Raw genomic sequence first — 527359 nt, 5'->3', positions numbered from 1 at the left:
TGTCCTCACGGGGTGGACGTATGTGAGCACATTCAAAAACTACCGGACTGGGATGGGATCAAACCAATCAAGGTGAGGTCATTAGGTCAGGGCATCGTTTCTACCGTCAGTCACTTTCTCTTAAAATATTCATCATCACCACCACCAGCCACTTAGTAGACCGTTTCTTATAGTAATTTCTATCCTTTGTTCTTATAAATTTCAATTAAACTCTTACACTCCTCAGCATCTGAGTCTGTATGATTTCCGACACAAAAGTAGCATTACGAAAATGTTGCAAACTTGGGGGTGGGAAGACATGGAAAAAGGAGACCAGCTGCTCGACTAAGAGGGATGTTACAAGCTGTCAGTGGAGAGATGGCGTGGAATGACGTTAGTAGACGAAGACGTTTGAGTGATGTTTTTAAATGTAAGAAAGATCAAAATATGAAGATAAAATTGGAATTCAAGAGAACAAATTGGGGCAAATATTCCTTTATAGGAAAGGGAGTTAGGGACTGGAATAACTTGCCAATGGATATGTTCAAAAATGTATAAATATTCTTTGCAATTATTTAAGAAAAGATTAGGTAAACAACATATAGGGAATCTCGCACCTGGGTGACTGCTCTGAATGCAAATCAGTGGTAAGTGATTGATGATACAAGAGGTGATTAATCTTTATAACATAATGTGTTCACTCTAATCGCCACGTTAGATGTAACTCCTTAGTGTGTATACACTCATTTACAGAAAGATAAAGAAAAGATGAATCAGGAAGGAGTTGCCGGAATCGTATGAAACTTAATACAGGTGACTGTAACTTTTATGTAGGCTACATAAGTGATTAAAATATCAAGTAAAATGCCAATTCATTGCTAAAAACTGAACAGTTAAATTAAGACTTTAGTATTCTATATACCTGCCTCTAACTTGGATATAAGATATGATGCGAGTGGGCAAGGAGACATACAGGTTTATTATCCTGGGCCATATCAGTCCATATCTGCTAGAACTGGTCCTCTACATCATACAACTCCTAGAATGCAGAGTTTGTGGCACGAGGTTGTCCCAGACATGTTCGATGGGCGATTAATGTGATGATCAGGCAGGCCACGGAAGTGTGGCAATATTACGGAGGCATTTCGGGGACATACTTGTTCTGGACGACAGCGCATTTTCCCGATGTACGAGGACGAATCAAAACATATGTTACACTAGCCCACTGCTCGAGCACGTTGTGTTTCCTGAGCGTGGCTAATGCGGAGCAAGCTACAGTAACTGTTGACTCATCCGATCGGAAGGTTGGTGTGGTATCCCGTCGTGCTGTGTATGCAGAGCGGACTAGGATCAATGGCACGTCATCTGGATGTTCACTCCAAATTGGACGTGCATGTAACGATCAGATTTCTATGGGCTAAATGGCTCAATTGCAAGGACATTTATTGTGAAATCACTGCTGTGTATGGTGAAAGTGCAATTTCTCACTCAGGTATTGTAAAGTGGTGTAAGCAATTTGACGCCGAACGCACGGATCTCATGGACGAATATCGCGAAGGCAGGCCCGCAACGTCAAGTACCGTTGCAAATGTTGACCGTGTGGATGGGATAATTTGAAAGAATCGGTGCATAACACTGCAGGAAATTGCCAGCATGCTGAACATTTCGTATGAAGTGTGTTCTCCATTGTTCACTAGCACCTTGAATTTCGTAAACTATGTCAAAAATGGGTCACACGACTCGTCCCCGTGTTCACAAGGGACAACGTTTCCAATCGTCACTGGCATTTTGCAACGGTATTCTGGAGGGCAACGAGTTTCTGCGGAGAATCATCACAGGAGATGAAACGTGGGTCCATCACTTCACCCCCAAAACAAAGAGAGCACCACACCACAACTACAAAAGAAGACCAAGGTCCAACCTTTAGCAGGAAATGTAATGGCGACAGTCTTCTTTGACATGGTGAGTGTGATGCACGTATAATTTATGCCGAAAGGCACGATAATCAACTCGGCTTCGTATTATCAAACGTTGAACCAGTTGCTTCAGGCAATTAAAGAAAAGCGACGGGGAAAATTGAACACCGGTGTGCTTTCGTTGCACGATAACGCAACACCTCACACAACCCGTCGAACGTCCGAACTGCTGCAGCGATTCAAGTGGGAGGAATGGCAACATCCTCCATACAGTCCAGACTTATCGCCATGCCATTATCATGTGTTCGGTAAGCTGAAAAATGATCTCGGTCGATGACGATTCCGAAACGATGTGGAGGTGAAAACAGCTGTCTCCATGTGGTTACATAGCGCTGGATGGGATTCCTACACATCCGGAATCGAAAAGATGTTTGACCGATCCGAGAAATGTTTACAGTCTCTAGGGGACTATGTGGAAAAGTGAACTTGCATTGTATGCTGTCTTAGCCGTGTTCCCTATGTGTAGGTGGTTTCATAAATGGCCGTAACTTGGAAGTGTAATTTACTTTTTGATTCGCCCTCGGACCAGCTTACCGAACACATGATAATCGCATGGCGCTAAGTCTGAATTGTATGGAGGATGTTGCCATACCTCCCACTTGAATCGCTGCAGCAGTTCGGACGTTCGACGGGCCATGTGAGGTGTTGAGTTATCGTGCAACAAAAGCACACCGGTGATCAATTTTCTCCGTCACTTTTCTTTAATTGCCTTACGCAACCGGTTCAATGTTTGATAATACGAAGCCTAGTTGATTGTCGTACCTTTCGGCATAAATTATACGTGCACCACACCCTCCATGTCAAAGAAGACTGTCGGCATTACCTTTCCTGCTGAATATTGGGCCTTAGCCTCCTTTCGTAGTGGTGAAGTGGTGTGCACCCATCCCATCGATGTTTTCTTTGTTTTGGGGGTGAAGTGGTGGACCCACATTTCATCCCCTGTGATGATTCGCCGCAGAAACTCGTCGCCCTCCACAGAATATCGTTGAAAAATGCCAATGACGATTGGAAACATTGACCCTTGTGAACATCGGTGAGTAGACGTGGGACCTATCTTTGACATAGTTTACGAAATCCAAGGTGCTGGTGAACAATGGAGAACACACTTCACACGAAATGTTCAGCATGCTGGCAATTTGCGGCAGTGTTATACACATATTCTCTCTAATGACCCCATCCACACGGTCAACATTTGCAACGGTACTGGACGTTGCGCGCCTGCCTTCGCGATATTCGTCCGTGAGATCCGTGCGTCCGGCGTCAAATTGTTTACACCATTTTACAATACCTGGGTGATAAACTGCACGCTCACCATATACACCAGTGATTTCACGATGAATGTGCGTGCAATTGAACCATTTAACCCACAGAAATGTGATCGTTGCATGCACCTCAAATTTGGAGTGAACATCCAGTTGACGTGCCATTGAGCCTAGCCCGCTCTGCACACACAACACGATGAGATACCACACCAACCTTCCTATGGGACGTGTTAGCAGTCACTGTAGCTTGATCCGCATTGGCCACGGTCACGACATACAACTGCTCTCACGGCGAGTTAGTGTAACTTACTTTTTGATTCACCCTTGTATGTAGTGAATTCCACAGGATGCACACTGGGAATGACTTGTCATAACCTCGTAAATAACTCGACAACATCTGTAATGAACTCGTACATTAATGACTTCGTATTCAAGGTTCTTTAACACTACTAAATTCGTAATGCGTAATGAACTCATCGCACGTGCGTACGCGTATATATAGGCTTGCTCCACGTTACTCTAGCATCGCCGAAAGTCCACTGGTAGCAGCGCTCCAACTGAAATATCTTCAAGCGTTTCTCAGTCACCGCAACCTCGTTCAAAATCAGAGATTTCGGATTGGTTACCGGGTGGCTGATACGAATGTTAGCGATCTCTAATGCTCGTCCACATTGGTGAATTTCAATTTTCATCCCTAGTGTTCATCCACATTGATAAATTACCGTCTTCAGCCTATACTTCCCGGCTGCAGCCCAGGTTTCCAACCCACTTGCTGCAACACTCTCTACCGACTTTTACCGTCTTTACCGATATAGTCACTGTTTCACATGTTGCACAATCTTCACCGCTAGGTCATGTGTACAGACCCTTACCAAAATCAAGATTTATACAAACATAATTATATACATGTTAAGTATTCTCTAACTACAAATACTTCTTATAATATTATCTTCTTACAACTTAATTTAACAAACTCACATATTATTCACTGCTTTATATTACAAAATATTATACGGAAATTTCTTATCATAAACCCCGGAAATAGTCATTTACGATTGCAGCCTCTATATATTTGTCATGAATTTTCGCGAAAATTTGCTGTTTCTTGAAAAAGTACCATTTTTATTGTAAAAACAAAAATTTGATTTTTTTTTTGTTAAAATGGATTGTTAAGAAGCTGCTGGCTGCTAAGGAATAAGAAACAATTTCTAAATATACATTAACCCGAAAATCTATTATGATCTTTCATATCGTGTAGGACGACAACGCAAGTTGGTTTATATGTATAACTGAAGAACATAGTATTATAGGCTAGGTTATGTATTTAAGTTTAATCATGTGTATTTACCTAATGCATTATAAGTTAGACTATTGTTTTACCTGTAAATCGTCTTTGATGAGTTTAAAATAATTCAAGAATTTTCTGGTTATGTGCATGTTAACTCAAGGGAAATCAGGTTACATAATGTTATTCACAGTAAATAGCCTTCCGTCTTTCACAAAGTGCTCAGGAAAAACCCAGTTGTTTGTGTGTTAATGTAGTGAGCTCTGGAATTTTCATACACCAAGGACATGTTGCATACTATTGTGAAGTTTTCTAGATTTTTGTTATATATTATAGTGAGAAACTTGCTTCAAGATAATTCTAGGATAGCTACTCACTACGATATTCCCGATATGTATTATTATTACAGGTATCTTGTGGTAATGATATGTGTAAAAAAAGCAGAATTATCTAGAACCATAAACAGTACACCGTCTGATTATCTTGTACCTATTAATTTTGTACTATATCACCCAACAAACGCGTGAAAACGCCGTAAGGTCGATATTTCTATACTAGCATCCTTTGTGATACTAATGGCCCGTGAGATCAGCATGCAAGCGATTGTGGCCTAACCGGACAGTTGCTATAGTCTGCTCGAAAAATATGACATCATTTAAATTGTTTATCTACGTCAGTCTACCACGTTACTATGTTCATATATGTTATTGCTAGAGTCCACATGTAGCAAAGCGCAAACTTAATGCTTAAAACGAGGTTACAGGGACGTAAACGAGTATGAAATAGTTAACCAGTGGAGTAATGTATTCTTATGCATTCTTAATACAAGTAAAGACTCGCCGTTCCATCGTAGCGCATGTTGTTGGATACTAGCCAAGCAATTAACGGAACCATAGCCCGCTGCGATGTCCTTTGAGCCACGGCAGTTCGCCAGATCTTACGGGAGCTAGCGAATGAGAGATAATTTGTTTCTGGTCGCCAGAAGCTCTGATAGCCGCGCTCTGACAGCCGCACCCTCCTCGAAGCGCGCGCCAATGCATTACGATGTTTACTGTGATGTGCATGTATTCGTGAAGCAGAATCCCTGTACTTCTGAAGGTAAGTTATATACTAATGATTATATTCTTCAATAGAAATGTTTTAGATCGTTCGTACTGAATCTTACATGCACATATAGAGATTACAGTATATTATAAATGTCATAATCTATATAAATAAAATCGTAACGACCTTGTGCCTGTATATTGACTATTTTGCCGAAATTTCCGTACAGTTATCCCTTTCAGGTGTAATAATGACTATCAGCATATTTTTTAGTTTTATTGTCTGTTTTTTCTGTTTTTGTCTGAGTTCTTGTAACTTGAAAACTACAGGATAAATTTCTACCAAAGTTGATATTTATAATCCACCTGTCCTTTGGTAGGTTTTAGGGGCGATATTATATCTGAATACCTAAATTTTCTGGGGGTTTATCCGAAACCGAAACCATGAATTTGCACTCCCACAAAATATGCACATCCAAAATTAATGGAAATCTACCATCCTTAATGGAAATAAATTTCTAAAACTTTTTCTCATGTGCATCATTTCAATAGGAGGATTAATAAGGGAGAGTTCACAAACGGACGGTTTTTCAGCACAAGTTCCAATGGACTTAACTCAAAAGCGGGTGCATGTAAAACTTAATTCCCGTAAATTTAAAACTAGTGAAGATATTTCAACCAAACTTTTTATTTAGCATCCACCAGCCCAAAGCTAGGTTTTAAGATCCATACCATTTCAAATCCCCTAAATGGACTGGGGGTTATAGGGAACCGAAACAGTGATTTTCCTTTTCCGCATTATATACAAAACCAACCTGACTGGAAATCGACCAATCTTGATTAAACTCCATTTCTAAAAATTTTTCCTCGTGAGCATTTTTTCGACAGGTGGATTAATGAGGGAGACATCATGAACGGTCAGTTTTGCAGGCTAAGTCCAACGGAAATAACCTAAAATGTGGTATGCGTGAGGCAGATTCCTTACCTATATAAATAATATCGTAATGACCGTTTGTCTGTTCATTGACTATTTTGGCGAAATTTTCTTACAGCTATCCGTTTAAGGGGTAATAATGATCATCTGCATATTTTAGCTTTAGTTGCCTGGAAGTCCTAAATTTTACCCCCTCGCCCAAAATCAAGATTGCGGCACAATCTACCAGACGAGCTACAAAATTGAAATTTGGGAAAATTATACATTTTAGCCTGTAACCGACGGAAAACTTCTTTAAATTTTTCACACTTATCCCCGAAGAATATTGAAATATGAAGGCAATTTTAATGACGGTTCGGACCTTCGTTTCGAGATATTCCGTGGTTAAATGGTAAGTCCTTTCACAAAACGGATGGCACAATCTGCGTTCAATTTGGAGTGAACTACGACTTCGATCCTATGACTTTTTGTCGTATCTCTATCTCATATACGTTAGATTTGTCTCTATTTCTCGATTGTAAGTAAATTATGCACTTTTTACACGCATAATTCGTACTTTGAATCACTTATAATAAAGATAGAATCATTCAATTCTACACGAACATTGGCCCACCGAGTAGCCATATGTGAGCCAAAGGCCATGTTTGTAGCTGTCGCATTTTTATCCGAAAAGTAATGCGCTGTGAGACAATCTTTCCCTAATGTCACCCTGTTCAATGTTTATAACTCAATCTGACCCATGAATAGATGAGATACGAGAAAATATCACAGGACTAGCCAATTACTTCCATAAATACGGTGTCTTATGGTACAATCCATTTGTCGATATGACATACCGTTTAGCAGCAGTTAATCTGTAAATGAAGGTCTGCAATATTATAAACATGCATATACTTTCGTAGGTCGATCTACAGTATATTCATTGATATCGATTTGTAGTGATCAAAAAAGGGTGTGTCTACTATTGTAATCAGCACTCTCCTCATCGGCTCTGACTGGCAGTAGGAATGGAGTCCTTCTCTAACTGCTGTGTAAGTGGCATTAGGAAGGAGGGCCCATCATTTTAATGAATAATTCCCTTCTCAATTTGATTTTCAGAAGACAAGGGAACGTACAATTTTGTTCAAAACTCCCCTACCCGATTGTGTTTGGCTATAGACAGGTTGCCCGCCATTATAAACAAATGTACCCATCTAAAATGTGACTGGCATTAGGCACAGTGGCCTGCTATTTTAATGCTAACTCACCAACTCGATGTGACTGACAGTAAGCTGGCTGGAAGCAGGGAAAGGGGCCTGTCATTATAATGATAACAGCACAAAATTTTGACTGGCAGTAGGGAAGTTCTCTTCCATTAAAATAAAATCTCTCTCAACTTTAATCTATCTGTAAATAGGCAAGGGGCCTGCCATTGTAACCAAAATTCCCAAAATCGATTGTGACAGCTCAGTAGGCAATGGGGCCTGCCATTATAATATAAACTTCCCAAATTAATTATGAATGGCAGTAGGCAAATGAGCCTGCCGTTATCATTATAACTTCGCAACTCACACTTTACATTGGAAACAACGTATGGGGGCCTCCCCAAGTTGTTTCTCGTATAACGCTAAGAGACATGCCATTTAAAAAATCGGATTTACTGCATGTACAGCATGGGTACATTTGCTAGTGAAGAGATAAAATCGCATTCTTTTCAGATGATGAACTGTTGCGTTCCATTTTGTAAAAATTAAAAGTTACGACGAATTTCCTGTGGACCCAGATTCGAAAAGGAAACGGCTGAATGTGATGTCACAAGATAAGTTTGGGCCAAACGTGAAGTCTAACTCATCTGTAGTGTGTGCAGAACAAATTTTGGAATATGATTACAAGCCAAATCTTAGAATTCGAGTTTTAACACCAAATAATATGCCCAGTATTATCCCAAACTAACCGCCCCATTATGTAACTACAGTAGCAACACCCAAACGGCAATTTATTAAATAAAGTATGCCGATTTAAAAGGAAAACTAGAGCACTGTCCTGCCCAGGAACAACATCATTATCCGTCTACTTCAAGTTCGCTAAATAATGCTCCAATACTATAAGAGAATGACTAACTTAACTTCAATTCTGTTGCTGTACAGACGGAGCGAACATTTGTTTGAAGATTAGAAACATTAGAAAGGCAAAACTGTGCCCTAAGGTGTAAGATGTGGCGGGCCAATAAAAAGCTCAGAGACGTTTGTAGAAAATGTAAATATCAGCTAAGAAGCTGAAGTATTTCGAAGAGAATGAATATCACAAAACTGGTGAGCTCTTACTTTCCAAATGTTTATTTTTATTGGATGAGATACTGAATTTGAGGAAATTAACCCCAAGATGGTCAGAAAATCCATAAAGCAATGCATTCTATGACATTATTGTTCGTGGAAAAGATATAAATTCGCAAGAGAGCATATAATTAAACTGTCGAGTAGCAGATCTGTCTCGTCTCGTAGCAGATACCTGTCTTGAAATTGGAGTTACGCTTTTAATTAAAGCTAGGCTCACGACGGAATATGAAAATCTCAATAAGCCCAAATTATTATGCCGTGTAGTTATTGATGAAATGTCGATCAAACAGTAGTTACTGTACGATGCCAAACTTGACGTACGGTACTTTCTTGGAGAAGACACTTCTAGCCACATTCAGACTCTAAAGATCTGTGTACCTACCAATGGATTCATTCAAGAAAGCGCATCATTGACTAAGGACCTACCTGTGTTAGCTAACAGAGTATTGTGAATCCTAATTTGTTGTCTGTCTACTAAACAAACTACTTATAGAGTCCATTTTTATCAAACATTTATCAGGTCTCAAACTTCACGCATTGACCAAGCATGACATCAAAGAAGCTGAAAACTATGTTTTCTTTTGTACTTCGCGCCGTAAATGATAACCATAAGAACAATATAGTTATGATAAAACGATTTTCTACAGACAAGCAAATGAAGAACGTTGTGCCTTATCCAGAAACTCAAAGGTCGTCTGGTATTTTAATCCTTTGACCCGTGTCATATTCTCATGGATCTAGGGACACAGTTGCTCGAAAGAACGTTGTTTATTGACGAGAAGATACAACAGGATCATAAATAAGAAATATGTACTAGCATCAGGCTAGCGATACAGTGAAGCTTGTAGAATTTTTGAGTAGGAAACATGTTCTTCCTTCAAATTTTGAGAAAATGAACGTCAATAACAATGATAATAATCCACTTAATATAATCCTATCCATTAGGTAAATTGGGATACTTAAAGTATATGTAAAACCACTATAATTACTCTTTCACGTTTAGACCTTATGCGTTAATCCACCATTGTTGTGATTATCTATGTATTGTTCCTCTTGACAGAGCCAGCGCCTCCTAGAGAACAAGGCCTGGCAATACGAATGAGAGAAGCTGATGACGTACGTCGAACTGGGCCCACGCCCGTAACTCAGTTAGCTTGTTGCCGCTTGGTGTATTTGGAGGCGTTTCCCTGTTATGTGTGTTTTCATCGATTATATTAATCTTAATCGAATCTTGTGTGTTAACACTCGCTTAATATTCCTATTAGTGTAAGTTCAGTGAAGGGTGTTAGTACTTATAAATTGTTAATATTAATAAATTGTGTTTAAAATGCCGGTATGGCCACCACGTGAGGTTAGAATTGAGCTTATTTTTAATGGTGTGTTGTTGTGAATTGCGATTTTTCAAATTTTGAATAACGATGCCTCAGAAATGCAGTGTTCCAAATTGTAAGGGCAATTATCGCACTGGCCCTAAAGAGAATGTTTTCTCATTTTCAACTGACGACTCGAAGAGAGCTAAGAGGTTAAGAGCTATTCGCCGTGATGATTTCGTTCCTTTCAAAAATGCAAAGGTAAGTCTTAGTTATTAGTATATCGTATCTGATTTCAATCATTCAATGACTTAAGTTGTGGGATGGTCCTTGAAATGGAGCCCTGTGTTGTAGGTGTGCGAGCTCCATTTCAAAACTCATGAGGTTGAATGGACGATGAGCATGTATGATGAGAGAAATGGGAAGTTATTGACTGCACCTTTATCTCATCCAAGGCTTGTGAAAGGTTTGTGGATAGGTCTCTTATATCTTTGCTATTTATAAATGAAATAGTAGATTCTTTCGGGGTGATTTATATCTTACTGATTTAAGCATTTGCTGTATTGAATTTACCAGTTATTACATTTAGTTTGGGATGTGCTGAGTATTCACCTTACTTTATAGGACTACTGTTGTGGGTATAGTGATATTCTGGGAAAAATTATTGGGCCTAAATTATGAAGGTATATACGGTATTGGCTTTCAAGTATTCCTTCTTAGCTGAACCCTTAACTGCAAGTGAGGCAGTTATATTTATTATATCGCATGAGGGACTATACCTTGACTTACTTGACTTAATTCCTGTTGTTCCTTGTGGAACATAGGGCATCAACAAAGCATCTCCATCTGATCCTGTTGTCAGCCAACCTCTTCACCTCTCTCCAGGTCTTGCCTTCTTCCATAGCCTCCATGTGTACAGATCTTCGCCACGTTTGTTTGGGCCTTCCTCTCCTCCTTTTACCCTGCGGGTTCCAATCCAGTGCCTCTCTCTCGATGGCTTCATTTCCTTTCCTCAACGTATGCCCTATCCATTTCCATTTCCGCCGCTTTATCTGTATGGCCATCTCGGTTTCACCCGTCCTTCTCCATAGTTCGTGATTGGAGATTACTTCCGGCCAGTAGATGTTTAAAATCTTCCTTAAACAGCGGTTGACAAAGGTCTGCAACTTGGAGGTAATCACTTTAGTCACCTTCCAGGTCTCGGACCCATACAGTAGAACAGCCTTGACATTACTTCGGAAAATGCGAAGTTTGGTCCTGATAGATATTTTGTTGTTCTTCCATACCGGATAGAGCCGAACAAAGGCACCGTTCGCTTTTTGTATACGTTGAGAAACATCCTGTACTGCTCCTCCATCTTTGGAAACTACACTGCCCAAGTAGGTGAAACTATCCACATCCTCTATCGGTTCATCGCTGAAGACAAATGGGTCTAGTTTGTTGGTGTTCATCCTTAGGGCCTTGGTCTTCTTTGAGTTAATCGTTAGTCCCACCTTTTTTCCTTCTTTTACCAAGTCTTCAATCTTTGATTGCATTTCACCATGTGCCTCAGACAGGAGACACACATCGTCAGCGAAGTCTAGGTCTTCTAACCTATTTGCCAATCCCCACTGGATACCACGTTTCACATTTCGCGTTACCGCATCAATCACCACCAGGAACAAGGTTGGCGAGAGGATACAACCTTGACGTACTCCTGAACGTACAGATATAGGTTCAGATACACGGCCCTCATGTATGACTCTACATGTATAATCACGGTATGTTTCCTGAATGAGGTTGGTAATTTGTGATGGCACACCATACCGCTTCACTTCCTTCCACATAGCTTCTCTGTTGATCGAGTCAAAAGCTTTTTCGAAATCGATGAACACTGCATAGAGGCGAGATGACCATTCAGCACACTGCTCCAGAATTATCCTCAAGGTCAAAAAAGGCTTTCACGGTCGCAGATCTTATAATCACAGCAATAGAACCAGCTTTTGGGTGGTTAGGCCGTGGGGCATAATGCAGAGTTTCGTCCAGACGTGCCATTTGGACTCATCAGCTGGAATGGCACGCCCCTCCAGGACTCTGCATAGCAGTGGCAGACCAAACTGTGTGGCCCCGCCGAGTTAGCAAATCAAGTTTGCTAACCTGCTAAAGGAGAAAAGATTTCTCCGTTCAAAAAATGCTCCCCCATTGGAGTCCAAATGGCACGTCTGGACGAAACTCTGCATTATGCCCCACGGCCTAACCACCCAAAAGCTGGTTCTATTGCTGTGATTATCCTCAAGGTGTTTATTTGGTCTACACACGAGCGGTTTGATCGAAAGCCTGCCTGTTCCCGTCGGAGCCTCAAGTTGATATACTCCTTAATTCTGTTTAACAAAACCCTGGTGAAGACTTTACCAGGGATTGAAAGAAGCGTAATGCCCCTCCAGTTGTTACAATTTGACGTATCGCCCTTCTTTGGCAACTTCACCAGCAACCCACATTTCCAATCTGTCGGCATTTCTCCATTAAGCCATATCTTCTCAAATAGCGGCTGCAACATATTGGCAGTGGTATCCATATCAACCTTCATGACTTCTGCTGGAATATTGTCAACACCTGCTGCCTTACCAATATGTAACTCTCTCAATGCCCGCTTGATTTCCTCCACTGTTGGAATGCAGACTTTAATCCTTGGGTCAGGCTGGGTTTCTTCCTCTTCTTCGCCTTCTCCTGCATCTACTTGCTCCTCCAAGGAGTGGTTTAACACTGCAGAGAAATGTTCCTGCCATCGCTTCAGTTGATCCTCGGAGTTTGTTAGGAGGACACCATCTTTGTTTCTGACTGGACGGTTTTTCTGCATCTGCTTCCTTGCCAGAACTCTGGTGATGGTATAGAGTTCTCTAAGATTTCCCTTTCTGGCTGCCTCCTCTGCTTGTTGAGATAGGTCATCTATCCATTTCCTTTGATCTCTCCTCACACTTCTCTTTACTTCCTTATCCTTCGCAGCATATTTGGATTGCAGTTCTGCCTTCCTTGCTCGTGTCTTACATGCATTCATTACTTCCTTTATCTCTTTCCTTTGTCTGATAATTTCCCATGTCTGGTCAGTCATCCAGTCTTTTTTCCTCCTGTCCTTAAAACCCAGGATATTTTCACTTACTTCAGTAAATACAGATCTAGTCTTCACCCATTTTTCCTCAATAGTTACATCCTCCACCTCAGTGAGTGCTTGGAATCGATTCTTTAGTTCTATCATGAAGGCTTCTTTCACATTTCTGTCATCCCTTAGCTTTCCAACATCATATCGCTTCCTTATTTGCTCTATCCTTCTCTTTTGTGCCTGTATTTTCATTCTAAAGGTAGCCACAACAAGATGGTGATCACTACAAATGTCTGCACCTCTCTTATTCCTCACATCCAACAATGAACTCCTCCACCTTCGTTCAATAGCCACATGATCTATCTGGTTTTCTGTCCTATGATCCGGTGATACCCATGTCACCTTATGGCAGTCTTTATGTGGAAATATAGTACCACCAATAACCAAATCGTGGCTTGCACAGAAGTCCACAAATAGCTGTCCATTCTCATTTCGTTCCCCTAAACCATGCCTTCCCATAATATGTTCAAGTCCTTCGTTGTCCTGTCCCACTTTTGCATTCAAATCTCCTCCAACTAGGATGATATCCTTCCTTTTCTGTTTCTTAACCGTTCTATTAAGATGTCCATAGAACGTCTGTTTGTCTTCCTCCTCCGCTGACTCCGTAGGTGCATAGCATATTATCAACACAATGTTTCTAATATTGGCCTTAAAACGTGCCACTATTATCCTTTCCGTCACTGGGTACCACTCCATAAGGCTCCTCTTGGCATCCTTATCCATTAATATACCCACACCTCCATAACTCGCTCCGTCGCCCTCGGGTCTTCCAGAGTATATAAATGTAGCTCCATCATGGGTTGCCAGTTCCCCAAACTCACTCCATCTTACCTCACTCAAACCTAGGATGTTCAGGCCATAACTCCTCATACATGCCACTGCCTGTCGTAGCCTTCCACTTTCCCGCAGAGTCCTCACATTCCATAGCCCAATTTTCGTTAGCCTTTTCAAGCCAAAGGTCGTCATCTTCGGATCCGTCCGGTTTCTCATTGTTGATGTTTCTGTAATAAGGTAATTTAAGGTTGTGCGAGTTATTGGCCCACAGCACCCGAGCTTGGTGGTGGGGCTGCCACCTACGCCTCCAAGCCTGCTGTTTTCTGTTGGGGTAGTCTCCCTTAGTCTTTGAAGATCCCTCTTCACCACAAGGCAGTGGTTTTCCTCTTTATTTTACCCCAAGAGGAAGGGTTACCTCCTCCGCCAACTTTGCCGTACCAAAGGTCTCCTTCTCCGCCTCACTTGCCGTTAAGGACTTCACCAGAGCCCCGTTAGCCGTTACTTTTCAGGGTTCCTGTAAGGCCTTCACAGCTACCGTAGCGGTCCTGGGGCACACAAGGTCCCCGCTGTACTTCACCCTTACAGGCTATCCCCTACTTCGTACCGTTGTCCGTCCCCCACGACGTGGACGAGGGCTTGGACTTATGGGGGACGACTATACCTTAGTGTGGGTTAATATCTTTAGTTCAGGCTAGACAGCAATGTTATGGTGTTTATTTCATTTATGTTAGGTTCTGTATAATTGTTGTAAATTACATTCACTCAATGATTTTCTATGTCTCCTTGTGTGCTATTCATTTTATATTAAAATCAACCAGATATATCTAAGACATGACATGGTCCTGTGAAGTAAGTGGTGCCATGCATTAATAGACGAGCGCATTTATATCTAGGTGAATACATTCTAATTTGGTCTAAACGTTTTAGGAGCTGTTCCTTCTCGGTTTCCAAACTGCCCAGAGTACTTGTCTGATACCACATCTGCCCACCGAGAAGCTCCAGATGATAGGCGTTGTCGAGTAGACAATGAAAGCTTGACCAAGACTCTTGTTCAAAGTTTAGAGACCTATAAAGCTCATGTCAGTACTGTTTCTTTCAAGAACTTCAGGAATTAAAAAAAGTTCAATATCTCTAAAAGAAGACTGGAACTGCATTGAAAAGGAGCAGTGTGTTTACGTTTTAATCAAGAATGAGCCTATCCCACATCTATCCCACACTGATAGTAGTGAATACAGTACTTTCTAAACTAGAAACACTTGCATTTATATTGGTGTGTTGTTATTTGCTAGCTTTGTGTCTCATGGTAGGCAATTTAGGTCCTACAAGATTTTTCACTTCTTGTGTTAATATGAAGTATTATTAAATGCATATTACAACACAAAATTGCTTATAACTTCATCTCATATACTTCATAGGGTACTTTTACTACTTATGATAAACAAGTAATACTGTCTACTAAATCTCTCAATGCAATGGTTGGTTGCCTTTGTTGATTTAAGAATAGCAATATTTTTGTTTGAATTGGTAAGAAGTGTTTGAGTACCTGTGGCAACACAAGTGCTCCATCACTCAAAACTGTGGTAATTGTGCTACTTGTTCTGCAACAATTGTCATCCAATACAAGAATTGCTTATGCTGGGGTGGGTTTGTTGGTTCCAGAAATTCCTACCTGGTATGGGTGTGGTATTATTGAACTTGTGGTATGCTTGTGGAATAATAAATTTCCAATTTCTTTGCAATCATTTAAGAAAGGGCTAGGAAAACAACTGATAGGGAATCTGCCACCTGGGTGACTGCCCTAAATGCAGATCAGTAGTGACCGACTGATACTTGAGTATGTATCAAATCAATCACTACTGATCTGCATTTAGGGCAGTCACCCAGGTAGCAGATTCCTTAAACTATTCATTTTATATTAAAATCAACCAGATACTGTATATCTAAGACATGACATGGTCCTATGAAGTAAGTGGTGCCATGAATTAATAGACGAGAGCATTTTTATCTAGGTGAATGTAAGCTGAGGGGGTTGTATTTTAATTTTGTACATGCCATATTATTTATTTTGTTGATAATGTGACAATATTTAGAAGTTTATTGAGCTATTCTTTAATTAATTGGGCAACAAGATCTCTGTATCTACAGTATGTACTTCTTAACACATTGCCAAATTTAGTAGCTGTGTTTTCCATAGTAATTTCTTTAGAAGAGAACACAGTAATAACACAAGAGCACTTTTATTTTATCATGTTTATTGCCAGGTGTCAAATTTTCAGGGAGTGATGTTACATTTGAGAGGGCACCTTTTATGTTAAACAGGTATTTTGCCATTTAACAAATATGATTCATTACCTTGGTGGCACATATCCTACAAAATTATTAACCCTCCTTTTTTTTTGTCTGTGGTAAGCTGAGGCTTTCTCATTTTTTGAGTACATTACTATTATTAATTACTCATTTGATGAACCTCTATGAATTCCACTGAAAGGGAATGTGTAAACTCTGAATTCACGGTTAATCACTGTAAGCTCCTTCAGTAGTAAACATTCCTGTTTGAGTAATTGTGAATTCAATTATGAATTTCCTCTTCCAGCATTATGCCTATTCACACTTTGGTTATGAATTTTGTCTTGGAGAAAGTACTCCTTCCAGCTTTTGTTATTGCATGTAATGAATGTAACATGCATCTGTGAAAAATTGGGGATTGATTACTTAATTGATCTCATGTGTGTCATATCTATACAATGCAGCTGGTTCATAAAGCATGAAATGACTAGTTCAGTGTGTGTTCTGCTACATTTTTATGAATTTAATGGCAGGGATGCAAGTTCTTAATATGGTTTCTTAGGATTTTAACAAGTAATGTTCAAAGAGATTTCCTTTTATATTTTCTTATATCACGTTCACCTCATGTCCATTTCAATTATAAGCAACCTGGTGAAGTTAAATTGAGAACAATTTCAGAAAATGTCTGGGTGAAGGTCAGTTCAAATGTTATCAGAATTGGCATGCTACTTTTCAAATTTAAGTTCATACATTTTAATAAGAGTACATTTTAATAATTTTTAATAAGAGTACATTTATATACACTAGGGAATGCGAATATAATTTTGATGACTTGATGAACAAACTATTGTTGGCATGTACTGTAATCATTCTCTTTGCATAACAGCCAAATTTTGTGAGTTCTTCACCCCCTTAATTTATTTTTAGGCTTCTATTGTAAAAAAAAGTTTACGTGTTTTCATGACCGACAACACTGAGCATTACAGCTTGTATGTACCTGGACTGCTACTAATTCCTGTAGGTAAGGTAGTTTATACGTTATTATTTTTTTATTTAATAGCTTTTGCTGTTCTTACATGTTGTTTTTGATCTTTTATCAGCAAGTTCAGTTTTGTAAAAGTTTTCTTTTTTTGCTAGTGGCTTTACGTCGCACCGACACAGAGAGGTCTTATGGCGAGTTTTGTAAAAGGAACTGATCATTTTTGACTCTGTCCGACTCGTTGGCTGAATGGTCAGCGTACTGGCCTAAGGTTCAGAGGGTCCCGGGTTCGATTCCCGGCCGGGTCGGGGATTTTAACCTTAATTGGTTACTTTCAATGGCTCGGGGACTGGGTGTGTGCGGCGTATTCAACATTAGAAATCATCCTAGTTAGGGCCCTCATCTTCACAGACATGCAGGTCGCTTAATAGGCCGTCTACTATAGAAAGACCTGCACCAGGCCTCTCCGGAGGCCATATACGCCATTATTATTATTATTATTATTATTATTATTATTATTATTACTACTATTATTATTATTTTGACTCTTAAATATATGAAAGAAAGTGTCATATAGGCATATTATTAAAGTTGTTCAGTATTAAGACTCTTAAAAGAACTTAATCATTTCTTGCATTTTAAATTATTGTTCTTCCTAATTATTACGGTATAGTACTAATTTCGCTTCCGATATGCGCGCCTACGATAAAGAATATTCGTAGAATGTAGTTTAACTAGCGTATTTTTCAATTATCGTAAGGAATTAGCTTCATCTACTATCCACTCGCGCTGAGCCCAGTCGCGTGACGTCACGAATCGTATTGCCAGGCCTTGTTCTCTAGGAGGCGCTGACAGAGCTCTTGCTCTCTGGAACCCTATTTATCAATTAAAAAAGGGCTAAGGAAATATTTTCTCGTAAACTTGTAGCTGCCCTGAGTTGTTTGAAGGACATACAGCTATCATACTTGAATTCATTCTCCACAGCAGGGACTACCACAGCATATATGGAAAATGTATACAAATGGTTCACTCTCCATGATGTAAGTATAAGTATTCATTATGTTAGGACAGATAATGAAGACGTTATGCCGTTTTCCTCCATTTGCGACGGGACTCTTCAATGATTAGAAACCCAGTTTCTCGAATATCTCAACAATATCAGAAATGAAGTGAAGAATCAGGAAAGGATTTCGTTAGTATTGGACCAAATAAAGCTGAGATGGTTACGACATCATCAAGAGTAAGCTGCGTAAGGTTTCTGGTCAAGAACGGTTTTTACTACGTTTTAACAAGGGGATATAATGCTGATTCCGTTGAACTGTTCTTCAGTGTATCGATACAAATGTCAGGAGGAAACGACATGCTGGATTGCAGAACTGCTACTTTTAGTATGAATAAATTTATACAAAAACAGGTATTTTGTCTCTGTTCACTTCGAAAAACGTCGAAATCACAGAGAAGGCGGGACCGATATGGACCCAACAATTAATAGAAGATTCCTGATTCCTGAACCATATTTAATGAATTCCACTCTACGTGTCTTAGATTGTCTGCATGATATCCAGAGTATGCACTAAAATATTTTTATTAAATTCCGTTTTGTTTAGTTCGAAAATTTAGTGTAAGCATTTCAATTGTTCCAGTTCATACGCAGACTGCCATACAGTTATATTATCTGTCGTACATAGGTTTCATAGTGAAGAAATATAGTAGCTGAGGTATCCTGTGCTACTGGATAAAGCAAGCTGATCGCTACATCTGTCATTCTGCACTCGTGGACCTCATTTTTTAGTGTGACAAGAACTCCACATTCCATTATCCAACCTCTAGGATTATAGCATTTTTGTAGTACAGAAATTCATAGAAAGTGCTGTCTCTAAGTTACCAAAACCATATAAGGGAAAGAACTTGGAGAAGTATTTAGTACCTGCTTTGAAAGTTAGTGACGTCCTGGCATGCACTGAAAGTGAAATGTATTCCACTTTACTTAGTGAGCTGATATGCAGGAACTTCATTCCAGTTATTTTGAGACGTAGGCCTAGGCCATAGCTCTAGCAACAACTGAAGTGTTCGAGAAACCGTAATGCTTAAATAGCAAACCCTTAAGCCGCAAAGTTCTACGTCTGTGAAGTTGCAGTTTCGAGTCAAGATGGTGACGCCAGCGTTCAGGGGTCATTTATCAGCGCTAAACGGAAAACTCTGTAACTACTACCTATAAAATGTGAAAAGGCATATTGCCGAGGCTTAAAGAATAGAATAGAATAGAATAGAATAGAATAGAATAGAATAGAATAGAATAGAATACCCCCATCCCCTAGTTGCGGATGGCCTGGAATTTGGGAAAGAGTAATCATTTATTGCAATTCATTATTCTGATACATGCATAATATTCTTATTACATTTCAATGTATCTACTACCGCCTTAAACATCACAACACTTACACCTAATTAGTATTTCCACCTAATTTATAAACTGTAGTTTAAAAAAATAATTTTTTTTTTTTTACCTAGGCATTAACAGTGTTTTATTGTCTAGGACAATACGTACCTTACCTTTACTATTAATTGGTGCGACTATTTGTACAACCTTGTTCTTGGTTTCTTTTTATGCTTTTAGTTAGTGGTAATCTCTTTTCCAGGTACTTCCTAAATACAAAAAAACTTCGCTATTCTTCCTGGTGTGATCCATCCTTTGTTTAACAATTTAGTTATTGTATAGAATTCCTCCTCTCTTTCTATTTTTAATTTATATTCACCATCAAAATATTTAATTCTAAGTGTATCAGTTCACCTACATACTCTCAATAGGTGAGCCATTTCCACTTCTTCTCCACACAGTAAACAATGATTTTCACTAAGTTTCTCTCTCAACCTCATATTTTAATATATCCCCATTAGCCACCACACCACACCTCTTAGTTCTCTATTTGGAAGTTTTTCTTTTATTGTCGACATAATAGGAATAATTTCACAAAATCCGGATAATGTCCTTTTAGTCTTACATTCTGCCCTATCATCTGTTTCTCCGTGTCCTTCACTCTGTTTGTTACTGTTTTTATTAATCTCTTCTCTTTACTGTGGATCTCTTCATCCCAGTATTCTCCCTTCCTATTCTGTATAGCCTACTTTTCACTTTCGTCATCCAATAATCATCATCTAGGTGTTGCATCTGGTGATGTATGCTAGGTTCAATATTTCCCTCCCACCCCCTTCTTAATTTTAACCATTATTTTACTACTTTCCTGATTATATCTGATGGATGCTGATATCTTTCACAGTCTTCTAACTTCGCGATTTGGTAGACCCGTTATTATTTTAGAGAATTTATTACTTAGTACATCTAATTCTTTTCTGTCTACTTCGATGCTCCATATTTTAGGTCTACGGAGTGCTCTTGATACCACAAGAGCATTTAAAATATTTTTGTGCAACTTGTATTCAATACTTGGCTTCTTCCTCTCTAAAGACCTTGTGCTTGATAAGGCGGCCAATCTTTTCATTTTGGCACGTCTTATTTGTTCTTTCCTCATCCCATTCGATGTTATTATAATTCCTAAGTTTCGAATGTATTGACAACTTCCAATTATACACGTTCTAACCACTAGCGCCTTTTAATTCTCTTTAATTTACTTGCTCTTTTATAAACCATTACTTCTGTTTTCTTGATATTTATTTTCAAATTCCATGCTCTGCAATATTTGGCAGTTTCCTTAAGACTAGTTTTGCATAGCGACTGTTGTAAGCGAGAGCAGAAGGATGTCATATGAGAAAACTAGGCCAGGAAATTCTTTGTTATTTAAGCAGGGACTTGTCCTGTTTTCTTTCCCCTGAGAGTCCAGTACATCATTAATAAAAAGTAAAAGCAATATTGGTGATAATTTACATCCCTGCTTAAGTCCAATATTCCAACGTGTCCTGCCTACCATTAGATGCGTTCGACTCGTTGGCTGAATGGTCAGCGTACTGGCCTTCGGTTCAGAGGGTCCCGAGTTCGATTCCCGGTCGGGTCGGGGATTTTAACTTTCATTGGTTAATTCCAATGGCCCTGGGGCTGGGTGTTTGTACTGTCCCCAACATCCCTGCAACTCACACACCACACATAACACTATGCTCCTCCACAATAACACGCAGTTACCTACACATGGCATATGCCGCCCACCCTCATCGGAGGGTCTGACTTACAAAGGCTGCACTCGGCTAGAAATAGCCACACGAAATTATAATTATTGTACCATTAGATTTTCCTTTACTTTAATCGACCATATCACTTCTGCGTATAGTTTTTCTATGGCTTTAATCATTTTGTTTGACATCGCTATCCTAGTCAGCTTCGCAACGACAGCCCGCCTGCTAACTGAATGACAAGCTTTTTGAAGGTCTATTGCTGCAATATGTAATCTACAGCAATCCCCACGTAAGGCCATACACTAGAAATTAAATATCGCCGCCCGATTATCTTTTTCTCTATTTTTGTAACGGCTGATCACTGCTGCCAACCTGCCTAGTTACATATTAAAATCACCAGACATAACCATAACAAAGTAACTTCAATGTAAGCATCGATAATGAATGATCCCCTAGCCTAGTAAATGATAAAAATTAAGATGAAATAAATCAATATATATTCATAATTAAGTCGGTTTACACGCTCAATTATGGAAATAAACATACTTCCTCGCTCAAATTAATGTTACTTATTTCTGTCTTTATTTTTATGTACACTAGGCCTACTATAACCATATTCTTAAAAGAGGAGGGGTGTTAAACGATGCAATTTATCTAATAAGTCTTTGCAGTACGATTTTCGAAAGTTCCAGACATTACGCCTTTTCTTTCTTTTGCGCGAACATTTCCTTCTCACTTCAATAAACAGTAAAGGAGAGAGATTAGGGGCCTATTGCGCATAATTTCAAGCTTATCCAGGAAGCATATAGGTGCACTAATGTAACAAGTTACGTGAAAGGATATCAGGTCAGCTTTCAACCTCACTGCGGGATTGAGAATAATACAGTTGTTGCTTCTACTAACTACTTCTATGGTTTTCTTACACGCTGAGGTGCCAGAATTTCGTCCCACAGGACGTCTTTTATGTACCGGTAGATCTAGACATGTGGTTAGGTGCTCGTACCTAAACAGCAGGAGTATCCGAAACAAACTTGAGGAAATAGAAATTCTGTTGCACATTATAGGCCAGGTAGATACATTGTTGTAACAGAAACCTGAGTAAAAAGTGATTAGGCGAAATACTTGAATATACGAAATTATAGAAGCATATTTTCACACAGAGACGGCAAAGATGGAGATGGCTTAGGTATTTACATTTCGCACTGTTGGAAAGTAACTGTGAAAATGAATTGTGAACGTGTTCATTGCTTGATATGGGTTGAAATTTATAGGGATAAATTTAGTAGTAATAAATATAAAATTATTTATTTAATTGCAGGATATAACCCAAATAGGAATAATGACACAACATTTCCAGCATCCCTCGAAAATTTTCTAAAACAACTAACATTGTATGCCTATTTTTGGGTGACACGAATATTGCTGTCTTAACTACTGACCAACTAAAAAGAAAATACATGAACCTGCTTCCTTGCTATGATTCCAAGCAATGCAATGATGTATATCCAACACGAATATGTGATACTACAAGCACTTTAATAGATCATGTGTCTATAAATAATTCTGGAATATATTATTATTTATCAAATGTTGGTAGCTATATAAGTGACCATAATATATTAATATTTGATATTCTTTTTGCCAAATTTTAAATCTCCATCACAATCGTTTGAATTGAAAAGGCTGAAAGCAACTAATGTAGAACGAAAAGATGGTAGACCTGAAAGTAGTAATATCACTGAACATAACACAGAAGTAATAAACAACACTACTATTGGCGTGGCCACCAAATTAGGCGGGTGAGGAAAACTGCGCTGTCGTCAGATATGGGAACGGCGAAGCGACAGATTGTCGAGAGTCATTTACCTCCGGGCACGGATTGGCAACGCTGATCGTGCAGTGCTGTCAAACTGAAGCTTATCCGCTCCAGGCCACCTTACCCGAGTCATTCCCTGTCATGCAGCTGTTGAGCTCGCACCGTAAGTGCAGTTAAAGATGGATAGTGAATGTGAATTGATTTGGGCTCAAGTCAAGAGAGAAGTGGCAGAGAGGAACAAGACATTCAAAATAAAGGGCGTAGAAAAACTCATGTCAGAAGCCGTAGACCGTGTGACTGCTGCAGACTGTGAAAAGTGCTTCAATCTCGCGGAAAATCTTCAAACAGACGATTGGGTCAAGGAAATAGTAAGGGACGAAAGAATGGAGCCATTCATCATCATCAGTGTAAAAGACGACTCGACAGATAGTGAGATGAGTGATGACAGTGACTAAGAAATCTTAGACACCCTTGAAGCTAGAAACCGATTCTTACTTCATTGTAAATTAATGTAAAACTATTCTTTAAAGTAGCTCTTTTTCTATATCACTCAGTACAATATACAGTATTCACATATTTAAAGTTATAATGTAATAAAACTGATACAGATTAATATGTAATCCGAAAGTATTTACGGCGCCCTGCAGCCTATGCTGGTGCTGGTGCGCACGCCCCGAACTGCCTCAGCTAGGGACATGTACATGATCGCTTTCCCGGCCATTTTCCAGGAAAATTATAAGACGCACGGAAATATGTTTCAGATAAAAAATATAAGTCAAGCGATTTTTTACATTTTTCCCGCAGACAAAATTTTATTGGTTGAAGAAATAAAAACTTGGCCGCTTACTGAAATTTTCAATACATGATCCTACGGATTTAAATTTACTCGTTCAAGATTTTATTTTTAATAATTATTTAAAGTGCTTTATATGGAAAATAGTTATACCACTGGAATCAGCAGTCTTTTCTGAAGCTTGTAGTATAATTTGTTTCGAAACATTGTATTAAGTAGCATCAGGAGCTTGAGAGAGAACAACTTGCTTCGCGCTCCGAAATTGTATGTTCAGTTAGACAATTCTTCGCCAGTTATTACATAACCTTGGCAACAGTGTAATTTCTCTGACCCGCCTAATTTGGTGGTCGCGACAATAGTAGGATTGACATAATACATAATTCCTTTATTGACCAACTACCGCTTAGTACACAAGGATGATAATTGTTGCAAAACAAGTAGCACAATTACCATATTTTTGAGTGTTGGAACACTTGTGTTGCCACAGGTACTCAAACACTTGTTACCAATTCAAACGAAAATATTGCTATTCTTAAATTAACAAATGCAACCAACCATTGCATTGATAGATTTAGTAGACAGTACATATTACTTTTTTTATCATAAGTAGTAAAAGTACCCTATGGAATATATGAGATGAAGTTAAAAAAAATTTGTGTTCTAATATGCATTTAATAATTACTTCATATTAACAAAAGGAGTGAAAAATCTTCTAAAACCTAAATTGCCTACCATGAGACACAAAGCTAGCAAATAACAACACACCAATATAAATGTAAGTTTTTCTAGTTTAGAAAATATTCACTACTATCAATCACTGTGACACAACAATTATTTGCCTGAAGATGTATACATTAGGCCACATGGCATCAGTTCTTGATTACATGCACTAAAATGAAATCATCTGCTATAAAGTTTACTGCACGTGCAAAAATACATTATTTTAAATGCACTTCATATTAATACTGGAAACACAAAATCACAAAAGATCTAACAATCAAATCTCAATTGTCTTTCATGACACACTAAACGAGTAAATAATATACCAATCTAAATCAATGCTTCTTCTAGTCCAGAGAGTATCCAATGTCATCAGTCACTGTTTGAATTGTAGTTGTGGTCCACACCCAATTTCATCAGGACAATGACTACACACAATCATTCTATCTCAACTATCATAGTGAAGGAACTAATCCATTTCCCTCCTTTTGTGTTGAGCTAAAGTATTTTTGAGAATTTATCATTAACATCACTTACAAAATTATTAATCAGGATATTACTAACAGTATCTAGGAGAGTTTTCTTGATTAAAGTTGAAGGATGTAGCTGGCAATCATGTCCTGAGAACAGTCCAAGTGGTAAACACTTCAATGTTAACAAAATTAACACAGCCTTCTGGTCCCGATGATGCAAAAATTCTTCTTTGAAGTTGGTAATAAGTTTATTCATCAATATAAATGCAATTTCTGAGCATTTGACAACATCACCTTGTTAATAGTTCAATCCTCCTCTGTTGTTTGCACTTATAAGAATTAAATGATTCCCGTGACCTGCTTCATTGTAAAGAAAAACTTCACAATAATTACAACTGTACCGCTTCAAGAAGCTATAAGCAAAATAACCACTAATGTAGTTTAAAAGAGGCCAATACTCCTCATGTAAATCATCCAAATCACTTCCTTCTGCAACACAGGTACTGAAGGCACTGACATCACATGACACTTCTTCTTCAATGTAGTTACATCAGCTTTGAAATCTAGGACACTCTGAAGTCGCAGCTTATTCTCAACTTCAAATGCTTGCCGCAGGAATATATTATACTGACTACCTGCTGATAGTTGTCGATACTTTCCAAATTGTGCCTCCAAGTTATAAGTTTGCACTTTCCCTGGTAGGAAAAAATTATGTCCTTTCTCAGTATAACAAAACTGAGCCATTTCTATCACACATCTTGTAGCCAAAGAAAGAGATTTATGGGTTTCATTGCTGTGTTTCCAGGTGATGTGCAGGATTTCCAGGCGTCTAATCATGACAACATCTCATTCAAACATTCTGTGTGTGATGATTTGAATGTTATGGGTTCCTGAAGAGGATTCCTGAAATGCGTCCCTTTCTACATTCATTACATCCCACCACCTGCAAATCAAATCTATTAAATGTGCTGAGCTCTCCCAGTTGGTCAAATTCTTCTTTGGTACTATCTCCTTCACTGCAGTAGCTAAAGGGCTGTTGAATATTTGTAAAGCCAATTGAACATTCTGGCATTCTATGTTTGTTGGATACAATGACTTCAGGGTAAGGATAAATCCATACTTTAGCAAATTATTCTTCTCTAGAGCATCAAGTTCCTTTAATGAATCAAATGAGGCTATTTCTATCTTGTTTTGATCTATAAAATTATGAAAGTGTAGTTCCTGGTTTTTGGCATTTAACCAGTTTTTCCTAATGCATTTTAAGATGTGGACAGAATCAATGGCAAAGAACAACTTACGGCAAGGATCTTTAGGATGAGCATATACAAATTTCAATTCAGGAGGGTCACTCAAGAAGGATACAACTTTCCTGTTTAGAGCACTGTTGTCAGCAACCAAACAGAGAACCTCAAACCCTATCTCCTCCAAACCAAGAATAACTTCCTTTAGAATTTTAAACAGCCTCTCTCCTCTGATATTAATTACAGGCACAATGTGAGTTACCGGTACATCCTTGTATGGTCAATGTAAACTATTCACCATAAAACATAAGGACAAGTGGCACGTTCACTACTGTTCACTGCACTACGCACAATTCTGCCCTGCTTGAAGTCTAACTGAGGTTTTATATGGACTTCGTCCATTAAAAGTAAAACCAACTTATCTTCTTTAGATAAGACAGAAAATTTGTTCTCCATGTAAGGAAGAAAATTGCCACTTTGCTCATTTAGTGGGTTGGTTAACAGCTTTGAACAAACAATTTTCAAAGCACACAAGGAGACAGAGAATATCATTGAGTGAATGTCATTTACAATAATTATACAGAACCTAACATAATTGCAATAAACACAATAATAGTGTTGTCTAGCCTGAACTAAAAATATTAACCCACACTAAGAGGTATATTCCCTCATGCGACATAGTAAATTGAACTACCTCACTTGCAGTTAAGGGTCCAGCACAGAAGGAATACTTGAAAGCAAATACCTTACATGCATTCATAATTTAAGCCCTATAAAGTAATGTGAGTACTCAGCACATCACAAACTAAATGTACTACCGGCTAAATTCAATACAGCAAATGCTTAAATCAGTAAGATATAAATCACTCCGAAAAATCTACTATTTCAATTATAAATAGCAAGGATATAAGAGACCCATGGATTATGCAGCCAGTCCCTGTTATGAATGGTATGAAAATATCACTCATAAGGTCGGTTGGTGCGTGCATTTCAGTGGGGTTGCCAGACTGATATGTGAGCAACTTCTGGCTCGGTGAGGAAAGCAACGGGAAACTACCTCACTCCTCATTTCCCTAGTACGCCTCTTCAGTGATGCCTAGGCCATCTATGACAGCTATTGGCATAGCTGTGGAGGATCAAACCAGCCTTTGGGCTGAATACACAACATACATAAATAAGAGACCTATTCACAAACCTTTCACAAGTCTAGGATGAGATAAAGGTGCAGTCAATAATTTACCATTTCTCTCATCATATATGCTGGTCGTCCATTCAACCTCATGAGTTTTGAAATTGAGCTCGCACACCTACAACACAGGGCTGCATTTCAAGGACCATTCCACACTTAAGTCATTGAAAGATTGAAATCAGATATAACACACTAATAACTAAGACTTACCTTTGCATTTTTGGAAGGATCGAAATCATCTCGGCGAATAGCTCTTAACCACATAGCTCTCTCCGAGTCGTCAGTTGGAAACGAGAAAGCACTTACTTTAGGACCAGTGTGATAATTGCCTTTACAATTTGGAACACAGCATTTCTGAGGCATCGTTATTCATAATTTGAAAAACAGTGATCGCAATTCACAACAACACACCATTAAAATAAACTTAGTTATATTCTCGCGTGGTTGCCAATCCGGCTCTTTAAACACAATTTATTAATATTAACAATTTATAAGTAATAGCACCTTAAACTGAACTTACACTAATAGGAATATTAAGCTGTGTTAACGCACAACACTCGATTAAGACAAATATAATCGATGAAAATCGATGAAAAACACACATAACAGGGAAACGCGTCCTAATACACCAAGCGGCAACAAGATAACTGAGTTACTGGCATGGGTCCATTTGGACATACGTCATCACCTGCTCTCATTCGTATTGCCAGGCCTTGTTCTCTAGAAGGTGCTGATCCTACCAACCCTGATACATATCTAAGAATAAGAAAACAAGAGCGCAGCTACTAACGATACAGGAAGAGAAATGGAAGGTTTGAACATTCAAGCGCAAGATCATCAAGTTCTTGGCAACGAGTCTCCTTCCAGTTACCACTTTATAAGAAATTGCAGGAAAGGACGTCAAAAATACATCCATGACATCGAAACAATGAAGGGACAAATAACGAATAGCCTCGAATAATAAAAGAAATGGCGGAAAGCATTTTCCAGTCCTTGTAGAAAGATGAGTCGCCCAACATCATAAATCACCAACACCCATTCTTTGATGGTATAAGAAGAAGAATTCAGCAAAGGGAACAAGAAAGTTTGACCCAAGACATCACCTTAGTAGAAATCCAGCTGGCAATACTACAAAGTGCAACGAATAAATCTCCTGGTCCCGATGGTCTAAGAAGAGCCTTTTACATGACATATTGGACCATCATAAGAGATGAAATTGTTGCAGCAATGAATGATGCTTGTAATCCAGAAAGGAACATCGACAAGATGAAATAAGGCCCAAGATGACAAATACAACCAAGTTATCTTACTTTCGGCCCATAACGCTCTTAAATTTTGGCTATAAGCTATTAACTGAATGTGTGAAAAAGAGACTAACTGCGTTTATGGAGGACGCCACATCCGAACATCTGGTGCGATAGCAGGAAGACGTGTAATAAATTCTCTATGTGTAATTCGGGATATTATAAGCGAGTCATTGGTCAACAATAAAAATAAACTGTTAATATCACTAGATTTTGACCATGTATTTGACTGGGTAAACCACAAATAAATAATTGAAACACTAAATGCCCTTGGTTTTGACACTTGATTCACGACTCTCATGGGTAAAATTCTTAATTGAGGCTCTTCAAAGATTAACAGAAATGGATATTTAAACAAGGCCAATCCATATCCGCAGAGGAGTATGACAAGGGTGTCCCCTGTATATGTTGATCTTTGTTCTCTCCCTAAACCCCAATCTTAGCAATCTACAGCAAACTTTCAGTCCTAGTAATCTAGATATTGTCGTATTCAGATGACGTTACTCTAATGTTAGATCATACCATTGATATCCAGCATTTGATCAAGTTAATCGAGGATTACGGGAGATATTCCGGTGTTCAGCTGAAACCAAAGAAGACAAATGCGATGTGGATTGCGAAAATCGGCCGTTTCCAATGGGCACTTCCAGAGTGTGTAACATTAACACAAGGAATTAAAATTCTGGAAATAACCTGCTTTAACAGTGTGCGCAAGATGATCAAAAAGAACTGGGCCCAGTGGCGTATACTGAGGGCTACCAAGGCTATCAGTGAAGCCCAAACCTCAAATGCGAGCGATGGAAATCTAAAGCACATTATATTGTAAGCATCTGACACATTGTTCCATTTGCAAACCTTTAAAACAATGAGAAAACACGTCGCACGTATTTCTGAGAACAAGGCTTCGGAGACTGATACTGCAGCCCAGACTCTCGTCCCTTCCCATCGACTCGCCTCACGCGGCTTGCTGCTGTCTGCCTACAGGCGCGGGGACCGGCGGAGGATAGCTGTGCTATGCTTCGGTCCGTCAGATCGCCACTGCTGTCATACATGCGTTACTCATCGTATATACTTCCTCACTTCATCCTTCTGCCTTAAATATATAGATAACTGAGTGCTGGTATTTCATTCCCGTTTACTTCTACATCCTTGTAGGAAGACACTGCAGGGCTGCTGTTATAGGGGTAATATAGTTTCCTTTTTTTGGTAGATCTGCTAAAATGAAACGCAATCTTTCAGGTTTGGTATTCTCTTTTGTTGGTTGGAATCGAACCCGTGATCATGGGTCGGACACCACCACTGATCTTCCGAGGAAGATAATTAACCATTGAACGATGGGTACGACCGCTGTAAAATTCAACATTGTTATTTAACGATTCTGATGATGATGTTAATAATAATAATAATAATAATAATAATAATAATAATAATAATAATAATAATAATGGTGCATGGCATCTACATAGGCTTGGTAGTGACCTAATAAGGATAAAATGAATGGCGAAGACGTCATAAACATCCAGTTCCCAAGCCAGGGGAATTAACAGCATGAGAGGGTTGATTCTGAAAATTGAACCGGGGCCGTCGGACCAAAGGCAAGCATTCTATCCATTTAGCCTCAAAGCTGGACTTCAATTTGCTAAACCTTAGGCTACCAACTCGATTGATCAGGTGTTGAGTATTGGCGGTGGCAGAGGCCAGGGCAGTAGCTTGTGAAGCAGCCTTGACAACACAGCGGGCAGCTCCGTTGGCTGTTGGCTGCAGCTCAAAATTCTTAAGGCTTGATGTTCCCTAAACCAACTATCGAAAAGGGGTAGCCTAAGTCTAGTGGTAGCCCACGTCTTGATACCAGCATACGCCACTGACTGGGCCGATGCTTTGCATTCAGTAAGGGGCATATTGCAACAGGTTAGGTATAGACCTTTACTCTTGGAACAAAGAATAAATGTATGTGAATATGTACTGCTTAAGCAAAGTATGGTATCTGAGCCAAATCCTTCCCATGACAAGGATGATAGGTAAACGTATAATTTCGGTTGTTGGTTGGTTTATTTGGCAAGGATCATTAATACGACTTGCCAGACGTACACTCAGCTTACCTAAATCCCAGGGTGGGCTGGGACACTTGTGTCTCGGGAACGCAGCGTGTGGAGCCGTTCGGAACACCTTGGAACATTTCGGCTCTCTTCGGTTCAACGATCTATAACTGGGTGAGCGGCTCTCTTCGGTTCACGAACTACGCTGGACTTGGCTAGCATAGCATAAGGCGCCATTGGGAAGCTACTCATTCTCTTTGGATTGGGCAGTTTACAGCTTTGATAGTAAGTATATGTATTTTTAACCTGCCAACCCGTTTTTAATTTTAATTTCACTATATGCGAATATGTTATTAATAAGAATATCATGTGTATCATACATATTTATCTCACGTTATGGCCTTTCGGCGGAAATAAATTCGTAATTATCGCTTTGATGACCACGTGCGAGACCAGTCTACATTGTCACCTTTGTTTATCTTCTTGTTTATTTTCGTTTTAATGCTCTTCGAGTGTTTTTCACTGAGACTCTGAGTGGAATTTCTTGTTTGAAGAAGTAGAAGATATTTGAGGTAAGAGTTCCTTATTATTCTTATTTTATTAACCTCCTGAGGCCATAATATGAAAAGCATATCACAACAAATTAAATGAAATTCCAATAAATTAGAATACCAACTTTCCGGCCTACGCAATGTTCTATTTATTTAATTGTTTATAATACGTCTTGCGTGATATTTGATCCTATTTTTAAACAGTGTCTTCTTACAAGGACACTAGGCCACAGGAGGTTATGTAAGTTATTAAGCTGATGATTGATAGCTGTTTCTGTTCCCAAAAAGATCTTTTTAAAAGTTTATGCGTGGTGGTTGTTATTAATAACAATCACATGTGTATGATACATATTCATGCCACGTTATGGCCTTTCGGCTGAAATCAATTCTTAATTAATTTAATTAAATTCAGTTGATGTAATGTTATATTATTTCTGACAAGCCATTATAGTTTTGATGGTATTGAAATTTTCAGTAAAAATATAAACTGATGACAGTGCATTTAATTATTTTCTTCTATTTCCTCTTATGCCTTAGACCATGCATGAAAAATGCCAAATTTGTGGGATATATACCGATACCGAAAAGGTCCGGCAGCAGGGAATCTTATCTTATTTCACTATTTCCCTGTTCCTAGGTGTGATATTTGCAAAGAGTGGCTGGACATTGTGGGAATCCAAAGGTTGCGGCAGCTTTCTTCGCAGCCGAGGACCTGCACTATGTGTTTGGGACATTTTCACCGTCCCAGCTATTGAGGAACTCTATCAAACGTACTGTCCTAGATAGAAGTAATTATTATTATTAATAACATTATTAATGTTCACAATACTATGACCTATCAAATTTTCCTGTGGTTCATTTCAAATTGCTCTCTAAAGGTAATTATGATAAATTCGTAAGTGGCAGACGAGGATGAACCTCGCTTCTCATAATGAAAATTATTGTAATGCCCGTCATACCTAGTCTTGCCTTACCTAGTAATTTGAAATTTGTACATCGCAGCCCAGTCTAAAAGACTTTCACACACGCGTAACGATTGTCGTTTGTTTACACGCTCGCGGCCTTCTCGGGAAGGATGTTGTCAAGCGGTGCTCAGAGCTGCCAACCTCTGTACTTAGGAAGTATGCTTCGATAGCTGCTGGTGGTGATTTGTTACACCATTGTTACACGGACAAGATTCTTGCCGATTGATCTGGACGGTTAGGATAGTATCTGGACAATATTCTTGCCGGACGGACGGTTAGGAGAGGATCCGTACAAAACCATTGGTCTGGATTGTGAGAAGCCACGAAGCGGCCCTAGGCATGTTACTTTTACTTGCGCTTTTATTGTGCTGCAGTTGGTAAAGGATTGTAAGTACCTTTCTTCATGGGAAGGAGATCACGTGCCACTTTACATTGGCCAATAGGAATAAAAGTAAATGTACTTCTTGGGGCAGGATTGTGGGTTCCTGGACATCGCAATGAACACATCTCTCCTCTGAGACGTTCTCCAAGTAAGATTGCAGTCATTTCACTTAGATGTAACATTAGAAATATGTTGGCTCACGGGCTGAACTAATACCGGTGATTATTGTTACACGATAGACCATTGGTCTGGAGTGGTTCTTGCCGTGCGGGCGGTTAGGATAGGATCTGGACAAGACCCGTGATATACGCACATGTTAGAAGGCGCAAAGCGGCCCTAGGCCTCTAGTTTCGTATGGAAATGCGATTGGTCTGGACTGGTTCTTGCTGTGCGGACGGTTAAGGTAGGGCCTGGACAAGACCATTGGTCTGAATTGGTTCTTGCCGTGTCGACGTTTAGGATAGGATCTGGACAAGACCTTTGATTTAGGGAGAAGCAACGTTAATTTTTTGCGCTTTTATTGTGCTGAGGTTGGTAACGGATTATGATTAATATTATCGATGGGAACGACATCACGTGCCACTTTACATTGGCCACTTACTTATAACATTAGAGAAATGATGTCGACCGGGCTGAATGAGTACCATTTGTACATCTGTTAGAGGCAGAGTGTAGCTGAAATTCCGAACATTTGAATGCGCCTTTTAAAATTTTTGTCTATGTTCCTCTCAGCATGCAAGGATTTATTTTTGGAGACAGTGAATATCAAATTTGCAATAACAGTAAGATTTTCTTCATTAATTTTAATTAAATATGAACAGAGCAAAATTAGTCCTTTAATATCCCTCAATACACTCAAGTGCTTAACGAATTTAGGTGGACAACTTGCTCAATGTAATTTTATTCTGTTTTTCCTACCTTAAGAACTGTAGGGGGCCATAATAACCAGAGATGTTTATGAATGAATGATGATATAATCCCACTCTGACGAGTCTAGTGTCAAACCTAAGACGAAACGCTGGTTAATAGGGCAAACGCCTGAAAAGCCTTACATCTGACATCTGATAATGAGATTTGAAAATCAATACCCTGCATTCATTGTTGTAGGGGAGGAAAAATTCCATACCTCACTTAGTGGGTCACCCCAAATATAGATGTGCCTCGACATGAGTCTGGTCCTCGGTCAGGTCCTTCAGCTGCTACGAGTTCTTCTACTGCTGCTACCACCGTCTCATCTCCTGCTGCTACTACTGCTACTCCTACCACTGTTACTACCACTTGTAGTATTGCGGTTTCTACTACTACTGCCAATAGTAATACTGTTGAACACTTACCAAAATGCTTAATTCCTTTTCATTTCCTACAGGCATTGGCAAGGTTTTCTTCAAAGTGTTAGAATCTCGAGTCAGAACTGTGAGTAGGCTAGTGATCAAAACGTTTGGTCCCTCATTTTAATGAAGTTTCTTTGTCTGCTGGACTTCATTACAATGTGACTTTGGATTAAATTGATGGGTACAAAGACCATGGACACCTAGAACATACCAACAGATTTGTTGATCAAGCCTTGATGTTCATGGTTAGAGGTATCCTCAGAAAATGGAAGCAACCTGTTGCTTACTTTTTCTGCATAGGCACTGTATCTACTGAGAAACTTGAAAGTTTTGTTAAAGGATGTCATTCGTGCTTTTCAGAAAACTGGCTTGGAAATTGTAGCAAGTGTGTGCTACCAGGGTCCCACAAACAGCAGGGTAATATGAAAGCTGTGCAGTGAGACTCGCACTGGCCGTTGTGGTCCGTTCTTCATAGTGGGAGGGAAGGAGATTGTTACAATCTTTGATCCTCCCCACCTGAACACAACTGGAAATAATCTGTTTTGCCATGGCGTATTTTATGAACCTGGGAAGAAAGCGGAATGGAAACATCTGGTCAGATTGTTCGAATATGACTCATAGAGGACGTTCCACTTTTGTCACAGGCTCACGAAAGACCACATTCACTCCAAAGGTTATAGGGCCATGCAAGTGAAATTGGGAGCCTAAGAATTCAGTCATGCAGTAGCAGCTACTATTGAATCGTTGTTGGATGTACAAGCCAGAGTCCATGAAATATATGTTATGCTCTCTTCCTCTATTTGCAGTTTGTAAGTATGTCCTTCTACAGAGTAGTATCTGTTCAGTTTCCAAGTAATTTATGTTTCTGAACTTTGTGATGGAAAGTCATTCATATCATATGATGGAAAGAGCAGTACAAAGCTTCAGTACCTATCTATTTATAAAATAAGAGTTTTGTCTGTGCATTGCTCAGAATTTAAAAATAATGGTATTTCTGTATCGGGCATGTCAACAGTAACAAGGAAATGCAGTTTTCTTTCGTAATTTCTGTCTGTCTGTCTGTCTGTCTGTCTGTCTGTCTGTCTGTCTGTCTGTCTGTCTGTCTGTCTGTCTGTCTGTCTGTCTGTCTGTCTGTCTGTCTGTCTGTCTGTCTGTCTGTCTGTCTGTCTGTCTGTCTGTCTGTATGTATGTATGGATGTATGTATGGACACGCAGCACGAGAAAACGGCTCAAGAGAATTTAATGAAAACTGGTATGTAAAGTCGGGGAATAGATCGCTACAATCTAGGCCATAAATAATGTTAGTCACGGTGAGTGAAATGGTAGTTCAGGGGAAGGCCTAAAATGTAATTCTCAAATATTTATATTATTAGCGTTCGTGTCGATAAATACTACATAAATAAAGTTACAATTGCCGATGATGTATGTCTTATACATTTTTACCGTACCAGCTATGATAACAGAGATATTGATGAATTTGTATTTTTGTTTCTAAGTCCATATCAGCGCCGAGTCACGAAGAAATGGGTAAACGGAATTTAAAGGAACGGTATGTAAATTCGGGGAATAAGGAACTACAGTCTACGCTATAAATAATTTTATAAGATGCCTTAATATCACAAAGTTGGTAGAAAACTAAATGTGTAGGCCTACAATATAGAAAGCTCATAAAATTAATCAAAATTAACATTACATTGACCATGGTTTGTTGTGATGTTCTTTGTCTCTCATGATGCCACTCATCTCTGATAGATGGGATTACTGCTGCGTACCGAGTATAACAGCCTGCCTGAATAATGGCTGCAAGTAGCTGGATTTTTTCCAGTTCTTGAATCAAGTAATCCTGGTGGGGGTCCCATACGCTGGATCCATTCTGTAGTTCTTAACTTGGATTAATTACATAAATCGAAAGTATACAATGGCATAAATGTTGCACTCATTAGTTAGACTTGAATTTGTTGTTTTATTTTGTTGTAGGTGTGATCAGTGGGTTATCAAGTTATCAACTGATTTGGATGACGTTTACAAGAAAGAAGGACCTACCTATTTAAATAGCACCTACAGGAGAAATTGAGATTACTTCCAATCCATAGAGTTTAGGAATCCTTGGCTGTATAGTCAGGGGTAAGTTATGAATCAATCAGTCACTACTGATTGCATTTAGGGCAGTCACCCAGGTGGCAGATTCCCTACTTGTTGTTTCCCTAGCCACTTCTTAAATGTTTGCAAAGAAATTGAAAATTTATTGAACATCTCCCTTTGTAAGTTATTCCAATCCCTCCGTCCCCCTCCTATAAACGAATATTTGCCCCAATTTGTCCTCTTGCATTTCAGATTTATCTTCATTTTGTGATCTTCCCTACTGTTAAAGACGCCACTTAAACTTATTAGTCTACTGTCATTCCACGCCATCTCTCCACTGACAGCTCGAACATACCACTTATTCGAGCAGCTCGTCTCCTTTCTCCCAAGTTTTCCCAGCCCAAACATTGCAACATTTTTGTACTGCTACACTTTTGTCGGAAATCGTCCAGAAGAAATCAAGCTGCTTTGCTTTGTACTTTTTCCAGTTCTTGAATCAAATAATCCTGTTGAGGGTCCCATACGCTGTCTTACCAGAAACCTATTCCCTCTCCTATACATCCTTACTACAACCCCTAAACCCCCTCATAACCATGTGCAGAGATCTGTACCCTTTATTTACAATCATAATTATGTGATTACCCCGATGAAGATCTTTCCTTATATTAACACCTAGGTACTTACAATGATCCCCAAAAGGAACTTTGACCCCATCAACGCCATAATTAAAACTCAGGGGACTTTTCCTATTTGTGAAACTCAAACCTGCTTTTAACCCCGTTTAACGTCATACCATTGCCTACTGTCCATCTCATAATATCAAGGTCATTTTGCAGTTGCTCACAAGCTTGTAACTTAATTACTCTGTACAGAATAACATCAACTGCAAAAAATCCTATCCCTGATTCCACTTCCTTATATATGTTATTGATATATATAAGAAAATTAGCTGACCTACCCGTGCTTCGCTACGGAATTCTACACTGTATACAGAATTGTAGGTTAGGTAGAGTACCGGTACACGTTGTGAGCAAGACTGTATTAAATTGCATAGCTCTTAACATTACCCCGGAAACGCGACGGAGAAATCACCAAAGGTTTTTTTCTCATATGAAGACTGAGTTAGGTAACTTTCATTGTAATTGTAGGCCCGCTTGCCAAACATCATTCACAATCAGGTTGCGGAATTCCATTATACTGGCAGACACTCACTCTCCACCTGCATTTTTACATCCTCAGAAAGACTGTCTTAGTGGCTTTCCCAACTGAAATGAACATGGGTCATTATAATGACGTCAGTAGGAATGGCGCGAGTAAAAGCAATGATTTCACATGAAATACTCGATCAAATGGAAAACCACGCATTTTCTCACTTTTAACGAACAGTGCTACGCTGCCGATCTAACAGTCCAAAGTTCCAGAGCTGGAATGACCAAGCCGCAGACAGCCGTGATTCGTGAACATTCTTAGTCTTTTCTCGGAGAGGGAGGGGGTCGAATAGTAGAGAGTCCCAAGGCAAAAACTATGCCCTTTTACTAATCTGTTTCCAAGGAGTACCCGATGGGTCGGAAAATCTCAATTCACTACACTGGTGGCGGAGGAAGAAGGTATTTTTTAGAAACGGCTCTTTTCAGGGTTGAATTTTGAGTTATTTAGTGAATTGTGGTGCTATAATTTGGAATATGCCCAAATTGTAATTCTGACCCGGTCATATTACTACTAAGTGAGCCTCTGTCATAAGTGTGCACACTGCTCATTCAAAACAGCACGTCAGAGTAGGGATGGAATAGCTTGAATAGTATGATAAACCAGTGAGTCACGTACCAGCAGTACGGTATCAGAAAATGTATGAACCAGAGAAATAACACGCTAAAGAAGAAAGTTTTCTAACTCCCCAGCACTTGCACAGGCTTTCACTCATTCGCCTCATCTCGTATAGTTCGTTGGAATGTTTTGACTGCACTATCCACACATTATTATCATATATTGCATCTTCAGGGTCGAGCTGAAATGACTACTTGTGGCGTTGCCTTACGGCCGAAAGCTTTGAGGTCACTTTACCTATATTCAGATGAATAAGTCTAATGTAGAGTTTGTCCCTTAGATATATATATTATTTATTTATTTATTTATTTATTTATTTATTTTATTTATTTATTTATTTATTTATTTATTTATTTATTTATTTATTTATTTATTTATTTATTTATTTATTTATTTATTTATTTATTTGATCATTCCATGCATTCTCTTCAAGTGCATGTTCGTATTAAGACCTGAGTGTTGACGATAAAAATACGACCAGCTTGGAGCAGTTGCCCGATAATTATTTTCAATATATATACCAAATTCTAAAGTGTCTGGGTCTTCTTTCAGAAACCGTAGAGCCTCCTCAAACATCTTTCGAAAGGCCTCTTCATCTCTCTCCTGCATTAGCGTTCTAATGATTTTATAGATTTCGGCTTGTTTCTCACGCCCTTTAGTCTTGCAAAGATTTTTCCTCCAGTGATCAGAACAGTCGATGTTGAGGTGGTTTCATAACTTTCAACCAGGCATTATGAAATACTTCTGCCATACCAGACATAAGTACATTTGGTTGAAGTGGAGCACACAGAGTATCCAGAACGACTGTTAAGAAGATCTCCATAATCGGAAGATCTCTGTTGGAAATCATGAACGAGCAAGGAAAGTCTTGAAATAACTCGTCCAAAACAAGGAGAGTTGTCAGGTGAAGTCCGTAAAAATTAAGCCCATGTGTGCTGTCCATGCAAATACAATTATTTCCATAGTCGCGTAACATTTCAATCTGCGCCCCATTCTTTACAATTAAGACAAAGCCTTCTTCGCCTAGCTGTGGACGGGCTTCCAAACTAATTCCCTGAGGATTGCAAAACCGGACTACAGAATCTATTTCTTGCATTTCATTCACCCAAGAGTCCACACTCGTGCTGTCATTCGCATGTCTAACTGCCTTGGCTTTTAAGTAATAATCTCTCGCTACGTTGCGAAGATCTTTATTTGATATTAAATCGCAGCGCTCTAATTCGCTGCTTTACATTGAAGACCTAACAGAGTCTAAAATGCAGTCAAAGGTAATCTGCAGTGTTATTTTCCTTGTAATTTCGTCCCTTTCTCATTTAGAAAGTCTTAACCGGCCTAGTTTAGCCCGATGACGTACATGCGTTTTGCAGAATTGAACATCAACTTTCCCAGAAGGATGACATGTGACATCCGTGCTGGCTAGGCAGTATCCATCAATTTTGATACTTCCCAGTATTTTCTGGAGGCGTTCGTTTTGCCCTCTGGATTTATAAACACCATTACGATGACAGTGGAATGACAATTTTGAGCAGTTATTTGTAGCTCTAACCCAACGTCCCCTGCTGCATACAAACTCGCATAGATGATCTTTCTCGACCTTCGATTACCAGTTCTAAAATACACTCTCACTACAAAATTCCACAGTTTCATGAACTACGTCTATCATTTTGCGACGAGTAATGCCGAAGCATCTCGCTTCGTGGCGCACAGTCATGTTTACATAATGGACAAAGTATTTTTGACTCAACCTTTTCGAAGACCTTTTCATGTATGCTGAATGTATGCCGCTTAAGAGAGTCACGTCTTGCAGTTTAGAAATCACATAAGTTGCACTTAAAACTCTCATTTTGGTTGCCACGATGTTTGATACTGATGCGTGTCGGTAAGTTTTTATGTACACTAAATGACTCACTGCAGAAATTACAATTATACCTATCCATAATTGCAAGATAAATTACGCCTATCCACCCGTTCAGTAATAATATCTTCAACTCACTACGGCACGCTTAATCACAGGAAAACTTTAAAAAGCCTAGGAAACCTGAACACAGACACATCACAACCGTGCGTGAACCTTCTCCCGCGCGTTACTTCCCAATGGCGCCTTATGCCAGCCAGCGCCTCCTAGAGAACAAGGCCTGGCAATACGATTCGTGACGTCACGCGACTGGGCTCAGCGCGAGTGGATAGTAGATGAAGCTAATTCCTTACGATAATTGAAAAATACGCTAGTTAAACTACATTCTACGAATATTCTTTATCGTAGGCGCGCATATCGGAAGCGAAATTAGTACTATACCGTAATAATTAGGAAGAACAATAATTTAAAATGCAAGAAATGATTAAGTTCTTTTAAGAGTCTTAATACTGAACAACTTTAATAATATGCCTATATGACACTTTCTTTCATATATTTAAGAGTCAAAATAATAATAATAGTAGTAATAATAATAATAATAATAATAATAATAATAATAATAATAATAATAATAATAATGGCGTATATGGCCTCCGGAGAGGCCTGGTGCAGGTCTTTCTATAGTAGACGGCCTATTAAGCGACCTGCATGTCTGTGAAGATGAGGGCCCTAACTAGGATGATTTCTAATGTTGAATACGCCGCACACACCCAGTCCCCGAGCCATTGAAAGTAACCAATTAAGGTTAAAATCCCCGACCCGGCCGGGAATCGAACCCGGGACCCTCTGAACCTTAGGCCAGTACGCTGACCATTCAGCCAACGAGTCGGACAGAGTCAAAAATGATCAGTTCCTTTTACAAAACTCGCCATAAGACCTCTCTGTGTCGGTGCGACGTAAAGCCACTAGCAAAAAAAGAAAACTTTTACAAAACTGAACTTGCTGATAAAAGATCAAAAACAACATGTAAGAACAGCAAAAGCTATTAAATAAAAAAATAATAACGTATAAACTACCTTACCTACAGGAATTAGTAGCAGTCCAGGTACATACAAGCTGTAATGCTCAGTGTTGTCGGTCATGAAAACACGTAAACTTTTTTTTACAATAGAAGCCTAAAAATAAATTAAGGGGGTGAAGAACTCACAAAATTTGGCTGTTATGCAAAGAGAATGATTACAGTACATGCCAACAATAGTTTGTTCATCAAGTCATCAAAATTATATTCGCATTCCCTAGTGTATATAAATGTACTCTTATTAAAAATTATTAAAATGTACTCTTATTAAAATGTATGAACTTAAATTTGAAAAGTAGCATGCCAATTCTGATAACATTTGAACTGACCTTCACCCAGACATTTTCTGAAATTGTTCTCAATTTAACTTCACCAGGTTGCTTATAATTGAAATGGACATGAGGTGAACGTGATATAAGAAAATATAAAAGGAAATCTCTTTGAACATTACTTGTTAAAATCCTAAGAAACCATATTAAGAACTTGCATCCCTGCCATTAAATTCATAAAAATGTAGCAGAACACACACTGAACTAGTCATTTCATGCTTTATGAACCAGCTGCATTGTATAGATATGACACACATGAGATCAATTAAGTAATCAATCCCCAATTTTTCACAGATGCATGTTACATTCATTACATGCAATAACAAAAGCTGGAAGGAGTACTTTCTCCAAGACAAAATTCATAACCAAAGTGTGAATAGGCATAATGCTGGAAGAGGAAATTCATAATTGAATTCACAATTACTCAAACAGGAATGTTTACTACTGAAGGAGCTTACAGTGATTAACCGTGAATTCAGAGTTTACACATTCCCTTTCAGTGGAATTCATAGAGGTTCATCAAATGAGTAATTAATAATAGTAATGTACTCAAAAAATGAGAAAGCCTCAGCTTACCACAGACAAAAAAAAAGGAGGGTTAATAATTTTGTAGGATATGTGCCACCAAGGTAATGAATCATATTTGTTAAATGGCAAAATACCTGTTTAACATAAAAGGTGCCCTCTCAAATGTAACATCACTCCCTGAAAATTTGACACCTGGCAATAAACATGATAAAATAAAAGTGCTCTTGTGTTATTACTGTGTTCTCTTCTAAAGAAATTACTATGGAAAACACAGCTACTAAATTTGGCAATGTGTTAAGAAGTACATACTGTAGATACAGAGATCTTGTTGCCCAATTAATTAAAGAATAGCTCAATAAACTTCTAAATATTGTCACATTATCAACAAAATAAATAATATGGCATGTACAAAATTAAAATACAACCCCCTCAGCTTACATTCACCTAGATAAAAATGCTCTCGTCTATTAATTCATGGCACCACTTACTTCATAGGACCATGTCATGTCTTAGATATACAGTATCTGGTTGATTTTAATATAAAATGAATAGTTTAAGGAATCTGCTACCTGGGTGACTGCCCTAAATGCAGATCAGTAGTGATTGATTTGATACATACTCAAGTATCAGTCGGTCACTACTGATCTGCATTTAGGGCAGTCACCCAGGTGGCAGATTCCCTATCAGTTGTTTTCCTAGCCCTTTCTTAAATGATTGCAAAGAAATTGGAAATTTATTATTCCACAAGCATACCACAAGTTCAATAATACCACACCCATACCAGGTAGGAATTTCTGGAACCAACAAACCCACCCCAGTATAAGCAATTCTTGTATTGGATGACAATTGTTGCAGAACAAGTAGCACAATTACCACAGTTTTGAGTGATGGAGCACTTGTGTTGCCACAGGTACTCAAACACTTCTTACCAATTCAAACAAAAATATTGCTATTCTTAAATCAACAAAGGCAACCAACCATTGCATTGAGAGATTTAGTAGACAGTATTACTTGTTTATCATAAGTAGTAAAAGTACCCTATGAAGTATATGAGATGAAGTTATAAGCAATTTTGTGTTGTAATATGCATTTAATAATACTTCATATTAACACAAGAAGTGAAAAATCTTGTAGGACCTAAATTGCCTACCATGAGACACAAAGCTAGCAAATAACAACACACCAGTATAAATGCAAGTGTTTCTAGTTTAGAAAGTACTGTATTCACTACTATCAGTGTGGGATAGATGTGGGATAGGCTCATTCTTGATTAAAACGTAAACACACTGCTCCTTTTCAATGCAGTTCCAGTCTTCTTTTAGAGATATTGAACTTTTTTTTAATTCCTGAAGTTCTTGAAAGAAACAGTACTGACATGAGCTTTATAGGTCTCTAAACTTTGAACAAGAGTCTTGGTCAAGCTTTCATTGTCTACTCGACAACGCCTATCATCTGGAGCTTCTCGGTGGGCAGATGTGGTATCAGACAAGTACTCTGGGCAGTTTGGAAACCGAGAAGGAACAGCTCCTAAAACGTTTAGACCAAATTAGAATGTATTCACCTAGATATAAATGCGCTCGTCTATTAATGCATGGCACCACTTACTTCACAGGACCATGTCATGTCTTAGATATATCTGGTTGATTTTAATATAAAATGAATAGCACACAAGGAGACATAGAAAATCATTGAGTGAATGTAATTTACAACAATTATACAGAACCTAACATAAATGAAATAAACACCATAACATTGCTGTCTAGCCTGAACTAAAGATATTAACCCACACTAAGGTATAGTCCCTCATGCGATATAATAAATATAACTGCCTCACTTGCAGTTAAGGGTTCAGCTAAGAAGGAATACTTGAAAGCCAATACCGTATATGCCTTCATAATTTAGGCCCAATAATTTTTCCCAGAATATCACTGTACCCACAACAGTAGTCCTATAAAGTAAGGTGAATACTCAGCACATCCCAAACTAAATGTAATAACTGGTAAATTCAATACAGCAAATGCTTAAATCAGTAAGATATAAATCACCCCGAAAGAATCTACTATTTCATTTATAAATAGCAAAGATATAAGAGACCTATCCACAAACCTTTCACTAGCCTTGGATGAGATAAAGGTGCAGTCAATAATTTCCCATTTCTCTCATCATACATGCTCGTCGTCCATTCAACCTCATGAGTTTTGAAATGGAGCTCGCACACCTACAACACAGGGCTCCATTTCAAGGACCATCCCACAACTTAAGTCATTGAATGATTGAAATCAGATACGATATACTAATAACTAAGACTTACCTTTGCATTTTTGGAAGGAACGAAATCATCACGGCGAATAGCTCTTAACCTCTTAGCTCTCTTCGAGTCGTCAGTTGAAAATGAGAAAACATTCTCTTTAGGGCCAGTGCGATAATTGCCCTTACAATTTGGAACACTGCATTTCTGAGGCATCGTTATTCAAAATTTGAAAAATCGCAATTCACAACAACACACCATTAAAAATAAGCTCAATTCTAACCTCACGTGGTGGCCATACCGGCATTTTAAACACAATTTATTAATATTAACAATTTATAAGTACTAACACCCTTCACTGAACTTACACTAATAGGAATATTAAGCGAGTGTTAACACACAAGATTCGATTAAGATTAATATAATCGATGAAAACACACATAACAGGGAAACGCGTCCAAATACACCAAGCGGCAACAAGCTAACTTAGTTACGGGCGTGGGCCCAGTTCGACGTACGTCATCAGCTTCTCTCATTCGTATTGCCAGGCCTTATTCTCTAGGAGGCGCTGTGCCAGCCAAGTCTAGCCTAGTTGGTGTACCGAAGACAGCCGAAACAATCCGAGTGGCTCCACGCGCTGCGTGACGTACCCAGTTATAGTTCGTGGAACCGAAGAGAGCCGAACCGTTCCGAGCGGCTCCACACGCTGCGTTCCCGAGACAAAAGTGTTACTCCTTCTTGTATGTGTAAATTGTAGAGATGTATTTATTGGCAAAGAATTAAATGTTTTAATAAAATATCTGAATGAAGAAAATGAAAAAGGAAGGGGAATCCAGATAGAAACATTAAAGCAAAGCAGATCATGCATACGCAAATAATTGCATTAAAATATTTGGCTCGACGAAGATGAATAATTCAGGGCATGTTATTTTATATAAAGAGTTATTCAGTTGAATGTACATATGTGTGAGACTAACACATCACAGTTGGCAGAGTTCTATAAAGTACTTTCAGTAATCAGACTTACGGTACATTTTCATGGTGTCTGTATGTTCAAAGATAATGGTACAAAGGTTGTTTTTAATAATGTAACACCTTTAATATCGCCATAGATAACAGGTAACTGAAAAAGAGATTTGCGCCTGGTTTCCTTCCTTATCCGAATTCATTGAAACTATATCTTGCGCACCTGAACATTAGTGCCGCGGGTCACCACTTATATCGCAAACATGTGCAGAATGACTGTCGCTGGGGTAATGTTGATTATTACATAATCTGCAGATTTCATTCTACAAAAGTTTTGGGGTATTTATTTACATTTTTCTATTGGGTTTGTTATAGTTATTGTGATCTTGCGTTCTAAGATTCTATTCTATTTTTCGTCGCTGCAGACCTCGTGTTTTAATTTACACATTGCATGTTCCGTGCGTATCTTTACTATACGCGAGAGCGGAGAGTGACACCGATCTGTGTAAATTATGTGTGTACCTGTGACCTTGATTTGAAACCCTGTTTAGTTTTCTTCGAGTTTACGACTGGCTTAGCTTGTACGGTATTGATATGTTTTGACGCTAATGATACGCATCTAATGTTCACCAAAAAAGAAGTGATATGAGTATGGAATATAGCGTGCGTTATATGTGTGGATCACGATTGTATTTGGGATGAGCCTGGGTTGCTGCACGGCCATTCGACATAGTGATATGTGTATCTTGTTCAAGCTCACAAGCCTCTGGTTTTTTTGTCATGCGGTGCGAGCATTCTCGTATCCTAGCTTGACCCCTATGCTTATTTGGATTTGCTCATATTGGTCTCTAGGTTGTGTCTGTGTGCGTTGATGAATGAGATTTGTGTTTGTTTCCGCATCTCGCGAATATTATTTTTGTAACTTCTTTATTTTCTTTATTACTTGTATGCCTGATTAATTATTAATTATTATTTTTAAAAAATTCTTTCAGTTAACATGTTTCATTGCTTGAGATACTGATTGATCTCGGTAACTATGGCGACCTATCATATTCCTAGGTTTGTTTTCTTTGTTTTTTATTCGGCCGGGGTTTTGCTTCTCGGTGCCTTTCTGATAGTTGGGAATGCGAGTCTCTATGGAGCTACTGTTGTAGTGGCCCCCGTCGTTTGAATGGACGTGGCTGTTGAGGCCTATCATTGCCGTATACTCCATTACGCAACTTTCTGAGTTGTATGTGTTATTTTGCGCGTGTCCTGCTTTTCACAGAGAGAAAAAGGGTGCTTCCTATTTTGACTTACTGTTTCGAGAAAAGGTTTGTTTTATTATCGATGATAATTCTCACTCATCGCAACGCTTTCGTGACAACTCTGCTAGTGTTTTTAAAATATATTTTTTCTGAATTGAAAAGAAATTGACTATGCACATGTTATTCTTTGGACAGAACCTGTACCGGTAAGTTATTTGTATCCCCAGCTTTTGTTCACTGACTCATTTAATTTCATTTTTATGCTAATAAACCCTTTTATTAGATCACTTTTCTCTTATTGGGGGTTATGCCTCTATTACTTCCTCCCCGTAATTTAAGAGGCAGGAGTTCAGCTCCAAGCAGTTTTCAGTCTGTTCCTACAGAGTCCAGAAGGTAAGTATTCATGTTCTGGTGAGCACCTGTATATTTACTGATCGATGTGGGATGGCGGACCTCTCATGGACGGCGTGATCGAATGGTGTACAAGACTGCCAACTTGTCCACTTGGGAACTAAGACAAGCACAGAATTATGTTTTAGTTTTCTCTTGTCGTACAGGATTACCCACCGCGGCCATAGAAAAAAGTCTCTCAAAGGGAGTATGGCCACTGTTCTCATGACAGAGATTGACCTGGATGTGCAAAAATAGTGTATATGTCAAAAGAAGAGAGAAAGCAGATTGCTGGCCAGTTGGCTCAGAATGTTCCCTTTGAAACTGTTCGGAAAAAGATCAGAGAACATTTACTAAGCAGATTACCAGGCTACACCTTGTGCAAAGACATGACCTGAGTAATATTGTTTGTGATTTTAGATTCGATAGTGATAAACAGTGTCAGAAAAATGTAGAAAGTGTGTGCATTTGGATAGATAGGTTAAAAGAACAAGGTAATGAGTATGTCCGGTTTGGTAAATTCCAGGGGATTTCCAACCCAGAATACGAATAGACAGAGAATGATTTTGTATTAATAATTATGACCGACGTGCAGAAAGAAATGCTTATGGAGTTTGGGAGAAAAGTCATTTCTATGGACAGTACTCATGGGACAAATGCTTGCCACTTACAACATTATTGATGTTAGATGAATACAACGAGAGCCTAATCGAACAGACTGCAATGCGCTAAAATGTTTTATATGTTGTCAAATAATCAATATCTGCAATTAATTTTACTGTGCAGATACTGATAACTGATAATTAGGCTTCATTCTCTAATGCATGGGTTGAAGTCACGGGTCCCTCTTTGAAGAAACATCTATGCATGTGGCATGTGGATAGAGCTTGGAGAAAGAACATTTTTTCTCAAATTCATGGTAGCCAGGAATTCAAAGTAACTGTGTACAAACACCTAAGGGTATTGTTGCAGTGTGAAGATGTAGTTGAATTTCACACTGAGCTCAACGTCCTAGATGCTTGTGAAAATGATGACACATGTAGAGAGTTTAGTGTGTACTTCAAAAAGGAATATGCTAGTAGGTGTGATCAGTGGGCCTATTGTTACCGATTAGAAATGCACATTAATACTAGTATGCATTTAGAAGCCTTCCACTCAATCCTAAAACAAGTGGTAATGAAAGGTCTCAGAGTCAGTAGGATGGATAAGAGCATAAATGCTGTGATGTCAGTGGTAAAACACAAAGTGTTTGATAGGTTGCTAAATGTAAATAAAGGAAAACGTAGCAAAGCTGAGCAACATATAAGGCAGAGGCACAAACAAGTCCAGAAATGTGTATTGATGATTTGACAGTGGAATGTTCCACTTCATTTAAGGTTGAAAGCAGGGAGGACTGATGAGTTTTATAGCATCAGGAAATAATGTGTAACAGGTCATTCTGCTGCCCATTAATTTGCTTTGAATATAAAATACATATTCATGAGTATCCATGTACATGCTGTGACTATTCTTTCCATTCTACAATATGCAAACATATTCATTTGGTTTTGAGGAGAGCCCATCATATTTATCTGTCCTAGAGTTCCTGAGTTCTTTAACTATATTAATATTTTTCCCTAGGTGCAACTTCATGCCATGTATGTTTTATTCCACTTGTTCTTGGTAGTTTATAATTTACTCAACATATCTGTAAATGTATCTTCATTTTCCTTGAGTAAGTCGAGATTATTTTGCAGTTTAGACATGTTTTTACAGTATTTTCAAACGAATCATTCAGTATATTTGGCACAATGGCTATGGGCTCCTTTGTTACCTTCCTGCCAGTTTCATTATTTCAGCACAAGCTGCCATGCATTTATTTTTGGAACTAATTAATTTGTCATTGGCAATTATTTTTCAATGTGTCTTCTAAGTAATTACTTAATAGCATTGTACATTTCTCTGCTTTCCAAACTACCCTGCTTAGTACCAATGAGTTCTTAATGCCTGCAAGATGAGTAGTGTATCATTTTGTCATGTTTTCTCATGTACTATTGTATTAATATTTTAATAAGTGAATGTACATAAAAATAATGAGTTAACATATATTGAAAATAATTTCTACATTTTACTGTAAAATGCAGTTGGTGTTTCAATGCTGATAATGATCCTGCAATCATTAAGAGGGGCCTCAAGGCAGTATTATTGGACTTTAAATAAATTGAGCAAAGAACTGGAATCCGAAATAAGGCTTTTTGCGGATGATGTTATACCGTACTGTATAGAGTAATAAATAAGTTACAAGATTGTGAGCAACTGCAAGAAGACTTCGACAATGTTGCGAGATTGGCAGTAGGCGATGATACGATGATAAACGGTGTTAAGTCAGGTTGTGAGTTTCACGAATAGGAAAAGTCCACTCAGTTTTCATTACTGCATTGATGGTGTGAAAGTTCCTTTTCGGGATCATTGAAAGTATCTAGGTGTTAACATAAGGAAAGATCAAACCAGAAGAAATGGGGTTTCGAAGTGGACAGTACCTTGTGTGTATGTGGAGAAAAGCAGACAATAGTCAATTCGCTGCAATGTAGTTCATGCACATTCAGGTGCACAACAGAAGACTTGGTTAAAGCGAAGCCAAGTGCACTTGATGTTGCAAGATTTTGGGCTCACATAGTTTAATGTGGCTCGTCGTCACTGAAGTATTTATATTATGTTTTATTTTTTCCTTATATTTAATTTTAAACGTATGTATGCTTCTGACACGATATAAATAAAAATAAGGAAAGATCTTCTTTGGGGTTATGACATAAATGTGATTGTAAATAAAGAGTACCAATTTCTGCACATGGTTGTGAGGGTGTTTAGGGGTTGCAGTAAGGATGTAAAGGAGAGGGCATATAAGTCTTTGGTAATACCTCAATTAAGAGTAAGCTTCCTGTGTATGGGACTTTCACCAGGATTACTCGACTCGAGAAATGAAAGAAAACCAAAGAAAAGCAGCTCGATTTCTTCTGGTTGATTTCTGACAGAATAGAAGCATTACAAAACATGTTGCAGAATTTGGAATGGGAAAACATGGGTGTAAGGAGACAAAGTAATACATTCTGATCTGTCAGTGGAGAGATGGTGTGGAATGACATTGGTAATCGAATAAGTTTGAGATCACAATCTGAGGATAAAGTTGAAATTCAAGAGGACAAACTGGGACAAATATTCTTTTATAACAAGAGGAGTTAGTGATTGGAATAATTTACCATGGGAGATGTTTAATACATTTAAAAACAATTTGCAATTCTTGAAGAGAAGATGAGTAAATAACAGACGGGGTATCTGCCACCTGGGCAACTGCCCTAAATGCAGATCAGTGGTGACTGATGCGAATAACAGAAAACATGACTGACAAGTGGTGAATAAGTTAATATGGGAAGGACAGATGAATCAGAATGTGAGGTGAAAAACAATATAGAGAGAAAAATATTCTAGATATAGTGCTAATAAAACCAGATGATCACTATAGAAGAATTGAAGTGATCATGAAGATCTTTTCCGTTGTAGTTGAAAATAAATGTGAGAGAAAAGAATGCTGTAAGACTATTAGATAATATCATAAAGTTGATAAGAGAGACATAAGAGAGTTTTTAAAAATTATTTATGATTAATTAAAAATGTTGAATGCAAATATAAACAGTCTATGGGATGGGTTTAATGAAATAGTTAGGGAGTTTGAAAACAGGTATAGTATTTTTCTAAAGTGGTAAGTAATGGTAAAGACCCACTGTATTATAACAGAGGTGCAGGTTAGATAGAAAGGGGAATATATGAGGAAGTAAGGAAAGACTGAAAGAACTTACTAGGAAATTTAATTTAGCAAAAGAGTCAGCTAAGGATAACATGATGACAAGCATAACTGACAGCCATATGAATTTTAGTGAGTAATGGATGGGTATGTATAGGTACTTTAAGGGAGACGCAAGTTCCAGGATGTACATTCCAGGGAAAAGTAACGAAGTTGGAGAGTGTGTTTGTGAGGACTTCCAGAAGGCATAAAAATTCAGTTAGCAACAAGCAAAGATAGGTCGATGTAAGATTAATGTCCAGGTTGAGGAGGTGACGAATACAGGCAAAGTAGTGAAATTTACCTATGATAATAAAGACATTTACAAAAAAGATACAAAAGCTGAAAGCTAAAAAAGAGCAGCTGGCTTTATTAAGAATTCAGGGTAATCAGCAGAAATATGCTGCCATATCGGAAATACCGTATATATTTGTTTACTGTTTGTAAGAAGGAGCTCTAGCCCCACTGAATAAAGGAAAGGATGATAAACACAAAGCAGATAATTACAGGCCAGTCTGTTTAACATGTGCTCCATATACGCTCTGGTTTGATAGAAGGATGTTCAAGTTTAGAAAAAGTTATTCCAATGAGGCTCAGCTTGTAGGATTCCAACATGATATAGCAGATAATTTAGATTCAGGTCGAATGGACTATATGTCTCCATCCATGGTGGTGGTGGCGATTATTGTTTCAAGAGGAAATGGGCAACCATCCTCTATTAACACTAATCAGAGGGAAGGGATCTGACACTTCGAAAAAAAGAAGGTAGCGGCCAAAGGAAGGTGAGGGCCATGAAGACTGGTAAAGTGAAAGTCTCTCTAGACCTCAAAAACCTAATACCACTGGGGTCAGAAAAGAACATGAAATGACCAAGGGATATCGAGTTGGATAAATGAAAGTGAACAACTTGGTGTGTAAGTAAAGGGAAGCAATGCCAGTACTCAGCCAAAGTCCCCACGTTCGTCAACCCGTGCTTGCAAGTTTAGAGTTCCTGGGCTCCTTTTAGTTACCTCTTATCACAGGCAGGGGATGCCATGTGTGTATTCTATTGTCCTCATCCACAGGAGGTATTGATTCAAGGATTTTGAAATGGGTAGATAATTAGAGACTACTGACAAAAATGAGAGCTAATAGACAAAAGAGTGGTTGTATGGGTGGCTAAATTTCTAGAAAGAACTCATAGAATTAGCGTAGATGAAGCATTATCTGATTCTGAAATGGTTATCTGGAAACAAAGATAAGGCTGTTTTGCTGATGATGTTACACTGTATATATTAAATAAGCTACAGGTTTGTAAGCGTCTACAAAAAGAGATCAAGAATGTTGTGAGATGGACAGGAGAAAAGGGTATGATGGTAAATGGGATGAAAAGTCCTCTCAGATTTAATCACTCTGTTGATCAGTTGACAGTTCCTCATGGGGATCACAGTCTAGGTCTTGATATAAGGAAAGATCTTCATTCATGAATGTGATAGTCCATAAAGGTTACACATCTCTTCATATGGTTGTGAGAGTATTTAAGGGTTGTAGTAAGGAAGTAAACCAGAGGGCATATATAGTAAATCTCTGGTAAGACCCCCAATCAGAGGATGGTTTCAGTGTGTGAGTCTCCCATCAGGATTACTTGATACAAAAACTGAAGAAGATCCAAAGGAAAGCAGCATAATTTCTTCTGGTGATTTCCAACAAAGGAGTAGTTTTTTAATATGTTACAAAGAAAAGATCTGGAAGTAAGGAGACGAGATGCTGGACTAAGCGGGATGCTCTGAGTTATCAGCGGAGAGATGGCGTGTAACGGGGGTAGCCAGGAGGGGCGGGTTTACTGGGGGGTTAGAAACCCCATGGAAATTGTATAAAAGAAAATAAACGGAAAATGGCAATAAACAAGTGAAAGTCGGCTCAATGGGTTGGCTCTTTTGAACATTCACAGAGACATAATTGTAAAACCAACAGATCTCTTGAATCCGTCTTCTAAGACGCTTCAAAAGTAGGATTTTAGATTGTAAACTGAACATACCATTCGCTGTAAAACTGCTAAGCTTGATCGTATTGTTTTTTCTGTATTTTAATGTAAGATTATGTAGTGTACCAATCTGAATATCAAAGTAATTCATTTGTATTAATGTCTTTACGATGACACTCAAGCACGTGTCACTGAGCACACAAGGTGCACACCCACAAGCATTTTATTATTGCCTATCATAAATTTGTTACTTTAAGCCTCCTCCCATAAGTTGATCCGCAACTGGGGTGTAACGGCATTAGTAGACGAAAAATATGGGATTGGAGCTTTTAAAGGTAGGTAGATCACAATATGAGGATAATGTTGGAATTCAAGAAGACAAATTAGGGCAAATATTTATTTATGAGAAGACGAGTTAGGGAATGGATCAATTTATAGTGGGAAATGTTTGATAGATTTCCGAGTTTTTAAATCATTGAAGAAAACACTAGGTAAAATGATAGGGAATCTGCCAACTAGGGCACAGCTCTAAATACAGATCATTTGATCACGGACTTACTAGAATCCTTCATAATTTATCAATGCAATTATAACACGTAAAACACCACCCCGAATCCTCATTATTTCTTCTAACCAAGCTTGAAAAGTCTACTACATTGTACAAAACTACAGGTTATGCAGTTGTAAATGTGAATAATTAAAGCACCGACACTAACTCCTCGAAGTATAGACAGTCCTAAATGCAGATCAATGATGATTGATTTTATAGCATCCTTCATAATTCATCAGTTATATTATCATGTATAAAGAACACCCCTAATCCTCGTTTTTTCTGCTAACATAGCTTGAAATGTCGAATACTTTATGCAAAACTATCGGTTACGTAATTATAAACGTGGACAAATAAGAGTACTGACTCGGATATCTGTGTAACAACCTGAAATAATTCCATGATTATTAACGTGAACTATAAAAACATTGCCCCAGTTTTCTGAGCAACTTAACCTGTAATCATTCATAGTAAAATGAAAAATGAATCGTATCCTTTCGTATTCGAGTTTAAATTATTACTTTGATAAATTTAATTCTTCTGTTTTAGGTTACGGTATCAGACAAACGTACATAGTGGCATAAATAGGCTATATTCGATCACTGATGCCCTCACCAGCTGATCATCGTAAACAAACTAATCGCGAAGTCGCCATCATCACCAAAGCAACGGAATTACGGGAATAAAAGCGGCCACGGCCAGACACTGCGAGAATGCGTTGTGATTGACCAGGTCGTATTATCGCAGTGTTTCACCTAAACGCTTGTAACACAAGTAGCCAAGTCCAACCTAGTTCGTGAACCGATGAAAGCCGCTCACCCAGTTATGGTTCGTGGAACCGAAGATAGCCGAAATGTCCCGAGATGTTCCGAACAGCTCCACACGCTGCGTTCCCGAGACACAAGTGGCTGAGACTAATCGACGTCTAAGAGAAAGCAAACACCTTATTTCTAAAAAGAAACTTAAAGCTGTTTCACAAAGCAGGGGATCATAAATCGAACAATTTCCTCACGAGATGATGCAGTCTTCAAAAATGCATTAACTCATCAGCTTTAAAAAATGCTATTTGTTCGGGGTGTCGACCCATGTGGATCTTTTGCCCCTACTGGCACCTTATTGTATGAACCTGCGTGTAATTGGAATGGCGGTAATGTGGAAGTTGTGTGTGAGGAAAGAAGATTAAGGGCGTCACAAACAACTAGTATCCAGGCCAGGGATATTAATCATTACAATTAAAAAGCTCTGACCATGCCGAGAATCGAAACCGGGACCGGCGGATGACAGGCGGACGCGTTTCCTCCTACACCGCGGGGCTGGACAACCCACCAGCTTATTATGGCATCCATCATCATGCACCTCACGCAAGGTATCTGAGAGTCGAGTTCAGTTATATGCTAACGGACGTCGTCACATCTCCAGATGTCTCAACGAAAATGGATTATAGCATTCTCAACCTATTTAACCCCTAACATGACGAAAGCAGCTATGATAATCAACTGGACTCGAGTATGGAGGAATATCTCCAATCGCATACTTCCAGACGCAGTAAAAGAAAGTTGGTATAAAGTAATCCATGACATTATACCGACAAGCAGCAGACTTCATCACATTCATATGATGGAGAAGGATTTGTGCAACTTCTATACAATCCAACACCGACTTACAGCTTGTGTGCAGATTCGACGACATGGAATAAATTTAAACAGATGCTTAAGTGTGTCATCGGACGTCCGAACACATATATCACACCTGAATGGGTGATCCGCCCTGTATTTAGTTTAGAACCACCGCAACTGAACAGTGCTGTCGTGTTACTGTTAGGTTTTTAGGTCGACCATGTACTGAAATCTTCTGAGCCTTATAGTGAACTCGAAATAATGTTCAAGATAAGTGCCTATGTTTCAATGTACATTCACTGTCCGAAAAGAAGAGATGGTTGGGAGAATATGTAGAGCAGCTAATTAGTGTTCTGTAAGTGTGAAATGCTGGACGTGCAAGGGTACATTAAAAATAAATCAAGATGGACTGTATAAAAGTGTGATATACGTTTGTGTGTTTCATTCGTTTCTTACTTGTTAATTCTTGTAAATTACAGATGGGCATTATAGTGATATTCTGAGACTTCAAATAATTCATGAACATTAGGCAACAAGAAGTTGTAAATACGGTTTCTGTTTGTGTTTTCTTCTATCTAATTGTGTGTTCACTTGTTAAACAGTTGAAATCATTTTACGTATTGTCTGTTATATGTAAATAAATCAGATGTAAAATTGGGCTTTAAAAACTCGCTTAAATTAATTTGAAACATTCCCTGCCTTTATTCTGATGTACGCATTACTATAAATGTATTCTTAAAGGGAGAGAGAGAGAGAAAGAGAAAGAGAGAGAAAATCTAGATTGTATAATTCATTGCAATTTCTATAAGTTCAAGGACTTACCATATAGGACATATCTTTTCTCCATTTAATAGTAATGCTAATAGCTTTATATCCCACTAAGTACTTTTACGATTTGCAGAGACGCCGAGATGCCGGAATTTTGTCCCGCAGGAGTTCTTTTACATTCCAGTAAATCTATGGGCATGAGACTGATGTATTTGAGTACCTTCAAATACCACAGGACCGAGGCATGATCGAACCTGCCAAGTTGAGGTCAGAAAGCCAGCGCCTCAGCCGTCTGGTCCACTCAGACCGGTGTACTTCCTTTTGCTTGTCTTCTTCTTCCTTCAATAAGCTGTAGGGGATGGGGAGCATTTATACATATTTTCAGCTTGCAAGTTGGTGTATTTCAAGCTTACAACATTAGGGAATCCCAGGAAATGTACAGGGACAATAATGAGTCAAACAACATTACCAGATTTTTACATACATATTGGCTTAAATCACATGAATACAGGTTGTAAGGCAAGAATGGGATAGGAAAGAGGGCTAAGACTTAAAAATGAATATAAGCGGTCTTTGCCTTAATAAAGGTACAGCCACAGCATTAGCCTGAAATGAAAATAAGGGACCAACATAAAAGCTTCAGGGGTTCGAATCCACCATTTCCTGAAAGCAAGCTCACAGCAATGTGATCGAACTGAACAGCTAGTTCACTCATATTGTTATGACGCCTGGGCCTACCACATACTTTTGTCTAACGCCTGACACTCACGAGCCGTCATCGGCTATATTCGCTGTCACCTGGCTCGTAGTGCCGAACGCATCGTGTCGTCACAAGTCCCGCTCACTTTTCGTTCTTTGAGAATCTTCGAGTGAGATAATTTAGCTAGTGTGTTATTTAATTATATCGAGTCGTCACAAGTAATTAATTAAGGTAGTGTATTAAATTTAAATAGCCTCCGTGGCTCAGGCGGCAGCGCGCCCGCCACTCACCGCTGGATACCGTGGTTCGTATCCCGTCACTCCACGTGAGATTTGTGCTGGACAAGCGGAGGCGGAACAGGTTTTTCTCTAGGTACCCGGTTTTCCCTGTCATCTTTCATTCCAGCAACACTCTCTTCACTACCATTTTATTTCATCTGTCAATCATTAATCACGCTTGATGATGATGCTTGTTGTTTTAAGGGGCCTAACATCGAAGGTCATCGGCCCTCATTAATCATTGCCCCAGAGGAGTGCGACAGGCTTCGGCAGCCGGAACAATTCCCAATCTCGTCGCAAGATGGAGCTTCATTCATTCCATTCCTGACCCGGTCAGTGACTGGAAAACGGGTTGTAGGTTTTCATTTTTTCTGCAGTTTCAGCACTAATAAGAAATACAATTAATAGTGCCATCTAAGTGCGAAGCACGTAAATCCACGCACAGACAGTGTATTAGTGAATAAATAATGTTTGAATATAATATTTTATCAGCTTACTCCCCTTAAATTTATATGGGCCTGCATCATAACGATATGATATTATGAAAATTTGTAATTAGGTATGCCTTTCATAATAATATTAGCCTCTTTATTTTCTCTTAATATGTTGCAAATAACAGGCAGCATTAAAAAAGATTATAAACTGGGCACGCAATAGCATTGTGAGCGTTCAATTATATCACTGAACCTGTAATTATGTTTACAATACACCCAACTCGAGGAAAGTATTAATCCTTAGTTCTGAAACGCTCAAGCAGAGGGAAGATTCGATTAAATACCCGGCCGCGATGATCACGCACGAATTTAGCCGATGATGGCTCCTGAGTGTCAGGAGCTAGAAGAAAGTCTACCACATGGGATTGCTCTCTTCCAAATTACACAGTTTCGACTTCTACCATAGGGCGACCCACTTATCTCTATATGGATCTTCAGTTCTTCAATTAAACAAGTATGTAAGAATATTATGTACCTTAATAAAAGATACTTCCCTAGTTGGTTGTCTGGTTGGTGCACGTATAACAAATATATTTGGGAAGAAATACTTTAATTTGTATTTATTTACGTCATAACGAAGTCATGTTGTCATAGCGATAACAATATGCAATTAAATAAATGAATCCGAAGAGATAAGCGTAATTTACTGTATTAAATATTAGTTTATTTAAATGTTAAGGGATATGTTGTAATAATAATAACAACAACAAAAGTGTACAATAAAGAAATGAGAAAAGAGGAAATAAATAAAATTAAATATAATTTACCACCTCAAAAGCCATTCCATGGCCACTGAATTACAAAGAAGGGTATGAATAAACAAACATAATAAACGTGAGTACTAGTATTTAAAAAGCAAAATGCAAAGTCATCTCCGTACAAACCACGAAGGCCGTTGGAAGGGTGGAAGGTACAGTCTTCCACTATCCATAACGTTGGCACTTGGTGGGGTAGAGTGGTTAGCTCTACGCACGACCGTCTTTGCCCCCAGGACTTAACCTGGTACGCATTTATCATACGCAAAGCATTCCTTCCAAATTACGTTAAACCCATGTTACTCATGTTAAGCCTACTAAGGTGGTGAACACATAAATAAGAATGCCAATGAACGTATTTTCCTTCTGGACCTTCATGCCGGACAGATGTTTCGTTTGAAAAACATTTTTCACTATAATATGATTTAACTATAGAGCGAGACCGCTATGCAGTGTGCGTCTCATAGCTATAGAGATGGAATTGGTAATGTACTATGTATCTGTGCAGCCTATATATAAGACTTTTTACAATTACCTCTCAAGTGACATTTCACCTGAGTAACAGCGCTATAGAGACTATGGACTTCGAGATTGGCATTCCTGAAGATGGTTTTCTGCATTTTCCCATTTTCACACATGAATTCATGATTGTCTGTATCGGTGTGACAAGAAACAAATAGCAATGTAGACCTATATAACTGAACTCTTTCATTTCGTTATCGATGGTTGTCATTTGTTTAAACTGATGCCCAAGCCTCAGATTTTTTTCTCCTGAGACGTTCTTTTGTTATTTGTTTTACTATCTCCCGGATGCGAGCTCATAGCTGCGCGCTCCTAACCGTACGGCTAACTCGCCCCGTCTGAGACGTTTTAAAAGGACAGTCCTCATATCATCATAATGAAGAAAGACTGTGAAAGTAACATAAATGCTCCGTTATAGGAAAGTAAGAATCATGATGAATATGGAGCTGAGAAATTGTAAAGCTGTGAACATAGATCAAAAATAGCAAATCAAGGGGCGACTAGATTGGGTGAAACTTTAATAACTGCTTTGTGAAAGGGAGCATGCCGTAAGAAGACCATAACCATTGCTAGTGACAAGAACATGACAGAATATGAGATACGTCCAACTAGAGACCAAACCATTGGTCTGGATTGGCTAGGTCCACCTAGTAACAAGACCAGTGGGTTTCGTTACGTCTGGCTAGTGACGAGGCAATTGGGCTGGTTTGGGTAGGTCCGGGTAGTGACAAGACCATTGGGATTGACGCAAGCAAAGGGGGTCTGGGGGCGTAAGCGGCAGTGGCGTGCGGTGGTTTTGAAAAGTGGGTATGCTGTCCAAGGTAGGACGTACTAATTACCGGGCGTAGGAAGTATAATTTAAAGTGCATCATTATATAAAGGAATATAACCAAGTTGTAACCATATAGACTTACCTATGTGTAATCTCATGAAAATTGAAGGACTTTTAACCAGAGCGTACGGTATCATGTCAAATCCTTGGCTCTTCAGGAAACACAAAATAACTAGTGACATCACATCTATAGATTTAAAAAATCGATATAATTTTTAAAGCTGCAATTAACTTATTGAGATTTATAGAAATAGTTTATTTATGTCCAATGACAATGCATAATCCGTTAAAGAAAGGAAGACAAACGTATCACTGTTGCGTTTTTGTCTAAAAATTGTTATTTTTTCAGTTTCCTACATCAAAGTGCACAGATTAGTAGAAATCAGGTCTATTGATCTCTTATGTATGTATCAGAAAACTCTCTGTCCTGTTACACTTTTCACCCTTCAGCATAGAAGCCAACTTGAAATACCTCTGACACTAATGCAACAGTATCATGCATATTACATTGTACACATAGGCCTATCAAAAATTGATAGTAACTTATTTGCTACGTTTTTGTGAGAAGTTCTTCTATTGTCCACTGTATGCTCTACTACTAACAAAACTATGCCTTAAGTCCCTCCACAAGATTTTTGGTTGCTTTGAGTCTACTTGAAGGTGAAATCTAGTCGTCTCTCTTGTTATATGAATGTTGTGATGACATTGTCATAAAATGTGTCTGTGCTTTTCAGTTAGTGCATAACTTCCTTTTCTATGTACAGAACTGCCAAACCTGATAGCCGCTCTTGACTCTGTGTTGACCTCTGATAAGTTTTAATCCTCCTGAGGGCTAAAAACGATCTTTCAACTGACGCTGTTGTGCTTGGAACAGTTACTATAAGTACACCCAATTTGTACACTTCAGGCAGGGCTGTATCTAATTGTTTGCTTTTCAGGGAACACACTAACTGATGAGGGTGTTGACCATAAAATTCGTCAAACGAATACAGCACGATAAGTTCATTCTTCAACCGGATAAAATCAAACAAGTCTTTATAGGACAGTTCAAGATTTTCAAAGGCAGAATTAGGAAAAGTAGCTTTGTACACTTCATACTTCAGAGGATCCAACAAGGAAGTAAACTGTAATTGGTTTAATGACCCAAATCGTTCGTCTAATTGTACAATAATGTCAAAAATAGAGTGGTAAATGCATTTCCTTGACATTATGGGATCTTCTTCCCGACATTGTCGCTAGACCAGAGTCTCGGCCCAAATTACGTCGCACTTTTTCCTGAGGTTTAGTATCTCTCTTTTGATTTCCTGAACTTTTTGGGAGCAATATAGGACGTCTAAATGCTTGGATTGAAGGATATTGAAAAGGATATCAGTGAAGGTGAAAATGTTGCTAAAAATCAGTAACAAAAAGGAAGTTTCAGTGCTGGTTAGAAATTTCATGAAGCTTTGTGCCGCTACAACTGTTTCACTGTCCCAGTTTGAGCTTTCATCTAAAACATTTCGAAAAAATTCCAGGAATGAAGTGCGATGTTCTTTCACTGTGTGAACAAGACGAGATGAAAAATTCCACCGTGTTGGAGCATTTCTAGGCATCCTCTTTGCGGTAAATTCTTTCGGTTCATAAGATCGTTTAGAGGACTTGTGAAAAAATGATCCTAATCCCGTTACGGTCTGAAAAATATTCTACATTCCTTGATACAAAAACTGACTGTGATAAAATCAGATTAAGCTTGTGAGTAAAGCAATGGATACATATGGCCTTCGGAAAGAGTTCTTGTACTTTGGTTCTTAGTCCACTTGTGCGGCCGACCATCACAGCTGCTCCATCGAACGTTTGTGCAACCAACCTATAGTTTAAGTTAATCTCAGTAACGATGTTTTTCACATGTACAAACAAACCGCTGGCTGTTCGATCTGCGCTGACATCAGTGAAAGTAATGAAACTTTCGTGAACTTTACCACTTTCAGGATCAACCAATCAGAGTGGTTGATAATTGAGACAAATTTATAATGTCTGATGTCTCGTCAAGAAGAAGGGCAACGAAAATAGCGTGTTTTATTTCTGACTTCACTTTTTCCAAGCCTACGTCACTGACTGCCCTTATTAAGTCATTTTGTATCCTGTTTGAAGTCCCGCGGAACACGGTCGATGTTTCTAGGTGTATACCGGTATTTAACGTCGCATCGTAAGTGGCGAGTAAGTTCACTGTACCTAAATAAGCACCCCTGTTCAAATAATCTTCACCCTCAGAATGTCCACGGAATGGTAATGCGTGAATAGCTAAAAAACACACATCATCAATTAATTGCTTGAGCACCTCTCTGTTTTTCCGAACGGTCTCATTATATTGTGCAGTGCTTGCACGCAATTGAGCATCAAGCTGAATATCAATTCTAGATTTTCCAAACGTTGTCAGCTGTAATAGTGCAGAAATGTGTGACTGCGATTTCTCATGCTTTTGAATGGCATTGTGCAAGCTACTCAGATTATCATAATCAGTGTCAGACCAAACAGTTCGGTCTCTTACAAAGACTAAACATGGCCAGCAAAACAGTTTATTAAACTTGTAACTTCCAGCAATCCATTCTGTTTTACTGTACTGTGAAGTTTGGAAATGACAAACGTACTCTTGACTTTTGTTTTTATGCGTCCCTTTAAGGTTGGGCATATCTGGAGAAAGTTTATGAGATTGAACAATTTCTAGTTTCTCACATAAGCTCCTACAACGAAACGGTTTGTCCAGCAGTTGTTCAATCACACAAATAGTGTCAGCCATCGCAAATATTACGATACTTGAAACTAATAAGAAATTACCATACCGTATATTTCACTAATACTTCTACGTAAATACACAATTGTTCACTCACGACACAGCACTGTCCACGTTGCATGTTGTTATTATGAAAACCATTATAACGTACGCCCCTACAAATACGCCACATGGTCCACAACAACGCTGGTACCTACTATATAGTAGGCAAGTTTTTCTCACACTGTTACATTTAAGAAAAAAATAATTTTCAATTCTAAAATGAGCTGGGTACTCGTACTTTTAAAACGTTCTTCACTGCTGTCAGTTGTCACTCACAAGAGCTGTTTCAGCAATAAACCGAATAACAATAAATAAACGTATCATAAACCAGCACAAAGTTGCTTCACACTGCTACACCATGCGATCAAGCCGGGCAGCGTTGAGTTATCGGCTTACCAAGCTCACATACTGGCGCGGTTACTACGCATGCGTCACTTTGAACTCAACGCTGGGCGAGCCAAGCGGTAGGTGTGTCGCGTACCCACGCTAATGCAGAAATTCGTACTGCAGAATAATCTTACTGCATACTGCAGAAAACCATACTGCAGCAAATGCTCTTAGTTTAAAATATAGTATTGCCAACTGACAAGATAAAATTATTTGTTGCACTTACAGTTGCATTACTGCTTACTTTGCTTCTCAAGTCCAGCGGGTAAGCCCGGCTTAGCCTGCATACCCACAATGCACGCTACTGGTACGCGGCCAGCAGTCCTGTAGCATCCCCTGGACAGTATTGGCTTGTGACAAAACCATTGTATTCTACCGAAAACCACTGATAGTGACAGGTTAGGTTGCGATCCACCGAAAACAAATTATAATGACCGGTTAGGTTGTGATCCACCGAAAATCACTGATTGTCGCCGGGTTAGGTTAGATTCGACACGATTTGTACTTGACCGACTGTTGTTATTGAAACCACTGTTGTGACGACTGACTGCAATAAACATAAAACTGAATCAATTGGTTTATAAAGTTTTCATCCAGTAGATTCGCCAGGAACTGGTGAACCATCACCGTACATACAAAGTTTACAGGAATCAACAAAACAGGATATTAATTCATGGTACTCACTGTTCTTTAAAGAGAAGAAATATACAGTCAACAATAGCTGCAGTGAACTTGATTTTTCAGTATTATTGTCCGGCTCCATGTCTAAATGGTTAGCGTGCTGGACTTTGGACACAGGGTCCCAGGTCCGATTCCCGTCAGGGTCGGAAATATTAACCATCGTTAGTTAATTTCTCTGACACGGGGGCTGAGTTTATGTGTCATCTTCATCATCATTTCAATACTATTGTGCAAAATAGCAACTTACTTGTTTTGACAAGCACAGTATCCCGTCATACACATACACAGAGACAGCATGTTCAACAGCGACTCACGAACGATGACGGACAGGATGTCCAACCTCACTAATCTATGTTCCGGACTATTTCAATTTAAAAATAGTATTTGTCCTCTACTGTGATTATGGTATTTTTTCTTAATATTTGTGTGGCTGAAATGAAAGTGGATAAGCTACATGGTCTCCTTTTTATAGGAGGAATGTATCGTGGAAATGAAACACATAATTTAGGTTTCATGTACTTTATAGTTTCTATAAGATATGTTGATGTGTTGTGTACGGGTCATTCCAAAGTAAGCTTCTACCTGTATAAACTAATTCCAAGTTTTATGATTACTGCGTTATGATATAAAAGAAAGGTATATGTAGTTTAATAGGCCTGCAATGTTTACATGGTGGATTTCCGTCACAGTGCTGTCTCCCTCTCTCTCTCTCCCTCTCCCTCGCCCGCTTCACCTTACATCACGCCACAGCAGTTCAAAATAACTTCACTCCGATTGGACACTGACGACCCCATCCTGCACATCTATACCGCCCTCTAACGCGTAGATATATTCAGGATACTCGAGGGTTTTACATATTTCAGTGTGCTCTTTCGAATGGTGTACAAGTTACATTGGATTCAAGTTTTCTTAACATTGATTGATCGTCCCTTGTTAGAACACCTGTACTGCGGAATCAGCATAAAATAGCGATGTTTAGAGAAAAGGAGCATTTCCCCACAATTTTGAAATGTAATTTCGTTATATCCGAAAGGACAGAGCAATCAGAAATGTATTTATCCCAGCAAAGTTATAAAATACTTAATCTCATGGAATGGCTCTTACGATGGTACAGCTAACTCCTCAGCTTCTCCTTTTCTTTCTTCTTCCTCCTCTGAATCACTGCTTCCATGATGAATGACTAGTTCCTCCACTTCAGGAACAATTCTCACCTCATTATTGCAGAACTCAACGATCTTCTTCTCAGTGTGTTACACTTTTTTCTCCACATCCCTGCTCTCATCTGTAGGATATATTGAAGTATCACAACCTGACAAGTATATGAAAAACTTCACTTGCCTATATATAATAAATTACATTTCCACTTGGCCTACCTGATCAAGAGATTCTTTCCACACACCTCTAGCTCGGTCCAATCCATGGCCAGGTCTTGAAGCTATTGTTTTGTTATATTGCTGCTTTTTCACAGACCATACTAATTCGATGGCATTGAAAAATGAGGGGTATGGAGGAAGTCGTAGGACAGTATGACCTTCAGTGTGCAGCATCTCGTCAACAATGTACCTGGTTTAAAAAACAGAGAAATGTTGTTATGGATACATTAAAGTAAAGAACATTATCTAAACTTACGTGTAGATGTTTCTGTACCTATTTAACTGACTTCGATTAATATGATACGACCTTTGCAGCTCATCTTTATGGCATTTCTGGTGGAGAAACCCCATTCTGCCTCAACCATGACCTTAAATTAAAGGAAAAATAAAAATGAAATTCTGTAACTTCATTAAATATAATTCAGTAGAAGGAAATGTTCAATGTAGTATAATTACCATTAATTGATCCTTCCTCCATTTCGTTGTTGGTTGATGCTCCACAAGCTTGCAGTGATATGCTGCATTATCCATTAAATTAAACAGGGTCCTGTATTTCTTAATCCTACGATTAATTGTGTTTCCACCCACATCTGAAATTTCTCACTGTTCATAGCAACATGACAATCGTTATTTATCTTCAAGTTTGTGGCAAATATCAGATCAGCACCTGTAAGAATTTTGAGTTTTAGAATGAAGTTATTTCTAAAAAATACTCCCTAAAATACGAGATCACCCTCTTCAGGGCTAGGCCTATTAATTGACAAAAATTGTGATTTCTGTTAATGATAGAAAAAGATGTCTGATTTTAAGTGAAACCAACTACAATGCAGTAAAGTCACCTGATGATGAAGTCAATGAGTTAATACTTACACTACTTTATCCTAACATCTGTCATGAATGTATTACCATTAGCAGGCCTATATTTAGATTAGAAGTTCACGATCACTTGTATTAATGATATAAGTGTAAACACTAATTTTAATACCTTAGAACAAATGCAACTGCTGCGAACACTGATCCTATATCAGGCACTAAGAAATAAGAAGCTTGGAAGGTGTTCAACAGTTAAGTATCATGCACTGGTAATTTACTTATACAAATATCCAGTAACATTATATGAAAATACTCAGTTTCAATTCAGCTTGCGAGGTGAAAGGACGTGGTTTGCTGTGCGAGTGCTATAGGCAGATAGCAGGGCAGATGGAAAGTGAAATCAACACAAATGGTGAAAAATAGCTTCAACATTACGCAAATTGTATTTTCATTAGTGGCGGAGATGGTGCTACTAGTGATCGGTGGAGTGGAGCTAAATCCGGGCCGTGGGTTGTCATGGGAAGATATTGAGAAGCTCAAGAAGGTCGTGTAAGAATACCAAGCGGAGAAGACCAAGGAAATGTTAATAAAACAAAAATGATTTTAAGGATTTGAAGACATCCATACAAACAGAACTTAAAGATATTAAAAACAGCAGAAGAAGAACCAGATAGAAGAAATGAGGAAGAAAGTCCTGTATATAGAAGAAGACTAAAGAATCTCGAAGGAAAGGAAAAGACACGAGTGAAGGAAAACCACCCACCGGGGTCCCCATTTTAGAAGAGAAACCTCTTGCAGATCTTATTGATGTTGTAAACCAGATTAAATTAGAAAATGAAGAAGCGGGAATAATTACAATGGGTGTTTTCAACGCAAGGGCTGGCGTAAAGAGTCAATTATACGATAGAGAAATTGATGAAATATTAATAGAAAGAAGGAGACGTAAAGACAAATAGTGTAACAAAAATGGAGAGAAATTGCTAGAAATGTGTGCGACAGGGGAATTGTACATTTTGAATGGGGGCTGGTTGGGGAAAGAAATCAGGTAACTCAACATACATAGTCGAGTCAGAAGGGAGTGTTATAGACTTGGAGTTGGCATCTAGGGAGGCTTTAAATAACGTTAAGGACATTCAGGTAAAAAAACTGAAACAGCGTCTCATAATTTCCCAGTTGCTATTCGATTACTGAGAGACGATGGTAAACAAGAAAGAAACCAGCATTTTAACTATGCACAGAGGAAATTAGTAAGATACAGGTGGAGTGAGGAGCATAGAGACGAATTTAGTGACTACTATAGGGGGGGAACTTTTGAAATTAAGACAAGTATTGAGAATATGATAGAGAATAATAACATAGATGAGCCAACAAGAATGGTTGAAAGATCAATAGGAGTAGCTGGTAAAAAAATTAGTTGTGAGTAAGAGAAGGAAAGATAAACAAAACGTATGGTATACTGACGAGTGTAAACAAAAGAAAAATCAAGTGAAGACATTAAAATATACCGAAATGAGGGATCACAGGACTTACGAGCAGATTTTTGTAAAAAGAGGAAGGAATACAACTATTTAATGAGCGAAAATAAAAGTAATTGGCAGGCCGAAGGGGCAAAAGTATTATATAAGTACTGTAAAGAAAATGAAAAAAGAAAGTGCGGAAAAGAATTAGAACGACATGCAAAAATTATATAAGCTGTAATCAAGTAAGCATATGCGAAGAGGAGTGGTTAACGTATTTTAAGGGCTTGTTAGGGGGTAAAGACTCATGGGAAAGGAAGGAAACTGAGACTGGTATACTAAGATATGTGGAGTTCACTCTGCCTGTACTAGACGATACAATAAACACAGATGAGGTATTAGACACATTGAAAAAAGGGAAGGGAGGAAAATCAGGTGCTGTCAACGGAATTACGTATGGATTCTGGAAAGAGCTAGAGAATAACAGCCAGATGCTAGAAATAATAACTAAAATATTTAAAAAACTTTTATGGCAGAAAAATTCCAAAATGTTGGCAAGAAGGAGTAATTTGCCGCCATATGTGAAAGAAAGGTTGAAGTACAAGGAGAAAATGTCTACACCATATTAGAGAACATTGGTGAAGCTGTTGGATGTACAATAGAGAAACAAGATATTGATATTGCTCACAGAATTCCGTCGATTAATAGGTCCCAACCAAGACCTATAATTGTAAAATTTGTCAATAGATGGAAGAAAGATTTATTAATAGCAGGAAAGAAGAATGCTAGAGTACTTTCATCTTCAACAATTGGCATCAATGCATCAAACCAGATAATCTACATCAACGATCACCTGACTCCAAGAGCAAGAGGATTATTGAAGCGAGCAAAGGACTTAAGAATGAAAGGGTTTAAGTACGGTATATATGGTCTAGGGAGGTAAAAATATTAGTAAGGAAAAATGACAAATCTAATGTTGTACTTATCAGATGTATTGATGATATATGTGCACTTGAGTCTTCATGGGTTTACCATCCCTGCAAAAAACGTCAGTTGCCTGTTCAAATTTTCATTAAAATATGGAAGCTATTAATCATCAGTTAGTAAGTTTACGTGAGCTAGTGGCGAGAGGAAATAACTTACGAATATTTTATGCAAATGCCCAAAGTATTCGTAACAAATAGAATGATTTTTCTATATTAATTCATGATTTACAATTTCCAGACATTATAATAATTGTTGCAACATGGTTATTTCCGGATGAAGAGAAATATTACAACTTAAAGGGATATGATGCTTATTTCTGTTTTCGAATTCGTAAAAGAGGAGGTGGAATAATTATTTATATCAAATAGCCTTATAAAGCCATAGAAATCTTGTGTATTAACAGTTTTGATATTCCATTTAACTTACTATTACTTGAGGTAGCGGTACGTGGTCTCAATGTTGTAGCATGTTATAACCCCCATGTACAATATTCTAAAGATTTCATAACTTTGTTAGAAGATGTCTGGAATAAACATAGCAAACATCTATGTATTACTATGGGTGATTTTAATATTGATAAATTAGAGCAGACCCCACTTAGTAAAGATCTAAGGAACCTCTGTGACATCTTTAATCAGAATGAAATGGACTGTCAGGGGAAGGAGGATAGGACAAGTCCCTACTTAAATAACAAAGAAATTTCTGGCCTAGTTTTCGCAGACGACATCTTCCTGCTCTCACTAAGAACAATCGGTATGCAAAACAGTCTTAAGAAAACGGCTGAGTATTGCAGTATATGGAATTTGAAAATAAATATCAAGACAACAAAAGTAATGGTTTGTAAAACAGGAAATAAGTTAGAGAGAAACGAAAGGCGCCGGTGGTTAGAAGGTGTAGAACTAGAAGCTATAAATAAATTAGAATATCTAGGAATCGTAATAACATCAAATGGGATGTGGAAGGAACAAATAAAACGTGCCAAATTGAAAGGATTGGCCGCCCTATCAAGTACAAGATCCCTAGAGAGGAAGATGCCAAATATGGAATATAAGCTGTTCAAAAATATTTTAAATGCTCTTCTGATATCAAGAACACTGTATGGTGCAGAAATAGGGGGTATCGATGCAGACGAAAAAGAATTATATGTAATAAGTAACAAATTCTGTAAAATAATAATGGGTCTATCAGAATGCACAGCGAATAGTGGATCTAGAAGACTATGTGAAGATATCAGCATCCAAGCAGATATAAGAAAGAAAGTAGTAACATATTGGTTAAGATTAAGAAGGGGAGAGGGGAGGAAAATATTGAACCTAGCATCCCAACACCAGATGAAACACCTAGATGATGATTATTGGGTGTCGAAAATGAAAAGTATGCTAGACAGAACTGGAATGGTATAATACTGGGATAAAGAGATGAACAGTAAAGACATTCATAAAAAAAGTAACGATTAGAGTGAGGAACACAGAGAAACAGATGATTAGGGCAGAATGTGAAACCAAAAGAACACTATCAGAATTTTGTGGAATTATTCGAAATATGTCAAGGAGGAAAGAAATACTCCTAAATAGAGAACTAAGAGGTGTGGTGTGGTGGCTAATGGGGGTATATAAAAATAAGGGTCAGAGAGAGAACCATAATGAAAATCAGTGTTGATTCTATGGAGAAATAATGGAATAGGCTCATCTACTGAGAGTATATAGGGGAACTGATGCACTGAGAACTAAATATTTTGGCGATGAATATAAATAAAAAGTAGAAAGAGAGAAGGAATTTTATATACTAGCTAAATTGTTAAATAAAGAATGGATCGCTCCAGGAAGAATAGCAATTTTTTGTATTTTAAGAAGTATGTGGCAGAAAGGAATGAAAAGAGATTAGCACTAACTTAAAGTGCTGTTACTGTTAAACAAATACTTGCGTCAAAAATAGTAAAGGCAAGATACATGGTGATATTTAAGCAAGCATTGGAATAATGTGATACACCTGAAAAGGTTCTTTAAATGCCTTTTATGTTTTGTTTGAAAAGGTTTGACATAATATGTAGTATCTGCAGGAAAGTGGGTATTTACAATTATTTAAATTATTTCTGCTGTGAAGTAGAAGTATGTGTATTTTGTTAGTTTGCCACGAGGCGAGCAGTTATATTGTATGTTTGCTAATATCAATTTTTGTTTTAAGTATATAAATAAGTTAAGGTAAGATACATGTTTTCCTAGACAATATAGTATTGCTAACGTCTAGGACAAAACAAATTATATTTAGTATAGTTAAACAAATATAACAGGAAAATGTAAGGCATGTATCAAAATTGAAGAAATTGCAATAAAAGAGTGCTCTCTCCCTGAATTCCGGATAAACAGGAACTAGGGGATGGGCGTACTCCTCCTATACTCCTATAGGAAAATACACTGGAGAAGTTTTGATTGAAGTACCTCTCTAAAGTTAATCGTTGGCCTAAAGTGAATACCTGCATGTCTTTTTAATAACCAAGAGATCCCTTAACAGTGGAGAAGTAAAAATCAAGGACCACATATAAAACCCAGTGAGCGGTAAGTTATAATACCACTTCCGATGTAGTGCCAGTCAATTTCAATTAATCAGTCACCACTGATCTGCACTTAGGACAGTCATCCAGGTGGCAGATGTAGTTTACCTCGTCTTTTTTTTTAATAATTGCAAAGAATTTGGAAATTTATTGAACATCTCCCTTGGCAAATTTTTCCAATCCCTAACTCCCTTCATAAAAAACATATATTTGCCCCAGGTTTCTTCCTTAACTCCATCATTATACTGTGAGCTTACCTACCTTTGAAACATCACTGAAAGTTATTCATCTACCAATGTCATTCCACACCACTTCTCCACCGACAGCTCGGAACATACCACTTAGTCCTGCAACTCGTCTCCTTTCTCCCAAGTCTTCCCAGGCCAAAGTTGACAAAATGTTTGTAACGCTACTCTTTTGTCAGAAATCACCCAGAAAAAAATTATGTTTCTTTCTTTCGAACTTTTCCAATTTCGAAGCAAGCGAATCCAAGTGAGGGTTCCATACACTGGAACTATACTCAAGATGGGGTCTTACCAGAGAATTATGTTCCCTCCCCTTTACATCCGTACTACAACCCCTAAATATCCTCATAACTATGTAAAGAGATATCAGCTCACGATAATAAAATGAAGTAAAATAATGTAAGAACATACCAGATAACAAGCCATCTTTCGTTCCAGCATGAACAATAACCAGTCTTCCTCCCTAAAGACACAGGTCGACTAATTCCTCCTTGAAGATCATGTCCAGATTTATGTGGTTTATTCCATGAGTATGTGGGTAACCCTGACAGAGAAATGCACAATTGAAACCAAAGGCACCTGATGAAGATAAATTATTCTATTGTTTTTATATAAAATATAATATATACCGGTAACATATATATAAGTCTCATCCAAAAAACAACAGGTTTGGGTTTCTCACTCTCCTTATTCCGCATGCATTCCCTCAGAAAACAGGATCTCTTAAAACAAATGTCTTCATTTTCTCTAACATAGGCATAGAGATCCCCTTTACTCCACACAAATCTCATGGCCATCAAAATTCTTCTTAGTGATGTTTCTGGGCCCTTGTAAAGATAAGTTTCTTAATTTGCTTTCATGAGGTCGAAAATCTTTGTTACAGTCACAACTTCTCCTGTGGGGTGAAACAAGAGTGTTACAAGTTGCTCAAAAGAGCTGTATGTCGATACATGCACAATATATTTCTCGGAGGTTATCTCACCTGCGCACCAATTTCTATAAATAATGTTGCAATAGATTCCTTGTGAAGTTACCTTACCTTTATGTAATTTATCATAAATAAACCGCGCTATCGCTTCCTTTTAAAACTGTCCTTGTCGGTCACTGGATGTTCACGCTTCCGGCGTTTACTTGGGGTAGAAAATTCAACTCCCTTCTTGAAATTTCCTATTACGTTTCGGACTCAACTGAAACCACGCTGTAAGAATACACACAAGGAAATATATTACATACACATATGCCGTAATTCAATATGAATACAGAAAGGTCAAGTCTACAAACCGCGTCAAAGTCAGGTTAGGTTCATAATGAAATAAACCTACATTTCAACTGATTGTCATAATGTCAGAAACTTATTATAATAAAAGGAAAAGAGCGCACGAATGTGCATATAAATTGTTCTAATCTTTACTCTATCCATGTAAGCTCTTTTCTCTTTTGCTGCATTTATTGAAGTGGTATCGTTCACATATTTTCCCCACATCATTTGCACACGCATTCGTCGCTTGGTTCGTGATCTCTTTTACACATAGCTTATGGCGAAATCCGTGTACAGCTAGCCTGTTGATGGCCCTGTGCATGATTTGATTTGCGCCCATCCAATCTCTACTCGTCATAGCATCTGTCACGTAAAACTCCGGCCATATTTCTTCTCTTTTGCTTAACCTCAGATTTAGATGAGGAATGGCTTGAAGTGTCGATGGTACAGAAAGAAATCTAAGATCCTCGATAAGGAAAGACTCCTGAGCTAATTCATAAGCTAGTCTAGATAGAGATTTATTTATTTATTTATTGGGTATAGAATGTCCCAGTGAGCTAGTGGCTCAAGGAGGGACTGCCCTTTACAATCACAGCTTGGCAGCTTTAAGTTTCATTTAACAGATAAGGCATAGGCCTACATATATAACAAGGAATATTTACAATTAATAATTTACATCATAATATCATTATTTTGCATGGAAAAAAGAAAAAAGAAGATATTAAAAACAAACTAAACTTAGGTGGAAAAATAGGTACACAGTGGTTATCGATTTATTCTCCAACATACTGTTCAAGGAAGTACCTGCGTACTTCTTTCTTAAATCTGTACAACTTATTGATTTGTTTTAATTTGGGAGGTAGATTGTTAAAGGCTGTGCTTGCTGAATAAGAAATGCTTTTAACACCATATTTGGTAGTGTTTGTGGAATCTTTGTAAAACTGGTTTGCTGATCTACATTTCAAGACATCTAGTGCTAATGTACGTCCTTCTGTATTTAATACATAATTGAAGTGGTTTTCCCATTTATTCATATTTATTTGATTCGGCGGATTCACCCTTTTCCTCTTTAAAGCCAGAAAAGGATCTCTTAAAGCTTCTTGTGCTTTTTGTTGTGCCTGTATTTCGGTATGATTGTCCCTTTTCGTTTTAATTTTTATAACTTCGTCGTTGTGCCAGATAAACTTGTAAGATGGTAACAGTTTTAAGTCTCCCGGCTATATGTAGTAAGTTAAGCGTTTGTCTTCTTTCTATGTAGCATTCTATATCAAACCACTCTTTGGCTTCCGAGATTTCTTGAGGGACAAGGAATACCTTATTATTGATGAAATTACGTACCTTCCTCAATGAGCTGATGAGTCTCTTCTATCCTTTGGCTGTTTTCCTCAAGTTCGTGATCGTCTATGCTTCTCGACTTTATGTGTATATTCTCTGTTTCATGTGGGACCTTTTGTCTAATTAAGAATTTTGCCAATAATGATAAATGTTTCCTTTGTGCGGCGATACGTTGATTTCCCATAACCTGATGTCCTATCAATTTAATATTTCTTCTTCGGTAGAAGATTAAATCAATGGTACTGGAACAGTTCGGAGCCAAGTAGGTGACCTCCTCACCTTTACGGATTAGACGGTATCCTTCCGTGAGTATCATTCCTAATACGATATCTGTTTTGTTATTCTGTTTATCCAGACGGCAGTTAAAATCTCCAGCTATTATTACATTGTCATCCTTATCAGTAAAGGCTAGAAGTTTGGCTATTTGCTCGACAGTGTTTCCCACTTTTTTCAACGGGTTAATATATGTTCCAACTATAGTAAATTCTTCTGCTTTCAATATTACTAAATTTCCACATATTATTGTTTCTTTAAGTCTTCCCATTTTGTTGTTGTACATGCAGGTCACTCCTCCTTATGGCCTTCCTCTATCCTTATGAATTGATAATGCTTGTTTGCTGTAGTAGCCTGGCGTATCCATCCTCTCTGTCAGCACTGCCCTGTGATTACAATTATATCACGTCCTGCCCAAGGATTTTCTGGAGTTGTTGAAAGCAAGTCTCTTATTCCTTCTACATTCCATAAAATCAACTCACGTGAGAAATTTTCCGAATCAAAGTTATCTCTTTCGATTAACGTGTTCATTAACCTATTGGAATTTTGCGCCTTCTTGTCTTCTGTTTCGAAAAAGAAATTGTCTTACTAGAAATCCGTCTGGCCAGAAATCTGGTTCCATGGCTCGTTCTTTTTCCGCAAGCGGGATTCTAATTTTAAAAGCTTTGAAATATCCTTCAGATTGTAATTCTTCACAATTTACCTTGTTTATTACTTCTTGTTTTTGGAGATGTTCCTTAATTTTTTCTGTAGTATCTCTGTGGAATTTTCCTATGTATAACCAGGGCTTTTTTTCTGGCGGAACGCACCGGAACGGCGTTCGGGAACCTCATCGTGGGTACAAATCTCTAAAAAATATTTAGACTTCAAACGTGATTTTCTTCAGGTTAAGGAATTTTAAAAATGTTATTTTTACTGTTCCCGCGCTAAATGATCTTAATTGAAAAGGAAGTATCGCATATCGCCCTGTTATTTCGAGAATCGAAATCAATCGAAATAGAAAACATTCTTCCAGTTTGCGGGCAGCATGGATATACGGTATTCGTTCTTGTTCTTTCTTTGCTCACTTTGTAGATGTTTTGTATATTGGTCCCAGTTCTAGTAACGTTTCATCTGGATTGCCCTCAATATAGGCTACTGTTGTTCGTTGATGTAGAAAATGGCCTGTGTTTGTTGTATTCTCAGCCGTAGTTTGTACTACGTCTTACGCGGCAATAGACATAACCTAAATCTGTCGACCACGAGGAGAAAATGAAAAGAATTTTAGAAAAATTTTGTGTGCCTACCACCAAACGCAAAAATTGCCCAAGCAGTTCGTCAGCCCATCAAGATGGAGTATCATCAAACTCAAGTGTGGAACTTGAAGCAACAGATGTGTCGACGAGTTCAAAGTCAATTTCAAAGTCTGTGACCTAGCTGTTGGACTGTAGAACAAAAGAACGATTTTGTAGAAAAACGATTGGTTGTATTTTCATGACGGCAAGTTAGGCTGCTCAGTGTGCAAAAATGTTGGATGTTTAGGTGTACAGAAGAATGTGGGGATGCGACTATCAAAAGAATGTATAAACTGTGAAATTGTGTCTTATGGAGAAAATCGTAAACAGAAGCTAACATCTCTCAGGAAAAATATTTTTGACCACAAAGAAAGTGCTGGACATAAAAGTGCTAATAAAACCACTGACGAAGGGAAAAAAGAAAACTTGAGACAGTATGTCTAAAGTCATTAGAGAGAGAGAGAGAAAAGGAAATTACGTGTTAAATTTTTCGTACTGCTTATAAGGTGGCAAAAAAGAACCAGTCTTTCTACAATTTTGAAACTGAAATTGATTTACAAGAATTGAGTGGGATTGATATAGGGATAATTTTGCGTTCAAGTAATGCCTGTATAAATATAGTAAACCACATAGGCAGTGAAATGAGAACTAGATTGATAAAAAATGTACTTGAATCAAAGAGCAAGTTCTCTCTTATTCTTGATGAATCAACTACTCTAAGTCAAAAGTCTGTTCTGATACTATATGTTCGCACCTACATTGAAGAAGTAAAAATGGCAGAACCGGTCTACCTTTTCATTAATTTAATTGAGTTAGATTACATAACAGCAAATGGAATTTACAAAATCTTGACGTCTACTATAGGAGCACTAGGGTCCACAGAATATTTTCTAAAGAAAAATTTAGTTTCACTGACGTGTGATGGTGCCGCAGTAATGTTCGGAGTTCGTGGAGGAGATTCAAAACTTTTCAAAGAGAGATTTCCTGCCATTGTTTTGTTGCATTGTGCTAGCCATAGACTGGAATTATCAGTGCACGAAGTTGTGAAAGAGGTTTCTGGCATCAATAGATTTAAGAGTTTTCTGGACAAATTATATATTATGTATCATGCCTCTCCAAAGAATGCAAGGCAGCTCCAGTCATGTGCAGCTACACTGGAGATGCAGATTTTAAAATTGGAAGAATTCTGTCCACAAGGTGGGTTGCATCCAGCTATACAACTGTTTTGGCTATTTGGCAGGTTTTTGAAGCACTGGTACTTCATTTTGAAAGAGGTAAATCAGAAGATGGTTGTGACAGAAAGGAAAAATGCACTTGTGAAGGTATTCACAAGAAAATAACATCTGTGGAATTTATTTTGAATTTGGGATTAATTTGCGATGCTTTGCAAGAACTGTCTGAACTAAGCTTAGATCTGCAGGAGAGAAATGCTCATCTTTACAAAGCCCACAGCAAGATTATCTTGTTGTTATTTGTGAGAAGAGGAGATCTGTCCCAGGGCCTTACTATCAGAAAGCTCTTGAGGCAGCTGCAAATCTACAGTTTAAGGGTGTTCCATTGCATAAGAAAAACAGAAATTATGATCCACCAAACTCCCCGAATGCTTTCTGTGAACAACTTAAAACTGCTCTACAGAAAAGATTACTTTCCGAAGAAGACACTGAACTGTCAAGATGTGCAAGGGTTCTCGATTCTAAGAATTGGTCAGCAAACTCAAGAGAAAATATTCTGTATGGAGAAGCAGAAATAGGCACACTGGCAAGAAGATTCCAACTTAATGAAAAAGAAGCTATTCGAGCCTTCAGAGATCATCTGATATTCAGAGAAGAAATGCCCAGGGAACTTTCTCGGGTTCGGAGGACTCTCAACACAATAGCTATATCTTTAAGTGAGTGTGAAAGGGGATTTTCTCATATGAACTTGATTGTAACTCCAGAAAAATCATTTGTGTCAGTGAAAACCATTACCTCATTTACTATTTATCAGATTATTGGACCTCCTTTGACGGTATTTGATCCAACGAAGTATGTCAAAACTTAGTTGCTACAAGATCGTCATTCAGCCATGGATATAAAAAGTAAGACCATAAAAAGAACTGAGGAGATTGATGACATGTCAAAAATTTAGAAATTGTTTTGAATTCAGTGTAAGTAGGTTTCGATGAAAATTACATGCTTTCTTAAATGTTCGGCAAATCCCATGTCTTCGTCCTTAATTTCCCTCCTGTGAGTTCCGGCACTTCTTTTTCCAGAAAAAAAGCCCTGTGTAAAACCAAGCCTTTCTTACCCCAGTTCATTTTGGAACTCTTATCATTAGGCCTGTATCACTACAACTGATACCTTCTTCGTCGTCTTCGTGTTTCAATTGCTCGTAGCAATATATAAGCATTTCTTGACCTGATTTTTGTTAATGACGTAAAGTTGCTTTCCTTTCCGGAGGATTACTTGCAGATTTTTCTTGCTTCTAAATAGACATCCCAATCGAATTCTGTACGTAAGTATGGGACGAAATAGGACCGTAATTAATAAAATGATGTGTTCATCATTTCACACAAACTATGTTATTAAATGCATTATTCGAACATGCCACAATTCTACTTACCTGGTATTAGCCAAATAGATTTACAATCCCAAAGAGAAAGAAAATATGCGGCAATGGCTAGTAATGTTTGTTCTCCGTGCGGCCAAACAGTAAGAAATTGCGAGGAATTCGTTAATTGTGAAGGGGATTGCGGACGTAACTTTCACAAGGAATGCACACGAATGTCAAAAAAGGCTTACGAGGCTGTAAGAAGTGATCCGGAAAAGGTGTGGAAATGTAAACCTAACGATTGTCACCCGCCACCTAACCTAAGCGAATGTGACGTAGTTAAGGAGGTTAAGGAGAAGATACAATTATCTGTTGCAGAACTGAAAACTTTATTCATGGACGAACTCAGTGCTATTATGGAAGCGACAGAATTTATAAATGACCAGTTTGAGAAGTTCAAAACGCTCACAGGTGAGTTGAAGAAAAGAACATCTGAAATAGAAAAATCTCTGGGGGGTGTAAATAATGATACCAAACAGGCTCTAGATGGGTCAGAAGACCTTAAACAGTACACCCGCAGGAACAATTTGTTAATCAGTGGAATGCACCCCATCGTCAGTGGTTAGGGTCAGACACATCCCACTCTGATGAGTCTAGTGTCTCGCCTAAGACGAAACGCTGGTTGATAGAGCAAACGCCTGAAAAGCCTTACATCTGATCTGTTTTTATGCCAGAAATGGCAAAAGAAAATGTGTATAACTTGGTAATACAAACAGCCGAGGCATTGGGGGTTGATTTTGATATTCAGGAGATTGACGTCCCTCATCGTTTGCCGTCAAGAGGTGGGGACCTTGGAAGAATTGCAGTGAAATTCACTAACAGGTGGAAGAAGGACGAAATAGTGAATGCAAGAATACAGAAAAGTGTTAAACACCCAGGATATTGGACTGAACTGCCCATCACGCAAAGTATTCATTAACGACCATCTTTTGCCCAAGAATGAGAACATTGCAAGAAGGTGCAGGCTACCGAAGCAGAATGTCAAAATAATTGCCACATGGACAAGAGACTGCAAGATCCACGTCCGCGAAGCTAGGGATGGAACTAGAATGCTCATCAGCAACGAGGCAAAGATCGCACACCTCGAGAACAAACACGGACAGTAAACACTGCAGGTACTATATTCTCACGAATTTATACTGATTTTAAATGGTAGAGGACATTTATAGGAATAAAGAAATATTAAGTTCTGTTGAGATCCAGTGTGATACTATGTATGTATGTATGTATGTATGTATGTATGTATGTATGCATGTATGTATGTATGTTTAGTCCTCAACCCGAAGGCTGGTTGGATCCTCAACAGCTCCGCCATCAGCTGTCATAGATGGCCTAGACATCACTGAAGAGGTGTACTAGGGAAATGAGGAGTGAGGTAGTTTCCCCTTGCTTTCCTCACCGAGCCAGAAGTTGCTATTACATATCAGTCTGCCAGGCCCACTGAAATGCATGCACCAACCGACCCTATGAGCAATATTTTCACACCATTCATAGAAGGGACTGGCTGCAGAAAGAATGGCATTACTAGCATCACTCATACCTCAGTCACTTTCATTATTCAAAGCCAAGGATAAAGCTGAGACAGATCAATGAAAGTTACAAGATTGCTCTAGCCCATACCGGAAGACATAGTGCACTGTAAACACTAGGTCCCGCCAGCAAAGGCATTGTGATACTATAGAAAACTATAAATTACAAACTAGGAATCAAGCTCTAAATTCTCAATTTAAATGTATCTGTATCAATGCACAAAGTGTTAAGAATAAGTTGGATGATATTATGCTTATTATTGCTGAGGTTACAGAACTTGACATTATAGTTATAGCAGAAATTTGGCTATCAGATGAAGAAACATCCTATTATAATATACCTAGCTTTGAAACTTACCATCTAGCTAGAGAGGTTACTGGAGGGGGATTGTCAGTGTACGAAGTTTGTCCGAAAAATACGTATAAAAGTTTAATAATAACTTTATTTGACAATTATTCAGGTATTACAATATGGTCTCCTTCTGCCAACGCCGTTTCCACTGTTGATAACATTGTTAAAAGTCTTCAGTTGTGATGTTGTTCAGTTGCCGTGTCGTTTCTCCCTTGATGGCTTCCACATCACCCAAGTGCCGCCCCCGAAGCACCATTTTGCATTTCGGGAACAGGAAGAAGTCACAAGGGGCTAAATCGGGTGAATAAGGCGGGTGGTCTGTCACGCTGATTGAGCTTCGGGCCAAAAACTCACGCACAACGAGCGACGTGTGAGCGGGCGCATTGTCGTGATGAAGGATCCACCTGCCCCCTTGTGCCAAATCCGGTCGAACTCGGGCCACACGAGCTCTGAGACTTGATGTTGATGCGCTGTTCCTCAATCAGAGAGAGCTCCATACCGACGGCAGGTGAAAACGGGTAACTTTCAACGAGCAGCCGCACACTGCTACTGACACGCAGAGCTCTCCGACTCGAACTGAGCGTTGAGAAGATTGGCGACAACAGCAGTGCCACCTGGCGGTGCCTCCACGATACGTGATACGTCACCCCGACGGATTCATACGTATTTTCCGGACAAACCTCGTATGTATAAAAATGGTCAACTAAAGTCATTAAGATCATTAACAGTTATCACAGTATTCTCCAAATAGAAGTATTTAGCAAAAATCGGAGATATAACGTAATTTCATATTACAACCCAAAGGAGAGTAATACTACTAACTTCATGATAGACCTTGAACTTGTTTTGTGCAATACACGAAAATCAAACTAATTGCTTATAGGACATGATAACGTAGTCTTTTTAAAGATAGCAATATTTATAGAAACTATACATCTTTATTGAATTGTTACAATTTTTACCCCTGCAATACACGGCCACACGTCACCTTTAATTGACCACATACACTCAAATTCTGCCACTGCTGATTACTGTTTATATAATGTAATAAGTAGGGCTTGGATTTTTATGTAGTATCAAGTGGCATAATATGACAATAAATGTGTAACAAAAAGCACCAAAATATGTAGCAAAATATGTAGAATGGGCAAAATATATAATATCATATAATTAATATAAACTTACCATTTTGTCAGTTACAACACACTACACACGCTTGATATTACATTTTGTAGCACAGTGAACAATTAAGTATTTTTCAATGTTCTTTGGAGTCATATTACATGAATATATCACACACATATTCAATAGAAACTTATTATTTTCAACACTCAAAGCACGTTTATTCCTTAAATTTTGTAGCACAGTGAACTTTTAAGTATTTTTCGATGTTCTCTGGGGTCATGGAAAGGCGTTTGTCACTTAGAATGTTCTTACATGCAGAGAAAAATCTTTCAACATCACATGATGTAACTGGGGCAAATTTTATGAGAGGAACTTTTGCTGGAGAAATGACCTCGGGAGGATCAACGTCATCTCCATTTAGAATTCGGCACACACTGTGAAATGTTGAATAACTAGGATTTCTATTCAACACTTTTTGAAATTTACTCAATACACTTGCACCAGTTTCCCCATGCACAGCACTTAATTTTTCAATAGCATCCTCTATGTTGGCAATATAATCTTGCAGTGGCAGTCCTGATGTTTCTAGACGTTTGATGGTTTCTGGAAGCCAGCGGAAGTTGCCCCTGATGTAGGTGATTGAGGAGACCACTTTGGAGTCACTAAAGTCAGTTTGTGATTCACGAATAGATACAGCATTTTCAGGATCAAAAGAATCTACCACAGTCTTTATAGCATCTAGATGCTCACTATAGAATTTAACTGCTTCTATCCATGTCCCCCAACTCGTTAACACTGGTTCCGGCGGCAGTGGTATCTCCGGCAATTGTTGTTTCTAAGTTAGCACTCGTTGTGACACTTTAGTTAAACCTTTTTTGTTGCTGAAATTAATCTATTCACTTGTGGAAACTTAGCTCTAATATCTTCGGCAACACGTTGTAGTCCATGTGCCAAGCATGTAAAATGGAGCATATTGGGATAAAACACCTTCAAAGCAGTTGCAGCCTTAACCATATATGCTGCAGCATCAGAATACATCACTAATACCTTTTCCTCTTTCATCTCAGTCAGCCACAGAGCACTTAATCCATTATTCACAAATCTCGCAATAGTTGAATGATTTGTATAGTCTAGCTCTTTACAATAGATCAAACATGGTTTTGAGGTGCTGTCAGGTTGTAGCTTCCCCACCACAAGATTTGGAATAAATCTACCCTTAACATCTGTTGTTTCATCAACAGCAACCCATATGAAATAATTTCCTACATGCTGTCTTATGTTGTGCATTACCTCGTCGTAGCAGACTTGAAGATAATTCTTGCGGAGTGTTGATTGGTTAGGAACAAGTTGCTTGCAGTATTTTTCCAGAAACGATGGGAATTCAGGCACTTCAAGTTTATACCATGGAATATTGGCTGCTACATTGCACTGCATAAGTCTTTATAAAAAGGGTTAATTGAAGGTGAAGGTTGCATCTGTGTTAAAAGGATTTGTTTCTTTTGTAGACCTAACTGTTGGTTTTTTCTATGTAGAGAACTACGTGCATGTTGTTCAAGCTGGGATTTCATGAACATGCGATACGTTTGTTGCATGCTTGGCAAATCACTACTTTGCTATCAGTTGCAAAGGACTCGTCAACTGCAATCCATGATTTTAACTTTGAAGGCGGCGAGGACGCTACCGGTGCCAAATTGACCCTAGAGGAAACTGATGTTCATGAACTATGTTCTTCAGCTGTTCAAAAGAAACTAAAACCTACTTGAGACATTTCAACGGAAGACAGCTCTAACAACAGATTTGGAAATTCCTAAGTACATAAAAAAGAGGTCACAGACATGCGCTTAGAAAAATATTCCTGGAAACTCCAACATGAAAGTGGCTAGTTGTAAAGCAATTAACTCTAAAAGGGATGAAAGATTTAAGACTGGCACATGTAAAGTAACTGTTTTCCTGCAGCTAATTGGAACCTTTAGAATAATATATTTCGCAAGGGTCTCTACCTGCACCTATCATCCTCTCAAATACTTGTCACTCATAATTACCTTAATCCCCCTGTTGAGAGAACAGACAACAGCCCCACATTACGTGTGAAACTTCAATTCAGCGATTTATTATATGTGAAAACAGGAAAACGCTAAAATATGTAATTTTATGTAATATCACTAAGAATATGTAGAATACCCACAAATATAAAAAAATATGTAAAATGACATTCGGTAATAATAACCCTAATATAGTGTTTTGTGAACATATGACTTTTCCCAGCACCTAAATAGCGAGGAACAAAATATGTAATTACATAGAAATCCCAGCTCTAGTAATAAGTGACCTTAGTGATCACAATATTCTAATTCTAGAAGTAACAACATAAATTAAAGAGAGTAGTACCGGGCGAGTTGGCCGTGCGCGTAGAGGCGCGCGGCTGTGATCTTGCATCCGGGAGATAGTAGGTTCGAATCCCACTATCGGCAGCCCTGAAGATGGATTTCCGTGGTTCCCATTTTCACACCAGGCAAATGCTGGGGCTGTACCTTAATTAAGGCCACGGCCGCTTCCTTCCAACTCCTAGGCCTTTCCTATCCCCATAAGACCTATCTGTGTCGGTGCGACGTAAAGCCCCTAGCAAAGAGAGTACCGGTACTCCATCCAGCAGTGACGCAAATGTACAAACAAACATGAACATAAATTACACTAAGCTAAATGACTTTTTCAGAAATACTGTACCAGGAAATCTTCCAGCCTGGTACATTATTTTAAAATTGCCGGAATATATGGAAAAGGGACGACAGAAATATATGTTCGTATACCCGCATCTTGTGCGAGCGCAAAGTTCCTCGTGGCGAGCTGGACACGTCACGGCAAGGAACCTGCTGATGACGTCACTGCCACATGTTGCATGCCTTTCTCTCGAATGTACTGGAAGAAAAATTTCTAACTTTTCAGCCGATAAAGACACGGAAATGAGACATACATCTTCGTGTAGCTCATGTTCTGAACGTAAACGTATGTTAATTTCAATAAAATCCATCACGGCATTCAACAGATATAAGCGAGAAAGGAATCACACTTCCCCCAGTGACGTGGCAAGCAACATTGGGTCGTACGGAATATAAGCAGCAGACCAGACCGTAGCAATTCACCCGGGCGAGCGGGAAACTCGGACTCGGAGTATGACGAGGCCTCACTGGTGATCGACCTTACAGGCGCATCCCAGGAGGCCGAATCTGAGAGCTCCGAGGGAGAGAGACCCAGCCAGCACGGGGTGACCGAACCCGACGTCCCAGCCACCCAGCGGGGAAACCAGGGTGACGGCTTCAGGGAGGCAAAGGGGAGGAAGAGGGGGAAGGGGAAAGGGAAAGGGAAAGTAACCCAGCCCCCGAGCCGCAAGGCCCAGGCAGGTGGGAGAAATAAGCCAAGTACCCGAGTCGATAGTAGCACCGAAACATCTATCGGCTCAACCCAACCCCAGCACTCCACACACAAGAGGCAGACTCGTCAGAGCCCACCTCCACCACCACAACAAAAGAAACAGGTCACCCGTAAGGGGTCAACCCCCCCACCTCTTACGGTATACACCAAAGACACGAAGACACTTGAAATGGAGCTCCTCAAAAAGCTGCCGCATGAAGAGAGAATATATTATTTCTCCAGGCCGAGAGTAGACGCACATGAAGCGATCCGGCTACATATGACGAGCTTTGAGAGCTATGAAACCGCTATCGAGGTGCTAAGATGGCTAAATATTAACTTCGTAAGAGTATTGCCCAATAGCACTATGAGGCGGTTCGTAGTGAGGACCCCCATTAACGGAAGCAATGCGGACGAAATCCAGCTAGCCTTGAAGGCTCAGGATATCCCCGCATTCTCCGTTGTGCGGATGAGAGCAGGGAATAGGCCAGCCAAGGGCAACCTATTCCTAGTTGCCGTGGCGGACACCCCAGACGCGGACAATCTGCGGAAAATGCGGATGCTCGCGAACATGCTGGTGTCGGTCGAGCCATACCGCCCCCCAGCCACTGGCCCCCAATGTGGAGTGTGTCAGAGGCATGGTCATCCAGGGGCGGCGTGCCGACTGGAGCCCAGATGCCGCAGATGCGCCGCCTCCCACTTGTCCCGCGACTGCCCCCACGGCAACGACCCCGCGTACTCCAAGTGCGCTAACTGCGGGGGAAAACACGCGGCCAATTTTAAAGACTGTCCTAGCCGCAAGGACTACGAAGCCGCCCATCAAGGCAAAGGACCAAGGGGTAACAAGCGTGGCAACCCTAAGGCCCAAGCAGGCCCTTCAGGCTCAGGCGCTTCACGCAAAAAGAACCTAGGCCCCTCAGGTAAAAAGGACCCTTCAGGTCCCGCAGGCCCGTCAGGCACAAAGGGCCGAAAACTAGGTCCTTCAGACAACCAGCGCCCATCAGGCGGAGGCATCTTAAATTTCAAGCCCGTACGGACGGTAGGTAAACACAACCCCGGGCCCTCAGCCCAACCAGTCTCCACCACCGTCCGAACTAAGACCTCAAACAACAACAATAACAGGAAGGCCCAGCCCCACGAAAATAAACAAAGGCAGGTTAAGTCCACGCCAGCACCTCCCGAGCTGCTAGAGGGCCCGCCCCAAGCCAGCTCCACCCCCCGCAGAGAACCTGCCGATAGTCAACCGGCATCCGCACCACCACCCCCCTCGCCCCCCCTCTCACCACACCAATCTCACCAACTACACAGCTACAAGCACAACAGCCAGCGGGGAACATGGCAGTGAAGGCGTTCAGGGAAAGGATAGAAGAAATCCTGAAAACCTTCTTTCCGAACCTGAACCTCTCGGTAGCCATAACCACTGGTGTTATGATGGCCAACATGCTCCCCTACCCCTGGCTAAGGGACCTGGCTAATGCAATCTCCGAACTCCTAACCCCGGATGGCTGAAGAACCCAACGAAGATAATAATAATAATAATAATAATAATAATAATAATAATAATAATAATAATAATAATAACAACAACACGCAGGAGCTTCGAGTTCTAATATGGAACTGCCAGGGCGTCAGGTCTAGGAAATATGAACTCGAAGCATTCCTAGCCGCGAACACCATACACGTAGCCCTGCTAACTGAAACCTTCCTCCCACCGGGGAAGACGTTCACCATAAGAGGCTATAAAATACACCGTAGCGACAAGGCAAACAAAGTCGGAGGAGTGGCAGTTCTGGTAAGGAAGGACATTAAACATATGGAAATTGACTTACCAGAACTGGTCGAGCTGGAGGCATGCGGAATTGCCATGCCAGTGCGAGGAACACTCGTTAATGTCATATCGGCATACTCCAGACCTAAACATCTAAACACACAAGACATAGAATCGGTATTAAGGCTAAATCGAAACACGATACTAGGAGGCGACCTAAACTCGAAACACGCCAGCTGGGGATGCCTGAAACCTAACCCAGACGGCACAAGGCTGTATAACCACATGCTATCCCAGGACTATGTGGTAACAGCCCCCAGCGAACCCACGTTCCTAGCGCCAAACGAACAGGTCGATGATATTCTAGACATAGCCCTACTGCGAAATATTCCTCAAAGACACACCATAAAGGTCATTAACGACCTAGGGTCGAGGCATCAACCAGTAATATTTACACTGGAAGCGAACCCGGAGGAATATGAGAATAACCCCAAGCGCCGACTCAACTATAAAGCAGCCAAATGGGGTAAATTTGAAAGAAAACTCGATACACTCCTACAGGGGACTGAGGACATACAAATAGTAAACCCAGCCCAAACGGATGAATCCCTAAAAACACTCATAAATGCGATCCAGGCAGCCGCAACTGCGAGTATCCCGGTTCACAAACCTAGACAAAACACTAACATTGAATTACCGGCCCACATTAAAGATCTAATACGACAGCGCAACAGACACAAGCGCAACTGGGCCCGGTACCACCGCGATGAAGACCGGATACGCAAAAATGAACTCAGGGTCGAAATCGAAACCGGAATAGTGGAGTATAGGTCTCAGATCTGGAATAACAAACTGAGTACGTTTGACACTAATACCAGACCGGTGTGGAACTTAGCGAGATATTTCACGCGAGAACCACACGTGATCCCAACAATTAAGGGACCTAACGGACCAGTATACGAAAACCAAGATAAAGCCGAGGTGATAGCCGACTCACTGGAAGAGGCCTTTTCACCCAATGACGAACCGTCAGACCCCGCCTTCATTAGGCAAACAGAGGCCAAGGTAGCGGAATTCCTAGCAAACGCACCTAAGCCCGAGGTTAAGAAGACTAATATCCACGAAATTAAGTGGATAATAGACCACCTTAACCCGAAGAAGGCACTCGGCCCAGACGAGATACAGAACATAATTTTAAAAAAGCTAACTCCGAAAGCCCTCGCACTACTCACTAAAATATACAACGCAATGTTCCAATTGCAGTATTATCCAGAACAATGGAAAAAGGCGAGAATCCTTGTATTTGGCAAACCAGGCAAGGACAAATCTAACCCTAATAACTACAGGCCCATCAGTCTCCTGGACGCCCTCAGCAAAGTATTCGAGAAAATACTGCTGAAAAGGCTAATAGCACATATCAAGGAAAGAGGAATCATTCGAAACGAACAATTCGGTTTCAGGAACGGCCACTCCGCCCCGCAACTGCTTACCCGGATCCTAGAACAAGCGACCATCGGACTAAACAAGCGGAGGGACACAGGCACGGTATTCCTTGATATCCAGAAGGCATTCGATAAAGTTTGGCACGAAGGCCTATTAGCGAAATTAATAGACCTCGAATTCCACCCAGGGTACATAAGATTAATTAAATCATACCTGGAAGGCCGAGAGTTCCAAGTAGACGTTCATAACACACTGTCAAGCACGCGACCGATCAGGGCGGGCGTAGCCCAAGGGTCACTAATAGGACCAATCCTGTTCATTCTATTTACGAACGACATGCCGACAGCGGAACTCACTACCACGCACCTCTACGCGGACGACACTGCTATCACAGTACAACACTTTCAACTAGCATGCACCCGAAAGAGACTACAAGTAGCACTGCGAACCCTCGAGCCCTGGCTAACCAAATGGCGTATCAAGGTCAATGTAGACAAATGCCAAGCTGTAATGTTCACGAGGAAGAACAGACGCACACACATGCCAGCCAATATAAAAACCGCTCAAACTGTTCAATCGAGATATAGCATGGCACGACAAAGTTAAATATCTAGGTGTAGTCCTAGATAGAAAACTAACCATGCTATATCACATTAAAGAGATCCAGCGGAAAACACACGCACGGCTGTCACAGCTCTATCCCATATTGAACAAAAGATCCAGTATTAACAAGAGAGTAGCAATCAACATGTACAAGGCCCTAATTAGGCCAATAATAACGTACGCAGCCCCCGCCTGGGGCTACACTGCTAAGACAAATCTGGATAAGCTGGAGCTAATACAAAACAAATGCATTCGAGCAGCGGCTAGACTTCCGTACGACACGCCAATACGCCAACTTCGCTCCATTGCGAAAGTCAGCTCGATAAGGCAACACATTCGAAAGCAAACACTCCGAATGTACAAGAAGTCATGGGGTAGTAAGGTCAACCCACTTGTTAGTGGAATCGGACGCTATGACGTCGACCTATACACAAAATACCCCACGCCGAAACACATTCTGTTCAGCCACAGGGTTGGGAGGCCGGGGGGCCAAAGCCGCCCTCGCTCCTAAGCTGACACCTACCCACTACACCGCTCCACTTAACACTACGCCCACACACCACACTGCAGCACCTGTATATATGTACATACCCGATCACCTATATCCTAGATTAAGCTATACTAATATTATTACCGAGCTCGATAGCTGCAGTCGCTTAAGTGCGGCCAGTATCCAGTATTCGGGAGATAGTAGGTTCGAACCCCACTGTCGGCAGCCCTGAAAATGGTTTTCCGTGGTTTCCCATTTTCACACCAGGCAAATGCTGGGGCTGTACCTTAATTAAGGCCACGGCCGCTTCCTTCCCACTCCTAGCCCTTTCCTGTCCCATCGTCGCCATAAGACCTATCTGTGTCGGTGCGACGTAAAGCAACTAGCAAAAAAAAAAAAAAAATTATTTGCTATGCTATGTTATGTTTTTGTTATGTTATGTTACAGAGCTAGCCACCACCGGTAATCAAGCGAGGGAGGATTGAGATAAGAAATACATCAAGACGAAGGCAACTCAGCCTTAATAAGGGACGACCCAATCCACCCCCGCCCCCTGCCAGCGACAAGGGAGTGGACAGATAACCCACCCCTGATAATATCATTTAATTTACGATGTACTTGTTTCACAGGACACGAGAGCGGAGGAGAGCGGCCCGCACTCTAAAGTTTTTAAATTTTAAATGTATATATGTACAAATTGTTGCAGAGACAAGTGTGTTCCAATAACACCGCATAGAGGGACATCGACAGGCGGAAGAAGATAGCCCCTTGCATTACGTAAGGCTTGGCTTTATTCCCCCATCTCCAAAAGGAGACTTGGCACCAGGGACTGCTGGCTGCTGGGCAATGGGACGAACCTGTGGCCCAGAGCCCAGACGCTACCAGACCCGAGCCGCACCAGGCAGTGACAAGAAGGACTGATCCCCTCAATAACAGAAAATGGCAAGGAAATGGTTATGTTTGCACAACACATAATCCTAACTAACACAACCTCTGGTCTATCTCCAGCCCACATCCTTGCATGTGCTATCAAAAGAAGTCAGGTTTTACATGTAGGCTCTTTCTTCTTTCTGCCTATGTGGTTTTTCCCTGACCCTTCAATACCATACTTCAACACCATATACCTAACACAATCTCGCCTGGTAACGTGTCTGACATGGAAACAGGCAGATACTCCTTGTATCACTTCCCACTCTACCCAGCTATCTCTTTTCTACTTAGAAATTAATAGCATGTCGGAGGCCATGTAGATTGAGTCGATGGTCACGGCGGGGGAGCGGGCTACGGGGGCCCCCCGTAAAAAAAAAAAAAAAACGTAGCAATTCAGTTCACATTCTACACAGCTGGCTCGCATGTCATGCTGCATGCGACGAGTCGAACTCAGTATTCATACTGCCGGACATCGTGATACTTAGATCATTTCGATGGTAAGTTGACACTTAATTTCTGTGAATACCAGTGAGTAACTTATAAATTGTGGGACTTGCAATACATCAGACATTCAAACTTAGGAAATTAACGTGTGTATAACATCGAAGTCATAAGACTTGTAATATTTCACCAATATTTGAACTTGATAAATATCTTAATGGTTTCGCTTCGGCGGCCCGCCCCGTGTAGCCCTGACGAGTAGGAGGGTCGCGGCGGTGAGCGCAGTAGGGTCTAGGCGTGCCGGCCCCGTGGTGTAGGGGTAGCGTGCCTGCCTCTCACCCGGAGGCCCCGGGTTCGATTCCCGGCTAGGTCAGGGATTTTTACCTGGACCTGAGGGCTGGTTCGAGGTCCACTCAGCCTACGTGATTAGAATTGAGGAGCTATCTGACGGTGAGATAGCGGCCCCGGTCTAGAAAACCAAGAATAACGGCCGAGAGGATTCGTCGTGCTGACCCCACGACACCTCGTAATCTGCAGGCCTTCAGGCTGAGCAGCGGTCGCTTGGTAGGCCATGGCCCATCAAGGGCTGTAGTGCCATGGGGTTTGGTTTGGTTTTTTAAATATCTTAATTTTCGCATAACAAACTTGAAGTTAGCACGGCTACTTTACATTGTAATGGTCTTGGACTGTTTCAACTTTGAATATCTTGAGTGTAGGTTGCAACACGCTGACTATTTTGATTATTATTAAAGCCTAGAACACTTTAATTTGTGCCGAAAAACTGTTCGCGTATCGTCATAACAGACTGTACCATTTGAAATAACCCGTGTGGATAGACTGTATAATGAACTTCGTAATTAAGTGATATTGTTAAGTATAGGACTCATACATGAATACTTGTAGAACTGTGATAGTGAGAAGGAACATTACGAGATATTACGAGAGAGAGACATTTATTTATTTCTTTGCTGTGAAAGTGAGCCATGATAAACTGTGCTTCGAATGAAAGTTATTTTTGACAATACGAACAGTGTGCAGTAAATGTCATGATGAACTGTGCAGGGAAGTGTATTTTCTCATTATCGTGATTTACGATAATAGACTGTGCTCCGACGTATTTCTCACCCAGCGAATTGTGATTATTTATGAGACAGTGGTAATCAGTTCTAACAGTGCAAAATCAAATGGTGCACATTTCAACCTAGTCATTTGGACTTTCTCGTGTTAAAGCCACTCTTTTAGTAACATGAGAAATCCTGACTCGAGACGACGGAGATCGACGGAGAACGATGTAGATCGACGGAGATTTGATGCAGATCAACGTGGACTTGGAACTACCAGGGACAGTTCCAGAGACGTGGTACTATGGAACATCGTGGTGTTTGCTGATAGCTGAGTTCCGGATTGCTGCTTGCAGAGCAGCATTCAACTGTCCGAGCTCAACAAGAAGGCGTACGTCAGGTGATATTAGTGCTTTTTCCATTCAAAAATATAATTCTGACTTTGAACAGAACTTTTTATAAACAGTGTCATTACTGACAAAGAACATTAAAAGCTCACTTAGTTAACATTTCATAAGCGTGGAAAATTAACGCTTTACAACTCAGTAAAGACAGACTTTCAAATTAGTGTGTGCTCTCGACGTATATTCTCATTTATTGGAACTTTGAAATATCATTTGAGTGCTTCATTCATAATGGACGTGTATCATAAACTCTCAATTTACAATATTTACGTAAATTGTACAATAATTTTAAAAAAATAGGACAATACTCAGAACTTTATGCTAGAAGGTCAGACTTTATTTCAAATGTTTCATATTTGAGTTTGATGTGTTCACAAGAAGGAAGTACTAAATTTACTTGGTTTGATTTATGTAGAAAGCGTAATATGAAATCGCAAGTGCCAATAGAAAATACGTTAGGATTTCTTATTTACTTACAACATGCTTTATTATTAATTTATGCCATGAAAGTTATAATGGTCATAACCGTTTGAGAAAGACATTGTTCAGTCGAATTTTACTTGATTAACTTGATTTTTCGATATTCTGTTGTTGGAATTGGAATTTATTTTCTAGTAAATATTTATGATTCGGCGATATAATAGGGTGACCTTGCAGATATTGCATAAAGGAAGGAAAGATAATATATCTATTATTTCGCCTTGTGATCCTTCCTCTCTGTACCATCTCCTAAGGACTAGGCACCCTTCTGAAAGACCTCATGCTCTTGAAATAAACTTTTCCTGGTACACTACTGACGTGAACGAAGCATACGACCAGCTCTGTGCTTTTATTAGTGAGGGACTTAGAGTAGCTAGTTCAAATATCGGGCTAAAACCACCACGAAAAGATACACATAAGCCATGGGTAGCACAAAAATTCCTAGCAGTGGTTTAAAGAAAAAAACGTCCTATACGCAAAAACTAAAGCTAAAAACCCTTTAACTGAAACAATCGAAAAGTACACAAGATGTTGCAAGGACGTAATTAAAATGAAAAAATTACTAATAAGGTCGTATTATAATCATGTAATTAGAAAATGGGATACAAATAAAGAAGTGTGGAAGGCAGTAAACCAGACACTTGGTAGAACTAATAGTAAACCAAAAGTTATAGAACTTGTGTATGAAAATATTGAACACACTTCTAGTCAAGTTATTTGTAAAACTTTTAACGTTTTTTTCGTTAATGTAGTTGAAAACTTGGTTAAAGATCTTGGTCCATGTAACCCATCTTTGCTATCCAATCATACGATCTGCAGCTCTCTGTATTTTAGGCCAACAGATGTTAAGGTAGAGATCGGGCCAGGTAGGAAGACATCTGGGAGCGCATGCGCACTTTGGACTATCTCGCGTAGCGTATCCCCTCCTAACAGAGCTCCTGCTACAAGGACAGTTCAGTGCATAAGTTAACACTCAGCTGCCGCGCTCTCCTTTCTAATTTCCCGTTGAGTAGTAACTGTGGTTAGTGGTAGTGTACGTTAGGCCTATCTGTAACAGTATGGAAGGCGTTAAAAGTAGCCTGCATCGTATGGTGCTAAAGAGTCAGACTCGTGCAGCAATCTTGAACATTATAGAGTATAGACTTTATGGAAAGGGACGCAATGGAAGAAAAGTTCGTGATAGATTGCAAAAAAAAGTGCAGGAAAGAGTAGCAGCAGCTATTGGAGTGTCAGAAAGTTCTTTGGTACGGATTAAGAGCGAAAAACGAAAGAATTAGGAAAACCTATGGATAGTAGTGTTTGAAACACCAAACAAAAACCGAATGCGCACAAAGAATATTACTGGATTGGACGACTTTGACGAAGGTGCCGTACGTCTTATTGTTAGCAATTTTTATTTAGATGAAAAATGTTTACCTACAGTTTCAAAAATTCGTGCAAAGTTAGGTAAAGACTTAAAGTTCATAGGATCCAGTACTAGTGTCAAGCGAATTCTTCGATCATTAGGAAATCATCAGAAAAAACCAACACTAACAAGCACATCCTAATGGAAAAACATGACGTTAAATACAAAAGGTTTGTTTATTTAAAAAATACCCAGTATCGAGTGGAGGGTAGTTGTACGTGCTGGCGGTGAAATGGGTTTCAACGAAAACTGTCTGCTAATCTGGAAGTCTGGCAGCAAGAGTGGCGACTACCACGATGACATGAATAGTGACTTTTTTTAAAGAGAATGAAAGATATGAAAGATAACTTCCACCTCGCAGTGTTCTCGTAATTGACTACTCGTCATATCACAACAAGGAAGTAGATCGTACTCCAACCTCCACCTCACGTAAAGTGACGATGATCTCCTGCCTAGTGAATAGGAACATTCCACACCGTGAGACGATATACCAACACGAGTTTTATGAGCTTATCAAGTTGCACAAGCCGGCACACAAAACCTACGTCCTAGATGAACAGTACGGACACTCGGTAATTCGACTGCCCCCATATCACCCTGAATTAAACAGTACTGAAATAATGTGGGCAAAAGTGAAGAACTGGGTAGCTTCTCACAACGTCACCTTCACTATTGACGACGTAGAGAAACTCACTAGACAGAAATTCGCGTCAAAATCCGCCGAAGACTGGAACATAAGCGATGGGGAACATTTTGAAGACATTATGGAGTCCTTTGCGATCCAGCTGGGAGCCGACGATACGTCATCCGGTGAGGACGACAGAAGTGATGACGGAGGACTCAGCGAAATTGAAGAGATGTAGTGGACATAATAAAACAAGAATGTGCTCATTTTGTGAATAATTATAGTGTCATTATTTTATTACTTATTATTTATAGTGCCATTTAAGTTATCTTCGTGTACATACGTTGTTACTCAGCATATGTAGACCCATTATGTTGTTTCCTTTTATAAATTATATTTTGTTTCTGTACCTGAGAACAATTATATAATTATGTCATATCGTTAAGTCACATTCATAGTCTAACACTGCTTTCTCGCCTTAAAGCAAAAGTACTTTTATTATTATTATTATTATTATTATTATTATTATTATTATTATTATTATTATTATTATTATTATTATTTCTTAATCTTCTTACCCTCCAGGGTCGATTTTTCCCTCGGACTCAGCGAGGGATCCCACCTCTACCGCCTCAAGGGTAGTGTCCTGGAGCGTGAGACATTAGGTCGGGGGATACAATTGGGAGAATGACCAGTACCTCGCCCAGGCGGCCTCACCTGCTATGCTTAACAGGGGCCTTGGTGGGGGATTGGAAGATTGGAAGGGATAGACAATGAAAAGGGAAGGAAGCAGCCGTGGCCTTAAGTTAGGTACCATCCCGGCATTTGCCTGGAGGAGAAGTGGGAAACCATGAAAAACCACTTCCAGGATGGCTGAGGTGGGAATCGAACCCACCTCTACTCAGTTGACCTCCCGAGGCTGAGTGGACCCCGTTCCAGCCCCCGTACCACTTTTCAAATTTCGTGGCCGAGCCGAGAATCGAACCCGAGCCTCCGGGGGTGGCAGCTAATCACGCTAACCACTACACCACAGAGGCGGACATTCTTCTTATTATTATCATTATTATTATTATTATTATTTCGTTTCACCCTCTTTGGACTATGTTGAATCAATTCCTTCTCTGTGTGTTGTTCTTTTCTTAGTGCCCTGTATTTCTTCATTCTTTCTGATCTTCATTTCTTCTCGTCTTCCAAGACAAGTAGATTTGGCTTTTAATGTAGATTTGTTTTGGAACGTTATGTTTTCTTCTTTAGTTATTACTTTAGCTGTTCGACCGAATAGTGAATTTTCTGTAGTTTTTAATTCTACCATGTCTTTTTCAGTTTCTATAAACCAGTTCGGTTTTGTTTTGGGTTACGGAAGAAGTCAAGATCTGTTCGGTTAATTATAGAGTTCATTCTGAGGACAAGATGACCGTAAAAGTTTATCCTCCTTCTTCGCATAGTTTCTGAGGGTTTTTCAATTTTCTTGTAGCTTATTATTATTATTATTATCGAGTTATTTTACATGACGTGGCTCAGGTTATGAAGCCTGGTGTTATAGCAAACCATATTCTACACTGTACATCTACAGCGTCGTAAAGTTAATTTTACATCAAATTATAATTTAAAAATAAGGACTACGCAAATTGATACATGGAAACGATTTTGACAGCTACTGTAATAAGAGGTTAATTTATGTTCTAACTCCTTCAATCTATCTGTCATCTGTAACACTTCTAAATGCATTCATTTCGGCTAGGTATGTCTGTAATTTACAGCTGGAAGGGAATTTCACTAACTGAAAATCTGCGCAGTGTTACATGTAAGTTATAACAAATATTTCGGGTCAACTGTACGTCGCCACAACATTGAGCGAGAAGGGGAAGTCAGCGTTCTCGCTCCCACGGCTCTGCTTTCTCACTCGCACACTTCCCCTCACCGGATGTCTTCCTAGCTGGCCCGATCTCTAGTTACACAAATCATGGAAGCACTAGCCAACAAGATTAACTATACAGATGACGGAATGAATGACATACTCCTCAAGAGGTGTGTAAATCATCTGGCCCCCTTGCTTACTGGGATAATTAATTTGTCATTGCAAACAGGAGTAATACCAGATAAATGTAAAATTGCAAGAGTTGTACCAGACCTTAAGAAGGGAACACAGTCTGACCTCAGTCATTACATTAATAAAAACAAGTCTTGAATTTCCTAACAAAAACACATTTCTTCTTCAAATTTCAGTATGGCTTCTTACCCAAACACAGTACACTTTCAGTTGCTTTTGACATAGTGTCCCTTATACAGAATGCATTAGATAATATTAAAATAGAAGCTGGACTTTTCATAGATCTCGCAAAGGCATTTGACACAGTTAACCATATCCTACTACTTAATAAACTAGCAAATGCAGGGATTAGACGAATAGCCTTTGAGTGCTTCAAAACTTACTTAACTGATAGGAAGCAATATGTTAGTATCAATGAAACTAAAGGGCCCATCTACAATGTTTAACATGGTGTCCCACAAGGGTGAGCGCTGGGACCATTACTGTTTCTAATATTTATTAATGATATAGGTTATCTAGAATTTACTGGTAAGATATTCCTGTTTGCAGATGATATATTTACATTTTATGACAGCAGTTGAGAACAAAAGATTGTGGAGTATATGCAAAAAGATCTGGACGTACTAACATCCTGGCTGAACAAAAATAATCTAGTAATAAGCACCTCGAAAACAAAATACATGATATTTCATAAACCAACACAAATTATCAATACCTGTTATGTAGTAAAAATTGGCAATGAGCCCATCGAAAGAGTAAAGCTGTTTTCATATTTAGGCCTAGCTTTAGACAATAACTTACCGGGCGAGTTGGCCGTGCGCGTAGAGGCGCGCGGCTGTGAGCTTGCATCCGGGAGATAGTAGGTTCGAATCCCACTATCGGCAGCCCTGAAAATGGTTTTCCGTGGTTTCCCATTTTCACACCAGGCAAATGCTGGGGCTGTACCTTAATTAAGGCCACGGCCGCTTCCTTCCAACTCCTAGGCCTTTCCCATCCCATCGTCGCCATAAGACCTATCTGTGTCGGTGCGACGTAAAGCCCCTAGCAAAAAAAAAAGACAATATCTTAAGTTGGAATGAGCATATCTCCAATGTAAAGAAAAAATTATTAGTGTAATTGGAGTACTAAAAAGATTGAAGGACTATGGAATACACAACCAACACTTAAGAAACATATATACCTCCGCCATACATTCACACCTCATGTACATGAATATAATACGGGGAAATTGTACACAGGAAGCTGTAAAGGAACTAGAAATACTCCAAAGAGAGCTTTAAAAATTATGTAAGGATATGATTTATTAAAACCATCTGTGGAAGTTTTTTTAGGAAACAAACATATTACCAGTACAATGCCAGATTAAATAATCTCAAGCTTTATTTATGTTCAGGTATAAAAAGAATATGATTTCTGTTAATACAGAACTACAGTACGATACAGCAAAGATATTCACACCCATAACACAAGATCAGCAAACCAGTTTTACAAGGATTCCACAAACACTACCAAATATGGTGTTAAAAGCATTTCTTATTCTGCAAGCACAGTCTTTAACAATCTACCTCCAAAATTGAAACAAATAAATAAGTTGTACAGATTTAAAAAGAAGTACGCAGGTACTTCCTTGAACAATATGTTGGAGAATAAATCGATAACCACTGTGTATTTTTCCACCTACGTTTAGTTTATTTTGAATATCTTCTTTTTTCAATGTAAAATAATATTATGATGTAAATCAATATTTCTAAAACATTCCTTGTTATATGTATACCTTATATCGTTTTTTGCTAGTTGCTTTACGTCGCACCGACACAGATAGGTCTTACGGCGACGATGGGACAGGAAAGTGCTAGGAGTGGGAAGGAAGCGGCCATGGTCTTAATTAAGGTACTGCCCCAGCATTTGCCTGGTGTGAAAATAGGAAACCACGGAAAACCATTTTCAGGGCTACCGACATTGGGGTTCGAACCTACTATCTCCCGAATATTGGATACTGGCCGCACTTGAGCGACTGCAGCTATCGAGCTCGGTACCTCATCTCTGAACTGAAACTGACAGCTGCCAAGCTGTGATTGTAGAGGGCAGTATCTCCTTGAGCCACTAGCTCAGTGGGCATTCTATAATAAATAAATAAATAAATAAAATAAATAAATAAATAAATAAATAAATAAATAAATAAATAAATAAATAAATAAACTTGCAAATGTATCACTAGTGACTTTCAATTTCAACTTCAATTTCGATTTCAAGCGCTGTGACCGACCTGAAATAGCAAAGTGTGAACTGGAAGCAAGTATAATTTTTGTAGAATTAATAAAATATGGTAATAATACCATATGAATATACTTTATTATCATGACATCAGTTTAATTGCTTTGAGATGAAGCTTCTATTATATCGTCTTAAACTGCAATAAAATTAGTCATTTTTAAAAATGATAAGTGGTGTAGAATTAATTTAATTCACAGAGCTACTTCTACTTAGTTAATTCACAGAGGCCTACAGACGAAATGCTGAAAGACATAGATGAAAATAAAAATCCACAGCCTGTATTCAGCATTCGACCGGGTCGGGAATGGAACGAATGAAGCCCTCATCTAGCGACAAGGATAGGAACTGTGCCGTCTGCCGAATCCTGTCGTACTCCTCTAGGGCTATGAATAATGACTGACAGGTGAAATTAAATGATTTTGGAGAGTGCTGCTGGAATGAAAGATGGCAGAGAAAAGCGGTGCACGTGGAAAAAAACCTGTCCCTCCTCCGCATTGTTCAGCACAAATATCACATGGAATGACCGAGATTTGAACCACGGAGCCCAGTGTTGAGAAGCTGCTGCCTGAGACACGGAGGCACTTTGAAAGATATAAATAACGACGATAAAAATTAATAATCTCATGGCTACACCTATCGAGCGGAGTCCCCGTATCATCTACCTGTCGCAAGAGGCGACTAAAAGGGGCCCAAGGAGCTATTGACGCGTAAGTGTATGGGACACTCACCAGGGTTACTTGATTCAAGAACTGAAAAAAAATTCCTAAGAAAAGCAGCTCGATATGTTCTGGGTTATTTCCGACAAGAGACTAGCGTTACAAAAATGTTGCAAAATTTGGGCTGGGAAGACTTGTAAGAAAGGAGACGAGCTGCTCGACTAAGTGGTATGTACCGAGCTGTCAGTGGAGAGATGACGTGGAATGGCATTAGTGGACGAATAAATTTGAGTGGTGTCTTCAAAAGTAGGAAAGTTCACAATATGAAGATAAAGTTGGAATTCAAGAAGACAAATTGGGGCAAATATTCGTTTATCGGAAGGGGAGGTAGGGATTGAAATAACTTCCCAATGAAGATGTTCAATAAATTTCCAATCTCTTTCATTCGTTTAGGAATAGGCTAGGAAAACTACAGATATGGAATCTGCCACTTGGGCGACTGCCATAAATGCAGATCAGTCGTGACTGATTGAAAAATACTGCAGTGGCAATACGTAATTCAGGCAACAACCATGACTGAACATTGCTAACGTGACAGCTGAACGCTAACTGTAAGAGGTCGTGTCGGTAAGTAGGGTTCCAAAACTGTATGGTTAGCGACATTCAAAAAGAACCAGCAGCAAAAAAGGTAACTATAAATCACTACCTTAACATTACAGGGATGAAAGAGTAGGGTTGCACCCTTAGTGTATGGGCTTACGTGCCCAAGAGTTATACCTCGTTTCTTCTTTATATATTCAACTATTATTGTTTTAATTATAAATATATTATCTGTGGTTCTCATTCCTTTTCTAAATCTTGACTGGTATACTGAGAGTATAGAGTATGGTTCTCCCCATTTCATTTTTTTTTTTTTTTTTTTTTTTTGGTGCCAAAATACCGATGTAAATCTTACTGAGTGTATCCAATAAGGTGACACTCCTATAGTTATACGTTTTCGATCTTTCCCCCTTTCTTTTATACATCGGGCAAATTATTCCTTCTTGACAACTTCGAATTTTTCTGCCATCAAAGGTTTTGTTAAAAGTAGTAGAGCAATGTATGTCCTAAACCATGGCGTCAGCATTTTTTGTGCTGAGTCAGAAAACGAGATCATCGACCCCTAGTAGTATAACTATGCTGGTTCTAACCTCGAGGTCATCGACCCCGAGTACTAGGGCTATGCCGATTCGCGGATTTTGCATAAGAGAGCGAGCCAAACCTCACAGACGCCATCTTGGAGGGGCCTAACCTCACTTTTATGGCTAGTTGCCCTACCCGACGTGGACTTTACATAAGAGAGCAAGCCTAACCTCACATTCACCATCTTGGAAGGGGCTAAACTCAGTTTTACTGGCAGATGCCCTTCCTGACGTGGACAGTCGCCACTTTGGGCGGGCCTAACCTCAGTTTTACGGGCAGATGTTCTTCCCGACCTGGATAGTCGCCATCTTGGAGGGGCCTAACCCCACAGGGCATAGTTTTACGTGTAGATGCCCTTCCCGACGTGGGCAGTCGCCATCTTGGAGAGCCTAACATCACTTTAACAGCTAGATGCCCTTCCTGATGCCATCTTCAGTAGTAGGGCAATGGGTATTCTCGCGACGCAATTTTGAGTAGTAGGGTAATATGGATTCGAGTAAGAGAGGAAACCTAACCTCACTTTATCGGCTAGATGCCTTCCCGACGCCATTTTGAGTAGTAGGGCAATGCGGATTCTCGCGATGTCCATCATAAGTAGTTGGGCAATGTGGATTCCCGTAAGAGGGCAAGCCTAACCTCACTTTACGGATAGATGCCCTTCCCGACGACATGTGTAGTAGGGCAATGGGGATCGGCGGATTTTGCCGACGCCATCTTGAGTAGTAGGGCAATGGGAATGCGCATAAGAAAGCACACCTAAATTCATGGAGGCTACTACACAAGGCCTAGTTTTACGGTCAGATGCACTTCCCAACGACATGTTGTAGGGGCCTTACTACACAGGGTACAGGTTTATGGTCAGATGACCTTCCCGTCGCCATTTTGATCCTGACACGAGAGGGGCATATATCACCTAACCTAGTTTTATGACCAGATGACCTTCCCGACATCATCTTGAAGGGGCCTACCAACACAGAGCCTAGTTTTACGGACATATGACCCTCCCGACGCCATCTTGGAGGGGCCTAACTACAGGGCACAGTTTTACGGTTAGATGACCTCGCCATGTTGATCTTCCCACCAAAGGGGAGAAGAGGTCAGCTCAGGTGCACCTGTGTTATAGTGTGGTCTGCTTATGGCTTTACGTCTCCATCCGACAGTGACGAACAAGTCTAAACATGCATAACTATGACGAGGTGATCTTATGCAGGCTTTACGCCTCCATCCGAAACAGACTGTGTCCGACGGGACTGAGCACGTGCCATACTAAGATTATTCTGTTTTAACATGCAGCGATGACGTCGACATGGTTATGCATGTTTAGACTTGTTCGTTATTAAGGTCACACTGTAGTATACTCAAGCCTTTATAGATGGTATGGGTGTGATATTTTCGACAGGTGTAAGGAGGCTAAGGGAATGCAATAAGTAGAACATTTTGAATTTAATGAAATATTTATTGTATAATTATTTACAAAATTAAACAAGCTACTACTGGTTATAGAACAATCTTGGTTATGCTGCCGACAAGATTGCTGTACTCCTTAACAGCTTACTGCGAAAAGGTAGCATGCTTTCAAAATTGTAATGCCCCCTGCAACATTCAAATTAAACAAAACAGTTATTGTTTATGAAATTATTTTTTAAATATATTATACTGTGTGTGTTATGCTTTACAAAGCAGTTAATGCAGTTCTTACCTTGTTGTTATTCATGTGTTTTGTTCCTTTCTGAATTATTATCACGTACTGTAATGAAGGGAAAAAGTTCATCCATACACCGTGTACAGTTTTCAATCTTCGGATTAGGTCCATCCCAATCATCCGACATCACTCATACGAATAATGAGACAATAGGCTGTTGTATTAGCAGGAATGTTTTCTGATGTTTCAAATTCTAAACGAATATTGACAGGAGATTCTTTTATAGATTTGTCATGATTAGAGCAGTCTATAACTACAATCAGTGCTTTATTTTTAAATTCTTCAGGCGAAAATAGAGGACGATGTTCTTTCTGATAATACGATTGGAATTTACAAAACGTCTTAGAGCGACCCAAATTCATTTTTCTCAAAATTAATGACCATGTTTTCGTATGGATATGTAATTCCGTTGAGATAGAGTCTAATATTTCTTGATTTACAGTGAACAAACTGTCAGCTATCTTTTTCATCGTTGAATTTACAATGAGTTTGAAATCCAAAAATCTATATATATAAAATTGGATGTTGGTATATTTGACGTTAATAGACTCAAAAACTACTGGACCGATTTCGCTGAAATTTTCACAATTTGTTCTTATTACATCTGAAAGGGATTATGAAGTGGTTTGAAGGAAATCGATAAGGTAGTTTTATTCTTATGAGTAATTTTATGTAATTTTATTCAATTGCAAAGCCGCACCAAGATTGGATCGACTTGGACAGATTGTCGCTGGGCGACAGCAGCTTACGCTATATCATGATGTTGTAGTGGTATAATTGTGAAGATTGTGAAATTACCGCTACACCGTAAATTTGCTTGTAATATATAAAAGGCCTTTCAATAAAACGTGATGTTTTAACAGCCCAGCTATACTTGTTTGTAGGTGGTAACATAGGATATTCATGCAGCTCCCAACTTCGAAAACGTATAGGTAATGGTGTAACGGTATCATTTTCTACAATCTGGAGCAATCGAAGTTTTTCTCAATCAGATAATGTTACATGTGGAATCCTCCACAATATACGATGAAGTGTAATTTTCGAGTCGACTGGTGTTTCTGCTGCTTTAAGAGCATTGTTATCACTCGATCACAGATCAGTATTAGCTCTTGTTTTGCGTTGATTGTAATACGTCTAAGTCTCCTGCGAAGCCAATAATATGTTACAATTATAACATATCTGTAAAAGGAACTTTTCCTCATTAATCATCCAGTTGTTAGTAGCTTTTGGACACCATCCTGCCATCCGTAAAAGATTACTTTCTTCATCACAAAAAGAAGGGTATAGTTTCATTGCACTTGTAATACCAACATTCTTCGATCTATTTCCACATTATTTACTTCATATCACGTTTCAGAAAAGAGAAAAGCTAGACCATGGTTGTTCAGTTGAGATGTGCTTGGTCCACTTCCATCTGACTTATCTAGTCGTCCTTCAATATAGAGGTAGCTTTCGTGTGGTAAGGTGTATACATCTTGCTGATTAATGATAAAGCGAATTTCATCATTGTTATTCAATCCAAACGTAAAAGGTTGATAAGAAAGAAGCTCACTTCACACTACACTTTCATGAGTTTCTACTGTGTTCACAATGTCTGGCATTTCTTCAATTTTGTTGTAGTAGCATACAACCTAAATCTTGGAGTATCTGCTTATGGTTATCTGTTAACTCATTGAGTCTTCGCAAACATGTAGTATGTCTTCGGAATGTACACCGTGTTTTATAGACGTTTTCCATACTGGTTTAAGATGAAGTTTGTAAGCTACGTAGGTGTGCCGATCTAAATTAATAAGGTGATTATGTTCATTTAGAAGCCTAAGATTGATGTTATTAATGGTTTTACAGACACAGGATGTTAAAGAACTACTGACGGTTTCTCACTAATAATATATCCACGTTCCTCAGTAATAATAAAGTCGTGCAGGACGCGCAAAGGTTGTTTATTACTATTAAAGTCTAATAATATTACAAGTAATGTTCATATGATAATCATCGAAGAGTGTTATAGGTTGATCAGACTCGTAACGTACATTCGGCACGGTATGAGCTCACTTGGTGAAAATTCAAGCAATAGTCCAATCGAATCAGGTTGTGATTTGAAGTCAATCTTAAATGATAACTCAATAATACATTTGTGTGTGATGTTGCTTACAGTAATTGAGAACCTGTAATTATGATTACTAAAACTATCTTATCTAAACTGTTCAATTAACGTACTTTCAATGTAGTCATGAATATCGTCTAGTGAATAGCCGCTTGATGGTAGCGTTAGCACATACTCATCGTAATAGAACTTATTTACGCCATCACGCACATTATAGATTTTATTGTAGCTTTCAAACGACACAAGACCAAGACTATTGGCTGAAAATCGAGTTCGACCGGTGGATTAAAGTAGACTGTTATTGCAGGTCCTTCTCCGCGTACAGCGAACGTTCTTTCACCGTTAGTCAGCACGTGTACACTAATGCTCTTTGTTTACTGTCCGAGTTTGATATAAGAACATAAGACATAATCGTCCGCACATGATGATGCTGCTTGTTGTTTAAAGGGGTCTAACATCGAGATCATCGGCCCCTAATGGTACGAAACAGAATGACAAATTAAAAGTCCAAAATCTTTCACTGACCAGAATTCAAAATGCGAGGACGAAGAATAAATGGATGGATACGAGTTTAAAAAAGTCAGTGGATCCGACCCGTAATGTCTCGCATTCACAGAAACTGACATGAAACAATAGTATTACTGACAAAGGGACTGCGTCAATAGCATAATACTGAATTGATGATGCTTTTAATCTAAAGGGGTCCAAAATACAAGTCGTCGGCCTCTCATAATGGTACTTTTCGTTAGGAAAGTAAAATCATGGTATTTGTCATGTTGCGGTACTAATCAAAAGTAGCATAGACTCGCGACATTTCACACAGTATGGTACTACAAACAGGTAATGAAATTCGCACATGGAATACAGACCTACGGTGTTTCGCACACTGCGGCGCTATTTACAGGCAACACAAACCTATGACGTTCCTCACAAAGGTGGACTAACCACAGGGACCCGCACTATCCCGGGGTATTCCTCACATAATGGGTACTAAGCATAGACAAGGCAGAACCATGGTGTCGCCCATATAGGGGTACGAATCACGGGTACTGCAGAAGCCGGCATCGTACCCTATTGCTACTAATCACAAACCTATTTGGTACCTAACATAGTGGTACTATGCGCAAGTAAAAGCAACCCAAGGTGTTCCCCGCGTGGTGGTACTAATCACAAGTAGTCTATGTTCTAATTTGATCATCCCTCGGTCACCCCTTACGGCAAGCAGAGGATATCGTGGGTGTATTCTTCGTCTGCGTCACCCACCCACAGGGGGGGTCTGCACATGCATGTATTGAACTTTTGAACATGGTTTTTATTGTAAACATCATCCGGGTCTGAGGGTGGTGCTAGTGCTGTAGCAAGAACTGTTAAGGCAGTAGAAGAAGCGAAGCAACAGTTGGAAAAGAGTGAACGTCATAACAAGACTATGGAGGCAATTGCATTATGAGACACTGATTCTGAAATAACGTATGAACTCAAATGGAGGAGGTAAGTCTCCAAATGTATCGAAATACCATACTTTAGATTTACGTTTAACGTAGGCAACGTAATGAGTTCTAGGTTCGCAACTGTTGTCTAAGTTAATTACAGCACTCTCACGTGGGCACGCTCATAGTTGATCGCGCATACACAAACGTAAAAACTTCGTCGTGCATTAGAGCTCGATGTGGCAGTGCATTCAGTAGACGTTTTTTGGAGATATGTAGATGCCAAGCCCTTTTTGTATGGCGCAAGCTTCATGTGTGCACCTTTGCCTCGTAATGCAATTGCCTCCATAGTCTTATGACGTTCACTCTCTTTCAACTGCTCCTTCACTTCGTCTACTGCCTTAACAGTTCTTGCTACAGCACTAGCACCACCCAACAAATACCCTAAAGCTGCTAGTCCAGCAAACAGCATAGGAAGAAATCATCCTCGTTTTGGTAGAGGAATAATTCGTGCACGTTTACAAAACATTGCTCTGCACTTTAGGAGAAATTCTCGCTCTTGCTGCGCGTAGTACTTTACACGCTACACGCGGATTGTAACACCCACAAATAGCTCTTCGTGCAGCCTTTACAATATCTTTCCATCCAACAGTTTTAGTTTTTTCTCATATTGTTTGGATATCGTTTCACCATTCTGTACACGACTATTCGTCAAGAGCACATTATGAACTGTCAGTTACCTGTTTTTTTGTTTGATATATATATATTACTATTGGCTTATTCTGAACAGGATAGCCCCTGCAATTGAACACCTGATCCCCCTTCTCCCGATACATTTATACAGACTCAAGCTGTTAGATCTACCATATTTCTGAATGAATTTATAAAGCCTGTTAGATTAATATTTCAGTATTAGATTGTCATTGAGCAACATTTTATGCTTGTATTGGTATTCCTAATGGTACTACAATAGTGCCCAAAACTATTTTGTTATTCCTGTATGTTTAATCTTTTTTGGGGGTTCTGTGGTGGTAGCCAGTCTGTTTACTTTTGTGAAGTACATGCTCAAATAACGTCCTTGTAGTTGCATATCAAGATACTGTAGTTATTGAAAGACAGTGTGCTGTAATAATTGATAGATTGTATTCAAGGGAATAATATCTGCAAACATAAATCAGCCTTAGCTAAGCGACGAATTGCTGAACTTTGGTTAGGAAAGAGAAGGGGATCAGCTATTACCGGACAGGAGTCTCCATTGAAGAATTCAGGGACAAAAGGTCATGAAATGTTATCGGAATCAGATTGTTCTCATCAGGAAAGTGTCGCATCAACTTCAAGCCATGCAAGTCCTGCATCTTTAGCCAACAATCATGACATGACAAACTAAAATCGCCACAACTTCGACTCAGGAAACATTGTGAAAAACAAAATGCAGATGAATCATTTTCCGTTCTTTGGAGAAGGAGAAGAGACAAGCTTCCAGAGTTACTAGTATTCGTACAGAAGCTGCTAAGACAGGAAGGGAAGGAAAAACATGTGGTTAACTTTTAGGTAATGAATCAGGAAAAAAAATCACTCGAACTTTGCTTTAATTTTCCTGCCAATTGTAATTTTTAAACCTAAATCCCATTTTTCTCCCATAACATTGAACCAATTGTAACAAAATTTGTATGATATATGTATCACCGCTATATTATGAAACCTGCGTATGGAATTTTTGATTGCAATGCACAATTCTTTCAAGAAGTAGAGATTTTTAAGTCCAAAATTTTAGAATGTAAAAAATGAAAGATCTTTAGTACGATGTATCTCCTTATATAAATTATGTGCAAAAAAATCAATATGTAGTGCTTTTAAGAGACTATTATCTACATAATTACAAATTTACATTAACATGTTAAATTTCATGAAAGAAAACGGAATTAAAAATTTCCAATTTATTTTTTTTTGGAAAAACTATTAATTGTATATGAATGAAATTTTCGTGATATCTCTACTTTTATGCAGGTGACATTCCCACAAAGTTTTGTGAAAATCCATGCATTAGGTAAAAATATATTTTTATCTCCGGAGTGTCGCCTTAATTAGGATACAGCCCCAGCATTTGCCTGGTTTGAAAATGGGAAACCACAGAAAAAACATTTTCTTCCTCGTAAATAAAACACACATTAAAGCACTTTACTTTTTATTTCTCTTAGAATTTCCCATCCTAAAACTAGGGTGCGCAGACTATTCACGTACAATACACGGTATATTAGATATGGCACTGTAATATAACTAATGGTAACTGCATCATGATCTCTCTCAACTCCTCTTTTTACTGTCATTATTCGAGAATAATATGGCATAATATGGCTATGTATACTATTTATCCAATTCCCATCAGCTGCTGCCCCCTCCTCTTTCCTTCGCTTATCCACTTTCTACCTCATGTACCCCACACTTACTTGTACACGTGAAGATTACACATATTGTAGATCAATAGCAAATTGTTCAGGAATACAGAAAAAGTTCACAAAAAGAGAAAATATTCAATAAAGGGACTAATGCCACATGTTTGGAACCTAGTCCTTATAGGGTGGATGTATTACTGCAGTACTCCCATCAAAAATCACAAAGTTCCAATTGATATCATCAAACTCAGGTGCAGTGCACAATTAACAAAACAATCACATGCGAATTACACAGTATTTTATTTTTTCTGCAATCATATCACAGAATCTAGATCCAATATTCATGATGATAATACAGAAAATTGTTTTTCAAAACAGTTCACCATCCACATACATCCACTGTAGATGTTCTTCCTGTAACAGTACATACATCTCAGTGCAAAAACTCTTCATGGAACTGATTTGCCCTCCTTAGCATTCTGTAAGGCTTGCGTGATGTATAACTTGGCCAGAGATTGTGAGCAGAACTGAGCTATATGTTGGCTGTAAGTGCTGATCTGACCAGAAACAATCATTGGATTAAGACGTTGTGGTACAGGAATAGGTCTATACAATTTGTTAATATCATCATCAGGTAAAGGTGGTTCATCTTTAGCTTCACGTGCAGCATTCTCAAGAGCCTAAAACAAGAAGAAAATATCAATAAATAACATGAAATCTCATACAGTTATACCATACTTATACGATTAATAGAGGCCACTTTTATGAAAGGACAACATTTAAAGATGAATAAGATAAACAATCTAATTCACTTCTGAGTCTATGTGATATTGCTAGAAAAATTAAAATAATGTCACTTTCTTTTGAAGGAGCCATATACATTTTTTTAAATCTTGAACATATTTTTTAATTTGTTGGCTTGTGCCTTAGCCTACAACAAAACATCTGAGTTGTAAATTAAAAACTCGAGCTTGTAGTGTCTTATACAAGAACAACCATACATTTCTTGTTTAACCTTCTTGGAGCCAGGCGGTAGTGCCAGCACCTGCCCTTTAAATTGCCAAAACTGATCAGGTCGGCCTTTAAAAATCCAGTCGAAAGTTGCCAGAGCCGATAACATCGGCTGGTTTAAAATTACGTGATAGACATAATTTTGTGGCTACCTACAGTGACATGCACACTTTGGTGACAACCTATAGTAAAGGGGCTACAAGTTATTGTGTGCCTGACCTTGCTTTGGCAGTTCTAAGAGGGTCTTCTAGCTTTCACACGAGTCGTTTCCTGTGTTTAGAAATGCCGCTAACCAGTCAGTAAGACATCGCTGCTTGCAGTGAGTGGATTTGTAACAGCAAAATGGCAAGTGGTTCACGTAATATTTTTTCAGCGGGTATGATGACTATAAATTAATGCTGTAGTTGGAACAATGTGAAGTTAACGGCAGATGATTTATCGAATAGCGATAATGACTTCAGTTCAGAGGGTAGCGACGAAATTATACCGGAAACACCCCCAGGATCACCGCAGCTTAAGAAGATATGTTTATTTGTTTCTAATGGCATTAAAGCTACTGTGAATATGGTGGTAAATGAAACTAGTGATGACGAAGATGATAATGTCTCTGGAGAACATTTTGTGGAAATTCCTCCCAACGAACACAACATTCCTCAACCTCCTATCTCCATCATGGAACTTCCTGGACCTAAACATGCCCTAACCGTTTGATTTTTCACCCATATTTTAGGCTACTACAATTTATTCTTAACTTTCTCTTTCCTAAACCTGTAAATTATGTAAATGCCGGTCCCCGCGGGTCAAGTGTAACGTGCCCGACTCTCACCTGGAGGTCATGGGTTCGATTCCCAGTGAGGTCAAGGATTTTTACCTGGGTCTCAAGGTTGGTTCGAGGTCCACTCAACTTAAGTGACCCTAAGTGATTCCGATTGAGGAGATATCCGAGGATGAGAGAGCGACCCCGTTCTAGAAAACCAAGAATAATGACCGAGAGGATTGGTCTCACTGACCATGCGTCACCTCGTAAACTGCAGGTCTTCTGAGAAGCGGTCGCTTGGTAGGCCAAAGCCCATTAGGGCTTTGCGCCATAGATTTTTAATTACGTATATTCTGTTGTATTGTAAAATCTTTTTTGAAATAGATACGGGAACTGAAAACGAGAAAAGGACTTTCTTGAAAACAAAAACTATAATATCAACTATTTATTTATTTTTAATAATTCAGAATTTAGCCTGCACATACAAAATTTCTTGCCAGTATTTGCCATAGGCCTACTTCGATACATATACGCGAATTATATCGGTGAGTAAAACTGTCTTGTTTTTACCAGTGATATATGTTTTAATTTTAATTTTTTATGTCATTTTTTCATTCAAAGTAGTTATTTTATAGAATTATATTTAGAAATACATTATACAGTGAAACTCTGTTAAGAAGTTTTTCAAGGGACTGAAAAAAAAAAAAAAAACTTCTTAAGCAGGAAACTTCTTAAAAGGGGTAATGCTCAAAAAATTCTGTACTCTGAAATACATGTGAAACACACAGCCAACAGATTTCCTTGTTTTGTGAACAATACCGAAATAGGCCGATATATAAGAGCTGCTAACCGAAAGCCAGAATATAAAAATTTGATTATCATGACAATATTTTTAGAGATAAAGTAAAATTGAACACACCGTATTATAAATAAATTTGATAAGAGAAGGGAACATATTATATAAAAACGTTGCAAGGTTTGTTTATTTTAGCAGGCAGAACAATTTCCTTCCACGCTTCCCTTTCCTCCGCACTTACACTCTCTGCTTCGCCACAAATTGTTTTGTAAACGATGCTGGCTCGATTTTTAAAGCGGTCCAGCCACCCGTTCGACGCGGTAAAAGGTACCCTTAATTTGCATGCGGCTTTCTCCTGCACAATAGTCCCACTGGAAGGTATGTTTAAACTTTGCTGCTGTTTAAACCATATTAGCAGAGCTTGTTCTATTTCATCGTACTTTCCAGATTAAACTTCCTTACAATTTGCTGAAGTATTCCCTGCAGAAGCAAAGATCTCTTCTTTCTTCGCTATAATGCCGTTGAAAGTAGACAGCAGCATCCCCAGTGTAGACGAGTCCACTTTCCTGATAATCTCCACTTTGTCTTATTGTTAGTGCCTTTCGCTTGATCTCTTTCCTCTGAGTTCCGCTCATTTTCACTTAAAACGTTTGTAAGTTGATATTACAAGTACAACTAACTTCACCGACTCCTATTCATACTAATTACGACGCTACACTATGCTTGGCAATCCGTAGCTTAGGCTTACAAGACGCAAAGACAAGACGTGTACTACAGTTTGTTACCATGTGGTTTCTATCTTCCTCACACCCCCGACACCTGCTTCAAGGATAACGACAGCAAATGGGAAAGTTGGCAACTTATTCTTAGAGATTCTTAGAACCTAGGCCTAAATTGCCCCTGCATTCCTACTGGTTGTCATGGCAACGGGCGTAGTTTCTGGCTGTTTCACAAGTAGAGCATGGCCAAGCCAATATTGAGTTTATTTTCCCGCTTCAATCCTCTTCATGCTATAGTAATGAAGAAACGAAACACAGGTTCGAAGTTGCAGAAATGAGTGCATGGAAAAGTATCTTGGGTATTACGTGGGAGTGATAAAGGCGCAGTAGCAACGCTAGTACATCTAAACATAAACAGTTTCTTTCCCTGCGAGAATTTTATTTCGTGTCTCCTCATCCTTCTGCTACGTTCTAATAATGCGATGTAATAATTACGAGTGACAATACAATGTTTAATTCGTATAAAGGTAAAATTAAAAATAACTTTCCAATTTATGCCAACACGTGGTAGTGCAATGCCTCTGTGTGCCTCCCACCAACCCCCAGTTGGCTATCAACATTCATTCAACTTCGTAAACGATCGGGATCTTTCGGCCGGCTGTTAGGCGGCATGTGTATTAGCTGGCTGCTGGCAAGTCGGCTGTTTCTTGCATAGAGTCGGGAAGTCATTTTTGTTTACCTCACTAATAATGGACACGGGGAAATGTTATCAGTTTAGTTCAAAAACGTAATTTCCTCTACAGCAAGACCCATAAGTATTATTGCAACAACAATGTAAGAGAGAATGCCTGGAAGGAAATAAGCAAGGGAATGAAAAGTCAAACATGTTAGAATATTCAATTTTGTGGTAGATTAACAGTAATGTTGTGGACAAATACACTTTACGGTTTTTAATTAATTTTTAGGCCACCTCGATTAATGACTTCACCCTGTCGCGGCCCGCAAATTACTGCATTAACGTTTTATCAAACCATCCATTGCGTGCTTTACGTTTCCCACGTAGAATCCCGCTCAGTTCTATTCCGCTAGATGGAACGGTGGAGTGGAAATTTCGACTGATGGGTTCAATTCGATTCCACAAGGCGATAGTGAGCATCTGGTGTCCGTGTTGTCATAGCGCGACGTCGTATGTGGCCTTGGCAAGCCCGCACAGGTTCCGCGACACCAGAGACACACCGCGAGCGTGCGAATGGTCTAACATAGGGTGCAACTTGCGCGGAGATGGGAGGGTTCTAACCATGGGCTGCTTTGAGCGGACGTTTTCTATCTCAAGGGGCTCTAAAATCTGAACTGTTTAACCAGGAAATATATTTACAACAGAACATTTTAAACGGGAAAAATATACATATATCTTAATGCAACTGATCAGGGGATCAAAAATATCACACTTCTTAGGCGGAAACTTCTTAACCGAGTTTCACTGTATATCATTATGTATATACTTTTATATCATAAATGATCTTTTCAAGGTCGATGCTGAGAGAGAAAGTGCAAAAATGTTACTCTCTTCCTACAAATGAACGTTATAGACAACTATAATATCACAATAAACGTTTTTGAGTATTTATATCACTGTAAATCAGTCGTTTATTCTATGTAGTCAGCATGTAGAAAATTTCCTGCCGGTGTCTGCCATACACCGGTAAATATACGCAAATTTTAAAATACATGTATTTCTACTAAAAACGGCCTGGCACTTTACAGTAGTAGAGTGGAGGCGGAGCTCTGGCCTCTTCAAGCTGATGGTGACCGGCCGGCCAGAATGGCTCCTGGCTCCAAGAGGGTTAAGGTATAGAAGTGCGTTACATTTCTTGTCCCTGCTGTATCGCTTTACACTGTTTTCACAACACCTAGAAGTAATTTGATCTCACTTTTGTTACAATTAGATTTTATAACAGAATCTTGCCCATACTGAACTAGAGAACCACTGTTCTAATCAAATAAATTGTCAGAGCTTCGATCTTGCCCAAACTGAACTTGAGAACCACTGCTCTAATCGAATAAATTGTCATGCACTTAGTTTTGTTCGCAATGAACACAGTTGAGTCACAAACTGTATTAGCATGATATTCATGGAATTACATGCACTACAACCAGGCATTTTTCACAAGTACAAAACAACAGGTAGAACAAGAAAGGAACATCTGTATTATAGAATTAGTCTGGTATGACAAGCAATCAAGAATTTTCTATACCAAAGTTGCGACTGCATGATTAGGAACTGTTACGAGTCACATACCCTTTTCTGAAGAAACCGATGCTTATCTTGTTGTTGTCGCAAGACTTGTTGTTGATATCTATTGAACTTGATAGCTTCTTGATTTAGCTCGTCAACTCGATCCATGAGACATCGCAGTTGATTTTCCAACACAGACCTGAACAACATTTAATAACAGCATACTATAAATACGATCAGCAACAAAACAATTTTTTAAAAACAATCTTTCAATTTCTGACAGTGAAATACTGAGGCATGGTTCTTGATTGAAATAATATTTTTCTAACAAAAAGTGACAGCATGCATTGTGTACAGTATCAGTTGAAGTTCACCAATTAGTCTGGATGCATCTTGTAGTTAGGTAACAATGAATTCAAAATAAATTCTTCTTGCAATCTTTTCATGGAATTTAAGCGTATTCTAATATACAGAGCTGCCATTCTTTGGAATGGAAACAGTAATCAGGATAATCACAGAGTAAAGGGAAGCATCAACACGGACACCTAAACGGACCTAAAACAAATGTACTTATTTAAATACCGCCTTAGTTATTCTGGAGTAAATATGGTGTTGTAGCACGCCACCTCTTGTAACTGTTTCACACTGAATCTTTTCTTCGAACATACAGCACCATCAGATGCCATCTTTAGTTTCTCAACAAGGAGCGATGACAATGTATTTGTACTTAGTACCTATGTTCAGTTCGATTTTTTCTTACAGTGCTGAAGATTCCTTCTATCTGTGCATTATTATGTGGCACAGATAAAACATACACAACCTTACCGAGAGCAATATACTTCATTTGACCACTTTCGTTCTTCAAATTTGCAACTTTACTCCAAGCAACATCAATCCTAGCGAGGAGCAAGGAGAAAGGTTTGCAAGGATCTAAGAGAAATGGAGCAAGAATATGGTGGCAGATTAACGCTGGTTACTGAAGAGAAAAATCCAACTACAGCTCACAAGCGAAAAGCAGTGCAAAGAAGTTTCTTAGAATAAATCAAGATATCATAATATTGAAACCGTAGATTGTCATTCTAGAACATGTTACCAATAAAACAGTAAGTGCAATGTGGTGTTCATAGATGCTTTTAATTAGTGTTTTTCCTCAAGCCTGCTTGCATATATACAACAGTGTAATACAGGAGTGTTCAGATGAGTAAATATAACAAGAAAAAAGCATTCATAACATGTGATAATATAGTAAATTCATCCTGTATCTATGTGAAAATCTTCTACAGTCATTTTGAATTTGCAAAGAAACCCGATGTGATGGAGAAAATCTGACTATACATCCAGATTCAGCATTCCTCAAATAATATGAGAAATCACTATTTGAAGATTATGCAATGATCAGAAAGTTTAAATTTGCAGGCCAGTGTTATGTTCTACAAGAAAATATGTAAATAGGAACTCTGCATTTGCAACACTATTTTTCCCACTACTGACAAAGAAATTTGTTATTGGTTTATTAGCCTTATTTTTCCCATATGATTTGTGTTTCACAGATTCAATATGCCTTCTACAATCATCTCTATCCCCATGGGACACAGAAAAATCACAACACACGCTACAGAACACATGGTTAACACTAGGATGGCCATTCTTCTGCATATTTATCGCAATACTTCTGGAGCACAGTATTTTTATTTCCTGTCATGTTGTTGGAATCATAGGCCCTCTTCATTTCTGCAGCACTTTAACGGTCCTTAACCACAAAACAATTGGAATAAGAAAGCCGGGACAAGAACCATGTATGAATGAATATTGCGCCACAATGCGAAGCCGCAAAAGGTAAAAACAAAAATGACCAGAGCGAGGCATGATGGGAATGCGCATCGTGATGTTACAAAGTCACCTGGCACTTCATTTAGGATTAAACATTTGTAATTTTTTATGCGAAAATTTAAAAAATATTACTTTTCCGTAATAAATATGCCCTTAACTGTAATACCGTAATATGAAATCTGTACAAATTACAGAAAGTCTGTAATGGTTGGCAAGTCTACTGATATATAAACTTTCAAAACAAAGACACAAAAAAAAAAATTATAATAATAATAATAAAAGTATACCTTGTTTATTTGTGGGACATGCTTAGAAAATTATGAAATGAACCAATGAGTACGTATCGACAAAATCAAAAGGAAATAAGTCTGCTAATAGCATAAAGCTATTCAAACTAAAACTTATCATGCACAAACGTCAACGGGTTTTGAGTTGGCGGTCACATGTTGTAACAGAGAATTGCTCATATGTAGTACACTGTAAACTATACTGTTATATGGCTATTAGAAGAAACTAAATAGATTTAGAATAGAAAAAATATTTGATGTTCGATGACAACACTGAGACCACTATTATACCGACAATGCTTTCTCAAAGTAATATGAAACTGAAAAACAGAGTACTCTACTAATATTAACAGTACAGAATGAATCAAGCAATTTAAGCATGTTTAATAGTGCACGTTTGTAAAATACACTGAACACTGCTTGATTATATTGCAGCCAAGCAGGTAAAATTCTGAAACCTCATTATACACGAGTGCAAAGAGATACACATGAGATCAGCTATGCTTTGCCTAACTGCTAATAACATAAAGCTACTCAACTAAAACATACCCTGCACAAATGTGACTTCCAGCTCTAAATCCATTGTCATATTATGGAGTGTTATATTTTACCACAGGTACCACCTTACGGTGTCGAACGGTTGGCACTTAAAGGCCTTGTCAATAAAACAATTGCAGGCACTGGAAATGTGTATTGCTGAATGTCCAGGATCCCACAAGTAGACTACATCACCCATTAGGAAGTACTCAGCTGAGCTAGGAAATCATGCAAAGTTCCAACAGGTTCAACATCCACAGTATAACAACTCTGATACCCACTTTAAAAACTACAATGTAATATTTTCTTATGTTTATGTTTACTAGTTTTGCTCCATAATTTTCTTTTGATTTTGCCAATATCTACCTGCACTGTTCATTTCATAATTTTCTAAGCATATTTCACCAACCAACTAGGCCTAGTTCATTATTACAATTAATCATGTCTTTGTTTATATATCAGAATATGGTTGAATTCCCACCACACCCAGGAAACTGGAGTTGCAAATGATGAAAATTGTTCAATTCCATGAAAAGATTACAGGAAGAATTTTATTTTGAACTCATTGTTGCCTAAGAGATAAAATTTGCCATAGTCTTAATTCACTATAATAATAGCAAATTACTCATTTGCAATACACTGTAAACAATATTGTAATATGCCTATCAGAAAAATATTAATTGGTAGATTTAGAGTAGGACCATGTTATATTGAGAATGCCTTCTCGAGGATATATGAAATTGTTATTGCTGATATTTTACAGAGAAAAGCATACTGAGAAACAATTGGTGTGCTAGACACGCAACTGAAATCTAGGGCATATTAAAACTGTTCAGTAATCTAGAAAGAGAGCACAGGATAAATCACAAAGTTAATTCAGCAAGCTGAGTTTCACAGCTAGCTCACAGGGTAAGTGACTGTACAGAAGATTTAATCTGAATACAAAATTAATTTAAGTAGGAATTACAGCAGAGTTAAATTTTATTTGAATTATCCAAAATAGCCCAACTTGGAATTAATGCTTTTACTGTACTTCATTTAATGTCTATCTTTCTCTCTATTCAATTTTTCATCATCATTCCCAATGTCCAATTTGATCTTGGACTGGGTCGTGGGTCATTGATCTCCATACCTACTTGTCTTTCCACCATTCTTCATCAAAAATGTTGTAAAAGTTTGCCACTCTTTGTTCATTTTACACTACTACAAATGACATACATATTTTAACAGCAACAAACTTGAAAAAATACTGCAGACCAAATGCAAACTTCTACTCAAATGCAGGAGATACTCTATACTAGTCTTTATGAAACTGAAAAATTTGGAGAAGGCACATCAAAAATCTCACTGGCTTGTAACCACTTACCTAAAAAAGGAATCTGTAGGAACATTTAATGGCATATGCAGTCGTAGTTTCAGAATATTAAATTTAAGAACTTACGCTGTTCCCAAGTCCAAGAACTTTGATCCTTCTTCTTCAGGTATCATTTCACTAAGTTCTGACAGCATAATATTTGTAAGATGAGAGTTCTTGATTACAATAGGCACTTCTATGAATAAACTCTCATAACCAATCTTCAAATTACGTAAATTCTCTGGAGTAAATTCACTTTCCTTGTACATAGCAATAGCCTGAGGTGTTAAACGGTATGCTTTCAACGAAAGAAAACCTCTTGCTGTTTTCTGAGTATCTGAAATGGAAATAACCAAATACAGAATCAAACAACACAAATGGATCCAAAAACAGTGCTGGCAAACTGGTAGGGGTTTACTGTCATCTCTGTTCCAAATATGCATCAGTAAGCAGACAAAAAACAAATTCTGAAAGAAAATAGAAACAATTCACCTGGATCTGCAACAGCTAAATATATTGACTCAATGTTTTCCCAAAGGATGTACATCTGGTAGACTACCAGGCACCCACCTAGATAGAATTTTCCAACATATTCACCAATATCATGACTTCTGAATATTAAAGAATTTCTAAAATACCAGAAATCTCTCCAGCAAACTACAATGCTTTACAATGCCTCAATGCATCCCAGTCCTTGTAGATGTTAATGGTAATGACAATGCAAACTAGCTAGTCAAGGAAAGTACTAAAGTCATGTACACTGACTGGATGAGTACTCAGTGAAAAGCTTGATATATTGTTATAGTTATTGTTGACAGTGTGTGGATTGAAAATGAGTTTGGAGTTGGTGTTGGAGGTTCTATAAGCTATTTTGAAGTTGTGTTTCTTAAAAATATTAGAAATTTGGTAAATGTTACTATTGTTGAAAGTGACTCCCCTCATTTTTCACTGAAGATGGCTCAAACGAGCCGAAACATGTTTGAATTTGTTTACTCTGTCTAATGACGGAATATTTATTGTATTGAATTAGGAGGATACTCTCATTTTCACCTTTGTAAAGCTTGATATATCTCAATAAATCCAAGTATAGAGAGCACGAAAGAAGCAATAGAAAAGACAAAAGAGAGAAAAATGGGCAAGTATTCAAGAACTCTGGAAAACAATGAGTGCCGAAGGGAGGAGTGTGGAGACTTGCTGGCTACTTACTGAACAGGACTGTATTACAGTGCATCCAGCTGATATCAAAATCTGTCAAAAGAGTGCACTATTTGCCATTCTCCAGGTTCCACTATGGAAGCTGACCATCCCCTGTACTGCACTGGACTCAACCCTGTTTTCTAATGGGAGGCAAATTTAGCTGGGCTTTACTGAGATGTTAGAAATAAAATGGACTTTTCAAAAAGCCATACAACAATAACTGCATTACATTAGGCTACATTTATGCACTTTTAGCAGAGCAAACATATGTTCACTAAATGCCTTCTATCAATCAGCTTCAAAGAACACTCAGTAGAGACAAAAGCATAATTTGGTCAGATCATCAGTGCAAATATACAATAATACATTCTCTTATAATAGACAGCATTCCATGCACTCAACAGATGAACTAACAAAAGTGATACTGACTAATATAGTGAAACTCGCAGAAAACTGAACTTCATGGTTGGATTCGTTGTTTATCGAATGTGAAGTCTGAGTGGGTTTTCTGTATATTATGTATGACAGGTTGTCATTCATACTGATTGTGATGTCTAAAAAGTTAAATCTTTTTGTAAGTTTCTGGTTCCATTACGTATCTGACTTGTGTAAAGAATTCAGTGTGTTTAACAACTATTGTGCATTTGCAATGTCGTCATCATATATAAGCATATTACATCATCTACATATCTGCTCCAGAGTAAGATTTCTTTAGAATGCTAGTTGGTTAAGAAATTGTTTTCAAAGTTATTTAGGAAAATGTTCCCTATTATACCTGATAATGGTCAGCCCATGGTTAACCCTTCCTTTTGACAAGAGATTTTGTTGCTGAATGTAAAACTGTAGTGGTTTAGGTTGTTCAAAGAACAATAATTATGTATTTTGTTTCTTGAAGTAAGTTTAGATGGTTTTCTATCATTCTAATTGATTCTTCTAATGGTACATTAGCTCTGTTATTATTTTTAGCTTATGTAGTTCTTTGATTTGTTCTGTTTTTTCAATCTGTCTTCTTTGAGTGAGAGTTTTTCTTTTAACATTTGGTTGAGTAGTTTCGTACATTATAACTAAGCGCATCTTTGAAATTTACTATCAGTCTGATGGGACGAGGTGTTGTGTATTGTGGAGAGGGCTCTTTAGTGTGTGGAGTTTGAAATTTTGACGGTAATAACAAGAATAATAATCATATAGCCTCATGTATGTGTAAGCATTTTAATTTGACACCATCTGGCTGCTTGCTTGTCAATGTCAACATTCTATTTTACTCTACACCTATTAGATGGCAGAGTAAACCAAATCTCTCTTGTTACAAGATATTAGAATCATTCCGTATTGACGGTTTTCACTTTACAATGGCGAAAAATGAGAGTATCCTCCTATTCAATACATCATATATTCCGTCATTAGACGGAGCAAACAAATTCAAACATGTTTCGGTTTGCTTGAGCCATCTTCAGTGAAAAAATTAGGGGGGTTGGAATAATTTACATAATATAAGTTGAAAAAAATGCTAAAAACATAATGAAAGAGCAAATGAAAAAACAAACAAAAGAGAGCCTAGACGGAAACAAAATTAGCAAATATATACAATATTTACATCAATATGCAGAGCAAAAAACAACTTATTGCGACAAAATTCAGTGAAAACAGGTGTTAATTTAAAATAATAATTGAAACTAAAAACTGCGTTAACCTAAGAAACAAGGGAATGAGAAAACAAATGATGCAGATGAAAATGAATAATAGTAGCACATGGTGAGGTTGTGGACCTCATAGTTTACACATTATTGGTTTAGTAAAAATGGCAAAACAGTTTGAAATTGCTGTCAAAATCATCCTAGTAGAAACCCATCACATCAAATTGGTCAGGAGGAGAGCGGGAGCAAACATTTTTGAGAAACCAAGCCTGATATAACCTGCAGGCGAAAAGCCTGTGACAAGGAGAAAAAAACACCAATGAAATTTAAGGCTTTAGAAATAGCAGCATTCTTAATATCTTCTCAATCTAGCGGTCCCTTTCTTCATTATTGTTTCATAATGTTGGCTGGTGTCTTGCCTTATTATAAAGGGGTCGGAAGGGCCGCGTATAAAAATTGAGAAGCTGTGTTAGGTAGAAGACAGATGCATAGTAAACTGCAAACCGTAAGTTTAAGTTTTCTTCACAACCATTCCACACTTTTTACTTATCAACCCATGTTTCTCATACAACCTCATTTTTTCCATTACAGATTAGAACTTCATTGATGGTTTCCACTAGATTACTTACAGTTTACTATGCATCTGTCTTCTACCTAACACAGCTTCTCAATTTTTATACGCGGCCCTTCCGACCCCTTTATAATAAGGCAAGACACCAGCCAACATTATGAAACAATAATGAAGAAAGGGACCGCTAGATTGAGAAGATATTGAGAATGCTGCTATTTCTAAAGCCTTAAATTTCATTGGTGTTTTTTCTCCTTGTCACAGGCTTTTCGCCTGCAGGTTATATCAGGCTTGGTTTCTCAAAAATGTTTGCTCCCGCTCTCCTCCTGACCAATTTGATGTGATGGGTTTCTACTAGGATGATTTTGACAGCAATTTCAAACTGTTTTGTCATTTTTACTAAACCAATAATTTGTAAACTATGAGGTCCACAACCTCACCATGTGCTACTATTATTCATTTCCATCTGCATCATTTGTTTTCTCATTCCCTTGTTTCTTAGGTTAATGCAGTTTTTAGTTTCAATTATTATTTTAAATTAACACCTGCTTTCACTGAATTTTGTCGCAATAAGTTGTTTTTTGCTCTGCATATTGATGTAAATATTGTATATTTCTGCTAATTTTGTTTCCGTCTAGGCTCTCTCTTGTTTGTTTTGTCATTTGCTCTTTCATTTTGTTTTTTAGCATTTTTTCAACTTATACTATGTAAATTATTCCAACCCCCCTAATTTTTTTCACTGAAGAATGCTCAAGCGAGCCGAAACATGTTTGAATTTGTTTGCTTCGTCTAATGACGGAATATATGATGTATTGAATAGGAGGATACTCTCATTTTTCGCCATTGTAAAGTGAAAATCTCTCTTGGGCATCTACGGTTGAGTTTTTAAGAATTTTGTCTGGTAAACACCAAATGTGTTACCAGAGATCTTTTACATGCCGATATCGTACGACATGGAGAGTCAAATGAACTTTTTTCAGCCCTTCAAAAATCTGACAACCTCTGCCAGGTTTGAATGCAAGTCTTTCTTTTTCTTATAGACGTGATACTGTATAGGCTTTTGGGCTTATGCCGTTTCAAGAAAATAAGGAGAAATTCTTAACTTTTCGCAGAGACCTTATTTTCTTGACACGGCATAAGCCCAAAAGCCTATATAGTATCATGTCTATAAGTACACGCCGTGAAAGCATTAATGGCAACTTTCCTTTTCTTGTATTGTGAGAATAAGGCCTGTTTTCTTAATCACTTGTTTGATCTCGTTTTGAATTTATTTGTTGGGACACACTGTAACTCTTAAATTCCATTGTTGCTGATGAATTCTTTTGTTTTATCTATGAACTCATCTTCTTCCATTAGCCTACGACAGTTGTGTTCCCTTTATCTGTGTGTGACTATTAGGTTCACATTTTATTTAACCTTAACTGTTTTCAATGTCGAAGAGTTGCATAATTCAACTGATTAACTGAATTTTCATGTCTAATTATTTTTAGGGCTTCGTTGGTGGCTACATTTTATTATCTCTCTTTGTGGTATAGAATGTTTTCACAAACAATTTCTATGTCAAGGATTAGTCGTTTTTGGTATGACGTTCATAGCAGAGGAACTTGAAACCTTTTTCTAGAAGATTAATTTCCTTATTTAAGACAGTTGTATTTGATCTCTTAATTGTTCTAGGGTGAAAGTTGTCAGTCATGATTATTGTTTTCTGGTTTGGTATGTTTATTACTTAAGTCACCTTTTTTTTTTTTTTTTTTTTTTTGCTGGACTGAGTGGTTAGGCGGTTGAGGCGCTAGCCTTCTGATCCCAACTTGGCAGGTTTGATTCTGGCTCAGTCCGGTGGTATTTGAAAGGGCTCAAATACGTCAGTCTCATGTCAGTAGATTTACTAGCAGGTAAAAGAACTCCTACGGGACTATATTCGAGCACCTCGGCGTCTCCAAAAATCGTAAAAGAGTAGATAGTGGGATGTAAAGCCATACTATTATTATTACTGATTTTTTTCAATCTTTTGCTTTTTGACTGTTTTTCTTAAAAACGTCATTATGTAAAAAAAATTAGCGTAGGGATGCCAAAAGTTGCTTAAGTTTAAATGGATGCATAAAATTTGTTTGTTGATTTCTTGTTTCTTTATAGCCTATATGTGAATTTAAGTTTGTTTCTTATCCATAACTGTGACGGAAATGTTGATGTTTTAGCCAACTGAGTTTTTGGCTTCGTAATTTGACGAAATGGCAATCTCCTTTCTTGTAATATTTGAATGATCTTGACAACAAAAGTGCACCCTACGGGACAGGGTGACCACAGTATTTTTCCCAACTAGTCAGTTACATATCTCAGGATATTCATGCCTCCAGAAAAATGGTTAATTTTTCTATGTTTTGGTTTAACGTGCGTTCAAAGAGAAAATAATGACACCATATGCGGTCCAGCATTACGTAATTCAACGCTCAGTAGTGGATTTCGCGTACGCAAACTTCAATCAACCTTTCGACAAACACATCTGCATAACGAGAACCTTACTCACTAAGTATAACTACAGACTACCATTACAAATGAAAACTCATTCCATTCTATAAAAAAAATCAACCAAGAAACACATTTATTAAATTATCAAGACTTGCGAAAGAAATGGTTAATGTCAAATATTGCTCATGATCTTCCAATTGTCAACCTAATAAATAAATATTCTAATTCCTAAATCAAATATTCTAAGTCAGCGCTGGCTTATTCCTAAACTAAGTTTTCATATCTTAACATTCTGGGTCGCGTATTCCTGAAATGAATTGTTGCTTTGTTTCATCTTCCTATTAAAATTTACATCTGGTCATTTAAGTATACAGTATATCAGTCTTCTGATCACGGTCAAAATTCGGTATATCAGTAAATTATTCCATCACTCACGGTGTTAATTATACACCCTCATCAAAAATACAATCATTACATTGTTCAAATTATCGTGGAAATGAACTGAATATGCATAAAAGTGTTCTGAATACTAATATCAGTGACCTAAGTTACATTGAAAATTATCTGAGTTCGTTGGTGCAGACTACAGTGAAGAAAATGAAATATTGAATGACGCACTAAGCTTCTCGGTCCAATTGCCACTTAAGTATGGCTCCTAGCTAAATATTCGCTCTAATAATATTTCAGATTAACAAAGCATCGATGATATCCTACGTAAATATCAAATAATTTCCCTACTCTAGCTATATAATTTCTTATGTAACGTATTCCAGTTCAATATGCACGTAGCCAATAAGCATTTTTCATATAGGGATGTGCAAGTGCCTACATTAAGATATTTCTACACTACATTACCATACTAGTTACATCCTAGTTTGATCTTCCACGCCATTAACATTCATTCAGAATACGACACAGTCATGCATTCATATACCAATCACCGGTTGTTATAATAGTCAAACCACTTTCACACTTCATTAAAATATGCATAATTTTATAGTCCATACCTTGCTATAGTTCCTCCCTGGGGCATACTTATATTCCGTTGTCGCTTTACTTGTGCTCCTATATCGTACATTATATATACACACACGTTTTGCTTCCAGTTAATCTGCGCAATAATACATTTAGAGTATCATATATACTTCATTATTTCATTACTAACCTTCGTTTCAACCCATATTTAATTCATTTAACATCTATAATTATCGCGTTTAACCTCCAATATTAATTAATCACAACGATACGTATCACTCCAATAGCGCAGAATTCGTTCCTCAAAACGCATTTTGTCATACAATTTAACATATAACCCCAAATTCAGTATCTATTTTTTTTTCAATATAATAACACAGCAAAGAGTATGGTAATTTAACTTAACCAATTCAAACATGCGTCCCTCTGTGACGTAAACTGGGTTTGACTGGTATTACATCATTCATGGATCTTTCTAACTAACCGGGATTCTATGAAACATATGTTACACTACGTCACACTTTTAAATCGTATTCTTACTTCCTTGGATAAGATGATATAGTAAATACGTTACCAATCTGTCACGAGATAACGTCTTAAATATTTCACACTGCACTTTCTTGTATTCACTGCACACTTAATTATCTCACGTTTAGGCTATTCAGATCTATTGCATATACTGGTAATACTCTACATAAGAAATTATACTACTTAATACTATTACTTAGCTCGCCATTCAATATCTCGGGCCTTAGTTGCTCTTCGGTCTGGTCACAGGCCTTGGATTGAGAACTGGGCAGGTTCTCCATCACGGGTCTCTCGGGTAGAGTGACCTCCTCCACACGGGTCGGGTGGTTTCAACTGCCAGGATGACATCTCCCTCCAGGTTGGTCTATGCCGACTTAGCAAGCCATTATCTGTTCAGGAACACAGTAGACAATATCCATCGATACTGGAAAATGTGAATTCATCCTGGTTCTGCGAAGTATATATATATATATATATTTTTATAATGATTGCCTCTTTATTTAAGCTATCGTTGCTATTATTTCCACTTATTATAGCTCAATTTCAAGCTCTCGCGACTCAATCAACTTCTTGTTTCCGAACGATTTTGCGTCTAAGTATTTTGACGACCTTTTCGAAATTTCTGGATTTTATTTCTTCTTTACTGTATTTCAACATTTATCTCTTCGTTTTCTTCAATATTACCGACCTCTGAGCGTAAAATTCACGTTAGATACTGCAAATCTTGCTTATTTTTTTAGAGCGATGTTCAGGAAGTCTTATCCTTACGAGGTCAATTTTTTAAGTCAGTTTTTATAATAATCCGATTGACCCTTCTTATTTTTTTAAAACAATTCTATCGATTCTACACCATTGTACACTGCCTTCATAGTGGTAGGTTTAAGTTAGTCATGGCCTTCTGACATATATAAGTACCGATATCCTACTACACATTTCTTTGCCTTGGCTGGCCTCTACCTTCCGTAGGCGCCATTTTGTAATACGTCCAGTAAATGCATCGGGTACAAAAGCAATACTGGAAAAGGAGGATGCCCTGAAAGGTTGTCACCCCTCCGTACAAACTTCCCGAGTGTTGGGTGGCTGATAACCCAAATGTGGTACAAGGGAGTAGCAACTTCAAATAGAGGAGCTCTTGCAGAAGGTCACTGAACCCTCAGCTGATGAAATGCTGCTAGAACCCATCTATCATAGAGTCTGTTCCTCAGATAAACATGGAACAAACTATCAAACTGTCCCATAAGGAGCATCAGAATTTGTTTGGGTAACCTTACTGATTGAGTGAACTCAGGAGTGGAAGGAAGTGCCCTCTCTCCTCTGCTGTTTTTAACTGTTACGAATATTTTTAACATATTGCTCACTGGATACTCAAAACACTACACAACCATGTGCCCGGCCACTTTTTGAGCTTTCTAATGCACTAGCGCATGCATAGAAACAAATGAGCCTAGTTTCACTAACCTTGTACTGATTATGATGTACTTGTGGCCTTACTATTGTTGAAATTGAGATATACGAGTGCCTCACATATTTCAGCTTATTCTTTTACAGGGCTAGACCTACCGAAACGAGATTGGTTTCCCATTTTCACACCAGGCAAATGCTGGGGCTGCACCTTATTAAGGCCATGGCCGCTTCCTTCCAACTCCTAGGCCTTTCCTATCCCATCGTTGCCATAAGACCTATCTGTGCCGGTGCGGCGTAAAGCCACTAGCAAAAAAATATCAGGGAAAATTCGTGTAATATGCATTAACCAAAACATACAACACAAAACACAATGTAATGCAACAACCCTCAGATGAAACATGCAGGGCCGATTGCAGAAACGATAACTAGTTTTAAGCTTTAGACGTCTACCTAAACGATGCAAGTTGCACACGGTCTTTCAATGCATAAACAATGTTCAGCCTGTCATATCGCTGATACGGCACCACCCGCAATCCATACTTTTGAGCGAGCGGTGCAATTTCAGTTCGAACTGCGACCCCACTATATCAGGGTATAATAGAAAACCACAGCATAAAGGAGAAGGATTAATTTTCCTAAAATGTCAAAGTAAAAAAATAATCACATTTATAATTATATGAAACTGAAGTTGTTAGACATTATTAAGAGGACGTAGTACAGATCGGTAGGAGCCTTACAGGTGTGTCAAAATGTTTTACAAGCACACAGGATGAGTGGTCCCCTTATCGCGATATTTACCAGGTCAAGGGGCAGAGAATGAGATGTTCAGAAACACACGTAAACCAAGAGAAATTTCCGATGTTCGTCCTTCTGGAACAATTGAGAAGATTCGGAATTTCCTCAGGGAAGGGATACCGCTAACCAATAGGATCACGACAAATCAGACATACGCAGGGTTCAAAGTCTTCAGGGGTTGGTAACAGCGAAACCAGGAAATGACTTAAGGAAGAACACAATAAAAGAGTGAAGCAGTCTTGGCAGTCGGGCGACGGTGAGTTTTTGGAGAAGTGTGGGCAGCCAGAAGCAAAGTTGGGACGGAACCTCGGCAGGGCAGCAATCTGACCACGCCGTGAATAATTCCAAGTACGGAATTAAAGTTAAGAGCACGGCAGCAAGTAATAGTTACTCAGGGACGGTCAGCCGGGAAATCACATTTACTGAGCATTAGAGTTTTCTACGTGGAGAGGATCCCTAAATTGGTCGAGGAAGCTCCGGTATATAAAGACATTCTCTGTTAGGGATAAGGCTCAGGGAATCGCACAAGGACCTTATTAAGGTGCGATAACTAATAGAACTTACAGTGAGTAAGGACCGTCACACGGGAGGAACTGTGAGGAACCTTTGTGGTTAATATTTACAGGTGAAGGTCCACGAAAGAGCCCACAGGCTAGAGACTACATGCAAATCGATTGGAAGTTGGGAAGCGGCAACCACGGCTTTATTAGCTATCATACTATTGTTTGAGAGTAACACTAAGGGGATCACACCGACTGTATTGTCCCCTTCAAACCTGGCTATCTTTACATTATTTACGACAAGTCAATATTTAATGTTTTATTGTTCACCGGGAGCTGTATTCATCATTTGGAAAGCTGTGGGCGAGCACCAAACTGGTTTTTTCTGTCGTTTAGAAGGACGATGTAATGATCCATATTCGACTGAGTGCAGGGTAGATCACGTGACAAGCCAGTGTTTCCAGCGAGCCACGCAGCGACAACCTGTGCTGCGAGCAAATTTCTAGAAACAGTCACAGCCAATTACAAGAGACCCCGTGAACCAATGATCGTCTCTAAAAGTTCACGGCTCCCGAGCGAAGACTATATAATGTAATGTTTGCAGTAAATCACTCTCTGCTCTGATTTGTCTAGTCTATTGCTGCTCTGGTCAATGCTACTTTTCATCGGAACCACGTGGGAAGAAAATTTTGCCGTGCAAGCAGACATCCGCTCTGCTAAAATTAGTGCAATTTTATTATCAAATCGTATGGAGTGAATCTCAACATTAGTGAACCAAGTTGAGTTTATTTCTCCATGAGAACATTAAGTACTCCAGCATGTGTGTACACATTTTAATATCTATTGTATTAGTTGCAGCCTACACTTCTGGAGCGTGACGGAATTCATCCCAGTGAATCGCTGTGTACATCAAGAAGGATTCTTCCTCTACAATGTGCATCTTAATTCCATCGTGGGACGTCTACTGCCGTGTCTCCATGACCTTCTCAATATGTGAGGCGCATCTGGGTGGAGAGGGTGACTAACCGGGAAAATGCCGGAATGACTGACTTCAACCTGGAATCGAACCTCAGCTAAACTTGAGTACCATTAAACTGTTTATTTTCTTGCTCATCTTTGTAAAGCTAGAGGATCTTTCTTTTCTAAATCGTAGCTCTATTAGTTCTTGTAGTAGATTGAGTTATTTCATTTTCCATTTCTTAAGGTGTCATGGTAGTCGAGTTACATGTGTGTGACAGAAATTTGGAACCTATTAGATTAGCTGTGTAGTATATCTTTGAGTGAGTTCTCATACATAGGATTTACACAGATTTAAAAATCACTGACCGCGCGATAAAGCTCATTTGTTTACCTGTGATATTGGAAATAATCTGGATTGGAGTTACGTGTAAAACTTGTGAGATAGGGTCGAATTTAGTGTCATTTTCAGATCACTTGTATTCTTTAGGATCGAGTCATCTAATTTCACGACATTTCAGGAGGACTGATAGATCTAATAATCACTTAAATAATAATAAAATTAAGTAGAGATCGGGTTAAGAACGGAATTAAACGGTAGTGAGCTATAAATTATCTTAGATTCCTTATATGTGAGATTTAATGTGCTGAGCTCATGATGCACCTGGAATACGGCAATCCTGCGGGATATTAATTGAATAATTTATTAATTGGTGAATTTATTGGTGAATGACTTGTGGCTGTGTCTTTGGGAACACAATGTGATTTATTATAAGTGGAGCACATGTTGAATATATTTCATGAATAGGGAGTAATAATAATGTGATTAAGGCTCACGAACGCTACATTGCGACTTGTAACCCATGTGATGGTGATGATTATGGAATTCTATTAGAATCTTCAGATTAATTTCAGAAATTTAGATGAATCTGCGTTGTTGTTTAATGAGTATTTCATTCAAGTGATACCACGAATTTCGATCACTAGCCACTATTGGAGTAAGAATATTTCCAGACACAAATTCATCCTCCGGATATTATTGACGCAGCCATGCTAAAAATAATGAACTGATTTATAAGGGCAGGATTCGTTGTAAATAGTGTATATAAAATTTACGTGTTACCTTGCGTGAATGTGGTGTGTGCGTGTGTTGAAATTATAAATATTTTCCATGTTTTTCGATTGTTTAATGTAATTTGATCTGGTTGTGCATTTATTGCAACGGCACGGATTACGTTCAACGTTGTTTGCCACCATGTTGACTTATTTAGCATACCTTAAGGAACAATTTGATAAGATTAGTGTCGAGTAAGACCAGGCTAGGATTTCATTTGCATTATTTAAAGGTTTAGATGAAAGATCGTCAAGTTCATTTTTAGCAAAGGCAAGCGATTTGTAAATTAATCTTCAACTAACTCATACGTCGATATGAGAAAACTTTCAATGCATTTTTATTAAAATTCTAAAATATTTCCAAACTGACTTGGAACTTTAAATGCCATGCAAGGATAATTTTAAGGTTCACAAACGGCATAATCAGCTTGAATATAGGTGATAACGAGAAATGATAATCATTAATTGGAAATCTACTTAATTAGGAAAATGTGTATTACAATTACCACGAGAATTATGTAGTGAGATACACTCATTTGTAAAAACAATCGTATGATGATAAACTTAAAATGCTACGCAGATAAGGTTAGAGATTAATAATAATTAATTAATTATAAATTTTGGAATTAATTTTGGTTTTCAATCAGAATTTCTACTGGTGTTATAAATGAATGTTATACACTTTAGTTACGGAAATTCATCAGAATTTAACATTGACCATGTGTTGAGATTACTATAAATTAATGGAACCTTAATTTTATTATGGAACTAGCTGATGTACCCATGCTTCGCTACGGAATTCTACATTGTATACAGAATTCTAGGTTACGTAGTGTACACGTTGTGAGCAAGATTGTATTAAATTGCGTAGCACTTAACGTCACCCTAGAAACCCGACTGGGAAGTCACCAAACATCTTTTCTCATATGAAGACTGGGTTAGGGAATTTTCATTGTAATGGTAGGCCCTCTTGCGTACCATCAGTCACAATCAAGTTAAGGAGTTTTCATTATAATGGTCGACACTCACTCTCCACCTGCCTTTTTACATCCTCGAAAGACCGTCTTAGTATTTCCCAACTGAAATGACCATAGGTCATTACAAAGACATCAGTAGGAATGACCGATTAAGAGCAATGCTTTCATATGAAATACTCGATCAAATGAAAAACCACATATTTTCTCACTTTTAACAAACAGTACTATGCTGCCGATCTAACAGTCCAAAGTTCGAAAGCTGGAATGACCAAGCCGCAGAAAGCCATGAACACACTTCGTCTTATTTCAGCCGGGTGGGGGTGTCGAATTGCAGAGACTCCCAGGGCAAAAAATATGCCCTATTACTAATCTGTTTCCTAGCAGTACCCGATGAGTCGAGAAATCTCAGTTCACTGCACAGGTGGCGGAAAAATCTATCTGACAGGGAGGTAAATTTTTCCTCCAAGCCAGAGGAGAAACCCGCTCTTCACTGCTAATTTAAAATAAAATGAATGTAGAATTTAATAAAAGTGAAGAGAAAGGAGCTTTTCTTAAGAAACTGCTCTTTTCAGGGTTGAATTTTGAGTTATTTAGTGAATTGTAGCATTAGAATTTGGAATAGGCCTAAATTGTAATTCTAGACTGGGTCATACAACAACAACAACAACAACTACTACTACTACTACTACAACTACTACTACTACTACTAACTGAGCCTCTGCCTTGGGTATGCACACTGCTCATTCAAACCACCGTGTCAGAGTAGAGATCGAATAGCTGGAATACGGTATTATGATGAATCAGTCTGTTACGTACCGGCAGTATCAGAAAATGTATGAACCAGAGGAATGGCATGTTAAAGAAGAAAATTTTACATCTCCCCAGCTATTTCCTGCCAATATTCAGTCAGGCTGTTATTACGCAGCAGTAATCCCATTTATCTGAGTTGAGCGGCAGCATAAGAGACGAAGAACATCACAACAAACAATGGTCAATATAATGTTATTGTTGATGAATGTTATGAGCTTTCAGTATTGTAAGCCTTCACATTTAGTTTCCTTTCGCCTCTGAAATACCACTGAATAAAACATAAATGGTCGAAATTGTATTCTCTATAACTTTTGTTATGTAGTACTTTTCGATAGGACCAATAACATAGGTATTTAAAAATTAAATTTTAGGCGCCTTCCCCTAAACTACAATTTTATCCAGGGTGAATAAAATTGTGTATATCTTCGACTGTAGTTTCATATTCCCCAACTCTATATACCGACTTTCATTAAATTCTGTTCAACCATTTTCTCGTGGCTCGGCGTTGATATGGACTTGGCAACAAAAATACAAATTCATGAATATCTGTGAGCTAAGCCGGTACGGTAACAATGTATGACATAAATGATCGGAAATTTAATTCTATACAACTTTCGTTATGCAGTATTTATCGATAAGACCACTAATAATATAAATATTCGAGAATTAAATTTTAGGCCTTCCCCTAAACTACCATTTCACTCAGCGTGAGTTAAATTATTTATAGCCTAGATTGTAGTGGCTCATCCCCAGACTTCACATATTGATTTTCATTAAATTCTCTTCAGCCGTTTTCTCGTGATGTGTGTACATACATACATACAGACAGACAGAAATTACGGAAAAGTAAAAATTGCATTTCCTTGTTACTATGGACATGACCGATACAGAAATACCATTCTTTTCAAATTCTGAGCAATGTACAGACAAAACTCTTATTTTATATATATAGATAATAAGCGAGATAGCTGCCTACTAATTTTATGTAAATCCTTATTGAAGTCTCTGGACACTTTCTTTTAAATACTTTAATTTTTGAAGGCAGTGGAGGCATAATCTTTTGTTAATTTTCATTCCAGAACAGTAAGGCTGGAGGACGAGGATTAAATTTTGGTTACTAATTGCTACAGGAGGACCCGACATTATGAAAGCCTATTGTAATAAAACTACAGCAAAGATATTGTTGTGTTTTTGGATGCTTATGTCAATAAATGTAAGTGTGTTGTTTTTAAAATTATTTTTCTGCTTGGTCGTCACCCCTTTTCCCTTAAATGTCTAAAAATCGGAGAGCCAGGAACGGATGGTCCACCCCGGGATCTCTCGCTCACTGGCTGGGCTCAGCTCAGCAATAATGGGGGCAGTATTAAGTTAAGGTGACTGTAGCGCCTCCTCTTGAGTCTATAAGAAAGGAAGCCAGTGAGTTCAGTGGAGTGATAGTGTCCACGAGTGAACGTAGAACCTCAAGAAAGAAGACGTCGTGGAAGACTTCATCACCTGAAAAGTATCAACCAGTATATCAAGTATAAGTTGGGAACCAAAAGACTCTTTAGCTAGCGAAGATTCTGTGTAGAGTAGAAAGTTCCCTAAACTCAAGAGAAAGCTTTAAAATCTCAAGAACTGTAAATAACTGAATTTTGTATAGTGAATTTCATTGTGCTTTCAATATATTCATTTCTGGGCAATTAAGCCACCTTAAATCTGTGTTGTTACTGCAGAGTATTGAGTGCATTTTAGAACCCTTTCAGTCCCCAGCTTGCCATATTCCTAGGATATGACAAGTGGACTTAAAATTTATGGTGCCAGCTTGTTGGGGTAATGCACTAATTAAACTTATATTGCAAGGTGATTACTGGTAGGTTACAAAAAATATTTGGCTGAAAATTGATTCCTGTGTTAACTGTTTCAGAGGTCCTACAAATTGTTCGAGTAACAAGTTCCATAGCTGAAAGGGAGAGGAAGAACATTGTATTCGCACTGAGAGGCAGCTGATGTATACATAAGGAAAGGAGAGCCCAGTTCCCGAAGTCAACAATCAACAGTAAGGTGAGCTGAAGCCACATTTTAAAAATGGAAGGGTCAGTTGAATCAGCCAGTCCAGCTCCTAGTCAAATTAGTGAGCCTGAGGAATTAGTGTATGTTGAGCAATATATGTCAGTGACTGAGGCCTTACACATCATAAACACAGAGTTTGATGGTTCACAACCAACTAGATTAAGAGAATTTTGTGAAACAGTAGAGACAGCATTGGAAGTTGTAAGGCCAGATAAACGGGATTTGTTCTATAAATTAATTCTAACAAAAATTACCAAAGAGGCCCGAAGTAAACTGTTAGTACGGTTAGATGTACGAACGTGGCCAGAAATAAAAGCAGCACTAGAAGAGTACTATTGTGAACGGAGAACGGTAGATTTTTATGCATGTCAGCTGTTCACGACCAGACAGCAGCCCGGGGAATCCACATCAGAGTGAGCGCATAGAATAGATAAGATCGGGACCAATCTCCGTGACACTGCGATAAAAGACATGAGTCCCCAACCATAGGAGAAAACCAAGCCAGGTTTATTAGGTGACTAATCAAAGCTAGTTTCGTACAAGGGCTGCGGGATGAGAGGATATAGAATTTAATAAAAAGTAGGGATGCCCAGACCGTGGAACAGGCTATAAATATAGCTAAGGAAGAAGAAACCGCTATAGTCTCTCAGAACCAAAAAGAGAAATTTATCACAGGAAGCCAGAATTAGAACTGGCCGGGATCACAGGGCGAAGTTCGCGCACAAGAGGGTGCGCTACTTTGCACATATGGGACTATTACCCCAAATACTACGTTGTGGAAGATGATTTCAGACTATCAGTGGACGGGTTAATAGGTAGAGACCTATTACAGGACAGTGTCATAAATTTCAAGGAAGGGCATGTTGAAATTTTTGAACAAAAATACCCTATGGGATTAAGCCTACACGAAGTCGGTCAAGTTCATGTAGTAAGTGAAAACTCACAGAATGAAACCGAAGGCACTGTAGAAATCGGAGTGAGAGACCCCAAAAGTTTACCACAATTCCTATTAGACACCGGAAGTCCAATTTCTCTTTTAAAGGATCAGTTCGTGCCTCCTAAGACAGAAGTGCGAAGAGAAGGCATAAGAGTAAGAGACGTAAGTGCCCGAGAAATCCGAACCAAGGGCACAGTTGACCTTCTGATAGGTGAAAACCTAAATGAATTTCACGTGGTTCACAAAGGAGTACCACTCCAATATGATGGAATTATAGGGCGAAATGTACTCCATAACAGTATATTCAATTATAAAAGGGGCTGTGGTGAAATAAATGGAGAACAATACTATATAACTAAAAGATCCCCTCAGGGTCAAGTCATCAGCCTCCAACCGAGGACGGAGCCAATAGTATCGGTAAATACTGATAATTACATGTAATAACTCTCATTATTGTTCCGTATTGAAGATGACGTTAGGCATAGATATCAAGGATAATTTAATAAAAAACCACATATTCAATACTTGAATACTTGAATAAGTGTTTTTTTTATTAATTATCCTTGATATCTATGCCTAAATACTGATAAGGCGCTGGCAGAAGGAATAATAGATAAGGAAGAAATACTGCCAGGGGTGTATCTTGCTACTTGTTGTATGCCGCGAGCACCCAATCGCCGAGCAATACTAACTATCTTAATACTGGAGATACCGAAGTGACATTTGATAGCCCACCCATAAATATCCACGCAATACAGTGGGATGATGCTTCTAGTCAAGCGGAAGTGTGCAAGGTACAACAAGTATCGCCGGCACAACAACAGGAACAAAAGTCTCGTGAACAGAGGCTAACGGAACAATTACGGGTAGACCACGTAACACCAAGGGATAGAGAAAAGCTGTTAACAATCTGTGCGGAATACAATGATGTGTTTCATCTCAAAGGAGATAAGCTAACTTACACAACGATACTACAGCATAGGATAGACATTAAAGAGAACCAACCCCCAATAAATGTGAGGCCCTATAGAATTCCAAAAGCATTAAACGACAAAGTACAGAGGCAAGCAGACAAAATGCTAGAGGATGAACTAATCACCCCTAGCACCAGCGCTTGGAATGCCCCTCTCCTAATTATTCCAAAGAAAATGGACGCCTCAGGGTAGCAGAAGTATCGTATTTGCCTGGAGAAAATTGAATGACGTCACGACAGGGTCAGCTTACCCCATCCCATTAATAACTGAACTACTGGACGCCCTAGGGAAGGCACGCTATTTTTCCACCATGGATTTGGCGTCGGGATATCACCAAGTTCTAGTACAACCAGAAGACCGTGAGAAGACGGCATTCTCTGCTTTAGGGCACCACTATCAGTATATCAGGGTGCCCATGGGACTCCGTAATGCCCCAAGCACCTTCGTCAGGTTGATGAATGCAGCCATGGCAGGCTTATTAGGGGTTAGAGTTCTGGTTTACCTGGATGATCATCTTTTGTATTCGAGTTCGATGGAAGAGCACCATCAAAAACTCAAGAGAGGTCTTCCAGAGACTCAGGGAACACAACCTGAAGCTACAGCCAGGCAAGTGCGAATTTTTACGCACAGAAGTACCTTTCTTAGGGCATACAGTGACCACAGACGGGGTAAAACCAGATGAGCGAAAAGTGGAAGTGGTAAGGAACTTTCCTAGGCCCACCACCACTAAACAGCTCAAGGGATTTCTAGGATTAAGCAGCCATTACCGCAGGTTCATAACAGAGTATAGTAAAATCGCGAAGCCGCTGTATGAGCTCTTGAAGAGTAACGTCCCTTACGTGTGGACCGATAAACAAGAGACGGCCTTCTGTATATTAAAGCAGAAGCCAACAGAGCAGCTGTTGTTACAATACCCCGATTTCAAAAAACAAAAACGTTTATCCTAACTACGGATGCAAGCAAAGAAGCACTCGGCGCTGTACTCTCGCAAGGAGAATTACAAAAAGACTTGCCAGTAGCATACGCAAGTCGAACCCTGAACAAAACGGAGAAAAACTATTCTGTAACGGAGGAGCTCCTAGCCATTGTATGGGGAGTTAAATATTTCAGGCCTTATTTGCTAGGTAGACATTTTACAGTGGTTACGGACCACAAAGCGCTGAAGTGGGTGTTCACTGTACAGGACCCATCTTCACGGTTGATCAAGTTCAGACTGAAATTAGCAAAATATGATTTTACAATCGTATATAAAATGGGAAAAACTATTAAAAACGCAGATGCGTTAAGAAGAATCCCAGTAGAGCCTGAAGGAATAGAAAGGGCAGAACCCGAGACAGCGGTACGAGTAGTAAGCGTTGAAGGCCTAGAAGCCGTATTGACAGGTGAACAGGAAGGAAATTCTAGTAGGATAGACCCCGAGAACGCACAAGCAGAGAGGTTAGACAAGAATCTAAACCAAGATCCCAGCCCTGTAAATGCTAAGTCAGAAGGAGCTCAGGATGGAAAGCAGGAAGGTTCACCTGAAGTAAAAGTTCAGAACCTCACTGAGGAAAAGAAGCTGAACATTCTACGGGAAGCGCATTGTTCACTTATTGGTGGACACCAGGACATGACTAGAACGTTAGCGCAAATTAAGAAATTCCTCCGGTGGCCTGGTGTGGAAAAGGACATTGAGAAGTTCATACGCTTTTGTCCCTCCTGTCAAAAGAACAAGATTGTAGGCCCTGCAGTTAAGGCGCCTATGACGCTAACTGATACTCCTAGCACTGTTTTTGAAAAGGTGGCAATGGACGTGGTAGGTCCACTTCCAGAAACAGAGAATTCTAATCGTTTTATTCTCACCTGCCAAGATCTGTTATCTAAATATTTAATAGCCATCCCAATTCCTAATTAAGAGGCTGAAACGATAGCTAGGGCATTAGTGATGAACGTAGTCAGTATCTTTGGAATCCCTAACATTATACTAACCAACATGGGTAGTAATTTTATGAGCCAGACGTTTAAGAGAAAGTGCAGAATACTGAGGATAGAAAAAGTACACACGACGGCTCTTCATCCACAATCTAATGGTAGTGTGGAAAGAGCGCATCGTACGTTAGTGGAGTATCTAAGACATTATATCTCTTCAGAACAAAATGATTGGGATAAATATCTGCCTTTGTATACAATACCACTCCACACACAAACACAGGGTTTACACCCTATGAGTTAATTTTTGGCCGTAAGGCAAATATTCCACGCATACAACGAAAACCAGAAGCTACTTATAATGAGTACCAGAACGTAATTGAAGAGCTAACAAACAGGTTACAAGAAAACCATGAAATAGCTAGGAAAATCCTTATCAGAAGTAAACAGAGAGTGAAGGAAAATTATGATAAAAAATTACATGAGGTAACTTTTCAGATAGGAGATAAAGCACTCCTGACAGATGAGACTCTACGACGAAGTAGTAGTTCAAAATTTTCCCAGCCATAACGAGGCCCCTACATAGTAGAAAAAATAGACGGCGTAAACTGTTGACTAAAGGTTAATAATAGGGGCAAGCTCTTAAAAGTCCACAAAAATAGACTGAAATTATTTATAAGTTAGGCCACACAATGAAGGATTATTGGCCCTTATTTCGGCCAAGGTAGATCACATCCCCTTCTACCCCAATGGCCTTTTGGAACTAGCGGTCGTTGGTGGAGTTATACGAAATACTCAGCCAGACCATGTGCAAAATTCCCAGCGGAGTATAGCAATTTAACCTACATCAAAATGGGCCTAGAATATCGGTGCGCAGGACGCAGTGTGCGTGACTGGTCAGCATCTTTCATAAAAGTCGTGAAAGGCGAGGACATGACTCATATGTGCTCTCGCAACTTAGGGTATATTCTACCCTACAATATTATAGGTCCCCGTCCTATGAATGGACAATTAAAACTTTACATCCACTAAACTTATTACCATGTTAAAGCAAAACATCAGTGACCACACTTAGTGAACACCCTGTACAAGACCACATAATAAATTGTAACACACAATGTATAATAACCAGTAATAGATAAATTGGCAGAAATATTACACACCGAACAAGTGAGTGACCGTATAGATAAGAATGAAAGAAAGATAAGCGCACTACAGCTGTGTTAGCAAACAATGATAGTAAGATAAGACAGCACACTGCCAACCCAGTACCTTCCCACATGAAGGAAACAAAGCAGAGTATACCCTACATGGGCAAAGCTCCAACGAAAGAAGACCCCGTCATGATGACACTCATCGGAGCATAAACACCACAGAACATGTTAGTACTACTTTTGAAATTGAAATTTATGTTTTCTTGCAAACATCGCAGGCAATTCCTAGATCGAAAGTCACCACCTTATAAGGCTAGCCACCCTAAGTCCTAATAATAATAATAATAATAATAATAATAATAATAGTAATAATAACAGAGAGTAAGTTAACTGAAGAGGGAAATACATTATTAGAAAAAGCAAATGACTGACTGACTTTGCCAGTCAAAGCTACTTAACGGTACCTAGTAGATAAAGGGATGCTGAAGCCCTCAGCATGAATCGCTATTAGTAAACACAGCACGCCTCTCCGCTGATAAAAGAATGCGTCAGACAGACTTGACCACAGCAAGTGTATATATGGGAGCTAAATTGCATAAAAACCCAACAGGGGTGAACAAGTCAGAGCGAATGTATGAATTATGGTGGTGTCTGCACTTGCAGGATATGAACGCCGACATGGGAATCATTCATTAGGGCAACACCACATGCGTACCACACAATACGGTGATCCGGTGTACATTGACCTGCCTTGGCGGAGACAGGCAGCCGCAGCAGACCAGAAGAAAGCAACAGGTGATCAGTTGGCTGTCTCCGCCAAGGCAGGTCAATATACATCTGGCTCCCTAACGCTTCAACCATTGGCCGAAGAACAGCCAATCAGTGACCGCCCCCCCACCATGGTGGCCAATAGGCGAGCAGCGTACCGTATCCTGCACTATATAAACAGGTGGAATTACAACAATACTTCATTCCACTGTGAGCTTTGCTGCTATCGAAGTCAGTCGGAACCCTTGACAATGTCAAAAACATATCAGATGTAAGGCTTTTCAGGCGTTTGCTCTATTAACCAGCGATTCGTCTTAGGTCTGACACTAGACTCATCAGAGTGGGATGTGTCAGACCCTACCCACTGATGCTGGGGTGTATGCAGGTGAACTTATCAGAAGCCTTTATGAGAGGCACAGTCTGATAACTACAAACGGGAGATAAATCTCCACAGTGGAATTATTGCACGCCTAGCAATTCCGAAGGGGAATTTCCTACCGTTGACAATGCCGAACGCAGTGTTCAGTGAAACATCGGGACATCCACTCGCTCCTGGACCACGGCCTGCAAGGCCGGAAAACGCTGACATGATTTGTAACGCCGGCCGTGAAAGCCTCAATTGCTACAATTCCTCCATTTGAGGTTAAACAGTGTTCTTGGCAGTGATTGTTTAAACATGACCGGTTGAATATTGATTTTAGACAGTGTCCAAGTGTTAAATAACACAGCTGCAAAGTGTCAGCCATACTTAGACATTGTTTAACCGTAGACACCGTCTAAACACCGTTTCTAAACCAATGTTAAATTTCCCCGCATTTATCGTTTCTCGAACTATCATTTTATCACATCGATCGTCGAAAAATTATTTGTCCTTGGTCACAATTTTCCTGCATTGAACAATCGTACGTAAGAAAAATATATGCATTTTTTTTTAATTTAGAGAGAGTGCTCAATACTCGTAGCATGTAATAGCGGCAACCTGTTACGCGAGAATGTACGAGCGATTCGGAGTTGCTAGTCCTGAACAAGGATCTTGTAGGCTGCAGTGCTGTGCGCAGGTTATTCACGCTGAACCTCACTACGAGCCTCCTGCCAGTGCTTCTCCTTGATCCACTAACTGACCCCTAGAAGTATTCTTATTTACAATAATTAAATTGTAGACAGCGTTAAACTAAAATTTGCCACCATTTTCTGTGTTGGAATAGGCTAGCTAAGACTGCGAACTTTGTTGGTATGTTCCGAGCTGTCAGTGGAGAGATGGCAAGGGAGGACATCAGTAGACGAATAAATAAAAGTAGGAAAGATCACAATATGAAGATAAGGTTGGAATTCAAGAGGACAAATTGGAGCAAATACTCGTTCATAGGAAGGGGAGTTCGGGATTGGAATAACTTACCAAGGGACATGTTCAATAAATTCCCAATTTCTTTGGAATCATTTAAGAAAAGGCTAGGGAAAACAACAGATAGGAAATCTGTCACCTGGGTGACTGCCCTAAATGCAGATCAGTAGTGATTGACTGAAAAAGAAAATTGCGCAGTGCGCCAGATACGTTTTAATTAGGGTGATTAATCGCGTCGTACCTTGTGGAGTGTGTGGGATGCTAGAGGCCTGTTGACCACTTTGTTGCCCTCTGCCCAATAGTCTTGTTACAAGCCGGACCTACCCAAGCCAGACCCATAACACTAGCCAACATGATTTTGCAGTAAAATAGAAAATATGTCATTCTTATGGAAATCGCTGCCCTGATTCCGAAAATGATTTTTTCCTATCACGTCCAGTTTTGACGCAATTCGGTGTTTTAGTACCTTCATGAATTCGTAAGATGTAATGTTGAGAGATGTTCTCGAGCAACTGTTTTTTAGAATACAATTATGTGATTTGATTTGTTATTGTTTGCATTTTATTATAGGTTTATTGCTGTCTAAATTTTCATTTTGTAGTTGGAGATTTCCTTCTAAATTCATAACAAACTCTCCCAGATACGCAATAGCCCGCGAGGTATGTAGGATTGAAGATGAGACAGTTGAGAGTTTGTCTTTCATCTTAGACCACTTGAATAATCAGACGTGTTAAAAGCCCCAGCACTTATGTAATGTTTATGATGGACTGAGAAAGCAGCTTCCTTTCAAAGATAACAGTCCGAAAGTATTATACTCAAGAAGATGAACGTGTATTTTGTACGGATGTTTCAAATCTTCTACGTCGATTGGGAGAGAGAAAGTATGATCCTAGTAACTGGCGTGTTTTTATTGACTCTTCCAATATAAGTTTAAAGGCTGTTTTGCTTCATAATACAAATGTTCTGGCATCCGTCCACTTGCACACTCCACAAAAATGTCTGGAACATACGAGACCTTAAAGTTGGTGCCTGAAAAAATTAAATATCATGAGCATCGGTGGCAAATTTGCGGTGATTTGAAGATCATTGGATTGTTACTGGGACAACAAAAAGGCTATACAAAATTTCCATGTTTCCTATGCAAATGGGATAGCAGGGCACAGGATAAACATTGGGATACAGTGAATTGGACAGAAAGGAAACGAACTACAACCAGAATCCAAAAATGTCTTGAATGTAAGTCTTACTGACCGTGAAAAAATTCTACTTCCACCCTTGCACATCAAATTTGGATTGATGAAACTGTATGTCGAGGCATTAGATAAAAGTAGCCTATGCTTCCAATATTTATCCACTAAATTTCCCTCATTATTAGATGCAAAAATCAAAGTAGGCATATTTGATGGACCACAGATTCGTAAACAGATGGATAAAATTTTCACAGACATGATGACCAAAATTGAGAAAGAGGCATGGAACGCATTCAGAGATGTAGTGACTAAATTCCTTGGCAACATTAAGGACCCTCAATACAAAGAAATTGTAAGGATAATGTTGGTAAAGTTTAAGGAACTCTGTTGTAATATGAGCCTTAAGCTTCATTTCTTAGCTTCGCATCTGGATTATTTCCCTCTAAATTTAGGAGCTGTCAGTGAAGAACAAGGTGAAAGGTTTCACCAGGATCTCAAAGATGCAGAACGACGCTATCAGGGATGTTGGGATGTGAATATGATGGCAGATTACTGTTGGTCGATTGCACGAGACGACCCATCTAGAGATCATTCAAGAACTTCAAAAACCCGGAAATTCCACGGAAAACGGGAAAAGGCGGAGGTGTGAATCTAACCTGCACTTAATGTAACAAAACTGTGTATGTTTAACCATGTAATTTTTATTCAAGGTACGGTTATATTAATTTAAAAGCAACTGTAGTAAAAAATAAATAGGCGCTTTATGCTTCAGTTTCACGAATTTCAATATACATTAAAAATATAATACATACTATCTACTTGCTTACAATGCAGCATTTATGTGTTTTCAATGCAAGAAAAGTGCGTAATCAGTTTTGCACGCTGAAATTTACATTAATACATCAAATTTAATGAATACTAAGTATCAACAATTTTACGTAAGAACAAAATAATATTTTGTAAAATTGCCACAAAACCAGACGTGATTCGCCAAAACTAATTTTTTTCTCGAATTCTGCGTTATTAAATTCATAAAACCCACCTAGTTTCGTTTTTACCGCACAAATAAAGTTTTATTTTGCAGGCTAGTATAATCTTTTCTCATAGCCTAGTCTTGTAACTAGTTCCTAAGTTGGTAGCTTTGCACAGCCGCTGCGACATCGTTCGAGACGTGCCACGTTGAATTTCTAACCTCTGTGACATCGTTTGAGCTGAGCTGCGGGAGTCGTGCTGCGTTGGGTATCTAACCTAACGTTCGCAAAGGGTCTACGGAATCTTTTCCTAAGTACAGGTTATCGCCGTAATATCCACGTATATCCTTAATTTACAACAGAAGAACTGAACGTAAAGGTTTTCAATTATTACGAAATGTGTAAAGAAAAGTGAAACGAAATGGCGTAAAAGTCGCGCTTTTTATTTTCATCTCGTAGGCCTACATCATGGTTGCAATATTTTGATACCGTTATATACAGTATGAGCTAAATGATTAGCATGTGTTGGCCTTTGGTTCAAGGGGTATGGATTGGGTCGAGGATTTTAACTTTCCTTGGTTAATTCCAACGGTTCGGGGGCTGTCTGTTTACAAGTAACTAATCTCAATTTGGTCCGTATTGAAGATACAATAAGTAAAACACTTTCAAGATTAAAATTAATGTGTCCACCTTTCCAATACAAAGGTGAAAAGGTGGACACACTAATTTTAATCTTGAAAGTGTTTTACTGGTTGTCTGTTTGCCGAATTAAACATTAGAATTAATCTTAGGTAAGGCCGCGTTTTCATGTGTGCGTAGAACGTCTTACCACGCAACAACTCGAAAGACCTGCATCCGGCTCCGGAGGCCACGCGCCATTATTGTTGTTTTTATAATAATATATACTGACTGACAGAGCAAATGCAACACCAAGAAGGAGTGGTTCGAAAGGGATGAAAGTTGGGGAAAAAACAGAGACGGCACGGACGAATAATTGATGTTTATTTCAAACCGATATGCAGGTTACACAATGCGCACGGCATCGACTCAGTAGGATGTAGGACCACCGCGAGCGGCGATGCACGCAGAAACACGTTGAGGTACAGAGTCGATAAGAGTGCGAATGGTGTCCTGAGGGATGGTTCTCCATTCTCTGTCAACCATTTGCTACAGTTGGTCGTCCGTACGAGGCTGGGGCAGAGTTTGCAAACGGCGTCCAATGAGATCCCACACATGTTCGATTGGTGAGAGATCCGGAGAGTACGCTGGCCACGGAAGCATCTGTACACCTCGTAGAGCCTGTTGGGAGATGCGAGCAGTGTGTGGGCGGGCATTATCCTGCTGAAACAGAGCATTGGGCAGCCCCTGAAGGTACGGGAGTGCCACCGGCCGCAGCACATGCTGCACGTAGCGGTGGGCATTTAACATGCCTTGAATACGCACTAGAGGTGACGTGGAATCATACGCAATAGCGCCCCAAACCATGATGCCGCATTGTCTAGCGGTAGGGCGCTCCACAGTTACTGCCGGATTTGACCTTTCTCCACGCCGACGCCACACTCGTCTGCGGTGACTATCACTGACAGAACAGAGGCGTGACTCATCGGAGAACACGACGTTCCGCCATTCCCTCATCCAAGTCGCTCTAGCCCGGCACCATGCCAGGCGTGCACGTCTATGCTGTGGAGTCAATGGTAGTCTTCTGAGCGGACGCTGGGAGTGCAGGCCTCCTTCAACCAATCGACGGGAAATTGTTCTGGTCGATACTGGAACAGCCAGGGTGTCTTGCACATGCTGAAGAATGGCGGTTGACGTGGCGTGCGGGGCTGCCACCGCTTGGCGGCGGATGCGCCGATCCTCGCGTGCTGACGTCACTCGGGCTGCGCCTGGACCCCTCGCACGTGCCACATGTCCCTGCGCCAACCATCTTCGCCACAGGCGCTGCACCGTGGACACATCCCTATGGGTATCGGCTGCGATTTGACGAAGCGACCAACCTGCCCTTCTCAGCCCGATCACCATACCCCTCGTAAAGTCGTCTGTCTGCTGGAAATGCCTCCGTTGACGGCGGCCCGGCATTCTTAGCTATACACGTGTCCTGTGGCACACGACAACACGTTCTACAATGACTGTCGGCTGAGAAATCACGGTACGAAGTGGGCCATTAGCTAACGCCGTGTCCCATTTATCGTTCGCTACGTGCGCAGCACAGCGGCGCATTTCACATCATGAGCATACCTCAGTGACGTCAGTCTACCCTGCAACTGGCATAAAGTTCTGACCACTCCTTCTTGGTGTTGCATTTGCTCTGTCAGTCAGTGTATTTACATAAAGAAAAATATCCCAATACAGTACCAGTATTTTATTATTTTGCTCTCCCCCTATTTTTTATGTTGCCCGTATTTATAGATTTCCTGCATCCGTCGTCATTTTCCCCGTGCCCCCTGAAAAACGATGCATCAATGTTTTACTGTGTATGTTATGATCACCCTTAAAATTAAATAAACAAAGTTACATCTTGATGAGTGCTCATCTGTTTTCACTTAACACTGGGAACTCTTTCTGTGATCGTATAAAACAAAGAAATGAAGGCAGAATTTGCCTCCCAAAAAGACTGATAATACCATTTCTTAGTTGAACTCATTACGAACATTAAAAGTAATAAACTTCATTGTTAGGTTCCGTATTGAGTTGAGACTATGCTTAAAGTAAATACAAACACCATACGAACACCATTAAAAATACTAAAGAGCTTAGAAATTCGTCACACAATTCCACGAGTTTCAGAACTATCTCCAATGTTACACACGCACTCAAAAAAAGCCTTTCAGCTGCTACAGAGCACGACACAGCCTGCTACTTTGAACAGATTTCTTTTCTTCAAAATCGCAGCCTGCTACTTGTTTGAGAACATCTCATTGAATGAAGTAGGAGTTGAGGTCAAACAGGTGACAAAAGCACAGTGATAATCAATAATGTGATTATTGATACATTTACCGGTCGAATTTCAAACACTGCATCTCGTATTACCAGCTACTACTCTTGTTTATTGTATTGATAAGGTGGTGACTTATATTTATATTGTTTTTTGTAAAGTATTACCAGCTACTATCGAAAGTCAAACAAATCCGATTTGACCGCAGAAAGCGAAACCAAGCGCGGATATTCAATATCCGTACAATAACATTGTTCATCCATATAACCGTAAAACACACTCAAAATCCATACATTTTATGGAAAAACCAGAATACTTGGCAGGTATGCTTACAGGTATTGTTCAAAATGTTGAACGCCATAACCACGGCATTGTTGGCTTCCAGCACACAAAAGAACTCCTGCAGGACAAAATCCAGACACCCCGGCGTTTGTGAAGACTAGACTATTATTTTCAACCCAATACAGGTACAAAGGTAACTAGACCAACAAAACAAACGAAATACAATTACTCTGCAGCGAGCCAACGGATCCTTTATTTTCTTTGCTAGCGGCTTTACGTCGCACTGACAGATAGGTCTTATGGCAACGATTGGATAGGAAAGGCCTAGGAGATGGAAAGAAGCGGCCGTGGCCTTATTTAAGGTACAGCCCCAGCATTTGCCTGGTGTGAAAATGGGAAACTACAGAAAACCATCTGCAGGGCTGCCGACAGTGGGGTTCGAACCCACTATCTCCTGGATGCAAGCTCATAGCCGTGCGCGCCTAACTGCACAGCCAACTCACCCAGTACGGATGCTTTATACCCATGAACTTGGAAGGTATCCCTGAATAACCTCCGGAAGTCTGTTGATGGAGTTCAGCTTTACTCTGTACATGAGAGGATATATTACGTACTACAATCTTAGAATGAGAGAAAAGAGAAGTTACAGGTACAAATTATTTAGCATAATTGCATTAATAACTGCATTAATTCTAATATCAGTACCAGTAATAAAATAGCTAATCAAATTACAGTAAAATCTTGCTAATTCGAAGTCGTTGGGACGCAAAAATCAGACTTCGAATTACGTGATTTCGAATTAACCGCCAAATCGCATTCAGAAATGCCAACTGTTGCAGCATCACAAAGTATTCTAAGACCCGTTACTGCATACAATTAACACTGATTCACAGTGTAAACCTTTCTAATGCCATGAACAAAACAAAAAAAACTATTTCCAGAATGTATCCATCCATGAAGGTGCTTTTACAGTATTCAAATAATGCACTTTGATAACTCACGCAATTAATTTTTTTTTTAAAGATAAAATTATTCAAAGACAATTAAAAATCTATACTGGCTCCGCTGTGCAAGTGCTTTATTTACTGGATTACTGTACTGTACACATTTTAAATGCCTTGTACTTGCACGGAAAGTACCCAATGCCCTTAAAACAACGTGGCTTATCAAACTTTCCTATGACGAGGGGAGAAAGTCTCTCACTTCCGCCTGCATTACAACACAGTTCAGTGACTATCCTTGTACGATTTCTCGCCATGGCACTTATCCATGGCCACCTTGTCTCATAATTCAAAATGCCAACTCTTGTCGCATCACAAAGTATCCTAAGAACCTTTAATGCATGCAATCACTGATTCTCAGTTTAAACCTTTCAAATGCCATGGAAAACACTATTTCAGAAATGTATTCAACAAGCGCATTTACATTATTCAATAATGCACTTGGATAAAACACTAACAAGCATAACATCACACAACGAAAGAAAAAATTCAAAGATGAGGACCAATTATGGTGGCTCTCCTGTGCAAATGCTTTATCTGTTGGATTACTGTACTGTTTGCATTTTTAGATGCTTTGTACTTGCAAAGAAAGTACCTGACGCCCTTAAAACACCGTGGCTTATCGAATTTTCATATGACAAGGAAAGGAAGTCTCTCACTTCCGTGTGCATTGCAACACAGTACAGTGACCCCTACCCTTATACGACTTCCCGGATCAGCAATGACAATATTGTTTGGTGTATACGAATTGATTATACAGGGTGGCGCACGAATAGTTGACATTTAATTTTAGAATAACTATTTTTCACAGAATACTAATTAAATTTTACACACAGGCAGCTTGGACCCTGGAAATACATTTCACCACATCACATGTTCAATGTGGCCTCCACTGCGGTGGATAACCTCTTTGAGACGAGTACGCATGTTTCCGACGACTTTGCGGCACAGGTCTTGATGAATTTCACTGCAGAGTTGCAAAATCCGAGCATGCATTTCAATGCGGCTTTGAGGTACTCAACTGAAGAGCTTTTCTTTCAAATAGCCCCATGAAAAGAAAGCACGAGGATTTAAATCTGGGCTTTAAGGAGGCCATAAGAATCCACCATAATTGTTGTAGTGTAGGTAAAGAAGAGACATTACACGATCACCAAATACTCCCCTCAAAATCTCAAGAACATCGTGAGCTGTATGAGGTGTTGCACCATCTTGCATAAACCACTGCATATGAATAGGGATAGCGAGAATTTGAGACATGAATTAATTCCCCAGCATGTCCCTGTATCGCTGTGCATTAACTGTCTGACTAAAGAAAAATGGTCCAATAAACCCATGACTTGACAGAGCTACCCACAGACTCACTTTTACTCCATACATGTCTTTATCGTGAATAATGTCTGGTTTTTCTGTAGCCCAAAACCGCACATTTTGTTTATTAACTGCCTTGTTGAGATGAAAATAGGCTTCATCAGAGAACCAAGTGTTAAACAGTACTTCATCTTTAGTCCATAAGATGTACTGGAAACTCTTCTGCCTGTGAATATCTGTTGGCTTGTGTAGTACGGTCATTTTGTACTGGTAAATTTAAGGTCTCCGTGTAACATTCCTTGAACTGAATGGCGCGATATTCCACTTCCCCTTGAAGCTCCCTGTGTTGATTTGTGTAGTCTGTGCTGCATGGCGACCCTCAACGCAGCGATGTTTACAGAAGACCGAACTGCTGGTGCACGTGGTCGCTTTTCTTCCTTCACACTGCCTTGTTCTTCAAAGTTTCTGTATAAGCAAAGGATGGTGTTCCTTGCTAGTGCCCACCTAGTCCGAAACACAGCTCGAAATTTCCTTTGTGTCGACGAAACACTTTTTGATTCACAATAAAAGATAACTGTTTTGGCGTGGCGCGGTGCTGAACGGAGAGTCGGTCATGGCAGAAAGCTCAATGGAATGCAGGCATTTGGAGACAAAGCAGCAGTGTTACCTGTACAGATATTTCCATGAAACAGGGAAGTTGTGCACGATATTTTAACAACATAGTATATAAGTTGCATTTTATATTTGTTTTTCAAATGTGTCAACTATTCATGCGCCACCCTTATGAGCCACGCTCTTTCGCCAACTGTCAGCATCGCCAGTGTTCGCGGATTATGTTTCTCTGCACACTGCCTGTTACGTGATATTGTGGCGTTCCTTAAAATGTTGAATACAAAAGAATTATTATTTCACTCGAACTTAGCACATGTAAAGCACACTGTAGACACACCAAAGTGAGTGAAAGTGCGGAAAGTTACCCCTGCATGTTCCAGAAGATGCATTCTTTCATGACGCGGAGACATTTTGAATTTAAATTACTCTGTAAAATACTATCTTTTTAAAAATGTAAAGGCAGTTTTGAATTAAAAGTCTGAATTTCGGTAATGGGACCAACATTGTTCTTCGAATCACGAATTATGCATATTCCGAATTTATTTAAACAACATGCAAAAACGGTACCTCATGTTTCCGGGAATGAGAGCTTCTTTGAATCAGACGAGATTTTGAATTGTCGAGGTTCTGCTGTATTATATACACCTATTTGCAGCCTGATTAAGATCATGCTAACACAGTATACAATTTAAGCCCTCTTAAGAAAGAATTCCTTAATGTCATTAATTTCCAAATGTTGAGCACAAATGCTAAAAAATATTAATAACAGTAAATATATAATTATAATAAATCTTTTGAATCTACATACCATAAATAACTACAACTGATTCTTCGATAGAGGTCTGGTAATGATACTGGGATTCCAAAAGGGGAAGACTAAGAAAGTTGCCAACATCAGCACTTTGATACCACCCTACATGGAAATGGTCAACATTCACACGTCGTAGCTGGCGCATCATTGTCAACTGATATTCCTCTGTAAAGAAAAAAAAAGAAATCAGGTGTTTTAGAATTGTAAAAGTGGAAATAACAACATAGTCCATAACACAAAAAAGAAAAAAACAATTGGGCTTCACTTCTCACACTCATTCAGACCTCTAGTACACACAGAATTTGCTTTTGTCACACAATAAATGGAATAATGGTAAGTTCTGCTATCCACAAATTCGTTAACTGTAAAGCTCCATGTAGTTTTGGCTTTCCAAGGTTGTAGGCACATGAGACATAACTGCCCATAACTTGGAACCCAAAAGAAGAAAACAAAATAACAGTACATACACATATAAAGTACCCATGCTCTTACGTAACATGGAAAAGAACTTTTTTTTTTTTTTTTCAATAAAAACAATTTCTTCCATACAAACTTTCTTCAGTTTATGGAGTTTGTGAAGTTAATGGTTCATTTTGACTTTTGACCAGAGGTTTAACCCATATCTTGTCATCGTCTACAAACGTTTACAACCTCTATATTCAAAAGGAGAAATCATTTATGTATGATTACTGCATATGGAAGGGAAGTATTATCGAGCTCCGCGCCTTTTTGTCCAACTGGCTGTTGAAGTACTGTCGTGTGACTGAACCACAATGTCGCACCCATTGCATAAAGTTACATTTCATTACACATAAAGTGACTTTTGATAATTTTTTGTACATTCTGCCGAGCTATCTCAATAATGACAACTCTCTTATTCAATACTGTTTGAACTATTTCTTGATGACAAAGTTCTTGACTTTACTGCACAGTGCACAATAATGAATTCTGTTGAGAAAGGTAATCCATCATTTACATTTGAAAAAAATGAACTTGGGTTATTCTTTGCTGTATTATTTCTCTTGGGTTACATCACATTGCCAAAGACAAAAATACATAGGGGAACTGCTGAAGAGGCACATCATACGGCTGTAAGTAGGGCAATGTCTCCTAAATAGATTTCAGGAGATTCTTAGATATGTACAGTTTTGTGATATGTCAAAACTAGGTGGAAATAACTATTTTGACAAAATTCACCCCATCTGGAACATAATAAACGAGTGCTGGCTACGATATTACCCTGGTGATGTAACTTTCAGGGAATGAGTCAACCGTGTCAGATTTTGGCAGGCACGGAGCGAAGCAACACACACATGGAAAACGAAAGTTCTAACTTCTAAGTGTGGACATTGTCTACTCGTTTAGGATATCTTATTCAATGAGACTTATTAGGGAACGACTACTGGTGATTGTAACAGTTAACTAAGGTACCCGCAGCTGTTCTCTTTTCACCTTATCCTGCTCGGCGGCGGATACTGCACATCACTGTTATATGCCGAGCGAGAAATCCTGTTTCTGCAGACTATTGTAATACAACGTACGAAGATCTTTCACAGTCAACACCAGTCCATGTTCAACCAGCTACAATATCTCTTGGCTACCTCATTCCTTATCTCACAGTTTCCGCTCCGTATGTCTTGTGACCTTCACACTACGAGCCTCCTTATTGGATAATACCATTTTTACTCTGGGACCTTCTGGCATGTTCTTACCAACCCTCCCACATATTGGTATATTATATATATCACCATAAAATCTCCTCAATTTCATTCAGCATCTTCTGGTTTTGTGAGGTGAGAAGAACAGCATGCTGGTTCAAGCTGATACATCTTTATATCATGAACAATGTGAGCAGGGGTACTGCTAATGATGGCAGCCTTCATTAATTCCAATTTTTTCAGATGAAAGAATTTTTTTACCTCAACATGTTTTTACTTTATCAATCATGATCATTGTATTTTAATTTCACTTCACCAGTATTTTTAATTTGTTTGTGTAATGTAATAATTGAACTTCTACTGAGGGCCTTTAGATTAGGCCTAAACATGTATAGAAATTATCCCATCTAATATAGATGGTTTGTTTTGTATTGAAAAGGAGGATCTTAAAAATACTTTTTATTTGTAAAGTCAGGGTAACTTTATGGACTTTATGAATGGGCCGGACACCATGCAGCAATTCGGGGATCACCGACTCTAAAGAAACATTAATGGGAACATGCGTCAGTCAAACTTGAACATTCTCTTGGGAAATAGCTGACAAAACAGTGTTGTCCCCACTTCTGTTTGGTTTTTCACGGGGCTTTACATCTGGACCTTGTTGAGTTTGGAAAAGACTTCGAGAACTAACAGGTTGGTGCTGGATGTGTTTGCTAGCTTTGATAAATTCTTGTTTCACGTCAGACATTATGTCCAAGTGTGCTCTGAACTTTAATGGGCCCAAACTTCATCTTGAAATTAAATTCTGAACATGTACTAGTCTATCTTATAGTCTTAAACTATGGACTGCGTGATCTCCCCTTTGGTTTTGTAAATGTTAGAGTAATATCCCCTCATTTAATACTTTGTAGGTAGTCCCCTCCACCCCCTTTCTTTTGCTTGGGCCTTTCCCGTATCCCTTTTCTATTCTAGGGTTTGCTGAAAAATTATACTATAGTTCTTTTTTTCTCAGAAACATGCACTCACTGGCCATTAGAATTTTATATGGGGTGTGTGTGTGAGAGGGAGAGAGAGAGAGAGAGAGAGAGAGATTGCTCATTTTATCCCTTCTGGGTGCTAGATATTAGATTGGTTTGATCTTGTTAATGTCGTTAAATTATTTTAAAAGGATTTCATTTAATGTTTAAGAATGTTCTGAAAGGTTCTGTAATATTAATAAAAGGGAGAACTCTATCAAGGCAAATTATTTGTTTCTTAGAAGATATCAGCCCACTCAGAGTAAATTTTCTGGGTAATTACCTTTACATTTGCTATTATTACTAGGGTAGCATGGGTTCTTGTTTGACGCTTACGACTGGCCGGACCCATTTTCCTAGCCCCAGCATCTGACTGCGCTCTCTGCGCTTCCAAAGTAAACATTAGCTATCAATATTCCGACTCCGTTGATAGTGCCTCAGAGCAGCATGGTAGTATAGTAAAGAGAGTGCTGTAATACTGCAGTTGATTATCTAAAGATATAATACTGTATAATCAACATAAAATGCCCCCACTGCACGTGGCTAACAATTCTTTCCCAATTTCCTCACACACCGTCATACATGGTAGTAGGGTTTAAACTTGAATTACTACAGTTTCGGTAGTACTTTAAGAACATCGATCTACATCCTCTATTCTCTATTTTTTCCCCTCACACTGTGGTTTACTTTTCAGATAATTTTCCCCTATTACTTCTACCGACTCTAATACCCCTGTAATGTCACATTTACATCAGGCAATGCCAAATCTCCCATATCACCCCACCTCACTATTTTTTCTACACCACCCAATTGCCCTCTGCTCCCGACCTACAGGACTTGCTTAATATTCCAACAAATCACTTGCCCGATCAATCTATAAATGTTCATGTAATTAAAACATGTTTAGAACAAATTCCTCAACTAACTTCTCTAGATCCTCAAACGCTGATTTGTCTACGTTACTTTTATCAAAAGGGAACTTGCACCCTTGTTCTCAAATGTCTTTGCTGTACCATAAAAACCATGGGCCAACTTAGTCATTTTTTGATGCAGAGCATACATAGTTGTAACACTTGGGCAGTTTCTTTTCTTAATGCATAATCATTTTCTCTCAAATGAAATGTCATCAACTCAGAGTTCAATTCATGCATCATCACCAACGTCCTGACACATCAACACATGACTATATCTAATTTTTCTGAGGTAGTTGGAAATTCTCAGACTCCACAAGAAATACAGTAATTTCCATTGTACAGTTCTATTCCTTCCCAGTTTTCAGGCAATTAATTAATCCATTTGCCCCCCAAACTACTACTGCACGTCTCTAAAATATGGCTCAATATGATACTTTAAATCGATACAGTAACTGATCATCTTATTCCACTATGCCACCTCCCCTTGTTAACTCTCCCTCCAATCCACCATCTAAATCTTCTATTTCACTTACATCCAAAATTCGAACTTGTTTTCTCTGATATAGATACTGATTCCCTGTCTCTGTCAAGGGATTGCATATTTCCCTTGAAACTGCCCTACTCTGGGAAACTTTCATTCCCGTAGTTAGAAGGCAGCCATTGACTTAAGGCGGAAAAAACTGTCATAAAACAAGAATTCCTCTTTAGCCCCTAGTTTTGTAAATTCTTATCTGGTGGCATAGATTTCCAATGTTCCAACTTTGGTTCTTTCAGATCCTGCGGCGTCGATATCATTAGTTAATTATTCCTTCTCTTCTTTAGCACTATTAAGAAGTTATGTTCTCAGATTCATCTACAATTGGCTCACCTTTGCTGTCAATCGATTTCCCAACATACCCTAACTATGGTTGTAAAAGTGGACCTTACTACAAAAATTAATAAATATCTATGGCCTTATTCACTGTATGTAGCACATGACTTATTTATACCGGCCATTCTTGACAATGATTGCTTCTGTCACACTGGCCTGATGTTCAACTCTGCAATTTCATCTATGTATAACCTTTGCTTTTGATACTTCAATATCCATTTCCTTGACAGATCCTAATAAATACCCTACAGAATATGGAAATGTTCAGTCATGTTTATGCTACACAGGATCACCTCCATGACCTTGATTCTTTAACTACTGAATTTGCTGATGTAACTACCGAATGTTTAGGTACCGCTCGTGATTACCAGGCTCACACTGATTTAGTTGATAACATCCCGGTTCTTTCCCCTCCATACCACCTTAACCCTCTTCGGATGAAAATCATCATCATCATCATCATCATCATTTCCCAACTCCAGTTTCCCGGGTGTGGTGAACAAGCGCTCGCCATCTTCTTCTGTCTTCATACATCTTCGGATCCAGTACATCCTCCCATTTGTATCCTCTCTCCTCCATATCTGATCTTACAGTCTCTATCCAATGTTTTCTTAGTCTTTCCTGTGATCTTCTTCCTAAGAGATTAAGGTCAAAATATATTTTGGCACGTCTTTCCCTGTTTATTCTCATTACGTGCCCATATCACTGAAGTCTGCGTTTCTTTATGACACTGATAATAGGAACCTCAATACCAGCTACTTTCCTATTCACTTCATTTCTGATCTTGTCCTTTCCGGTTGTTTGGTTCATAGTTCTAATGAATCTCACTTCAGTTGCTTGGATTCTACTGAAGTCTTTGTTTAGTAGGGTACATGTCTCTAAACCGTACATGAGGACTGGTACGAAGTAAGTGTGGTACATGATTATTTTAGCTTTCTGTGGTATTTTGCAGTCCCAGAGGAGATTCCTGACTTGACTGTAGAAGTTTGATGCTTTCTGTGTCCTGCTGAGTATTTCCTGCCTAACAGTGTTGTCTTTCGATATTGTGCTTCCGAGGTACTTGAAGTGGGAAGCTGATTCGATTTTTGCTCCTTCCAGAAATATATTTGAGCTTGTTCCTTCCCTTAAAACCAACAAACTGATGTAATGTTACCTAAGGGTATAATTATCCATTCTTCCTCCTGGCATCACCTGTCTTTCTCGTAGCAAAATCTGATTGTTCATCGAGGATTATTGTGGATTACAGAAAATTAAATTCCAATATTCTGTATGTCACTTCTCCTATTACCAAAATTCGATCAGTTTTTTCATTACCTAATTCTAAGTTTTTTCCATACTGGATTGTAATACAGCCTATTATCAAATTCCTTTAGATCCTCAGAGCAGTAACCTTACTACTTTTATTACTCCTAATGACCTCTATCAATTTACCGAAGTCCCGTTTGGATTGAATCTGGGTTAAAAAATGACCGATATAAATACGTGTTCCCATATATCGGCGATATTCTTTTCTTTAGCGATGATTTTGATTCTCACATGCAACATCTCAAAGAAGTTTTAGGCAGATTATGCAAAGCAGGACTTTCAATCCTGCAAACATTTCTGTAGCCCAAACTTCCATCAAGTTTTTAGGTCACATTAATTCCCACAATGGAATTTCTGTAGATCCTGATCGCACATCAGCCATCACCAAAATCCCCCCTCCCACTAATCTAAAGCAGTTGCATGCCTTTCTGGGAATGATATCCTGTTACAGTAGCTTTATTCAAAACTTTCTTTACTCTCTGAACCGTTAAACTATGTTAAGAGGAATGTCAAATTTCAGTGGACTGAACATCAAGCATTTTCTGCTTCAAAATCATACCTAGTTAAGGCCCCCATTCTCCAATATCCAGATTTTTCCTTACCTCCTGAGATCCATACTGATGCCTTGGACGTCACTATTGCTGTCACCCTTCATCAAATTATCATCGGAAAATCTTTGCCCATTGCACACTAAAGTTGTTTACTTTCTACTAAGTTATGTAACTATTCAATTTTTGAGACGGAGGCTCTGACCCTTAAAACACCCTTGAACATATCCTTGAATACATGGAACATGGGTCCTTTGTTATGAAAATTGACAATCAAGCCTTATCTTGACTTCCAAGTAATGCGCCTAAGATAGGGCGTACAGGCCAATGGCTTATGAGGTTGACTAGATTTAAATTTTCGCTGAAGTTCATCTCTGTTAAATTGAAATAATAAATATGATAGTTCAACCTATTCAATACAAGTAAATAAGAGATGTAGAGATTACATTCTTATTTAATTAAAAGTGGAAATGATACCGGTTTCGATCCCAGTCTGGGTCATCATCAGCCGATTATAACTCTAGAAACAATGCATAAGTAAGAAAGAAGTTAACGGTCAAGTGACTTACATTCCACTTCGTCTGAATTTTACAGTGCCTACCCCCGTCATTTTTATATCGCCTCTTCAACTGATATTGTGTGGACTTGACCGTTAACTTCTTTCTTACTTATGCATTGTTTTCCGAGTTATAATCGGCTGATGATGACCCAGACTGGGGTCAAAACCGGTACCATTTCCACTTTTAATTAAATAAGAATGTTATCTCTACATCTCTTATTTACTTGTATTGAATAGGTTTAACTACCATATTTATTATTTCAATTTAACTGTGATACTTTTCAATACGGAACAATGAAATTTTTATCTTTGAAGTTCATCTCTGGCGATCAAAATTCTGTTGCTCTCTTATCTGATAATTCTCAAAACCTCTCTGTGTCAACATCGAACCTTGAACCCCAGATATCTACTGTAGACACCATGGAGTAGGTCAATGCTACCACTTCATTAACTGAATTTCCCTTTACCTTTCAATTGTGTCAGTCTCATCAGCAATGCGATGAATATTGCCAGATTACTACCTCCATTGCTGAGCCATTATATGATGGCACTTTTAAAATAATTAATGGTTTGTTAGTCTTCAAACCTACAAGGAAATCTACACCTAAAGTAGTCCTCCCCGCAATAGGGAACATGCATAGTTTTCAAAAAATATTTTTTTTGAAAAGTACACCGATGAAATAGTACGTAAGCGTATTACATTGTGGTAAGTTGCCTTGTTTTCTACCATTAAAAAAATATTTTAAAGTGTCTTCCTGCAAGGCGAGTGAAACGGCCTCTGAGGTAAACGGTGCGCTGTGACATCACGATCCAGTACCGCATGCAGCTCTGCCAGCCATTTGTGCATCAGCCGTTACTAAAAGCCGATTGTTTATTATTCATGATCACAAATAACTTCAAAATGACAGAAGAAAGGTTCAAAACAGAACAGACAATCTACCATGTGTAGATATCGTTCTTGAAAAATAGTAACTTGTGTGGCCACAGAAATTTGCAGATAAAAAGCAAGTTTGTAAGAGGCATCTTTTTCTATACGTGCAATGTACTGTAACTCATAGTATTAGGATTAACAACGAACCTGGATAAAAATCACATCACTCTCAACATTTCCTTCTAGACTGATTCCCGTATTAAAGAATAACATTACATTTTCAGGCTTTCAGCATTAGTAAAGTAAGAAATCCGATTTCAGCGCTAACAAACATATAGGTAGCATTATAGTACTAGTCCGCCTCTGTGGTGTAGTGGTTAATGTGATTAGCTGCCGCCCCCGGAGGCCCAGTTTCGATTCCTGGCTCTGCTATGAAAGTTGAAAACAAATAGTACGAGGGATGGAACGGGGTCTACTCAGCCTCGGGAGGTCAACTGAGTAGAGCGGTTTCAAATTCCACCTCAGCCATCCTCGAAGTGGTTTTTCATATTTTCCCACTTCTCCTTCAGGCACCTAAGGCCACGGCCATTTCCTTCCCTCTTCCTTGTCTATCCCTTCCGATCTTCTCATCCTCCAACAAGGCCCCCAGGGTGAGGTAATGGCCCTCCTCACCAGTTGTATCACCATACCCAAAGTCTCACACTCCAGGACACTGCCCTTGAAGCGGTAGAGGTGAAATCCCTCGCCGAGTGAAAAAAAACAACCCTGAAGGATAAACTGATTAAGAAAGAAGGAAAGAAAGAAAGATCATAGTACTATAGGTCTATAATCTATCATTCCTGAAAAAATATATATTTATGGTTGGGGCAACTGGCCTACCCACCTCTGGGGCCCATGAAAGAGAAACATAAAATATCTTGGTGGAGGGAAAAGGTTAAACAAGATAAAGATAAATATGACTTCATCTAGTTTTCACAATTACATAAAATATATTTCATCGTAAAGTCCGTATTGTCGTACGTATACTTTTAGGTTAAGTCAATATTCCACCTTTACAATCCCATAAGTTTATTACTGTATCGTCTCATGTGTATGATTTAAATTTTGTTCATCAACAGCTTTTGAATGTTTGTACTTGGAACAATCTGGAACATACTCGCTATTTTGGTTGACGTGTTCGGCAACCCGATTTATTTTAATGTGTTGTTTTGTCCTTGTCTTTTTTGTGCTTTTTCTTAAATATCTTATGGCTGATGATGTCTACAAGTTAGACGAGACATGTCCCGTCATAGTTAATAATGTTGTTTAAGTAAATAGACAATAAACTTATGGTATTGTAAAGGTGGAATATTGACTTAACCTAAAAGTATAGTTTTCACAAGTCGGGCTGAGTGGTTCAGACGGTTTAGGTGCTGGCCTTCTGACCCCAACTTGGCAGGTTCGATCCTGGTTTAGTCCGGTGGTAGTTGAAGGTGCTCAAATACGTCAGCCTCGTGTCGGTAGATTTACTGGCACGTAAAAAAACTCCTGCAGGACTAAATTCCTGCACATCGGAGTCTCCGAAAACCGTAGAAGTAGTTAGCGGGGCGCAAAGCCAATAACATTAATTACATTCGGCTTTTAACAAGCTAAGCATATCACGCAAGAAAAGTGTCTTGGTGACATTTTAGTCTTTCAATAGAGAAATGTCGTTGGGTGCTGTGACTTTTACTTTTTTTTATTTTGCTTTACGTTGCACCGTCACAGATAGGTCTTATGGCGACGATGGGATAGGAAAGGCCTAGGAATGGGAAGGAAACGGTCGTGGATTTAATTAAGGTACAGCCCCAGCTTTGCCTGGTGTGAAAATGGGAAACCACGGAAAACAATCTTCAGGGCTGCCGACAGTAGGGTTCGAACCCATCTCCCGGATGCGAGCTCACAGCTGCGTGCTCCTAACCGCACGGCCAACTCATCCGGTATTTTTACCCTTCAGCTTATTGACTTGGCTTGTATAACCTAAAATTTAGGCTAAGTTGTATAATATTTTAAACACCAACATCACTATTTTCACCTGTGTGCAATTACGTTATTTATTTCATTAATATTATGATAATTATTATAACTGAGCATTGTTAACTTATAAGACCCCAACAGACAAGCATTGGTTTTGTGTAGAGATATACATTTGTTAAATTCACGTCGTTTTCTTTCATGATGTACACGCCTATTTTTTGTTGTATTATAGAGTATTTAGCTATAGCCTAAATTTCTTTACAAATGTAAGCTCTTCAATAAAGACATAAATAACTGTCGCATGCCAAGATAAATTGGTATTATTAGAGCTGTCAATATGGTTCATAACCCCTTTGATTTATTACCTGGACATGGATCACCCAAAACATAGATTAGGTTTGGAGAATAGTTTGATAATCAGCATTAATTAATGCACTGTTTATTACTTTCATATTCCAAGATGTAATTGAAGCATTTAATTAAAGCATCATACATTAAAATTTAAAGTTTTACCACTAGAACAGCTGACATGGAAAAGTGATTGAAAATTCAAACAAATTCAACTTACGTTAAAATGATCTTCAAAAAAATAAACTGTAGTCTTTTCCAATATATCACCAGCATTTCTCCGGCTCACCAAAATCCATTTCTCCCTAGTTTTAGAGTCTTTGGAACATTTATAAACAATTTGTTTGGTATGGTATGCGATGTGCTATTGCACATCAGAACTATACACCATTTATAAGTTTTCTGCCTCACTGTCTGCGCAGGATTCATTTTAAGTCTAAAATATACCACTCAGATTATTATCCAATGTATAGACCTCAAATTTAACTATACCAGACTAACATAAAGTAGAAATATGCAAAGTGTATCGTGCTTCTCACAGCACACTATGTGTTATTTCGTCTCCTAATTCAGTCAACCTGTACGATGATGTCAGACCAATGAGATCGCGTACTAGCGTCACGTGACTTTTCGTACTTCAGTTTAGATTTTTATCATGTTTGGAGTTGTTATTCGTACATTCTGATCACATTTTTGAATTTTGCATGAAATTTTGAATCAGATTAGCATATTTTTAATTAAAACCCCGGATCAGGCATGTTCCCTATTCTGCAACCCATGGTGCTTTCTTATTATTATTATTCTCCTCCTGTAGGTGCACATATTGGTGTAGCTAGAACCTTTAGTTCCTTAGCTTCTATTTTCTTTTGACCCACCAGACGCAAAGATATGAAAAACTTTGTCCTAACTTGTGAAGTATGTCAAAAACCTAAACCCACGAATCAGTTACCATCTGGCCTTCATGACGCTAATCCTCCTACATATCCTGCCAGTTTTTTTTTTTTTTTTATTGACATAGTAGGCCCTATCGTTAGAAGTTCCAAGAGGAATTCCTATATTTTTACCCTGCTGGATGGATTTTCAAAAATTCTTCCTTATCTGCCCCTTGAAGAAAATTTCTTCTTAAATCATCATTAACCTATTATACAACCTAACCTTTCCTTTTTCCTGTTTGCCTACCTATACTGTCTCAGACAATGCTTCAATTTTCACTTCCAAATTATTTTATGATTTTTGCTTTCAACTGGGAATTAAGCATCTTTTTACTTCACCCTACTTACCTCAAAAGCCAATAACGTACAAGGGTATCACAGATATCTTAATGTTGCATTATCTATCTTTCACTGCACTCATCAAAAACTATGGGATAACCATCTCCACTCATTATCTTTAACATTTAATTCAAGTCTAAATAACTCCACTTCCTTCACCCCGGCAAGATTGTTTCTGGGTAGGGAACTAAAAAATCCCCTTACACTGCAATGACAGTTGTATGGTATTATGGAATAAGACCTGAACAATAATTCAGATCTATTTTGGGTAAAATCTACGTCCGGCTCCACGGCTAAATGGTTAGCGTGCTAAGCCTTTGGCCACAGAGGTCCCGGGTTCGATTCCCGGCAGGGTCTGGAATTTTAACCATCATTGGTTAATTTCTCTGGCACGGGGGCTGGGTTTATGTGTTGTCTTCATCATCATTTCATCCTCATCATGACGCGTAGGTCGCCGCCGGGCATCAAATCAAAAGATCTGCACCTGGCGAGCCGAACATGTCTTCGGACACTCCCGGCACTAAAAGCCATACGCCATTTCATTTTTTATTCAGATCTATGGAAACTAGCTTTGCGAGAGCTACAGGAATCACAGCTCATTCATTTAAAAATTCAAAACCATTACTGTACACCTTCAACACTTAAGATTTCTGATTTTGTCCTTTTAAAGGATTATCTGCAGAGCTCTGCTAAGCTGTGTTTACAATGGCTGGGGCCCTACCGAATTGTTGCGCTCCCCAGCCCAGCAACGGCCGTTATTCAATCCCCTTTACATATTTATGATACAAGAAAGGTCCATGTTGGCCAATTAAAGAAATATCGCCCTTCCTAGTGGATCCTCCCTCAACTTTCTTTTATCACTCTTTCTACCGTATTATGTCTAAATTTTTTTCTCTCGCCTCACTGGCCTCCGATACTGAACCCTTTCTTGTTAAGAGGCATTGAAGATACCGTATTTATTCGCGTATTAGACCCCATTTTTCCACACTTTTACAGCCAAGAAAAGTAAAGGGGGATCCAATATGCGATAACCTCAAATTTTATGCAGTGAACACATGACTTCTAGGCTATAAAGAGCTATAAATTGTACATTCTACACTGCTCTTTAACAAACTTATGAATGTATTTGAGTTATACTGGCTACTTTTGTTGTAAGGCAGCATTTTTAAATGTAAAAAGTCAATAAATGGTGAACACTACTTTTAGGCCTACATATAAAAGTAAATACAATCAGTTTTAGTTACTCATAATATCACGTCATTCGTTTCATCTCATTAATTCCTCTGATGAGGTCGACGTCAGGAAGGGCATACGGTCGTAAAAACTCACTACGAAAATTCGCAAGGTCTCCGATATTACCAGCTGGTGTATGTGTAGCAGAAGCCACTCCTGAATAAAGCCATGTTGAAAGCGTGCCAAACTACCAGCTGATAACTAGCGTATGTTACGAGTTGTTGTTCCAAATGTAATACATAGTGACTGGAAGCATTCTTTTGATAACTGTAGCTGTTGAAAGCTAGAGCCTTATTTTTAAGTATTTTTCATGTTTGTTCTCTACATTTATCATATATGGATTTATCAAAACAGCTGTAAATGAGATAAGAGACCGCATTGTTTAGGTTATTTAAACCTAGAAATTCCATTTTTGTCCGTATTGAACTGAGAAAGGATGTAGGAAAACTTAAAACGGTCCACCTTTTCAATAGAAAAATGTTATAGTTTATTTATAACATGTATTTGTACTTGGAACTAGTTTCAACGCTGGTTTGCGTCATCAGCCAAAATGTGGGAATAGGCAAGCATTTAGGCATTTATATTACACAAGGCGTTACATTAAACAATACACATCTTACAAGGAGATAAAAACAGGGACGAGTATAGAAACAAATGAATCGTTGAGAAAACAAAGTTATACATATTAAAAATAAGCTTAACTACACAACTTGCAGTGCGAAAATATTTGCCTTGAATGATTCCTGAATACAAAACGCACGCGCACACACTTCTAAAGAGCCAGCAGGCGGGGAAAAAGTAAGGTGAAACCTGAAGAGTTCTTCTGAGAAGAGTTCATCATTCTTTCTATGATCTGACTAACTAATGAAGTCTCCCTTGAGTTCCTGATAAACATACACAACAGGAAATTAGGTTAGGTATGCTATCGCCCGGATAGTGCCAAAAGTTCCACGATGGAAAGAATAAAAATAACAGGAAAGTTTGCCACATTTATGGATATCTACCGGTGTGGCAGTAATGCGTTTTATTATCGTAATGTTTAATTTTGTACATTGTCTCATTTTTTACTAACGCATCCCTACTATGTTTTGTTCGGCGCCTCCGAAAATCGTTGAAAATAAGTGGGGACATAAAAATCAATATTACTATTATTTGTTAGGTATGTTGGTGAGTAAAACAATTGTGATTGGATTGTTTTTATCACGTTTTAAACCTACTTCTCTCCCAAAAACTCCACTGGCCCGACTTACGAGATATTAAACAATCACTTTGTTAATTATCTAGCCTGCCTATATTAATAGGCCTAGCAACAACCGTGACTATTTCTTAACTAAAGTAAACTTGTTTCCCCATCCCAAGATGGTGCAGCTCTTTTTTAGACAGGCCCCCAGTGGAAGGGAGTAGTATGCATCATTTTTACCACAAATAAACCTTCCTGCCATTCGTAAATCTCTGGCAATACGGTACCGGGAATCGAACTCAGGCTCCTGAGAACAGCAGCCAATTGTGCTAACCATTACGCCGGCAGACATTCTAAAGTACAAAACACAGGCATAATATATGACTGATGCGTGCTTGCAATGCGCAGGTCGGACATGAAACTATTTGCCTATTTGTGTGACATCATCAGAGCTGCAGTAGGCCTATGCTACAAAGGCAGACATTTCTTAACTGCGAAACACAGGACTTCAACGCGTTTTCATTGCGTGGGTCGTACAAACAAAACTATTCAAAAATTTGCGTGATTTCATCAGAGCTGCATACGGCTTGCACCCGCTTTGAAGCGGAATCATCGTTCTTCACTTGTATGAGAGATTTATGTTTTCATTTTCTTCGTCTCAAAAAGCCAAGAGGGGGGGGGTCCTTATTTATTTTTATTTATTTTTTGCTATTTTGCTTTATGTCGCACCGACACAGATAAGTGTTATGGTGACAATGGGACAGGAAAGGCCTACGAATGGGAAGGAAGCGGCCGTCGCCTTAATTAAGGTACAGCCCCAGCATTTGCCTGGTGTGAAAATGGGAAACCACGGAAAACCATATTCAGGGCTGCCAACAGTGGGATTCGAACCCACTATCTCCCGGATGCAAGCTCACAGCTGCGTGCTCCTAACCACCCGGCCAACTCGCCCAGTCAAGGGGGGCGGTCTAATACACGAGTAAATACAGTAATAACACTTTTTTTTGCTAGTGTTTTAATGGGAAGGGGAAGAAACCTAGTGTCGACACTCCACCATATAACACAACTTTGTGAGTAAATATATATGAATCTTAGTTTAAAATCCTTTTAGAAGAAAGATGTGTTCATTATGAATGCCAGGGACCTGACCCACACGCCCCGAAAGGCACATCTACTTTTATAACCTAATGAAACTTATAATGTGCCACTGTCCATTACTTGACCAGCTACTAATACTGCCATTGGCTGATATGACATTTCCAGAATTCATAACTCGCAGCTTCTGTCATCAACACGCGCAGAATAAAAACATAAGAAAAGGCTCTGCTAGTCGCTGTAACCTATTTCTGCAAATCCAGGCCAATCTCAGTCATGAGAATATTGGCCCCTTCGGGGTCACACTCCCTTTGATAGGTTTTTCCTATAGCCGTGACGCATTCTACACACACAAGAAAAAAGGTGATTTAGTGGCTGTAACCTATCTTTGAAAATCCAGGCCAATCTCTGTCATGAAAACAAGGGCACTCCCTTCCAGACTACTTTTCAATTCGTAATCTCCACACAAAGTAGTAGCAATAGTGTAACTAAACCTTCCTTCCCCCGCCCTCCAATAGATTCATAACCTTTGTTTCCCCAGCTTGAGTTTTGTATAATTTTGTAACATTTGACAACAGTTCATGTAACACGTAAAGACGCTAGTATCAGTAATTCTGTGATCTAAACAGAGAACAGAAGTAAAACAGCATCACCCTCCGCTGAGTCTCCGTGTGCAATAAATGGAGTGTGTTAACTAGGCCTGTGCCTCGCCCAATCAACTCGCTCAATAAAGAAAATACTAGAGCAAGTACTGAAACTGTTATCTGGTTAGTCAATTCACACTCATCCTCACTGGCATGCTGTGGCACAGAATGCAGTCAGCTGAGCCGTGTGAAAACATATCCTGTGCCACGCAAGCTTTATAACATTATAAAAAAGTAGAAATGATGCAAATTTTTACATGTAATTCATTTCAAATGAGAGATGTGTTCATGTATAACATAACTATTTAAAATAGTATATTTGAATCCGCCTTGATCAATACACTCATTAAATGAAAAAAAATCTATTTATTAAACCAAACATGTTTCGGGAAATCTAAACCATTCCCTTCCTCAGTGGTCAGATCAAAGAACAAAACAATATCACACAATCTTTTGTTTTAAATTTAAAGAAGTATTGTCCTAATACACCATATCAAAGAGTAAAAACAAATATTATAAAAATGATCAATACATAAAATTTCGATTGAACTGAATGAAAATACTATATAAATTTAGGATCTTCAAGTTTTTCTTCTTTTTGCTCCTTAAATGATCATATGCTAGTCTATACAGCGGGTTATCTTCTGCACTTCTGTCATTTAAACTTGATTCAAAATTATTTTTTGTGTAAGGTAAATTTTTAAATTTTCCAAATCATTCATTAATTTTCCCTATTTGGCCGAATGTAATAATTTCATGTCATTGGAAATGTCTGTAAATTTATGATTCATTTCAATCACATGCTCTCCCATTGCCGAATATCTTTTATGTTTAACCGCATTAATATGTTCCTTGTAAACATATTTGGCAATGGGAGAACATATGATTGAAATGAATCATAAATTTACAGACATTTCCAATGACATGAAATTATTACATTTGGCCAAAAAGGGAAAATTAATGAATGTTTTGGAAAATTTAGAAATTTACCTTACACAAAAAAATAATTTTGAATCAAGTTTAAATGAGAGAAGTGCAGAAGATAACCAACTGTATAGACTAGCATATGAACATTTAAGGAGCAAAAAGAAGAAAAGAAGAAAAACTTAAAGATCCTAAATTTATATAGTATTCTCATCCAGTTCAACCAAAATTTTACATATTGATCATTTTTATAATATTTCCTTTTACTCTTTGATATGGTGTATTAGGACAATACTACTTTAAATTGTAAAACAAAAGACTGTGTGATAGTTTTGTTCTTTGATCTGACCACTGAGGAAGGGAATGGTTGAGATTTCCCGAAACATGTTTGGTTTAATAAATAGGTTTTTTTTCATTTAATCAAGGCAGATTCAAATAAACTATCTTAAATAGTTATATTACACATTCAGACTAGTCAATACGGACCAAACACAATATTAACCTATCATCGTCAAATTTATTAACAGATGTGTTCATTGCAATATCCAGCCTGCCCCCCAGAAGTGCAACTTTTGTAACTGTACAGGAACTGAACCCCAAACTAAAAAAGAGGGAAAGAAAAGGTTGTAGATTGGTGTTTGTAGACGTGTATTTTTTATTATTATTATTATTATCATCATCCTTCTACGCACTTTCCCGTTATTAGCGATAGTTGTATTATAATACCAATATAAATGGTCCGTTATTGGACATTATAAATTTTCCAGCTAGCTCATTCTTGGTTGCCAGCGTTTCGCCCTCGTGTGCTAGGGTGGGCTCATCAGTTGGTACCTAGCACACCTACCAATACGCTGGCTAGTGCATACCGTGGAGGCCAGTTGTATTATATGTATGTACAAGGAGATTATTTAATCAATTCAGGTGATTCTCATTCGTCTGGTTCCCTACGCTGCGAAGCACTGTGCCACAAAGCGGCCAGCGCATGTTTTCGCACAAGATTTCCTGTACTTTTACGTATGATGTATATACAAACACTCATGTAATGAAAATGGCATTGGAACAACACACTGAGCACTAAGGACGTGAACACTTGACTAAACTGAACCATACACTGATAAAGCTCTCAGCAGACTGCACAGGAGGGGAGCTAATGGCGCCGAGAAGTGCATAACGGCAAATTGCTTGGCGGGAGACAAGCTCACAGCGCAGGCGGGTGAGAATCCCCCGAATGGATAACATAATGTCCCCGTATATTTTATTTATTAATGCTGACTTTTTGTTATGCTCGTTGTGCTGCGATTGTATTGCATTTCTATAAGCATGGACAATGTATACGAGTCCCTATACACCTTTGAAACAGTTAATTTTTTGGCGACAATGAAAAAGTGTTGCCGTCACTTCTAAGAAAGTACACCAGATGTAAAGAAGAGAGAAAAAAGCAAGATTATCAACTGAATGATCATCTTTATTAATTATAACTGTAAAAGATTGTGAATTATAGGCATAGAGGGATTATTTAAAATAACTGTAAGTGGTTTTAAAAGATATATATAGCGAGAGAGAGACAGAGAGCGAGACGTGCCGTATATCGAACTTGAAGTATGAAGAGTTACAGAAAATTACGTAGGTCTATATCATTTATTATGGTGTAAAAACTAAAATACATTGAAATATCATCGTATTTGATGTTGCTGTGATATCTTCCCTTTGCAATAGAAGAAAACAGCACAGAGATTATAAGCACAGTCAACTGAGGAGTATCGGTTGCCCGGAAGAAAATTACTGCAAGCAAAAGTATATTCGCAATTTTTTTAAAGCATAGAGGAATGCAAGCAAGACTTGTTACAGCAGAGGATTACACTGAAAATGGATATGAATGTTTTGCCGATATCGTCTGGATATTAAAGGAAGTTGTGTGTCATTGAGGATGCAGTGGATCACCTGTGTGAGTTCAAGGTCGAAGACGTTTTCATAGCAGCACTTGAAAGTAGTCTGCCATTGGCTCTTCAAGGACATTAAAAACACTATGCGTAGACTGTTTTTTCTTATAAAAAGAAGAACTTGTAAATATAGTATTATTTCTGAAGACAAAAGATATATGTATTAGAATGTAAACGCACTGTTTATTTTTAAGATATTAAACCATTCATTGAAGTGAAAATTATGTATGAACGAAGTGATTTTTTTAAAACCTTGCTATAATTTCCGAAGGGATTCACATGCAGCCTATACAGATAAGCGTAAAATCTAGATTCTGGCAGCCAGTGATATGCCCCCAGTGATAAATCATTCTCTGAACATTTAATTCAATAAAAATAAACATAAGCTCGGGTAGGATTTTTTCCTATTTGCTTTACGTAGCACCGACACACAGGTCTTACGGCGACTATGGGATATGAAAGGCCTGGGAGTGGGAGGGAAGCTGCTGTGGCCATAATTAAAGTACAGTCCTAAGGTAGGAGTGCAGGTAACACTTTTATAACCTAATAATGAGTAGCACACAGCATTCTCCACTGCTGAAGTAGGTAAAATAGCATTGCTATTGGCTAACATAAAACGTGTTGTGACGTCAATCCCAGGAATAATTACATTCTGTTACTAACCCTGCAGAATAAAAGCACAAGTAAATGAAATGTGTAAAGGAAACAATATAGAATATTCACAAACAATTTAACACCACGGCTCCACTTTTTACACTCTCTCTTACTTGAAAGCAAGTTGTGATGTTGATACAACTCCAGTAAATCATTGAAGCTGGTCTTATAATCATGTGAAAAACCACTGGAATAAATAACATCCACCGCATGCAGCCATTTCATGAATCAACAATGAACTGTTATTGGCGGAAACTTGTGACACTGAATGCACTGTACTCTCGACCCGCAGGCGCCAACTACCCAGAACAATGTGACATTTTATCACAAGCCGTATATAACCAATCCATAGGAATGGCTTTGTAAATTCAGCTTTTCACCACTAGCCCAAATAAAATGCACTGTGATCACCCTAAGCCAATGCATTGTCTGTAATGAAAACAGTGGGAAAGGGACCTACCAACCAGCAAGGGAAAAAAAAAAATAGTAAATTAATTCAGCTCTTCACCAGTAGCCCACATAGAATGTGCTGCTATTGACCTAGGTCAAACTCTGTCATGAAAAACGGTGGCTCTGTGCACACTGTCCACAAGGCAAGAATACAAGTGATACGGTAATTTAGGCAGACAAGTTGGCAGCCTTGTGCACCGCCCGATTACATCAAGGAAACTTTGTCCGCAAGAAGGAAACCAACGACAGTCACTCCACATGTAGATGTTTGCGATATAAGTGTATGGCCCATGGTATTAATGTTGCGAGGCACAGGATATAGGTATAATAATGTAATCAGGGTAGATTGTAAAATAACCCAATTATTATACCTTCCTTGCAAGCCTTAACAAATTTACATGTAACTTCCCACTTATGTAAACATGATCGGACTGAGCTCGATAGCTGCAGTCGCTTAAGTGCGGCCAGTATCCAGTAGTCGGGAGATAGTAGGTTCGAACCCCACTGTCGGCAGCCCTGAAAATGGTTTTCCATGGTTTCCTATTTTCACACCAGGCAAATGCTGGGGCTGTACCTTAATTAAGCCCACTCCTATCCCTTTCCTGTCCCACCGTCGCCATAAGACCTATCTGTGTCAGTGCGGCGTAAAGCAACTAGCAAAAAATGATCGGGGTGAAACGAGTAGGTGCAGAGATTCCAATGGCAGGGGTGAGAAAGATATGCAAAAAAAGAACTAATCAGTGATTTTAGCTGGTAGCACTTTACTAGCAGAGGTGCATGTTTAAAAGGAGAGAATCATGCAAGAATTATGTGAAATTATACCTTAAAAAGCAGAGGAGAGATTCTTCCTTTATGCTTGCCAGGGACCCACTAACCCAACCTTAGAAAAATTAAAACATACATTACGAAGCGAGTTGACATTGCAATTTGACTCGTGTAGCTGTAAGTATACATTTGGGAGATGGTGGAGTCGAATCTCAAGATTGTTTTCTGTGGTTTCCCATTCTCACACTAGGCAAATATTGGAGCTATACCTTAATTAAGTCCATGGCTGCTACCATCCCAATTCAATCACTTTCTCATCCCTGCGTCGCTAAAAGCCTTTGATATGTTAGTGCGACATTAAACCACTAGCAAGAAAAACCTTGACTATGTCAGTGAAGGACAAAGTGCCGGTGTGACATCACATCACACCACAACAATGATCACAGTAAAAACGAGTTCAGCTGTGTGACGTCACTGATTTCTGGCAGCCAGAGGGCAAGATGAAATGGTCTGAGGCAAGTGGGATGCAGTGGTGCAGGAAACAGATCTTGTGTTAATAACACAACTGACATCTTGGATATCATAATGTTAACCCTGGAGTGGTAGCGCAGTGTCTGAGAGACATCACACAAGATTTCTTCTGTCATTGCAAGGAAAATGTCAAGGCCACTGACTGGAAATTCTGTCTACCTTTCAAGTAATTATTCACAACCAACATAATAAAGCATCAGTATACCAGTGTTGGTCTAATGCCTAATGCTCATGGCAAAATGTTTAGTAACATTGTTGTACAATTACATTTATAAAAATTTGGTGAAAAAAAGTTGTGTTGCTCACGGTAAAATTATTTTATAAAATCCGTGGAAGCATCAGGATAGCCATCTATGAACTCACTTCTGAACTAAGACGTGTATGTGCTGCCATCTATTGATACACTTTTAAATCAAGAATCAGCTGTTCAACTTACATTGCTTTTGAGAGTATGGCCAAATGGTATTGCTCCAACAAACAAAACAAAACTTGCTGCTTTAGCTGCAATTATATGGTATACAGTGGTAAAAAGGAAGAAAAGAAATGCCAAGAAATGCTGGACTCGGGATTGGATCAAAAGAAGAGAAGAAGGTAGAGGATTGCTGTCCTTGATCGAAATTTACTTGAGGTTAGAAGACCACCATTCATATAGGAATTTGGCGATTGTGTTTTCTGCCTCTCTTCTTGCATTTCTGTTGTGGTAATGTGGGGTTTTAATTTCATGCAAACAAGGATATTTCTGGTACTCGTCCAGTAAAACGCTAACAGCTTCCTTAGTCCACCCGGATCCTGCCATTTTAAAAGAAGTGTTTGTTTACATTCGAGCTTCACAATCTTCTCATGACGTAGCGCCAGCATCATCGTGATGTCAGCTTCGCTGATTGGTTCCTTTCGTAAAATTAATTTTACGGAATAGAACATGTCCTATTTTATGAAAAGTTTTATCAAAGGTTTTACAAAACTTTAATTTGACCGTGAGCAACAGAAATTTTATAAAATTAAATTATTGTACAATAAATTTGACAGAATTTTATCGTGAGCAACAGGCATAACTCGTGTGGTGGTGAGTTATTGTTACACAACCGAACTCGATAGCTGCAGTCGCTTAAGTGCGGCCAGTAACCAGTAATCGGGAGATAGTGGGTTTGAACCCCACTGTCGGCAACCCTGAAGATTGTTTTCTGCGGTTTCCCATTTTCACACCAGGCAAATGCTGGGGCTGTACCTTAATTAAGGTCACAGCCACTTCATTCCCACTCCTAGCCCTTTCCTGTCCCATCATCGCCGTAAGACCTATCTGTGTTGGTGCTATTTCAGGGATCTTTTCTCATCATTAATACCTGCTTTTTCTCATTACTAAACATCCAACCTCGTCAGTAAAATGCTACCAAAAATCATTTTGAAAGTTGCAAGGTATCATGTCTCGCTCAACGATGATAACTAGTTAATGTCTCTTATGACAAGAAATGTAATATCCGTTTCCTTGCAAACTTTTGTCATCTTTCCAGCCCAATGCAAATGATTCCTTTAAGACTGGCATTCTGCAAAGTAAAAAATTTTACTAATGTTGAAAAGGTAATTTGTAATTGAATATAAGTACCGGTATAATATTTCCCACACAGCTTATTATACATACTTGTTCTCCCCCTCCCCCTGAGTTTCACCAAACGCACCCAGACCCCAAGGTCAAAAGGAAATACCATGCATAAAATATACCTTCGTCCATGCTGTCGTCATTGTGTTTCGGAAATGGGAAACAATTAGTAATCTCCAATCGATTTTCAACCACTAATCCCAGCAAAGCACCCTGAGCAATCTCCAAATTTCTTGTAAACTCCTCATGGCTATGCTTAATCATCTTCATAACAGCCTACAAAAAATAAACACAAAAAAATGAACAGAAAACATTCTTAAAAACTTCATTTTGAGTTCACAAACGTCTATTTACATTCTAGGACAATTCTTTGCGGAATATTATGCCAACAGTCAGCTAATAACGAGAGCAGAACTTACCAAACCGTCCATCTGGACGTATGCTATCGAAGATTCATTTTCAGGTACTCTCCTCGTGGGACCTCCTCTTGAACTAGCCATGTTTAGTGCAAATAAAATCGCATGAACAATCAAGCAATAAAATTTCACTCAGAAAAACCTCCAAACGAAATACGAGCTTCTGTCACGAAATCCCTTATGTATACCTTATGGCCTCCTACCAAAGAGCAAAACACTAAAGACAAACACAATGCAAATCAGAGCAAAGTGCAAAGAGATTCTTCTTGTTCTTGATGTTGCTGTTTGGGCTCTTTATTTGTAATTTTGCCCAGTCTACTATACCATATTTGATGAAAAATACTTCCAAAACTTTAAACACACAAATCTAAGATACCACTTTGTACCCTAAACATTTACACTACTGTAGACCACCATCTCAAATTCTCAAATCAGGCAAAGTATATCAGTAACAACACTAATGGAAACAGGAGTATATGAGCACAATTCAACATATAACCACGCAGGCTGTTATAACACAATATTTACCGCATCCAGAAACTTATTTATGACATTGATTGCATCGGCAGAAGGATTACATTACAAACAAGAAACACTGGTTGGTAAGACATGTTTAAGACGCACAAGACTACTAAGAAGCTTTACACGTGGAACCACATGTGGAGGACACTGAAAAAGTAGATGATTCACATCTCCATCACCAACAACACACGGGCAGCTGCTGTGTCAAATGAAAAAGAAATTTGTTTGGGGCATAAGAGCATGATTGAACCGTAACCGAATGATATTTGTAATATGTCTTCGGGAATATATTCCTCTCGTATACAATGGTTTCGTTGGGATGGCCGACTGTAATTGATAATAAAAAGTACCTTTGACTTGGACAGTGTGTTATTTCAATTGTCCTGCCACTCATTACAAGCAGTATTTTAAATAACGGAAATATGGTCTGACGAAGGAACGACATCATTAGAAAGAGGAACAGGAAGGCGAGAAGCTTGCTTTGCTAGAAAATCCGCTTGCTCATTACCCACAAGTCCAGGCAACCATACTAATGTTAAGAAAATGCCAGAATTATCAAGACTATAGAGAAGGCTTTTAACGTTATATACATACCAATTATTAGATAGAGAATAAGAGGCCAGTGATTGCAAGATACTCAGCGTATCTGTATATATCGTAACTCGTTTATAGTCGTGCTGCTGAATAAAAAAGAGTGCTTGTTGGATAACAAATAGTTCCGCGGTAACGATTGAACAATCACTAGGTAAACGGTATTGCTCCTTGATATTTATGGCTGGTATACAATATGCGGCTCAAACTCCAGTGGAATGTTTAGCGCCATCGGTGTATAAATCTATGCTAGTAGGAATACAATAAAGTTTCAACTTTTCAACTGGCAGCTGAGCGTATTCTTGAGCACTTATTGGCTCAGAGTAGTGACTACGGGGAGGAATTATCATCTGGGGCTTGTAATAAATAATAGAATAGGCAGCGTATAGGGAATTAACGATACGCTTTGTAGTAATGTATCTTTGAACGACTTTAGGATATCATAAGCATAATATAAAGCAGGCATTCTCCATAAGCCTTGACGCTGAATTGGAAAGTTCTCATGGATGAGTTGCAACTTCGGAATTAACGGGTGAGTCGTAAGGGCGAATTTTTAAGTAAATATTGCATGGCAAGCATTTTTCGGCGAACATGCGAAGGAGGTTCTCCAGATTCCACAAGAAGGACCCCTATACTGTACCCGTAAAAATGTGTTCATATCTTTAAGGCGCTTGATATTAAATGAACGAGCATGATTCTTAACCTAGGGAGTGGCTTTATCATTGGAGCTGGTACAGAGAGAGGTATAGTTATCAATTTGAGAGATTATTTTGATAAATTGAGTTTATTGATCATCAAAAGCAAGTTCATATCACCTTCGTACAGCAGCGTGGAAATGTCGTGGCTGGTTGGTACCTCAAAGTCCTGGGATGGTGCTGGACGTCGACTGGGCAGGGACCACACCTGCTCGGATGAGGAGTTCTGGAATGTCTGGAGGTTCTGGAAGTGTCTCGACGTTCTGGAAATCTCGACATTCTGGAATGTCCCGACGTTCTGAAATGTCTCGAAGATTGGCACACGTTCCTGAGCTCGATTCGTGACGTAATTCACACTTGAATTTCCTGCACGGCACTCCACACATTCAGGGCACTGTCTGAACAGATATGACCTTCTAATTATGGTTACTGCACTCTAGATATTAAATCAAAACGTTCTGGAATAATCACTCAAAGAACAAGTACTGGTGGAAATGCAAGTTCATAATGCAAGCTCACTGTAAGTCAGAATGTTCTAGAGGATTACTGTCACTGCAGTCCTAAACGCATAGTTCTGAAGGTTTAAAACATATTGGCAATGAACTGAATAAGTAGCACTCGGAAACTGTCCTGTTGCATTAATAGGCGAAGTGAATAGCCATTAAAGAAAATAATATTTGAAAGAAAAAGTCTGACTTCATATTATGGATCACTCAAAATACTGGAAAGTTCTAGGCTTTCTGGAAACGCGATATGCGTATTCTGAATTGTCACAGTCTTTAAGAATCAAAACATAAGTCCCTGTGCAGCACTTGGAAAGCATTGCATATTTCACAATTAAACGTAATGTTGAATGTCCCCTAAGTTTCATAGTCTTTACAAGGCGTAAATTCAATGAAGCATTTGAGAAAACAAGTCACATCGTTCACACGAAGGTTTATGTTGGTGGGGCACAAGTTTATCCTACACGCTCGGAAAGTTTCAATGTTCCAGAAATTGATTCAAAAATACAAGTTCGAATAAGTTCGAAACAAAAGTTCAATGCGATACACAACACACGTGAAAATTCAATCGTCGTCGAATAAGTAAGTCCTTATGTGGCACTTCAAAAAAAACAAGTTCCAATGTGTAGAAATAACAAAGTTCCAATGTGTCGAAATGTTAAAGTCCCAACACGACACTCGAAGAAAATAAAGTTCCAACGTGTCGAAATGTTAAAGTCCCAACACGACACTCGAAGAAAATAAAGTTCCAACGTGTCGAAATATTAAAGTCCCAACACGACACTCGAAGAAAATAGAGTTCCAACGTGTCGAAATGTTAAAGTCCCAACACGCCACTCGAAGAAAATAAAGTTCCAACGTGTCGAAATATTAAAGTCCCAACACGACACTCGAAGAAAATAAAGTTTCGATGACAATGTTCCAGTACGTCACCTTAAGAAAATAATAAAGTCTTATCGCGACACTTGGCGAAAATAACTAAGTTCCAATGAGACGCTTCAGAAAAAAACAAAGTTCTTATATGGCACTTTAAGAAAATATCAAAGTCCAATCACGACACACGAAAAAAAACAAAGTTCCAATGTGGCAATATGACAAAGTTCCAATACGATGCTCGCAAAAAATAAAGTCCCATTCAGGCACTTCAAGAATATGATAAAGTCCTGATACAACACTTAGAGAAAATACCGAACTTGGATTTCGCAGACTGTCGACTAGAAGTTCGACGCACACAATACTTCTCCTGTCACCCGTGTCACAGAGACGGCGGAGTGACAGACACTGAATTCGTAGGTCGGGTGGTCTTCCTTTTATACACGTTCGCATGGAAGTGTCTAGAACTCGGGTACTGTCTACCCTTATAACTTCTATAATACTCGGCGGATTTTCTCGAAATCTTAAGAGATGATGTCCATTGTAAAGGCTTTTAAGTTGGCAGTGTCAAAATAGCGATAGATTAGCTCAAAATGTACTTTTGAGGACGAGCTGGATCATTACCATATATGGCAGCGGATAGCTGGCTTACGGCGGCCACGTCACTCGCTGGGTACGTCACTGCGTTCGGTGGGCTGCCTACCTTCCATCTCGCGCGAAGTTCAACAAACATACTTCGGACTTCTGTCGTAGCGGTGTTCCTGGTACAATACATATACGCAAATGCTTTATATTGACATGTATTAAGATGAGTCAAGTTCGTACTCGAAGCCATATCTAAGATATGGGAACCATAATTGAGGATCGCTCGTATACTGGACTTGTACAACGATATCGCAATGCACGGGTCAGCTCCCCAGTGTCGACGGGTGACAGATTTTAGGATTTGTATGTAATTATCACTTTTCGGGCGTATGAATTGGAAATGCTGTCGCCCTGTGAGTTTATGATCTAAAATTAATCCTAAATATTTATATTGAGTATCAATAAGGATTTCATACTCATCAAAGAAAATCGGAGAACGATCGCATGATCGATGATGTGTAAAAATCATCGCACGACATTTAGAAATAGAAAGGTGACGCCCCTGTTGGTCCAACCACGTAATTGCCTCACTAAGAGTGGATATGATTCTTGTAAATTCTCAAGCATATAGTAAATCAGAAAATCATCTGCGTACGCCTGGAGACGAGCATAGCGTAAAATAACTGTTTCAAAATCCCTCGTATATAGGGCGAAAAAGATGCCGCTCAGTATGTCCCCTTGAGGGAGCCCTATACTCAACTGACGACGAGGTATTCTATGTTGTGACGTTTTGAGAGTATGTTCGATATGTAAGCAAATGTCGTAGGATGGTAATAATCCCCACAAGGATTTTGAGAGATGCAAGTTTATCACATAGGATATTGAGAGGTACAGAATCGTAGGCTCGTCGAATATCGACAAAGACTGCAATCGTGCTTTGTTTCCTATAACGAGCTAATAACAAGTCAATAATAAACATGTTGAAGGCATCGTATGAGCTTCGTCCCTTGAAAAAAGCATACTGATATTGCGGCGTTAGGTTGTAATACTCTAATACCCATGTAAGTCTCTGGAGTAAAATCTTCAAAAAGACTTTACGATTACAAGATCCGAACACTATGCCTAGATAATTGTTCGGATCAGAAGGTAGTTTCCCTTTTTTCAGAATGGGTACAAGGAAAAATTCATTCCATTGAGGAGGCGTGACGAAAGTTCGGAATATATCGTTATACGTATCTAGTAATTCTTTCTTTGCTCGAGTCGGTAATAGCTTAAGCATCTGATATTATATATTATCAGGGCCCGGGGAGGAATTAGTATAAGAATGAAAGACAGCTTCTAATTCCTGGTAATCACACGGCTGTAATAACACAGAAAACCGTGTATCGGGAGCTTCTTGTAAAGATACATAATTAGATACGACATAATCTGGAGTTTCGTGCACAAGAAAGTCTGATAACACTTGACGAGGAATTGTCATTGAAGGTATATGTTGCGTAACGCTTGTTAACGCCCTTATGGCATTCCACAAAGTTGTAGCAGAAACTTGATGATTGAGTGAAGAGATGAACTCTCACCAGGCTAAACGACGTTTCTTATGAAATATTTCTCTAGTATATGATATGTGACGTTTAAGCCTAAAATAATTTGGAAGTGTGAGATGTTGCCGATATTGTTGAAACAAACGTTTACGAGTTTGAATTAACAAGTGACATCCTTCATCACACCATTTAATATTCTGAGGTCTCCTATAAGACAGGGAAAGGGTATTTTGTTATGGGATGATGTAGATTAATACAATCTTGTAAAATCTGATACAATGATTGATAAGTTAACATGTTATTAGGTATTTGTTGTAATCGGTCCTCAAGATATGTAGTATATAAGAGTGTATTAAAATGCCGCAACAAACGGTCATTGCTGTCTGCAGGTATTTGAAAGTTTGATGAACTGGGTCTACCTATACCGAATGAAATGACAATGGGAAAATAGTCACTCGAGTATGTGTCGGCTAAAGTATGCCAGGTGGTAATGGACATCATACCCCTCAGGCAGAGCGTAAGATCCACTGCACTGGGTGGGACAAGGGGCGCAGTAAGACGAGTTGGAGATCCGTCGTTCAATATTGCAAGATCATACTTATTAGCGGCATTCTAGAGATAAGTACCTTTAGGTGTATCCGTACTTCCTCCCCACAAAGTATGATGTAAATTATAGTCCCGAAAAATAAAAAGGTAATGCACTACGAAAAATTGCTTAAAGAAATTGGTCCCATTGCCCTTCGGTGGTAGACACGTCCGGTTGGGAGTAAATATTCACAAGTAAAATGTGCTTATAGTAAATTCCTATTACATACGTTTGGGGTATTGACTGAATGGTCAGTAAAGGTCTACAGGTCATGGAAGAGTGTACCAAAAAAGCAACTCCTCCATATCCTGCCCAGTTATTACGAACGACAGTATAATTAGGATAAGCAATGCGCTGTGAAGGTTCAAACCAGGTTTCTTGTAGTGCAATAAAATGTGGAACCGGTTCCTGAATCGGTGTGTCGTTTATTCACAATACTCCTAGGATTCCATTGGGTTAATCTGATCATAGAACTGTAAGAAATGTTGAACTCTGTGTCTTAACTGATAAATAGCGTGTGCGAGTGTTGGGTTGTCACCCAATAACTGAACGAGCTGTGTGATGGTTTGATAAATGCCACTTTGAAGGTGGTCTCGTTGTTGTTGAAAAGAAGAAATCGGCTGTGCCATTGGGGCACTAGTAGTCGTAGCAGTTGCGTCTATTGCAGCCACTGGTGGCGGAATAGGAATAGTGGAAGAATTTGATGAGCTTGAATAGTTCACCCCGTGCTAGTCTGAGTCCTGATCAAGTTATAGTACCCTTCCCTATCATATCCCAGGGGGCACAGGCCTAGGTGCTTGCATAAGAACTTGAGTGAATTTTCATTTTCTAGGATTCTCTTTTGTGGGGGGGGGGCGACGTCTCCCAAGTGAATGGGGGAAATTGTTGTGAATGTACAGCATGTTTATAGTCAGCAGGCTCCACTTTTTAATGCGCCTTTGAACGGTAGATTATCTTTACCCATTACCCTTTTAATGCGCACTTGTTGCTGTTGCGCCGAGCATTCTGGTGTTCCGGTCGAATGCTGTCCCTGGCAATGGACATATTGAAAGTATGTTTCCGTATAGTCTTTTGTGGTATGGTGAAGAGCGCAACGCCCACACCTAGGACTCGTCGCCCGAAATTGCTTATCTACATGTCCTTATCTCTGACATTTTTTGCAGATAAGTGGGGCAAATATATAGGGTTCCACCTCTAAGTATACTTGATAAAGTGAGACATATTGGAGTAAGTTCTGGGCTCTAAATACAAATTTAATCTATCCCGTGGGAAAGTACTGGGTACCCTCTTGACTGACTATCTTACGATTAAGTCGCTGTACAGATTTTATAGTCACAGTAGATTTTAAATGTTTGAGGATGGCAGAAACGGATAGGGTTTTTTCAACTCTCCTTATAATACTCTCTCGCAACACATTTGAGCTTGGTATATACGCCTTGACATTAAGTCCTGCTAATATAGGATGTTTGAGAAATGAGTTTGCTATTACCGCATACACAAATTCAACTTGGACTCTATTTCTAATCCGTCGATCCACAGATTTAATCCCTGGAATGTTATTCTCGTAAAAAGCCCGTCCCAATGTAATTGGATGCATATTACCAATGTTCTGGGATGTATTAGACTATACGAAGACGATAAAGGGACCGTAATGGGAACTGGGGTACGTTTCTAGTGTCACAGACTTCGGAGCTTGGTCACCAATTATATTATCCGAACGATTATCTTGTTGAAGTTCATTGTTCATTTTATTCACTTGATCACTATTATCACTATTATCACCAGAACTATCTTCTACATCCTGGTCCATACGAACTAATTCTTCACGCACTACAACTAATTTCGAGGGGTCAGGAGCCTCCTAACCCCCACTGTTCGCTGCCATAGTCTACTTCGCACACTCTCACTATCACACGACAAACCTCCCACTGCACCTCGTCACAATGATTGGCAACACGTCCCCACGCTATCACTGTCGAGCGGTAACTCTGAAGTGCAAAGAGATAGTGGTGGGCGGTTAATAAATAACGTAACAGGTATGCGTTTGTAACTACTACAGCATGTAACGAATCCTAGAGTTATCCATTTCTACTACTTCTTGGGGGAGAAATTATAGGCTCCTCTATTTCACCCAGTCACGAGTCTTGAGGTAGGGGTCACACGCTCACGAAAAAGTACAACCGGCACATATCACCTCACATAGCAAATCTCATATACGAATGTACACCACTAGTCTTGTAGCAAAGGAGGGAGAATTGAAGGACAAAAACATCAGTGGAAGCAGGAGTATATGACCTTGGACGTAGAACATAATACTAAAGTTTACAAAACAATCTTAGCATCATCCAGAAACTTATTGAATGAATGAATGAATTAATTAATTAATTAATATTATTGCAGCAAATAGCCATAAAATTAGTTATGTTAGTACAGATTTTAAGTTATTCAGTACAATGTTTATTTAGTGATATTGGTCTTTCCCTGCATTAACTAGCATGATATCGACTACATTGATCATGGCAAAACTGACAGATACAGTCCCCACTTGGATGGTGAAATTTTGGTGGCACATACACTGACTGACAGAGCAAATGCAACACCAAGAAGTAGTGGTTCGAAAGGGATGAAAGTTGGGGAAAAAACAGAGACGGCACGGACGAATAATTGATGTTTATTTCAAACCGATATGCAGGTTACACAATGCGCACGGCATCGACTCAGTAGGATGTAGGACCACCGCGAGCGGCGATGCACGCAGAAACACGTCGAGGCACAGAGTCAATAAGAGTGCGGATGGTGTCCTGAGGGATGGTTCTCCATTCTCTGTCAACCATTTGCCACAGTTGGTCGTCCGTACGAGGCTGGGGAAGAGTTTGCAAACGGCGTCCAATGAGATCCCACACGTGTTCGATTGGTGAGAGATCCGGAGAGTACGCTGGCCACGGAAGCATCTGTACACCTCGTAGAGCCTGTTGGGAGATGCGAGCAGTGTGTGGGCGGGCATTATCCTGCTGAAACAGAGCATTGGGCAGGCCTCCTTCAACCAATCGACGGGAAATTGTTCTGGTCGATATTGGAACAGCCAGGGTGTCTTGCACATGCTGAAGAATGGCGGTTGACGTGGCGTACGGGGCTGCCACCGCTTGGCGGCGGATGAGCCGATCCTCGCGTGCTGACGTCACTCGGGCTGCGCCTGGACCCCTCGCACGTGCCACATGTCCCTGCGCCAACCATCTTCGCCACAGGCGCTGCACCGTGGACACATCCCTATGGGTATCGGCTGCGATTCGACGAAGCGACCAACCTGCCCTTCTCAGCCCGATCACCATACCCCTCGTAAAGTCGTCTGTCTGCTGGAAATGCTTCCGTTGACGGCGGCCTGGTATTCTTAGCTATACACGTGTCTTGTGGCACACGACAACACGTTCTACAATGACTGTCGGCTGAGAAATCACGGTACGAAGTGGGCCATTCGCCAACGCCGTGTCCCATTTATCGTTCGCTACGTACGCAGCACAGCGGCGCATTTCACATCATGAGCATACCTCAGTGACGTCAGTCTACCCTGCAATTGGCATAAAGTTCTGACCACTCCTTCTTGGTGTTGCATTTGCTCTGTCAGTCAGTGTATTTATGGTGAAAGCCGTGTACTGCAGAGCGTGTGATGATGTGTCGCAGTTGCTAGTTGGCTTCTTTCCATTCTTCTTTCATCATGTCATGCGTAATGAAGAAGTCATTCCAAATACCATTCCTTTTGCCGTGTATCTTAACCTGGATGGTGCTGTTATACTTGGTAACCATTTCATGAAACTTGCCTAAACCTTTTCTAAAGTTGATAAACCTCCAACTGTAAGAGTATCCCAAGTCACAGTTATACCGTAGGTTGTTATGTGCTCTTATTGCAGCGAATGCTTTTTCTTGCACGTGAATTCTGAATGTGGTTAAAGTTGGTTGGAGTGTTACCCCAAGGTACTTGTATTTTGGAACAATTTCTATTGGTTTATCATGTAGTGTTAAGTTGTCCTTTGGTGTTATCCTCCCTCCTTTCCTGAAGGTCATCTGTTTCGTTTTCTTAACATTTATTTGAAAGCCAATTACTTCTGCCCACATTTCTAAATTCTGTAGTACTTCTTATAGCTCTTTCATACACTCTGATCCTATTGCTATATCATCTGCATACAGTACCAGAGTAGCTATGGTGTTTTCGGTGATTTTTGTAATATCAGCTGTCATAACATTAAATAGTGACGGGATCATTGGGTTTCCTTGGAGAACTCCATTGGTCTGGGTCATTTCCTTTATGATGTAACTCCATCATCTATTTGTATGTAGTTATGACTCATTATATCCATAATGACTGTTCTAATGTGGTCTGTATCCCAGTCATCTGACTCAGCTTATGAAGGATCTTTCCTCCGTACATAAATTGCAATAGCCCAAGGTCTATTATCAATTATTATACCAGTCGTACCGGCAATTACTGGTACAAGTAAACAAACATCAAGAGATAGCAAAATCCATGAAAAACATTAAAAGGAAACAGCAAATACTCACCACAGTCACGGTCCAGAAATTAGAGGCAATTAGATCGTAACCTAAAAATGTTCACGATAGTAAATATCAGAAAACATGAAAGAATAAAACTGTTGACCCTTTTTTAAAAATACAGGATTATTTAATTACTGTGATTAAAGAAATTTACATATGATAGTAAAACAAACCGATAAAGATGAAGAGGTTCACCTTCACAAAGACCCATGAAATTAATTACCTAAATGGTCAATTGATTTTAAAAGCCTTGAACTAAAATAACAAATAATAAATCGATTAACTAAATTTTAATTGAAAACAAAGAATACCTTGAAACGAGGGGCGCACTCTAAACTAAGAAAATAACTTAGAAGGTAAACTTGAAACCAGGTCAATTACAGGATAATAATTATTTGCAACAATGTCCATGGACTAATTTTACTGCCCGCCAAAGGGGCTCGAGTAATTACCTTAAACTTACAAGGATTTACTTGTATATTTATAATTTAAGAAAAAAGAAGTTCTTTCTACAGGAATTATTTTTTACATCAAGTGAAAATATGGTAAATTGAGCTCTCGAGATTATCTCCTGAACCGGATCATGGTAGACGCAACTTGTAATAAATAACGTGCACAGAAGGCATACAACAAAATCGAAGGCGCTCACACAAATGAACTGACATGAAATAGGCAACAAAATAATCCCAAAAATTCACAACACACAGAAATGGAAGAACAAGATAGCACAATGTAAGTCAACGCCCCAACAAAAATACAGAATTCAATCATATTTTATCACAGCAAGCAGCCCAATCATAACAGAGCGTGCACACGAAAAAGCTGATCGGCATAAAGCACCAGGCAGCACAAACCACCAAGGAAAACTTCCCACAATTAAATCATGATTCAACTAAGGAAAGGAATAAAGAGCCGACAGCACACAACTTAATAAGACGCTCGTCACAAAATCAATCAATCCTCAATCAACCCCATAATTTAATAATCATCCAAAATATAGTTCCATGGGCGACGGTTGCCATGGAAACGTCAACAAGAGTCAACGTTACCGAAGCAAAGAGAAGAAAATGCCAAAGGAAAAGAAAGACAGAAAATATAAAATTAAAACAGAACTAGACTCCAACCACGGAGATAATCTCGCAATCTCAAACCTTTGAAAAGATGCGTTTACATGGCTAAATTTAATTTACTCTAAACGTCTTTAACTTAACCCAAAACAAATTACTCTACCTTATAAGTCAAAATAAGTTTTCGCCGAAAGAAAAATGTACTTGCGTACATAGTCGTTTTACACAGTACAGTCAGTAGGCCGAAAGTTTTTCATGTCGTTAAATTTTCAAGTTCATTCAAAACGAAGGTCTACTAGAAATGGTAATCGTAGAACAGATTAAGATCCACTAATTTAATTAAGGTTTTTGAGACGATGAAATCCAACTCCCGGAGAAAAGCAAAACATAAATATTTTGTAGGTAGACTTACTTTTTCACCATCAGTAGAAAGCTAACGCATGGCGTCAGTTGAGAATTAGTTTACTTACGTACACTGAAATAAGTAGGATAAATAGCGGACGTTCACTCTAGGTAATAAGATAATGATAATTTTAAAAAATAAAACACTTCAGGGCCTGAGCCCGTATCCTTTACATTTTATCCAGGTTTGTTCCGATGAGGAGAGGCTCTAAGAAGGAGCCTAAGCGTTAAGCTTCCACCCATCTTGGAGCTCGACAACGAACTAAATCAAATACTTTAAAACACCAATACCGGACACCACTATCTCAACAGCATTGAGTGGAGTGCGAACAGCGACGGTGGTGACATGTAGTGTGTTGGTGTGAACTGCATACTTGTCAATGCTACAGTTCAGAGGAATGTATCTACACTCATTCGAAATATTTTTTTAAAATAATTGAACAATCATAATAATTAAGCATGAATTTTTAAAATATGAAATGCCTCCTTTATAAACCTCCAAATGAGCATTATGTTAGCCGTGCCTTTCGCTAAGTCTTAAAAATTGAAAGCAGAATTTGTTTGAGGATCCACCCAGCCTCTGGGAGGAATATTTAACAACCATTCTCTTCTCTCCTTTCTAGCCTTTTCCCAATTACCTGGCGCAGGAATTTATATGGAATTTTCTTTTTTTCTATTGGCTTTACGTCGCACCGACACAGATATGTCGTATGGCGACGATAGCTCAGGAAAGAGCTAGGTCTGGGAATGAAGCGGTCGTGGCCATAATTAAGGTACAGTCCCAGCATTTTCCTGGTGTGAAATGGGAAACCACGGGAAACATCTTCAGTGCTGCCGACAGTGGGGTTCGAACCCACTATCTCCCGAATACTGGATGCAGGCCGCACATAAGCGACTGCAGCTATCGAGCTCGGTTGTATGAAATTAGCCTAGTTTCGCGGCCGGATGCCTTTTCTAACACCAATCATATGTGGAGGATATATATTCACTGTTGCGTGTTACTGTAGTTGTTTCTCGTGTGATGTGTTCAATATCTTTGAAGATGCGTATGAATACTAACGCACACACGTAGCCCCGATCTACAGAAATTAACGGACGTGATTAAAATCTCCGACTCAGTCGGTAGTCGTACCAGGGCCCTCTGAACCGAAGGCCAGTACTCTGACCATTTCGTGGTGGTGATTGTTGTTTTAAGAGCAAATACAACGGGGCAACCAAACAGAAGGGAAATGGAAAGGGTCCAACACTCCGAAGAATAAAGGTATCATCAAAAGAAAGAGAAGGGCCACGAAGCCAAAGCGCTGGAGGGGGCAGATGGGGTCTGAGTGAGTGGCACGCTCGAAACGAGCTCCTCGAAAGTGTGTAATTTCAAGTGTTTAACAGCGGGATTTTCAGTGTACGCATACGACGTGTTCAAGTGTGTGATATCTATTGTGACGTTATTGAACAAAATCACGAATTTACTCATCGGGAATCCCGAAATAGTATTAATTCCGGAGCTTGTTGTGAACATAGCAGAATGGGCGCTTGCGAGCAATGTGAAGTGGAGCTGGGAAGAGCCCTTAAGGTACAGTGTGCTCAGTGCAGAAAGAGGTATCACAAGAATTGTGTAAACAACCTCAATAGATTGATATTTTATATTTTATAACAATATTACGTAATATAACGTATTGCTTCATTTATTTTATCATTTTATTTTGTCGTGTGTAGTTCCACCGCATAAACATAAGTTTCTTTATTATAGGAGATTTGATAAAATTGTAGAATATAGTTTAGATATAAGTTTCAGCATGTTAATTGTAGCTTATCTGTCGTAGTTGCCACTGTAATTGGGACACTAAGTCCTGTAGTGTGCAATAAATAAATAAACTTCCATGATTTAGTAATATTTGGGGAAAGAAAAGCTGCAATTAATGAGCCTGAGTTTTGGTCCATTATTTTGACTTCTTCTTCTTTTCTTCGGTACGGTCGATCTTCCCGAGCACTACAGGGAAACTTACCGCACGCTGCTATCTCGCTTTTGCTATAGGCCTACTTTGAATTTTCTGTTTTACCTCTGAAGACAGAAATGCGTAATCGATTTATATATAATACATATTGGGCTTAATGAGTGAACTACGATGTTCCTGACAAGGAAGAAGCTTCAGAATTTCCTAAAGTCTCTTTCACAAATTTATGCATGAAGAATTACCATATATACGTATTCAATCAGTTGGACTGGTGCTCAAGCTTACGCCAATGATACACTGAAATTATTTTCTTATGCCTTGCTGAGTGGCTCAGACGGTTGAGGCGCCAGCCTTCTGATCCGAATTTTTCAGGTTCGACCCTGGCTCAGTCCAGTGGTATTTGAAGGTGTTCAAATACATCAGCCTCGTGCAGGTAGATTTACTGGTATGTAAAAGAATTCCTGTGGGACTAAATTCCGGCTGCTCGGCGTCTCCGTAAAAGTAGTTAGTGGGACGTAAAGAAAAATATTACTTTCTTACAGTATAAATAAGCTGACCGGTTTCGAAACTCCTGGCTTTCAATTTTCACTTTCAAGACTACCGCGATAACCATTACGTTACAGGCCCACAAGTTTTCGTTGGGGGAATTTATGGCACTATTTAACTATGTGGACACACAAGTTTGAGTGTACTAGAGTTCCATATTTGTTAAATGTTATCAGTTTTACGTCCCACTAACATTTCAGTAGAGTATTTGATTGATTTTTAATATAAGGTGCATAGAATGTAACCTCAACACAGATAAGAGATTATTCCATTTTTTAAATACTTGCGGTCCTTATCAGTTCCCATGCCATTATGTTGCTGGGTAATTTGTTTAGCGCATAACACTTTTCTTGATTTATAACTGCAATGTAAGATTGTTCAGTGACAAACACTTGTTCATTATAAACAACACACCAGTGCGCCAGGAATCATACAGATGGCAATATGTTACTGGAGAGTTGGTCACACCAAGCCATGTAGGTAGCAGCACTATCGACTTTCTTGCTGAAAACAGCAAGCTGTCCGGTATTGGTGTATTAAAGTATTTGACTAAACTCACGTCAGCAAGGCGATGTACCACAACAGAGCATAGGAGAGCTAGCGGACCCATTGAAACTCGCCCTCCAGCTGGCCCGCCATTAGACCAGTAGACAAGAGACATGAGATCAGAAAATAATTAGAAAAACACATCGTATATAAACGATGGCGTTTCGTCCACTGACGGAGAAGGTACACTTACAATGAGCGACCTACGTCGCATAGGAAATAATAAAATAATAAAATTAAAATGATACAAATTCCAAAGGTGAGTCATCCGTGTCTAAAATGTTGGGGAGAAAGGCTAAATACATCTCCCCGCTGGGACACAAATGACGACCAGGGGTAGAGATTCAGGAGGCACCATCCTATCAGAACGATGCTTCATTTTTGCTCACCACATATCACAACGTACTGTCCTTGTTGGCTTATCCAGAGCCTTGGAGACATTGAGGAAACTTTTCCTGGACTTCATTCTTCTAGGTGGAGGTCGATGTCCAAATAACGGGTGGTTGCTTGTGAGATCCACCTTCGACCTCTCCTGCCTTGCAAACACTTCTCGCCGTATGCCTGGAGGAGAAATGCCGGCCAAGCATTAGTGTTTGTCACTGGGAGTAGGTTTCAGACACACAGTTACTATTCTACATGTTTCATTAAAGGCTGCATCCACCCGCTTCGTATGGGCTGACCTGAACCAGACAGGACATGCATACTCAGCTGCAGAGAAACTCAGAGCACGAGCTGAGGTTCTTAACAAAATTGAATGGACTCCACATTTGCTTGAGCCAAGTTTACGGAGGATCTTATTTCGGGCTGAGACTTTCTGTCCAGTGTTAACACAGTGTTTCTTGTATGTTAAAGTCCGGTCAGAGGTTACATCCAGGTACCTTGGTGTAAAACAATGCTTCAGTTGCTTCCCCTCCCACGCCACGCACAGCTCTCTAGTAGCTTCTCAATTTCGAAGATGAAATGCACACACCTGGGTCTTAGTCGTGTTTTGTAGTAGCCGATTCTTCTGATAGTACACTGAAAGTTCCTTAAGTACATTCGAGAGCTGCATTTCAGTGGTTTGAAAGTCGCCGCTCTGGACCACGGAAGCCAGGTCATCGGCATAAATGAAGCTTCTTGTATAGGAAGGACTTGGCTGGTCATTCATGTAGATGTTAAAGAGGATTGGCGAGAGGACACTGCCCTGGGAAAGTCCATTCCGTTGAACCCTCCACCGGCTGTACTTTCCTTGAATCAAAACAAAGAACCAGCGATTCTGCAGGAGAGGTTCAACAATCTTCGTGAAACCATAGTCTCTGGCGAAGTTATATAGCTCGTTGATCAAAGTTCAATGATGCACTGTGTCGTACGCTGCTGTAAGGTCCACGAATACCACACTCGTGATTTTACGTCTTTCAAAACCATCCTCTATGTGCTGAGTTAAATTGAGCACCGGTGAAGTGCAGTTCCTTCCGGATCTAAAGGCCGCCGGTTCTGGAATACGATGATAATACAGAATACACCTGGCATTCAAATAGTAGGGCAATAGATGTTCTAAAACAATGGGAGCTGCGTCAGCATTTTCTCACGAGGTCATTGACCCCTGGCAAAGTCATTGACGCCTAACACAACGTGCTACTCTTTACAAAAAAGACCACGTGCTTTTGTTTACAAACATAAGCATGTGATCGGCGCGGAAATTTAATAAGGGAACGATTCTACCCTCACAACTCTCATCTTGACAAGTCCTAACCTTACTTTTGAAAACTTGCACTTGTTTTGACAGGTGTTTGGAACGGAATTTGAATAAGAGAATTACCCTATCTTTACAACTGTCATCTTGACAGGACCTAACCTCACACCACGTACTTTTGAAAAGTGTGAGGCGCGGAATTTGAATAAATGTGAAAGGCTAACCTCACAAACGTCACCTTAAAGGGACTTAACCTCACTACATGTGCCTTCTTGATTGACTACTTGGTCTTGTTTTGTCAGCTGTCAACATGACCACGTGCTCTATGTGTGAGACGCGGAATTTGAATAAGTGTGCAAGGCTAACCTTACAAACGTCATCTTGAAGGGGCTTAACCTCACTGTATGTCTTTTTGATTGACCAAGTGCTCGTGTTTTGACAGGTGTCAACACGACCACGTGCTCTAGGTGCGAGGCGCGGAATTAGAATAAGTGTGCAAGGCTAACCTAACAAACATCATCTTGAAGGGACATAACCTCACTGCATGTGGTTTTGATTGACGACGCGCTCGTGCTTTGAGAGCTGTCAACACGAATACGTGCTAAGGCACGGACGTTCGCAAGGCTAACCTCACAGATGCCATATTAAAGGGGCATATCCTTTCTCTCCACGTGCTTTTTGTTTGACTGGTTATATCACGACTACGTGTTGAGGCGCAGAATAATGCAAGGCTAACCTCACAGACGCTATTTTGGAGGGGCCCAACTACACAAAGTCTTGTTTTACGGTCAGATTCCTTCTCCGACACAATGCTATCTTGCAAGATATCTATTTCTTGCTATTTGCTTTACGTCGCACCGACGCAGAGAGGTCTTACGCGGACGATGGGAGAGAAAAGGCCTATGACGGGGAAAGCAAAAGGCCGTGGCTTTAATTACGGTACAGCCTGGTGTGAAAATGGGAATCCATGAAAACCCATCTTCAGGGCTGCCGACAGTGGTATTCGAACCCACTATCTACCGGATGCGTTGCAAGATGCCCTTCCCGACTCTATGTTAATGGGGACTACCCTTACAGCTCATAGTTTTACGGCTATTGAAGGTTATTCAATTAACAAATATATTGAACAAAAATGTGCATCATTTTTACGGGTTTTTAAAACAAACGAAATCATAATTTTGTTATTTATAGGGGTTTTCAAACAAACGAAGTCATAATTTTGTTATTAATACAATTGAAGAGCAATATGTTGTCAATCGCCGATCTAGTTTGCAAGGAATAACAGATGAGAGGAATTTTTTATGCACGTCTCTGACATGATAGAATTTAAATAAATGAATGTCGCGATGTTTTGCGTACATTTCCCATATATTTTCCATAGATCGAGTTATTCATGAGCTTTAAAACCGTACTTTCAAAAGTTGATTTGGCACTTTGACGATTCTCTATATTTAAAACTATGTACAGTTTAAGCAAGATATATACAGGTGTATAGGTAAACAGATTAACGAATTGATCAGAGGACTGCTCAGTCCTGTCGAGATTCCAGTCAGGTTTCAGAAAGGGAACGAGGACAAGTGACGTTTCAATGGTTGTAAAAGAATAATATATAAGTATATTAAGAACAAAAGAGGCATGTTGTACATTTTTGCAATCGGTTGAGAAAAGCGTTCGATTCCTTCAGTATACGGGCTGTTGTCCACAAAGTAGGGCAGATCGGAGTATCAGTGAAAATTGTAAGAGTAATTGATAACTTATGTTAGGAATTTTAATGTTCTATCTGAGTAAAGGATGGTGTAGTATTGGGGAAGGTAATTTCAATAATTGGATCTTATGTAAAGTCACTTATGTGAATTTCATTGTTTTATTAATATTTTCCAATCGAAAGTAATTGAGAGAGGAGATTCCCCATGTCTAGAAAATCAAGATATTCCTTGCCTAGTACTTCACCTTGCATTAACACCTGTCAAGATGCAAAATATTATTAATGAGATAGCAACATATTGTAAAGAGAGGAATCCAAAGATGAAACCACAGAAGACCAGTTTATTTAAAGAGCTTCTATGCATTCTTGCAGTGATAAGTGGTTAATTGTTTAAAAAATAGTACGTAGAGGCGATGAGAGGCAGTAATGTTAGATTTTCAGATGAGATATATAGAGCAAAATTGAAGGATAAAGTGCTTTGTATAGTATAAATATACTGGATAAAAAGGTGACTAAGATAAAATATTATTTAAAAACGCATTTAATTCAGTTGTTAAGCAAAGGTATTTTATCGAGCAGAAATTTGGGGACTATATCAGTAGTATAATTGGATGGTTCTGCCGCCTCCTCCTCCTCGCGCGGCGCGGGAAATTTGAATTCTGGCGGGAAATTAGAATTTTGGCGGGAGATTTGAATTTTGGCGGGAGATTTGAATTTGTAAACAAAGCCACGTGCTTTTTGACAGCTGTCATCGACAACAACGCATCGCTAACCTCACTGCTGCCATCTTGACGGGCCTAAACCTCACTAGTGCCAACTTAACCTAACTAGCATGAGGTAAACAAAGCCACGTGCTTTTTGACAGCCACGTGCTTTTTGACAGACAACAACGCATCGCTAACATCAGTACTGCCATCTTGACGGGCCTAAACCTCAGTAGTGCCAACTTAACCTAACTAGCGCGAGATAAACAAATCCACGTGCTTTTTCACAGCCACGTGCTTTTTGACAGATTTGTAAACAAAGCCACGTGCTTTTTGACAGACAACAACGCATCGCTAACCTCAGTACTGCCATCTTGACGGACCTAAACCTTAGTGGTACCAACTTAACCTAACTAGCGCGTGGTAAACAAATCCACGTGCTTTTTGACAGCCACGTGCTTTTTGACAGATTTGTAAGCAAAGCCACGTGCTTTTTGACAGACAACAACGCATCGCTAACCTCAGTACTGCCATCTTGACGGGCCTAAACCTCAGTAGTGCCAACTTAACCTAACTAGCGCGAGATAAACAAATCCACGTGCTTTTTGACAGCCACGTGCTTTTTGACAGATTTGTAAAGAAAGCCACGTGCTTTTTGACAGACAACAACGCATCGCTAACCTCAGTACTGCCATCTTGACGGGCCTAAACCTCAGTAGTACCAACTTAACCTAACTAGTGCGAGGTAAACAAAGCCACGTGTTTTTTTGAAAGCCACGTGCTTTTTTAGACAGCTGTCATCCGCCATCTTTAAACCACAAAGCACTGTGCTGCCCTCTTTAGATGCAAAATTCGTCACCTGTCATCCGCAATGCTGCCATCTTGACGGGTCTAAACCTTAGAGCTACCAACTTAACCTAACTAGCGCGAGGTAAACAAAGCCACGTGTTTTTTGACAGCTGTCATCCGCCATCTTTAATCTATAGAGCACAGTGCTGCCCTCTTTAGCTACTTACCTTTGAAATGTGGTGGCGGATAATTTGAAAACTGCTTTTTGACAGCAGCCATCTTTGTGCACCATGCTGCCCTCTTTAGCTAGATACCTGTGGTGGCAGACAATTCCACATGACAGCAGCCATCTTTAATCAAGAGAGCACTGTGCTGCCATCTTTAGCTAGATACCTTTGAAATGTGGTGGCGGCAAATTGAAAAATTTCACGTGCTCTTGTTTGGAAATAAACTCACGTGCTTTTTTGACAGCTACCATCCGCCATCTTTAATCAACAGAGCATAGTGCTGCCCTCTTTAGTTTGAAATGTGGTGGCGGCAAATTCCACGTGCTCTTGTTTGGAAACAAAGCCATGTGCTTTTTGACAGCTGTCATCCGCCATCTTTAATCAACAGAGCACCGTGCTGCTATCATGCGGGCAATTTCGTCAGCTGTCATCCGCCATCTTTAATCCACAGAACACCGTGCTGCCCTCTTTATGGCTACTACCTTAAGCACGTAGTAGCGGGCAATTTGAAAAGTTCTGTTAGCTATCATCCGCCATCTTTAATCAAGAGAGCACCGTGCTGCCATCTTTAGCTAGATGCCTTTGACATGTGGTGGCGGCAAATTGAAAAATTTCACGTGCTCTTGTTTGGAAACAAACTCACGTGCTTTTTTGACAGCTACCATCCGCCATCTTTAATCAACAGAGCATAGTGCTGCCCTCTTTAGTTTGAAATGTGGTGGCGGCAAATTCCACGTGCTCTTGTTTGGAAACAAAGCCATGTGCTTTTTTGACAGCTGTCATCCGCCATCTTTAATCCAGAGAGCACCGTGCTGCCCTCTTTATCGTAGTAGATGTAAATTCGTCACCTGCCATCCGCAGTGCTGCCTTCTTTAGCTAGATACCTTTGAAATGTGGTGGTGGATAATTTAAAAAGAGAAATTCTACAGCAGCCCTCTCTCGACGCTAATTGCATAAGATGGTGGCTATACACGACTCCTTAAGGGTGCTTACGCAAGATGGCTGCTATACACAGGTTCTTATGAGACGCCCTTGGGATGCTTGCGCAAGATGGCAGTTATACATGGCTCCTTATGAGATGCCCTAGGGATGCTTGCTCAAGATAGCGACTGCTCTTATGGGACGGCTTAAGTGTCCTTGCACAAGATGGCTTGAGACGCCCTAAGGATGCTTGCGCAAAATGGCGGACACAAGATGGTGGCTATACACAACTCCTTATGAGACGCTTTAAGGGTGCTTGCGCAAGATGGTTGCTACTCTTATGAAGAAAGCTAGCTTAGAGGCTAACGTGTCGTGCTAGTTCGATTCATTAAATTTGGAGGCTCAAATGCAAAATGTTAAATATCTCGAAAACGGTGCATCGTAGAGCAAAACGGACAAAATTTTTCCGCCTAATACCTAGGTTCGCAGTATGAGGAACAAGAAAACCATAGTCTAATGATGGGATCAACGGTTCGGTTCCTACTTAGGCCCTTTGACATTTGCTCTGTTTTAGCTTGTATTGAAGCGAGTCTTCGTAACATGAACAGGTCTAACTATGGTAGAGAGTATAACGTACCGTGCTGGTTCGATTCATTAAATTTGGAGGCTTAAATGCAAAATGTTAAATATCTCGAAAACGGTGCATCGTAGAGCAAAACGGACAAAATTTTTCCGCCTAATACGTAGGTTCATAGTATCAGGAACAAGAAAAAACATAGTCTAATGATGAGATCAACGGTTCGATTCTTACTTAAGCCCTTTGGCATTGGCAGCTATCTATTTCTACAAGATGGTGGCTGCTCTTATGAGACACAAGATGGCTTGAGACGTCCTAGGGATGCTTACGCAAGATGGCGGACACAAAATGGTGACTATACATAGCTCCTTATGAGACAGCCTAGGGGTGCTCGCACAAGATGGCAGCTACTCTTATGAAGAAAGCTAGCTTAGAGGCTACTGCGCAAGATAACAGCTGCTGTTATGCATGTGGTGGAGGGCAATTTGAAATTCTATGTGTTTAATCAACAGAGCACCCTGCTACCCTCTTTAGCTGAAATGTGGTGGTGGATAATTTGAAAAATTCTTTTGACAGCTATCATCTTTAAACATTAAGGCCTTATCATTCTCCTCCTCCTCCTCCTTCTCTACCTCCTCCTCCGCCTCTTATGTCAAGGCATAGCTTTATATCGAACAAGTTTAAACCTGCATCGCGAAGGCAAGCGTGTGCAGCGATAACATTATTATGCATGTTTAGACTTTCGAAACATAAGAAGAGTAGAATCAAACGCTGTACTCGATACGACATGTGATCAGAACATTGATTGATGCGTTCAGAAAACAAAATAAGTGATCAAGACTAGAATCGAACACTGTACTCAATACATCATGTGTTTAGAATATGTCAGGGGATACCCTTGTTCTAAGAAGATAAGATTGAAACATAACAAGACTAGAATAGAACACTGTAATCGATGTTGCTAACTTCAACATGTGATCAGAACATTGATTGATGTGTTCAGAACACAAAATAAGTGATAATGACTAGAATCGAACACTGTACTCGATACAACATGTGACCAGAACATTGATCGATGTGTTCAGAACACAAAATAAGTGATCAAGACTAGAATCGAACACTGTACTCAATACAACATGTGTTTAGAACATGTTAGGGGGTACCCTTGTTCTAAGAAGATCAGAATGAAACATAACAAGACTAGAATCGAACACTGTAATCGATGTTGTTAACCTCAACATATGATCAGAACATTGTTTGATGTGTTCAGAGCAAAAGTACAATTTTGATGATTTGCTTAGTGTAAAATCAAAAACTATGGAAACACACTGTGCACATATCGCATAGCTAACTCGCTCAGTAAGCAATATTGCAAAACTACAACTTCAATGATTTGCCTAGTGTAAAAATCCAAAAACACACTGTACCCATACTGCGCAGCTAACTCGCTCGGTAAACGATATAGCCAAAGTATAACTTCAAATTATTTACCTTCCATCATTCGTCTTGTGTGAAAATCAGTCGAACAAGTTATCGCATAAACATGTAACATGAAATATCAGTCAATCTGTTGGCATGGGTTACAAGCATGTAGCTTATGCGGGAAGTAAAATTAAACAGAACGCTAGTGCTATAAGAAATACTCTGCTTACATTTAAGTCCCTAGCTGTTGAACAAGTTATTACATAAATATGTAACATGAAATATCGGTTCGGAAACATATTGTTTCAAGGATGAAAGGACTCTTCCTCCTCCTTACCGCACATTCCTTGTAGGGCTAAGGGGCTAATGGGCTAAAGGGCTAAAGGGATGAAGGAGCAACAACCTCATCGATCGCTATCAGCAAGAACGCTTGTACTTTGTTAAGTGTAGAAAATTAATCTTTATTTGTAAATGGTTTCATGTTCAGAACAAGGAATGGAACCTAGGGGTTACGTCTTACCTAATAAAATCCCCGAGGTGCGATGAGTTACGTTTTTCGAACTAGTGTTTGGAACACTGAACTTTTCAAGATGATAGCAGAGAGTTTAGCAATGTTCTGTTGGTGGATTATAAATTCCGCGCTACAACATGCATAAGGTGGCAGCCCTTGAGGTTTACTGCCGTAAAGATGACAAGAGTGAGGTTAACAATGTTCCGTTGTTGGATTTTAAATTCCGCGCTATAACATGCATAAGGTGGCAGCCTTGAGGTTTACCGCCGTAAAGATGGCAGCAGTGAGGTTAGCGACGCTCTATTGTCCTTCAAAGTGAGGTTAGGGTTCGTCAAGAAGACAGCTGTCAAAAAAGCACGAGGCTATGTTTACCAAACAAGAGCACGTGGTCGTGACGTCACGGTCACGTAATCAATCCTTAGCTCGACGTCGTTAAGAGCAGCATTAATATTAGCTATGCTCAAAAGTCTTGGGGACAGAGCAGCAGTATGAATTGCCATGTTTCAAAGTGTGTACACATCACCTATCGATTTTACATGCATCGACCATCGAACTAAACTTCATCCGCTAGATCGTGCTGCTATCTTAGCATAACCTATACACATAAAATTAAAGTACAATGAATAGCCATGTTTCAAAGCGTGTACACATTACCTATCGATTTTGCACGCATCGACTCTCGTACTAAACTTCTTCCGCTAGATTGTGCTGCTATCTTAGCATAACCTATACGCGTGACCTTAAAGTACAATGAAAAGCAATGTTTCAAAGCGTGTACACATTACCTATCGACTTTGCATGCAACAAATATCGTACTAAACTTCTTCCGCTGGGTTGTGCTGCTATCTTAACATAACTTATACACATGAACTTAAAGAACAAAGAATAGCCATGTTTCAAAACGTGTACACATTACTTATTGATTTTGCATGCATCGAATCTCGTACTGAACTTCTGCCGCTAGATTGTGCTGCTATCTTAGCATAACCTATACCCATGAACTTAAAGTACAATGAATAGTCATGTTTCAAAGCGTGTACACATCAACTATCGAATTTGCATGTATAAACTCTCGTACTAAACTTCTGCAGGTAGATTGTGCTGCTATCTTAGCATAACTAAGACGCATGAACTTAAAGTACAAAGAATAGCTACGTCTCAAAGCGTGTACACGTTACCTATCGATTTTGCAAGCATCGACTCTCGTACTAAACTTCTTCCGCTAGATTGTGCTGCTATCTTAGCATGTCCTTAAGGTACAAAGAATAGCCATGTTTCAAAGCGTGTACACATTACCTATCGATTATGCATGCATCAAATATCGTACTAAATTTCTTCCGCTAGATTGTGCTGCTATCTTAGCATAACCTATACCCATGAACTTAAAGTACAATGAATAGTCATGTTTCAAAGCATGCACGCATCAACTATCGATTTTGCATGTATCGACTCTCGTACAAAACTTCTTCAGGTAGATTGTGCTGCTATCTTAGCATAACTAAGACGCATGAACTTAAAGTACAAAGAATAGCTATGTTTCAAAGCGTGTACATATCACCTATCGATTTTGCATTCATCGACTCTCGTACTAAACTTCTTACGCTAGACTGTGCTGCTATCTTAGCCTAACCTATACGCATGAACTTAAAGTACGAAGAATAACCATGTTTTAAAGCGTGTACACATTACTTATTGATTTTGCATGCATCAAATATCGTACTAAACTTCTTCCGCTAGGTTGTGCTGCTATCTTAGCATAACCTGTACGCATGAACTTAAAGTACAAAGAATAGCCTTGTTTCAAAGCGTGTACACATTACCTAATGATTTTGCATGAAACAACTATCATACTAAACTTTTTCCACTAGATTGTGCTAAAATCGTGTAAGTGTGCTGCTACCTTAGCAAATCCTATCGATTTTACATGCATCGACTATCGTACTAGACTTCTTCCGCTAGAGCATGTAGCAATCGCTTTTGTGTATCCCTAACCCATGTGCACGAACTTAAAGCACAAAGAAGAGTTATGTTCTAAAGCGTGTACACATCACCCACCGATAATGTATCGAATATCTTACTAAACTTCTCCTGCCAGAGCGTACGACTATCGCATGTGTATGTACGAACTTAAAGCATAAAGAATAGCAATGTATAAAAATCTTGTAAACAAAGCAGCAGCATTAAGTATAGCCATGTTTAAATGCGTGTACACATCATGTATCTATGATGCACGCAGTACTAAACATATTCCATTAGAATGTACAAAGTTCGCATGTGTTTGTGCTGCTATCTTAGCATAGCCTATGTGCATGAACATAAAGCATAAAGAATAGTTATGTGTAAAAAATCTTGTGAACACAGCAGAATGTTTACTACGTAGGTGTAGACATTGAACTTTGCATGCTGAGGCAGCATACTACGTGACCGTGACGTCACGACCACGTGCTCTTGTTTGGTAAACATAGCCACGTGCTTTTTTGACAGCTGTCTTCTTGACGAACCCTAACCTCACTTTGAAGGACAATAGAGCGTCGCTAACCTCACTGCTGCCATCTTTACGGCGGTAAACCTCAAGGCTGCCACCTTATGCATGTTATAGCGCGGAATTTAAAATCCAACAACGGAACATTGTTAACCTCACTCTTGTCATCTTTACGGCAGTAAACCTCAAGGGCTGCCACCTTATGCATGTTAGCGCGGAATTTATAATCCAACAACAGAACATTGCTAAACTCTCTGCTATCATCTTGAAAAGTTCAGTGTTCCAAACACTAGTTCGAAAAACGTAACTCATCGCACCTCGGGGATTTTATTAGGTAAGACGTAACCCCTAGGTTCCATTCCTTGTTCTGAACATGAAACCATTTACAAATAAAGATTAATTTTCTACACTTAACAAAGTACAAGCGTTCTTGCTGATAGCGATCGATGAGGTTGTTGCTCCTTCATCCCTTTAGCCCTTTAGCCCATTAGCCCCTTAGCCCTACAAGGAATGTGCGGTAAGGAGGAGGAAGAGTCCTTTCATCCTTGAAACAATATGTTTCCGAACCGATATTTCATGTTACATATTTATGTAATAACTTGTTCAACAGCTAGGGACTTAAATGTAAGCAGAGTATTTCTTATAGCACTAGCGTTCTGTTTAATTTTACTTCCCGCATAAGCTACATGCTTGTAACCCATGCCAACAGATTGACTGATATTTCATGTTACATGTTTATGCGATAACTTGTTCGACTGATTTTCACACAAGACGAATGATGGAAGGTAAATAATTTGAAGTTATACTTTGGCTATATCGTTTACCGAGCGAGTTAGCTGCGCAGTATGGGTACAGTGTGTTTTTGGATTTTTACACTAGGCAAATCATTGAAGTTGTAGTTTTGCAATATTGCTTACTGAGCGAGTTAGCTATGCGATATGTGCACAGTGTGTTTCCATAGTTTTTGATTTTACACTAAGCAAATCATCAAAATTGTACTTTTGCTCTGAACACATCAAACAATGTTCTGATCATATGTTGAGGTTAACAACATCGATTACAGTGTTCGATTCTAGTCTTGTTATGTTTCATTCTGATCTTCTTAGAACAAGGGTACCCCCTAACATGTTCTAAACACATGTTGTATTGAGTACAGTGTTCGATTCTAGTCTTGATCACTTATTTTGTGTTCTGAACACATCGATCAATGTTCTGGTCACATGTTGTATCGAGTACAGTGTTCGATTCTAGTCATTATCACTTATTTTGTGTTCTGAACACATCAATCAATGTTCTGATCACATGTTGAAGTTAGCAACATCGATTACAGTGTTCTATTCTAGTCTTGTTATGTTTCAATCTTATCTTCTTAGAACAAGGGTATCCCCTGACATATTCTAAACACATGATGTATTGAGTACAGTGTTCGATTCTAGTCTTGATCACTTATTTTGTTTTCTGAACGCATCAATCAATGTTCTGATCACATGTCGTATCGAGTACAGCGTTTGATTCTACTCTTCTTATGTTTCGAAAGTCTAAACATGCATAATAATGTTATCGCTGCACACGCTTGCCTTCGCGATGCAGGTTTAAACTTGTTCGATATAAAGCTATGCCTTGACATAAGAGGCGGAGGAGGAGGTAGAGAAGGAGGAGGAGGAGGAGAATGATAAGGCCTTAATGTTTAAAGATGATAGCTGTCAAAAGAATTTTTCAAATTATCCACCACCACATTTCAGCTAAAGAGGGTAGCAGGGTGCTCTGTTGATTAAACACATAGAATTTCAAATTGCCCTCCACCACATGCATAACAGCAGCTGTTATCTTGCGCAGTAGCCTCTAAGCTAGCTTTCTTCATAAGAGTAGCTGCCATCTTGTGCGAGCACCCCTAGGCTGTCTCATAAGGAGCTATGTATAGTCACCATTTTGTGTCCGCCATCTTGCGTAAGCATCCCTAGGACGTCTCAAGCCATCTTGTGTCTCATAAGAGCAGCCACCATCTTGTAGAAATAGATAGCTGCCAATGCCAAAGGGCTTAAGTAAGAATCGAACCGTTGATCTCATCATTAGACTATGTTTTTTCTTGTTCCTGATACTATGAACCTACGTATTAGGCGGAAAAATTTTGTCCGTTTTGCTCTACGATGCACCGTTTTCGAGATATTTAACATTTTGCATTTAAGCCTCCAAATTTAATGAATCGAACCAGCACGGTACGTTATACTCTCTACCATAGTTAGACCTGTTCATGTTACGAAGACTCGCTTCAATACAAGCTAAAACAGAGCAAATGTCAAAGGGCCTAAGTAGGAACCGAACCGTTGATCCCATCATTAGACTATGGTTTTCTTGTTCCTCATACTGCGAACCTAGGTATTAGGCGGAAAAATTTTGTCCGTTTTGCTCTACGATGCACCGTTTTCGAGATATTTAACATTTTGCATTTGAGCCTCCAAATTTAATGAATCGAACTAGCACGACACGTTAGCCTCTAAGCTAGCTTTCTTCATAAGAGTAGCAACCATCTTGCGCAAGCACCCTTAAAGCGTCTCATAAGGAGTTGTGTATAGCCACCATCTTGTGTCCGCCATTTTGCGCAAGCATCCTTAGGGCGTCTCAAGCCATCTTGTGCAAGGACACTTAAGCCGTCCCATAAGAGCAGTCGCTATCTTGAGCAAGCATCCCTAGGGCATCTCATAAGGAGCCATGTATAACTGCCATCTTGCGCAAGCATCCCAAGGGCGTCTCATAAGAACCTGTGTATAGCAGCCATCTTGCGTAAGCACCCTTAAGGAGTCGTGTATAGCCACCATCTTATGCAATTAGCGTCGAGAGAGGGCTGCTGTAGAATTTCTCTTTTTAAATTATCCACCACCACATTTCAAAGGTATCTAGCTAAAGAAGGCAGCACTGCGGATGACAGGTGACGAATTTACATCTACTACGATAAAGAGGGCAGCACGGTGCTCTCTGGATTAAAGATGGCGGATGACAGCTGTCAAAAAAGCACATGGCTTTGTTTCCAAACAAGAGCACGTGGAATTTGCCGCCACCACATTTCAAACTAAAGAGGGCAGCACTATGCTCTGTTGATTAAAGATGGCGGATGGTAGCTGTCAAAAAAGCACGTGAGTTTGTTTCCAAACAAGAGCACGTGAAATTTTTCAATTTGCCGCCACCACATGTCAAAGGTATCTAGCTAAAGATGGCAGCACGGTGCTCTCTTGATTAAAGATGGCGGATGATAGCTAACAGAACTTTTCAAATTGCCCGCTACTACGTGCTTAAGGTAGTAGCCATAAAGAGGGCAGCACGGTGTTCTGTGGATTAAAGATGGCGGATGACAGCTGACGAAATTGCCCGCATGATAGCAGCACGGTGCTCTGTTGATTAAAGATGGCGGATGACAGCTGTCAAAAAAGCACATGGCTTTGTTTCCAAACAAGAGCACGTGGAATTTGCCGCCACCACATTTCAAACTAAAGAGGGCAGCACTATGCTCTGTTTATTAAAGATGGCGGATGGTAGCTGTCAAAAAAGCACGTGAGTTTGTTTCCAAACAAGAGCACGTGAAATTTTTCAATTTGCCGCCACCACATTTCAAAGGTATCTAGCTAAAGATGGCAGCACAGTGCTCTCTTGATTAAAGATGGCTGCTGTCATGTGGAATTGCCTGCCACCACAGGTATCTAGCTAAAGAGGGCAGCATGGTGCACAAAGATGGCTGCTGTCAAAAAGCAGTTTTCAAATTATCCGCCACCACATTTTAAAGGTAAGTAGCTAAAGAGGGCAGCACTGTGCTCTATAGATTAAAGATGGCGGATGACAGCTGTCAAAAAACACGTGGCTTTGTTTACCTCGCGCTAGTTAGGTTAAGTTGGTAGCACTAAGGTTTAGACCCGTCAAGATGGCAGCATTGCGGATGACAGGTGACGAATTTTGCATCTAAAGAGGGCAGCACAGTGCTTTGTGGTTTAAAGATGGCGGATGACAGCTGTCTAAAAAAGCACGTGGCTTTCAAAAAACACGTGGCTTTGTTTACCTCGCACTAGTTAGGTTAAGTTGGTACTACTGAGGTTTAGGCCCGTCAAGATGGCAGTACTGAGGTTAGCGATGCGTTGTTGTCTGTCAAAAAGCACGTGGCTTTCTTTACAAATCTGTCAAAAAGCACGTGGCTGTCAAAAAGCACGTGGATTTGTTTATCTCGCGCTAGTTAGGTTAAGTTGGCACTACTGAGGTTTAGGCCCGTCAAGATGGCAGTACTGAGGTTAGCGATGCGTTGTTGTCTGTCAAAAAGCACGTGGCTTTGTTTACAAATCTGTCAAAAAGCACGTGGCTGTCAAAAAGCACGTGGATTTGTTTACCACGCGCTAGTTAGGTTAAGTTGGTACCACTAAGGTTTAGGTCCGTCAAGATGGCAGTACTGAGGTTAGCAATGCGTTGTTGTCTGTCAAAAAGCACGTGGCTGTCAAAAAGCACGTGGATTTGTTTATCTCGCGCTAGTTAGGTTAAGTTGGCACTACTGAGGTTTAGGCCCGTCAAGATGGCAGTACTGAGGTTAGCGATGCGTTGTTGTCTGTCAAAAAGCACGTGGCTGTCAAAAAGCACGTGGCTTTGTTTACCTCATGCTAGTTAGGTTAAGTTGGCACTAGTGAGGTTTAGGCCCGTCAAGATGGCAGCAGTGAGGTTAGCGATGCGTTGTTGTCGATGACAGCTGTCAAAAAGCACGTGGCTTTGTTTACAAATTCAAATCTCCCGCCAAAATTCAAATATCCCGCCAAAATTCAAATTTCCCGCCAGAATTCAAATTTCCCGCGCCGCGCGAGCAGGAGGAGGCGGCAGAACCATCCAATTATACTACTTATATCATGGAATTGTAGCCTTAGAGGTACGGTAGTCGTTAGTAGATTTTCTAAAATAATCGATGATAGCCTTCTGCAGAGATGACTAATGTTGTTTATTAATGTAAATATGTTTTGGCCATTGGCTGCAATAAAATATTATTATTATTATTATTATTACAATAATTGTGACCGGGCGAGTTGGCCGTGCGCGTAGAGGCGCGCGGCTGTGAAGCTTGCATCCGGGAGATAGTAGGTTCGAATCCCACTATCGGCAGCCCTGAAAATGGTTTTCCGTGGTTTCCCATTTTCACACCAGGCAAATGCTGGGGCTGTACCTTAATTAAGGCTACGGCCGCTTCCTTCCAACTCCTAGGCCTTTCCTATCCCATCGTCGCCATAAGACCTATCTGTGTCGGTGCGACGTAAAGCCCATAGCAAAAAAACAAACAATAATTGTGCGATTGACAAACTGTACTGAAAGAGTCGAATGAGAATAATATGAAAAGCGGTGAAGATACGGGATGGTACTTCGAAACGAATAGCCAAATATTGGTTGAGATTTGAAATGTGCGAACGAGTTGACGTTTATGCATAACATATCAGCAACAAATGAAACTTCTAAAGGAAGGCTACTGATTGGATGGGGTGAAGAAGCCACTAGAAACATTAGGAATGGGATCATACTTCGGGAAGCAATTCAACAATGGATGACAGGAGATTGTGTAAGAAGGTAGTCCAGAGAGCGAAAGGTATAGGAAGAAAAATAACAAGCATAGAATATAACAGCAAGCAGACACTAATGGAATTTTGCAAAACAATTTAAAATGACACAAGAAAGACGCAAATGTCAATAAAAAGAGAAATGACAGGAACAATTTGGTGGTTGATTGGAGTTTATAAAAATAAAGCTTTAAGGGAAAGACATAACGAAAGGAAATGTGTTTTATGTAATACAAGTATATAAGTGGCACGTCTGCTCATGGACGGTAAAGAGACGAGAAATATATAGAAAGGATAAGAGATTGGTAAAATTGAGAATGAACATGAACTTAACACACTTGCTAAGACATTAAACAGAGAATGAAAGAACAGCTAAATTATGTAATACCATCAGAGGAATATGGACAATGAAATGTAAACAATCTGAAAACAGAGAAAAGTACATGCTGTTAACGAAGACTGCATAACTTAGTTAATATTCAGGAAGTAACTGAAAAGGATAAGATCGCCCAACTTTCAAAGATATATCCAAGTTAACTGTCAAAGAATATGCAGTGTGACAGTAAATTATATTTCTATTGTGCATCGTGACCATTTTTTCAGTTGGAATAAGTTTGGTACAGTTTGAGAAAGAACAAAGCCAGTAGCATATGATAGCGATGATTTTGATGGTCGGATGATCCCTTGTCGGGGTTTGGCGGTCATCCGTGACTCGTTTGTGGAGGGGGATATGTTCGATTTTTCGTTAAATGTAGTAAAAATGTATTTGAATAATACTGCTTGCATGTGATTGCAATTGTTGCGATGGGTGGATGTTCTCTCCCCCGGTTGGTCGTTATCCGCGACACTGGAAGTCTGTTCTTGGTTTTCGTTCGATCATATGTGGTAGGATTATGTTTGGTTTGTTCTAAAATAGCAATACTGTTGCATGTGATTGCAAGGATTGCGATGGATGGATGTTCTCCCTCCTCCCCTCGGTTTATGGTCTCCCTGACTGGAGAGAGGGTCCTGTTCATTGTCTTCATTCATATGTAAGTAGAGTAGTTGCTTTACCTCCAGAAAATAATAACACTAGTGGCACATGATCGCGCTGATTGTAGGGACGGTTGCACTCACCCACGGTTGATGGTCAATCAATCAATCAATCAATCAATATCAATCATTACTGATCTGCATTTAGGGTAGTCGCCCGTTTGAAGATCCCTTATACATATATGTTGTTTTCCTAGACTTTTCTTTAGTGAGTGCAAATAAATTGGAAATTTATTTAACATCTCCATCGGTAAGTTATTCCAATCTCTAACTCCCTTTTATATCACAGGGAATGCGCGAATGTCGACCACATCATTTATATAGAGACTATTTTAGTCTTCCCATCTGTTGAGGCTGATTATTCAGATGTATCATGAGACAGATTAAATACAATAATTTTCGTAAGCAATATGTTCATGCTTAATTGTAAATGTAATTCGTGTGTGGTCATAACAATTGGTGACGAGGTAAACTTTCAAATTTCAAAGGGAAATGATAATATTATGTGGGAATAAAAACATGTTCTGCGATTAGTGACTGAACTGAAATACAAATGTTGTGTTACCTATATAACCTCGACTACGTACATATCATATTCCTACCATTCAATGAATTTTATGTGAGACATAACTCAAAACATTCCTACATAAATGCCGACCAGTTTAGGCAATTTTTGGCAGCAATGAACGCCAATCAACAGACACTCTTAGATCAACTGCGAAGTCGAGCATCAGTTCAACATTCTCAACCTATTATTAATTCGAATACATTTCTAACTCCACCCTTCGAATGTTTCAACCCGCAAGCAGAGAACTTTCGAAATTAGCGACAACGTTTTGAAAACTATCTACAATTGAAAAATGTATTCACCAACAAGAAATACGCCGCTCAGATGCTACTTAATTCGAATGGATCTACGAGTTATAACATATTATCAGCACTAGTGGCACCAAAAACACCCAACTATTTCGATTATGTCAATTTAATTGAAACCTTAGAAAAACACCTTTTTCCTAAGAAGAATGTTCTTGTAGCCCAGCATAGGTTTCTTTCCACTTACCAGCTTGGAAACGAACCTGATACTAATTATGTGGCTACATTAAGGCGTGCTACAATTGACTGCAACTTCAATTCTGCATGTGAGTGTAAGGTAAGCATTGCTTATATATTTCCCAGAGCACAATTCCTCAGGGGAATTTATGACAGTTCAATTCGTGAACAATTACTCCAGGTAAATGTTCAAGAATTTAACGAAATAGTAACAAAATCTATTGCTCATGTAGCATGTAAGTTAGACACCAAGGAACTATCACCATCAGCTGTATACAAGGGTACTTATAATGATTCTGTTCAAAAAATCAATCACAAATCAAGGCAGTATGCATCTCACGATGATCAAAGCCAAGCAACACCAGCAAACACGTCCATATAAAAAATTGACCACAAGGAATTGGGAATATAAAATTTGTGTTTATGTTGTGGTAGAGACAATCATCTAGCGAAGAACTGTGGGACTGATTTTAATAAGCTGAAATGCAGTTCATGTGGAAAACTCGGCCATATTAAGAAAGTATGCATACGTACTGTGTTAGCATACATACATACATACATACATACATACATACATACATACATACATACATACTGCACCATCCTGAGGGGTAGTTTCATGCTTGCACCATATTGGGCGATCATTTTTAATATGAACATTAACTTGGGTAGCAATTGCTCCGGCTATTTTTCCCCTCGATCTCCCATCATCCTAATAGATCATCTAATGGATGAGTGCATTATTAATTTGATGCTGAGTGTCGTTGGCTAAGTTCATTTTAAATATTCATTATATTCGCAGTTATTGCCTCAAGGAAATCTAGCGGAATCGTAACTTAGAATTCTCCTATCGGAATATATACGATATGGTAATCCTAACTTTGCCTGGTGACACCTCTCAGGGATAATGAAATTACTTTTTCAAAAAAAATACTATTTTAACGTGAGGTCAACTGAGGCACCACACCTCAACATCAACAAATTATTCTCGATACCATTCATTATCCAAAATCATTATTATGTTTTCCAAGTCCAGTCATCCGAATATAAATGAAAAAAATTAAATAAAATATTTTTTTTCTTTTTTTAATGAATTAAATCAAGATCACCTAATCCTAATAATATCTGCCTATCTCCTAAAATAATAACCTCTAAATTAGAAAATCTATATTTTATTTCTTGATTCCGGAATCACAAAAGAAAATCCACAAGTAATTATCATCATTAATCATCTTCTTCTTCTTAAATAAAGAAATCTTTAAGTTGGAAATAAGTCTAAGTCCCTAATCCTAATTATTTTTTTCATAACATTCTTCAGTTAAAGTCCATCAGTTCTTGTTACTTTTGCACAAATTCAACTGATAAAAAAAATATAATTTTTAATAAAAATGATTAAAATGGTAAAAATTGTTAAAAATGATAAAAATGCTTATTTTCACTATTTCCACTCAATATTCCATGACGAATCACTGATTTCAGTGACTTAACGTTAGTGACCACAAGTAAGTTCCAAATTATTTTTAGCCCAAAAATGGCTATTTCAAATATATTTTGTCCTTAAAATGAAAAATATTGGTCTCCTCGACGGTATCATTAGGTAAAAATACTCAAATACCACCTTAAATAAATGTAGGTATCGTTCAAAGTTCAATCATAATCGTATTTCTAATAGAAATTGTACTAAACATGTTTTAGGGTTTAGCAATTGTTAATCAGGCATCCCTGATTCCGTAGACATGCATTTGGTTAATTCCTAAACGTAATTGCAGTAAAGGTTTTGAATTATGGGATTATTATTTGAATTAAAATTCATTCTTGACAACAAACTTCCAATGACATTTATAACAACGTTGGTATGAATTAATTATAAAGACGACAAGTTTCCCTTCATATATTTCCTACCTGGATATTTCTTCCGAAGACAGTGTAAGGTAACCTAATTATATGAAATATGCGGTGTCTTGCAATGTACGCGTGTACCATTAACCCTAAATACCATTCATAATCATTTTATTATTCTGCCGCAAATAGTAATCATCACCATCGGCTCATATTACGTCGTATTTACCGCCAAAATTACTCATAAATATATCTATCTCTCTGTCTACTACGATTAATTACCATCATATCATATAATTCAATCTCATAAACACATTACGACGAATAATTATACACGTTTGCACATTAATGTGCCAATCAAACCATAAATTCTCTATGTAAACACATATCATCACCAACATGACGGCAAATCATTCCAACATCGTATTACTTTACCATAATAGTACACTTTTGGGTTATAATTCATATATCATACGCGTAAACATGCTAGCTTAATAATAAAATGCATATATAAATTAAATAAGTTGATATCTACTCACTTTTCATTGCGTCGAATCGGCAAACATATTCAGGTTATACGTAAATCAACTATCTTCTTCAAGAATATTTAAGGTTACGTCATTCAAAATATGAAGTTTTCGTCCCATAATAGTTATAAATTACAGTCCAAATCTCTCCTGGTTTTGCCTTACGCATTCCTATATTATGTCATAGACTGTAGAATCTGGAAGAAGTACCTATTCCCCTATTAGTAATAATAGCTCAACATGGACAATTTCATTTCGAAGATAATAACGTCTGTGATTTTATCACGAAGAACTAGGTTAAATACCGTACCAAATATACACTATAATATCATTACAAATTTACTACATATCAATTTCAAGAAAATAAATATCTCTTTGGAACTTATCTTGTGATTACTGACGTTAGATGGTCGGCCTCGGACTGGATGTTGTCATCTAGGGACTGCGTCGAACGGCATCTTCCTCTGCTACGTCCCCATTTGGTTGTGACTCGGGATTCGGGATAGCAGTAACAGCTGGGCGGCTTCCGTCAGACAGTCGGCTCCATATCCCGTTTAGCCTTGCATCATGATGTTGCGGTCGATCATAACAGAAAGAAACATTTCCAATCCATGCATTAGTTTCATATCCATACTCTCAAGAATAAATTTCAGGCTTGTAATTAATGTCAGGTTTTAAAATAATACTTCAATATTGATCTTTAGTAAGAGCTTGACAGTTAAATTTTTGCAAGTTATTCCTGTAAATATTCTCTTTTCTATACGGCTAAACAATTTATACTTCGTAAAATTTAACTTGGTTACTTGTACGGACTTGAATATCCACTTCGACTACTGTTAGGGTATTTCCTAACTCCCTTCACGATATTCTTTTGTGAATGTCTGTTTTGCGAATATTCTCTTACTTCGCGAGCTCTCCAGCAAGTAACTTGTATAATATCTTCCTTCTGTTCAGACGAAGACTGACTATATTTCGTGAGGATAGTTTATTCCGATTTTACGTTGCGGAATTTTTTTTATTGTTCAGCTTCTTGTTCTTCTTTTAACAATATTAAAACCTTCTATTATTTTACCACGGCCGTATGGATCCTTGACAATTCCCCGTCTCGGTCCGTGATCTAGGCATCTTTAATTTGTCGAATAAATATCTTTGCCGTCACGTGCACGGCCTTCTTGAATATATACACGCTCGTAAAATGTAAACACTTCGAAATCATGGCCTAATTTATTTAATATGTGCATTCCTTTGTGACGTATGGCCCAATTACGTAATCTTCGCGATTACTACCGTGCATGGCAAACTTATAGCTTCGTATGACGACCTTCATCCCGGAATTAGGACGATGAAAACGGTACATTTATCCTCCTGCCATAGATAAATAAATATGCTGCTCGCAGTATATTTATTTCAATTTTTATTATTCTAAACTGATGTAGCTTTTCATCGGCCTGATTTCGCTCATCTATATCATATGTTTCAGATTTTAGTTAATATTCTATTCTTGATCTTCTTTATAATATGGTTTCATGTTTGATGCATTGTATACGTTTTGATATGTCCCATCCAGGCTTTCTAACATATATGCGTTGTTCCCATAAACCTTCTTTACCACATATGGACCATCATATAAATGAACGAATTTGGCGAAGATTCTTTCTGAAACGTTAGAGATTGGTACTTTCTTTATCATTACCAAGTCATCAACCCGGAATGGTGAGTGGAATTTCTTATGTTGGACTCTTCTTCGGCGTTTGTTTGCCTGTTCTTCTAATTTGGCACTTACTATTTGATTAATCTCTTCGCAAGTGGGTTTTGGTTCTTCATCTTTTCCTATAATCTCATCCCATGGTCGAGTTGGTCGTTCGTTCCAATGTACGAGTCTTGGTATCTGGCTCGTTGATTCATGGACAGTGTCATTCATACATGCTTCGATTATTTTAATTACTTCAATCCATTTCCAATGACTTTGGGAGCAATATATCCTACAATATTTAGAAATTTCTCGCATGCATCGCTCCACTGGATTGGCTGACGGGTGTCTTACTGAACAATAGACATGTTTAATTCCTAAAATTTGCATTGCATCCTGGAATTCACCCGATGTAAACTGTGTTCCTCTATCAGTTAAGATTCTTTTCGGTTTTCCCATCTGAGGTATAACGTTTTTGTTCATAACTCTCAGTATTTGTTTAGTTGTTGCTCTCTGTATAGGCTGTAGGACTGTGAATTTTGAAAAAAATGTCCATTGTGACAACTATATACTTATTTCCTTTAACAGCTGTTGGTAACCTTCCATATAAATCTGTTGCAAAGATCTCACGAGGAGCTGTTGGTATTATCGCAATTGGTTCCTGCTTGGTAAGGAAAGGAGTATATTTTGTCCTTTGGCATGTATCACAGGTCTTGATTACATCTCTAATTGTTTGTCTCATTCCTGTCCATGTAAATCTTTCCATTATCGTCCTCACCACCTTTTCTATTCCTCCATGTCCAATTATCCTATGGGCATGCCAAATTATCCCTTTCTGCAAAGATCTGGGTACTACTATTTTGGTCTTTTTCAAATCTTTGCCGACATACTGCTTCAATATTCCATGTTCCATTATATATTTACCATCTCTATTATTTTCCCTGTCGTCATCGAAATCACTTTGTTCAATCCTTGTCATTTCTAACATTAATTTCTCATCTGCTCTTTGCCATGCCGATATATCCCTTAGTTTTTCTAAAAATTCTTCGTCCTGTCTTACTAATTCGATCTGATTTATAGTTTCTTCTTTTACCACAGGATTCCTGCTTAATGCATCCGCGAGGATATTGTCCTTCCCACTACAATGTTCAATTCTAATATTAAACTGTTGGGCGAATAAAATCCATCGGGTGACTCTTTCACTTAGCATCGCCGCCTTAAGACCGAATTCCAAAGCTTTGTGGTCTGTACGTATAGTAATTGGAAATCCATATACAATCTTTCTCCACTGTTGCAGAGCATAAATAATTGCTAGTAACTCGTGCTCAGTTGTTGTATAGTTTACTTCATGGCTGCGTAACTTGCGGCTTGCAAATGCCAAGTATACTCGATCCTCATCATTTTCTGGTGCCTCTTGGTATAAGTATGCTCCTATACCGACATTTGATGCATCCGTTTGTATGATAAACTCTCTAGTATAATCCGGATATCCTAACTTGATACTATTTGCCATCAATCTTTTCATTGCCAGGAAAGCTTCTTCTGTGTGAGTATTCCATTTCCATTTGTTGTTTAATTTTAACAAATCCTGCAATGGCGCTGCAATTTCTGTATATCCTTTACACTGATTTGCGAAGAACTGGGTCATTCCCAAAAATTGCCTAACTTGTTTTATACGCGTTGGCCTAGGAAATTCGCAAATTGCTTGAATTTTAACTGGATTAGGTTTCACCCCGTTTCCGTCAATCACATGTCCGACAAATAATATCTCATTTTGACAAAATTTTGATTTGGCCAGGTTAATTTTGAATCCTGTAGTTTCCAAATTATCTAATAATTGCTTCAACTTACTACAATGTTCGTCAAATGTTTCTGTTGCAAAAACCATGTCATCCACATAGCATGTCACATATTCTTTTACGTCAGGTAACAGGTTCCTATCTAATGCCCTTATCAATACAGCACAACTGTTTTTCAATCCGAAAGGCAACCTACAATAAACATATGTTTGGTTGTCGAACATAAATCCGGTTAGAAGTCTAGATTTTTCTTCTAAAACTATATGATGAAACGAAGATGTAAAATCCAAACTCGAAAAATACTTCTTGCCCTTAAATTTCTTTATTATCTCCTTAATTTTTGGAACTTGATTATATTCTGGTATTAATTTCTCATTTAACTTTCTACAATCAAGGCAAATTCTTAGTTTTCCGTTACTTTTCTTTACAATGACTAATGGATTCAAATATGGTGTAATAGTCTTTATAATTATACCATCAGCTACCATCTCTTGGATGATCTTCCTTACTTCCTGGAAATATTTTTCAGGTACGTCATATAACCTTCCTTTGTATGGTGTCCAGTCATTTGCGATGATTTTATATTTAAAATTCGGAATCTTTCCCGGTTTATCCTTAAATATTCCTGAATACTTTTCTATTATCGAATATAATTTCTGTTTCTCTTTAGGACTCAATTTCGTTTCTGCGATCTTTCTCCAAATGTCTGGCTCTTCTTTTTCTTCATCTTTTATTAAAATCTTCTCCAAGCTATGTATAATTTCTTCCATTTCCTGAGTCTCATTTAACGGTATTTTCTCTTCCATTAACTTTTCAGTTTCAACAGCTTCAAATTTCATATGCTCCGTGTTTTCCGCCTTTCCCTCTAACTTTATCCTTTCCTTGATTATCTTTCCATTTTCCTTAACGATGGGAAACCTTACTTCCTGATTTTTCAAGTCTATTACCATCTCCGTTGTTACAATAAAATCCACCCCAAGAATCACATTGTATTTAATTTTGTTCATAATTATGAATGGGTGTTCAAATATAAATCTACCAATCCTGACATTTAAATAAGTTTGTAATTTACATTCGACAGATTTATCTGGTATAATCCCTCTTATTTTCATTTGTGCAACTGGTATAATTGGCAACTTTCCTTCTTGATTTACCTCAACAAATAATGCTTTTGATATAACACTTATACTTGCTCCTGAATCAACCAAGCAATGAGTTTTCAGGCCATTTATTCGTGCAGTAACAATGGGTAAGTACGATTTATTTTCTTTATGAATTTCTTGTGTCTCATCTAATAATTCATCCGGATCGATATCCCACGCCTCAATTTGTAGTACATACCAACTCTTAATTTTGTCGCCCAATTTTTCCAAAATGTCATCTCCCTTACTCTCTACATCGAAATTGGCGTTTTTTTTACTCTGGGAGTCTGTCTGATATGATTGAGCTTCTGGATTCAGTTTTTGCCCTTCTCTATCTTTTCTTTTGTATTCCTGAAGCTCTAGACTTTCGGCTCCCTCTATGTCTCCATTGATGTCTCGATCCCTGATCGCTTCTTCCCATCTTTTCTTTTCTCTAGTTTCTTTTCTCAATTCCTGTATATACTGTCTATTCCTATTCTCCCTATTATTGTACCTGTTCATCGGTGCTCCATGATACATTGGTCTCTGTCTGTAACTTCCTCTTTCTCTTTCATTTCTAAATCGGCTAGGCTGTCGATGACATGGCAAAAATCGTCTCTCTTCATTCTGCCTTCCATTATCATGCCCATTCTGCCTGCATCTGCATCGGTTTCGATCACCTGTCCTCTCATCATCATCACTAAGTTCTCTCTTCCTTGAGCTTCTATCGTTTTCTCTTTTCTCGGATACCGATTTCTTCTGATTATTTTCCCAATTTATCACGTTCACTTCTTCTTGATTGTTTGTATTTCTATGGATTCTTGCTGTCGGATGACTCGACGTCATATCCAGCTGCCTTAAAATACTTTCCATTTCAATTGCGGAAGTTACATTTGCAGCAGCTAATAATCTCTGAGTTTCTGGAGGAAACTGCTTTTGAATTGTCTTTATCGCCTCTAATTCGCTGGGCGCAGAATCTAGGTCCTGGAACCTGTGAAACTGGTACGAGAAATAGTCACTAAATCTCGTTGGTCCTACCGACGAATATCTTTTTGAATACAACTCCAATCTAAGGTTTTGTTGAATCTCCGGGTTCCAAAATCGTTTGAGAAATGCGACCTTGAACTCATCATAATCGTGGAAAGTGTACTTAAATGCCTGATACCACAAATTTGGATTTGCATCTAAGTGTTTTTCTACTATCCTAAGTTTCTTTTCGTCAGGTATTCTATTTTCTTTAAAATATTCCTCCATTTCTCGCAAAAACCTCTTTGGTGACATTGCCGCGGTATTACTAAAATTTTTGGGCCTGTCATCGTACGTTTTTACAATATTTATAATGGCTGGGCTTCCATTTCCAATATTTCCAACTATAACGTCCTTACTGCTCTGATCAGTTTCGCCCGAAACTGTCGGTGTTCCTTTCCTGTCATTTATATTTATATCTACGATTCTCTGTTCATTCAATTGTTTTGACATCTCTAATTTTGTAGTTTGCATTTCACCCCTTATATTCTGAATTTCTTTCTTCATCTCGTCAATTCCCTGCTCCGTTCTAATCATTCTCTTCTCCGTTTCATTTTTGTTCTTCTTCATTTCTTCATTTAAAATTTTCATCTCATCTCCAATATGGTCACGTGCTAATATAAAATTATCTCCCAGCGTTTTATTTGCTGTTATTACGTTCTCATTTATGTCTTTTAACTTCTCTTCATATTGATTCCATTTTTCTTGGGAATCCACCCTCATCGACTCCATGTTTTCCGTTAGCTTCTTAATTTCATCCTCTTTCAATTCCTGGATATAATTTCTATTTTCAGCTAATTCTCCTCTAATTTTATCCATTTCATTATGGATCTCTTTGTTCTTATCCTCCATCTTTTCCATCATTTCAGTTCGAAGTTCGCTTATCCCGTTTTTCATCTGGGAAACTTCTTCTTCAATCTTGCCAATTCCTGTTCTAATCATCTCCTCTTGCCTCTTCTCCATCCTTCTCATCTCCTCAATCTGGCTTCGATGCCTTTCTTCTTGTTTTATTTGGTATTCCTCCTGTTTCTGTCGGTATTCTTCTCGAAATCTTCCAAATATTTCTTCCAATTGCTCTTTCTGTCTCACTTCTTGCTTCCTCAGTATTTCTTGCTGTTTTTCTTCTTGTTTCCTTATCATTTCTTGCTGTTTCTCTTCTTGTTTATGATTATGTTCTTTTTGCTCTTCTTTCATATTTCTCATCTCCACCATCATTTCTTTTAACATTTCCATTATTCCCTTCTGTTCGTCTTTTGTCTTGTCTAACTTTTCGGTTATCTGGTTTATCTGCTCATCCTTCTCCTTAAATTTCTGTTCCTGTTCTTTTTTTGCCTTTTCTGCAGCCTCTATCATTCTATTTATCTCCTCATCCTGTCCTTGCAGTTTCTCTCCCTGCTCCTTCTGATATTCCTCTAATTGTAAACGAAGTTGGTTCAAACTCGTCATATTTGCATTTACTATAATCCAACCTACTCAAAAGTCCAAATTCCCTAAATTATGACTTAAATTCAATAAAGTTTATATCAATTGCTCAATCAATATGGAAAACCAACTATCTGACTTCCCCCGCTATTCAGCCGTCCTACTATCCCAGTCATTCAAAATATTGAAAATAAGCATTTTTTTTTACATTATTACCCTATTATCTATTGCTATCTAAGCATAACACAATATAATGATTGAAAACAATATTATAAATTACCTTAACCAATTAATTATTTAAATTATTAATACAATCTATCTTAATAATTTTTATCCTTCTCTTCTTCCGCCTTTCTTCCGTATCCTTGGATTGTTTATCTTTCTCCCAACTCCTTCTTTCCTTCTTGGTATCCTCTGAAAATATTCGATCTCAGATAATCATCTATTTTTCATCTCACTGCTGATTACTATCTTTCTCAGCCATCCTCCTTCATTATTTTCTTCCATAATGCCATATCAAGTATCCTCAATCATGTTTCAACGGTGTATTACCAACTCAACATTTGGGCTAAGGTATCCTCAATCATGTTTATTGCTGGGCATCAATTTACTGCATCCTGCAATTACCTTGTCACTACCTCTTAGTATCCTCAATTTTTGTTCCAACGTTTGGCGTTATTTTATTCTTAATATGCGCCCTAAATAGTATCCTCAGTTTTGCTACGAAGTTATGCGTCATTTTAATATGGCCTGGGTGTCCTCAGTCTTGCTACACCGTTGGGCACTATTTTTAATATTCCTGTACGGCCAAGAGTTATTTTTTTAATTAGGCTGGGTGTCCTCAGTTTTGCTCCAAAGTTGGGCGCCATTTTTAATATGCACCATCCTGAGGGGTAGTTTCATGCTTGCACCATATTGGGCGATCATTTTTAATATGAACATTAACTTGGGTAGCAATTGCTCCGGCTATTTTTCCCCTCGATCTCCCATCATCCTAATAGATCATCTAATGGATGAGTGCATTATTAATTTGATGCTGAGTGTCGTTGGCTAAGTTCATTTTAAATATTCATTATATTCGCAGTTATTGCCTCAAGGAAATCTAGCGGAATCGTAACTTAGAATTCTCCTATCGGAATATATACGATATGGTAATCCTAACTTTGCCTGGTGACACCTCTCAGGGATAATGAAATTACTTTTTCAAAAAAAATACTATTTTAACGTGAGGTCAACTGAGGCACCACACCTCAACATCAACAAATTATTCTCGATACCATTCATTATCCAAAATCATTATTATGTTTTCCAAGTCCAGTCATCCGAATATAAATGAAAAAAATTAAATAAAATATTTTTTTTCTTTTTTTTAATGAATTAAATCAAGATCACCTAATCCTAATAATATCTGCCTATCTCCTAAAATAATAACCTCTAAATTAGAAAATCTATATTTTATTTCTTGATTCCGGAATCACAAAAGAAAATCCACAAGTAATTATCATCATTAATCATCTTCTTCTTCTTAAATAAAGAAATCTTTAAGTTGGAAATAAGTCTAAGTCCCTAATCCTAATTATTTTTTTCATAACATTCTTCAGTTAAAGTCCATCAGTTCTTGTTACTTTTGCACAAATTCAACTGATAAAAAAAATATAATTTTTAATAAAAATGATTAAAATGGTAAAAATTGTTAAAAATGATAAAAATGCTTATTTTCACTATTTCCACTCAATATTCCATGACGAATCACTGATTTCAGTGACTTAACGTTAGTGACCACAAGTAAGTTCCAAATTATTTTTAGCCCAAAAATGGCTATTTCAAATATATTTTGTCCTTAAAATGAAAAATATTGGTCTCCTCGACGGTATCATTAGGTAAAAATACTCAAATACCACCTTAAATAAATGTAGGTATCGTTCAAAGTTCAATCATAATCGTATTTCTAATAGAAATTGTACTAAACATGTTTTAGGGTTTAGCAATTGTTAATCAGGCATCCCTGATTCCGTAGACATGCATTTGGTTAATTCCTAAACGTAATTGCAGTAAAGGTTTTGAATTATGGGATTATTATTTGAATTAAAATTCATTCTTGACAACAAACTTCCAATGACATTTATAACAACGTTGGTATGAATTAATTATAAAGACGACAAGTTTCCCTTCATATATTTCCTACCTGGATATTTCTTCCGAAGACAGTGTAAGGTAACCTAATTATATGAAATATGCGGTGTCTTGCAATGTACGCGTGTACCATTAACCCTAAATACCATTCATAATCATTTTATTATTCTGCCGCAAATAGTAATCATCACCATCGGCTCATATTACGTCGTATTTACCGCCAAAATTACTCATAAATATATCTATCTCTCTGTCTACTACGATTAATTACCATCATATCATATAATTCAATCTCATAAACACATTACGACGAATAATTATACACGTTTGCACATTAATGTGCCAATCAAACCATAAATTCTCTATGTAAACACATATCATCACCAACATGACGGCAAATCATTCCAACATCGTATTACTTTACCATAATAGTACACTTTTGGGTTATAATTCATATATCATACGCGTAAACATGCTAGCTTAATAATAAAATGCATATATAAATTAAATAAGTTGATATCTACTCACTTTTCATTGCGTCGAATCGGCAAACATATTCAGGTTATACGTAAATCAACTATCTTCTTCAAGAATATTTAAGGTTACGTCATTCAAAATATGAAGTTTTCGTCCCATAATAGTTATAAATTACAGTCCAAATCTCTCCTGGTTTTGCCTTACGCATTCCTATATTATGTCATAGACTGTAGAATCTGGAAGAAGTACCTATTCCCCTATTAGTAATAATAGCTCAACATGGACAATTTCATTTCGAAGATAATAACGTCTGTGATTTTATCACGAAGAACTAGGTTAAATACCGTACCAAATATACACTATAATATCATTACAAATTTACTACATATCAATTTCAAGAAAATAAATATCTCTTTGGAACTTATCTTGTGATTACTGACGTTAGATGGTCGGCCTCGGACTGGATGTTGTCATCTAGGGACTGCGTCGAACGGCATCTTCCTCTGCTACGTCCCCATTTGGTTGTGACTCGGGATTCGGGATAGCAGTAACAGCTGGGCGGCTTCCGTCAGACAGTCGGCTCCATATCCCGTTTAGCCTTGCATCATGATGTTGCGGTCGATCATAACAGAAAGAAACATTTCCAATCCATGCATTAGTTTCATATCCATACTCTCAAGAATAAATTTCAGGCTTGTAATTAATGTCAGGTTTTAAAATAATACTTCAATATTGATCTTTAGTAAGAGCTTGACAGTTAAATTTTTGCAAGTTATTCCTGTAAATATTCTCTTTTCTATACGGCTAAACAATTTATACTTCGTAAAATTTAACTTGGTTACTTGTACGGACTTGAATATCCACTTCGACTACTGTTAGGGAATTTCCTAACTCCCTTCACGATATTCTTTTGTGAATGTCTGTTTTGCGAATATTCTCTTACTTCGCGAGCTCTCCAGCAAGTAACTTGTATAATATCTTCCTTCTGTTCAGACGAAGACTGACTATATTTCGTGAGGATAGTTTATTCCGATTTTACGTTGCGGAATTTTTTTTATTGTTCAGCTTCTTGTTCTTCTTTTAACAATATTAAAACCTTCTATTATTTTACCACGGCCGTATGGATCCTTGACAATTCCCCGTCTCGGTCCGTGATCTAGGCATCTTTAATTTGTCGAATAAATATCTTTGCCGTCACGTGCACGGCCTTCTTGAATATATACACGCTCGTAAAATGTAAACACTTCGAAATCATGGCCTAATTTATTTAATATGTGCATTCCTTTGTGACGTATGGCCCAATTACGTAATCTTCGCGATTACTACCGTGCATGGCAAACTTATAGCTTCGTATGACGACCTTCATCCCGGAATTAGGACGATGTAAACGGTACAATACATACATACATACATACATACATACATACATACATACATACTGAATCCTTTTGGTCCACTATGAAGGATACCTACCTTCCTAACCTATCAGCAAAATTTTATGAGATCTGTCTCTTCGGTCGTATCGGATTCTTCGTCACTTGCTGAGGTAAGGGGTAGGGTTCAGTAATTCTAAGCTATCTACACAAATGAAAGGCCTGTTTAAAAATATTCCTATTTATTCAAGTAATCTCTGAAGAGTTAATCATTTATCATCGGTACCATTGGGATCCAATCGTGTCCAATAGACACCACAATCATCTTACATAGAAGGTCAGAACACTGGTGTGAGCCTTTGACGTAACTGTCTGATGGGCATCCTTATCAGAAACCACTGTCTTAATTATTAATTAAAGAAAAGAAAGTCTGGAAATCTTTAGATTCGGATTCCACGTGAGACTACATGTACCATCATAGTGATTCTTTATGGCCCAGTCCTCGTAACACGAACTCTGTACCCTGGGTATAATTAAGGCAGTCCAATCGGTGTGTGCCATGCAGTGGTTATACGGCATGGACCCTTAATTGAATCGATGTGACCTGCGACTATGTCATGGACTGACATCTAAATTTCTAAGTTACTTTAAAGTCATTGTGGAAGATGACCGCAAGAAAAATGATGCTACGGTGGCATATGGCCTTACTCTAAGCCACTAAGTTTGATGACCCTATGACCATCCCAGTTTCTAAGCTGAAGGCTAAACACAATTAAGTTACATCGGTTGATGACCAAAGTTTCCACTTTTACTAACACCAGCACATTTACTGCTCAATTAACCAAAGTCAAATAATGCAACAACAACAATGCTCACAATACTTTGTGGCAGTAAAATCCATTATCTTCGGATATGTCCCCTTAATCGTTACGTTAACATTTACATATTTCCCTGAAAAATAAAATAAGATTTCCAGAATGCATCTTCAAGTTATTCGCTTGATTTAAAGTTATTTCAAAATACTTTCCCACTGAATTTAATAATTAAATAAATTTAAATTATTTAATGAAATCTTAATGAACAACAAATTCTATCTCCGCGGACGAATGATTTCTTTCACAAGTCCCTATTTAATATCTTGACGTAATTCATTTTAATCATGTTGGATGGATATCGCCGGTAGCTGGAAAAAATTTACATCACTTATTTCCAGTATTCATCTTGTTTTGTGACAACACACTTCAATTTAAACTACTACTAACCATTATTACTACTTGGATAACCCTGATAATTAAGTGCAAAACCATAAGCAACTCGCCGTACAATTTAAACCGATTACGATGTCATATCTTGTCATAAAATTTCCGTGAAGCTTTGTGCGCCCCTCACAAACAAAACAATCATCATTCCCATCGCTCTATATTTTGGACAACCCTGAAATTGGCTAACCTCGCTCATTATACTCTAAGTTCGTGGTCTCAGGTGTACATTACAACCTCAATTAAACAAATTTACACTATCTAATAACACACACGTTATTTCCGGATGAAAATCCAACAGTTAACGTTATCACCTGCCGAGAAATGCAATCTCATTTCTAACACACTACCCAAATCCCCTTACACGAGCTGCGAACTCCTATCAGCTGATGGCATTGAGTCACGACCCCCGCTCTGCTGTGATATGAAACATCTGTTCGTCTTCCTTGACTGGCCTCTCAGAATGAAACCTTTAGCTTCGCCGACATAATTATACAAATACGGTATTTCTGACCAAAAAAATGCACATAGATTATACTTCAAAATGCCCTAAACTAATTGTAACCGTCGCAAATTAATACCGGCATGGATTCTCTAGTTCGAATTTCCATCCAGAACATTACACAAAATCTCACTCGGGCTTATACATATCCCTGCACATTTACAGGCTTCCAATCACCTGATTCACAAATCCTATCTCAACTCATACGACAACTCTGAACTCTGCCTCAACTCGACGGCTTTCACTAACAAAGAAATGGAATAAAATATTTAAAATCCATGGCGCATAACACGCACAAATACATTAATAATGAACATTTCACATAATGATCTCGTATTTTCCAAAACCGGATTTCACAAAATGACGGTCAAAATTCTACTTTACATTGTCAGTCAGACACAGATTAAATGGACATAGAATAAAATAACGTTTCCCTTCGTGACCAAATTAACCCCTCTAAATTTATCAACCCGACAGCGCTCTTCCACTCGATTGAAAATGGGTAACCATGGACTTCTTACATTAATTCCATCAAATTTCAAACAGGAAAATTTTACGTCAGATAAAGTATCTGAATTTGCCATCACAAAAGTATAGGCAATAAATTCACGGAAATGGCGATCTACTCTGGACATGATATCACTTCGAAGCCCTCAGTAATAGCTTTTACATGTCACACGGCACTCGCAATATTTTAAATTTATTCCAAGCAGAAAATAAAACAAATGACCTTTCGTCATATATTGACATTCGCCAAAAATCATAGGGGTGACCAACTGTGTCATAAAAACCCATTTCAAATGCACATAAGTTTGACATAACAAAACAAGATATAGTAGGTGGTAAGATGGCAAGGCACCTACCTCAAATTGACGTCGGATTCCATCCTGCGGCTCACCCGTGGTCTTTCGCCGCTTATCTAGCCATTTTACATTTCTGGCTGTAAATCATAATATTTATTTATTTTTCCTGGAATAAAACATAAAAGAAATACCCTTCACTTGTTGATTTTGTTGATCTCACTCGACTGATACTATTTATTTCTCGCACACGAATGACTTCCCTTACCACACACACATACATAAAAACTTCTTCCTCTATCTTTGCCGTCCTTTTATACAATTACTTCTGCTCCACATGGAGTCAAGACTCTAGCCACATCGGCTAAAATCTGTTGATTGGACTTAGTCTACATTTGTCCATCGATTTACAGAGCAGTTCAACCCTCTGTTTCAGCCTCACGATACAAAATGCAGGGGTTTCAACATGGCGTCCCTTCTATATTTATAGATAGTACCCCCTCTATCCAGGCATTTTCCATTTGTCGCCAAGAAAATTTGCGTAAGTTTTCTGACTTAAATGAACCGTATTTAAAAGAGTTTTGGATGTAACCACATACATGCTACATGGCTATCGGTAGTGTTCCTGGACATTTAAAATATATGCACCTTAAATTAACTGGTTAGATGACCTCATTTGATAAGCACTACCTTTCTGTCGACTTCGCGTGGGGACGCTAGACAAACGCGTCCTACTGAAATAATCACCAGAAATGGCTTAGCAGTCTCAAATCCGTCTTACTAAAGACCAATTTTCTTAAAAATAAATACAGGTCCATCATTATATTGCATTCACCACTAATTCTTTCATTTAATTATATTTGTTCGACATATACTTCCTTCTGTATCCTTCCAGTCCCGGCACGTGCGGATGACGTCACGAATCCCAGCGTGGAACGGAAGTAGCTACCTTATTGCCATAGCAACTGGTATCCCGACTCTCAGGACCACTTACTAGGCCACTCAGCCTTTGCCCATGGTTCACGAACTAGGACGTGACTACAGTAACCCACACAATGAACGAGAAGGAATTCCAAAATCGACTCTCATTTTCTTCAGGAAGAAGATATCGCTTAAACATTTGGCGTTAGCCGTATAATAGACATTTTTCAATATCACGATTATCCACATGCGAAGAAATTTTACGCTACAGTTCTTATAGAAGGAATACCAAAGAAATTTGAAGAAGATTCAGGGACGGATTTTACCTTGCTATCATGTTCTAGTGTCAAAGCTCTTGACTTACGTGTACAACTCCAGGAATCAGAGTTTGCATTTCCTTCTTATACTTACAACGTGTTTTTACCTGATGGCAAGGTTAACATTACTGTTTCTTACCAGAATAGAACTTCATCTGAAGAGTTATATGTAGTACCAGACGACTTCGAACCACTTCTGGGGCGTGTATGGAACCGTCATCTTGGTATTAGTATTCAAGAGAGTACTAGTCGTATCGATATCCAGTCAGTCAGTAGTTTTACTGAGATAATCAAGAGATTTCCAGAAATTTTCGAAGAAATGATAGGGTGCGTACCAAATTTTAAAGTGTCTCTTCAGCTTCGTAATGATGCCAAGCCAGTATTTCATAAAGAACGTGACGTTGAATTTGTCCTACGGGAGAAAGAAGAAAAAGAATTAGACGATTTAAAAGCAGGTGGGATAACCTCAAAAATCAATTACAGTGATTGGGGTTCGCCTCTAGTAGTAATTCCAAAGTCCGGTGGCGGAGTTCGATTTTGCGTTGATTAGGAGATAGGAGTTGACAAATTAGTAGCAGCAATTCGGAAAGTGGATGACATCCTAAATAGCTTGAGAAACCAGAGGTACTTTTACCGCCTGGACAATATAAAGGATATCTTCATCTCCAGGTTGATAAAGAGATCAGTACGATCCAAATCATTTCAAAATATCGAGGTACATATCGCATGCAGAGAATTTCTTTTGGGATAAAAACAGCTCTGTCCGAATTTAATAGAATAATGTATAATGTCTTATCTGGACTATCAAAAACTAATTCATATTTTGATTACATTTTTACCCATGGCTTTACAGAAACAGAAGGTCTAAAATACCTATTTCAAAAGATGTAGTGTTCAATGAAGAAGTTCATAAACTCTGTTATTCACATGGGCGCCCGCAAGGGGGGCAAGGGGGGCGGCACTTTCCCCCCTGGATTTCTAATAACGTTGATGTTCAATTGTTTAATATCATATCAGATTATACAGTCAGTCATCTAAACATCTGTTATAACCGGAAATTTCTGTAAACAATTTAATGTTACTGACGTTATATTGGTTTTTATATTTAATAAAAATATTCTAATAATGTCATACAATAGGCTACTAATGGAAATATTGCTTCAGTTTCCAATGTGGTTACTCCTACCCTAGTTTTATGTACCGTATGTTTCCATTACACTAATCATCATCATGATGAGTGCCGACTAACTACTTTTGCCACCCCTCGTACGGTACCTTAGGAATTTTTCCTCGGCAGTGACCATAAGGGAAAGCACGTTCTGGAGATACTTTTATACATTATGACACCTCTAGCGAAGTTCAACCCCCTAAACCAAGGTCGTGTTTGCTGACTGGTAAGACATTAGTCCAGTAAGGTCGTGCTTACAAAGCGGATTATTTATTGTGCTCTCACCTAATTTTACTCCGTTTCATCTTACCGCAATCTTTGTTCGTGTTGCGAAATTCTGTATATTGTTATTTTTAAGGCGTGCAATAATACGGTGGCTAATTTCTTGTGAACAAAGTGACGATTGCTATAAGAGAATGGCAGCCTGCCATTGTTGTACAGTAGGTTCTTAACTTGTAGTGTTAAATCATCTACAATCGAATCATTGAATAATAGTTCAGTGATTCTGGGATGTTTGTGTTGTTATCAAAGCGGCTATTAGAGTGAGAAGTGATTTAGTAATTTTTATCTACTTGATTTAACGGTTATAAGTTATTGCGAATACAATCAAACGATTTAGCGACTTTTATGCATTAGAAATGGATATAAGACGGTTTTTAAAAAAGGCTAAACTTAGTGACTTAAGTGAAGGGGCTGGAAGTTCTGAGGAAATAAGTGAGTCAAGTGACAGTGTTGAGCAGAACAAAGAGTGCAGTGTTCGCGAACTGGAATCTAAACTTAGTAACTTAAGTGAAGGGGCTGCAAGTTCTGAGGCAATAAGTGCGTCAAGTGACAGTGTTGAACAGAACAAAGAGTGCAGTGTTCGCGAACTGGAATCTTCACAAGATATAGAACAATGCTGTGATAAAGCGGAACTGCAAGGGGGGATTATTATCGAAGTATTTCTGAAAGATGAAAGTGACAGAAAAGACATTGGCATGTTCTTAATGCAGGAAAATATATGTGACACTCTTAAGTATGAATTATTGTTGTTAAAACCATGGGTCCCACAAGTAAACTACGATTTTAAAGGTGATTTGCGAACTGGAACCAGCCGCGCTTTCAGACACCAGTGGTTGAAGGATTATTCTACGTGGCTCTGCTATTCTCGTGAACTGAAGGGTGCCTTATGCCGAACGTGTATTCTGTTTAAGCCGAGCGTTAAAAGAGGTCTTCAAGGTTCATTCATTACGAAACCTTTCACAAAATATAAGGACTTCAATGCCAGCGCCAAAGACCATATAAAATCAAACTGGCATAGAGAATCATCAGAAAAGGCGAAAAACTTTGTGGCCATCTACGAAGGAAGGCAACTCACGGTGGCTGATCAAATAAATAGTAGTCTCCACCATCAGATTGAACAAAATAGAAAAAGCTGGAACCAATTTTGTCAACTATAATTTTCTGTGGCACCCATGATATATCACTTCGAGGGAAAACTTCAGACAGCGGAATTTTCCATGATTTATTGGAATTCCGTCTTGAGGCGGGAGATGCTCAACTACAAGAACACCTCTCAAATTCTGCAAAAAATTCCAAGTACACTTCTCATCGAATTCAAAATGAAATAATAAGATTTTGTGAACAGGAATTACGAGAGATACTGGTTACGGAAGCAAATTCGTGCAATGCTTTCTCTGTTATTGCTGACGAGACAGCTGACATATCTGGAACCGAGCAGCTGTCTATTGGAATTCGGTTCGTCAAGAATACATCTAGTTATGATTTGAAAGTATGTGAAGAATTCCTTGGGTTTCAGCCTTTGGAAGAAATGAATGCCAAGTCAATCGCAAATTCAATTTTGAATTTTTTAACAAGCTCTGGTCTGGATTTAACCAAACTATGTTGTCAAGGATACGACGGGTGTGCTACTATGGCCGGACGTGAAGGTGGAGTTGCAAAATTAATACAAGATAAGTATCAAAAGGCTATTTTCTGTCACTGTGCTAGTCATAAACTTAACCTGGTAATAAACGACCTCAATGAACTCACTGTTGTGAATAATGCGGCAGGTACCATCAAGGAAATAATTCACTTTTTTCGTGAAAGTCCACTCCGAAGAAAGCAGATCTGTAACTTGCCTCTTTTCTGTGAAACACGATGGTCCTCAAATTACAAAAGCATTAGGCTCTTTTCAGAAAACTTTTCCAGTATCATGAAGGCTCTCGAAAATATTTCTAACTGCCGAAGTTTCAATTCCAAGACTCGACAACGTGCACATAATCTTCACTGTTCAGCATCGAACTCGGCCTTTATTGTTGCAATTCACGTAATGGCAAAATACAGTGGCATTTTAGAACCCGTAACAAACTCCCTTCAAGCGGAAGGACTGGAGCTCTTCAAAGTTAGAGAACATATCTTGTTGCTACTGGACCTTTTTAAAAAGCAACGATCAGACGCAATTACCCACTTTCAAAGAATACTGGTAGATGCTGAGGACACAGCTTCTAATAGTGGATTTGAAATAACGATCCATCGCCTCGCTGCCAAGCAGCGTCACAGGGCGAACCACAATGAAACTATGGCCGAGGACTATTACAGATTTGCAATCTACATTCCCTACATGGACTCACTGATACAGTCTCTAGAGTCGCGTTTTGGAGAACAAAACAAAACCATACTGATGCTGTATTCTCTCCATCCTTGTGTTATGAAGACATTAAGAAAGGAAGATTTTTTGCATTCCATGAAAGTTGTTTCTAATATCTACAAAACAGACAGGTTAATGGTGGACGCAGAGTTGTGGTATGACGTGTGGCAAACCAAGGACTGTAAACCAGATATGAATTTCCTAGAACTTTTAAAAGAAAGTAAGGATTTTTACCCAAGCGTAGCTGTTGTTTTAGAAATTTGTATATCCCTGCCCGCGACAACGTACACAGCGGAGAGGAGTTTCAGCACGCTTCGTAGGGTGAAATCTTGGCTTAGATCAACAATGACAAACGATCGACTTAGTGGGCTTTGCATGCTGTCTTTGCACCGTGAAAGAATAGCCGAGGACAAACAGAAGTTTATTAAAAACGTTCTTACACGATTTTCCAGAGAAGCTCCTAGAAGAATGCAACTTTTCTTACCCGATTCTGTTGTTTAGGGATATATTATTTTAAAAAAGTAATTTAAACTATTAATCAGATTTAAGCGTGGTTTAAAAAAGTAATTTAAACTATTAATCAGATTTTAGCGTGGTTCACGTCCATTTTAATAAAAATGATGGATAATATTTGTCATGTGATAGATATGTTTTGATTGAATGAATTTATATGCTGGAAATCGTATTACGAAACTAAGCCTTCATATTCCTAAAGCTGCTAAATCAGTACAGATTTTTGATTCGTACTTTTTTCTGCTCATTTAAAGTAGACAGAACATTTGCGTAGCTAGTGCTTTTTATCACTGCCGTGAAACTAAGTGTGCGAGGAAATAAAATGAACATTACAAATTTTGTCATTCCGTATAAGTGTTTCATTATTCTAACAAGAGCACTGCAAGATATTCATGATTGGCTGTGAAGAAGAGGAAAAACGTGATGATCCACTGTAACGGTGAGTACAAAACTAGATTTCTTTTTAACATTTGGGAATATTATTTTTAAGGAACTGACAAATTATCCCATTGTGTGTGCTATTCGAATAATTAGCCAGGATGAGTTTTAGAGATATTTCTACAGTTGAATTTAACATAGTGACTTGGTATTATCTCAAAATATATCCATTTGTTTAGAAAATCCGATGGTGCGTCCACACCAAGATGTTTTCGTTAACTTTGTTAATAAACATTGTTAATGAACAATGTTCATGAACATTTCCGTGTGTTAATAAACAAAATAACGTGTTCATTAACTTTTCGAGCATGTTGCTAAACAAAATTTCTTTAACTTTTGTGAATGAAACTTTTCTTTAACATTTCGTGTTTCGTTAACATTTCGGTTCGCACATGCGCAAAGACGCAATTAGAACACCCAAATTCGTTGCGCGGAATACTCAAAATCGAATCGATTCACCATCCAAATACGTAAGTGAAGTGTAGGAGTCACCAGTTGTTACGAATCTTAAAAGTTCTACCTAGCCTAACATTAAGAGAGATGGCATTCCGATAATTTGTATCATTTCTTGCAATTTCAGGCCCGATTACTGTCAACAGGAACTGAAAGTCATGTGGGGACATTCTCAGAAAATTTTGAAAGCCTGCTGCATCATGAATTAAAAGTTATTTTTTGTAATTTGCTATTTGCTTCAAGTGGCGGCCCCGTGGTATAGGGGTAGCGTGCCTGCCTCTTACCCGGAGGTCCCGGGTTCGATTCCCGGCCAGGCCAGGGATTTTTACCTGGACCTGAGGGCTGGTTCGAGGTCCACTCAGCCTACGTGATTAGAATTGAGGAGCTATCTGACGGTGAGATAGCGGCCCTGGTCTAGAAAGCCAAGAATAACGGCCGAGAGGATTCGTCGTGCTGACCACACGACACCTCACAATCTGCAGGCCTTCGGGCTGAGCAGCGGTCGCTTGGTAGGCCAAGGCCCTTCAAGGGCTGTAGTGCCATGTGGTTTGGTTTGGTATTTGCTTTAAGTCGCACCGACACAGATAGTTCTTATTACGACGAATGGACAGGAAAGGCTTAGGAATGGAGAGAAAGCGGTCGTGGCCTTAAGGCACAGCCCCAGCATTTGCCTGGTGTGAAAATGGGAAACCACGGAAAACCATCTTCAGGGCTGCTGGCAGTGGGGTTCGAACCCACTACCTCCCTGATGCGAGCTCAGAGCTGCGCGCTCCTAACCGCACGGCCAACTCGCCCAGTATTTAAAAGTTTTGACATAAGTGTCCTCTCCAAACTTAATTCCAAACGCTTTACCAATATTTTTCTTTGCCACACTGTGCGTCTGCGCTTTTCTCTAATTGCACTAGTTAAAATAATGAAAGCGGCAGCTGTAGGTATTTTCTTCTTCCTGACCCTATCTATTGTAACCTCACAAACAGTTTTTGGTGTGGACACAATGTTAAAGAAGTTTGTTAACAAAAGTTTATTGACATATTGAGAAATGTTTTCGTTAACATTGTTTACTAACTTTGTTTCGTCAACGTTGTTTATTAACTTTGGTGTGGACTAACCATAGTTAACATTACCATTTTAAGAATTGCTTGATTTCTAATTTTTGGAAATACGAACTGATCATTATATCATTTATAACCATTTTAAGAACTCAACCTTTGATAATGAATCACAGAAGAGGAAACACAAAATTTTGTGGTCAAAATCTCTGAACTAAAGGCTAAATATCCATTCATTCCGGCCATAAAGTAGCCAACGGTTTCAGAGCAGCAAAGCGCTGCAACGAAAATGGGTGGGGGTGGGGCTGCTTGCGCATCATCGTCATCTAGGTAGGTAATGAAACGAAATAATTTATCTTCTTTATAACAGGACAGTTGATCTAGAAAAGTGTTAATGTGCTCCCCCTGGAAAATATCCTGCGGGCGCCCACGGTTATTCAACTATCGCTAAAATAGCAATCACGGAATTAAAGCCTGACAATATTCGAATTTCATCAGAAAACAGTGAATTGTTATCAATAATCAAAACAGAGGCCATGTCATCTGAATCCACAGACGATGAATTCACACCAGATGATGGAATCTTATTCAAGGGTCAAGGAGTCGTCATTCCTTCAAAGCTCCAGCCATTAGACCTGAAGGAATTGCATTGCACACACATAGAATTACAAAAATGAAACAATTAGCAAGGCGGCATTGTTTGTGGAAGGATATTCACAAGGACATTGAGAAAATGGTAAGATCTTGTCAGGCCTGCGCTGACATACGATCCCCTCCAGCGAAGGCACCGATTCACCATTTGGACATCCCTACAGAAAACTGGAGCCGCGTCCACATGGATTATGTAGGTACATTTCAAGGTTTCTACTTCCTTCTAATTGTTGATGCAAAATCCAGGTGGACAGAAACCAAAGTAATTCGAGAAGCTCCGAAAATCACTAAGACAATTGAGCTATTAAGGTATTTTTTCATTTCATGGATACCAATAGCAATAATATCTGATAACGCTACAGTATTTGCAATTGATCTATTCAAATCCTTCTGTAGGGAACACGGTATATTCCAAAAATTCGCAGATCCTTGATATCCAGCAACTAACGGAATGGCAGAACGAAACGTCCAGAAGCTAAAACGTCGCCTAAAACTATGTCGAATGAGCCCTTATCTATATTCAGAAAAGTGCAAGAGATCCTTCTGAAATATCGTGCCACCCCTCGACTGTAGATTGTGGAAAATCATCTGCTGAATTGTACCTGAACAGACCATTACGGATCAAACTAGACGTTATTTGACCAATCAAACAGGAAAGATATCAAGAGGAGACTCACAGACATCTCATTTGAAGCGTGGGAGAGAGAGTCCAAGTGAAATTCTATGAAGGGAATAAAATGTCATGGAAGTATGGAGTAGTCATTGAAAAGTGCGGTCATTTACATTATCAAATTCATCTAGACGATGGTTATAGCCTCAAAAGACATACTAACATACTTAGGACGGAGGTTCCAAAGGAGACGGGAACATTCACTAATCAGGAACTGGCCCAAGTCAACAAGAGGAACATCCTGAATATAAACGTCCTTTCATCTTCACTAACCGGATGAATGAGCCAATCCCTGGAAATACCAAGGACTCGAGGCAGAAGAAGACATGCGAAATCGAAGACTTGAGGCAGAAGAAAACGGACCCCCATCCCCAAACCTAACGTGCCCGACCAGATAATAAACGCCGTCCGCCCCAGTACCTTAAGGACTATGTTACTTAAATGATCACCAAATTCTCCTCTTCAAAATAAGCGTGGGAGAGAGTTTTATCCCAGTATAATGCGCGCATGTCGACCACAGCATTTATATAGAGTGTTTTTTTTCCTAGTCTTCCCATCTGTTGAGGTTTGTTAATACAGATGTATCATGACAAAATTTCAATACAAACATTATTGTAAACAATGCCATAACACTCCCCTTCCTATAAACAAATATTTGTCCCAATTTGTCCGCTTGAATTCTAACTTTATCTTCATATAGTGATCTTTCCTACCTTTAAAGTCACCACTCAAAATTATTCGTCTTCTGATGTCATTCCACGCCATATCTCCAGTGACAGCTCGAAAAATACCACTTAGTCGAGCAGCTCGTCTCCTTTCTCCCAAGTCTTCCCAGCCCAAACTTTGCAACATTTTTAACGCTACTCTTTTGTCGGAAATCACCGAGAACAAATCGAGCTGCTTTTCTTTGGATTTTTTCCAGTTCTTGAATCAGGCAATCCTGGTGAGTGTTCCGTACACTGGAACCATATTTTAGTTGGCGTCTTACCACAGACTTATATGCCCTCTCGGTTACAGACTTACTGCAACCCCTAAGCACCCCCATGACCTTGTGCAGAGATCTGTACCCTTTATTTACAATCATATTTATGTGATTACCCCAATGAAAATCTTTCCTTATATTAAGACATAGGTACAGTACTTACAATGATACCCAAAGGTAATTTTCACCCCAACAACGCAGTAATTAAAACTGAGAGGACTTTTGCTATTTGTGAAACTCACAACCTGACTTTAACCCCCTTTATCATCATACCATTGCCTACTGTCCATCTCGCAACATTGTCGAGGTCTTTTTGCAGTTGCTCACAATTTTAAAACTTATTTATTACTCTGTACCGAATAACATCAAGTGCAAAAAGCCATATCTCTGATTCCACTTCTTTACACATTTCACTGACATATACATAAGAAAACATAAAGGTCCATTATACTGCCTCGAGGAATTCCCCTCCTAATTATTACAGGGTCAGATAAAGCTTCGCCTACTTTAATTCTATAAGTTCTATTTTCTAGAAACATAACCACCTATTCAGTCACTATTTTGTCAAGTTCAATTGCACTCATTTTTGCCAGTAGTCCTCCATGATCTACCCTATCAAATGCCTTAGATAGGTCAATCGCGATACAGTCCAATTGACCTCCTGAATCTAGGATATCTGCTATATCTTACTGGAATCCTACAAGTTGAGCTTCAGTGGAATAACCTGGTAAGGATGTACTGCTCCCCCAGCTCGGTCCATCATGCGTATTTAGCAAGCCATCATCATGCTACTTCTGTTAGGAACAAAAATGCAGATTTCCGAGCAGTAAATAGCCATGGTATGTTCCATTCGACGATAATAATTCCTCAATTATTATTTCCTTTGCTGCTCTCAGAGGTGAATTTAATTTCGTCGGGTTTAAGTTCTGCGTATATATATCTATATCGGCTGCTTCCCGCAAATGTCGAAAAAAATTGTTCTTCTTCTCTTGAAACTAAATTCAGATGGTCTTCTTCCCGTATGAGAATCTTTCTCCTAGGTTTCACTTCTTCTTCCTTGTGGAATGTAGCTCAATTACTGTCGAGATCCTCCCACGCGTATTTCGTCGTATCTTGCCTATTTTATATTTTTTTTATCGGCTTTCTTTCGTCGGCTGGTGAATTACGTCGTTTCTTTACTACGACGATCCCTTTTTCTCAAGTACTTCTACTAAATTTTTCCGTCTTCTTCAAATTACTTAGCGCGTTCGCGAAATGCGTCTTCACCCTCCGATGAAAATTTTTAAGATGGATTTTTTAACAATCCGTTGTCTTCTACTTTTTTCGTAAAAAATTCATTTGACAGTCCACTGTCCGTAGTGCCTTCAATCAAGACCGACTACAATATATCTGACCTTAATGTTACTATCGATTGGGAGGAAAATGGCGACTTCGTGGGCGAGCTTTTGAGACATGTGGTTGGTTCATATCTGTGTTTACATTCTGTTAAAGAGTGTTATTTTGATCGAGTTATTGAAGTATAAAGTATGTTTGGTAAAATAGTAATCTATAACGGTTTATCAGTATGGTGTTTTGTTAGAAGTTTATTTGATTGTATTTTTAATGTATAATAGTGTTTATATTGCCGTGCTGTAACATAGCACAAAATGGGTCGTTCCTGCTGCGTTCGTGGTTGACGATCTAATTATACCGTTGCTGAAGCTTTTAAATTTCCTGAAGATAGATCTCTACAGGAGAAGTGGATAAGGAATATTCCCCGGGAAAATTTGGAAGCCAAAGACCAAACTATCGTAGGCTATGTGTGTAACCAAAATTTGTGGTTAGGGAAGATCTCTTTCCAACCGATAATGGTGAGCCTATTCGTTTTTGTTTTCTTATTCAGTTGGAGTATTTCATGTAAGTTGACGATAAGTGATTAGTTTCTATGTAGAGTGTATTTATATGGGTCAGTGGTCATTAAGATCTGTAATTATATGCAGTCATGTGAGAATATGTTTGTTTTGATCGTGTTGTGAACCGGATTTAAATCGAACTATGGCAGTGCCTCTCATACATCTATTCTTAAGTTCGCTAAGGAATGAAACATTAAGAGAAAAGTGGATCAGGAACATCGTGAATATTTCTACAAAACAGTAGTGAGAATATGTCATCTGACAGTAAGTCTGAGATTAGGGAAAACTATTTTTCTAATTCTAAATGCTGGACCTATTCGTATTATTCTACCAAAAAAAATTCATTTAGATAGTGATAATTGATATGGTGTCTATGTGCTTCAAAGTGTCGTGTGATTTAGATGAAATTGTGTTTTGAAAGGATCTGTGCTTGCCTGCGGGAACATTTGGCTAGATCTTGGTGTAAAACAAAAATTATAGTGTGACAGATGGAGCAATCTGTACACTGTTACACAGAAGAAATAGTGACTTGCAGGGATGGTGGTGGTGGTGGTGATTATTGTTTTAAGAGGAAGTACAACTAGGCAACCATCAGTTTATATAACACTAAGCACAGAGAGAGAATGGAAGGGGTCCGACACTTCGAAAAATGAAGGTATCGGCCGAAGGAAGACAAGGGGCACGAAGGGCATGAAAATGAAAGACTCCCTAGGAATCCATACGTAATACCGTTGGGATCTGAAAAGAACAAGTGTTGACCAAGGGAGGTCGGATAGGATAGATGAAAGTGAGGAGCCTGGCACAAGTGGAAGCAATGCCAGGACTCAGCTGAGGGCCCCGTGGTCGCCAACCCACTCTCCAAAGTTCAGAGCCCCTGGGGCCCCTTTTATTCGTCTCTTACAACAGGCATGGGATACCGTGGGTGTTATTCTACCACCACCACCCACAGGGGGGACTTGAAGGGATTAGCTTTGTTTGTAACTCAGGGGTTTTATTGTACCAATACCTTCCGATTCATGCTGTGGATATCTGCTATCAAGCAGTCTACACCAAATTGTAGCTCGTCCATGTAGGTTAAAGACATCATTGTTTAGAGTCAATAGAGTAGTTTTACTCATGTTCTTCAATGGGGAAAATCCTATTATATCTTTAGTGTTTGAACGCTTCATTTCTAAGTTTACCATCATGGTTGGAAGTGCTACTATATCATATCTCAACATACGATTTAAGAGTTTCCAGTAAGGAAGGCTTAACATCACCGGGGCTGTTCATTGAGCTGGCGTAATCATTTCGGGTGTACATTTTCACCGAGTGCTGAACATTAGAAATTGTCCACCACTTCGAAACTAAGGCAACACGTTATGTTTCATAGTTCTTGTGAGTGTGGCGGCATCAGGAAGAATGAACTCGCCCCACATACAGAACGCACCCTTGTGCACGATGCAACATTGCATCAGGGTATAGCTTGCAAAACTAGCGTCATTCGGCTGCGTGGAGTGAGCATGAGCATCACGCCTGTTTGTGTCTTGTTGGTGTAATTAGTGTAACCTATCTCACATGCAAAGGTGTACTAAAACTGTGTGTGGTGTAAATAAATCTTATTATCCATGAGGGCTGGTTTATTTATGAACGATGTGGAGCTGCCTACAACCAAGACTCCATAAATGGTGACCCCGAGTATGGAGAACACGCTCATACCATAACCTATCTTGGACCACGTGCTTCACCACAGATCACGGTATGTTACCACACTTTATTTCAAAAAGGCATTAGACTGTTTACTTCATTGGAACTACCACCTCTTCCGAGTATGAAACCAATTCGACAAACGACAAAAACAGTCGCCAGAATCCTAACGGCCGTCGGTGATACGCATCGCTTCAGTCCGCACGCGGCAACTTTACGCCACTTCTCTTTGTTACGCCGCATCTGCTACTCTTCAAGAACGCAACATATCATCTAAAAACTTGTATGTATATAATCTACGTTTTACTTGTTCCGGAATATTGCAAATTATTCACAGCATAAATTCGTTGTGAAGTTGTACGAACATCACAAAGAAATGTATAGGACTACAATGGACAGTACCTAGTTTTCTAACCATAGTTACAATCTTGGTGTTAAATTGATGTACGTAATCCAGCAATCTTCTGTGCAATTTTCTTTCTCTTTTTGCTAATTAAGGCCTAAGATACAGACTACTCCACAACATAGGCCTACCCTATTTGCTGTTCAAACAAGTAAAATTACTTTAAAATAACCTATTTCTCATGCATTACTACTGCTTGAAGTGTTGTACTATATATATAAATCGTAATTGTGCCTTTTAGTGGTTTCTAAGTTGTTACATTACAGGTGTAACATACAGTTGCATTATATGGACATTCCTCAAGACTTAAAATGGACATTGGAACCCACGGTTTATGCTTAATATTTTCATTTATAACCAAAATCAGTGTGTAACATCTGCAAGATTATTTTGTTAACTTATAGTTTATATGTTTGTGAATCTCTTATCATATGCTAGGCCTACCTGCATAATATTTCGTTTCCAGCTAACCTATAAGATTGTTTCAATCCATTTGTAAATTTGTGCTTGTGTTGCTCATCCTCACATCTTCATTCACTTACACACACAACTACACATCGTACCTCTGACTACTTCTTTGTCACCTTGTCCCGTATTTTCAGAATTCTTTTTCTCCTTGCCCTTGTGTTGTGTACCCATCTTGATTATGGCGGAAGATCGATTAAAAGCTTTGGAGGAACAAAATAACAACTTGCAGAACCAACTCCAACAACATATTGCTTTGACGAAGCCTTTGCAAGAGCAGAACGAAGCATTACTAGCCCGGCTCCAGGAGCATGAGTCTAATGGTACCGATGCTACATCTAGCAATGTTGGCCAAATTGCCAAAATCTCTGCAAAGCTACCACCGTTTTGGTATGACAGACCAACCGTTTGGTTCGCCCAGGTTGAGACTCAATTCAGGCTCGTAGGCATCACGGCCGACCAGACTAAATTTGATAATGTAATTTCACAGCTTGACACCAAGGTCATAGCCGAGGTAGAAGACATTGTCATTAACCCTCCTACCACAGGACGTTACGAAAAACTAAAATCTGAACTAGTCCGTCGTCTTTCCGTATCCGAAGAGCAACGAGTTCGCCAACTTCTTGGTGACGAAGAACTCGGCGATAGGAAACCATCACAATTTTTACGTCACTTAAAGTCATTAGCCGGTAGCTCACTTCATGACGAAAGTATATTAAAACAACTTTTCATGCGTCGACTACCCCAGCACTTGCAGGCTATATTAGCGGCCCAGTTAATGCCTCTAGCTGATATAGCAGAGCTTGCAGACAAGATCTTGGAACTTTCACCTACTGTCACACCACCATATAGCCACTTGGCCGTACATGCTGCGCCGAATACTTTAGCTGCCCAGTTGGAGGAATTGACACGTAAAGTCGATGCCCTGGCCCGTAACCAGCCCCGAGGCAGGAGTCACAGTAAAAGGAGATCTAAAAGCCGTGACCGTTCCCTTACTCCACAGAGCCGGCTTTGTTGGTACCACAAAAAGTTCCAAGATAAAGCTGTAAAATGTACTAGTCCCTGTTCCTGGCAGGCGGAAAACGGAACGAACAGCCAGTGAAGACGGCAACTGTCTGTTCTACATCGGGCCGCCGTCTATTTATTTTTGATCAGAATACCAAAGCAAAATTTCTGATTGACACCGGATCTGACCTTTGCTGTTTCCCGCGTAAGCTTCTGGGAAGCACTTGAAAAGCTTCTGGGTATGAGCTGAGCGCTTCAAACGGTAGTACAATCAGGACATACGGTAGCCTTTCCATGAACCTCAACCTTGGTTTACGTCGTGACTTTCGTTGGCAATTTGTCATTGCTGATGTTAGCACAGCCATCATTGGTTCTGATTTTCTGGCTTACTATAACTTACTCCCTGACTGCCGTAACAGATGCCTCCTCGACGGCACCACCGGCCTAGACGTTAAGGCATCTGTAGCTTCTATCATACAGGCCAGCGTAAAGACTGCTGCAGTGTCCACCGACTCACCTTTCAGCATGTTGCTCGCTGAGTTTCAGTCCATTACTCGCCCACCTGGGATCCAACGTGATATTAAACACAATACTGTACATCACATTAGGACAACCGAAGGCCCACCAGTCTCTTGTCGACCTCGTCGTCTAGGACCCCAAAAATTGCAGATAGCGAAGAAAGAATTCGAGGACATGGTAAGGTGTGGTACAGCGAGACTTTCTAATAGTCCCTGGTCCTCACCCTTGCACCTTGCACCTAAGCGGGACAACTCATGGCGTCCATGTGGCGATTACCGGGCATTGAATGCAAGAACAATACCCGACCGCTACAAGGTACGACACATAGGAGATTTTTGCCATAACATTGCTGGGTCAACCATTTTCAGTACATTTGACCTTATCAAGGCCTACCAACAGATTCCAATTCACCCCAGTGACATTTGCAAAACAGCCATAACAACCCCTTTTGGGCTGTTTGAATTTCCCTATATGTCGTTTGGGTTACGAAATACTGGACAAACTTTCCAGCGTTTTATGGATGAGGTCACTAGAGATTTAAACTTCTGTTTCCCATATATCGACGATATCCTGGTGTTCTCACGGGATGCTGAAGAGCATATGCACCATCTCCGCATACTTTTCCAGAGATTAGCTGATTACGGTGTAGTCATAAATCCATCCAAGTGCGTATTAGGTGCAGTGAGGTGACCTTCTTGGGCTATCGGCTCTCAAAGGACGGTACAAAACCTCCACCAGAGAGAATCCAGTCTCTCTTGGAATACCCTCTACCGAAGACTGTCCAGGGCCTCCGCCGGTTCCTGGGCATGGTCAACTTCTACAGACGTTTCCTACCACATGCGGCTGAATTGCAGGCGCCGTTGGTGAACGTCCTAGCCAATTCTAAGCTTAAGGGTTCTAAACCTGTCCCCTGGACTCCAGAATTGCAACGTGCTTTCCACGAATGCAAAGAAAGCCTAGCGCAAACCACTCAACTCGCTCATCCATTGCCAGATGCGCCTCTAGGTCTCTTTACCGATGCATCAAATACTCAAGTTGGAGCGTGTTTGCAACAGAAAGTTGGACACCATTGGCAGCCCCTAGCATTTTTCAGTAAGAAGCTTTCAGCGCGTTAAACAACGTGGCCGGCCTATTACAGGGAACTGTTAGCTGTGTACGAGGCTGTCCAGCATTTCCGCTATATACTGGAAGCACAACAATGCACCATATATACGGACCACAAGCCTCTGCTTTATGCATTTTCTCAACGCAGAGAAAAACTACCCCCAGCCCAACTAAATCAGCTGTCCTTCATATCCCAGTTCACAACTGATATTCAGCATATAAAGGGAGCAGATAACGTTGTCGCCGATACAATGTCTCGTGTTGAAGCCATCTCACTAGAAGATGACTACGCTGCGCTGGCTCGATCCCAAACGGACGATGATGAACTCAAAGCCTTATTGCATGGTGGTACGTCGCTGACATTAGAAAAGTAACCCTTCCGAGCACCACGACTACCATTGTATGCGATACATCAACAGGAAAACCTCGTCCGTTCCTGACACTTCCTTTTCGACGCAAGTTCTTTGACAAGCTCCATAACTTAAGCCACCCAGGTATTCGAGCCACCTCTCGTCTAGTCTCAGATAGATTTGTTTGGCTATCTATTCAGAAAGACACTCCTGCCTGGACTCGTGCTTGTTTGTCCTGTCAACGCAATAAAGTGACGAGGCATAATATATCTCCTTTGGGGAATTTCGGAGCACCCACAGGCCGTTTCAGCCACATTCACTTGGATATTGTTGGTCCACTGCCTGTCTGCGAAGGCTATAATTATATCCTCACTGCTGTTGACAGATTTACTCGCTGGCCAGAGGCATGGCCGATGCGCTGCATCACTGCTGAAGAAACAGCCGATACGCTAATAAGTGGTTGGATCTCCCGATTTGGTCTCCCAACTCGTATAACTACTGACCAAGGAAGACAATTCGAGTCTACACTCTTTCGCAGACTTATGACACAATTTGGTACAACAAAAATCCGTACAACCAGCTACCACCCATCCGCTAACTGTATGGTGGAGCGTCTTCATAGACAGCTAAAAGCTTCTCTGATGTGTCATAGTGCAACGTGGATAAAAGCCTTACCCCTAGTGTTACTTGGCATGCGTGCGGTTCTAAAGGAAGATCTGAAAGCTTCCCCCGCCGAACTAGTTTTTGGGGAGCCTCTACGCCTCCCTGGGGAAATGGTTACTTCTTCGCCCAGTTCTCCTACTCCACTTGACCCTGCGGATTTTGTAAATCACCTAAGGAAGGTAATGGCCGAACTAAGACCTGTTCCTGCCTCCCGTCATAGTCAAGAGAAAATATTCGTCTTCAAAGACTTGGCAACTGCCTCCCATGTTTTCCTGAGAGTTGATCATGTGAAGCCTCCCTTGCAACCCCCATACTCTGGTCCTTACCCTGTAGTCAGCCGTAATGAGAAGACTTTGACGCTAATGATCGGAAACAAAGAAGTAGTAGTGAGTACAGACCGTGTTAAACCTGCATACATAGAAACAAACCTTGCTGTTCCTACCCGCACCAACACACCTGACACATCTGCTACCTCCATTTCATCCAGTCAACCTAGCACTTCTTTTACACCTGACTTACCTGATGCGTCATCACCACCCAGAAAGTACACAACACGATCAGGACGCAGAGTTCGCTTTGCCCGTCCATTCGATTTGTGAACTTTTCTCCGTGGGGGGGGGGGGGTGATGTGGCGGCATCAGGAAGAATGAACTCGCCCCACATACAGAACGCACCCTTGTGCACGATGCAACATTGCATCAGGGTATAGCTTGCAAAACTAGCGTCATTCGGCTGCGTGGAGTGAGCATGAGCATCACGCCTGTTTGTGTCTTGTTGGTGTAATTAGTGTAACCTATCTCACATGCAAAGGTGTACTAAACTGTGTGTGGTGTAAATAAATCTTATTATCCATGAGGGCTGGTTTGTTTATGAACGATGTGGAGCTGCCTACAACCAAGACTCCATATGAAAGTGAATGAATTGAGGAATTTCGAACCTTCAATTATTTTTAAACATTCCAAATGATGTTATAAATATCATTTTAACAGTTTTATAATGTATTTCCATCTATCCAGCGAAGTGTAATCTAAGAGAAAACGTTATTTGACAAAGTGTAATTTCGAAATAATCAGCTTGTTGTTCTCTTTTGCTGTGGGGTTGTCCATCTATTCTATCACACTATGTGTGATTCTAGTTGTTTATATGTGATGAGTACTTTTTCGCGAAGCGTTTTCATCGGTACAACAGTGATTTTCCCTATGATGTTACATTTATCATGTTAAATTACCTACCACCATTTGCAAAATATGTACGTGATCTTTTCGTAATTTCTGGCTGTTTGAACCAGATATTGTGTAGCTCTTTCAGTGGTATCAACACAATAATTTAATGTGACGCCGGGCTGAGAGGCTCAGACGGTTGAAGCTCTGACCTTCTGACCCCAACTTGGCGGGTTTGATTCCGGCTCAATCCGGTGGTATTTGAAGGTGCTCAAATACGTCAGCCTCGTGTCGGTAAATTTACTGGCAGGTAAAACAACTCCTGCGGCACTAAATTCCGACATCTTCGAAAATCATGAGTTGGTTTATCGTCGAAATGAAGTTATTGCGTGCTACCCTAACCTTCATCAGTCGGCAGCTACTGCGCCCACGACGTCTACCATCTTGATTTTGATATTACGGTCTGATATATTGTAGTCGGTCTTGCTTCAATATATGACCGTTCCGTGACGTGTATGGCCTTCATATAATATCGCATTACATATCTATAGGGATGTATCACGCAAAACTTGTCCGCTAGGCAGCGTAATGGTAATACCCGGTTTGCGCTTTCCGCTGCTCGATTGTTTTCAATGAGACTTATATGGAATATTCCTACATTTGCGATCATCGAAACGAAACTTTTGCTTTAAATGCGCTAAAATAGAGTTACCATATTCTGCTAATGTTTTCTACAAGACGGGAAATGGTATAGGTGCAATGGCGATTGCGGATTTGGAAGCAGAATTAAAGAAAAGGGGCGAAAAAGTATCCGGAAAAATGCAAGAGTTGATTGAAAGGTACCACAGCAACTCCTTCTTTTAGCGCTTTTTTAGATTGAATTTTTAAAGTACAAATAGCATTTTGAAAACATTCCTAATACGGTATTTTTTCTTTTCTTTGCCGGTTATAGGCGTACATAAGGCACGACATTGGTGTGACAGCAGTGCCTGGGGCTACATCCAGTACGACTGAACTTCATTTCCGTGTAGCGCACGAGTTTCAGGATCTTGTTTCGGACCATAAGACAAATACCGGTATAAAAATTTCACATTTGGAATTAATGAGTTATTTCCTGTTCAGGAAGTCTGAAACAGATGGTGCTCCAGTGTCAAATTATAGGTCACTGTGTGATTCAGGGTACCGTACCGCACACGGTGTTATGGCTGTTTTTCCTACTTCTATATATTCTTGCTCTCGGAGTTATTTCCAAAGTACCGGTACCACACCATGAAAATATCGAAGGTACAGCGTTCTTCTTAAGTCTTCGTCTTTCGCCTAAAATTATTGAAATAGGTCATATTAACTTTTAAGAATGCACTACCGGTACCTTATTATAAAATTATTTCTCAATTAGTACTAATTAGCTTACTTACCAGTTTCAGTAATGATATAATCTTCAACTGTAAAATGTTTCGAGCAGACTTTGATATTAGGAGTCATATTTTTATTTCGTAGGTCTTGCCTATGAATCGCATGCAACCACTTTTTACGGAAAGCATCTTGCTTAGGAAATTGATGGTATGAATACGGTCGACCTTGATTTTGGGACATTGGGACACAGCAATTGTCAGGCATCACAATTTTCTCGTCGTCTTTGTTGACGTAACGATATATTAAATCTTTAACTTTAGCATTTAACTAGGTAACTTCCATTTAAAACAGATACAAACAAATGACGATCGAGAAGCGCATACCGGGTACTACACGTGAGACATCTATCGGTAGTGTTTCAGTACATCCCTATTCAGTGCATCTTATTGATCAGACGGGCCATACCTTCACTCGGCGCCATTTTGAAAGCTGTCTACGAAATGTAAATGGGCACATTACTAATTATGGCTATTCGGTTAGAATACCTTTTTTTTAAAAAAAAAATATATGTTACGCTTTGTCGTTGCGACAGCCTGATATTTTTCTTTAAGGAGCTAATAAAACGAAATTAAATCCTATGCTCGTTGGTCACCTGTCATTTAAAAGCAGAACCAAGGTCAATTAAGTGAAAACGTACAAATTTGCTATGCCTCAGTTTGCCTCCACTTGGAGCGCTAATTTATTCTATCTCTATATAATTTCTTTAATTTTCGTTTTGCCGTATTACGTTATTTGATTGCTTCACATTATATCCTCACTACCGGCTAATATAATTTTCCTTTAGCTTTTCCTTCAAGTTTTAAATTGTATGTATATATCTAGATTTGTGTGAGAAGTTCAAAAAATTGATACATGGTATTGTTAAAAATATTTTTTAACCATTGTAACCAGGGCCGTCTACATGGTTTATTTTTATGCCTATATTTTTTTCTCATTGGTATTTGATTTTGAATAGGAGTAATTATTTTACGGTATGTTGGATAACCTGTGAACGGTTTTTGCCTTTTTTTTGTTTTATGTTATGAAGTATTGTTTTTACTATGAAATGGTTGATCGTAGGGAATCGTAGTAAACAGTTGCGTTTAGATTTAAGCTATGTAGATTTTATTAGCATTTGATATCGTGTTGTCCGTGAATCGAATTCGGAACAGCCACAAAATGTGAGTAAATTGTTGATGTACATTACTTTTGCTTATTTTGTGGAGAAAACAATGTTACGTAGCTTTCTATTTGCCCTAACTCTTGGCTCTTAGGCGAATCATTGTATTTTCTTGGGGAATTTAGAGAAGGGTAAGTTAATCGTCGTCATCTTCACTTATCTGTGGTTAAAACTAATCAGTTTATAATAGGTGGCAGGGTACATCTAATTTCATGTTAACTCTCGTATATGGATTACGTACTGCCCTTTAACCATACATATTCAAGATATTTTATATTTAATTATATTTCATACTATCACGATCATTCATATGTGTTAGCAATCATTTTTTCGTTCTGTTCAAATGTGGCTATTTGTGTATATTTGTGTGGAAATTCTTTCTCAATATCCATTTTCTAGTATGTTATCAATTTTTAAAATTACATTTTGGCGTGAGTTATAAATAATAACTTTATTGCTGCCAAGTGGAGTGAAGTATTGGTTTTACCGTTTCATAAGCGAAACGCACAGTTGAACGCCATATGTGTAATTTTCTGTTCTGAGGGAGTCGTTTTGCTTGGTAGATATGCACACTTTTTTTGTGTTTGGGATAGCAAATGCTGAAGTTTGCACGAACTTACCGAAGTGTGGCATGTGTGTCTGGCTTATAGTAATGGAAATGCGTAAGGTAATATCTATTGGTAATAGAAACTAGCCTTTGTGTTTCACCTTTTTCCCCTGGTTTTTTTTTTTTAACATGTTATTATTCTGTTCCTCAAATTGAGATTATTAATTTTTTGTTTGCTATTGTTGCTAGTTGGTATAAGTTAGTAGACAAGGATCTACTGAATAGGATGGATAATGATGCTTTTGCAAGGTTGTAGAATCGCTGTGTGTGTATGCTAAATTTAAATATCAGATACAATCTCTTGTTTTAATGCAGTTAATTGCATATGTAATATAAATGTAATTTAGACATGTAATTTCATGGTCATTGTTTTGAACAAGTCTTGTTGATTTTCATTTCGCAAACTTATCTGCATGATGAATGTTAACAAATGTCAAAATGAGAGTTTGTGCTGAGTTAATAGTCATCTTCATTTAACTTACCTGTGGTTAAAACTAGCCTACTTAACTTTACCTGCACGAGGTATCGAATTTCATATTAATGGTTTTACATAGGTTACGTACTGCTCTTTAACAATAGATGTTCATGATCTTTTATGATACTGGTGATTTAATTATATATTTTTTATCATTATTTATGGGTAGGCCCTAATAGTCTTTTCCTTCTGATATCTATTTGGAAGTGTGCTGTTCAGGACTGATGGCATATTCATGACTGTAACCTATTATATATTTTTCATGGAAGTTTCAGTTGCCCAGGTTTATCAGAAACTGAACAGCATTGTTGCCAATGTAGATGAACTATGGTTATTATTAGGCCATATGTAATTTACATTATATAATTAGTTGCATAGACTTGCTGTTTAAATGGAAGATTACTACCGGTACTTTCTTCTACATCCAAAGGTGAACTTGTAGAGCTGTTTGCTTAGTAGTTATTTGTACATTTAATACTATAGTCTTAGGATACACAAAAGTTGAAGCAAGGTTACTGGGACCATTTGAGAGCCTCGAAAACTAACATTGTCCTTAGTATAAAGGGGAGTGTTGTAATATGTCATTTTTTTTGTCACTGTTATTTACATTAGAACTAGAGCACTTTGCAGCGGTGTGCATGTTTATATTCTCTTGTTGCTAGCATCTAGCGTTATCAGGCCACAATACAAAATGTTAATGAAAACTTTGTTGGGGATGTGTGCGAATGGTTTAATTTCTCATCGATTTGTTTGTAGCAAAAGGGGTAAGTTGTTGTTTTTTTTTTTGCTAGTGGCTTTACGTCGCACCGACATAGATACGTCTTATGGCGACGATAGGATTGGAATGACCTAGAAGTTGGAAGGAAGCGGCCGTGGCCTTAATTAAGGCACAGCCCCAACATTTGCCTGGTGTGAAAATGGGAAGCCATTGAAAACCATCTTCAGGGCTGCCGACAGTGGGGTCTGAACCCACTATCTCCCGAATACTGGATACTGGCCGCTTAGGCGACTGCAGCTATCGAGCTCAGTACTTCTGCTTCTAATCATGTGTACTAAACTTGAATAAACAACTGTTTTTCCACAGCTTCCTGGAGCTTCTAAAAGAATATATATATATCTCTTCTGACTTGATTTTGCAGATCCATCTATTGGAAAGATCTGTATAGACAACATTCACAGAGCCCTCTATCGGGCTGGCATAGAAAGATCAGCGGATACATCTTTCATAGAGCCATCTACCAGCGAATACATTTAACTGCTACAACCTAAGCATCGTATTATTTGAACAAATTACTATTTTATGCAAATAAAGGACAGTGAAATTAAGCTCACCGGACAAAAAATTAGTCGCCCCTGGAGAAATCATTACAAGCATCATTTAATACCGTGTAACTCTGTCTCTGGACTGGAGACTGAATAACCACCTGGATTCGAGTAGGAAGTGAGCCCACAAGGTAGTGCAGGTATTTTTCATCCAGGTTAAGCTACTTGCTGAGGATTTGATCGCATAATTCCACCAAATTGTGACAATGCTGATGTCTGCATGTTGCCCGCTGTTCCAACATGTTCCACAGATTTTCAGTGGGCTTGAAGTCAGGTGATTTTGCAGGCCAATCGAGATGTAATAGGGTGGGGGAGTGTTCATAAAACCAGTCCCATATGCGTCCAACCCAATGAACTATGCTGTTTGTCACTTGAAAAATCAGTAGCATACTCATCATGCAGATGTTGACTGAAAGGCAACATCTGATCATCCAAAATGTTTAAATAAACATGCTGGTTCATGTTAGTGGTCACCTCAGTTCTTGGGCCCAATTTATGATACGAAAAACAGCCCCAAAACATCAGAGACCCACCTCTGGTTGAACCTGACCTTGCACACATCCAGGATTAAATGTTTTAGTGCACGCAACAACTTGCGCCACTGGATTACAGGCAAAAATGTGATATGTCAGACCACATTACATTCCACCAGTCAGCTACTGTCCATGTTTGATGATTTCTAACCCTTCGAAGATGCACAGCTTTTTGCGAGGTGACAGACTGCAAATGTTCCCATCACAATGTTCTCTCGCTAATAGGTTGGAATGGACCTTTATTCACTGACTGCAGCAATTCCTGTTGGGTTGGAAGTGATTTTGATTCACAAGCTGTAAAACACATCTCCGGCGCCTCTCAGTCAGGTTCTTTTTCCGACCACAATTCTGATGTATTTCGTGGCCACGTGGAGAAATCATGCCTGTAAACACATTGAACAGTCTGCTGCGAAACACCAACAAATCCAGCAACTTCACGCACTGTATGGCCATGGCCACAGCCAAACACTCTACCACACCATACCACAAGATTCTGTATGTAATCAGAGCAGAAGGTTGATTTTACCAACATGGGCTATATATCCCACAATTGTTGGAAAGCTAATGGTGTTAGACAGCTTAGAAAGGGGTAGAAAACACAAACATGAACACCAAGGATAAAATAACACAAGCTTAGAAAGGGGTAGAAAACACAAACATGAACACCAAGGATAAAATAACACAAGGCACTTACCTTCAAAATAAACAATGTTACTCGAGCAAGCAAAAAACGTGGAAAAGGAATTTAAAGAAATCAGAAAAAGGTGGGGAATATACAGGTTTATTACCATTATGGATGAATGCTTTGCTAAGCTACTTAAATGACTAGCAGTAATAAATTTTGTTAAAAAGGTTTAATGAAATAAATAAAACAATTAACCCTGAAAGCATAAAATTAAGAAACAGATACTGATAAATAATTACTCTTGTCACAGTAAATAAAATTATCTTGCTGTACTAAGTATCAAATGCAACCAAGTTCATTTCTTCTAGAAATTCTATACAAACTTTAAAAATAATAGTCATATCATATGCCTTCAAATTTCACAACCTTTCCTGTATGCCTTTCACACTTAACTTCCACAATTCAACCACATAAGAATGTAATACTTGCTAATATTCCTTAAAAAGTAAGCTGCAATATCCACATTAATTAAAGAGGTGAATTTAACACCAGAACACCTTTTAAAATTAGGATAAATTGTATTTCACCCTCAACTTTTTTGGTACCAACTCTTTTATTTTTAAAGCTAAATTGTGTATTCATCGCAGGAATTTGTTTAATGGAAGGCTGCCTGGTTTTTACCACATACCCAGAGTTTCATTTTGTTACTCTCAGAATTACCTCAAAATTTTATCACAATTTCACATATGCTGATCAGTGTTAATACTGTTAAATTGATCAAAGATACTTTTAAAATTCATGCACCCTTGGGACTAGACAACTTAAGAGTACCCCCCCCCCCCCCAAAAAAAAAAGAAAAACCCACAGCACTTAACGCCCTTGAAAGGGCTTTGGCCTGTCCAGCGACCGCTGTTCAGCCCGAAGGCCTGCAGATTACAAGGGGTCGTGTGGTCAGCACGACGCATCCTCTCGGCTGTTAGTCTGGGTTTTCGAGACTGGGGCCACCATCTCACCGCCAGATAGTTCCTCAATTCTAATCACGTAGGCTGAGTGGACCTCGAACCAGCCCTCAGATCAAGAGAAAAATTGCTGACCTGGCCGGGGATCGAACCCAGGGCCTCCGGGCGAGAGACAGACATGCTACCCCTACACCATGGGGCTGGCAACTTAAGAGTACACTATTTAAAAAATACTGTTACACAAAACACAGTGCCAACGACAAATGTTTAATCACCAAATATTTAATTAATTTCCTGAACACAAATAATAAGGTGACGTTCCATTTAATATCTGCTCATAATACACCAAGCAACCTTTCACTTTGTTTCAAAATACTCCCAGCTTACACCAAGCTGTCACAGCAACCAAAGTGTCCTTAAGACCATCCACAGTAACATTCCTAACCGTTCCCCTCTTACGTAATCCAACAATCTTCAAATCAGGTAAGGTCAGATAACATGCAGATTAAAGATAAGGCATAATTTTCAATTTATGTGTGTGATAACAATGAACCAATGTGGCCAATGTCTCCTCATTTTCAAATTTCAAAACTGAGTGAGTCAGTGTTAAATTTACATACAACCTAACCATAAATAATAACACATTCTACAAATTCTTACAAGAGAAATGGGCTTACAACTCTTAGAAAACTACTTACAATCAACATTGTTTTTGCCATGAGTAAATGTGTTAAAATTACTAGTTCCCACAGTCATTCTAACGGCACCAGAATCATTTAAATTTCACACAAGTAAAATTTTCTAGACACTCTTAATTATACAGCACATGAACCACTCCTTGAGGAAGTTTCATTTCAAACCGCGATAGAATTTAGACAGTATTTGTGTTTATAGAAACACCAGGATACGCATGAAGACACTCAAAATCGTTGTAGAAGTTTTCACTTTAATACTATGGTCATAATATACTAGTCTTTGCAGGAGATCGAAATGTTAATTCCAAGTAGTTTTCAAATAATAGTCGTTCTAAGAGACATATGTAAGATCACACAGTTAAACATTACACAGTTACCGCTTGGATGACACATGTAGAAAAAATTAATAATTCAACCCATCTTAGGTTGTTATTCGATCTCACTATCCATTATCAAAACATGCACCCACAAACAGACAATCGAGCTTAGTGGTAACATCATGCTTTACAGTAGGAGCAAAACACTTCCGCTTACATCAACAGTCGGTCAAAGACAGTCTCCATGTAGAAATTCGCTCCCATACCATGAGGAGTGCAGTTCGTAGTGGCTCGCTGGCCACCTTACAGCTTCGTTGAAAATGACACTAGATGGCGTACAAGGATACTTAAGAGTCTTTACACAAGTCAGTACCTACAACTCGGAGTAAAAATATAGCAAGCAGTTCCACACAATAGTAAGACATGAGTCCCAATAATGAACAAGAATGTACTAAGTGTAAATTACGCCTAAACACGGTTGTCCCTTTTTGCCACTCTGTCGCATCCTTACATCTACCCATGTTTATGTACACTGCCCACTTGAAACATCAATGTCTCACTGATCGCTACTGCCTTATGCTCACGTAGAGGCAATGCCTGTGTGGTTGAGCATAGGACTCGTTCGCTGTGCCATCTGTACAGGCTTAATGATCCATCTATGTGTGCGCATTAGGGTGACTAATTTTTTGTCCGGTGAGCTTAATATTTTTCTAGTAATCCTGAAACGGAAACTTTTCTTTTAATGTATAATGCATAGGCGTTAGTATTGTGGTTTTCTCACAATGTTCTGTTACGTGTTCAAGTTATATATATTAATTTGTAGTTTAGCTATATGTCACACCCGTAACCATTGGATTACAAAATCAGTATTTCAGATGATTTATTCATTACTGGCTAACTACTACTGATATTAACAAAACAACTGGGCTAGTTGGCCGTGCAGTTAGGGCCGCACAGCTGTGAGGTTGCATCCGGGAGATAGTGGGTACAAGCCCTACTGTCGGCAGCCCTGAAGATGGTTTTCCGTAGTTTTCCATTTTCACACTGGGCACAAGGCCTCTTCCTTCCCACTCTTAGGTCTTTCCTATCCCATCATCGCCAAAAGACCTATCTGTGACGGTGTGACGTTAAGCCAATTGTAAAAGAAAAGATTAAAACTGGTAAGGCCTTGGGTACATGTATAAAAAGATCTTGTTGAAATCAAAAGATTCACAGAAATCAGGCATTGAACTTGGGCAGGCACAAAAGTGATGTCCTTTTCCTGTCACACCCATAACCATGTGTAATTCACTTTTTACTGTTATTAAGTTGGGTTATTGAGCAAGTATACCTGTATTGTTTCTTGGCTACTGAAAATTAGAAGTTATAATTTTCTTAACAATTATCACATATTCTACTGTTGTGACTCTCATACCCATAACCATGGATTTGCCCTGTAGTATATATACTTGGTAATGCCATGATTTTTTTTCCTGCTTCTTCAACCCACAACATAGAACTTGTATGGAGTATGAAATGTGATCTAGTGACAAAATTTTTTATGATTATGGTACTGGATCTGGAATACGTCAAGTCTTTAGAAAACAAACAGGTGGTGTTATAGCATTGAACCTGATACTATTATTGTTAGTTGAATCAAGTGTGTCATAAGCAAAAGTATCATATACAACAAATACAAATTTCTACATTAAAATTGTTGGCTACAGTGTACCGTAATTAAAATCGTACATGTCCTGCTGAGAGGCAAGTGCCACAGAGCTAGCATCCATCAAATCTTCAAGTGTGCACTGGATTGGAGAAAGTGTACACTCGTACAGTTGATCTGTTGTCTGTTCCACACCACATTCACATTCAGCAGATCAGCAGGTACTGTTGGAAATGCTATTTCTTCGAAGCAACCTTGGATTTAGCGATGCTTGTGCAAAGCCTATTGAGTGTCTGCCATACAGGCTGTCTCGTTATGCCCAGCAGTTAGGTTTTCAGATGGTATCCTCCAGTGTTGTGAAGAGCTTATTTCTCACATTTCTACTGTGGAGATCTGCTGATTAGTGGCAGCCATTCCACTCGTGAAACTTTTCCTGGACTTCAGACGTTGTGGAATGAGCTGGTAGTCGTGCATCCCCTTGTGGGTGAGGGTGGTAGAATAACACTAAGGTATCCCCTGCCTGTTGTAAAAGGAAACTAAGAGGGGCCACAGGGGTTCTTAACTTGGTAGAGTGGGTTAGCAACCACAGGGCCCTTTGCTGAGTCCAGACATTGCATCTACTTACTTCTGTCAGGCTCCTTTTTTTATCTATCCTATCCAACCTCCCTTGGTCAACTCCAGTTTTTTCCAACCCCAAAGGTATTACATCTGGAAGCCTAGGGAGTCTTATCATTTACATGCCATTTGTGGCCTTTGTCTTTATTTGGTCAATACCTTCATTTTTTGAAGTGTAGGATCCCTTCCATTTTTTTCCTCTGATTAGTAGGGCCCGGATTCTTATGTAATTACATATTCCATTCCTTTACTTGTAAACAATTGAAAAATGTAAAATATTGGTGAATTGTGGTTCTGATGTGGTTATACCTGTGTTTCATTTTACATATTCTTAGTAATATTGCATAATTTTACATAGTATGTGAAGAATGTAACATTTTTGTACATATCTAGGTAATCATTAAAAAGAAGTTAAAAAATTGTGTCAGCTCATTTAATTTCCGTACTATAGTGACTTGGCCTAGAGTAAAATAATTGTCATATAGAATATATTTCAGTTCCTAAATTTGGCTTTAAAATTCCTGTAATATTGGGATTTCCAACCCTTTGCCTGTAAAATACAGTAGGTCCGAGTGCCTCAAATGTATACAACAGCTCCAGTCCTTTCTCAGAATCTAGGATGGCTAGGTGCCTTTCGTTGGTAGAGTTTCTAACAAACTCCATGCAGTCTTGAAGAAACAAAATTTAGGTTATTAAAGCTCTCTGTCTGTTTGCAAGATCATTAGTGGCGAACGAGAGCTCCCACCCCTGAAGATATTTCACCCAGTTAGTTTTGTCTTTTATAATAATAATAATAATAATAATAATTTCTTGTGGCTGTTTCTAGCAGAGTGCAGCCCTTGTAAGGCAGATCCTCTGATGAGGGTGGGCGGCATCTGCCATGTGTAGGTAACTGCGTGTTATTGTGGTGGAGGATAGTGTTGTGTGTGGTGTGTGAGTTGCAGGGATGTTGAGGACAGCACAAACACCCAACCCCCGGGTCATTGGAATTAACCAATGAAGGTTAAAATCCCCGACCCAGCTGGGAATCAAACCCAGGACCCTCTGAACCAAAGGCCAGTACACTGACCATTCAGCCACCGAGTCGGGTGTCTTTTAAAATATGCATTAGTGACTTCCTGCGATGTTGAATGGTCATTCACAGCCCACAAGAGAATTTTATTGGATCAGCGCCAAAACATTAAAATAGAAAACATGGAGAACTGCTTGGTGGCACACTGCACATCATGATAAAAAATAGTTGCTGTGCTATTTGTGTTACTTAGTATGGGCTTAAAGAGAGATTCTATATTTAAAATTTACTTGTTTCATTTTCAGGGCATGAGGCAACAGCAAATTAGCTGCAATAAGACATTGTATAATATACTACAGGATTTACAATGCATAACATTATGTTTTAATATTCAAAGTTTTGTGATTATGCCTTTAATTTGATTATTTAATACTGTCAAAATTAGAGAACAGTAGACTATACAAATTATCTAAGGCAACAACAACTTTGTCAAAAAATATGGAACCAGGCGAGTTGGCCATGCGGTTAGGGGCACTCAGCTGTGAGCTTGCATCGGGGAGATAGTGGGTTTGAATCCCACTGTCAGCAGCCCTGAAGATGGTTTTCCGTGGTTTCCCATTTTTACACCAGGCAAATATCCCTAATTAAGGCCACGGGCGCTTCTTTCCAACTCCTAGCCCTTTCCTATCCCATCGTTGCCATAAGACATATCTGTGTCGGTGCAACGTAAAGCCACTAGCAAAAATAGAAATGGATGTATTTAAAATAATTTTATTGTCTCATATCATAACGATAAGTCATAAAAAGAGGAATATACAAACATTTTTGTAAATTGAGTACATTAATACTATTTACATATTTTGTGAATATTACATATTTAATTACATATTTCACTGATATTTACTACATTTTTGTGTACATGTTTCACACTTTGATATTACATAAAAATCCAGGCCCTACAGATTAGTGTTAATAATGTTAATTAGTGTGCAAGATGTATGAGGCAGGAGAAGTGCCATCCGATTTTCGGCAGAATGTTGTTATACCTATTCCCAAGAAAGCCGGTGCTGACAAGTGTGCAAACTACTGCACCATTAGTTTAGTATTTCACGCCTGCAAAATTTTAACACACATTATTTACAGAAGAATGGAACAACAAGTTGAAACTGAGTTGGGAAAAGATCAGTTTGGCTTCAGAAGAAATACAGGAACATGTGAAGCAGTCCTGATTTTAGAGCCTACTTCTGATCTTAGAGGATCGAATTAAGAAGGACAAGCCTACATACATAGCATTCGTAGATCTTGAAAAGGCACTTGATAATGTTGAGTGGACCAAGCTATTTGAGATTCTGAAGGTGATCGGGATCAGGTACCGAGAACAAAAAATGATCAACAATATGTATAAAAATCAGTCTGCAGTGATAAGAAATGAGGGCTTTGAAAAAGAAGCAGCAATCCAGAAAGGGACCGATGACGTTAGATGTTAGGGCCCTTTAAACAACAAGCAAGCATCGATCCAGAAAGGATTGAGGCAAGGTTGCAGTTTGTCCCCCCCTCCTTTTCAGTGTGTATATACAATAGGCCAATAAAGGAAATCAAAGAGGAATTTGGGAAGGGAATCACAATCCAAGGAGAGGGAATCAAAATCCTGAGATTTGGTTTTGATAGTGTTATTTTATCTGAGACTACCGAAGATCTGCAGAAATTGCTGAATGGTATGGACAAGAGTCTTGGGAAAGGAGTACAAGATGAAAGTAAGTCCAAAACAAAAGTAATGAAGTGCAGTCTAACAAAGTCAGGTGATGCAGGAAATATTAGATTAGGAAATGAAGAATAGATGAATATCGTTACTTGGGTAGTAAAATAACTAACGACGGCAAAGTAAGGAGGACATAAAATGCAGATTAGCACAAGCAAGGAAGAGTTTTCTTAAGAAAAGAAATTTGCTCTCTTCGAACATTGATATAGGAATTAGAAAGATGTTTTTGAAGACTTTTGTCTGGAGCGTGGCATTGTATGAAGTGAAACATGGACAAAAACGAGCTCAGAAAGAAAGAGAATAGAAGCTTTTGAAATGTGGTGTTACAGAAGAATGCTGAAGGGAGATGGAGACTTCAAATCACGAATAAAGAGATACTGAATCGAATTGGTGAGAGATCGATTTGGCTAAATTTGACCAGAAGAAGAGACAGAATGATAGGACACATCTTAAGACACCCAGGACTTGTGCAGTTGGTTTTTGAGGGAAGTGTAGGTGGTAAGAATGGTAGGGTTAGACCAAGGTATGAATATGACAAGCAGATTAGAGCAGATGTAGGATGCAGCAGTTACGTAGAAATGAAAAGGTTAGCACAGGATGAGGTGGCATGGAGAGCTGCATCAAACTAGTCTATGGACTGATGACTCAGATGACAGCAGCAGAGGATGTTTACCCAGTTGGGGGGGGGGGGTGCAATTCAGAATTTACCTTAAAATGCTCCTTCATAGCCATTGCTTCTCACCAGAGCTTAGATGGAGCAATGCGAGCCAGAGCGTCGGTGTCACAAGAATTTGGTTTCAAACACCCCGTTATCAACCTTCATGCCTTATTTAGTGCAGCATCAACTTGTTTCACATGCAGCAAATTGCACCACACAAGCTGAATAGCAAAGCGATAAGTTTGTGGTCGTAACAGTGTTTGTTTTGTATTGAAGCATTGCTGTTTGAAGGATAGCGTTCTGTCTAGAGTCACATACAGATATTTAGGAACTTTGATTTAGAGATGGTTTCCACCTTTCAATATTTATTTTCTTATATCAGATAGAACTAATACATACATTTTTTGTCTCTGGGGGATATCCTCAGCTAGAAATAAATTCAGAAATGACACAGGCATTTAAAAATATGTTCAACACTGTAATTTTTTTTTTTTTTTTTAATGTTGAACATTAATAATATGCTTGTTGAGAGTGTTTGTAATGCCTTCTTCTCCTAGATATCAAAGTACTTATTTGTCCTTGGCACTGTTTAGTGATATAGTGCAGTGTGCTTTCTTAATTTGAGGCTTCTAATATGCTGTGTGTTTTGAATTCTAATGAAACAGCCTATTACTGTTTGGCAAGGGAAATTCTTCTGATATCATAATTGAAGTTAGGTATGATACATTGTGTTATCTGTTCATAATAATTTTGATGTAAGGAGTCTAAAAAGAGAAAAGAAGAAAAAAGGGGCTTATATTAAGATAAAGAAACCTTGTTATAGTGAAGTGGAGGTGTTAGAATGTTTCAAATACTGACTTCCCTGCTGGTCCCATTAGCTCTTGTGTGTGTGCTGTCTGCTGGCTTACTTTGCATCAGGCAGCTGGCTAGTTGGAAGGTCGAAAAGGGGAACGGAGGGTATAAGTGTTATGAAGGAAAGCGTAACTTATGCTTTGTGGGGAGTTTGCATGCTTTTTAATATCCTTTTTGGCTACATTTTTCCGTGGATATGTGCTTGAAATTTCTTCTAGGAGTATGTTTGTATTTTCTGTGATTGATGAGAAAATGTAACCAAACAAGATACCAAAAAGCATGCAAATCCCCATGAAGCATAAGTTCCACCTACCATAATACCACTCCTACTCTCCCCTCCGTTCCCTTTCCCGTCCTTCCAACTAGCCAGCTGACCAATGCAAACAGTCAGGCTACGCACACACACAATGAGCTAGTGGGATCAGCAGGGAGGTCAGTATTTGAAACATTCTTAACACTTCTCTCTATAGCAAGGTTTCTTTAACTTAATATACTACTACCCCTCCTTTTTTTTCTTCTCTCTTTTTAGACTCCTTACATCAAAATTATTGTCGACAGATAACACAACGTATCATACCTAACAGTGGTATAAGAGGACCCTGCCAAAAAATAATAGGCTGTTCCATTAGAATTCAAAATAAACAGCAACAGATCTTAATTAGAAGCCTCAAATTAAGAAAGCCCACTCCACTATCACTAAATAGAGCCAAGGGCAAATAAGCGTTTCAATATCTAGGAGAAGATGAAATTGCAAACACGAGCATATTATTAACAGTTTTTTTTTTTTGCTAAGGGCTTTACGTCACACCGACACAGATAGGTCCTATGGCGACGATGGGATAGGAAAGGCTTAGGAGTTGGAAGGAAGCGGCCGTGGCCTTAATTATGGTACAGCCCCAGCATTTGCCTGGTGTGAAAATGGGAAACCACGGAAAACCATTTTCAGGGCTGCCGATAGTGGGATTCGAACCTACTATCTCCCGGATGCAAGCTCACTGCCGCGCGCCTCTACGCGCACGGCCAACTCGCCCGGTAACAGTATTTTTTTTAAATTACAGTGTTGTAACATATTTTTAATATCTGTGTCACTTCTTGAATGTATTTTTAGCTGAGGATGTCTCGCCTAAGACAAAACATGTACTAAAAAGGACACATATGCTATGTATTAGTTCTGTGTGACTTAGGAAAATAAATAAGTATTGAAAAGGTGGAAACTATCTCTGAATCAAAGTTGAATTAGAGTCAATATGGACCATTACAATGAAATTTATGAATTGTAGATATTTTGGTGTGGGGCAATACACCAGCTGAACTCCTCTCCATGAGACCTGAAGCTTCTTATGCACCTGCTTGTTTCTGAGGTGCAAACAACAAACTTGGGTTTTACTGGGATTTGGTTTAGCTGGTTATAGTTTGAGGTCTTGGAATTAGTCTCTGCTCAACCTGTTCAAAAGAGTTATCTTAAACTGAAAGTGCAAGCTTGTTAGCTTGGATAAAACTTCTGGTGTCCAGTGGGAGAGGTTCGTCATTAGTGTAGACGTTAAGGAGCACAGAAGCCAGCAGACTGCCCTGTGGTAGCCCATTCTTCTGAATTCTCCATCTACTGTACTGACCTTGAAATTCTACAATGAACCTTCGGTTCTGGAGGAGGCTATATATCATACAGGTAAGCTGGAAGTTCTTCGTGGGGTGATGCAGTTTGAACACAAGTGGCCAGTGCTTACCAGAATCGTAGGCTGCTGTCAGGTCTATGAAGGCCACTCTCGTAACTTTCTTCAGCTCAAAACCATCCTCTTTGTGTTGTGTCAAACTCCCGGCTCCATGGCTAAATGATTAGCGTGCTGGCCTTTGGTCACAGGGGTTCCGGGTTCGATTCCCAGTAGGGTCGGGAATTTTACCCATCATTGGTTAATTTTGCTGGCACTGGAGCTGGGTGTATGTGTCGTCTTCATCATCATTTCATCCTCATCACGATGCGCAGGTCACCTGCAGGAGTCAAATCGAAAGACCTGCACCTGGCGAGCTGAACATGTCCTCAGACACTCCCGGCACTAAAAGCTGTACGTCATTTCATTTTTGTGTCAAAACTTAGTCTCTGCGTGGTACAGTCTTTCCTAGGTCTAAATGCAGCTTTTTGTGGAATGAGGAGAGGATCGATTGCTTTGGATAATCTGGAATAGATCATTCTGTCAAAAGTTTTGTATACATGTTCTGACCCCAACTTGGCAGGTTCGATCCTGGCTCAGTCCGGTGGTATTTGGAGGTGCTCAAATACGTCAGCTTCGTGTGTTTAGATTTACTGGCACATAAAAGAACTGCGGAACTAAATTCCGGCACGTCAGTGTCTCTGAAAACCATAAAAAGAGTAGTTAGTGGGACGTAAAGCAAATAACATTATTATTATTATTATTAAATAACATTTAGAGTTGTAAGTGTTAAATCTGATGTCTTTTTCCTATAATTCTGTTACCAGAAATGTTTTACATCAAATAATGTCTTCTAAACGAAAATAAAGGGCTTCAGTTTATCTTATTGACACGAGGATTGCAGTAATCAAGAAGCAAAAAAATAAATTTCATACCGGGTGAGTTGGCCGTGCGGTTAGGAGCGCGCAGCTGTGAGCTTGCATCCGGGAGGTGGTGGGTTCGAACCCCACTGTCGGCAGCCCTTAAGGGAGTTTCCCATTTTCCCTCAACAACAAGAACTCTCTTTCATGGCCAGAAAGTGATCAGTCTAACGTCAACACGACGTGACAGTACAGGTAAGATGATGGAGCCCCCTCTGCGGGATCGAAGGACAGGGAGTGAGTACCTAACTTTGGCATTTTTGTGATAGGTTGTCTTCTTTTCTGTCACGAACTTGCATAGTTTTTCTTTTCTTTTCTAGACTCCTACAAATACAATAACTACTATTCAATGTGAACAAGTAATTTTTCCATGCTGACATTTCATCATGTAAGCTCCATCCTATGAATATAAAGGTCCACCACAGTGGAACTAAGAGGAGTTCCCATAATCAGTTTAACGTATTTGATCCTTTTTATGAATAAGATTCAACAAACAGTTCCTTTTAACATGTAATGAAGAATTCATCAAGATGATTTCATCAACGTAATTGTTTTATGTTTGTGATAGAACAGTGTGAAGTTAACATTAAGACTTACAACAAGGACTTAAAACTGTCATGCTATACTTTTAATGAATTTTTAATTTCACAACACTTCATCTTCCTGTCAGTTTTATTAGCCAACTGTAGATGGTGTAATAAGGACTGATCGAACCCCACTGTCGGCAGCCCTGAAGATGGTTTTCCGTGGTTTCCCATTTTCACACCAGGCAAATGCTGAGGCTGTACCTTAATTAAGGCCACGGCCGCTTCCTTCCCACTTCTAGCCCTTTCCTGCCCCATCGTCGCCATAAGCCCTATCTGTGTCTGTGCAATGTAAAGCAACTTACCAAAAAAAAAAATTTAAAAATAGGGACTGATACATGTACTGGTGATAAAAATGCTTTTTCATTATTTGCTTTTAAAGTTTTCTCAATATTGTACTGAAAGGTGGACAAAATACAATTTTCTCTTAGGAGTGTACTGAATCATCATGAAGTTTGTGTCTAAAGTTAACTGTTAAGAAAGAAAATAACTTATGTACAGTATAGTGGTTCAAAATTCATGAGTTTGTAGTTTTGGTTGCCAGCTTCCCACTCAGTAATTCAGTCATTAATGATAATGAGCCCAACTTTTGTGATTGATGTAAGTTTGTTTAGTAGATCATACTTCACAACCTTGATGTGCTTGCTGTTGCAAATAAGTAAATGGAACACGGTGATTTGCATACATACATTTACCAAGATCACTGTCAGGATCAGAGATTAAATATGTGTTGTGAATTGGAACAAAGGCAAAAATACACTTCCTTGTTGTATATGATGTATTAACAATAGGGTACTGTAGACTCTACAGGAGAAGCTTTCTTTGGTACTTCTGACACTTCCCTTCTGACTGTATTTATTTATTTATTTATTTATTTATTCGTTCCTTTGTTTGTTTGTTTATTTCTTTCCCAATATGGATTGCCAAACATGACATAGTTTACCATATGAACAGTGTTGAAAAGAATAATGAACAGTGGTTGTTAAAGGGGGTTGTAAAAATGATTATAAATAATTTGAAGTGACCCCTTGATCGCTAATATTGACACACAGCTAAAATATGTGGGGTTTCGAGAGGGAGAGAGAGAGGGGGGGGGGAGGGAGAGAGACTCTGGGTGTGGGTGTGTCAAATTACTTGAATGTTGAACAGGTCTTGTGAGTATTATGTAAATATGCCTATGTAAATACAGTAACTGTATATAAGAACACCATGTAGAATGTAATTGTATATTTGTATATTATAATTTTAAGTGGTGATGGAGGCACTTTTGTGTATGTGGGGCTATGCCCTTTCTCCATTCACCATCCCTAAATTGTAACTACAATTAGTGGAAAATAAATAATAATGATAATAATAATAATAACCCCCAGATTTCGCAGATGTTTCACGCGAAAGTTTAACATTGTTTCACTGGTGCCTTAATGCTAGAAATTCTGTAGGAATGTTGGCTCATAGATGGTTCTCCTTTCATGGTCTCTCTCCTTAGGTTGGCTGGAACTCACTTAAGTTGTGATAGTTGGATCCAAGATTACACCGCTATCCTTTCTGTGGTCGGTGGCAATACATGGAACTTTTTTATACTCTTTCAGGGCCTTTAATGAATTTTTAATTTTACAACACTTCATCTTCCTGTCAATTTTATTAGCCATCTAAAGATAGTGTAATAAGGACCGATCGAATCCCACTGTCGGCAGCCCTGAAAATGGTTTTCTGTGGTTTCCCGTTTTCACTCCAGGCAAATGCTGGGGTTGTGCCTCAATTAAGGCCACAGCTGCTACCTTCCCAGTACTAGCTCTTTCCTATCCTTCAATCGCACGTTATAAACTCAGTTAGCTTTAACACTTGAGATGGAGTGGTCAACGTAGGACAGGCAAGGAGGGCTCCTGTTGTCAACACATAATCAAGTTCAACTTGCATCATCAGTATAACTCCACCTTCTAATCAAGGAAGCTATTTTAATGTGGCATTACCATCGCACTATTTTATGTACAATATGCATATAATTTTATTCATACAGCCATTCATGTTGTTTTATAATTGGACAGTTCGTTGTTTTTAACAACATTTTAATCTGTGATTTTAACTGGACTTCATGCTTCATATCATGTTTGTGCTGCACCATTTTAATGTTCAAGATTGACAAGACGCCATCACGCTGCGTCACAGGATCCAAAGACTTTTTATTTACTTATTTCAACGTGTCCTCACCTTATTTTCAATGTTTCGTATTTGTGACTGAAGATGTCCCATTAGAGGACAAAACATGTATCACAAGTATAATCTACTGTAGTCTTTTTAATAAAGACAATTACAGTATTGTAAAGGTGAAATTATAAATTCAAATTTTCACAAGTTCATCCTTCTATAACCAAAAATCTTTGAGAAGTTAGCGTGACCATTAAACCAGTAGCAAAAAAAATAATAATAAATCAGAAAATCTATTAGAAAGTAGCTGTTGTACACATCGTTAATTGAACTATCACTTAGCCTGTACATGAATATATTTCAGTTGACTCCTCAAGTTGTTGGTAACTTTTTGAGGCATTTGACTGGACAACCTCTCCCTGTCGGCAGCATGTCTTGACTTGCTCGTTTCCTGGCTCTCTCTGGCCATGTGCAGTTTCTTACATTTTATCTCTTCCTTCTGAATGAAAACCAAGTATCAGGTGGTTGTTGTTTGGGTCATCACTCTATACACTGGTTAGATGCATGCTGTGCTAACCTTTTCATTTCTGTGTAAATACTACATCTACTATAATCTGTTTGTCATTTTCATACCTTGGTCTACCCCTGCCGTTTTTACAACCTACACTTCCCTCAAGAACAAGTCTTAAGATGTGTCCTAGCATTCTATCTCTTCTTCTGGTCAAATTTTACCAAACCGGTCTCTCACCAATTCCATTCAGTACCTCTTCATTTGTAATTCGATCTATCCATCTCACCTTCAGCATTATTCTGTAACACCACATTTCAAAAGCTTCTATTTTCTTTCTTTCTGAGCTAGTTATCGTCCACATTTCACTTCCGTACAATGCCACGCTCCAGACAAAAATTCTCAAAAACATCAGGTGAATATTAAAAAATGTACAAAATGTTTAAGACATTGCCGGTATGATCTCTAGAGTAACTCTCCACTGATTTAGTTATCAGCTCATGTACTTACATTAGCCCCAGGGGCTCTTAACTTGGGAGCGTGGGTTGGCGTTTATGGGGCCCTTAGCTGAGTCTTGGCATTGCTTCTGCTTATTTGTGCCAGGCTCCTTACTTTCATCTATCTTATCGGATCTCCCCTGGTCAGCTATTGTTCTTTTCCGACACCGACGGTATTAGAGCATTCCAGGTCTCTACGGAGTTGTTCATTTTCACGTCCTTCATGGCCCTCGTCTTTCTTTTCTTGAAACCTTCATTTTTCAAAGTATCAGTTTCCTTCCATATTTTCCCTCTTATTAGTGTAAATAGAGGATGGTTCTGCAATTGTACTTCCTCTTAAAACAATACTCACCGCCACCTGGATCCCTTCCATTTTTTTCCCCTGTGATTAGTGTTATTAGAGGATGGTTGCCCAGTTGTACTTCCTTTTAAAACAATAATCACCACCACCACTTGTGGAATTACACTTTCAGCTGACCAGCACTGATATTTTCCTTGTTTTTCACGCTGTTGAAAAATGTGTGAACAAAGCAGATTTTAAGTAATATTCTAAATCAGTTTTGTTTTGAGCAGTTCTTCTCTAAAACTAGCCGTAAGAGAGATGCACCTAGTTTTATGTTTCAGGCCACCTCTGAAACCCTCCTCCCCCCAATCCTCTTGAATGTTTTTTTACAACTATAACTAAGATCCCATCCACCCTTATCCACCTTTATCCAGATTTTCACTATGTGTTAAGTTATTGAAAAGTGTTACGAGGGGAATAGACAAGTTATGTTTTTGTTTCGTTTATCTAGAGAAGGAATATGACAAAGTATGAAGTGAAAAAATATTAGCTATACTGAGGATTAGGGGTAGGTTATTTCAGAATGGGGTCATAGTGAGAATTGATGGTAGAACAAGTTCTATGTTTAAAGTAGTTAATATGTCAGTGACAGTTTCTGGTATTTTCTCTTCACATTATGGCCACAAAACATAACAAACGTTAGCCCCAAATGTTCAGAGGTACATATAAAATTGAATTTCTGTTCATTTTGCAGTCCAATAAAGGAAACTATATTCTTTCTTTTTTTTTTTTTTTTTTTTTTTTCACGTTTGTTACATTTTCTCATTTTTATGTTTTCTTAGTTTAAGATTTAAAATTTAACAGTCAATTCACATTGTATCTGGATATGTATGCCTTTTATCTTGTTCTTTCTTACCGAGACCATGGCGCAGTATACATGATGAAATCCAAGAATTAAAAAGTCTTTCTATTTTTGATTTCTGAAAATTGGCAGGTATGTGATGGTTAGATAAGGCTGTAGTCTTTAACCTTAGCTGTTTATGTTCGTGGATCATTTGAGGTGTGCAGCCGAATAAGGGTCTATGTTACAATTCGTATCTTCAGAAAAAACATTTAAGTAAAAAGTAAACTCGTGTCCTCATCCTGAGGTGGTGCAGCTCTTTTCAGGCACACCGCCATTGGAGGTGAGCTGTATGAACCATTTCAACCACATACCAGCCCTCCTGTCAATTTTAAATTCCTGGCAATACCAGGAATCGAACCCGGGCCCCCGAGGACGGCAGCTAATAACACTAACCGTTACGCTATGAAGGCGGACAACATTTAAGTTTCAGAGAGTTATTAACCACATCCAGCATCCAAGCAGATTACATAGACACTTACTCCACCCTGGTCTATGGGCAGTTTGGAGACGCATTAGTTGCCCTGAATGTTTTTTTGGCCTGGTTCGAGTACTACTTGATAGTATGTCTGGTCAGTTCTCCATCAGAAAAATATCTCTGATACTTTTGCTATCACGAGGGTGTGTACAACTTCTCTTTGCTCTGTATGTAGCTTCTCTGCTTTGTGATTCATCATGTAGGCCCTACCATCACCTCTGGCATTGATTTAAGGTATCATCTTGATGGATGTCTCCTCAACCTGACGAGACTTCATTCATGTCTCTTAACTCATATGACCAGAAAGACTGAACTGCAGTATGCTGATGATACTGCATTTTCTGTTCTAACCCCTGAGGACATGCAGCAGTCAGTCGGTAGTTTCAGGAGTGCATATGATTATTTTGGGGTCACCATTAATGCACAAAAAACCGAGAACCTTCTCACGTCTCATACCTTGGGAACAACTTTTCGAAATGATGTACCTTGGAAGATGATGTGGAAAACAGACCCTATGCTGCTCATTTGGCATTTGGTCGGCTATCTGAGCGGGTCTTTAGTGATAAAGACCTAGCAGTTCATACCAAACTCATGGTGTATATGGCAGTCATCACATCATTAACCTATAGATGTGAAACCCAGACCCTGTACCACCGTGACATCAAGAAACTTGAATGTTTTCATGAGCAGAATCTTAATTCAATGTTACATATTGAATGGGAGAAACACGTCTCCAATCTTGCAGTTCTTGAGAAAGTTCAACGGCTTTGTGGACTGAGCATGCGTGCTGTATGAGCGACACCAGGCTTTATTGCAGATTTCTTTATGGTGAACTTTCCTCAGGCACAAGACCCCATGGTGTCCCTTTGAAGTGTCATAAAGACATGCTTAATCAAACCATGAAAGTCACAAACATCAACCTTCAAACCTGGGACACACTTGCCAACGATCGTTCATTTTGGCGCCAAATTACCTCTTTTGCTGTTGAACTGTTGGAGCATGAGTGTTGCAGGCATGAAGAGGTTTTACGCATACTCCATCAGATGCAGCCTCGTCGCCCTCCCCATCCATCGAATGCATAGTGTGGATGCATGTTTCACACTAGAATTGGTTTGTTCAGACAACAGAAGTACAAACACAAAAAACATTGAGTGCTAGTGGATTGTAAGCAGAAGAATTTGTATACGGTACTTGGAAACGGGTAGCAGCCAACAATTATATGTTATTATTTATTTATTTAACATTTTACGCAATCGGGCGTCATGGACCACATGTCGCTACAAGTCTCCTCCTCATGTTCTATCCATCGCTGTCAATCGCCATCGATTTATATTTATAGGTGACTGTTGTAGATCCTCATAGAGGCCATCACTCCATATCTTCCTTGGTCTACCCAGGGGTCTCCTTCATGTGGGAATGAAATCCAGAGCTTCTGTGGCCATCTGTGGTCTTCCATTCTAGCCACATGCCCAATCCCACTACAGTTGCTGGCATTGATGGTTCCTGCAATGTTGGCATCTTGATATAGTTCTCTGGCTCATGAGTGTGTCTGTTTCTCCATTCACCTGTGTTTGCATCCAACACTGGACCAAAGAACTTTCGCAAAAATTTTCTCTAAAAAATGAGCAGTTTAAGATAATCCTGCTTTTGGATACTTGACGTCTTACAGCCATATAGTTAGTACAACAGACCAGATCAGGTTTTTGTTCAGCCGAATCTTGAACTGTACCGAGCGACTTTTGTAGCGGAGCAGTTGTCTTAAGCTGTTTAAGATCGGTTTCCTTCCTGGCGTTGATTTCCACTTCGCATAATGAGCCCTCACTGAAAAGCTCTCCCAGGTATTTGAATTTGCAGACTGTCCTGTAGGATCAATCTCCCACCCATAGTAACTGTAGCTCGAGTCACAAGGTAATCAGTCTTAGCTTTATTTTTGAGGGCCCGAATCTGCTGGCGGCCATATCCGGTGCTCTGGTCATTTGCATCAACTCCTCAGAGTTGGTGAGCTGCTTACGCTAAGTGCATCAGATTCTTCCCTTCGACTTGGATCTCTTAGAAGTTCTCTCAGAAAGTCCCACGTACAATTTTCCCAAGGGCAAAATTGGACAGGGAATGAGATAACCTGTCTCCTTGTCTGAGACCTGTCACAATTTCAAAGCTTTCTGTGACTCTGTTTTCCATCTTTACCATGCCGCACGTTTCGCTCGGGCAGATCCTTACCAGGTTGATAAGTTTTTAGCCATCCCGAACTCTCTTAGGCATTTGGCCAAATTCTCATGGTGTATGCACTCGTAAGCCTTCTTGAAATCTAGAAATAGCACGTGCAGTTCTTTATCATATTCTCTCAGTTTTTCATTGAGATGTTGGAGAAGAAAGATGTGATCTACTGTCGACTGCCCTGGCCTATTACCAATTCTGCTAAGGATTGAATTCTATCCATGAGGTAGTTGGACAGGATCTTTTAGTAGCATTAAGCAGGGCAATTCCTCATTAGTTATCACATTTAAATTTGTCACCCTTCTTAGGATTGGACTGATCGGAGCCGTTTTCCATTCTGGGCCTGGGATGGCGTTTACCACTGTTTCTAGCTGTGCATTGAACTCTTCTTTTGCTTCAGTCGGGCTATCTTCCATGAGAGCATGGCAGTTCATGAAGTCACCCTGTTGTGCTTTGTGTTCACCATTAAGATATTCTCGGGTTGACAGATGCAAACTCTGAAACATTAGTTGCTAAGGTCTTGCTTATGCAAAAATCAGTACTTAATGTGCCTCCTTATTCACAGGTTCCATAAAAGCCAGTCAAGTTCTCAACATCAGTGCTATCCAAAAACTTCCATTGGATTTCTTGCAGTGCAACTAGATCTAATTTGTATTTCTTGATTTCTTTTACCACACTGGTTGCAGCTCCTGCCTTATGTAGACTCCTTATATTCATTGTTCCAAATCGTAAATCGTATACTCATTCTTTGCCATTGTCATCATTTAGTTTTAGTTTTATCATCAATATTCTATGACATACTAGTGTCTTTGAAAGTATGTTTAGAAGAATATGAAACCATCTTGGCCTAAGAGATTAAATAAATTAAACAAAGCAAATTATATTATCAAGACTACACACAACAAAAAAACTTATCGACTGGAGCAAAATTAAAACATTATAAGACAGTCACACTCCCAGAAATTACTTATGCTAGTGAAACCATTAAAAAAAAAAAAAAAAAAAAAACTAATACAGCTGAAATAGACAAAATATGTAAGACAGAAATAATAATTTGAAAGTGCATAAATAAACAATATCAAGTTAATGGAGAATAGCATCGAATAAAACAATTTATAAGGAAATTGAATCTGTATTGACCACGATTAGGGAAAAACATATACTGTATCATTCTTTATGCATCTTATCAGAACACCTGACACCGAAATTAGCAGAAGAAGAATTGAAAAATTATTGAATAGCAAGATCAAGATTACATGGATTATGAAAATTAAAGAATTACAGAATCTCTGTGGCTTAGGTGGCAGCGTGTTGGCCTCTTACCGCTGGGTTCCGTCGTTCAAATCCCGGCCACTCCATGTGAGATTTGTACTGGACAAAGCGGAGGCGGGACAGGTTTTTCTCCGGGTACTCCGGTTTTCCCTGTCATCTTTCATTTCAGCAACACACTCCACTATCATTTCACTTCATCTGTCAATCATTAATCATTGCTCCAGAGGAGTGCGACAGGCTTCGGCAGCTGGCATAATTCCTATTCTTGCCGATATATGGGGCTTCATTCATTCCATTCCTGACCCGGTCACTGACTGGAAAACAGGTTGTAGGTTTTCATTCATTAAAGAACTACAAATAACAAGAGATGATCTTAAAAACAAAACGGGCAAAATTAAGATACTTCAAGACACATACACCAGGCTACAGACCAAGGATAATAAAAGGTTTAATGAGAGAGCATTTTCAATTGAAGAAAGAAAGGCGGCTTCTCTCAGAATGAAGAAATATTGGACTTATAGGGAATCAAAAACTTTCCTGTGTGTAATTAACTAGAGTGGTTCTGATGTAGGCCATAAAATGTAACATAAATAAATATTTTTATTGTAATTATTAATGTTATTATACTGTATAGAGTATTAAATAAGTTACAGGATTGTGAATAACTAAAAAGACCTCAAGGGATGGACAGCAGGCAGTGGTATGCTTGTAAATGAGATGGTCAGTTTGTATCACCAACAGGAAAATTTTTCTCAAGTTTTAATTACTGTACTGATGGGGTGAAAGTAGCTCATGGGGATTACTGGAAGTACTCGGGTGTTAATAAAAGGAAAGATCTTCATTGGGGTGATCACATTAACAAGGCTGTAAATAAAGGTTACAGATTTCTTCCTACAGTTATGAGGGTACTTTGGGGTTCTAGTCTCTAGTCTCTGATAAGACTGCAATTAAGAAATGGTTCTGGTAAAAGGGACCCTCACCAGGATTGCTTTAAACAGGAATTTGAGAAGTTCCATAGGAAAGCAGCACAATTTCTTCAGGTTGATTTCTGTCAAAAGATTAGTGTTGCAAAAATGTTGCAAACTGGGCTGAGAAGACTTGGGAGTAAGGAGACAAGCTGCCTGAGTTAGCAGTATATTCCAAGCTGTCATTTTAAAGAAGGCATGGAATGACAGAAGATGGATAAGTTTAAGTGTAGCTTTTAAAGTAAGGAAATATTATACAGGGTGGCGCATGATATGTCACCTGATTTGTTTCATGAATAACACATTTGTTGTTGACAAGATTTGTAATTTATTGATGTAGAAGTAAAGAATACAGCTTGGAAATACAACCTAATGAATCACATGTTCAGTTTGACTGCCGTTTTGTTTTACAACTTCTTCAAGTTGCACACGTGCATTTGTGACGACTCTCCGACACAAATCTTCTGGAATGGCGCAGCATAACTCCACAACGATGGCCCTAAGTTGCACTGCATTTTTCGAGTTTTCTGTGGTACACCTTCTCTTTAAGGAACCACCAAAGGAAGAAGTCACGTGGGTTAATGTCCAGACTGTGAAGTGGCCAAATTCCTCCTCCTTCATAATGTTCTGGAAATCTGTGTGACTATCATAAGGCCAAGTCTTTTGTGTAGGAAATCAAGCACAATGTTGGCAGTATGGGGGCATGCTCCATCCTGCATTAACCGTTGTGTCTGCAATGGAAGACCTTTGGCCATGAGTTGAGGAAAGAACTGATTCGCAGCATGTCTAAATAGCGTTCACCGGTTACTGTAGCATCGCAGAAAAATGGACCGATGATTCCATGGCTTGACATCGCGACCCACACGCACACTTTCTTCCTGTAGGTGTCTTTCATGTGGATTATTCGTGGAGGTTAATGTGCCCAAAATCGAACGTTCTGTTTGTTCTCAACACTGTTCACGTAAAAATAAGCTTCGTCCGAAAACCATGTGTTGTGTAGCACTGCCTCTTGGTCTGCCTCGATTGCCCACCTTGCAAACTGTAGTCTCCGCTCCTTATCTCTCACAGTAAGCTTATGCGCCACAGTCATCTTGTATGGATACAAGCAAAGCTCGGATTGAATAATTCTTTGTACAGATCGGCGTGAAATTCCCAACTCGGCACTGGCTCTTCTTGTTTATTTACTCGCACTACAAGTCAAAGCCACTCGAACTCCTTCAATGTTTTGCGGCGAACGTACGGTACGTGTGTGTGGCCGCTTACACTACAAAACAGATCCAGTACCTGCAAATTTGTGATGTAATCCGCATATTGTCTGTGGGCTGGGAGCCCACTGTGTACTGAAATGAGCACGAAACCTTCTCTGTGTCAATGTAACACTGTTCGTCGGCACAGACAGTAACACAATCTTCGTCTTTTGTGCGACAGTCAACTGTCCTTTGTGTTCCATCGCAACAAACTGAAATGGCGGGCTTAGAACGGAAGCAATGAACTCGTACGACATCTGTAGTTTTTTCCATGAACTACACGAAGTGGAGCGCACAATTTGAAAGCTATTGCCCCAATAGTATACTTGTAGGATCAAAATTCAATCGGGTCACTTATCGTGCGCCACCTTGTATATGAAGATAAAGTTGCAATTCAAGACAACAAATTGGGCGAATATTAATTTATTGGAAGTGGAATTAGGGATTGGAATAATTTATCAAAGGAAAATGTTTGAAGTCATTTTTTTAACAACTATGTAAACAATTGATAAGCAGTCTTCCACTTGAATGACAGTCCTAAGTGTAGATCAATGAAAATTGAATGATTGAGCAAGTATTGCACTACAGCTTGTCAAGAATGTTTACATGTTTTACAGCATAAAAATATGGATCAGTGAAAGTACTTAGGTCTTAATGTAAGGAAAGATCTTCATTGGGTTGATCACATTAACAAGATCTCTTCATATGGTTGTTTAGGGGTTGTAGCAAGGATGTAAAGGAGAGGGCGTGTAAGTCTCTAATAAGACCCCAATTAGAGAATGATTCCAGTATAAGTGACCCTCACCAAAAATACTTGATTCATATAATTCAGTAAAATTATTTTGATCCTTTTCTTAATGTTCGAATCTAAGTTATTTAATATTTTCTGTGTGTATTGTTACCAAAAACATTCTTCTTTCCTTTGCAAAATTGTATGCTCCATTGCTTCAGTTACGCTAAAAGACTCTATATCGTCGCCATAAGATCCATCTGTGTCGGTGCGACGTAAAGCAACTAGCAAAAAAAAAAAAACACTCTGTGGTAGTTAAATCTGAAATTTCAAGGTATTTTTTGGTTTCCATTGCAGCATTACCAATGTAAGAGAAAAATACAAGGTTTGCTTCGAGCACCAGCAATTTACTTGGGTCCTAATCATTGAAATCTCTCTGTAAATCTTTTAGTGTTTCATTTATGCTATGAATATAGCTAGTTATGAACTTCCAGTTCTTCAGCAACCTATCAACAGCTGGTGTGGGTGATAGCCATTTAGTAAGCACATGCCATATAATTTCACAAAATATTCCAGTGATAACAAAATTGAAAATTGACTTCAATTCTTCCCTCCTGCTTACAGTATTGAAAAGTGTCCATAAACCTTCACAACTACAGATTCTACATCTAATATATCACAAGCATGTTTAGTACCATTATGGATTATGATTGACACAGTTTTCTTGAAATATTATGTCATCATCATACAAAAACTTCATCACAGATTTGGTTTTTCTATAACTAACACTCACTTCGTCTGTGCAGTGTCATGGAATATTAACATTTAAAGAGTGTGATTCAAGAAGTTTTTAATTGAAGTATCATCAGCTTGTTCCACAAAATCTAAAAATGTGTTTTTGATGGCAACAAAAAGGTCAAAATATCTGATTACCACAGTAAACTTTTTTCTGTTATAATTTGATGCATATGAAGCCATAGAAAAAAAAAGGTGCTACACTTTACTGGGTCAATAAGTGCCAACACATTTTTTGCAATAGACTCTAGCTTTGTTGTGCCACTGTGCATTTTTCTGGCTACCTTGAAATCCACGAATATGTTCTCACTCCATGCTACTATAACTGAAATTGTCATACTGTGTGATAAACTGCTACGAATTCACCTACTGCAATTTTATTGGGCTCACCACTTAGGCCAACAGTCTAATGTGGACAATGAAATGTCTGGAGATCTTAGATGTGTTCATTCCCTTTTTTGTTAGCGTGCCAGGCTGAGTGGCTCAGGCGGTTGAGGCACTGGCCTTCTGACCCCAACTTGGCAGGTTCAATCCTGGCTCAGTCTGGTGGTATTTGAAGGTGCTCAAATATGTCAGCCTTGTGTCGGTAGATTTACTGGCATGTAAAAGAACTCCTGTGGGACTTCTCCGAAAACTGTAAAAGCAGCTAGTGGGATAGTGGGACATAAGGCCAACGCCATAATTATTTATTGGTGTGCTGTACTCAGTCTGAATTGCCACCACGAACTATGCTGAACTTGCACTTACAAAATTAGCAGTGTGCTTTGAAATGGTTAATTATTATGGAATTAATCCACACACAACTTTCCACTTTCTGATAAACAAAAGTGTTTTTTGTGGACCATCCATGATCTGTGGACTCTTTCAACGTGTTGATATGAATCACAAATCCTGAAAATATAACTATATAACTGGAAAATATCGCCATATCGCTTCGTGTCGTTGAAATCAAGTTGTCTGTATTACACTGCAGTATTGATTATGCCACAGACTTAAATGTGCCAATTTGTTTTTTGGTGTCAGTAAAATACGTAAGATGAGTTCCCAGGTAAAATCGCAGAGGGAGACGGGTTACAGCTTAAAAATTTAGAAGAATACTGGAGTTGCGTCAGAATTGGTCATGGCCATTCAGAATGGTTTGAGACAACTCAGAAAGGGAAGTGCCCCTTCACCTCTGCTGTTTGTGGCAGTCGTGGTGGTCCTAATAAAAGCCTTTAAGAAAGAACTAAATGGAGAGTTAAATGTCTTGGGGTTTGCTGATGATGTTGCTATTTGGGGTGAGGAAACAGAAAAGGAGGTACAGGATTGGTTCAACAATTTGGTAGTAAAGTTCAGTGATTTTAATATGAAAGTGAGCAAAACAAAATCCATTGCCATGAAAATGAGTAGAAATAATACTGGTTGCCAAGTACAACTTGATAGACAATACATTACAACAGTACAAGAATTCAAGTACCTTGAACGTGGGCAGGAAGTAATGGGTTAACAATCTATAACCTCATTTAAGTCTCCTGATCTGAGACAAGAAGGTACCCCTGCAAATCAAGATGTCCTTGTATAAATCATATCTTATTCCTATACGTATGGCCTAGAAACCTGTACGTTGCGGGCCAGAAGCCTTAATAAAAGTGCAGGCCTCTGAAAGGAAATTTCTTAGGAGTACCATGCAGAAAACTCAGCATGATCATGTGAAAACTGAGGATATCAGATCAACTTTGGGAGTGCATCCTCTGGAGGAAAGACTAAGATCTGCAAGATTTAAATGATTTGGGCACGTGAAGACAATGTCAGGCACTCAGACACCACATGCATACATGGAACAGACAGTCAGCAGAAGGGGACCTGTTAGACAACCAAGGAAATTATGGCTGAACCAACTTAAGATAGACGTTGAGAGTAGAGGAGGGGAATGGAGAGTGATGATGGGAGAGAGTGACCTACATGGAGAGACAACGCTGGCGAGAGCTTGTGCAACTCCGCCCTACCCGGCATGCTTAAGGGTTACATGATAGTGGTGAGATGATTGCAATTCCCATATAATAGGGAGAGTTGGAAATCCTACCCTGCAGATATCTATAATTGTTAGATACGTAGTCTGTCTACCAGGGTCACCGATACCCTTATATGAAATTTAGTACGAGGATTGGGGCAAAAATCATTGTAATCATTTTCTTTCTTGCAGATATCAGCCTGGTTGGAAAATGAGACACATGCAGATGAAAGGATGAGGTGGGAACTACATATGCAGACATTGAAGAACATACGAACATTATTCCTCACATATTTATTACCGTAGTGTTACTGTTTTCATTGTGCAAAATAATTACATCCAAGCACACCTCCTATATTACAGCACAACACACATAGAGTTAACATAACAAAACTGATTCTAAAGGCCCTCAAAGTAGTCCCATGCAACATTCACCACGTTTTTGTCAGCTTTGATTATAGCATCATCTGCAGTTATTTTACACAATCTGCCGTAATACTGTGTAAAGCCAGTTATTTTATTACATAAACTTTTAAAAGTACTTTTATGTAAGAACTAGCTGTACCCACACATACTGATGGGTTATTCAGAATGAAGGTACAGTTACAATAAGTGGAAATCTATATATATAAAATAAGAGTTTTGTCTGTACATTGCTCAGAATTTGAAAATAATGGTATTTCTGTATCGGTCATGTCCATAGTAACATGAAAATGCACTTTTTACTTTTCCGTAATATCTGTCTGTCTGTCTGTCTGTCTGTATGTATGTACACGCATCACGAGAAAACGGTTGAAGAGAATTTAATGAAAATCGGTATGTGAAGTCGGGGGATGAGCCTCTACAATCTAGGCTATAAATCATTTTGCTCACGCTGAGTGAAATGGTAGTTTAGGGGAAGGCCTAAATTGAATTCTCAACTATTTATCTTATTAGTGGTCTAATGAAAATCGGTATGTGAAGTCCGGGGATGAGCCTCTGCAATCTAGGCTATAAATCATTTTACTCACACTGAGTGAAATGGTAGTTTAGGGGAAGGCCTAAAATTGAATTATCAACTATTTATGTTATTAGTGGTCGTATTTTAAAGAAAATGGGTATGCAAAGTTGGGGAATAAGTTGCTACAATCTAGGCTATCAATAATTGTATTCACGCTGAGAAAAATGGTAGTTTAGGGGAAGGCGTAAAATTCAATTATCAAATATTGTTGTTATTCGTAGTCCTATCTTGATGAAAATCGGTATGCAAAGTCAGGAAATAAGTCACTATAGTCTAAGCTGTAAATTATTTTATTCACGCTGAGTGAAATGGTAGTTTAGGGGAAGGCCTAAAATGTAATTCTCAAATATTTCTTATTAGAGGTTTAATCGATGAATGCTACATAACTAAGGTTATATAGTATTAAATTTCCTATTATTCATGTCTTATACATTGTTACCGTACTGGCTATGATCACAAAGATATTCATGAATTTGGATTTTTGTTACTAAGTACATGTCAGCGCCGAGTAACGAGAAAATGGGTAAACAGTATTTAATGAAAATCGGTATGTAAAGTCGGTGAATAAGAAACTACAGTTTATGGTATAAAATATTTTACAAATCACAGAGTCGAAAGAAAACTAAATGTGAAGGCCTACAATATAGAAAGCTCATAACATTGATCAACAATAACATTACATTGACCATTGTTTGTCGTGATGTGCTTTGTGTCTTCTGTTGCCCTTCATCTCCGATAGATAGGATTACTGTTGCGTACAGAGTATTTTTATTTGATTTACGTTGCACCGACATAGATAGGTTTTATGGCGACGATGGGATAGGAAAGGGCTAGGAGTGCCTTAGGCCTTAATTAAGGTACAGGCCCAGCATTTGACTGGTGTGAAAGTAGGAAACCACGGAATACCATCTTTAGCGCTGCCAACAATGGGGTTCGAATCCATTATCTCTCGGATGCAAGCTCACTGCTGCGCACCACTAACCACACGATCAACTTGCCCAGTCGTACAGTGTGTAACAGCCTGTCTGAATATTGATGGGAAGTAGCTGGGGAGTTAGATAACTTTCTTCTTTAGCATGCCATTCCCCTGGTTTATAAATTTTCTGATACTACTGGTGCGTAACACACTGGATCATCATAGCATTCGGGCTATTCAATCCCTACTCTGAGGCACTGATTGGAATGAACAGTGTGCATATTTAGCGGAATAATGACAGATGAGTGTTCATGGCAATCTGCGGCCTGGTCATCCCAGCTCTGGAACTTTGGACTATTAGATTGGCACCGCAATCTAACCGCAGCACTGTTCGTTAAAAGTGATAAAACGCGTGGCTTTCCATTTGATTGAGTATTTTATATGATAGCATTGCTTTTAATCGCTACATTCATACTTACGTTTTTGTAATGACCTATGTTGATTTCAGGTTAGGAAAACCACAAAGTCAGTCTTTCTGAGAATCCCGTAGCGAAGCACGGGTACATCAACTAGTATTTTTTTTAAAAGAATGTTTTGTGTTGCCTACTGTAAGAGACTAAAGGTAACTTGGTCTCCACCCATAATTCTTTGCACTTCACAGCTCAAACCAATGTAACATAGGATATTGATATACACAAAGGATACGTCACTTCATTGTTGACATTGAATTTCAGGCGCTTATTCGTGAGGCCAAGTCTATATTAGAGATACTTGAAGTCAGTCATTTAATCTAATGCTTCTTTATTGACCACATTTGTCATTCTGTTACCGTAAGCACAGGCAAAGAGTGATTTACTGGTACAAACATAGGAGTATGCGACGTACAGTACAGTTAGCCAGGTGATAAGCAGCTCAACCTCAGGTTATGTACTACAACTCTGAGTCTGACCCTGTGACTTGTTGATATTCATCGCCAAGTACAGACTGACCAGTAAATGCAAACGGAAACTGGTATGCAATCTACACTGTCTTATGTGTGGAAGTGTGTGCTGCTGGTATTGAATGTAGGGATAGGATAGGTGGTTAGGAATCATAATGTGGTAGTTTCATTTCCACGTTGATATTATACACAATTATAATGAAAAGGAGGCTTCCACCTAATCAATACTTTATTTTACCTTATTTAGTCTACAGGCCCGGTTTCGACCTCTCTTAGGCCATCTTCAGCTGGTCACACAATCTGATATTAAATACCATGCAATTATAAAACAATACTAAATTTAACAAGGAATGTCACATGACAATAACACTGTCAAATTTGTAGTTTCTCATGATTAGGGGCAATCGTCGAATTTGAAACCTGAATTTGATATTTAAATTCACTATCTTCTCATGAATAACATATGTAAGAAGATATATACATACATACATATATATATATGTATGTATGTAGAAAATGGAGTGTTCTTGGATTTGAAAAGTTTGTTACAGTTCTTGGTTCACTCTAAAACTTGGCTTGGAGTTGATAAACATGTGTGTCACCGAGCTCGATAGCTGCAGTCACTTTATTGCGGCCAGTATCCAGTATTCGGGAGATAGTGGGTTCGAATCCACTCGGCAGCCCTGAAGAAGTTTTTCTGTGGTTTCCCATTTTCATCCCAGGCAAATGCTGGGGCTGTACCTTAATTAAGGTCAAAGCCGCTTCCTTCGCACTCCTAGCCCTTTCCTGTCCATCGTCGCCGTAAGATCTATCTGTGTCGGTGCGATGTAAAGCAACTTACAAAAAAAAGAAGATAAACGTGTGAATACATAGATGAGCTTATATAATGTTCACATATCGTTAGTCATATGGGACGGACTTGTGGCTTACACTTCCATATTTCTTATGCCATTTAGTTACATACTTATAGTAAAATTGTATTGTCTAATGTTAGCTTAACTACGATTAAAAGACAAAATTGGATCTGTTCATGAAATCTTGATAAAATGGACATTGGTGTAACACTTAGTCTTCTTCTTTAGCGTTTGTCCCGCCTGGTGGCAGGGTCCTCTGTGTGGATTCGTTGTCTCCATTTAATTCGTCACGGGTCATGTCAGGATGTAGTCTTGCAGCTTTCAGATCGTTGTGCACTGTATCGTTCCATCGCTGTCTTGGTCGTCCCTTGGGCCTCTTTCCAGCGACTTCCAGTGTATACGCTGACTTTGCCAGTGTATTGTCTTCTGCATGCAACACATGTCCAAACCAGCACAGGCGGTTTTGCTGCATTTTGTTCTGGATCGGTGCAACGCCAAAGCGTTTCCTAATATTGTCGTTTGAAATATGATCCAGTCTTGTGATGCCAGCTGTCCACCTAAGCATCTTTGTCTCCATGACGCTTAGTCGACGTTCTATCTCCTTCGTAGCAGGCCAACACTCACACTTAGTGATACATATAAAGTTAAAACATACGTTGAAATTCAATGACCTGCATTGTGGATATAAAAACCTCACTATTTTACATATAATGCTTAAAATGTCAAGTGCAATGTTCTTAAATATGGATTTGTGTCATAGCATACATGCGAAAAACATTAAAACACATGTCAATGCTGGAAAGCATTATATGAGATTGTGATAACTCAGTTGAGATTTAAGTGGAAATTATAGTGTAGATCTTGAAGTGTGCACTCTATGATACCCGTGCTATTTATATTCATAGAAGTATCCTAACATGTCCTATTTTAAGATACACTATGTGGCATTTGATTGGTGTGGAGGCGCTCTCTTCACAGTTGTGTATTTGGATATGACAATTCTCTGTGAAAGGTAAAAAGAAAGTGGAGGGTACACTATGCCACTCAAGCCATGGAGGTGGCATCATCGATTAGTGCTGGGAATTCACCTCCCAGCCCGTCTAAACAAGAAAAGAAGGCAGGGAGGAGGGACACTCATACCAGCCGCAGTCCTTCTTCAAAAGGGGTATCATGCCCTCCATCTGAAGGGTATGCATCAGCGCCAGCAGGTCCATCTGCTCCTAAACCTGTGTGCTTCCCTCGTGTGAGGAAACCCCGCTCCTGAAAAACGGCAAGAAAGCTCAAGGTGTACATCACCTTGTTCGGTGATAAGGTGATGCTTGTAAAGCCTCTATCTCCATCTTCGGATGGAGATGTTAGTGTATGTTAGTAAGCATCTCGCTGCTTAAAACCGAATACTATTTTAGTAGTCCATGCCATGGCACTGTTACAGTTGAATTGTAACGGTTATGACATGCATCTTACTGAGCTGTGCCAGCTAATTAGTCAGTTCACGGCGAGTCTGTATTCAAGAAACTAATCTCAGACCAGGTCATCATACGGTCCTGAGAAATTTTAGACTATTCTTTACGAAATGGGATTATGCCAATGGAGCTTCGGGGCGTTGGTATTTTCACTCGTTCCGACATTTCTAGTGAAGTCCTTGCACTAAGAACCAAGCTGAAGGCAATAGCGGTATGTGTTTTGTTGCCTGTCCTTAACTACAGTTTGCAGTGTTTCTTTCCCACCAGGCCATTGTCCGACTCGGCTGAATGGTCAGCGTACTGGCCTTCGGTTCAGAGGGTCCCGGGTTCGATTCCCGGCCGGGTCGGAGATTTTAACCTTCATTGGTTAATTCCAATGGCCCATGTGCTGGGTGTTTGTGCTGTCCCCAACATCCCTGCAACTAACACACCACACATAACACTATCCTCCACCACAATAACACGCAGTTACTTACCCATGGCAGATGCCGCCCACCCTCATCGGAGGGTCTGCCTTACAAGGGCTGCACTCGGCTAGAAATAGCCACACGATATTAAAAAAACCACGCAGTTCCCCATAATATCAATGATATAATTTATCTTACAGGCAGCTCCCACCTCTTTTCCTTTTATTGGGTGATTTTAATGCCCATCATCCATTCTGAGCCTCTGACATGCCTTGCATCAGAGGAAGGGAGTTGAAAAATTAATAGGAGAGCTGGATTTTTGCATTTTGAATACAGGGGAACCAACATATTTCAGCGTGGCGCGCGTACGTTCTCCCGCACTGATGTGCAGCTATCTGGTTGTTTCCCTACTTCAGTGGGATGTACACGATGACAGTGACTATTTCCCCATTATTCTTACTTTGTTGAAAGTGAAAACCATCGAGGCTCCTCCATAAAAGAACGACATCACACTCATAAACGCTATTGTAGGCAGCCTACTGTGGCCAGCTTGGTAACATTTTAAAAACTTTGTGCTAGGGCATGAGTTCTTATTCGATAGAGTAAGAAAGCTTCATCTCAAGTGTGGACTAAACTTAGATGCATTTCAGGTGTACAAGGGTCATTCTCAGTACCGGTAGTTTCCATTGCAGATAGTATGGGCACTGATCTGCCCACGGTTGCTGACCATCTAGCAAGTTATTTCACAGATGCGTGTGGTTCCAGGAATTACCATCCTGATTTCCTGGCTCTGAAGTAGGAGGCAGAACATCGTCATCTTAGTTTTGCTACTCTAGCTTCAGAAGACTATAACATGCCATTACGAAGTGGGAACTCCTCAGTGTCTTGGTGCTTTGCAAGGACTCGGCTCCCAGACCAGATAATGTCCATAACGAGATGTTGAAACACCTCAGCGAGGATAGCACCTTATATCTTCTTTGGGTGTTCAACCGAATGTGGATAGAGGATGAGTTTCCATCACAGTGGTGAGAGGGAATAGTAAGTCCTCTCCTCAGGCCTGACAAGATCCCAAGTATGCAAGAAGTTACAGACCTATTCGTCTCACTAATTGTCTGTGTAAACTATTTGAGAGGATGGTGAATCACAGACTGTGTGTTGTTTGGAGAAAAGAGATTTTTTTTTGTCCGAGTACCAATGTGATTTACGAGGTGCCCGCTGTACTACTAACCACTTATGTACGCCTGGAGAGTTCTATCCAGGAAGCATTTCTTCGAAAACAGCACTTAGTGGTTTTTTTCAACTTAGAAAAGGGCTATAACACCACATGGCGATATGACATTTCGGTCATGCATTAATGGAATTTCCGAGGTAACTTACCGATTTTTATTGCGCATTTTTTGTCGCTCCGTCTATTCCATGTCCAAGTAGGAAGCGCATATTCTCAGTATCATGTTTGGGAAAGTGGAGTCCCACAGGGATTGGTTCTCAGGCTCCCACTGTTCGTGATTGCCATAAACTGTATTGTCGCTGTATGTAGACTACTTTGCTCTGCATTATAGCTCACAAAGTATGGCAGTCGCAGAGCTACAATTATAGCAAGCTCTTAGGAGAGTGGAACAGTGAACCTTAAAACATGGCGTTCAGTTTTCAACTGCAAAGACCTCTGTTGTTCATTTTTGCCGGAAGCGCACTCTTCATTCCCATCCTGAGCTTTAGTTATCTTTCTACTGATTTCTTGGGCTTCTTTTCGATACTAAATTATAGTGGGAGCCACACGTGCATCAGTTAAAAGCCAAATGCACTAAGAAACTGAATATTGCTAAGTTTCTTAGCGGGTCCTGTTTGGGGAGGGGGAGGGGATATCGCTCTGTGCTCCTACTATTTTATAGGGCACATATTTTATCCAGGTTAGACTATGGTAGTGCAGCATATGCATCAGGGAGGCAAAGCGTCCTTGTGAAACTGAATACCATCCACCACAGCGGAGTTAGGTTGGCAATGGGAGCATTCCGTACAAGCCCCATTGCTAGCCTGCTCCTTGCATCTGTTGTGCCAATGAATACTATTGTCCTATGCTGCAAATTTGCGACAGATGCCACTTCAACCAAGCTATCCCGGCGTATTCCACAATGGAAATCGTCGATTGTATGCTGCTTACCCACGAGCTACACAGCCGGTTGATATACAGTACGCTTGGATAGCAGTCACATGTACCTTCATTTCGTTGTCTGTTCAGATGACCAAGTTAGATACCTCCGTGGTTAATACGACGACCTGAAATAATCCTGGATCTGCACACCGGCTCAAAAGTGAAGGCTCTTCCTGTCCGTTGTTACCTGGTATCCGAATTCTGTAGTTTTCACGGATGGTTCAAGTGTAGAAGCGAAAGTAGACTGTTCGTTCATTGTCGAAAATAACAGGTTTCTATTTCCTGAACTGGAAACCTGTAGTGTGTACACAGCAGAGTTCTATGCTATCCTTGAAGCTCTGCAGTACGCGCTGTCCAATGAACGCTGGCTTTTTCTGGTGTGTACCATCTTGAGCTCATTACAGTCTGTTGGTGTATGTTTCTCTCAGCACCCTCTAGTGCAGGAGATCCAGGACCTGCCTTCCGGGTGTGCAGTGCTAGCACCGAAATCATGTTCTTGTGGCTCTCAAGCCACATAGGTGACGCGGGAAATGAGTTAGCAGATAGGGCTGACAAGGAGGCGGTCACATTGCGTTAGAAGATTCCAGCCAGTGTAATATTTGTTCTCAGCTGAGACATTCCGTTATGTCCCATTGGGAGAGTGGCAGGCTACTCCTCTTCCAAATGAGTCGAGAACAATAAAAGGAACTACGAACTACTTCGCTTTAGGTTTCTCGGAGAGAAGCAGTGGTATTATGTCGTTCTCGGATCGGTCACAATATAGCAACACATTCATACTTATTGAATTGAGAAAGCTCCCCCCAGTGTGCACTTGCAGCAGTCATCTTACTGTGGTACACATCTTGGATCTGGAGCTGGCCGATCTGCACTGTAGGCCTATTCTAAAACTTCCAAGTACCATCTCCCTCATCCAGTGAGATGACGGACAGTCAGCAGATCTTGTCATCCGTTTTATGAAGGATAGTGACCTGTTTTATCGTGTATAAAAGTGTATTTTCTATTTGCTTTTAATTTTTATTTTATTAAGTAGTTTTATTCTATTGACTCTTTTTTAGTTAGTTTTTGTGTATTTTAATGTGTTATTTTAACTTTTAATTGGAATGATATATTACTTCTGATAGGCTGAGTGGCTCAGGCGGTTAAGACGTTGGGCTTCTGACTCCAGTGTGGCAGGTTCGATCCTGGCTCAGGCCGGTGGTATTTGAAGGTGCTCAAATACGTCAGCCTCATGTTGGTAGATTTACTGGCACGTAAAAGAACTCTTGCAGAACAAAATTCTGGCACCTCGGTGTCTCCAAAAACTGTAAAAGTAATTAGTGGGACATAAAGCAAAATACCATTATAATAATATTACTCCAAGGGCAATGCTTTATCCTGTTTCAATCTATTTTTCATATCATTTTACAAGGGAATAAGGCATTGCATATTAGATCCAATGAATATTTTAAATTCATATTCATTCATCAAGTCCGCCTGGTGGCCATGATCATTAAGGCTTTGAAGTTAAGCGGTCTGACACCAAGGTTAGCCGGTTCGAGTCCCGTTGGTTGAAAAAATTTCACCATCAGAATATTGGCCGGCAGGGTAGGGGAGGTGGTGGTGTACAATTTCTAATCATTAGATTGCGAGCCAAAAGCCTGGATTAAATTCCAAACTTCTCCGCAGTGCTCATATGGAGTAAGGGCATATGACACTATTGATGGTGATTCGTCCGTTGGATGGAGGCGTTAAGCCTTGAGCAGACCCATTGGTGCTATTCAACAGGAGTAGGCTATGTGCCATCACCAGGTTTCACCCTCTCCATTTCTTGTTGCTTGTTGTTTTAACGGGCCTAACATCGAAGGTCATCGGCCCTCTCTCCATTTCTACTATCATATATCACATCATTCATTTCATCTCATTAACTCCTCTGATGAGGTTGACGTCAGGAAGGGCATCAGGTCACAAAAACCCGCCACGACAGATACATCTCACCTCACCTCATACCCGACCCCATAGAGAAACGGGACAAGGGTTGTACAAACAAAGGATTAATTCATCATCATTTTTTAAAATTCTAGTCAGTGGATAAATTTTAAAATTGTAATTATAATTACATTTTGTTTCATCTCATACCATTAGGGGTCAGTGACCTAGATGTTAGGCCCTTTAAACAACAACAATCATCATAACAGTACAGTGAATAAAGGCCTTAACCAAAGAAGAATGAAAAATGCTCAATAGTTTCCCAGTTATAACAAATCAGCGTTACGTGCACCCATTGCTGGCCTATATCCGCTAGAACTTTGACTGTGAATCATTCTATTAAAGTCTCCTAGTTTTGTATTTATTTGAAATCAGCACTACATGCACTCACTGCTGGGCTATGTCTGTGTGAAACATTCCGTAATAATTTCTCCTTTATTATTATTTCTCCTGTGGAAGAAGTGTGCAATGAGAAAAAATGTTTTAGAAATAGATTTCCATTAAGTTTGATGTGGGTTATTTTTAGGGGAGTATAATACTATTTCGGTCTTCCTATAAATCTCCCATGGATAGAAGGATTCTAACTATGAAGTTTGGATTAAATATATCCATTAGTTTTACAGTTATAAGAACTTAGACACCAAAGCTAAAAAATATATAGATGGCCATTGTTACATTTGAAACAGATAACTGTAAGAAAATTTTACCAAAATAATCAATGTACAGATGCACAATTATTACAATTGTATTTATATAGATTGTCTTCAGCGTCTTTTTATCCTTGATACTGGTACTTTAATGGTTGTACTTGAGCCAAAAGATTGAGGTCTATTCCATGTACATCACTGTTGCCACTCTTTTGTTCAGTCATCTCTCCATAAATGGCTTGCATAGTGTTTGTGATGGGTCTTTTAGAAACTTTGTATCGTACTTGATAGGACTGAGCTAACCAAGCAGACCCCAGAAGTTGAATATTAAAAGCCGTAAAAATTAGTTTCAACCCTTGCACAGCAGGGTCAGTGTGACGCTGTTGAGAATAGAACATTGTATGGTTGTGCTTTTAAGTGCAATATGTCACTGCAAGTGTCTGCTTTTACACCTGACTCTATACTCTAATTTACATCAAGGTCATATGAATCTCCCCATACAACTGTGCATGCACAACTTACAGCATGTTGTAGGATCACACTGACCCAGATGTGCTGGGGGACGGTTGATAAACCCCTTTTCAAGGCAAGGTTCCAGAATAGTATTATCTTTTTAGACCAATTGCATTTGAAGGAACATTAAACATACAGTAATATAATATTTCTTGTTTAAAAAAGACCTTTTAAGAAAAACTATTCCCTAAAGCAAATCATATCAGCCTAAGACTGTTATAATATCTGTTTCTATCAGTGTTGCATTTATGGGTAGTATCAAAACTATAGGTCTCACATCCTGGAATGATTAGATGTTAATTTAATAGTAGTGTTCATCTATTAGAATTGGTGTGATATTAGATTTAAATTTTCATTCTGTATACTTACTTGCAGGTGACAGGGAACAGAATGAGTTTATTGGGCGTCCCTTCAGGAGGAAGTAATTGTGATTCATCTCAAGAACGGCAACCAGTAGACTTGGCGATCAAATTTTCCACAATGAAGCAGAGTGAAGCTGGAAGACTTGGTTCCTCTGTAAGTTCTCGCTTGACTTAAAATTTATTTTAATATTTTAGCTAACATAGGACTACTTTTGTCAGGTTTATGGAGGTTTTTCTTCTTTTGTCAGTCCAAAACGTATTTTCTTTCTGCTTCTGGAATCACTCTTCCTATCCTCTGATTGTTGATTTTAGTCTGTAGTCTAGTGTGTTTATCTTTCAATATCTTGAGTGTATTTATTTTGTATTTTAAATCATCATCTTCTTGTTTTATGACTGCATAGGATCACTTTAGTCACTCCATCATTCAGGTCTCTTTGAAGGGATTGTTCAGGCTTTGCAGTCATCCCAGTACTTCTTCATATGCTCCGATCTTCTTGCCCTTCCCTTGGTTGAAAATGTACGTGTTGGTTTGTTTCGCGTAATGGTAAAGTGGAGGTTTGTATTCTTGAGTTTTGTATTCAATTTTATTTTATTTGTGGTGTCTTTTGTTGCAAGGTCTATTTTCCTTCAGATCCACTTTTACTTCTCTGATCCATTTATATTCTGTTGTGGTATTTTTTGAGATGTGATTGTGTTGTACTAGTTGTTTCAGAAGTCTTTAATCCTGCATCCTCTTGATATGCCCAAATAATCCCAGTCTCCTCTTACCCGTAGTATCTGTAATGGGTTCTAGCACTTTGTACATGACTTCGTTAGGTATTATCTGCCACTCACCATGTTTCTGGGTATTTTTTGTTGATGCAGGTTCTTCCAATCCTCCTTTCAGTTTTCTGAAGTCTGTCAGTCTTTGATTATTTATTCAGGTGAAAAAGTGTTTCTGCTGCATATGTAGCTTCCAGTTTTATAATTGTGTTGTAGTGTTTTATTTTTGCATTTATTGATAGACAATGGTTCATGGTGAGGGTTACTGTAGTTACGTCCTAGTTCATGAACCATGGACAATGGATGAGTGGCCGAGTAAGTGGTCCTGAGAGTCGGGATACCAGTTGCTATGGAATGGGAGTGGGCATCTCGCACATATTCTGAGCCATGGCCCTCCTTGTGCTCAGGCGGCTAGGACTATACAAACCACCTGTGGTCCATAACCTGTTAGAGAAGAGATCCTTACTTGGACTGTGTAAGTTGGGTACCATACTGCTTCATGAATTTACCAAGCTCAGTACATTTTAAGCAAGCCTCAGACCTATGGGAGTAACGGAGTCCCACTCCCATTTGACAGGTGAGGGACTCTTTGGAAACAACTTGGCAAACGAACACATAGCTTGGAATGGACCAACTGGTGATGACGAATGTACGAATTTGGAAAAAACACTGAAACGAAATAACAATATAGAAAGGACAGGGAAAAGAACTATCTATTTATATCCTTAATGACTAACAGCCAAGTATTACTTATTGATAGCCAGAGTCCCTTTTGAAATTGTTAAGATTTTTACGTATTTCTATAGCTTCCCATATAATCTTAGACACTTTAGTGTTAATTGTTTGTAAGAGCTCAAACATCTTGGAACACATCATCATAACCCGCTGATAGAGCATGCTCAGTTTTTGCTGACTTGTCTGGCTGGTTTGGTTGAGACGGATATTTCTTTGGTGTTTCTTGATGCGAGTCCCAATAGACTGGTATGTTTGGCCTATGTATACTTTGCTGCAAGTACAGGGAATTTTGTACACCCCAAGGTGAAATAGTGGGGACAGTTTGTCCTTGGTCTCCGAAGACCTTAAAAAGTAGTTAGTGGGACGTAAAGCAAATAACATTATTATTATTACTTTGTCCTTGCTTTTATCTAACTATGTTTAGTTTTAGTGATGATGCCAAACACTGTTTTTATATTGTGCTTGCAAAGGACCTTGGCAATTCTGTCTGTGGTGATATGAATGTAAGGCAGGTAGGCAGTTCCCTTCAGTTTTTCTTTCTGTGAGCTTTGATTAGTTGTCCCTTTGGGATGCAGGGCTTGATGAATCTGTACATCGTTGTAACCATTATCCTTAAACATGACTTTGAGTGTGTCCATCTTCTCCTGGATATTTGAGGCTCGCAAATTTGTGTTGCTCTCATGGTGAGTTCACAGCAATTATAATAAGTTATTTCTTGCCCACCTACTCAATACAATCCACCTTTTGGTGTTTACAATTTCATACAATTAATTTCTCTAAGAGACATGTTTCGCTCACTTAATGAGCATCTTCAGCCTTAATCTTTAAGTAATGCTCTTGAACATTCGTGAAATTAAAAAGTCAGTAGTCAATATTAAAATTACAGTAGTCCAAAAACCAACTTACATTACATCTATAAAAAAAAACATTAAAGCACTCCTTAAAAATGTGATAATATGAATAATTAAAATTATCACATTGACAATTCAAAACCTTGTGGCTGAAACTAATATTGAATCTTCGTCTTAAGAACAGTAGTAAATGTTTTTCTATAATACAGCACCAAGGTGAATACAAATCTTAAGGAAGAACAAAATTGAAATGCAACTTGTGTGACGTGGTGTATCCAGAATGTTTGTATTAAAATAGTGTCCACAGGATGAATTGTGAAAACACAATAATCCATATTGCTTTAAAACATAACAGTCTGGATCCCACATTTGACTCCTGCCCATATTCTGCAGCTGAATTCAAATTAACGAGGTCCATAGTCAGCCAAAACGGAAGAAAAAGAACAAAATACACACAATTTATGCAGTTTCATCTCCGCATTTTTGTACTAGGGCAATATTTATCGTGAACATAAGGGAGTTTGAAAGTCACAGGTGGACATGGCAGGGTTTTGGAAGTAAACATGGATATCGCAAATAAACTCTTCCTATCTAGAACTCAGAGAAACTATTTTTACTTCATTGACTAGCATCTATGTAGCACAGTGAGACAGAAAACAAATTGTAAACAGGAGATATAATATGATTAGATGTTCATTGAGAATAAGCAGTGCATTTGTGTCTGATGAAAACAAAACATCTCTTTAATGATATTTGCAATGTAACAAGGATACGGAATCATCCCTTGGTTCACAGTATTCTTCTTTCTCTTGCTCTTCTGTCATACTGAGACAGTGTTCAGCCTGTCATGTTTCCAGCAAAACATAAATGCAGACATCTTCCATTTTCTCATTATTTAAAGGAACCTTACCTTATTTGATTAACTATGGAACCAGTCCGCAAATGGTTTTGTCTCTCCTTTACACACACTTTGGCTGGCCAAATGTGCAACGGTAAGCAACTTCCCGTTGTACCAATGTATTGTTTTTCCTCCCTTTTAGAAAAATTATTTTCGCAGGACTGAACTGAAAATGCCGACAGGTTTTAAAACATCTCAAAGAGTAGTCTTCCAGTCAAATATTGGCACTTCACATCTAAGCTGGATAAACTTCCCATATCCATTGAAAATCTTGTTGTAAACCTCCAGCGTAAGGATAACCTCTCTTTTCACACAACTAATGGAATGACCAACTAGAGGAAAGTAAATTTAAATTTATTTCACATTCACTGGTGCATGTAGACCACACCCACAAGAACACTGTTCTTATTCTGTCCACTGCATCCGTCTGTAAATAGGTGAACGGTCTTCTTTTTTGACAGATTGATGCTGTTAAGAGCATGAAACAAACAACTTCCAATTTCATTTGCACCCTTACGAAATTCAGCTTCATTCCACGAATAGATTATCACATTTTCGTGCATCACTACAGTGAAGTTGTACACATTTATTTGCCTGCTGAAGTAAGCACTTCGGTCATTTAGCTTGGGCAATAGCATGTTCTTCTGGCAGTCAAAGGAAACAGCCTGCATAGACATCTTCTCTTAAATATTCATAGAATGCTCTACATTTTAACTTTTGGACTTGTTTCTTGGTCTGCAGGTAAACTTTTGAACTTTCTGATGTGCAATTTTTTTAGTTCCTCGTCTGATTGTGAGCAAGTTGGGCAAACATCAGTCTTTGTACTTCCAAAACCAATATTATAGTTATGATTGAAGACTTTTATTAAAAAGGAGTAGTATGCTTGCAATTCAGTTTCAACAATAGTATTGTATTTTCTCCACAGTTTTTTAATATTTAGTTCACATGGTAGGTACATACTTGCGGCTAACTTGCTACAGCAGTAGTGCTGCTCTTTAGCACAAAATGTTTCAATAAATTTACAGATGGCCACATGTTTTGATTTATTGGCATAGCTTCTTCTGTCTTCCCCTCTTCTCTCTACAGGCATTCTCCCAGATTCAAAATGACTAGAGATAAGAATCATAGGCACTAAAAACGGTTTAAATAGGCAGGCATATAGGTTCTTAAATTAGCCAAAATAGGCATGTAAATAGGCACTAACATGTAAAATAGGCAACAATATAGGCATGAAAAAAACACTTATAATTTAATAACACACACATTTATTATAAAAGGAATTAACAAGGAACTTTTCAATGTTTTCCGGTAACAATCTTGTTCTCCTGTTGGGCAGAATGTTTTGTACTGAGAGAAAGATCTCTCAACATCACAGGAAGTGATTGGACAAAACTTCAATGAAGCCACTTCATCTGGTGTCAGTTAAACTGCTTCATCTACCTCACCTCGTAGCACCCTGGCTACTTTTACCGTCACTTTCCATCATGGATTCTGCTGCAGGACTCTTAAGCAACTTTTTGCTGACAGCGGCTACCTTCCCAGAGGTTCGGTCAAAACTTCCCTAGCTTCTTCCACAACCCTAAATGACTCCACCAGGGGAAAGCCACTCTTCTCCAACTCGGTGATTGTTCCCAGCAGCTTCTTGAAGTTTGAAGATACTCCAGTTCATGCAGGGGGATATTAGCTCCCACCGTTGCAGTGCATAGGTCTATAGAAAATTGTTGTTGGTCACTGTTCATAGTGGACTGGTAGAAAAGCTGCATTGACACAGCTTTCTGTACTTGTGTCATATGCATCGCAGTATTTCTATGTTGGTCTAGATGGTGTCTTTTCACATTTAATCTGAAAAATAATAAAATTGACCAAAATTACAATGTTCCTATATCTTAAATTTCTACAACTGGGCTAATTGGCAATAATGCTTAGTATAAACGTGCAATTGTTTCATGAAAAAATAAAACACTATTAGAGGTGATGTTTCTAGAAGTACAAAACTTTAAAGTACGAACAAGAGAATTCGTAATTTACAATTTGTCCTCAAAAATGTTCAGTTAAAATCTGGCCGTTTTCTGTTGATATCACCGGGTGAAAAAATAAAAATGACGTGAAACAATACCTGAGTAGCGTAGAGGAGAGATCCTTCCTATATGCTTACCAGGGACTCACCAAGCTGCCCCTAGCATTATTCTTACTTATATAGAAGAATTAAAACGGAGCCACTATAAATCTCAGATTTGTGAACACTTTGTTGCTATTCGCCGACTTTGGTCAGCCGGGTCAGTTGTCATGAAGACTATTTTCTGTTGCCTGCAATAGATCCTGCATCATGTGTGCCCACAATGCTGCCTCCCTCGTTGAAAATTAGAAAACCGCGTGATTTGAAATTGTCATGGCATTCGCCCAAAACCTTACTTTTTGTCACAATTTAGCAACCGGGCGAGTTGGCCGTGCGGTTAGGAGCACGCAGCTGTGAGCTCGCATCTGGGAGATAGTGGGTTTGAACCCCACTGTCGGCAGCCCTGAAGATGGTTTTCCGTGGTTTCCCATTTTCACACCAGGCAAATGCTTGGGCTGTACCTTAATTAAGGCCACGATCACTTCCTTCCCATTCATAGGCCTTTCCTGTCGCATCGTCGCCATAAGACCTATCTGTGTCGGTACGGCGTAAAGCAACTAGCAAAAACCATTTAGCAAGACTCAAGATGGGATGCTAGAGCTTACGCACCCCAGACTCTTTGCTTGTCCCCCTGCAGAACGGTTACTAACCAGACCTCACCAATCCAGACCAACAATCTTTTCATTGGCCTGGTCATGTAAAGATAGTCTTTGCAGCCTTGTAAAACACGCTGTGACATTGTCCAAGCCATGCCATCTTGTATGTGTAGCCTGTGACGTCCGTAGTTGCACGTTGGATCTTCAACCTACGTTTCGCGAAGGCTTAGCGGAAGCGTAATACAGTTCACTAGCGTTGGTGAAAGCTACTCACAATTTTTCAAAGTTACATTTCAGTTGTAGTCCGCTTCCGTGGTGTAGTAGTTAGCGTGATTAGCCACCACCCACGGAGGCCCAGGTTCAATTCCCGGCTCTGCCACGAACGTTGAAAAGTGGCACGAGGGCTGGAACGGGGTCCACTCAGCCTTTGGAGGTCAACTGAATAGAGGTGGATTCGATTTCCACCTCAGCCATCCTTGAAGTGGTTTTCCATTGTTTCCCACTTCTCCTCCAGGAAAATGCTGGGATGGTACCTAACTTATGGACATGGCCACTTCCTTCCCTCTTACTTGCCTTCCCTTCCAATCTTCCCATGCCTTCACAAGGCCCCTGTTCATCATAGAAGGTGAGGCTGTCTGGGCGAGGTACTAGTCCTGCTCCCCAGTTGTATCCCCCGACCCAAAGTCTCACGCTCCAGGACACTGCCCTTGAGATGGTAGAGGTGGGGGATCCTTCTCTGAATCGGAGAGAAAATCCTACCCTGGAGGGTAAACAGATTAAGAAAGAAAGAAAATATCAGTTGTAAATCTCTGTTTTCACAGGAAATGAATCAGAGTTCAAAATACATTTTTAGTGTTCATCCATTCTGTGACAAGTGACCACCGGCGTTCTAACTCCTCGTTCAGTAATTAAATGATCATTTACATTTTAGCAATATAAATTATTGAAAGTTAATGACTGTTAATGACTAATACAGCATTGCAACAAAACAACTCTCCACAATACGTACTTTAATAGGCCTATAAATGCTACAATGAAATGCGATCACAGTTCAATCACAAAAAAAAAAGATAAACGGAACAAGCAAACTTATCTCCTTACAGCAAGCTTGGAAGAAGGCTATCCTTCCATCCGTAGTGAAATCAGGATCCCCTATGATCCACCGCATCAGCCAATAGGACTTCAATGATTTTTCTTTGCAATTACAATTTTTCGTACATCACGCCGACAGATAGGTCTTATGGTGACAGTGGAATGGGAAAGGCCTTGGAGTGGGAAGGAAGCGACCGTGGCCTTAAGGTACAGCCCCAGCATTTGCCTGGTGTGAATATGGGAAACAACGGAAAACTTCCGAAAATTCCCATTTTTGTTCGTACATTCAAAAGGCTTCAAATAGGCAATTATACTCCAAATAGGCACGAACCCCTGCAATAGGCATTTATAGGTACAATACAACCAACGAAATCTAGCTTAAAGGACCCTAGAATAAATGTATATCTCAAAAGCCTACGTTTCTGAACACAGCAATAAAATAGGCAAATTTCCATCTCTAAAAATGACATTTTAGAACTCCTAGGATTCTGTCCTCCTTCAAGAGGAGAGCTTCCATATATGCTTATCGTTCCATCCTCTTTCTGAATTGTGTACTTGAATGTGTGAGCTTTTCCAGATCTGATACTTGTAACCAGGCCTGCGTCTCGCCACGGGTGTACAACAAAACATGCTTGATAATAAAACTATCTTGCAGCAGTTTTGATGCTGTAGAGTAGAATACCAAGTGAAACTTACTCACATCCAACAAAGAAATATCTCCGCACTGGTAGGCCTTGGATTTATGGCCGCACATTGGTGTGACAGGAGGTCCAGCTGCTGAGTATCTTTTAAAATTAGAGTGGAACCTAGCTTTTCTTTCTTTATTCTTTTTATAGTGCTAGAGGAGCATTTGCAGAAGCATAACGGGAGGTTTGTTTCGCTTTGATTTAAAAAGTCCGGTCCTGCAACGATTGAAGCAAATGTCATCTGACTTGACGGCACATACATGGCTAAACATTTTTAATATGTATACAACTATGAACAAATCAATGCAACCATAAATGGTATTAACTTCAAAAGATGTCACATGGGACGTTAAGATGATAGATTCCTAGTGGCAGCAACAATACAAGCAGTGACAAGTAACATTTTATCAGTGGCTGACTCAGCTAATGGATCCCACAAGGGTGATGATACACGTTGTAAGAGTGTAAAGGATAGGAGGGATGAGTGAACTGTTCAAGAGTGTTTTTAAATATGTTCAATGTCTTACATGTTGGGTTACAACAGGCATTATTATAAAAAAGCAAAGTGTACATATAGTGGTCTAGAGTTGAGGTTATATAGGACAACGCTTAATGTTAATAAGATAAGAAATATCTTGAGACTTGGGTAAGGTAGATTTTGATGTAAATACCCTGACGAAGTGAGTTAAGGCTCCCGAAACATGTACGAATAAATTATTCAAATACTAGCGAATGTACCCGTGCTTCGCTACGGTATTCTACATTGTATTCGAATATCGAAGTAAATAGTGTACATGCAGTAAATAAGATTGTTTTAAAATTGCATGTCTCTTAGCGTTATCCGAGAAAGAGCATGGGGAGGTCCCCGTACGTTGTTTCCAATGTAAAGTGTTTGTTATGGATTTGTGATATAACGGCAGGCTCACTTGCCTACTGGCATTCACAATCGAGTTGGGAAGTTTACATTATCATTGCAGGCCCCATTGCCTACTACGCGGACAGAATCGATTTTGGGGAGTTTTCGTTAAAATGGCAGCCCCCCTTTCCTACTTCCAGACAGATTACAGTTGAGGAGTTTCTATTATAATGGCAGGCAATTACCCTACTATCACTCGAAATTGAGTTGTGCAGTTATCATTATAATGCCAGGCCCATTTTCCTACTGCCAGCCAGCTTACTGCCAGTCACACCAAGTTGGTGAGTTTCCATCAAAATAGCTGGCCACTTTGCCTAATGCCAGTCAAATTTCAGATGAGGACATTTCTTTATAATGGCGGGCACCCTTGCCTACTGCCAAACACAATCGGGTAGGGGAGGTTTAAACAAAACTGCATGCTAACTTGCCTTCTGCAAGTCAAATCGAGAAGGGAACTATTCATTACAATTGTAAGCCTCCCTTACTAATGACAGTTACACAGGAGTTGGAGAAGGAACCCTTTCCTACTGCCAGTCAAAGTCGGTGTGGGGAGTACTGATTACAATAGCAGACCCACCCTTTCTCGATCGCTAAAATTCGACATCAGTGAATGTATATAGATCGACATACGAAAGTATATGCGTGTTTACAATATTGAAGACCTTCATTTACAGATTAACTGCTACTAAACGTACGTCATATCGACAAGGGATTTTACCATAAGACACGCCGGATTTAGTGACCTAAATGGCTGGTCCTATGATATGGCATCTATTCTTGGGTCAGATTGAGTTAGAAACGTTGAACAGGGTAAAGGTTTTGTAAGATTATCTCACATTACATTACTTTTCGGATAATTATGTGACAGCTACATACATAGTATTTGGCTCACATATGGCTACTGGGTGGGCCAATTCTCGTGAAGAGTTCGATGATTCTGTATTTCATATAAGTAATTGAAAGTATAAATTATGCATGTGAAAATTCCGAATTGACTTAACATCGATTAATAGAGAAAAATCAAACGTAAAAGGATTACAGATACACCAAAAAGTCATAAGACCAAGGTTGTAGATCATTCCAAATTGAACGGAGATTGTGCAATCCGTTATGTGATAGGAATTTCCGAAGGTCTGCACCATCATTAAAATTGCCTGCATATTTCGATATTCTTCGTGGATAAAAAGTGAAAAATTTAATGATCTAGGATATTTTCCGTTCGTTACAGGCTAAAACGTATAATTTTGTCAAATTTCAATTATCTTCTTTTTCTTCTGGCAGATTATGCCACAATATGGATTTTGGGCGAGGCGGGTAAAAATTAGGACTTTCAGGAAACTAAACCAAAAATTATGCAGATGGTCATTATTACCCCTTAAACGGAAAGCTGTACGAAAATTTCGCCAAAATAGTCAGTGTAGAGGCACACAGTCGTTACGATTTGATTTATACAGATAAGGAATCTGCTCCATGTAAAACACCTATGTCCGCTGGACTTAACCTGCAAAAGTGACCATTCATGATATCTCCCTTATTAATCCTCCTGACGAAAAAATGCACATGAAAAAAGATTTAGAGGTGGAATTCCATCACGTTTGGTCGATTTCCAGTCAGGTTGGTCTTGTTCTGTATGTATTGTGGAAGAGTAAAATAACCATTTCGGTTCCCTATAAACCGCCAGTCCATTCCGGAACATGAAATGTTATTTACGTTTAAAACCTACGTTTGGACAGGTCGATGCTAGATATAAATTTTGGTTCGAATGTCCTCAGTAGTTTTCAAGTTGTAAGGAATACGCTTTACACGCACCCGTTCGTGAGTCAAGTCCGATGAGACTTGTACAGAAAAACGGTCCGTTAATGATATCTCCCTTATTAATACTCGTATCGAAATGATGCACATGAGGAAAAAGGTTTAGAAATTAATTTCTACCAAGGTAGGTAGATTTCCATTAAGTTTGGTTGTGTATATTTTGTGGAAGTGCAAAATCACTGTTTCGGGTTCGTATAAACCCCCAGTCAGTTCAGGGATTTAGAAACAATATTTGCCCTAAAACCTATCAAGGACAGCTGTATTCTAAATATGAGTCTTGGTGGAAATACATCCAGTAGTTTGTAGCACTCGCGTACATACGGCGCAATTAAGGAAGAAATAATACAGTTAAGAAAGTTGAAAGTAATAGAATATGGATTTTAACTGAGGGCAGCCGGATAACGACAAATATGTAAATGCCAAGTGAATGTATTGGAAAATCAAATGTCCCTCAATAAATATGCTAGTGTGAGTTATGGATATAGAATAGAATAGAATACTCCCGTCCCCCAATTCCGGATCGCCTGGAGCTGGGGAGAGAGCATTCGTTTATTGCAATTCCTTGAATTATGATACATGACTTACAATACCCTCTTACAATTATTGGCTGTTACTATACTGAATATGAATTATTTTGTCCTAGACATTAACAATATTATATAGTCTAGGACAACATGTATCTTCCCTACCTTAACTTACTAACTGAACGAATTTTTATTTATTACGTTATAACATTAAAAGAAAAGTTAGAATCAAAATGACAAATTTACATTGAATATATACTACATCTAACCTGAATCTGTCTGGTCGCGACATCCCCCCTGGTGAGGAACTCCTACCACCCTTCCCAGGGATGTCACGACCAGACCCGTCTCATGAGGCTCCGAAATCGAAACCTCGTAGACCCCTTAAGTTGTCAATATTGTTTCCTCACCACTCCTTCGTGTGACAGCCCACATGTGTGCGGATGACCTAGCTCAACATGTAGGCTGCCTCGCCTGTATTCCACTGCCGAGACGGAATCCATAACTCGGCTCATATTTCGCTGACTGATTGACAACTTGTTTCCTCTGGTTTAATATTGTTCACACCTTACTCTAATCTACACGTGCAGGAGTACTGAGTCAACACTATGCTTGAGATAGGATAGGCCTATCTCCTCCTATCTCAACTCTACTATACTACAGCAGCCAGAACAAACTAACAATCCCCAAGCAAACTAAAAACAGGCTAACAAACAACCTCATTGTAAGGAACACATTACTGCTAACATATTAATGAACTAAATTTACTAATTAGAAATATACAATTCCTAATGTATGAAACAACACTGAACAACTATAAGAGAAACATACTGCTAAACTTATAACCATTGTCGCCCTTACTTCTTAGCGACTTAAACTCTATAATGTTCTGTAAAGTTGTATTATATACTTATATGGTTAGAAGATATCGTTCTTATAACTCATACACATCTGCTATTTCAGAGATCTCTTGTTGTACAGTCGTCATATTGCTTCTCTGCTGCGCTTCTAACTTACATTGTCATCATGTTTTGCTTATTACATTTTTCTATTTCCATATTACCTCTCATTCCTCTAATAATACTTATAGTTACAAATTACTTGTCTATCCTCATGCTCATCTACATACATTTACTATCATTTACTAACACTGGTATTACTTTCAGTTATTGCTAATCTCATTTTAATTTCTTACACGACCTGATTGTAGGGAACTCATTACTGTTAGCATGCTGCTGAATTAAATCTGTTCCTTAGCAATATACAACATCCAATATAAATGAACACTGAACAGTTACAAGAGAAACATAGTCCTAAACTTATAACTATAGTATTTCCGAGATCTCTTGTTGTACAGTCATCATCGTGCTCATGTATATTACATTTACTATCATTTACCTGTACTGTTATTACTTTCTGTTATTACAAATCTCATTTTAATTTCTTTCTTCCACATGCTTCTTAGAATACAGAAAAATTTAGCTAGTTTTCCTGGGGTAATCCATTCTCTATTTAACAGTTTGGTTATTGTATAAAATTCTTTCTCTCTTTCTACTTTTAATTTATATTCATCACCAAGGTATTTAGTTCTCAGTGCCTCCGTTCCCTTACATGTTCTCAGTAAATGAGCTTCTCCCATTATGTCATCACACAATAAACACTGATTTACGTTATGTTTCTCACTTATTCCCTTATTTTTGTATAAACCCAAAAGCCACCACAACACACCTCTTAGTTCCCTATTTGTGATTCTATTTTTTCTTATTGACATGTATTGGATAATGCCACAGAATTCTACTAGTGTTCTTTTGGTTTCACATTCTTCTCTGATCGTCTGTTTCTCTATGTCCTTTACTCTAATCGTTAGTATTTTAATGAAGCTGTTTTCTTTACCGTTCATCTCCTTGTCCCAATATAGCCCCATTCCTATTTTGTCTAGCATACCTTTTACTTTCGATAACCAATAATTCTCATCCAAGTGTCTCATCTGGTGCTGGTAGGCTAGATTTAATATTTCCCTCCCCTCTCCTCTTTTTAATCTTAACCAATATTTTACTATTTTCTTACTTATGTCTGCTTGGATGCTGATATCTCCACATATAGTTCTCACTCCACAATTTGCTGCACATTCTGGTAGGCCCATTATTATTTTACAAAATTTGTTACTTATGATATCTAGTTCTTTTTTATCAACTTCTATACCCCATATTTCAACCCCATACAGTGCTTTTGATACCACAAGGGCATTAAAAACATTTTTATGTACTTTGTATTGCAAATTAGGCATCTTCTTTTCTAAGGCCTTTATACTTGATAGGGCGGCCACACCTTTTATTTTTGCATGGCGTATCTGTTCCTTCCACAACCCATTCTTTGTTAATATTATTCCTAAATATTCTAATTTATTTACAACTTCCAATTCAGCACCATCTAACAGCCATCGCCTTTCATTTCTTTTTAATTTATTTCCTCTTTTGCAAACCATTACTTTTGTTTTTTTGGTATTTATTTTCAAATTCCATGTATTACAGTATTCCACCAATTTTTTTAGGTTACTTTGCATACCTGCTGTTGTTAGTGAGAGCAGCAGGATGTCGTCTGCGAAGACTAGACCGGGGATCTCTTTGTTGTATAAGCAAGGGCTAGTATTATTCTCTTTCGCTAGGCATTCTATTACATCATTAATAAAGAGCAAAAACAGTATTGGTGATAGTTTACATCCCTGTTTAAGTCCAATGTTCGAGTGTATCTTTCCTATCATTACATCTTCTTTGACTTTAACTGAACATATTACTTCGGCATATAGTTCTTCTATGGCTTTAATCATTTTCATTGACATTCCTATTCCGGCCAGCTTCACAACGACAGCCCGTCTGCTGACTGAATCAAAAGCTTTTTGTAGGTCTATTGCTGCAATGTATAGTCTACCACCTTTCTTTCTTATGTACTTATCCATTAACGTTTTGATTATAAATACATTGTCAGTAGTTCTCATTCTTTTCCTAAATCCTGATTGGTATACCGAGAGAATAGAGTAATCTTCTGCCCATTTCATAATTCTTTTCGCTAAAATCCCAGTGTAGATCTTACTTAGTGAGTCCAACAATGTAATCCCCCTGTAGTTGTTCGTATTCGTTCTTTCTCCCTTTCTTTTGTAGATCGGGCAAATTACTCCTTCCTGCCAAGATCTTGGAATTTTTTTCCCCTCAAATATTTTATTGAATATTTTAGTTATTATTTCAATCATCTGACTGTTGTTACCTATCTCTTTCCAGAATTCATGCGTAATTCCATTAGCAGCACCTGATTTTCCGCCCTTCCCTTTTTTCATTACATCTAGTACCTCGTCTGTGGTTATTATATCGTCTAGTATAGGCAGCGTACACTCCATTTGTCTCAGTATACCAATTTCGTTTCTGTTCTCTACCCATGTGTCCTTACCCCCTAATAACCCCTTAAAATACGTTAACCATTCCTCATTAGATATTTTTACTTGATCATAGCTTTTATAACCCTTACATATTGTGCTAATTTTGTTCCATACTTTCTTTGTTTCATTTTCCTTACAGTACTTTAGTAATATTTTTGATTCTTTGTCCTGCCATTTACTTTTCTTGTCGCTTATTAAATCTTTGTATTCTTTCCTCTGGTTACAAAAATCTACTCGTAAGGCCTGCGATCCCTCATTTCTATACCTTTTTAAAGCCTTAATCACTTGATTTCTCTTCTCCTTACACTCCTCCGTATACCATACATTTCTTTTATATTGTCTACTCTTACTCACAACCATTTTTTTACCAGCTATTTCTATTGATCTTTCAAGCATTCTTATTGCCTCATCTAGGTTATTATCCTCTATCATATACTCCATGCCTATTCTCAGAATTTCAAAGGTTTTACCCCTATAGTAATCTCTAAATTGTTCTCTCTTTTCCTCATTCCACCTGTATCTTACTAATTTTCTCTGTTCATAGTTAAAGAATTGTTTGTCTACTTCATTATCTTCCTCTCTCTGTAGCCGAATAGCAACTGGGAAATGATGAGACGCTGTCCAATTTTTTACCTGGATTTCTTTAATAAGAGTTAAAGCCTCTCTAGATGCCAGTACTAGGTCTATAACACTCCCTCCTGACTCAACTATATATGTTAGGTTGCCTGATTCATCTCCCGGCCATCCCCCATTTAAAATGTACAATTCCTCTATCGCGCATATTTCTAATAATTTCTCTCCATTTTTATTACACTCTTTGTCTTTGCTGCTCCTTTTTTCTATTAATAATTCCCCGATTTCTTTATCGTATAATGGATTATTTAGGCCAACCCTTGAGTTAAAATCCCCCATTATAATTATTCCTGCTTCTTCATTTAGTAATTTTATCTGATTTACTGCGTCGACGAGTTCTTCAAAGAAATTTTCCTTCTCGAACGGGGACCCCGATGGATGGTTATAGCCAAAGCCAATAAACATATCTCTCCCCTTTTGATTTCCTTTTTTTGTTTTGACCCAGATCATGTCCTCACATCCTGATTCCCATATCTCCACTTGTTTGCAAATTTCATCTTTTGCGATAACTGTTATCCCTCCTGGGTGACGCCCTTTCGTACTCCTTTTATATTTTGTTTTACTCTAGACCTTAAATCCCGGTATTATCACATTTTTACTAGGCGGCAACCATGTCTCTACTATACCAATAATCTCACTCTCTCTCATTAAATCTATAAATTCATCATTTCCCAGTTTACTTAGTATACCCTCTATGTTGATTAATCCCACTACCCAGTCTAGTTACTTGTTCATAGGTATATCTGCTGCTACCAGGGCCTTGCTTCTCGTTATTCGTGGTTTTTCTATTTGTATAATAGATCCACTTGGGGAACTAATTATTTCCTCCTCTGACCCTCTAGCTTCCTCTGACCTAGTCAATCCTTTCTTTGCCCATATGTCCTTTAAATTTAACGCTGGCTTACGTTTCTTTTCTTCTTTTCTCCCTGCGGTGTCTTGCTTTCTCTGGATCACATCTCCTTCTTGGGTAGATCTCCTGGGTTGGTGATGTCCGGTTTCTGTCGTCACAACATCCAGTTCGTTGTCCTTGCTTGGTAGGATTGCACACGTACCTGTTGACTCAGGAGTGCTGGCGTCGCTCACTGTACTGCTGTACTTCCGCTTATCTGACGTATCAGGACAATGCCCTAGCTCATGTAGTTGACCAGCTGTCCATGCCCTGCTCCACGAATCGTCTGATATAATAAGTCTGTTTCCACGTATAAAGGCTTTTAGTCCCGAATGCCTAGCTTTTCCTTGATGAAAGCGTAGTGTTCGTACATTCTCCATTTCTTCCTTGTCTAGATCTTTCTTTATCCATATCTTCGTGCCTTTCAAGTTTCTGCTATTTTCCAAAATTTTACGGGCCTTCAAACCAGATACCATGCAGACTTTTACTGGTCTTTTTCCCATATTTCTTCCTAATCTGAAGGCGTTATCAATATCACTATCATTACACTCTATTTTCAAATTCTCTCTGATTAGAGAGAGTACTCTATCTATCAAGTCATTGAAGTTCTCTCTCCCTGGTTCTGCCAATCCATAGATTATTATGTTTTTCTTCCTCGCTTCTTTCGACCGTGTTTTTTCTTTTTCCTTGAGTTTCCTTAATTTTTCTTCTACCTCCAGTGCTTTCTTCTTCAAACCATGTATTTCATTTTTGTTTTGTAATACACTCTCTTTAATACCCTTCAGTTCTGTTTGTATAAATGATTTCAAGTCCTTGAAATCATTTTTCTGTTCTAGTAGCATTTCTTTGGTCTTTTCTGTATGGCATTCTTGCATGATCTCTTTAATCTTCTCGATATCGTCCCATGTCAGTCCTGGGCCAGGGTTCATCTCCACTCCGCCAATCACTAATAGTACCATCACTACAACTAATGACACTATTGTATGAGTGATGTTGATATCGTTTTTCACCGTTTGTAACGATTTCTTCCTACATCGGGCCTGCCATCTGCCTATCGCACATCTGTATTGTTCAATTGACACTCCCATGCTCGCGCACTCCTGTACTTCCCGCACGTTCAGCACTACGTCCGTTCACCTCGCTAGCTGAATTGCAACTGGAGTTATGGATATAATAAAGCGGTAACAGAGGAGAAATTTAGGTCCAGTGATTCTTAGGAAAACAAATAATGAGAAGATGACTAATGGTGTTATTACTTAATCTATTCGAGGGCGGTTATAACATCCAACGATATTCCGCCAATATCCCGCAGAGAGGCCGATTGACGCCTCTCTTGCCTTCTACCCAAAGAACAACCACGAATTTAAAAGAATGATGAGGAAAATGGCAGTACGTTACTTACCTGCTGGCATGCAGTCAGAGACGTTGCCATGGTAACCTGTAGGTTCGTTGTCGGTCTGTCGGTCACTCAATGCAGAGCATGATACCAGCGGAAAATTGTAAATTTCTCCGTCATGTGAAGAGTAAGGTAAATTATGAACATAACGAAAGTTGTTTATAATGAAGAGACGTTTCACGTACGGTAAATGAAGTTTACAGAAAATCAATAGTATAAGAGAAAATGGAGGAAAACCATTCTGGTTTGCCTATAAACCCCCCGTCTGCTCAATGATTTTAAAATGATATGCATATCAAAACCTTCCACGGGATGAGTTTACTCTAAATATGAAGTTTAGTTAAGATTTATCCAGCCGTTTCGAAGTGATGGTGGAAAAACCATTCTGGTTTTCATATAAATCCCTGGTCTATTCAAATATTTTAAAATGATATGCATATCGAAACCTTCCCCGGGATGGGTATACTCTAAATATGAAGTTTGGTTGAGATCTATCCCGCCGTTTCGACGTGAGGGTGGAAAAGCCATTCAGGTTTTCCTATAAACCCCCCGTTTATTCAAAGATTTTAAAATGGTATGCATATCGAAACCTTCCCTGGAATGAGTATACTCTAAATATGAAGTTTGGTTGAGATCTAACCAGCCGTTTCGACGTGATGGTGGAAAAACCATTCTGGTTTTCCTATAAACCCCCCGAGTATTCAACGATTTTAAAATGATTTGCATATCGAAACCTTCCCCGGGATAAGTATACTTTAAATATGAAGTTTGGTTGAGATCTATCCAGCCGTTTCGACGTGATGGTGGAACAGACAAACAAACAAACAGACACGAAACGTAAAAATCACCGATTCGGTCTTGAGTTGACCTAAAACGGATGAATATCTGAAAAATTGGCAAAACAAAAGAAATTACAGACAGCGGACCCCCTACAATTTTATTTATATAGATTAATAATATATTGACAGGGCGGACCAAACAGTCACCCGTTGTACATTATTGTTATGCTGCCAGTGACTGTTTACTCACAAGTTACCAAGGAATTCTCCAACCTAGCTTGCATCATTCTATTCATAACTCGGATTGTTGCTGATAAAATCGAGCTTGGGTAGTTCAGTTAAATTTGATATGGAAGAGAATTACATGTGCTAATTGTTGAGAGAGAAATACTATAGCATTTCAGTCGCCCAGTAAGTATAAGGGACAAGCGTGTTTAGATCTCTGGACAAGAGAAATGTAATTGCAGATGAAAAAATGTAATTACAGAAAGTGTGAAAGGACTTTCAGTTAGAAAGCTCACAAAAAAATTCAAAAGCAGGAATGCTCGAATAAACACAATTTTGAAGAATTAAAAATGAGTAACAGGAAAATAGGAAGTTTGTAATGATTAAGGAAAATAGTAAGAGTAGTGAAAAGTCAGTTTTTACAGAAGTGAATGTTGCAGTCTGTGAGTTGTTCAAGCACTAGGCGAGTTGGCCGTGCGGTTAGAGGCGCGCGGCTGTGAGCTTGCATCCAAGAGATAGCGGGTTCGAATCCCACTGTCGGCAGCCCTGAAGATGGTTTTTCGTGGTTTCCCATTTTCACAGCAGGCAAATGCTGGGGCTTAATTAAGGCCACGACTGTTTCCTTCCAACTCCTAGGCCTTTCCTATCCCATTGCCGCCATAAGACCTATCTGTGTCGGTGCAACGTAAAGACACTAGCAAAAAAAAAAAAAATTGTTCAAATGTGGTTCAGCAAAGAAACTCTTGAGTGAGCGGGCCAATATTACAAGAAAAAGCATGAGAAATTGCAAATAATCTAAAAGTTGTGATTCTTAAATGGATGAATAATTTTTGTCTCATGCTGGGTCACGAGTATGGGGATAACTCAGAGCAACCATTTAACAAACTTTATTTCTCTTTTTGAGAATATCACCATTTAACAAATCTTATTCCCTCTTTGAGAACATCACATTAAAGAAAAAAATGTGCTAAATTTACGTAGATAACTGAATGATTACTTCCCGAATCTGTAATGTTTGTAAACGCTATAAAATCACTTCTATTATCTCCCATAAAAATATTTACTTACAAATAATTTAGAATAATCAAAATAAAGATGTATGCTTATATTTAAAGTGGATGTTCTTTGCTGTTAATATGCTCAATTAATTTTTACAAACTTGTTTCAGCAGACACCTCTCACAACAGACCTTTTGCCACGGAACCGCCAGTGTCTGCAGAAGAGAGGTTTGACTGTGGTAATAAAAACAACCTCTATGTCTACTTGTTCAAGATTACATAATTTGTTGCAGGTTCCACAGGCAGTGAGTCAAATTCGTGGTATTGCTGCAGTCAGTCATGCACAGACTCGTGTTCTCAACTCGGGCATCCAGACCATTTCTTCTGTGCCTCTCCCTCTGTCTCTGAGTACTGTTAGTTCACAACCAACGTTGAAACAAGGTAAGTTCTTGTGAGCAGCATTACTACCACTTATCTTCTACTGCTAGGCAAGTTGGCCGTGTGGTTAGGCGTGCGCAGCTGTGAGCTTGTATCCGGGAAATAATGGGTTCTATCCCCACTGTCAGCAGCCCTGAAAATTGTTTTCCGTGCTTTGCCATTTTCACACCGGGCAAATGCTGGGGTTGTACCTTAATAAAGGCCTTTTCCTTCCCTCTCCTAGTCCTTTCCTATCCCATAGTCGCCATAAGATCTATCTGTGTTGGTACGACGTAAAGCATATTGTAGACTTACCTACTACTTGTTCAGAATATACATAAATCGAGGCGATGATTGATCATTTTAAGACTGTTTTAAAAAGGTAATGTTATGGAAACAAGAATACCCGCCTTGGGCTAATACGATATAACCACACGAGGTACAGTGGTGTCCAACAACGGCTGTGAGTCACGCTACTTGTAACAAAACTACAGGAAGTTGGCTTTGATAGTATGGAAACGTCATTCACAGTAGAGAGAGCTCTGTAGCAGACAGCCATGCATCTGGAGCCTGAGGCCAGAGACCATGTTTTCGACTGAAACACTGGATGGGTCGAATCAAGGACATGGAATATATGAACAGCACCCCAGAAGATCCCTTGGATCTAGGAATGCCATATGTCTGAGTAAACCAGGATTGTTCTGGATTTAAGGATGAAAAGTTGTCCCAATTGGTATAGTAAAAATCCTGGATTTATTTGTGTTTGCTCATGAAGTGTACATTCTTCTTCTTCTTTTATGACCACATAGGATCACTTTAGTCAGTCCGTCGTTCAGGTCTATTTGAAGGGATTGTTCGGGCTTTGCGGTCCTCCCAGTACTTCTTCAGACGCTCCGATCTTCGTGCCCTTTCCTCTGTTGAAAATGTGCGTGTTGTTGGTTTGTTTTGTGTAAGGGTAAGGCCGAGGTTTGTATTCTTGAGTTTTGTATTCAATTTTATCTTATTTGTGGTGTCTTCTGTTGTAAGGCCTATTTCCTTCATTATAGTACAAAATTAAAATAATTTAAATTCCCACTATCAGATGACTATTTTCCTGCCATGTTGTACAGCAGATGGCAGAAAAATTAATTCCAGATTCAAGTGCTTCATATCTCGGTCCACTTCTATGCCTGGCCATTTCCTCTGTACTTGCTTTTAATTCACAGGTTGGTACCGTTGGTGCGAGGATTTGTGTTGGTTCAAAGTTGCATTTATCGCGAGAATTATAATACATTTTTATGCTTGTGGGAATATATTAATGATGTGTAATGTGATGGTGTTGAAATGGAAGACCAAATTTAAAGATGATTACATACAATAATTTCCAACAATAAAATGTGGGAAATGAAGTGACATAAAGGACCACATCGCTACTGCGAAATGAGTAAATGCTGTGAGGTCTTGCTCATGCAGTAAACGAGTGAGATTTTTGCACATAAAAAACATATCTAAAGGAGGGACACTAGCTGTGCTGAGGCAACACTTGCTATTCATACAGTAAAACATTGATACAATTCCACAATGTGTATAAGCAAATTGTTTCCAGAAATGTTTCGAGACACTAAAATTGCAAAAAACTTTTGCAAGCACAGTGACCTAATAATAATAATAATAATAATAATAATAATAATGAGCTCTCAAAGGAGTATTGAGTTTAGTGGGTTCACTCTTTGCTATATTCAGTCAGCAATTTTTCTCTTCTTTTTACACTTTAGGATGTGGTAACGATCACAGGCGTCATTACAGTGTGCAAACATTCATTCGTTGGGTTGTTGTATTTTTTCTTTGCACATATTTTGTCATGGAAGCCGTGTATTCCATATCTGGTTATAACATGTTCTTGTTCTTCTTTGTCCAATTATGTTCGATCATGGCGTCACTGCCGTAGAATTCAAAGGTCTATATCATCACATTTCCGTAGAAGAGAATCTGATGCAGTAGTAAATAATGTGAAGGAAAGTCTTGGTAAATGTGTCTTGGTAAATGTGACTATATCGGTTTTAGTACAGGCACTTCTTCTTCTTCTTCAGGTGCCATACGTGGTTCCCCAGACGTTGGCGATCACCCCGGTGGAAGCACCCTTTTCTTTAGCTAACTTGAAAAGTTGTTCAGTGTTGTTGATGCAAGTCCAGTCTTTGATGTATTGGAGCCATGACATCGGTTGTCTGCCAGCTCCTCGCTTGCCTTCTATCTTTCCTTCTAATATGAGGTGTAGAAGCCCGTAATTCCTACCTCGTAGAACATGGCCTATATAAACTGTTTTCCTGGCTTTGATGATGTTTGCCAGCTCACGCTCAGCTGTAGTTCTCCTTAACAGTTCATTATTGATTACAAAATCTGTCCAGGCTATTCTGTGCATTTTCGTATGTAACCACATTTCAAGCTTTGCCTGAGTTTGAGGTTTGGATTATCATCACAAAAGAATGACGTCATTATTTGAAAAGGATTATCTAGTAAATCTCAGTACGGCATCTGATCTCTCTTTCAGGGTCCAGATTGCCTGTTATGGTGCTCCCAAGGTATGTGAACTGACTTACTTGTTCAGTGTTTTGATTATTTAATGAAATGGAGACACCTTCATGGTTGCTTCTGCTAAATACCATGAACTTGGTTTTTGTGGTGTTGATGTTTAGACGCTATCTTAATCCACTGAGGTTAATTCTACTGAGCAGTTCTTGAAGACCTTCAATGGTTTCACATATAATAGGGTGTTATCTGCATATCTAATATTGTTTATGACGATTCCATTTACTTTCACACCTAGCTCAGTATCATGCAAGGCTTCATTGAAGATTTAATCGACATAGAAGTTGAATAGGAGTGAAAGTATTCGCTGGTTCCAGTAAAGATTTTGTATGATGCAGATATCCTTTACGCCTAACAGTTTCTGTCAGAGAATCTCGATTAGTTTTTCATGTTTGAATCAGTTTAATCAATGAAACATACAAATACATCTTTGCATTGTTCTTGGCATATTTAAAGGAGAATATTGACACTGAACAATGCCTCTCGGGTACATATGCTGACAGTCGTAAATAACTTATAAAATGTTACCAGTTATTGTACAATATTTTGACAAAGTGTGAAGAGCAAAGAGGTATGAACAGCCTTTCAGTTGATATTGAATTTATTGTAGTGATGGTCTATAATTATTTTTCCATTTACACCTTCAGAGTTGCAACAATCGTGAAATATTGTGGATTTGTAAATGTACATGGTAAACATACAGAACCATGTAAAAACTAGTTGGCTAAATATGTTCCTAGTGATTGAGGTTCTTGTAAATGATGTTTGAGCCACTAAAATCTTCATTTTTGACATTGAACAAATGTCCAGTTCACTTGAAATCTTTTTTCTCCAGTGTCTAGGGCAGGCCTATGTATGATTATTATTATTATTATTATTATTATTATTATTATTATTATTATTATTATTATTATTATTACGGAGTTATCTGTGGATGGCAAAGGTGAAAGAATGAAAGAAGGTGCAGGCTGGAATGGGTCTAACTACAAGTCTTAAAGATGAATTTAAAATTTAAATGAAGGTTATATTTTCAACAGATAACAACATTTAACAATTTTCACTTGGTGAAATAACAAAGAAAATCAGGTACAATGCAACTTTACAAAAGAAAGCACCAGTCAAGGGGTCGTTACAAATTCTGGGCTACGAGCCCAAATTCGTCAATCCTTGAACTCTCAGCTCACAACCACAAAATACCAAAGGGAAGAACGCCCCTAATTACATGGAGCACTAGCTCCCAGCAATCAAAATGTCACGCCTCCCCGAGGCACCTTTCAAAATACCAGAAAGAGCTGACCCGCTCTCAATCTTTCAAGCCTATTAAGAGGCCATAAACGGACTTTACTACAAACTGCTCTTAAGGCACACTTATAAATAAACAGGGGTAACTTGTACCCACTCTACTGGGTTACTTTAAATGGCCCTAAATGCAAAAGGAATGGAGGCGTGAGTTAACTCTCCTAAATACACATTTTAAAACCTAAGAGGCACTAGGCCGATTACACAGGGGCCAATCCCAATCTATGGAGGTATCTAGTATACATAAATAAACACATTAAGAAGGAAGAGAAAAATGTTTACGAGAACATAGTCACCTCAAATTCAAAAATGAAGGGGAGCTCGAGAGGGTAAAGCACTCTCTATCCCCGATTTACAGTTGAAGACATTTGTAGTTTTTACATAGACTGAAAAGGGATTTACATTTTAAAGAGATGGGTTACATATTAAAGGTTTCGAACCTTCCCCGCGAGTTAAACTGCTGAGCTAGCAAGAAAAGATGTTAAATGGCCATTACCTTGTTGAAGATCTGTTGCCCGAAGAAAGAGGCGCTTCCCGCCCCCTGCTACATATCCACACGCTAAGTTAGATGTTATTGAAGTGACCCGGAGACAAGAAAATCAGCAGTTTTATACCCTCGCGGAAAATTCGAGACCTTTCGTGAATGATTAAGACCCGCCCACAAACGTTTATTGGCTAACAGCAAAAAGTTATACACGAAGCGATGAAGAAACACCTTATTGGTGGGAAATTAATTACAGAAATTTAGGATTGGTTAAATTCAAAACAGGCGGAAAGGAAGCTTAATATTGCCAACCCACAAATGAAAGAACAAAATTTAGTAAAGACAAAACGTATGAATACAAAATTTCTCCAAGAAAGTTCATTCCTTCACACCAGAGTGCATTATCATAGTTTTTTAGTAGAGACATCTGTTAGAGAATGTCCACACTTCTTGATCAACAAAAGCAAATCAAAAACACCCAGTGACATCTTCTGATAAACAGTGGAGTTGATTCAGTTGTTACAGTTCAGGGTTTCTCCTGTAGAGAGGTACTTTAAGGCGGAAAATTCAAATTTGCAGCGTAGAGGTGTACCAACTGGTACAATTATTATTATTATTATTATTATTATTATTATTATTATTATTATTATTATTCATTTATTTTACATTTTAATGGCCTTCATTGGACCACTCTAGTCAGTTACACAAAGGATTTCTTGCTTTCCTATCAGCCCAAATATTTTTTCATTCTGAGAGATGCTGCCTTCCATTGTTCTATTGAAAATACCCTCCCATTAGACCTTTTATTGGTCTGTAGCCTTGTGTGTGCGTCTTGGAAGTATCTTAATTTTTTCTGTTTTGTTTTTGAGATTGTCTATTATTGTCCATTGTTATTTGTAGTTCTTTAATATCCTCCTTCATTTCCATGATCCATTTAATCTTGGTCTTGCTACTCCATAAATTTTCAATTATTCTTCTGCTAATTCTGGTATCGTCGTCATAAGACCTATCTGTGTCGGCGCGACGTAAAGCCCTTAGCAGAGAGAAGAAAGAGCTAATTCTGGTGTCAGGTGTTCTGATAAGATGTCCAAAGAATGATATAAATACGTTTTCTCCTAATTGCGCTCAATCCTGGTTCAGTTTCCTTGTAAACTGTTTTATTTGATGCTATTCTCCATTGTCCATTAACTTGATACTGTTTATTTATGCATGTTTTAATTATTCTTTTTTCTGTCTTAAGTATTTTGTCTATTTCAGCTGTATTAGTGTTTTTTTTTTAATGGTTTCACTAGCATAAATTATTTCTGGCTGTGTGACTATTTTATAATGTCTTAATTTTGCTACTATCAATAAGCTTTTTTAATTGTATGTAGTCTTGGTAATATAATTTGCTTCATTTTTTTATAATTATTTTACATCCACATTTGAGCACTTTAATCAATCCATACACATTTAAGTCTTAACAGTATTAGCTACAAATTTAGCTTATATTTCTTCTTCTGCTCCCAGAACTTCTTCATTCTTTCCAACCTGGCTGCCCTTTCTTTATCAGTTATGGTGTATTGTTTGTGTGTAAAAGTTGTTAGTTTAAGTCTCAAGTCTGTTTCTCAGGATCATCTTCTCTTCTCAGTCTTCCGTTTGCTGCATTGTCGAGCCTAACTCATCTAATCATCTTGGACTTCCTTGAACCAATTATTCTTGGTTTTACTTTTCCATAAGTAGTTGAAAAGATGTTTCAGTACCCTGGTTTCTGGTAGTCTTGATATGTGGCAGAAAAATGCAACCCTCCTTTTCTGCATTGTCTATTACTGACTCAGTTTCCTGGTATACAACTTCATTAGGTAATAATCACCATTGTCCATCTACTTGGTGTTTATTTTTATGATTGTTCTTAGGGTTCTTCTTTCTGTCTTCTGTAATTTATCTGTTGTTGATTTGGTGTTCAAATTGAATAGGTTGCTTCAGGTTTAATAATGGAGTTGCAGTGTTTGAATTTTGCATTTATCAAGAGAAATTTCTTCTTGTAGGTTGGCCAAGTGATACGTTATGCTTGCTTCCATTTAGTTGTTCTATTTTCTACTGATACTTTCTCGTTTTAAGTTTGAAGTAATAATCTCCCCAAGATACTTGAATTTATTTACGATCTTAATTTGTTTATTAATATTCAGTGTGATAGTTAGTGTTTCAACCTTGAAGGATGGCATAATTTCCGTCTTTTCAAATGAGATTTGTAGTCCGAATTTTGCTGCTATTTTTTCAAGTTCTTCAATTTGGCGTTTAGCCTCTTCCACATTATTTGTGAGCAGAGCAAGGTCATCTGCAAATGCCAGGCAATTGAGTTGGATATTTTTGCCCATCCTGATGTTTGGTTGGCATTTCTTAGTCCACTCTCGCATTATTTTTTCCAATGTGCAGTTAAATAGTAATGGTGACCGTCACCCTGTCGAAGTCCAGTCCGGATGTCAAATTATTCAGACAACTCCCCTCTGAATATAACTTTTGATTTAGTGTTCTTAACAGTAATTCCAATAAGGTTGTTGCGAACGACAAAACAACATATCGGCCGCACATAACAAAGTTCAGTTCCATAGGCGCACAAATACAATTTTGAAACAAATCAGATAGAGGACCAGACTGCCCCAAACGAGCAGACACAAACACATCACACTCAGAAGGTGATTCAAATATTTATTATACAATAATAAACACTGCATATTAACACATTATGTACACCAAGATTAAGAGGCACACCAAAATCTGTGTACTGCTGCCGGTCGCCATGTTCAATGTGTGTGTATAAAACAAAAGCTGCAGCAAAGGTTGATAAGTTTCTGGTGTAATCCAAATTCCTTGAGGATTTTAAGTAATGACTCACGATGGATACTGTTATACGCTTTCTTGAAGTCAGCAAAAGTGATGACTTACTTTTTGTTTTTCATTTTTTGATGTTTCATGATCCACTTAAGACTGATGATTTGATCTGGACAACTTCTTCCAGGTCGAAATCTTCCCTGTAATTCTCCAAGTTCTTGGTCGACTTGTTCCTGAATTCTTGTTAGGATAATTCTAGACAGGATCTTATATGTGAAATCAAGTAAAGAAATCCCCCGGTAATTATTTTGATCCAATCTATCACCCTTTTTGTATATTGGATGAGTTATAGCTGTGTTCCATTCTTCAGGTAGTTCTTCAGAAGTCCTGATGTCTATGAAGTGTTTGTGGAGGTTTTGAAGTGTTTGTTTATTTGCATTGTTCCACAGCTCTGCAACCACTTGATTCTCTCCTGCTGCCTTGTAGTTCTTGAGCCAACCGATCGCTTTGATTACTTCATTGAAATTTGGTGGTATAACCTTTTCTAGACATATTTTATTTTCTGGATAAGGTTCAAATTCTAAGTATTCTTTTGGTTCCTCAACACTTAGTAATTCTTTGAAGTGATTGGCTAGAATTTTGGCATTCTCCTGATTATTGTGTGTTAGTTTCCTTTGTTTATTTTTCATCATGAGTGTGGGTGGAATATACTTTGATTGATATTGTCTAAATGTCCTGTAATAGTCCCTTGTCTTATGTTGTTTGAATGACTCATCTATGATGTTCAGTTTTTCTTTTTGATGGTCTCTTTTGATTCTTCTCATTTCTTTCACCGCTTGTCTTCTAGCAATGGTTAGTTCTTCTTGAGATTTTTTGGTTTTCTTTTGTGGGTCATTTAGCCATGCTTTGTGCCTTCTGTATTGCCATATCATATTTCTCATTCCACCAGGCGTGTTTCTTTCTCCTTCTGATAGGAGCAATTTCTTCTGCAATGTTTTTCAGTTTATCAATAATCATGTCCAGTTTGTCTCTTAGATTTGTTATACTGGGCGAGTTGGCTGTGCAGTTAGGGGCGCGCACCTGTGAGCTCGCATCCGGGAGCTACTGTTGACACCCCTCAAAATGGTTTTCCGTGGTTCCGAATTTTCACACCAGGCAAATGTACCTTAATTAAGGCCATGGCCGCTTTCTTCCCATTCCTAGACTTTTCCTGTTCCATTATCGCCATAAGACCTATCTGTGTCAGTGTGACGTAAAGCAAATAGCAAAAAAATTATATAGATATATATATTTTTATCTTTGAAATATAGTGGTCTGAATCGATGTCCACCCCATGAAGAACTTTGACATTATAGATTTCTTTGTGGTACTTTTTATCCATTGCTACAGGGTCTATCTGAAACTCACCCATTTTAACATTAAGGTATTTCCAGGTTATTTACTTGTGCAATTTTCTCTCAAATCTTCTGGTTTCAAGAATAAGCCCAAGGAGACTGTTTATCACCATTACTATTTAATTCTGCATTAGAATTTATAATAAGGGAATAGTACAAGGTCAACCCACGTGTGTGCAGTTTGTCTGTTGGGCTTCCAGGCGCTCTGACTCGCCATGATCTTCTAAGTGACACCCCACCATATCCGAGTGGTGTCTGTTCTTGGGCCTATGATGTTGTATGTCCAAGCCAGTGGATTCTTTCATTAGGAGACTCTCCATATTTGGTTGATTGATCATTGATCAATGCTCTGACCGTGGTCAGGATTTGTGATCTGAAAGGGTGATTAATGAAATATGGTATGATGAATGAAATTGTGGATTGTGTTTGGTCCGCGAGAGCTATTTATTTCGCTCAAGTCCGCCGGTAATCTGGTGTGGACCCCCCTATCCGCCACCTGGGACGCGCCATGTTGGAATATCACCCCTCCGCTTGCTATGACAGCATAGTAGGTTCGTGGATTTGCTTTGTTTTATTTATTTACTCTGTTATGCCAAGCTGGTTTCTCATTAAGATTATAAGTTAGTATTTCTCTTAAATACTTAAATTTATCAACAGTTTTGATTTCTTGACCATCAATTGTTATTTTATTTACAAGGTGTATGTAAACATGATCTCACTTTTCTCAAAGGACTTTGTAAGACCTATTTTTTGTGCTATTTCCTGTAGAGATTTAAATTGGTGTCGAGTTTCCTGAATATTGTTGAACAATAGAGCAAGGTCATCAGCAAATCCTAAACAGTTTAAACTTAAATTTTGTTTGGAGCTTTCAACTTTTATGTTCTGTGGGTTGACCTTCCCTTATTATAAATTCTAATGCACAATTAAATAGTAATGGTGATAGTCTCCTTGTCTTAAACCTGGTTTTTTTTTAAATGGTTCAGAAACCTCTCCTCTAAACTTTACTTTTAATATCGACCGTATTTTGCCACAGGGGCGAATAGACCAATCTTTGCAATTTTCACTTCATGCAATGTCTAATATCGATCTGTTGAAATGCACCTACTGACACAAGGGCGAACGTCTAGTATTGGAAATAACGGCGGGAAAAGAACGTTTTTAGGAGTTATAAGGGCGAATATGATAAAATGTTTGTCACCAAAAAGGCTAATCTCACATCTAGATAGGCGAATGTGAGAAGTGCTTGCCACCAGAAGGGCGAATGTCCACGGAATTCTATAGAAATAAGAGTTTAAAGTTATTGTTTTCGTTCTTACCGCGTCCATTTTCTTGTACACAGACACGTTGTCTGCATTGTTGATGAACGGGAAACTGGAATGGATGGACTGTTGAAAATTCAAAAGATTTATTTGTTGCTAAGCCAGAATGCTTGGTTGCCATGAGCGACATAACAAAAGCAAGAATAGCAGTGTAAAAGAAGTAAAGGAATTCATTATGCAGTTGCCAGCGGTACCTTTAAATTATTGCAGGAAGAGTGCAGTATGAAAGTCCCTCCAGCTGAAATGATAAATATTTCAAACATGTACAGACAGCTTGTGAAAGTTTAGATTTTATAATTCCACCTTTACAATACTGAGTATTGTAAAGGTGGAAAATCTAAACTTTCACAAGTTGATACTTTGACAATACGGGCTCTAATATGAAATTTATAACGTGCAATGTACAGACAGTTCAAGCAACAGGCAACTGATCCCATGAGTATCAAAGTGTTTAAGAAGGTATTAAATACTTCCTTTAATATCGGCTATCACAGTCGAAAGAAGGACAAATGTGCCAGGAAAAACGTAACCACGGAACAAAGATCAGAGTTGAATATCCACCTTAAAGAAAAGCAACATGTAGAAGAAATATTCCTAAAGGATCAGAAGATACATATGGAAGACTCCAGTATCCTCACGACTTCATTTGACGTACACAAGGTACTCAGTACACCGATGGGAGACAGCATGTTGTTTTACAGTAGGAGGTACGCTGTATACAATCTATATTTTTTTGAAAGTTCAACTAGAAGCGGCTTTTTATATGTCTGGGGTGAATGCTATGGAAAACGAGGCGCCAACGAATTTTGCACCATTCTCAAGAAATACATTCATGATGTTGATGAGAGAAATGAAGTAACTACCTTAAATTTATATTGTGATTCTTGTCGGGGACAGAATAAGAATAAGCAGGTGCTATACGACATGCACGACATTACATGTGATCAAACTGACATATCTTGTTTTAGGCCACATGTACATGCCAGTGGATTCAATGAATGCCTCTATTGAATAGAAGGAAGGATCCACCTTTCAATACTCCGATGTTAAGTTGAACCAAATAGAAGTTACAACCTGTTCATTTGGGACCGATTTCAACACATCTGAAGTGTCATCATCAGCCAGTTAGCAAAGCAGTGCAAAAATTAAGTCATAAAGATCTAAAAGCATCTAACACAATGATCACAGACAAAAAATTAACACTATTTCATGCCAAAGCAATTCCAATTGATGTTCATAACACAATGATCACAGTCAAAAGAAACACCACTATTTTGTGCCGAAACAAATCCAGTTGAAGTTCATAAACAGATCTAGTACAATCCTGTTATGCCACATTCACATGTCTTCATATGAGTTTGAAGACTGGAAGATCAAATCTGCTGATATGAATTGATGGTTAATAAGGAGCGAATTTCCTTCAAAGACATCCATTCGGTCAAGTTTTTGAAGGGAGAAAAGTGGGCTTATATCACCCATACACTTTCTGAGAACAGTAAGACAATTGCAGAAATGCTGCCAGTGAGAAGGAAAAGATATAAGAAAAAGCAGCAGATGCTCCAACAGGCCTACGAGACACGACTTCCTCTGCCTATGAAGAAATTCAAGGACCTAGAGAAGATATAATCAGTGAACATTATCCCACCAATTTACCATCAGGAACACCTACAGGTGCCAAATTCTGGAAATGTTCAAGACAAGTTGGAGAAAACTGATGAAGAAGATGAATACCCAAAGGAACTTTACTGTAAATCAATTTTGATGTTTTCCTTCCCATTATCACGCAGCCATTAGAGCAACTGTACACATTTAAGTAATGCAAGAAATTAAATTTGATTATTGATTTTGGATTCAATAAATTATACCCGTATATCATTCCTTTGTTATTTGATATACTTGTATCCTTGAAACAGGTACAAATGTATCAAAATAAACACAGAGCTAGTTTAAGCAGTACAAATGGAAAGTTGAATATAACTTTCAGATGCTGCCAAAAAAGGCGAATGTAGGGGCAAATAGGATAAGCGTGGAAACTCTACTTCACCAAAAGGGCAAATACGCCAATAGTTCACTTTTTTTACCTTTGGGTGACAAATGAAAGGGTTCAGTGATAAATAATCTTTATTAGAAGATGAAAAATAAATAAGGCTTCATAAATTTGTATAGAACATTAATACTACTTTACTGACGTAAGTACAAATCAGTTTTTTGTTGATACTGAAAAATTTTGTTCATGGCGCATTCACCCTTCTGGTGAAATACGGTCTATATGATATTAGTTAAAGTAAGTTCTGTCAGTTTAATTAATTTAGGAAAGAGTCAAAAATTCCATAACATTTTTAACATTGAAGGTCTATGTATACAATCATATGGCTTCTAAAAGTCAACAAGTGGTGGTGGTGGTGGTGGTGGTGGTGGTGGTGGTGATTATTGTTTTAAGAGGAAGTACAACTAGGCAACCATCCTCTATATAACACTAATCAGAGAGAAAAAATGGAAGGGGTCCGACACTTCGAAAAATGAAAATATCGGCCAAAGGGAGACAAGGGCCACGAAGGGCGTGAAAATGAAAGACTCCCTAGCCCTCGCAAACCTAATAGCGACGGGGTCGGAAAAGAACAAGAGTTGACCAAGGGAGGTCGGATAGGATAGATAAAAGTGAGGAGCCTGGCACAAGTAAGCGGAAGCAATGCCAGGACTCAGCTAAGGGCCCCGTGGTCGCCAGCCCACGCTCGAAAGTTCAGAGCCCCTGAGGCCCCTTTTAGTCGCCTCTTACGACAGGCAGGGGATACCGTGGGTGTTATTCTACCGCCCCCACCCACAGGGGGTAAAAGTCAACAAATGATATTACAGTAGGGTTGTTTTGTTTTCTGTAGTATGCCATTATTAATTTTAGAGTGCTGGTCTGTTCATCCCAACTTCTCTAGGGTCTAAAGCCTCCTTGGTATTCTCCTAATTCTTTTTCTAGTTGATCTTTAATCCTTCCATATAAGATCTTGGAAAAAATCTTGTATGTGCAGTCCACGATAGACAATCCTCTATAATTATCTGGATTTCTCTTATCTCCTTTTTTATGAAGAGGGTGTATTAAGGCTGTTGTCCACTGTTCTGGAAACTGTACAGTGATCCAAATTTTTGTTAAAAACATCTGTTAGGATATCCAAACTGTATTACTTGAATATTTCCACATCTGTACAAAAACCTGGTCTTCTCAGCATGCCTTATAATTTTAAAGTTCTTTATTAGTTTTGGTATTCTTCTTCTTTGGTGGTGTGAATTTAAGTTTAATTTTGGCAAGTAGTGATCAGAATCAGTATCTGTCCTCCTAATACACATTATAAATTTCCTTATGGAAAAATTTATCCATACAAACATGGTCTAGCTGCCATTCCCCTTTCCTCTTATCAGGATTCTTCCAAATTTTAAGCTTGTTCAGTTTCCTTTTGAAATGTGTTGATTTATGCTCTCTTCAAAGTTCAGCAAGTCATTGGCTATTCTTGTTGGTAAATTTATGTGGAGCCCATTTTCCAATTATATCTATATTTTATTTTATTTTATTTTATTTTATTTTTCCTTCATAATTGGACATTGAAATCCTCTAATAAAATTTTAACATTACTTTTATTTACTTTGTTTATTATGTGTTCAAGTAGATCCCAAAATTTATCCACTTCCTTCTTTGTTTGTGTTAGAAATTTTTTTATATTAGTAGGGGCTTGGACATTTATTATTGTATAAATTTTGTTCATTGTTTTAAAGGTGAGAGTTGCAATTCTTGAAATAAATATTGATATATATATTATTCTTCTTCCTTCGTTATGCCCATTCATAGAGCGCGTTTGAACTTGATAGTTGGTTTGATGGTTTGTGCCTTCTTATCCTCCCAAAATCTCTTCATGAATGCACTGTGTTGCATCTTGCGTTCTGTCGACCACTTCCTACCAGTTGTCTTTTTTGGTTTCTCCCTAAATTTATGATTAGCTACTTTGGTTCTAAAAGCTCGACGGCGGAAGAGGATATTTCCCAACGGCTGAGAGAGCGGAAGAACTGGCTCTTCGGCTTACAACCGAAGTTCTAACCACGGACTCCTAAGTAATCATAAATGATAATTTAGCCAGAAGACACCAAGAGGCACCTCTCGATCTTAACCATCGAGTTGTAACCTTGTGATCATACCAGTATGATCACCCCCTGCATGTATCTTCAACTTGCAACATTGGCATGATGGATATATATATTATAGAATCTATTATTTTTAAATTCACTATAAATCTTGTTCCAAATTAGAGACATTGATTCTTAACTCCTTGGTCAGGTATCCCATTATAAATTATATAATCTTGTGATTCAAAAGGTTCTTCCATCATGTTTCTCATTTCTTGAAGGCCCACTATTAAAATTTTTTATTTATCTAGTTCCTCTGTAAAAGTCTTAAGTATTGTGTGTTGCAATGTAGTTAATTTGTTGATGTTTAATCCTCTTATAGTTTAGTTAGTTGCAAATGCTCCGACTTATTGCTGTCTCTCAGTTGGCTACCCACCAAATCCGAAGTAGCCTTCTCCTGAAGCCTGATTGGACAGGACGATGGAATTATTTTCCTAAAAGACTATCGAAGGTAATGAACCTTAAGTGGAGCAAGCTCCGATTTACAACTATTAGCCGGACCTTCCTTACATTGGGTAGATGGCTAATTTTGAACATATCTTGATAATTCATTTCTATACCTAGATCTTGCAAACAAGTTAGACGTTCTTGCTCCAAGTTCCTAGTTGCATTAGTGTAGCCATTATTTGCATGCATTAATTTTTTTTAGAGATGTTAATATGCTGCAGTTTGGCTTCCCAAGTAGTGCGAAACAAACAAATGCCTTTATATTTCCTTTCGGTGTATACCATGTGAGGAGAACAGGTTCAATCTGGCTGAAGTCTAATTGGAATAAGAGCTGTTATTTGTGACAGGATAGAGCCCATCTTTGGATATGACCGTGTGTGAGGATGTGTAGTTGTCTGTAGTTGTTTTTGGTATTTATATTTTTCATGTTTATCCCTTAATATACCTCCCTCTATACTCACACTTGACCCGTGTGAATTTTCGAATTATCCAATCCTCCTTTCAATCTTCAGAAGTTTATTCTTCTTTCAGCTTCAATTAGGCTAGTAAATTCAGTGAATTGTTTTGATAAAGAATAAATAATTTACTGTTGAAATTCCAGTAGCCTATATACTGTATGTACTGTATATTTAAATATTTGTAAAATTTCACAAAATACAATTATTTGTATAAAATAAGTACTCTGTATAACATTTCATATCAAGGAATAAATGGAGAGCAACAACATGTATTTTAATATTCCTTCTTCATAGTTTGCTTACTTGAACATGTACCAAGTTTCTGATTCCCAGGTTTTCATTGTTTAGTAGGAAAATGAAACATCTTAATTTTACTTTGTTCTTTTTCCAGGTTGAACCATGTTCATTGTTTTAGTTGTTCTTTTCTTCCAGGTTGAACCATGTTGTGTACATTCTGTACATTTAGCTGATGTTTCAAATACATTGCAGTGTTCTGTGTCAAGGCGACTGAAATACCCCTACTCGATCTAAGGTCATCGGTAATCAGCTGCCTGGGAGACTGATTACTAAAACTCCTTAGTACCTTAATTAAAAGCCAACACAATGTAAAATACAATTTCTGTAGTCGTCAATTTTTCGAACTTCTATTGTGCCGCGAGCAATGTTAAGTGCTCAGGATTCATTAGTTTGTTTTAGTATCTTGTGTTGACATGACTTCTCACTTCTCAGGCCTGCATGCACCAAAATTTGGCATTACAACTGTTTATCGCAGGCTGTTTCTGGCAAACGGTATGTGATACATTCAATATTCAGATATTGCTAGGTAATTCCAAGACCTCGGCTAAATGTCACAATGATAAATTTAACACAAAGTTGCAACCCTTCCCCATAGAGGCAGCGTGCTTTGAGCGCTCGATTATGTGCACTCTCTGCACTTCAGAGCACCATAGCGAGTGAATGCTTCAACTGACTTCAAAGATTCTGGTCTTGTTTTGTTCGTGAATGGAAAGGAAAATGAATGTAAGTCACATTATAGTGAATAAAAGTGCATTTCATGAATTACTGACTGTAACAGCCATAAATATAAAATTGGTTAATGGGTTTTTACTTACATCATTTTATTAGTTTATTGACATGATGGCATTTGCCCACTACATTGTTATTTGTCTCTCTCTGCAGTTATTATGTTAATTTGTAAATAAAATTGTATTGAATTGACCATCTCACATGTCTTTCATGTTATCCAAAGTGAGGCTTGCACTGGGCGATGTTGTCACGAAAACCCTACTTGGCAGTCCCTCATCTGTCCCCACTTGTATCTTTTGTCCTTCTTTTTGAAGTGTTATACCTAGTCTGGCCATACGTAGTTACAAACTACCCATCAATTTCCACCCTTTTTCCTGCTGCATCATCTATGTCATGTAAGCGAATCTCTTCTGTAAACAGTCTGCAATAACTTTGAATGTAAATGTGTTTTATCCAGTGGCATGGAATAGAATTGTGTCGCAAAAATAGTGCTGCGCATGGTAGGAAGACTCCTTCAGATATCTTCAATATCCTTAAAAAGCCTTTCATCAGCTGTATGAGACTCGCCCCCACGTGCCTTGTAGACTAGTATGTGCATGGCACGAAAACCAACACCAAACTGACTGCCCCGGAAAGAGCAGAGGTGTAGCTTATGATGGCGGGGAGTAGGGAAGGAGTGAGTGAGGAGAGGCAGGTAGGTAGGGATGTGTGAATTGGAGGGTTTGATGTTGTACTCCTTTTAAGTTTGTTTCTCATAAATGGGCATGGTTATGCCGAAAAGAGTATTGGGTTTCTCATTAATTTCATTCAAATATTAAAATTAGCGTTGAAAATACTGTTCAAAATGAATGTATCAGTTCTCCAAAATGTTGAGCATGGGACCTTTCTTTTCTGACTTGTTTAAATAGACGTAAAACTATGCTTGGAGTCTGACATGTGTTGTCGTATCGTAGAAAACCGATTATATCTTACGGCATTAACATTTTCCGTGTACCTCATCAAGAAAACTTTGGCCTGTTTGATCTACATATGTGATCTTGCAGTTTCGGCTTTTAGTGTATAGACACCTGATTGAGAAAATTTGTCACTTTGATTAATTGTGCGTGTATTATAAAAAATAGAAAAATTATTATTATTATTATTATTATTATTATTATTATTATTATTATTATTATTATTATTATTGGTAATTTGATATATATTTTTATTATTAAACGCAAAGGAGGAATAGTTTTTTGTCTGTTGATTCTCTAGTTAAGGTGAAAAGCTGGCGTCTTTTAGTTGTATTAACTATTGTGTACGGTAAATTGTGTATTGTATCCATTAGACTTAGCTATTGGTAGTATGATTTTTAATTTGTCTCAAAAGGTTTTTTTTTAGATAAGGGAATGGTAAGAGCTCTACTGGCCATCCTATAGTATGTGGCCTTTTTATGGAATTGAGGATGGAGAGAATCCCTTTGGATAGTAGTAGCCACTTGAGTAGGTTTTCTAAAAAATATGATAGTACAGATGGTTGGGATGTCTAGTGATATTTTTGATTCAGACTCTAGTGTAAAAACGATATGTGGATCTATGGCATTTAAATTGGATAAAGTTGATGTCTCATTAACTAGGTCTTGTTTTAATACGGCCAGCACATCATCCACATAGTGAGCCCAGAAGCAAATATTAAATATGGATTTATTCAAAATGTTTGCATGTTCTATGTTATTGAAATAAATTTCTGTCAATATCCCGAGGCTGCCACCCCCATGACCAAACCGTTCTCTTGATAAATAATATTATTAAACCAGAAATAGTTATTGTTAGGGGCCAGTTTCAGGATAGGCATAAATTCTTGGATTTCTTGTGTGCACAAATTACTGAATTTTCTTGTTATGTACTCTATTACATCTATGATTTTTTTGATGGGAATACTTAGATACATTTTCTTGATATCAAATAAATGGATTGTGTGGTGGGGTTGAACTTCAAATTTTTGAGTTTGTCAACTAATTCAAGTGTTTTTAATGGACTTGTTAGCTAGAAACTGGTAATCTATATATTAAAAGAGTTTACTATAAACAGGTTTGGCAAATCCGTCCGTCTGTTCTACTGGACCGATTTGCTTCATTTCTGTTTTATTCTCTCCGGAATTACCTGGCGGTGAATCATGAAACATTGACAGGTTTCTAAGTTCATCCAACTTTGAGAGTAATCATAAAATAAAAATCATTAAATGATCACTCCAATAATTGCAGGCAAAAGCTTACCCTAACCCGCAATACATTCTGTACCTAGCAGCTTGCTTAAGCAACTAACGCTTTCACTAATATTCTGATATGTGATTTTCATCCTTAGTAATGTCATTGCATGGATTCATGTTTGATTACTCCCTGACAAGCCAGAGAGTATACACTTCCTCTGATCACGGAAGAATACTAGTCCCTGCTAGATACTCTTTGATTCTTAAATCTTTCCCAGTTTCCAAATATATTCAACAGATTGCAGAGGGTTCCTAATAACTTATATGTTGCTAAGAGAAAAAATCTACGTACAAATAGACCATATCATGACATACTCCTTAGATATTATTTGGGAAGACATATCAACGATAAACTAGCTACACTCAGAGTGAAGGCCATGTATCTTAAAGTTCTCTGCTCGGCAAAAAATGCTCCTTAGAGACTAACCTATAAGCTCACAGGACAACTATAGAATAACTGTAATTAAAAATACCATTGCTCTCTACAACACAATACCAAGCTTTATGTCAAGAAATGCAGGATAAAAATCAAATATTTGGATAGACTTTTACCGAACAGACAGTATGATGTCAGAACGGATGAATTCTGACTACGATCTGCGACATACCATAATACTCTTATTAAATATTCATAAAACCATTGAAAGGTGCAGGCAAAACAATATGACTATGACAGCCATATCAAGACGAGTTATCTGACCTACTGTTGATAAACTTAATAATGATAGGTTAATATGGTTGTTTGATCTGTATTGACTTGTCTGAATATATTACAGAACTACATTAAATAGTTTTACTTGAGTCCGCCTTGTCAGCACATTTTATAATGAAAGAAAACATTTTTTTTTTTTTTTAGCATACATGTTTCGGGAAGTCATCCATTCGCTTCATCAGTGATGTTAGTTCTGTAATAGATTATCTGACCTATTTATAACGAATGCTGTAGAGCAGCACGGGTCCTCTAGTTTTTCTTTAAAATCATATGAACTGAGAGACTTTATAGAAAGGGCTCGGTCTGTAATTGATGTAATTAATGATAGGTCTCATGGGGACGTTAGCCTTGTGGATCTTGGGCAGTACCGAAGCACTAAACTAATCAATATGAACCGAGGACTCCTGTCCAAAAACAGTGTCTAGAGAAATGAATGTTTTAAGACAAACAATGTCCAGGGTGCTAAGAAATAAACATAGTCTGAAAGCACTTTAACACAGCACTGAGCACATCCTAACCACACGACACATGCATACACATACGCACACATAGTACACACCTGCTCAGCGTTGTACTTTTATTTCCTGTACTCTAAAATGAGCGCAGTGAAGATTTTCTCAGGAATATCGAGTTTCTCTTGGGTTTCAACCTCACTCCCTGCAGTCCTATAAATGGTTTTCTGTGGTTTCTGATTTTCACATGAGACAAATACCGAGACTGTACCTTAATTAAGGCCATGGCTGCTTCTTTCCCAATTCTTGACTCTTTCCTGTTCTAAGGTTAAACTACTGACATAAATAAAATCTGTGAATGACACATCCTGTAACAAATTATTGACTTGGCAATGGCACTCGTGTACTATTGTCTCCTTCTCTCTCTCACACACACAGATGTGGATGCTCAAAAGTAGCACACAACTGCTCATGGTTTTTCTTTAATTTGCTGTACTCTAAAGTGAGCACAGTAAACGTTTTATCAAGAATCTTACATTTCTCCTGTTACCGTGTCATTCCAGTTCTAATGTTGTTCTGCATTTAAATTATTGTAATATGTTTTTGTTTTTCAGCAACTGTTCCACGTTCTGGATTAGCGGCAGCAACTACAGCAAGCACTATAACTCTAACTCAAGGGAGTACAATGGTCACTACTAGACCAGCACTTGGCGTGCACACCTCGTCTTCTCACATCTCTACCACTTATCATGTGCCTAGAGGTAAGTACTGCATTATAATACTCTACTTCATATGTATGCTGTGGAGTTTGTGAAATGTTGGATGTTTCAACTACTCTTCAGTGGATGTTATCTAGATGAAATGACATGAGCAGGATATGTACCCATACCTTTATGACTGTGAAAAAGCTAGGTGGTGATTCTGCTGTCAGCTTGCTTCTGTGACAGTGTGGTATTACCAAGGCTTGTTCACTATAGAGAAAAGCAAGCTTGTAATTTTATGTGATTTTTAATAACTTGACAGCAATATGGCTCAACATCCAGGTGCCAGATGATTGGGCCAAAGGAGTACTTATTCTAATATTTAAGAAGGGAAGCAGGAGAAAATGTTCAAACTACAGAGGTATCATACTATTACAACATGGCCTGAAGATCACAAAGAGGATCATTCCGGCCAGGCTCAGGGCTGTGTCAGATGAGGAACAAAATGGGTTTCAAGCCAAACAGGATCACAACAGACTTGATCTTTGCAATGAGGAAATAAATGTAAAAGTATTGGGAAAAAAGAAAAGGTCTGATTATAGTATTCTTAGACCCAGAAAAGGTTTATGACTTGGTTGCTAGGTCAGTCATCTGTAAGAGTCTAGAAAGGCTAGGAGTTCCTGAATACCTCACTGGCTAGTTTCAAATGTTTTATAATGAATACAACAATTGTGTTCAGATTGCTGATGACTATATGTGGTGGTTTGAGACAAAGTGTTCAGCAGGAGAGTTCTCTTTCGTCTCTCTTATTTCTGACAATCATGGATGTTGTTCTGAATGACCTGAAGGAAGAACATACCATAGTAGGGACCTACATTCTGTGGTATTTGCTGATGAAGTGGCTATTGGAGGTGAGACAGAAAAGGAAATACAAGCTAGGACTAGTAAGTGGGTAGCTAAATTCTGCGAATACAAGTTCAAAGTAAGCAAATCAAGAATTGTTGCATTGAAACTGAAATGAGTCTGTTACCTTAACCCCCTCCCACCCATAACGTAGTAATGCGTACCACGGAAGCTAAGCGCCTCCCACCTATAGCGTAGTGAAGTGTACTTGTACTTCCAGTCGCATTTGTAAGCCACATATTGGTGGATAGGCAAATATAGCTGACTATTACTAGCACGTGCACTATCTAGAGATCATAGGTTAGTGTCCTTTTAAAATGTGTGCAGGCTTAATACGAAAAACAGCGTGTGGTGGCAGTTGTAAACAAACATGTCTGCAGTTAATTTGCGTGGAAATATGTTGTGTGATAACGAGATCAAACGTTTGGTGAACAATAATTCCAACTGTGAAAGTGTCAGTGGTGGCTTCAGTGCAATTCATAAAGTGGAGAGTGAAAATGAAATTGTTGAAATTAGGGGAAATGACGTATACATGCGTGATGGCACAGGTCGTAGGCCTAAATTTCAGTGGACGGATAAACTGTCGTACATAAAATAACCTCGAAGGGTTAATTATTTTATTCTTCTTATGACATTGTCTCCAAACGGAGGTAAACGATGCACGCGGCCAGCTCTGATCTTGACGTTGCAGCCATGCCATGTGAATTTATTGGAATATCTCTCAGGATCTTTAATCCAGTGGTTTCCCGTTGCCTGCTACATCCTAATGCCGTTGGCCAAACCATAATTTCACCAATATCGAACAGGACATGGACATCCTCGAATTAGCAAACAAAGGCCCTTTACTCAACATAATGGAAAATTACTACATACACCTAGACCAATACTTCAGCGCCAGTCACAATCTCAATGAAATCTCAGAGAAACCCAACATACTCTTCGATCTATTCATCACTTTCCTCAGAAACAACAATGCAGCCAACCAAAACTCAATCCTAAGTCTAATCAAAGGTACTTTTCCGAGACAATTACCCTTTCTCCCGCACCCTTCAGCCCCGCCTTAAAAGCTCCCCACCCCCACCTCACCCCAAGCCGCCCCCACTCTTCCTAACCCCCTCCTAACCCGCACGCGCCTGCCCTCCTCTCTGCCCACACTTCTCTCCCCGCCACCAATCGCACACCATCAGCTATACTACACACACCGCAGCGCGAGGTAAGCGTCCTTTCACTTTATGTTAACCTTTTCCTATCTCCATTTTTTGTTTTTACCGACTTTCTCCATTTAAACAGGTCCGATTTGGGTTCCGCTAAGAACTGAGAATCAATATATCCACACGCAGTTTCCACCTTCTTCTCAACCAGAAATTCAAAAGTAACTTCACGTCCAACAATTCAACAACGCAACCGATCAACACAGCTTTAATACACCAAATGCCTAATCTCTCCGCTTAAGTGATCAGTGTCAAGCCGACTCGACATCAAAAGAGTATCACTCTTTACTCTCCAGACTTTGTACATACTTGTATATATGTTGATATGTGTTATTTTACATTGATTCTTTAGTACGAGGACTACTGACATCCACGAGGTTATATTTTTACAACTCTAAGCACCCCACTTGTACTTTGTTCCAAACTTGTTTGTATATATATTATTATTTACTACTCACCTGTACCATACTAATATTTCTCATCTCATTACCACACTTCACTTTATAAATTATAAATCCATACGATTATTACAGTTAAAAATAACATGTTCTGGATTCGACAAAAACTTATGTATGCTTTTTATGGCTGATGATGACCCCTAGGCGGGTCGAAACTAGTTCCATGTAATTTATAACATTGTAAATACATATTAGTACTGAATAGGTGGAAACCTTTACTGTGTTACGATTCATATGTTATTCTCAGTTCAGTACGGACCAACAACATGAAATTCATAACCCTTGATGCGTTCCAAAAGCCTGGATTAAATTTAAACCACTCCGCAGTGCTCATAAAGAGTTAGGGCATAACTTGTGACTCTGTTGATGATGATTCGTCTGTCAGATGGGGACATAAAGCTTTGAGAAGACCCCTTGGTGTTATTCAACCGGAGTAGGCTATGTGCCGACACCAAGGCTCACCCTCTCCCTCCCTCATCACTATCATTCCACATCCAGATGTGCAGGTCGCCTATGGAATCAAATAAAAAGGCATGCACCAGACGAGCCAAGCATGTCCTCGGACACTCTAAGCACTAAAAGCCATGCGATAAATAATTAAATAAATAAATATGGGCACTGTTCAACTGTCTCACACACACGCACACACACACGATCCTGTGTCTTGTCTCTTAATAGTTCAGATAGTGCCACATTTGGTGTCAGAGGAGGTAAAAGAGAACAATTTGGATTACTTATACAATGTGAGACCAATTCTGAACCTTGTAGAAGTTTTCAGAGAAATTTACAAACCAGGAAAGGAACTGTGTGTTGATGAGGCTATGATTGCTTTCAAGGGTAGGTTCAACATAAAGCAGTATATCTAGTCTAAACCTACAAAATGGAGCAACTAAATATGGTTATACTTTAGATATTGAAATCTACTTAGAAAAGAATCATGAGAGGAATAAGGATTTGCTGCTTGGTGAACAAGTTGTTCTTGAGTTGAGTAGAAACCACTTGGGAAGGAATTGCCACCTATATTTTGACAACCTTTTCACATCACCAAGCATCCTTTCAGTATTGCGTGCTGTAACGTGCTCCCGCCATAATCTTTGTATCTACATCTCTACGTGATCATCTACTTTCTACATTAATTTTCTAACCTGCTTCTGCCTCTACGTGTTGAACTGACACTAGGAACACAACGAAGACCCAGTGCGGTGGATTTGGTCAAAACTAGCAAAAAAACTGCCAGGAACTGGACCCGGGCCTCTTACAGACAACAAACATATAAGAGATGCAAAGAAATAAAAATACAAAGTAATAAGGGCAAGAACTTAAAATTATTATGGAGAGGAAATTAAAAAAAAAAAAAAGGTTGCAAAGGGAAAACAAGGAGGTCAAAAATCAAATAGCTAATATTAATAATATGTGGCCCATAATCAAAAAACACCAGACTCATTGATTACAGCACCTTCACACACGCTTACCTTCATAAAAGACGTGATAAAAAGTTTGGAATAAGGACTTGGCATCTATATTAATTAATTGAAGAATATGAATTCAGGTGGGTACAAAACATTTCTTTTTAGCACATCGGGTCTTAACAGTCATAGGTTTAGGGAGTAACAGCACCTAATCATAACATTCTCCCTTACAGTTCCCCCAGATAAGACATAAACCTCTCAACAATAAAAAATCACGTCCCCCGAGAATACAATATCCTTAAGTAAAAGAGCTTAAAATGTAAGAAGAGGGAATGGTGCACCGAGCTCATAAAATTCAAGCACAGAGAAAAAGGGAAAAGAGGCGGTTACCATGGTTTCACACAAAACAACTAAAATAACACAGAAGGCACCCAGCAAAAAATAAAACAAATTAAAGTAGAAAACAGGTGAAGAAAACCAATGACGGCGATGTGAAACGAACAATAAATAAGTAAATTAGACACAAAAGGTTTCACGGATTCAAACGTCAGAACCACCCACGCTCACACATAGACCGGAGGGTTAGGTCGCTGAAATAAAGGGACGTATAAGAACGTCAATACACAGCACATAACAAAATAAACAACCGCTCTCGAACTCAGACAGTATGAACCAGAAAGTGGTCCATCTTAAAGAGATGGAGTGTCTCCAACACCAAAACACACAGAAGCTGGCAAATCGCGTAGATAGCTTGAATTCATACCAGGTCTATGAAGTGGACATGAATTATACAGAACATGCGATAAAATAATACAACATGAGCTCAAGCGGAATGTTAATGAAGCGACATGAGTAAAAGGTCTCGGCCACACACAGCAAACAATCTCGTACACACACACCTGAATCCGTGTCACCTTCTGTTCTCAAAATAAACATAGTGGATCGGTAAATGAAAATACCGAAAGAAGCATGTAAAAGTAAAGTTAACACACAAATAAATTAGAAACACATGTAATGAGGGAAGCATTTCTAACCAAACCATGGTGAGCACAGAACGAAGCAATAATAAAACCAAGAGATTAAAGAAAAATAAATACCTCGATTACATAAGCAATTAACATTCTCGAAAGGCCGAGATATGTACAGACATCTTGAATCTGTTGAAATATCTTTTATGTGCCACAAAGGCGACTTGGAAATCCAATCCTTCCATCTTCTCAACTAAAAAAACTCCCCACACCCCAACAACCAAAAATATAACCCAACAAGACGGGGCAGAAAAGAAATGCTTTGACCTATGCTATCGTATGAGATTGCCATCTACCGGAATAAGGAAAGATTACATAGTGGTAACAACACATGATGGGAAATAGTAATAGTGCATAGATACAAGAGTTCGCTAGGAATGTAAAGACTTCAGAAAAGGCAAACTACCATAAAATGATATGGTGCGGTTGAATGCATTCTTCGTCAACGTATTAATTACTTGATGTTATTTAATTCTTTTTATACGAACATTGTGTGCTCACCTATCTCCCGTCTCTCCGTCTGCTCCCGTAACTTACTTGACTGGTTGTCTGCTATCTACCCTGTACTACCTGCGTCACCAGTTACGTTATCAAAAGTTCTGGAAGCAGCTAGTCTGCGCTTCCTCCCGCATATATAAGCGACAGCCAAGCTTGGCCTATCAGCCTGGCATCGACTTACGTACAGTATGTGTGTGTGTGGAGGGAGCTTTAACCTCGTGTGGCTTGTCTGTACGATGCGAGACCTTTTCCGTACAACTGGAACTCTAAATCGTCCACATGGGATCTGGGTGAGCTAAAAACTACTTATAATTTTCTGGAACTTTAATTTTGCCCTTCAGCCATGCCTTTCATAGATTCCAGTTTCTGAAGCTTTGATTTGTGCCTTAATAGTTTTTCCATTATTGGAAAATTTTTACCTTCAGGTGGTTACTCATAATTTAACGACTTGTGTTTTGAAAACTTTAAATGTGGACTGAGACTGACCTTCGTGGCGATGACTGTCCAAAGCATCTGATATTGACAGTAACGGGGGAAAAAACCTTTTTAAGTTCGCAGTCGGATTCGAACTTCTACTCTCCTCTCTCATCCCCAACTGTCACTTTTCTTCGTTACCTCCCCTTTTAATCTTCAGCTGTTGTTAGGCTTTTATAAAACACCCTGGAGGTGTTTCATTTTATACGTGGCCTATTATAATGGAGTTGTTGAAAAGTTTTTCTTGAAAATGTTTCATGCGTCCTAAAAAACAAAAAAAGGAATAATGTACATGGCTAGTTTGTGGTTTTATTGTCTTCTCTATTATATTTCCACCTTCAAGGTGAACGTAACTCCTGTTTTTTTTTAAGGGAAGATAGAAAAAGAAATGGACTACATCTATGTTTATGTGTGATATATCAAGTCCTTTATAATATATGTATATTGTGGAAAGTTATTTATACTTCTTCTAATGCAGTTGTTAATCCTTGTTATCAAATGGTGCTAATATTTCGAATAATACACCCACGGTATCCCCTGCCTGTCGTAAGAGGCGACTAAAATGGTAACACCCCTGCGGGTGGGGGACGCAGACGAAGAATACACTCACGGCATCCCCTGCTTGTCGTAAGAAATATTAGCACCTATTCCTGTCCCTCCCAGTGTAGCTTCCTGTCACTCTGCTTGTTACCGTTGTATTTAGCTGTTACCTTTTTATGGTGTCGATTCGTATTATGAGAATGGTGTTGAAAAGGATACTGAGTTGCGAGACCATATTTTAAGCCTCGCCTCAGCTTTTTTCGGAGGCTTGGTATAAACAATACCTTCATATTTTTGCTCCTATAAAGTGTCAGTATGCTTATTGTCATCTGAGGGATCAGTGACATGATTGCTGTTGCTTTTGAATCACCCAGTTCCATCATACGGTGATGGTACATTATCAAATCGCCACAAATGGTAGCAGACGTTTTTTCTTCATTTTGATTACACTTCTCGTGTTAACTAATACTATTCCAGGTCGTTATCATTCTTTAGATATTCTTGAATTTAGTTACTTTGTTGTTGTTTTGACATTGTGGCCTGCTTCTTGAATAACTTTCCATTAGGTGAGGATAGTAAAACCCCAACATTGTCTTCTCATGTTTGTTCTCATGTAACTTCTCCTGATTTATTAACTGACTCTGATATTAAACATCTTCCATTGCTCCAACAACATTCAATGTCTCCAGATCCACATTTTTTTATTCCCCTCCTTCAGCAACACAATACAATTCTGTTGGCCGGGCTGAGTGGCTCAGATGGTTGAGGCACTGGCCTTTTGACCCCAACTTGGCAGGTTTGATCCTGGCTCAGTCCGGTGGTATTTAAGGTGCTCAAATACATCCGCCTCGTGTCGGTAGATTTACTGGCACGTAAAAGAACTTCTGCAGGACAAAATTCCGGCACTCGGCATCTCCAAAAACCTTAAAAGAGTAGTTAGTGGGACGTAAAACAAATAACATTATTATTATTATTATTATTATTATTATTATTATTATTATTATTATTATTATTACATTCTGTTGATACCTTCCTTAATGTTCAGATTATAAAACAATCTCTTGTGCAAGTACCCCAATTACAATCTACTGACCCTCGTAGTCTGACCTTATGGCTCTACTTGGCTCGTAAATTTCTAAACATCAAATTAACTTCCTTTCCTCAATTAATGGGCTTGTTGTCCTCAAAAACAACTACTGTTTTTCACCAATTTTTGGGTCGATAATATGTTAAATTTATCAAATTGGTATCAACTTTGCAATGCAATACAATACATAACTATTTCTTACCATACTGAACCCATTGTGGGCGTTATGCCTCCTCTCTTTCTTCCGTTCAAGTCCCTTGTTTCTTTGAAGTCCGTAATTCATGATGTTCAAGAAAATCCACAGCTAAAGTCGGGAGAACATCTAAGGGATTTCGTTAAACCAAAGAAAAAGTATTTTTTTAACATGGCTTCAACTGAGAATTATCCTTTTTTTTTCTTTCTTTCTTTCTTTCTTTCTTTCTTTCATTTGCAATATATACGTTTTACGGACCTTCAAGCTTAAATATCAATCGCAGATTCCAAAGCCTACTATCTACCATGAGATTATCGTATAATAATATTATAATCTATGAAAATAATAATAATGGATTAAAAATCTTAGTATTATGTATTCAAATAATAAAGAATATGATGGTTAAGTTAAATCATATCTTAAATTATTTTTCATTATTTACAATAATATTTCTTTGTCAGTCTCGGTTTTAATTCATTCTCTTGCTTTTCCTCATTTTATCCCTTCAATAAATAAAAGTAATGTATCATCAGCTCTTTCAAGGTCTTGATTTCTTAAACAAAACTTAATTCGTCTCCAATCAGTCTATATGGATTTGAATTAGTTAAATGAATATCATCTTGACCTAACTTCAACTACTTCTCATACGTCCTAGTTTTCTTATTAAAGCATTAAAAAAATCAAGAATTCATAATGTTGAGAAAAATAAATAACTCAGTTAACATAGTCTGAATGGTTTGAAATCTCACAATAATATGAAAATAAAGTTTTCAAGTCAACTAAGAATGATTCGTGGAAATTTTCATTCATGTCCGATGTTCACGATTATTTACTTGTTTAAACATACGCAGAATAAGATTAGTTTCACATTTTGTAGCTTTCAGTGGCTACCTACCAAAATAATTTTAAAAATTTTATATCATGAAGAATCATATTCAACATACTTTCCCAAGAAATAGGTAGGATTGTCCTAAATAATTTTGCAATAATATTGTTTACAGGTTGCATTTGTCATATCACTTCATACGAATCAATCATATGATTGCAACTCAACAAGGAATACCATGGATAAACTTCCTAACTCTTTAACAGTGATAGGCTAACATAATGAAGGCTCTAAGGTCATATTTCCAATCAGTGATTTGCTATTTCAGTTCAAATTAGCTTAAAACCTTAAATAGTATATGAAATTTCCTTAGAAATTGCCATCTAAGTTAATTATAGATTACTTGAGATTATTTCTGATGACCATAATCTACTATTAACACGTAAGTCCAATATCAAATTGCTATTAACTCATATTATAGGTTATTCCATATTTCACGTCATTACTAGCATCTATTATAACCTCGATCTGTATTTGCGTTACCTGATCTCTCATAAATTAACCTTACATAAAAATCTTTTCGTATAGCTCTTCATATTTATCACAATTCATCAACTACATTATCCAAGACAACATTATTTCTTAATCACACTTCCCTTTCCCCATATCTCTCCATATATTTATATTGCCGCAAATGCAAATATTATTTATTCAATTCATGGTAACGCATAACTCAATTAACTTCTCAACTCTTTAAAATTGATATTTCATGTATCAACAACTAACATATTCCTAGTAATATGCACTTCACTTATCAAAACATTACCATATGTAATCTATATTGATTTGAAATTGGCAACAAATTGTCGATATTTATGACTTTGGTAACCTAAGATTTGTTATAACACATATCACACTTCGAATTCATTAAAACTCCCTATCTTTGGCATTGCTTCTTGAGAATGAACTGAAATATTACTAACATAACATTTCATTAACATACGCACCTTTCTCTACATTTGGATATGATTGTATCTTTTTCGGAAGATTACCTATAACCTTCCTTAATGCGTCATTATTAATTCATTTACGTTGAAACTACGTATTTTATTCACTTCACGAAGATATGACAACCTATTCCTTACAAACAATATCAACCAACAACTTACTACAAGTTAACAAAACATAAATGAATTAGAATAAATAGTGACACTTATCTTATTCTCTGTGTGCTTGTAGCCAGGATCGTTGTTCTTTTACATCACTCCATGGGTACGCCCTTCTCTGGACCTCGGTTCCGTCATCTGCGAGTCTCGGCAGTCGGGCTCGTATTCACGGGTAGAATTGGTTGAAGTCCGCCAGTCGCCAATCCCATCTTAGATTTAGCAAGCCATCATGTCGATCTCAGGAACATGCATGAAAGACATATCCAAAGACAATGTTAATATCATCTTCTTGGTTTCAAAGCCTTCGTGTACTATTACTACGTTGTTGTTTTTTTTTGTGGGAGAATATGACGTCAGTTTAACCGCTACAGAGGTTTCTATGATATGATGGTAGCTTAAGAAGGTCTAATTTTTTTTGGTAGTTCACTTTAAATATAATCGTTTCCTTAAGATGTGTTTCCTGAGAAACTCTCGCTTTTCTTCAGTAGAACTTCAGTATTAATTCAACTGTACTTTATCTCCTCCTATTTATCTTGCTTTAAATTCCAAATATTTGAGATATATGGCAATCAGATTCCGTATTACTTTCAGTTTAGCAATTTAGTTTAGTTTAGCAATTTAGCAAATTCTTATTGAAAGTACGATGATTTCCTTCATGAAACTATTCTCTTGATCTTCACCGTGGCTTTTTTTCAGTATTCGATTGTTCTCCCTGTTGATTTTTTTTTAACAATTTGAAAATAGTACATTTATTTCGGTCACGGCCTCTTTGATTCCACTTGCTCGTACCATTTAACTTGTATTTTCTGCCTTTCGATCTACGAGAATTTTAGCGTTATCCACGGCAAATGATGACTTTAAACTTCCATATTCAGTAATCTGGGCAATGAAAGGGTACAATACGAAATATGTTATAAGCTCAGCCTTGAATTTATTCGTCGCCACCAACTCCCCATGGAACTTGCTCACGATTATCTTGATTTGATTACAACCTACAGTGATGTTTTAAACATCGCTCATTCCGCAAATGACATAATTTCCATCGTACCGGGCGATGGGCCGTGCGGTTAGGGATGCGCAGCTGTGAACTTGCATCCAGGAGGTAGTGAGTTCGAACCCCACTGTCGGCAGCCCTGAAGATGGTTTTCCGTGGTTTCCCATTTTCACACCAGGCAAATGCTGGGGCTGTACCTTAATTAAGGCCATGGCTGCTTCCTTCTCATTCCTAGGCCTTTCCTATTCCATCGTCGCCATAAGACCTATCTGCGTCGGTGCGATGTAAAGCAAATAGCAAAAAAAAAAAATCCATCGTCCAATTTTACGCTACTCCTTCATTTCAGCAGCTTTTTAACGCCCTTAGTCCTCCTACTTTCATGCTTCAGTTCTATAATCTAGCTCAATTTCATGCAATAAATTCCTTGGGAGATACCTCTTATTATTCCTCCATCTCACCCCCTGTGACTCCTATTCAACCTTCTATTTCTTTACCTTTACCTTCTATGAATGGTTCTTCTGATAATACTCGTTCTCCAATTATTTGCTTCTGTTGCAAATGAAAGGGTCATATTTCTAGGAATTGTGCTACTCCCTCTTCAGGAAACTCGTTTTACCCACATCGTTAGGCAGTAGACGTAGCGATGGGAAAAAATCTTCTTCTATTGTTCATTTCCCTACTCTGCCCATAATGGTTGTTCATTGCCACTTGAATTTTCTTCCTGAACCTTTTCGAATGAGTGTTCTTCTTTCGCACCTCGTAGGTCTCATATCATTTTGACGATTAATAAAGTACCTTCAGTTGCCGTTCCTGATTCTGGGGCTGCTGTTTCTTTAGTTAGTTTCTATCTTTTTTTGAATCTTTGCAAAAGATTTTTGCTCATCTTTATTTTTCTCCTTCTACTTCCCTTTGTGTTTCGGCCTCCAATCAACCTATTAATGTTCTTGGTCATATTTCCCTTACTGTTAAAATTCAACATTTTCGCTGTCCGTTTACCTTCCTTGTTGTTCCTGATTTATCTTCCCCTATTATCTTAGGGTATTTTTTTTTTTTTTCTCATACTGGCCTCATTCTTGATCCACTGAATTCTATGATCTCTTGTCATTTTTCTTCAGAAGTTATTCCAACGCGTCCGCCTGTCACCCGGCGGCCTTGGGTTTCATTCCCGGCCAGGTCAGAGGGTTTTTAATTGTAATAATTAATATCCCTGTCCTGGGGACTGGGTGTTTGTGACATCCTTAATCTTACGTCCCTCACAAACAACATTCCACACTACCGCCATTCCAATTACACGCAGGTTCATATAATATGGTGCTAGTAGGGGCAAAAGATCCACATGGGTTGACGCCCCGAACAAATAGCATTAAAAAAATACATTCATTCTGATCAAATTGAATCTTTGATTACTGAATTTTCTGAGGTTATCACTCCTGTTCTTGGCACAGTAAAAAAATTTCAAGGCTCATGTCGACCTAATTGATACCACTCTGGTTCGCTCATCCCCTTATTTTTTAAGCCCTCCTTTAATGAAAATTTTAAATTAGTTCCAAAAATGCTACAAGACAAAAGTATAATTCCTTCCTCTTCATGCCTCTCCAGCCTTTATTGTCGATAAACCCTGATGGATCTTTACGATTTATCGTTGATTATAGAAAACTTAATGCTCGGATACTCCACATTGCTTATGCTATGCCCAAATTGCAATCTGCTTTTCAACATTTTTCTAATGCCAAATATTACACCATTTTAAAAATCTTAATTCTGCGTACAACCAAATTCCCTTAGATGAAACTAGTTCTCGTTTCACTGCTTTTATTACTCTTACATTTCGTACCATTAGGGGCCGGTGACCTAGATGCTAGGCCCCTTTAAATAACAAGCATCATCATCATCAGAAATGACTCCAGAATTCTTACCTTATTATTTGGTGGGAGATTTGGAGGTGGTACATTACTTACATCCTCATCTTCTGTAATGTGAAAATTGGGAATAGATGCTCGACACACACATCCGGGGTTAAAATTCTCACTCAGTTGGTTACAGTCACTTTTCACGCTGTCAACACTATCAATACAGTCACTGTCACTAGCGTTCAGGAGAGCTTCCAGATTATCGTTATTAAGTGCAGAACGCCTGTTTATCCCACAAAGTCGGAGTTTCTTCTGGTGAAAAGGCCCTGCCCATATGGAGCATATGTTTAACAACAGCTCAACAATACTCAGATAAGAGGTCCGTTTGTTTGCATACATACTGGGGGAAATATGAGCTTTAATATTTTTTTTCTTTTTCCTTTTTTTTTGGTATTTGTTTTACGTCGCACCGACACAGATAGTTCTTATGGCGACGATGGGATAGGAAAGGCCTAGGAATGCGAAGGAGGCGGCCGTGGCTTTAATTAAGGTACAGCCCCAGCATTTGCCTGGTGTGAAAATGGGAAGCCACGGAAAACCATCTTCAGGGCTGCCGACAGTGGGGTTCGAACCCACTATCTCCCGGATGCGAGCTCACAGCTGCGCGCTCCTAACCGCACAGCCAACTCGCCCGGTCTTTAATATTTGACGCGGAATGTGATGCACATGTGTCATCATCGGTCATGAATGTCTTAATGTAGAGTTGTGTTAGATCGTTTCAAGAATAGTTATATTCCTTAAAACTTAACCATTCCAGGATTAAAAGGGAAGCTTAGAAGATATAATGCCTGTTAGTCTTATAATCGCAATCATAGGAGTGTGGCTTTTTTTTGCAGAAATTTTGCTTTTATTGACTGAGATTCAAAGCATTGTTGCTTTGGTATCACTCACATGTGATGTTGTGTGTTTATCATTCATCTGTTTTAATATTAAACATGTTTAATGTTCAATACTAGATATTGAATTGCTTTCTTGTACGTAATACTGTCAGTAACCTTATTTGTAAAGTTAATTGAATATATTTTGTCTTTAAACATTTGTTATATTTTTCTAGCATGATTAAAGACTTTGTGTTCATTTGTAGGAGCAGCTGCAGTTGCTAACATTGCTGCCCCACGATCAGCTGCTGTAGCGACACCTATTGCACGGGCAACAGCTGGGGTAACTACTGCAAGCCATGCTTCTAGGTAAGAGCTATGAGTCTAGTCATTACATATTTTGCTTTTGGAAGGATTGATTTTTTTTTTTTTTTTTTTTTTTTTTTTTTTTTTTTTTTTTTTAAATAATAGTAATAAGACATGAAAGACATGATTTAAAGTAAGAAATTGCACTAGACACTAGGGGGGGGGGGAAATATATGTGTATATATATATATACATAGAGAGAGAGAGAGAGAGAGAGAGAGAGAGAGAGAGAGAGAAGCAGGAGTCAGATCAGTGAAGTATCTAGTGGATGAGAAACCATGACTGTGTTGTGTGTGGTGGTGGTTGTTTTTTGTGCACAAATTGCAAACAGCAGCAAAACAGCATATTGCTGTGGTGAAGGAGCCATGAATTGTTTATGAGTTAATATTTTCTCCTCCTTTGATTTTCTCTCCAACATTCCAGCACATCTAGCTAGTGACATAGACTAATAATTTACTTATGCTGAAAAATCCTATGAGCATGACTGCATTTTAAAATAACCTTGTATTCATCATTTTCCCACATGTATCTTCAGATTACTATTCATCAATTTTTTGACACCTTTAATAATTAAAGGAAATGGATGCTTTGTTAAAGTTACAAGTTTTGATCAGTTATTCTTTAATGCTTCTCTAGAATTTAAATAGCTCTGAAATTGGGAATTCTTTTTCCTTCATTACCTCTATATGAAACTCCTGAAATAATGCTGGTTCTGTACAGGGTGTTCCCAAACGTGGGAAGTATTCTGCCATCATCAAGAGAACCGAAACTAGTGTAAACAAAGAATATTGTGTATTCAGTGAATAATTTGCTTCGTAATCCATATCATCATTTAATTTCAAGTTAGATTCCTCTCTCTCCTCTCTCACAGCTGCTTGTATCATTTGGATTAATGATAAAGACGGTCAACAGTCATATCGTACAGACAGTCCAGTTCCCAGAATCTCAGCCCTTCCGTCACCTCGTGATAAAAGACATGCCACATTACAGCTGTTACACTCACCAGAGCCTTGTTGATGTCCTGACTTTGACGAGTTTTACTATTACTGTTAATAAACTTAACCATGATAGGTTAATATTGTGTTTGGTCCGTATTGACTGGTCTGAATGTATAATATAACTATTTATAATAGTTTATTTAAATCCGCCTTGATCAATACACTCATTAAATGAAAGAAACATTATTAATTAAACCATACATGTTTCGGGAAATCTCAACCATTCCCTTCATTACGTATAACATATCCGTTTACCACACTCCGCGCCAACTCAATGGAGGTAAGGTTTCAGTCGAGCCTTCGCGAACGGACGATGTCTTTGTGGTTCAGGATCCAGTATGGCGTGAACGGACGATGTCATAGAGGCTTGAGATTCAACATGGCGAGAATAAGCATAAGGGCATGGGTATATGGCATTCTTTAGATTGAATCGCTTGCTTATATTAATGACTATGAATTGGTTCTTGCGTATTATTCTGACTGAAATTATATAATAAATTTTGGACATGGTGCATGTAGGATTGCATTGTATTACGACCTGGCTAATGAACTATTTTGATGTCTCCACGCAGGCGTTCTGTAATAGCATCAACTAATAAATGTTAACATGAGCACGTGCTCATGTGTTCTCATGTTTACAGCATGGCTGGTTTTCTTGCTGATGGCGGTGTAATTGCGGGGGGGGGAGAGGATAGTTCCATACCATTCATCATAGTCATAGATGAAATTCATAAGAACATTAAACAGAGATTGTGAAGACAGGCAAAGATAAGTTCATCACCAGAATAATCATTGTGAACAATATCTAATAATTAATCTTCTGTAAGAAACTTTGTTTTATAAGCCATTATACTACACTCGGTACGAACGACACGCACTGCATTGGAATCTCAAGTACCGACTTGACGCGCGAGGAAGTGCTGAGATATTCCCGCTAAAACAGCTAAGATAAACATGAGTACACTCAACGTGAGGGTTATCTCAAAAAGGTCAACCAACTTCCTGCTACAACCAGTAACTCTGACTAAGGTGTAAGACTGCATAGATGACGAGTATAAACAGCATTGCTTCGCGCGGAACATTAAACGTCCTTCTTCTCGTCTACCAGTTCACTGTATTTAATATTTAGCAATTCTGAGAAGTATTCTTCCCACCTTTTTAGTATGTCATCTCTTTGTGTTAATATCTGCCCTGTTTCAGTTTTTACAAATTTTGTATCTTCTCTATTTCGTAAACTTCTTCACCAAACCATACAAAACCTTTTTACTTCCTTTTATATCTTCCTGTAAAGTTTCTGTGATACTTTCCCTGCTCGTCTGTTTCTCTTCTTGTACTATTTTCTTACATACCTTTTTGGCTTCTTTATATTTTTGCCAATTCTCTGTACTATTGCTGCCTGTCCACTTCCTCCAAGCCATTTGTTTCTCTTTAACTGCTTCCGTTACCCTGCTGTTCCACCAAGGGGTTTCCTTTTTCCTCCCTGATAGTCTTCCACAGGTGTTTACTGCACACTTTACAAATCCATTTCTGAAACATGTCCATTCCTCTTCCACACTGTTCACGTCATCTTTGGGAATTTCTTTTTTCAGATCCTCTTGAAACTTTTCCCTTATTTCTTTCTCTTGTTACTTCCATCCCTTTATTTTTCTTTCCCTTTTTTCTATCACCGGGTAACTTCGTTATTTTACCAAATCTTGCTAGTGGCTACCACCACTTTACGGTCTCTTTCAAAATCTGCTCTTGGTATTGCTGTCACATCTTCCAGTTGTTTATGTTTCTCCTTCTCCACCAAAATAAGATCAATCATTGTCTTTGTCTTTCTATCTCCCCAAGCACATCTAGGTATGTTTGGTGAGTTCTTTTTCCTAAACCACGTATTGCCAACAATCCATTCCTTCTACAAAAATCTATTACCAAATCTCCTTCTTCATCTTGGTTTTCATAACTATAGGGGCCAATCATCTCTTCTTTTGCCTGTCTCTTCCAACATGTGCATTCATGTCTCCCATTATTATAACCTCTTTGTCTTCACTACAACTTTCCAGTTCCTCTAGAAACTCTTCTTAACATTCATGTGCATTCCCTGATTGGGGTGCATAAACCTGTATAAAATCCTTGATTTCACTCTCAAGTCCAAGTCTAACTTTATCCTGCACTGATCTGGTCATTTTGTCCACATTTTGTGCTAGTTCTTCTCTCAATATAACACCAACACCTTTTGTTGCCATCTTTCCCTCACTCCAATATATTCTATATCCGAAATTGACAATTGAGCTATGGTGGCCTAGATCATCTTTGTTCTGTTGGAAAGAATCTATGCTACAGGTCTGGCACTATAGAGCAACCGACGCAAAAACGGGAGGTTGTGGGTTCGGATCCCACTGGTGTCCGGTTGGCTATTTTCGTTCTGTATTTAACATCCCTTCAACAGTACTAATAACACGACCTAATAGGTTGAAAGTCGATTCCGATTACAATACGGTCGTTAAAATTCAATATTCATTTTCTCTACCCTTTATTCAATTCTTTTTGACCTTTCCCCTTCCATTTTGTATCACTCGTTCCCATCATTGTTATGTCTTTCTTCTCCATATACCCTGTCAGTTCTTCTACATACCTTGCCATTCAAAATCATGAGATTGATGATGCCGATTCTTGTGATATCTGGTAGCCTGTTTCTCACAGTTCCCCCAGAGCACCGGGAACTGCTCGTCACTTCAGGGTGATGTCCTTGCATTTTCTGAGGCCTTAATTCACTCATACTCATTTTATAGGCTGTCTGGTATGATGGGTTTGCCACTCCCAAAGGCATTTTTTTACCTTTTGCCAGGTTCAAATTAGGCCGCCCCGGACATGGAGTCAGACGCCTTTTGTAACCACTCCTCTGGAGTACAGACGCTACGGGTTTGCCCTTTCCGCCATCTCCACCGTACCGAGTCCATCTTCTCCTCCATAGATGCCGTTGAGGTCTTCACGCGTAACCCAGGGCAAGGGCCCTCCATATTTATGACACCTGGAGAGAGAGTGTCCCGGTGTTTTAAAGCCCCCAGGAATTGGGCTACATGTTGGTGCGCGGGTTGTATTGGGTATTTCAACCAGCCCTATGTTCTGTAGGGGCCCCCTATCTGTCACCCGAGGAGGCGCTCTGTAGGGGTCAGCTTCCCCTGGTTACTTATTGGAAGGCTGAGGTTATTTGGCCCCTGTCCTTAGTATATGTCAAACCATTGTAGACGACTCACGCATTTTGTCTGGAATAGGTGCAACGGCAAATCTCTCTCCGATGGTTTCATTAGAGAAGCGTCCGACTCGTTGGCTGAATGATCAGCGTACTGGCCTTCGGTTCAGAGGGTCCCGGATTCGGATTCCCGGCCAGGTCGGGGATTTTAACCTTCATTGGTTAATTCCAATGGCCCGGGGGCTGGGTGTTTGTGCTGTACCCAGCATCCCTGCAACTCACATACCACACACAACACTATCCTCCACCACAGTAACACGCAGTTACCTACATGTGGCAGATGCCGCCCACCCTCATCGGAGGGTCTGCCTTTCAAGGGTTGCACTCAGCTAGAAATAGCCACACGAAATTAAAATTAGAGAAGCGATCCAATTTAGTGACACCAGCTTTCCACCTCAGCATCTTCATCTCCATGACATCCAGTCAGCGCTCTGTCTCAGTTGTATTCGGCCAACATTCGCAACCTACAGTGCAACAAGTCGGATGGCAATACAATAGTTTTTTTATTTGAGATTATTTTTCATCCTCTGGTCGCAGATAACACCGGTCATTGTGCGCCATGTCATCCAGGCTGTGGTTATCCGTGCATTGACCTCTTCGGTGAGTTGTCCATCATCAACAATCGTGGAACCAAGATACTAGAATCTTGTCACTCACAGCAGGTTCTCACCATCTGCCTGAATGTTTCCGATTGCTTATGGATCAGACTTCATATATTCAGTCTTTTTATGAGGTGCAAGCTGTATTGTGCCAGCTGATCGCTCCATTCTTGGGTTTGCCGTTGCAGATCAACTTAGGTGTCCGAGGCCAATGTGACATCGTCGGCATAGAGAAGTTTCCATGTCAAAGGTCGGTGTAGGTCCACTGTTACATAGAATGAGCAAGAGATGCACCTTACTGATCGCCAACGGTGGTGAGAAAGTCACTGGATGCTCCTGTGGCTGCCTTTAATGTAGCTCCTTGGGTTTACTTAAAGCAGCTGCACCCAGTTGACAAGATATTCTGGTATACTATGCTTTCACAGTGCTAGCCATATGAGGTTATGCAGTATGCAATCAAAGGTCTTCTCAGGGTCCAGGAAAGCAAGACAGATCAGCTTGTTTTCTCACAATGTTTATCAACCAAGAACCATGCAGCATGGATTGCATCAGTTGTGCCACAATTCCTCACAAATCCAGCTTGGTTTCTGGAAAGTTCAACGATCTCGCAAATCCTTTTATCAAGAACACGTTTGAAAACCTTCATTGCATTGCATGGATCAGGCAGTAATCAGCACATTCAGCTGGTATCCCCTTCTTTTTGAAGATGGGAAGATGGGTACGTGATGCTCCATTGCCACTCAGTCGGGTGTTTCAACCCTGTTAATGATCTGCTTGAAGAGTCGTCACACCTCACTGTTGAGAGTACCAGAGCTCTACTGGAAGATTGTCCAGGCCATTAGCTTCTCTGACAGGTCCTTTCACAAATTTGGCAATGATTGGAATTAGTGGATGGGAAAATTCCTCATTTGAGATCTTCTCAAAGTAGCTCTGCCACCACTCTCTTGCCTTCTTCCAATCAGCCAGTAAGTTTCCTGTTCCATCACTGATGCCATAGAAGCAGTTTATGTCTTCTGTTTTGCGATGCCTCACTTTAGTTAGTAGTATAATTATCGCTCGCCTTCCTGCAGATCAAGTTTTGCATAAAGATCTGCAAAATATGCAGTTTTGTTGTAGCTTTGACTTTTGCGTCACTACAGGCTATCTTGTATGCATTCCAACGTGATGCTCTCATGTTAGTAAGGAACTCATGGTAAAGCCATTTCTTCTTTTGTACCGCATTTCTGACCTTGTCATTCCAAAGCCATGTATCTTTGTCATTTTTTTGCCATTCTGGTTTTTTTGTTCCATGAACAGTACGTGCATTGTCATGAGCAGCCTCCTTCAGCTTGATCTAGCTCTCTTTGACTGTAGTAGTTGGTGGCAATGTTGTTTGAGCAATAACATCGGTCTCTTTTTCTTTGAAGTGCCACCGTTTGATTCTTGCTGGTCCTGTAATCTACAGTTTAATCACAGATTAAAATATAAATCTCAGAATGTAGAACATGTTTTGGTCGTTTGTGACCTTTCTCAGCTACATAAAAAATTTAGATTGTCTGTAACTTGTAAACAAAGTGTTTATAGGGACTTGTATTGTTTTGGGGTGTACTATCTACCCCCTTGATTGCTTCTCACATGTTTGCGAACACCCTGTATAGAGCCATTGATTGTTAAATGTAAATTTTATGTATTTGTTGCTGAGGAAGGTCACAAACAACTGAAACTATTCTGCAGTACGTGACTTATTATTTAAACTGTGATTAAATTGTGAAATACATATTGAAAGTTGGAAAAATAATATTATTCCATTAAAGGAATAAATTAATTTATTAACTCATTGATATTCGGGCATTTTTGAACACTCCAGACTTTCCACATATTCAATGGCAACATTCTTACATATGCTGGTCAGTAAGATGGCGGCGAGCGAATATCTCAGTGTGGGTATCCTCTGTGCTACTTTAGTAATATGTGTGGTTAATCAAGGATTTGCTGTCTCGAATTGTGTTGGAATTTCTTCCCAGGAATTTAGTGATGATGTGGAGTGTAGTGAGTGTGCGATATGTGACGATATAATGGTGAAAACAATGAGATTGTGTTTGTGCGCCACGTGGTCGGGGTGTGACAAGCTTACGCACACTACGGGGCCGGCGTCCTCAACTGCTGTGAGTGATCCGCCTTCAGGGCCTGCAGGTATACAATGGAACGTGGAAACTTCCTTCGCCCTCTCACAGACAGGAGTCTGGTTAACTTCGGATCGTAAATTTTATTTTCCTTCCTTACCGATGGCTAACCTGTCTTGTTTTCTTAAGGTCCCAACATCGACCCACGATTCTTTGAAATTACGCTGTCATGCGCGCCGTTCCCCGTTAAGTTTCTTACTAACACTGTTACTCCTGTCTGGTGATGTACAAATTAACCCTGGGCTGACAATGAATAATGAGTTCTCCGTGTACTGTCAAAATATCAGGTCCATAAAAAATAAGATTACAGACTGTGAACTTCATGTTCAAGAATTAGCTGCTTTCGACGTTATCGCCTTAGGTGAAGCTTGGTTGACGTATTTTGTGTTAGACTCTGAAATCCCACTCTCAAAAGAGTTTTCCTTATTCAGGGCCGATCGTAGAACAGGATCCCGGGGAGGGGGTGTTTTAATCGCTGTCAAATCTAAATGGCATGCGACCCTACACTCCGACCTGATGAATGACTGTGAAGCTGTTTGGGTTGAAGTTACATTTCATAACACAAAATATCTTTTTGCATGTTTCTATAGACCACCTCGTTCTTATCTCAGCTATTCTGAAGCTTTTCTTTCCTCTGTGCTTAAAGCCGTTCATTCCAAAGATAACATTGTCGTACTAGGAGACTTTAATCTGTCTGTCTCCTGGATTTCCCCTTCATTAGGTCAGCCTTCTAATAGCCTTGACAAATGGTATATGGACCACTATATTACTGGACTGAACTTCAAACAGCACGTCTTGGAAAACACCTGCGGAAATAGTCTTCTTGACTACCTGCTTTCCTATAACGAGCCCTCATCTGTTTCTGTGGGACGAAATATTTTTAACTCCAACCACAAGTCGTTTGAAGCAACTTTCACTCTCACCCCTCCCCGTGCTCCGAGATGTCATCGACCTGTCCTTAGGAGCTCTGTGCCTGTGTGGCGTAAAGTTGACTGTCAGACTGTGAATCGTACCATATCCCTGTTACCATGGCATTTGTTGCATGTGGGTGAAGTTCAAGATGCGGTGGATTTATTTTATGATTGGACGCTTGCTGTGATTCGGGACCTCATTCCTACTCGTTCGATGTCCAGAAAATTCCCTCCATGGAAGAAGAGTGATACTAAAAGTGCTGAACTACAAAAATCGGTAGCCTGGAGACAATGGAAGAATGCGCCTTCCGAGAGTAATTATAAAATATTCTCGGACCTTCGCAAACACCACAAGTACTTATTAAGGCAGGATTACTCTGACTATATTAATGGAGCCTGCATTGAAGTAAAACACAACAGTAAAAGGTTCTGGTCACTTATAAATAACAGAAGAGATAATAAACGAACACCGGAAGTAGTAACCTGGGACCAGTCTGTAGCCAGTGGAGCAGATAGATCTGAATTATTTAATGAATATTTTACCTCTAATTTTGTTAAACCTGTGCGGTATGCTGAGTTTCCTAAAATCAAACCTGTTACTTCCCATAGCCTCAGTAATATTTCTACCACTGAATCTGAAGTGTACTCCCAACTTTCGTCTTTGTCAGAAAATAAACCCACTGGTCCTGATGGTCTCAGTCCTATCTTCCTTAGGAATACAGCAGTAAGTCTTTCATACCCTATTAGTGTGATATTCAATCGGTGCTTCTCAGTCGGCTACTTTCCGAGCTCCTGGAAACTTGCGTATATCACACCAGTTCTTAAAGGTGGACAGAGGTCGGATATTGCAAATTATCGCCCGGTCTCTCTATTACCTGCTTTATCAATCATTTGTGAAAGGATCATCCATCAGCATTTGCTTGCGTTTACAAATTCCTATGTATCCCCTCAGCAGCATGGTTTCCTTCCTGGAAGCTCCTGCGTAACTAACTTGGCTATCCTCCTCCATCATGCCACGTCTGCCATCCACGCGGGCTCTCAACTTGATGTATGCTATATCGACATCGTGAAGGCCTTTGATACCGTGGATTACAGGCTTCTTGCACACAAACTTTCTGAACGGTTTAACGTTCATGGGAGACTCCTAGCTCTAATTAATAGCTTTCTGAGCAAAAAACTACAGCGTCTTCTCCCACCACCACCCTCTCTGGTGTCCCGCAGGGTAGTGTCCTAGGTCCACTTCTTTTTGCCCTGTTTATTGATGATCTTATCGATACTGTTTCCCACCATTCATGTGAAATACTGCTCTTTGCTGATGATTGTAAAATCTTCAAGCAGATCGATTCTCCTACAGATACAATCCAATTGCAAAATGCACTTGATTCACTATCAGGTTGGTGTACTACATGGCGTCTTAAACCTCATCCCTCCAAGTGTTCCACCATTTCGTTCACACTTCGTAAATCCCCCGTTCTACAAGAATATCACCTACTGAACCAACCGATTGCTCTTGTTGACAATCAAAAAGACTTAGGAGTGCATTTTGACATTAAATTGTTGTTTGTCTCGCACATAAACAGGGTTACCTCACGTGCTATGTCACTCCTTGGTTTACTGTACAGGTTTTCTGACATCACAGATGCAAATGCCCTCAGAGCATTCTACGTCTCCTGTATCTTACCTATTGTTGAATACGCCTCTCCAGTTTGGTCCATTTCTGCTTCTTCAAACCTCAGCCAACTTGACCGTGTACAATCTTTTTTCTGTGCTATCGTCAGAGCCAGGGTCCCTGCATGTCGCAATCTAAGCACTATCCAAGTGCTTGGGAAACTGATCCTCAAGACTCTTTCTGCTCGGAGGAAAGTAGCCGACCTAAAGCTGCTATACAAAGCAGTTAATGGTCTGTTTAGGTCTCCAGATTTAGCTTCCTTATTTCCCCTCCACGTCCCATCCCGTAATACCAGAATGAAGACCCTATTCCATACTCCTTACTCCCGGCTTTCTCTCACCCAAAGGTCCCTTTCGGTACGTATTCCAGCAATGTTTAATACATTATCTATCAACAACAACCTAGATCTCTTCGTAACGTTTCCTTCCTTCTGTCATGATATTTATCATATAACTTAGTTTTCCTTCTTGTTCTTTCCCGTTCTGCTCCTGTATTTACTGTAAATGTATTTTTCTTTGTTAATAACGTTGTTTATGTAAATATGTATTATATATGATTGTACCGTTTTTATTGTGTATATTCGTGTCCTTTGTAAGTATTTATATATCTTTCATTTTAGATTCATATCTATTGTACATAGCTCAGATCGTTGTAATTCGGCGTTATGCTGTTGCTGATCCTGAATAAATAAATAAATAAATAAATAAAGTACTGCAATATCTGTTGCGGCATGCCTGACTCCAAACTTAGTACTAACTGCAAACTATTCTTCCATTCCATCTAATAACTAAAACAGGTGTAGCTCATAAATGGTCCAACTGTAGAGCATATGTTCATAGGGACTCTGTGTTGGTTTGGGGTGTACTACCACCCCCCACCCCCCTTTTTACTTCCCATATGTTTGGGAACACCCTATATATAGTTATAGAAGACAGCAAGCCCTTGTCCTCATGTGTGGCATTTGTACATCTGGAAAGGCCATTCAGTGACTGGACCAAGCATTTTTGAAATTCTGAAGGTGTCAACAAAAGAATCAACATCATCTGCAATTTGTATCAGGATCATAGTGCTGTGGTAACATTCTGGGATGTAAATGAGAAGCAACTATCCTGAAAGGAGTGAGGCAGTTGTGTTGCTTTTCTCTCCTTCTCTTTATGTAAACAGTATGTATAACAATCACAAATTTTCAACTGAAATGATGCACAGAAGGCCTGTAGAGATTTCAGACGAATTAAGAACACTGCGATCAGAACGAATGAAGAAGTACTGGGCAGATAAGAAGAATCAAACAGTACAACCTTCGAAGAAAAATTGTACATGGAAGACTCAAGTGGTCCAATGTGGCCAATAAAGTTAATAATAATAATAACAACAACAATTGGTAAGGAAATCAAAATTGAACTGGAAAGGGAATCAGAGTTACAAACCAGAAATTACATTAAAAGAAAATTCAAAGTAAGAATTTTTTTTTGCTTTTAGAATAGCAATTTATCATCTTCAAAAAGACTTTTCATTCTCATTGGGTTTGAAAATTCTCTGTGTGTATTCTGTTGTCAGTTGGAGCATTTTGTCCTTAAGAAAATAATGAATTGTGTTGTTTATTGATTGTTGTTTCTACTTTAATTTTTAGTATACAATATAACATTAAAAAAACCCTGATATGTTATAACGAGGCCCTGTAACTCCTTTCTCAGTTTGTACTGTTCATAACCAAACCACACACAGATTCACACTGAACTTCCATTGTTCTGTTCATCAATATCTCATCATCATCGGTTTACAGTCCTAAAACTGATCAGTTGCTATGAAACATTTCCATATTTGATGTCATTTGCCGTTTTCTTCATTGAAAAATAATTCTGTGCCTTATCGTTCTCAAATGCGATTTTATTTGTCGGAAATAAATATCATACGAGAACATGTTCGCTTCCTTGTGTAAATTTTATTGTCACTGTAAGCCACAACACACAAATATACACAGTAGCAAGTGACACTACAACACTTGAAATGTGTTGAAACCGGTCCCAATAAACAGGTTGTAACTACTTTTTACTACGGAGTATTGAAAGGTGGATCCTTCCCTATAATATTGTACATCTTCTTATTGAGTACCCTGTAGTCGATTCTGACGAGTACAGATATCAACAACACTGACTCGCGCACTATAACATACGCTCTCTTAAACTCACCGACTCCACCTCAGAGCCCAACAGTCACTCGCAGTCCATCACTTGCCTTCGAGTCCAACCTGAATGACTCGCTGACTGACAGCTCGATATAAACTGTTCGATCAACCCTCTATAGTTCAGTTATTATGAGTTTCGACTTGATGTTTGAGCGCTGCCTTTTGGCAGAGGGTAAGTGAATTAATCAATAGCCAGTCATAGGCAGCCGATCGCTCCGATATAGCGTGTTCTCAGTTAGCAGTGTTGTTTACTGTAACCACGTGCTATCAGCTGTGTGTTGTATTGTGTTCATTTCTTTTCGCGGTCTTTGTGTGTCTTTGTGCTAGGTTGTTGTTCATTTATATTTCATAGTGTAGAGTTTATAAATGTATTGTTTAGTATTTTTAATAGTATAGCGCATTATATTGTAGTGAATAGTGTGTAACAGGTGATCTATTTTATATAGTAGCTTAGTTTAATATTTTGTTTTACCGGGCGAGTTGGCGTAGAGGCGCGCGGCTGTGAGCTGGCATCCGGGAGATAGTAGGTTCGAATCCCACTATCGGCAGCCCTGAAGATGGTTTTCCGTGGTTTCCCATTTTCACACCAGGCAAATGCTGGGGCTGTACCTTAATTAAGGCCACGGCTGTTTCCTTCCAACTCCTAGGCCTTTCCTATCCCATCGTCGCCATAAGACCTATCTGTGTCGGTGCGCCGTAAAGCCCCTAGCAAAAAAAAAAAAAAAGTATTTTGTTTGGTAGTTATATAGTAGGTTAATTTTAGGCCCGTGTGTGATTTTGACATTCTATCATGTCGACACCTACGTCTAAGGATGAAGCTCCCATGAGAAGAAAGCCCTTTGGATGCGGTACTCCACTAAGGATTCAGGTCCGGGGAATTGTTTGTAATGTTAGGGAGTCATTCTTGACAAAGCACCAGCAGTGGGGGCCAGAAAGAATGAGTTGATTAAATGATTGAAGGAGCACAATATTTCAGTTCACGATGACATTGGGAAGGGGGATCTTACGCATCTCTTGAAACAAAACAAGCCCCAGTGCCTGGTTTATGTGGTGGATAGCCAGAAGAAATGGGCATAAAGTAGTTCACCTTCCACTATACCATTGCCATTTTAACGCCATAGAACTGATTTGGGCCAAGTGAAGGATTATGTAGCTGAGAATAACCGACTCTTCACAGTTTCGGAAGTTGAAAGACGTATTTTCGAAGCTGTAGGCCGTATAAGTGCGGAGGACTGGACCAACGTTGGGAGACACACGAAATCTGAGATGATTTAGCTTGGGAGAAAGAAAGTATCACAGACAATTATGTTGAAGACTTTATTATCTCTTTAGGGTCAAGCGAGAGTGAAACCTCAAGAGACGATGACAATGTCGATAGTGACTCAGAAACGAGTGGTATATACGCTTTGTAGGATTATTTCCTTCCTTACGGGAAACTGAATCTAACAGCAACGCGAGATCTTCTACATGGTGAGTAGAAATTTAATTTAATTTTCTCGCGTTTTATCTGTTCGAGCATTGACATATTCTTATCTTGTAGCCTTATCTTAAATATGTTGTGTATTATTGATCTTACTTGAATCATGTATGTTGCTACAAAGAATAACTGATTATGGACTTGTATTTCAGCATTTAGATTTCAGTTCATGTTGTGTATCGTGAATCAGCTCCTTGTATTCGTAGCAATTTTGCACCACCGGCTGACTTCCGGCTAACTGTCAAGTCGAAACTCATAAAAACGGAACTTTAGAATTATCAATTTCTGGAAGGGTTCTTACAACACTCTGATCGAACACATTCGAAACATTGATCGACCAGCTAGTCGAATGGAGTACTCGAACTTTCGTGACTGTTTGTCAATACACATGGAACTCTCTCCAACATTCTTAATGTCTCTATATGTATCTGGATAATAAACCTTACAACAAGTTTCCAAAACCCTTCATATATACTAAATTACAGTAGAATAAATCTAATATACGAACATTATAGAGTTTTCTACCGCTTTCGACTATATCGATTTTGAGGTTAAACTTATACACAATACGTATTTGAGGTTATACAGATTTTATAATACATATTTACAGGGAAACCATATACCAGTCATATTTAACATTTAATAAAAGATAATTTAGCATTTAATAAAATATAATTAAAATATATTATTAAACATAATAATTGAAGGTTTTACACCAGTTACGATGTCGTACCTACGACAATTATCCCCCTAAAACCTTCAATATCTATCCTGGAGATTCCTTACTCTAGGTCTTAAATTATATCTAGGTGTCCTTATATCTATGTCTACCTTAATCACACTGTCTTCTCGTTGGCGCTGTTGCAGTACACGTTTCGCAGCCACATAGTTCGATCGGTGGTCACTACCATTCCATGGGGGATCCGCTGGGTCTGGCCGACGGTGTCCTTGTTACATGCGATAAATATCGTTTTTGATCCGTATTGATATTTGATTGGAATAATAACAGTAAGTTAATTTATTGTTATTATTCCAAGGTGTCCTTGTTTCCGGTGGCAATGATCCGCAGGTGCTTGCATGGTGGTCGAAGCTCCACCGACTTTCCCTTCGTTCGCACCTTTGTGTTCTTTCAGGGCCCAGGCGTCTTCGTAGTCCACTGGTGTGATGCACGGAAGAGGCTTGCATGTCGCGGATTTGGCCCTGTTGAGTCTCCTCTTTTTCCGGGGTGCAGAATTCAATGTTCCTACCGGCATGTGTTTTTGTGCCGGGACTAGTGTTCTGGTCAGGTGGCACCCTCGTTTGTTGGTTGTTGGTTCGGACCTCATTGGTTCTCCATCTCCTTGAGGGGGGCCCCCTGGCCGTGTTGTTGCCATCGCTACAATGATCCCGTCGTCACATGGAGTTGCCATCTTCACGACGCCGAAGCCACCATGACTGCTTGCAGGTTTCACCTGTCTCTCCAGAGCTGTCTTACTTTCACACAGGGCACTCGCTTTTTCCGCTGGGCCTTGAACTACGGACTCCACAAGCATCACTTCGGACCGCTTCCCGTCCAGTTCATTGTTATCCTGAACAACGTCAGTGATCACCTCAGTTTTGAGAGAGCGCACTTCGTTGTCCATGGAATTGGTTTGGTCCTTTATTTCTTGGATCTGGGCCTCGATTTTCCACTCGAGTTTTTTGGATTGGGCCTCGATTTTTTCAGACTGGGCCTGAATCAAAGCAGTCAGTTGTGCAAGCATAATGCTTACGTGGTCATTGGTTTCTTCCTCCAAGGTGACTTCGAAGTCGATACTGCCTGAGTCCTCTTCGTTCTCTATCAAATCCTGGTGCAGCCTCTCTTGTCCGCTTTGCTTCCAGCCGTCGATAAACCTCGGGATACTATAATCTATCATACTTGCATTCTTCATACTTGCAAACCTCGGGATGCCAGCACTTTCGATAACATTACCACAGTCATTTGGTCGATCTTCATTGCCGAGTCTTGAAGTGTCCTGGTCTATCCTGTCGCGATCACCAATTTATCATTCTCAAATGCGATTTTATTTGACGGAAATAAATACCATACGAGAACACGTTCACTTCCTTGTGTAAATCACTTTATTGTCACTGTAAGTCACAACACACAATTATACATAGTAGCAGGTGACACAACAACACTTTAATAGCAGAGTACCCTGAAGTCGTTTCTGACAAGTACAGATATCGACAACACTGACTTGCGCACTATAACATGCACTCTCTTGAACTCACCGACTCCACCTCGGAGCCCAACAGTCACTCGCAGTCCATCACTTCCCTTCAAGTCTAACCTGATTGACTCACTGACTGACAGCTCGATATATATACGGTTCGATCAACCCTCTAGATTTATTGATTTCTGGAAGGGTTCTTACAACACTCTGATGGAACACACTCGAAACATTGATTGACCAGCTAGTCAAATGGAGTACTCGAACTTTTGTTACTGTTTACCAATACACATGGAACTCTCTCCAACATTCCTAATGTCTCTATATGTATCTGGATAATAAGCCTTACAATAAGTTTCCAAAACCCTTCATATATACAAATTATAGTAGAATAAATCTAATATACGAACATTATAGAGTTTTCTACTGCTTTCGACTATATAGATTTTGAGGTTAAACTTATACACAAAAGGTTATACAGATTTTATAATACATATTTACAGGGAAACCATATACTAGTCATATTTAACATTTAATAAAATATAATTTAGCATTTAATAAAATATAATTAAAATGTATTAAACATAATAATTGAAGGTTTTACACCAGTTAGGATGTCAATTAGAATATGTTTAAGGAAGATATTTCTAGGTCTTCTTCATGGATTTCTTTTTTTTTTTTTTCTTCAGTGAAGTCTTCTGCCATAGTTCTCATTAAATTGGAATGGCGCATTGTGTGACCCCACCATCTAAGATGATAGTTACGGATTGTATGAAGGAATGATCTCCGTTGGTTCACAGTATCTGGAACTCTGGTGTTCAACATCTTATCTCTCCACGTTACATTTATCATTTTACAATAGCACTACATCTCAAACACTTCAAGACAGTTCTTTTCATTTTTATTTAGTGTCCACATTTCATGGGCATACAAAAATACAAATACATTTAGTGTTCACATTTGGAGGGAAGGATTAATTTGACTGGTACACAGCAATCTCTGCATAAAAGCTGTTTCTGCCTGAGCAATATGCTATTTAACTTCAGTGGTGCACCTTCCATCGTCTGTAATCTTCTGACCTTGGGTAAGTGAAAGACTGACTTGTTCTATATCTGAATCATCGATCTTTAAGCGAAGAGATTTTGGGAATCTCAAGACTGCAAGTTGTAAATCTCAATATAAAGCCCTATTGGAATTCAGAATAAGAAGTTGTTACAATAATAAAAACTTTCGTATACATAGTAATCTTTATATTTGTTATAAAACCATTAACGTGAGATGGTAGGTTCGAACCCTACTGTCGGCAGCTCTGAATATGGTTTTCCGTGGTTTCCCATTTTCACACCAGGCAAATGTTGGGGCTGTACCTTAATTAAGGCCACGGCCGCTTCCTTCCCAAGCCTAGCCCTGCCCTGTCCCATCATCGGCATAAGACCTATCTGTGTCGGTGCGACATACAGCAACTAGCAAAACCATTAATGGATATTAAAATTAGGACATGTTTCGCTCATGCTTTGTGAGCATCATCAGCCAGAATAACCTAATTCAAGGTAGGTCAGGGTCCTGATCCCAGTACATATAATGTAAAAACGTCTAATAATACAGCAATAAAACTAATTACAACAATTTAAAAATCAGTAAGAATATAATATGTCTATTAAAACATTTATTGACCATTAAAATAGCTTGAAGTGTAGGTGAATGATATGAAATGTTATTGATACGTTGCTGTGGATGATTATTCGTACGGAACGATGAGCACAATCCTCGTACGATGGCATTAAACTGTTTATAGTTGGGAACACTTTTACACAATAAAATGAACTATTGTGGACTGCTATCTTGTTATAGATGTCTTAATCAACATATGTTGGTTGAAAAACGAATTGTAACTTGTTGCTCCGTGTGTTGTACGAATATGATCGTAGAGGTGGGGAAGATGGCGGAAGGGGAAAGGAGGGCGGGGCGCTCCGCGAGTTGTGAGCTGGGAGTGGAGATGCAGTGCGAGGAGGTGAAGTAGGAGTAGCTCCTGTTGCTACCGGTGGATTAAAAGCATGTTTATAGTGGAAGATTTTCATGAAGTTGTTGGCATTGATACCAAAATTAGCGATTAGATTGGGTATTTGCTCAACTATGGGACTATTGATGTCCGAGATATCATTTGAATTTCTATTTTTATTATAATGATGGTCCAAGGAAATTAAAGCGTTTTCATACCCGGTCATTAGACTACTTTTGTTTGTGTATTTTAGTATATGCATATGCTGATCGATAGTACTGAAAGTATGCCCCGTTTCCCTCATATGGATACTCATGGCGGAATGTTTTCTGTGTTTTAAGGCGTTATAATATTCTAAATACCTTATTCTAAAGCTGTGGCCGGTCTGTCCGTCATATATGAAAAATTGCAATGTGTGCATCTGAGTCTATATATTCCCAAGTTTGAGAATTTGTCGTAAATTGTATTAATGGAGTTGGAAATGAAGAAAATGTTACAGGTCTGGTATGCAATGTTAATATTGTGCTTTCTTAATGGTTTGGCGATATTGTAAATGGCTGGATTGGTGAACGTAAAAGAAGCAAAATTTGTTCTTTTGGTTTTTTCAGGGATTAATGTAGTTTTATTCTTTTACCAATGATTTTAGTGATCATATCAGATTTACATTCGTTCAGTATGGCTAATTCTTTGATGAAACGTAGTTCTTTTTATCGATTAGTATAAGAAAAAGGAATGTTCAAGGCCCTGTAAACCAAGCTGTAAAATGTTGCCTGCTTGTGGGATTGGGGGTGCAATGATTCATTTTTTATTGTTAAAGGAGTGGCAGATGGTTTCCTGTAAAGTTGATAAATGAACTTTCTGTTGTCTCTAGTCAAAGTTAAATTTAAAAAGTTTAAGGAATTGTTGACCTCGTCCTCCTTAGTGAACTTACTATCGTTGTTAAGGTTGTTGAGGAACGTAAGTACGTTGTCGCTATTCAATTGTCTGTCTATGATCTTAGCCAGAGTTGTAAGCTGTTAATTTTATTGGTTATTGAATTGGTTTCCAAATCGTCCATCAAGATGTTAGCGAGAATGCCGGAGATTGGGTCGCCCATTGCTAGTCCTTTTTGATGGTAAATTTTATTATTGAAAGTGAAATAATTATTGTTAAGTACGAATTGCTGTAAATTAATGAAATCATCTATTTTGCATCTGCTTAGAGTATTGTGTTTCATTAGGTTAGTTTTTACGATGTTGATTGTGTCATCTACGGGTATGTTCGAATACATTCTAGTAATATCGTATGATACCATAACATGTCTGTTAATGTGGATCTTCTTAAGACGTCGTCTCCAAATGGAGGTAGATGATCTACACGGCCAGCTCTGATCTTGACGTTGCAGCCATGCCGTGTGGATTTATTGGAATATCTCTCAGGATCTTTAATGCAGTGGTTTCCTGTTGCCTTCTGCATCCTAATGCCGTTGACCAATTTGGTTCCTCCTACTTTGGGAACAATTTCTTGTCCCCAGAACAATAGGGTGCCCTTACCCATACCGGCTCATCCACTCTCGGAGACTGTTGGCACTTGGTACAGGGGATCTCCTTATTCCGGGAGATAATCGGACCCTTCATTCGTTAGCCGCCTGCTTATAAAATATAATTTTTATATGCAGTCGTTGCTCCCTCTGTTCTGCGGGGAGGTGAATGTCAGGATTTCACCATCACTGAAACAAGGACCAAGTGGCATTTTCTTGTTTCTCTGGTTCTTTAGAGAGGGTAGACAGTTTTTCGCAGAAATCGACGGAGTTCTTTATATAGGCTTGATTATTGAATTTGAAATGCTTGCATAGGAAACGGTGCAAACATTTTGAAACATTGTACGTGGGACTATTTCTACAATTTATAATTGGGCGCATTGGTATCTCCTGCTTATGTATTTTCAATAGAGCTCTGTCCGTGGGTAACTTAGGGTTCATAATGGTGAGCTTATGCTGTTCCTGTTCTTGTAAAATGAAAGAAGACTGTTTTAACAAGTTCTTCAGGTCTCGTTGGATTTTTAATATGGCATCTTTTTCCACTATATTATACGTTTCAGTGGAAAAGAAATCTTCGTTTTTTCTAATATATTCATCTTTATTTAGTAGTACCATTGTGGGGCCTTTGTCCACTTTTGTAACTATTATATTATTATTCTTGATTTTGTTTCTTATCTCGGCTATCTGTTTGTTAAGTTTTGGTAATGACTTCGATTTCAAATCTTTAACGAAAGAGGGGAGGTTCTTCTTTATTTTGTATTTCACGTCATTTCGATGTTTGATGGGAAGTTTTAAAATAATAGAGTCAACTTCGGCAATACTGGTGATGAGGTCATCAGACTTATTAGGATTGGGCCAATTAAATTTCATACCTTTATTCAAGAGATCCATTTCACTGTTAGTGAATGTGATGTTAGATAAAGTCACAGTAGTGGGGATGTCGTTTATCTGGGGTGTATACAAATTAGTCATTCTGTGTAACTTATCAAACTTAGTTTTTGTGTATTTGAGGGATTTTAGTTTTTTCTCCAAAACTAATTGCTTATTGTTCATAGCAACTGACACTTTTTCAATAACGAATTTAGAATAGGAGTCCCATTCTAATGGGGACATACTCGAGGAGATCTCCAAATGCACATTGTAAAGTTGTACATTCAAAAATGATTTTTTTCTTATAATGTAATTTAATTTTGTTTTTCAGCCAAATATCATTAATTTTCTATTGAGTGTTCAACAAACTGGAAGAAAAGATATTTTTCCCTTTGTGAGTTTTTTTAGGAATTCTTTAAACATTATTTTAGAAATGAGATGTCTGTAGACGTTTTGTTGACCTTCACCTTGAGATTAAGAAATCTATTCTTCAAATGTGCCTGGTTGGCAGTTACATTGCAAGTTGTAAATCTCATTGTAAAGCATATTGGAGTTCAGAATAAGAAGTTGTTACAGTAATAAAAACCACCTTTCCAACACATAGTAATCTTTTATATTTAGGATAAAACCATTAGTTAATGACCATCAGACCTCCGTAAACAACTAAGGGACCATTCACTCCTCAACCAATACAAGGGTAAGTGCCTTTTTTTTTTTTTCAGTATTTCCCCACAGCAGGACATATTTTAAATCCCAGCAACTGACACTTACTTATTCCCTTTTCTTTTTCAGGGCTCACCTGTTTCATGTTTTTCACCTATGAGATCTCTTAGTCCCCTGTTTAAAGATCATTGACAGTGTATATTGAATAACACTACGATGAAATATAACACAAGGGAATCTCTTTAAAGTCGTTTCACGCTAACCTAGCGACGTTTTATCCATCTATACAATTCGTTTTTCAACCAACACGTGTTGATCTTAAGACATCTATAACAAGATAGCAGTCCACAATAGTTCATTTTATTGTGTAAAAGTGTTCCCAACTATAAACAGTTTAATGCTATCATGAGAGGATTATGCTCATGGTTCCGTACGAATAATCATCCGCAGTAACGTATTGTAACGGTTCAAATCCCGTTACAAGATGATAGCTGTATTTTTATTATTTTATGATTTTATCTGTATTATTATTATTATTATTATTATTATTATTATTATTATTATTATTATGTCAGTATTATTATTATTTTATCTGTGATATTATTACTATTATTGTAATTATCATTCTTATTCAATTCAATTCTGCGATGCTTGTCACTTGCATAATTGTAGTTAAATGTATGCATATATACGTATGTGTAGAATAACACTCAAGACATGTACAGTGAGAATTGGTATATATATCAGATGTTGAGTGTGACATTGTTACATTGTGCAATACTGCTGACATTTCTGTCAAGTCATCACCACGTCATGGCTACGTCATCGTGAGCATTTAGCAATGCGCTCAGATACTCAGGCCGCCCCGGGGGATTTCACCATTGTATGTAATATCTGTTGCGTAGGTGGGAGTAGGTCATTGTTATTTCTAGAGGTTATGTAGCTGCGTCACCCAGCGTCTATATAAGGTGGCTGCATCTTGTAGCGTCAGTCATTATTTAAACGGAAGCAGTACAGTGAAGAAGTCAAAATGGATAAGTGAACAGTCATTATTCAGTTGGAAGCAGAGGCCCTAAGTCGGTCAGTCACCGAGAGTCAATGAGTGGGAACGAGATGGAGAAGACTCAGTGGTCATTGAGAGAGTGAGGCCAAAATTGGTCGGTCACTTAGTTGAATACCATACAGATTTACCAAGAAATCATATGATATGGAGAAGAAGCAGTCACAAGGATGCATCACCAAGTTAGGCGTGACACATTTACAGTGAACATCAGATCTAAGGAATACGTCGTAATTACACTCAAAGTGTTGAAGGTACAGTCAAGTGAAACAGTGAGGGATATATTCTGTATAAATTGTTAGATGTCCGATCAAGAATTCAAATTCATGCCTAGTTTCTTTCAGTTGCAATGTCATAATTTCATATTCTCATCTGTTTTATCACAACAAGATTCACTATTTTTTATATGTTATTTCAAGAATATATTTTGTTCTATCAAATGAATTTATAGTATTATTTCAATGACAGTAAAATGTCTTAACCTCAAAATTAATGGGGGAACCAAACGCAATCTCCTTTTCCCAGAACTTATATGGTATGTTGTCAAAAGTAAGCTTATTACCCCACACCCTAGAGATAGTCAAGATTATCATTCTATTATAGCTGCACTGAGTGGTAGCTGGCGCCCTTCAAATAACGTATGTGTAAGTAAGCAGGTAAGAAGTAAGTGTGAGTACAAGGTCCGACGATTGTGTATTTTATTTAATAAATAATGAAAATGAAAACCTACAACCTGTTTTCCAGTCATTGACCGAGTCAGGTACGTAATGAATGAAGCAGATATAGGCTGTTAGTACGATGGGGTCGCCACTCCCAAAGTGATTTATTAATGAATGATTGATACTATGAAATGGTAATGGAGAGTGTTGCTGGAATGAAAGATGACAGGGAAAACCGGAGTACCCAGAGAAAAACCTGTCCCGCCTCTGTTTTGTCCAGCACAAATCTCACATGGAGTGACCGGGATTTGAACCACAGTATCCAGCGGTGAGAGGCCGACGCGCTGCCTCCTGAGCCACGGAGGCTCTTAATAAATATTAATTTTCATAATTTCAATTTTAAATGCAGATATTTCATATTTTCAATATAAATGCAGTTTTATATGTTTCAAAAGATCAGTCTGTTAGTTAGGAACTTCTCAGTATCAGTATCATTATCATTTCATATCATTCATCTACACTTCAAGCTATTTTAATTTTAATAGACATATTATATTCTTACTGATCATTTTTAAATCGTTGTAATTAGTTTTATCTGTGTATTATTAGACATTGTTACATTATATGTACTGGGATCAGGGCCCTGACCTACCTTGAATTAGGTTATTCTGGCTGATGATGCTCACAAAGCATGAGCGAAACATATCCTAATTTTAATATCTGTTAATGGTTTTATCCTAAATATAAAGGATTATTATATGTTGGACAGGTGGTTTTTATTATTGTAACAACTTTTTTATCTCAAGACTTTCATGCATTTTATCCTTCAGTTGTTTATCTTCATAACATATTTGTGCACCTATGACACAACTCTTTACAGTATTGCCTGCAAGATAGATGGTGTGATCTGCTAACTTCATTACTTGTATGGGTATTCTATTGATTCTTACCCCATAAGTTATACCTTCTAAAGCTTCCGCCATCATCAGCTCACCAAAAGCATTAAACAGAATTAGGGAGAGGTGACATTCTTGTCTTTCTCCTTTTCTGATAGGAACTGGATTTTTAAGACCTTCTCTCAAACATACAGCTGCATTTTGACCATTGTAGTGGTTTCATGTGAGGGAACTGAGCTGTTCTTCCATTCCTGTATTCCTTAATGACAGGAGTAATTTATGCTAGGAAACTCTAGCAAATGCCTTTTCATAGTCGATAAAGCATACATACAGATTTCGGCTCCTGCTTATCATACGTTCTCCAAGAATTCTTAAGAATGCCAGTGGCATCTCAGGTACCAACTCCTTGGCAGAAACGAACTGTGTTTCTTGGACGTAGCCACAGACAGCCCCTTCTAGTCTTTTTCATTTATTTTATGACTTGGAACATGATTTTGGATGCACAAGGAACCAAACTACACCGTATTTACTCATGTATTAGACCCCCCCCCCCCTGGCTTTTTGGGACAAAGAAAATGAAAAAATAAATCTAGCATGAGGGACCCCCCAACATAATTCGTCAGAGAAGAACAATGATTCCGCTTCAAAGCGAGTACAAGCCTTACTGCAGCTCCGATGATATCACGCAAATTTGTGAATAGTTTCGTCCATACGACCCCCGCAATGAAAACGCGGCAAAGTCATGCAGTACACCTGTGTTTCGTAGTTAAGAAATGTTGCCTCCGTAGCATTACTGTAGGCCTACTGCAGCTCTGATGACATCATACAAATAGGTGAATAGTTTTGTGTCCGACCTACGCAATTAAAGCATGCATCAGTGATGCTATATGTCTGGTTTTTGTAATTAAGAATGTCCGCCAGCGTGATGGTTAGCACAGTTACCTGCTGTTCTCAGGGGCCTGAGTTTGATTCCCTGTACCGCATTGCCAGAGATTTAAGAGTGACAGGAAAGTTGATATGCGGTAAAAATGGTACATTCTCTCCCCTCCATTGGGGGCTGCACCACTTCGGGATGAGTAAACTAGTTTACTTTAGTGAAGAAATATTCACGGTTGTTGCTATTAATATAGCAGGGGAGATCATTAACAAAGTGATCGTTTAATATCTCGTAACTCAGGCCAATATAGCCATCGTAATCTTTGGAGAGAAGTTGGTTTAAAATGCGATACAAACAATCCAATCATAACGATTGTTTTACTCGCCAACATACTTTAATAATAATAATAATAATAATAATAATAATAATAATAATAATAATAATAATAATAATAATGGTATTGCTGTCCGGCTCCATGGCTAAATGGTTAGCGTGCTGGCCTTTGGTCACAGGGGTCCCGGGTTCGATTCCCGGCAGGGTCTGGAATTTTAACCATCATTGGTTAATTTCGCTGGCACGGGGGCTGGGTTTATGTGTCGTCTTCATCATCATTTCATCCTCATCACGATGCGCAGGTCGCCTACGGGTGTCAAATCGAAAGACCTGCACCTGGAGAGCCGAACATGTCCTCGGACACTCCCGGCACTAAAAGCCATATGCCGTTTCAATGGTATTGCTTTTACATTCCCTCTAACTACTTTTACAATTTTCAGAGATGCCAAACAGAACTTATTATGCATTAATTTAAAAAAATGGGGCTATGAACGTGCGAAATTAAATGTTATGATAATAAAATGCATTGCCGTCACACCTGTATTTATACATAAATGCAACAAGCTTTCCTGTTATTTATATTTATTCTTTCCACCATGGAACTTCGACATTAGCCAGGCACTTACTGGTAAAAGTATACATAACCTAAACAATGCGATCTCTTGTCTCGATTACAGCTGTTTAGGTAAATCTTGATACGATAAATGTAGAGAACAAGAATGAAATATATATTCAGAAATAAAGGTCTGGCTTTCAATAGCCGCATTTATCCAAATAATGCTTCCAGTCACAATGTATTACATTTGGAAGTACGACTCATAACATATGCCAGTTAATAGCTGGTGTGTTGGCACGCTTTTTACAGCACGGCTCTATTCGGAAGGGGTGGCTTCTGCTACACGTACATCAACTGGGAATAACAGAGACCATCTCCAGAAACCATTTGTGAATAGATTCTCACTGTTTGGACTCTATAGTCGGGAACAAAACTATTTTTTAAGTTGCAAAAAGACGGGATCTCTATTACTCGTGATTGCCGTGAAGATGCCATCATTTGGAATGACGACACGCCAGTAGGAAGGAAGTTAGCAGCACAAGACAACGATAATTCAAATGAAAGCAGTGATCAGGTTTGCTGTGTGGTAGGCCTACTGCTTAACTGACAGACACAAATACCTGCCATTACGTTCTTTTATATTAATATTGCATAATACGATACTGTTACCCCTTTGCTCTACGGGGTCGAGTATGAAGTGAGACAAATTTTCGTAGTGAGTTTTTACAACCGCATGCCCTTCCTGACGTCAGTCTCATCAGAGGAGTTAATAACATGAAACAAATGATGTGATATAAGACTAACTAAAACTGACTACATTTACTTTATATGTAGGCCTAAAAGTCATATGTTTATCATTTATTCCTTTTATTTTTAGAAATACTGCCTTCCAACAAAAATAGCCAGGAAAGCTCAGAATACGTTTGTTTGTATAGTGTTGAATGTTAACATGTACAATTTATAGCTCTTTATAGCCTAGAAGTCATGTGTTCACTGCACAAAATTTGAGGTTATCACATATTGGAATCCCCTCCCCACCCCCCTCCCCTACTTGGCTGTAAATGTGGGATGGGGAAAAAAGGGTGGGTCAAATACGCGAGTAAATAAGGTAATTATTTTGTACCAAGCTCAATAGCTGCAGTCGCTAAAGTGTGGCCAGTGTCCAGTATTCAGGAGATAGTAGGTTTGAACCCCACTGTCCGCTGCCCTGAAAATGGTTTTCCGTGGTTTCCCATTTTCACACCAGGCAAATGTTGGGGCTGTACCTAATTAAGGCCACGGCCGCTTCCTTCCCACTCCTAGCCCTTTCCTGTCCCATCGTTGCCATAAGACCTATCTGTGTTGGTGCGACGTAAAGCAACTAGCAAAAACAAATTATTTTGTACAACTACAGTTGGTCACATTTGCTTTCTTTGTTAAAGGGACTATGGTGGAGTTCCGAAATTTAGATGGCCTAACATTCCTTTCGAAGATTATGTGAGTTAGGTCATACATACAGTTTTTCATTAATTATATCACCAGCTTCATGATGACCTGGGATGCCTTTCCCTCCTCCCCTGCCAGGCTGGGTCCGACTACCAGTTGTTTCCAGTTTCCGGTGTTGCCAGCTACTATTATCTTTGACATACACATTTCATGGCATTTTCTTGGCATTTCATTGTATAATGTGAATAATATGATAAAGATACTGGCTGAGAGCTGTGAAATCATACAGTACCATTACATATGGTAATGTATGTGTTCTACAAGAAATGCTTATCTTGTTGCTTTGGTACATAAATAAGTATTGTTCTTTTCTTTCCTTCATGTAATGCAAAATTTCGTTATGAACTATGCAATAACAGTTAAATATACTAATCGGCCCAATCAATTAAGGGAAGGCCGAACATTTGCTATAATGTTTTTCTCTCTTTTAATTATGACATTCTGTAAGCATTCCATATTAATACAGTAGTATATTTTCAATAACTGCATAGCCTCTGACTTGGAATATCTTTGCAGTTTTGTATCAGGTCTTAGAGGTCTTGGTCCTAGCTCGCTTACAGCACCTCGTGTGTCAAGCCCGGCCACTTCAGGTACTACCTGGTTGAGTGGTGCAACACCACAGCCATCCATTCCTGCTGTGGCTGTCCCTAAGGCTGTCTCTCCTCGACCACGGGCTCCTATCACTACTATACCCACTTATACTCAGGGACGCCCAACTTCCATGACAGGTAAGTACTTTAGTTAGTCGAAGCAGAAGATAACGTTTTAGTGCCAAGAGTATTATATAAAATGTTCATATATATTATATTTACAGTTACAGCTAAACCAGTTACACCTCAAGTTAGTCAAGCTCCAAGACCACAGTTGTTGCATACATCCACACAGAAAACTATATCTGCTACACAGGTGAGAACTATGATCTACATAAAGCCATTTTTATTTCTTATTTTTACACATTAATGTGGGAACATTTTCTTGCATTATCAATCTCAAATAAAATAGTTTAGGCATGTTAGATCAAAACTCTATAAATGTAAAACTGTCAAAATTTAGTTATGCATGCTAATGGATTTAGTTTGACATTTCAAACCATATTGTACAATCATACGTTCATACGTTGATATCTGTCATAATTAGAAGCTATGTGAAGAAGGCTTTGCTTTGCATAGCGTTCTCATTTGTTGGCAAGCGGAGTTTTCCGTACTAGCCAGATTCCCAGCCTACTCACCGAATCGGAAGTTCCACCTCTACGAATAAGGCAGCAGTAGATACTCCTCACGTACACTGCCAAAATTCCTGAAATACCACAACAGTGGTTTAGTGTAAGAGAAGTATAATGCCCTTAACTACGCCAATAAAGACATTTCTCTACCTAGGCTATCTACGTATCGATATCCAAGCTTTTAATGCATCTTCAGTACCCAATACCACCAGAGGTACCAAAACTGGCCGAATGCCACACGGCCGGTTCGGATTCGAATTGACAGCTTGTGTCATGAGTTAAATGTGGCTATCAGTGATTGTCTTCAGTAAAGCGTGCTAGCAAGGTACCTCCGTGGCTAGTTCCGTAGCTGGATATAGGGCTGGATCTACTCCGTAGATGCCTCTGTTCATCAAAGGTATTCCCAAGACATCATTTACCAGTATCCGGCTGCGAGTTGTCCCTTTACGGAAGGTTCTAAGATCAGAGAAAACGTAGGATGCTTTTTGATGTCTGATAATATTAGCATGTAGATCTTGCTTCCTAGTGCCTGTAGTATGTTTACTGTGAAACTTTTCGCCATCTTAGAAGCTCTGCAGTTCGCGCTGCGTGACAATAGAGACCACTTTCTCATGTGTATCGACTCAATAAGCCTCTGCAATCTGTTGACACCTGTTTCCCACAACATCCACTGGTACAGCAGATTCATGACCTGGCCAGGTTATTTGATGCTGGTACCAGAATCACTTTCTTGTGACATGTAGGGATTTATATGATAGGAATCTGTCGAAGGATATTCCACCATTCAACAGTTTATATAATTCTGTACCATTTATACCTTTAATAAATTAAGATTAGTTTTGATTCTCTTGGAATCAAAGCTGCAAAAGAAGTGGTAATTTTGATTACCTACACCTGTGAATGTACCAGCTAGAGATATTTGTTCTGTCATGAAATCAAAACTAGTCTTCATTTATTAAAGGTGTAAATGATACAGATTATATCAAGTGTTGAATGGTGGAACATCCCTCAACTGATTCCTATCATATAAGTCAAACATCAACACGGAAATGAATGTCATAAATTGTGCATGTAGCGATTGCGGGGAATGAACTGGCGGATAAGTGCCGTAAGTTTAACGTTTTCTTCACACCCATTTTCAACTTTTTACTTATCAGCCCAAGTTTCTCACACAACCTCGTTTTTTTCCAATACAGATTGTAACTTCATTGACGGTTTCCACTATGGTCACTTTCAGTTTACCAGGCACTTCTTACTTCTCTAACACAGCTTCTCAATTTTGTTGCTGCCCTTCCGACCATTTAAAATAAGGCAAAAATGCCTAGCCAACTTTGGAAATAATCTTCAAGAACGGGACCACTAAATTGAGAATGCTGCTATTCTAAAATTTTAAATTTATTGGCGTTTTTCCATCACTTATCACATACATTTCACCTGGCACGTTGTTTCCTCTCAAACTTGGTTTCTCAAGCTTTTTAATTCCTCTCTGTCATTCGTGGTATGGTGTTTCTACAAAGACAGACTGTCAGCCTGAATTTTCAACACAGTGATTTCGTCCTGTTTTTGAATTGTTATCGAACGTAAAAAATTTTAGTCTCTAAGAGGTACGCAACCTCACTTTTAGTACTTATTGTTTCGTTTCTGTTTATCTATTATTTTATTTTCTTAGGTTTAGCACATTTTTGGATTCAGTTATGTTTTATATTAACCCTTTTGTGTCAGTGAGTTATTTATTGCTGCATCTAGTGATGTAAATGCCGGCCCCATGGTGTAGGAGTAGCGCGCCTGCCTCTTACCTGGAGGCCCCGGGTTCGATTCCCGGCCAGGTCAGGGATTTTTACCTGGACCTGAGGGCAGGTTCGAGGTCCACTCATCCTACGTGATTAGAATTGAGGAGCTATCTGATGGTGAGATAGCGGCCCCGGTCTAGAAAGCCAAGAATAGCGGCCGAGAGGATTAGTCGTGCTGACCACACGACACCTCGTAATCTGTAGGCCTTCGGGCTGAGCAGCGGTCGCTTGGTAGGCCTAGGCCCTTTAAGGGCTGTAGTGCCATGGGCTTTTGTTTGGTTTAGTGATGTAAATATTGTATATTATTATTGTTTTCATTTCCGTCTGTCTCTTTTGTTTTTCATTTGTTCCTTCATTATGTTTTTAGCATATTTTTAGCTTGTATTATGTAGATTACTATACACACACACACACACACACACACCCACACACACACACCCCGCCCATATATCACTGAAGATGGCTCAAACGAGTTGAAACATGTTTAAATTTTATTGCTCCATCTGATGATGGAATTATGTTTTGTATTGAATTAGGAGGGTACATATAATTTTTTCCATTGTAAAGTGAAAACCGTCAATATGGAATGATTCTTGTACCTTGTGACACAACGCTTTTATCAACTCCTCCTCTAAGATGCCGTTGTATCCTCGATCAAGGCCATCACTCGCATAGGCCAATGCCTAGCCAAATTGACTGTGGCTCTATCATTTCATTGGCTCAACACATCACGTATCCGACGCTAACTTCAAATTGCAGGATACTATCGTCATTTTTCCGTATTGAAAGTCACTTAAAGTAGAACAAAAAACTTTGATTTCCACCTATTCAATACTTTAAAAGCAATTATAAAATTAGGATGTCATCCTTATTTTATTGCTAAATTATTAAAAACATAGGGCATGTTTCGTTCAATTATTGAACATCTTCAGCTACACACATTTTTAACAAGGTTAAAATCGGTAACATTATTCTAATAATTTGTAACTTATTGTTTAACTGCTAACAGACTTAATCATAATAACTAATAAAATTATTTTGAATATAAAACATTATCTATTACGTCGTCTTATTAAAATAATATCACTATTTGTATTGTTCGAAAGTTTAAAAACTTTGTTCTAAATTTTAAATACAATGTCACAAGTTAGTCAGATATAAATACATTTATAATCTGTTGAAGTTGTTGAATATCCTAAAATTATTTGTTGGATACACATTAAAATCTTTTTGCTGCCATTGGCGTCAACTTTAGCACACTTTGTACCTTATGAATATAAAATCTTAGTGCACTCTCAAAACAAGTCATGAATTTAAACAATAGGGAACATGCATGATCCGGGGTTTTAATTAAAAATATGCTAATCTGATTCAAAATTGCATGCAGAATTCAAAAATGTGATCAGAATGTACAAATAATAACTCCAAACATGATAAAAATCTACGAAAATGTCACGTCACGCAAGTACGCGATCTCATTGGCCTGACGTCATCGTACAGGTTGACTGAATTAGCAGACGAAATAACACATAGTGTGCTGTGAGAAGCAGGATACACTTCGCGTATTTCTACTTTACGTTAGTGTCTAGTATGGTTAAATTCGAGGTCTATACATTGGATAATAATCTGAGTGGTATATTTTAGACTTAAAATGAATCCTGCGCAGACAGTGAGGCAGAAAACTTATAAATGGTGTAGAGTTCCGATGTGCAATAGCACATCGCATACCATACCAAACAAATTGTTTATAAACGTTCCAAAGACGCTAAAACTAGGGAGAAATGGATTTTGGCGAGCTGGAGAAATGCTGGTGATACATCGGAAAAGTCTACAGTTTATTTCTTTGAAGATTTTAACGTAAGATGAATTTGTTTGAATTTTCAAATCACTTTTCCATGTCAGCTGTTCTAGTGGTAAAACTTTAAATTTTAATGTATGATGCTTTATTTAAATGCTTCAATTACATCTTGGAATATGAAAGTAATAAACAGTGCATTAAATAATGCTGATTATTAAAGTATTCTCCAAACCTAACTTATGCTTTGGGTGATCCATGTCAAGATAATAAATCAAAGGGGTTATGAACCATTTTGACAGCTCTAATTCTACCAATATATCTTGGCATGGGACAGTTATGTATGTCTTTATTGAAGAGCTTAATTGGTAAAGAAATTTAGGCTATATCTAAATACTCTATAATGTAACAAAGAATAGGCGTGTACATCATGAAAGGAAACAACGTGAATTTAACAAATGTATAACTCTACACAAAACCAATGCTTGTCTGTTGGGGTCTTATAAGTTAACAATGCTCAATTATAATAATTATCATAATATTAATGAAATAAATAACATAATTGCACACAGGTGAAAATAGTGATGTAGGTGTTTTATCATGTTTAACTTTTTCCCTCCACAAAGATATTTAATTCTCTTTCATGGGCCCCGGAAGTGGGTAGGCCAGTTGTCCCAACCATAAATATATATATTTTTTTGGGAATAATAGATTATAGCCCTATAGTACTATGATCTTTCTTTCTTTCTTTCTTTCTTTCTTTCTTTCTTAATCAGTTTATCCTTCAGGGTTGGTTTTCTCTCGGACTCAGCGAGGGATTTCACCTCTACCACCATACTCCGGGAGTGGCACACATTAACCACTACACCACAGAAGCGGTCTAGTACTATAATGCTACCTATATGTTTATGTTAGTGCTGAAATCCGATTTATTACTTTACTAATGCTGAAAGCCCGAAAATGTAATGTTATTCTTTAATAGGGGAATCAGTCTAGAAGGAAATGTTGAAAGTGATGTGATATCTATCCAGGTTCGTTGTTATCCTAATACTATGGGTTACAGTACATTGCACGTATATAAAAGACGCCACTTACAAACTTGCTTGTTATCCGCGAATTTCTGCGGCCACAAAAGTCACTATTTTTCAAGAATGATGACATTTACACGTGATAGATTGTCTGATTGTGCTGTTTTGAACCTTTCTTCTGTCATTTTGAAGTTATTCGCGATCATGAATAATAAACAATCGGCTTTTAGCAGCGGCTGATGCACAACGGCTGGTAGAGCTCCATGCGGTACTGGATCGTGACGTCACAGCACGCCGCTTACGTCAGAGGCCGTTTCACTCGCCTTGCGGAAAGGCACTATTAAATATTTTTTTAATGGTAGAAAACAAGGCAACATACCACAGTGTAATACGTTTACGTACTATTTCATTGGTGTACTTTTCAAAAAAAATATTTTTGAAAATGATGCATGTTCCCAATTGTACGTTAAAGATTTAAAGTACAACAAATTTATAAATAATAATCAACAGTGTGCTTCATTTGGTTAATTTACGGATGAAAAGAATGTTAGTCACACCCAAACTCAACATGTCCTATGTTTTTAATAATTTAGCAATAAAATAAGGATGAGATCCTAATTTCATAATTGCTTTTAAAGTATTGAATAGGTGGAAATCAAAGTTTTATTGTTCTACTTTAGCTAATTTCAAACGTATATTTGCAGCTCCTCTAGCCTCTCACCAGGCATCCGAAATGTTGTCCGTTGGTCTGGCCATTGGAGTTCTATTGTTTCCTTGTTCCGCTTTGTGTACGTCGTTTCAAAATTCCTCCTTCTAAATTTAGCTGGCGAGTAAACAAACCCGAGCTCCAAGCTCCCTGCTCAAATTTCGACATCTGCTGCTGAATGTAGATGTTCCCTGCCAGTTATTGGTACTTAATAAAATGAAATCTTCTTTATACATTTGAATAGATGACTGATTAATTAAATGAGCACTTATTGAAGACATTCTTCCAGCAGGATCCATTCTTGGAGTACGTGTAATTGGTCCTAATATTTCTTCCATCAATCCTCGCTTTTCTTTTTTCTCCATGTTCCTGTCGCCTACCCAATAATCTGCAACCTCCTCCAGGAATTTTTTATGTGTCATGTTTCATCCTGGATTCAGCTATTGATATGGCCTGAAAATCCTCCTTTCCTGTCAACTCCTCATACTTTCTCTATATATTTTCAGTGTAGTAGAAAGTTCTGTAAGTTGCTGGATATTAGGGTATATGGTGTCTTGTCGGTTTGTTGCAGGTTAGCTCCCATATTTTGAGTGGTTGAATGATTTTCTCAACTTCTTTCCCCACTTTCTTTGATATGTTGTTCCTGTACTAAGAGAGACTTCCTCAATTTGCTCGGATGGTCTCCATCTTTTCCTTGATTTGTCTCTTCCATGGAGGATCATTATCATAAACCCCACTGGGTTGAGTTTTCTGAGGCCATAGTTTTAGTCCCCCCAGCCAGGTTGAGTGGCTCAGGTGGTTGAGGTGGTGGCCTTCTGACCCCAACATGGCAGGTTTGATCCTGGCTCAGTCCGGTGGTATTTAAAGGTGCTCAAATACATCAGACCGAGCTCGATAGCTGCCGTCGCTTAAGTGCAGCCAGTATCCAGTATTCGGGAGATAGTAGGTTCGAACCCCACTGTCGGCAGCCCTGAAAATGGTTTTCCGTGGTTTCCCATTTTCACACCAGGGAAATGCTGGGGCTGTACCTTAATTAAGGCCACGGCCGCTTCCTTCCCACTCCTAACCCTTTCCTGTCCCATCGTCGCCATAAGACCTATCTATGTCGGTGCGACGTAAAGCAACTAGCAAAAAAAAAATACATCAGTCTCATGTCAGCAAGTTTACTGGCATCTAAAAGAACTCCTATGTGGCAAAATTCTGGCACCTCGGTGTCTCCAAAAACCATCGAAAGTAGTTAGTGCGACGTAAAAAACAATAACATTATTAAGGTTTTAGTCCCAAAAATCTAACTACTGCAACACCAGAGGGGTAGGCGGCACAGTGGAGCTCTTCAGGGGAGTGGCATTCTTGGATGTGCTGAGCTAGTATGTGCTCATTCATATGTTCAACAAGTTCTTTCAGCTGTTTATTTACTCGGAGCTTGGGGAGTAGGTGCCTGCCTCTCGAGTCAGTACCTACGAATTCAATCCATGGACTCTGAAAAATGCACTCTAGTTCTTCGAATTTTTGAGGGGTTTGCAGGCTTCTTTCAGTATCATGAATTACAGGTGGACAACTGGTTTAGTATTTGAGGTTCATCATAGTCTTTTACGCTGCATAATTCTTTGACGCAAGTCATACTCGATGGCAATCAGTACAGTCCTCAGGAGAAGATAGTTGGTTATGATTGCTCTTTACTGGTCGACCTAGTTTTGTTGTCGCAATGTTTCTAAAATGGGAATTCAATCCAGTGAACAACAGATGAAATCTTTTCCTGCAACGTCTATTCTCTCCTTCCATATTCATAGACTCATAGAAATAACAAATAATGCATTACGTCTTCATACATTTCATTAGTTCACTAAGTGCGTTAACTTACTTCACTAAGTGCATTACCTTACTTTACCAGGATGGATGGTCAATTACTCATCTTCATTCGAAACATGTGTAGCTGGTGCACTCTGTGGAGTTGGGAGACTGCTCAGGCTCAAGTTGGGTGTAGATTTTTTGGAATCTTGCCCAGTCAAGGCCCGTTTGTTCTACTCATGCCCCTCATGCCCCCCAATGGCTCATCTGCTGTCTCATCCAGCACCGACTCTGGATGTGCCCTGGTGCTCCCCAAGCAGCAGCCTTTTCTCCGAGGCTCTCATTTTACTTTGCGTCTCATTCTTTGATGGAGTGCCTTTTATACCTACAGTCAGGTTTGATATTTCAGCTGCCCCTAACTTGGGGTACAAATGCTGTTTGCTGCTGACCACTGTGGGTGAGACATTGTAATTTTGATGAACATTTTGTCTGTTTTGGCAGTATGATTATATATGATGTTTTACTAATACTTCTCTTCTTTTTTTTTCTTCCTAGCTTCATATCTCAGAGAATAGTTACTTCAAACAAGGAGTGTCTGTTCAGTCAGCTGTCAGTGGTGGTGTCAGCATTACCCAAGGATTGCCAGCACGCACTCAAGCTCCTCTGACATATAGCAGTTCCCCATCACCCTTAGGTACTGCACATTTTTCTGCCACAGGATGCACTCAGGCCACTTTAATTGCCACTCAGCCTCACCAGATCACGTTGTCTCAAGGTATCTCAGGTCAGGCAAGACTTGGTGCCACTGGACAGGGCACTGTTTTGACGGCAACAAGCACTCAGCGTTCTACCCAGATGACAGCAGTACTATCACCACCTCCTCGGATTCCTCCACCTGCCAGCCCTGTCCGCTTAGCGACATCAGCTGCACCATCCATCCCAGCCCTCTCCCAGAGTGGCAGTATTGGAACAGTGACAGTGCCAACTCGCCCAAGTACTCCCAGTCAGGCTGTGATCACAGGAACTGCTAGACTTAATGTACCTGTGCCTGTCTCTACTACTGCTGCTCCTGTTCAGGCTCGACTAACAGCAGCTGTTACCTCTGTTGCCGTAAGTCAGTTAGGAACGATTGTTTCTGCTGGCCAGACTAGGCTTGTCACATCTGGTGGCCCCACAGCCATACCCAGTGTAAGCCAGCCAGTGCCAACAACTCGTTTGACAGTTTCTACTCCAAGCCAGATTCACCAAAGTACAACAGTCCTACCAGCACAGGCTCGTATCACCGTGCCCAACTCTGCTATTGCTTCAGCTGGAGTTGTTTCTTTGCATCCTGTTGTAGTTTCCAACCCTGCGACCACATTGCCTTTAAAACCAGTTGGTCATCCTCCACAGTTGGTTACAACTACCAGCCGCTCTCTCTCTACTCATCAGGCTGTTGGCCCCAAGGTACGTACTCACTTAATTGTGGGGATAGTTATTTTCTATGCTATATTTTTTCAGGCCATAAGAATGTTAATGGTCTTCTGTTGCAGGTTATTGCACAGCCCGTGCATGGACCCTCAATACAAATAACTCAAGTGCCTGTGAGTTCTGTTGCTGGAAAAGTTCAACCTACTCTCCAACAGGCAGCACTTACTATTACTACAGGTGCTACTCGGCCAGGTTAGTAAATTAAGTGACATCAGCATTGTATGAAGATTGCCCGTGTCTTTTTGTATTTTCATGTTTATCTTTGTCTCCTGTTCACATACTGATCCGTTGTGCTAGTCCTTTTGTGTGTTCTCATTCGTGTTCCTATCTTTGTATATGTGACTTGAATGATTATATATACAGTGGCGGTCGCAATAATAGAGCCACCTCTATTGACAGGATTAAGAACTAGGATATCTATTAGTTCGCAAAATCTCCATGAGTGCCGTGTTGTCAGTCCCTTTTAGACAACATCAAGGAAGACGTCGCTGCTATCTGTAGTCGTGCGAAAGGAAGCGTTTGAGCTAGATGTGCGAAAAGAGGCATAAAGGTAAGAATCTTACGGGTCAAAATAATGGAGCCATTTTACAGAAGGCCCGTTCAAATTGATGTTTTGCAGTTGTTTAGGGGGCTAGCAATATTATTTGTCAACAATATTATTTTGTTTGTAAATTATTATTAAATAAAAAGCGCACAATGTGCAAAAACAGTTTTTGTACAGATGGTCAACTATGCTAATGCCATTCTTATTATTGAGGTTGTCCTCATTTTGCAGTTTTGTGCATGGTATTTTCACAATGATCGTTGCACAGGTTACATATACAGTCTTCGTTCGGCTGGTGGAAGTTTTTGGTTTGGCAGAATCTGTGGTGCAATCCATGAGTGGCGTAACGTGTAATTACGTGCCGTAGCTCATAATTTGCTGCTTCCACTCTTCCGTCATTATGGCGTCCGTGGAATAGAAGCCAGACCAAATGGCATTTCTTTTCTCGTTTAAAGTTTGGCGTGCATTTGCGTAGGGCTTGGTGTTTGGTAGATAAAACTGTGTTTTGATATCGTCAATGAATTAGTCCTCTTTGGTTAGAACATATGTTAACATTGAAGGGGCTGACTTCCCAATGCCTAGAATTCTCTTGAGATATCGGGCCTTGACTTTTTCTATTGTCATCAGGTCGCTGAGTGTGAGTTTTTCCCAGGTGATGCTAATCCCATAGGTTGCTATTGGTGATATGGCTGTCCTGAACAGTAGCATTGCTGTACCCAATGATATTTGTTGAGGTTGTTGAATGTTGTAGATGGCTTTTATTGCTGCGGCTGCTCTTTCCGTGACGTGGATATTGTAGAATGTTAGAGTAGTTTGGGGGGTGACTCCAAGGTACTTGAATTTCGGCACTACTTCTAGAGGTTTGTTGTGCAGGGTTATTGTATTTTTAGGCGCATGTTTTCCTCGTTTCCTAAAGGTCATTTGTTTAGTTTTGTTGTGGTTTATTTGCATACCGTTTCTTTCTGCCCATGATGTGAGCCTTTTGAGGACCTCTTGGAGCTCTTCTATGTTTTCTGAGCCTATTGCCATATCATCTGCGTAAAGTATAAGCAATGCTGAGGTATCTGTGATTATTTCTGTGATGTCTGCTGTCATGATGTTGAATAAAATTGGGCTGATTGGGTCACCTTGTAGGACTCCGTTTGTTCGGGTTACGTTTTTGGATAGGGTTATGTTGTCTGATATTTGGACATAGTTATATTTGAGGATATTCGAGATTATGATATCTATCGGATGTGTAGCCCCTATTAGGTAATTGAGTTTCTGGATGAGTGTTGCTCTGTCAACAAGGTCAAAAGCCTTACGATAGTCTACGAAGACTACAAAATATTTCCTGGATGCCTTAATGTATCTTGGACTTGTTCTATTAGGTATTTTACGGCATGTAGTGTGCATCTTCCCTATTTCTTCTGATAGCCTGATTGTTAAGATTTTCATGAAGATTTTAAATGATGTATTTTCGAGGGCTATACCTCGATATGAATCAGGATTGTCAGTTTCTCCTTTCTTAAACATCATTTTGATTGTTAACAATCTCCATTGCTCTGGAATTTCCCCAGTGTGCATGCATGTGTTGAATAGTTCTACCCAATAGTCTAGCATGACAGGTAGAGAGTCTTTCAGGTGTTCTGGTTATTGTATTATATATTTCCTGCCTCATTATGGGGATGTGATTTCCCGTCATTGTTACTGGAGTTAATTCAAAAGCTGTTGATCGGTGTTGGAGGTTGAGAATGCTTTTGAAATGGTTTTCCCATGACTCCATTGAGATATTATTTGTTGCTGAAGTTTTTGGTTGCCTAAGCACTAGGAATGGGTCAATTTGGGCGTTTGCAGCACGTCTCCTGGCGTCTTCCTCAATGTACTCCGTTCTTGTTTTCTTGATTAGTGATTTATATTTCCTTCTTTGTTCGGCGTATTGGACCAGGTGACTCGGGTTCGATGTGTTCTTCGCTCGATGTAGTGCCAGGAGGGTCTTTTTCCGTTCATTGTAACAGTCTTAATTGAACCATGGTTGTGATCTCCTTACTTTCGTGTGAGTTTGGCATGATTGAAGGGTTCTTGTACACATTTCCACTGCTTCAGTTAGTTCATGTCATTGAACTAATAGCCTTGCTCTATCTGTCTCATCACCGATATGTCTTAGTTTCTCTGGATCTAATTTCCTGGACATTTTCTTCCTTGGTTGTATTGGCAATTGATCTTCTGTTGCGTTTACTTTAAGATTGTCAGCAGCTTGTAGATCATCTTGAACCCTTGTCCCTCTGAAGGTTTGTGTGTTTCTTTTATTTATTACAGTTGTCCATTCTGTTTCTCCTCTATAGTTATGATCGTATCCCTTCTGTCTGTTTTGTTATTGAGTACTTCATTATCCTTGTGAGTAAGCACTGCATTCCTATTCACTGCGTAATTTTTTCTTCAATAATTATATTTATTTTATTTGTTATGAAGTCTATCATATATCTTACGGTTTCTTTTAAATCCGCTAGATCCTTAGTTTCATTGTTCACGGCTTTGTTTTGCTGAATGAGCTAGGTTGTCCGTTCAAGTAAATGCGAGCTTTGCATTCTGCCGTCAGATGGTTGAATTTGGCTGTTGTTGCTGTTTGTAGGTTCTTGGTTGTGGCCAGGAGATGAAGCTATTTGTTCCGAGGTCGAGCTACCTTCTCCTTCTTGGGTGTGACCGCTAGATGGGAGTAGCTGCCAGTTGGAGTTACTTGCAGGTTCTTGGTTGTGGCCATCAGATGGCGCTAGTTGTCTCGGAATCAAACTGTCTTCTCCCTCTGATACGTCTTCTCTTTGGTATCCCATAACCTCGCTTTCATAAACAATCATTTCGATGTTCTTGTCCCTCACTATATTAGTTAATATATGAAAGCAGTTTCTAAGATCGTTTACCGCTTTCAGTATCTCTTCTTTCTTCTCATTATTAAGGTAACCACCTGTTTCTGTAATATTAACTATCATTTTGAGAGCGTTCTCAATCAGTGTTTTCATCTGGTCCGCCATTTTGAATTTTGTATGTAAATTGACGTTTGGTTTTGTTTACATTCTTCTAGATGTGCAGAGCAAAGCATACAAGTGATGAGCGTATAGTAATGTTCCGGATGTTCAAAAGTGGGATGTCCATGAATCAAATAGCCAAAGATTTACACGTTTCGCGAAAACGAGTCCAGAACGCCATTAGACTGGCAAAACAAACAAAGCTGCAGGGGATGAACAGGGGGCGACCTCACGTAACTACTCCTCGCGTAGACAGACTCATCACTAGGGAAGTAATGAAAGACCCATTTTTGTCAACACCACGACTGCAAGCCATTTTGTTTAGCAACAAAAATGATGATCAACCATCAACCTCAACGATTCAAAGACGACTGAGATCCGCAAAATTGAATGGGCGCATTGCGAGACAGAAGCCACATGTTTCAAAAGCTAATGTTCGGAAAAGGTTGGCCTTCACCCGGAGAAATGAACAAAAACCTAATATTTGGTGGAGGAACATCCTTTGGTCCGATGAATCCAAGTATAATAGGTTTGCCTCAGACGGAAAAGTCTATGTGCGCCACCCACCAAACCAGGAATTTATTCCCAAGTACACTTTAAAAACTGTGAAATACGGTGGCGGAGGTGTTACGGTATGGGGATGTTTTTCATGGTACGGCATTGGTCCAATACACCATATCAATGGCATAATGAACACAGAAATGTACAAAGACATCTTGGCAAATGTGATGCTGCCTAATGCTGAAGAGGAAATGCCGCTGAAATGGAAATTTCAGCACGATAACAGTCCAAACCGTACTGCAAGGATCATAAGGCAGTTTTTTCAAGATCATCATATCGAGTATTCGAGTGGCCACCTCAATCTCCTGACGCATCACCTATTGAGAACTTATGGGAGATCGTAGACAAGAGAATTGACCGCTCAAAAGCTACATCTTTAGATAAACTTTGGGAAGAAATCCAGAGAGCCTGGTATGCGATCAGCAGCGACGAATACAGGTGTTTAGTCGACTCTATGGGTAAGAATTGCAGGGCAATCCTCAAAAATAAGGGTTACCCCACGGAGTACTAATGCACTCCTATGTAAATTTCATAAGACTGAGATCAAGTACAAAATATTTGTGACCGGGCGAGTTGGCCGTGCGCGTAGAGGCGCACGGCTGTGAGCTTGCACCCGGGAGATAGTAGGTTCGAATCCCACTATCGGCAGCCCTGAAAATGGTTTTCCGTGGTTTCCCATTTTCACACCAGGCAAATGCTGGGGCTGTACCTTAATTAAGGCCACGGCCGCTTCCTTCCAACTCCTAGGCTTTTCCTATCCCATCATCGCCATAAGACTTATCTGTGTCGGTGCGACGTAAAGCCCATAGCAAAAAAAAATTATATATATTTGTGTCAATTGGCTCTATTTTTTTATCCTGTGGTCTGGTATTCTTTTGAATATTCTTCCGTCATAGTACAAACATGTCTAGTAATAAATTTGCACTTTATTCCAAACCTTTGCCAGGTGGCTCTATTATTGTGACCGCCACTGTATATATATATCATCATCATCATCCACGTCCCACTCCAGTCACCCACATGTGGTTAACAAGCCTCCTCCACTCCTTTCCGTCCTTCCACTTTTCCTGCTCCATTACTTTCGCCACATCCAATCCAGCTTGTCTGATGTCCTTCCAGATCTGATCCATCCATCTCCTTCTCGGTCTTCCACCTGGTCTCTTTCCCTTAATATCTCTTTCCAATTCCCTTCTTGCTACCCGTTCCTTTCCCATTTTTTTTACATGTCTGAACCATCTCGGTCTTGCTTTCTGTATGTTCTGTACTAACAGTCCTATATTTAGCTCTTCTCTGATTTTAATATTTTGAATTTACCTCTTCTTGTCTTTTTAACCGATGTTCTTAAAAATGTCATTTCTACTGCTTGGATCTTACTATCTTGTCTCTTATTAATTACCAGCGATTCTAGTCTGTATATTACAATTGGTATGAAATACTGTTTATTTAATTTTCATTTTGTTCTCTTGGGTACTTTGTCATCCCATAAAAGCTCTCTGACTTGATAAAATGTTGTACCTTTTCTTAGTTTGTTATTAATTTCAGGATTGATTTCATTGCTTCCATTAATAATGCTACCCAGATATGTAAACTGTTCTACATTCTCTAACCGTTCTCAGTCTATGTTCACTTGGCTTCTCTTTTTCTCTTTTCCACAGTTCATGACTACAGTTTTCTTTTTACAAATTACCATTCCAAACTCCTTCAGATTTTCATTCCAAATGTTCAGTCTCCTTTGTATAGTAGAAGTTCGTTATAGCGAGAATTCATAACAGAGAAAAATTTACTCGCTATAATGGATTGTCGTTATATCCGATTTTTGTATAAAAGTCATAAAATCCCCATGCACATTAAAATCGGTATAAAACGTCAATCAGTTTGTTCAAAACTTGCGTTTCCGCAGATGATATCCACACTACGGCTTACTTGTTTGTTATTTTTCGTAATCTGATACTACGTAAAAGGGTGTGTTTAATTTCATTCTGAAAAAAATATAGTACCGTATTTCTCCGAATCCAAGATGAAACCCACTTTTTCCTTCAAAAAATTTAAATCAGGCTCAAAAAGTACTTTTTAAAATCATATGAATGCCTTGTTGTACAGTAGGCCTACATATTTTTAGATGCCGAACATTGACTTTCATCATGCCGGGTTTTTTTTTTGCAGCTGCACAATTATTCTTTATTTCTGCGGGTTTAAGGACCATTAACTTAAAATTGGCATCATAATACCGAAGAGAACCCGTTGAAAATTTGGCGGCAATACCTATTCCATGCGTCTCTACAATATGACAGTCCATCAGGAAATTATTCTTGCTGTCTATAAAACTGTTACTTTTACTCAGCGTCAGATATAACCAGCTACCGCTACATGCACGTCTCGCTTGCTGGGTTCGGCCAAATTCAGCGGCTAGCAATGTATAGGGCTAATCGCGGACATTGAAAGTCAACGAACATGTTTATTGCGCCATGGTATGGCCATTCCGCCCTTAGGTTTTTCGTGCACATATCTCACAATTTCATCTTCAACTTCTTTGACGCATCCTTGTTGTGGACCACTGAATGCATTTTTTGTACAGTATGCATTCTTTTAGCTCTTTGTCTTCACACTAACGCCAAATAGAACCCATTGAAAATTTGCCGGCAATACCTTTTCCACATATCTTTACAATACGACTATCCATCATGAAAATATTCCTGCTGTCTATAAAACTTAATTTTACCAAGCGTCAAGTACAATAGATGCGTTTTAACTCTGCCACTGAGTAGCCAGGGCCTTTCTAAGAATTCAAAGGGTCGCATGTTCTGATGCCATTCTGCAGATTTGAGAAACTCGCAGGCACTATACAACCGGTTGTCGTGGCTAGCGATGTATAGAAAGAGGCGGTCGTTTGTCAACCAGTTCTGTGCGTGTGTGAAAAGAAGCAGCGTGGTTACCACAGTAGTTGCCAGTGGTATCCATTAACTTAATGTTAGGCCGTGAATGCAACAACCCTCAAGTTCTGAGGTGCAAAAAAAGTCTTGGATACGGAGAAATGCGGTATCACTCCAGAGGTTTCTGTGGCAAACACCTCAGCTTTCTTCTTCAAACATCGTCACCTAACCTAACCGTATATGTATCATAAAAACATATTTGAAACGCATGTAGAGAAATAACCCCCTCGCAGCTGCCTCTGTGGATCAGTGGTAGAGTGTCGGCCTCCGGATCCCACGATAGCGGGTTCAAACCCGGAAGAGGTAGTCGGATTTTTGAAGGGCGGAAAAAAGTCCATTCGACACTCCATGTCGTACGATGTCGGCATGTAAAAGATCTTTGGTGACACATTTGGTATTTACCCGACAAAATTCATTAAATCTCAGCCATAGACGCACAAGAGAGTTTCAGTTTACTCGGTCTGCCATCTAGCGGGCCTAGAGTAAAACGGAACGTCGAAATTGACGAGCAGACAGCCAGATGGCGTCAAATTGAAATGTCTGCACATGGTAGCTGAGGCCATATGATTATTATTATTATTATTATTATTATTATTATTATTATTATTATTATTATTATTATTATTATTATTATTATTATTACCTCCTCGCGAAAAATTTACATGCAAATAGCCTTTCCAAAATTTAACTAGACGCGAGAAGATATGAAATATCCTCTGAAATCAGTGATGTACTCTGCCATATCTTGAGGTGTATCACATTCTTACTTAATTTCCGTATATAACATTAAAATTAAGATATCGTTTACTTCAGTCCTTTATTTTTAACGAGTTAACAACTGCTATCGGCCACGTTATTTATGCATTTATTACGAAAACGTGTTATCCTCTTTCATTTCGAATTTTCTTTAGAGAACAGCAGTCGATGGGTATTACAAATTAACTCCAACATCGCCGTTGAATGTCAACGAGAGAGCTTGCAAATGCATGAAGTGAGAAAACTATACCGTACCGAAGATGATCGATTGCATTTTGTTGCAAGCGTTTCAGTTTTCTTATTCAAACAGTGTCACGTATCCTAACTTAACCGTACTATATGTATTATGTAAACACACTTCAAGCGCCAGTAGAGAAATGAAAACCTTCTCCCTATAAATTTTCATAATAGCCGTTCCGTAATTTAACCAGACACGACAAAATATGAACTAACCTCTGAAATCAATTAAGAACTCTGCCATATCTCGAGGTGTATCCCATTCTTACTTAATTGCAGTATTTAGCTTCAAAATTAAGCGGTCGTTTAGTCAGCCTTAATTTTTAACGAGTTAACAACCGTTATCAGACACGTTATTTACGCATTTATTACGAAAACCTGTTCTCTTTCATTTCGAATTTTGTTTACGGAACAGCTGTCGACGGGTGTTACTAATCGACTCCAACATCGCCTTCAAATGTCAACGAGAGAACTCGCTAGTACACATAGCGAGGGAACGATGCTGAAAGTAATCAATCACATGCAATATCATCGCTGGGGTGCATAAATATTGGTAACGTAAAAAAATCGCGGGTGCTTAATCGCTTGTAATAACGGATGCGTCAGTTATAGGGCTCTCGATGTAACCGAAGGACGATGCACAGTTTAATATAGGAATTTTGAAGGGACAGAAGAAAATCATCGCTATAACGGAGTTCTCGTTATATGCCGTACTCGCTATAGCGGACTTCTACTGTACTTCATTTCCTCCCTTTCCCCAAATCACCACATCATCTGCAAATACCAAGGCATTCACTTCATCACTACTGATACTCTGTTTTACACGTTTTATGATTTCATTCATCAATGTAATAATCAATAATAGCGACAGTGCACTTTATTACTCGAGACGTTTTTGTATAAAGTGTTCCAGGGTCACCACTCCTCACTAGTAAACTGCTTTTACTCTCATGATACAACATTTTTATCTTGTTAATTAATGATTTTGGTACATTCCTTTTCAGTAGGCATTCCCTTACATGTTTTCTCTTAACTGTCATAAGCTTTTTCCAAATCCAAAAATACGAAGATGATTTCCTTGTTCCTTTCCAGATTTTTTTCCATTATTATTCGCACTGTAAATATCAAGTCTGTTGTTGATCTATTCGATCTAAAGCCATATTGTTCGCCCACTAACTGTGTTTCTATTACATCCCTCAGTCTTTTGTCTATGACTTTCTCCATTATTTTTAGCCCGTGTTATAATAGGGTTATACCTCTATAATTTTCACATTTCTTCCTGTTTCCTTTCTTGAACACTGGTACAATACTTCCTTGTTGCCAAACTTCAGGTATCCTTTCATCCTTTCATATGGCATTGAGGCCTCGGTATAGCCACTGTAGTCTACTGCTTCCTACTGCCTTAATCATATCAGCATTGAATTCGACTTTTCCACTTGCTTTACCTTTGGTCATTGCTTTCACTGCCCTTTCAAGTTCCGACCATGTTATTGGGTTCTCTTCTTTTTCTCCATCTATTACCATATTTACGTGAATAATCCCCGCACCCTAACTTTAGGTAGGCTTATTTTGAAAAAAATAAATGCCAACTTTGACGCAAGAAAACGCATCCCAATTTCATGCCTCAAATTTTTTAAAAAATGTGTGGGTATTATTCGCGTAAATACGGTATTTCCATTTTCTTATCTCCTTCTTCCTCTGAACTGTCATCCTCATTATATTCTAAATATTTTGCCGTCACCTTCTGAAGACCCTTTTCGTCATGTATTATGGATCCATCTTCCCTCTCTATTGCCTTGATTTTTTTCTTGATTTGTTATTTTCGATTTTATTACTCTGTATAATAGTTTCTGATTTCCTTGACTATCTTGCCCAATTTTATTGGTAAACTCTTCCCAACATTTCTCCTTTGCTTCCTTGATACTCCTCTTTACTTGTAATTTCAATCTTTTGTATTCCACATGTAACCTTTCTATCTTATTCTCATCCCTCTGATATGTTTTTTGCTTTTCTTATCTATTCTTCCTTCACCTTGATCCTTTCTTTTATTTCCTTTTTATTTTGTCTGTCCACCACCGTGTCTGCTTTCCCTTAAACTTTGCTTTTGTTTTCCCGCATACCTCAATTGCTGCTTCCACAAATGTATGTCTTAAATTGTCTCACTCTTCTACCACACTTCGTATTTCTGTGTTAGGCAACTTCCTTTTTATACAATCTTGGAATGCCATTCTCTTATCTTCCTCCTCCTGTTTCCAAATCCTGATCTTTGGTTTCTTCTTCTGTACGATTTTAGGGATTTTTACTTGTTTTAATTCCACAATCATTAATCTATGATCACCTTCCATATACTTTCACTGGGGATTATCTTCATAATCATGACGTATCTTTCCCATTCTCAGTCTGTTGTTATAAAATAGATGAGTGTTCCATACTCTACATCCCAAATATATTGGCTGATCTTATGGCTTCATAAATCATGTGTTCTTTATTATCAAGTTATTTCTAATACAAAAGTCCAACAGTTTCTCTCCATTTCTATCACCATACCCATGTGGGCCCAGAACATTCTCATATCCCATTCTGTCAGTTCTCAAATGAGCATCCAACAGTATGTGTTTCCAGTTCATTGAGGAAACTTTTTTTCTTCCATGCTATATACTGTCTGTGGAGCATACACTTGTACTATCTTCAGTAGTTCCTTGTTTACTTGTATGTGAATTATTATAATTCTTTCATTTACTTACTCAACTTCAGCTATTGGTTCAACATTCTGATTCACTATAAATCCCAAACCATTTCTTTTCTCTTTACTGTTACCCATCCAGTACAAGGTGTACACATTTTTCAGTTTCTCCGTTCCTTTCCCTTTCCATTTTACTTCACTTAATCCCAGGATGCCGAGTTTTCGTCTCCCCATTAGGTCAGTCAATTCATTTTCCTTCTCATTCACTGTTAAAATATTTATTGCTCCAAATCGGGTTTTGTTCTCTGATCTAACACTTGCAAGAACATCAGCATTACCATCATACTGTGCAAATGTAGTCAGAGACTTGTCAATTCCGTTTCCATTTTTAAACTTCCATCCGAGGCTTGAATTATAGTTGAAACAAGTACAAATTTACTCATCTGCTGACGTGCTAAGCCTAACGCATCTGAGGTTTTTCATTTGGGGTTTACTCCCTTACCCTTTGAAGATACCTCTTCTCCACAAGGCAGTGGTTTCCTCTTCTAATTTTCCCCAGAGAGGATGGGTTGCTTCATCCGCCATCTTTGCCATTCCGAAGGTCTCCTTCTCTGCCTGAGATGCTGTTAAGGTCTTCACCCATAACCCTGGGCATGGATTGCACGTTATACCCCGTGAGGCCGGGTCCCTGCCTGAATTTAGCTCTCCTTCACACCGGCCTACTGATGTGGAGGAAACCCACGCCCGCAACGTGGATGCGCCAGGCAAGAATTACTCATATACACTATGTGATCAAAAGTATCCGGACACCCCCAAAAACATGTTTTTCATCTTAGGTGCATTGTGCTGCCACCTACTGCCAGGTACTCCATAGCAGCGACCTCAGTAGTCATTCGACATCCTGAGAGAGCAGAATGGGGCGCTCCACGGAACTCACAGACTTCGAATGTGGTCAGATGATTGGGTGTCACTCGATGTCAGAAGTCTGCACGCGAGATTTCCACACTCCTAAACATCCCTAGGTCCACTGTTTCTGATGTGATAGTGTAGAGGAAACGCGAAGAGACACGTACAGCATGAAAGCGTACAGGCAGACCTCATCTGTTGACTGACAAGAGACCGCCGACAATTGAAGAGGGTCGTCAAGTGTATAGGCAGGCATCTATCCAGACCATCACACAGGAATTCCAAACTGCATCAGGATCCACTCCAAGTACTATGACAGTTCAGCGGGAGGGGAGAAAACTTTGATTTCATGGTCGAGCGGCTGCCTATAAGCCACACATCATGCAGGCTAATGCCAAACGATGCCTTGCTTGGTGTAAGGGTCGTAAACATTGGACGATTTAACAGTGTAAAAATGTTGTGTGGAGTGGTACACAATGTGCCGATCCGATGGCAGGGTGTGGTTATGGCGAATGCCTGGTGAACGTCGTCCGCCAGCGTGTGTAGTGCCAACTGTAAAGTTTGGAGGCGGTGGTGTTATGGTGTGGTCGTGATTGTCATGGAAGTGGCTTGCACCCCTTGTTGTTTTACGTGGCACTATCACAGCACAGGCCTACATTGATGTTTTAAGCACCTTCTTGCTTCCCACTGTTGAAGAGCACTTCGGGGATAGCGATTGTATCTTAAAACACGGTCGAGCACCTGTTCATAATGCATGGCCTGTGGCAAAGTGGTTACAAGACAATAACATCTCTGTAATGGACTGCCCTGCACAGAGTCCTGACCTGAATCCTATAGAACACCTTTGGGGTGTTTTGGAACGCCGACTTCGTGCTAGGCCTCGTCGACTGGCATCGCTATCTCTCCTCAGTGCAGCGCTCCATGAAGAATGGGCTGCCATTCCCCAAGCAACCTTCCAGCATCTGATTGAACGTATGCCTGCGAGAGTGGAATCTGTCATCAAGGCTAAGGGTGGGTCAACACCATATTGAATTCCAGCATTACCGATGGAGGGTGCCACAAACTTGTACATCATGTTTAGCCACGTGTCCGGATACTTTTGATCACATAGTGTATATATATGACTAGTTTATTCCTTTTTATTACATATGTTGCATTAGAAAATATATAGCATTGATGGTTTGGTTTGAGTCTTCATTAGTTGATCTTATATGATGTGTTCGTTTCTAATATATTATTATCTGTTCCAAATTTTGCTAGAAGTTCATCCTCTTCATGTAAGATTTCAGCTTATAATTATTATTATTTCTCACGGAATTTGTTTTTTCTTTCTTGTTTACTGTATTTTTTGTTTCTCCTTTTCATTTCAGTTACATACACTGCTACTACAACATTGGCAGGTACTTCTGTATCCAATATTAGGCCCGTAACTGTGGCAACATCATCCGCTATTCCTGTTGCTAAGGTATTCCCTCAGGCTGCACCTGTCTCAGAAGTTACACTGCAAGCTCAAGCCCCTCCTCAAGCTACCAGTGTTTATATTCAGACTGCTCATAGGCAGTCTCCAGGTAAGCTGCTCCTCCTGTAGCTTGTTTTAGAATAGACTTTTAGTGTGTGGATATTCTTTATAATATTCTCATCAGTATATATTTTTCTAATGTACAAGTTTGCTTGTAAAATGGATTTGTATTGAAGAGACTGTTGGATTTTTTCATACTACAGTAGAATCCTTTTTTACTAATCTCAAGGCAATTTGATACGTGTTCCTTAAATAGAGGTTTTCTTAGAAAGAGGGTTCATGTAAAGAATGCAGTATATTAAATGAAATGGACCAACACAAAATTCTTATCATGGGATTACAGGAAATTAGAAACACTGACCAGGATGCCTTGGAATCTCAAGGGTACAGACTTTATAAAGCAGACGTGCCAAGTCTTCCGATTTGAGCAGGAGACTCCCGATTTTTCATCGTTCCTCCCGATCGCCGGGACCGATCTCCTGATTTTCAGAGCAGTATCAGTAATTTTCATATAATTTTAAACTCCCACGGATTTCCTCGTTCTATCGATATATGGCTGAGTATGGCTGGTCGATAGTAGTCCTAATAATGATACCAGATGGCAGTATGGGGCACGGTGGCCAGTCATATGCTCCTCTTTGGTCTAAAAACTGTCATTCTCTTTGCAAGCGAGTAACATTCTCTTTGGAGTAACCTGACCTCAGAAGTAGCATACCATAGTTTGATTTTGCCAGAATGACAAAGAAAAAAAGATGCGGTGTTTAAAAGTGCTTATAGGGAAGAGTTTCCGTGTTTGAGTGAATCCAGAAAGGGACCAACGTTCACATTCTGTACTATATATAGGTGTGATTTTTCAGTTGCTCATGGCGGGAAGTGCGATATACTCAAGCATATGCAAACAAAAAATCATAAGGAGAGTGTCCAGTGTATAGAAAGAAACCAGAAACTGAACTTTGCTTTAAAAACCAAGATGTAAATCCTGTGACGAATGACGAGGCGTTGTTCACATCATTTCTAGTAGAACATGACCTACCTGTAAATTGTGCCGATCACGCGGGACCTTTGTTTCGTGAAATGTTTCCTGATTCGGAAATCGCTAAACGATGTGGGTGTGCTAGAACAAAAACAGCGGCTGTCGTTACAAAAATGTGCAGGGAAGAAAGGGCGAGAATTGTATCACATTTGTAGGTGAATGCATTTTCTGTTGCTACTGATGGTAACAATAAAAGCGACTTGAAAATATATCCCATTGTTGTAACATTTTTTAGGCCTGAACTCAATGAAATTCAGAGTTGTCTACTCTCTGTGCCTAGTTGTCTACTCTCTGTGCGTAATTTAGAAGGGGATGCTACTGGAGCTAACATTGCCATCTTTTGCTCTCAACTTTTCGGGAACTCTGCTTTCCATTAAGAAACTGCCTAGCTCTTGGTGCTGATAATGCTCCAGTAATGGTAGGATTAAAGAATGGTGTGGCAGGATGTTTGAAGCGGAAAAATAGTAACATAATCATCGAAGGCTGCTCTTGTCACCTAATTAATCTTGCTGCAGAGAAGGGTGCGGCGTGCTTGCCTGTAAATGTAGATGAAAGTATAATTGATATACCATATAATCTCGAATACCACCCGCCACTGAATAAGACCTGCACCCTTATTTTGAAAGAAAATTAGAAAAAAAAGTGAAGTGAAAGTCAAAATTATTTACAATCTTTACTAACACACATCAAATGATTAGAAAATACAAATAAAAGTAAACATTTCCAGAATGATACCAACGAGTTCATCCATCATCATCAGTATCAACTTCGGAAGTTTCATCACCATCACCTTCCCACAAAATGTCGTCATCGCTGCCATCCATAGCATTAGAAATGCTACATTTCCTGAAGCTCTTTCGTATGAGGTCTCCAGGTATACGATTCCATGCCGTCAAAATCCACGAACACAGCAGCTGAATGCAACCAGTTGTCATCAGTGTGTGATTATCAGCCACCATCCATTCTGTATAGAGCTGTTTCAAGGCTGTTTTAAATGGACGGTTCACGCAGACATCCAGCGGCTGGAGCATAGACGTCATCCCGCCCGGAATGACTGCTAGGTCGGTTTTCCCATCCTTGATATGTTTCTTCACAGCATCTGTTGCGTGGCCGCGGTAACTGTCGAGAACAAGCAAGCTCTTTTGTCCCAATAATGCACCAGGGCGATATTGCCAGACACACATCACCCAGTCTTCCTCAAGTGAACTGTCCATCCAGCCAGAGTTCTGAGATCTGACAATAACACCAGCGGGTAGATTTTTAGGATGCGTCTTTCGCTTGAGGACAATGTACAGCGGCGATTTGGATCCATCGGTGAGAATACACATTACCGTACACCATTGTTTTTCATTACCACCTGTTCTAATGGTAACATTTTTTGCACCCTTAATATTCACAGTCCTGTCCACTGGCATTTCAAAGTAGACTGGCGTCTGATCTGCATTTTGCATATGCATTTTCCTTCCGCAACTGAATTATGTGATGCTGAAACGGCAATAAATTCTCATCGTAGGCACCAGGAAGACGCTGTGAAATTGAGGTACGCCTTCGTACGCTCAACCCATTTCTTTTATAAAAATTACAAACCCATCCTCGGGTTGCCTTAAACCCTTCCGTTGAAAGTTCCTTTGCGATCTTTAATGTCTTTAGGTGACACATTTCGGTTGACACACCATATCCCAATTCCCACCTTTCTGTCACATATTTCTAAAGTTTTTTCAGTTTCCAGAAACTGTACACTCAATCCACGAAAAACTCTACGATCACCACTACATGTTAATAGCACATTTTTCTTCTTTCTCCAATCGCGAGTACACGACTCGTCAATATCGTATTTCCTACCAGCGGCACGATTTCCAATAATTTCGGCTTCCCGAACTACTTTCAGTTTCTCACTCGCAGTAAAAGAACGCAAACGCTTTGTGAAATTCATGTTGATCCTCTGAGAACGTGCGTGAGACTGACGCCAAGCGCGAAAGTAGCGTATACTGAGAGCGGAGAGAGCATTGTTGCTAAGCCGCGCCGGCGGTGCTGCCCGATTTACACACATTGGAAAAAATAAATTTCCCAAAATTTTAAATAAGACCTGCACCCAATTTTGGAAGCAATATTTTTGAAAGATACAGTGCAGGTGGTACTCTAGATTATATGGTATTTTATTATCTGGAAAGGAGTGCAGAAAGGAAAGAAAAATTCAGAGAATTTCAGACTTTACACAACACAGAGATCAGGAAAATTCTGAAGCATGTGCTTACTCGATGGTTGTCACTAAGAAGGTGTTTAGATAGGAGTTTGTTGCAGTGGGACCCTTTGGTTACTTTATTCAGGAGTGAAATTGTGAGGAAGGATTCTCAGATGGGAACTTTGAAGACTTACAAAATTCCTAAGCACAGTTTAAGTGCAGATGTGTCTTGTTTGTCTGAAAAGGTGAAGCATTGTCATAACTAGGACCCGGATGTTTAGGTGGCATAAACCTTCACTTTAGGTTTTTGTATTCTTAAAATAGGTTATTTTTGGTTTTGCCTCCAGGCAGCAATATTTTTTGGTTTTGGTAGTTCTGTAAAATTTATTTATGTACTTATTTCACAAAAGTTTACATTGTCATATTCATAAAAATACACCGAGAATACACTGTACTGTTTCCTTTGTAAGTTATTTTTTGGTATTGCAGTAAATAACAACGTACATACCCAAATTGTCTGGCGTAAATGATTTCCTGTTTTTACAGAACACATTCTTATATGACGAAAAAGTTCTTTCAATGGAACATGTCGTCATTGGAGCGTAGTACATAGATGCTAATGCATTAGGTTGTAGGGGTAATTTTCCTGAATACTTTTCTCCCTGTAATACTGAATTGATGACTTTAATATCTTCAAAACCAGGATTGCATTGAATCTTCTGCAACTTCAAAGAACATGCCACTCCCAGTGGCCCAGGTATTTCTCTTCTGGAAATATTCCCAATGATATCCAGGGAATCTTTGAGTGGCAAGTTTGCACCTTCCAACTGGAGAATAGCTTCTGGTATAAAACAAAAATGTGTCTTAATATATGCTAGGGAAGCAATGAGGGTCGGGCACTCGAGCGATTTCTTGGCCTTTGCGATGCAGGAAGCTTCTCTTTCATCCAAGTCATTGACAACATTTTTAATTCCTTCTAGGTGCTCAGCATAGTAAATAGCAGCAGACAGCCAAGTTCCCCAGCGGGTAAGTATCGGCTCAGGTGGAAGAGGTGTTGTTGGTAGTTTCTCTTTGAACAACTGTATACGTGTTGGGGCTTTGAGGAAAACTTTCTTGACTGAAGAAACCACGCTGTTGACGTCACTGAAGTTGCTTCTAATCTCCTCCACAAGGCGGTGCAGGCCATGGGCCAAGCACGTAACATGTAGCATGCTCGGGTAGAAGGACTGTAGAACCTGCCCTGCCTTCAACATGTAAGCAGCACTGTCTGTCACTAACAAAAGGAACTTACTATCTTGATTCTCTGCTGGCCACAACATGCGTAAAGCATCCCTCACAGCACAGGCTATTGTGCTGTTGTTAGTTTGTTCTATTTCTTTACAAAGAATAAGAGCGTTACCTGGTTCATTTTGATCCAGCTTACCTACTACCACATTCACAATGAAGCGACCGCAACTGTCAGATGTTTCATCGACAGAACACCAAATATAGTGATCGCCTATATCTTCTCTTATTTCATCTAATGTCTTCTGGTAAACAGGATGCAAATAATTCTTCCTTGAAGTGGATTCATTAGGTATACTGCGGCCACTGATGTCTCCTAAAAATGTTTTCATGGTCAGGTTACTTAGCACGTTCCATGGGACGTTTGCAGACACCAACGCCTGATGTAGGCGAAAGTTAAAGTTATCTTCAGGCTTGCCAACTGTGGAAGAAATAAATGTTTGCTTACTGTTGCTGCTGGACTTATTTCTGCTCACATTTAACCTGAAATGAAGAATCCAAATCCTAAGTACTCTTCAGTAAGCGAGCTAGGGTATTGCAATGCAGGTTTTAGATAAGAAGACTACTCGACCGTCTGTAGTGAAGTGTCCATCTGTAGCAATCCATTTTCTCAATAAGTGCGATTTAGGCACTGTTTCGCTATACAGCAATTACGGTTAGAAAATACTGTGGGAACCAGTCACCACACACTCTGTTTACGTTCCTCCTGACCTTCTATCAGATGCATCAAGGAGCCACCAGATGTCACATATGTAATGGGAAGCATGGGATGTGCTTCATTTAATGGTAGGAACATGAACTATCTCTGTCCTACTGCTTGTAATTGCGATGGAAATAATTTTACAATGCAGGGAAAATAACATTCTTTATTTGAAGAAGGTAAAACAGCTATTTAGGTTATTTTAGGTGTCAACCCCTCATTTAGGTTTTTTAGGTGCAATGAAATTCACATATTCTGCTTCAGGAAGTGTGAAACGAACAAATATATTGAAATTTGTGAATTAAATAGCGAGGAAAAAAATAGGTTAAAACCTAAAAGTCTGGGCCCTAGTCATAACATTTCACCACACTCCTCAGTTAAAAGGAACACCCAGTCATCAGTTTCACTTTAAAAAAATGAAACTACTGATAACACTAAGAGCCATGCATTGTCACGTGAAGAACGACTGTTCATGTTCCTTTCGTCAAATTTACATAAATCGTTTTGCCTTTTTCTCTCAAGTTTTATGAATATCTTTGAGAATCCAAACGTAGCTCTTCAGTCAAGCATGCCGCACATCCACTTATTGAGGTCAGTTTTGGAGGAACTATTGAAGAATGTGATGGATGGCAAGGTTTGTGAAACCACACGTTATTAAAAGTTCCTCCTCTTCCCTTGATGTAGATTATCGTACTCAGCAAATCAAAAGGATGATTGTGATCTGGTGATAGGGAACTTGCATTTTAATGAACACCTTGAAGTCTGAGGAAAAATGCATATTCTTTAAGTCTGCTAGAAAGTGTTTCTCTTCATCGTGTGCCTACATGGTACACAAATTTCCATTCAAAGATGAAATTTTAATTAATGCAGAAGTTGCAAATATTTCTGTTATAAGTAAGGCATTATTTTCTAGCCTTAGATTTTTCATTAACAAGTGTCCAAATGTTTTGACTGGTGAAACGGAACATTTGGATAAAGAAACTGATATTCTGCACTCCCAGTTCTGTAACTTTCAGCTCGAAGAAACAGACCTGGCAAAAGGAAGAATTGATGTTCACTGGGCATTGGTAGGTCAGATGAAATCAGCTGATGGTGTACATAAATATGGGAGACTCTCTAAGGTGATGCTTGCTATTTTATCAATTCCACATAGCAATGCAGAAGGTGAAAAGGTTTTTAGCAGAGTCACAAAGACAAAAACGCAGTTCAGATCCTTGCTGTCTGAACAAACTTTGGAGAAACTTTTAACCTTGAAATCAGTTCAGCAAGGCAAGTGCTTTGAGCAAAAATTTAGTTCCAAGTTTCTGAAGAGAGCTAAGTCAGCTACGGGTGTGTTGAACAACAATTAGTCATAATGCGATTACCATGTTGAATAATGAGAATTCACATGTTCCTACAGTTCATGTATGTCCAGTATTTAGTATTCACATATAAATGATGAAATATATGTAGGCCAAATAGAGTTGTTAATGTATTGAATTATAATGAATTAGTACATGTTCTGCCATCAGTGATGTGTAGTAATACGTCGCGATTCGCTGCCAAATTTCTCCTGATTTTTTTACTTTTGAAAGTTGGCATGTTTTATAAAGGTATACCCGGGAAGAGAGTGATGAAGAATGTCCCACAATTTGGAACAGGATTTTTGGTCAGCCTTAAAATAATGAATTCAGTTCAAGAATTCAAATCACAGTCTCTATGACTCTCAACGCTTGCCTTAAAGGCATCTAATAAAATCTATACTATAATAAATGCCCATGCTCCCACTAATGAATAAAAACAAATCTTCAAAAGACCATGAGGAAACAGAATAATTTTTCGACCTATAGGACCAGACCCTAGATAACATCCCTAAACACCCTGTAAAATTATTAATAGGCGACTTCAGTGCTCAACTAGGCAAAGAAAGAAAATACCGTGACATCATCGGAAAATGGCCAGCACACAAGAAAGCAAATAAAAATGGAAAGAGACTAGTTGACCTGTGTAGTAACCATAACTTAATCTCAAAATCTGCATGTTTTAAAAGAAAACCTCAAAAATTCAAAACATGGGAACACCCTGACTACATTAAAGGAGAATGGCAAGTGGATCACATCTGCATGGACAAATACCACCACAAAGAGATCTATAACGTCAAAGTCCTCCGAGGAATAGACACAGGATCTGATCACTACATAGTTAAAATTAAACTCACTCCCCAGAGGAGACAACAAAAGTAAGCCCCTAAAATTAAAAGAAAAACAGATCCTACTCAGCTAATCAACAACGAAAATTACCAGAATGCACTGAAAAATAAAAATCACAAACAAACTTGAAGACTTAGTACACAACCTTAAATTGCAGAAGACCTGGCTCAATTAAACCACGTAAAAAAGCACCAATTGTGGAACAGTGAATGTGATGAAACAGTGAAGAAAAGACATCAGGCATGGGTATTACATCAGTCCCAAAAATCAGAAATATCCTATTAAAATCTAGTAAAGCAGAGAAAAGCAACTGCCCAAGTCTTAAGAAGAATAAAAAGACAGCTTCATAAGGACACACTGCAGTTAATTGAAGAACAATTCAATAAAACTGAATCAAGGGACTACTACAAAACCTTAGAAAACAGCTCCAAAAATAAGAACCCCCGACCCTACTAATGAAGGATGAAAATGGTAAGCTGGCTCGTAACAATGAAGACAATACAGAAATTCTGGCTAAATATTTCAACAAGCTTTTAAATTGTGAGGAGCCTACAGAACTCCTTCATTTGGACACCAACACTTCAATAAAAACACCACCAGAGAACATCAATCCCCCCACAATAAAGGAAGTCTACCAAGCACTGAATAAATTTAAAAACTACAAAATGCCAGGAGAAGAAATCTGGAAATATGCAGGAAGATCAGCAAAAGTTGCCCTCCATCAACAACTTGCCTCTATATGGATTAAAGAACTACCAGAACACTGGACAACAGCCCTTATTCACCCACTGCACAAAAATGGAGACAAAACCGACCCTAATAACTACAGGGGAATCTTGCTCCTAGACATAACATATAAAATCTTTTCAATAATCATTGTTAATAGGATAAGTTTACAACTTGAGAAAGAACTAGGAGAATATCAAGGAGTTTCAGACCATGGAGAAGCTGTTCTGATCAGATTATGAGTCTTAAGTTGATAATGGACTATAACGTCCGGCTCCATGGCTAAATGGTTAGCGTGCTGGCCTTTGGTCACAGGGGTCCCGGGTTCGATTCCCGGCAGGGTCGGGAATTCTAACCTTAATTGGTTAATTTCGCTGGCACTGGGGCTGGGTGTATGTGTTGTCTTCGTCATCATTTCATCATCCTCATCACGAGGCGCAGGTCGCCTACGGGAGTCAAATCAAAAGACCTGCCCCTGGCGAGCCGAACTTGTCCTCGGACACTCCCGGCACTAAAAGCCATACGCCATTTCCATTTCAATGGACTATAACAGGAGAAGAAACAGAGATATGGTGCTAATATTTGTAGATTTCAAGAAAGCTTACAATTGCATCCGTAGAGAATCTCTGTTTAACACCTTGGACTGCACCTCAAATTAATAAACATGATAAAATTGACTCTCACTAACACCAAATCAAAAGTTTAGGGGTGAAACATCAGAGACATTTGAAATAAAAACTGGACTGCGGCAGGGAGATGGGCTCTCACAACTATTATTTAATTGTGCTCTAGAAATGGTAATGAGGGAATGGTTTAGGAAATGTCCGCCAAAAATTAAGATTGGCCAATAAATCGAGACAAATTGCCTGGGTTTCGCCGACGATTTAGCATTACTAGCAGTGGACATGAAAGAAGCAAAAACCCAGATATCAGAACTACAAAACATTGCAAATAAAATTGGCCTCAAAATATCACTTGAAAAAACAAAAATTATGCCCCAGAAACCAACACGAGGAAAAGAAGTTACCATAAATGGTAATAAAATCAAAATAGTAACTCAGTTTAAATATCTTGGAGAAGTAATAACACATAACCTAAATGAAAAGATCTCAATCCAAACAAGAACAAATAGATTAGTTAAAGCACAAAAATTAACATGGGATATCTACAAAAAGAAATACCTATCAATAAATGCAAAAATAAAACACTACAACACAGTTATAAAACTGGAAGCTGTATATACAGCAGAAACACTGCAGAAAATTGAAAGGAGGATTGGAAGAACCTGCATCAACAAAAAATACCATGAAGATGGACAGTGGCAGATAATACTTAGTCATGTACAAAGAGCTAGAACCCATTACAGATACTATGCGTAAGAGGAGACTGGGATTCTTTGGACATATCATGAGGATGCAGGATTCGAGACTTCTGAAACAACTAGTACAACACAATCTCGTCTCAAAAAATACCACAACAGGATGTAAATGGGTCAGAGAATTAAGAGAGGATCTAAAGGAAATAGGCCTTACAACGGAAGACACCACAAAGAAGGTAAAATTGAATACGAAACTCAAGAATAGAAACCTCCACTTTACCCTTACACGAAGCAAACCAACAAGAACCATATTTTCAACTGAGGAAAGGGCACTAAGATCGGAGCATCTGAAGAAGTACTGGGAGGACCGCAAAGCCCGAACAATCCCTTCAAAGAGACCTGAACATTGGACTGACTAAAGTGATCCTAGCGGTCATAAAAGAAGAAGGGAAATGAAATAAAGGAATTACGTCCATAGCTAATTTAATGGTCATAATCGCCCAAAGAAGCAGCCATGGATGATGAATGAAATACCATATTTACACAAATAATCCCTGCATATTTTTTAAAAAAAATTTGAGACACAAAATTGGGGTACGGGTTTTATTTGCACCAAGGTTGGCAACACGCTCCTGGCTCATCTACAGTAGTTTTCGATATTGAGTGTACAGTTACGCTTTGTGTAATCACAGATGGAAGAAATTGGTACCCATACTGTATGTCATATTTAAACAGAAAACAATTCAGCCTTTCAATTCTAAACTACCTTTACATGTTAAAAATAGTATTTTACAGAGTAATGAAGTTCAAAATTTCTCCGCGTCACAATAGAACACGTCTTCTGGAATGTGCAGCGGTAGCTTTCCGCAGTTTCACTCACTTCAATGCGTCTATAGTTTGTTTCATATTTGAAGTTCGAGTGAAATCTTAATTCTTTTGTTTTCAGCATTTTAAGGAATGCCACAATAGCACATAGCAGGTAGTGTGCGGAGAAGCAGAATCCGCAAAAACTGCCGATGCCGACAGTTTGTGAAAAAGCCTGGCTCTTAATTATACTCAATTCATATGCACCAAACAGTATTGTCAATTACATGTTATAAATCTCATTTTCTTGGTCCTTATTGAGCTGTCATATAATATTTATTCAAAAACAATTTTTGATGGTGTCCATCTTTTCAATATTATTTATTTTTCTTTATAAGTAAAATCTTTACATTAACATAGATTCAGTTGTTGGGACATGATTCCCGCTCATTTAGAGCATCATCAGCCAGTTTCTCGACTCAAAATCTTTAATTACAACCAGAATTCTGATTATAATATTTTTTAAAAATTAAACTGTTTAGTGTGTTATTTTAAAATTTCTTGTTTAACAATATGTAAAACTATCCATTTGACTAGAATGATTACTTATGTGAAGTAGAATGCATTGATATAATGGTAATCATTAGATAAAAGTTCTGGGATACACAAACTGACTATGAATTTAACACGGTTGAATCACTTTAGCTAGTTATTTAAAATCAGTCTTATTGTGTATTAATATGATGGTTCTTCCTTGAACACGTATTCTTGATGATACACTTTAATGTTTATGTTCAAAAACTCTCTTATTAGGATGTTCTAACTGCTCTACTTCTGTTAACTCCTATTGAGAGAACATACTTAAAATGGATATCCTTATATGTACAGCCAGTTTGAATTTGTAAATAGTTGACTAAGTTGAACTATTTGATACTGCATTATCTGTTTAAAAGGGCAATATTGTACAGTTTTTTAAAAACTTTAAAAATCATTAATTGATTTTAACTGACATGTTGTCGATCTCGTGTCACCTCTGTAAATTCAGATTTATGCAAGTAAAATGTGTACAAAATTTTTTTTTTTTTTTTTTTTTTGTCATGTTGTTTATAGATGTTATTCTGTTAAAGTAGTGAGCTGCTTGTTGTTGGAGAGAGTCAAACAGGGAACTTCTCAATGTGTGCATATAAATGATGAGTTCAGGAACTTCAATATGAAGAACTGAGTTGAATTGAGTGTCTATAACAATAAGAAAAACGTATGTTTTGCTATTGGGAATGAACGGTGTTAAATTAAAAGTGAATGGCGTTGGAATATATCACTTACCCCCCTTGTCTCTCTCGCGGCTAGCTTGTCTTGGTGACAGTACTAGAACAACTGGCTGTAATTGAGCCTGCACTCCTCGTGTTGTATCTGTGTGCTGTCTGCGGAGGAAGGGGAAGAGCAGGCGAACGGTGTATTGGCTGGTCTTGGATGAGTATTCATTGTGGGTGGGAGTTCTTTATGAGAAGATTTATTGATGTTTATAAGTGCACTGTCCTTTATTTTAATTATTTTTAGTAATTGTGGAATTAAATCGTATAGAGGGGGTTTTCGTGTCTATTGTGTCATTCAAATTAAGGTTTTTATTGAAGTATTGATCTATAAAAATGTAGATATTTTCATATTCACTCATTAGTTTTCTTAAGTTGTTTAGTATTGTTAAATTTTGTTCTATTGTATAAGTGTGTCCTGTTTCCTTCATATGTACACTCATAGCTGAATATTTATTGTTTATTAGCATTGAAATGTTCCAAATATCTTGTTGAAAAACTATGGCCAGTCTGTCCAATGTACGAGGCTAAACAATTGGAGCACGTTAGCTTATAAATTCCTGAACCTGAGTGTTGATTTTTATTCAAATTAACATTGTTGTGGTTTAAAAACAAACTTTGATTGGTGTTCTGTGTTTTGAAAGCAATTTTTATATCTTGTTTATTGAATTGGTTAGATACCTGATATATATTGGAGTTATTGTATGTAAATGTGGCATTTGTAGACTTTTTTGTTTATCCTGAATAAGATTTGACAGTAGTTTATTTTTAACTTTATTGATTATACGATTAACCATTTCTAAATTAAATCCATTAAACTTAGCTATGCTTTTAACCCTTTTTCTCTCAGGCTATTTTTACCAGTCAAACCCAAAACACTCATACCTTTTTTTCATGATTAAGCCTGTGCATGTCAAAATGTAAAAAAATTGCCATATAAAGAAATCCCCAGATACAAAATTGAAAAAATCACAATAGTAAGCCATTCATTATAGTTTTAGGAAAAAAATATCCCAAAATTGTTCATGGCATTTTTTACTACAAAAAAATTGAAAATTAAAAATATATTACAAGAAATAAAAATCGGTTTTCAAATACTAAAAAAGTGATTTGTTCTTTAGTGATATTGTTTATCAGTCATTCTGAAAATCAGAGCATTTAATTCTGTATAACATGATGTAATTTTGTTTTTTGTATTCTTATTTAGTCATGAGTTATAGCACCTGACGTAAAGAACTGTACACGTACCTTCTGGAGTCTGCATTTATGTTTTTGCTGCACGTTCTGGAAGACGCGTTCTATCATGGCGCGGAGAAACTTTGAATTTAAATTACTCTGTAAAATAATATATTTTTAAAATGTAAAGGCAGTTTAGAATTAAAAGTCTGAAATGTTTTCCGTTGAAATATGACATATGGGGACAGTTTTGTTCCATCTGCGGTATAACTATACACTCAACATCAAAAACTAGATAGGCCTGGAGCGTGTTGTCAACTTTGACGCAAATAAAACCCACACCTCAATTTCGTGCCTCAAATTTTTTTTAAATATGCAGGGATTATTTGCGTAAATACGATAATAATACTACTAATAAGTAGATGTAAACACTTCATAGCCACTCCTCACAAGTAATAATAATAATAATAATAATCAACATAAAAATAATAATAATTCAAGCTCAATACTTATATTATCTACCCAAGGTTTAAAGAATATTGTTTTCAAGTTATATCAGTCTGTTATACTTGTGTCAATATCCGCTCTATAAGTTGGAACAATTTCCACAGTCTGTCACACTCGTCGACTTTGCCTTGGACGTAGATTGTATCTTCCTCGACGTCGCTGGATATGCTCTCCTCCTCTTGACCGGATTGTGCCGTGTTGGGGGTCGGGGTTGCCTCGCAGCCAGCCTGTTCCTTGATGATAGTCGATGTATTCTCATGACCAGATTGTGATGTGTCATTAGTAGTCTCTCCTCCAGGTGGACCCTTAGCAGTACCAGGCTTACTCTGTATGCGCAGCGATTGGGTGACTTGCCGCAACTCCGATGCGTGTACCTTGACAGGAGGGTTGGTCTTTAGTAAGTAGACCCCATGGCCTAGCTGCTTATCCACCTCAACGGGATCAACCTACTTAGGTGCTAGACCTGCGTGAAACCCTCCAATCTTATTACTGACTGGGTGGTTACGTCGCAGTACTTGTTGGCCTGGTAGGAAGGTTTGGGTCTCTTCAACATCTTGAGCCGCGTCGCCATAAGACCTATCTGTGTCGGTGCGACGTAAAGCAACTAGCAAAAAAAAAAAAAAAAAATCTTGAGCCTTGGCCTGGGTAAGGGATCTCTTCTCAGCCAAAGCTTGCTTCTCCTTGATGTCTTGCTGCTGCTGCTGCTGCTGCTGCTGCTGCTGCTGCTGCTGCTGCTAGGGAAACAGCTGCATCATCTTGACCAGAAGTGGATGGTGATGAATCTCCCAATCCCCAGTGCCGTATAGCTGTCAACCAAGGAACAGCTCCGCTGGGGAATAGCCAGTGACACGGTTGATGCGTCTTCGCAGGGCAAAGAGTGACTGCGGTATCTGACGGTCATACAGTCAAGTTCTTTGTCTATTAGGTGGACCCTTAGCATCCTTTTTAGCTCCATCGTTCCGTTGGATTGGCCGTTGGATTCTAGATAGGGGTGATCCAGTGCTCCACACCACATTTTTTCATCATTTGCTGCCACTTCCTTGACGTGAACTGACACCCATTGTCCAACAAAATACACCGTGGATAACCATAGTGGCTAAATACCTCATCTTGTAGAAGGCTGGTGATGCACCCCGTCATGGCTGCTGGTATCGGAAAGGGCTCAATCCGTCTTGTGAAGAGGTCGGTGATTGCTAGAAGTGCTGTTTTACCCTGTAGTGTTCTAAGGTAAGGACCCATCAAGTCGAGGGCTATGACCTCCCAAGGGCATTGCAGCCGCCTTCCTCGCTGACTGGGATCTGCCTTCCTATTGCTTGCCTTGGTGCAGGCACAGATGTAGCACCCCTTCACATAGTCCAGAATGTCTTTGCGCATGTTGACCCAGAAGAATCTTCGTCGAATAGACTGATATGTCTCTTCGCCTCCTGGATGTCTGGCTTCAGTGCTGTCGTGGAACTTCTCTAGGATGTCCATCGTGTGCCTTCTACAGATAACCGCTACTGCGGGCATGTCAGAGTGGTGTGACCTATACATTAAGAGTCCTCCATCAACTTGGAAGTTCTTGTAGCACATCTTGAATTCTCTCGGGACAAGTCGACTGCCTGTGTTCCGTCTCTTAATCCACTGTGCCATGGTCCTGCAGGGCTTGTCTTGTTCTTGCCATTGTTTAATTACTTCCAGATCAAGTTCCTTCATCATGGTCATAAGGGCAGGTTCCTTGGGCTCACTCTGGTGTTTAAGTGAAAACTCCCTCTCAACAATGGTGTTCTTAGCTTCAGGTTCCATCGCTGAGTGCCTGGATAAACTCACTGCTCCTATGTTCATCAATCCTGGGATGTGATACACATCAAAATCAAATTCTGCAATAAACAGAGCCCATCGCATCAATTTAGATTTCGGGCCAGAGACCAAGTTCAACCGTTTGAGAGTGACATTATTGGTGTAGAGCTGGTACTTCCTTCCCTTCAAGTAGCCTCTGAATTTGCCCATGGCCCACACCTTGGCTAAGGCTTCTTTCTCGGCAGTGCAGTAGCGTTGTTCGATGGGAGATAGCTTTCTGCTGGCTTACTCAGTGATGTCCCTTCTGCATCACTCCTCTCCTGGAATAACACTGCTCCTACACCGGAGTTGCTGTTGTCTGTCTGCAGGCACATCTTCCATTGAGGGTTGGGATTGGTTAGACTGGAAGCGTTGCATATCGCAGCCGTAATGTCTTGGAATGCTGCCTCCTCCTTGCTGGTCCATCGGAACAGACGGTTGTTATGGAGGAGATCGATGAGTGGTATTGCCTTCTCTACAACGTGTGGGGCGAAGCTGCTATACCATCTACACAAGCCAAGGAACTGACGTACTTGATGCTTGGCCGCAGGTGTTCGGCTTCTTCGGTAGCTCGATTCTTCTCTGGTTGCCTTTCCAAGCCTTCAGATGTACGGACATGGCCAAGATATTCTGTGCAGGACTGGACGAAGTGGCACTTCACCGGTTGGCAAGTCCATGAATCTTCAGTCATTCCAGCACTTTCCTCAGATGTACAAAGTGTTCTTGAAAATTCTTGCTGTAAATTAAAATGGCAGAAATCTCCAACATATCCTTACAATACCTTATCCATCACTCATATGAAGGTGGCAAGAGCATTCTTCAATCCAAAAGGCATTACTGTAAACTGGTAAAATCCTGTGTTAAAGAGCATGTCATAATTGGCGAGAAACCGCATCAAAGCATATTCTGACCTTGAATGCATTTAATACATTTTGAAATGATGCTCCTCAATTTGAGGGAAAGCAGGAATTTGTACCCTTGATGCACGCATGCTTCCTCCAGCAAAGGAGTTCTGTACTTTGATGAGATCAACAGTGCTAGTCTCAGGAAGCGACTACTGTACTGACCAAAGATAAAAGATGATCTGCATCAGCAATTTCAGAAGGAGTATGTAGGGCAATTTATTCGCAATTTATTGTATGCTGGAAATTGTTCGGTATTAATAATTTGTCACTGTTCATGTATAGCTACATATATATATATATTATAAGACATGTTTTGACCCAGTTAGGCCATCTTCAGCTGAAAAATTACAATTCTTACCATTAAATATGACACGTTGAAAACACTGTAAACAGTTAAAAAATAATTAAATTAATAGTACAGTAAAATTGTGAATATTATTAAAAGTCTTCAAAATATTATCAGTTGACTAGATTTGTGGAGACAACACACACTTGTTGAACGATGTTAAGTTGAATGTCTAATTGGTGTTAGATAAAATTCATTTTGTGAATGTTCATTGCTATTAATTTAATTATTTTTTAACAGGGACACTGGCTATCAACCAAACTATACCAGTGACTCCACCATTAACCACTACCACTCTGATGTTGAACGGGTATGTAGAGTGATATATAGATCTACCTCTTGAAAACAAAATAAAATTCGTGGATGGGAAGCCCATCAATTGAAGTGGTACCATCAGGAAGGAAGCCTTGTCTATCTAACATCTGTTCCGTGAAGAAACTATTTCCCCCATCAACCATCCACAAATTTCAAGACTGCTAAGTAGTTGTAGCCAACCACTGAATGTGGAAGAATGTAATGTAAATTTTCAGAATTCTTAGATGGACTCTTTAAAGAAGAAAGCATCCATACACAGCTATGTCGAGTTTCTTGTTTGAAAATGTTGTCATATGTTTACAGTGCATGTATTTGTAAAATTGTGGATTAAACAGTATTTGAAGTACTGTGTATGTTGCTTATTTAAGAGTCTTCTTGACAATGGCAGTGACACACACTTCGCTGTGCAGTCCAGACTTTTGGTGTGCCCAAGGTGTTCGGTGCTGGTTGATTGCCTTTATGCAGTAGGTAAACAACTGATAGGGAATCTATCACCTGGGAATATCTCTAAATATAGAACATTGATTGATTGATTCATTCATTCATTCATTCATTCATGGATTTTGTCCTTATGCTTTGAACACTGTTTGGAAATTTGTCACTCAATGCATCTTCGTGGTCACTTTACATCAGGCAGGTCCGTCAACAAGGAAGGTTGTCAGTCTTGTAAAACATATAAACCATAGTGATATAGTTTAATAATGGAATTATTCTACAAATACAGGTGGTGTTGAGGACTTGCCTGATGTGGGGTTGTCCACAAGTTTCAATTGCAGCTGGTAACTGATATTTACAACATTTGAGGTCATTGCTACCATGCAGGAAAACAAACAGCACTGAAATTACAAACATGCTCTGATTATTAAAATGCAACATTATAACATACAACGTGACAACGGCAACTCATATCTGTGTTGCTGCAGCATTTTTTCAAAATGTGTGCACCCTCACGTTTTATCCGTGTTTTTAAGGGTCCTGCAGATTATCAGACATGTTAATGAACAAAGGTTGCCACAGGGACACAGAAAATGACTTGATCTGCTCTCGTAATTCAGAGTATGCTGATGGAACCCATTTTCTGGTTGGATGACCCTCCTAGGAATGTTCCCAAATTTCGAGAGAAGATACAGTAATTTTTTGTGCTTTTGTTCACCAGCATGTTCAACAATCTACAGGACCATTATTAACAATGTGCAAGGCATAAGGGTGCACATTTTGAACAAATTCTGTACCGACACAGATATGTGTTGCTGTTGTCGCCTTGTATGTTATATTGATGTGTCTTGATGTTCAGAGCATGTTTTTAATTTCAGTACTGTATTACTTTGCTGGTACAAGATGATGTATGTAACCAAACTGTAAAAATCAGGTTGTGTGATGCCTTTCTTCCCTCTCGTTGGCCATAGCAAGGCCATACGGTTACATCTCAACATAATGATATCAATATCATACGGATGAAAAGTTCAGCATTCGCACAAGCTATTAATTAAGGTTCAGATTGAAAGTGATAGGAATATGAAACTCATATCTTGATCCATTCTTGAGAAAAGTGTACCTGAAAAGTAGAAAATTAGCTTGGAGTGGATAGGGCAGGCTTTCTCCCCTTAAACCTTAAGTTTACCGGGCAAGTTGGTCATGCGGTTAGAGGCACGCAGCTATGAGCTTGCTTCCGGGAGTGGTGGGTTCGAACCCCTCTGTCGGCAGCCCTGAAGATGGTTTTCCGTGGTTTCCCCATTTTTACACTAAACAAATGCTGGGGCTGTGCCTTAAAGAAAAAAAGCTTTGTTTAGTTTCAGAAGGTGATAATCAATTGTAAACAGAATATTCTGGTGTTATGGGATTTTACTCTGAGTTGTTCAATGTTTAACAGAGTTGCTTCTCATTCGTCTGTTTGTATTTACCTGTTACTGATCCCCGTGAGTTTTATATTATTTATTTTGATATTGCATACATGGCTATCATATCTGTATCATATCTATATTTTTTTATCATAGCTTACTGATAATATGTTGTGCTTATCTAGCTCCAAGTTCTACCCAAGTGTCAGTTGAGAGAGCCAGCTCCATGCTGTCAACATACAGTCTACCCACCTTTTACTATGAGCAGCCCAGTCCCAGTTATCAGGTTGCGAGTATGGTAACTCGTCCCTTCACGCCAAGCAGTCCATATGCTGTGCAAACTACCACTACAACAGCTGCACCCACAATACGCACCAGTGTTGCAGCTCATCAAGTCCATGGTAAGCCTTGTGGTTAGTATGCGACCACCCTTATCACCCCTCTTCCTTTCCCCCTCTTACGGGTGTTTGGTGTGTCCAGGCATTGTTACCAGTGGGCAGCCTGTCCAATTCAATCCTGTGGTGGTGGTCGACCCATCCAGGTCGACAATGCCTGTACATTCCTCATTCATGACTGAAGGTAGTGGTATTTTTATCTAGTGCTGCTGACTTAAAGTAAGTAGTGAATTGGATCAAAATTTGTGATGGAATGACTTGGTGCTCTCTCTTGTAGAACTTGAGTAAACATACTTGTATTGCTTGTAATTACAGTAAATCTCTAGATCTGGCAACACTGATATTAATTTTTGGTAACTTTTTTTTTTCTCCGCATGGTTTAGAAAGTAGAGTTCTTTGCGTGGACTAACAATTTTTAACTTTATAACTAGAAATTTTGACCATGCATGCTTTATTTTATTTATATTATGTATCAGTATAACTAGAAGATGGTTCTGCCCATAGACAAGATTTATTTATTTACACATTTTATGCCCACATTGGAGCACTTAAACCGTATACATCTACGTCTTCAAAGAATTAACTTGGAATTTATCTTTCATCATCTTCCTCCTCTCCCAAAACCTCTTCATTCTTTCCAACCTGGCTGCCCTTTCTTAATCAGACATGACTTATTCTTTTGTTGCAAAGTTTTTAGTTTAAGTCTTATATGTTTGTTCTTCAGAATCGTGTTTTCTCCCTTTGCAGTTTGTTGCATTTTAATATTCAACTCTTCTAAATCATCTTGGACTTCCTTGAAACAGTTATTTTTTTGTTTTATCTTTCAAAAAGTAGGTAGTTAAATATTTGTTTCATTAGCCTGGTTTCATCTAATCTTGATATATGACAGGAAAAGGCAATTCTCTTTTATCTCATTGCGTCTATCGTATTATTGACTCATTTTCCCGGTATACCACTGCATTAGACAACAATCTCCATTGTCCCATCAACCTGGCGCTTTTTATTAATAATTGTTCTGATAACCCTTCTGTCAACCTTCTACAGTCTATCCGTTGTTGATTTGCTGTTCAATTTAAGTAGTGTTTCACTCGTGTAAGTCGCTTCAGGCTTAATGACAGAATAGTAATGTCAAAATTTGGCATTCATTGAAAAATTTCTTCTTGTATGTTGGCCAGGTAATTTGTTATGCTTATTTTAATTTAAATGTTCTGCCTTCTATTGATGCTCTCTCATTGGAGTTTCAGGTTATAATTTCATCAAGATATTTAAACTTATTTACAATCTTAATTTGTTTGGTATTGTTTAGTAGAATAGCTAGTGCTTCAACTTTAAAGTTTGGCATTATTGTTGTTTATTCAAGTAAAATTTGTAATCCAACTTTTGTTGCTATTTTTTTTAAGTTCTTCTTATTTATTTATTTATTTATTTATTTATTTATTTATTTATTTATTTATTTATTTATTTATTTATTTATTTATTTGTTTGTTTGTTTGTTTGTTTGTTTGTTTGTTTGTTTGTTTGTTTGTTTGTTTGTTTGTTTAAGTACTTGACTCAGTGAAAGTCTATTATATCATGAACATTAATGCAGTAAAATTTTCTTTGCCTAGTTGTCATATAGCTTGTATAAATCATCATCGTCGTCACCAAGTGGTTTCTTTAAGTCCTGAACTCAGGTAAGTCTTGAGCAGAACTCTCCAGGTGGAACGGTCTTGAGCAGTTCTCTGCCAGGTAGCACCAGCTATTCTCTTGATGTCTTTGTCCCATCTGTCTGGCAGTCTTCCTCTAGGCCTCTGATGATCTCTTGGACTCCATTCTAACACTAGCGTTCTCGAGAATGTCATTAACTTTAGTGACTGATCTGGTTTCATATGCTCTCTTCTTATCTGTCCTTGTAAAAGCCAGCATTGACCTTTCCATGCCTCTCTGCACTGTCCTAAGTTCAGTGTCCAGGTCCCACAGCCATAAGTCAGCACAGGTAGAATGCACTGATCGTGAACTATTTTCTTTAGATTTACTGGCATATTTGATCTGAAGACAGTTGAGTTTCTTCCATATGCCTGCCATCCTAGCTTAATGCGTTGAAAAATTTCTGGTCTTATATCACCTTTCATATCCATCAAACTGGCCCAGATAGATATATTCATTGACCTCTAACAGCATGTTGTTGATGCTCACATTTCCTGCTGTGACTCACTTGTTGAACGTGACTTTTGTTTTGGAAAGGTTCACCTTCAAGCCGACTGACTCACATTCTGTGGCAAGATCTCAGTGACTAATGTCTGGAGTTAGTCATTTTTGTTTGTCAGTAATGCAATGTCATCAGCAAATCTCAAGTTGTTGAGCCTTCTGCCATTGATCCGTATACTCTTTCCTTCCCAATTTAACTTCGACATTCTATCTCCTAAACAGCTGAGAACAACTTTGGAGAGATTGGATCACCTTGTTTAACACCTCTTTCGATAGGGAATTCTGAAGTTTCTTCATTGATATTAACAAAGGCTGAAGAGGTCTTGGAGATGTTATTGAGAACTCTGATATAAGCCACTTCAACATCTTGCTCATCTAAGGCTTGTAAGATAGTTGAATGGCTGGTTGAATCAAATGCCTTTTCAAAATCGACAAAGGCTATGCACAGAGGCATCTGGTATTCATTTGCTCCGCTAATCACTTCTCGCAGAGTCAGAATGTGATCCATTGTGCTAAAACTGCTGCGGAATCCTGCTTGTTCAACCGGTTGGGTTGAGTCAAGAAGAGAGCTGATTCTGTATAACAAGATCTTCATAAAAAGTTTGTACAAAACAGAGAGCAAGCCTATAGGTTGATAGTTTTGGATATTGTGAAGATTTTAGCCAAGTGGTTTACTGTTTCTTCAGCTGTACTGTTAAGCAGCCCAGCCGGTTGAACAAGCAGGATTCCGCAGCAGCTTTAGCGCAATAGACCACATTCTGGCTCTGCGAAAATTATCAACAGAGAGATCATCTTTACCGGCAACAGTTCCTTTCTTCATGTTGTTTATAGCACATCTGACTTCCAAAGGAAGTACAATAAAACCTCATTAAGACGTTTCTGCAGGGGACAACAAAAATGAACGTGTTAAGCAAGAAAACATGCTACTGAATATATGAATAAAAACTATTCAACAGGGGTATGGGACACTAGATATGATTTTTTTCCGACATGACATTTTAAGTTGTGTATCCACGGGTAAAGTGAAAACTATATCTACCATTTCTAAAGATAAGAGGAAAGTATGAAATGGTGTGGAAAACACGAGAGAACAAATATGAAAACTTTTCTGCTGGGGCTTATAAAATAACAAGTGCAATGAAAGGTGTGAAAATCACCAAATAATAAATATGAAAACATATGCATGGAGGCCAATAAAAATTCACACTATTATTCCAGATTAAATTCTTTTTTAAACAAATGTTAATAGAAGCCTTTTATTTTTGGAGCAGTGGGTTATTAAACATTATTATCTGGTCACACTCTTTGACAGTGAATTGGAGTTTACCCTCGGCCATGTGCGACTGGTAGGAATGACATCGGCCGCCATTTTGAATCAAACAAAATATCGACCAATTTGGGGATCGAGTCGAAACTCGAAGGTGCGAGTTCAACATTTGCGACCTATGCATGCTTAAAGATGCGGGTGCCAGTTCACTTTCTGAAAGATTTTAATTTTGGCTTCATTAGTAAGAAAATTCACAACTTTTTCCATATCCATAACTAGGCTATCACAAGACAAATATGCACCATGCATACATACATACATACATACATTATAGACTGTTATGCCTTTCAGCATTCAGTCTGCAAGCCTCTGTGAATTTACTAAAGGTCGCCACAATCCTCTATTTGCAACTAGTGCTGTGGCCTCATTTAATTCTATATCTCTATCTTTAAAGCATTAGAAACTGAGTCTAACCATCATCGTCTTGGTCTCCCTCAACTTCTCGTACCCTCCATAACAGAGTCCATTATTCTCCTAGGTAACCTATCCTCTTCGATTCGCCTCACATGACCCCACCATCATCATCATCATCATCAGTGTTCTGCCATACGGCAGGTCTTCACATGGCAGCCCTCCACGCAATCCTATCTCTTGCCACCCTCTTTTTATTTCCTCATACTTGTATTCTATCCTGATACTGTCCAGCATCTGATATCTTCTCCGTCCTCTTTGTCTTTTTCCATCTATAAGCAAGCAATCTCTCCTCATCCAATGACCAATCCAATTGTGCTTTCTCTTCTTGATTACTTTTAATATATTTCTCTCTTCCCCAACTCTTCTCAAGACTTCTTCATTCTTTACCTTTTCTATCCATTGTATACTTTCCATTCTCCTCCAAATCCACATCTCAAATGCTTCCAGTCTTCTTTCGTCTTCTTTTCTCAATGTCCAAGTCTCAGCTCCATACAGTGCCACGCTCCATACAAAGCACTTCACGAATCGCTTCCTCAAGTCCCTATCAATGCTCCCACAAAAAAGTCTGCTCTTCTTATTAAATGCTTCCTTTGCAATCGTAATACGAGTTTTCACCTCTCGACTGCACCTCATGTCCTCTGTTATTACACTTCCCAAGTATTTGAAAGCATCCACCTGTTCTATTATTTCCTGCCCTAACTTTATAGTTGTCTTCACTTTTCTTGTGCTTATCACCATACATTTTGTCCTTTTCTCATTAATTCTCATTCCAAATTCTTCACAGACAGCATTTAGATCTGTTAGCATCGCCATCATAGTTCATTCACTCTCTGCCATTATGACCATGTCATCAGCAAATCTAATACATTCTATTCTCCTACCACCAACTTTCACTCCTCTTTTTCCATTCAAGCATTTCTGGGTGATCTCTTCCAAATACATGTTAAAAAGTATGGGGGAGAGACACCAGCCTTGTCTTACTCCCCTTCTAATTGTAGTTTCCTCTGTCATCTCATTCCCTATCTGCACTCTTATCTTCTGCTGTAGATATCAGATTCTTGATCAGCCCTCTGTCCTTCCAGTCGACTCCGTTCTTGCTTAGAATGTCCATTAACTTTTTCCACTGTACTCTGTCAAAAAGCTTTTCCCAGGTCAAACCCCACCATCAAAGCCAGTTTATGTGTACAGCTTTATCTTCTCATTCCGAGTACCCTCCTGCCATCGTTCTCATCTGTTTTTACCAGCAGTCATTCTCACTACTTTCATGTCTGTTACTTCTAACTTATGAATAAGATATCCTGAGTCCAACTAACTTTCGCTCCCGTAAAGCAAAGTTGGTCTGAAAACAGACCGATGTAAAGATAGTTTTGTCTGGGAGCTGACTTTCTTCTTACAGAACACTGTTGATCGCAACTGCAAGCTCACTACATTAGCTTTACTACACCTTGATTCAACTTACTTACTCTATCACCATCCTGGGAGAACACACAACCTAAATGCTTGAAATTATCTACCTGTTCCAGTTTTGAATCACCAATCTGACATTCAGTTCTGTTGAATTTCTTACCTACTGACATCAATTTAGTCTTCGAAAGGCTAATTTTCGTATCATACTCATTGCACCTATTTTCAAATTCCAAGATATTAGACTGCAGGCTTTCGGCACATTTTGCCATTAGGACCAAGTCGTCAGCATAGGCCAGATTGCTTACTACATTTCCACCTAACTGAATCCCTCCCTGCCATTTTATACCTTTCAGCAGATGATCCATGAAAACTACGAACAGCAAAGGTGAAAGATTACAGCCTTGTCTAACCCCTGTAATTACCCTGAACCAAGAACTCATTCTACCATCAATTCTCACTGAAGCCCAATTGTCACCATAAATGCCTTTGATTGATTTTAATAATCTACCTTTAATTCCATAGTCCCCCAGTATAGCGAACATCTTTTCCCTCGGTACCCTGTCATATGCTTTCTCTAGTTCTACGAAACATAAACACAACTGCCTATTCCTCTCGTAGCATTTTTCAATTACCTGGCGCATACTGAAAATCTGATCCTGATAGCCTCTCTGTGGTCTACAACCACACTGGTTTTCATCCAACTTCCTCTCAACAACTGATCGCGCCCTCCCTTCCAAGATGCCAGTGAATACTTTGCCTGGTATACTAATCAATGAGCGTAATTTCACCAACATCATTTTCCTCCTCCCCATGAGCTTCGCTGTTCGCAACACCACCAAGATGATTTCCTTTTACATTGAGAAGATGTTCAAAATATTCCCTCCACCTGTCCAGTGATTCCCTGGGATCTATTACGAGTTCACCTGAATTACTCAAAACACTGTTCATTTCCTTTTTCCCTCCCTTCCTAAGATTCTTTACTGTCCAGAAAGGTTTACCTGCTGCTTCACCTAGCCTTTCCACATTATTACCAAAATCTTCCCACGACTTCTTTTTGGATTCAACAACTATTTGTTTTGCTCTGTTTCTTTCTTCTACGTACAAAGCCCTGTCTGCCTCGGCCCTTGTTTGGAGCCTTTCTGATAAGCCTTGTTTTTACATTTACAGGCTGCCCGCACCTCATCATTCCACCAAGATGTTCGCCTTTTCCCATCTTTACACATAGTTGTTCTTAGGCATTCCCTTGCTGTTTCTGCTACAGCATCCCTGTATGCCACCCATTCACTTTCTATATCCTGAACCTGCTTACTGTCTACTGTTTGAAACTTCTCACTAATCATATCCATGTATTCCTGTCTAATTTCCTCGTCCTGGAAATTTTCTACCCTTATTCGTTTGCAGACAGATTTCACTTTCTCTACCCTAGGCGTAGAGATACTTACAAGGGAGCATTCCCTACTCGTCACCACCGATTTCGATCAAATTTATAGAACATGCAGGGCTTGGCTAGAAATGAAAGTACCCGAAGTGGGAACTCCAGATGGCCAAGCGTATAGAAAATTAAAATGTTGACGCGGCTCTCGCACCGTATAAGCCACTTACGTTAGCACGCACGCCGAGCAGTTGTTGTCGTAGCGGTATGAGCTCGGACTGGTAAGTCAATGGTCGTGGGTTCGACCCGGTGGTGACGAGTAGGGAATGTCCCCTTGTTAGTTCACTACAGATCAGATAGTGGTCTGTATCATCGAAAAATCCCCAGAAAACTTGTATATTCCTAACAGATTTCCTGAATTCAAAGTCTGTTAAGATATAGTCTATTATGGATCTGGTACCCCTAGCCTCCCATGTGTAGCGGTGAATAGCCACCCCTTTAGTGGATTTTCCAAAAACAAAAGAATACATGTTACTTTATTTTTAAAGGAGTTTCCAAATTCCAGTTTTTACGTCTGTAATCTTTCAAGGTTTTGAGATATAGATATACTCATTTAAAGAATTCATCCCCTTAGCGGCGGAATATCCAAAAATCCTCCTTTAGTGTGTACCTACACTAATATAAATGTATTCCCAAAATTTCATTTCTTTATGTCCAGTAGTTTTTGCTCGGTGTTGAATCAGTTAGTCAGTCAGGACATGTTATTTTATATATATAGGTAAATAAATATGATAGTATTCAAGTAAATTATGTCAACATTCAAATTATCTTTATCATTTAGTTATTCCAAGCACTTGACCTACCAGATTAGCCCATATCAGTGCAAACTTCTTTTTATGTGCATGTTTGCATGATCAAAATTAGTTTCATAGTTAGATTGTAGTTAACATGTATCATTAATATAGCATAAGATGTTGAGAAGTTGCATCTTCAGTTTCAAAAGGCATGTCTCCACGAGAAACAGAAAGTTATTTTATTTTTGTACAAACTTTTATCTTCTGTAATTGATAATTTATGCTTGCTTTCTTTTTTAATACAACATATTTCTACAAATTTTGTTTACTTTTTCAAAGTATATATTTAACTTAAATATATTCCATTATATATTACTGCTACTCATTCAGTAAATATCCGCTAGCCCACCTGATGGCTGTGATCGTTAAATTGTCAAGTCTGTATGGTCTGACACTGTGGTGAGCCGTTTTGAGTCCTTTTGGTCAAAAAAAGTTTCCCCATCAGAATGTTGGCCAGCAGGGTAGGAGAGGTGGTGGTATACAATTTATAATCACTAGATTGCATGTGAAAAGCCTGGATTCAATTCCAAACCTCTCCGCAGATAATTAGTCTGTCGAATGGAGACCCCTTGGTCCTATTTGACATTAGTAGGCTATGTGCTGGCACCATGTTTCACCCTCTCCCTGCCTATTATCATATATCTCGCCATTCATTTCATCTCATTAACTCCTGTGGTGAGGTTGACATCAGGAAGGGCACCCTGTCGTAAAACCTCATTATCAAGATTTGTCTCCCTTAATACCTGACCCCATAGAGCAACAGGACAAGGACTGGTCATACATTCGATAAATACCTCCTCATTCATGGGATCTCCACTTCAATTAGCTGTATATGTAAGACATTTGTTCATATTCTGTTTTTTCAGTATTTTGATTGTGTTCAGAGACAGAATCCATATGATGGAAAAATCGTAAGATGAATGGCCATGAGGTTATTTAAGACAGTAGTGAAAAGTACAAGGAACATACTGTAGAAAGAAAGGTTGTTAATGACTTCAGGGAAAGTAGGAAAAATTGTTTGGACTGCTGTCAAGAGAATTCAAAGGAATTAACTCTAGAAATAGGAAATCATGCCATAGAAAGTGAAAATTACAAGACAAACCATATTACGCATCATTGACCCTCCGTCAGTCGCGCCGTATCCAGAAGGCGCCAGCGCTAGTTTTTTGCGCCCTACTTCACAGCGCATACGTCTGGTGAACCTACACTCACGGTATCTTCATTGCTGCCCGTGTCTTACAATACAGTTAAGAAATTGTTATTGTTGATAACATCAGTGTTGGGATACTGAACGTTGGCGCCTACCGGATGCCATGCGGCCTAAACCTTCCGTGTTTTTAGTATGGCCGGTAACCATTAGTTCTTCAGTGTAAACAATCCTAGTGATTTGAAATTAATGCACAATTTACTTACTGATGATAATTTTGATGAAGAGCAACAAAATGAAGAGGACCGTGATACTGACGCTGAAGATATTCCGGCTGAGAGCAGAGAAGACGACTCTGATATTGTGGAAAGTGGAACGGAAGATGAATCTCTTATCGGGGACATCCTGTTTTATGCAGGAAAGGATGGAAACACAAAATGGGGTAAGCACCTTGACTCAAATTGTAGGAAGAAAACATCCCCACATAATTTGCTCAACAAATTGCATGTCACGTAAAAGATTGTAAGTGCAGAAATTGTTTATAACTGACAAAATGTTACGTAATGTCGTTCGATATACAAATCAATATATAGAACACGTAAAAGGACATTTTCAAAGGGGAAGAGATGTGAAAGTGACTGATACTGAAATAAAGGCATTCTTAGGACTTCTATATTTGGCTGGAACTTTACACGCCAACAAAATAATGCTGGAGGACATCAGGAACACGGACGGCAATGGAGTGGAAAAATTCTGTCTTGTTATGAATTTGAGCGAGTAAAATTTGTGCCTCGTTGCTTTTGTTTTGACAACTGGGTTACAAGGGAGAAGCGTAAGAATTTGGACAACTTGGCAGCTATCCGGGAAGTATTTCAATCATTTGTTGACAACTGTAAAGAACTATTCCCTCTGGGGCGTTCGTAACAATAGATGAAAAGCTTGAAGCCTTTCGTGGATGATGCCGGTTTAAGCAGTATATTGCATCAAAACCAGCCAAATACGGGATAAAAATATATGCCCTAGTGGATACAAAACCTTTCTATTGTCATAATTTGGAAATTTACCTAGGTAAACAGCCAAAGGGGCCCGTTTCATTTCAATAATAAACCATGGCGCCTCCTAGATGCCGCGCAACTTATCGTGTCGAAATTAGAGCGTGACCGACATAGGGTTAAAGAGGCCCTGAGGTTTGGGGACAATTTGAAAAAGCACCGAACAGCAAATAATGCCAGCTTTATGGCTCATAAGAGCCCAGAGAGCAAAGGTATTGCTCGTGGAGCTTGCAAATGGCAGTCATTGGCAAATTCTCTTCACAGACAAGATGATTTTCAGGGTAGAAGAAAAATTAAACCACCAAAATGACAGAGTACGTCACAGCTTTTCATTTTTATGAACAGGGAGTGAAAGCAAATGCCCACAATACCAAATCAGCATTCTGGAGTAGGTAGTGAAGCCCTTAAATACCACCTTGTTTGCAGATAAACATTGCTATATTCCAGCAGGATTCAACTCTCTCCCATAAAGTAGGTTCATGGAATGCTATGTCATCTCTGCTTTAGATTGGCTCTCCATAAGTTCTTACCTGAATCCCCTGGACTTCCACTTTGAGGAACAGGTTTTATCCTCCCCTTCCTACTATCATATAACACACCATAATTTCATGTCATTAACTCCTCTGGTAAGGTTGACATCAGGAAGGGCATCTGGTCGTAAAAACTCACTGTGAAGGTCGAAACCCCATTGAAGTGCTGAATCCCTTAAAACTTCTTTAGTGAAAGTAGCAGCCTCAGTTATGCTAGGGGTAGATTGTTCCATAAGAGATCAGTAGCCATCCAATTTGAAGAAGTGTGTCCAGGAAAAAGGTGGAAATTTTTTGTAGAGCCTGTATCATATAGACAGTAAAAATGCATGACTTATATTTATTAGTTGTTGTTTCTCCATTCACTGATCACCTTGGTGTGAGGGATAGGACTTGTGACATGACTTAGGTATAAGTGGAAACTGCCTTAGATGAACTGTTTGCTGCAAGAGTTCACAGGAGAGGCCTAAACACTGATGTTGATAACAGGTGGATATTGTCATACTCACCAGTACTCAAAGGCTTTCCAAACAACTATTAATGTAGAAATACTCCTGGGTGCATATTTTTCACTAACATCATTCAGGTTTCTGGAGGAGAAAGCAGCTTAACATATTATCTGCGGACTTTTTAGCGATAGATTTACACCCTAGTGCTGAATCGGTCGACTTCGGTTATCTTCGATATTCGTATTGGCTGAAACACAAACTAAGAATCTCTTACGATTGTGTGCGACATCTGGCGTATACTTTACGTACTCGTACTGTTGTTGTTTACACAGCAAAGCCAAACTATAGAATTCATGCTAGGAACAAGTTTTGCATCGAGAAATGTTATATAGTATTATATATTGTGTGTGTGACACAGTTGTTGGTGTAAGATAATAAAGGTTTAGAAAATTCATATCGATCGATCATATTATAGATTCAATTCAGATTTCATTTCCATTCAGTTGGCAGTATTGCCGGAACTGGCAGTGCTCCCTCAACCCAGTACAAAAATCTATCACTAAAAAGTGCGCGTACAATACTTTTAATGAAAATAATCTCTTACTCAACTTCATATGCTCACCATAGTATCAGTGTGGCTCAAAATGATCATTTTAACATGATGAATGATAATGTTGGCTCTTTTGTGATTTATACGAGACTTCATATGTGAATCAGCAGTTTTAGTTAGTTGCATGAGTAGTTGGAAAACTGCTTTTTGGAGCTAGTACAGTTGTCTTTTGTTCACTTTGTGTTGGTTGGAATGTTTTGTTTTTAATTTTAGATCTTGAACTAGAATGGAGATTATGTATTTATTTATTTATTTATTTATTTATTTATTTATTTATTTATTTATTTATTTATTTATTTATTTATTTATTTATTTATTTATTTATTTTTAGGATATAACTGTATCAAAAAAGTTGTTGTTTAACTTGAAGAATATTAGACAGTTTGTAGGTTGGTTAGGCAACTTTCTTCTTTCGTTGATTGGTGTGAGTGACCTTACATTAAATATAAGTTCCTTTTGTAAGATGAGTATGAATGCTTCATTATTTATTGTGCTGTGATATTTTATGGTAGTTTTCATTCTTGCCTCACAAATATGAAATAAAAGCAAAATGGAATATAACTTCTCACACAAGATATATACAGATCTTATCTCTCTAAATCACAACTTTAATTTGTTTTAAAGTTACTTGTAGCTAGGTGTATCTCTGTTTCTAGTAAACCAAGTTTTTTGATTAATTGCCAGATCTGTATAGAGTTTGTGAAGATGGTTATTAAATGCATACCCTTGTATTTCTGAATAAGATATCAAAGTTATTCAAACCATTTATTTTCTTTTATGTTGTGTAGGCACGTTAGTACAACCTGATACATCTGTATTGGGACAAAACAATCAATTACAACCAGTTTCCAAACCTAATGCTTCACCAAGACCCAGTATTCTTCGTAAACGTGACAATGAAGGGTGAGTTTGTGGTGCACATTTATTTACAAATCAGTTTTGTCGCTATTTACAAGAACAATAATTTATAGAGTTTATGTGTTTCAGGTGGAATATTTGTATCTTTCCTAATTAGTTCCTTTTATATATTAATATAATGGTTGCCATTGTGATGTTACTGAGGTAGCCTGTCAGTGTTACTACCCAATGTGTCCACCACTGATTTATGCTGAAAGTTTTTCCGATAAATTTCTGATATTACAGCTATGTCCCACGTCTTTCTGAAATCCTTTCAAATTATATTATAATTTTGCTGTTCGATAGTTTTGCAGTTTTTCATCATTGCCTTTTTCAATTAATCAACCATTTCGGGGATTTGTGTAATGTAATAAGAAGGAAATTTTTAAAAATGAATGTGAATAACATTATGGAACCATAATTTGAAATGTGAGAAAACTGTGAGATAATGAAATTATGCTGGAACTGACTGATAATCTTCAAGGGTATGAAGGTTGGCTTGGACATGTAAAGAGGATGGAGGAGAATAGAATTCCAAGACAGATGCTGGAGGCAAAGTGCGAGGGCAAGAGAGCAAGAGGGAGACGTAGAATGGACGTGGATTGAATTGGTGAAGAGCGGCATAAAAAGACTAAATTTAGACTGGGTCAAGATCGTGGAAGAGGAATGGTGGAAGGAAAAGAGGAAGATGGAGAAGTGCCATAAATACCCCGACCTGGGAGGAGTTGGATACCACTAATACAATGATGGCAATATGTGATTACTCTTTAGGGTTGAAGAAGGAAGGAAAAATTGAAGAGTGAAATTGAAAGACGAATGACTAGAAAATGGAAAATTGGCATTCGGGAATGAAATCATAAAGATAAGACAAAACAAATTACAACTGTGAAATCACTTGATCGAGTCTTGAGATAATTGGTAATTTTAAAGGCATAATTACTGAGATGATGAAAATAGATGCCATGAGTAAAAGTATAACAATATTTGTCAAAGAAATTGGTTTGTGGATAATGCAGTACTTTCCTTTGGCTCCTACAAGATATAGGCACCAATCTTCAGTGCCTTGTGGCTTTGTTGCATTTGGTATAACATAGTAATTAAGTGCAGAAGACTCTAGACCAGCTACAGGACTTAAAAAATATTTTCTCCCTTGTATGGTGACATGGCCAGTCCACCTATAGACATGAACTGCAGAATTGTTATGCTAAATAGGCTGCTTTAATTTTTTAATTTAATTTTGTGTGACAACTTCTAGCCAAGTGCAGCCCTTGTAAGGCAGACCCTCCGATGAGGGTGGCGGCATCTGCCATGTGTAGGTAACTGCGTGTTATTGTGGTGGAGGATAGTGTTATATGTGGTGTGTAAGTTGCAAGGATGTTGGGGACAGCACAAACACCCAGCCCCCGGGCCACTGAAATTAATCAATGAAGGTTAAAATATTCGACCCGGCCAGGAATCGAACCCGGGACCCTCTGAACCGAAGGCCAGTACGCTGACCATTCGCCAGCGAGTCAGACAATAGGCTGCTCATAGCCATGATTTAAGCAGCAAATTAGACTTTCGCTGTGTTTGAAACTAAACGGATCATACAAACCTATAAACAGCAAGATCATGTTTATGACAGAGTTGCTAGAAACTAAACAATTCCAGAAAGAGATACATATGCACAGATGAGGAGAGTTCTAGTGTTAGATCTATATTTATGTTGCCTGCATGGTGAAACTGTATGGGTTGTGCAGTGGCACACTTGCATTCAAGAGATTTTGGGATCAAACCCCACCATTGGCAGACTTGAAGATGCTTTTCCATAATTCTCAATTTTCACACTAGGCAAATGTCAAAGCTGTACTTTAATTAAGACCACAGCTACCACCTTCCTACTCGTAGCACTTTCCTATACCAGCATTACTGAAAATCTGCCTGTGCAACATTAAACAGATAGCAAAAACCTGCATTAAGTGTTGTCACCTGCTCATATGATGTTAAATAGCATTATGGAAAACCATTCTACATTCCTAGCAGTGAAAAATATGCATGATAATTGTACCAAACAGGAGCCTGTTGTGACTTAAGGACTCGGTGATATCAAGCATGAAGATCGTAGGAATGTGAAAGTGCAAGTGGAGGCAATAACAGAGTTCCACTTTGGACTAGTTGCAGACGTTCAACATGAAATGATTGTTGACTTAGATTTTCTATTTAAGATAATTGTGAATATGCATTCCAACGTATTTTCTTCATTAGAATGAATATCCATACATCAAATGAAGCCGAGAGTCAAGACTGCCATTTTTACCAGAAGTGAGATTGACACTGTTACTGTAATAGTTTGTATTTTTAGTGCTGTGTTGTCGCTATAATCAACCTAGATTATTATCATTTCATAAACTAGATCCTTTTATATTCCAAGACTTGAATCCGTTAGTGGTTGTGCTGCCATACATTTTGCTAACGCATTCGGTAACTATTGTGTTTGTTGGCTGGGTATTCTTTGAAGCTGATACATCTTTGTGAAACTATGGAAGATGATGTATTATTAATACAAAAATTTGTATGTGAATAAAAGACTTCTTTTCTAGAGTTGAAGGAGTTACAGTATATCCCATTAGACAAAAAGTCATTTCAGTTATGATGGAATGTGGACCAATGACTCTAATCTAGTCAGCTTTGGTAAGGGTCCATAGGTCCATAGGTTTATTCTTTTTCAGTCTGGTTTCAGATAAAACTTGAAAAAATGTTGACAAAGAAGAATACATCCCAAAGATGGAAGATTCTCATTCATAGCTTGTGGCAGTTTTATAATTGTACCTTGTTAGCTGTGCAGTATACTTGTTCCCTTCAAGGCATAATTTGAGATGATCCCAGGGTTAAGTATCTAGAGGAATGTCATATTTATTTAATGGTATGATCATATTAGGAAGATTTTTAATAAAAACTTAACAGTTGTCTGTCATACATAATACAAGGCCTTCAAAAAAATGCAACTGCCTCTTCAGAAAAGAGATACAGTATGTACAGTCAGTCAAGATGGGACGAGAACCTTCCTAGAGAAGATGAAAAGAGAAGAAAAATAGCTTGCTCCAAAGCAAAGTTTAAAAGTTGAAGTTTTCTGTTTCTGGAAACTTTGTAAATTTGTGGATGTTGCATTTCAGCAAGCAGCCTATGCAAAATTTTACAGATGGTGTTGAGAGGTCATTTAGTTACAAGGTGCATTTAACACCAATATTGACCCATTCCTGAATTAGCTTGAAATTCAGAATTGACATGAGCAGTGAGATTTATATCAAAATAACCATTCTCTTGACAAAGTTCTATTGCAGTATAAGATTTGTGGTTATTTTCAGGAAGGAGGCGAGAACTGCTTACTGATTAACATTGCTTTACAATAAAATGAAATAAAATTATGTGTTGATTAATACTGCCATTTGTGCTTCTTCAAAGAGATATACTGGAAGACGAAACGTATTATTTAGGTACAGTGAAACGTCATTAAGATGTTTCTGCAGGGGACAAGGAAAAATAACGTGTTAAGCGAGAAAACGTACTAATGAATATACGAATAAAAACTATCCAACAGGGATATGGAAACACTAGATGCGATTTTTTCTGACATGAGGGCATTTTACGTCGTGCATCCGTGGGTACAGTGAAAACTATAGGCCTATCTGCCATTTCTAAAGATGGGAGGAAAGTATTAAAAGGTGTGAAAAACACAAGTAAACAAATATGAAAACCTTTTCTATTGGGAATTATAAAATAACAAGTACCGGTATACTGAAAGGTGTGAAAAACACCAGACGACAAATATGAAAACGTGTATGGGGGCCAACAAAAATATCGAAGTATTATTGCAGATCACACTCTTTCTGAAACAAATGTTAGTAGGAGCCTTTTATTTTGGAGCAGTGGGTTATTAATTATTATTTTCTGGTCACACTCTTAGACAATGAATTGGAGGTTACCCTCGACCATGTGCAACTGTGAGGAATGACTGTGGCCGCCATTTTGAATCAAACAAAACTTCGACCAACTTGAGTGATCGAGTCGAAACTGAAAGGTGCGAGTTTCAACATTCACGACCTCTGCGCACTTACGCCAGTCCACTTTCTGACAGATTTTAATTTTGTCTTCATTATTAAGAAATTTTACATTTTCCACATCTGTAACTAGGCTGTCACAAGACAAAATATGCACCACGCTAGTCAATTTCACACGATTATGTTCCTAATCCAGATACAGGCTACTGTATCATGCAAAAAATATTAGGTACACTTCACTGTATCACTCAACACGAAATACATTTCCACCTTCTGAATGTAATGCAAAATACAAGCTCACTCTGCTATTCAGCAACTTTGCTGCTAACTGGCAAGCAAAACTGAACATTCCTGAGACTAACAGCTTGCTCCCTGAAAGTGGAACTTACCCTTTAATGTTCGGGAAGGCCTTTTCCCGTAATCACGCAACTGTGGCGACGGCCCTTACCCAAGTTGGACATCACGTTTCTCTCAGAAGGGATGATAAATACAGTAACATTTTCAGGTCTAGGAAAAATGTGATAGTACTAAGCGGTAATAGCGAAAATTCGTGACACGATACGTGAGGTATTTTTATATAGTTTTAATACAATGAGAATTAGGACTTCAAATTTACGACGTGCTAAGCGGGAAAACATGTTCATGAGGAATGAACTAAGGTTTCACTGTGTTCAAAAACTATCAACCATTTTTACTGTTTAAATCCCAAAATCCATGCTTGAAACTGTAAGGATAAAACCAAGAATTCAAAATAATCAGATCAATGGATGATCATTGTGCTGTTACCAACATTTAATATATACCTGCAAGGTGTGGTTTTATATTTTTTTTATTTTATACAGTTTGCTTTATGTCGCACCGGCACAGATAGGTCTTATGGCGGTGGGACCGGAAAGGCCTAGGAGTAGGAAGCGGTCATGGCCTTAATTGAAGTAGAGCTCTAGCATTTGCTCGGAGTGAAAATGGAAAACCATGCAAAACCACCTTCAGGGCTGTCGACAATGGGGTTTGAACCCACTATCTCCCAGATGCAAGCTCACCGCTGCGTGCGTGGGGGGGGGGAGTGTCTTCACTGTTCAGCACCTTGCTAGCTTTTGACCAACATAGCCAAGGTATGGAGACGTTTGATATGAATTGTCATGTCCCTATAGTTAAAACTTCACATAAAACTATAGGTCCTGCAGCTTATGATGACTAAATTAATAGTTTTGAAAACTTTGTATAACCTTTCAAGATAGAATAGCTTATCTTGCAACTTAATATTAACAAAGGATTATTTCATTGTGAGATGTAAAATTCAATGAAACCTACCATCGAAAGTTAACATATTATTGACCCATCATTAGAGACCTTGTGTAGGAAATGTTCGACAACTCTGAGTTCTGCAATTGCATCTCATCTATACCACATTCCACCATGTTCTCTCCTTCAAAAGTCTGAGGATTGATGAACTGTTGAGGACCATTGACATCAGGGTTATCAGTCCCAATCAGGAGAGAGTATACTTGACAATTCTTTGATACGAATGAACTGAACTGTGACTGGCACCATCATAAGTTTGATATTGTATTCGACCATATCACGTATAAAGTAGGAAAAAGAAGTGTCTCAATGGATGAAGGGAAGAGCTTTCAGTATAGTACTGTATGATATATTTTTGTATTAAAATGGCGTACTGATGCACCCTACTGTTCAGATGAAATTATGAATCTACGCTATGTTTCTACATGGCCTGAAGTCATACTGCACATGAACAGAGTCGTACAACCCTTGTAGCAATAGTCTTTCACGTGAATGAATTTCACCTGTTACATGTAATATTTTTTAAAAGAAAAATGGACAGTTGGAAGGCTATAAGACCAAGTTACCTGAATATTTCAGTACTTTTTAACATTTTATTCTCTGTGTATAACATGACCATGAATAATGACCTATGAGTTGACATTGATTTACTGAATAGTTCTATATTCTTTATGAAGTATGTTAAGAATTCATATGAATGGTGTGTTTTAGCTATCCAAATTCTGTGAAAAATCTTCACACTGATAAGAAACAGTATGTACGTGGAGTGGTCGAAGAAGTTGGTTCATAGAGAAATATACTATCTGAACTTGGTGACATATTCCTGATCATCCATTTGAGATTTACTAGTAATTGTTGGATTACAGGTTTTCGTTTGTAGTAAAATTTCCATTACTTATACATTCATTGATGCTTTATGGATACATTTCAAATATGGAAGAGAGAAATTATACATTTATGAATGATGATTTGGGAATATACAACAAGCAATCTGAAAAAAAGTATTTATTGTATGTCCCAAACACATTTGAATATTCAGTAAAGTAGACTTTCATTATATTAATGTAATGTGAATCATGATTTGTTACATTGCTGTAATGAGGAGACAATAATGCTGAAATAAGCAAGGATGAGAAGGTAGTTAAGAACAGCAACCTGAAAATAACAATTTGTTGCAAAACTCGTACATGATCAATATTTAATACTGAACAGTATATTCATTTCTACCCACTCCACTACTGCTGCAGCTGAAACTGTTATAAATTGTTATTAAGTCATTGGAATTTCAGGCTTTTACACAGTCGAACAGAATTGAAGCACATTCATATTCGAAATACTTTTTTGTCAGCAACAAAGAAAACCTTTGACAAAATCAGCATCTCCATTGCTTGGCTTACAGAGTGAATTTCTCATGGGAGACTGGATCCTGGGCCTCCCTTCAACTAGCAGTCATAACCTACAAAGAAATGTGAAACATGAACAGTCTGTGAAACTAACTCAATGATAGCAGCAGTGTTGACTATCAGAGCCACTCAACAAGACACAGATGTCCCAGTAAGTACAGTGGAATGTACCACAGCTGTAAAAAATAGACTGATAAGTCAGCTGTTCTCTTGTTGGCCATACACAGTGTATTGGTAACACATTGTGCTAATTACAGTGGCAACAGTTTCAACAGAACATTTGCCCTTATGAAGTAGAGATGGAAACTGCATCCTGTACATGAATACTACATATTTGTGTTCTGTTTTCATCTGTAATTTGGTGATATGTGAACTTTTTCAAACCTGAGCACATAATATGTAGTAGCTATCTTTTGTTGTCTTTCTAAAGAAAAATGACTATTCACTTAGAAATGTCTTCTTTTCTTTACATTTATAACTGTGAGGTTCTTCAGTCTCTCAAAACTACTGTAATTCAGAATAAATAAAATGAGAAAATACCTGAAGAAAAAAAAAAAACACTTTTTATACCACATTTTACCTGCAAAAGGTATCGTTTCATTAAAAACAGAATGACATGTATTGTTCTTGAAAATGTATATCATCTTCTGTTAAATCACTCTTTTAATTTTTTAAAATTGATATTATTATTGATAAGAATTTTTAACAAGTGTAAGAATATTTATATTAAATTTCTGTGTGCATCCTCCTAATAATTGTTGAAATGTTTGAACTTACATTAATGGTGCACTACTCCTGTGCTTCCTCTCACTAGTCCAGCTAGGAGTGCAATGCATCATCCTTAACGTCACACCAGAAAGCTTGTTTACAGGCAATTTCCATTACAACATGCTCCGGTGTCGTCGGCTTTCGTGGAACTGCTCTTGTATTTAACATAAGAATTTTCATCTTTTATTTTATCCGTATTGAACCGAGATCACAAATACTTGTAAAGTTTTTAGAAGTTCCATTTATTCAATATAAAACAATGTTGCCTGATTGTATTACAACATATTAACTTTATTTAGCAGTACTAGATTCAGCGTTTCTTTAGCGGCATTATTAGCTGCGAGAAAGTCATGAAAAACTGGCAGTTAATATAAAATATACATCAACATTGTTGTACAACTAACTCGTATAGACCTTATATTAAAATATACATTTAGATAAAATACTAAGTTATTGTTTCATATTTCTACAAGTTTATAAACTTGTGGGTCAAATGTCACAATTAAAAACCCTCCAAAATCAAACAACTGAAAGCTAAAGCATCTTAATAATTGAGTGGCGAGTCAATTAGACACAACAGTAACACAGCCGCCTCTGAACACATATAAGACATTGCCCACCACTTCACAAACATCAGCACAGATGTTAAAATAAAAATATTAGAGAATCATTGAATAAAAAGGGGACAATAGAAATACACATTTTTAAAAACTCCAACTAAAATAACCTCAGTGATCTCACACACACAAAAAGATTCCACATTATTCACTCTACTAAATGAATTCTCATATCTGTAAAGCACAACTATTTAAACTCCATTAAGTTATGTAATTTATTAATTTACTAATGTTCACTAAACATACCCTAAATAACTTCCAAAAATAATTAAAATACAAATATAATAATAATAATAATAATAATAAGTTAGGATTGGAAGGCTATTGGCATAATAAATAAATATCCACTAACGACTGTGCAGGATAGATCTACTTACACAAAGCTTGTTGAAAGTCACACATGGACCGATACTAAAATCAGGATCCAAAGTAACAGAAGCGGAGATAAATAGGAGTGAAAGAATGAAGAGGTATTGGAAAGAACAAAGATGTGCTGAACAAGTCACTCGAAATGAATAATCATCATCATCATCATCATCATCATCATCTAGAAGTACAGTTCTGCAAAAGCCAATGGCATCACCAGAGCATGTCATAACTGAAAGTTACTTGTAAACAAACCAGCTGGTGTGATGCCAAGGATGAAGCATTGCATTCCCATCTGGACTAATGGGGAAACAGGAAGCACAGGAGTACTTCATTTATGTAAGTTCGAACATTTCAGCAGTTATTAGGAGGGTGTGCACAGAAAATTAACATTAATGTTTTCACATATGTTAATAATGCTTATAAGTACATAATAATATTAATAATAATAATTTTTAAAATAATTAAATGTATGATTTGAAAGAATGTGGCGATCTTTCAAAAACAAATATGCCATTCTTCTTCTTCTTCTTCTTCTTCTTCTTCTTCTTCTTCTTCTTCTTCTTACGTTCCGGCCTTCTGAGGACCACGTTACAATTTCAATTGTTCCTCCTTAATTGTTCTTTCCATTCTGTTTTTAAATCAATTCTATATTTTTCAGATATAATCTGATATTAAATGTTTTCTTTTTTCAGGTATTTTATCATTTTATTTATTCTGAATTAGTTTCAGCAGACTAAAGAACCTCTCAGTTACAGATTAATTAAGTCGAAACTGAAAAGAAATGACTTCCACTGTAACAAACAATAAAATTCTTGACATCTATTAACAGAAAATTATAACCATAAAATTTTACAGTTACACTTCATAGTGCCCATCAGATTTGCCAAGTTTCTGTGTTATTTCTTTTATCAAAGGTTAGTTTTTTCAATTAAACTGCTGTAAGAAGTTAACTTATGGTATTCAGCTTGAAATATATTGATTGTTCCAGTAGAATAGCAGAAAAATATACCTATTTCATATTCCAGTACCCTAAAACATTTGTAGTGTTCAAGTACTCAGTTTAGAAGCATCTGAGTGTAAATTAGGGCCTCCCATTGAAAAGGCCACAGTATGAAATACAGTCTGAGAAAGTTTGAGTTTATGCCTTGAAAGTTTTGGAATTTCATATTTCTTAAAAAATGTAATTCCTTTTCCTTTTCAAGTACATATGTTTGTATTCACAGTTGTACTATGTAATGAGAATTTTAGATTGACTAGCAGATTTTTAAATGCTTTGCCTCTCAAGAACTCTGGTATCTAGGGTGACACTTAGGGCATAATTTTTTCCACCTTAAAAAAAATTCAGTAAAAATATTTTGAGATATCGTAACAAAACGCATGATGCTGGTTAATAATAAAGTGACTGGCGTTGTGGGTTTGGATCCTACTGGTGTCCAGTTGGCTATTTTTATTCTGTACTTAACATCTCTTCAGTATCTACTCTATTTACGACTTAATATGTTTAAAGTTTATTTCGAGAAAATTTGTTAATTTTGCAGTAACTGCCAAGTTATAGGGAATTTCTAAGTTAGCACACTATAATTTTTTATCTATGATCGATCAGTCATTCACCACTGCTGATTTTTCTTACTTTTCATAAATCCACTCAAGCATATTCGTCTACAAAATGTTATTACAAGCCATCTATCCACTGACTTATCAGAACGTTCCTCTTAGTCGAGCTGTTTATTTACTCCCAAGTCTTCCCAGTCCAAAGTTTGCAGCATTTTCGTAACACTACTTGTTCACCAGGAATCACCCAAAGCAAATTGTGCTGCTTTCATTCAGTCTTTTCTAGTTCTTGAATCAAGTAATCCTGGTGGGAGTCCCAAAAAGAATGTTATCCCAGAGCTTACATGCAGCACATGTCAAGCTGACTAGCATGTAATTATCCGCTCTATGTTTATCACAATTTCCTTCGTACACTCCATTCATTTGGTATAGTCCCTTCATACAAACAGTAATCAAATAAGTACTTCGGATGTGGTATGCTCCATTCATTTGGTATAGCCCCTTCATACAAACAATAATCAGATAAGTACTTTGGATGTGGTACGATCTTCCAACCCTATTAGTTGCCTCCTCTACATGGACAGTATCTGTTGTATGTCCGGCGCTCCCTTCTCGCTCCGCCAGCCAGCTACACGCGCGCCAGTGTGTCATTCTTCTAGCCTCGACGCGCAGCTCTCAGTGCGCGTGCCTGAACTGTCGTGTGTGTACTATAAAGAGGAACTCCCAGCCTGTCCAGATGCCCACTTGCCCCGGTGTCCAGCTCCAGAATACACCCTACGTCGAGCACGGAGGCTACTCCTCTTGAAAATGTGCTTCGACCAGGTGGACTGAATTTCTGGCAGTACGAGGTCTCACCTCTGGTCACCGCTCCTCTTCCGCTGCCCATATCCAGTCATACTATTACATACCGTTATATTTCCCTAATTAATGCAAGCTCCCTTGGTTTCGCCAAGTAAGAATTCTTCCAACATTGAATTTGCTTTTATGAACTAAGCAAGGAAGGACTTTCCAAACATTTATGTCAGTACTTCGGATAGTTTTCGACTATCGACTTTTCGTATCAAGGACTATCTTTTCGAGATAGAAGTGGATGTAAATACTGCAAACCTGTATATAGTGTACAAAAGATAGACTCTTTCTCAAGATTCTTAATTCATTTTGCTTCAAGTTAAATTTCAGTTTTATTTGTGTAAATAGTGTATTTTGCATTTGAAGCGAATAATAAAGTTGTGTCTTGTAAATCTCAACCTTGGTTACAACAGTATCCTTATATCCACCTTCAGTGGAACCTCGATAATTCGAAATCGGTTCATTCAAAATCGCGCCTAATTCGAAGAACCTCTCGTTCCCGGAAACATGAGGTTCAATTTTGCATGTTATTTAAATTGTTTCATTCAAAGTACGGATAATTCGTCATTCAAAGAACAATGCCTGTCCCATTACCGAAATTCAGACTTTTAATTCAAAACTGAATTTACATTTTTTTTAAAAGTATTTTTCAGAGTAATTTAAATTCAAAATTTATCCACGTTGTGATAGAACGCGTCTTCCAGAACGTGCTGCGGTAGCTTTCCGTACTTTCACTCACTTCGGTGTGTCTACAGTGTGCTTCATATTTGCAAAGTTCAAATAAAATCATAATTCTTTTGTATTCAGCGTTTTAAGGAATGCTGTTAGCTGAATGGTCAGCGTACTAGCCTTCAGTTCAGAGGGTCCCGGGTTCGATTCCCGGGTGGGTCAGGGATTTTAACCTTCATTGGCTAATTCTGATGGCCCGGGGACTGGGTGTTTGTGCTGTCCCCAACATCCCTACAACTCACACACCACACACAACACTAACCTCCACCACAATAACACGCAGTACCTACACACGGCAGATACCACCCACCCTCATGGGAGGGTCTGCCTTACAAGGGCTGTACTCGGCTAGAAATAGCCACTCGAAATTATTATACATGCAGTGTGTGGAGAAGCAGAATCCATGAACAATGGCGATGCTGACAGTTGGTGAAAAAGCATAGCTGATATAATCAGTTCATACACAACCAAACAGTATTGTCAATGCCGATGAGACTGCATTGTTTTTTTTTTTTTAATGCCGAGCCCAGACTAACTCATGGTCTTAAAGGAGAGAAGTGCCAGCCGGGAAATCGTACAAGGGTGGGGGTCATAGTACTGTGTTGCAATGACACGGGAGCGAGAGACTTCCTCCCCTCGCCATAGGAAAGTTCGATAAGCCACAATGTTTTAAGGGCACCGGCTACTTGCCATGAAAGTACAGGACATTTAAAATGCACATGGTACAGTAATCCTATGAATAAAGGGCTTGCCCAGGGGAGCCAGCATAATTTGTCCTTGTCTTTGCACAAATTGCAATAATAAAGCTTTTCACTGTCAGAGGCATGAATTTTTAGATTCTCACACTAACTTACACTGAGGAACTTCATGGTTGAACCTGAATCTTGGCCAAGGTTCCTTAACCCATATCCACTTGGCCGCCATGTACACTGGCATTACTAGGGATCCGCTATCTTTCAAGTATACAGCCTTGGTGTTGCATGCTTTCAGTTAAAACAGTACTGTGGGTGATTTACTGCAAATATCATAGAACCTGTTTTATATTATTCAGAAATGCCACACAATTCATCCCAGTACACTGACTGAACAAAAAAGGAGAATCAAAACATGAAGTAAGTCATATACAATCTAAAATTTTCCACAAGGTAAATATTTACTAATTTCGAGAAACCCTAGCATGGCGCCTGACAGTTCTAAAATATGGCATGTTAACAACTACATCTTTGAACCAGTAACTGTCAGTTGCAGGCTTCTGTATTAATACTACGTATTTCATGCAAGTTCATCAGTAAAAATCTAGATCAGTAATGGTATACTCATTGGTTTCATCTGCAATGTCATCTAAGTACTGCCTGAAAGTGAATTTCCCTGAAGATGGTTTTCCATGGTTTCCCATTTTCACACCAGGCAAATGCTGGGACTGTACCTTAATTAAGACCACAGCTGCTTCTTTCCCACTCCTAGACCTTTCCTATCCCATCGTCGCCATAAGACCTATCTGTGTCGGTGCAACACAAAGCAAATTGCAAAACAAAAAATGAATTCACTACTTACATTTTCACAAATTCCATTCAGAGGGCACACTCCACTTGTTCCTAAAAAATACTAATAACTGAAATATTCTGATCATGTTTCCAATTCCACTCAACTTGCTCTTCACCCGCTTTGCTAACATCGCTTTTACCATCACCTTCACTATCGGATAAATCGTGTGATAATACGCACACAAGGTGACTAGGAACTTTCCCCTCAGTATCACTGCTGAAATCAGAACCTAATTTATCTCGTAAACTTTGAATTTCATTATTACTGAGCTTTTCCTGCTCACACACGTTTCTTTGAAGCCATCTTAACAACAACAAAACATTGTTCTCACTTAGTTTACAAAAGAAGTTTATTTATTACCCTACCTATTCAGAACAATTAATACCACGTTATGTGGTTAAATAAACATAGAAATTGTAAATTTTAAGGGGACGTGTTTCGCCCTTCTGTTATTGGGCATCATCAGCCTTGTTTAATCGTAAAACAAACATTATTTAGAAGAAATTGACATTTATAATTTATAAAAATTGAACTGTGATTTCTTAAGGTTAAAAACACTAAGGAACAGTAGTTATAAAATATGATGTTGAGACATGACATATATGACACATGTTAAAATCATTGTAAACAATTTTAAAATCTTTGTCCAAAAGAAAATTTGTCATATAAAATTCTAAAAACAACTCTTGTCTGGCATTGAAGTGGATCTTCTTCATAAGAAGATTTGAGCCTATGTTAGCTTGAGGCAATTGCCAACACAAGTCTTCAATAGACTAGATTAGTTGAAACGTTGAGAGTTGGATTTTGTTTATTTTGCGAACAGGAGCTAAAGAATATTGGCCAGGAGAAAAGGTGAACGTTTTACATTATCTTATTAAGTCGGTTGATCCATAAATTATCGTAATATATCGTAATATAACCAATGCAAAAAAGATTTTGATGTTGTGGTTGAAGCTGCTTTTGAGACGAGTATATCTGGTATTTGACAGGTATGTTTGACTGTCTTATGAAAGTGTAGTCCCTTTAGAAGATGCAGAACATCGTGGAAAAGGATGTGATTATACTGTAATGAAACGAAAAGACATGTATGGCATTGTGTGTTTAAATCATATGTTAATATCCAAGAGTTATGTGTTATGTAAAACGGGTACTTACTTATTCGCCGTAACTATGTCTATCTTAGTGTATTAGCAGCGTTGGTCTGTCTGGAGTTCCTATTCCTCGTGTTGTATCGATGCGGTAGAGGAGGAGGGGAATGTTGAGGGGAAGCGAAGGTAGGCGGAGCATCACATGTCAATGTTAATGTGGGAGGGGGATTGTTTGGAGGGGCAAGTGCAGGCTTAGTATACTATGAGAGAAGGGGAATTTTTGATGTAAAGGTTTTAGATATTCGTGGGACTCTTTTCGGATTTGGATTGATTGTTTTTAATAATTTAAGCGTTAAAGTATATAAGGGACTCTTGACTTCCATATCATCATTAGGTTCCGATCTTTATTATATGTTTCATCCAGAAAAATATATATATTCTCTAATTCATATAAAAGTGTGCCTTTGTTTGTATTTCTGATTATTGTGAGGTCCTTTTCTATTGAAGTAAAATGATGGCTGGTTTCCTTCATATGCGTGCTCATTGCCGATAATTGTGTTTTTCTGCTTTGAAGTGTTCCATGTACCTTATAAAGAAGCTTTGTCCAGTCTGTCCAACATATGAAATTCCACACTGGGAACATGTTAACCTGTAGACCCTTGAGCCTGAATATTTATTGTTATTGTTATTGATTTTATTAATTGAAATATATATTTTGTGTTGTGTTGGTTGTTCTAAAGGCTATGTTCATATTATATTTGTTGAAAGTGTTAGTAATTTGGTGCACAACTGGGCTACTATATGTGAAAGTGGCGTACTCAGTTTTTTTATGTTTGTCTGGTATAAGATCTGTGGATATCTTGTTTTTAATCGTATGAATTAAGTGGTTTACCATTTCCATCTTAAAACCATTAATAATGGCAAGGTTCCTTATGTAATTTAATTCTGTTTTTAAGGTAGTGTTGAGATGATCAAAGCACTAGGAGAGGTAGGACAACAGTGAATGTACAGGGTACTAAATAGAATCTGGAAGGAGAATCTAATACCCAATGACTGGAAGCAAGGAGTCATCTTCTCATTGTTGAAAAAAGGTGATAGAAAGAAATGTACCAACTACAGAGGTACAGTGGAACCTTGATTATCCGTTCCCGGAAAATACGTTTTCCCGGAATATGCGTTCAAATTACGTGGTCCCGCGAGCATCGTAATTAAATCACGTTGTAAAAGTCCCGCATTATCCGTTCCTCGAAGAAACGATTTCCCGGATCAACCGTCCAGAAATTCCAGTCCCATCAACGCTAAATCCTCGATCAATCGTTTTTTAATAAACTGTATCTCACGAAAGGACGGCTATGGCATATTTACGGATCTTGGAGTTAACGCCCCGTCACTGCGATAATTAAAAGCGATCGGCGGTGAACTTGCATAAGGGACGATCTTAGCATCGCATTCGTGTGGTATTGTTTAGAGAATCTCGGAAAATCATAAAGCAGAGAGTGGCCACAACTGCAAGGAGACATGGCGCATTTCGACAGCTCTGCTTGAAGACGGAACGAGTTTCGTCAAATGTTCGCACTTATAAAACGTCCATATTATGTCCAGGGTTAGATGTTTATATTTTTACATTTTTTCGATCGTACTGCCGAAGAGGTTTTCGGCACTTTGCTCAGGGCACTGCAGAGTAACTGGGCTTTCAGGCAAGAATCGAAACTGCTCCTTCTTAATACAAATTCAGTATTTTTCGTATTATCGTAGGCCTACATGATTATGTTAGCGAGACCAAAATAGATGTTGCGCCTTACATTTAAAAAAGAAAGCCATGGGAGGTATTGGGATTGCCTATTACTGTTTAAGTCCTAATGAAAGACTGGGAATTTTACGTTTTCGTGTTAAAATACCAAAAACCGCAGTCGTTTTATTTGCGCACGTTACATTTTAAATGGTTGGTATCATTTCAAACTCGTACTGACGTGCAGCGAGCGCGCTTTCCAGATGACCTCAAGGTCATGAATAACCGTACTTTCTGAAGTTTTGATATTTCTTTTATCTTTCCTATTTGATTGGATTTGTGACGCGCAGAATGGAATATAATGCATTCGAGAACTTTTAAGAATCGATACTTACATTCGAAACCATGTTTAAGAGTTCAACATAACCTTTAAAATTCGATGTAGGCCTAATTTGCGCGGTACGAGATTTCCGGAAACTGGCTACGAACAGTATACCGGAGACCAAATTACAATAAAAGATTAAGAAATGAACGGATTTCGCCATCATTTTGGGTGCTTTTGTATCTAATGTGCTTTATTTTATGAGATGAGAGAATTAAAAACTACTTGTGGTCGATTGTCGTTTGGCTTGGCGTTATTAGATTTTTTGAAGAGTTTGGCTAGCCTAATCCAAGTTGCTGAACTGAAAGAAGTTTTCACGGGAAACTGACGAAGATTCCCCTGTAAAACTCGCGTACCTGTAATTAATGCGGTTTCGCGGTCTAACATGCCCGCCTCTCATCCAGAGGGCCCGGGTTCGATTGCGACCAGGTCAGGCAGTTATACCTGGATATAAGTCTGGTTCCAGTTACACTCAGCCTACGTGATTACCTTTAATTGTGGAGCTATCTAATGGTGAGATGACGACCCCGATCTACAGAGCCGGGAATATCGGCCGAGAGGATTTGTGGCACTGACCATGCGCACCTCGTAATCTGCAGGCCTTCGAGCTGAGCAGCGGTCGCTTGGCAGGCAAAGTTCCACTGGGGCTGTAGTTTGGTTTGGTTTAGGAGTTTTTGTAAGATTATAATTATAAATATTTCATTTTTGTGATGTTTAGCCAAATTGTTGATGGTTTTCATTCATTCCCGGATTTTCCGTTTTCCCGTGTTGTACGTTTTATTTTCATGGTCCCTCAAAAAACGGAGAATCGAGGTTTCACTGTATAACTCTGCTGTCATATGGCCTCAAAATCTATGAATCCATCCTTGACAGCAGGATTAGAAAATATGTTGAACCTACACTTAAGGAGGAACAACATGGATTTACACCTCATAGATCAACTATAGACCTCATTTTTGCCAGCAGAATGCTCTATGAGAAGTATTGGGAGAAAGGTAAAACCCTTAAAACTGTTTTTCTGGACATCGAGAAAGCATATGACCATGTATCACGCAGGCATATATGGGAATGTTTGAGACATAAGAAAGTGCCCGATGACATCATAGCTCAAGTACAATTATATGATGAAACCAAGTGTTGTGTCCAGGTCCAGGATGGAAGGTCAGGTTGGTTTGAAACGAAGAGTGGAGTCCAGCCAGGAAGTTGTCTTTCACCACTTCTGTTCATAATCATAATGGATGAAGTTCTAAAAGCGGTTAAGAGAAAGGATCCAACAATAATGCCCTGGTTTTTGCTGATGATGTAATGGTATGGGGTGGGACAGAAGCAGAAATACAAACTAGACTAGATCTCTGACATGAAGCTTTTACAGCCTTAGGTCTCAAAATCAGAAAAACGAAGACAGTTGGCTTGGTGATAAGTAGAAACTCTCCAACTGTTCATCTAAGAATTGGAGATGAGATGGATATTGTAGACAACTTCCAGTATTTAGGTAGTGTTCTATCATCAGACAATACCATACATAAAGAGATTAGTAACAGAATACAGAAAGCTTCCAAATTCTATCACGCTGTACGTCAAATACTGTGGGATGAAACATTTCTGTTAGTTTTCAAGATCAGCTTGTACAAAATATATCTAGTACCTATATTGACGTATGGCCTGGAAGCAGCAACATTTACTGCACCAACAAAGAGTCGTCTTCAGGCAACAGAAATGAAGTTCTTCCGTTCTTGTCTACAAAAACAAAAAAAAAAGGATAAAATAAGGAATGTGGATATCCGACAACAGCTTGGATTGGAAAGAAGCTTGCTGGAGAGACTAGAAGTGAAGAGATCGCAATGGTATGGTCACATGAAAGGAATGAACCCTCACAGGACTCCCCAAACATACTTTGACCACAATGTTCCTGGGAAGAGACCAAGAGGAAGACCTCGTGATGTTTGGGAAAAACAGATAATGAAGGACCTTGAAATTAAGAGATGTGAACTGGTGCCGCATATATGAGCGGCATCTGTGGATTGATGGAACAAACTTGGAGGAGGCTTGTACACAACCGCACCCGGCTTGCTGAAGCGAAGAAATGATGATGATGATGATGATGATGATGATGAGGGAATAATTGGATTCTTAACGCTCTGTATATCAAACTATAAAAAGATGCCTGTTTCTGAGAACCGGGGTGTAGTGAGAAATTATGTATGGTTACAGACAAATGTGTAGACTTTCTATGAATCTCAAACTCAAAGGTGTTATTGGTTCGGGTGACCTTTATGTCTAAGAAATTTAAGGAGCCTTTGTCTTCATCTTCCTTAGTGAAATTTACATTAGGGTTGATATTATTTAAGCTTTCTAAGACTTCGCTCCTATTGGTGACATTCTTATCAGTTATTACAAACATGTCATCCACGTATCTCAACCATAAACAAATCCCTTTAATATTCTTATTTTTGTGTGTTCAATTGTGTCCATGTAAATATCGGCTAGGATGCCCAAAATTGGGTCACCCATTGCTAAGCCGTTCTGTTTATTTTCTTATTAAAAGTGAAATAGTTGTTTAAAACAAAATTTAATAGTGTTATGAACTCATCGTTCTCCATTTTACTGAGGCCACTATGTTTATAAATGATGTTATAGATGATGTTGACAGTGTCTCTGGTCGGAATATTTGAGTACATGTTAATCACGTCAAAGGAGCATATTGTGTGATTAGGTTGTAGATTGAACTTATTTAGGATCTCACAAAAATCAATGGAATTCTTTAAAGGTTGCTTGTTATTAAATGTGATGTTTCTTAACAAAGCCATGAATATACTTAAAAGCTTTATAGGTTGGACTATTACGGCAGTTAATAGTGGGACGTATTGGGATGTCATTTTTATGTACTTTAGGAAGGGCTCTTGCTACAGGGATGTTAGGATTCATGTTTATGAGTCTGTTGATCTTGTTCGTTAAAGAGAAATATAGATTTCTTTCATTCTGTCTTTAAATTACGCTGTCATTTTACTATCGGGTCCTTATTAACTACCATGTAACTATTACTATTTTAAAAAATCTTCTGTTTTTTGAATATATGTTTCTTTATCTAGTAGAACTACTGATCCCCCTTTGTCGGCTTTAGTTACAACGATGTTGTTGTTTTCTATCTTGGTTTTCAAGTTTCGTATTAATGTATTTTGATTAGGATCAAATTTAGTATTCAGATTTTGGGCTAATCTTGGAAGTTTTTTCTTTAATTCTATTTTTATGTCATTTTATATTTTGTATGGTAGTTTGGAAATGTTGGTTTCTACTTCGGCTACTGTGTTTATGATGTCTACCTCTTTATTCTTGTTAGGCCAGTTATACTTAGGACCCTTGTTCAAGAGCTCTATCTCTTTATCTGAAAACTGTATATCCATCAAATTTACTACCGTAGGAGTGTTGGTACGTAAAGAGTTTATCTTCTGTTTATTCGTATTCTGCTTAGAATGTTGTGTTTGGGATACTCTTAATTGCATTAGTTTTTTATCTAGTGTCACCTGTTTCTTATCCATCAAATGCATCAATTTGTTGTCTACATGTTGTTGGAACGATTTCCATTCTAATGGGGCCAATTCTTGGGCTACTATTAAATGTGTTCTATATAACTGGAATTTCAATAGGGCTTTCTTTTTGTACAATATTTTAATTTCATTCTTTAACCAAATATCATTTACTCTATTTTGAACTCTGTTTATATTAATATTATTTAAATTCTTTCTTTGTGTTGATTTCAAGAATTTCGGGATCAATTTCAGTCTCAGACAATTTTTTGTTTAATTTCCATATTTTTGTTTTAAGATTAAAGAATCTATTCAATTGACATCTTGCCTGGTTGGCTACTACATTACAAAATTACTTCAGTGCCAGACAAGAGTTGTTTTGAGAATTTCATATGACATAAATTTCTTTTGGATGAAGATTTTAAAATTGTTTACAATGATTTTAACATGTGTTGTATATATCATGTCTCAACATCAATTTTTATAAATTATAAATTATAAATGTCAATTTCTTTTAAAGAATGTTTGTTTTAAGATTAAACAAGGCTGATGATGCCCAATATAAGAAGGGTGAAACATGTCCCCTTAAAATTTAGAATTTCTACGTTTATTTAACCACATAACATGGTATTAATTGTATTGAATAGGAGGGCTAATAAATATACTCCTTCTGTAAACTAAATGAGAACGCTGTTTTCAATACGGAACAAAAATGGGAGTGAGGGTTTGTAACAAAACATCGATCGACCGATTAATAATTACATCAATTCACCTCGGAAACCAGTTAACACAGAAAGCAAGAATGCCAGAAAACAGTCAATCGAGGTACCTAGATTAGAGTTACAACCACAAATGCTTTCATCTATAGCTAATAGCACTCGAATGTGTTGTTATACGAGATAATGCTATGTGGCGTACCAGTCCACTTATGGATATTTAGCCCAGCTGATAGAGTGCGTACCAGTCCGCTTACAGGTGCATATGGGTTAATCTTAATCTCTGTCATAATTCCTGCTAGGCTTAAGACACTTGAGGGGACACTCAGCATCTACCAAACAAAATAAACTGCTCAGCTAAACGTAACCAGAGAACTGCTCTTTTACACCATGCCCGTATTGCTGCCTGCCCCCACCCAGAAAGTGGAGAGTCATGCTTCTCTCCTCCACAAACAAAGGTTGTTTCCAACTGAAGGAATATGACGTAAGCCATAATAGCTCAATCAGTAGGAGCATTTGACACAAAATCAGAAGGTGGTGAGGTCGATTTCCACCGATCTCCAGTTGACCATTTTTGTTCTGTACGTCACATCGCTTCGGCATGTATTGTGTGTACTCAACATGACATAGTAAGCTGAAAGTTTATTTCAGACATGACTTATTTTCTCTATGACTGGAAAATAAACTACATTTTTACTGGTAAGTTCCTTCTCTCCATCAGTTTCTGTAACTTCCCTTTTCTGCAGTAGAGGTAAACATTTTTAAACTGCTGTTAAAAATGTATTTATGCACAGTCAAGTCACATTATTATGACCACCAATTAATATCGAGAGTAATCCCTATTTATAGCATGGGTAGTACCTAGGCGGGCTGGGAGTATGTAGTGCTGGTAGTTTATCACAGGTATCTGGAGCCATGCTGCCTACAGTGCATCCCTCAGCTGCTGGAGCATACATGGCAGAGGATCTGTAGAGCTAACACAACAATCGCAGTGATTCTTCAGATGCTCGGTTGGGTTCAAGGCCGGGTAATTGAGAAACAGGGGAGTATTTGGAAGTCTTAATTGTGTTCTTCCAACCACTGTTGGATATTTCTAGTTGTGTACAATGTCGCATATTCTTGCTGGAAGTTCATATCCAGTCTAGTGAAGACAATCAGCATGTGTGGGTGTTCGTAAACTGCAAGGATGGTTTCATAACCATATCGCTTGAAAGTGACTTCTACTTGGATGAGTTGTCCCAAAGAATGCCATGAAAACATTTGTAGACCATAACACTGACACCACTGGCTCAGGGTCTTCCAGTAGTGGCTGCAAGGTGTTTGTTCTCCACTGTTTCTCACCTGACATGCTAAGGTTCTTTGATGAAACAGGATACCAGAATGATCAAAGAAGGCAGCACTTCACCAATCAATGATGATCTAATTACAATATTGCCAAGCACACTGAAGTCTTTTCTGCTGATGCAACTTTCAGCATATATGCTGTTTGCTTCAGAGCCCCATACACAGCTGGATTTCCTGAACTGTCATTTTAGACACATGTCTGGTAGTCCCTTGGTTCATTTTGATGGTGAGGCAGTCCACTGTTGCGTGTCACTCAGGTGTCGCACACCTTTGTTGCTGACATTCACCTGTCACATCAGTGTCAAGTGGTGCTGTGGATTTTCCATATTGGTTATTCACAGTGATGCCATTTGTCCACTTATGATATACTTTCACAGCAGCAGCATACAAAAAGTTCAAAAACACTGCTCCTTCAGAAGTATTGCCACCCTTGTTCAATGATCATTTCTTTTTACAAGTCAGATAATTTGCCCCTTACAATCCATGACAGCAGCAATTTATATGTGTGAAGATGGCCTTTCATACACCTTATATACTCACCAGCTTACAATTGATATGCTTCATGGACTTTGCACTGACAACATCAAATATAGGTGGTGGTCATAATTATGTGACTCAACTGTGTATAATTCTGTGGCCAAACAATGGAATTGGGAAGGTGGTTTGAAAAGTCCATACAAAGTCCGAGAGACGGCACCACCGGCGCGTATTGAGGTCATGTTTAGTTAGTAGCATCTTTTGAATGAACGCACACCAAGCAGCCATATTGGTCTATTTCTTTGTGTTTGGCATTCGTGTGAATCAAGGAAGTCGAGTGATTTTCAAGAAATGGACGAAAACGAATTTTGTGTGGTGATTAAACATTACTTTATGAAAGGCAAAACACCTCAGGAGACTAAAGAGAATCTTGATAAACATTATGGTGACTCTGCACCTTCAATTAGGACAGTTTATAAGTCGTTTCAAAATTTTCGGACTGGCCATATGGGCACAAGTGACGCTGAACGTTCTGGACGGCCTGTGGAGGTTACGACTCTAGAAATCATTAATCAGATCCATGATATGGTGATGGATGACAGAAGAGTTAAGGTGCGTGAGATTGCTAGTGCTGGGTGGGCATCTTGACTGAACGGGTACATAAACATTTGGACATGAGAAAGCTATCCGCAAGATGGGTGCCGCGATTGCTCATGCTTGACCAAAAACGGAATCTTGTGAAGTGTTGCAAGGATGGTTTGCAGCTGTTCCAGAAGAATCCGGAGGACTTTAAGCGTCGTTTCGTCACTGAGGATGAAACATGGATACATTACTATACTCCTGAGACCAAACAACAATCTAAACAATGGGTTACCAAGGGGGAATCTGCACCAAAAAAGGCGAAGATCGTTCCTTTGGCCGGAAAGGTTACGGCGACTGTCTTTTGGGATTCACAAGGCATAATCCTCCTCGACTATCTGAAAAAGGGTAAAACTATTACAGGTGCATATTATTCATCGTTATTGGACCGTTTGAAAACCGAGCTGCAAGAAAAAAGCCCGCGATTGGTGGCCCACAAGAAAGTCCTTTTCCATCACGACAACGCACCAGCACACACCTCAGCAGTTGTGGACGCAAAATTAATGGAAATAGGATTCCAACTTGTTTCACATCCCCCTTATTCTCCAGACTTGGCTCCCTCGGACTACTATTTGTTCCCCAATTGGAAGAAAGATTTTATTCAAACGAGGAGGTGATTGCAAACACTAATGGATATTTTGCAGACTTGGGCAAATCCTATTATTCGGAAGGGATCAACAAACTAGAACATTGTTGGGCAAAGTGTATAAGCCTAAAAGGAGACTATGTCGAAAAATAAAAAAGGTTTACCCCAAATACGTAAGTAGTTTTTATTTTTGCAGGACTTTTCAAACACCCCTCGTATCTGCATCTTATAACTTTAATTGTAGGAGAAACTGAAGAGATCTGACCCTCAAAGAATCAGAGTTGAGGAAAAAACTGTGAAAGTCTTGCAAACCTAACACATTGGGAAAGAACAAGTTGACCAAAGGAGATTGTAGGCCTGCTGGACAGACAAATCGGGAGAGCCTGATGCAAATAGAAGCAAAGCCAATCTCAACATATACAGGGTGAGTCAGCCGAAATGTTTACTTCAGAAAATCCAAAACCATTAAATATATCAGATATATTTTGGTAATAATATTACTAGGGGTTCATAATCAAACTGTAGGACTTTTCCAAGGTGTAATTATCTCCTGGTACTAATGAGGCGGCCAAGGTATGCGCTTCGTACAGAGCTACTTCACCTTCTTCTGATAGCTATGTACCGTATTTCACGGCATAATCGTCGCACTTTTTATACCAAAATTTTCGAAAAAAAATTGTAGGGTGCGACCATTATACGATGAATATTTAATACCAGTATTTGTATTACTCAAAAAATGTATTTATAACTAAATTGTATTTAATACAAATTTAAGATGCACGTAATACTCGCGTTTATAATCAAAATAATTAAAATAGTCTAAAACAAAATTCATAATTTTTTGCAACAATTCGGCGAACGTTTTTCCAACCTGAAAATAAAAATGAACGTATTAAGTTAATTTGTCATTAATTTGAGTATTAAAGTTAAAATATTACACTTGCAAAAAATTATCGCTTTGTTGTGAAATGCGGACTTACCGGTACGCAATTTATTCCAAATCTTCGGTGTCGCTATCGCAGGTTTCGCTATCTGATGCGCCATCCTCGCCTTTGTTAATACCAGTATCAGATTCTTTGTCTCTCTCTGCCACACTGCGTCATCTTCGGAACCGTCTAGTGCATTCGAAATCCCAGTCCTTTTGAAGCTCTTGGAGACTAGTTCAGGTGGTATAAGATCCCAACTCTTCTTCACCCACGAGCATAACAAGTCCAAGGGTGAACGCCTGATATTTCTGGCGGGCGTCAATTGCTGATCGCCGCTCATCATCCACTCGTTGTAAAATCGACGTAAGTGGTCTTTAAAGGGTTTATTAACACATACGTCTAGTGGCTGCAAAGCAGATGTTAGGCCACCAGGAATGACTATCTGTCGTGTCTTATTTGTAGTGAGAATTTGCTTCACTTCGTTCACGAGGTGACCTCGGAAACTATCTAAAACAAGCAGAGCTGGTTGTTTTAGTAGTGCACCAGGTCTTCTATTCCACACAGTTTTAACCCAGTCCAGCATGAGTTCTACGTCCATCCAACCCTTTGGTTGCACTCGTACATGAATTCCACGGGGAAACTGTATATTCTTAGGCATCGTTTTCCTCTTGAAAATGATGTAAGGCGGCAACTTTCTCCCGTCAGCTGTAATGGCTAGCATTGCCGTGCATCGCAACTTCTCACTACCGCTGGTTTTCATTAATACACTCCGTGATCCTTTGAGCGCAATAGTTCTGTTGCGAGGCATATCAAAAAAGATTGGAGTCTGATCGGCATTACCGATTTGAGAAAGCAAGTACGAAGTTTCCTTGCGCAAACGTATGACAAATCTGTGAAAATTTACAATCTTGTCCGTGTAATCAGCAGGCAACTTTTGGCTTAGTGTTGTTCTCCTTCGCACTGACAGATTGTGTCGTCGCATGAACCCCTTAATCCACCCACGAGTCGCCTTAAACTGAGTTACCGGTATGTTGTGTTTGCGCGCTACCTCCTGTCCCTTAATTTGTAACATTTCATATGATACACTGCAGCCATTGTTACGTATTTCACTGACGTACCTAAACACTTCTTCGTCAATTATAGGAAACTTCCCTGTTTTAGGACCTCTAAACGCGCGTCTAGAAGGGTTTGTGCTTTTTAGCTTGTTTTTTACTTTCCGCCAGTCACGCACCAACTTTTCACTCACATAAAATTTTCTTTCTGCAGCTCTGTTCCCGTGCTGTTCAGCGAAGGCAATTACGCTTAGCTTGAAGCCCGCAGAATAGTTTCTATATTTACCCATAATCGCTTATAAATGCTTCACACATTAATGTTTTGCGATATAAATGACTTTCCGTAATTGTTCACTATTAAAACAAATTATTTCTGCAAACACCCAAAACACAAATTAAAAACTTAAATTCTCATGCACACATGTCTACAGTAATCACGTAAATCTGAAACAAATAAATGCATCTGTGATCTGTCCATTCCAGAGCAGCCAATACTGTTAGGCAGCAAGGAAGCATGCAACAATTTATCAGTTTAGCTCGTTGGTTGCGCCGCACTACTGCGCTTGCGCAAAGCTCGCAAACCGGAGCTCTAGCTAGCGCGGTGTAGATCTACTGTATAGTTCACTGTATTCCGAGACGTCAGTAACAAACATTCATTTTTTTCAATTTCTTTTAAACATACGGTAATTAGGTTAATATTTCTTCCCAGTTATTGATGATTTTACATTACATTACTGACGAGTTTATAAAATAAAACTTTAATAGCATTGGATAATAATTATCTTGACTGCTTGGATAAAAGTTTTCATCCCATGCCCGGACACTTATGACGTAGTAGTAAGATAAGAGTCTAGCGATGACAACTGAGACATCGTAAATAATTCGGCTGAATAATTCCGTGGAAATCTGCGTTATCGTCTTGGATTTCACTTCGTGCGCAATAACACAGGAGCCGGCCCCATGGTGTAGGGGTAGCGTGCTTGCCTCTTACACGGAGGCCTCGGGTTCAATTCACGGCCGGGTCAGGGAATTTTACCTGTATCTGAGGGCTGGTTCGAGGTCCATTCAACCTACCTAGCCGGTATTTCCTGGCGACGTTGCCGATAAGCGATAACTTACAGCCTTACGTATTTCAAGTGGGAACTCATAATATGTAGGTGGTGAATAAATAGTACACTCTCTCGCGACCACGTTGTCAAACTGCCGATAGTCTACCGGTAAGCCATGCATCGTACATATACCGGTATTATTTATTTATACGTTGTGCAACATGTCGCAAACGTGACTGTGTTGCCAAATTTCCCATAAACCATACACGTATTTAAATTGCGCATTCATGTGCAACTTACGTTGCAGTTCCATTTACCTTTTAACCAGATTAGTGAACAAAATTTGGACGTGCGACGATTATTTAATTAAAGGTTTAAAGTCCGATTTTTGTATTGAAAATAAAGGATGCGACGATTACGCGGTGGCGACGATTATGCCGTGAAGTACGGTATTCACTCTGTTGTACCCTTAAATATATCCTGATGACATTGCTTGTTTTAAAACCTTTAATATTGCCATAAGGTAACAAGTAAAGGAAAAAAGAATATGCAACAACATTTAAAGAACAACACACATTCAAATAGGGTGGCCCACTGCTAGCAAACGAAGCACTTTTGAAGACATTCTGTTTTTTTGACAAGTACTAATCTGATTTTTAAAGTAATAACACACCTGAATTATTTAAAATGCCCATATTCCTATTGCTATATGTAGAAAGCAGTGTAGTTCTACTTAAATATAAAAACTGTTAGTGCTGGGCTGGGTAGCTTAGGCAGTAGAGTGCTGGCTTTCTGAGCACAAGTTGGCAGGTTCGATCCTAGTTCAGTTTGATGGTATTTGAAGGTGCTCAGATACGTCAGCCTTGTGTCAATAGACTTACTGCAATGTTAATGAATTCTCACAGGACAGAATTCTGGCACCTCGGCATCTCCAAAAATCGTAAAAGTGGTTAGTGGAACGTAAAACCATAACATCATTATAATTATTGTTATTTGTTCGTATCGGCCTGTTAAGGACCAAATTATTTCAACTGTCTTCTCTGGGCTTTGATCTTTGCCCAGTGCTCCGTCGTTTGTTGCCGGTGTTACTCTTTTCTTTCCTCTGCCCATATCATTCCCGTCTTAAACGTTGGCCTTTTGTGAAAACTTTGTTGGTATTTTAGTTCCCTCCTGAGTGGGTTGCATTCTTGTATATCTCTGTAAGTGATCCGCAATAATATTATTATTATTATTATTATTATTATTATTATTAAATAATTCGCTGGGGCCATCAAGAACCACGTTAAGTCTTGTTGCATTTGACACTGAACTTGACCTTCTTTAGAGCCCAAATTTCCCTCATTCTTCGTGAGTGGGCCTGCTTACGCTTCTCTGTCCAAGGGGCACCGTGTGTTCTCTTCGGTTGCTCGTCTCGGTTTAGCCCGTTTGTCAATATTTTCTTGCGGAAGAGATCTCTGTTAAGGGCGTCTTCAGCTTAGATATGTAGCATTTGCAGGTCTTCTTTGGTATTTCTAAACCAAGCAATTGTGGTTTTGGGGTTTGAATCAAAAAAGTGAAAGATTTCTTTAGTTAACTTTCTTCCGTCCATTCTTTTCAGATGACCATAAAAACGTGCCCGTCTTTTTCTGATTGTGTCGGTAATTTTCTCTGTTTTGCTGTAGACTTCCTCGTTGGATCTCTTTTGATGGATTCCATTTCTGTACTTTGATCCCAAGATTCCTCTCACAATTTTGCGTTCTGTTTTCTCCGGTTCTTCAAGAAGTCCTTTGTTGGCATTTAGAGACAGTGTTTCGGCTGCATATAGAACTACTGGCTTCAGAACTGTTTCATAGTGACGTATCTTGGTGTTTTAGGAAAGGCATTTTTTGTTGTAGATTGTGCGGGATGTTTGGTAGGCAGTTTCCAGTTTGCGTACTCGCTCCTGAAGTGCTTCTTTGTCCAGTCCATTTTTCATGATGATCTCACCCAGGCATTTGAATTTGTCTACTCGGGTGATGTCCCAGTATTTTGTATGGAGTTTTGGAGGAGCCTTAGTCATTACTTCTGTTTTCTCAAACGATATCTGCAAACCAGTTTGTTCGGCAATTTCCTTTAAAATTTCAACTTGAGCTCTAGCGGTTTCTATGTCTTTTGAGAGAACAGCAATATAATCGGCAAATGCTAAGCAGTCTGTTGCGATCCCCTTGGATTTGGTTCCTATTCTCAATGGACTGTAGTTGGTTTCCTGTAATCTCATCCGCCAGGTTCTGATGATCTTTGCAAGAACACAGTTGAAGAGTATTGGGGATAGCCCATCACCTTGTCGAACTCCTGTTTTGATGTCAAAGGAATGCGAGAGACATCCGTGGAACTTCACCTTGGATTTTGTATCGGTCAGGGTGGCTCTAATTAATGCCAGCAGTTTGAAATCAACTCCGAATTCATTTAAGATGTTTAGCAGGACTTCCCGGTCAATGGAGTCGTACGCTTTCTTAAAGTCCACAAAGACGGACACATACTGCTTGGACCTTAGTGTACAATATCTGATGATCGTTTTGAGATTTTGGATCAGTTTGGCTGTTGAGCAACCTTTTCTGAACCCTCCTTGGTATTCGCCTATTTGATGTTCGACTTGTGCTTCCAAACGCTCCAGGATGGCAAGTGATATAATTTTGTAAGTCACGGGTAGCAAAGATATTCCTCTGTAGTTGTTGATGTTCTTCATGCTGCCTTTTTTGTGTAATGAATGGATCAAAGCTATTTTCCAATCTTCGGGTAGGGTCTCCTTGTTCCAAATTTCTTCTATTTGCTTTTGCAATATATCAAGTGATTCCTCTGGGGCATATTTCCATTGTTCTGCTACTACTGAGTCTTCCCCTGGCGCTTTATTATTTTTGAGATGGGCAATGTGGCGCTTGATTTCATCTCTGTCGGGTGGTCTGGAATCTGGGTACCTGAGTAAGGGTTCCTTGGTCTCAATGGGGCTTTGTGGTTTAGAGCAATTAAGTAAATTCTTGAAGTAGTCTGCCAGAATGCTGCAATTTTCTTCATTTGACGTCGCCAGTGTGCCGTCCTTTCGCTCAAAGCATATAGATAGTGGTTTATAGCTAGTGAGTTTGCGTTTGAAGGCTCTGTAGTACTCTCTGCTTTCATTCTTCCTAAAGTTTTGTTCTATCTTTTCAATGAGAGATTTTTCATATTTACGTTTCTCAGTTCTGAACACCCTAGCTGCTTGGGCACGTTGGGTTTTGTAGGTTTCCCAATCATTTTCTGATTTCGTAGAGTAGTACTGTTTCCACGCATTGAGTCTTTCTTGGAGGACTGATTCGCAGGTACCATTCCACCAGGCATGCTTTTTGCTTCTCTTGATTTCTGCAATGTCTTTGGCGGCCTCAACAAGGAGGCTTTTGGCGTTGTTAAAGTCAGTCATTTGGTCTAGCCTTCTCCTGGAACTCCTTGACCCTTTGCCGAAGTTTATCATTGTCGAAGCGTGTGATCTGTTTGGTTGTCTTCCTTGTGTTTGCAGGAATTGGTTTGAATTTGATAAGAGACATATAATGATCTGAGGCCACATTGATGCCTTTCTTTACCTTGACATTCATAATCTCAGGGCTGTTTCTCTTGGAGATTGCAACATGATCAATTTGGAACTCTCCGAGAGTTTGGACGGGAGAACGCCAAGTCATTTGCTTTCTGGGTAGATGGCGAAAGTGGGTCGACATGACCTGCAGGTTGTGATTTTCGCAAATGGACACCAGTCTTTTGCCATTGGGATTGGTTCTTTTGTGAGCAGGGTAATTTCCTATAACTTTCTTGTACTTCTGTTCACGACCTGGTTGGGCATTGAAGTCACCCAAAAGAAGCTTGACATGGTGTTTGGGGATTTTGTTTAATTTTTCATCCAGTAGGTCCCAGAAATTATCAACTTCGTCTGGATCAGACTTGTTCTTATCGTTTGTAGGAGGATGTGCGTTAACTAGAGCGTAGGTTTTGTTCACGCATTTAATTGTGAGTATAGACAATCTGTCATTCACAGGTTCGAAATTTGCAACCGATTTAAGGATCTTGGTTCTAACAGCAAACGCAGTTCCAAGCATCAAAGCTCCATTGAGGATTCCTCTTTGCGCTTTGCTCTTGAAAAATCGGTAGCCTTCGGATTCAAAAATCTCTTCATCTGGGTATCTTGTTTCCTGTAGGGCCATTGTGGATATCTGATTTTCGTGAAGAGCTTTGGTGAGGGTTTTCAGCTTGCCAGTTTGTGTAAATGAATTTATGTTGAAAGTTGCTAGAAAGGTTTTAGATTTTGGCCTGAGTTTTTGACTCTTCGGGGTACACCAAGACGCTCCGACTCGTCTCTTGCATGATGTCGAGTCTCCCCCAGAATCGGAACGAGACTCGTGCGCCGTGGCGTTCACGACGAGGGATTTATCCGAAGATTTACCCCCTGGGGTATGTTTCTTGCAATGCTGTGCCATCATGCTTTTTGACTTGACTTTGCTTTGGACGGGTACCCATCCTTTTACAACTAGGGTTGTTAGCCCTAGAGGTTGCCTCAAGATGTTTTCTGGCTTCTGGTCATTTACCAGTCTTCGCCGTAACCCTGGCAAGGGACCAGTTATTTTTTTCACGGTGGTATTTTATTTTCCTACTACCCTCTGACTCTGCTGGCGGCAGAGCCAGCGAGCTTCCCCAATTCCAATGGGACGCGCCCGATGGAGGTAACTGGTAAATCCCCACACGGGTATTATTATTATTATTATTATTATTATTATTATTATTATTATTATTATTATTATTATTATTATTATTATTATTATTATTAAAAACTGTTAATATCATTAACTCAGTAGGTACTTACTCCCTGGAAAAGTACTGCAAGTTTGATTATAGGCCTCTTACTGACATTAATGAAAGTGAAAACAGATTTTTGATGCGTTTGATCATTAACGAGTAACTTGAGGTGAACATTTTTGCTGACTTACCTTGTATATTATGACATGAGTGAAATACTAAAGTTCCAGCATTACATAGACTTTTGTTGTCATTATATCATTCTCTCTCAGGTTGGTTGTGTATTATTCTGTAACTTAAGTTGTTGGGTTTTTTGTTTTGTTTTTTGTCCTGTTCAGTCAAATTGTTAATTTTAATTCATTTTTTTCCTTTCCTTTATATTTCATTATGAGTTAAATTACATATATGAACCTCTAATTTTCTCAGTTTTTTCCCAAATATATCTGTCTCTCTGGATACCGTGATGGATTCTCCACCTAGTTATGGGCGACAGTTAACTTGTCTTCTTCTGTGGATCAGCTGGAGTGGAGAAGCCCATCTTAAATGAGGAAGTGACTCCTCACTGGAGAAAATGATCCTGTAATCTGTGATGCAATATATATTCTCCACCTTAACCCTTTCCTGCCCACACTTTCGCTCCGATTATCCCCAGGTTTCAATCTATTATTTAGGAAAAATTGAAGCACAGTGCATTGTTTCAGAAAAAGTTAAATGTAATAAAAATTATTGATCACAATATACTCAAATTTTCAATACTATTAGCAAATATACCATCACATTCATTTCTCTTTTCATAGAGTCATGAGTTTTTTGGTTCATCAAGGTCAATGGCCAGGACCGAGTGAAAACTCCCTGCTTCCAGTATTTAGGATCCCGGTGACAGAATCACCGTGGTATCAGTCGGGAAGTACATGCATGAGTAAGTGTCAGCATAGCTTAAATGGAAGGGAATTTCAGGAATTCTGTGCAATATTTTATGCCAGTCTACCTTAAATCAAACTTGAATCATACTATGGTCTGTCTGGTGATGTGTTGTGCGAGCCTGAGAGATTGCCAGTCACCAAGAAGTGCCGAGCGTCTTCTACATGCCATGGAGATGCGCATGTTACATCTGTCTCTTGAAGTTTCTCTCCTTGATCACTTTACCAAAGACAGAGGATGGGAGTTGTTACCATTCAAGAGAAAATACCGGAAGGGCACCTGAGGTAGTGCAGCCATGTCGTGAAAGCAACTGGTACCATTACTTATGATGCAAGTACCCCCATGGAAGGCCAATACATCTGACAAGACACTAGTTACTTATATGAAGATCATTCAGCTTGAACCAGATGTTGCGTATGGTCACAAATAATGGTGATCATTGATCCAAGGAACAGATCTTGAACCTGCAGTAAAACACTAAGTAAAAGAAGAAGAAGAAGAAGAGAGGAAGAATGAGCTAAATTGTAGTTAGTGTAGCACCTATGAGCATCTACATAATAATAATAATATTAATAATAAAGGAAATAATGGAAATAGAAAAATGTGAAATTAAAATAAATGGAATTAAAATCAACCATAACACCATATAAACGCCATGTTTGCGTCGCAATGACTTTAACTTACAGGTCTAACAAACGACAACTACTGAAGGATGTGGAAACGTGGAAGGAACTCTACTAGGCCATGAGGTCGTATCTCGTTGTGGGGAAACTGAAGCACGCAGCACACACCCTTGAAACTATATAATTATTAACAAAAGAAGAGAATACAAATGAAATAAAGCAAACGACTTAGCCGATGACAATTAAGCACATTTAAAACAAAGGTTGTTTAAATACATTTTTAAAACACAAACAGTAATTTTCCGATGATATGGCTTAAACTTGAACATAGAAGTTGATACTGCATGATGGGAGGCAATCTCAAAAGAAAACAAAACAAAACAAATCTTTACATAATATCGTTACTCAAGATAAGGAAGTTAAATTTAAATTTAGTTACAAATACTGAACAAGTAAAGAGACTTACCTCCAACAACAAAATGCTATGACTGCCCATCGAGGCACAGTCATTCAAAAACCCAAATTTGGTGAATGTGGAAGTCTAGAGGAAACTCCGATACGCATAATAAAATTTACATTTTCACAGAAATTTACTTTATATTAGAAAGGGCCAAAACACAAGAAAGAATTTAACTTAATCGAAACTGACTTTCAACCTATTAGGTCGTGTTATGTACATTTAGTACGTGTTGAAGAGATGTTAAGTACAGGACAAAAATGGCCAACCGGACACCAGTGGGATCCGAACCCACAACCTCCCGATTTCGCGTTGGTTGCTTTACCAATTGAGCTATGGTGGCCTAAGCCATCTTTGTTCTGTTGGAAAGGATCCAAGCTACAGATCTGGTACTACTACCATCACACTGTAGAGTGCGTTTAAGTTGCCCGTTGAGGGCCAAGTCAATGAATATTGAATTTTCACGACCGCATTGTAATCGAAACAGACTTTCAACCTATTAGGTCGTGTTACATACATTTAGTACGTGTTGAAGAGATGTTAAGTACAGAACAAAAATGGCCAACTGGACACCAGTGGGATCTGAACCCACAACCTCCAGATTTCACGTTGGTTGCTCTACCAATTGAGCTATGGTGGCCTAGGCCATCCTTGTTCTGTTGGAAAGGATCTAAGCTTCAGACCTTTTCTTGTAGTTCCTCAAGTAAGTTGCGGTATCCTTCTGATGATAGCAGTGACAACTCTTACCTAACATCTTTAATGTAGAAGAATTTTTTAACAAATACCTGGTGTGAAGGTGTGTACATTGATTCACACATTGTTTTCTTCAGTAGTTTTTCAATTTCTGTGGGTGTTCTCTTTTATTTTTATTTGTTCTGAGATGAATGTTGGACTGTATGTTACAACTGGGATGATGTTCATTTTAAATATGAATATTGAATTTTCACGACCGCATTGTAATCGAAACAGACTTTCAACGTAACACGACCTAATACGTTGAAAGTCTGTTTCGATTCATTTTAAATAGTTTCAAAGCAGTTCTCAGGAATAACTTCTGCACATTTTGTATGCTGTTCATAACATACAGGGCAGCTGTTACACACGACACACACGTGTCTCTCTCTCTCTCTCTCTCTCTCTCTCTCCCAAAATTGCTGTTAGAGTTTCTCTTTTGTATGGTATTATAGTATGGGCTGCCAATTTTCCTGCTATTTGAAGGTCATGGTCATACTTTCTTCTCGTTGATCACTAGTTCATTAGTGTTAGCCCAAGCTGTAAGCTTGTTAAATGTTTCCTGTTAGTGTTAGAGCATAATACTGCCTTCAGTAAATAAATTTGCTGGTCAGATGCCAGACACTTCTTCTCAAATCACTGTAGAAGCCTCATATCTCCTTAACTTTAAACTGTCCATAAATCTGCTGGGTTGAGTGCTACTGTGGTGAGATAAAGAAATAGTTATAGCGCAATTGAATCAAGGTGCAGCAAAGCTAATGAAGTGAGTTCGCAATTGCGATCAACAGTATTCTGTAAGACGAAGGTCGGCTCCAGGATTGAAACTGTTTTTACACTTGTCTGTTTTCAGACCAACTTTGCTTTACAGGAGTGAAAGTTGGGTGGATTCTGGTTATCTTATTCTTAAGTTAGAAGAAACAGACATGAAACTACCAAATGATCACTTGTACCTACAGGTGGGAACAATGGCAGAATGTATATGGAATCACGAGATAAAGGCTAAGTTAGGAATGAACTCGACTGATGAAACTAAAGATTTTTTAAAACTATTTAAGTATATGCTAGAATTATACAAGTTGGTGGCGAAGGAAGGAATGCCACTAATAATGGGGTAGGAGAGATGGGTTGTTGTAGCCGGGCTGAGTGGCTCAGACAGTTGAGGCGCTGGCCTTCTGACCCCAACTTGACAGGTTCGATCCTGGCTCAATCCGGTGTTATTTGAAGGTGCTCAAATACATCAGCCTCATGTCAGTAGATTTATTGGCTTGTAATAGAACTCCTGTGGGACTAAATTCCAGCACTTCGGCTTCTTCGAAAACCGTAAAGAATAGTTAGTGGGACGTAAAGCCAATTACATTATTAGAGGTGGGTTATTAACCGGACAGGTTTAAGAAACATTGGGGAAAGACCTGCATTAATTCTGTTTCAGGATGTGCAAAGTCACTTGTTCGAGAGTGTAGCTATCGGTGCAGCAGCAATTTGGTGCCAAGGTGAAATGGTAACTAATCGTAATATGTGGAACTAATTGTGGACATCACATAGTAGATATTGGCAAAATTGGTCACAAAACAAAATTCTGAAGTTGGGAGAATAGTTGTTTAAATATTCTTCATATTTGTAATACTTGTTTATAATTGCAATTTTACAGTAAATGCCTCCAGTTCTTATACAGCAAGCTGGCTACCAATGTCCTCTCAATAAAAAACCAAGTAAACTCTTGTGGAAAACATGAAAAAATCCATTTATGGCAAAAACATTACAGGCAAAAATAGGCAATAAAAGTCAAATTTTAGGCTCCATGAAAGTCCTTAATTTAGGTCTAAATGTGTACAAAAGATGTAAATACAAAACCATAACCTAATGTATACTAAGGGGAAAAATAGGTTTTTTTTGCCTAAAATCCACTGTCTACTCATAATGTTCCTTAAGCTAAAGCATTATTTTAATCTGTCTTGCAGGCTTTTGTCAGCATGGAGTTATGTATGGATAGTAGGCTGTATCAGCAGAAATTACAGAAGATGTACAGTACTTAACAGCTTAACATCTTGTTAGGTACATTTCTTGGTTTGGTAAAATTAAGGTTAGACATGTCATTCCAATGTGCGGAATTCAGCCACATTGATCTTGTGGGTACTGTTTTCACAATGCAAAGAAAGTGAAAAAATGAAGGTTATGCATACCACCTTCAGTAACTTTAAATATATTCTGTTCTCATTGATATGGATACTAAATCTTATGTCCTCAACAATACTCAACTGGTTGTTGGTACTATATAACATATTATGGAATAATAGTAGAAGATGAATATTTTATGTAAATATAGTAGAAATACCATGTATATTACTGCTATACTTAAAGTAGTTGCTATAGCAATTAAAACAATTGAACGTGCATATATGTGTGAAAAGTTTTGTGTGTGTTAGAATTTATTAACATTGTACTGTTACTAAATGCAATCATTAAATGCTTTTCCTCTGTATTAACTTCTGTTGTCTTGAGAAACAATTTTCTTCATGTTCTCTGTTCAGATACTTCGAATTGACTTAACAGTATTCTGTTATATTTATGGTAAGTTATTGCAGACTATATCAGTGTAGCTTATATTGTATAGAAATGTCAAGTTATAATAATGTGAATTAGGCTACAGCTTGGATAGTGGCCGCACGTATAATAATTTATATTATTTGTGCTTAAATTTAAAGGGTGATATTCAGGCTGATAATAGTTAAACTGGACATCTCCCCTAATACAGGTTAAGTTTCTAGGAAACAACATATCAAATGAAAACAAGACTCTTCTGTCAAGGGTGCCAACTGTACATCTTAATATTTTTTAATAGACATAATATAAATTCATGCTGCTTCTAAGGTATATTCCAGTATTTATTGGTATTCATTTATAACAATTTATTTAGTTTAATATTACAATTTCAAATTCATTAGTAGCTTTTGTCTGTTTTATGGAAATACATTTTGAAACATTTTCTTGTATCTGCCCAGTAAATGGCTTACTTAATTGATTATATAAGATTATTGATCTATCTAAGTTTTGAGAGGTTTCTGATTACAGTTAATAATGAATAATGAGCCTATATTAAGATTGAATATGATGACTGTTATTACAAAGCAACACACAGAGATTAGACTTCCTTCATTTGGGCATTTTTTAAATTAGACATGATTAGTGACAGGTAATGTTAAGATGTAGATAATACTTTTATTGGTGGAAGTGATTGTGTTTTGAGAAGCATAGTTTGACTATCAGCCCCTAATCAAAATTTATTTTAGACCTACGGCTGGATGGAAGGAGACAAAATGGTAACATCATGGTAACATGACAGTTCACTGAATATATGATTGTGGATGGAGTGTGCTTTTTGACTCTGATTTATTGCAGTTGCTGCAGATACCAAGATGGTTAATAGTATTCAGTGATGTTTTACCTCATGGCTGTGATGTTGGTGGTGATTGTTGTTTTTAGAGGCAAAACATGGGAATCATCAGCCCCTTTCAATACTCGTCAATAAAAGGGAAGAAGTCGTACTTCTTTGTGCAAGAATTACGTGAGATCTCTACTGGACTATAGCAGAACAAAGACATTTAATCCTTGATGTACATTTGTACGTACTACTTATTATTATTATTATTATTATTATTATTATTATTATTATTATTATTGTTGTAGTTACGGGAATATCCTTGATCACAGAGGTGTAAGAAAGTGCCGGGGTGAATGGGCAGACAAGGAAATGACCAGAGCATAAGTTCAAGCTCTAAATCTTGAAATTTTATTTCTTTCCTTTTTTATTTTAAAATTTGATAGATTTGGAACAAATAACGGTTAAATAGAAATGAGCTTGTCACCTCTGACAACAACAGCGGACCATAAGTCCAAAATCAGGTTCAAGAACTAGACAGAATTATCAATACGTCAGTATACAAAGGGATGAGTGTAGTAGCCCCGAACAGGTACACTATTTATAAGAGCATGTTTGCTCCACTAATTTACATAGCCTAGAAGTCTGAGCTCCAAAAGTTAATATAGTCCAGCCTCTCAGGGCATAAGTTTCTTACAAAGCAATGCCTGACAAACTTTACACTCACTTCTGCTCAACCGTTCGTAACACACTGGTCTATAAACAAATACAATTTACACAGGGGCAATGAGTTCCCATTCTAAATGGCCTTAACATAATCGGCCATGAACAAAAAGCTAGGAGGCGAAACACTTGCACTCCTTTTTAAAAAACTCCTAAAACCCTAAGTGGTCTTATGGACCGAAGTTGCAGATGCTAAGCCTATTACTACAGTGGGTGACTAAACAAAAAATATTAAGTCCCAAAAGTGTGTTAACACATTGCTGACCGGATGCTTGAGCTTGTCACATACCCTGTGGACCGGACATCTTTCTACTAAGCATACTAGGGTGCACTTGATTATAAAAATGTACGTAAATATTAAACCAGTCAAGATTTTATCTTTAAAGTTGGTATGAGTACTCAACCAATGCCCCTAGTAGTACTTCAACATATCTAAGATAAGCAAGCAAATGAGTGTTAATTCAACAACATATCATTAATGTTTACATCGTTGTCGTCGTCAGAGTCACTTGAATAAATAAGCACTTTAGGTAAATTACGGCGTGTAGAGGCTTGAATATCACTTCCACTATCACTCTCACATTCAGTTTCCACTAATTCATTATCACTATATCCATTTGAACGATCATCGGCATATAATTCTTATCGTCGTCAGCTAACACCGTATTCCGCGGGCGCTCCATCTTGTCATTGACTGAACCGGCAGAAAGAAAGTCGATGTTTCGAAACTAAATCAAAGAATAAAAGAGGCCGTGAATAAAAGAAAAGTGGCAGATATACATCTACGATTTATTCTACTCAATGTGCAAGTTCGAAATAGTTCAATATATGATCAAGAGATGTCACAGGAAGACCGAAAACAATGTCGTGAATAAAACCGAGATTTCTTAGGGCCCGTCACCTACCGCTGGCGAGCGTACTACGAGATTTCTCGGGGCCAGTCACCCATGTGTTAAGTACAGGCGAAATTGATGAATTCATTCAGATTCTGACGTTTACATTGAATAACAATTTCTTCACTTTCAGTAATGTCATTTACCAACATATAGGTCTTCCCATGGGGTCACCAGCTTCAGGGATCCTTTCGGATACTTACATCGATCATTTAGAACATTCTCACACCATTGGTAAGATAAACGGCATTCAACACTGGACACGCTTTGTAGATGACAGTTTTCCTCAATTACCATTATGCGCAACTGAAACAACACTTTATCCTTTAATATATATATAGGGAACCCACCCACACCATCAATACCATCCAACAAACTTCTCTGCACCCAGACATACATAAGAAAGCAGCTTACAACAGCATGGTACTCAGAGCATTAACCCTTCCTTTATCTCGCAAGAATTACAAAAAAGAAATTTAATACTATTTACAGTATTGCAGAACACAATGGTTTCAGTAGAACCTTCATCAGCAGAATCATCAATAGATATAAGAGCAGACCCAAGACTGCCCTAGAAAAAGATTCCGCTCCTAAAGAAACGTTTTTCACATTCTCTTTCAATAATAGTAGCATTTACCAAATTTTTAATATTTAATAAACACACAACATCAAAATAACGTTTAGAACCTCCCACACAAACTCTGAACTCATTTTTAATCCACACACTGTCAACAATAACAATAATAACATTAATAATAGATATTTGAACTCCAGACTTTACAAATTAGAATGCCAATCAATCAGGCCGCAATTTTGTCATAAGATACGCTGAACATCGCAATGCTCTCAAATATAATCGTTTTTCAGCCACGAATACACATCAGTAGTAAAGATCTTAAGATCTTGCATTATGAGCAAAAAGGCACCTTGCTCAACATTCTCGAGAGCATCCACATCGATTTAGATCAGTTTGTGAACCCCTCTCACAATTTAAATGAAATCAATGAAAAAAAGAACATTCTACTTGAAACATTATTTCCATATATTTGTCAGAACTTCTATAATAAAAACAAGCCCTGCCTCCATCTCTCCAACTCGCCACCACTCCCCCCTCCCCGCCCCCCACCCTCTCCCTACCAGCCCTGCACCGCCCTTCCCCCTCCGCTCCTCCCATCCTCGCAAACACAGCTGAGCCAACAATAGACACGATCATACGAACGATACTGTTAACTTTGAGAAGGCAAGGCCAGTTCGAGAGGACAACCACATTTTAAGTACCATCAGTTTTAACGTTTTCTTCACACCCATTTTACACTTTTTACTTATCAGCCCAAGTTTCTCACACAACCTTGTTTTTTCCATTACAGATTGGAACTTCACTGACGGTTTCCACTATGGTCACTTAGAGTTTACCATGCACCTGTTACTCCTCTAACACAGCTTCTCAATTTCGTCGCTGCTCTCCCGACGATTTAAAATAAGGCAAACACATCTAGCCAACATTGGAAATAATCTTCAAGGAAAGGGACCATTAAATTGAGAAGAAATTGAGAATGGTGCTATTCTAAAAGATTTTAAATTCATCGGTGTCTTCCCATCACTTATCACGTACATTTCACCTGGCACGTTGTCTCCTCTCAAACTTGGTTTCTCAAGTTTTTTCGTTCCCCTCCTAGCCATTTGTGGGATAGAGTTTCTACCAAGGCAGACTGTTAACCTGAATTTTCAACACAGTGATTTCATCCTGTTTTTGAAGTGTTATCTAACTAAAAATTTTCAGTTTAACCCGGGAACGCCGGAGTTTTCGATTGTCGGTTTTAAAATTTTTATTTAATATTCCCAGCATTCACATATTAGAGAACCTCTAAAAGTCATTTTTCTAAAAATTGTATCATTGGTTTCTAAATGAACCCCTGGTACCTACGGTACCGCACGACGCTTGACATAGCTTCTAGTTGGACCATAAAAATTGTTACCTCTTTAGAATACCATGAAATTTAATGCCTAATATTGTTACAGAATACCACTTACAAATTACTGAGCAATAAACAAAAGAACACGTGTTGTTTACAGGTTTATTTGTGATAACTAGAGCCCGTAGTTCCATGCACCATCAATTGTCAAAACATGCATGCATTCATGCACTATCAAATGACGGAACATGCACAATAAACAGGAAAATATGCACTATCAAAATTCAGTTCAACATTGTTATATTTTCACTTCCTTTTGAAACATTGTAGAACAACTTGCTAATATCTCCACATTATCTTCGTTTCAGTTTATTCATTTATCTGACAGAACATTCCTGAAAACAGAAAATGATCTATGTAACAAGAAGTGACAGTTTCATAATTAAATGAAGACAATTGGGACGAAGTATATCTGAAATTATCTCCTTTCAAAAGTTAGAAATTCCTTTCCTCAATCCGTTTAGACACGAGGTCCAACACTAAATAACAATTTGAAGCGTGTAAGAGTGCTGCTTTCCAACTCCCTTATTTTCTCACTTATTTTGACCCCAGACATGTCAACAGTGAGAGATCAGAGTTCGGGGTAGGAAATTACAGGGGGGGAAAAAAACAGGATTCAGTGCGAAACCAAGGTTTTTAAGCTGCTATTTCAGTTACGTGGCGTCACACTAGTGTCATTCGAGTTTTGATTTATTCGTCTAACATAGACGATAAAAAAGAAATAGTATTTAGTAATGCAAAATTTTGGGTTCAGATTTTACTGGGACACATTATTTTAAGGGTTATAGAGGTCGACGCGAGGTTTTCCCGCTTATGTCAATGTTTACTCGCGCAACAGATAAAGTGCTTGGATAACTGGATTATAGGACCTCTGTGCATCTAACTTTGGTCATCAAGTAGTATACCACGAATACATTTTCTTTCTCTCTCAATAATAGACAAATAACGTCATTTCTTGATGGATACAGTACTTTTGCATCCATCTCTTGGCACAGGCCAGAGTAAAGTGTAGCTTCGTCGCCATAAGACCTATCTGTGTCAGTGCGACGTAAAGCCAATAGCAAAAAAAAAAAAAAAAAGTGTAGCTTCCACCAAAGTCCCAGTCAAAATCCATGGCTGCGACAATATGGAAGTTGCTGGGGTATGGGTAGTGCTGAGTAATGACATTCAGAGCATAACTAGTGCGTCGGAGTGTTATGAAGGGTGCTGCTTATAGGGTCAGTCGTGCTGCAATAGTACTTTCTGACCCAGTGAGGAAAGCAGTGGCAAACTACCTCACTCCTCATCTTGCCTAGTACGCCTCATTTTGGTGCTGCCATTGGTTTTTGGGGTTTCCTTATAACCGCATAACCTTTGGTGGTGCTATTTGAGGATCCAACCAGCCTCTAGGCTGATGACCAAACAGACATACAGATAACGTGGACGTACGGTCCCACATTCTGCAAACCCATGTTCAAAAAAGGCACTGTCATGCAAGTTAACGAAATATATGCGTCAAATTCAGAAGAATCCAATATGAATGTCCAATTATTCGCTATTAATTCCTATATTTCCAAAATATGCATGAATTTTCTCACAAAAAGGCCAAAACATGCAAACATGCACGGAAAAAGTACGGTTGTTTGGAATTTGTTAGTCATAAAACGAATATTTTCAAAGTTTCAGAAGTGTAACCCGCTTATTTAGGAACATGCATTTGCATGGAAATTCAGGCTCTAGTGATAACCTTTTGGGAATTCCGAAAAATAACATTAGTCCAGACGTGACATATCTTTAGGAAATACAAATAATATTATTAAACACTTCAGACATTCTTATTTAGTCACCTATTTCCACTTTTCACTAGTTTAGAATGGCAAAATGCCGTTTACACAAACGCCCACACTACACTTGACGCATTCTGTGCGGCCGAGGGATTCGCATCCGTTCGCAGCACAGCTCCGGCGTTGGTTTGTTGGAGCGATATAGTGATGTAGGCCATTGAATCTCAAGATGTCAGATACTCTAAGAAGAAAAGAGGTGTAAACAACTGTATTTATTTCTCTTAAAATACCAGCCAAATATATGTATGTGCTAATAAATATTTTGCACCTACCCTTTTCTGATCGTGGCACTTACACATAGCCACTTAAAAGGAAATGGCGATGAATATTTTAATTTCTTCGGGGTTAATTTTCGTTTGTTTAAAGCTCATAGTAGTTGACTTCAGAGCACAAGAAATTCACAATTTCATCGTTAAAAAACCCTCAAATATTTTGGTCGGCATCATATATTGAAAAGTGTAAAATTTTGCACTAGAGAATTGGACTGTTATGAGTCATCCGCCATTCAGGTACCTGGTGGACGAGGTGATCATTTCGCTCTCTTCCCGAGCCATGAATCATTATCGGACATGGACTATCTACTCCTGTGTGGAATTTGTTGCTTTAGAACTATTTCTGCTGGTGCTCGGAATTGACCTCCCGTAAGGTAATCTGCAAGACCCTCTTCATCTTCGTCAGATAATACATTAGATTCCAGTGGTTCGGTATGTTATGCTGTTGATTTTTTAAGTAAAATCTACAATTATACAGTTTTATGACACACACAAATCATTATTTGCAACTACAGTATGAATTGTTACTTTAGAATCACCCTTAGAAGTAAGGAGGAGAAAAGAGACAGAGAGGTACGGTAAGCTCCGTGCGGTACCATGCTGTACCAACGGAATAATTAGTGTCATAACAGCTAACACAAGAATGCTGACCAATTCCTTGTTATTTCAGTTCATGGACTTATATTTCAAGATAATAAACCACATGATACAAAATTGTATGTCAACATTTATAAACAAAGTAGAGCAACTTACTTTAGATGGGCAGTTATTTTTATTCCTCTCGACACAATCTCAAATTACAAGCAGTTGTTGCTGCAAATAAGTACTCAAATAAAACCTTTTGTTGATGTTAGGCATTGTAGGGAGTATCTCCTTCACAATGTAAAGCGAAGTTGCCAGATTTATGGCAGGAGTGAGGATCAGTATGAGAAAATCAGAAGGCTCACTGGTACTATAAGGTACCGCTCGGCGTTGCCGGTTAGAGGTTCGCAACCTCACTATTAGCACTCAGCAAATTATTTATTGCTCCATCTAGTGATGTAAATATTGTACAGTATATTGGTATTGTTTTTATTTCCATCTGGTTTTTTTTTTTTTTTTTTCATTTGTTCTTTCATTATCTTTTTAGCACATCTTTAGCTTATGTTATATAGATTACTTTTAACCCCCCTCCCCTTATTTCACTGAAGATGGCTCAAATGAGCCAAAACATGTTTGAATTTTATTGCTCCCTCTAATGATTGAATATGTTTTGTATTGAATTAGGAGGATACATTCAGTTAATTTTTTGCTTTGTACAGTGAAGAATTTAGAGGCTTAGAAAATTTTAGTCATCCCATACCAAGTTGAATGGGAATCAACAGAGGGTGATCACTCTTTGTTCCCTTAGTTTACATGTTTCCCAGCAGGGATTAGAACAGAGTCCTCAGGCTTGCCAAAAATCTACGTTTAAACTATTGAATAGAACTTTATGTAAAATGAAAGAGGTTTGAAACATTCCCCTCAAGCTATCTGACAGAGCTATCACATATTAAGAAAATCTGTATCGTGCGACGTTAAGCAAATAGCATTCATAAAGTAAACTAACCAAAGCATAAATGTTCATATGTATTTTACATAATTTACTGCCTTCACTAATAATATATTGTTTGAATGATGTGCTTCTTATAAATGTGGAAATTGCAAGTACGTATAAATCTCATTTAAACATTTCAAATAGTCGTTTATATTTATTGTTATAAAAATGTAATGCTTACTGAAATACAGTATTCAAAATTACACATAGGTCAGTCTTAGTATCTCGCCTCACAAAGTTGCAGCAATGATGCTATTATACAACACCATAATTATTTCTCATTGAATACTTAAAACATGTAAATACAGTAAGTATAAATTCACTGTCCTTTTTCTTTGAGAATTTGAGGTAAATGAGAAATTTTATTCGTTTTTGAAACTATAACAAGGGACACAAGACATTTTCCTTGAATATAGGCTTGTCCCTTAAAATGCAGGATGTCTGGTACCCCTATATATAGAGAGGTGAAGTTAGATCCCCCCAACTCAGTCTGATGATACTTCCACTTACTTGTGCTGGGCTCCTCTATGTCTTTATTACTGTCCAACGTCACTCGGTCAATTTTTGTTCTAATCCAATCCTGAAGGTATTAAATTTGCAAGGCCTACGGAGACTGCCCTTCTATTGCTGATACTTTCATTCTTCGAATGGTCAGGCCTTTTTCTCCTGTGATTTGGTTTAAGAAAGCATAATGTTTACTGTACTCTGATGAACAAAAAAAATGTGTAGTACATGGTACTCTTCAACCCAGGAGCTCTCAGCTGAGTTGAACATGTCTTCTATTTACATATATCAGGTGCTGTCTGACTTTTCTTTGTTATGTTTTGATCCCCTATCAATCTTACTGATATTAATTTATGATGTCTGGGCGATTAACTTCCAAGCCTTTACCATTGTGTTAATTAAAAACAGTACTATTTCTTTTTATGAAAGCTTTTGACAGAAAAATTAGATATTTTGCCAATTTGAAATTTTTTTTAGCTAGTTTGTACATTTCTGTGAGTGTTGCAAATACTGAAAGTGGATCCTGAGCTAGGCTGAGTGGCTCAGACGGTTGAGCCGCTGGCCTTCTTACTCCAGCTTGGCAGGTTCTGTCCTGGCTCAGTCTGGTGGCATTTGAAGGTGGTCAAATATGTCAGCCTTGTGTCTGTAGATTTACTGGCACGTAAAAGGACTCTTGTGGGACCAAATTCCGGCACCTCGGTGTCTCCAAAAACCATAAAAGTAGTTACTAGGACCTAAAGCCAATAACATTATGATTAATTAGTGATCCAAATATTACTACCAGTGTCCCTTAGAACCCTGTGCAGAACCACTTGTGTTCTTGCTGTGTATCATTCAGCATGTTCTGCATCCTACAAATGTTGATAACATGCCTCTTTGCCTACGCAAACAAATTTGAAATTAATCTTATATTCTCCTATTTAAGAGATCATCTTGGTATATAACAGATGATTCCACTTAGGTCTATTGACAGAACAGGCTGCATTTGTTTACAGAGCAGTGACTTATGTTAAATTACTTTTCTGTTTTGATGCTGATGAGACACTTACTGGTAAAGAGCCTAACATATCATCGCTGCACCTACCAAAACTGCTCTGTGATAATATTGTGGGAGAAATACTGACCCGCAGCACATATATTGTGAAGAGCGAGAGTTCCTTGACAATATTCACACAATTTTGAACCTTCTTTGACAGAACCTTAAAATGTAATATTTCACATAGTGGGTTTTTGCAGGCACAATGTCAATATCTCATTTTAGACCATCCATATTCAGTGTCTAATTTAGTTCCAGGCTATAAATCACAGAGTATTAGTGTAAGTTTTATAAATATTAGTAAAGAAGTACATGATACTGCATCTATTTTTGCAGGTTGTACAATGTGAAGACTTTGCAATATCTATTCACAAAGTGATGATATGCTTTCCTATGTCTTGGTGCATCAAACAGCCATTTGTTCTGTTCATAGTCAGATTAATACACCCACTGTTCATCATCATAGCTAAATGCAGTAATTGATGTATACGGGTGGTATTCTATGAAATAACATGAATCTTGTTTGTTTCACTGTGTTAAAGCTGCAGGACTAGACAAAATTTACATGGAACACTTAAAAGACTCACTCGGCGAGATGGAAGAATTGTGGAAAGACCTAATGAACAAATGTATACAGACTGGGAAAATACCAGAGGGATGGAACACAGTGACTCTAAAGATAACTATTCTAAGGAAAAGGTAGCAGAACATCACTAGACTCATTTAAAGGAGTAGCACTAGAAAACGCATCCTTTAAAGCTTTCGCGTATTAAATGAAAGATTACTAGAAGCCTTCAATGGGCACATTCCAGAAAATTAATTCGGTTTTATGAAAGGAAGGAGCACGGCCAGGCAGTGAAATACCTAATAGATCAGGTAGAAGAAGCCTTGAGACACAAAGGAGGGAAATATCATGCAGTCTTTGACTTCAAGGAGGCGTTAGCTAATAGAGAAAATGAAATGGACAATCGGCGAGATATACTCACTAGTGAGAGTAATTGAAGCACGTCTACAGAGGAACATAATCCTCACGTCCACAGGATTGTACCTATTGATTGCCCTGCACGTGTCCCCCGGGTGGTGCTAAGCGAGCAACAGCAACATAAGGTGATTGAATTGAACAACATAATGTATCAAACTTTTGGAAATAACAGTTCTTTTCAGAACCACTCAACAATAGACATTGGACCTTCAGTCCATATTTTCCAACTAAATATTGAAGGCTTAAGTCATGCCAAGTGTGAATATCTTAGAAAACAGCTGAATAACCTTGACATTGATATTGTCAACATTCAGGAGACGCACACAACAGATAAACAGGACTTTGATAGAAGAGGACGAATATTTGGTTATACCCTAGTCGACGCTATCCACCATCTACAGTATGGAATTGCCACCTATGCCAAATCCAGTCTTACAGGAGTTTGGGTTGTTGAGTCAATTGTAAAGGATCTCATTCTCTCTATAGTAATACAGGCTAATAACATAACAGTTGTTAACGTGCATAAGCCTCCTAGCATTTTGCCAACCTTCAGCCATCCCTGCATTTACACTGGAGATTTTAACAGCCATCATACTAACTGGCGATATGACACAGTTGATGAAGATAGTGGGGCATTAACTCAGTGGGCTGAAATATCCAATCTGCACCTAGTGTTTGATATGAAAGACAAGGGCACTTTCAATTCTGCTCGCTGGAGAAGAGACTACAACCCCTACCTAACATTTGTGTCCAAGGATTGCTTTGATCAACCTCTCAGTATTACACGTACAATATTGTCGAGTTTCCCAAACAGCCAGCATCGACCAGTCCTGTTGGAAGCAGGTATGAAGATACCCCTCGTGACCTCAGTACCTTTACCCAGGTGGAATTTTAATCATGCAAACTGGGATAAATTCTCTAAAGATCTTGATCAGAAGCTGTGTGATACAAATCTAGAACCAACTGCTAGTAACTATGATGACTTCATCAGCTTAGTCATTTCAGCTGCCAAATCAAACATTCCAAGAGGTTTCAGAAAATATTATGTGCCCGGTTGGAATCCAGAAAGTGAGGCCCTGTATGAAGAACATCAAACAACAGGCAGCCATGAAGTAGGTTCACAGCTTCTACAGTCATTAGACAAGAATAGGAGACAAAAGTGGGAAGCAATAGTGAAAGACATGGACTTTGCAAAATCAAGCAGAAAAGCTTGGCGAGTCTTAAATCGACTTACTGGGAAACATTGTAAAAAGCAGTGCACTAACTTGAGCCCAGATGCTGTTGCAAATAGAATAGTTGAAGACACCCGAGCCAAGAGAGATAAATGCCATACGAAAACTTTGAAACGTAAGCTCACCAAGCTCAAACACGGAACAAAGAAGAATGAGGAACTGTCTAGATCATTCTCTATTCAGGAAGTTCAAGCTGTTATCAAAATGCTGAAAACCAGTAAGGCTGCTGACGCTGATAATATCTTCAACGAATTCGTTCGAAATATGGGTCCACATAGCATAAAGTGGATCACTTCCCTTTTTACTTACATCTTTCAGGGTAACAACCTGCTGAAGCAGTTCAAACGGTCAATGGTGATCGCCCTTCTTAAACTTGGAAAGTTGGGGCAGAGACCTGAAAACTATTGCCCAATAGCACTTCAGTTGCACTTACAAACTCTTGGAACAAGTCCTCCTCACTAGGATAGCACAACCCATTGACGCTGTAATTCCCCCAGAGCAAGCTGGTTTCAGAAGAAATCGTAGCTGCACTGATCAAGTTTTATCTCTTACCATTCACATCGAGGCAGGCTTCCAAAAGAAGTTAAAATCAACAGCTGTCTTTATTGATCTGACAAGTGCATATGATACTGTATGGCGACATGGACTAATTCTTAAAGTGCTGGAAGTAATTCCCTGCTTGGAAATTGCAAACCTAATTTCCAACATGCTCTGTGAGAGAGAGTTTGTAGTATTCCTAGGTGATTCTAAAAGTCGCAAAAGAAAATTAAATAACAGTCTGTCACAGGGATCAGTATTGGCCCCAGTTCTCTTCAACCTCTACATCCATGACTTACCACCAACCACAGCTACTAAGTTAATCTATGCAGACGACGTTGCACTGGTAGCTCAGAGCAGAAATTTTGAGGATGGAGAAGGCATTCTTTCAGCAGACTTGGTAAAAATGGCAGCATTCTTCAAGTCTTGGCGTTTGATCCCAAGTGCATCTAAGACCGGGTTTCATATTTTCATCTCAGCAACTGACTCGCAAACTATGAGCCATCTGTCTTATTCCTTGGTGAAAAACTAAAGTTCAACCCATTTTCGAAATATCTAGGAGTCACACTGGACAGAACTGTGAGCTACAAAGAACATCTCACCAAGTTCTCTCACAAAATCGCTACAAGGAATAACATCCTGCACAAGCTTTGTGGCAGTTCCTGGGGAGCCTCAGCTGACTGGTTACAATTAACGGGTATCAGTCTTGGCTACTCTGCAGCGGAATACTGTGCCCCGGTATGTGCATAAAGTGGATACTAAGCTGAATGATACCATGCACTGCATAACTGGTACTGTAAAGTCAACACCTTGTCACTGGTTACCCGTACTTAGTCATATCCCACCACCCCAACTGAGGAAAAAGGAAGCTCTGCCGAGAGAAGCAAAAAAGATCCGGTCATCTCCCTTATTACCAGTTCACCAGGAATTGTATAAAATCACCATACAATTAAATAAATAAACCAGGAATTTTGTTACCCATCGCTACAACGACTTCGATCTAGGAGACCGGCAAGTATACTCGCCGACCGACTCTTCAGGGATAATTTTAATCTAAACTAGAGCTGGCGGGATGAGTGGTCAATTTCATCATCTGGAACAAATGCTCATGACCTAAATCCAACCCAGAAAATGAAGGGATTCGACCTCCCCAGAAAACTATGGTGTCACCTCAACAGACTGAGAACTGAGCATGAACGCTGCAATTTCTTACGCCATAAGTGGAGTTGGATGGAGTCTCCAATGTGTGAATGCAGTGAAAAGGAAGAGACCATGGACCATGTCATCCTGCGCTGCCCTCTTCATGCCTACTCCGGAAGCCCCAGCGACCTGTTTCATCTTTCAGAAAGTGCTGTAGAGTGGCTGAAACACTTGGACCTGGACTTTTAAATTTGTAGTTATAATCACCATACGATTAATTAAATAAATAAATAAATAAATAAAAACTTAGAATTTCTGAAAACATAATACAGACAAACGGAGTTATGCAAGGGGATCCCATGAGTCGCACACTTTTCAACATTTACATAGCAGATGTGAACCACATAGTAGAGGAAGTATCAAAAGCATTGCTAACCCTATACACAGACGACATGGTGATCGGAGCGAAAGAAAAGGAGGATGTGCAAAGGGCAGTTCACAGACTGGAGAGCTTAGCGGAGAAAAACAGCCTGCAGATAAATGAAGATAAGACAGTACAAATGGCCTTCAGAAAAGGTGGGAAATCAACGCCCAAATACAAGATAACATGACACCAAAAGCCGTTACAAAAGGTCGAAATTACAAATATTTGAGAATAACACTACAGGCAACGGCCACGTCCTTTGGTATACATATTCAAGAGAGAACAGCAGCAGCAATCGGAGCCTCATACAGCATCCAAAACATATCAAACCTATCAATTAGCACGGCGATGGGACTTTTCAAGACGACAGTAGCGCCAATGATAACATATGGAATTGAGATTGTGTGGGAAAAGCTGAAGATTGGAGACCTGATGAGAATAGAAAGAATAAAAACAATGTTCATGAAGAGAATTACCCGAGTCGGAAAGACAGCGCCATCCCGGATGGTATACGAAAGATGCGGGAGACTTATTTCATAGAAGACATACGATCACAATTCTACCTACAATCAACGGAAGCAAGCAGGGCACTAGTAAACATCAGGGAAAGGAAGAAAAGTGAAATTGACCTCGACTTCTACACCTTACCAGCGATGACGGACGATAGATGGACTAGAGAGTGCAACACGCAGCGCCACATCATAACACAACTCTCTATACACGGGTTTCACCACAAGATATGCGTAAATAAGAAGTTCCATGAGCCAGACGAAGATTGTAAGTGTACTTTGTGCGGACAGAAGTGTAGTAGATATCACATCATAACCTGCACGAAAAGAACCAGGAGAATTACAGACTATAGCAAAGACTGAAATGTGAAATTTAATTAATGCTCAAACTTGAGTGTATCGTTCTCTATTAAATTAAATCTCTTGTATGTACATAGTATCTAACATCCCTTACCTAGCAGCTATTTTATTAATGTTATACGACTGATATATATATTTTTTTAGCTAAACTACAAATACATATATAATCTTCGGATTCCTATCTTACAGCTAATTACAACTAATGTCAAATGTTTTTCTTTTTTAAATCTATTGTACTTATCACCATCATCATCAACTTTTGTCCCGAATAGCAACAGGGTTCACTATGTAATTCTGTTGTTTTTGTTTTTTAAGCATATCGGCCCATTATTGCTAACTTCACCCCCTGGATCTCTTTCCAGCAACTTCCAATATTTAGCCTTCTTTCTTATCATATCAATTTCTGCTTTCAGCAGGTGTCCAAACCATTGTGGTCAACTTTCACAAATTTTCCTTTGGCTCAGCTCAACACCATATTATTTTCTTCTGCCTATGTGAGATACGCAATCTGATTTACTGACACTGGCCAAGCATCAGAGCATCTTAATGTCCATAACCCTTCTACAATGCACTGCCTCACCGAGCTCGACAGCTGCAGTCGCTTAAGTGCGGCTAGTATCCAGTATTCGGGAGATAGTGGGTTCGAACTCCACTGTTGGCAGCCCTGAAGGTGGTTTTCCGTGGTTTCCCATTTTCACACCAGGCAAATGCTGGGGGCTGTACCTTAATTAAGGCCACGGCCGCTTCCTTCCCACTCCAAGCCCTTTCCTGTCCCATCGTCACCATAAGACCTATCTGTGCCGGTACAAAGTAAAGCAACTTGCAGAAAGAAGAAAGAAGATGCTCGGTGACTAAAGAAGAGGCAGATTAATGCAGCCATGGTGAAGTGGTAAATGACAATAAGTGTGTTCGCTTTGAGTATGTTTATCATCCAGCAATCACAGGTGACACTTATTGCTTACTTCTCTTTCAAGGAAGAAAATCTGTTCTCTAAAATGTCAAATGATTTTTATATGCATAGTCTTCTTTTGTCTTTTCACCATATGTTGCTTGGATATTTTTCAGATATTCTCGTTGCCTTATAGTGTCTAACTCTTACATTATATTATGTATATAATCTCCACATGTGTTCTATAAATTTGCATCACAGACATATTTATCTCATATTTTACCATATGTTTCAGGCTCTTGAGGTCTTGATTTACAGTCTCGTAATATAATGATACATCTTTCAGTTCCCCCATGAAGGCTCAGAAAAACTTGACCCCAGTGCTGGCTTCCCTGGCTGGTCCAGTGTCACCTCCATCACCAAGACGGCCAGATTCAAGGGGAAATGGAGGTAATTCATCAGGTGGCTCCACAACAATATCTGCTACTTCATCTCCAGGTCTGGGAGAAGCAGGTGAAGATTCTCTGCCTCCTATAAAGCAAGAACCAGTGGAGGAAGGAGAGAAAAGTCCTCGGAAGAAACCTCGGAAACAGCAGTTGTAAGTAAAGCCAAGGTACTACATCTCTGAAGTATTATTTATTCAATTCTAAAGGATTAATATTCTCCTTTTTCACACAGACATGGAAATGAACTGCATGAGCCGAAGTTCAGCGAGGATGAAATGGAGTTCATTTCTGAGGAGAAGATTAAGAAAGAGGTCCAGGAAGGTATGTTTCTCATTCTAAATTATAAGGAAATGGCTGCAGCCGTCTGTGCTGCACACATTTTATTTGTGGGAATGTCTGTGCATACTGACTCCTTCAGTTACACATGAAACATAAAAGGATGTTCTGAAATGTCATAACAGTGATTATTCAAAACCATTTTTTAGTTTATCCAGGAAGGCTAAAAAAATTCTGACTCCATTGAAATAAGATTCATATTTCAGTGAAATTGGGATAAAAAGTATTTTATGGGGCCATACATGAATGCTAGCCAAATTGTTAAGGTTTCTCAGATTTCTTCAGAATTACTTTATTTATATTCATCCATTTCTTAAATTGTTTGGCAAGCACTATGTTGCTGTGTACTTTTTAGACTTTGCTTAATGATTTTTACAGTACCAATAAATTTGATTATACCAAGCAAGTGGCTGTGCGGTTTGGGTCACGTAGCTATCAGCTTGCATTCGGGAGATTATGGGTTCGAACCTCACTGTTGGCAAACCTAAAGATGGTTTACAGTGGTTTTCCAATTTCACACCAGATAAATGCTGGTGCTGTACTTTAAGGCCACAGTCGCTTCCTTCCAATTCCTAGCCCTTTCCTATCCCATCATCACCATAAGACCTATCTTCGTCGGTGCACCATAAAGCAGATTTTTTTTAAAATATTTATTTTGGGCATAATAATATTCGAGCCAAAAAGCTTTTTTTACTGGTGAAAAGAAATATCCTCTTACAGAAATGACAACAGCAGTTGTAGAACTGTCATTGGACACTTCACTTTGAAGGCAATAAACTTCAGTACGGTTAAAATGTACGTTTATGTTTTGCCCTCTGCATCCCATCAGACAGATGCATGTAACTGTCTTCACCTGATATAAAAATCAATAACCGGATGAGTTGGCTGTGCGGTTAGGAGCGCACAGCTGTGAGCTCGCATCCGGGAGATAGTGGGTTCGAACCCCACTGTCGGCAGCCCTGAAGATGGTTTTCTGTGGTTTCCCATTTTCACACCAGGCAAATGCTGGGGCTGTACCTTAATTAAGGCCACGGCCGCTTCCTTCCCATTCCTAGGCCTTTCCTGTCCCATCGTTGCCATAAGACCTATCTGTGTCAATGCGACGTAAAGCAACTAGCAAAGAAAATCAAGCAACGTCTAATGACACCTTATTCAGCTCTCGCCCAACCTTCTTTGCATTCCATCTATAATAATCAGTAGGAATATTGGCCAGACTCAGAGGACCTATTGTTCCTACTGCAAATTGCGTTTACTTAGTTTGTGGGGAAAATGGTAATTGCAACACCATTAAGGAATGGGACATTCTCGTTGATGTTGGAGATCTATTTGCTCAGCATGAACCTTATTAACAAACAGCTCATCAATTACAATTTTGACTCAAATCCTTTTGGTTTTGCAAAGTCCCTTCTGTCAAATAATTCAGTCATACTTTCTCAAGTCTACTCATTGTGTGTATACTTGTTTAAACATGGCTGTGTTTCATTTGACACAACTCTCACCGATACATGTTACTTAGCAAGGCAGACTTTTACCAACTAAGCACACAAGATGGTCGTTTTAACTTTCAACACCATTGTAACAGTCAAACTCCAATTTTAATATTGTATCTGTAACATCTGAGGTCCAATTTTAATATTTTAATTGTACATGCACAGAGGTTACTTATTAGGACTGGTCATTCTAGATTAATACCAATGGCAGTGTCACTCATGACAAAATTCAACTAGTGGACTTGAAGTTCACTAATTATAGTATTATAGAATGAGATCTTTTTTGCCTCTTTTTGTAAAATAATTTGTAATATGTACACAATATTTTGAAAGTGTTATTTTGATTGTATTTGCAGTTAATTTGATTGTATTTGCACTATACATTGTCAATTTTAGTCCATGGCTGAAGGTGACCCATAATGCAGTCGAAACCAGATTATGGTATTGAATAGGTGGACTTTCATTTTTAATTTCTCATTAATATGAATGTTTGTCAATACAGATCATGATGAAGTTTATATCGTATGATAATTGGTCATGGACAAACCACCTCCTGTATGTGGAGTCTAGTAGAGCTTAGTTTATGTGTAATCTGTGAGAAGCAGTAACGCAAAGTGTTTGCTTGTGATACATGTCGCGCTGATAGGTATGACGAAGATGTTCACAGTTGTCATCGGTTGAAAGGGCCTAGGTAATTGGTCTGCATGAGAGTGAATTACAGTAAAACCTCATTAATTCAAAGTCGTTGGGAGACAAAAATCGGACTTCGAATTACATTATTTCGAATTAACCGCCACCAGATCATAATTCAGAAATGCCAACCCTGGCTGTTTAAAGATAAAAATTTCATTGTTCCGTATTGAAAGTATTAACGTTAAAAATTAAATAATTGAAAAAGAGGTTCAACCTATTCAATACATAAAGGAATGTAGTGATTAAATTCTTATTTAATAGTGATTAGAAATGGGACCGGCTGACGATGACCTGGACTAGGGTTGAAACCGGTCCCATTTCTAATCACTATTAAATAAGAATTTAATCACTACATTCCTTTATGTATTGAATAGGTTGAACCTCTTTTTCAATTATTTAATTTTTAACCCTGGCTGTGTCACAAAATATTCAAAGACCCTTTAATGCAGCGATCATGTTGATTCACAGTTTAAACCTTCCAAACGCCATGGAAAACTCTATTTCCGAAATGTATCTGACAAGGTGCATTTATTCAAATGCACTTGGATAACTCACTGGCAAACATAACCTCATGCCAGGAAAGAAAATGCTATTCAAAGATGAGAAATCCTTGCTGACTCCCCTGTGCAAGTGATTTATTCATTGGATTACTATACTGTACACGCACGGGAAGTGCCCGATGCCCTTAAAACATTGTGGCTTATCAGACTTTCGTACAACGAGGGGAGTAATCTCTTGCTTCCGTCTGCATTGCAGTACAGGACATTGACCCTATCTTTGTTCAGTTTCCTGCCATGACACTTCTCTCCTTTAAAACCGGAAGTCTGTTTGGGCTCAGCATTAAAAATACAATGCAATTTTATCGGCATTGACAGTATTGTTCAGTGGTTACGAATTGATGATACGAGCCACGCTTTCTCACCATCTGTCGGCATCGCAAATGTTCGTGGATTGTGCTTTTCCGCACACTGCCTGCTGCATAATATTCTGGCGTTCCTAACGCTGAAGCCACCTGTTTCAACACTGAAACTCCAGTCCCATCTTTAGCGTCAGTTAATTTGCATTCCCCTTAATAACTTTGCCATCAATGGGGATATTGTTTGATCGAATGTGCTGAAACCACTCGATCAATTTCCCTTCCAAATAAGAGTACTTCACCTTATCAAATGCGCATTTGCTTTGAAGTATTTGCACCCTGCATTTTTTGAGTTGTGCTCTAAGGATTATTTTTTTAAATGTTGAAAGTGTGGACACAAGGAATTCCAAACTTTTTACCTATTTCATTCTTTGTTTTTTATCCTATGTCTTTGTATCTTTTATCTTCTTGCTCAGAGTCTTGGAAGAATACTGACACTTAAGACAATACTCCAGAGATAGAAATCGATATTTTGGTCGTTACAGCAAAAAAAAAAAAAGATAACTGAAATTGAAAGGATTGAGTTTCTTCTTTCTTGTTACAGAGTTATTCCATTGAATTCAAACAATTTATCACTTTAAAAATGCTTTGTTTGCCAATCTGCACACAGCAGAAATTGTCATGGCATCTGCTGAACTGCTTTGTTAGGTAATGATGTCATTGTCATGTTTCCAATCAATCAAATATGCCTGTTCCTTGCAATTACGCATCCATGGGATGGGCCAAGAGCCCCCACCCCCTTCTCCCGTTATTTATACAGAATCCAGCTGTAAGATTTGCGATATTTCTGAATGAATTTATCAAGCCTGTTACGGACTAATATTTCAGTACACAACTGTCATTAAGTAACATTGTATGCTAGTATTGGTATTCCTGATTGTACTACAATAGTGCCAACAACTATAAGTTTTGTTATTCTTGTATATTTAATCTTTTTTGTGAGTTCTGTAGTGGTAGCCAGTCTGTTTACTTTTGTGAAGTAAGCGCGCAAGCAACCTCTTGTAGTTGCGTATCAAGATACTGTTATTACTGAAAGATAGTGTGCTGTAATAATTGATAGCTTGTATCCAAGGGAATAAACAGTATGCGTAAACATAAATCAGCCTTAGCTAAGCGACGAATTGCTGAACTTTTGATAGGAAATAGATGGGGATCAGCTATTACTGAGTCTCCATTGTAGAAACCAGGGACAGAAGGTCATGAAATGTTATTGGAATCAGATTGTTCTCATCAGGAAAGTGTCGCATCAACTTCAAGCCATGTAAGTCCTGCACCTATAGCAAACAATCATGACATGACAGAAACTACAATCCCCATAACTTCGACTCAGTAAAAGTTGCATTGTGAAAAACAAAATGCAGGTGAATCATTGTCCATTCTTTGAAGAAGGAGAAGAAAAAGAAGAAGAGACAAGCTTCCAGAGTTACCAGTATTCGTACAGAAGCTGCTATGTAAGAAAATGAAGGAAAATCATACTGTTCTGGTGACGTTTAGGTAATGAGTCGGGAAGAAAATGTCACTTGAACTTTGCTTTAATTTTCCCACCAATTGTAATTTTACATTTACATCCCATTTTTCTCGCATAACATTCTGCCAAATGTAACAAATTGTGTATAGTGTTTTTACCACAGCTATATTAGGAAACCTGCATATGGAATTTTTGTTTGTGGAATTTTTTCAAGTGGTAGGGATTTTTTAAGTCCAAAATTTTAGAACATATAAATTACACAAACTTTAGTATATCTCCTTATATAAATTAAATACAGAGAAATTTATATATAGTGCTTTTTAAAGAAGTATTTTCTACCTAATTACAAATTTTCATTAACATGATAATTAAATTTCATGAAAAGAAATGGAATTTTTTTATTTATTTATTTTTATCAAAAATGATTTAGGAAAACTATTAATTGTATATGAAAGAAATGTTTGTGATATCTCTGCTTTTATGTAGGTGACATTCCCACAAAGTTGCGTGAAAGTCCATGCATTAGGTAAAAAATATATAATACCAATATAATGGTCCGTTATTGGACATTACTTTTCTTAATAATATATGTTTATCTCAGGAGTGTCGCCTTAACAGTCTTTTTAAATATAATTTGTATTAATTTATCTTCCAAGCTGAAGATGCCCATAAAGAGGAACAAAACTTATACTTACTAATTAAGTATTTTTTTCTTGACTAGGCAAATATTAATAAAGGTATGGAAAGATGGAAAGTCTCTCAATTACAGTTATCATCAGTACGGATTTTTGACAGTGAAGTTCATAAATTGCCCTGCAAGCAATGCACAGTTCTGTGGGTACTGGGGGAACGGTGAAAAATGAGCAACCAGTAGCCAACATCATGAAGGTGGTTTAATCAACCTTATGAACCTGACAGGAAATGCAGAAGAAGTGGTGAATTTTATAGAGAAAGAGGTCACAGGAGGTGTTAAAGACAATGGGGTGGTACAAGTGCCTTATTTAAAATTTCTCTTTGACTGTCATAAATAACAGTGTAATACCAAAGGAATGGAAGGAATCTATAATAATACAATTTATAAAGGAAAGGGTGATAAAAGGAAACCAGAGAACTACAGACCAATCAGCCTGACCAGTATAGTTTGTAAAATACTGGAGAGTTTAATATCAAAATATATCAGAGGGATATGTGATGATAAAAATTGGTTCATGAGGAGCCAGTATGGATTTAGAAAGAAATTTTCTTGTGAGGCACAACTGGGATTTCAGCAGGACATATCAGATCAGTTGGATTCAGGAGGCCAGTTAGATTGCATAGCCATAGATCTTTCCAAAGCCTTTGATAGAGTGGAACATGGAATATTATTAAAGAAATTGGAGGGAATAGGATTGGACGTAAGGGTTACACGTTGGATAAAAGCATTTCTAAATTCAAGGGTTCAGAAAGTCAAAGTAGGAAATAATGTATTGCAGGAAGAGAAAGTTTGGAAGGAAATTGCACAGGGTAATATAATCGGTCTGTTACTTTTCTTAATATATGTAAATGATTTGGGTAATAATATAACATCAAATATAAGATTGTATGCAGATGGCATAATTGTTTATAGGGAAATAAATAACATTGAGAATTGTTTAGAATTACAAAGGGACCTTGAGAATATCCAACAATGGATTGAAGAGAATAATATGAAGGTTAATGGAGGCAAATCAACTGTTACAACATTTACAAACAGGAGTTTGAAAACTGAATTTGAATATACTTTGGATGAGGTAGTTATCCCAAAAGATGGCAAGTGCAAATACTTAGGTGTGAGATTTGAAAGTAATTTGCACTGGAAGGGTCATGTGGATGACATTGTTGGGAAAGCATACAGATCGTTACATGTCATAATGAGGCTACTTAAAGGATGCTAGAAAGAATTAAAAGAGAAAAGTTACTTAAGTATGGTTTGTCCATTATTGGAATATGCAAACAGTGTTTGGGATCCTCACCAAGAATACCTAATGAAAGAAATAGATAGTATGCAGAGGAAAGCAGCAAGATTTGTAACAGGGGATTTCAGGAGAAAGAGTAGTGTATCAAAAATGTTAAAGGAACTTGGTTGGGAAACTTTAAGTAAGAGAAGGGAGAAAACTAGACTTATAGGATTATATAGAGCCTTTACAGGAGAAGAAGCATGGGGAGATATCCGTGAGAGGCTTCAGTTGGAAAACAATTATATCGGCAGGACTGACCACAAATATAAAATTAGAAGGAATTTTAGAAGAAGCGATTGGGGTAAATTTTCATTCATTGGGAAGGGTGTGAAGGAGTGGAACGGTTTACCAGGGGTAATGTTTGATCCTTTTCCAAATTCTGTACTGATATTCAAGAAGAGAATAAACAGCAACAGAGAAAATAAATGAAATGGTAGAGGGCATTCGACCAATGCAGGTTAATGTAAATAAATATGTGTGTAAATAAATTAATTCCATCCCATGGTCTAAGGAGTTTGGACAGCCCAAGTAGGGGACTGCCTGTAGGGGTGAAGTACAGTGGGGACTTCGAGGACCCTGGGACCGCTACGGTAGCTGTGAAGGGTCTTCAGGAACTCTGAAAAGTGGTGGCAAAAGGGCCTCTGGTTAAGACGCACAGGTCGTTATGCTACTTAGGTAAAGGAAAAAGTAAATAAATGCAATGTAAATTTTAATCTTATACTAGTTGTATTGTATCATTTGAAGTAATTCCACAAACTGTATATGAGTTGACTATGTTTGCAAGTATAGGAGATATTATATGTAGAATTTTATAAATAATATAAATTTATTAAGGATGAGCTGTGTGTTTAATAGAAAAAAATTGTATAATATTGTATTATAGGAAAATTTTCTTCTCTTGTTAATTTAATATTTAGTGCTTGACAATGTATCTTAGTGTACCATTTGCCACTGAGGTAGACACCTCATTCGCAAATAAAGAAATTTGGATTTGATTTTGGTTTTGATTTGATGATGGGGTTGAGCAAAGTTGTATGGAAGAGGAAAGTAAAATCGTGTAGTCGTGGCTGAGAGGTAAAAAGTGGAGTGAGCCTGATAATTTCAAAACAGCTTGAGGAGTAGAGTACATCAGTGACAGAATAATGAAAATTAGACTGTAAATGAGAAACGAAGTGACTTCATACAACACATGAACTACAGACGGGGATCAAGGAGGAGGATTGAGGAATTCCTGGAGAAACTAGGAAATTCATTATAATGGGAGACTTAAATGCACAGGTGGGAAATGGACAAGGAAAGGAAGAAGTAATCGGGCCATATGGATATGGGAAAAAGGAATGAAGAAGAAGAGAAACTGGTTGAGTTTTGTGAGAGGAATGGGATTGTTTTAGTAGAAAACTGACAAGATATGGCTGGGGTGGTAGAAAAATAACATCAGTAATTGATTACTTTCTGGTGGAAAGGACAGATTGCAAACAGTTGTTGGAAATCATAAAAGTTGTGATAGCAAAAATAAAAGTGGGAAAAATGGAAAATTTATAGGAGATAAGAGATGGTAAAATAGAAGTGTTGAGATTTTTTTTTTTCTTCCTATTTGCTTTACGTCGCACTGACACATATGTCTTGCGGCGACGATGGGATAGGAAAGGCCTAGGAATTGGAAGGAAGCGGCCGTGGCCTTAATTAAGGTACAGCCCCGGCATTTGCCTGGTGTGAAAATGGGAAACCACGGAAAACCATCTTCAGGGCTGCCGACAGTGGGGCTCGAACCCACTATCTCCCGATTACTGGATACTGTTATTATTTATAAGCTTCATATCCGTATTGATTGGTATCACTATATAGAAATAATATGAGTCACCACCTTATCAATACACTATTTTATTTACTACCAAACTGGTAAATAGGGTCAATACCGGTTTCGACCCCTAAGGGGTCATCCTCAGTTGACACATATAAATATCTATAAAAACATCACATATAATAGTTAAAGTTTAAAATTCATATGTCATTAGTATACTGGTAAGTACATCTTAGTTTGGATATGCATATATTATGGAATTTATAAGTTTGTTCTATTTGAGCTATTATGTAGGTTTTCTGTTCCTTTGTATACAGTGTCAAAAGTATTGTATTGGATGTAATTCATCCATTTGACAAAATGCTAGTGGATTGAATATGTACATTTACTGAGAGGTACATGCTATTCTATTTTACAATTTTTGTTTTACACAATATGGGGTAAAATTATTACATTTGCACACATATGATGATATTAGGTACAATGTAGGGTCTTAAAGATGTACTATTTGGATTTTCAGTATCCTGATTACATTTCATGTAGTGGTTGTAAGGTTTACTTATTCACTTGTTTAGTTCAGTTAAATACATAAATGACCTTGTTGGTTTGAATTCTTATGATTAAAATATTGGTATGTAATACCTAGTTAACATGAATCCTTAATACTAATATATAAGTTTGTAGCACCTCTTATTCCCGTTTTCCGTCTTAAAATAGAATTGTGTCTTGACACTTTATTTTGTTAGGCATATAAAAGTCTTGTTAAAATGAACACTTTGGGGCTAAAACACCGGTATGAAATACCTGTTAAAATACTTTAGATAAATGGTATTGATATGTGGTGCTATGTGCATATTCTAGAAATATAAATGAAATATAAATATAGATTGGTGACAGTACTGTAGGTTATTGTGTTGTAGTTTAATGGCTGGTCCATTAGAAATATATAAATGTTTACTTGAATAGGATCAATCACATGTTCATGCTGTACGCGTTACGAATGAAATTGCATAATGTATGATAGTAATAACTGGTAATTTTGTAGGATACTGCTGTTGTAGCTGGAAATCTTGAATATCATTGAGAAAACGTTCTCATCTTGTCGCGTGTCGTATACAGGTTGGATAGGTGACCATTAAGAGATGAAGTACATATTGGATGTCGTATATCTAAATTGGGTTGCACGTTGGTTGTATCGTGAAGGCGTGTTGTAAATTAATATATCTGTAAGTAGAAATAATAAGTGTGTGAGATAATGTATCGAAAGAATGTAGTGGCAAGTATATATCGTATTACTTACGTTAGCTGTTGAGATCGTGCGCTTTGTATGGCTGTCTGTTGAGATCTGTAGCGTGTTGCTCTGAGGTTATAGTTTACAGCGGTAGAGGGGAGGCTTGAAGGGATGGGTGGAGCGCTTGTAACGGGATTAAAGGAGGGGAGGTCTTGGAGCGGTAGATTTGTATTTATGGATTTTTGTTTATCAATTCAGAGCAACACGCTACAGATCTCAACAGACAGCCATACAAAGCGCACGATCTCAACAGCTAACGTAAGTAATACGATATATACTTGCCACTACATTCTTTCGATACATTATCTCACACACTTATTATTTCTACTTACAGATATATTAATTTACAACACGCCTTCACGATACAACCAACGTGCAACCCAATTTAGATATACGACATCCAATATGTACTTCATCTCTTAATGGTCACCTATCCAACCTGTATACGACACGCGACAAGATGAGAACGTTTTCTCAATGATATTCAAGATTTCCAGCTACAACAGCAGTATCCTACAAAATTACCAGTTATTACTATCATACATTATGCAATTTCACTCGTAACGCGTACAGCATGAACATGTGATTGATCCTATTCAAGTAAACATTTATATATTTCTAATGGACCAGCCATTAAACTACATCACAATAACCTACAGTACTGTCACCAATCTATATTTATATTTCATTTATATTTCTAGAATATGCACATAGCACCACATATCAATACCATTTATCTAAAGTATTTTAACAGGTATTTCATACCGGTGTTTTAGCCCCAAAGTGTTCATTTTAACAAGACTTTTATATGCCTAACAAAATAAAGTGTCAAGACACAATTCTATTTTAAGACGGAAAACGGGAATAAGAGGTGCTACAAACTTATATATTAGTATTAAGGATTCATGTTAACTAGGTATTACATACCAATATTTTAATCATAAGAATTCAAACCAACAAGGTCATTTATGTATTTAACTGAACTAAACAAGTGAATAAGTAAACCTTACAACCACTACATGAAATGTAATCAGGATACTGAAAATCCAAATAGTACATCTTTAAGACCCTACATTGTACCTAATATCATCATACGTGTGCAAATGTAATAATTTTACCCCATATTGTGTAAAACAAAAATTGTAAAATAGAATAGCATGTACCTCTCAGTAAATGTACATATTCAATCCACTAGCATTTTGTCAAATGGATGAATTACATCCAATACAATACTTTTGACACTGTATACAAAGGAACAGAAAACCTACATAATAGCTCAAATAGAACAAACTTATAAATTCCATAATATATGAATATCCAAACTAAGATGTACTTACCAGTATACTAATGACATACGAATTTTAAACTTTAACTATTATATGTGATGTTTTTATAGATATTTATATGTGTCAACTGAGGATGACCCCTTAGGGGTCGAAACCGGTATTGACCCTATTTACCAGTTTGGTAGTAAATAAAATAGTGTATTGATAAGGTGGTGACTCATATTATTTCTATATACTGGATACTGGCCGCACTTAAGCAACTGCAGCTATCGAGCTCGGTAGAGTTGAGATTAAAAGATAAGAATGTACAGGAAGAATTGCTGGAGAGACTGAAACAACAAATTCCAGCTACTGAAGTAGGAAATATGGGAGATGAACAATCCAACTTCAATAGGACACTTGTAAGCGAGGCAGAGAGTGCCTGTGGTAGAACATCGAGTGTTGACACTGTGGAGGAATGAGAAGGTGAGAGAAGCACTGAAAGAAAAGAAGGTAGCAATGCAAGAATGGAAGAGAGATAAAAAAGAAGAAAGCTAAAGGAAGTATTGTGATAATAAAAGGAAATGTAAGAAATTGGTAAGAGGAGAAAAGTCGGGAAGGATTTGCACACGAGGTGGAAACGAATGGAGCTGGCAGTAAAAGAATGCTGTATGGAATTACACATAGTAATAGGAAAGAAAGAGCTTATACAAAGCTCATGAAAGAGAAACGTAGAGAGTTGATAACACATCCAGAAGAATTAAAGCAGTATTTTGATAAACTGTTGAATGTGAGAAATTGTGCAGAGGAGACTGTAGTAATACGGTGTGTTGACTCAACAGTAGATGATAATATAACAATGTTAGAGGTGGAATTAACAGTTCGTAAAATGAAAATGAGGAAGGTACTAGGGATGGATGAAATTAGTATGGAAATGCTGCTTGACCTGTTGGACTACACTGGATGTACAGGTTTTTAAAGTTGTGGACAGTTTTCAAATAACTAGGGAGTGAACGAATTCAGAATTCTAAATAATAATAAAAATGTACAAAATGTATTATGCACCCGTATTTGACTTGTGCAGCTGAGACCTGGACAATGACAAATGGCAGGGGGGAGAGTAGAATTGAAGCCAGTGAAATGAAATACCTAAGAAGTATGACAGGAAAAACGAGGAAAGACAGATTGAGAAATGAAGATGTGAGAAAGGAGGTCGGAATGGAAAACCTAAATGAGAGAATGGATAAGAGTAAACTAAGATGGTTTGGACATGTAAAGAGGATGGAGGAGAAAATAATACCAAAACACATGATGGAGATGAAGTTTGAGGGAAAAAGAGTGAGAGGGACACTTAGTACAAGGTGGATCCATTCAATAAAAAGGAGTGCAAGAAAAAGAAAAAACCTGGACTGGGATAAAATGTTGGAAGAAGAATGATGGAAGGTGAGAGGAAGGTGGAGAAGAGCCCCGACCCGGCAGGAGCTGGGTAAGGGGAAAGGAGGAAGAAGATGTCTTTTAGTACTGGGAGTGTCTAGGGATATGTTCGGCTTGCCAGCTCTGCAGCTGCTCTTTCGGGTTCACCCCACGGAGTGAGCTACATGTACTCTTGTGTAAGGGTGTTGTCTGTGGGTGTAAGTGCAATTGTACGAGTTAACAAGAGGAAGGAATCATCTATGGTCTTGAGAAAGGTACCATTCTGGCATTTGCCTGGGGTTGAAATGAGAAACCACAGAAAACCATTATCAGCAAGGATGAAAAGGTCCACCTATTCAATACTGTATATAATATGTTAATATTATTTCCAAATCTGGACTAGTTTCGACCCTTGTATTGGTTCATCTTCAACCTTAAAATATAAATGGAAAAGAACATTACATGCAACTTGCAAGCTCGAACACCTAATATAATACTATTGGCATGTCTTGAAAGATTGATCAAATATGCTGTGGTTACACATTAGTCCATTAAAATTGATGTGTCTTGCACATTTCGAGGATGGCTGCTGGGAGATTTGTACCCACCTGTCTCCCAAGTTCAGAGCTAGCAGCCATACCTAACCTGTGTAGTTCCTCAACTCATAGACAGTAAATGTGGAAGTGCTTATAAATCTTGTTAACTACTGTATTAAGTGAAGTTAAACAGTCAGCAAAAGTCTGCACAACATTATATATCACACGTTTAGGACAGCTATACCAATTACATTATTCCTATGTTCCTTCTCTATGTATACATCATCCTGGTCTACTCACAATCGATCACATTGTAAAACAAGCATTCAGTCTTCTTTTATCCTTAATGTACACCTGGGATCTTCATCCAAAGAGCCCCACAGCCACCCACTTCTGCTTCTTCCTCCTGTGACCACAGCTGCTGCAAGACGTGCAATTTACATACACCTAGCACTACTTTTACCAGCAGCATCACCAACAGGTGATAAAACTGTACTTCATCCAACATTATCTACCAGCTTCAGTGCCGACTCGGCTTGGCTTTCTGCACTGACTTAACTAGCAACACACTAGCTAATCATATATGCGGCCACTGCAGAACCTACAATACCCCCAACATAGATCTTCCTGTCCCCATTCACACCAGGCACTATCAATGATGAATGTTTCACAGTTAAAGTCCTCAAACATTTACCCCCCAAATTCCCACCCTCTCGTCCTTCGAGATTCCAAAATTGGATATCAACTGCTGCTCAGATCCAGGGAAGCACTCTGCCTTAACATTAGATGACTGTTCATTTTTTCCATTTTCTTGTCTGCCTGCCTGCCTGCCTGCCTGCCTGCCTGCCTGCCTGCCTGCCTGCCTGTCTGTCCCCCAACTTCCCTCACCTCACACAGCGTCTGCTTGCCAACAATGACCATATTATTCTGTGCTTCACTGACAAAGGCTGCAGCTGAAAATTTTGGACTTTTTTTTTCCTTTTCTTTGTATGTGTAATCTATCTATGCAGTCTTACATGGTAAGTCACTGCTCTCCATCTGTTTCCTAGACATGTATACCTAAACTACTGTTGGAAGATTTATTCTGAACAGCACTGTTATATTTCTTTGTCTCTATGAATATAAAATTTAGCATTGCATAAAGTATATTCTGCGATTTTAAGGAGGAGGCTGCACTTTTCAGTGTCAACTCAGTTAATTTAAAGCTTTTAAAGCACTAATTTTAACACGTATAACATACCTGTAAAAACTACACAGCAATAAACAAAGAATGACATGTTTTGTTCTACAAGAACATCCTCAGACTTTATCAAATCACTTTAAATCATGTGTGTATATGTACAATATTGTTTACATAGCATAATTGGGGATGTTAGACAAATTATGATTTTAGTAGTCCTGAACTGTCACCTTGGTAATGTTGCAAAAGTTTTCTTCACCTAAGCTCCTCTTCGCGTTACTTAATTCATTTTCGGAACAACATTTCACACTTTTTACGTTTAACATAGTCCAAACTTAGTTGCTGGTGGTAGCAGATGATCAGCAAGTCGAGACGTAAAGTCACTGGAGGTAACGGGCTATCACCACAGTCCAGACGTAGTCGCGGGTTAATGATTCAAAGATTTTTGGGTATTTGTGAGTTTTTCATTTCCCCCTGTCGTCCTTCTATAGTGTTAATACCATAAAATATGTGCCAAGTTCTTAAAATGTCAGCTCATCTTTAAAAAGAAAGTGAACTTTTCATATCATTACCTCTTAACCCATATGTGGAATTTTATACTTTTGTACTTCTTAATTTCACCCACCATGTTTATTTGTTGTATGGGCCCCACAGAGTGATACTCAGCATAAATTTCTTTGCAGTTCACCCAAGTTCAGTGCTGTCTACAGCACCAGAAGAGAGTGAAGAGAAAATATATATTCCAAAACGTCCTAATATCTCTCTTATAAATAGCTATCGGTACACATGGAAATCACGACATAATCATTATTTGCGCTACAGCGACGTTAAACCTAAGGATGAACGCCGCCCTACTGTGACTGACCTGGCCAACCAGAAACAAGTGTTGCAAAAACTTAATGGCTGGAAAATACATCATCTGAGTACTCAGATGGAAGATTTGGTAAGTGTGTATTAGTTTATATGAACACCCTTTCAGTCACATTCTTAGGTTTAAATTTATGGTACATGTTCTCTGCTGTTTTGTTTTCTTACATCTGTTTCAGGTGCTATGGAACTACATTGTAATCCTTTGAGTTTTTTTCAGATGTCACTGTATTGAATCTTGTGAAAACTTATTTTTTGATGTAGTTCTCACGACACAGTAAAATCAATAAGTAAGAGTGTTTAGCACGACCTGGGATAATAACAAGCAAATAAGAAATAATAAATAACCAGTATACATACCAGATATCCCAAGGAAAAGGCCGTCGCGATTTGCAGAAGCAAGGGCACAAGAGGCCTAGTGGACAATTAAAACTAAGTTTAATTACTAATTGGCTGAAATAATAAATCCTCAATTAAATTTTTGAAAGAAAACTTTAATAAAAGTAAATTATTTAAAATGGACTTCCAACCTTGTCCAAAACTACAAGTTAAATTTCTGAGCAATTGATAAATAGAAGATTAATTCAAAATTAAAACTCTTAAAACCAACTATTACAATATGAATGCTAACCACAGTATACCACCTGAAAACTTCTCTAATGGACTATCTCGGTTACCCAAATGGTGCATGAAAACAGTTATAAGCACCAACTTCACGCAACTTCAGCAATCAGGGAGAAATAATGCAATAAACATGCAAATAAATCCACAAGTAGGATAAATAAACAAATATCACACTTGCAAACGTTACTTTAAGTGAGTAACTCAGCACTGCAGAAAAGTCATCAACACGTACCAAAAATCACCTCCACATCAGATGAAAGTCAAGCGTCATCAATAATTAGCTGATACTCATATGTCAGATACAACAGAGCAACGCCCCCCCAACTGTTTGCATTCTATTACACGGCTGTGTAACAGATGACTACCACCATGATCAAAATGGCTACTCGAAAGTACCAAGGAGTTCATTAGAAAAGCTTTCTTCTAAATTTTTTTTCTTCCTCAAAAGGTGGTTTGAAAATATTTAAATAATAAATATAATTATTATGATAAATAAGGGAAAATGAAATTACACTTCGTACATAATTAGCTTAGTTAGGAGCTCCTCAACATAAATTTACTCTTTTACGTCCATGAAACTTTAAATAACTGTATCAAGAAGGTAAAATTAATATAATCATTACAATTTAAATTTGAAACCCCAAACAGTGTGAACTTTACATCGTTACGACGACGACTTTTTTTTATTTTTTTTAACCTCAAAGTTCCGAAAGATTAGATGCAGAATTTTTCACACATAGTAACGCCTAAAGGTCTCCATGTCTCTTAACACCACGAAATAGTAGTTTTTGTTGGCTAGGTTAACCCAGTAGTAAAGCGGTTTGAAGTATACTCACAAGGTCGGAGGATTAGAAGTGATTAAACTAAAAAAAACAAACCAAATCTTCGGGCCTTATGCCCCAGATGGATAATCCATCATCCAGGATCGAGTCCCAACACCATCTCCATGTTCTTGAGTGATAAATTTATCCTTTAATGCACAACCAGAGCGTAGCTTCCAATGCGTCTTCGTTTTAAGAATCAAGAATCAAAACGACTGCCTTTCACTTACATTGTCGGGTTACAGTTCATCGCATAGCAAGCTCATCTTCTCACGGCTAGAGAGCAGCACCTACTAGCCACCTCGTAAATGTAGTACCAAGTCGACCGCTAGATGGCGTACCATCACCAAATCGGAGGAAAGGCAATAGAGTCTCAGTGTACAAACTCACGGTGACGCTGACAATTATATGAAGGCATGAATGAGTTCCAAAATACATCGTACCATGGCGAGGAGTAATTCAAAATCCATTACAGTAGTAGGTTTCAAAACATGCTCCCCACATAAAATTTGATTTGGTCTTCATCCATTCCCTGTACCACATTTGGGTAGTATAGTTTGGTAGGGTACTAATGTCCTCCCCAATTCATTCTGTCCTATCATTCCTCTTCGACCACTCTGCCAACATTGGTTTCTCTGTCATTAATGCACTTCCTCAAGCCCTCTTCAATGTGTGTGTTTTTTCCTGCATTGGCATTCTTTCTTCTCGCATTCTCATCATGCTCTGAAACCACTTCAGCTTCTCTGAATCAGTCCTGTCATGCAATCTCTGAACATCAACTCTTGTCTTGTCACTTCACTGCATATGCCATCTCACCTGGTTTTTTTCCTGTGATGATTCTCAGAAATCTCATTTCAGTTGCTTGGATCCTACTCTTGCTCCTCTTGGTCATTGTCAAGGCTGGCGAAGTGTATGTCAGTAAATTAGCTGACCGGGAGAGTTGTCCGTGCGGTTAGAGCTGCCCAGCTGTGAGCTTGCATCCGGGAGATAGTGGGTTCGAATTCCACTGTCGGCAACCTTGAAGATGGGTTTCCGTGGTTTCCCATTTTTACACCAAGCAAATGTTGGGGCTGTACCTTAATCAAGGGCATGGCCGCTTCCTTTCCACTCCTAGCACACTCCTATTCCATCGTTGCCATAGGACCTATCTGTGTCGGTGCAACGTAAAGCAAATTGTTTAAAAAAAAGAAAAAATGTCAATTCCAGGCTGTTAAAATCAGCTATGAAGGTGATCACTGTGCCTGACCTTACATAATCTCTCCCCACCTCAAGCCCCGGGGACATCTTGAAACATCTAGAAGAAAACCTCTCACTCGACAGTTAGCTGGGGAGTTTCTGATTTATGTAACTTGATCGTTCATCCTGTATTATCATGATCTGACTTGCATGTTGGTAATTTGTGTATAGATAGATAAAAGCCTTTATTGTCCGTGGAAAAGTTGGGGCTTCTGGCTCTCTCTTAACACTTAACCATATACTGTACATTCTATTTCATACACACGCACGCGCGCGCGCGCACACACACACACACACACACACACACACATACATCTTCATTATAGACTGTTATGCCAGTGTTCAATCTGCAAGCCTCTGTGAATTTACTGACCACCACCACAATCCTGTATTTGTAACTATTTGAAACTACTGTAATTCTGTGGCCTCGTTTAGTGCTATACCTCTTATCTTTAAATCGTTAGAAACTTGGTCTAACCATTGTCGTCTTTTGCTTGAAGCATGTATTCGTAACTGCTAATCTCATACTAGCACAGAAGTCCAGCAAATGCTTCCCGTTCCTATTAGCTTCGATATCATTCCCACATTTATGCATCACTCTTTCGTATCCTTTAGTTCTACTTCAAACTCTTGCATTGAACTCTCCCATTAGCACTATCCTATCCTTGCTGTTGACCCTGACTACAGTGTCACTCAATGCTTCATAAAACTTATCAACTTCATCCTCATCTGCACCCTCGCATGGTGAATACACTCGGACAATTCTTGTCCTAATTCCTCCAAATATTATTTACTTATTAATAATATAAAACTGATTAAAATTTAAAATCCTGTGAACTACAAAACAACAGTAATGTTGAAGACAAAAATAAGAATATAGACATATACTAAAGAAGAAACTTCCTGCTTAATAGATTCAAAGAAATATTAATTTTATTATAAAAACTCGGAGAAATGGAAAAGAATTCAAATAGTAATAATAAAAATATCAAATAAATTTAACTCATTTTTGCATTAATGGATAAAAATTAGCTACTGTGCTTTGTATTAAATGTGTTCTTTTCTAATCGGCAATTACCAATATTTTAAATTTAATTAAATTATTGTTATACATTGGTTAAATAATATCAAAAGCAAATTTAAATAATATCAAAAACAAATTAAGAGAGGAAAGGAGCATAATCAATCTAGATACTAGTATGAAAGTTATAGATTTCATCTAATTTACTGCTGTCCAAGAACTAAATTTGAGGTGCCGTATTAATATTCTCTCTAACTGTGCATTAATCTCATAACATCATTTTCACACACAATCATTCGTTCCACTCAGAGATGTATTGGGCTATATTTGTTATTTCTAAAGCAAGTGTTACCCACAGTCATTCCATGTCTCTCACAAGAAATCAATCAACTTATCTCACTCGCTCTTTCTTTCTAAGAAAAAAACCTACCCCCATGGCACTACAGCCCTGAAGGGCCGTGGCCTACCAAGCGACCACTGCTCAGCCCGAAGGCCTGCAGATTATGAGGTGTCGTGTGGTCAGCATGACAAATCCTCTCGGCCGTTATTCTTGGCATTCTATTCTAGACCAGGGCCACTATCTCACCGTCAGATAGTTCCTTAATTGTAATCGCGTAGGCTGAGTGGACCTCGAACCACCCCTCAGATCCAGGTAAAAATCCCTGACTAGGCCACGAATTGAACCCAGGGCCTCTGGGTAAGAGGCAGGCATGCTACTCCTACACCTTGGGGCTGGCCCTGTTTCTTTCTCCATAACCAAATGGACCTAACACTTCTTCCTTACCAAATCTGTCGTTTCCAAACTGCGCATTGAGATCTCCCGTGACTATCACTTCCACATCGGTGGTTACTTACTCGAGTGTCGCCTATATTTTCCTCACTGTTTCCAGTTTGAGGTACATAAACTTGGATGAAATCTTTCACTCCTTATGTCCTCAGTCATACTCTGATTATTCTATCACTAACGTAGTCTACCCTATCCCCATTTCATCCAGGTTTTTTTTAACAATCACTCCTACTCCATTCTTTGCCTCACCCCTTCCACTCCTGTATAGGGTATACCCTCTACTCATCCTCTTCACTTCCGTTCCCCTCCACTTGACCTCACTCAGTCCCACCATTGCAACATTGTCTTGCAGAAGATGTGACCAAATAGGATGCTTCCCTGCAATTTGGAAGTGTTAACATGATTTGCTGGCATCAGAGAGATTCTCTCCTCGTTTGTCACTGTCAATCCATGAGCACCTCAGTAGTACAACTTAGCAACCATCCTCTCTTGACAAACTAACTGGAAACAAAATGAAAATAAAATTATTATTCAACAAACAAATTTGAATATGAAGTGAAAAATAAGCAGAAATGGACACAAACTCATCAAAAGGCAACATAAGTTCCCTAAATAACAGAATACTTGAAATTGATCTGCTTTTAATTAATCCACTCTCACACATAAAGCAAACGATGAGATGAGCAGTATTCTCATCATTAGCTTGTAGGACTACCGGTTCCAAGTGTTTTGTAGACTGAAGTTCCATTTTAGACCAGAAAGATCATCGGATACTTTGAGGATGTCGGTTACGGTGAATTCAGTAACACATAAACACACTGGAGAGGAGATCTTCCTTCCTTGGGAGCTAAGTATGTAGATCTTCCATGACTTATCCTCACACAAAACACTGGAAAGAGGACTACCACACAACAGTTGTCTTCTTAATTACTCTCAGTTTGTTGAGAGTTCGGACAGCTAGCCCCTCAGACTCCTAGAATGCCAACAAGGTTTGGCATAGGTGAGAACAAATATCCCTAGCAGGTACAGTGGAACCTCAATTCTCCATTTTTGGAGGGCCACGGGTAAAAAAACATTCAACACGGGAAAACAGAAAATTCAGGAACTAACGAACCATCAACAATTTGACTAAACATCACAAAAATGAAATATGTATACTTATAATCTTACAAACACCCCCTAAACCAAACCAAACTACAGCCCCAATGGGCCTTCCGCATACCAAGCGACCACTGCTCGGTCCGAAGGCCTACAGATTACGAGGTAACGCGCGATCGTGTGACGAATCCTCTCGGCCGTTATTCGTGGCTCTCTAGACTGGAGTCGCCTTCTCACCATTAAATAGCTCCTCAATGAAAGGTAATCATAGAATGAGTGAACCTGGAACCAGCCCTCATATCCAGGTAAAAATGCCTGACCTGGTTGCGAATCGAACCCGGGCCCTCCGGGCGAGAGGCAGGCAAGTTAGACCGCGGGGCCGGCTTCAAACATTAATTACCGGTACATGACTTTAAAATCTCAAAATTTTACATTCAGTTTTACCAGGGAAACTTTGTCAGTTTCCTCTGAAAATTTCTTTCAGTTCAGCAACTTTGATCAGCCAAACTCTTCAAAAAAATCTAATACCCGTTACGCCAAGCCAAACAACAATCGACCACAAGTAGTTTTTAATTCTCTAATCTAATAAAATAAAGCAATTAGATACAGAAGCGCCCAACATGATGGCAAAATCCCTTTTTCTTTTTAATCTTCTCTTGTAATTTGTTCACCTGTAGCCTATACTGTTCGGAGTCGGTTTATGGAAATCTTGTACATCGTAAATTAGGCCTACATTGACTTTTAAAGATTATGTTGAACTCGAGAATATGGTTTTGAATCTAAGTAAAGTTCTCAAATGCATTATATTCAATTCTGCCCGTCACTAATCACAATAAAATTGGAAAGAGAAAAAATAGCATTAACACTTTCGTTATTACTGTTATTCGCTACCTTGAGTTCAGCTCGAAAGCGCGCTCGCTGTATAAAGTCAGTACGAGTGCGAAATGATACAAAGTTTTTAAATGTAACGTGCACAAATAAAACGACTGCGGTTTTTAAAACATTTTAAAATACAAAAACGTGAAATTCCCAGTCCTATATTAGGACCAAATCAGTAATAGGCAATCACAAAACCTCCCATGGCTTTATGTATATAAGGTGTAACGGTGGGTGTGCTGTGTACCAACTGATGAGCCCAAAATAGCACAGGGAGGCGAAACGGTGGTAAACAGGAATGAGTAAGCTGGAAAATTTATAATGTCCAATAAAGGACCATTCATGTTGGTATTGTCTGTTATGATCCCGATAACATAATCGTATTCGATAATATTAAGATAGTAATTACTTTAAGAAAGAGCAGTTTCGATTCCTGCCTGAAAGCCCAGTGACTACCGGTATACAGTGCCCTGAGGGAAGTGCCAAAAACCTTTTCAGCGTTACACTTGAAAAAGGTAAAAAAAATAAACATCTAACCCCGGACATAATGCAGATGTTTTGCAAGTACGAACGTTTGACGAAACTCGTTCCGTCTCAAGTAGAGCTTTACAAGTTATCAGAATTATTGTGAAATCCGTATTGAAAGTAATTTATATAAAAAATAGTATAAAATTTTTTCATTATTTGTCTTCTGCCTATTCAATACAATCAATCATAAAATCAAGCTGCCGAAATGTGCTCTGTCTTCTTCCAATTGTTGTGGACACTCTCTGCTTTATGATTTCCAAGGAATCTCTGAACATTACCACCCAAATGCGATGCTAAGATGGTCCCTTATGCAAGTTCACCGCCGATCGCTTTTCCAGAACAGTACTTCCTCAAATTATCGCTATGACGGGATGTTAACACCAAGAACCATAAGTGTCCCATAGCCGGCCTTTCATGAGATACAGTTTCTTGAAAAACGCATGGTCGAGGATTTAGTGTTGATGGGACTGAAATTTCTGGACGGTTGATCCGGGAAATCGTTTCTTCGAGGAACAGATAATGCGAGGTTTTTACAGCATTATTTAATTAGGATGCTTGTGGGACCACGTAAATTGAATGAATAATACGGGAAAACGTAGTTTCCAGGAACGTATAATCGAGGTTCTACTGTATGTTTATCAATCTTTAGAGATTCCTCAGAAATCATAAAGCAGAGTGTGTCCACAACAATTGGAAGGAGACAGCGTGCATTTCGACAGCTTGATTTTGTGATTGATTCTATTGAATAGGTGGAAGAAGTACAGCTTCTTTCACAGCTTGATCTGCTAGTTTGTTGGCTGCAATCCTGCTGACATGACTTGCAGGCCAAGCTAAAGTAATTCTGGTACCAGCTTCACACAACGTGGATGGAAGGTCGTCGTCAGCATAGAACCCCTCCAGCGTGCTGGGTAGGTTGGTGTTGAATGAGCCTTCACCATCACTGTCTGTCCAGAAATGCCTTCTTTCTCACCACTGACTCCCAGTTCCCTCCTATTCTCTCCACATCATCTCTCAGTTGGTGTCGCCATCTGTTCCTAAGGTCTTCTCAGTGGCCTTCTTCCTTTAACCATTCTTTCCAGGCATGCAAGTCTTAAGCTTCTCTTCTATCGAGTCCACTTCCAGTTCCATTCTGATGTCATCGTTCCTTATATGGTCCTTGCGTGTGTGTGTGGTTTTTTGTTTTTTTGTTTTTGAGTAGTTCGTAGGAACTTCATTTCACATGCTAGCAATTTACTAACTTCTCTTTCTTTCAGTGTACAGTACATCGTTCTAAACTGTAAGTGGGAATGGGCACAAAGTATGATTTGTATAGAGTCATCTTGGTTCTCATGGACTTTTTGTTATCCCAAAGTAGATGTCTTACAAGGTTGTAGTACTTGGAACTGCTCTTATGATAATGTTTTCATTCATTTTGAAATACTGTACACCCGTCACAATTACACCGACAATAGATTTGTTTAGTGTTTACAAATGTCACGCATAGAACTCTGGTGCGACATTCTGCAAAGTGTTTTTGGGTGTGTATTTCAGAGTTCCAACTGTTTTTTGCAGTGTACACTTCTTACTATGTCAATTCCTATTTTGAGTTCTTAAAGCACCTTAGCGGAAGTAAAAAATGTAATCAATACCAGATTCAGCTGATTATGATTGCACCACAAACACTCAAAAGTTGTGACCCCTCTAGAGAAGGGTAAGTTGATAGTAAACATTACTGGATATTAAATTCTTTGAATTCTGTACTTGTATAAGCTGTGAATAAAATTAAGAATAATATTCAGAACACATACATTTAGATATCTACATGACCCTGCAGCAGAAACATATAATACCCTTCAAAAGCTAGAATTTAGAAATTCTAGATATTTGTAAGGAAACTACGAAATTGAGCTTGATTAAAATCAAATTACTTTTTTTTAATTAACCCAATGAGTGCTACGCACGAGAACTTTTTTCCTCCTGGTTCACTCTTGAGTGCCGATTTGATCTCTGGCATGTTCTGCCATCTGGTGGGCATTATTTAGAACTAATTGATCACGGCTTATAGCCTCGGGAAGTAACTTACAAAGCATTTTGTAGACATCTGTGGAGCTCATCTGTGATATAAACAAGCATGGCGGAACAAGATAGTTGCTCTCGCAGCGATGTTATTTTAGATCAAAGAATCTTTCAGTTATTAACCACAGCGGGAAGTGATGATAAAGATGATGATTTTAATTAATTGTTAAGCGATTTTGAATGTGAGAGTGATACATAGAGTGCTGAAGATATTGTAATTGAGAAAGAAATAGAACCCCCTTCTAAACGAAGGAAGATAAACATGGTGAATTCAAAAACTATTTCATCACTATTTTTGTGGTGGACAGATTACTTTTCTCCACCAAAATTTCAAGAAACTATGACAGACTCTGGGCCAAGTAGTGTTTGATGACAACCCCAAAATTATTGATATTTTAAAAACTATTCTGCCAGTGTAGTTGCTGCAGCTGGTTGTTGATGAAACAAAATCTGTCACAAACAACTGGTGGAAAACATTGAGCTGTTACCACATTCCAGGTTTAGAAAGTATTTAAAAATATCAACTTGTGTACTCGTAAGGAGTTTCATGTATTAGTTGCCTACAGATTTTAAGAAATAATTTTATTTTGGGTTTGGGCTTGGAGGCACTTTCAAGATCAAACACTTTTTAAATGCACGACCAACAATTCTTCATGTAATGTTCGGAGACAATGCTAGAATTTTGAAAGTTTCACTTAGTGGAATTTTTAGCAGAGATTCTGCAGCAATAGCATCCATCAGAAGATAGTATCCTTCATAGAAGGTCAACAAATTATCCACGACTTCTATGAAATATGTTGTTTTACAGGTGTTTTAGTACAATAGTATAATACACTCCCCAGAATCCAACCTAGGCAATAGAGCTGAAATATGCTGCAATCAGAAGTGATACTTTGTACTATTAACCTTTGAGTGCTGAGTTACCAGTTGACTGTTTGGTACCTCAGTGCTGAGTTTTTTCATTCGTATGTAAAAAGAATTGTAGAAGCCTCAATGTTTAACTTTTCAGTGGGGGTGATTAGCTTAATATATTTATACGTGCTGATTCTTTATAACCCTAAATGCTAATGGAAAATCCTACATTTAAGTTCAATATTATTTTGAGTGAAAACCGAATTACATTTTTTATGCCCACGTGTACATCATCTTTATACGAAGTAAAGAGCCCAAAATAAAATTATTTCCTAAAATCTGTAGGCAACTAATACATGTAACTTCTTACATATCTATAAGCTGATATTTCTAAATATTTTCTAAACCTGGAATGTGGTGACAGCTTAATGTTTTCCACCAGTTTTTTGAGATACCGATTTGTTTCATCAACAACCAGCTGCACCAACTCCACTGGCAGAATAGTTTTAAAAAATCAAAAGATTTTGGGGTTGTCATCAAACACTACTTGGCCTCCAGAGTCTGTCACAGTTACTTGAAAGTCTGGTGGAGAAAAGTCATCCGTCTGCCACGAAAATAAATAGTGTTGAAATAGCTTTTGAACTCGCCGTGTTTTTCTTCTTTCGTTTAAAAGGAGGATTTATTTCTTTCTCGCTTACAATATTTTCAGCATTCTCTGTATCATTCTCGCTTAACAATTCATTAACATCATCATCATCACTTTCCGCTGTGGTTAGTAAGAGAAAGATTCTTTGATCCGAAATAACATAGCTGTGAGAGCAACTAGCTTGTTGTTCCGCCATGCCTTTTTACATCACTGATGAGCTCCACAGACGTCTACATAAAGCTCTGTAAGTTACTTCCCAAAACTATAAGCTGTGAACAGTTAGTTCTAAATAATGCCCAACAGCAGTGTTGCCAACTTATATTTTCAAGATCCGCTAAATACTACTGAAAATCTGCTAAAATTCCGCCAAAATATTCGATCTCAAATAATAAGCAATAAAAGTGAGATATAATAATAATAATAAAAGTAAATATCTGCACTCACCTGATCTGTGAGTTTCACTGGGATTAACCCCCTCCCTGCGAGCTGGCGGGCTAAAACTTGTAGACGTTTTAGTGCCAGGTGCAAACTAGGTGAATCCCCTACCTCAAGAGCCACACACAGAATAGTCCAGTTCAAACGGTCTTCCTTCATAGCATAAATATAAATGTTACTCTCTCACTGTTTCATTATCTGTCGTCATTCGTCAGCTAAGAGATAAGTACCCTTTTCCAATGCATTACAAATTTATGATACCATGATCTCATAACATCAAATCCAAATAACGTGTTTTCCTGATGCGACTACTAGCTCCTGACAAGAAATACGGAATAGCTCGGAGACAGACTGGAGTATAAATTTTTAAAAAAAGTAAAATGGATAAAACACTAAATTCCGCTATAATAAATCTAGAATTCCGCCAAAAAATCCGCTGTCCGCTAAATTATACTTTTCTCCGCCGACAGTCTTCTAATTCCGCCAAATTTAGCGGAAAATCCACTAAGTTCGCAACACTGCCCAATAGATGGTAGAGCATGCCAGAGATCGAATCGGCACTTGAGAGTGAACCGGAGAACTCGAATAAATTTAAGTTCTCGTTCACCGTCTGTAGACGGGCGTAGGCGGGCTTAGCACTCATCGGGTTAATGTTCAAGTGATTAATGATCCTATGATCCTAACCTCCAAATCAGGGAGTTGTTCTGGTCAGGTACTGTAAACGACAGTATAATATAATTACTTCCCAAATTTGAGCATGGTTTGAGTGGGGACAATTTACAAAGGGATCCTGAACAATATGGAAAGGATGTTACAGAGGTCTGTAACAGGTGGGTTTCCTATTTATAGCTGAGGAATGTGTTTCAAATGTTGAAGCGACCTTTTTATGCAGATTTCACATGCCGTATTTTACAGCTGTATACAAAGTCAAACAAAATTGCATTAGAGTACACTCAAAATCTGCTTGGTTTCAAAGATATTAGACATTTATCAATCATCTCCCTTGATGAATTATCCCAATCCGTAATTCCTTTTCCTAGTATATGCCCCAATTTGTCCTCTTGAATTCCCACTTTTTCTTCATTTTATGATCTTCCTACTCTCTTTTGTCTTCATATTATCATCCTTCCTACTTTTAAAAGCTCCGCTCAAGCTTAATCGTTTACTAATCTCATTCCAAGCCATCTCTCCTCTGGCAGCTCGAAACATTTAATCTAGCTGTTCATCTCCTTACTTCCAAGTCTTCCCAGCCCAAAGTTTGCAACATTTTCACTACAGAATATAGGTCTACATTACTGTAAATTTTATAGTCTGTGTAAATATGTGTAGAGTTGGGTATTTTGAACTGTAGGGCTGGGGTTTTGCAATTCCCAATGAACTCCTTTTAAGAAGAGGACTTTCAGAATGTAAATTTTCTTTGTCTCAGCATCTGCTTCTTCTGGTTGGCCTTTATACTGCTCAAATCTGATGGTTGGTTCTATCACATACCGTAGCCTTTTTTCTTGCTGTTTTCAAGAGCAATCATATCTATGTGTCTAGTGCTGCCACCTGATGACCTGGACTTCATAAATGGTATAACCTTTCCTCCGTAGTTCATCCATGATTAAAGATCCTATTCGTTGGTGCCGATAATTTCTCAGTGCTCCCTCTTAATCTTAATCTGTCACTGCCTATAGATTCACACTTTTCATTACTCTCGCAGGAGTTAATGTGTTAATGAACATTTCTCGGGAAAAGTTCAAGAAATGCAAGAATCAATACATTGTTCAATTTTTAACACAGTATTTATTAACAACTTGACATATATATTTAGCAATTGTTGATGAAACCGGGTCTGAATCTACATGAATGCAAAAACTTACTTATGGTGGCTTCGAACGTTTTCTTTCACAACTTTTTCCTATTGCATCAATAAAGGGTGCCATCTACTTTACCAGCCATGTTAATGATGCCCATTCTAAGCCGAGGGACTTTTCTTGAACCAGGCAAAAAGTTTTGAAAGGTCTGTTGCAATCAGGTAAATACAGTGAATCCAAAGCTTTCTCATTTCTCAACGGGTATATGGACTTTTCTGCTGGGGTAATAATCACACTGGAGCTTTCAAATTCTGTGGGTATTGTCGCCATAAGACCTATCTGTGTCTGAACAGCGTAAATCAAATTGTAAAAAAAAAAAAAAATCTGTGGAATGGATGGTTATAGTTATGTTATCTAAGATATATATGTTTTTAATTTTCTTTTTAAAAACTGTTACAGGCTGAATTGGAGACCCAGGTGTTTGAAAAACTAGCAGCCATGCTGAAGGTAATGGAGAAGAAGTCTGGCAAGGAGTCGGACAAAGATGTGAACAGAGTTAACGAACTCATCAAGGTAGGATTGATCTTGAAGATGTCCATTTAGCAGCAATAATTTTATGAAGTTTTGTACATCACAAAAACCACTGAGTATTACTCTTTGTAACACCAGGACAGTGAAATCACTTTAATATCAGTTCAAATTTATAGTTGATTTGAGTTTTCTGAATCACTTGATGTTCAGTTGAATTTGCTTCAGTTGGAGGCCTTTTCTTTTTTCAATGATTCAGAGTTTGCTCACTTGTGTTGTTAGAATAGTAACTCCGTAATTGGAGTTCCTCTTTTTGTTACATTTTGTAAAAAGTGCTATGATACCCGTCTGCTCCTCTCTCTCTCACGTCGAATTGTATGTACCAGCATCTTCGACATCAATAATGGTATTGATAAAATCTTACATATAATTTTTAATCCTTTCCACTCGAATGTCGAGGTCTGCTCGACTGACCGCTTGAAAACTCAAATGTCAAGTCAGTTGGACATGTGCCTATGCAGAAAGGCAACTGCACATGTGCTGATCTCTCTCATCAAACCTCTGAATTTCTACGAGTAATCTTTTCCCAATACAGCTAGATATTCCATAGTGTGGCCCAGCTCTTGCTATCATGACATCAACAAGAAGATCGTGTTCATTGCAGAAGGATAAAAATATTCATAATCCCGATAGCAACATTGAGGATACGGTACTAAGAACAAGGATCTCTGTGTAAACATTTTGTCAGCTTGTTTCCCATGGTAGTGGGTATAAGGACTGTAGCAATAGGAAAGTCAAAAGAGCGTGCCACGAAACCACTTACCTTTGTGAAGCTTGTTCAGATAATTTGGCTTTGCACCCTGGGGTTTGTTTCAAAAGGTTTCAAACACTGAAAAACCATGAAACTCAGCAGGACACAAGCATAAGTGTTTGAATAAATTGTTTATATATTTTGTTGTGTGTTCTTAACACAATGCTGTCTGCTCACGTATCAGTACGTGTTTCCAAGCACGGTGCTCTGCAGCCGATCACGTATGAATACGTTTGTGCAAGTCTGTCTTCTGATGCCATCTAACGGTTATTGAAGAACTATTTGGAGATTTACGTTGATGTGCCTAAATGGTAGAAAATCTACGCTTCTTTTAGTAATGGTTTTGCCCGTTTTAGTGCGTCAGTGGCATTTGTTTTTGCCTTTGAATATCTTCCGTGTATCCATCAACGCTAGTAAACAAAAATGGCAGCGCCGGTAAACAAAAACAGTGGACTGACTCCTGGTGATACTATACATGATTTATACGCTGAAAATTTGTCATATGTTTCCCGTAATTGTGAGGAGAGTGAAGATGAATTGTCTAATGATAATTCTAGTGCTACTGCCATGCATTTATGTGGAAGTGATGCGTTGAATGACACATTTATTGCACCATGCGAGCAATGACCTGATGCTTCAGATAGCAAAGATGGTCTAGATGTAAGTACTGTTGATAGTATTCTCCCTATTTCTGGCAGTGAGTGGCCTAACAGGATATACTGTTTTTGGAGTCTTTCTCGTGGACGCCTGGCATTAATACTTCGCTGAGTGAACCTGAAAATATAGATTGTGATGTCAAGTTGTTCATTTGAATGATTTGTTGGCGTATATGGTGGAGGAATCTAACAGATATCATTACCAAAATGAACCGAAATATAAAATCTCACCAAAAACTTTAAAGTGGACAGATATAACTGTGAATGAACCTAAAATTATTAAATTATGATACCCTGCAATAACTCCAAGTCTCTGCCAAAAACTTCCGGCCACAGGGGCCAGTTATACGTCAGATGGGCCGGACAGCAATGTGTTAAGACACAAATAAGTTTAACACATTTTTCTGCCACAAATGCATACGAGTGGGCTGAAAATAAAATGTCTTAACTAGCGAGTGGAAAGGATTAAAACAAACCTTTTGAAATTGTAGTACAAGATTGTGTTTTTGAAATTGGTGATGCATCATGTGTATGTCATCAGATATTTCAAAATGTTTTGTGTACTCTTCCAGAAAAATATGAATTTCTAGTTTCCTCAAGCAATTTTTGATAAGCATGTTTGTAATATCGTATAATCTCAAATACCACCCGCCATCGAATAAGACCCGCACCCTTATTTTTAAAGAACAACATTTTAAAAATAAATGAAGTCAAAATTATTTACAGTCTTTGCTAACACACATCTAATGATAAGAAAATACAAATAAAAGTAAACAAACATTTCCAGAACAATATCCAACAAGTTCATTCATCATAATAATCATAATCATCATCAGTACCAACTTCGGAACTTTCATCACCATCACCTTCCCACAAAATGTTGTCATCACTGCCATCCATAGCATTAGAAATGCTACATTTCCTGAAGCTCTTCCGTATGAGGTCTCCAGGGATACGATTCCATGCCGTCAAAATCCACGAACACAGCAACTGAACTTCCAGGTACTGAATGCGACCAGTTGTCAGTGTGTGATTATGAGCTGCCATCCATTCTGTATAGAGCTGTTTCAAGACTGCTTTAAATGGACGGTTCACACAAATATCCAGCAGCCGTAGCATAGACGTCATCCCGCCTGGAATGACTGCTAGGTCGGTTTTCCCATCCTTGATATGTTTCTTCACAGCATCTGTTGCGTGGCTGCAGTAACTGTCGAGAACAAGCAAGCTCTTTTGTCTCAATAATGCGCCAGGGTGACGTTGCCAGACGTACTTTACCCAGTCTTCCACAAGTGAACTGTCCAGCCGGAGTTCTGAGATCTGGCGATAACACCAGCGGGTAGATTTTTAGGCAGCTTCTTTCGCTTGAGAACAATGTACGGCGACAATTTGGTTCCATCGGCGAGAATACACAACATTACCGTACACCGTTGTTTTTCATTACCACCTGTTCTAATGGTAACACTTTTCGCATCCTTAACATTTACAGTCCTGTCCACTGGCATTTCAGAGTAGACTGGCGTCTGATCTGCATTGCCAATTTGGGAGAGGGAATATGCATTTTCCTTCCGCAACCGAATTATGTGACGCTGAAACGACAATAACTTCTCATCGTAGGCACCAGGAAGACGCTGTGAAATTGAGGTACGCCTTCGTAGCTCAAACCATTTCTTTTATAAAAATTACAAACCCATCCTCGGCTTGCCTTAAACCCTTCCGATGAAAGTTCCTTTGCGGTCTCTAATGCCTCTAGCTGACACATTTCGGTTGACACACCATATCCCAATTCCCGCCTTTCTTTCACATATTTATAGTTTTTTTTTTCAGTTTCTGGAAACTGTACACTCAGTCCACGATAAGCTCTACGATCACCACTACATGTTAATAGCACATTTTTCTTCTTTCCCCAGTCGCGAATACACAACTCGTCAATATTGTATTTCCTACCGGTGGCACGATTTCCAATAAATTCGGCTTCCCAAACTACTTTCAGTTTCTCACTCACAGTAAAAGATCGCAAACACTTTGTAGAATTCATGTTGATACTCCGAGAACGTGCGCGAGACTGATGCCAAGCGCGGATATAGCGTATACTGAGAGCGGAGAGAGCATTGTTGCCAAGCCGCGCCAGCGGTGATGCGCGATTCACGCGCATTCGGAAAGATAAATTTTCCAAAATTTTAAATAAGACCTGCATCAATTTCGGAAGTGATATTTTTGAAAAAACAGTGCAGGTGGTATTCGAGATTATACGGTGAATATCTGTAAATTTTGGAGCATTTAGAAACTGATATTTTATACTTCCAGGTTATAGGATGTTCTTAGATCACATCATGCAGTACAGGTCTGTGTAAATTAATTGGAACGCAGCAATAAAGTACTCACTTTTTTTTTTTCAGTTAATTACATAATACATACCGTGAAAACCTTCTAATAGCTGATATGTCCTCCTTTATGTTTTATAAGTTCTTTCACATTATTTGGCTTTGATTCCACAAGCTTTGTGAACATATTTTTCAATTCATCGTCATGAAACCACACTTTAATTAGAGACTCTATCATGCGTACTTTGATAGGACAGTCAAGTTTTGCAAGTTTCCTTTTGCAAATAGCCTTCAATTTTTCTATGGAATTTGTCAGGAGAGTTCCCTGGCCACTCTAAACTATGAATATAGGTCTCTATGAAAAATTTTTTCTCTTTCTTTGAAGTATGGCAAGGAGCCAGATCTTGCTGGGCAATTCCATCACTGTCTGGAAACCTCTTCTGCAGCTTGGAAACACTCTTCTTTGTAGTATTTGGATGTACTGGTCAGATTCCATCATCCCTTCAACTGGTACTAAGAGCCCCCAAAACAACATCTGCATGGGGTGTTTTAGTCTGTTGCCAATGATATTTAGTTATTGCCCTTTTTTTGCTCGGCTTACATATTGCCTCTGCACTTGAAAATAACTTTCATCAGAGAAAAGAACTATCTTCCATTGTCCAGTCCTGATGACTGCATGCCCACAAAGGACGTTTCTTGCACATTTCTCTTGTTAGAAGGTGTTAGTTTACTGGTTTGCAGGCTTTCCTTCCAGCTAATAGAAGTCTCTATTGAGGGTTTCCTGACTGTCTGACTACCTCTACAAACATATAAATCTGCATTTAACTTGTAAAATCTGAATATCTGCATTTAAAATGGAAATTATGAAAATTAACATTCATTAAATAAAATACACACTCGTCGAACCCTGTACTCACACTTACTTGTTACCTGCTTACTTACACATACGTTATTTGAAGGGCGCCAGCTGTCACTCAGTACAGCAATAATAGAATGAGACTCTTGACTATCTCTAGGGTGTGGGGTAATAAGCTTACTTTTGACAACATACCATATAAGTTCTGGGAAAAGGAGATTGGCGTTCGGTTTCCCCATTAATTTTGAGGTTGAGATTGGCGTTCGGTTTCCCCATTAATTTTGAGGTTAAGATATTTTACTTTCATTGAAATAAAACTCTGAATTCGTTTGATAGAACAATATATATTCTTTAAATAATATATCAAAAAATAGTGAGTCTTGTTGCGATAAAACAGATGAGAATATGAAATTATGACATTACAACTGAAAGAAACTAGGCATGAATTTGAATTCTTCTTGACCGGACATTTAACAATTTATACGAAATATTTCCCTCACTGATTCACTTGACTGTACCTTCAACACTTTTAGTGTAATTACGACGTATTCCTTTGATCTGGTCTTTACTGTAGATGTGTCACGCCTAACTTGGTGATACATCCTTGTGACTGCTTCTTCTCCATATCATCTGACTTCTTTGTAAGTCAATATGGTATGACCTCTTGGCAGGTCCAGGGTTGCCCTCTCTGACTTCATGGTAAGCCCTTGCGTCCGTGTCTTCAACTAAGTGACGGACCAACCTCTTGGTCTCACTCTCTCAATGACCAATAATTAATGGCTCACTGAGTCTTCACCATCTCTCGTTCACACTGGTTGACTGACCAACTAAGGCCTCTTGATCTAGTAGACTTCTTCACTGTACTGCATCCGTATAACTAATGACTGACGCTACAATATGCACCCACCTTATATAGACATTGGTTGACACCGCTACGTAATCTCCAGAAATAACAATGACATACTCCCACAACGCGGCAAATATTACATACAGTGGTGAAATAGCCCTGCGGCGGCTGACACTCTGAGCGCATATTCTAAATAAATACGATGACATAGCCATGGCGCGGCGATGACTTGACAGAATCGCCACTAATCTTGCACAATGTCCCAACGTCACACCCAATCTCTGATATATACAACAATTCTCACTGTACAGGTATTGAGTGTTTTTCTACACATACGTATATATGCATACATCTAAGTACAATCTTGCAAGCAACAGGCAATTGCAAAATCGAATTGAATAAAACGGATAATTACAATAATAGTAACAATATCACAGATAACATAATAATACGGACATAATAATAATAATAATAATAATAATAATACAGATAAAATCATACAAAAATAAAATTTCAGATATCCTCTTGTAACGGGATTTGAACCGTTACACTATGGCAAAAATTAGAAATGTGCAGATTCACTCCCCTTTCCCCCAATTAATGTGCCAAGTCCACAGCAGTTAGCCTAGGGTTTAATTTACTTCTCCTGAGGAGAAAACGATCATCAGTTGGTGTCATTTTCTTTTCCCTGCCACAGTTCCCCATTTTCTTCAGTGAAATTGATCCAGTTTGTTTGTACCGCTGAATAATTATACTTTCAGTGCTTACACCGACACAAAATTTAGTAGCTAACTCTCTTTGTGTCATACAAGTATTTTGAGATAATGCTATAATCACACTACGCTTCCTGTGAGTTACTGTTATTAGTTATTTCAAGGTCCGTCTTGTCGGTACAATTCAAAATCTAGTATATATACTAATACATCAAATACATAAATATATATAAGTGCATGTTTCAAGAATTAAAATTCTCTTCGTCAGCTTACAGATTAAAATCATATGCATGTAAAAGACCTTATTTAAAACTTTTAATGTCCTAACAAAAAACTGATTAAAAACAATACAACAACAACATTAAAAGTTCAAACATGAACATCTGTAAGCTGAAGAGAATTTAAATTCTCGAAACATGTACTTATATATATATATTTATTTGTTGTATCAATATACATACTAGATTTTGAATTGTACCAGCACGTCAAAAATCCTCCAAAGTGATTCATTTCAACATAAATACCACTTTTATCCACAACAATCACCACACAAATTAAACAGCACTGAATAACAGTGCAAATAACATGTACAGAGCACGGAAACTAAGAATAAGTAATGCGTAGCACACTGTCGCTAACCGTTTGGAAAATAATTAAATTCCATTGTTTTGATTAATTTACATGGGACTGTGTGTTCCTTTATTCAAGAACTGCATTCTAAACCCTGAGCAACACTAGTATGGAATTCTTGAACAAATTCTTCAAGAAGAAAAATATAGTTTTGAACTGTTGTTTTGTATGTAGGATGAGATCAGTCTGTCTCTCTATCTAAGAGAAAGAATAGCATTTGACTGGTATGAAAATGGGAAAACACAGAAAACAGTCTCCAGAGCTGCTGTCACTGAGATTCAAACCCATCATCTCATGAATGCAAGCTCACAACTAGAGTAAGATTTAGCATGCTGTTGTTTTATGTACGTTATGTACAGTATTTGAAACGTCAGCAAACTGTAAAAAAATGGACACAGTTATTTATAGTTTTCTAAGTGTTACATTTCATGTTTCAACAGAATGAAAAGCTTATAACTTCTATTAATCATGTTGAGACTGAAAAATGACTTCCTTATTAAAATACCTTGCATAGGATACATAAAAGAGCAACATGGTTCAACCCGGAATAAAAATAAATAATTGAATCTTACTCTTCCAAACTTCTGAACTATTGAAGAAGTTCAGGACTGCATTTAGGAAGATATACTGTATTTACTCGCATATTAGATAAACCCACTCCCCTACCCGCTTTTCGGGATGAAGAAAATTAACCAAAAATCTGGCATCCAAGACCCCCCAACGTAATTCGTCAGAGAAGATCGATGATTCCGCTTCGAAGCGGGTACAAGTCTTACTGCAGCTCTGATGACATCACACAAATTTGTGAATAATTTTGTCTGTACGATCCACGCAATGAAAATGCGTCGAAGTCATGCCGTACATCTGTGTTTCATAGTTAAGAAATGTTTGCCTCCGTAGCGTAGGCCTACTGCAGCTCTGATGATGTCACACAGATAGGTGAATAGTTTCATATCCGACCCGCAGATTGCAAGCATGCATCAGTCATTCTGTATGTCTGTGTTTTGTAGATAGAATGTCTGCCAGCATAATGGTTAGCACAATTAGGTGCCGTTCATGGGAGTTTTGAGTTCTATTCCCAGTACCATACTGCTAGAGATTTACGAATGGCAGGAAGGTTGATACGCGGTAAAAATGGTACTTGTAACTCTCCTCCGCTGGGGGGCATCTGAAAAGAGAAAAGAGCTGCACCACTTCGGGTTTAGTTGAGAAATATTCACAGTTGTTGCTATTAATGTAGCAGGCGAGATCATTAACAGCGTGATCGTTTAATATCTCGTAACTCGGGCCAGTATAGGTAGTTTTTGGAGAGAAGTAAGTTTAAAACGTGATAAAAACTATCCAATCATAATGATTGTATTACTCGCCAACGTACCTAACAAATAATAGTAATAATAATAATAATAATATTCATTTTATGTCCCCACTTTTAGCGATTTTTGGAGACGCCAAACAAAACATAATAGGGTATGCGTTAATAAAAAAATGGAGACAACAAATGCACGGAATTAATCATTATGATGATAAAATGCATATCCATAAATGCGGAAAACTTTCCTATTATTTATTTTTATTCTTTCCATCGTGGAACTTCTGGCACTATCCAGACAATAGCATACCTAACCTAAACAATGTGGTCTCTCTTTCTCATTTACAGCTGTTTAAGTAAATCCTGATGTGATAAATGTAGAAAACAAACATGACATATACTTAAAAATAAGGGTGTGGCTTCCATCAGCTGCAGTTATCAAAAGAATGCTTCCAGTCACTCTGTATTATATTCAGAAGTACAACTCATATATAACATACGCTAGTTATCAACTGGTGGTTTGGTACGCTTTCTATAGCACGGCTTTATTTGGAAGGAATGTCTTCTACTACTCATACACCAACTGGAAATATCAGAGACCATCTCCAGAAACCATTTGGGAATAGATTCACACTGTTTGGACTCTATAGTCGGAAACAAAAATAGTTTTAAAAGGTTCAAAAAGATGGGATATTGAATGCTCTCGATTGCAGTGCGTAGCTGACGAAGTGGCAGTGAAGGTGACTTCGCTTGGAATGATGACACGGCGGTAGCAGGGAAGTTAGCGGTGCAAGATGAAAATTCAAATGAAAGCAGTGATCCGGTTTACTCAGGTTTGCTGTGTGGTAGACTTACTGCTCAACTGATGGAGATAAGTGACAGGCCATTAAGTTATTTTGTATCAATATTACATATGATAATACAATACCCTTTTCTCCAAGGGGTCGGGTATGAAGTGAACCAAATCTTCGTAACAAGTTTTTATGACCATATGCCCTTTCTGACGTCAGCCTCATCAGAGGAAATAATGAGATGAAACAAATGGCGTGATATGAGTAACTAAAACTGACTATATTTACTTTATATGTAGGCCCAGAAGTAGTGTTCAGCATTTATTGTCCTTTTACATTTAAAAATACTGCCTTCCAACAAAAATAGTGTAGAATCTTTACATGTACAATTTATAGTTCTTTATAACCTAGAAGTCATGTGTTCACTGCACTAAACTTGAAGTTATCGCACATTGGATCTTCCCTTTATTTTTTTGGCTGTAAAGGCAGGGAGAAAGAGGGGTCTAATACGCGAGTAAATACAAAATGCAATGCAATGCGAGCAATCTTGAATTTATGGTTGATAGGCCGTATAAAATTTCCTTATAGATGACATTAGTTGCTTTCCTCCTGATGTGTGTATGTAGCTCAGTTTAATGTTTTTCCAAGGACAAGCAGGTTCAGGATAAAGAAAGAACGGATGGCATACAGGAATGGTGTAGTAGGAACAGCAAAGGAATGTCAAGAGCAGCTGTATGTAAAGATGGGAAAAAGTAAACTTGGTGGAATGATGAAGTGAGAGCAGCTTGTGAATGTAAAAAGAAAGCGTATCAGAAATAGCGCCAAACAAGAACTGATGCAGACAGGGAATTGTACTTAGATGAAAGAAACTGAGCGAAACTAATTGTTGTTAGTTTTTTTGTGTGTGATGGTGGGTTTGTTTTTTGTGATTGGTTTTACATCATACCGGCACAGATAGGACTTGCGGGAACAATCAGATAATTGTTGAATCTAAGAAGAAGTCGTGGGAAGATTTCAGTAATAACCTTGAAAGGCTAGGTCAAGCGGCAGGGAAACCTTTCTGGACAGCAATAAAAATTCTTAAAAAGGGAGGGGAAAGTAAATGAATAGTATTTTGGGTAATTCAGGTGAAATCATGTTAGATCCCAGAGAATCACTAGACAGATGGAAGGAATATTTTGAAAATATTCTCAACGTAAAAGAAAAGGGGTATGAGGGAGGAGTTGGAGAGTTTGAGAGAGATAATTAGGATTCTCTGTCTCACAGAAGACAGGAATGAAGATAGGCCTCCCTCAAACATTGTACAGGTTACAGTAGGTGTACAAGAGGGAGAGGAAGGAAAAGGGGGGGGGGGGGGGAGTTATAGAAGACAGGTGGTCTAATGTTCTAAGGGGAAGGAGATTGCAGGCTAAGGGCTCTATTCAGGATCAGAATTCAGGACACGTGCCTGTGCGAAATCGGTACGAGCCACTCCAGGTATAGCAACAGGGGGAAGATGAGGAACAGGGAACTGTTGCTGAGATGTGTGGAAGTAGGAGGAAGGGAAAATTTAGGAAAGGGAAATGTAGAGTAGAGGATAGGAAAAGACAGGTGGAACAGGGTCATGGGAAGGAGAAAAGGGAGGAGGAAGTAACTTCTGCAGCTATCAGGAAAGATAGGACTGACCAGGAGGGGAGGGGATCAAATGAGATAGGTAGGGTTGAGGCTCTGGTCATAGGGGATTCCATAGTTAGACATGTGGGGAAAGTGTGTGGAGGAAAAGGAATCAGGGCAGTGTGTTGCCTTTGCTGGCAGGACCTAGTGTTTACAGTGCACTAAGTCTTCTGGTATGGGCTAGAGCAATTTTGTTACTTTCATTGATCTGTCTCTGTCTGTCTTATCCTTGGCTTTGACAAAATGAGAGTGACTGAGGTATGAGCGATGCTAGTAATGCCATTCCTTACGCAGCCAGTCCCTGCTATGAATGGTGTGAAAATATTGATCATAGGGTCGGTTGGTGCATGCATTTCAGTGGGCTTGGCAGACTGATATGTAATAGCAACTTCTAGCTCGGAGAGGAAAGCAACGGGAAATTACCTCACTCCTCATTTCCCTAGTACGCCTCTTCAGTGATGCCTAGGCCATCTATGACAGCTCATGGCAGAACTGTTGAGGATCCAACCAGCCTTTGGGCTGATGACTAAACATACATACACAGGTTGAGACAGATGTTGAGGAAAGTAGAAGAGAGGGAGGAGGGGAAGGAGAAGGTGGTAGTGATTCACGTTGGTACCAGCAACGTAAGTCAAGCTGATATAAGTACCAACATATTTGGGGATGTGTGGGATCTGGTAAATGCAGCATGCATTAAGTTTAAGGAAGCAGAGATTGTTATCAGTGGAATACTGTGTAGGAGGGATACTAACTGGAAGGTGATTGGGGATTTAAATGAGACTATGGAGTGGTTATGTGGGAAACTGGGAGTGAAATATCTAGAGATCCTAATGGGTGGGTAGGAGATAGGGATCTGCGCTCAGATGGCCTTCACTTAAACTGCAGTGGTACATATAAGTTAGGAAATTTGTTTGGAAGGGTTATAGGGAGGTACATTCAGGGAAACAGGGTTGTCTAGGGAGCGGTGATAAGGGTACAGAGATCTGGAAATCAAGTAGGGATACCATAAAAATGTTAGTGTTGAACTGTAGAAGTATTGTTAAGAGAGGAAATAGATAAGTATTTACCAGGTATTGTAATAGGAGTTGAATCATGGCTGAGAAATGGTATAATGGATGCAGAAATATTCTCACGGAACTGGAGAATGCTATTAAATGTTGAACATTAATATATTGAAACCACCTATTCAATACTGGTTAAGCCTTTATGACTATAACAATGTCATTACATTAACTTTGAGTATGGTACACGTTTCGCCTGGCATAGCAGGCATCATCAGCCATTAATTCTATGTCCAAGTCAGAGCTCTGAGTGGGTGCTATTTTAGGATTAATCATAGTCGATATTATATAACATTGCAAAGGAGTGATTAAGCCGTCCATGTTTTAAAGTTCTAAAGTGACATTCTACTCATGTTCACATTTAATGGAATATATTGACTGTTAACTTTCATAATGTCGGTAATGAGAACGGCTTGCTGCAAGTGGAATTAAATCATCTGTACATTCTTACAACTTATTGGAGATCAACATATGGTAGAACTATTCTTAAACATTATTTTTTACAACAATTTACATAATATATATACAAACTTATGGTACTTGTAATACTGGAGAATGTATCGTAGAGATAGGATAGGAATGGCGGGAGGGGGAGTATTCATTCTGGTAAAAGAAGAATTTGTAAGCTACAAAAAGTTAAAGATGAGAAACATGAAATTCTAGGTGTAAGGCTCATTTCTAAAGATAATAGGCAACTTGATGTCTTTGGAGTGTACAGACTGGGAAAGGGTAGCGCTGACACGGATTCAGAATTTTGATAAGATAATCAGCTATGTGGGAAACGACATAGAAAGGAATGTGATTGTAGCGGGAGATCTGAATTTACCAAATGTCAATTGGGAAGGAAATGTGAACGACAGAAAGCATGACCAACAAATGGCAAATAAGCTAATATGGGTAGGACAGCTGATTCAGAAAGTGATGGAACCAGCTAGAGGGGAAAATGTCCTGGATGTGGTGCTGGTAAAACTAGATGAGCTCTATAGAGAAACCGAAGTAATAGATGGCATTAGTGACCATGAAGCTGTTTTCGTCGTAGTTAAAAATAAATGTGTTAGAAAGGAAGGTCTTAAAAGTAGGACTACTAGGCACTACCATATGGCTGATAAAGCAGGCATGAGGCAGTTTTTAAAAAGTAACTATGATCGGTGGAAAACACTAAATAAAAATGTAAACAGACTCTGGGATGGGTTTAAAGCAATCGTTGAGGAATGTGAAAACAGGTTTGTACCTTTAAAGATGGTAAGAAATGGTAAAAACCCACCTAATTATAATAGAGAAATAAAGAGACTTAGAAGGAGGTGCAGATTGGAAAGCAATAGAGTTAGAAATGTCTGTGGAAGTAAGGAGAAATTGAAGGAACTTGCTAGGAAATTGAATCTAGCAAAAAAAGGTAGCTAAGGATAACATGATGGCAAGCATAATTGGCTATCATACAAATTTTAGTGATAAATGGAAGGGTATGTATAGGTATTTTATGGCAGAAACAGGTTTCTTGAAGGACATTCCAGAAATAATTAATGAACAAGGGGAGTGTGTATGTGATGATCTTCAAAAGGCAGAAGTATTCAGTCAGCAGTATGTAACTGTGTATTATAACAGTTATAATATGAGACTCAGAGCCAACAGAAGGGCGGCTACCAACGCAACAGTAGATAGCAAATGTCAGCTTTCAACAAACATAGAACATTTTTCAGTATCTACTGACATTTCCTGACAAGGTCCCAGACAATAACATTGCCTACCGGTGCTAAGGGCCCCTTCTGCAATAATTCAACTGATGCTTCAGTTTCACCTTATGCTCACGATTTCATCAGCGGCCTTGAACATGTTGTATTTATGACATGCATTTTTGTACTTGTGTTTCAAGTCCTCATGTCATTGGCATTATGTCATTGTCACTTTGGTATTCCACTAACAATCTTAAATGAACCATTTTAATTAGAATTTTTAACGGAATGAGTTTTAGTCTCTGACAAAATAGTTTATGGTTTAATCATTGACAGTGTTTCCATTAACATGTTTGTGTAATGTATCTTTTTTTTTTTAAACTGAATTTTAGTAACTGGCTAAACTTATAGCTTCCATATTAATAAAAGGTGTACTCTTGAAGATTGTTTTTAGGCTGATGCCCTCCCATTTAACTGATAGTCTGTTTATGTAACCACTATAAGTGGAAATTAAAGTATTGAATAGGTGGATTAAAGAACACCTTTATTATTTTTTAACTTTAAGTGGTACGTTCCGAGCTGTCAGCGGAGAAATGGTGTGGAATGACATTAGTAGACGAATAAGTTTGAGTGGTGTCTTTAAAAGTAGGAAAGATCACAATATGAAGATAAAGTTGGAATTCAAGAGGACAAATTGCGGCAAATATTAATTTATAGGAAGGGGAGTTAGGGATTGGAATAACCGAGGGAGATGTTCAATAAATTTCCAGTTTCTTTGAAATCATTTATGAAAAAGCTAGGAAAACAACTGATAGGGAATCTTCCACCTGGCAACTGCCCTAAATGCAAATCAGTATTGATTGATTGATTGATTGAAATCTTTCTGGTTACATTGCGAACAACCAAGCTCATGAAGAGGAGGAAAATTATATTGGTGAAATTACGCCTGAAGAAGTGGAGACGATGATAAATAAACTCCATTGTCGCAAAGCAGCAGGAATAGGTGAAATTAGACCTGAAATGGAAATACTGTATAGTGGGAAGGCAATGATGAAATGACTTCATAGAGTAATAAGATTGGTATGGAATGTTAGTAAGGTACCTTCTGATTGGATGAGAGCAGTAATTGCACCTATATGTAAGCAAGGGAACAGGAAGGACTACAGTAAGTATTGAGGTATTTGAGCAGTATACTAGGCAAGGTGTTCACTGACATTTTGTAGGGGAGGGGGGGTGCAATCGTTGGTTGAGAGTAAGTTGGGTGAAAGCCAGTGTGGTTTCAGACCACGGAGGGGCTGTCTGGATCAGATTTTCAGTATGCGCCAGGTAGTTGCAAAATGCTACGAAAGGAATAAACCGTTATATTTATGTAGCAAAGGCATATGACAGAGTACCAAGGGGAAGGATCATCACGCTAATTATAGATTATTAAAAGCAGTCAAACGGCATTTATGTTGACAATTGGGCTGCAGTAAGAATTGATGGCAAAATGAGTTCTTCGTTCAAGGTACTTACTGGGGTTAGACAAGGCTGTAATTTTTCACCTTTGCTGTTCATTGTTTACTTGGATCATCTACTGAAAGGTATAAAATGGCTGGGAGGGATTCAGTTGGGTGGAAATGTGGTAAGCAGTTTGGTCTATGCTGACGTCTTGGTCTTAGGCCCGTATTCACCAACGTCAGTTACTTTTGTTTTATCTTAGATTTCCAAAATTTGATAATGTCATTATCTCAGATAACGCTCACTTCTGTATTCAGCACAGAATTTACTGGGCTGATTGCAGAAACGTTGCTTAGACGATGTCTACGGTTAAACAGTACCTAAGTATGGCTGCCGCATTGCAGAGACGTTATTTATCGCTTAGACACTCTCTAAAACCTATATTCAACCGAGCATATTTAAACACTGCCAAGAACACTGTTTAACCTCAAATGAGAGGAATAAATCACAATCAGAGGTTATGTACCATGAAACATGTAATTTGTATTATCATGTTAAGACGATTCTGGGAAGAAAGATTAGTCCGACCTCTCTGTGGGTCGCCCGCTGCAAAATTGCAGCAATTCATTTGAAATGTACGGGGAGGTAGAGCTTAAAATAAGATTTCGCTTTTAAGAGACTCGTTTCTTGAGACTGACAAAGGACAGTCCGGTAACTCTCCACTGGAATACAATTCTTGGCAACCAATATATTTTATTATACATGGGGTAATTTCCATGGAATTGTAGGACACGTACCTATGATAGGGAAAGGCAAATGGTGGTGATGGTGGTAATTATTGTTTAAAGAGGAGGACTGGGGAAGAAGAGCCATGGCTATAATAACAGCCCTAGTAATTGCCTAGTGTAAAAATAGGGAACTATGGAAAACAGTCTTCAGGGCTGCCAATGAATCGATCCGAACCTACGATCTCCAGAATGCAAGTTACATCTATATGGCCCGTACAACACATTCGGTTACACATTACTATTGTTTCATCTCCCCTTCGCTGAAGCTATTTACTGCTCATTCGGGACAAATATTGCAGGTTCGCTATGGGATCAACATCTGCATCATAGATTACACTCACCATAACAATGCTATAATCAAAGCTACCCTTCCCCGTACATTGGGGTGTCGCTTTAGTGTCGATAATATTATGAGATTTAATTTAATTTAATTTAGTTTAATTTAATTTAATTTCCACCGAGAGTGATATTTTTCATCTGTGGCAAGTCATGCTCATGCTTAGCCATATTTGAGTAATGTGTAGGAAGGAAGACAAACAGCTGACTGGCGTTCATTGGTTGCGACAAGCAAAGAGTTGCATGAAAGATACTTCTGTCTTCATTTTCAAACCAATATTGAAACTTTAAGCGATGTCTAGTTAACCACCAGCTGAACATTGTTTATGCAGTGGAAGATATGCTCGATTTAGATGTTGTTTAGTTAGACATTGTCTAAGACGTCATCACGTACTTGCTCTGCTCGGGACGGCTGTCAGTCACGTGACAAGGGAGCAACGGACAGGCAGGTTGCATACCGTGGTGGTACTGTACTTGCCGCTCGGAAATGTTACCATAGGAACAGCAGCAATGAAATTTATGCCGGTACATAAATAAATCATCTCGTAGGAATTATCAAACATTATAATATAGAGTTGAGTAGGGTAATATGAAATGTACGTACATCCTCAAATGTGTTATTTTTAAGTTTTTCTTGCAATGCTATGCTTTCCCGGTCTTCATATTTATCGTACTTGTTGGAATGACATAAGAATTACCGCGCTGCAGATTAAATTTTTAATGTGATTCAATATTTTATTACATATTAAACACTTCGGGTGTTATTTTCTTGAAGTATCAATACTCTTCTTCTCAAGAAGATTTTAAACTTATTGGCATCGATGACGTAGGCTGTGCTGAACTCTCTTCCATAGTAAATGCAACATTTACCGACTAGGCTTGAATGTTGTGTGGTGTGAGGATAAAGGCGGGAACACACTACTGTCACCTCCCGTGAGTTCACGCGTATCGTGTCGCAATCTAACCTGTCCAGAAAGATGTGGTATACCTGTGCACCACTGACCTTCATATATTGATTAGACTGACGTTCAGTGCGTACTACGTTGTGTACTTCCCCTACTTGCTCGCTAAGCTGCTCTCGTTCCTCAAGAGCAGGGAGCAAACTGGCTCCGAAAGCATTTCGCTCTCGATTGACGATACCTGGTCTAAGGCTTAAAACTAGTCATCGTTTCTGCAGTCGGCCCATTATCTCTGTTTACCAAAACTTAGTTTTTGTTTTGGTTTGAGTTTGAACCGCAAATTTTTCATACTGATGCACGGAAAACAAATGACTACATACTGCCACCACTGTTGAAATGTGAACAACCCCTGTGGGTGGGGGGAGGCGCACATGAAGAATAGACCCACGGTATCCCCTGCCTGTCGTAAGAGACGACTAAAAGGGGCGACCAAGGGATGATGACATTAGAACCATGAGACTATCTGTGATTCGTACCATTATGTGCGGAATACCATCGGTCGACGTTACCTACGATTAGTACCACCTTGCGAGGGTCTACGTTATAAAGCAGCAGTACCATTCTGTGCAGAACATTATGGGTATAAGTGCTGCTTGTGAAAGAGATCATCATGTGTATTCCATTGGTCCGTTCCACTTAGTTCAGTATGGTCTGCATTACCTATGAGTAGTACCATTTTATGTACAACGCCATGGGTTTACATTGCCTGGGGTTATTATTACTATGTGAGAAACTGCACGGGTTAGGGCTCATGCCCGTGATTAGTACCATTATTTGAGGGAAACCATTGGTCTGCGTTGCCTGAGATTAGTATTATTATGTGAGGAACACCATGGGATTGTGTTGCCTGTGGGTGTTACCGTAATTTGTGATGCACCATGGGTCTGCATTGCCTATGATTAGTACCACTATGTGACCGACCCCATGGGTATACTTGGCCTGTGATTAGTTCCACCAAGTGAGGAACACCACAGGAATACCGGTGCCCGTGATTAGTACGTCTAGGTGAGAAGCACCATGGGTCTGCGTTGTTCGTGCGTGGTGCCCTTATGTGCAAAACGCCATGGGTTTGTGCTACCTGCGAGTGGTGCCATTGTGTGTGACATACCATGGGTTTACGTTACCTGTGATAAGTACCACTGTAGGAGGAACACCATGGTTCTGTTTTACTAGTGATTAGTACTATTGTGAGGGGCCGATGATCTGGATTTTGGACCCCTTTAGATAATAAGCATCAACCCAGTAATTAAGAGATTGTGAATTGGATCCACTAATTGTTTTTGTTTCATGATCATTTTCTCATTACCATTCGTTTTAGAATCTAGTCAGTTAATACATTTCATTTTGTTACACTTCGTACCATTAGGGGCCGATGATCTAGCTGTTAAACCCCTTTAAACAACAATCATCATCATCATCATCATCATCATCTAAACAAGTTTTTGACTCCATTTGGTTTGCAAATAATTTGCATAAATTATGTCCTCTATTGAGCTAAAACAAAGAAGCCTAATATGACTTTCCAACAGTGAATTATTGTTGAATTTGGTGGCAGAAAGCATTAACAACATAGAGAATAAGAAAATTATAGCCTACACATTTTTCACTCAAAAAATATGGCGGTATTCCTTAATTCTTCATTAAAAAGTCACCCAGTTGTGTACTGTACAAGATATAAGCTTTAATTGAGAATTCATCTTAGGCTTACCTATGTGTAGGGAATTCCAGGCTATGTTCGATCATGGATAACACTGACAGCTTTAGATAATCTAACGTGTCTGAAAATCAGTGTCATCGTACTGTAGTCCTCGAATTATGTTGCATGTTCTTTTATCCACCTGGGACATTTATTAATTGCATAATCTTGATCGTATTACTCGTCGCCGTGATTTTCTCTTTCAATTTGGTGAATACAAACTTAACTGTTGTCTCAGTTTACGTAGCTTTAACCCATTGACATGTAATTTCCTTGAAATGTATCTTGGAATGTGATTATTTTTTCTACGTTTTATGTTATGGATGCTAAGATAGTTACAAAAGCATACGGCATCCATTAACAACGTTTTGGGTTTGATTTTAACTTACCACAATTAACGGAAGGTATGATACACCTTGAAACATCCATCCACATGGGGGGCATTTTTGTATTTGTTGTGTTGGAAGCAAGATTCCTTCCAGATTCCATGCTCGAAACAGACATTACATCTCCTTGATAGGGCTGATTTACTTGCTGTAAAAGCACTCTTTTCAGGAAAAGGACCCCAGTGTCTTCCCTGTAGTCTCATTGGTATGCTACCTTGAGATGGACATCCTCTAGTGGCATAGTCGGGAATGGTGACATCTTCCAGAATTTGCTCTACAACGTTAACTCAGAATGATGAGAAGCTCATTCTCTTTCCCCTCGTGCTCAGCATGTCATGTATGTAGCTAGAATTCAGCAATGTCACATCCAGCAATTAGAGGTATAATTTCTTGTACCCTTTTACATACTTACGCATGGGAGGGTAAGATGCTAAGCGCTGGTCGTGCGAATCCACACCAATCTTTCCTGAATTTTAGTCCACTACGATGTTTAGCTTTAGTTCCTTTTTACCTTGGCCATATTTCTTTTCAACCTCCACGAAGTGTAGTGTAGCATGTACTGTTGATATCATGTACACAGGCTTCTTGTCGATCCATTTTGTAGCTAAGATACCATTGGAAGAGGCGAATGTGAGTTCGCCTTTCTTCAAACTTGTGGACTTGAAGGTAGGTGGGATGAACTTTCTGTTTGGTCACACTGGTCCTATTGCATTAGTGTCCTTCTTCAAGAATAGCCTGAATAATGTAGGAGAACTATACCAATTGTCCATGTATATTGTTCTTCCAACGCCAAATAATTCTTTGCCGAGTTGAACCAGTACCTTTTTACTTGCTAGCAGCTGGATGCCATCGCCTGCCCCACCCACATCCTGGTGGTTTTCTCTTCCTGTAAAAATCCCTAAGTTCCAACAATATGTACTCTAGGCTCACATACTTTTAGATTTCCAGTCCAAATTGTGCCTTTTTGAAGGATTGTACCGGACATAATCTAATTTACCTCGGAACTTCATGAGGCTTTCATCAGTAACTACTTTTTCACTAGGAGTGTAATTTTTTGAAATCTCTTCAAGAGATGGTCAATTACTGGTCTGTGTTTTCTCAATTTATTCCTTTCTGTTTCTTGTGATTCTGTGGCAGAATGTAGATATCTTGATATTGCTGTAAATCTTCTGTATGGCATTATTTCTCCAAATATAGGGGACACCACAACCCTTCGTTTAGACCAATAACTTTGCTTTGTTGATTTCTTTGACTGTGACATTAATATACAAAGACCAAAGTATGCTTTTAGCTCATCTGGAGTGACTGGGAACCAGTGAGCTTCGTCATTTGACTTCTTTTTCATTGCGTTGTTTTCAATGATTTTATTTGCATAGGCATTGGTTTCCTTGCGAATTCCTTCCCAAAATGTTTCAGTAAGGAACTGACTCATGATGTCATATTCTGTAGCATTATCACCCAAGCGCCTCCTGACTATAGTATTCAGATCCCTAACAACTGCACACGTATTTCCTTTCAGAACAGTACTGGCCAAATTCAAGTTCCAATTGTTCAATGGGTGTGGTTATGTACGGAGTTATCTTCATCCTCACTATCACTTTCACAATTAGAGTCACAGTTCTCAGACACATTATCACTGCTAAAACTACTATCAGATAATTCTTAGTTATCTTTATCACCACTATCAAGAAGAAATTGCAAAATTCAGTCCTCTTCCTCCTTGCGATATTTACACGACATCTTGCTCAGTAGCATTCATTTCATGAACAAGATGACCAACTTTAAAGTAAGATATACATTGACAAAATGGCCTTCGCATAACATCATTGGCATGTAAACATGCTAGCACTACCTAGGAATGTCATTCTAAATACAACATCACAATTGAAAGAAATCGATAGACGTATTTCCGACTTGAGTACACTGTGACGGATGAACCAGTCATTGCATGTTAAAGAATGCGGAACTCTTGACGGCTGTACCCATCATTTTAGCATAGTGGGTTCAACTAAAATAAATGCTTTTACTCGCAGTGAATACGGCCCTTTAGGATAGTTTGTGCTGAAGGACTGCAGTCTCTTGGAACTTGAAAATAGATACATTGAGTATGATACAAAAATTAGCCTTTTCAAGACTAAAGTGATATCAGTAGGTAAGAAACCAAAGAGAATTGAATGTCAAGTTAGGAATACAAAGCTTGAACTGGTAGATAATTTTGAATATTTAGATGTGTATTCTCCCAGGATGGTTGTATCATTAGATTGAACCAAGGTACAGCAAAGTTAATACAGTGAGCTCACAATTGTGATCAACAGTATTCTGTAAGAAAGAAGTCCACTCCCGGTCAAAACTGTCCTTACACCGATCTGTTTCCAGACCAACTTTGCTGTATGGGAGTAAAAGATGGGTGGACTCAGAAGATCTTATTCATAAGTTAGAAGTAACAGACATGAAAGTAGCAAGAGTGATTGCTGGTAGACAGGTGGGAACAGTGGCAGGAGGGTGCTCAGAATGAGGAGATATAGGCTAAATTAGGAATGAATTTGATTGATGAAGCTGTATGCATAAACCGGCTTCGGTGGTGGGGACATGTGAGACGAATGGAGAAGGATAGGTTATAAATGAGAATAATGGACTCGGTCATGGAGGGTAAGAGAAGTAGAGGGAGACAAAGACGATGGTGGATAGACTCTGTTTCTAATGATTTAAAAATGAACATCGGGAACTTGCCCATAGCAACACTGAAAACTGTGAAATTCTTGTGGAATGCAAATTGCTCAGTTGTAGAAAGCTCCAAGAAAAATTTCAGTTCTACCACAAACAAGAAAACCCAGATTCCAAACCACTGAATGTACAGAAAATAAAGGAGATAATTCAATCACTGAAAAATAACAAAGCATCAGAGGAAGACCAAATCTTTGCAGTATTATGGAAATTTCATAACAAACTTCAAAGAAATTATAGAAGAAATTGGCTAACGGAATGAATCCCTGCAGATTGGAAGACTGCGATCATACATTCACTGCACAAAAAAGGAAACAAGATAGACCTCAATAACTACCGTGGAATTTAATTAGTCTCCATAACTTACAAAGTTCTGTCCCAAGCCCTCTTGAACCGTGCAGAAACTCAACTGGATCCACAAATTGGCGAATACCAAGGTGGATTCAGAAAAGGCCAATCATGCAGAGAACAAATTATTAACCTGAAAAACTCCATGAAATATTTCCGCAGTATGTCCAACAAAAGTTATGTCATCGCATTTGTCGACTTCAAAAGAGCATATGACAGCATAGACTAATAATCCCTTTTCGAAATACTAACAAAATTTGGACTAGATCAAAAGACAACAAATATCATTAAAGAAACTCTCGTAGGGGCCAAATCGAAGGTAAAATTTGTAGGAGAATTTCCAGTAGACACAGGAGTACGACAAGGAGATGGATTATCCCCATTGCTCTTGAGTTGTGCGCTTGAAAAATTTGTAAGGGAATGATGAAAAGCAGGTGCACCAATACACCAAATCAGACCAAAATAAAGGCATAGAATTGGACTGTTCAGCATTTGCAGACAACATGACACTAATTGCCCAAGATATCCCTGATGCACAAACCCACCTTGAACTCTTGCAAGAACAAGCAGCAAAAATTGTGTTACAAATTTAATTTCAGCTACATCTCTTGAGTGAAAGAATTTAAGTATTTAGGTGAATGGATTCCTGTAAATTGTAATTAAAACATGCAGCAGCAAAAATTGGGTTACAAATTTAATTTCAGCTACATCTCTTGAGTGAAAGAATTTAAGTATTTAGGTGAATGGATTACTGAAAATTGTAATTAAAACATACATTGAATCGCGACTCCAGAAAACAGAGACTGCATATCAGTTAACAAAATAAGTCTCTCTTTGAACTGCAAAATCGGACACTATACTACAGTAATCAAACCCGAAGCTCTCTCCACGCATCAGAAACTCTGTCTCCAACATGAAACACTATAAGGACAATTAGAAGTGAAGGAACGCAAAATAATGAGAAAAATCCTAGGACGGAAAATCAGAGATAGAGTACATTTTCCAAAACCAAATGCGGAAATATATAAAAGAGTCTCCAAAATTATAGACACAATGCACAGGCAAGGAAAGAATGGACTCGGACTTACAGAATTTACACATTCTTAACACACTGAACACTGGCATATTTGTAACCTGTTAACTGCTGTATACTGAGCATTTTAGCCATACTTTGAGGCTTTATAATTTCAACACTTGTGGAGACAAATGAATTATTCTTGTTGTATTTGAAACTATAATTATCTGTCTTAGCACTGATCTCATTTTATTTTTTTGCACCGGAATGTGAAAGCGGGCCAAAATATTTATGATGTTTTTTAAACTTTTTTCTTTTTAAATTTCAATTCATGTTTGTAATAATTTTTTCATATTTACATTTAACATTTTTATATTAGTACATTATTACTATGCTTATATGAGAGACAAAGGGATGTTATTTGTCGGTATAATCTTTTCTTACATTTCCAATTAACAAAATTTTGACTTTGTGTGATAAAGTTCAAAACATTTAGGTAAACAGAGAGGCGTATTGCAGCTTTCACAATACCATCGCATCTCTTTCCTAGATCGTTTTCCAGTCTCTCTTAGTGATGTTTCTGAGCACACTTCACACACTCTTGTAGGTCTTGTCTTATGTTCTGTTGATGGTATTTTCGTTGGAAAATGGCGAGCTGCGATGGTTGATAGAAGATGGTGGTGACAGCAGGTCTTTCTGGACTTCCTCTCCTCCTTTCTCCGCAAATGCAGCTGAAAGAGCCTTCATGTAGTCATTCAGATGACAAATCTTATTGTTATCTCTCTATTTCTTGTACAGAATGAAGGAATTGACCACTGCCGCTGTGAAGAGATGAAAAAATACTTTCTTCCACCACTTCAGAGTTTTTCTTCCAAATGGATAGTAAGCTAGTAGTTGGTCGTTGTGGTCCACACCAGGTTTGTTTTCATTGTAATCTAAGACAACGTCTGGCTTCACTTTTTCTGTTGTACCAAATCTATATTTTCCTTGACTGTCTAGGCCGAAACACTATGTGTTGTCGATAACATGTATACATCACGCATATCCCTCCACTTCAAACTAAACAAGTTGTCACTTCTACGGAATGAAAATTCTCCTTTCTTCAGTGGGAAATTCATGAGATCTTTTGGAAGCCCCCTTCTATTTTTCATTACGGTATCCACCGCAAGGGTTTTTTCCTTCCATAGCTCATAAAATAACGCCTGGCTTGTGTAAAATCTGTCCATATAGATGACATGACCTTGCCCTAATAGATTGCCGCAAAGTTCACGGACCAATGTTGTGATGGAATTGTCCTCGTTTCCGGCCCTTCCCGAGTACATTTTTATGTTTACTACATAACTGGATTTGGTGTCAGCAAGCGTGTAAAATTTAATCCCGTATTTATGCGATTTGTTTTTCATATACACGCGAAACGAAATTCTGCCTCGAAATGGACACAGGTCTTCATCAGTTGTCAAGTTACATTCTGGATAGAATGAAGTTCGGCATTTTGCAACTAAAAGATTCTTTATGCATTTTATGCAAAGGATCAAGACCAGGCTTATGTCTGGGTATAAAAGTGTCATTATTGTTTTAGTGCAGCATATTTAGAATTTGAAAGAATCTATCCCTGCTCAGTAACTTCCTATAGAAAGAGGCTTGAATTACGGGATGATTATTCCAGTAATCACTTAGTTTTGGCAATTTCACAATACACATATGAAGCACTATGCCGAAAAAATAATACACTTTTAATAATTTCACTGTGATCCTCTTATTCCAGGTAGAACTCGGCTTCAATGTTCCAGCTCGCCGCATTTCTGCAGTACTCACAGCACCATATCTGTTAGTTTCAGTTTTTATAGATTTTATTACGGCTGCACTGAAAAACACGGAAAAGCAATCGAACACAGAACTCTCGCTATTTATATTAGCGTTCACACCACTACGTCCTTGAAAATCGGGAAGAGATTGTTTGCTATCTCCCTCCATCCAGTTGTAAGCAGGTGCAGACTGTGCCTTGGAGGGCGAAATGGCCTGACATATTACTCAGCGAAATCCCGAACCTCATAATCATTATCTTCATTACCTGGAAAATACCAAGTACCGTATACCAAAATATATCGAAACTGTAAGTCGGAATTCAGTTACAAGCTAGCTGATGAACAGAATATATGCCACTGGAGGATTTTTGTTTATATTTTGATATTGTCGTTATAATTGTGTATGTATCTTTACCTGAATAACTGACGGATTCTTCATCATCATCATCACTGTCATCCAGTTCGGATCCTGAATTACAGTTTAATAGGGTTTCTATAGCACTATCGCTGAGCGAGTCAACACAACGTTACGCCATTGTAGCAATGAGCAGGAAAGCAAAGCGCGTGGAATATATTCTCCTTACTCTTCAAAACAAGCATTTGTATTCTATCCAGCGAAGGTCAGTGCTCCCATTTAGCAGCAGTTTGTGGTACTGTAATGTTGTCATTCATGTTTACGGGAAGAGACATGGACATATTAAGCGATTATTTATTAGTTAAGAAACAAAGCCTGACCGCCGCTCGGGCACCGTATATGGTAGTAAATGATGGAGCCCTAGCATTGCTCGGGCATCGTGTTCAATGTGTTAAAGAATAAAACCACTAGATCAAATCGGTATAAACAGACAAGAAATGCTTGAAGGAATTAGGATCACCAAGTCTACTGGACCGTGATGAAATTAGAAAAATCGTACTTATACGGGATTTTGAGAATGTGAGAGAAATGCTGACATGTATGGTCCCTGCAACGAAAACTCGCCCATTCACTACGTATGAAAGAATACTGGGCTAAAAGAAAAAGCCAACAAATATTGATTCTATATGGTCCTAAGTAACCCAATCACGACGATGACGAAGAAGACTAGATGAGGACACAGAACTAGTTACAAATAGAAGATTGTGGCAGCAACTAGTAAATTCACTGAGGCTTGCCAACTGAATGCTGAAAGGCATAACAGTCTATAATGCAGATATATGTTTTGTTATTTTTGTATAATAAGAATAAACCCTATGGGGGCATGATTAGCTCATTGTCTTAGCTGCTGGGTTCCTACCCGAATGCTTGAGGTTTTAATCTCGAACGATTCTGGGTTGCGACTTTCATCTCAAAATTAATTTGGCATCAGGAGAGCATCTGGCCTTAAACCCTCGAACAAAACCAAAATGAGTCTGGGTAGTTCTGGTAACCCCAGAAATAACTGTTATAAGCTGAAAAAAATAATAATTCGGGCAATTTTTTCTTGCAGCTGTATTCCAGAAAATTGAAAATGAAATAAACAATACAATCAGTTTATTTACTTTCATCTTCCCAACATGGTGATATTTTTGGAGTATAGGATTTGTGGGAAACTGTTGTTCATAATTCAGTGGTAGATGTATATGAATTTATCATAGATAATGACTGTAATTTGTATGATCACTTTCTTTAAGTGCACACTTTTTATCAGACCTCCACTGAATTAGGCGATGTTCTTTTATTAATTGTATGGTTAAACTTTGTTCAGTTAGTAAATAGAACAACTCAGGACCATGATTAGCAGTGTGGCTTAGCTACTGGCATTCAGCCTGGATGACTGAGGTTTGAATCATGGTTGGTAGTTTCACCTGAAGAATCACATAGCATCTAGAAGTGCATCCAGCCTTAAACCTCCAGCCAAAACCAGAAATTAATCTGGGTGGCTCCAATGAACCCAGAAATAAGAAAATGTTAGTAAATAGAATAGATTCAACTTGTTAATCGCTTTTCATTCACAGGCAAATTCCACCTAACGGATATTTCTGTTAGATGTTAGATGAGAAAGGAAACATTTTAGTATTTGTCCCAAGATAATCTCAAATATATTATTATTCTACATGGAATGCTAAGACTTACTACAGACTAATTTCTATTTCTATTTTTTCCTTTCAGGGAAATATGCAGCGCAGTAAAGTAATCAAAGATCAAATGGAAGAAGCAAAGTGCCAAGTTATGAAGATATTTGACCATAAGTGTCATGTGACAGACATAATCAGCCGGTGTGCAAATAAGCGTTCAATGAAGAAACGTGAAAAATCGTAGAAACGCATGACTGTTCTGGTGATCGATTACATCGATTTGTTCCCTGTGGATTTTACATTTAATTAAGGTTATATTATATATTGATAATTATTGTATTTAGGATGATTTTATCCAACTCTCTAGTCTTTGTAGAATAGAGTAGTTTTATAAGATCACCATAAAATACTTGTATTTTAATTTTAAGCCGTGATAGATTTACTCCTTTATGTAGGATATTATTATAACTATTATAAGGTGATTTTGAATTCTCATTGATTACTTATTTACTGTGGAAGATCACTTATTTTGTATATTTAATGTAAATGAGAATAAATTTTATAAACTATAAGTAATATCTTTTACCTTGGTTAAAATTACTTACGTATATAATATTAGAAGTTTTAGAGGAATATCATCAAATTGCTACAAGTGTATGGAAAGAGTAAGACGTTGTGAATCAGTGGATAATATTTTTAAACTATTTTCTAACATTCTGACAAACAGTATATTGATCTTCAGCTGAATACTTGTAGAACTATGTATTAATTTGAAGTTGTTATACACATAATCATGTGTACAAAAGTAAGTTATAGAAGTGCAAAACACTTATGTTGGCTTTGTTTTATATATAAATTGATGATATTGTTCGCTTAAGTTACACTGTTGTTTGAGATATTTTGGTCGGGTCGTATTCGTGGACTTAAATTTTAAATTTTAAATTTTAATCTTAAATTTTAAATGAATAAAATGTTGAGTTGAATTTGTTAAAATTGTATATAGCAGTTCAAGAGATGAACTTCAACTGTCATCAGTTGAATTTAATTAGATGAAAGTTTTAAACTGCCGTATTGTCTATAAAAACATGTTTATCGCAAAATAAAATTGACTGTAAAGTAGTGCACTCAAGGATTAGACATGCAGTGTTTCACTGTTTCCCTATTTGCCATTGTCAGACTGTAAATCAGAACATGCATTGGTCAATAAAATTGAAGTAGGGGGGAGAGCTCTTATCAACCAATGATTCACAGTACCTTCTAGCCAGTAAAAGACCAAATTAATATTTGATCTATCACAAATTTCTTGAGAGCCTGGAAAGATTTGCATAATATTGTAAGTGAAGTAATCACAGGTTATTTTAATAAAACTAGACATAGCAAATATTCAGAAGGCTAGGAAGGGCGTAGGGGTTGCTTCTAATGTGGAATAAAATCAGAATTTAGAGGTGGAATTAAAATTGTTCTAGCGACTGTGCACAAAGAAGTTTTAAACGTCAAATTGTCAAGTAGTGTCATACTGATACAAATTAAATTTTCAATTTGTGTAGTACAAATTTTCTAATCTTGCCTTATGCCACTTTTATGCCTTTACTGTAGGTCTTTTCTGCTCTGATGGCGGGCGGCCTACACGCTGTCAGGGGAAGCGAGGAGCAGGGGGCCGACCAATCCAGCACGACGCAAGAGGCCATTAAGGGAAAGAGACGGAGGCCACTACTACAGTGTTGCCAGGAGTACCCGCGCACGCGTTCAAGTTGTGTTGAAATCCACATAACTATGAAATACAGAGATTCATATGTTATAGTTCAAGTATGGCCAGTGGATGAGTTTTATTACTTTATTTATTTATTTATTTATTTATTTATTTATTTATTTATTTATTTATTTATTTATTTATTTATTTTATTATATCTTTGATGCTGTATGATACGAGTTTATTGATA

General features: G+C 38.6%; 2 protein-coding genes across 3 annotated transcripts; one reads left to right on the top strand and one right to left on the bottom strand.

The window, feature by feature from the left end:
- Positions 1–107215: 107215 nt before the first annotated feature.
- eIF3h (eukaryotic translation initiation factor 3 subunit h) lies at positions 107216–171635 on the bottom strand. The gene is made up of 6 exons (XM_067150730.2): positions 171416–171635; positions 171119–171272; positions 148628–148795; positions 116549–116798; positions 112517–112652; positions 107216–107614 (listed from the first exon to the last, which is right to left on the bottom strand). Exons 1-6 carry the CDS (start codon positions 171494–171496, stop codon positions 107384–107386), a joined length of 1020 nt encoding a protein of 339 aa, XP_067006831.1. The 5' UTR covers positions 171497–171635; the 3' UTR covers positions 107216–107383.
- A 70836-nt stretch (positions 171636–242471) lies between these two features.
- Sap130 (Sin3A-associated protein 130) lies at positions 242472–526940 on the top strand. 2 transcript variants are annotated; one of them, XM_067151302.2, is made up of 18 exons: positions 242472–242604; positions 283083–283223; positions 302701–302848; positions 322817–322963; positions 336685–336787; positions 363646–363857; positions 363944–364035; positions 372014–372904; positions 372991–373120; positions 385918–386115; positions 404703–404918; positions 404998–405096; positions 417047–417161; positions 469936–470187; positions 470268–470356; positions 485084–485343; positions 498502–498615; positions 525514–526940. In XM_067151302.2, the coding sequence occupies exons 2-18, from the start codon at positions 283098–283100 to the stop codon at positions 525661–525663; spliced, it is 3342 nt and encodes a 1113-aa protein (XP_067007403.2). In that variant the 5' UTR covers positions 242472–242604; positions 283083–283097; the 3' UTR covers positions 525664–526940. The 2 variants fall into 2 exon arrangements, with proteins under 2 accessions (XP_067007403.2, XP_067007404.2); XM_067151303.2 differs by lacking the exon at positions 404998–405096.
- The last annotated feature ends 419 nt before the right edge of the window (positions 526941–527359 follow it).

This window comes from Anabrus simplex, chromosome 7, assembly GCF_040414725.1.
Source record: "Anabrus simplex isolate iqAnaSimp1 chromosome 7, ASM4041472v1, whole genome shotgun sequence".
In the NCBI taxonomy this organism is placed as follows: domain Eukaryota; kingdom Metazoa; phylum Arthropoda; class Insecta; order Orthoptera; family Tettigoniidae; genus Anabrus; species Anabrus simplex.
This window is presented reverse-complemented; position numbering and strand designations above follow the sequence as displayed.

Excerpts from the sequence above, each read along its gene's own strand:
- Sap130 (XM_067151302.2), top strand. The coding sequence starts at position 283,098 with ATGAGTTTATTGGGCGTCCCTTCAGGAGGAAGTAATTGTGATTCATCT. Across the intron at positions 364,036-372,013 it reads AAACTATATCTGCTACACAG|CTTCATATCTCAGAGAATAG; the intron begins GTGAGAACTATG and ends TTTTCTTCCTAG. Across the intron at positions 417,162-469,935 it reads CGTAAACGTGACAATGAAGG|TTCCCCCATGAAGGCTCAGA; the intron begins GTGAGTTTGTGG and ends TACATCTTTCAG.
- eIF3h (XM_067150730.2), bottom strand. The coding sequence starts at position 171,496 with ATGGCTAGTTCAAGAGGAGGTCCCACGAGGAGAGTACCTGAAAATGAA. Across the intron at positions 148,796-171,118 it reads TGACGACAGCATGGACGAAG|AGGAATATCAGTTGACAATG; the intron begins GTATATTTTATG and ends TTTTCTTTACAG. Across the intron at positions 112,653-116,548 it reads TTCTTGGACTTGGGAACAGC|GTCTGTGTTGGAAAATCAAC; the intron begins GTAAGTTCTTAA and ends AATGTTGTTCAG.